Source organism: Gopherus evgoodei, chromosome 3 (assembly GCF_007399415.2).
Source record: "Gopherus evgoodei ecotype Sinaloan lineage chromosome 3, rGopEvg1_v1.p, whole genome shotgun sequence".
In the NCBI taxonomy this organism is placed as follows: Eukaryota; Metazoa; Chordata; order Testudines; family Testudinidae; genus Gopherus; species Gopherus evgoodei.
The window spans coordinates 209,043,753-209,591,252 of record NC_044324.1 but is presented as its reverse complement, the minus strand read 5'-3'; the positions used below and the strand labels follow the sequence as shown (position 1 = coordinate 209,591,252).

Genomic DNA, 547,500 nt, shown 5'->3' with positions numbered 1-547,500 from the left:
TTTGCGAGAAATGAAAAAAATGCATTAATTATAAACCTGAATTTTAGAGATCTGAATCCTTACACTGTTTCAGAAGAATGACTAGATCCAAAGCTGTATACTTGAATTGGCTCTGAGAAGGTTGTATTATGTGCAATGGTAAAACAAGATGGCACATTACACTGTAAGGTGTTATTTATGAAAGCAAGTGATAAGATTAAAAAAAGGCAAAGAATAAATTGTTGTAAATAGTAATTTTACAACTGTAGTTCTGTTGATCTACAACAGAAATAAAGAAGGAAAGAAATTATACTGTGTGTCAAGAGAAAGTCAGATCTTCACACTTTCTAAATGAAAACGGCTTTATGATCCTTGTATTACTGTCCCATGGGCAGCATTTGATATTCTTTCATACTGACTGCTCTTTGCATTTTAACATAGTTTGCAATGATGTGTTTCTTTTAAACTTCAGAGAGAATTGACATCCAGCTTCATTTTCTTGTATGTGTTTGTGTAAGTACTTATGTAGAGATCACAAATATGCACACAGCAGCTATCTAACTGTGCAAGTTTAATCAGAATCCCAGAATGTGTCATTGTGACTGTATGCAAATGTATTTACATAGGAATAGGTCTTGGGTTCTTTAAAGAAGGCAACAAAGTTGAAAACTGAGGCCAACAAATAAATGAAAGTTTCTCTAAATCCATTGGATAATAGAGGCAGTGTTAAGGCTAACCACAGTGTTGAACTAAACAGAGGGATTACTCCTGGGTTTTGCATCAGTTGTTTTCTGCCGGGTGGCCTCACTTGTCAAAAAAAAAAAAAGAAAAAAGTTTAACGGGAGAACATTCACATGGCACATTGAGAAAAGAAGTATGCTTAATTCCATCAAAGCTCAGAAATCAGTCATTAATTTATTCTAACCTCCAATTGTTGGTCATTTGTGAAACATCTGGCCTTTAAGTCATAGGAACCTAAACATAAGTACAATGTGAACACTTCTCAAGATGTAAGTTTGGTATAATGGGGGATGCTGTGTTAGCATGTGTGTATGTATATGTGTGTGCATGTCTGTGTATATGTTACATATGTTTCAACTGGTACTTCTTTTCTGAGACTTTAAGAACATGTTAGAATGAATCCTTCATTTAATTTACTTTAGAAATTAGATTATTGTTCATTTGCATCTTGGAAAAGTTCTGCCATTAGAAAGAGTCTCTTTTTTCATGGTGGGTTAGCAGGTAGATATTTAGCAATCTTGCAGCTTACAAGTCAGAAATAGTTTCTAATGAAGTTGAAATTCAAGATAGAAAACGTATAAAAGCTTTCAGGAAAAACATACCCTATTTTCCATATGGCTAACTAATTGTTATGATATTTGTTTTAAAGCTGGACTTAGACACTCCTGACTGCTCTCTAATTTGATATGGCTGGCCCAGACGATTCTTATTCAAGAAACTTTGGTAGGAGAATGCAGTGAAGGAGATAAATAATTTTGCAGCCATAAGCACATTGCAAAGTATAGAAAATAAATCAGTCGTTTATACAGTAGTAAGTAGAACAGTCTCCAGTTCATTTAAATTAGATATGGGTTTGAACCTGGTTGGAAAGTAGCAAAGTGTTTTGAAATAGATTTGGTGAAATCCTGAAGTTGGCAGAATCCTATGTTTGACTGGTCTTAAAATAATGAAAGACAATATACTACTACTGAATTCTAAGAGGTATTTTTGTGATATATTTTATCATACATAACTTTAACATTACAGAATGTCTTTGATGAAGCCACGGTATTGCATGTGTGCTGGGAGGGAAACTAGAATTCCAATCTGATGGCCAAAAAATAGCTGTGCCAATACACACCCAAAATGTAATTTGGGTATTTCAGAGCTTTCACAGTCTCAATAAATTTACCTGCATGGATGGATTTTTTAATTTTTTTTTTTTTTAAGATAACATCCTCTCTGTAGTCAGGCCATTTGTTTTCCTGATAAGAAGAAAGAGTTTGATGCAGCTATGATGCTATTTTGACAAACACAGTGATGCTATCCGAACACATAACAAAGCAAAGCAATTTTTTTAAGACTTTATATAAATTGGATCCTTGCGATTAATATTAGCACACATCTTTAATCCATTGCAAATTTTCCAAGATCAGTAACTCCTCTCAAGGCAAGTTTTGTTCTAACAAACTAGGAGAATATATACAATAGTGAAAATTATATCCCCTCATTTTTCATGGATTACATCTTTAAAAAATAACAACAACATATTAAGTGTTGCTCAGTGTATTTGGATCTGTCTTGTTTTCTTGTTCCATTTGTAATGTGACCAAACTTTTGTGATGTGTGTGTACATATACGTGAGAGGGAGAGAGAGTGTGTGTGTGTGTGTGTGTGTGTGTGTGTGTGTGTGTGTGTGTGTGTGTGTGTGTGTGTGTGTGAGAGAGAGAGAGAGAAAATAAGAATGTAGATGCCATATACTGAAGTCACATTTAAACTTTGTTTAACCCATCATTTCAGAAGTACTGATGTCAGAAGTACTGTTAGGATAGTAGAGATGAGAGAAAAATCACTTTAAACATCTTGTGAAATGTAATGTTTGAAATGGGTCTTTGAGAATGTGCAGATTATGGCTTGCATAGTGACTCTTCCCAGCTTTCTGGGAAATGAGCTGTTGACATTCTTTTGGGTCATAATCCAAGATAGGAGGGCAACCACAAGGATTTAGCAGATAAATACATCCAAAAAGACCTTTATCCATTTCATTGCAACTTGGAAACATTCATGTCGAATAGCAGCATTAATGTAGCCCTTTTAGCCCTTCAAAGTGAGCCTTATATTTAAAAAAAAATCAAATGACCACAGTAATAACTTCTTTAGGTCTTCTAAGAGGTAATTCATTATTTATATAAATCTGGAGCATAAACCAATCTTTTTTTTAGGAGTCTCTGAAATAGAATTGGGAACTTATACAGTGAAAAAGATGCTTTTGAATTCTAATCAACCGAATCTGTCTCAAATTCATTTGTAGTTTATTGTAAACATTAGAATTTAAATTAATTTCTTTTTATCTAGTCTTCTGAAGAGCAATAGTAACCTGTTTTCACATTTTGTTTTGGGTTGGGGGGTTGACTTTGCAATGTAAGTGTTTGGCTAGGTGGGTGCTGACAGCATGGCAAGGGTTATACATTAGTATAGGTTATTATAATATAAATAGAAAAAAAAACTTATTGACTCGAACTAAAATGATACTATATAGACTGAATGTGCAGGAAAGGTTCCCACAATGCACTATGAAAACCTAGGCTAACAAACACCCTGCTGCGTTGAAAACCCCCAAAAAAGACAAAAGCACAATGAAATAGAAAGCTTACCACCGGTAGCTTTCAAAATGACAAACTAGGCAAACTATACATCTCCACCACTCCAATTTTGTCAGAATGCTAATGAGCTTGCTCTGATCTTTACTCGGCTTCCCGTGTTTTCTACATCTTCAAGGACCACATGGCGCTAGCAAAATAAAGACAACTAAATGAGAATTTCGAATGCTTTTTGTGTTGGGACCTGGTGCCTTTCAGTTGACGCACTCGTTGAATATTCTCAACTTAAAAGAGTACAACAGGGGGCTGGGTATGAACTTTTTAACGGGGAAATTTGTACAAAAGTAAATTAGTGCGATGAGGAAAATATGAGAAAAATTTCTGATTAATTTCCACTCCATAATATCAATGACACCTTCAGCCCTACTCGTACTCTTCTAACAAGAGATGCTGATAAAAGATGAATGATTCTGTGTTGTTCACAGTGAATGTTTAGTGGTTTTTTAATAGCAGCATTCTGCATAAAAGGCACCAGGAAGTACTCTGCATTAGCAGTTGAGATCGCTAGTTAATAGGATGATGTCTTTTAGCTTTTGTCACAAGATTATTCGAAAGGAGGTTTCTGTTCTCATCGTGGCATAGTTTGGAGTGCTTGTTGAGTACAAGTACTAAAATACAGGTTTCTCATTTTTGTTTCACATATAAAGTAAAAGGCTTTTAATGCAACACCTTTTACTTCTTTTACCAGGTGATTTTGTCATTGATCTCTTATCTGCCCACTTTAGCTGTATTAATCATTTGAAGTGTTCTGCTTTTCAATGGGCTCTTGATGATGTATGTGTGTATAGATTCATTATCGAAAATAAATCCCCCAAAATAATGTCCCATATCTTCACAAAGCTGTATTTACCAGTTTGTATTGTTGAATGCTGTCTATCAGGCTATATAATTCGAATTTGTAATTGTTTTTTTTAAAACATACTGCCTAAAACAAGTTTGTCTTTTAAATATAATTAAAATATCAAAAAGTAATGACACATCTGTAGCCACCAGTGTTAGTGGTAAGAGAAAATAATCATGATTATTCAAGTTCACATGGGAAATAGAGACCTTAACTCCATCCAAAATCACTTCCACTGCTGCCTTATGGATCATTAGGGTAGGATGTATTTGCATATCTGTGCAAGTTCAAATCAAGGGATGCGCTTTTTGAGTGTGAGACAGGGTATATTCCTTTTTTATATTTGCATATTAGTTTTTCAAAATTATACTTATTTGGGCTTATTTAGTATTAATCTGCTTAAAACACACAGAAAGATTTAAGATCTAACTCTACCACCCTTTCTCACATTGAGTAACATAATAATTTGTCCCATTGGTTTCTAATCATGAAGTAAGATATTACTCAGCAAAAATAAGGCCCTATAGAAACTAAGCAGTAGAAAAGGTCAGTAGAAGTATAATTCCAATAATTTCAAATATTCATGCATATACCTGTAGTTTACTTAAGTGATAGACACATTATGAACTTTTGATATTTTAATGTCTTGCTTAAATCAGCAAAAATAAATAACACTGCAGTTACTACATCAGTTTGCCAGATTTGCGTTCACTATACAGGATTATTTTTACTTACCTCAGCATAATTAACTCTAGGTGCATTGAAACCTGGCCAAATAATGAGATTCTAAGGACATATCCAATCATACTGTGGGAGATTTGAATGCAGACATAAAACCATAGCAACAACAAAACCAGCATGGCCACGATAGTTGCTACAAAAAAGGAAGAATAGAAATATATTCCTCAAAAATGATGTCATCTTTTTAACTTTAATCATAAAACAGGGGAGGGGAAAAAATCTTCCCAAACATTTGGAATACGTGAACGATGCAGATCTGGTGCTAGGTTGCCATGGGTAAGGGTTTGTTAGCATTTCTTTTATAAACTTCTCTGTTTTCTTACTTCACGGTACAGAATTACTCTGTGGATGAGAACTGATCTGTAAGAATTCCACCTACTAGCAAATAGTGTGGGGCAGAGGAGGAAGGGCCTTGAAACTGAAAAACAATTAATTTGTTGGGTATTTTGTTGTAAATGTTTAACAGTCCACAAAAAAGTGGCATCTGTAAATTTCTGCTATTTTAAAATCAGTAATTTTATAAAGCATTTCATGAGATGCATGTCCTCAAAGTGCATTATAGTTGATAACTCACTCATATGGATGACTGGCTGCCTTTTTAACCCGTAGCATACTAAATATAAGAGTGAAATTTTGACAGGTACCAAACCTTAATCTGGGTAACGTACACGTGAAGACTTTCGTGTCTGATTCTCATTTACATGAAGGCTGCTTTACACCAGCTGGCAGTGTCTGATAGTGCATGTAAGTGTAACTTGGATAACTTAACTGAGTCACAGTGAAATCAGCAGGACTCACTGCAAGTATGGAGGCACAAAACCCTTTGGTAAAAATGAGTTCTTCTGCAAGCGTTCGCACGTGTCCATTCCACTGTAGGTGTGGGCGTGCCTTGTGCACAGTTGTCAGGGAACTTTTTACCTCAGTGGTACCAGTCAGGGCAGCTGTAGCGCCCTCTTTCACTACATGCCATTGCGTGCTGGTATAAGAGGGTGGGGCTGCCCCCAACCTCCCTCAGTTCCTTCTTACCACCACCAGTGGTTGTTGACGCAATCTCAGATTTGTCATAAGTGATTCTGTCACTCCTATGTATATATACCCTGTTATTGTTAGGAATTAGTTAGTGAGTTAAATTTGTTAGTTTTAGCAATACATATTAAAAGTCTTTGGTTTTTCTGCACCAATTTTTCATCTTTCGTTACGGGGAGCTGTACTAGAACAGTGCAAGTCTGGCAGGACTTAAAACCTAAGTCATGCCAGTCAGTGACCCATACCTGGCCTGCTTGAAATCTTTGGAAGAATCCCACATCAGTCACAAATATGTAAGGGATTAACTCAAAGAAGGATAGAGCAACGAGGCTCAAATGTTTGCTCATGGAGGCAGCACTTCACTCCCCATCAGACTCGTCTCACATGGAGAGCACCCCAGAGATGTCTGCAGCTCCTCGGTCCCCTTCACCAGCTCTGAAGAAAATGCTTAGTCCCTCACTCGGGTTTGTCAGTGCTGTAGCCAAGGAGAGGCCAAGCCTTTATGATACATTTGCGGAAAAGTCTGTCTCTGGAGTTCTCTTCAGCTAAGAAGAAGGGATCGCTGCCTCTGGGGCCCATGCCAGGTCCTTCAAGGGCAATCCCTGAAAGAACTCTGCACCAGAGCCATCAGTCGCTGCTATTCCTAACCATCCTGGAGACGGGGCCTGCTTAGCCTCTCGGTACCAGTATTCGTGGTGTGCAAGAAGGTTCACAGTCCGCACTGATGCTTGTGGCACCTACCTCATGCTGTCAGGAACTCACAGTACCATTAACTCCCAAGCTTCTGCAAAGGTTGAAGCAGTTTAAAGGGAATCCTCCAATGATATCCCCAGTACTGCCTTCCGCGGCTCAGGCTACCAGTCCCAACTGGTTCTTCCTTGGTGGTGGCAGAATGAATGGGAGAGACAAGGACACCAAGCGTATATGCCGAAAGGTAAAGATTCGAAGAGGCTGGACATGTTTGGATGCAAACTTTATTCCACAGAGCATCTGTAACTCTGATTTCACCCTCTGGGAGAATATTATAAAATTTCAAGATGAGTTACCAGAAGACTGTAGACAGGAATTTGCAGTAATGGTGGATGAGGGGAAGCTCGTTGCCTTGAACTGATCTCCAGGACAGTTTAGATGGTGTGAATGCAGCAGCTCAAACCATGGCATCTGCCATTTCTGTGAGAAGATGTTTGTGGTTACAGTCATCTGGGCTCTCCTCAGAAGTCTAGCAGACCATTCCAGGACCTTCCTTTTGAAGGTCCCTTTTTGTTTTCAGCTAAGACAGAGGATAGTACTCCGTAATCTAAAAGATTCCACTGTGATGTTAAAATCTCTTGGTATCTGTACTCCAACAACAAAAAGGAAACAGTTCCATCCTCAGCTGCCATTCAGACACCAGGGTTATACTCCGCAGTCTCAAGATCCACTGAGGAGAAAGGGCAAGGGTTATAGGGGATGATATCCACCGCCCTCCTCTTCAGCATCAGTGGGCTTTTCCCATCTAGCCATCTCATCCAAACAGTGTTTTGGTGCACTGGTGTAGGGCAGTGTACCAGTGACTGTAGTTATATCTATTTCCCACCTTTTGTTTACAAATCACTTATCCTGCTTCCTAAGTGCTTGGGCCCATGTAACATTGGATCAGTGGATCTTAAGCACAATGGAACTGGAATATGCCCTCCAGTTCATTTCTGCCCCTCCTACACTCCACCCTTCCTGACCCTCTTAAGGAACCATTCCCATGAGATCATCCTTCAACAGGAGGTCCAGTCATTCCTTCAAGCAGGGTCCACGGAGGAAGTCCTTGGGCCTCAAGGGGCAAGGTTTCTATTTCCACTATTTCCTTATCTCCAAAGCAAAAAGAGGTCTCAGGCCTATTTTAGATCTTAGAAAGTTGTACAAATTCCTGAAGAAAATAATATTCCATATGGTTACCCTAGCCTCGATTATTCCCTTCCTGGAACAAGAAGACTGGTATGCTTCCCTTGACTTAAAGGGTGCTTACATCCATGTTGCAATACGACACAACCATCGGAAGTTTCTCAGATTTGTGACAAACAGGTCCCATTATCCGCTCCCGTTTAGTCTTTCAGTGACTCATCAGGTTCATGAAGTACTTGGTGGTGGTTGCAGCACATCTACGAAAATAAGTAATCCACATGTTCCTGTACCAGGACAACTGGTTGGTCAAAGGTCGGTTCGACGCTCATGTGCTAGCCAGTGCATCCACTGTCCACTGGGCTCCTAGTAAATTGGGACAAATCAGTTGTAAAACTGGTACTGAGGGTAGTTTATTGGAGCAGTTTTAGACACCACAAAAGCCAAGGCCTTGCTATCACAATCCAGGTTCAAAACGCTGCAGGGCTTAGTGGTGTGACAGAAAGCATATCCTCTCCCCATAGCACACAGCTATCTCAGCCTCCTGGGTCACATGGCAGCAAGTTCCTAAGTAGTTCAACATTACAGGCTGCATCTCAGAAAGCTGCAGGGATGGCTAGCATCGGAGTATGCCACAAGTTGTTGTCATTTGCACAAGGTTGTTCAAGTGCCAATGCCAGTTTTGTCATCTCTGAATTAATGGATGGACCCTCTGAAAATCTGTGTGTGGGTCTCCTTCATCCCCACCACTATCAACCCTCATTCTGTTCACAGACATATCAGCTCTGGGTTGGGGTGGAGGGGTGTCATATGGGGTCCCTGCAGACTCAAGTTCTTTGGTTGTCTTAGGATCTAATGGCTCATATAAATGTCAGGGAGTTGAGAGCTGTACAACTAGCCTGTTCAACTTTAATAGGAAAGAACTTGTTAATTTGAACAGATAACTCTGCTACTACGTTTTACATCCACAGAAAGGGAGGACCCCGGTTGACCTAGTTCAGTTCATCTCAGTGCTGCTTACCTTCCAGAGAAGCGGAACGTGTTGGCGGATTGACTGAGCAAGACCTTCTCCGATCACCATGAGTAGTCTTTATGCCTGGACATTGCCAGATCTATCTTCCAGCTCCTGGGGACTCTCTCCTAGGTGGACCTGTTTGCAACAAAGTCCGACAGAAAATGCCACCAGTTCTGTTCCCGGGGAGGTCTCTGCCCAGGCTCATTGACAGATGCTTTTTACTACCCTGAAAGAACCCTCTCCTGTATGCCTTCCCTCCAGTTCCCTTGCTGCCCAGAGTCTTGTTCAAAGTCAAAAAAGACAATGCTCATCTCATCCTTATAGCACTAGTGTGGCCCTGACAACACTAGTACTCAACCTTACTGATCTTGTCAATCAAACCTCTGCTATCTCTCCCGCTGGATCCAGATATGATTTCTCAGGACAGTGGTCACCTGCTCCATCCCAACCAGCAAGGCCTCCAGGAGACATCTTGTTTGAAGATGTTCAGAAAGTGCTTCTCAATAGTAAAAATCCCCTGAGCTGGGGGCCCTTACCTGGCTAAATGGAAGCACATCTCCGTTTTGATCCTCTCAGAAAGGCATATCCTCAGAGTATGCACTCTTGAACCTTGTATTGGACTATCTTCTCTGCCTAAAACATCAGAGTTTGTACCATCCGCTATTCCTTCTCAGCCTCAGAAAAGGTTGTCATGAGGGAAATAAAGCAACCGCTGGTAAACATCAGGGTAGCGTGCTTCATACTAGAGCAATAGATGTTGTTATGAGGGCTGTAAGGCTAGCCATCCTATCACTTCAAGACCACATTTAGCTTTCATTTAATTGATAAACAACCAAGGTGGCCAGGGAGACAAACTCTGTTCTGAGAATCAGCAGTAGGCAAAACCGAATTTACTGTCACTGAGAGCAAGCCGTCTGATGTGGCTTCTCAATCCCCAAGCAAAGTAGTTCAACTGCCAGCATTTTCTTCCAAGTGAGTGGTCCCTGCAGTTCCAAATTCACCAGGCAATCTGCTATTACTAGGGAACAGCAGCAAATATGAAACTTCCCATGTATTTGCAGCAGGTTCAGCAATCTCAGGGATGGACTATGGATTAATTTTTCCTGCAATGTGGACAGCAATCTGACATCCACCAGTCCTCATTTCTTCTTAAATACCAAGAGATTGCAGAAACTGAAAATGGCCAGAGCATATCTAATCATGATCCTTCTGGATTTTGAACCTTGGTCATGGTACTGTGAATTCTTGAGTCTGTTATTTCCAGCAATGCCAGACCTACTGACTGATAGAATTCCTGCAGGAGTATATTTTATTTTGTATTTTAAAGTTAAAAAGTGTCACCCTCTACAGGATTCTGTCCAACTGCCTTCAATTGAATCTCACCTCTTGCCATCTTCATTCAGGAATCATAAACAGTCTGTCCTCTTGGTCAGTGATTGCCGCTTGAATCTTCAATATGATCCTTCATAAAATGTGTAGCCTCTTGTTCAAGCCCATGCATTCTGTTTCTACTGGCTTTCTATTAAGGTAATTTTCTGGTGTTCATTACATCAGCATGTAGAGTGGAGAAAATCAATGCCCGTTCATGCAATTTCGCTTTTATTCTCTTTCATAATGATAGCTACGCTCTGGATGGTTCCCAGTTTCAGATCCAAAATAACTAGGTTGCAGAGATAACAGGCCACTAACCTTTTGTCCTTCTTACCAGACAAGGAGAAGGCCAGGATTTAGTGTTGAAGAAGAGCTCTGTATGAGCTCAAAATCATGTCTGTCTCACCAACAGAAGTTGGTCCAATAAAAAATATTACGTCAGCCACCTTGTCTCTCTAAGGAGAAGGCCTGGCATTTCTTGTGGTCAAAGCCTTGAAGTCATATTAACACAGTTCTCAAAAGTTTCAATAAGGCTCTTTGTATGTTTTGTTTTCGCCTACTAAGAAATTACAGAAGGTTTCCTGATTGATATTAAACTAGTTCCTGCCATAAAGAAATATACATTGCTGGTCCTCTGAGGGTCGAGGCCCATTTCACAACATCATTGTGCTTTCCTGGGCTGAAATAAAGTCAAACAGAACACAGTAAAATAACACTCTCTGGAGATCCTTGGCTACCTTTTACTAGATATTATTGTGTGTATGTCAGTGTCTCTTTGGAAGCTGCATTCAAACAGTGTGTCCAGAGTGCAGTTATCAGAGAATGCTTCTGCCTAACTCATAGGTGCTGGTACTAGGGGTCCGGGGGGTGGGCAGTACTTCCTGGCTTGAAGTGGTTTCCATTATATACAGGGATTACAGTTTGGTTCAGTGGGTCTCAGCACCCTCACTACACAGATTGTTCCAGCACCCCTGGCCTAACTTGCCTTCAGTGCTTTCCCACCTAGATCAAACTAGGAAATCCATGAGAAGCAAGAGAACTTTGTTTCCTTACTTGCAAACTGCTCTTCAAAAGGTTTAACCCCAAACTGTAACCCCATCCTGTTTATCTGTTGATGGCTATTTTTGAACATTTCTTAGTGAATTCAGTTAATTCTCATCTGTGGAAAGGAGGCAGGGGTTTCTCTGGAGAGAGCTGAGCATTCTGATTCTAAGCTGCTGGTTGTGGAATCCATGGTGGACCAGCTCATTAACTCCAGACTTGGGGAGCTTTTTGCAATAATGAAGTTTTATGGAAAAAGCACAATATTTTTTCCAATTTGAAACTCAAAATGTTACAAAAAAAAATTTAAGCAAAATTATTAAGTAGTGTTTCCAGCTGACGCCCTCATTTGTCCTTCAGTGGTAGCTGACAATTTTGTCCTTCATGTCTAGTTTCCAGTTGAGTCATATGCATAACCTCTTAGTCTGCTTACCTGAATGAAATAAAAACCACTGTTTTATTAAGGCATCAGAAATGCTCTACCTTTTTCCTATGCTCAGAGCATCCACTAGCAGTAGATATTTAACAGACTGACCTATGCCTTTACCTATCACCTAGCCATGTCCAGCAATACTGTTGTACTAGTTAGTTTCTCAGGTTCCCTGGACATTTTTTTTCTTTTCTAGTAATCCACACAAAAACATTTATAATGAGAAAGACATTTCCTAGTAAATAAGCCATGTTTGGCCAAAATTTTCAAAAGTAACTAGTAGTTGGGGGGAAGGGAGCCTCAGATTTTGATAACCCAAATTGAGACCTCATGAAGGAGCCTGGTTTTCAGAAAGTGCTGAGCACCAGATCTCTGAAAATTGAGCTCTTTTAAGGTGTCTCAAGTTTAGCATCCAGAATCACTAGTCACTTTTCAAAAATTTGACTGCAATTCTCAGTCTGTTTGGACACACCTAACAGATTCCTGTTAGAGCTGGTCTAATTATTCCTTGCAAATAATATTTGTTAATTTAGCCTTTTCTGCTGCCTTCTCTACACCTTTCATTATTTTGTATACTTGTATCACGTTTCCTTTTATTCATCTCCCCTGTGAGGTAAACAATCCCAAACTTTCCAGTCTCTCTTCATATGAGAGTTTTATATATATAGGATAAATGAAACTGTTTAAGCAGGCAGATAAGACATATTTTCAAATTAATTTCAGGGTAAAGTATGTGAAACTTTAGGCATTGACTAACCTTTGTAGGACTATCTGGTGGTCATCTGAACACTCAGATATCAACTGCTATGTCCCCATAAATAGCAGTGGAGGGAAGTTGGCCAGTTTTTTCATTGCTGGACTTGCTCTCGTTCACATGCGCTGGCATTCTCCTGCTGGCCTCTTCACCCAAGTGTGTTGAGTGAAGAAAGCTTCTTCTATTCTATTTTAAAACTGTGTGTAAACATCAGCAAATGGCTGAAGAATGGGCTTAAGTAGCTCTTTTTCATGGTGTTCTGTTGAAGTAAATGGGTAGACGTGGCATTTTCTATGTTTAACCATTACAACGTAACACAGAGAATATGCAGTACAAATAAAATGTAAAAACAATTGCGCTTAAGGCAGGATACCTAATAATTTCCATAAACCTGCTATTTCTTGCCAGACTGAATGTGCTGGTTTTGAATGATGATAGAACCCTTTCATTAGTTATCTTCTGTGACTTATAATTCATTTTTGCAAAGCAGCTAAATATATTTAAATTTGAGGATTTCTAAATATATTTTATTTTAGGCTTGTGGCTTGTCTTGATGAATTTCTGATGGCTTAATGTGTAAAGGAGGTAACGTCCATCCATTTACAGAGTAAACTAGTCTTGTCCCTACAAGTTGCTACTTTTTTTCCCATTTAAATAGTGCTCATAATGTTTTGTAGCACTTTCTTCTCGGTTTTCTTAGCAATGTGCAGTCATACGACGTTAATCCATGTTTGGTTTAGCTAAATGTCTCACTGCCCAAAAGGTTTAAATGGTTATTAGCTACATGGTACATACATGTGCTATTCACTGGTTGATCTTAAGGTGTTTGGTTTGGGATTTTTTGTTTGTTTGTTTGTTTGTTTGTTTGTTTGTTTAGCTGGGGAAAAATTGGTGCTTTCAAATTGATTCAGCCTAACCATTTATCAGACTACTATTTATTAAACTGTTTAACAAGTAATCCGCATATGAGTTACCCATTAGTAACCCCTGTAGTATGTAATGGAAATGATATTTTGTAAATCCATGTTCCAGTTCTACAACATAAAAGTATACCACTTACTCATTTACACTGTCCTCCAAAAATTGTAATGTATTTGTAGTTCAGAAATGGTACAGATGAAAGAAGAAAAAGGCCTCAATCATTATTAAATAGCAGCAATTCAAATAATAATTTGGTGCATGAGATTAACCAAAAGATGTGAGCCATTTTGCAAGAGAGCTTGGGGGGGCGGGGGCAGGGAAGACAGGGTCATCAAAATCCTGGCTTATTGGACAAAATCATTGAATTTTTTGCTACAGCCTTTATTCAGTCTCATTCAGGAGATATTACAGTGCACCAAAACTTAAGTCAATGGGAATTGCCAGTATGTTTCTGAGGGTAGAATTCGAGCCTCAACTGTTCCAATCTTGGTATCGTGATCATTTCTAATTACTGAGGAGGGATCTGGTAGATGTCAAGTGAAGAGAGAGAATAGAACATGCATCCTTCACCACTCAAGCCAGACAATGAAAGAAGAATATGGTGATGTGAGAGAATTCTCCGTGATTCCTAGAGGGAAATAAAACAGGAATTTGATTTAAAAAAATAAAGAAACTAGAAAAACATTACCAAAAATTCTCATCACAGAGTGTCCACTAATAAAATACGGCATTACAAAGCTGTTAGGTTAGCTTTTCTTGTTGCATCTTTCCATCGCTTACTCTGCATTTTGAATGTATGTGATGCAGCACTAAAGGAGTCTTAAAATAAGACTTTTTTTCCCAGGAGTCATTATTGGATCTATAGGATACAAAGGTATAGCCCCAATTATGTGGTGCAAATAATACATTCTGCTAGATAGTTAACCAGGTGAGGTTAAACACAATAAGATGAATTCTGGGCTTTTTAGAATACTGACAGTCTTCATTTTAAGCTACAACGTAAAGTGCTTTATCCTGAGATTAGGTATTGTGGCAGAAGCTAAAACTGCCTTTTTCTCTTAACTGTGCCAGAATACAACCTCCTTTTCTTTTTGCGCTAACAAGACTGCTTTACCACCACAGCCCACTCTAAGTAATTAAATCAATCCTTTGTACTTACCGTATTCTCTTCTAGTGACGGTACTAGATCTGATTATATGCTTCATGCATATTCAAAGTACGGCACTGACAGCTCTTTAATGAGCTCTTACTTAATCAGTATGAACAATGTTCATCTTGTTCTTTTTTTCCTCATACATTAGAGCTAGGAACAGTTGGGGAAAAAATGAAACATCCAGCATTCATTTGAAAAATATATTGTACTTTGAAAAGTGTCTAAGCTGGGGTAGTTGCATTCTGCCCTTTAAAAGTCTGATGGACAAATTGGATTACTAGTATTGGATTAAATAACAAATGGTTAGAGGAGAAATGAGAAAAGCTCGCTGTGATCACAGGCTTTAATATTTTTTGTTACTTATAAAGCTGAAGGGGTCTTTAACCAGTTATTAAAGTCAGGATTAATTTGTAATGGTCCAACTTACTAGCGTTAAAAGGGTTTGGATTTTTTTTCTTAAAAAAAATTAAAACAATGGTGTAATGCATGTATTATAGAAAAAAAACAATTTTAAGTTGAAGATCTGTGTGCCAATTAAAGATTTCCATCATCTTGTACTGGCTCAGATAAGGGGTTTGCACACACAGTATCGATTTGTTCTCGAACATGTTTTTCACTTCATTTAAATAATCTGTGTTGTATTGTTTCTCCAGAGAGCAAAGCGGATATTTTCACATTTTGAATTTTTAAACATTTGTACTTGAATGATTTCAATAATCATTTAAACTTGGAAAATAAACACACAGCAGCTGGATAGTTTTACTAAGTGGAAGTGTGAAATCAGTTGCGGATGAGGAAAACCCCTGGTTTTGTTTTTACTTAGAAAGAGTAAATATAAATTTAACTTTCAAATATCACTGCTGTATCAGCATTCAATCTGCTTCATTGAAAGTGTTTTATTTGCACTCTCCATTGAAGAAAATAGTGCTAAATTGACTAAACTAGCTAATAGTACTATGTTACTTGAGAGTAGCAATTTTAAAATTATTTATGTTGTCATGTATCTTACCTTGCTCATATATGAAGTATCTATTTAAGTTGTGTGTGCAAGAATTTAAAAGCCCTTGGTCAAAAAAATAAGAGACCACAATCTACTGCTATTAATATTGCACACGTGTCATTTCACTGATCAAAAAGGCCTTCACTGGGGTACAATTGGCCTTTTTCCAAATTGCAAGCTTTTTCTCAGCTTTTTCTTTTTACTCTTTCTTCTTTTGTTGCTGCCCTGGGATTTGTGCCTATCGCAGCCGATATCACATGACCAGTGTCAGGGCATCACATGGTCCAAAATGAATACAAAAACAGCTGCCCTAAAAGACAGATTAAAAATACTGTAAAACAGTAAAGACTTTAAAAAAAAACCAAAAACCCTATTCTGTGAATACTTCATACACTGAAATGTAAGCATAAAAATATTGAAGATGTGCAACCTCTTTTTGTTAGGCTCCAAATTGACAAATACAGCTTTTCTATAGATTTATTTGAATATATGCTGGAGCTGACTTCATTTTACTTTTAGAAGGAGAAAATCTACATTAGTATGAAGAAGCAGCATCTTAAATTATGATCTCACCCTAGAATGTTTGTCATGATAGAAACTAAGGGCCCAATCCTCAGCTGGTCTAAATTGGTGAAGGAATGTTTCTATGTCCCCGTTTTCTTTTTGTTGAAAATGGTTTGCAGACTCATCCATTAGAATGCTATTGTGGTGTAATGTATTTGTGATAGCATCTTTTATCCAAAGATCCCAGAGTCCTTTATACACAATGAATTAATTAATCAAGTAAATGTTGTCATCTGTGTAATTAGTTATGAGAATTTTTTTACCTGCATGATAAAGGGGGAATCAAATCTCATTCTGGTGCACACAAATTGATCCTTTGTAGGGATAAGAAAGTAATCTCCCATACTCCTACCCCTCCATAAAAGAAAGTCAGCTGACTCACTGCAGTTCTGGGGAAGGTTGTCTTCTTCTAGAACACTGAGTACAGTCTTAAGTCTTGCAACAGGAACCCCCACTAGCTGGGCCAATGCAACAATTCCTCTCATTGCTAATTTGTTATGAAAAACATCCTTATTGTCTCAAAACTCTTTGGAGGGAATTCTGAGCCATAAAACAGTATTGTAAATGCAGTAAAGCCATGGCCTCATGCCACCCTGCAGAAAAACCCAGGAGAGGAGGTTTTGAGGGAGGAAATCTCTACAAAACAAAGTTACTCCCCTTTTGTTCCCACGGACTGGCACTTCCCCTCTCTGCTAAGAAAAAACTGTTGGGCCACCCCACCATAGGGATGCGTGGGAGGTAGGGAACATGCCTGCAGAAGCGCTAGCTCTGTCATGCCCTTCCTCCCCCTGCAAACCCTGGACCCTATCAGCATGACTCCAGTGGAGCAGCATTAACAAGGAGCTACTTTAAGTCACAGGGAGGTATCCAGAGAAAAAGATAATACAGCCCAGTCTGTATTACCTTTGCTGTCTAAGCAACATGGAGCCATTGGGCACCAATGTGTGTCCCCATCAGTTCTGTCCCTGATTTGTCCACTCTTCTCCCTGGGTGGATTCCAGATCCATTGGGCTGCATAGGGAAAAGGCAAACAGTGCCATGGAGGCAGCTGGCCTTCCTTTCAATGCAGCAGGGGAATATCCATGAGAAAAAGGTAGCTCCTTGCACAGATGTGGCTTCATGCATTTATATATTATTTGGGAATGTTTGTAAGACAGGCAGTGATGCCGAAGAATCAGTTGTGGTGCAAATGTTAACATCCAGAAATTGGGGGTTTCCTCTTAGAGCAAAAGCTCACCACGTGTTTTGGTACGTTAACGGCTTCTTATGTAAGCAAACTTCTTCTCCACAACTATTGCCCCATTTCTGTACGTTAATATAATGATACCTTCCCCTTATCTATAGCATCTTTCCTCTGAGATTTTAAAGCACTTTACAAACATAATGAATTAATCCTCAACACTCATATGAGTTAGGTATTATCCTCATATTAGAAATGGGAAACTGTGAGATACAGGCCCAAGGTCACAAAATGAATCAATGGCAGAGCTGGGAAAACAACCCCCAAATTCTTGACTTTATTTTTTACTGTAGCCACTGGGCAAAGCTTCCCAATTATGCATTTTTTAGGGTTAAAATTAATCAGATTTACATGCTGGTAACATGTCTATAAAGACTTGTTTCTCCTTCTGCTTAATTTTGATGAAAGACAGGAGCTGATCAGTTGCCACAAATGGAGGATATATATACGTGCAGATGTCATGACTCCAGTAGCCAAGGCAACTGAGTCCCAATTCAATTCCTGTTAAAATCAATGGAGAGATTCCCTTTGACTTCAGTGAGGTCTGAATCAGAGCCCTGGCAGGGCCGCCCAGACAGGTGGGGCAATTTGCCCCAGGCCCCCATGAGAATATAGTATTCTAATACTAACTGGAGATATACCAATCTCCTAGAACTGGAAGGGACCTTGAAAGGTCATTGAGTCCAGCCCCCTGCTTTCACTAGCAGGACCAAGTACTGATTTTTGCCCCAGATCTCTAAGTGGCCCTCTCAAGGATTGAACTCACAACCCTGCGTTTAGCAGGCTAATGCTCAAACCACTGAGCTATGCCTCCCAAATTCTATAGTATTGCAACTTTTTTTTAATGGAAGGGGCCCCTAAAATTGCTTTGCCCTGGTGAGGAGAAGCTATGTCAGTTACCTGGAATTCCAGCCACAAGTGTTGAGAGGCTGGGCAGCGCCCAGCACATTTGGCAAAAGGTTATGGACAGGATTTCACCTCCCCAGTACTCTGTGCATTCCACCCACATGGGGACTGAATGCTCTCGGTTTTTGTGGATGGAGTTAATTTCACCCATCGTAATATTTTGTTTTGTTTGTCCACCTCTTTTATGATCGTATTGTCTCTGTGGAAGTTTTTCTTCCAAATGTACTTAGTGCTAATATGATCTATGAGTACGTTAAAATATATGTGCTGGAGAATATCAGCTTTAAAAGATTGACTTATGATAGTTCAACAGCATTAGGCTGCTGGTCTTGAAATCTAATCTTACGTTGTTTGAAAAATTACCTTTTAATGCTGATAAACATGAGAAATCTCATGTTCCAAAAATTGATACTAAAGTTTGTTGTCCAGCTTGTGTAAATAACAAATGTGCTTATATTACAGGAAGGAACACAGAAGAAGAAGAAGCTATGATGCAGGAATGGTTCATGTTGGTTAATAAGAAAAATGCCTTAATAAGAAGAATGAATCAGCTCTCTCTTCTGTAAGTATGGATGGCTGAGCTTATTCCAAGAGCTTGGTTTATCAGTATGTTCATTTAGAATATAGATGCTAAACTTTTTTGCTTTATTTCCATTAGACTTCAGAATGTTTCCTCAAAGATGCAAAGTAGGTGCGATTTGTGTACATATCAAGTAATTTGTTTTTCTCATTCTTCAGACACGAAAATGAAAAGCATGCAATGATGCCAGATTAGTGAGAGCTGTGAAAAAATATGAAATAGCAAGTGCATTTATATGTTCAAAGGCAAAAACAGAATAAAATTACCTTCTGGAAATACAAAAATATACTTGAATTGTACTTCAGATATAACATACACAGTTTATTTTCAGGGAAAACTTTAAATTAAAGTTGATATTTGCTCTAGTCAGAAATATTAGATCATTCACTAGTTTAGCAGTGTTGAAGTGTGGGGAAAAAGCATATTAGTGAACCTCAGGTGAAGCAATGTTACCACAGACAATGCAGAGCAAGATTTGTGTAATAAAGACATGTAAACCTTTTTCAGAAATGGGCAGGACTGGCAGAGTTATTAGGAGCATAGAGGATGAGAGAAAGCATAAATACCATTCATTATTAGACTGGCATTTGGCCTGTTGAGGTCATCATTTCTTGTTTAGTTTTTCTCAGTTTACTGCTGATTTTCTTTTAGTATGCCACCTAGTGTAGATATAGGCAATTTTCCTTTCTAATATAGTGAAATGAGTTGTATGTTCACGAATTTCTTTCCATGTCTGAACTTGAAAGAAGATTCCACCTCAAAATATTAAGCTTACTAATCCTGTGTCTAATTTTCTGTATTCGTTAGACCAGAATTTACATGGGATAATACTTTGTGTTCATACTATCTTTGTGAATTGTTTGAATCTGGAATTTGTCCTTTAGATAGGAGAGAATACGTTATACTTAGGACATACCACAACAGCTGCTCCAAGGATGAATATTTACTAATTATGTACAATAGTGCAAAAGAGTTAAACTAAATCCAGAAAAACAGACATTACAGAAAATGAAAAAAGCATCATTACTGAATATTCTACCTGAGGACAGTTTTAAGTTTGTGTATCATTTGTTTGGAGTAGCTTAAAGTTGAAGAGAAAAGTCAGTTATGAGTCCTAAAATCAATGTAAGTTAAAGGTTTTTTTTAAGTGTTTAATGATTTAGTAATTAACATATTGATGAACTTTTGCAACTTGCCTAGGGAAAAAGAACATGACCTAGAAAGGAGATACGAACTGCTGAACCGAGAGCTAAGAGCAATGCTTGCTATCGAAGGTAAGCAATATTAACACATGAAATTACTTAACAGGAAGACCAATAAGAAGGCCCCCCTGAGAATGGAATCAGCTATCAAATAATTCAAAATTATAGTGTACAAAAGATACTGTTGGTCTTTACTCAGATCCATAAATTATATGCAGAGAAATTGTTTTAAGCATTGGATTCAGAAAGCAAGATCAGAAACAGGTCTTACTAAAATATATTTGAAAAATCATTGAGGGGGAAAACAACACAATGTATTTTTACATTTTATTGTTTTTGTTACAGCCAAGTAATCTTAGGTTTGATACAGTGATGTCGCTTATCACAAAGGGATTTTTCACATACATGAGATTCCTTATTTCTACATTTTAAATATTTTTATAGCAGTATTTCCATTGAAGAAAAAAAATCTCTTCAGTCTTCATGGTAACATATTATACACGTGTCCAAGTAAATATTTCCTCACACACAATGTCAGTGCAATCCATTGCATAATATTTTCTTCATTCTCTGTAGCTCTCTAGAGTCTAGTCACCTTACCTGAATGAAAACTCATGGAAAGATTGACATGGGGATAAGTGAAACAATTTCGTACTTTCCATAATGCTTTTAAATGAATTGTACAGTAATCCTAAGGAAGAGTCATAATAAAAATAAATATCCAGATAGCTTAAACTATTGCTTACATTATATTGTTATTTAAATATCTTAAGTGTTTTATAATGCTGCTCTACTTATACCTCTCAGTCAGAAATGCTGTCTTGTAGTTCAAAGATGTTTGCTTAAAAGTTAATCCTTTGGGCTCTGTAAAATGGACCTTTTGTCTAATCAATGCAAATTGATTTTGCTATTCTATGTTGACCTCTTAGCCCTTTGACTGTCCATGGTAATTTCTTTCTTCACCTGATAAGGTACCTGATCCATAATAAATCAATTCTAATTAGTTTGGAGACTTCACTGGAAGCATAAGTTTGTAGGAGAAAGACATGGATTGTCAGGTAGCTTTTTCATATCTATTGGTCTGTTACAATATTCTTGGGTAAGATTGAGTTCACCATATTCTTGAATAAAACCTGAGTTTTACACTGAGGTAACAATTAATTAGAAATTAAATATTTAAAACAGATTAAAATCCTTTTTAACAAAAAAAAAATAAGTATTGGGCATAACTTTTACAGTAATGTCCCTTAATTATTTTTATTGTGGGGACTTCAAACCTAAGATCTTTGAATGCCTTACAGAATATGACAAATCACACATATAGCTTGATAAAATAAAATTAAAAATAGCAAAAGATGCCAGACATCAGAAAGATCAGATCTGCTTGTTACGGTAATAATGATACTATATACAGGATTTTTCCAAGAAAAACAATGTTTGTTTACACTACTCTTGTTATGTTTTTAAATTTTGAATTGTATTAAGATTATAGTTCTCTTAGGGACTTTTTAAAGAAGGAGCTATCCAGATAAGATGATGATTGAGGCTAGAAGTATGTTACAAGATGCTGAAATACAGTTTTGAAAAATTGACTCTGGGTGTATATGTCAGTGCTTTCAAGCTTTTCATGTCTGATTTATGCTTGATTTCAAATATTAAGAGATTTTAAAAATAACAAAACGTGTAGTAAGGTTGACTGTAGAAGAGATTAGAAAGTTAAATAGGCTAAATGAGGAGTGGAAGGCAGTATGTATCAAGAGAGGCTAATGAACAGTTGGTGCCATGTAAAAGATGTGAAAGGACAAATCTAACATATGTGTACAGATATTCCCACTCCAAAACATATGGACATGAAAAAAATAGCAGGGTGGTTTCTGTTTGTGTGTTTGTTTATTTAAAGTGATTGTTAGTAACAATGTTCTGATTCATACTGGTACTTTAAAAAAACAAGTCTTTGAGAGGTGATAATTACTGTTTCGGTGAATTGCTCTAACTCTTCCACCCGTGACTCTGCTGTTTAAAAATCTATCAAACAATTTACTTAGCTAGTTGATGACAGGGAAAAAAGAGACTTGCAAAAGGTAGCAGCCTGCTGATTGTAGATAAAGGCAGTTTATTGGCCATCGGCCTGCCCTGCTAGTCTGAGCAGTGTGGGGGCAGTACTGTAGTTTAGAGGTGCTGACCGTTACAGTGTTCAGTGATGTGGAGACAGTGTCCTCTTAGCCAACTGTTAAAATGGATGCATATGCAGTTGAATAGCCTTTTGGAGTGTTAAAAGCACTTCACACAGAACACATGAATGGCCAACAGTGGTAAAAAGAGAAATACTTTTTTTCCCCCCCATTTAGCAGCAGAGATAAGAAAGGGAGAGTAAAGTACTGGCTGCTAATAGCAACAAGCTATTCATATCGTTACAAGTGAATTTGTTGCTGAAAATGCTCATCCCAAGAAGGGCCTGAAATAGTTCTAAAGGATCATAATATGCTGAAGGAAATATCCCTTACTTGGTTTGTTTTAGCATGGGCAATTAAGAACACACTGCATGTGTTTGTTGCATTAAACAAGGTACGCATTTCAGAGCTTGGATATTTCTGCATCCATCGCTGAGTAGCAGGATACCTTTGACTTAAACACACTTCAGTTACCTTCCCTTTTTCCCCCTAGATTTAATGCCTCCTTAGAAAAGATAAGTTCATTTTTGCACACCTTGGGGTAGTGTGTTCATTTTCTGCCCAAGAAATGGATCTTCTTTAGGATTTTGTACATCTTGATTTATTCTTGGCTTATAGTTTGAAGTGGGTGCTCTTCTAAAAGGATTTATGCATAGGTTCACTATTTTTGTAGTTATGGTTTATATGATAAGCTTTTTATATTTAAAATCAATATGTAATCCTGTGGAGGAGCTTATCCCCTAAAACCCCATTTGTAAATCTATTTTAGCTTTGTTACACAGCACAGCCACAGAATTCCATAGATTGATTAGGTTCAGCAGGAGAATCCTATCAAATGGCCTGCTCTGATGATGATGCAAACTCTTTCAGGATTGCTAGTTGACTGGAACTAAAGATAAGACTTGACTGCAATCCCCCAATGTGCTCTTTACAAAACTAGTGTTAATTTTCATCAAAGTGCGAGGCTTACTTATTATAGTGGCAAGGCTGAAGGTTTTACTAGAAGAACTTAAGACCATTTCTATTACTGTGTTTCTATTGGAATAGTCTGCCTGTTTTCTCCAAGTAGTTATCAGTGTAAGCAACTAAAACAAAGACAATATAAAGTCCATGTAGATGAATAATTGAAAACATTTAGATTTCATTCTGAATTTAACAAACTACGTAATTTGAAACTGCACATTGCAAGAGACTGCATGGGGTCTTTGGCTTTCAACACTTTCAGCTCATATACAGCATCAGAGCTTAATCCTATTTTTATCCAGAGTGTAGCTTTTATAAGAGTATTATTCTGGAATCTTCACATTAATCACAGTCTATATTGTAGTTTCCCAAAGCTGTAGGCAGTGCTGGTAACTATATATAACAGGTGTTATAGATAATCCTGTCTTAAAATGTACAGCAGGTAGAAGCCAAACTTGCATGCCGTTGTTTTTTAAATATATTTACGTCTGTGTTCTCTCTGAAAGCTGGGGGAGGTGTGTTTGGTCAGATATTTTTCTGTATAAAACAAGCTCCTAGTTTAATATTATATAAAACAAATATTGACCAAACACTCTGTCAAAAAATGCCTCCCTTCCTAACAAACTGCTTTTTATTTGTCTTCACTTCTAAGAGGGAAATTCAGTTTTTCTCCTTTCTTAAGAAATGTATACAAGTTAATTAAGCTAACTCAACAAAGCAATTGTGTACTTGTGCTAATGAATCTTTGCATGGCATCTTCACAAACAGCACTACTATCTACTGTAATGACAACAAAAATCAGTGTCATTCTAAGTATGAGTGTCCCATAAGACATTGTTTCCCACACACTGCTGTGAGCTGTGTCTACTATATCAATATCAATAGGTAGGAATGTTACAGAGGAAAAAGTAGTTCATACCAAACCTCCAGTTCTAATGTAATTCTAAAGTATTTTGGCTTCTGTCTGCACACGTAAGATGTTACAGTAAATTGCTTCTAACATTCAGAAAAATAAGAATGTTTTAAAAAACTGAAACTGCCAACTAAGACAAAACCGCAAAATATTAGATAGCTCATACCCACGTAGAACTGGTGCTTTTCAGATCCTTCCTTAATTTATCTGGATCTTCAGGTGTCAAAATATTAGAGAAACCTTGAGATCAGCAAGATTGTAGTCAGAAGCACAGAGAAGTTAGACTAGAAGTTAGACAAGGTTTGGAGGGCATGTGAACAGGCGGGAAATTCTGAACGATGTCTTTTTTTCCTTGTTTCTAGTCGGATTACTGACGTGGTATGACATATACTTGTGAGTCTGGTTTGTTTCAGTGAGTTGAAATCCCTTAAGCTGGCACTTAATTTTGACATGGAATACCGTGTGATTTCACAAAGAGCCTGTTCTGAGTTCGAGCTGTAGAAGGCAGGATTTTTTAACAAGTTGAACTGAAGCAGCCCATCCTGAAACATGTCAGAGTAGGAAAGGGCAAATACTAATGGAAATCAAAAGAGTGTGTTCTACATTAGCAACTAAAAGGCAGCATTTTGGAGCACCATGTTTGGGCTGGGCTGAAGGTGAGGACGATAAATTGCAAGACAAATTGATTTGGTTACCACCTGGAAAATTAGCTTCCATAAGTATGAGTGGTAAGAAACAGCCCATTTAAAAATACGCAATGAGAACTGTCTACAGGACTCCTGCCATGTAAATGTGTTGGAAGGGGACATAGTGTCACTATATCAAGTTCTTGCCCATTTATGAACCTATTGTGTACATTTGCTTATGTCAAATGTATATATACACGTTTCTGTTTGTATTTTCTGTGTGTGCATGTCAGTATATGCACATACACCTATGTTGGTTTTATGGATACATGTCCACAGAGAATGATAAAAGTGGTTACACATTCCTGGCTTTTTGCTGCTGTTCTAACCTTTATTGCATGATGATGCATCTAATTTTTAATTTGTAAATACAAGACTGAATTCCCTCTAGCACCACTTGCTTTCATAAAGCTTCTGAGCAGTTTGCTGTCTTGAATAAATTTTGCTTTGGAGGGGGGTCAGGGGGATTTGAACCAGCACATTCTTGTGTGGTTTGTGAAGATTCACATGGTAACCATTGGTGTGCATTGTTAGGTTTATCTGAATAAGCACCAGCCATGTGAGTTTTAACATGATTGCCCAGGGCAATAGAGAGAGAAGAGAGAAATCCAAAAGGATTGCACACTCTCTTTCCTCTGTTTTTTGGAAAGTGCACAGAGGGGAGGACACTGCTTGAGTCGGTGGTTATGGACATTTTTAAGCTGGTGTCTTGTTTCCCTCCTGGTCCTCATTTGTTCTGCTATCTCCCTCATCATCTACTTCTCCTTCTTTTCATTGTTTACTTTCCTAATGAGGGAGGCGGGGTAGACTGGTGGTTTGATTGACAGCTACAAGCCCTTACAGTCTGGCTAGAGAGCAGTTGGCTTGGACTTTAGGCATGTTCCAATCATAAATTTGCCTTCTTTTTATGAAATGCAGATACGGTTCTGTTAAGAGGGACAGAGAACATGCAAGGGAAGCATATGGGGTAAAAAATGTTCCTTTGGACTCCTGGCTGTAAGCATGCACAAGATGAGTGCAATGGGAGCACGATTAGACATTATCCAATCTTGTGCAACAAAATAATTTCAAAATCAGATCTGTAATTGTCATTTAGCAAAGTGCCTTGGATTTAGCTATCATGGAAACAATCAGACTGGTTACATTGCTATGGAGAGGGGTGCTATGTAATATTGTCTACCAAATGTATTTTTACTTCAGAGAAAAAATGCTAATTAACTGACACCTACTTTTAAAGTTATTGTGAAGCATATGGTGCCCAGTGTGAGATACTTCCAACTGTTAAGATATACCAAGCAAGAAATTAGCAACGAATAAGCTATTTGTACGGAGATGGAGTTAAATTCTAGATTAGGAAAAGTTCTTACAATATTTTTGGTTCCGTGAATTTTGCCAGTTTCAGAAACAAATGTGCCCCCCCCCCATCCAGTGTATTTACAGAAAACAAGGCCAGAGCTAGAAAGATCTCTAGAATAAGATAAAACCAAACAATAAATGAAAAAAAATACATATGATTCCATTTCTTTGTTTTTTTTTAATTGCTATTTATAAACTGATTCCAGTCTGTCCAGGCCTCGGTTAAAAGTTCTGTGAGAGATTTAGAAATTAGGCATCTTGGAATAATATCGCTAAATTTAGTATAGACATTAGTTGTTTATGTAGACATGTACACATTTATGGCAATGATTTACAAAATAATGCATGAAGTCAAATGCAGATCTTCAATAACTTGATATTTTTGATTTACACAAATTCATACAAATGTGAAATGTTATCCCTGCTTAAAGTTCCACACCCCTCTCGGGTCAGGGAAAGGAATAATCTTTTTTTTTTTTTTTTATTGCGAAGGCCAAAGATCTGACACCCATTATTTGAATCATACAGAAGTTAAGACTAAAAAGATTTTAAACCACACATTTGGGGCGGGGGGTGTCTTATTGTTGTTTCATGTATTTGTATTTTATTTTCAGATTGGCAAAAGAATGAAGCCCAGAAAAGGCGAGAGCAACTTTTGCTGGATGAACTTGTAATTCTCGTTAATAAACGTGATGCCCTGGTCAGAGATTTGGATGCCCAAGAAAAACAGTAAGTATGACGTGTTCTTTTTTTAAACCCTCTAGAGACATTCTTACTTTTCTGTGAATGGATTTGCTTTGTGTCTATTGTCTGGACAGTAAAAGTTTGAGGAAAGTTCATAACAAAGGCAGTATGTTCTCTGGTGATCAAAAATGAAACATGAACTCGAGGGGTTAGTAATGATGATCCATTTTAAAGAAAATCAGACCATCACTAGAGCCCAATCCTCAAACTGAATGGTGCTATCACATCTGACTCTAGAGTGGTGCTCAGTATCAAAATCTCTTTGGCAAATTAGCCTGCAGAGAGGCTGGGTGGTGTAAAGAGAAACTGCATTACCTTAGATAGAAAATGGAGAATAATTGTATCGGGGGTTTGTTTTTCAGGGCCGAAGAAGAAGATGAACATTTGGAAAGAACTCTTGAACAAAACAAAGGGAAGATGGCAAAGAAAGAAGAGAAATGTGTCCTTCAGTGATTGGCCTTCCTGGAGCAGATGCAGTTGCATTTTGTAGTCCAGACCTTTCTTACATTTTTAAAATACTGACCCCAAGACTGAAAAAAAAAACGATATTACCATTCAATATTTCAAACAAAATTAAAACATTTGCCCTTTTGATAGGCCAGATCTATACTGCATTGTTTTTTGGATTTCTTATTTTTTTCCACTCAAGCAATATTGTCCCAAACTAGCTTTGTATTATGATTTATTTGTGAGCTTAGTCATCATGTTGAAATTCTGTTAAATACATTTGCACAGAAACATTGTTGTGGTGGTGATATCAGAAATATTTAAGAGAAAAAAATCTGTCTGGATTTCTTTAGCTGGAGGAAGAATGAATTCTGAAATAAATATGTTTTTGTTGTAATAGAATTATAGAGGGAAAAATAGAAAACAAAAATCATTCTGAATGGTTTCATCTAGTCCTGCCATATGTAATACTTAATAAGCTATCTAAATTTTATAGTTACATCAGATTCAATCCAGTTATTAAAATGTGCTATATTTACCAGTGTTTATTTCAGCAGCGTTTTACATTTTATTGTATGTATAATATAAATTAAGACTGTCTGATTGCTCAGAGACTAGTTCTTTAACATATGGTTTGAAAAAGAGCTTTGTGATCTGAAGATGTGATGTGAGATGGGGCTAATTGAAGTGCATCAGTTTACAGAAACATTTTGTCATTAAAGGCTATTCCATTTTTTGTAATTATTTATTACATCTAGTTTTGTTCCCTTCTCCATTTTGTTGGACCTCTGCATTGGCTCCAGAACGCTGTTCATATTTATTCTGTACCTATTAAAGTCTGTTCTGCCATTGTGTGCAAACCCCCTCCCAATTCATGTTCCCTCCGCTTACATCGCGCTCATTTTTGTGACAACTGTTTATTTATTACAAGACTTAGTCATATATAAATTTTCAATAAAAGCCGAATCTTTCTTACCGTTAACTGCTGCTGTCCTGTCTTCCCAGTGTGAAAAGTTTATTACCTCTGATTGTTTGGGGGTGGGGGGGAAATGGGGAAAGGTTAGTTAATTTTTAAAATTAATTTGTCAAAAATATCAAACGCAACAGCTTCCTACCTGAAACTGAACAGTCTAGATACAACAGATACACCTTCAGACACAAAAAATAGAATTTGGTGGGAAATTTAAAAGCAATGGAAGTGATATTTATTTTTAAACTTTCCCACATATAAGCAATGTTTGTCCAAGTAGGTTCCAATCTCTCTTTCGGAGGCTGTTCCTGTTCACACTGAGATTTTGCAAATGGACCCTCTGGTCACTGCTACTTTGTCAAAGCTTTTCATAACTAGGAACATTGCGTCATTTTCTTCACCTAACGATTCCTTTGCAGTGGCTTGACTTTTACAGCTCAGTGGGCCAGATCAAAGCCCTTTGTTAACTCTCAGAAAGCTGCAGTTTTAAAAATATATATATTGTGATAGAACCAAGCCAGACCAAAAGTTCAACTTTTTACTATTCCTGTATTCGCCTGCTCAGCTCATTACAGCAGCAAGCAAACCCTCTTCTGCAAGGGGACCCCTAGCAAAAGGAAGTCTGTTCAACAAGTCAGAAGACCTGAAAATAATAATGCAGCAGGTTTATGCTTCAGAGTGTCAGAGACGTTTTACAAGAAAATATAAATCATGCGTCAGTTGGAAAAGAACAGCCCCATCGCGCACACAAGAATGCAGCAGCCTGCCACGGCCTGGGGGAAAGTTACTGAGAAGTTTCTAGGAAGGGACCCAGTGGCTCCGCTTTGCATTTGGTGGGAGGTGGCCCTGCAATAGTCCTGTTCCTTAAGAGTCGCCAGAGACCCCATTTGCAAATTGCCCCATCCAATCGCTGCAAAATCCAGCCAAGTGGGGCCAGGACTCAGGAGCTGCTTCTGCGGCTGCCGGCGCGGATGCGTTTTCCCGACCAGTGCAGGGAGAATCCACGATATGTTACAAAATCCACATCGTGAATAATCCGGTTAAAATGATAACAAGCGCCAGGGTAAATACGCGGGCTCTGGGCTTGTGCCGTTGGATCTGCCCAGAATGGGAATCGCTTGCCGAGCTGGTTCATATGCTAAATGAATTAAATCTCTTATCTCCTTCGATTAGGGGCTGAAATTCGGGCCGGGCCAGGATCCCTCTCCCCCTCGCCCTTTGACTACATTCCCCTCACCACCTCCCCTTTCGGGGGGTTGTTTCACTCCTGCCGCCGGCCGCCTTTCCAAGCCGCTCTGCACTTGGGCAGGGACGAGTGGGCCTTTTTTGTTTTAATGTGGGTTAATGCGGTTTATCGGGTCCTAAGAGTCAGATTAGAATTTGTTAATTTGCAGCGAACATCTGTTTACCCTCGCCGCCCCTCTGGCTGTGGGGTTGGGAGCAGGAGCCTGTTCTAATGACACCAGCCATGTCCTCGCCGCTGTGATTAAAGAGGGAGAAATAAGTTTTGACAGCTGACGTCCTCTTTGGCCTTTTAAAACTTTCCCATTCAGTTGCTGAGCGCTTCTAAGTTTGGCTTCCCTGGGCAGGTTCTCTGCAATGCAGGGCTCTGGCTACTTCTAGCCAGGCAGCTCCAGGGTTGGATTATTCAGCCCCCCCCCCCCCCCCGGTGGAGTGTGAGTTGTTTTGGGGAGGGGTGCTGGGACTTCCCAGAGGTCCGCATGAAGCCTGGGGTGGGGGGTGACAAGCTTGGACACCGAGGGCAGACCCAACACAATACAATGCAGGCTGCTAGAGGCGGTGTTGGCAGCGAAGAGGGGAGTTGGGACTTGCTCTCCCCAGAAAGGTGGGGGGGGCGTATTCTCAGTCGAGCTTGTTTTCGGTTAAACTAGAAGCCGGGCTGTGTTCGTTAGTCGCTGGAAGGGAGAAGTGGATGTTTCGTTTCTCTCCCGAAGTATTTCTTTTGGGGGGCTTTAAGTGCCTTTCTGCAGGGCCTGAGCTGCAGAGCGGCCCCTCAGGAAGCCCCTCCTGAAAAGCCAGATGCAGTTCCCACCAGCCAGGCTGGATGCTGTGGGTTTGGGGGGGGTCTTAAAACGGTGACGCTAAATTCAACGCATTGTCCTAACCCCTATAGCTTGAGGGGTATTTCGTATTTCTGACAGCAGATTCCGTAGGAACCGCTCGGAAAGGAACCTGTCCCAGCCAGTGCCTCGCCCTGCAAAACCGCTCCAGCCTGACCTGTGCGGAGCATCAGAGAGACCCGGCTGCAGCCTCCAGCTCACTGACCTGCCCCAGCACTGGGGAACCGAAGCCCCCCCTCCAAAAACATGCCCCCTCCCCGTGCCCCAGCCAGCCGCGCACCTTGCCCCGAGAGGGGCCGCGGGGAGGCAGAGCCCTGCTGCAACTTACCTGGCGCGCAAGCGAGCGCTACCGCCTGAGCACCAGCAAAGGGAGTCCGGGCTGGGGGCCCTGGAGCAGAATCCAGGAGCCTTCCGCCGGCGCCCAGTGCCGAGCGGGGCCCTTTCGGGGCAGGGCCAGCCCCTTCCAGCGCGGTCCCCGGGGGTGGCTCCTCGCAGGACAAGGCAACCTGGCTGCCCGCCTCCGCCTCCGCCGCGGCTGCTGCTCCTTCTTCTCCTGCACCGCAACGTGCGCGCCAGGCGGCAGCCCCGGGTCCCCGGAGTGTCGCGCCAAACTTTTCTCCTGCTCGCCCTCTGCCTTGTGCCCCCTGCCTCCCCCTCCTCCAGGGCTTTTATGGGCTGCGCGTTAAGAAAATTCGCCTGCAATTTGGGATTAGACAAACACTCTGATTACACTCGCGCGCGGAAAGGGGGCCAGTGCTACTTGATACCTTCGCTCTTCCCGAGCCTGGATCCCATCCTGCGGCGCTGAGCAGGGGCGCGGGGAGCTGGCGAGGGCCAGGCGGACATTCCTGTGGAGCCCAGCACCCAAATGCTTCGCCTCCATCTGCCCCTGTGCATGACGAAACCCTCTGGGCGAATACCCAGGAGCTGATTATTGGGGGGGAGGGATATAGCTAATAATATTGTATTTCTGGCAAGGGGCTTGACTGGAGTCTGGCGAGGCTCCTTGTGCCAGGACAAGCGCGTTGGAGATCAGCCCTGCCTTGTTTAAAACTGGCCCCAAACTCATTGTCCGCCGCTCTGGGACAAAAGCTCAGGTGCCCGGGCCCAGCTCGCCCCCTGGGCGGACAATGGCAAAGGTAGGGACCGGGGGAGGGGTGTCCCTGGTCAATCCTTTACTCCATTTTTTTTTTATGAATGGGCTGCGGCGCCTTTGTTCCGCGGAGAAGTGCCCGTGTCGCTGACTTTTGTGGACTAGAGAAAAATCTTGTAAACCTCCTTTTCTTTCGTCTGCCTCCCCCCGCCCTTTGATTAGATGTCCCCTCATCGCCCGAAAAAAATGTAATTTCGTTGGGCCGGCGGTCACTTCCTTTGAACATTAGCTCGCTTTCAGCTCCAGCTTCAATTAGAAGGAGTTGATTTGGAGAGATCAACAAAAGACCCGAACCAAAGCCTTATTAAAGGTCCTAAGCAGATCTCCTGGCCCCTTTGAGAAGCAGTTAAGGAAACAGTGCGCATCCATGATATTCTGTTACCGTATTTTATTGGGACGCCAAAGGAAAGTGTCTTGTGAAAAACACTTACTTTGATGCCCGGCCGCGTTTAATTTATTTTGCTGGCAACGAGCTGATTTTTTTTTTTTTGCATTTTATTATTATTACCCCTTTTCAGCTTCCCCTTTGTGTGATTAGACATTCTCCTGGTAAACTACAGAAAAAAAAGGAGTAATTCTTAGGAGGGGATTAGGGCCCTTCGTTAATATTTATGAGCTGGTGCAACTTAAACCTATATATGGACAGATAATTGTACGGCCTAGAGTTTGGAGAGAAAAGACAGAGTTGATGGTCACCAATGGCCATTTCTGCCACTTCCTTCGTTTTGTGGAAACAATCGGTGCGTTTCCAGTAAAGGCTTTAACCGATTTTCAGCAACTGACAATTGTAATGTTTCAGAAAGGGGGGAGAAAAACCATCCCAGGCCAGGGCAATTCGCAACCCCCTTTTCTGCGAGCCCAGGTCCTACCCGAACCCAAACGGGAATGAAAGGTCCGGGTTTAAGCGCCTGGCCAGGGGAAGCCCGGCCATTCTGTCGTTGTGAATATACATTTCTGTGCACATGTAACGAATGTGTCAGGCAAGAGCGTACGAAAAACGGGAGGTGCAAACTTTGGGAGACCGAGTGGGGGTTGCAGAGACAAAGCCGAGCTCAGGGAGGACTGGGGAAGCTTCCTCCAAACTAGAGGGAAATCGCTCCCCATCCTCAGTGGCCAGGCATGGAGATCTCGCTCCTGGAGACACTCAGTTCGGGATTTCTCGCTGTCGGTCTGGGTTCAGGGGGCGCTTGCACGTGCAAATACAACCCGACGCGCACACGCAGCAATTAAACGCGCAAAAGTTCGCCCTGGGCGCAGGGCCTGCCAGGGTGTAAGGCAGTCGGCCTCGGGCCTCTGCCCGCCGCCAGCAGAGCTCATCAGGCTTCGCGTGGGATTGTCCCCGCACCCGGCCGGGCTTTGTCTGGGGCGGGGGTCGCTGCACGGGGTCTGCACGAGGCGCAGCAGCAGCAGCCGCCGCCTGCCCTGGGGGAGCCGGTGCGCGCGGCGGGCTGGGGTGGAGTGGGGAGCTGGGGGGGGCGGAGGGGGGCGTGCAGAGGTAACCCGCACCCTGCGCTGCCATTGCCCAGGCGGCTGTCAGTCAGGCGCGGGGCGGCCGGGGATTGGCGCCGGGGCTGGTTACGCACTCGCCTTGCGCTCACATACAAGGGTAGGGCAGTGGAAAGGTGATCAATCTTCATCAGGCTACATTTCCACTCACCTAGGCGCCCGAGACCGCTCCTGCCACAAGGTAAACGCGCCTCCTGGAGTCCGGGCTCCGCGCGCCGCGACCCCCCCAGCCCAGCCCAGCCCGAAGTTAGCGCCGGACGCGCAAAAAAGTACCAGGAGCAGCCCCCGCCCCGACTGGCGGAGCCGGGTACGAACCCGGGTCCCGGCGCCGCTGGCCGGGGAGCCCAGCCGGGACCCCTGGGGGGCATTGCACCGGGAGCGGCGCCACGGGCTGCACCGACCGCCCCACGCCCGGGACTTGGTGGGGGGCAGTGGCGGCGCCCCGGCCCCTCTGCTCTGCCCGGGAGCCTGCGGGCAGCGGCTGAACCGGGCCGGGCCCTCGGCCCGCTGGGGAGCCTGGGCGAGGCGCTGAGGGCTGCCCCCTTCTCCCCGCCAGACTTTGCAACTCCCCTGCAAAGTGGCTGCTCCGCGCGCCCAGGGCAGCCCGGCAGGGTCCCGGGTGGCGCTGGCGAAGCCCCGCACTTGGGGGGTTTGGGGCTGTTTGGTTTTGTTTTAGCTGAAAGTGAGCGCCCCCCCCCGCCCCCAGGCTCTTAGCCTCCTCCAGCGCCTCGCCTCGTCTCACCCCTCCCTGGGATGGTGACACTGCAGGGCTGGCAAACAAACTTACATAATGAGCGCCTGGGCCAACTCACTCCGGGCTCAGCCCTGCACATTTCCAGGAGCCACCCTGGCGGCATCTGCTCGGAGGAAAGCGCTGGCTTCTCGTGCCCGCTGGGCCTGGCCTGGACTAAGGCGCTGGCTTCAGTGGTCCATTTCCAAGCCACGGATCCGCTTTCGAGCCATCTCTGGTGCCGGGGCGCCTCCGTTTACATGGCGTGGGCTTAATTCCCTCGGATGTAGAGGCGCGGGTGCTTACGCTTAGGGGGTCTCTGGGAGGCTAGGTCGGCCTCGTTCAACACCCCTTGGCCTGGAGGGTTAGGACTCTTTGCAATGAGGACCCAGTCCTGTCGGGAAAGAGAATATACGGAAAAGTCAAGATAGACCTCTTTGGAAACCTCCTGCAAACGTATCTGTGCCATTCGCTTATTCCAAGCTGCTAACTCAACCGGATGTGTTTAATTTCCACACCGAACTAGAGGGGCTCTCGGCTGTCCAGTGCAACAGGTTAGCCTGGGAGCTGGAAGACAGAAGCGCTGGAGCTAGTGGTGCGGGGGCGGGGGGGGTGTCTGTGCGCTTCTGCTTGAAGTGCTTTCCATCCGACACAGAGTTTACACTTTGGTGAACTGGCTCGCTGCACCCCCACGATACAAATCGTTCCAGCACCCCTGGAGGATGCAAATTAATTTGGAAATAGTCTTACCAGCGAAAACAAACAACCCCCCCCCCGCCCTTTTAATCATTCTGGTGTAAATACAGGAAACTCAGCTGGAGACAACATGGCCCTCAACGCAATTAAAGTTTCTAGCTAGTGATTAATCGTGATTAGAGCCGCCACCATCTGTTGCTGGATTTAGGATTTTTATTTCTTGGGTTTGTCTACTCTAATTTTTCTCGCGGGGTAATGAGAGTTCTTGGGGGTCTGTGGACAGCGGAGAGAGATTCCTGGGTTTGGAGACGGGATCAAGGTAGTGGATTTTACCTGGAGTCCTCGCTCCGGGACACAAACAAATGCATTCCAGCTCCTGGGATCTCCGGGTAAATTATTTGCATCAGGGGAATGCTGGAGAACAGCCCGAAAACAAAACAAAAACCCTGAATTTGCAGGAAAGCGAGAGGCGAAGTGTCCGAGTTTGCACTTCTCAGCGCCCTGCAATGGCTCCCAGCAAGGCATGGCAGGAAAGAAACTCTGGCAATGTCTCGTTTTATTTATTTAGAATAAAATCCCTAGTGAGAGACCGTGAAAACTCCCCCCTCCCACACACGCACACGTTGTGCCTTTCGGTAAACTTGTTTCCGTCACCCCTACAGGAGGAACCCCCTGGAATATGAATTTCAAAGTCACTAAAAATCGGTTTGTTTTTTAACTACTGGCCATTTCTAATTAAAATGTCCCCTTCTGCTCGCTCTTAAATTAATTATACGTCCCCCTTTTTGGTATCTCGTTTTGATTTCTAATCCAATTATCTTTTTAAATAATTGCTCTATCTCCCCCATCACTCGGATTGTGCCCCCCTCCAAGCCCCACGGCGATTGTATGTTAATGTAGCTCTGTTTAAAAAAACTCCCCTCTGTCCCTCCCCCCCGCTCTGCACTTTCTGAATCCCCTTCGTTTGGGAGGGGTCGGCCATATTGATTGTCCCCCCGCCCTCTTTTCTACATGCGCAAAAACTTTAAAACAATAACAACGAAAATGGAGCAACTTTCGATTTTTATTTGAGCGAAATAAAGCCCCGTTTGCAGCGAGCAGGGGGCTTTTCGGGCTGCGCTGCTGTGCGCTTGCGCCTCTCTCTGTGCACCGCAAACTATTTCATTTAATGCACAAAAAATAGTTCCAACCTCCCTACGCTTTCGATCATTTGCAATTGTGTGGGGTTTTTTTTGATTGTATTTCTTAGCGCTTGGTCTGTGCCGCTCCGGTCTGGCTGTAAAACTCCGAATCCCAACTGTTTTGTGTTGTGCCCTGGAAGCGATATGGCTTGTCCATTCCGCTCCGAAGAGCTGCTGATGTTGGTCTTACGGTGTGTGTGTGTTTTTGTTTGTTTTTTTATTTCTTTTAGGGAGCGGAGAGTCTCTTCTGCGCCCGGATTTTCTGCCATCGCCTGCAAGAACCAATTTTGTGACTTCGAGAAATTGTAGACAGACTTTTTTTGTATTTATATAAATTGGGGAAAATCTTTCCAGCTTTTAGCATGATGTCTTACCTCAAACAGCCCCCCTATGGCATGAATGGGCTGGGGCTGACCGGACCGGCTATGGACTTACTGCACCCCTCGGTGGGCTATCCGGGTGAGCATCAAACCTCTCTCATGTCCACCTCCACCCCATATGCCCCTCTACCAGTCAGGTCACACTGCTCAGCTGGGACAAATTTGTACCAACTCATTTTTCTCCTGTCTTGTAACGAATATGAGAGCAATGGGCTATTTCTTCCACTCCAAGACTGTGCCTTTTTAAAAATACCTGGGTACATTTTGAAAAAAGATTTAAAAGAGCAAATCTGCTCGTTAGATCCTTTTTAAAGTCATTTGTACTCTCAAAATTAATTTCGGCGAGAATCACCAGGATTTCAATAGAGAAATCTCCTTCCCGCAACAACGAAATAGCTTTTGTACGATCAGATAAGAAGTTTGGAAAGTTTAAATTTCTGTTTAATTCACGTGCTTTTTAACAGTGGGAAACTACTTAGAATAGTTACATTATTTTTTTAAAATAAAAGTTAATGAAACTTGTACCAAACTCCACAGAGGCGCTGCCCCGTGGTCCCAGCTCGGCCTGTTCCTAACTTGTGTGGTGTTATGATTCTCCCCCGTTCGAATTTTTTTCTTCCCTGGATTGTAATTTAAACACACAAACAAACCCTGAAAACTCCTCTCTGGGGCCGTGCGGGGCCCGCTGTGCATGGATTGGCGGTCGGGGGGCCCGCAATCCGCTTTGCGTTCCCCGCCGTATTTTGCCTCGTCAGTTTCACTTCGGCCTTAACTTTTGGAGCCAGTTGCTTGCTCGCAGTTCCGCCCCTATCTCCCGCCTTTTAAAAGAAATCATCTTCGGAATCGCCCTTCCACATCCCAATGCCACGAAGCCTGGCTTCTGGGGAGCTCTGAAACGCTACAAAAATAGCCTTGATCTAACTATAACCTGTACATTTTGCTGGAAGGGAGAGATGGAGGGTAGTTTTTCTCTAATATTAAACGAAGGTGGAAATGAAATACTAGTTATTTCCCTCCCGGCTCCCCTCCCACGCACCGATTTCTGTTCTTTGATTGCTCGGATGTGAATCCGCCTGCCTGCGAGCACCTCGATCTGTAGCAACGGGCTTGCAGGGCCCGGCTCCGCGCCCCGTCCTGGGAGATTTACAGTGGGGGGCGGGCTGCAGCCCAGCCCCCTGCTGCTGCTGCTGGGGGGCACCCGAGTGGGGGTCCGTGTGTCTAACCCGCTTATCTCCGTCTCCCCCGGGCTCTGCAGCCACCCCTCGGAAGCAGCGGCGGGAGCGCACCACCTTCACCCGCTCGCAGCTGGACGTGCTGGAGGCGCTTTTCGCCAAGACCCGCTACCCGGACATCTTCATGCGAGAGGAGGTGGCGCTGAAGATCAACCTGCCTGAGTCCAGAGTCCAGGTCCGGTACCGTCTCCACTGCCGCGGGGCCAGGAGCTCCCCGGCCTGGGCCCCTTGTGCCGATCGGCTCCGGCAGGGGCCAGCTTAGAGGCGGGGAGGACTCGCTCAGGGCTTAGATCCAGCACCCGGCCGGGCAGGGACTGGCCAGACCCGGCTCCGAACAGTTCCCAGCGCGGCCTGCTCTCCCTACCCTGCTTCGGGTGGGGGGCCCCGGCCTGAGACCCTTCAACTCCCAGGCTGCTCCAGGCGCGCCTGGGGCGGACGGGGAGGTGGGGGCACAGCAGCGCTCCCCTGCCCGCAGCAGTGAATGCTGGACCCCGCAGTGGGCTGGCTGCCGGCTAAGCGGAGCCACGGGGCTGGACGGCCCTTCTGCGCCCATGGGTTTGCGCGGAAGCTCAGCGCCGCTGGCTTGCTGGAGCAAGGCGCTGGCCGCGTTTGGGGAGCCGGGGTGGATCATTCAGGCCTACAGAGGAGACTTTTATTCCTGGCTTTTTGGGGGGGAAGGGTTCCCCGGCTCTGCTCTCCAGCCGGTCCGCGACCCCTCCTGGGGCTGATTGCTGCCCCTGCCTGGGCCGGCGGGGAACAGGCTCCGCTGCAGCGCAGCGCCCTGCTCCCTGCAGGGGCGGCTCCAGGCCCCAGCACGCCGTGCTTGGGGCGGCATGCCGCGGGGGCCGCTCTGCCGGCGCCGGGAGGGCGGCAGGCAGGCAGCCTTCGGCGGCATGTCTGCGGAGGGTCCACCGGAGCTGGACTGGCGACTGGCAGAGCGCCCCCAGCGGCATGCCGCCCTGCTTGGGGCGGCGAAATGTCTCGAGCCGCCCCTGGGCGACCCCCCTTTACCGTGGGAAATCAGGCCGCGCGGGAGGGAGCCCCCCGGGGAGGGGAGCTCTCCGCCTGCCCAGGGTGTCCCCTCGCGGGGGAAACTCCGGGGCCAGGGCAGCCTGGGTTCCGGAGTCATGTGCAGAATAAAGGCAGATTGTGTCCCGCGGGCCCCCTGTGACTTTGGGGGGGGGGGCAGCCCTGGTGGTGAGGATCCACGCTTAGTTGCCCCGGACACCCCCTGGAGCGGCGCCCTCCCCCGCATCTCGCCATAGGCCTGTGGCTCAGCCCGGCGCGGGTGACTTTTCCTGGGCCATTCCCCGGCCCTGGCTGCAGACTCGGGCGTAGGCGCTTCCCGATGGGGATGGGGTGTGGAGGATGCTTTAAAACCCACCTCCAGGGCCCAGCTGAGGAGCCAGCCGCGCTCGGCCTGGGACACGTGGGTGTGCGGCAAGGGGCAGAGCCCGCAGCCAGCTGAACCTGGCCTGGGGCGGGGGGGGGGCGCCCGCAGAAATGGCCCCTCCGGCCGGTGGAGGTGGGAGGAGGCGGGCCTGTCACCTGGCCACGGGAGCTACACATGGGCCCTACCTGGCGCCGGGTTTGGTCCGGATCCCAGCACCAGGGCAGGGACAGAGGCAAACTCAGCCACTCGGACTGCTGTTTTTGCCCCCCCCCCCACCTGACAGACCCCACCACAGGCCTTCCGGACAGACACAGCCGTCTCTGCAGTGTGCCCCTCTCCCTAGCAGGGAGGTGTAGCTCTGTCCTGGGCCCCTAGCCCTGGCCTAGCATGGGGGGGGGTGCGGGAGGGGCCGCGCTCTGCCTCTCTCGCGGGGGGCTGGGTTTTCTGGTAGGCTCAGTGGGGTACTCTTTGTTGCGCCCCAAGTCCGGGGAGGGGTTGTGCTGGAATTCCTCGGACGTTGGTCACTATGTCCATGCTCGGTGCTGTCCTTCTCGCCATGGAGCGGGGCTGCTCTGCTCGGCATTGATCCCATTGGGCCCATTTCTTTACGGGCTGATGAGGGTGTCCGGCGCTGCAGCGGGTAGGGAGAGCTCTGGTGATGGGAGCTGGATGCTGGGCCCCTCTCCCTTGAGGGGGTGGGTGTTGTGCTGGGGCGGAGCGGAAGGGGTCTAGGGGGCTGGATTGATCAGGACCCAGCACGTGTTTCCCTCCTTTGCAGCTGTGCTGGGGGATAGCTGGCAGAATTGGGCGCTGTGCCCTTCTTCCTGGGAGCTATTGCGGGGGTGGGGAGGGAGCTGGATGCTGATCACTCCGTGCTCCCCGCAGGCTGGGGGAGCTGGGTGCAGTCTGGGTTGTTGCGGGGGGAGCTCATTACTCTGGGCGCCTTTGCAGGCTGGGGGCACGGGTGGCAGAGCTGGGGGCTGCTTCGGGGAAGGGGCTGAGGCGCTGGCTGAGGGCAGGGCAGTGCACTGTGTGCTGATGGCTCCCGGCTCCCTTCTCCGCTAGGTGCTGCGGGTGGGGGAGCAGGATGCGGGGTCCGCGGGAGTGCTGGGCATTGAGGGGGCCGGTTTGCCTTGTGGGCTAGGGGGAGGGGTACGGCTCTGGAGGCTGGAGGGGAGAGCAGGGGGGAAGCTGGGTGTGCCCTGGGGGAGCAGGTACTGATGGCTCTGCTCTCCCTGCTAGGCCTGGCGGGGGGTGGAGAAACCGGGTTGTGCCGGATTTAGTTTGGAAGCCAGGAGGGGAGGGGAGCAGCCGGTAATGGGGAAAACTCCCTTGTTTGTTTTCCCTTGTGGGTGCGGGATGGTCGCTGGGCATAGGCGCTGGTTGGCAAGGATAGTGGAGGAGCTGGCAGTTAATGGCTCATCTCTCCTTGCAAGCAGGGGGATGGGTCCTGGGTGTGAGACTTATGACTGGAGGTGCGGGGTGAGGCGTAGTGTGGGACCCTGGGGAATGGAGTTGGGGTAGGGGGGAGGATGGTGCTGGTGGCAGCTGGTGGACGGGTGTGGGCGCTGGGAGTCATGACTACTGGTGGTTGGACGTGGATGGGTGCTGGGGGGGATTTTGTGTCCCTGGATGGGTGCGGGTGCTGGAGGGACTGGGTACCAGTGAATTGCTATGAGCACCCAGTGCTGTCTGGAGTGCTGGTGGACAGCTATGTTTGGTGGTGAATGTCTGGGGGTGCTGATGGCTGTCAGAGGTACTGGTGGATAGTTCTGGGTACCCGTGGATGGCTATGGGCTGTTGGAAGGCTATGCAAGCCAGGAGCTGTCTGGGGTTCCAGTAGGTGGCTAGGGGTATTGGTTGGGGGACTTGGGTGCTGGTGGATGGATTGGATGCCCGGGGGCTGGATGCTAGTGGCTCTGGATGCTGGGTGAAGTGGGTGCCAGTAACTGGCTATGGGTAATGGTGGCTATTTAGGGTGCTTGGAGCTGGGGGGAAGGCTGTGATGCTAGGGGAAATGGGTGCTGCTGGCTACTCAGGGTGCATGGGGGCGAGGGGATACCTATGGGTGCTAGGGGAAGTGGCTGTTTGGAGTGCTCGAGGATTGGCTACAGGTGCTGGGAGGGCTAGGGGCCAGCAGATGGCTATGGGCGCTGGGGGCCAGTGGCAGGTGCTGGGGGAAGTGGGGGCTATGAGGTATTCGGAGGGATGGATGTCGGTGCTCGGAGAAGCGGGGGCCGGCTATGAGGTATGGGGTGGGGAGTATGTGTGTCGGTGCTGGGGGAAGTGGGGGCCGGCTATGGGGTATTGGGGGGGATGGGTGTCGGTGCCAGGGGAAGCTGGGCCTGCTATGGGGGCCGAGGGCCGGCTATGGGGTATTGGGGGGGGGGGTGTTGGTGCCAAGAGAAGAGAGGGCCGGCTATGGGGTATGGGGGGGATGGGGTGTTGGTGCCAAGAGAAGAGAGGGCCGGCTATAGGGTATGGGGGGGATGGGTGTCGGGGCTGGGGGAAGTGGGGGCCGGCTATGGAGTATTGGGGGGAGGGGTGTCAGTGCCAGGAGAAGCCAGGAGGGCTGGCTATGCGGGCCGGGGGCCGGCCATGGGGTATTGGGGGTGGTGGAAGGGGATGGGTGTCGGTGCGGGGGGCTGGGGGAAGTGGGGGCCGGCTATGGGGTATTGGGGGGATGGGTGTCGGTGCCAGGGGAAGCTGGGCTGGCTATGGGGTATTGGAGGGATGGGTGTCGGTGCCGGGGGAAGTGGGGGCCGGCTATGGGGTATTGGGGGGATGGGTGTCGGTGCCAGGGGAAGCTGGGCTGGCTATGGGGTATTGGGGGGTGTTGGTGCCAAGAGAAGGAGGGCCGGCTGTGGGGGTTGGGGGCCGGCTATGGAGTATGGGGGGGATGGATGTCGGTGCCGGGGGCTGGGGGAAGTGGGGGCCGGCTATGGGGTGGTGGGGGGAGCGGGGGTCGAGGGCCGGCTATGGGGACCGGCTGCTGACGGCTCGCTCTCCCCGCAGGTCTGGTTCAAGAACCGGCGGGCCAAGTGCCGGCAGCAGCAGCAGAGCGGCGGCGGGGCCAAGAGCCGGCCGGCCAAGAAGAAGCCGTCCCCGGCGCGGGAGAGCTCGGGCTCGGAGAGCAGCGGCCAGTTCACGCCCCCCGCCGTCTCCAGCTCGGGCTCCTCCTCCTCCTCCAGCTCCAGCTCCTCCGGCAGCGCAGCGGCGGCGCTGGGCAACCCCGCGGCGGGGGCCGCCTCCATCAGCGCCCCGGCCTCGTCTATCTGGAGCCCGGCCTCCATCTCCCCCGGCGCTGCGCCCTCGGCCGTGTCCGTGCCGGAGCCGCTGCCGCCCGGGGGCGCGTCCTGCATGCAGCGCTCGGTGTCCGGCGCTGCCTCCGCCTCTTACCCCATGTCCTACGGCCAGGGCGGCGGCGGCTACCAGGGCTACCCGGCGGCCCCCTCCTCTTCCTACTTCGGCGGCGTGGAGTGCAGCTCCTACCTGGCGCCCATGCACTCGCACCACCACCCGCACCAGCTCAGCCCCATGGCGCCTTCCTCCATGGCCGGCCACCACCACCACCCGCTGGGCCAGGGCTCCGGCCACCACCACCATCATCACCACCACCAGGGCTACGGCAGCACGGGGCTGGCCTTCAACTCCCCGGACTGCCTGGACTACAAGGAGCCCGGCGCTGCCTCCTCCTGGAAACTCAACTTCAACTCCCCCGACTGCCTGGACTACAAGGACCAGGCCTCCTGGAGGTTCCAGGTCTTGTAGGCAGCGCCTGCCGGGCCGGCCTGGCTCCCTGCGCCTGGCCCTGCTGGACTTTTGCTACCTGAGAAACAATGGCCTTGCTCCTGGCCTAGCCTGCGCTGACCCCCAGCCCCGGGCTGGCCCTGCTGCTCCCAGCTCCGGAGCTGCCGTCGGTGCGTTTCCTTTTCCCGGACAGGACTGGGTCTCCATTCCCCATGGTCATCACTAGTAATCGTTCATCATCCCCGGCCAAGAGCCCCCCACAGCCCCTGGCTCAGGGCTGCTGGCTGAGATCTGCTGCTGGACCCTCCCCAGTAACTCTTATTTATTCCTTCTCCGCACCCCGGGATTATGCAGTCCGGTGGGCTGATTTTAACACGAAACACACAGAGACCGGAAGAGAACTTCGGTGCCTCTCCTCTCCTCGATTTAAAAAGAACTGCGCCTTGCACACACAGACTCCCCTCTGCCCTGCAGGCCGCCCCCCCAGCTGTTTGATGACTCAACTTTCTGGAACTCCTTGTGTCAAGGGCAAGGCAGGGAGTGGACACCCTGTACCCCCTGCCCGCTGCAGACCCTGGGTACCGCTGTCTTGTCACTTTGGAGAGCCTGCGGGCTCTCTCTCGGTAGGACGGCCGCAGCCTCTTGCTGCAGCAAGCAGCAGGAATGGTGTAAATATTCGGTCCGTTCCAGGGACCAGTATTATTTTTAGTTATTGGGTTGAAATTTTGAGTTTAACACGCAAGACATTGAAATAAACTAAACTTCTCTCCTCCCCCTTCCCCTTCAACAAAGCTTCGCGCGGGGCGCGTCAGGATTCCTAGCGCTGCATCTTTGCTCTCTTTGGGGTGCTCCTGCTGCTTCTGGCAAATCAAACCCACTCCAGGGAGAAGAGGCGGGGAGGGCAGGCGAGCTTGGGATGGTGATTTTAGGGCAGAGCTGTAATGGGTGGGGAGGAGGAGCTGGGAAGATTAGGAAGAGGGAGAGGAAAGGCTTGTCCAGCGGATCCGCAGTCCAGATCACACACCAAAAAAGAAAAGGAGAAAAAAAATGAAATAAAAGCAGCTCAGATTCCCTCCCTTTTAGGCCCCTCGGTTTGTCTAGTGAGTTTTTAGTGCACCGGCGTTAGCCAGCCACACCTGCGCATCTGTCTCAACGATGGGTTTGAACCGCTTTGTCCCTCGGTGGAAAAGGAATTTGTACATTTGATTATTACACCGTAATCCAACACGTACCTGTTGAAATGTAAGGCAACTCCTCCCCCTTTATCTACATAGCCCTCTAATAAAATGCAAACTAAGGAAGCCCTTGTCTGTGTCCTACTTCTGAAGCGGGGCCCCTTGGAAAAGCCTCCAGTAGCTTAAATTTCCGCGGAGCAGGCCAGGGCAGGGGCAGGCTGATGGTTTATTTACCCGTTGGGGGAGGGCGGACGGGCCCTGCGCACTTTATTTCACCGAGCTGCCTTTTAATGGACATAATTGGATGGGCTTCCAATCAAAACGTGGGTGGGTTATAGACGGGGAGGCGGTGTGATGCTCACCCCTTGTTTGGCTTCTGGAAAAACACGGGAGTTAACTAGCACCGGCCCAAGAGCGAGATCTAGGAACAGTTGAGGTCTGGCAGGAAGTTTTCCCATCTTAATGGCCCATAGATTTCCCAGTTAGCGCGGCTTGGTGCGCTCGGCCAACGCAGCCGGACCCCGGGCTGGCTTTTTCCTGCGGCGAACGTGCAGCTCTGCCAAATTATCCTGATTTTAACGGAGCCGTTGATCTGATCTCCCAGGAAGGGGTGGCCCAAACCACACTGGATTTTCGGAGTTAGGCTGGATTTCAAAGCCGGATCAAGTTTACATGCGTTTAACCCTCTTAAAACCTCATGAGGGTTGCAAGGAAACAAAAACAAAGCAAAAATCCCACCCAAAAACCACTGGTCGCAATGATCTAGACACTAAGTCCTTCCTCCCCCCTCCTAGGCTCCAGATCCTTATAAGCGCATCTTGCCCGATTCGTATTTTAGAAGCTACATGTGTTGAAACGAATTTTTTGTTTCAAAATCAAAATTAAACGCATCGCTTCACCTGTAAGAAGCGCAGCCCCCTGGCTCTAGGCGCACATAGCAGTTACCCCGCTGAGGGAGAGAAGGCGGCGTCTAGCTTTTCAAATATCGGCTCAGGGGCAGGAAGAAAAGTGGTTTCAGCGACAGAACGAAACTTCAGCGCCCTTCCCCCCTGCTCCAGAATTTTTCACCCAGGAAAGAGCAGCGACCGGTTCGTCTTAATCGCTGGCAGGGCAAAGGCCGGAGCACGCTGGTCACTCGTACATTAGCCCTGCATATGAATGCAACGAATAAAGGTGGCAAGATGCTGGCGGGGCTCAATCCAGGAGCGACGTGTGAATGTATTTAGTGGGGGGCTTGGGGCCGGGGTGAGTTGTACAACAAACGGTCAGTGTTTCGCTAAACGGCACCTCCCCTCCTAGAACTGCAAATTCAGCCCGGCAGCCGGCGCAATCTGTGTCTCAGCGGGGTTAGGGAGCCTGCTTCGCTTTAACAGCCCAAGGCCTCTGGGGTGTTTCTTTCCCGTGTGTAGGGGGTCCTCCTATGCAGAGCAATCCTGCCTCCTAATGCCCAGGGGCATCTCGATTTCAAACGCAACACCAGCTCTTGGGAAGCCCGGGCTGCCGCTATTAGCCCCTGATCTGCCTCCCCCTTCCCCCAGCAGGGTACTCGTGGCACCTGGCGGTATCCCTCCACCCTCACCCTTGCGCCCTGCACGCCCCAGCTGCTCCTTGGCTGGAGCCGCGCCCTGGGCACGCTCAGCGCTCACCTGATGGCAGGTTCCACAGTGTGTCCCTGCCCCGCAGCCCGCCCGGCGCACGGGCAGCGAGCTGACCTGCTCTTTGGGCAGTTAAACAGGCTGCTTATTAACCAGGCCAGCACGTCGGTTATCTCCTGTCAGCAGCCGCCCCCTGCCAGGCCACCTTTGTCACGGGTAGGCTGTGCGCGCTGAGGCACTTTGCAAATGACAGAACCCACCCACACCCCTTTGGAAAAGGCTCTGCCTTGTTGGGCCGGGCAAGCCCCGAACCGTCTGCGCTAGAGCCAGCCGGCCCCCTCCCGCTGAGCGCCGCCAAAGGGGGGGATATTATTGGGGATTAAACAGCCATCGGAAGTAGGTGCTGGGCTTCTGCAAGCCCAGGAATCATGGTGCCTGTTCCCTAAACCCAGTACCCTGTTGGGCTCCTAGGGTGACCAGATGTCCCGATTTTATAGGGACAGTCCCAATTTTGGGGTCTTTTTCTTATCCAGGCTCCTACTACCTGCCCCCCCACACACCCCCACACACCCTGTCCTGATTTTTCGCACTTGCTGTCTGGTCACCCTACGGGCTCCACACCAGCCACAGGGAAACAACCAGGACATTTATGCCTTAACAGGATGAGCGGCCTCCTCCCCTTCCCCAAAGCCCTCTTTGGGGTAGTTACGCTTGGTCCGATCTGTTGGAAACTCGCCCCAGTTGGACAAAGAGCGGGAGTTACCGGGCGATGGTTGTTGCATTGAGAGGAAAGTTGCCATCTCGCCCTTGGGTGCGGGAACAATTTATGTCAGGGGTGGGCGGGGGGTGCTGAGAGCCATTGACCCAAACTGCAAACCCTGTATGTGATGGAAACCGCTTCCAGCCAGTCCCACCGCCCAGGATCTCGCCCTGGGCAGAGACTCGCTGGGGTGCAGGTCCCAAGGAAATGAAGCAAAGATAAATCTAGGATTCAGGCCACATCTTTCTCTCCCGCCGCCGTTGGAGGCAGCCGCAGTGCCCGGGGGGCGGAGGAGTCCGTGTCAAACTGAATCCGAGACCAGGCACCGGAGCTGGGAGGGGGACAATGACCCTTACGCGAGGCGCCTCCGGGTGGCCCAGGCCCGCGCGCCACTGCCCGGCGCACGTGGGGAGCCGGCCGCCGGCCCGGGGGAACCAGCCGGGGTTAGCTGCTGGCACCATCCCGGGGCCGGTGACTAGCGAGGGGCGGAGCTGCCAGGCCGGGGCCCGGCTCCGTGGCACACGCTCCGAGATCCCGCCCTCCGGCCTTGCGCAACCCGCTCCGCTGCCATTGCCACACTGCATCGCCGGCAGCTTGACTCGGCGGCGCAACAGCCAGCCAAGATGTCACCTTCCCATCTCAGCCCTGTGATGACTGTTATTGTGCTTCTTGCTACTTATGGAGCAGATGTTGCAAGGAGATAAGTCTTTGGGCAAAAGCGAAGCGTAACCATCGCTGCACAAACAGTCACTTAATTAAAATTCTTGTGGTTAAGGCACCCACCCCTGCAATCGCCTGCGGGGAAGCAACTCCGGACCAGAAGGGCCTTCAGGAAAAAGGGCAGGAGAGCAACCAAGATGTGCGGAGCAGGGCTTGGGCCTGTCTAGAAGCGGCAGCCCAAACTCCCTCTGCGTGGGGACTGTCAGAGTGTGGGGCACGCGGGGGGGATGAGCATTATCCACAGAGCTCTGGTCGGCTGCACCTTTCATCCGGAATCCAAGCGGCTCATTCTTATGACCTTATACAAAAGTACTTGAAAGTAGCCTCATGTTTCAGAGGCGTCCCCCCACTCTCCACTCAGGCTTTGGTGCCAAGGTGTTGCAGCAGGTAGGGCACCTGTGGGGAACTCCAAGAGCTCCCTGAACCCCCTAGAGGCACAACCGCCTTCGGGGGCAGCGCGGCTCCGGAACTACAGGTCCTTTGGCATGGTTTGATTTCCCCTTACATAAGCACTTTAAACAAAGGCCTCCCTGGAAAGTCCTGGCACCGTCCTTGTGTGAACGCGAATCGCTGGCTCAGAGCACCAGGATAGGTGCAGAAGGAAGCGCTACCATTGCGGAATGCAGGCTGTGGAGTGCGGATAGTCAGTGATACTCCGCACCACAGACAGTGATACTGCGGACAGTGGTACCCCTCACTGCAGACTCCTCCAGCAGTCTGGTTAGTTACGCAGCGCGGCTCTGGGGCTGCATTCTTTGTACGCAGACTCCCAAGGACACCAAAATGGGACCAGCGCGGTCCAAAGCTGGGGCGGGGGGCGGTTACTGCGCGGAACAAAGGGCCACGACACTTCTCCTCTTGTGTTTTTGCATCGTGTGAAAACAGTGCCCCAAGGCCGTTGTGCGCTGCCCGCCGCTGAGCCCAGCTAAAGGTAGCTGCAAAACATCGCAAACAAACAAAAACTGCGCGCCTTTGCGCAGTCCCGTAACTGAACAAGGGCCAATGGAGCCAGCTCCCGTCTGTCTCCTAAGAAGAGCCCATTCCCAAGGAAATGGCAAATGTAGACAAATACATCCCCCCGGCCGCGTTACAAATCCCGAAGTCCTGTTTAGCGTGGACACGTTGGTTAGCTTCTACACTCGGACAGGCAGTCGTCGCCAGCAAGGAGCAAGGTACAAACTCAACATGCTCAAGAATGCAGCGAATGCCCACGCAACAAGGACAAACATTTAACCGCTAAATCTTCTATTTTGGAGCGAGCCACTTTTTTGGTTAATTAAGGCCAATCTTACAGGACCGAGCCGTCTCGCGTTTTACTGTTACGCGGTGCAGAGAAACGATTTCCTTTCCTAAGCTTCTGGGTTCCACTCAACGGATTGGGTTTTTTTTAAAAGAGAAATTAATTGTAAATGAAAAAAGAAATAAATTACATTCAGGCGCGAACGATTTTTAAATGACTGCGGGTATTGAATGCGAATAATCTAACAAATTCGCGCGTGTTTAGGGATTTGAAGGAAGAAAGAAAGTCCAAGAGAATTAATAACCAGTAAAAACAGCATAATTCGTATTATGCCAAAAGTCTGAAATAAACAGAACAACAAAGCCTTCCCCTTGCACAATGGGACATAGGAAAATATAAGGAAATCAGTAGCAACAACTCCCTGACACACTCGGGAAAGATGGAAGTCAAATAAAACCCAAAAGGGTCGGGGGAAAAGATCTGCCCTTGCAGCTGAGCACAATGAGGGGGGAATTGTCCCAGATTGTTGACTCATAAGGGCTCGAAGGTAAGGGATGAAAACTCGCTCGGAGCCGATGTGTAAAAGTTTGAGAGGGGGCGCGACACACACACACACTCTCGCAGGCTGATGAGCGAGGGCCAGTGGGTGCGTCTCCCCGGTCTCAGAAAGAACCAGCATTTCAGTCACACCGATCTCGTCGGGGAACCGAACTCTCTCCCCCGCCTGGGCAGAGTCACGCCAGCAGCAGGGGGGCTGGATCCCCTACGGCGCAAGGCGGTTTCTCTAGTCTCAGCAGAGCAGGGCTTGGGGCTGGGACCCTGGGCCGGTCCTGGCTGGCTGGGCTGGGCTTTGCTCTGCTCGGTTCCCGTGTGATCAGAAGCCGCAGCCTCCTCTCCCCGCTGATCAATACGCAGCCTGGTCTGGCTCCCGGAACATAGCGGGAGCTCCCGGCCTCTGTTACATGCCGGCACCGGGCATTGAACTGGGCGGGGGGTCGGAAAGTGACAGCCAAGCCTCGGGGAGGGGGGAGCAGCAACGTGCCTTGTGTGTGACTGTCCCGTGTGCGCGCGTGTCCCCAGGCGGGATTCACAGCCAGAGCCGAGGGCTGCAGCCCGGGCCAGGGAACAAGGGGCCCCCAGAGACTGGTAGGGCGCTTAGCCAGCCCCGCCCCCCCCCAGGCCCTCGGGAGACGCTGAGTCCCAAAGCCCCTCTCCCCCCGGGTTTCCTGTCCCGGGCAGGACCGGGATCCAGGTGAGAGACGGCCATCGGATCGGCCGGTCCCCTGGCTGGGGGCTGGACCCCGCTGCAGCCTCTGAGCTAGATGCCCGGGAGCAGATCCAGGCATGACAGGAGGGCCATGGACAGCTGCTTCCCTCTGTTACAGCCCCGGTGCGGCTGGGCTCCATCTCTCCCTCCTCCAACCCAATGGCCCCTTGAATAGGGACAACGCAGAGTCGGCACAGGGGAGAGGCCTCCTCGGGCCCGATCTGCCCCTGCAGTGCAGAGGGCAGGGCCGACTGGGGACCTTCACTTTAGTGCAAGGGCTGGCAGCCTGTTTACACGCGGCTGGAGCTCTAGCCCGGTTTGAGCCTGCTCTAGCAGAAGCCCAGGCTTGGAAACCCCCCAACAATGGGGAGACACAACAGCCAGGGGCCTACGACTCCCCGATCCCCCTCCTCCGCAGGCGGACAAGCCGCAGTCCCCCCATTCCCTTCCGGGGGCCCCAAAGACACCCGCTTTCTTTAGGCACCGAGATCCGTAACCAATAGGCCCTTAACCCGCGCTCGCAGGTTGTCCTGAGCTGGAACTGGCCGGGCAGAGAGCGAACCGAGCCCCCTGGGAGCAGGTTCTGGCCCCGGATCGCTGCGCCACCGGTGAAAGCCAGACCCTCTCCAGAGTGGGTAAAAGACGCGAACCTTCCCGGGGAGTGAAACACAAACATCTGGATGGGGAGCTGAGGCCGGCCAAAGGAAACCCCCCGGAGCTACCTAACCAGTTACGTCCTCGCCTCCTTGGACAGGAATTCCGGTGCTGCCAACACGTGGCTTTGGGCAGAACAATGCATGTTTCCAAAACTCACACGTGCAACTCCGGCCTGGGAGAAATTCAGGATAAACTGCCCCCCCACCCCCCGCCGCTCCCAGCTTGCGTCCAGCCCCCACAAGGGCCAGCTGTGACGACGAGCGAGGCAGACCCTTTGGGTTAGCTGCAGGGATAAACTAGCCTCGCATCTCCAGCCTGCAGCACTCACTGGAGACCAGTGTGCGCAGCTCTCTGCATTTCCTACCCAAACGTGTCACCCGCTGCTGGCCGGGGACCGCGGTGCTGCGCCGCGCGCAAAGTGCCTTCAACAGCCAACACTACAGTACAAGCCATGCCCCGGCTGCAGTCTGCAAACGGGCCGGAAAGCTCGCTAGTCACCTCCTTGGGCAAGAAGCGGGGTTACATGCAACCCAGCAGCTACAATCACTGAAACACGCTTCTTTCAACCAGGACAAGCCAGAATTCAGGCTGGATTTTTCCTCCTGTTGTGTCCCTTTTAGAGGGGCTTTCCAAACCCTGCTGACCCCTGCAACAGCAGCACCAGGGGCTCAGCAGCACCATCCCACCCCAGGGTTGTGGCAGGAGATGGAGATGTTATTAGTGTTAGTCCGTGTACCCAGAAACCAGGGCACTACCTGTCGCTCTACTACCAGGAGCGTCTGTCTCCACAGTCAGATGCAGGGGAAACTAGTTTCCCCCCCCCTCCCCCGCTACTTTTGAAACTCTCCATGAAATGGGTATGATAATAGTGCCCAGAAGCGCTGCTGTCATTTAAGGGACTGTCAGCGTTTTCATGATAAACCCTGTTTGTTAGAGTTTCTGACTTGACTATTAAAATGTGCTGCAGGCTGAAGCAGGGCGCACAAGCCCAGAGCCTCGCGGTGAATTATTAGACATTATATATAGAGATTACTAAATTGGCTGGCGTCATTAATGCGGGTGTTTTAAGTAGCTCCTCTAGTTACATTGAAACACCCGTGACACTGCGCACCACGCTTTGGGAGCCTGGCACATTGCGGGCTCCTGAACTTTCTGGCTCAGTTCTGCCCGCGTGGTGTGAACCTTGGTGCCAGTCAAGCGACCCCACCACAAAACAGCCGCTGGTTGTAGAGTTGTTCACCGGGGCTTGGGAGTGGGGAGGTGGGTGGGGGACCAAATCCACCAGCCTCCCCCCGGGTCTGTTAATTTCAGCGACACGGTGCAGGTGATTTAACAAATCCGTAGCCCACGAGACCATCTGAGGCTAGATGCGCTGTATGATCAGCACATTCTTCTGGCACGCAGCGGAGCGGGCACCCGTCTGTGGCTGGGAATATTGTCGGCAGGACTCAGCCATCGCTTTCCAGCCCCACTAGATATAAAGCCGAAGGTTCTTATGGCGCATTTAATGCAAAGCAGCTGTTTCGTTGTCCTTAACTTATAGTTAAGAATGTTCCGTCCTGAATGGGGATTATGGGCCTGATCCAGCCTTTTCTCAGGCAAAATGTCTGATGATTTAACTCACCGGGCCCGGCTCTGCTTTGACAGGTACTTTGGCTGGAGTTTTTGGTACAGGTACTTTTGCTGGAGTCACTCTGGATTTGCTTCAGCGTAACCGGCCGCACAACGACATGACCCAGTATTTGTTCACACCGAATAAGAAGCCCCAATCCGGTTCTAGCCCATAACAGGTACCGCAGAGCCACTGAGCAGAAGGGGGCCAGATTCGGGTTGCAGGCACACGGGGGTAAACCCGGAGAAGCGGTAGTGATACCAGTAGAAGTACACGGGTGTAAACCGACAGTGAATGGGTTCAGAAGGATGAAAACGTTGTGATGGTGCCGGCTTACCCATACCAGCTCTGCAGGGCAGGGAGGGGACTTGGTGTTTGTAGTCACCCCAAGTCCATGTCGCCGAAGGGGGATGGGGCTGTGTGGCACCAAGAATCCCTTAATGGACAGACCCAGTTCCAGACTGCGTGTGCAGACCCAGATCTCCGGTCCCGGTAATACAGGTTCTCACTGGGGTTCAATCAGAAATGATTTAAAACTGAGATTTGTTATGGGGTTCCCCCCCATCAGCACAACAGCTAATGACAGCGGTTTGGTTGGTGGCAAAACGTCCCTAACCTGGAGCTGGGTTTGATATTGGCTGTGTCGATTCCTTTGCTGGAGGATAAAACGTTTATTTTTTAAATATTTGTTATTTTTGCAAACCGCCTGCCAAGTGGTTTGGCTTCGGGTGTTGTCACCGGGCAAGTTCTCTGCTATCCGAGGTGTTTGGTCAGGCAGCTACTGACTATGCAGAGTAACCAGCTGCTGTTCAGATTCTGTTTCCATTGCAGCACTGGCCCGAGCTTAATAACCAAGCATTAGAGGGTGAAATTCTGGCCCTACTGAACTCTCCCATTGACTTCAGCGGAGCCACGATTTCGCCCTCGGTGTGTCCGTGAAATTCAGCCACGTCCCCGGGGGGAGGGGGCATACAGAATCTTCAGCCTCATTTACATATCTTCCATAGCAGGGCTGGGGGTGCGGGGGAAATCAGCCTGCACCGAAAGCTGCAGCGGGGATACAAGTTCCTCGTTTACACACAGGATACAGGCCTCCTCTCCTGACTTATCCGGCCGTCAGGTGGTAGGACCCTGCGCAGGTGCGGGCACTTTTTCGGACTCACCCTGAGGAGGAAGAGGCAGGTACAGAGTGGGGTCCGGTAGCGCGACACTGTCCTTTTCCCACATATAGCTAGGAGGAGACTAAGACTTACATTTTGCTGTTCGTAAGCATTGAAGGAAAGCTCCAGGTACGGGTGTGAGTGTGAGAGAACGAACGCACTAATAGACACTTACTCAGAACGGTTAGATTTGTTGTTTGGCCCCTGCAGGCTGGAGTGTTGGCCCTTTCTGTAGAGAAGTTTGAGCCAGCTGGGGGGTGAGCAATCTTTTCTTCTGTTCCCCCCCAGATTCTGGGTTCAAGGCGCTGTATGGGGAAACCACACATGAACTCCGAGAGGGACTTAGGTCTGTTTGGACATAGCCCTGAAACGAAAATGCTTCAAAGAGAGCTTCTGTTTCCCTGTTTCCTAGTATGTAGGATCCAACCCCGGAGGGCCCCCGCCCCGAATTTCTGTTCCGTTAAGGGAGAATTCTAAGCAAATCCTCCTTTCTCTCTTTTTGTTAAAGCATCTACTCGTCTCGGATTTCCCGTTTCCTGCTATTCCGGGGTGGAATTTTCTGTGCGCATCTGAGGCTATTGGAGAACTTTCAGGCTGGCCCCTGAGGGCAGAGAGCAGACACTTTTTGCCAGGGAAAGCAAACAAACACAAACACACCCCAAAGAATCCATTTGTCATTCAGAATGTCCAGGGTACAACACCCGGTGCTTACCAGTTCTTCTCAGCATTGATCAGCCCTTCCTGCATGTTGGGGAAACCATCTGGGCTTAATAGTAATGAGGATCGTGTGATAACTAACGGGCGCCCCCCCCCCCCCACCTCCGACTTTTCATTTTAAAAGAGGTTAAGAAATACGGCAAGGACTTTTCAATGCACCGAGAGTGGAAACGTCTGCAGATATGCAGCCCACCGACCCGCCCCCGTGTGTGTGTGGGTGTGGGGGGGTGGGTGGAGGGGGGGGAAGAGAAATTCAGCCCCTTCACAGAGCATACCAGAGAAATTTGTAAGCAAATCGTCATCTACGTTTGCATTTTTAAGCACCTGTTTCCTGCTTTTCTGCTTTGAAACGGCTCCCACATATGGCAACAGACTACGGGACTCGCCACAAAGATCCAGTTTAGCCTGGCTGATTGCTAATGAGCTTATGGCTCCGCCACTAAAGCATGACAGCCGAAATAATACCCCCCCCCCCCCGTATTCTTCCATTGGAGGGGGCGAGCGTGACCCCGTTATCTCGATGGGCTCGCGCCTCGCTCCGCCAGGGGCTGAGCATGGCGCGCAGCTGCTCAGCGGACTCTCCTCCGGCTAGTATCTGTGCTATTGCAACCCCCGCGCCCCCCCCCAGCTCGGTAGTTTAGCTCTCACGGATTTGGGGGGTGGGGGAAGTTGCGCAGCTCTCGTTCACAACACGCCGCGAAGCCGCTGGTGCTACGCATTTGAGGCTGGGCTCCCCGCCTGATCCCTTCCATGCTTGGCCCTGTCGAAATTGTCTGGTGACATCGACTAGCCAGCCTGACAGTCAGGTGCATCCCCCGAGCCCCTAGCAGGCGTGATAAAACCCGGCACCTCTGTTCCTGCGGGTTAATTCGTCTCCAGCGGATGCTGCTTCCGGAATGCCGTGAGCGCATCACATCTGCCAATGCAACCCTGTGGCTGAGCGGAGTCACTTCTTTAGCGCCGGTGAATTACCCTGTAGCTATCCTGGTCTTGCCCCACTGGGCGCTAGGGATGCCTCATGACGAAGGCACTTGCGCCCCTTCCTCCAAAATTTCCTTGAGCTTCCTACCCCAGCTTTGAGCTCTGCCGCACACCGCACCTATCTGCAGTCCTGTAGCGCTAACCAGTCGGAAACTTGACACTACAAGGCTACACGGAGACCCCCCAAGCTGTAGGCACCCACTTTCCGGTCAAGGATCTCCCAGCCTGTCCCACCGTTCGAAGCAATCTGCAAAGCAAGACCTAGAACCAAAGATGCCCCAAAGCTCCACGATAAAGGCTCATTTTCAGTTGCTTAAGCTTTTCCTCAATGTTTTTACATTTTCAGCCGAACTTTGGTACATTTGCTCTCAGGGAGCAAAGTTTTGTTTTCTGGAAGTTTTAGCAAACAGGCTTGTGACTTGAGGCAAGTCACTGACTCTGAGTGCTGTATGTGTAAATGGGGAAAATAATTCTTCCCACAGCCAGCCTCACTCCTGGGGCTGGCAAGGGGACACTCATGAATGTTTGTGAGGCACAGGGAGAGAGTGGTGAACAGCTGATACAGCAAGGAAAACGATCCACATTTTGTTACGTATCAGAGGGGTAGCACTGTTAGGCCTGGTCCACACTACCAGTTAAATCGATTTAAACAGCGTTAAATCGATTTAACTCTGTACCCGTCCACACTACAACACACTTTAAATCGATTTTAAGGACTCTTAAAATCGATTTCTGTACTCCTCCCCAACGAGAGGAGTAACACTAAAATCGATATTACTATATCGATTTAGGATTAGTGTGGACGGAAATCGAAGTTATTGGCCTCATCATTTTACAGTAGCTACCCACAGTGCCTCGCTCCAGAAATCGACGCTAGCCTCAGACCATGGACGCACACCACTGAATTAATGTGCCCTAGTGTGGCCGCATAAAATCGATTTTATAATATCGGTTTTATAAAACCGGTTTTAGTTATTTCGATTTTATGCTGTAGTGTAGACGTAGCCTTAGTCTGGATCTGTAAAAGCAGCAAAGAATCCTGTAGCACCTTATAGACAGACTTTTGGAGCATGAGCTTTCGTGGGTGAATACCCACTTCGTCAGATGCATCCGACGAACTGGGTATTCACCCATGAAAGCTCATGCTCCAAAACGTCTGTTGGTCTATAAGGTGCCACAGGATTCTTTGCTGCTTTTACAGATCCACATTTTCATTCAGTTCAGGACTTGGCTGGCTTGGAATAAATGAGGCACAGGAAACACACAGCGGAGCGAAGCTCAAATGAAATCTTGTCCAGCTGCTTCATTCACATAGGCTCCCACTTCAGCAAGGCACTGAAGCATGTGCCCAACATTTAACATGGCAGGAGACTCCTTCCACTCATGGGAGGAGTCTCATGGGCTTCAACAGGACCAGTCATGCACTTGAAGCTAGGAATGTCCTTTAGTACCTTGCTGAATGGGGACCTGAGCACTGTCCAGCCTATGCACTGAATGAGGCAGGGCTCCAGTGGGAAAAAAATGGCACCTGCCCATGTCCTTAAATCATGTTTCCCCAGGCGTCCACACGAGGTTGAGGGGCAAGTTGTCACTTCCTGACTTTGGAGCACTTCAGTTTGCAACCAGAGCAGTCTCTGTAGGGATTTGGGGTGGAACAGACAAATTACACCTGACTCACTGCTCTGCAGATGAGGCACCAGAAGCAGTGTGAGAAAAAAAGCCCAAATCCTACTACGACTGATGTCATCGGTAGCATTGCCATAGACAGCCAATCCCTGGGATGTGGGCTCAGCACTAAGGGACAGATTTTGAAAGGGATTTAGGTGTTGTTTCACTCAGGGCTGCAAGGCCTACGGCCCAGCTTTACAGGAGTATTTAGGTGCCTAACTCCCACTCATTTGGGCATCTGGAATGTAGATGGCTAAGGCCCATTTTCAAAAGTGAGATAGGCATCTCATTTGAAAGTGGCTTGGCTGTTTAAATCACTCTGGACTTACAGTGCTGAGCAAGGCAATACCTAAAAACCTTTACAAATCTGTGCCTGAGCGTCTTGCCCAAGGTCAACGTACAGGCAGAGATACAAGCAAGAAGGAATTGAAAGACCTTCAGCGACTGCTGCAAGGCTTGTCTGGGCAGGGCTGAGTAAAATGGGATGGAAGGGAGAGGTTTTGAGAAGTGTTTAGCTCTTTTAATGCCTATTTTGGCCTGTTGTGTAATTATCCTTCTGCCCCTAGGAGTGCCTAGCTAATTCTCAATATACATGAATAAATACCGAAATGTAAAGACACAGTAGAAAGCCGGGTCCATGTATTCTGTGGCCATGGTCTCCACCCATTACGACAGAGCTGTACTAGCACCTCAGCTTTCACGGGGAAAAAATTGGTTCTAGTCCTCTTGGTTGTGTAGCAAATATGAATCAAGTGTGAACTGAAGCAATGTCTTCCTGAGTTTGGAGACAGCGTGAAACAGAAGGGCTGAAAGTTGTGAACTGCTTCAATTGCCTCAATGGGGTGTTAAATTTGGAATTTAATGATGACAATTTAATGATCAGTGCTGCTGATCATTTGAGCAGGAAACAGCCAGCAAATGCACTTGTGCCACAATCAAAACTGCCTCTCAGTCCTCCATAGCTGGGGACTTTAATCATTAATATAAAAAGAAACAACACGAGGACTACGCCAATGGTTGTATTAGTCATTTTTTTCATATTTAATTAATTCAAATCCTCCCTTTGTTGATTTAAATGAAGCTGCTAAGCACTTCTAGCCTGCCATTCTAGCAAGCTGCAGAATCCAGGGACCTTGCTTCAGAATTTAGGTCCAGAGTAGATGCCAGCCAGTTATGAGCTTTTCCCTAGAGGAGACCAGGAATGTGTCATTCCTGGTGACTCATGTTGTTTAATAACTAAACAATATTTGTGTTTGGAAGGAGTGGGGCTCAAGGGTTTAGAATCTCAGACTTAGTTTTGGTTTCAATGGTTTCTCTAGCACCTATACGCTAGATGGTAGGATTTTAAAAATCATATTAATTGAGCTAATGAACAAGGCATAAGAATAAGGTCCATGTAGAGGGTGTGAATAGCAAAGGGGGTTCAGAGAAGAAATGTTTCTGATCAGATCAAATATGGTTTTTGTCTGAAAAGCTAGCTCCTTTAAAAACCAACAACCCCCCCCCCGGGGGGTTACTTCAAAAGCTCTAATAGCACGACTCAGGGCGATATGGCCAATTGGCTGAAAACCACTACAGGGTCCTCTGTAGCATCTTTCCTATTCAAAAGAAAATAATCCAGAAAATAACACACAGTGATTAAACCATTTAATGAACAAAAAACTTGCTACTTTCTCCCTGCATACTGTACATATGCACCCAGTAATCACACAAGACACTGTCTCCCATGATTACCCAGATGCCTTGGGTCTAGCACGTCATTCAAGTGGCACAGATGCGGTGGCTGTTTCTCTAGTCTACAGATTGGGGCTGGGCTCTGGCACCAGATTGAGGGTGGGTGGGTAGATGCTGTCACCCCAATCATCTCACATTTCACTTGTGTGAAGCCCAAGCAATTGAACTTTACGTGGGTGATGTTAATCATCTGCACTCAAATCTGGCCAGTAAAGTGCATCACTGTTATGACTGGAAGAGCGCAAGAAAAGGGCAATGCATGATACAGGGATTGAAAAAAAAAATCTGATTGAGACAGTTGAGTTGCTCACAGCTGTGACATGACATGTTTTAAACATGCCTGAAATGTCAGGGAACAAGGACATCTTGTGTGGGATCTGTTTAAATGCAGTCTGATGCTGGGGAAAGGTGCCAAACTGGCAGCACCAGACACTAAGTGGCTGGATGAGAGACCAGGTCACTGTGGACCCGTCTTCTCTCTCGTGCAGCAGACTCGGGGCCTGCTCTTCCTCTCATCCCAGGGCATGCAGATCCTCAGCTTAAGTGCTAGTGGCTGTGGTTGTAGGGTTCCGGTGAATGGTGCTGAGAGCTGGTTGGGCTGAGATACAGATAAATCCCTTTCCAGTCACGGGGCAAAGCCTAGTCCTTAAAGTTGGCTGGTCCAGAAAATATTTGAGTTGAGCTGTCAGTGGTTTTTTTGCCCCGGTATGTCTGAAAAATTGGGCCCCTCAAGGAGTGTGACCTAATTTATTACATTGCTATTTTTATTTTATTTGCCATTCTTTAACGTTTAGTTACTCAGGTCTGAAAAATTTGGCTTTAACCCCGCTCTGTCTCAGTTTTTCTATTTGTAATTACTGTACTGGGGTGTAACAAAGAGTAACTAAAACTACAGTACTAATGACACTTAGTACTTACATAGCCCTTTGCACCCCAGTCTTTCAAAGCATCTTACAAAGATGGGGAGTATTATTAGCTCCATTGTGCAGCTAGGGAAATGGAGGCACACAGAGGTAAAGCAGCTTTTCCGGAGTCTCTCACAGAATTATGGTCAGAGCTAGGAACAGAGCCCAGAGCTCCCGATTCCCAGTTCTGTGCTCTAATGATTAGACGATTATTGGCTTTGTAGATGTAAAACCCTCTATAAATGCTAAGTATAATAATTGAGGCGAGCCCGTATAGAAGAGTAGAAGCATAAATGATACGGTTATAAGTTCAAATTACAAGTATGTAATAATGTGAATTATAACAATCATTTTGTAGACACCTCTCTGAGGTGGTGCAAAGAAAATAGGTGATTACAGATCATGCAATGTATTCCTCAATCTTATGAGTAAAGAACCACTGCACACAATCCATTTGTGGCTTTCTTTGCGCTGACCTCTGGATAACAGTCATTGCTAAATCATGAACGTAAATAGAAATTAATATATACAAAAATTCCACATTAGCTCAAAACCTGTTTTCATTTTGTCAATAAAATCTCCCAGCATAACACCCAGAAAATGATCCTGCTACAGTGGAGATCTTTTCTTTCATGTTTTACCTCCAGCACAAAAAACTGCAGGGAAGAAGGATGAACATGGTCACAAGGTTGAAGCATAAAGAAAAACATATGCCCATTTTCAGCTAAATCCCTATTCAACACTTTTCTAGGAAAGAACTCCAAGAAAGCCATAAAGGGATTTTATTAAAAACTGAGATTTTAGGAAACAACATTCATGATCTTATGTACATTTCTAGCATCACTTCCTGTATATTTTTAAACCAAAATCCTCTTAGCATGCAAAGTAAATAGATTATGATATACTGAAGGATTAAGGATCACTGTCTGGTGTCAGATTAATCCCACATATAGACCATCACTTGTACTGACAGAAATATGGCTTCAATTCAGCAAAATAGCTCTATGCCTAGGTAACACATTTCAGCGTTTTATGTAGAGCAAGTGAGAGATTTCCTTGATCTGTTGTTGCACTGCATCTATCTCAGAAATTAAATAGAAATCTGTATCATAAGCAACACATGCTCTCCTCAAATTACTGTACGGATACATAGCGTAACCATCCATTATATATACAGCTGTGTATGGTGAAATGCTGTAGTAAACTGCTGTTTGTTTCACAGTTCTCACTTTATTAATATTTTCCCCATTGAATATGTAGAATTTTATGCATTTAACAGTTTTGTTCACTCAAGACGTAAGCTTTTCAGTCTGTTTTAACAGACATATCTGAATATGCTGATACAAACAAACTGCTAAATTATGTTGGATTTTTTATTACTACCAAACCCACCATCCACTGAGTATATGTTAGATTTCAGCAGCCTTTTGACTCTTAGGTGAAAAAAATGGCTGGACCAATGAACAATACATCGATACATTTTAAATAAACTCAGATTTTCTCAACACAGTATTTCTAAACAGTTTGATTTTTTTAAAAAAGTTTTTATTTTTAATCCACTTAGTTAATGACAGTACCATTTAAAGACAGTAACCAAAAAGCAAATTCAAGTAGATCACTGACTTTCAATTTTACATAACTGACTGGTCCAAAAGATCAAGCTTAATCTATATGTGTGTATATACAGTAAAGCACAATATGTGTGCACATACATGATATACTGGATCAAATGGTAGGAAAGCAGAAACATCATAAAGTCCTTTTCTCTTTTAATAGTTCCAGAACAAGTATAGTAATGAAACAGGTTAAGTTGTCTTCCCTGTAGCATTTTCTGTTAGTGGCTAGAGAAGCAAGATTAAAATCTGGACTCCAATGGAATGATGTTTAAGAGACTCCATGTCTTTTTTTTAAAGGGAAAATAATGGTTATTCAACTAAAATGATATATGTAGATACGAAAATTGAGAGCATTCTTAGAAAAACGCTGCTGACTGTGAAAGGCTGCTCTTTCACAGAGGTATCCTGAGTGAAGATTTTATCTGCTAGGATCTCGGTAGAATGGTTTTCAGAGCCTTAAGTGGAAATTCAAATCTGCATCCAAGTGAAGATTGTTAAAATATATAATGCATGGAGAATTACAGAGAATTTGCTCTGTGAGGTTTACGGATTTGTTTAATGAAAAACCAATCTTTCAGCATTCCCATTTGTACAGTAATACTGGTATCCATGATTATTGGATTTTGTATGGCATCAGATGTCATGATGAAAATTTCACAATATTGCTTTTCATAAATAAATGTGAGTCAGTTTTTGCAGAGACAGGTGCCTATAAATCAATAATTCAGTGTTTTAAGCAGACCATTGCTGAAACTTTTAACTGAATTTTCTCTTGAAGGGCCTGATCCAAAGGCAACTGAAGCCAAATGAAAGACTGCGATGAATTTCAGTGGGAGTCTAATCAGGCTTAGAGTATTTTCTTTTAAAGTGGAAGTATTCATATTCTTAATTATACTAGACCAAAATGAACCACTTTGAGAGATCCACTTCCTCCAGCCTCCTGGGGGAAAAACAACAACATACAATCACTCACTTTAGCATACAGAAATTAAATGCAATGGTAGATTTAAAAATGTACCCTTTTTATATTTAAGAAACTCAAAGAAACGCAAACCTATCTAAATATTGACTCCAATTAACCTCTCCATGGAAGCTTATTTGCAAAAGCTAAACCTTATTTTGTTCTCTTTATTTAAAATGTATAACAAACATTCTAACATTGTATTAATGCCACTAGTACCAGAGCCAGATTTTTAAAGCTAGGGATGCAATTTTGTAATCTTAATGCAAACCTGCAAATACTTGATTTAAGTGCACATAAATGCCCTGATGTATGCACAACAAATGCGTGTGCAGAACTGAAACGTAGCCCATTATTTTTATAAGCAACATGACAATTAATGAAAACGGCATGTGCCTAGAATGCAAGGGTGTTTCATGCTACATGTTGTTGGCATGCCTACAAAACGTGTGAAAACTTTGCTAAGGAAAGGGTTACGCTCTAGTGAATCACTGCTTCCCTTACAATTACATATGAGCAGAAACCTCTTCGTGATGCAAAGGAAAACTAGGTGTGGAGCTGAAATCAAAGGGAAGCGGGTGTATGTGCTCGACTGTAGTTTACAAAATACATTAATTTAAATTGGAAAAAAAAAAGTGGAAAACTGGCAACAAGAAGGGTATGGAAGTTAAGGCTGCCGCAGGCTTGTGTATGTGCTGGCAAGTTCAGTGGGATTCATGCGGCTTTCACTCTTTCACTTCAAGTGAGGAAAAAAACACCCTTGCAACCTAATAAGGAGGATTTGCCAGAGCAGCAGCTCCATCTTATGGTATATATATTCTACCACAGAGATACACATCACGTTCTTAAACAATGCTTCAGTGCACAATGCATAGATTACTGCTGTGTGCTTAGGGTCAAAAGTACTTCAACAGCTAGAATTTTGTCTTGATGTAAATACTGCATTTTAGTTCCAGCCTCTTGTTGGGCATTTTCGCTGCTTGGTGGCTGAGGAAAAAGTTGGAGAGCACATTAGTTAGGAGGCACTTGGCCTTTACTGGATAAAGCTCCATGCACCATATAAATACCAACAGTTAGTTGTTTTATAGGAAAATGGAAGTGTTTCCCCATTCCTCTACATATAACTAAACACTTCTCTACCACATCCCTAAGGTTATATAATGCTGAAACAAGTCATCTTTCCTGGTGAATTTGAGGCATAGCCTCTACCACAACTCTCCCAGGCAGATCGTGCAACAAAATTCATGAACAGTAAGATTCTCTGTCTTCTTAAGGGATGTAAGACTCTTATAACTTTCATTTGTTTCATTGATATTGGACATTTCACTCTAGTTTCCATAAGACCATTTCAAACTACTGGATAATTATTGACACCACTCTGATTCTAGGTGCAGGAATGTAGCACTTGCTCAAATCCTGGGGTTTCTGTCTAACATTTCAACACTCAACATTGTCTACATCTTTAAGGTAACCATGCTGCTTTGCTCCTTTTTCACTCCTAAATCCTCCTCCTCTGAGATTGACAGCTGTATTGTCTTCTGCTATGATGGTAAAGCACAGGAATTCTCCCCTGTAGGTGTGGTGGTCATTTTGTTAATTAATCTATAATAAAATAAATAATAACTTTGCACTTACATGGTGCCAGGCTTTCAGAGAACTGTACAAAATCTCAGTAAGCATTATCATCCTAGTTTCAGATCAAGATACTGAGCCACAAAGAGGTGAAGGCCTGCAATTTCAAACGTGTGCAATTTGAGACATCTGGAGCGTGATTTTATAGACGGAGGTGATCAGGACCTCTGGAGACCTACTTGTATCAAGTTAGGCATCCAAAAATTAAGGCACTTTAAATGAGAAGAGACTTCTGAAAATGCGGCGCTTTCTCAAGATCACCCAGGTAGAAGAGAATTGGGAACAGAACTTGTCTCGTGACTTCCAGTCTCTGACTTAACTGAACCCGAATGCCAGATCTCTAACATCAGAGATGTTTGGATCTGACTTTCCACACTTGGCCCCATCTCTGCCTCTAATCACTGAATCAGCTGGACTTACAGTGGCTGGTGATGAGAGCACAGCTAACCATTTCTTCTAGAAAATAACTAATTGTGTTCAAACAGCAAAGCCTTTCTTGGTCAAATATTTGGCTATGTGATGGTGATTTTTCTGGACCTGGCAGGTGAATGGGAACAATTTCCTGAAGTTTCAGGGAGGATTCACAGTGAGCAAAGAATACACAGGTCGTGCAAGAGATTGTTTACATGATGCTGTGGATATAGTCTCAGCAAGGCCCCCGGTCTCCACTCGTCCAAGGAATAGGCCACTTCTGACCCCCAGTTCTTTGGCATAGCTCTGTCCTTTAGGGCAAATCAAATCCTCAACGTCATGGCCACAGAAGTGTCTCTAGCAGCAGAACCAGGGCAATTCCACTGTGCAAGAAATGGCTGGGCTCTGGGTGTGCCCCCCTTTTGTGGCTCCGAGCCCAGCAATGAAAGGGGCCCTTCTGAAGCAATGGAAGCAAAGCCAGGCTAGAGGAATAGTGGAGTGAAGGTGGGAATACACGGGTGCATTGGAGGGATAATTCAGCCATTGGGCTTCATAGTCACTCTGTGGCTGTAGGTGGGAGGTGTCCTCTGGCCCCAGCTGGAAATATCCAGAGTACAGCCCCAACTTGGGCTGGGTGACAAGACCCAGGTTTTGGCCCTCTGAGTGCATGCCTTTTAAACATCTCCCTAAAGCACAAGCCTCGTTCCCTAGGGCTTTAGCACCATTGATACTGAATTCAACAGGCTACTCTACCAGGCGCTTTGCGTGATTTTCAATAAAACAATATTCAGTCCAATTAGCTGGACAAAAGGGAAAAGTTTTTCATTCTCCAAGAACTTATGAGAATGTCCAATATATCTTTACACAGAAAAAACATTTAAAAAACCCCAAAATGATGGAGAACACTCTCTTGATTTTGAACTTGTACAGAACATTTAGTGTGCAGTATATCGTGCAAAGGACGAACATGCATGTGATAGTCTATAACAATACAGTAGCAGGCTGTTCAAGTCACCTAGGTGAGCACTAAAAATTCAGGAAATGTCCAAGTTAACATTGCTTATATGGCTTTGAAGTGTGGTTCCACTCCGAAAAGTGACAATGTAAAAATGGCTCCATCTTGTTTCCTCGTGTAATTAGAGTAATTGTCATAACTGCTCACTTCAGTGGCAAAGATACATTGTTACTGCATTTTCCTCCTTGCAGGAGACAACCCAGCTCCGGGAGATGAAGCAAGGTTCTCTTTCCCCGTGCATCAAACAGAACTGTCTACCAAGCTTTATGATCTGAATGACTGTAGCAGCGAGGAGCCTTAGTCACAGACTAGGACCCCATTGTGTTAGGTGCTGTACAAACCCAGTTTGTAGTGGTCAGCTAGAGCACTGCATACTCTTTGAAATCAATGGAATTGCACAGATGTCGCTGAGGGCATCACGTGAAGCCACTGTCATCAAAGGCAGAGTTTACTTTGCAAAGTCTTTAGTGACTATGACTATACACAAGAAGAACAGAACTCAGCCTGACTGTCAGATCCCAGCCTAAGTTTGCAAGGGTGGCAGTCAGGAAAAATCCTCATATTTTGACTTGTAGATGGTGCCTATTTGATCTGCTGTCATCGAGAGACAATGAACACAAAGTCCCACCATTTTAACAGTCACTTTTCAGAGCAGAACTACGTTTAGCTGCTCCCAGGTCCCTGCACATTACAATACAGTCTTTTCACAATCAAACGAGATCATGTAATTAAAGATCAGAAAATATTTCTCCAACCTTAGAGACCCATGTACATCTTTTTTTTCCGGTATGCTAATTTGTCATGGGGTTTAGCATATCGTTAATGACCCAGACAATTTAATACAGTAACTTCCCTTCTCTCTAGGGAATTTGAGTAATTTTGGAAGCAACCCATGGACTATGCACATTCTTTCCAGCCAGTAGAACTAGCTACAAAGCTAACATAGCTACACGTGCAGAGAGATTTTTTTTAAGGTACATTTCAGGAAAGGAGCTGTTAACTATTAAGAGAAGTTAGCGGTAAACATAGGTATTGTATGTATGTCAGCAAAAGTTCACAATTCCTTTATACTGTACGCTTATGGCCAGCACAGAGAGGGCAGTGTTCACTTAAAGAGGCAGCTGGAGGTTCCCTCTGAGCAGGGGAATCTCCTGGGGGTGCACAGCTACCACAGTCCATTATGTGCCGCCTGCTCTGGGACTGCCCCTCCCTACCATCATGAGGGGGTGCACTGGAGCATTATGGGGCAGGAGAGGGTGTGGCCAGAGCAGGTTGCTCTGTGTGGATCCTGGGCTGACAGAGAGTTGTTCCTGGAGAGTTGTTCTATTTTGGCACGGGTTGTTATTCTGATGGGACAAAAGTGTATTTTCTCACTGTCCTTGGGGGGTGGAGGCTGGACAGGTTTTGCTCAGGTTTTTAAAAATCACCTTTTTGTACACAGGACAAACATTGAAAATTTCCACCCTCCCCCAAGGTGAGTTTCAGACAGTTACAAGCAACTGTAAACAGAGGCTAGAATGGAAACTAGTTTGTAACCTTAACGACAGTGGTTACTGCCCCGCTGCTAAACAAAGCTGCGGTGAATGTATTTCTCCTCAAAGATCCTGGACTGACCGCGCCGGAGACTGACGAGGTCCACATAGCCAGAGATCTGCCACAGTGTAGCCCACCCCACGCACACGGCACCACCCCGGGACAGCAAATACATTCTAGTGAGTGAAGGGCAAATTAAGTCTTTGTGCCTCTTTAACTCTTGGTCTCTCTGCTGAAACTTAAAGCAAAGGTGGCAATTAGTTGGAAACGTGGTGGCTGTTTCTGTGAGATGGATGTGGACTAAGACTAATGACTCAATTCTCCACCAAATCAAGATCAGACATCAACAAATTTTGATCGCTGGTGATCTGGGCTGGATTCAAACCATGAAGGTCTGGCTCTATTTCACAAGCCCTATGGATGTGGAACTTGCACTGACCGGAGACCTGCCTTTGAATGAAAGATGTTATTTGTACCAAGGGGTGAAATAGAGTAGAATGGACAGAAAAAAATAGTGTTACCTGTTCTGTGTGAACGTTCCCAAAATTCCCCGAACTTGCTGGAAAACAAACAAGCAAGGTTAATATGCTGCCGTTATCTTTTCAGCCTCTGGATAGGATATTAAGCAGCTGTATCCTATCACACGATGGATGAATTAAAGCATTTACCATATTACCTAGATATGTATGTGCACATGTGATCCTCTCTCTCACTCCCCAAGCCCTTCCAAACCATAGCAAAATGCATTTTGACAAAGACAGCGTGGCAGATCTGACGTCAGGGACAACAACCCAGGTATAATACATGCGTGACCATCTGTAACTGAGCGGGTGTAGGATATGCTAATGGCAGCTCTGGTAGCACAACTCTTTCATGTTGACCTCTTTGAAAATGTGGTGTGATACTTGAACATGGCAAAGGGTGAACATCCTTACCTGATTTACAAATATCCTTAAGTATATCAGTACACCTGGCTTGGTGACTGGGGCCAGGCCTAAACTATAAACCTACGTTGGTATAACTACTTTGCTCAGGGGTGTGAAAGCCCCACACCCCTGAGTGACGCAGTTATACCATCCTAACCCCCAGGACTGACAGTGCTATCTCAACAGGAGGGCTTCTCCCATCGACATAGCTACGGCCGCTTGGGGATGTGGATGAACTACGAAGCTCTCCTGTCGGAATAGCAGCATCTTCGCTGAAGCGTTACAGTGGGGCTGCTGCAGCATTTTAAGTGCAAACCTGCCCTACGGAATACAGGTGCTCCTGCCATGGCTTCCCCCGCATTGAAATATTCTGCCATTGCTCTTTAGAGAGAGAGAGAGAGAGAGAGAGTGTGTGTGTGTGTGTGTGTGTGTGTGTGTGTACACCTCTACCCCAATAGAACGCTGTCCTTGGGAGCCAAAAAATCTTACCGTGTTAGGTGAAACTGCATTATATTGAACTTGCTTTGATCTGCTGGAGTGTGCAGCCCCTCCCCACCCCCAAGTGCTGCTTTACCGCGTTATATCTGAATTTGTGTTATATCTGGTCGCGTTATTTCGGGGTAGAGGGGTGTGTGTGTGTACACACATTTATTAATTTATTATATTTATATACACACATACATATGTGTGTGTGTGCATATATATATATTTATTTTATATATTATTTATATGTATCTGACAAATGTATAAAATACTTGACAAACAAAATGACCTCATCTGTTCACTCTACAAACATCCCTGCCAAAATAGTGTTGCTTGTTGTTTTACAAACTATTGACTTCAATGGAGCTACACTGGTTTACACCTGTTGAGACTTTGGCCAGGGCCAGTGCTTCCATTAGGCGACCCTAGGCGGTCGCCTAGGGCGCCAGGATTCAGGAGGTGGCATTTTGTGCGCTCCTCACGGTGCGCACGGGAGCTTTCGGTTCTACTCCCATCGCGCTGCCGAAGAAGGACCTTCTGCCGAAGTGCTGCGGAAAACAGTGGCAGGCAATTGAGCAGCTCAATGACTGCCACTGTCGCCTGTGGCATTTCGGCGGAGGGTCCTTCTTTGACGGCGCGATGGGGGTGGAACCGGAAGCTCCCGTGCGCCCTGTGGGGAGCGCACAAAATGCCACCCCCTGAATCCTGCCTAGGGCACCAGAAACCCTGGCGCTGCTCCTGACTCTGGCTCTTATATACTAAAACATAAAACAATGCTGCTAATAATAACAGCAATCCTTTGCACATACATAGCACCTTTCATCTATGAGCAATAAATAGTTTTACAATGATGGGGAAACTGAGTCACAGGTTAAGTGATTTTTGCCACGATCACAAGAGTCAGTGGTAGCCTCAGGAATAGAGTCCAATTTCCTTGCTTTGTAGACTGTGCTTTCATGGCTGGATCCTGCTTCCTCCTTGTTTGGCTGTCACACAGTTAAGCAGCAATGAATTTTCAGCACTAGCTCACTTTCTTTCTGAGCTCAAATTTTTCCAGGCTATCAATTTACACTATGTACAACTTTTTTCCGATGTGCTTATTTGAAAGTAACTTGTTAATTCTTACCTGCTGGATTCCAGGACAAGGGTTTTTCCATTACAGAAGCAGCATTGCTTCCTATTTCAGGCGCACTCTCTCTGTTGTCTCTTTGTCTACGTGTAGCAGAACTTTAAAAAAAAAGGGGGGGGGAGAGGTGTGGCAGAGAGTCATATAATAGACAGTAAAGCCATTTTGTTTGTTTACCTCTTTAAAAGCGCATGGCAGCCTGTAATTCACTGTTTTCAAACTCCAGCTCTTTTTTTTATCAGAAGCTACTGTTTGTTGACTGAATTTTACTATGAAAACTCTCTTGCCTGTGCAATCCTTCTATAGCTGTGCTGTCAGTCAAAGATGCGGTGTAAGGTTCTTGTCTTTCAAGCGATTAAGGGTTTTGTTAAATAGGTTGCCCCCAACAGATCTTCAGATTGTTCTAACAGACAAGAGGAATGTTTCACATTGAAATACTTCTAAGGAACAGCAGTCAGTCAGATACCAGGATGCCAAGAAAGCAGGATGTGATGTCCAGAACTCCATCATCTAATTATTCTCACACTTAAAAAAGCCCCCAAACCAAAAATCCCTAGACTGCTAAGATAGAAGTTGTGAGCTTTTACTCTGTGCTGTTCCTTCTCCTCAAACAAAAAACCCACCAGCATGACGTTGTGGAATGTACGTGTAAGTTATTTGTTTTATTTTGGTAGTCTTGATTTCTTCATTTATCCTCCTGTTGTTCATTCATCCTCAATCTTCTGTTATTCAACAGCATATGTAGGCAATCTGCCTCCCCAGGCAGTGGAATCAGACTATTAGATTTTAGTAGATACATTAACTTATTTGGGATCAGCATTCCTAGCAGGATCTGATCTTGCAGTCCTCATGCTGGCAAAACACCCAGTGAAGTCAATAGGAGTTTTGCCTGCAGGAAGAGGGGAGCAGAATATAAAAATTGGAAAAATTATTAAGCAGGACTAGTGGGTTTCTGTCACTTCTTCATTCTGGTGGATTTCCCACCTACCAGTTATTCTCCGGATATGGTAACATCTACTCTATTGTACTACCATTTGCAAAGGTACAATGACACCACATGCCTTTTTTTGAAAGTCTGTGAGTAGATTAGCAAGTGCTTCTTTTAATTTTGGACAGAAGTAAATCGTGAGAATGAAAATGTGACTGCTTTCCTATTGCACACGAATTTATTAACAGCTACAGCACACAATCGCATTTGGCTTTGATAATACAAAGAATAGATTCCAGCCCTTTATTACTGACAACAATGTAAATAATTAAAGAAAGAGCTCAGACTTTCCCTGTGTCTTTGTCTTCCTACTCTCAGTACAGTGAAGGTTATGCAAGCAGCTGTGAATCCATAAAGCAACCTTGCTCATCAGCTTTCCCCAAGCCATATTAAAGCCACAATAATTCAACTGCTACATCACACTAAGCTTTATTGGCTCAGCAAAAGAAACTAAGGAACTTCATTGGAGACCAGATTAGGTTGGTTACAAAATGGAGAGATTCTTTTGCTCTCTGACCCCATTATCTTTTCCATAGCTTTCTTACACATAGCCATGGATTCTGTGGAGACCTGTAAACTGCTTTTTTGGCTGCCAAATTGCAGTAAACCCTCTATTTTTATGTTTTAAAAGAGCTTAAAACTGTCCATCCTCTTTGGATGTGTCTTGAAAATTGGCCAGTGCTGGGAGGATTTTATATATATCCAAAGGCTTAGAAGAAGATGTTGCTTCTACTGAGCTGCTAGTTTTATGGTCAACAAATATAAAAAGCCCAGTGGGGATAAAAGGAACTTAACCAGTTCTATCTAATACATATAAATCTACCTAAGAGCTCAGTGTACTAGCAGTACTCAATGTACTACATTTATCTCAGTCTAAAGATGCAGAAAATGGGTCTTCTGCACATATGCCACATGTTCCCTTTCAATGCCAAGTTAATACGAATTAGAAGACTCTGAGATGAGTAAACAAGGTCAGCCTGGGCTCGGCCAAGTTGGATCAATGTAAAGTAAATGTCAGGTTTTACTGTCGGCAACGACAGTTTGTTTTGGCTCAGCATTCCCCAAACTATACATTATAAAATGTTTGTAGGGAACCTGTTGCCAGACACTTTGCTTATTCTCCTTGTTTTGCAAACCCAGACACTTTCCATTAATTACATGTATAACTTTTGTGACAAAGCCAAGTTATTTTTTTCAGAAAAATTGCTTGAACAATCTCATTTAATCTAGAGGCACTTTGATTAGAATCAGGGACGGCTCTAGGTATTTTGCCGCCCCAAGCACGGCAGGCAGGCTGCCTTTGGCGACTTGCTTGCAGGAGGTCCCTGGTCCCGTGGCTTCGGCAGCATGCCTGTGGGAGGTCCGCCGAAGCTGCAGGACCAGCGGACCCTCCGCAGGCATGCTGCCGAAGGCAACCTGCCTACTGCCCTCGTGGTGACAGGCAGAGTGCCCCCACTGGCTTGCCGCCCCAGGCACACGCTTGGCGTGCTGGTGCCTGGAGCCGCCCCTGATTAGAATCAAAATAACATAACAGCATAATAACAAAGAGTGTATTTCCTTTGCAACAAATAAATCACTAGTACTAAGAGTTGATTGTATATCTTCAAAGAGCTTTGCACACATTAATTAATCCACCAACATTTCTTGAAGTAAATGACTATTATTACCTCAATTTTACAGACACAAAAACTGATCTGCCCAAGGTCACATATATTTACCCTATCCAGCATTTTTGGTGCATCAGAAACTCCCACTGACTTCAGTGGAGTTTTTTGAATATTCAGAGGATGAGGTCTATAGTGACAGAGGCAGGATTAGAATTTAGGAGTTCCTGGTTGCTAGTCTGATGATCAGTCTAGTACACCATGCTGCATCTTCTCAGTAGCCTTCAAAAAAGCTTAGTTTAGAACAACAAACTTCAAGTATACAAATACTATATAGGTAAAGCACTATGATTATTTATGAAGTTATAGTATGTTGTGTATAATGTTGTTTGGACATATATATTTATAGTACTCTTCTCACCTCTGTGATGTTATCTGGTTAAAATATGATCATATACAGCATTGTTGCAACCACTTTTATCTATTTGTAACAAATCTTATATAAAATGTGGCATGTAAAATGTCTATGAAAAGGTTATGATTTGCTGGTTAGGATGATGCTATTTGTACGCATGTATCATTTTTGTATTTGAAGTTATGAATATTGACTCTATACCTGGATTTCAAATGTTTGCTCCTGGAGTAATGCACATGAGGTAGTTAGCCAGCACATCTTGGAGGGACTATTCTAATTGAGCGGCAAAGAGTTCTGTGGCGCCTTGTAGACTAACAAATGTATTGGAGCATGAGTTTTTGTGGCACTACATGCACCTGATGAAGTGGGTATTCACCCACGAAAGCTCATGCTCCAATATGTTTGTTAGTCTATAAAGTGCCACAGAACTCTTAGTCTGATTCTGTAAAAGTGGCAAACACAGCTACCCCTCTGATATTATTCTAATTGAGTAGCCCATCAAAAGGACTCTTAACTCACAATTGACCATGGGAGACGCCCGTCTACACCGAGTGGACTGTCCTATAAACGTGCTGTCTGGAATATAGGTAATGGCTTCCTGCAATGACTGAGCGAAATGGGGCATGAACATGTGACTCCAAACACTATTTGGTCACCTGTGATTCTCCACTAGCTGTGTGAGGGCTTTGTTTTGAAACAGTGGGTGCCCTTCCACATGCAGAAGAGATAAAAGACCCTGGAAACCCCTCCATTTCTGCCTCTATCCTGCTCCAGCCTCTTTCTTGTCCAAGCATCTGGACTTACATTAATGGGAGCATTCTAACCAATGATTTGGAAGCAACCAGAGACTTATCAAGCAGCAGTTAATTCCATCACTGCTACAAGCCTGAACCAAGAACTTTGCAATTACTATAAGTATCTGATTCCTTTAACCAATTTTAACTCTAACCTTTCTTTCTTTTTATGATTAAACCTTTAGATTTTAGATATTAAAGGATTGGCATCAGCATGATTTTGCGGTAAAATCTAAGTTATATATTGACCTGGGTGTGTGGCCAGTCCTTTGGGATCAGAAGAACCTTTTTAATTAAGGAGACTGGTTGTAAAGAACCACTCATCTTTACATCCAGTGTTTTCAGTGGTAATACAAGGACTGGAATGCCCAAGGAAATTGCTTTTATGACATCTTGTTAGCCAATGTGGTGAAACAGAAGTTTACTTTTGATGCTGGTTTGGTATATCCTATGGGGGATTAGCCACCAGTCTTGGGGTGTATCTGCCCTATTTCTCAGCAGTTAGTCTTGAGTTTGGCATTCTCAGCTGTGACTAGGGTGCCCAGAGGTCCTGATTTTATAGGGACAGTCCCGATATTTGGGGCTTTTTTTTAATATGGGATCCTATTAGCCCCCACTCCCATCTCGATTTTTCACACTTGCTGTCTGGTCACCCTAGCTGTGACCCACAAAGGCATGGTTACAACCTCCTCTTAATATTATTTGCAAACTGGCTGCTTCATTGTTAAACAGGCCTTTCGAAAAAGGCTATTAGCAGTGTAAGGAGAAAAAGCAGAAATGCTGCAAAAGTGATGCATTTTCATTTTTGTTTCTTTAACTACAAAAGACAATATTCTATTCAAGGAGTGAGGGTGTGGGGAATCATGTTTAAATAATATTGTTCCTTTGAATGTCACACTGACAACAGCCAGGTATTTCAAAGGAATCAACGAAGTTCTGACCTTCGCTCACCCCCCGCCCCCAAACAAACAAACACACCAAGAATCACCTTCCACCCACCCCGCCTAATATTAAAGAGAAGGTAGTGCAGCCATAGCTTAATATTCCCTGGACTTTGATTGGGTGTTACAAACTCAACTTAGTTAAACACTTGTTTCTGTACTTAATATAAAATCTGATGGAATAGTAGAAATATGTACATTTTAAAGCACATAAGTAACATTTAGAAAACCTTTGATAAAGTAACATATACAGTACACACTTTTTGCATTATGCCTTAAAAATCCACTGGCATTAAAACAATATGCAGCTTATTAGAAAACAGGAACAGTTTGAACAATTTTTTTTGTAACCTCATATATACAGGGGGGAAAAAAAAAACAGTCCACAAGAATGGAGGAGGATGCAGACTTTACCCGGTGTGCAAGACCATGGAAATTGTCTCTATAGCTCACCAGCTGATTGAGCCAGAAATATGCTGGCCTGCAGAAGTCAATATTTTTCTTTTACATAGTGTTAACTTATTTGATCCTCTCCATGACTTATCCTGCTCCTACGGACAAGAAGGTTAGTGCCTTTCAGAAATGTTTTCATTATTTATATGCATCTGCAGAGTAATTCTGATAACAAACCATTTCACATGTGTATACACACACGCGCACACACGCCAAAAAAGAGAGAATAGTTTGGCTACAAAATATGTGACATCTAGGAAAAAATGGGTGATTGTAAAATGGTCAAACAACCAACCAACCCCCCACAACAGCATCCACAACAAACAAAATACCAACAACTCTAATTAGAACTAGTACAATCCCCCTTCTAGCATTCACAGAATAAACTCCACATTGGCCAATGGCCTGAGTTGTTCAGTTTCCCTTAGGATAGGGTGAGTAGGCCTGAACACAAACGCAGAAAGTGTTTGGGGCATCATCCTGGAACCTTCATTCAGATGAGTAGCAGGAGCCACTTGGTGATCCGGGGTTACTTGTGTGAGTGAGGACTCCAGGATCAGCCTGGATATTATTAGGACAATACCATCAATTTCAGTCCACTATACTGCTCTTTCCCTAACTTAGATTTGAGTTACTAACTGGACTCATTTTTTCTGGTTGGGAAGTGACTCTAACCCATGGTGGGTTCTCTGCTTTGACTCCAAATCCAAGGAGAGAGTTCACCTTGGATCTACAGTCAGGCCCCCGCCAGAAAAAGAGTGAACTTAGTGGTCTGTCCTATAGATGCTCAATGTTTTCCTGATCCTTTGCTTGATCCTCTATTGTCATTCAATGACGTTTTTTGCCCTATTAGTCGAAGGGCCTAGTTTTTTTGTTAAAAAACCAAAAACCCAACTAATTATTTGAGGGCTAATGTTCCATTTACATTCCCCCTGGTTTACTGATATGAACTTGCTGTGCTTTTAGGGCCTGACTGAAATCCCATTAAAGTATATGCAAGTCTTTTTACTGACTTCAGTGGGATATGGACCAGGCCCGGCTTAGAGTACCCAGAAGTGGGAGAGAGCTCAAGCATATACTTGGTCAGAAAGAGACCTATTCATCAGACAGCAGTGTCCATGCTCATGTTAGAAAACCAGGGGGATTCCACTGAGCTTGTGATATTGATTTTATGAAATCCAAACAAGTCACACAGTCAAATGCTTCTACACCTTATATTTTTTTACAGTGATGAAACTCGGTCAACAAAGGCAAATGTAAAGCAGAAAGATAACTTTTAGAGACACAATGCAGTAGTGAGAGATGCTAACAGCATGATCTGACTCTGGAATTCCTGACTGGGGAAAAGGCCTTAAGGAGGATCTTGATACTGAGAAGATTAAATAAAAGTGAATTGTTAAGCATAAAACTGAAAGAAAAAAAACTGGACTCCATTTAAACATATGCATAATTTGTTATGCTTCCTGAAGAATGCTAGTACTGCTGCTATATTAAGGCGTTAAATAGTTATTTTCTGGGCAAAGACTAATGGGACTTTAAAACATTTGGTCATTCCTGAGATTCAGCTAAATGGCCCTATAAAGGAAAGGAGCTATCATAAAATTAAATCCAAGAACTAAGGCCATTGCCTTGGAACTGTGCAGGGATTTAAATAACTTTCTAGCAATTCAAGTGAGATACAGTAGTATCTAGACACTCTACCAAGCTGTGTGATGGGTTAGTTAGCAATGCAGATACACAGGAAACTGTTCAATGTTTTAGGAAGTGAGCAGCTTTAACAGAAAACTGGCGTCAAATGTAAACCCAAGTTAAACGACTCAAAAACATCAGGAATGAAGAAATGGAGCAGTCGCCATTAATTGTTGTACTTTGCATGGTGTCTTGGAGAGATTAAAGAAGACAGTCCCTGCCCCAAAGACCTTATAATCGAAGGGTCCAATCATGCACAAGCCTTATTCATGTGAGTAAAATGGACCCGATATGAGTAGTGCTGTTGATTGTGTGTCATTAGACCTTGTCTAAGTAAGGCTTGCAGCATCTAGTCCATAATCATAAGATTGATACTGAACACAATGTTGACGTGTCCATCCACATTTGGACAGATTGTCTTGTGATCCAGTGAAGACTTCTATAGGACTGCTGCAGAGATGAATCACCCATAGGGGAGACTATTCCTATCCACTGTGGTACTGAGCAATACCAACATATGAATGATGTTTAGAAGGTAAGAAATGAACGAGCTACTTACAGTAATGTGCCTGGTATAGTTTAAGAGACCTCACAAAGATGGCAAATCCCACTTTGCACCAGGTTTGGAGTCAGGGAAAGGCAGTAAAACTGTGATAAGGTTGATTATTATTTTTTTCTTGAGGGAAAGAATCTAGAAGTAAACAGGCAATGAAACAGCAAAGTCTAACTTTACCTCCTTGGTGAGTGGAATACATAAGCGCGGAAAGACTAGCTTTAAACAGCAGGAGAAGTAGAGACAGTCAATAGCTAAACAAAAGTGATCAAGCTTATAACAGCTTTGGGCCAGTGGAAGAGGGAGAACGTTTCATGTCTGTTCCTTTGTAACTGTGGCTGGAGGCTGAGCTGAAGTGGACAGCAGAAATGTCAGATATGGGAAATCGGTTAGAATGATAACAACGCTTTGCAGTCAAATAGTGCCTCCCATCTGAGGAGCTCAATGTATTTTACAAACACAACTTCATTAAACTTAACTTCCTAGTGAGGAAGGCAAGCACAATCCTCTTCTAGAGATGAGAAAACTGAGGTACAAACAGTGAGTTTTTAAAGTAACTACTGATTTTTGGAAGACCAACTGGAGAAGATGTACAGTGTGTTCAGGAAGTGCTGAGCATGTAGCCACCTTCTGAAAACCAGGCCCTTTAAAGTTGGTTCAAGTTAGGCTCACAAAAATCACTAGTGACTCTTGAAAACCTTGGCCCAAGAGACTAAGTGTCACAGAGACTGTGGCAGAGTGGGAACAGAACTTAAAACATCCCGATTCCTAGGCTTGTGTCTTTTGCAGACCTCCTTTCCTCTGTAAAAATCTTGTGAAAAGGCAAGTAAATCATCTCTGAGCCCTTGTATCTTGTTCGCTTGTAATTTTTTAACAGACTTGAACTAGGAAAGTTTCCTGGAATCACATGGTCTCTAGCAGGCGTCAATTACTCTTTGAGCCAATAGATGAGAGATGTTGCAGGAGTTTCTTTTAAACTCAGATTAGGGTTGACTGGGTTCATGTAGTTTCAGCAGTTCCAAAGAGCCAATAGTGAGGGTCAGAAACTTTCTTTATATTTGGTAGCTCAGCAGGAAGCAATCAAAAAACTTCAGGGCAGTGGATCCGCTTGCTTAGGGTCAACTGCATCCAGAGGGTTTTAGCAGTTTCAAGGAGCGGTTAGTGAGGGTCAGAAGTTTCCTTTATATTCACCAGCTTGGCCGGAGGTAATGAAAAGCCTCAGGAAGGCAGAGCAGTTTATGCAGCTTCAGTGATTGCAAAGAGCCTCTAGTGAGGATCAGCAACTTGTGGTGACCCACCTGGGCTCGCCTGTGTTAAACTGGGCAAGTCAGCAAGCCAAGAAGCACAAGTGAAGCTGAACTCCGGATTAGCTGACACGGGAAGACCAACAAAGCTAGATGCAGGGCTGCCATATAACTATCAGGTGTCGTATTTTTCATAAGGAAAACGGTGAGCTGAAGGAAGGATAGCACATTTATACTTCTGGATTAGAGGCACGTTGCATTGGTCCCCATTCTGGACTGTTGTTTAAATTGCTGTATTATGTAAATACAGCAGTGTACCCCTCCCAAATACTGACAGACAACAATCTCATGCTAAATGTTGGAGGTACAGGTTGTATCCAAATTCTTTAGATGGCTTTGAAAATCTCTGGCATGTTTGGAGCAATTACATACACACAGTTAGGACAATTTACCAGCATGTAAGTACAGTATTATTTAACTAGTAAGAAATTACCAGAAAAATTCTACCACACAGGAGGGTAAAAATAAAATCAGCATACTGTGAAGTACTAATGTGATCTTATTCCAAAATTCAGTTCGTAGACAAGGTTTAGAAAATGCGAGCTTCCATTTAAGAATCTGACAAATGATTTTCCTAACTGGGCATTTTTAATGTAATGTGAAGCAACAACTGTGTTCCGAAAAATATAGGAATTGTTTTTGTAATTTACCGTGAGCTTTACCAGGAATAGAATTGAAGGCATCAAGAATGCATCTGAGAAAATAAAAATTACATTTCCCCTAGAATAGTTGCCCATTTTTATTTCTTACTATACTTAGTACTTTCCTTCATGCTTGTAAATCCATCACTTAACTATCATGGTACCTCTGTTCTTGTTGTTATTCTTTACTTTACTAGTTCCGTATATGCAACATGTTCTGTACAACAAATAAAAGAAAGATCCCCTATCCCAAAGGACTTACAATGTTAGGTAAGTTAGAAAACGAATAACAGAAGGAAGTGACAACTCAAGGAGGTGTAGGGGAAAGAAATGACAAGGAAGAGGACAATATAAATGTGCAGTCCTTGGTGAAATTAATGCACATATCTAGATGACCAAATCTTTTTTATGTCAGGGATCCGACAGCTGTTTTCTTTTGTATTGATGTCCAATAGTGCTGTAAGAAAAAAAAATCCTATAAAAAACAAAGGTTTCATGCTTTTGCTAGCAGCCATCATTCAAAGCACAGGTTCTTTAAATGGGTCGGGTATCCAACTTCTCAATGTTTCAGTTTCAACCTATACAGGCATCTGTCCAGTCTGCAGGGCTGCGGGGGTTGGGGAGGAAGTGAGGAAATTTGCTCCAGGCCCCCCAGGGGCCCCACGAGACCTGGCCCAGTGGCGGTCCGGTTCTTCAGCCAGCACTTCGGCAGCGGGGTGCCCTTCAGTGCCGCTGAAGATGTGGAACGACTGAAGGGCCCCCCACCGCTGAAATGCTGCCGAAGACCTGGACCGCTGCTGGGTGAGTACAAGCACAGCAGCTCCCCCGCTTTGCCCCAGGCCCCCATAATCCTCTGGGCAGCCCTGCCAGTCTGCCATTCTAGGGGTGAGCTATTCAGTTTTCCCCTCCATTGAGATGAGATTCCCCTGCACAGCATCCATTCTTTGATGCAATAGCAAGAAGAGCTCTTACAGGGAGATCCTACGGACTGCCAGCTCAGGCAGCCCTAGACCCGCAGTCTAGTGATGGGCTCAGAGAACTTTGTGTTAGGGTCGTGTGCACGTTTTACAACTCTTTTTCACACCTTGGCTTCTGCTCAACGTCTTGTTGCTGTCAGTCCTTCTGTCTTTTGTGCACTTCAGGCCAGGGAAGTTGCACGTTTGCAAACAAAAATAGGTATTTAAATATTTTGTTATGAATGCTCAGTACTCCAAAAACGCATGTATTCTTGGTACTGCCTCTGCACCCTCTCAGCACCTCTGCATCTTTATTTAATATATCAAAACATCCAATAGCTGCTGCTACTGTCCTAAGATGTTCCTCTACTAGCATCTAAACATGGGTGCTTAATGTGGCAGCTAAAGCTATATTTAGGCTCAGATTCTGCAAAGACTTACAGTGTATGAAGTATTACATATTACTGATTCAGGACAGCATCCCCGTTCAGCAAAGCACTTAGGGATGTGTTTGTCTTGAAGCCAATGGCACATAAGCATTGCTTAAGTGCTTTAGGATCAGGGCCTAAGAGCTGTCCCGCATCTGCAGTGGGACTCCTCCCTGTGCAAAACTTTTCAAGACCAAGGTCTTGGGGACCTAAGTAAAAGTGGCCTAATGTTCAGAGATGCAGAAGTCACTGACTTCAGTAGCCAGTGCTAGCACTTTTACCTCAGGATCTCAATATAGATTTAAGAGGCTAAATTAAGGTTTCATAGAAATGCTGGTATTTTATTGTTATCTTTCCTCCTCTTGAATTTTTACAATTGCTGGGAACAAAGGCCAGGCCACTGAGCAATATAATATCCTTTTTAGGATAATGTTTTCTAGGAAAATGCTTAGAGCTCTTCTGAAAGCCAAAAGAGCCGTCAACATAATCTAAAAATCCCAGGATGTGAGAAGACCAGCATTAAATATATATCAGTCAATTACCTGCTTTCTCCTCTCCCCCTGCTCAGCATCTTGTCATTCAGTGTTGTGGAAAGGGGAGTTTTCCTCGACTGTATCAGAAATCATAGAAATGTAGGGTTGGAAGGGACCTTGACAGGCCATTTAGTCCATCTGCCCCTGTGCTGAGACAGGACCAAGCATACCATAGACCATCCCTGACAGGTGTTTATTTCACCTGTTCTTAAAAATCTCCAATGATGGGGACTCCACAACCTCCCTTGGAAGCCTAGTCCAGTGCTTAATGACCCTTACAGTTAGAAAGTTTTCCCTAATATCTAACTCAAATGTCTGTTGCTGCAGATTAAGCCCATTACTTCTTGGCCTACATTCCATGGACATGGAGAACAACGGATTAGTCCTCTTTATTACAGCCCTTAACATATTTGAAGACCATCAAGTCCCCCCTCAATCGTCTTTTCTCAAGACTAAACATGCCCAGTTTTTTTTTTTAAACCTTTCTTCTGTCAGGTTTTCTAAACCTTTTTTATTGCTCTCCTCTGGAATCTCGCCAATTTTTCCACATCTTTCCTACAGTGTGGCACCCAGAACTGGACACTACTCCAGCTGAGGCCTCATCAGTGCCAAACAGAGCAGAACAATTACCGTACAGGTCTTACATAAAACTCTTCTGTTAACACACCCCAGAAAATTAGCCGTTGTCGCAAGTGCATCGCCCTGTTGACTCATATTCAATTTGTGACCCACTATAACCCCCAGATTCTTTTCTGCAGTGCTGTCAATTTTGCATTTCATTTTCCCCTTCCTTAATGTAGTACTTTGCACACGTCTGTACTGAATTCTATCTTGTTGATTTCAGACCAATTTGCCAATGTATCAAGATCATTTTGAATTATAATACTCTCCTCCAAACTGCTTGCAACTCCTTTCACGTTGGTACCATCTGCAAATTTTACAAGCATAGGAATTACAGCGCAAGCTGTAAAAGCTAAAATGCCTTATTGTTATACTGTTACCACATCCACTCAGCAAATCTTACCTGTTAGAACTGCTCTGTGCTGTGTGTCTGAAGTTTGAGCCAGAGGTGGGGAGGGCATCCTGAAATGTCTGTTCCTCTTGGGATGTTAGAGATAGGGCGACAACAGCTTCATCTGAAGAATCCTCTCTGTCTAAATGCCCCAAAAGAGCTGTTGAAAATAATCAAGTTGTGATATTAGACTTGATTTATCACAAAGAACAAAACACAGCTGATTATCCTCAATTTGCTCTCATAATAAACAATTAGGATTCTTCCAAAACTTTCACATAACACAGGAGACAAAATGTTCCCTCTTTATCATTTTGATTTGAAATGCATAGGGGAGAGTATACAGCAGTGGTTCTCAAACTATTTACCAGTGTGGGCTGCATATATGTCCCACAATGCATGATGTGGGCCACATCCAATACTACCTGTATGGCTCTGAGGATGTCACATGGGCCACAGCTCTCTGCTGATTGGGCTGTAAGGGCCCGTGGGCAGCATGTTGAGAACTGCTGGCATACAGCCATTATTTATGCCGATAGTTTTCATTCAGCCCCAGGATGCTCTCAGCAACCTCTCTGACGTCGAGATAATATGCCTATCCAGATAGTTATACTTGTCTGAGTCATGATAAACTGCATATTTGTGTGATTTTCACCCTTAATTGTTCTCTGGAAAACATTTTCTAGTCTCTAACTACCTGGTATCAGGAACTCCCTAAGAGTTTACAGAGGAAGAGTTTTGAGTAAAGAGACATGGTCCATTCTAAATTATCTGTGAAAAATCAACGGTCTAAGGGGCTGGCATAGATTGTGTTCCATGTGAGCATTTCACTACAGCTACACTGATCAGCATTTCTGAACTGCATAATCTTTCCCTCTACATCTTTAAAAGTGATTCAAACAAAGTCATGAAATATTTTCCCTACTATTTTTGTTTCGTTTAATTTCAGTTTGCAAGAGAGACAACCCAGACTTTAGGACCCTTTAAATAGACGGATTTTACCATCTTTTAGGATATCAAAAGCCTTAATTGTTTGAAAAGTACCCAAACCATCTAAAAGATGTAGAAAAATTGCATACTGTAGGTGTGACCCTTTAAAAAAAAAAAAGGCATAATCAAACCCTAGGCTAGCAGAGTATGGATTAAGGAAACATCCTGTTACAGATAAAGACTTTAAAAGGTTTTTCTCAAAATCATAAAACCTTTTGCTTTTTTTCCCTTTAAATCCTGTTTTTCCCCCTTGTTCTCTACCTCCCTGAATCCTGTATTACCTAATCTGCACAATACCCATGGTAACACCACGGGCAGTGGGAAGAACATAAAGCTACTGCAAACGTTACCTCACTGTTGTATTTTACATTTTGGCCAGAGACCCAGAAGTGCTCACCAGCTTAGGATGGCAAAGTCACTTGGGTTTCTGATCCTTCAGTTTCTAAAGGACTAACTCCCCAAGATTTATTACTTTTCATGCTGTTCATGTGTGAGATGAAAATGTCATGAACGAGATGAACAAGAGTAAACTAGCTTATTTACAGTGCCCATAGCTAGAATGCTCTGGCTGCACTGCCTTCACGCATCATGCAGGCAGGGAACCATTAAACGGAATTAGCTTAGCAAGGGGCCACATGCCTCGATGCATGCGCACAACAGTTCCTCTATTAAAGAAGAGACATTGATCCCACTCTAAGTTTCTGTCCATCTGTCTGGGATAAAAATTCCAAAGAGAAGCAGTGAAAGCGGGAGAGTGAGCGTGTTTCTATGGAGGCAACATACTATATCTGGAATATCTGGAAAATTCAAATTCCTGGTAAGTAAACTAGAATTTCTTCTGCCTAAATCTGTCTCCAGAGAGCCCCATTTGGCAAAACTAATAAGTAGTAACCACTTAACTTCATTTCTCAGCCCCTCTCTTTCTCTTAACTAAAAAAGGGACTGCAGAGAGCTCCAGGTAGTGGCATAAACATGCAATAATAGAACTTTGCTTAAGAATTTTGCTTAGGCAGGTCTTGGAAGCCACCCTAATTTCAGTGGACTAAGCTGTAAGACCCTTTGGTAATGAACTGTGTTTCTCAAAACTGTTTTCAAAGCACTGTGCTATCCATTTTCAATGGATTTGGCCTGGAAGAGATTCTGTTTTTCAGCTCTGAAGCAGAGATGAGCTACCATCATTCCAGTTCTCACAATATAAAAAATTAAGAGACTTGTCTAAATTGGTTTAATTTATACTTTCCTATTATGCCAAGCTGCAATACATAAGTCACACCTACTTAGCCTTCCAGAGGTCTGGTCTACACTAGAATTTTACATTGGTACAGCTATGAAAAATCCACTTCCCTGAGATGTACCTACACCGTCCTAACCCCCAGTGTAGACAGTGTTAGGTTGATGGGCGAATTCTTCCATCAACCTAGCTCCTGCCTCTTGGGGAGGAGGAGTACTTACACTGATGGAAGAACCCCATCTATTGGCATAGGTAGTGTCTACACTGAAGTGCTGCTGAGGTGAAGCTGCACTTCCATAGTGTTTTAAGTGTGGACAAGTCCTTAGAGTCACACTCACTTACCAATACGTAACTTTCCCTGCCTCCTTATGCATATCACGTCCGAATTAGGCCCAGACTCCAAAGGTATGACTACTCTGCAATGTAAGCTCAGGATTCATACTCGGATTAAGCCTAACCCCCTTCCATCTACACACAAATCATGCTAACCAAGGGCTTGGACCCAGGGTCGCAAGACCTGAACCAAGGCGGGTCGTGGCGTTAAAGCCCTATTGCTTTGCACCATTGATGCAGCCCCTTTTGACTTTGCCTTGGCAGTCTGCCAAAAGTATTCCACAATCTCTCAAGCTGACTTTCTTTGTCCTCTGGACAGTCAAGTTTGGAGGACAGTCCAGTTTTCCCACCATGAACAAAGGGCTAGAGCAGCCATTTTGGGAGGCTGCTAGGAACTCTGGGATAGGGTGGTTGGACTCCAGCCCGCACAGTTCAGTGTAGATGCTGGAGCACCAGTTTGGGACCCAGGGTTCAATAATTCCTAACCTGGGGTTACAAATGAGTGTAGATGCTCAAGCCCAGGTTAACACACTCAGGGTGTGCTAACTTGAGTTCTACTAATGGAATGGAAGGATGACAAATGGGAATGAGGATATGGAGGTGGATATTACCACATCTGAGGTAGAAGCCATACTTGAACAGCTTAATGGGACAAAATCGGAGGGCCCGGACAATCTTCATCCGATAATATTAAAGGAACTGGCACATGAAATTGCAAGCCCGTTAGCGAGAATTTTTAATGAATCAGTAAACTCAGGGGTTGTACAGTACGATTGGAGAATTGCTAACATAGTTCCTATCTTTAAGAAAGGGAGAAAGAGTGATCTGAGTAACTATAGGCCTGTTAGTTTGACATCTGTAGTATGTAAGGTCTTGGAAAAAATTTTGAAGGAGAAAGTAGTTAAGGACATTGAGGTCAACGGTAATTGGGACAAAGTACAACATGGTTTTACTAAAGGTAGATCGTGCCAAACCAACCTGATCTCCTTCTTTGAGAAGGTGACAGACTATTTAGACAAAGGAAATGCGGTAGACCTAATTTACCTCGATTTCAGTAAGGCATTTGACACGGTTCCACATGCGGAATTATTAGTCAAATTGGAAAAGATGGGGATCAATATGAGAATTGAAAGGTGGATAAGGAACTGGTTAAAGGGGAGACTACAACGGGTCATACTGAAGGGTGAACTGTCAGGCTGGAAGGAGGTTACTAGTGGAGTTCCTCAAGGACTGGTTCTGGGACCAATCTTATTTAACCTTTTTATTACCGACCTTGGCTCAAAAAGCGGGAATGTGCTAATAAAGTTTGCGGATGACACAAAGCTGGGGGGTATTGCTAACACGGAGAAGGACCGGGATATCATACAGGAAGATCTGGACGACTTTGTAAACTGGAGTAATAGTAATAGGATGAAATTTAATAGTGAAAAGTGCAAGGTCATGCACTTAAGGATTAATAATAAGAACTTTAGATATAGATTGGGGATGCATCAGTTGGAAGCAACAGAGGAGGAAAAGGACCTTGGGGTATTGGTAGATCACAGGATGACTATGAGCCACCAATGTGATATGGCCGTGAAAAAAGCTAATGTGGTTTTAGGATGCATCAGGCGAGGTATTTCCAGCAAAGATAAGGAGGTGTTAGTACCATTATATAAGGTGCTGGTGAGACCCCACCTGGAATACTGTGTGCAGTTCTGGTCTCCCATGTTTAAGAAGGATGAATCCAAACTGGAACAGGTTCAGAGACGGGCTAATAGGATGAGCCGAGGAATGGAAAACCTGTCATATGAAAGGAGACTCAAAGAGCTTGGCTTGTTTAGTCTGGCCAAAAGAAGGCTGAGGGGGGATATGCTTGCTCTTTATAAATATATCAGAGGGATTAATATTAGGGAGGGAGAGGAATTATTTAAGCTTAGTACCAATGTAGATACAAGAACGAATGGGTATAAACTGGACACTAGGACGTTTAGACTTGAAATTAGATGAAGGTTTCTAACCATTAGAGGAGTGAAGTTCTGGAACAGCCTTCCAAGGGGAGTAGTGGGAGCAAAAGACATATCTGGCTTTAAGATTAAGCTTGATAAGTTTATGGAAGGGATGGTATGATGGGAGAGCCTAATTTTGGCAACTGATCTTTGATTGTCGCCAGATAAGTATGCCCAGTGGTTGGTGATGGGATGTTGGATGGGATGGGATCTGAGTTACTGCAGAGAATTCTTTTCTGAGTGCTGGCTGGTGAGTCTTGCCCACATGCTCAGGGTTTAGCCATATTTGGTGTCGGGAGGGAATTTTCCTCCAGGGCAGACTGGCAGAGGCCCTGGAGGTTTTTCACCTTCCCCTGCAGCGTGGGGCATGGGTCACTTGCTGGTGGATTCTCTGCAGCTTGAGGTCTTCAAACCACAATTTGAAGACTTCAATAACTCAGGCATAGGTTAGGGGTTTGCTATAGAAGTGGACTGGTAGGGTTCAGTGGCCTGCTTTGTGCAGGGGGTCGGACTAGATGATCACATTGGTCCCTTCTGACCCTAGAATCTATGAATCTATGAACCCTGGGATTTCATTCCATTGTGGGCATATTCATCAAGTAACCATGTCTTAGATGCTAAGGGAGTTGCAATTGGTTTAACTCACATAGAGGTACACCAGAAAAGACGTGTATCGCTACAAAAGTAATTAACAGGAAGACTGTGATCCTGGGCACCCCTGTATTCACAGCCTACACATTACTGCAATAATATTTGTACAATGTATGATATGTGAAGTATATGAAAGCTACTAACATGAGAGTTATTAGTAGTGTTGTATAATATAGATCCGGGGTCAGCAACCTTTCAGAAGTGGTGTGCCGAGTCTTCCATTTATTCACTTTAATTTAAGGTTTTGCGTGCCAATACTACATTTTAAACCTTTTTAGAAGGTCTCTTTCTAGAACTCTATAATATATAACTAAACTATTGTTGTATGGAAAGTAAATAAGGTTTCAGAATGTTTAAGAAGCTTCATTTAAAATTAAATTAAAATGCAGAGCCCCCCAGACCAGTGGCCAGGACCTGGGCAGTGTGAATGCCACTGAAAATCAGCTTGTGTGCCGCCTTTGGCACCCGTGCCGTAGGTTGCCTACCCCTGATATAGATGGTAATGTTATACAGTATGTAAAGCTATGAATTCCCTCTGTATGATGTTACTAGAACAGGTTTAAGACCAGACAGCCTAGTCTAGGTAAAGGCAATAAACAGATCTGGCCTACACAAAGGAATGTGGGTTTAACCTCAGCTTATGCATCAGCAGTAAACAAAGTCATTGAGCTGAACTTGTGGGGGTTATCCTGATCCTGAGCTGAAGAGACAGAGCATTAACATGGTTCCTGCACTCCAGAGAGACAGAAGACTGAATTCCCAGGAGATGTTCCTAACTTGTAAGACAGACATCCCTTTGGGAATATAAGGGACAGAGAGACACTCAAGTCTTATCCTTCACTTTAGGAGACAAAGAAACCAAGCCAGCTGATCTGTGAAATGAAGCCTGCCCAGACCAGCCAAAAAAAGGCTGGAAAGGAGACTGGGGGTGAGCGAAACCATCTTGAACAAAGACTGTCTCTTGCTAGATGAAGTTTTTAGACTTTTAGATACGTGTTTTCACTTGTATTTGCTTGTAACCATCCCGACCATTTATCTTTTTCTTGGTATCACTTAATCCACATTCTTTTGGTGGTAAACTTGTTTTGCTGTCATTACAGCTCATCAGGGCTGGGTATGTCCAGAAAAGTGTGCTTCCAGACAGCTAACAGGTTACAGTGTTTTTCTGCCTCCGTAAAGGCAGCAAACTGAACATTTCTCTGGGAGGGTCCAGTGAGAGGGACTGGTCCCTTCAATAGGATGATTTCGGGATGAATTCAGGCCTGGAAGGGTACCAAGGTCAGCCTGCATGGAGTAATTTGGCTGGGCAAAGCCAGGGTAAGGTTTGTGGGCTGCTGGAAGGCTGTTGGGGAGTCGCAGCTTTGGTCCAAAGCTGCACAGCCACAAGACATCCAGTGTTACAAAGCAGACTGTGACCAAAGCCCCTTACTGGCCTGGGTGAACCCCACAACTTCTCAGTTGATCCTTTACATTGTTTCAACATAGTTAACATTTGTCCTATGCAGGGGATTGAACCGTGCTGTAACAAGGAGGCATAAGTGGGCTGAAGCCTGGGATGTGTCTGGTTACAACACAGGTAGGTCTCATGCAAATTAAAATGTGTTGTGACTAGGTCAGGAGACAGTGGTGCTGTAACCAAGTCTGCTAACCTGGATATTTTTGTAGAGTTGTAGGCAAGCCCTTAATTATATCAGTTCACAGATCATTAAATGGGTGTGACTACGTCTAATGGACTCTAACTGAGAGTAAGGGAATCTATCATCTACCAATTTACACAACCCCTCTGAATTTGGTCCTATAAGTTCTGGGGAACTGGTTTGCCCTTAGGAATGCTAATGAGTTTTGGCACTTTCACATCTATGTAACAACTTAAATTCAAGCCAGGCTCTGTGTCCAGAAGTTAATTATATCTGATGGTTATTCAGTGCTTACTGTGAAATGAAGTAATAGTTTCAGTCTAGTTCCTAGCGATGAAAGGCCACAGTATCATTACCATAATCACAAAACCAGCATCACATGTTGCGCTAAGTTGTATCCTTGCTGGTAGTATAGAGCAGAGGCCAAAGACTTGAATGGGTCTATGCTATGTTTCTTATCTCTAAAGGTGGTCCCTTCAGAACACGCTTGAGAAATACTAACAGGGAGCAAGGGAAAGCTTGTACATGTTCTCTCTTTTCTGTGGATAAATACTGGCATTCTGGCACTTTTCATGATCACTAAATTCATTAAAAAAAAGTTAAAAATACCCACCAAAGTCCATTCACACGTAACGGGTAGATATTATTTTATCAGGCCACACACAAGTTGATCCCTACATCTTTTTTTACTTTTAGGACAGTGAGGGAATTCCTTAAGGAAACAAAAACACCATGACATGACGATGGCCCCAAAGGCTCACCAGAGGTACTAGTGGCTTCTTCTACTATAGGTGGAGTGAAAGAAGGAAGAATGACCTTTGTATATTTTGGAGGCAATGGAGCAGGAGGAAACATGATGGTGCATACCATTCCAATGCTCTTCCTGATAAGAGGTTCTAGTGCTACAGTATGACAGGATATATTCAGGAGAAGGTGAATAGCAGCTCAAAACCATGAGGATCAATTGCTATAAGATCTTTGGAATGAAGAAATATAAACCTTCACTATGGATCCTTGGATTCCTGTTTCCTGTGGGCACAGATTTACTTTTAATATACTGAAGCATTAGACATTCTTAAAAAATTACTTTTCCCTACATCTAATTTAAAGAACTGAGCTCTGGTCAAAATGACACTAATACAGTAGAGATGGGCTGGTTCATATCTGGATTAGGTTTAGGGTAGGGTTCAGGGCTAAATCAGGACTTGGTCTGGTGGTACTGGAAGGCTCACAAGGTGTTCACATAAGATTTCAGCCCTTGATGATGACAACTTTTCAAGATAATGTGTAGTCTTGGTTATTGCAGAACCACAAAAATAGGCCTGTTCCAGGTTTGGATTTTGGACTCTGCAGTTTGCTGAGTTCAGATCTGGGGATTTGAATTTGAATTTGCACAACATTTAAAAGAATGCAGAAATCAGTTTCCGGCTTTGCCTCTTCTCTTTGAGAGTGTGAAAGATTTCATTTTTAAAGGATTTTTAAAGCATTTTTAAATGCTGTGATGTTAACTTATATCTTGCTAAATGGCCGAAGATCACATTTGTCTAGATAACAGTTAGGATAATATTATATGATGATAACATACTCTTAGATTAAAGCAGTGTGCTCAAGGGATCCATATGTATGATTATGCCCTCCTCCTAAAATTTGCTGGCAGCTGTGATTGTAACATGTAGCACCTGGCTGGAAGAGCCAAAGTTAGTTCTGTATTAGCCCCTTGACAGGTTTTCATATTATCTAGCCAGAAAGGCATTCTGAGAAGACTTCATGCAATAGTGATGGAACTCACACTCCTTCCCTGGTAGTGAAATTATGCATTAAATGCACCTATTTGCTGTGGGCTCTGTGCCTGCGAATAAAAAAAAAAATCCATTCTCAAGTCTCCTCCACAGGACTTTCAGGGTTAAAATACATCTCAAGACATGCAATCACATGGCAGAATGAAAATCTTATTTTAATATTGTTTGCAAAATTGACAGATCTACTTAACAGAAGCCATTAAAATATTTACAAAGTAGCAGCTGCTCTTGTAAAAATCCAGCTTTATTTTTTTGGGGCATGAAAAATAAACTAGTTGATAAGTGCAAGATAAGCCATTTGACTTCGTCTTTGTGTGCGCTGCATGGTATGCACAGCCAATTCTGTACAATCTGATGTTTACAGAGCAATCGTAATGCACGACCTCCTTAGGCAACAGGGACACAAGAAGCCTTTAAAACGCTGAAGCAAGCATTTAATCAGAACTCTTCATGCTGATCTTTGAAAAATTCAATAAGTTCAAAAAAATGTAACTCCTTCTAAAGATAAAATATCAGTTTTTTGCTTCAGGAGTTGCAAATATATACCAATGAACTCCCAGTGAACCAGACATACTTCAGCCACTGCTATTTAAGAGAGTAAGCCATAGGTTGCTCAGAAAGAAACAATGCAAGCACTCAAACGATATAAGTACTTAGACCAATTGAGTGTTACTGTGGTATAATAGCTCAACTAGTCAAAACATATCCCTTTCTTTTGGTACATTTAACCAAATTATCTTTTCTCCGGGCCAGCTAGTTTCATGTGAATTATACATTTCTTTATTTCACATGCTTGTTTCATATTGAAATCAAGATTTTTACATATTGTCCTAAAAAGATAAAGGAGATAGTTACATGCAAGTAATTACCGCAGAAGTGTGAATAACACTGAGTATGACCATATATGTGTTACACAGCTGTTTCACCTTGAGTCTATTGTTGTTCTGCTCTTAGATGATGTAAGGATGTGCATAGAATACATGGGTGACATTCTGGCCCCATTGAAGGTAAAGGGAGTTTTACCACTGACTTCACTGGAGCCAGGATTTCACCCTGTATGTGTGTGGTGTTTTGTTAATTAATCACACACGTTTAGAAGGTGCTCATCACCAGAGCATCTCAAAGCTATTTACTAAGTTTAATTAAAAATACAATATAGGCTGAAAAGAGAACACATCTACTTGGCTACCCTAGAACCCTGCTAACGTAAACGCTGTTTCCCAAGGGACTGCCCAGGACGTACCAATAGCACAGAAAAGCCAGACCGAAGAGGCGGGTCCTACAATGTGCTCCAGATATGACAAGATCAGGCTTTGATGCATTGCCAGCTGGAGCAGCTTTGGCAGGCAAGGATCTGCCATTGCAATGCCCTCCCCTGCAGGCATGTTGACTCCAATCTTATGAGCCATCTCCTGGCAATAAAAAGGTCTGCATTTTCAGCTTTAGGTTTGATAAGTCTTCGGAAGCATGTGATCACCTAATTAGCTTGAGCGCAAGCAGATATACATCTCTATATAGTGGTAACACGTGCGATAAGTGGTCCTGTCATGGTATACCATGATCAACTTAATACCATTATTGCTTAGTAATTATAGCAGGGGATAGGCTGGCAGGGCTTCTGGGTTTTATAGCTAACCCTTCTATTGACTAGACCCATTTTCTTACTCATAAATGGTATTTCTTTGGTGGACAAGGTTAATCTGTAACTTGATGGGCTATAACTAGCAATCCCACAAAACTATTAGGGAAGGACAACTTATTGAGCATGGAGGATAGAACTGTTTGGCCACAGGCTGGATCAGCAGAGGTGGGAGTGCGCACTCTATAGCAGAGGTGGGCAAACTATGGCCTGTGGGCCCTCCTGTCCGGCCCCTGAGCTACTGGCCTGGGAGGCTCACCCCCGGCTTCTCCCCTGCTGTTTCCCCCTCCCCCGCAGCCTCACCTCACTGCACCACCAGCGCCATGCTCTGGGCAGCGAGCTCCTGTTGGGCAGCGCAGCTGCAGAACTGCAGCCTAACCCGGTGCTCTGTGCTGCTTGGTGGCGTGGCTGGCTCCTGCTGGGCGGCACAGCTGTAGCACAGCCAGCCAGCAGTGCTCCAGGCAGCGCGGTAAGGGGACAGGGAGCAGGGGGGAGGTTGGATAGAGGGCAGAGGAGTTTGGGGGTAGTGGTCGGGATGGGGTGTGTGGCTAGTGAGTGGGGCAGTCAGAGGACAGGGAATGGGGTGTCGAATGGGGGCAGGGATCCCCAGGGGGCAGTCAGGAAGGAGAGGGTGGGGTGGATGGGGCGGTTGGGGGCAGTCAGGGGTGGGGGGGTCCAGGGACTGTCAGGGGACAGGGAGCATGGGGTGAGGGGGGCGGTGGATGGGGCAGGGGTCTCGGAGGGGCTGTCAGGGGACAGGGAGGATTGCATGGGGCAGGAATCCCGGGTGGGACTGTCAGGGGGGCAAGAAGCAGGGGGGGGAGGTTGGATAGGGAGCGGGGCCTGGGCCATGCCTGGCTGTTTGGGGAGGCACAGCCTACCCTAACTGTCCCTCCATACAATTTCAGAAACCCGATGCAGCCCTCAGGCCATAAAGTTTGCCTGCCCCTGCTCTATAGTGTCTTAGTGAAAGTATACATGGAAGACCCAACTAGTCTGCTTTGTTCAGGGTCTTATACCAGGCTCATTACTATTGTATCTAAGGGCTTGTTTTCACTACCATGATACATCGGCGCTGCTGCAGTGCCAATGTGGCAAGTCTGGTGAAGACATGCTATGTTGATGGGAGAGTGTTCTCGCATCGATGTAATTACTCCACCTCAATTAGAGGAGGAAGCTATGTTGGTGGGAGAGCATCTCCTGCTGACATAGTGCGGTGCGGACACTGCTTTAAGTTGATATAACTTACGTTGCTCAGGGGGTGGTGGTTTTTTCCACATCCCTGAGCAACGCAAGTTACACCGACTTAAGCAGTATTATAGACAAGCCCTAAGTCATAGTAGATTGCAACTTCCCTTTGCTATTGATCGCTATTCTAGGGAAGCATTACCTTTCTCAGGGTCTGTCTACACTTACAGGGGATCGACGCTGCAGCAATCAATGCCCTGGGGGTCAATTTAGTGGGTCTGGTGAAGACCCACTAAATCGACTGCAAATCGCTCTCCCCTTGACTTTGGTACTCCACCGGAATGAGAGGTGTAAGGTAAGTCAATGGGAGAGTTTCTCCTGTTGATCCAGTCCAGTGTAGATACCACAGTAAGTTGACCTAACTTACATAGCTGAAGTTGTGTAACTTAGGCTGACTTACCCCCGTAATGTAGACCAGGCCCCAGCCAAGGGGCAGAATTGCTTTCAGCACTGTGAGTCCTGAAACCAAACAGTTATCCATGCAAAGATGGACAGCTGATATTGCTGCCAAGTGAACCTTGACAGAGGAAACTGCTAAGCCTTGTTCTTACACCACAGCTATGTTTTACCTCAACAGGCAGGGAGGAGCTCACTTATTTCTCCTTTTTTAGGAAACCGTGCAGTTTCAGGTGCAGCAGATAGTCAAGTATGTGTTGGATGGATGAATGCAACAGTGAGACTCTGGTTTGACAAGCACAGAGAGCCACTTCCACTTTGACAGGCAGGGGGCCTAAGAACGACCAGACTGGGTCAGACCAATGGTCCATCCAGCCCAGTATCCTGTCTTCTGACAGTGGCCAATACCAGGTGCTTCAGAGGAAATGGACAGAACTGGGCAATTATCAAGTGAGCCATCTCCTGTTGGCCAATCTGGCTTCCGGCAGTCCATGGCTAGGGACAACCAAAGCATGGGGTTGCATCCCTGACCACCTTGGCTAATATCCATTAATGTATCTATCTTCCATGAACTGACCTAATTATTTTTTGTACCCCATTGCAGTTTTGGCCTTCACAACATCCCCTGACAATGAGTCCCACAGGTTGATTCTGTGTCGTGTGAAGACTTGGTGAACTTACTCTAAGCAAGCCTGTTTTTTAAGATTTAGCTACGGATCTTCCAGGCTGTTAGATGAAAGGATTGTAGGTTTGAGTGGTGCAGCCAACTGTGGTCTTAGGAGATCAGGTCTGAGTGTAGTGGGAGTGAGAATGGAGATGCTACCGAGAGGTCCAGTAGAGAATATAATTTATATATAATTTAAGTGCGGGTCCACTTGATTTTTAGTAGCACTCTGTGTAGGAGAGGAATGGGGGAAAAGCATAGTTAAGCTTTTTCTTTTCAGGGTAGCAGGAAGGCATCTGTGATTGAGCCTGGTCTGTGGTTTTTCAGGGAACAGAACTGGTAACATTTTCTGTTGGACTTGTTTGCAAATAGATCTATTTGGGGAGTCTGCCCACTGCTGGAAAATACATCTGGCTACATCTGTGCAAAGTGACCTCTCGCAGTGACTCAAAAATGTCCTGCTCAGGTGGTCGGTTAGCTCATTCTGCACCCCCGGAAGGCAAGAGACCTTGAGGTTAACTGAATTGCTTCCTGAAAAAGGAGGATAGGCAAGCTCTTCCCTCCCTGTTGAGGTAAAACATAGTTGTGGTGTTGTCTGTAAGAACAAACAGGTTTCTCCCCCTAATATGAGGTAGGAAAGCCTGACAGACAAGATGGATCACCCTCAGTTCTCTGACATTGATATGAGGAGAGAGCTCCCACGATGACCAAAGACCCTGAGTTAGGAGGGGCCCCAGGTCTGAGAGCTGAGTCACTGACAGTTGAGGGTGATGAAGGGAATGCTCACACAAACATTGGGAGGATCCAACCACCAGTTCAGGGAAATTAGAACTTGTGCAAGTACAAAGAGCACAGCATCCAGATGAAGATGGCTGGGCGAGTACACTGAGGTCAGCCATGTCTGGAGAAGTATGAGGTGCAGCCTCACATGTTGTACTACATATGTGCACGAGGCGATGTTGCCTACGAGCCTCATAAAGTTTCGGGCTGTTGTAATGGGTGAAACTTGAGGACAAATTGAAGAAAGTCCAGAGAAGAGCAACAAAAATGATTAAAGGTGTAGAAAACATGACCTATGAGGGAAGATTGAAAAAATTGGGTTTGTTTAGTTTGGAGAAGAGAAGACAGAGAGGAGACATGATAACAGTTTTCAAGTACAAGAAGGAGGGAGAAACATTATTCTTCTTAACTTCTGAGGATAGGACAAGAAGCAATGGGCTTAAATTGCAGAAAGGGCGAGTTAGGCTGGACATTAGGAAAATCTCCTTAACTGTCAGGGTGGTTAAGCACTGAAATAAATTGCCCAGGGGAGTTGTAGGATCTCCATTATTTCAGATCTTTAAGAGCAGGTTACACACACACCTGTCAGGGATGGTCAATAATACTTAGTCCAGCCATGAGTGCAGGGGAGTGGACTACATGACCCTTCCAGTCCTATGTTTCTATGTCACTAGAGACCAGATAGATTGGAAGCTTGACTCTGAGAGGAATGCTCTGACCTGGCTAGAGTCGAGCACCGTCTCTACAAACTGTCCTCTGTACCAAACAAAAAGTAGACTTGTCTGCATTGATCAATAGGCCTAGGCCCTTGAATGCTGACTGAATGAGTTGAATGCTGGATATAACCAGGGCTTTGGACCAGTTCTTGACTAGCCTGTCATTGAGGTAAGGGTAGACCCGTACTCTTAGTCTCCTCAGAAATGCTGCTACCACAGCCATATATTTCATGAACACCTGAGGAGTTGCAGAGAGGCCAAATGGAAGCACTGTGAACTGGTAATGTGCCATCTTAACTACGAACCTGAGGAATTTTCTGTGCCCGTGGGATATTGGCACATGAAAGTAGGTAACTCTTAAACTGAGGGCGGTGTGCCAGTCTCCAAGGTCCAGAGAAGGAGTGATGGATGCTAGAGTGACCATGCAGAACTTTATCATTTGAGACAGTTGTTGCGCTGTCTCAGGTCTAGGACAAGTCTGAAAGCTCCCTTTGCTTTTGAGATTAGGAAATAACAGGAGTAGAAACCCTTCCCTTTTAAATTCTGTGGAACGTCCTCTATGGCTCCCAAATGAAGGAGATATTGAATCTCCTGTCTCAGAAGTTCTTAGTGAGAGGGGTCCCTGAAGGGAAGGTGGAAAAGAGGGAAAGAAATAAACTGGAGGGTGTATCCCACTTATTCAGTACTCAACAGCCAACATGGGGCTTTAAGACCAATGACCAACACACCGGGAATTGAATAAACCCCTCAGATAGGGTAAATAAACCTAACTAAACATTAATAACTTTAATAACACTAAACCATTTACAATAATACAAGCGAACGCAGTCCATGGAAAGTACTTGCAAAAGCAAGAAGAGCAGTTCCAGTGACCATCATGGGCTGTAAGAAGGAACTGAGGGGCTCGGGGTTGGCTGCGCCCTTTATACCAATGCCAGCAGCACATAATAGAAGAGGGCAGTTGAGCTGCCCCAAAGGGTAGGGAAAAACTTCTGGTGACTGCACACAGGGTGCGTGCACACTGAGAGGAATGCACATATGCAGTCAGTTGAAGGTGAAACACAATTTCCTGGAGCTGATGAAAACAGGAAGGGCATGTGTAGAAAAATAATGTTGGCCTTCAACAATTATTGCCAGCTTGGAGACCTATCAAGCTAATAAAATGGTCACCAGAAAACAAACTTTAAGGGGTAAATGCTTTTCACTGAATGCTTTGTCTTCAAAGAGCAGACCTACAGAGCTTGCAACAGTAGATTCAGCCTCCAGGCAGGAAGAATCAATCTGAAGGAAGGATTTAGTCTAAAAAGAGCTCTAAGGGAATTTTTGGAAAGGGAATAATTGTACTATGGATTCAATGCTAAGGGGAAATTTGTTAGGCCTAATGAATTGACTGTGGCACCAGAAAGCTCCTAGACATCAGAAGAGTGAAGTAGAAAGGACTTACATGCTATGGATAGTTGGCTGAGAACCATGTCTGCCTGCTACAACTCTGTGGAGAAGTCCAGAAATATGCGAAGGAGAATCTTGGGCTACAGGCCTGAGAAGATGTCCCCTGATAGGCCAGAGGGTCCTGGAACAAAGCCTGGGAAAACTGGATGTTCACTGGAACAGTGAAGAAATTCTAGGCAAGAAACTTCTGCCTCAATAGCAGAGAGAGAAGGACCACTGGAAGAAGACCCCTTCAATAAGAAAGATTGAGATCTGGGCTTCAGATGACTTGCTGCTCATTGAAACAGCATGCTGTATTCAAAGCATTGCCTGGGACACTTGGTATCCTCCTTGCCAGTACAGGTAGGCAACCACCCAGGAGCGGCGCGAGGGTTTTTGGCGCCCTAGGTGCAGGGCCGGCTCGACGGTCCCGCGGCTCTGGTGGACCTGCTGCAGGCGTCCCTGCGGACAGTCCGCTGGTCCCGCGGCTCCGGTGGACCTGCCGCAGGCGTCCCTGCGGATGCTCCACCGGAGCCGTGGGACCAGCGGACTGTCCGCAGGCACATCTGCGGGAGGTCCACCAGAGCAGTCTGCCACCCTCCCAAATCCTGGTGCCCCAGGCGACCACCTAGGTCGCCTAAATGGAAGCGCCGGCCCTGCAACCACCTTTGAACTGTGACCCAATTAGAACAGCCGGGCCCCTCTGATGACAGTCCCCAGAATGCAAACAAGGCCTTTCTTATAGCTTGTAGCACAACAACATATGTATCTAATTTTGTCTTGAAATGGGACAATTTCCGTTAGCCGTTTTGCCTCCCATATGCCATCTGCCTTTGTCAGAAACAGATAGTTAAGAGTTAATGGAACAGAAGTACTTCATATCTCTTTTGCCTGAATAGGGTTAACAAGATCAGTGAGCCAGGCTGTCACCTGACCAGAGGACCAATCACGGGACAGGATACTTTCAAATCTTAAAGGAGGGAAGTTTTTGTGTGTGCTGTTAGATTTTGGTGGTTGTTCTCTCTGGGTTCTGAGAGTGACCAGATGTACAACCAGGTTTCTCTCCAATCTCCCTGATACAGGTTCTTATAGATTCAAAATAGTAAGTACTATGTGATAAGGCGAGTTAGGCTTATGTTTGTTTTCTTTATTTGCAAATGTGTATTTGGCTGGGAGGAGTGCAAATGTGTATTTGGCTGGGAGGAGTGCAAATGTGTATTTGGCTGAAAGGATTTTAATTTGTACTTGTATACTTAGGCTGGGAGGGTATTCCCAGTGTCTATAGCTAAAAGACCCTGTACCTATTCCATTTTAAATTTACAAAGATAATTTTTACTGTTTTTTCTTTCTTTAATTAAAAGCTTTTCTTGTTTAAGAACCTGATTTTTTTTTATTCTGGTGAGACCCCAGGAGACTGGGTCTGGATTCACCAGGGAATTGGTGGGGAGAAAGGAGGGAAGGGGGAGAGAAAGGTTAATTTTCTCTCTGTGTTAGGATTACTTTCTCTCTCAGGGAGAGTCTGGGAGGGGGAGAGTGAAGGAGGGGGGAAGGTGAATTTTTCTCTCTGTTTTAAGACTCAAGGAGTTTGAATCACAGTGATCTTACAGGGTAACCCAGGGAGGGGAAACCTGGGAGAGGCAATGGGGGGAAAGGGTTTACTTTCCTTGTGTTAAGATCCAAAGGTCTGGGCCTTGGGGTTCCCCGGGCAAGGTCTTATGGGGACCAGAGTGTACCAGGCACTGGAATTCCTGGTTGGTGGCAGTGCTACAGGTTCTAAGCTGGTAATTAAGCTTAGAGGAATTCATGCTGGTACCCCATCTTTTGGACGCTAAAGTTCAGAGTGGGGAATTATACCATGACAGCCTTCAACACTACCCCTCAGATATTGGTTAGTGAAACTGCTTAACAGACTGGACTCCAAGTTGCCACAAGAGGGAAACTTTGATGTGCATCTGGATACTTATTAGTCTCTCCAAGTCCAGGGACTGATTAACTCCAGTTCAGAAGAAACAGGTGCAGAGTGGAAAATCAGAAGTCAGTGCAGGGAACCACCTGGAGACAGGAGACAAGCAATTGGAGTAGGTGCATTTTTTGGTGAAGAGAGGAAAGACCTGGAACTCCTAGACTCCTGGCTTTACTTTGGTTATTCTTTGACAAGGAGGCTCCCTTTTGAAGCTGATGCAGAAGATGTCCAGGTGGACAAGACTTTGGGACAGCATTGGAAAACTTCTGAGCAGGTTTATAACAAGTTGATAGATCTGGAACTAGGCTAGAGTGCAAGAGTTGGCTAATTGTGTCTCATTCTCTCAAAAGGAATTGCTACAGACCACCTAACTGTTGAGAAAACAAATCAATGCAATTCTCTGCTCCTGGAGATGGGTCACTAACATGTTTTCTTTACTGTATTTAAACTCTAGGTGCCAGCAAGTCCAAAAGGGAGATTGCAACACTCCAAGTACAGGTTTCTAAAGCAAAACTGCATGGACAGTTGATTCTAGGAAGCAATAAGGACATGCAGGTACACATCCTCTATATCCTTTTGATATGAGGAAATTCCCTGGGGCACTGGCTCCAATGTTTGCACAGGCAGACTCTATGTTGAACATCTTGGTGGCAACCATATGAGTCTATCCGGGCTAAAGCAATTCCAATCAGACCATTTCTTTCAAATGAAATAAATTAAGCAGACCTCTAAATTAATAATCTGAATCGATGCTATAGTTATTGTGGGTGGCAAAAAATCTTGAGACTGATGTCACAGCACCCGGGCAAGGAGGTCTTGTATTGGCTTTATCCCTTCACTCCTTTGTCCTGGGAAACAGCGGGAGAGAGATGCGCAATTTGGGATAAAGAGGAAAACTGAAGAAAGTCTATGAAAACCTGCAGCACTAATGAACCTAGCCCCCCAGCTAGAAATGCTGTGCCTCCATTGCTGCTGAAACTGAAGGAGGCAGCCTCTAATGCAAAGGGGCCTGGAGGTAAAATGACATTATGTATGTTCACGTGCCCTCAGACCTCTGCTGCTGGCGACAAGCCTTTGACTTGGAGGGACACTTTCTTCTTTCCTTGTTTTATAGAAGAGATATATTGAAAGTTAGCTCTGCATCAGGAATGAGCCCTAGTGGGATATTCTTTGCACTTCCTACGTGTCAGGGGCAAGCAATTCAGGGTCTGATTAAGGGGATCAAGGCAACTACTCCAGTAGGGGAGAGCCATTAATTTTCACTTAGTGGACATTTCTCCCACTAATGAAGAGTTAAGCCAGAGGGCTCTGTGGGCTACGTTAAAACTCAGTGGTAGACCTGGCTGATAGGAGATGGAATCTTGGTATGCATTTTGCAGATACTAAGATACTCAGCAAGGTGGAATTTCTTCTTCACATCTTAAGTGAAAGCTGTTGAGGAGGGGAAAAATAACCAACTCTGAAATCTACTCCATTAGAGCTCTGGCAAAGTATAGGAACATAATGCCAGAACCTTTGAAAAAAGACTGTCAGTCTCTTTTAGTGGATCTTTGAGATTGGCTTTGCTCTCTTTAGGAAGGGGAGACTGACTCCCTGAAAACCTGGCTCCTGGGGAACAAATTTTAAGACTTTGTGCCTACATAGCTGCCTTGTATTACTAAAGGCTTGTCTACATGGGAAAATTGACCAGAATAGCTCTTGCTCAATGAACTATTGTGGAATAGCTCTCTGGGTGGACACTTATTCTGGAATAAAAGTGATTTTATTCCAGAATAGTTGCTCAACTTTGGAATGGTACTCATTATTCAGGAGTAAAGTGACTTTTTATTCTGGAATAGAGTGTTCACAGCAGTAGATATTCCACAACAGCTGTTTCAGTCAATTTCCTCATATAGACAAGCCCTTCTGTCTGCATAGAGAATGAAGCATCTATTTGGCACTATCCAGATGCAGTTACTTAACTTTTGGGGCACTGGATGGAAGGGAATAGTATTATTGGGCTTCTCCTCCTCAAAGCTAATATGATGTGCTTCAGATGGGGAGGCAGATTCACCTTTAACGATTTAGTGATATTTTGAAAAAGAACAGGGTCTTGCAAAACAACCTAATTTGAGTTCCTCCTTTTTGATGCTGTAACCCGAAACGTTAGAGGTCTGCCAAATCAATATTGCCTGAGGAGTGGTTGAGAAGTGACTGTCTAATGCTCAGAACCCCGTCACACTTACTCCTCAAAGACGTGACCCTTTGCATAAAGAAAGATTATCAGTAGGATCTGATGATGGAATATTTTTAGCCTTTGCTGGCAAGACACACATGGGTTTAATAATACGTATCTTTAATGTAGACAGCTTCTTGGCTTTGGCTGAGGGAGAGGAGATGTTGTCTAGTTGGACTTAAGTTGCAACGCAAATCTTTACTATTAACGTGGAAAGCTCTGGAAGGAAGGTCGAGGAGGAACAAGAGCTCCATCTTCTGTTTGAGCATCAGTGAGGCCTTCCTGTTCCAAAGCAACTTACCGTTCTTCGCCAAGAAAAAATATGGCTAAGAGTCTGGGGTAGAGTGTTGTTTATGGCAGATGCCACCGTGGACAGTGTTTTAGAGGCTTGGCAAAACTCAGGCTAGTTTACGCTGCTCATGGAGTACAAAAATGGTGAATCCATCTGTTTTTCTCCACACTTTTTCTGGTTTAGCTGCTCTTTTTAGCACCACTCTGAATGCATCAGGACTAGCTAAAACCAGAAAAACTAACATCCAAATTTTTCCAGAGTGTAACTGCCAGCTCAGGCCTTGTGCTGTTCACTCTGGCCCAGGCAAAACTGGCTGGCGATAGATGGTGCAAGGTCATTCACATTGGCATCCCCGTTCCATTGGCTGCTCAGTTCTGTTCAGGTGTGAGGTGAGAAAATGCCAATCAGGTAGAAACTGACCTCGTTTCCTGGGCACATCATTCTATACCAACAACAATAAAGTCATCTACCTCACAGGATCATGTAAAGCTTAATTCATACGCATCCAGCACTTTGAGATCTTAATATAAAAGGTGCTCTGTATTTGCAAATTATAATTACTTCCATTAACAGCCATCTACTATTAAAACAATCACTCCAGGTTGCCACAGACCATCATAACATATGCAAAGAAGTGTCAGCAAAATGCAGTTTGCAAGATTAGCAACTTGCCCTGCTTAATTGTAGCATTTAAGACACACAGGACTTGACATTGCAAAGTGCTTAGTGCCCTCAATTCCCTCAGCGCTCAAATTTTGGGAAAACAAATGATGGGATGTATGCTCCCCTTACTATTTATATTTTTAAAATATTTGTTATTATTATAAGAAATCCCACCCAAGAGCAGAATCCTGTTGCAGTAGATACCATACAAACACGTAGTAAGAGACAGCCTTTGCTGCAAAGAACTTATGGTCTAAATAGACAAGCCAGACAATGGATGAAGAGGGGAAACAGAGGCCAAAAAAAAGTACAGAGCCTTGCCCACGATCACACAGTAGGTTAGTGGCAAACTGGGAATAGAACTCAGCTCTCCTGCCACCCAATTCAGTGTCATACCCACTAAATCACACTGCATTTCCTGCTGCTTTTGTTCCTTTGCTTGTTTCTAGCAGTAGTGGTAAGAACTGTTGGTGTGACATAACCACATGCACTAATGCGATTCAAGCACTGCAGACACTAGGTTCCTTGATCTGGTCCTCATCATAAGTGCCAGATTGGAAAAACCTGAGAACGATAAACCAAAGTAGCTCTCTCATTTTATATACTGCACATCTCACATCTTTCCAAAGCTTTTACAAACATGTTCAGCATACACAGGACAAATCTTCAGAATATACAGTACTTATACATGCGTGACACTGCCACAGCTGAGACCTATGGAGGTGTCTGACCTGGAACTCCATTGGTGTATAAGAGAGAGAGCTGCCAGCAAGGGCATTCTCTGGGAGGGCCCCTTAACTTTGAAATTCTTTCCCGCCCCTGGTCTGAAACAGTCTGAATAATACGATATACACTCATCTTTTGGGGCAGGAATTTGGGAAGGGGTGGGAAGTTGGGAGGAGTGTGTATTTTTATAGGGACAATTATGTTTTTGCAGGATCTGCAGTGAGGAGCATTTTTGGTTCTGTGGTGAGGCTGCTTTTGTGCAGGGAAAGGTTATTAATTTGCCATTGTACCACCACTGCCTGTGTCTTAGGAAAAGGCACTGAGGGTTGCTACCTTGACCTTTCGCTAGTGAACACCCAACTTAACATATTCTACCTCAATGTAGCTGATCCAAGGTCTATGTAGGTAGAGCTCAACCAGCCACATCACCATCAACTTCGCCTGGTTACACTGAGGGTAGGTGTTAATTATGTCTTCAGTACAGAACAAGTCGAGATATACATCCTGGTAAACTACACTGAGATTGCTAACCTTGATGTCTTTTCCTAGTGATAAGCCTTTAACAGACCTGTGTTTTTGTTTCTCTGCCAAGGGCTCTGAGAGTCTTGCATAGATAGTCTATTCATGCTTATCTCTAGGCTTTGCAGAATTCAATGTTTATTTTTACAATTTTGATGGATAATATCAATGTTTATTTTTAAGCATTTTTATTTTTATCCATTTAAATTTGTATGGGAGGTGCAGACAATTTTTTAATGACACCTGATGTTGAGATTCAAAAAGTTAAATCTTTATAACTGTTAAAACACAAATTGTTGACATCACATGCCAAAATATACAGAGTAAATATCCTTAAATACAACCCTAATAAGTTACCAAGTAGCATTTTTCTTACTTTGCCTATTTGTAAATTTAGATTATTTTCAATGGAAATCTTTATTTTTTGGTTGGTTTGTGTGTGTATGGTGAAGTAGACATTTACTAATAAAAATCTAATCCTGCCAATCCTCATTATCTGTTTAACTAAATAAATAAAAATACTCTAAAAAGCCATTCTAGTTTACCAGACAAGTAGATTTTTTATTTATGTGATTAGGTGGATCACTGGGATGGAGATTCTCATGTGATCCCTAGTACAGCACCATGCACGTTGTTGATGCTTAACAAATAACTGCATCTAATAATAACACTGTACACATCATACAAGACAGGCTTTATTTTCCCCACATGCAATGTTAACATGAATTTTATACATTTACGTGACAAGATATTTAGGCCCTGATGCTGCAACATGTAGTAAGTGTGAACAGCTCCACTGGAATGCATCCCCATTGAAGGAAATGGAGCTCTGCACGCTATATGGTAGATTACAGTAGTATATAATTAGTTCTTTCTGAAATTGTCACTATACTTTGGTGGTTAGAGTTTATGTACATATATTTTTAACTCTGAATATTTGGTACATATTCTGGAGAAATATTTTATGAGTGTTATCATTATGTATTGTATTGTGAAATCTCCAAAAGCCCTTCATGTCTATCAGGGGCATAAAATACCTTTAAGAGACATCAAAGGTTTAACAAACAAACAAAAAACCAAGGGAATTTAAAAGAAAACTATGCTGGCATGGAATACAGTCTCTCCCTATGAACACACATGCCTATTAAAATTAATGGGAGCTCTGTACATGCATTTAGGAGAGAATAAATATCTAACCTAAGCTAACTAAAGCCAGGACATTTAAGACAGACACTCTGTCCTTTTTAAAATTTGTTTTTCCCACCCCTAGCTACGTGCATTAAGAATGTTTCTCAGCTTTTACAGAGAATATGGTAAGCAAGCTGAAAAGGAATGCAAGTGGTTTGCTTCAGAAAAATAAGAAAATCGTTTTAAAATAATTTGTGAGCTGTATTTAAGTTTTTTACTTTTGATTTTACTCAGACGCTTTACTATTTAGCCCATGATAATGACATTTCTGATAAAAACTTTCTCATATTATACAGCTGCCGTCTAAGGGCAAAAAGAAAGGCTAAGCAGTCAAGAAGTGCCTGGCCAAATAGTTAACAGACCAGTGCACATATTTAGCTGACAACTGCCTGAAATGTGAACCATTTGCTCACCCTTTCTTGGTAGTTCAAAACTGATTTGGGCTTAAACATCTGAAACTGACAGGTGTTTAAATTCTCTCACTTGTCAGCAGAGCAGGCCTCATCAGACCTGGTCTCAGGATGTGGTCAGACTGGAAGAGATACCCAAAGACCCCACAGGTGAAACCCAAAGAACAGCCTAGCCCACCTGTGCCCCTCAAGGCTTATTTAGTGGATCTGTTCTTCCGAGGCTAAAATTCAGAAGAGGAGTAGTTAGAAAGCACCCAAGTTACTAAAGCAATTAGACTAAATGCACTGAATTTAATTTGATAATTCATGGTCATAGGACTGAAACCTTTAACATTTAACCTTGCAGCAAATTAAATCAGCTTTCTGATCAAGTAAAAAACTGTAAGCCATTGAAGTTTGAGTGTGCAAAACACAGAGTAATTAAAAGAAGCTTTAAAAAAATTTAGGAGAAAAAATATGGAACCAGCTCTTCACCCAGAACAAAACAAGCCCTACAATAAACAGAACCTCTGCAGCAAAACCGGAAAGCACCATGGTCTCTATAAGACTAATATATTCTTAGCCAGTGGATTATACAGAAGTATGAACTAAATGTAGTCGATACATAAGCAAGCCCAACTCCCACTGAATTCGATGAGCAGTGGGTCTCCATTTGGTGTGCTATGTTCTTTAATTCTTCTCAAATCGTGTAAGTAATCTGTTTGATTTTAGAAAATACAGAATTGGGGGCCTTAGATTTCAAGTTTCTAGTTTTAGCATATTCCTTCCACATAACTGAAACTCTTGTTTCACTTTTTCTTATATATGTATATGTATATATATTTATACACATATACCCAAATTAGTAACATTGATGCAGTATGTATTAGTAACATATGCTATGTAAAAACTTATATAACATGTTAATTAAACATTGTGCAAATCTCTATAGAGACAGTATATAAAGTTATATACACTGTGTAACTAAGAATGTATGTGAGCGGTGTATATTATACATATAATATACACATTCATACACATGACACAAACTATCACTTTATCTTGTGCTCAAATCACACTTACAGGGCTCACTCTTCAATGGCTGCTAGACAAATACTACACTGAGACAAAACACAGATGCATTTTCTAAATGTACCTTAAGGAATTAGGACATAAAAGAAGTTGTGGGTATTAGACCCTGACTTGTTTTAAACATCACTATAGAACCATGACTGACAGTTTACAATTTACAAGAAGGGTGGGGCTAATAAAGTCACTGAAGCAGATATAAGCACAGGTTCTCTCTGATATGCACTTATGGCCTGTCAGTCATTCTCTCAAGTGCTTTGTTGCACAGACATGCCAATAACTAATATCACATTCTATAGGTCTAATGCCCAAAGGCCTTTACAAGACTATGCAACCATATCAGCATTTGAAAAACTCCAATTAATGAGGTTTATGTGCTTCAGTTGACTTTTTACCCTGTAAAAGAGTAATCTTAGACTGAAAACATGAACACTTGGAAAGTAGGACACTACATTGGGTAGAATTTTTTTTAACAGGTGAAATATATTTGAAGAAGAAAAAACAATGTTCATCTTTGTTTCTAAGCAATAACTTTTGCCCTACTTCTAAAATTTAATGCACTGTCAAGTAAACAGAAAATGTGCAATTAGAACATGTCAAAATAGAGTGCTCGCTTCAGACTTGATTTACTAACCCATAACACCCTTCCTACCCTCAGCAGAGCTACATTTGCCAGATTGCATATTTCAGTAACACACTGGTATGAGTGCTACTTTTTAACCATAACAATACAATGTACTCTGAGGCTGTATTCTGAAGAGCTAGTCATGGAAATGTAGGCACCCTATTCCTAGCCATTTAAATAAAACTCTGTCAACAGGAGCACCAGGTGGAGAAGGCCCTCAAAAGATTCAGAGACAAAAGGTCGCAGAAGCTATAGGAGGACGCTCTTTGTTCTTCGGAACGTAATGAGGAAAGAGGAAGAAAAGATGCTGAGGGAAGAAGTGGAGTGTGATGCTGAGAAGTGACGAGAGCTGCAACTCGTAGGTGTTCAACCCTTTTGAAGCCCAACAGTTAGGATGGGAATAGAGTAAGATCCAGGTGTGAAATCTTGGTTCAGCTGAAGTCAATGGGAGTTTTACCACTGATTTCACTGGAGCCAGAATTTCATCCCCGGTGACCATCCCTGAGTTGTTTTGTTTTAGATGTGATATCAATATATTGCCTTTCTCTCAGAAAGATGTTACAGCAGATCCTGCTAATTAGCAAGCCCTTGGTGGATGGGCCAAAAGTTGCCATTAGCTGGCAGTTGCCAATAAGCAAAAGACAACCTGCCTGTGTCTGGGGCTTTCCATTCTGAGTGGAGCCCTGGGATGTGACAAGGAAGGATACAGCCTGGACACCACAGGAAGGAATACTGTGAAGCCCTGTGGGTCACCAATGCCCCCCTTACCCACGGAAAGTGCTGGCATCCTGGCAGTTGCTCCCTTCCCCTCCCACCCTGATCCCCGGCTGCTGTCCTGCCTGCAACCTACCCTATGGTCCGGGCTTGGCATGTCTCAGGGCTTCTGCTCCTGTGAGCAGTCCCACAAACCTGGCCTGCTCTTGTGGTGTACCACATGGAATGGGGACACTGGGGGGGCCCATGGGGTGGCAGGAAAAGAAATTGTCCATAGGTGGCATTTCTGCTGGTGATATCCAGACCAATTAGCATTACAGTGACTTGGACAGTGTCCATTCCAGACAAGATATTTCTGTTAACCAAAGTTGTTGTTATCAGGGTTGTGATTAAGTGGCATTTACTGTAAATGCAACATTACTTGTCACCCATTCTTTTTGTCACTTAAAACCATATTCTGAATGTTTGAGGTGTGCATGTGGGGAAGAAACAATAAAAAGATAGTTCAATGAAGGGAGCGCCCTATGTTGATGTTTTCCACCACAGCTTCACTTCACTATAGCCTTATTGGCCTCCCTTCATCTAGCTACTCACTCTTTCACATGGGCATCTGTCTCCTCATACTGGCCACAGACCTATTCCCATTAAACCTAGACTTCCCAGTGGCCTGGTGGTATTCCTCATGCCCACTTAATTCTGTTTGTTCTCCTGTTCTAATTCTGCCTTAGCTGAAGGGAACCCCTCTTCCTCCTACTGTGTGTTAAAAATGTACAAGGTTGTTTCGCCTGCAGGCAGCTGCACAAATCACAGGAAAATACCATTGTGGAATGCAATCAGAGGTGCAGAATAGAGGCGGGTAGAGAGTAGGAAGGAATTAACAGGCTTGGAATATTTTTCATTCAGCTAGAGCAGTGCTCTCTTCTAAAACAGGATGGGTAGTCCACATTGTTTCAGTCCTACTTCACCCTTAATTTTGCCTCAAAGAGCTTAGGGCCTCACGAAGCCTGGCAGGCCATGGTCCCCAAGTTCTTGGCCGCAGGCTAGGATTGCTAGAACTAGTGCTATGGCTTCACCACATCGCCCAGCAAATTTTCTATGTCTAGGAGCACGAGCTTTCATGGGTGAATACCCACTTCATCATGCATCCGACGAAGTGGGTATTCACCCATAAAAGCTCATGCTCCAATATGTCTGTTAGTCTATAAGGTGCCACAGGACTCTGCTGCTTTTACAGATCCAGACTAACACGGCTACCCCTCTGATCTATGTCTAAGGTGACCAGACGGCAAGTGAGAAAAAATCGGGATGGGGGTGGAGGGCAATAGGAGCCTATATAAGAAAAAGACCCCAAAATCTGGACTGTCCCTATAAAATCGGGACATCTGGGCACCCTATCTATGTCTGAGGCCAGGAACAGCCAGCTATGCTGCTAGAAGCCATTTCTAACTTCTCGGATTTTCTGTTTTTCTTTAACGTGTGGGAGTTTATTATTCAAGAACTATTTACTACTACTGTTTTCATTAACTAATATAGTTAAAACATTTGTTATGACAAATAGGATGCACACAGGACTAAAATAATGCTACAAGGTGTAAGCAATAAAATGTCGATATGAAATTTCACTGATGTTCAGCAGCTGCAGGGTAAATTCTCAAAGGATATAAAGTAACTGACAACCACATAATCCGAATAAACAGGGAATGATATACAAGCCACCATACAGCATTTTTAAAGAAGAGTAGATTAAAGGAAAATAAAGTAGAATATAAATAAAAAAGAATATATTCAATTTTTTTCACTTCAGAAAATGTTCCAGAAATGCACTCCCTGTATTTAAGGCATAGCTGAGATTTCTGTTTCAAATTTAAATGAATATACAATAGGCTGGTCTCTTATTTATAGTAGAAAAATGTTATATCTATATAATATGAAGACTTTGACAGGATCAGCACCAATATTTTTTCCCATCACCCAAAATGAAGAGACAGAACCAGAAGATGTTGGAAAACATCTTTCATAAACAAGAAAACATTAGATGATAAAACTTCTGGAATTGTGACACTAATGGAAAAATTTGCCTGGAAGAACATGGTCACAGATAAGACTGTGATCAAAGTTATACAGAATAAGTGGTGAACAATACATACAGCTCGTGATGGTATTTTGAAGTGGATAATATTGAATTTGCCATTACTGGAGGACTGGGTGCAGATAAACAAAAATCTGCTTGCTTCTATGATAATCAGAAGAGCATGGATGTATAAAATATCTAATCTGTAAATACTAAAATGGTAAGTCAAGCAATGCTCACAATCCTCCGTACCTCACAGATGGAGAGAGACAAAGCTAAATCAAAAATTTCTCTTACACAATAGATTCTCTGATGCTTCTGAAACCCAAGTGACACTGTCTGGAATACTCACCTGATCCAAAATGCCTTGAAGTTAACAACAGAGTGTTTCCTGATGCAGAAATATGGAAGGAAAAATCTACACTACAAGTATTTGGTGATGGATTGGATTCAGGACTACAGCTGGCCAGAAAATTTTAAGTGAAAACAATTTTCTGTTGGAAAATGCCATTTTGATAAAATCAATTTTTTTGTGTAATCATACCAATTTTTACAACATTTCTGCAAATTTTTTTAAACTATAATTTATTTTTGTGTTTAGGAAAACTTTGTTTTGGAAACTTCTGGAAATTTTTGTTTGAAAACTTATTTTATGGGATTTTTTTCATTTTTATATTACCTTTATTATTAGTTCATCAAGTGGCAGTAGGCAGAGTGCATAATATGACATATCATATTATGTGTTACTACTAATGACTTGGCATGAAATAATATAAAGCTAATAGACTGCAATGAAATTTTTATTTTAAAACAAAATTTTGAATGTCAAAATACCAAAATTTCCTGTGAAATAAAAATTCAAAGTTTTGACCAGCCCTATTTAAGACTCATCTGTGAGTAAGATGACATCATGAATGGACTTACAGTATTCATATACAGTTTACATATAAAAGAGGGGATCTACATCATATTGTTTGAAAATAATTAATGGGTGTTATTTGGTACTTTCTAGGCCCCCAAATTGGTAAAAAGATCTGCGTGGGCAGAAACAGTTCTTTTGTTGTTGTTATGGGAGCTGCTCTTCAATGGGAAAGTGCAGCTTTGGGGACTGATCTTGCAAAGTGCTGAGTGGAGTTTAAACCATGCAGAATTAAGCCATTCATTAGCAAACTGGCCTCATCATTAGAAAACAACTCACATAAGAGGATGGCAAGCAACATGGAGAATCCTTTTAAAGATCTATTCCTGTGTAATGCTAAGATTAGTCTTTACTTGTAATGGTGTGTAGTTGCACCTAGTGGTAAAAGTGAAGAAGCAGCTGTGGAATAAAGATAACTAACTTCCCAGAAGTCTCTCTTGCCTCATGTTGTAAAGATTAGATGATACTGTAAGAGAAAGAAAGGATTTTAGAAGCTGGAAGGATTTCACCTATCTATACAGTTAACTTACGACAGGAAGGGAAAAAAATGGAGAAGTTGGATACAACAGTTCAAAATAAATATGAACGGAATTATTATAATGAATAATAATAATTAATATTAAAGTAGTGCCTCCAGGTCATCGCGAAGGCAGGGGCTCCATTACATTAGGCACAGTACAGACATGCAGTAAGAGAGAATCCCTGACTCCCAACGCTTACAATCTAAATCAGCAGTTGGCAACCTGTGGCACGCGAACTGACTTTCAGTGGGACTCACACTGCCCAGGTCCTGGCCACCGGTCTGGGGGGGTGGGCTCTGCATTTTAATTTAATTTTAAATGAAGCTTCTTAAACATTTTAAAAACCTTCTTTACTTTACATACAACCATAGTTTAGTTATATTTTATAGACTTATAGAAAGCGATCTTCTAAAAATATTAAAATGTATTACTGGCACGCAAAACCTTAAATTAGACTGAACAAATGAAGACTCAGCACACCACTTCTGAAAGGCTGCTGACCCCTGACCTAAATAGACAAGGCAAATGAAGAGTAGGAGGGGGAAGAGACTTGCCCAAGGTCACTCAGGAGGTCAGTGGCAGAGCTAGAAATTGAACATATGTCTCCTGAGTGCCTGTGTAGTCCTGTATCCAATCGTCTCCCATTGAACAGTTAGCCAGAAAAGCACCACACTATGACAACGAACAGGAGAATTGGCTCAGCAGAGTTCTAAACCTCTAAATATATGAAGATAGGTGAACAAAATTTATTCTTGGGGCAAAATTTTTGAGGATTTATGAAATTTCAGTGCCATGGACCAAATTCTTCAATGATGTACATACTGTGCAACCATGGTGAAGTTAGTAGGTTTTATGGTATGTAAATCAGAGCAGACTGAATAGTTCACAAACTACGGCTTTTTTACGAATAGGGCAAGTGTCTGCCAGTTGGTGAACAGACACAAGAGCTAAATTAATCAATTAACAGCATCCCCACCTTACAAGTGAAGTTGCCGTGTGTCAGTTGTGCACATTACATAACAAAATAAAATAAATAATACTTGCACTTATTTAGAACCTTCCTCTAAGGATACCGAATCACCTAACAACAGGACGGTATCATTTAGGGGAAACTGAAGGGCAGAAATAGAAACTGAGGCACTGTGAGGTTAAGTAATTAGCTCAGTGTAACAATGAGTTAGGAGCAGAGTCTGGAAGAGAACATAGATCTCATGATTCCCACTCCCTTGGTTTAAACAGAAGGCTATACTGTCTCCTATTGTCCCAAGTGAGACACCTAGACAGCAAATCTCCCATCTCATAGAAGAGATAGGCCCCCACTCTGACCTAATCAACAGGATCTGTGTTAAGAAGGATTGAGAAGCCGTAGTTTGTGAACTATTCAGTCTGCTCTGATTTACATACCATAAAACCTACTAACTTCACCATGGTTGCACAGCTGGACATATATACAAAACAGACCTTGGCATATTTGCCACAAAAAGCCCCCAAACCTCTGTATAAGCATCTTGTAGCAAGTATATTTTATGATCGAATTATAGCAAGGATTAGGTGCGATGAAACAAGGTTAGCAAATGAGCAGAACTGAACTCTACACTAGGAAGTTTCAACAAATACATGATACCAGACTGAAAAATCAACTCTACTGGAAACCACATTGATTACTACGTGCTCTCCGAAATGAAACTGTCTCAACCAATCAGGGAGAACGGATAGACTCTTATTTCACAGTTATGCAATTCCCTATGCTAACATTGTCTCAGGGGATCTAATTTGCATAATAACGACACAGAGATTTCTCAATAACCAAATAATGTGTAAAGCCCTGTAGACTGTGTCCAGGGCATGACTGGCCAAGCTCAGGGGAAGGGTTTTCTCATGGTGGCTATGCTTTCTGATAATTTTTAAGTTGACTCTCAGATCTACCTCTTTATCCTGGCTCAGTCTCATCGTGAAATAAGTGCACGCTGATTATGCAAAACCCTCTGCTTTGATTTTCTATTGTCCTCAAAACTCACAGCTTACATGTCCATGCTTTCTTCAGTCTGTGACTTTCTTCTACCCTGTCACTATGCATAGCCCCAAGTATCAAATACAACTTAATTTTAAAAGAAATCACTGTTAGTGTGGGAAAAAGAGGTGTGGCAGGGAACTAAGTCTTCTTGAAGTGGCAAGGAAAATTGAGTAGGGATGGAGGTGTTGAGAGGTCTGAGGCTAGATAGGGTCACAAGGTGGGGAGCCAGAGGAAGCTATGTTTATTATGCGCCTATGGAAGGGGAGCACTGAGGGTAGAAACCAACCAATCAGAGAGGGAGATGTTATATATCCAGTAAATTATATGGTTGAGAACACAGAGTACAGTTCTGTGTAGTACAAATAAATAGGAAAAATAATTATATAATAAAATAAAATAATAATAATAATAATAGCTTGAAGCCTTCTCCTAGTTAATTCATTAATTTCTAGGCCAACAGACTGAAAGGGCTCTGGACTGAGAGTTTATTCCTCTAAAAAGCTTAGCCTTGGACTTAACAAAAGATACAATTATCATGTCATAAGCAAGAAGCACTCTCGGGCTCTCGTTTAGTTTACTCATATTGCTGTCACCATGCTACCGCCCAACTACAGACTTAACTGTCTCCACTATACAAACAAATCTAAGGAAAGTGATAAGTGAACGATACATTAGCTTTAAAAAGCACGAGTACCATTTATATACAGAAGTGGGCCACAGTCTGTGTGAGATGATAAACTGGAGGTCTCTGCCCCATGCAGTTTTTAAAGGCTGTAGAGTGACTGCTTTTGAATTCATAATGAAAGAGCAGATACCACAGGTAGGTCTCACTATTGAACCCAGTCTTCTAAGCAGAGGTTAACAAACTTGGAACCGTTAGGGTGCTAAGCATGTGAAGGCTGACGGTATGAGTAAGGAGATGCTGGAGTTGTAAGTACTGTTAAACCTGTGACCTGCGTAAACCGAGCAATATTTTTTCCGGTCAATGTTTTTAAATTCATTTCTTTTAAATACTCTTATGATCAGAAATAGGTACAGAAACAAATGGTAATTAAGACATGATTAAATGAGAACATTTTGTGAGATCCTGTAGAGAGGAAGAAAAGTATATAGAAAAAAACATTAGTGGGGAAAAAACACAGAACCGGAGAATAACAGTGGTTATATGTCAAGATTGGTCTGACTTCAGTTATACTGACCTCAAAAGTGACGAAATGTTGGCTGGGCTACGTGCTGGCGTGTGTGTAACTTTGGAGTTGTGATGTACCCTGCATCCATCCACCCTGTGTTAGAGTCTGATCAGCTCAGCGTAGCACTGCTTTATGCCAAATAAAGATACCTGAGTGATGAAGGCTGGAGTCGAACTGTGTTCTTGGGCAGCTGAGTGGAAACAGGTCTCGGAGGGAATCCCAACAGGTACTCTTTCAGCTTCTGGGCATGCGCACTGGTGCCTCCCTCTAGATGCCTGTCTGCCACCTAAACTCCAGAGCGATTCATGAACCAGGTAAAGATAGGCATTTGCTCAGAGACCGCCTACTGGGCTGGGCTCCTCCGGCAAGTTCATACAAAACTACTACTACTACAACAACAGCTGCCACCATAGCTGCTGGAACTAGGAGTGCTGGGGGTGTTGCAGAACCCCCTGGCTTGAAGTGGTTTCCATCATATCCAGGGTTTACAGTTTGATTCAATGGCTGTCAGCACTCACACAATACAAACCTCTGGCTGCCACCACTGCCCATAACATTTAGCCCAATGGTTAGGCTACTCACTTGGGCTGTGGGAGAACCCCGATCAGGTCTCCCCTCCAACTGAGGGGGAAGAAGGGACTTGAACACGAATCTGTCACCTCTCTGGTGAGTGCTCTAACCACCTTGATCTGGGATATTCTGATGTGGGGCTCCTTCAGTGCACTCTAGATAAATAATGAGAGTCACTGGAACAGGGGGTCCAGATCTTGGGTCTGCCACGTGTGTGCTCTAACCGCCAGGCTACAGGCTTATGCTCTCTCTCACATCTCTTTCTCTCTCTGGCCCAACTGACACTTTGAGAGTGAGAGAGAGAGGGAGGGGAACACCCTACCAACTGGGCTAAAAGAGATGAGCTAGGTCCTCCTCCTCCTCCTGCCAGGCATATACAACACCTCACTCATTTTGTGCATTCAGGCCTAACCTAATTACTACTGAGAATTCAAGCCAATATGATCATCCCAAACTCATGCCAAGAAAATCTTCATGATATTTTTTATTTATTCATGATAGATATGATATAAATATAGAACTGTTTGTAATGTCAGTATATGGAGGACTTTGTATATGGAGTGGTGAAAGTGATGGGGGAGTTTAAAGACAGTGAAAGGAGCAGCTTTCTCACCCTAACCTGCCTTCTCCTCTCTTCCCAGGAGTAAAAAGTGAGGAAGAAGCCGTAAATTGTCTAGGTTTGCCACCCATTCCAAAATTATATTGTGGTTGTCGCTATGTGATGACATTGCATCTTTTCATCATAATGTTGCAACATCCTGAAATTTCATAACGCAGACACACACATTCAGTGATGGTCAATGTTGCCTCATGAGCTGCATTTAAGATTAAAGTCACTAGTTTAAAACTAACTTGATTCAGAACTAGCCTCATTAGAGCCAGCTAGTCCTGGAGTCAGCTATGAAGACTGTTGTGGAAATAATATTATAAAGCACAAATATTTCTAACCAAGGGTCAGGAACTTGTCCAACAAAAGTTTTGTGCAAAATATGCAGCTTCAACGTGAAGGGTAGAAATTGTAACTGAGAAAAAAACAACCTCTTCCATTGCTGTAAGATGGCTATTGCTACTACTGCTTGAGCTCTGCTATGGCTATGGTCACATGACCCTGTAAAGAAAGAATTGTCCCCTGGGTTGAAACCATGACCTCCAATGACATTGTTTCTGGCTTTGGGTGCTGTTGGTCAGTTTTCCAAGTTGCAGGGCAATCGTTTTTCTCTCTCAGCTTGGTCTATTTCTCCTTCTCTTTCATATTTTGGCTAAGTTTGATGCTCAGGAAAGTAACAGGTTGATAACGCCGACAAGTGCAAGGCGCAGTGTCTGTGCTAGTCAATCTACTCCACTTTGCTTTTACCAGGAACATCCCTACTATGCTGACACCAGCCCTCTCCTGAGCAAAGACTTCCAACAGTGAAAGACTATGGCATATGCTAGTTTTGTTATATTGGCAAACCTTCAAATAAGTACTATGTTAAGACCATCAAACTACTTTCACTTTTGATGTATCTGATTTTAGTCTTCACAGGCGAAATGTTAGTGTATTTACCCCCTCTTTCACCTAGGTCCACTAAAAGGAAAACAGCCAAGACCTCCACTTTGCTCTGGGGTTCCCATGTCATTCAAGTTGACCCTGGGCACAGAGCTTGAGAGTCCACAGTCTTTGCTTGGAGACATCATCACAGGCAGAGTTTTAAAATAAGTTCTCTACTTGATCTGTATCATCAGCAAACAGATGTACAAAGACTGACTGAATGGCTTTATTTAGAAAACGTTGACACTTCTGAACATAGGAGAATCTATAGCTTCTTCTTCCCTTCCAATCTGCCCTAGGCTAGGGCTGATATTTCCCTTTTTTACCCACCTTTTCAGTGAATATTCATCTGACTCATTTGGCGGGAAACAGACTAAAAAAGACCTTTTCGATATTACAATTTTGTAAATACAGTTTAAAATCTCACAAATTGTATAACTATGTGTTCCAGAAAAACACCTCTTCTTCAAATTCCTCAGCTGACACATCAGCTACACCCTGTCACATCACGTTACATTATACAGAGTAAACAGAAGAAAGGTTATAACCTTGGTGTGCATACCAACTGCCATGCAAGTATGTGTTTGCCAGCTATTCCTTCTATATATATGAATGCACTCTAAAAATACTAAAATCAGAGAAACTATAGGCTTGAGGAAGGAGCTAGGGTATATGAGCGAAACACACTTATGATACATTATGAACAGGCAGACACACATCTAATGCTAAGTAGACAGAGCATGGAAAGAGACCCTCCCAAATGACAGAACACTAATATTCTTTTACATGTACATAGTAGATTTCATCCGGCAGGATTACAAAATGGTTGACTATGAGCCAGATTCTGGTTGCTGTACATACATAAAAGCACAAATGAAACTGCAGGGGCAGAAGGGGAATATTCTGGACTATTTTTGCACTGAATCTGGCTTCCCCACCAGTCCCCAGACAGGCCACTCCAGGGGCTCTCCATAAGAGGAGTCATGGAGGGGCTTCTGAGGAGTTGCCTATAGGTCAGGAGATACAGTCTACAGATTTTACACATTCATACTTTGAGCCAGCAAATGGCAATATACCTCATGAAGGCTTGATAAAATAACCACAATCTGTATATTTATTACTTCCATAAAAACTGTTAGAAGAACACTGTTAAGGTTGCAAAATCAAGCACTCAAAAGTCAGGAAATGCCAGAATTTAGGTTGACCTTGCAGTCCTACTTTCCTTGTCCCAATCTCCCCCACCCCAACTACCACTCCTATTTTACATCTCCCAGCCCCTACCCCTCCTTATCCTTCAGTCTTAGTTTCTGTCCCCCCTTGACTCCTTGTCCCAGTTTATCTACCCTACAAGATTATGGTGTATGGGTGTTACACCATGGCTGGCTATTCCCCATTGCTGAATTTTTTTTGGTCTGAAATATCATCTCAGAAAGACAAAAGTGACAGGTCTGGCTAGCCTCAAAGCTTAGTATCTTTTAGGACATAGCTGGCAAATACTGTACAGGCAGTATTACAAATAAAATGGGAATCAATTCATTCAAAAATCAAGACCTAAAGTTGAACGGCCTCTTCATTTCATTTGATATTTTGGCCATTGGTACTTTTAAAAAAACAAGTCACATTCTGTAAGTCACAATAAACAAGACAAAAAGTTAAGGAATGCCATAATTATTCTAAAAACCTGACTGAAAACTATAAATCTCTTTCAAGTTCAGGTACACAGAACCTCGTGTAGACCCTCTGCAGCTAAGCAAAGCAGCTAGCCTTTGATGTACTTATAATTATTAGGGGCTTAAGATTATGTCTTTAGGCAAAGCTGCCTAGCAGTAGGAAGGTATAGATCAAAACTGACATCAGGACACAATGAAGTGAAGATAGGTGAAGAGGAGGCAAAAATAGTTTGGCATAACTCAAGTAAAACAAGTATCTGATGTGATGCTGCTCAAAGACAATGCAAGAAGTAAAGCAATTAGTGACCAGAACCTCTACAATATTAAGAGTTGAAGATTTATTCTTCACTAATGTTTAGAAGAAATGAAAACGTTCAGTAACAAAAACTAAACGATGAAATCAAGCAGAACACTCAGTCAATTCACAAAATGATGTAAAATATGTAACAACAACAACAACAACAACAACGAGGGTCTAACACATCAAAGGAAGGAGTTAGAACTAAAGGTGCAGTAGGGTTGCAACCTGCAAGAACTGAGCGCTCATGGTTCCCACTGAAACTAATGGGAATTGAGATCCCTCAGCACCTTGCACGACTAAGCCCTAAACCAGCTGTCACTCATCCTGTTCTTCCTGACCTGGGGTACCTCAGTCAGCGTGTGGTCCAGATCCAAAGTCCACTGATGTAAATGGGAATTTTTCTATGGACTTCAGTGGGTTTTGGATCAGATTCTATGTGCGGCAATACATAAGCATAACTAAATGACTTAAAGAGATGAGGGGGAGCTTAATAACGCACTCATTATGCCTGGCACAGTATTCTGAAAGGTCACAGGTTGGAACTCATTTCTCACTATAGGTTAACTGCCAACTGTGTGTGAAAAGAGCATTTTGGATTCAAATGGGGGGAAGAGTCATATTATTGGAATACTCGAAGCAAATGATTTGGCTCCTGAGGATCTGATTGACTTAAATTGGGAATCTAAATAAATGAACAGGAGCTCCAGTATTAAAATTGGAGGCCCTAACTTTTTAGAACACTTGAACATAAAGTTATGCACATCACGTCCCTCGTCATTTGAAGGCTGGCACTGGAATATTCTGATCTGGAACAATTAGATATTGCTTTATTTTTACTGTACAACATAACTTTATTTTGGATAGAACCTTTTATACATACTATATCCCAAAACATTTTACAGCATGAAATAATAAATAACAGCAGAGGAAGAGAGAAATAAGGAGAAAAGGTAAGCTTTCATCTAAAATTCTAAATGTGATGGAAAGACAATGAGGCATGTAGATATGAGAAAGCTGTTTCAGATGGGAGGGGGCTCTCTCACCAGCAGTGGAGAGGATGGTGAGGGACAGAAGAAACTCTAGTGCTAGAAGAATGGAAGGAGAGGTGAGGGAACTGAAGAGAAATGAACTCGATCAGATAATAAAAATAAGAGAAACAAGAAGAGAAGATAAAGTATGAAGAACTCTAATACAAAATGAAATGATTATGGCAAACTAGAGCAAAGCCAATCCCAGTCATTATTAGGGCAATCCCTAAGGGTATGAATGAGCCGCTCAGGACACATTAGGAGTGCAAGACACCACGATCAGTGGCCTCCAAAAGACAGTACTCTTAGACATTGTGAGAATTTCAAGGAAATTCAAAGAGAATGACTGCATCTGAGCCCTTAAAATGCAGGCGGAACTCTTGACTACTCAAATCTATAGAGGCGGTTCAGGATCAGGATATATTGGTGACTCCCAGGGATAAATTTTGGACAGTAGATTCCCCTTTTTATGATTAAAGATCTTGTCTGTTGTGAAGACCATTTGTTTAAAAGAAATCCCCATGATGTAATACAATCTAATAATAGTAATAATACAATAACAATATCATCACCTTGTTTTATACAGCTCTTTTCATCAGAAGATCTCAAAGCACTTTACAAAGATAGGCTAACGCAAGTTTCCAGATAATTACAAAAGCAAAGAGGGCAATTTTAAATTTGATTTTGAAATGCAAGTGGAACCAGTGGAATTCTCTGAGAATGAAGTGATCTGCCTGAGTTCTTTGTAGCTACTCCTCCTAGCTTTCTCCTATTATATAGTGTATGAGAAGAAATATTCCAGTACATCTGTATCATTATAGCTGGATATTTAAAAATATTTCTTTTTTTTTTTTAAGGGGAAAAAAATCTTTTTTTTCATGTCAACTAATGAACCACTAAGTAAGTCAGCCCAGAGGGCTTTTTAGAACAGTGGAATTAACACATCTCCAGTTGTTTGATTAAGGTACCACTGTTAAAAATGTTGCCCAAACATTAGAGCTACAAATATTTTTTAAATTAATTTCTAAGTAAAGGTATAGGGCTTCACAGTTTGCCTTTGAACTATGCAGCATTTATCTGTCTTTCTTGTCACAACATGAATCTCTTTTGGGTGAAAGCTATTGATTTGAAGGTTAAAATAAATTCATCTTGCTGGGCTCTAATGTAATTTGTTGGATGCTGGCCTTGGGAAACTTTCTGACATTTACTACACATGCTCTTCATTGGGTATTCATAGTGCAATAATGTTTGAATGGCTGAGTTCTTTACCTCCATGATCATTATTAAACATGGCATTTCTTAACACATTGTGCCTTGTGAGTTCTTTGTAGCTGAGGTTTACATTAGCAATCTATAGGCTCCTGAATTGAGCAGATGTGCTCTCCTACAGTGGATTATTATAGTTATTTGTGCTCTGGTAGGGTATGTACAAGAGCGAATACAAATCCTCTACTACTAAGCCTAGACTTCTCTTTACTGGGTATTTTAAAAAACATCTATATTGTTCACATCAATACAGCTAACTGAGGAGTACAGAACAAGCTTCAGGACAAGGTTATAGTGAAATCACTGAGCCTTTGCCAAGAAGCTTGTGTTAAAGATCTACTGTGGAAGTAATTCAACAGAATTTAACTTTGGTCCAAAACTAGATTAAAGACAGCCATAAAATCCATTGCCACCTGTCTCCAGTTCAAATTGGAGTTGGAGAAAAGGGAAGGACTTTGCATTTCTACTCTGGGAAAGTGTACAGTGCCATTATTTTGATCTCATAATACCACACAATGTATTCTCATAGGATTTCAAACATCAAATCCGTTGAGAATGCTTTCTCTTAAAAACCTTTTATCGAATTAATCTAACAATGTCTGTTTAGGCCCAGATCAAGGGCAAGGAATAGCAGACTCCACTGCTGACTCCACTTTCCTTCTGCAAAACTCTGAGTGAAACTAGCTGTGTTTTACCTCCTGAAACACAAAGGAATTTCAGTGGTTCTACAGTGTTTTCATCAGAATCATCCAGGCATTCTTATTGGCCGTAGGATCCTTTGACAGGTGATTCTTGGATATATGCAAGGCAAACCCTGACCATATAAGGAGCTCGGATGAAGTACAAATCCAGAAATTACATTGAGGGAAAATTGCCTCCTTTGCAACATTAAGTCTGCCTTTTGCCGTGTTCCACTGAGCTATGCTCAAGATGAGTCAGCAATTAGCTCATTATTCAAGGCTGCAGTACCAGTGCTATACATTAAAGTTGAGATGATACTATCCTGCAAAATCATTAACTTCAGCAGTTTATAACTTTCTCAAAAAGTTTTCATCTAAAATGAAGCATGTTTGGTGTCAACCCAGTTCCTGGGAAGATTTTGGTGACTTGAGGTTGTCGGAAGAAGGAATGTGGTACTCTTAAGAGTTCTACAATCAGGGGAGAGCGTTTGGTCATACATTGTTTGAGTTACTGGGGAGTTGAATATGAGAGGGTGAGTTGGGGTGAGGGAGTACATATTATAGAATATGGATGGGAGGGATTGGTACAGAAATGGTTTGGGGGACAAATATTTAGGGAGGGAACTCATCCTCTGGCCTTCATGAAAGAAACCAACAGGACTCCACTGGCCATCACATACAGTCCCCCTCTAAAACCTCTCCAACGCATCATCAGGGATCTACAACCCATCCTGGACAATGATCCCACACTTTCACAGGCCTTGGGTGGCAGGCCAGTCCTTGCCCACAGGCAACCTGCCAACCTGAAACATATTCTCACCAGTAACTGCACACCGCATCATAGTAATTCTAGCTCAGGAACCAATCCATGCAACAAACCTCGATGCCAACTCTGCCCACATATCTACACCAGCGACACTATCACAGAACCTAACCAGATCAGCCACACCATCACCGGTTCATTCACCTGCACGTCCACCAATGTAATATACACCATCATATGCCAGCAATGCCCCTCTGCTATGTACATCGGCTAAACTGGACAGTCGCTACGGAAAACGATAAACGGACACAAATCAGATATTAGGAATGGCAATATACAAAAACCTGTAGGAGAACACTTCAACCTCCCTGGCCACACTATAGCAGACCTTAAAGTGGCCATCCTGCAGCAAAAAAAACTTCAGGACCAGATTTCAAAGAGAAACTGCTGAGCTTCAGTTCATCTGCAAATTTGACACCATCAGCTCAGGATTAAACAAAGACTGTGAATGGCTTGCCAATTACAAAACCAGTTTCTCCTCCCTTGGTTTTCACACCTCAACTGCTAGAACAGGGCCTCATCCTCCCTGATTGAACTACCTCATTATCTCTAGCTTGCCTGCATATATATACCTGCCCCTGGAAATTTCCACTACATGCATCTGATGAAGTGGGTATTCACCCACAAAAGCTCATGCTCCAAAATGTCTGTTAGTCTATAAGGTGCCACAGGATTCTTTGTGGCCTTCATAAGACATCCCTTGATTTTACCATCACCTCACAGAGCCCCTTCCCTACCTTAGCATAGAACTTGGGCCCAGCTGCCTCTATGATGCACCACTTCCACATCTCACTGTTTGTTTGCTTTGACTGCTGCCTTCTCATTAAAATTTGCAGCACAAGTGAAGGGCTTGATCTAGGAAGCCTCAAACGCTTTTGAGACAGAATAGCAGAATAGAGGAAAGCAGGCAGATGGCATGGAGAGAAACAGGGAGTGGGAAACAGGATGGAAGAAAGGTCTGGGGATCACAAGATGGTGAAGAGGAAAAGTAAGAGGTAGGAAGAAAAAACAGATAAGGGAGCTGGCTAAAACCCTGGCTTCAATAAAAGAGGCCTGGACATTCAGACTGTCTCTCAAAAATAACAAGAAATACAGTGGCACCATAAAGACTAACAGATTTATTTGGGCATAAGCTTTCGTGCCCCAAAAAACCCTCACTTCTTCAGATGCATCTCAAGTGAGGTTTTTTACCCACGAAAGCTTATACCCAAATAAATCTGTTAGTCTTTAAGGTGTCACCAGACTCCCTGTTGTTTTTGTGGATACAGACTAACACAGCTACCCCCTGATGCTTGACATCTCTCAAAAATGGGAATCACAATACACTGGGGCAGCTGGTAACTTAATTTTTCTATGCACCCTTGAATGGACATGTAGTATTTTGTACTATTGCATACACGGTCTGTAATGAAAGACTCTGTTGTAATACATACACTCCAAGGGGCAGAGTTAAGATTGTTGTTTGAACCATAACTCTGACACTTCCGACTTTTGCATGATTCACTTCTCAGAGTTAGTGTTGCATTGAAACTGTAATTTACGTATAGGGTGGTCACTGATTTTGCTTTTATTTTGAGTGGTTAAACAATGCCCAGGCCTCATAAAACCTTATTTGCTAATGATTCTTCCTTGGCTCACAAATTTAAAAATAAAGCAGCATAATGCAAAAGTTCAGTTTTCAAGTACTCAGGACCCTATCCAATTCCTGAGCTCATGGCAAGATTCCCATTGCTCTCAGTAGAAACTGAATCAAACCCACGATTAACATACTGAGGCTTCGCTACAATTTACCAAGGGGGCATTGCATTTACTAAAAAATTTAAACCACCCTGATAGTAATTATTCAGAAAATGACAACATCTTAAAGATGATGGTTAAAGATGGTTAAAGATGATGGATTGACTTTATCATTTACAATGAAGAAGTTTACTTTAAAATAATAATAATTAGCAGTTACAGAGAGAGGGCTTTCCATGCAGGATTCTTAATACACTTTAAAAGCATTAATTTAATCACATAAAATCTCTAAGTATTAGCATTTCTATTTTACAGATAATGAAACGGACTCGGCGAGATTAAGGGCTAAACTTGTAGCATTAAATGTATACGACTGCATATATAAACGTGTGCCTGACTCACTCATATACGCAAATATGCAATGTGCCCATGCAAGTCAGGTTTTTACAATCACACACAGCTCATTAGGCATTGAACTAGCCACATGCACACAAAAATACTTGACTTGCGCATGTACATTGGCATTTGCATTCACAATTAGATATGTACGACTGTAAACTCACAGTTATAATCTTCTATTTTTGTCTGGCCCCTCAAAAAACTTGCCTAGCCCAAGTTCACACAAATTTTCTGACTCCAAAGCCTATGTCTTAACCACAAGATCATCCCACTCTCTTATCATGTGACAATAGGAAAGGATCACAGAAGAGATGATTTGCTCTGACACTCATCAAAGAACAGCACTGGAATAAGGAAAATGGTATTATACATATTACACATAAAGCTGCAGTAGTGGGTAACTTGTGGGCCACATGCAGCCCTCAGAGTAATCCGCTGGCAGGAAGTGGGACAGTTTGTTTACATTGACTGTCCGCAGGCACAGCTGCCTGCTGCTCTCAGTGGCTGTGGTTTGCCATTCCTGGCCAATGGAAGCTGCAGAAAATGGCACCAGCATGTCCCTGCAGCCCGCACCGCTTCCTGCAATTCCCATTGGCCAGGGATGGTGAACAGCGGCCACTGGGAGCTGCGGGTGGCCGTGCCTGCGGATGGTCAATGTAAACAAACTGTCTCACAGCCCGCCAGCGGATTGTCCTGGTGGGCCGCAGGTTGCCCACCACTGGCTGCAATGCTCTTTCTTTCTCTCTTACATAGGGCTCTTCCCTAGAATCTTCTCCTGACTTCCCCATCCTCTGAACTCTGCTACAAATTTAAAGAAACAGAACAGTCTCCATATCTTTACACATCTCTTTAAAGAGAGTAAGTGAAAACACAAGAAATGATCAAGCCTTCTACTTTGCAGAGGGAAGAGAGGTGCAAGTTGTTTTGCCTCGCCTGCCAAGCTTCTGGTGGCCCAACTATGGGCACAGTCCTGCAATCTTTGCTCACACAGATATTTCTTACTCAAATGCCAAGTCCCATTGACTACAACAGACCTACTTTAGAGCCAAATGATGAAGCCCCCCTGGCTCAGACTGGAGAGCATTTATCTCACCTGAGTACTTCCAGAGGCCTCACAAAGTGAATCCATTGTCTTCACCGGGACTACTTGAGTGAATAAATGCTCAGCCAGGTGACTAAGGTTTCCACAACCTGGTCCTTAATAAATAAAGTTTACTTGTGTGAATAAGGATTTCAGGATCAGGACCCTTCGCACCTGATCTCATTACAATGGGCAAGGAATTCATTAACTCCTTTTCTTATTTTCTATAAAATTGTGGTGATTTGCTCTCTTTCGCTTTGCAGCCTGCACATTGACACAATTCTCACTTCTATATCTAAAGGCAAAGCAATGCTGTTTTCATAAGCTTCTCTTCTTCCCCACAAATAAAGACCACCACCTCCTTTTCCAAGAAAACAATTCAAATTAACCAATAACCCCCTACAAGTATAACATCGTGGTGATGCAGAACAAGTATTGATTAAAACAAAAAAGGCTTTTTAAAAATAGCATTAATTCTTACCAACTCCAGTAGTTATTGATTCTGCATCAATGTCGTTAGCCTTCTTCTTTGCCACTTCAGCTAGTGCCAATTCACCCTTATCTGCCGCAAGGTAATGGATGTCCTTTGGAAATAAAGCAAAATAAAAGATTAATCTAAAATGAATCAGACAAGTAACAAAGGAGAATTTGAAAGAAAGAGGCTCTTTTCTTGCTTAGATCGCAACCACAAATGGAACAGATGAACCTACTGTTATATTTTAATTTTCTTTGTCCTAGTCTTTCCCTATGCAAATTTATTAACCCTACTCATGTTGCTGAAAGAAAAGTCTCTGGTTAATACATAAAACATTGACTATCCATGAACTGATAAAAGCGAGGCTGATGACTTTGCATGTATAACTGAAACTTTAGCTGGATGCATTAGCAGTCTGGTGCAACTGCTGCAACATGAACCTAAGGGGGATTGGCTGGCAGGTGGTTTGCCTGTCTTGTTTGTGAGGCCATGTTGTTTACATCTAACCAAAAGTGCAGGATGACTCCTGATCTAATGCTGATGTTTGTGATGCAGCATTTCCATATAAGAGTTTTGGGCTAAAGCTATGCTGGAATAGGTTTCAGTGTAATGATTGTCCTATTTCACTGTAAATTCTTTGAGTGAGGTGATTCTCACTGCAATGATACTGGAGGTACAGTACAGAGGCTAATAGTGCTCAGTGACTTCAACATTCAAATAGATGATGAGATTTCTGAGTCAACTCAGGATTTCATGGCCACTATGACAACCATGGGTTTAATCATAGATGACTGTAGGCTAAGCTCACATAGCTGGCCACACCGGATCAGAGAGCTGCATATTATTCCCATGTCATGGGTCCATCATTGCCTCCTGTAATTTGAGGTGAGTGTCCACCTATCCTCAAGGGAAGAGGGATCTGTTTTGATGGTCTAACCTTTGAGGGTAATGCCTCTCTGACATGGATATGCACCAGCAGCCAGGCACAGTTTTGCTTACTGTAGTAAATGAAGAGTACTTCCTTGTAACTGAGCTTCTACGAGGAGGAGTCTGCCTAGTTATACTCACGGGATGTGCCAGCTGGTGCAGCTCTGATGGTGGAACCTTAGCTAGCCACGCCCACTGGAGGGCTCACATGCCCCCTCCCGTCCCTACCCTCACTGTTTCAGAATGTTTGAGGGGTGAGGCTATAAAAGGGGAAGTGGCGCTCACACTGCCTCAGTTCCTTCCACTGCCTGTGTTGTAATTAGGACTAGAGTGACCAGATGGCTAGTGTAAAAAATCGGGATGGGGGTGGGGGTAATAGGTGCCTATATAAGAAAAAGCCCCCAAAATCAGGACTGTCCCTATAAAATCGGGACATCTGGTCACCCTAATTAGGACTCCAAGGAAGAGGAGAAGATGGGTGGGGAGTGTGAACATGCAGAGTCCATCTTGAAAAACCTCTGTTACAAGTAAGTAACCACAGAGTGGCTTCTGCACACTCCCACTCGTGGGCAAGACTGGCTAGCAGTATTCCTTCAAAGGAAGATGAACTGAGGAGTTCTAATGAAAACGCAACTGTAGGACTGCACTGCCAAATTGAGCATCTGACCTAAAGGCTAGGTCCAAGGCATGCTGCTCTGTGAAAAGTACGGACGAACCTCCAAGTATCTCCAGATCTCTATAACTGGCGTAAGTCTGAGATATGCAGACAATACCACCTTAGCTTAGTAAAGTGAGAGACTTTATTCCCTGGGGAAGAAGTATGGAAGCCAAATAAAGTATGTCTCCTGAATGAAGCGTCTAATCCATTTAGACAACAATTGTCAAGAAACAGGTTACCCTTTTTTATTTTCGCACAGGAAATAGGAGAACATTGAAAGTTCTTTGTCCTATCTAAAGAGTAAGCCAAAGCTCTGTTTACTTCTAAATCATTCTAGTAGTGTGTGTAGCACGGCTTCAGCCCTATGGGCAAGAGGTTTGGGGCAAAAAAGATGAAATATTGAAAGATGAAATAAAGAAGATTCTCCCAGAGGTTCCTAAGGTTGTTTCATTAATTGTGTGAGAACCAAGTTAAGATCCCACAGTGGAGGGAGACCCTTCACGGAGGATCGCTAGGTAAATCCCTCTACTGACTCTTTTGAATACTGACTTATTGTTAACCGGAGTGTGAAAACCAATATGTCTGATAAACAGTGTTTAATCGAATATAAAGACAAAACAGGAATTTTGAGATTAAGCATGATTTGGACTGGGTCTGATGAAGGAGGTATGCTATTTTCAACTGCCCACATAGAGAGCACATTTTAACATACTCCATTTTCTAGTTGATTCTTTCCTAAAATTAATTAAAATAGTTTGTACATCAGCTGAACATGAAAGCTTGAAGTTAGTTAGAAACCTATCGTTCACGCTGTCAGCTGAAGAGAGTTTGGGTCTGGGTGACAGACTCAACTGCTCTGGTGGGTCAATAATTTGGGATAGACTGGAAGGGCCTTGAAGTTCCCTGTCAAAAGGTGGAGCAGGATTGTTGCCTGGCACAAGCAAGGGTTATTAGAATAATACTGGTCTTGTCCGGCTTTATCTTGTGTCTGACTGTGATGAAGTGGGGCTGTTCTTAATGTTCCCTCTGAATACTGTGGGGGGGGCTTCAGTTCCTGGCCAACTCTCTGTCGCCTAGCAAATAATGGCCAAGCCCTTCCCCCCCTGCAAGGGGATGCTAAAGGTGTGGGAGAACAAAGAGGTCAGGTGACTTCCTGGCCCAGGAAAGGAACTCAGCAGGGAAGGAGGGGCTGGAGGGGGTTGTCAGTCTGGAGCTGGCTGGGGACCAGGAGTGAAGTAAAGATGTGGGGGTCTGGCTCACTGCCCCCCAGAATGGACCTGGCCGAGGGGTCCGGTTCGCTGTACCTACAAGCTCTGTTTTAGACCATGTTCCTGTCATCTAATAAACCTCTGTTTAACTGGCTGGCTAAGAGTCACATCTAACTGCAAAGTGGGGGTGCAGGACCCTGTGGCTTCCCCAGGACCCTGCTGGGGTGGGCTCACTGTGGGAAGCACACAGAGGGGCAGACGATGCTGAATGCTCCAAGAGGAGACCCAGGAGGTGAAGACGTGTGAGCTTCTTGTCCTGAAAAAGTCTGCTCAAAGGAAGAGGAGGCTCCTCAAAGTCCTGATTGGCTTTGTGGGGAGCAGTTCCAGAGCATCGCCTGGGGACTCCATGACAATGACCTTCAGCATAGGGTGGGGGGGGGAGTACCCAAGAACCCTTGATTTCATAGTAGGAGAAATGCATCTGAGATCAAACGATTGTCTATCCCCACCCTCAGACCAAACATCTGACACCTCATATTTATTTGGTTGCTAATAGGTCTATGGCTGGGTGTTCCCACTGTACACTGATTCCTTGGGCTCCTGATGTTTTCAGGGACCAGTCTTGTGGTAGACCCTATTGGGTTGATCTACTAGGTCATTGTTCTTTCCTGCATATATAGTGCTATCAGAAACACACTATGAGTAATGCACCATTTGCACACTAGCGCATCCCTGCAGAGCCAGGGAGAGTGGGCTCCTCCCTGCTTGCTTATATAATAAACTGCTGTGGTACTGTCTGTGACCACTTGAACAATCTTGTGTTGAACAGGAAGTAGTAAAGCCTTTAACACTCAATGAATTCTAGAAGGTTTTTGTGGAATCTTGTCTTGGGAGTCAATGACTTCTTGCACTGAAGGTATAGCAATGAGCTCCCATCCTCATAGACTCATAGACTCATAGACTCTAGGACTGGAAGGGACCTTGAGAGGTCATCGAGTCCAGTCCCCTGCCCTCATGGCAGGACCAAATACTGTCTAGACCATTCCTAACAGACATTTATCTAACCTACTCTTAAATATCTCCAGAGATGGAGATTCCACAACTTCCCTAGGCAATCTATTCCGGTGTTTAACTACCCTGACAGTTGGGAACTTTTTCCTAATGTCCAACCTAAATCTCCCTTGCTGCAGTTTAAGCCCATTGCTTTTTGTTCTATCATTGGAGGCTAAGGTGAACAAGTTTTCTCCCTCCTCCTGATGACACCCTTTTAGATACCTGAAAACTGCTATCATGTCCCCTCTCAGTCTTCTCTTTTCCAAACTAAACAAACCCAATTCCTTCAGCCTTCCTTCATAGGTCATGTTCTCAAGACCTTTAATCATTCTTGTTGCTCTTCTCTGGACCCTCTCCAATTTCTCCACATCTTTCTTGAAATGCGGTGCCCAGAACTGGACACAATACTCCAGTTGAGGCCTAACCAGTGCAGAGTAAAGCAGAAGAATGACTTCTCATGTCTTGCTTACAACATACCTGTTAATGCATCCCAGAATCACGTTTGCTTTTTTTGCAAAAGTATCACACTGTTGATTCATATTAAGCTTGTGGTCCACTATGACCCCTAGATCTCTTTCTGCCATACTCCTTCCAGTGATAATCACTGATGGTGCTGGAGGGGTGTACTGTCCACCCGGGAGCACATTTTGTGGTTGAGTTCACCAGTGTAATGTTAGCAGCTATTTATGCTCTGCCTGTAGTTGGCGAATAGCCAGTGTTGAAGGGTTCTCATCTTTAGATGAGCATATGGAATGACATAGTTTGTTGAAATTAGAAGACCCATTAATCAGAGGTAGAATATTACTTGCTGAGATGACTGAGTTTGTAGACTGTGTATGGTTTCAAATCTTTCTCAAGGAAGAAGAGCTCTGTTTAGCTGATGATAGGTAATGATTTAGTCCATTCCAGAACAATTTTTTTTGATTTATCAGGAACCTCAGATTTTCTAAAAGGATACAAGTATGAGAAAATGGCTTTGCAAAGATGATTTTCTGATTATGTTTTTTTATTAGGCAATTATCCAAGTAAAGATAAACATGTATCCTTTCCTTCACAAGTAAGTTGTTACCACTGACAGGCAATTTGAATATCCTGGGGGTGGAAGATAGGTCAAACGGAAAGACTTTGTATTAGTAATGGTTGTTTCCTACTGTAAAACTGAGGTATTTGTGATGGAATTTCTTGATGAAGATATTTAGTTTCCTTAGATCCATGATTGGTTAGATCCATCCACCATCTTTTTTGGGAACCAAGAAGTATCTTGAATAGAATCCTTTCCTTCTGAATTCCATTTGGACCTCCTCCACCACTTCTATTTTGAGAAGAGCCAGAACCTCTGATCTCAACAGACTCTTGTGAGAGGGGTCCCTGAATAAGGAGGGGAGTTGGGGATTGGAAAGAATCATAAACTATATTGGATACCCACTGTGGATTATTCTAATTTAAACTGCTAAATATGGGACCTGGGGTTTGGTCCTAAAGACCTTACAGAAGGTTGTTTGCCTCCTGGTCTTGATTTAAAATTACTTCTTTGTTGATAAGAGTGCTGTGGATCTCCTCCGATATTTCAGATAATAGTATCTCCTCTACATCAGGTGTAAAAGAAAGGAGGAAGGGTACTGTTGCCTTTGACATCTGGTGAGGGACATCCCTGGTTTTCTTCCTGGTTGTTAAGAAATGTCCAGAGACCTGGCAGTATATCTAGTCTCTTTCATTCTTTCTAGTTCTCTTTGGTCCTGATACTGAAAAGACCCTCGCCTTCAACAGGGAGTTCCTCAACTTTTGCTTTGGTTTCTGGTGGCAGTCCTGACAATTAAAGACAAGCTGTCACAAGGTGTTCCCTTTGCTACCCAGTGTGCCACGCTGCCTGGCCCATTTGTATTGTCTCTTATTCACAACATACTCACAGTCTGTTCCTTTCTGCCATGTGTCCCTTTAATCTCAGATTCCAGGCACTGCAGAACCTAGCAGGAGGATCTTTCCACCCAGCTATCTCTGCCACACCTAGCTTGCTCGCTGAGCTCCCCTCTTTACTTCCCATTCCTGCCAATTATATATCTTCCCCTGGCTGAGCTAATTAACTCATTAGCCTGATCATTGCCCACAAATGTCAACAATCCCCACCATTACAGGCTAATTGATCCCAATTAAGCCTGTGATTCTCCATTACACAAATACCTAAGTGAGCATGCTGTCACATAGGCAAACCTTCTCATTGAAGTAGCAGACACGGCACCTCTGACCACAGAATCTGAGGAGTTAAAGATCACCTTCAAGACGTATTTTTCCATTTGCTGAGTTTCCATTATGATCACATTTGCCAAACTTCCTCCGCTTGTCAGGAAGGAATTTGAAGGATATTGATATTTTTTCCCAAAAGTGATATTGGAAGTGAGCCATGACAACTTAATAGTTTGCTACTCTTAAACCTAAAGTGGAGGAAGAGAAAAATTTTTTCCCCCATCTTTCTCTGAGGTACTAGAATGGATCAATCCCCTTTCTGACCTTTATATAGCTGCCTCTACTACCAGGAAGTATGGGACAGGATGGGTATGAAAACCCTCTTGTGGAATTTATCTGCTTGTTGCCTGGAGAGTGGCTGGATTAGATGAGATGAGTTTAGTTGAGTGTAAAAGCCCATCCAATAAAAGCAGAAAAATCTGATGGAGGAATGAGAGCCAAAGATGTCAAACACTGGGTGTGAGGTTTATTCTACAGCAGATGTTGGTAACTTCAGTGTGGATGCCATCCTTTCTGTTAATTACTGACATGTAATTACACCCGCAGACGGAGAATATGCAGAAGACACTCAGATGTTCTGATCGGGAGATGTCTGGTTGTCAGCATCAGGATCCGCATCCTGCATCCCTTGTGTCATGTTCTTCTTCTGATATTGTATCAGCAATCACAGTAGGAGACTGTGTTCCTTTTCCGGGTTTCATAGATCAATCTGGTAGCTTTAGATACTTAGGAATTAAACCCTGAGGTCCCACAGGGGGTTGCATTTGATCAGAATAAAATAAGTGATATGGATGCAGGTCTGAAGGAGTTGGCCAAAAGGGCCATGTTTGCTATGGATGCATATGCCAATTGGACCAATACTCAGCCACTGGATCTGGTTCATAATCCTAGCCACTAAGTAGAAATGGTTGGGATTCTGAATGTCTCTTCTTCAGGGAGGTGCACAAGGGGGGCAAGTAGGGGCACTCCCCCCCCCAATAATTGGTAGGGGCATAGAACTCCTCCAGCCCTGGGGTCACGGTGGTGCGAGTGAGCTCGTTGGGCCCCAGGGCCACAGAAGGAGCTGACTGCTTCTCCAGGTCCATGGCCATGGGGGGGAGAACAAACTTCTCCAGTCCTGGGACCACGGGGGAAAGTGAGCTCCTCGAGCCCTGTACCATGCTGGGGGCACAGAACGTGCCCCTCCAAAAGCCATCCAATTTTTATTTCTGGGCACGCCCTTGCTCGTTTAAATTGTGGATGACTTGAAAGAACCTCCAATTCCATTTGCAAGAGTGTTTCCAATCTTGGATCCAGTGCGGAAGGCAGAGGTGAAAGCAGTGGTCCTGCAAGGATAGTATTAGTGACAGCAGTTTGGTCAGAAAACCAAAAGGTGCCTTGGAAGGGGGGATCTGCCATACAGGAATCTGTAAAACCACCCATCTGAAAGTATAAACGCTAACCATGTGAAATCTTAACCATCTAAAACCTAAGCTAAAAGTTTCATACAGCACTTCTATTTAAACACAATTTGGACTGAAGGTCCAGAGAGGTTCCAAGTCCATCGCTGACGGCAGCTGGAAGGAACTGAGTGGCCGGAGGACCGAGCCCCCTTTCATAGCCTTGCCCACAGACTACTCAGCAACATGAGGGGTGGCCCGGGAGGAGAGCTGTGAGCACTCCAATGGGCACTGCTAGTTGAGGTCCTACCATCAGAACTGCACTCACTGGCACAACTCATGCGTGGGAATATACAGAAGCTACTCAGAGAACACTTATTTCACATATGGCAAAAGCAAAATACCTTCTTGTTATCTTTTATCGTAAAGATAAAAATCCAAAGAGATATTTAATTCTGCACTCTAACTGCATGCAGGAATGTAAAGGGAATGGATTCCTTCCTTGAGACAATGTCTCCAAGTAAAAAAGTCACGTCTATCTCCCAGACTCAGAGAGCTTCTGGTGAGAATATCCTTCTACATCTGGATTTTCTGACACCTTAATTTAGCGGACAAAAACCCTAATGGCATGAGCTGAAAGGTAACAGTTCCGGAAGACAGGTTTCAGAGTGGAAGCCGTGTTAGTCTGTATCAGCAAAAAGAACGATGAGTACTTGTGGCACCTTAGCGACTAACACTTTTATTTGAGCCTAAGCTTTCGAGGGCTAAAGCCCACTTCATCAGATGCATGCATGCCTTAGCCCATGAAAGCTTATGCTCAAATAAATTTGTTAGTCTCTAAGGTGCTATAAGTACTCCTAGCTCTGGAAGAGGAGCAGAAGACAGAGAGATGAAAAGAAATATGAGAGTGACAGAAAGGAAAAAGAGGGGGAAAGACAACAGCCATATCCAAAAACATTTCCCACCTAATTTTGTAAAAAAATAAATAAGATGTAAGGAACAAAATGTCACCTAACAGTATTTTTTCATTAAAATCTCTCTCTTTCTCTGTATGTTACCGTCAGTTTCAGATCTTCTCCCTTTATCTCCATAGTTTTATCCCTTACTATGCATGTGACTCTTTTTGGCTTGCTCTGCATTAGCGTGTCAACCTTAAAGCATATAGGGAAAGACGAATGACTGCTTGAAAAGATGGCTTGTCAAATACTCAGTCGTCTCCCCCACATCTAATGGCACCAACAGTAGTATTGAAATTAAAGTATATGAGAGGCAGAGCCAGGAGCATCAGAAAAAACACTAGTGAAGGGTGAAGGGTAAAGGAAGAGGAACTGCAGTTCCTCAGAATGAAAGGGTGCGGACTTTCAGAATCCCAAAGTCTGGATGTTTTTGGATCATCATCTGAGCACAAACACAGGTGTGATTTAACAAGAATGTGGCAAGTGTCTTGGGGCAAAGTAATTAGTTAGAAAGTTGCTGCAAACACTGTACTTCCTCTGTGTAGAGAGGCCTGAGTCACAAAAGTTATGATGTTTATCAAGATTTAAAAGTTTAAAGACCTGAAGAAGAGCTTTGTGTAGGCTCAAAAGCTTGTCTCTCTCACCAACAGAAGTTGGTCCAATAAAAGATATTACCTCATTCCGCTTGTCTCTCTAAAAGTTGATACTGTCATATTACTCAAGATAACAGCTATAAATTGGATGGCTCTGGAATGAGTCATTTGCATGTATGGCTAGGATCTACTCTCACATCTACAGATTACGGGGGAAATTTGGAAGTTGGGAGCCTAATTGTCCTTTCTGCCTTTAAAGTTTCCCCATATATTAAGTTTAGGGGTTCTGGTTTTCACTATAAACTGAATATAACAATAATTGTAGATTTTCAATAATTCACTTTAAATAATGTAAGGTGGAGAGCAACTTTATTAACAATAAGCCGAAAATGGCAAGATTCCCTTAAAGGGATTTTCAACAGAAATTTCATCTTGTAAACCTACAATCAGTATTTACTTCCAGTTCATGCTCTCTGCAATTTCATTCCAGCTCACGTAGTCACATGAAGAGCAGATTTTGTTCAGGTGGTTACAGTGTTGAAACTTAAGATGTAAACAATAAAATGAGACTGCTTAAAATGTCTGATTATTTAAAAAAGAAAACAATGTTTGTGTGATTTTTATTGAGAATGAAACCACCAGTTTACGCCCAGATGTATGCAGCTGAGATTCATAAACCTGTAAAACCTGTTTTTTCAAAAAGGAATTTACAAGACACTAAAATATCCAAAACAAAACACTAAAATGAGTAAAAATGGAAACCAAACCCTACAATCCCTAATTTTGTACATACATATATTTAGTTATAACCATTTTTTCAGACTCTCAGTCAATGGGTGTTTGAATCAAATGATGATATTACCCAGAGAAAATAGGATAGTCTGTCCATGACTAGGGATAACACTACAATCTTCTCTGTCAGCTGGGTTCAGAATCTGAAGGTCATTTTCGTCTTCTCCCTTTTATTCTCCTTTCACACCAAGACTGTGTCCAGATGTTGTTTCTTCCTCTACAAGAGCTTCAAGACTCACCCATCCTCTGTCTAAATAGTTAAAACTCTCAGCCACGTCTCAATCATTGCTTGCCTTGATCACTGCAGAATCGCGTCTCTAGTCTTCAACATGGCCCTATACAAGTATATCCAAAATATGGCCACCAAGATTTCTCACCTGTCACTCTGATTACATCACCCCACGCCTTGAATCACTTCACTAGGTTCTCCTCCATTACATCAAATATAAACTTCTCACATTCACATATCTACATAACTTTGCTCCTTCTTGCTGATCCAAACTCTAATCCTAATCTCTTATTTAGAGTGACCGAATGTCCTGATTTTATAGGGATGGTCCTGATATTCGGGGCTTTGTCTTATATAGGTGCCTATTACTCCCCTACCTCTGTCTCAGTTTTTCATACTTGCTATCTGGTCACTTATTCATGCCAGTGATGTGAGTCTCGATACTCCAGTAAGTCTGATTCTTCCACATGCATCTCCATGCCTTTTTCATGCTGCAACCCATACCTGGACTATCATCCTAACTGTGATCCATAATGCCACTCACTCTCATTGTTATATGCCTCCTGAGAATACACTTCTTCTCAGGTGTCCACAAAAATTAAGTCAATAACATTCAGTCACATCTGCACTCTGGGTATAAGAGAACCATCAAGAGGTGCACATTCCTAAATTGGGTACCACCTACACGACTGTACTGCTTTAAGCCTAGTCCTTCTTTCCCATGTCTCCTCCCTACTGTTTGTTCCCCTCACTTATTTTGTCACAGCTAAAATTTAGAATGTAAGCAAATGTATGCAAGTAGGGCAGGGAATATGTCTTCGTAGGTTATCATTTAAGTGCATCTCACACTTCTGAGAACTATACAATAACAGGACAGATTGAGAGCATCCGAAGATCAAGTGGGGAAAGGAGAAGGTTTGGAATGAACAACAGCGAGTCCCCAGATTGAAAGGGTGATGCCTTTCAGAATCCCCAAAGTACGGATGTGCTTGGACCAGTTTCTGAGCACAAACAAAGGTGTGATATAACAAGAATGTGCAAGTGCCCTGGGGCAAAGTAATCAGTTAAGAGCTTGCAGCGAACACTGTACACCCTCTGTGGTGTCAGGCGAGAGGGGCCTGAGTCAAAAAAAATTATGATTTTCATCTAGATTAAGAAGTTAAAAGTTTATACTGTCAGCTTGCTCGAGATAGCTGAAAATCAGATGGCTCTGGAACAAGCCTGAGCTTACAAATATTTGAATATGTAGCCAGATTCTGTCCACGTATAGAATAACGTTGATATCGATTATGTTTAGGGATTCTGGTTTTTAGTTTAAACTGAAAACAGCACTGATTGTAATTTTTTTTCTTAAAATAAAAAAATTGGGGGGGAAACAACTATAGAAAATGACAAAGTTCCTTTAAATGTACTTTCAACAAACGGAAATTTGCACATTGTTTATGGTAAATTACAGCCTGTATTGCTCCCTGTTCATGCTCTTGGATTTTCTTCTTGGTCCAGATAGTATGGTAACGGGGACCCTATCAGCACCTCAGATAGACAGAACAGTAGCCTGGTAAGTGGCCTTTTTTTCATGTGGTTATGCAGAGTGCTTTAACATTGGATGCAAAAAATAAATATGACAGTTTAAAAAAAGCTATTATAAGTTATTTTTAAATACCATTTTATATAACTTATCATACTAATTAAACCACCAATTTCTGCCCAAATGTGTGCAGTCAATCTACATAACAGGAGTCCAGGATTGTCTCTCTCTCTGTCTGTCATTTTGACACCTAGAATGTGTGCTGGGTCCGTGTGTAGTGATGGGAAGTGCTAGAAGTAAGCTGAGAACTCTTGGTTTAGAACATTACCTAGAACATCTACTTTTTAAAGTTCTCAGTCATTTTCGCCTTATGTTTTCCAAATTATGCCCATATGACAGCACAGGCTTTCACCTCATATTCAAATTAACCTACCAAAGGGGATTTTACTAGGAAATTACAAAACATGAAATGAGCAAAAAAGAGAAACCAAAACCCAGATTCCCTCACTACGTACATCAAGGAATGAAAACAAAATGATATAATAAAATTCTTAACATGATTGTAATAGATTTTTTTCACATAATCAACCAAGAGATGATCACGTCAACTATCACATTACCTATCAGAAACAATCAGGAAAATAGATTTTCCTGCTGGCTATCAAGAGTATGTTGAAATGGCTGGCTTTTACCATTTAACAATTTGATTAGTTCCAGGAGCTGCTTTTTATGCTCATCTTTGCAACTTATGCAGAGCTAGCCCTCAGTGAGCAGAAGTCATCTGAAACACTGTTGCGCATATGTCTATAGGATATTTCTGGGCAAAATTCCAACATTTCTTCAGAAATTACTTACACTTTCCTCATCAGCGTCTCACCCAAGATCTGACACTTTTATTAATGTGCCGGTTGCTCGGGTTTCTGCTACCTTTGCTACAGTGGATGGCCTTTTGAATTTTTAGCAGCGGAGAGCTGGAACACACTACAAAAGGATTTAAAGCTAACAACCCTTCTATCGCTTGATCTTTTCTGTCATAGATTGCATCAATCATCGTCCAATAAATGTAACTGTTATTCATGATATATTATGTCCTCTTCTATTTTACTTTTTTTTTTTATTGAACTTTGTGGGAGTTTATAAAATTGATGGATTTGTATGTGATGTGGTGCTAGGAGCATTGCAGAGGAATATAGCAGTGCCTGAATGTGTATTATTATAGCATCGTGTTAGTGATGCTACAGTGATAGCTGAGGAAGAAACTTTCAGTATGAATTCCTGATACTTTTAATTTTATGAAAACAAAGAGATTTTGGACTGAATTTTCTCATCCTATCTCACAATCCCAAGACAGTTTGTTATAAAGGCTTAAGAGAAAGGTGCACATACCATATGCATTAAGGTCTAAATTTAAAAGTATATACTTAGATTGTAAACGCTTCAGGGCAGGGACCATCTCTTTGTTATATATGTTGTGTGCCTAGCACAATGGGTCTGAAGCCTCCATGTGTTACCGCCACGCAAATAAATAATAATTTCAGTGGTATACATGGCTTTGAATTTCCCAACTGTTGCACATTTAAAATTTCAGCCATATGACTGTTACCTAAATGTAAGTATTGCTTGTTCATTTTTTATAAATGAGCATTTTCATTTCACTGAGTGGTGCATAAGCAATGAGAGGCTTACTGGGGAGGTGTATTTTGATGGGGGATTTGAAAGAGAGAGGGTGGATCCTGCTTCCTGCACGGGGTTAGAGAAAGCATATTAGGCACTAGGAACTGCAGGGAAGGCCAGGATACATTATAAAAGGATTGATTCTGAAGCCAGCAGTAACTGAAATGTAAAGCATTCCACTCAAGTAAAACAGCTGTGAGATCAGATTCAGGCCCCAAAAGAGCAGTTATGGGGAAGAGTATTGATGGAGTAAAGGGCGTGAGATAGAGCAAAAGAAAAGATGAGATGTGGAAGGAGAGAGGGAGCCAGTGGATAAGTTTGGAAGGGGAAGAGATACCAGAGCCACTAATGCAAAAAGTAACAAAAGGCACATTACAAATATACTCAAATAACAACACGGGCCCAATTCTGCTTTCACAGACATGCTTAAAATTGCCACTGTCTTCCTGTGTAAGCCAGGGCAGAAATTTGCCTTGAAGGTCTAATTTTGACCAACAAAAGGAGGGAAATGCAAAGTTAAGCCCTCCATTGTAATATCTTCTGCTGCTATTGAATTGTGTCTGCAGCTTCCCCAGGGCAAGTATGGGAAGACAACACGACCACTACAGCTCTCAATAATTGTAAAAAGGTTCAGAATAGGCTTTCTGCTATTCTCCCAGTAAAATAGCTAAAGGTCTACATGTCTTCAGTGTTTGTGTTGACAGAGCATCCTTAACCCCAAAAGGGGCTAGGTTTGATGTTAAGTGGGCAGAATTAACACCAAAAGGGACCTAATTTGTATGAATGATCTGAAACAAGCACAAAAAAGAGGGAACATTATCTTAATTTAATATTGATCTTAGCTGGAATAACTTTCGGTTTAAAGTAATCTCAGAAGTACTATCAACAGGAAGTTGGTGATATGAAATTTTACACATCTGTAGACTAAATTAGAGATACAAATACAAAACTGAGCACTCAGGGATACCATTGGACAGATTTGTGTCATTTCCTGGAAAACGTCACATGATGCAATTGGGATAGGTTACAGTAAAGACACATCATGGAAGCATACGTTAGTGACTGCATAGTTAAGTTTGCTTTTCAGGTCTGGTACAAAGTGTAACTTCACTTGTGAACCCCAAGCTGCCTGACAAAAACTTGTGGCTGTCGTTGCTTCTCTGGACAAAAAGTAGCAGAGAAAAGAACAAACCATCAGCTTCATAGAGTGAACTTTTAGAAGTGTAACTAATTTTAATGTTAATTAGAGATGAGCTAAGGAGATGATCTTGGACATGGATCAAATTTAGGATAGAGTTCCAGGTCAAAACTGCAGCAGATCTAGGGTCAGGTTTAATATTACCAAAGTTTCACAAGCTCTTTTCATGAGATTTCAGCCCGGAGTGGCAGAGGTGTTGCTAAATTAGCAGCCCTTGTGAGATTTCTGCAATCCTGCATGGTGAGCCATCAGCTGTTTTGTTGAAATCTACAGTATCATGAGGCTAAATCCAAACTAGTCTGGGAAATGGGCCCTTTCCAGTTTTAGATGCAATCTTGAACCAAAACTACATAAACAAGTTCTGAACCAGCAATTCCGATAAAGCCTCATTTGTTCCCCTTGAAAACCAAGGGTGGAGAGCAGGGCTGGAATAAGGCACAGATAATACAGGGACACAGACTGCTCTGGCCTTTGGAGTCACATAGTGACATCAAAATCAAGGGCTTTGGTCAGGGATGGGGTTATGGGGTGACTCCTTGGGAGCGCGCCTAGAATGCTAGATGGCCTAGAGTCAACCCTGGTGGGGAATATGAGTTGGTTTGGATTAAAAGTCCCACTGTGGACCCAATCACCTCTAGAAGTTAATAGGAATTTAGTGGTGGTTGCGCCATGTACCAACTTGAAAATATACCCCCAAGTATCTCAAATGACTGTTTTTTCAAGTACAGCATCATTTCTGGGAGCTATTACAATCATCAGTAACCATAATGCTGTAGCTGAATATAACGATAGGACTCAACGGGCTGAGACAAGACCTTGTCTACACAAGATTTTTTAACCACTGGTGAAGCTACTGTTTTAAGCTTGGGTAACTACATTGGTACAAGCCATGTTACACCCATGCTCTGCATCTAGATTAGGGGATTGCCCCACAGCACCCTGTAATAAGCAGATTGTTAAGGGTTAATGTCTCTTGTACCTGTAAAGGGTTACAAGCAGGGAACTGGACACCTGACCACAAGACCAATCAGAAGACAAGATACTTTTAAATTTGGGCGGAGGGAAACTTTTGTGTGTGTTCTTTGTGTGTTGTGTGTTCTTCTCTCAGAGGGTCTGAGAGAGACCAGACATTACTACAGGCTCTCTAAGTTTCTTTTCATATAGTAAGTAAAAAGAGGCGGTTTAGGCTTTTTGATTGTTTTTACTCTATTTGGAATTGTGGATCTGGCTGGTTAACTTTTATATGTGTAGTTGCTGGGAATATTCTGATTTGTATTGGTACTGGTGGGAAAGTTTCTTTCTGGTGTCTGTAAGCTATAGGACCCTGTAAGATTTACATCTTGAAGTTACAGAGATAATTCTTTACTTTTTCCTTCCTTTTATTAAAAGATTTCTTTTTTTTTTTTTGAGAACCTGATTGATTTTTTCTTCCTTGTTTCCCTTGTGTTATTCCAGGGGATTGGGATACTCACTGGGATGGGTGGGGCAGAAACGGGAGGGGGAGAGATAGAATCTCTCTTTGTTTTCCTTGAATCTGTTTGCCTCTTGGTGGAAGGGAAGGGAGATGCTTCTCGGTATGGTGATTTAGAGGTTAGATTAGTATCTCTCAGGATAGCCCAGGGAAGGAAATTCTGAGAGGGGGAAAGGTGGGGGGAATGGTTTATTTCTCCTTGTTTTAAGAACCCAAGGGATCTGGATTCTTGGGGTCCCCAGGGAAGGTTGGGGAGGTCAGAGTGCCCCAAAACACTATATTTTTGGGTGGTGGCAGTGCTATCAGATCTAAGCTGGTAATTAAGCTTAGAGGATTCAGGTGCTAGTATCTCATTTTCTGAACTCTAAGGTTCAGATCTGAGAAGGAATGCTATGATACACCCACATTGGTATAGTTACACTGGTGGGTAAAACCCCGGGGGAGACAACCCCCAAACGCAAGGCTATACAGAGATACTTCTCAGTGAGTTTGGAAATCACAGCTTCAGTTAATTATACTGACAACCAATGTAACCAATGGGCAACAGAGGCTGACATCATAGGTCAGGTGGAGGTAGGAGTCGATATTTTGATAGTGATGATAGGTAGAGGAGGGATAGGTTGTGAAAGACCTAGAAAGTAGCAATAGAGAAGGGAGAGTCAGTGAAGGGGAGCATAGACAAAGCAATGGGCTAGCAAAATGATCTTTTAGCAATATTTCATATGGATACGAGTGGGGCAGGCTGCATTTGTCAAGGCCAGAGGAAAGGATGTTTCAGTAACCGAGACATGAAATGATGAGAGTTCTAGCTGTGTGGATGGATAGGAAAGGCCATATCTTAGTGACGCTAAGCAAAAAGACTTGGCAAAATATAGACATAGCCCAGAAGCGAAGACCTAGAGTGAGGTCGAAGTTGAACATCCTAATGAGAGAAATGCATGAGACAGAGATGAGCAATCCTGCACCAATGCAAAATCCAGCAATTTTGTTCTCGCTTCATTCTTGTCTACACAAGGATAAAAGGTATTTTAAAAAATTCCTTAAATTCTGGGTAGGATCCAAGGGTTCATCTTGGCCAGCTGAGATGTGCTACAGTACAACCTGTCCTGACAACACTACAAATGTAACATGTGTTAGTTAACTTTTAAATAAAACACCCTTTCAGCTAGTCCAGACAAGGCCTTACATGGGTGTATATCGAGTCACTCCACTGAAGTCAGTGGACTGGATTCTCCAGTGGCCAAGTTCACTTTGTTCCACATATGCTGACTCAGTGTAAAGCAAATTTAAAGTGTCCAGAGATTTGTGTTGGAGAATATCCCCTGTGTAAGGGGAATCTCCACCAGCACAAACCTGGCGACTTCTTTCTGGGATGGAACTCCCCCTTCTGGCCCAAGGAGGAAGGGGACATGTTTGGGAGGTGGGGTATCAGAGGAGTAGAAGGGATATGATGGAGCAATTTTTGGTCTTTGGGACCTTATGCCTTAAACTACAGCTGCCCATCTGCTGATTTAGTGTACACCATGCCAGGTGGTTGAGAGTCAGGAACTCATAATTGGCTCCCTCTCAGTGCCCCTCCCCTGCGCAACCAATCTCTGCTTAGGCACAGCAAGAATCAAGCCCAGTGGTGTTAAATTGGTGAAAGCGAGAGCAGAATCATTTCCCAAGCCTCTCCATGGTTACAGATCTCAACACTGCTACATCAAAGTCCTGTGCAGAAAAGGTTATATTATTGAGAGAGGGAGAAAGAGAGAGAGGAGAAAGATGAGATGAAAAGGAAAAAAAAAAACAATGTTTGGAGGGGGTATAAAGAAATACAAAAATATGTAACGATTTCCCTAAAAGTATGATATTCCCATCACATTCTTTTGATGCACACTTAGAAAAGTTTATCACAGTATACACATCTTTCTAATTAGACGGAACAAGCCACATGATTAGTGCTGTGGGAAAAAGCATCAAAAGATTCATCAAACTCTTTATATAATTAGACAGGACTTTTTATAACCCATAAAAGAAGGATTTAATTGTATCATTTAACATACAATTTAAATATCAAGATCAAACTAGCAGGGCAAGTGACTTAATGGGATAAATAATATTAACATCTAGTGCCAAAGCTTAATTTAAACAACAGAATGTCTTCATTATGCAAAAGAGTCAAGCAAATGAGACTTTCAAAGAACAAGCCCTTTCCCTATTGTTCTTTGAAAACAACTAAATCAGCTGCATAGCAGCAACATGCTGAGAGACGAGGAAAGAACTACTGGCTTTGTCCATCTGACCTCACTGTGACATTGTGGTGCAAGATCCTATAAAACAAGAGCCTCCTGCAGACCTTGCACATAGGACCTTTTAAGAACCGGTTAATTTTACTTTTGTAGCTAATTAAATGGGAGGGCCAAAGAGCGCATGAAATGTAAAACTGCTTGGGTTGACGTTGCAGCTTTGTTGTTTTAAAAGTACCTGGAGGAGCGTTCATAATTTGTCACTTTCCACCGAAACCTAAGAGACACACTGAGAGCATTCAGGATCCCCAGGATACGGTCTGCTCTTGTGTCCTGGCCTCTGCAGCTGTACTTTTTAAAGGAATGGATTAGAAACATTTAAGCTTATTAGAGTGAAAGATGACATGCACCCACATCTGACACAGGAGGAGGAGGAGGAAAGTTCAAGAATGTATATATTAATTCCTGAAAAACATAAAACAGTCTTGAGACCCTGGCAAGGAAAATGTCAGCAACTCAAAAGCTACTAGATTGCTATTGACCAGTTTCATGATGGCAAGGGGCAAGCCAAGTAGAATAAACCCTTCTCCAGTATGTGTCTAATACTGCAAATGACACTGATCCTTTTTAATGTGCACAAAAGCTGACAACTAACTCATCTCAGGAACAGCCATCACAAAGCCATCTACAGGAATGACTCACCATAAACAGGTCACGAGCACCTATGTCAACAGCGAGCAGAAATGCCTTTTCAAATCTCTGATACCTGCAAGAAAAGGTGAAATGGATCATTTGCTGAGGAGGGGAACACCAGTTTGAGAGATCCAGAGCACTCTTTGGCAATGTGCAGAGGAACTGACAGCTGGTAAAAATCTATGAGGTGTGTTGCCTCTGTTTCAGTTCTCATCTAAAACATGTATTGCGTTTATTATGAACCCCAAAAGGGAGGCCCCAGGTGACTGGTGAAATCCTTTGTGAGATAGCCTGGAGATCACAGAACTATGAACTATGATGATAGCAACACTACTGAGCACTTTCATCTTCTAAACATTTTAGCAATCAGCATGCTTTGATCTAGCTAACGTCAATGGGAATTGAGGGTGTTTAGCCTCAGATAGGATCAGGACATAAATTAATCCTTATAACAGCCCTAGGAGCTAAGTAGGTAAATATTATTGGGCCCAATCATCCCCTTCCATGGCAAAACTTGTGAGAGAAAGAGCTGGGGAGAAATCTGTGAGGATCCTCCCCCCCAATAAAGGACTAATGTACCCACTCCAAAATTATCAGGACTTCAGGGGTCCATGTGGAAGGTGTGCGTCATTGCACTGGCTCTGAACTCTGGCAGCCTCCCTCCAGTCCAGCTCGCTAACAATGCAGTTCCATTGGAGTCATGCTACCCCATTGTGATAGATTCCAGGTACCCCCTAAAGCAGTGGTGGGCCGTTCCCGGCCAATGGGCGCTGCGGGCGGCCATGCCTGCAGACGGTCAGTGTAAACAAGCTGTCTCATGGCCCACCAGCAGATTACCCTGATGGGCCACGAGCGGCCTGTGGGGCACGGGTTGCCCATCACTGCCCTAGAGGCAGTGATATCTTATCTAGGTAAGCTCCACATGCCTGGAAAGGGAAGAGAGGCAATAGAACACCCCCAGTCCCACAGACTCTTCTCCCTACCCAAAATGGCCCCCTTTCTAGCACAGATCTCCAGATCTGCGGAGCGTTCTCTGCAGGGTCTGGTGAAGAGGAGAACAGGGCCATAGAGGTGACTGAGCCTCAATTCTGCATGGGAGGAGAGTGGAGATCCACAAGCAGAGGGTCCCCTTTGAGCGTGGATTTAGAAGGCAGAGTCTTAGCCCTTATCCTCCTTTTACACCGCACGAGCTGCTGGCCTACAGAAGGAATCTGTGTCAGCACTGGGATCATAATTTCACTTTTGGTTCCCACTCCTATATTGAGATCACTAGACCAGGTGTTCCCAAACTGTTTCAGGACATGAACATTTTAATAGAGAGATTGCCTTCTGGAAAATAGCTCCTCCCAAGCGCAATCCCATCGACCACTTCCTTTCTCATTCAAAACATGCACCAACCTGCAGCAACTACAGCAAATGCTTACACAAGAAAGAAATATCAACACACGTTGATGTATGTTTTTAATACAAAAGGTGGACATCTATAGAAGCAACTGAAACCAAGGAGAGTCAGCCCTCTGTAGGATACCATCAAGTGCTTTGTGTACCCAATCAGCACCACAGACCACACAGATCATGCTCATCTAATGAGAGATAATGTATTATGTCAGGGAATCTAGAAGAATTTTCAGTACAGAGGATCAAAACCACTCTGCGCTTGTTAAATGGAAGGTGAGGGTCCAGCTAGGGAGGACAGTATGGAAAAGAAAGTCTTGATATGGAAAAAGGTTTACTAATCTATTATGCTGTCTGCATGTTTTACCATATAACAGTTCAGCTGAATAATGTGAGATTTTGAATTTTTTATAGTGTGTATGTTTTCTGGTAAAGTATTATTCTTGTAAACTGTCTGAAAAATCTGTATGAAATGAAATAGCGTACATTAAAAAGATAATATTTTGATTTTCAGAATAACAAAAAGTAAAACAAAATAAAACATCTCAATTACTATAAGCAGTGTGCCCACGTGTTTCCATTTTAAGAGGTAATATTTAGTTGCTTATAACTTTTTTACTCTTTTACCTTTCTGGCCAAAATTTGACAGGTTTATTCTCACTTGGGGAACAGATTTTCTTTGAAAGTTTGAGCCAAAGCAATTCTGCTATTTTTGAGAATGAAGACAATGGAAAATAATAGTTTTTTTCCCCATTATGAAAAACATTTGTGCCTTTTTTGCTTTTTTAAAAATAATAACTATACTGCACCACTTGTTGATGATAGAAACTTAAAATTTGGCAGCAGGAGGTCATGGATGATGGTCTGGTGAAAACTGACTGTGATTTGTTAGTTAAGAGGGTTCAAAAGATGTGTTTTGTGAGTGCTCAGTGGATTTTGTAAGACAATCTATTAGTGGTCTGCCAATATTCTGTTGGGTTTACACAGGCCTGGTTAGATCAGGAAAGTTAGTGGGCAGTGCTGGGGCTTTTTCTAAATTAGTGAAAGTGCACAGGGAAGAACACAGCCCTTCTTTCCTTTGATGAGTGAAATTGTCTCACTAGATGGACCACTGATCTGATCCTGTATGGCAATTTGTATGTTTCTAGCCTGGGCCAAAGCATTGTTCTAGCCAGCTCTGAAAAGCCTTCTGGCCCTTTTCTATAGCATGTTGGTGGAATAACTCAGCAGAATAGAACCTAGAGCTAGCCAGCAAGTGCTTTCCCTCAAGGGATGATGCTGGTGACAAGAAAGCAAAATAAATTAACATAAGCTGAAAAGGAAACTGAGGGTATGTCTACATCTAAAATTTTGCAGCGCTGGTTGTTACAGCTGTATTAGTACAGCTGTATAGGGCCAGCGCTGCAGAGTGGCCACACTTACAGCAACCAGCGCTGCAAGTGGTGTTAGATGTGGCCATACTGCAGCGCTGTTGGGCGGCTTCAAGGGGGGTTCGGGGAACGCGAGAGCAAACCGGGGAAGGAGACCAGCTTCGCCGCGGTTTGCTCTCGCGTTCCCCGAACAAGCAGGTCTCCTTCCCTGCGGTTTGCAGGGTGGTTCGGGGAACGCGAGAGCAAACCGGGGAAGGAGACCAGCTTCGCTGCTGTTTGCTCTCGCGTTCCCCGAACCACCCTGCAAACCGCAGGGAAGGAGACCTGCTTGCTCGGGGTTCGGGGAACGCGAGAGCAAACCGGGGAAGGAGACCAGCTTGATTACCAGAGGCTTCCTCAGGTATGCTGGGATACCTGCTTATTCCACGGAGGTCAAGAAAAGCGCTGGTAAGTGTCTACACTTGATTACCAGCGCTGGATCACCAGCGCTGGATCCTCTACACCCGAGACAAAACGGGAGTACGGCCAGCGCTGCAAACAGGGAGTTGCAGCGCTGGTGATGCCCTGCAGATGTGTACACCTCCTAAGTTGCAGCGCTGTAACCCCGTCACCAGCGCTGCAACTTTGTGATGTAGACAAGCCCTAACTCTCCAGCTTGGTGTTCCTATGCCCCTGGGTGTGGACTCCTAGCTTCCTAAAGACAATTTCCTACTGTGTCTTCCAATCACTAATTTACAGTCCTTCCTCTGAGCACCCCATAAGGCAGATGTGGGCAAACTACTGCCTGCGGGCCTTATCCGACCTGCGGGGCTGTCCTGCTTGGCCCTTGAGCTCCCATCCAGGGAGGCTAGCCCCGGTCCCTCCCCTGCTATCTCCCCTCACCCACAGCCTCAGCTCATCACCTTGCCAGTGCTCTGGGCGTGGCTGCCAGTCCTGCTGCTCAGAGAGGCATGGTAAGGGGGTGGGGAGCAGGGAGCAGAGGGGTTGGATAAGGGGCAGGAGGTTCCGGGGGGGGCAGTTGCGGTGAGGGGTCTCGGGAGGGTGTGGTCAGGGGTCAGAGAGTGGGAGGGGTTGAATGGGTTGGGGATTCTGAGGGGGCAGGAATTGGGAGGGGGCGGATAGGGGACAGGGTCCAGGCTGTTTGAGGAGGCACAGCCTTCCCTACCCAGCCCTCCATACAGTTTCAGAACCTCGATGTGGCCCTCAAGCCAAAACGTTTGCCCACCTCTGCCATAAGGGGAGGGGAAAGCGGAGCTGAAGTTAACCCCTTTATTACTGGGGCCCACGCAGTGCCACAGACCCATCCCACATCTATATCTCTGAAGTTTTTTGTAATACTTTGTATGAAGGAAACTACATTAAAATACATTGCATTCTATATTTCTTTTTAATCAAATGCTTTAACTAGAGAGAAATACATAGATAGATGTTACAGCAGTACATATATGTTAGTGTCATGTATACTTTTTTGAGGAGGCACCCCAAAATTAAATGACAATTCTCATTCCTGTGTTTCTCAAATACAGAATAAAAACACATCCTCAATCCCAAGAAGGAAAATAGGAGACTGAATAGTTCAGTGAAACATGCTCTGTAAGATACCAACAAGAATACATCTACACTGTCTTCATTTTTACACGGCAACAGTTAAAGGAACAATTTGAATGAGATCTGCTCCAGCCAAGACCACACTTGCCACCAAAAATGAAAAGTAATATTTTCCTTTGACTGACCTGCAGAACGGAATCATGGCCTTAAAACTGTCAGTTCTTTTCTGTCTCACAATGATTTCTATTTTTTTCCCTTTAATCAACAGACATACTTCTGCCTCATTATGGTCTCTACTCAGAAAACCGTAAAGCCAGCTTGTTATTTTCAGAGCTGCACTGGAAAATACTATCTACCAAAGACATGCTCTTCAGAAACCAAGAGAGCTGGAAAGAACAATCACAGAGACTTCATAAATTATTACAAGTAGCATTGCTCTTAAATGAGGTAGTGTTTTCAAATGAAAGTGACAAGTTTGGATTACTTATGCAACCCAATATTAAATCTGTCAAGAAAGTGAACCTTTGGGGTTTCTTTTAAACTAGCTTTATTTGCAAACCTTTTTTTTTTTTAAAGTCCCTTTGGTGTGTAACACTCTATTTGCATTCTGTAGGGACAATTAGAAAGTGTCCTGTGTGATGTATTAGTGCAAAGATACCATCAAACAGATGATGCTTGTTTTACAATAGGGTTTTGTTGTGGGGAGAGCTCTTGTTATTTCTAGCACACTCCATTCATGGTTATCTGCCTCCTAAACAATAAAAAAATCCACCTTTTGTTCCTGCATTAAGATTACAGGGCACAGAATTTGTTGCCTTCAAAATGGTGCTGATATACTACCGATCCTGAAGCGAACACTGTAACTTACTGCTTGCTTCAAAAGAACTCTCTAAAAAGAGAGAAGAAAATCTGCCTGTAAATTATGAAATTCAGCCACTTGTTTGGTCAAAGTGATAGCCAACAGAAATATGACCTTAGAAATTAGCACTTACATACTATTCAACTATACAGGGCAAACAGTAAAGCATTATTCTATGAGCTGTTTAGAGTATAGAATATTAAGTATAAAACCTAGTATAATAAATTATACTACACCTCTACCCCGATATAACGTGACCCGATATAACATGGGTTCGCATGCATACAACACAGTAAAGCTCTGACACGCTGCTCTGAGCAGCGTGTTAAGAGTGCTGGGCCAGGTCAGGGCGGGTTGAATAAGGGACAGAGGGTCTCGGAGGCAGTCAAGGGCTCCCCCACCAGGGTCTGGGGGGCAGGAGCTGTTGGAGGGCACTTTTGGGTATCCCACAGTCCCAGAGTGGCCCGGAGGATTAGCTCTGCTTCCCTCGCCCTGGCCCCAGCCGTGTCACTAGAGGGAGGGGGCTTGGGGGAAGGGATCCCCCCCACACTCACCAGCAGCAGCAGAAGCGGAGCAGCCCAGCCCCAGCCAGCTCCACTCTGCCAGCTCCCAGCCATAGCATGGTGAGATTTTTTGTCTCCCAAGGACTGCGTTATATTGGGGTAAAGGTGTACTAGTATGTTCTTATATAACTACTTTCTATCTATAGGGCTCCTAACACTTTGAAAGATGAGTATTATCACCCCATTTTACAGATGGGAAAACTGAAGCAGAGAAAGATTAAGTGACTTGTCCAAGACTATATAGGATGAAAAAGACAGATTTAGGAACAACATCTGGATTTCCTGGCTTCCAAACTGGTGGGCTGGACCTTGCTGTCTCCCTGTGTTAAAAGTGTGACAAACTGACAAAAGCCATAAAAGCTGAATGTTTGATTCTTATCTCACTTATATCACTTTTACATCAGTGTCATGCCATTGATTTTAGTGGGGTAACTCTTCATTTATGCTAGCATAAGAAAGAAGAATAGGGCACTCAGGCTGTAATCTGCCCCGTTATATCTACACAAGTGTTAAACAGTATTTAACTAGTGTTAAACAGAAACTGACTTTAAGTCACAACAAATGTTTTGATGGCCTCAGCATGCAACCACTAACTCTTGCTGGAGGCTGCTCTGACAATTTTTCCTAAAATACTTCATCAACTTTAGGAAAAACAAATAAATATGGATTTATACACGTCCAAATCATTGCAATTTATTTATGCAGGTTTTTTTGCAGACTCAGTAATAAAAATAATGTACTGTTGTCTCTATTCGTTACTGGACCTAAACGGACTAGCAGCACAAATAAGATGCTTTGCACGTTTTTCTCTTTTTTGTTGTTGTTTTTTTTGTTTTAAAAGACTTTCTAGCTAGTAAGTCTGTTATTGTGAAAATTGATAGTTGTATGTTAATATCACTTTTTCACAGCCTCCTAGATAGCTACTAAGTCTGCTGTGAAAAGTGACATTAACAAACGTACAAATACTATTTTTCACAGCAGACTTGCTCAGCCCCGGCAAGACTGGGGACAAATTAAGCCGTGGATGAGGAGATGGGTAGGGAGGCAGAGGGGACATACTCAGGAAAGACAGACAAAAATGAATATTGAAATTTTTGTTACATGCAATCAGATTCCACTGAAATTAAGTTTTAATTGTTCAATACTGTGTGACGCATATGCAAATATTTAAGTATTCGGAATATCAATCAAGTGTTTACTTACATCAAGCAGTTGTAGTTAAGCACATATACAGATGATGAAAATATATTCAATCATCTACAACGCCCAACATTTACGGCAAAGTTTACATGATCTCTTTAAATTCAATTATTTCATTTAATATGTCAATTTAATAGCTCATTCTTTCATTCACTTTCTAGGCATTTTGCCCATTTCATAAGCACAATAATAATTATTATTAATAAAAGAAGACATTTCCCACACATTCTCATATCAGCAAGTTTTGGAACAGAAGCAGTTTGCATGATTTTTCAAAATAAGTACTGCTTTTCTTTTATCTACAACATTTTTTCTTTTAAAATTAGACAAAACTAAAACTGAAATTACGTGTTTTAACAGAATACTAACCACCCTAGTGTGGGAGATCAGGCACAAAATGACCAGCAAGAACTCATTCATAATTTTACTGTGAATCTTGTAATATTTGATGTTTTACTTAAAATGTCGACTCCTGGAGACAAATGATGATGTGAAAATCTCAGCTTTCATTTGAAACCCAAAGATAGGGCAAAATCTTGCCCCCTTTGATTTCATCCCCAGTTTCTTGTTCTCCCATTTGAGTTGAAAATGTGATCCCTGAGTGAGCCCTGAAGGCTCAGAAACCAAAAGGAAAAGGAAAAGAACAGACCATTAAAAAAAAATCTCATGATTTTGGGTGACTGACTCATGATTTTTGAATATATGGGGCTGGCAATACTGAATTTACCTGATATTTTCAACATGCCTAGACAGGAGATGAGTCTAAAGAAACAGTGGTCCAGTGTATTTCTGATATGCTTTGGGAGAAATGGATAAGCCACTGAATGTTTATTTGCTGCAACTTACCAGTTTTTACCCCAGTAAGTTTTCCAAAAGCATCACATCAATCAGAGCTAAAACTTTAATCCAGGGCTGCTGACTGTGTTTTAAAAAAATGGTTACACAAGAATCTGACTTCAGAGATGGTAGTCTGTATCACTTGGCCAACCATATGCTGCTACATAAGCACTTAGGGGCAAATCCAAGATTTCTGTCTTTAGATTGTGAGCTGCTCAGACCAGGAAATATGCTTAAGAGCTCATGCAAAGGGAGGGTCCCCACTCCCACTGGGCACCATGGGATTCTGGAACTGGGGAAGGAAAGCTGTTGGAAAGTTGGTTGGAGGTTGGTGGAGACGTGGCCAGCAGATTCATGGCTACATGATCTATTGCCCAAACCCTTGCATAGGAAGAGGCACACTGGACACAGAGTTTATTCAGTAACAACTAAGAAGTGGCCTGGAAGCAGGGAAGAGACTTGTCTTTTCAATGACCCTTGAGGAACAAAGCATAGTTACATAACTGATTACTGGATTTGCCCCTTAGGTAAGAAACATGAAAAAGAAGCCAATAATGGATGGAAGTGTTTGTGTTTCCAGAGGGTTTTTAAATGATAAGAAAACTATAATTTATTAAAGTCACTTTTATAAAATTAGGCTAGTAAAATTTCTGTTTGTGTTTCTGAAGTGCCAGCTTCATATATCACAAAGAGATGTGTTATTTTGATTGGAGTTGGCAATAGTCATCATCAGTTGTAGACATTAGATATTGTACTTGTCAGACTAACTTTATATTAATTATATCAGATACGTTTTTTTCTCTTCCTATGGGCCACTACAGGCTGTAGGAGGCACAGAAGAACAGGAACATTAAGGTCCAAGTGACAGACTATTTTCAAGGACAAAAACAATTCACAGTGTCAGCAAAGTTGGCTGTTAATTCTGCCAACTTTGGAAAATGAGATTCAAATCAAATTTCATTTTTTATCACTCAACAAAAGACTGTGTTTTATAGCACAAAGCCTGGAACATTTAAAAGACAACTTATTTCTACCAAAGGATTAAAAATGTAATTTTATACGCTTACAGTTGGAATGAATTACTCTTCTGCACGAGTTGGATTTGGGAAGTCCTAGCACTGGAAAACTAGGAAATTGTCCCAAGAAAAAATTCAGATTTATTAGTCACATTCTTCACCTAAATTGCTTATGATGCACTGACTTCCTTAAGACTTAAATATATGCTTAAAGTTAAGCATGTGCTTAAGTACTTTACTGAACTAGGTCTTTAATGACTTATGAGGAAAACTTGTAGTGTATTGCTCTGACAGTCATACCTATGTGCATCCTACATAAAGATTAATGAGTAACAATTTAGATTAAAAGTTAAATACACAGCCCTTTTAAGCCATCCAAGAGTTTCCGTTATTTTTATTTTATTCTGTTTATATCGTTAAGCTACATCTCTCTAAAGGAGGTCCATATATAAGTTGATAGCTTATTGAGAAGAAAAACACAGGTCTAAGACTATGACATAAAGCTCTGGATGGAGCACTGAATGCCCTTTACATAAAGAGATACTCTGGTATGGAGCAAACAGACACAAAAATAAATTGGAAAAGGAAGCTAATATGAGGAGTCTGATAGTATGACACCCTGGCCAAAGAATTTCTTAATGGGTTTAACTTGCTGTGAATCTGCATAAGATATTCCCACCACAAAACACTCCTACTATTTGCTCTGTAAGATTATACGAATTCATGCTTTGAAACTCTTCTTCCTGTGTTGTTTTTGTATTCTATGCTATAAATACAATAAACCCTAAACTAATACTTCTATGAAATGATTCATGTGACCATATATAAATGTGCATGCTTCTTCTCAGATAGAGGTGAGTTTATTTGATATGTTTGAAGAACATTGTTCAGGCACATTTTGGAGGATCAGATTTGAAATACGCAAAGTGAATTTTTGAATGAAGTAGCTTTTTAAAAAGTTGTCTTACTTACAAGAGAAAGGAATTTAAACACAGATCCAGTAATAAAAATGTTCCAGATGCAGCTAAAATTATGTTAAAAATGGCAGATTAAATATAAGAGTATACCATTCCATTTATTTGCTTAGTCTTAATGGCAGAAGCATACAAATAATGTAGAAAATACAGTGCTGTTCCTTTCCATTATGCTATTTGTTGAGTACTTGGCACACTAGTGCTTAGTGTTCGGCGAGACTGTAATAAAGAAATTCCTCTTTGTAACACATATATGAAAGAGGGAAGATTTACTGTGGGAACCTTCACACTGAGTTTCCTGGCTTTTGTGGAACTAAACAGAACCCTGAATTAATGGAACTCTGGACGGAGGAGAAGGATAGTCAAACACAGAATTATTAGTAGAAATATAGGTTCTATACCCAACTCAGCTCACACTTTTCTGTATGATCCTGAAGAAGTCACATAAGGTCTCTGCAAAATGGGGGTTAGATACTGGCAAGGAGAACTCTTGGGAAGAACAATACTTTCCCATTTCACAGGAATTTCATGTGGCTTAATTCTTTCATATTTGTAGAGTGCTCTGAGATTTTCAATGGAAGGTGCTAGAGAAGAGCAAAATATTATTATTCAATTAAAATTATAAGAGAGCTGTTTCTTTGTAAATTATATTTCACTATTTTCTCTCTCTTATAACCTTCATTTCCTTTGAATTTCCCACACTGCAAATTTGCTTTATCATACTCATTCTCCTCCAAGAGAAAATATTTTGTTGCCATAGCAATATCTTCCTTCCTTGCAATTCTATCATAGTGGCTTTCCTTCAGGTTTCTATAAGCTGCAACTAACACCCACCCTCAACACACACATGCTCCCAACCTTTCAGTTCCTACAACCTTTCACTACTTAGTAACTTCTCAACCGCATACCTTTATCTTTAAATACAGACATTCTCCAACATACTCTTCCAAATTACTCTAGGCTAAAAGCAGATGTTAATTAAAAATGTAGATAAGAGCTGATGACACCTGTTGTTTCACACTTATTTTCCTCAACCCTGTCTGTTAAATCCCAATCTTCATTCCATTAATTCTCTTCAGCTTTTCTTCTGCTCCTGCTTTAGCCCTCTCACTCCGGTGATCATCTAAACTCAACGGTATGTCTTGAAAGCTGTATTTTATTGAGCAAACATATCAGCATGTATACACACCAAAGACAGCTCCATCGCAGCGGCCCCGTATCACAACTCTGGTTAAGGATCAGTTGCTGCCTCCATTATGAATCTCTCTTGTCTGAGTGTGATATCTCAGCAATTTCAAACTGCAGCAGATGGGAATTTGATATTAAAGTTAAGATGGATGCACTTCCCTCCCCCGTCTTATCTTTCCATGGGTTATAGGTGCAATTCTCCCTCCTGCCTAACAATGGACAAAGATGCATACATGTGATGTGGCCATGAGAGAATAATGTATTAGGCCAAATTTTTCAAAGTTGGGTGCCTAAATTTAAGTATCTAAACCCATATTTAGAAATTTGGTCCCAGTCTATAATTAATGGGTTGCTGAGTTATGCACCCCAAACTGCATTACTCTCATTCCTTTATAGCTATCACTCTGTATAACAGGGAGATTTTCATAGCAAGTTGGCTGCCTAGCTGCTCTTTGTATCTTTGAAAATTTATCTATAAAAGTTTTTCCAAGTCTCTCCCTCCTTTCACCATCAGAAAACTTACCTCATCATCAACAATATCTTGTGGTGAACTGGCCAGAGACAGTGATGAGGGAACAATACATATACAGACCATGCTCAAATTTACTGATTATAGGTTTGCTAGGTTACTAATCCAGAGAATGCAAATTCTCAGAGTACCCTGAACCAAAGATGGCAGTGCCAAAGCATGAGGGTATTAAAATCTCTGTGTTTCTTTCAGTGATTCTCTTCCAGCCTTTCTTTTGTTTCAGTTGCAACCCTCTCACTCCAGGGCAGCCCACAAGATTCAGGGTACCTGGGGTAAGGCAACTTTGGGGGCCCCTTCCATAAAAAAAAGTTGCAATATTATAGAATACTATATTCTTGTGTGGGCCCCTGAGGGACCTGGGGCAAATTGCCCAACTTGCCCCCTACTTTTGGGCGGCCCTGTCTCACTCTAATCATCATGAAAATGATGTTCCTCAACTGTCCAGTGTCAGAAAGAAATTGAAATATGGATGAGAAATACCTGGCCAAAGCTCAATGAGTAAGAGAGGTGAAACTGGGTAGGAGTTTCCAGAACCTCTAGACTCTATTGAGGGCATCGTCCTTTTGATAGTGAAGATTGTGCACTGGATTCATTGCTGGATTTTCATCCAGAACTATGATGTATTTTACCACAGCTGTTCCTGTAACTGATCCACTCTCAAAACCCCATGTACGTTAACGAGAATTCCACATGCCTGCAAGATCAGGCTCTTATACACACACATAAACACATCACACACTAAAACTAACCAATGGTCCTCATTCTGACTCATCTGCTGTAAAGCCAGTTTAACCATGGAGGAATAGCCTTGGCATAGAGGTTTCCCTGGGCCGCACCGGCTGGTGCAACAGCTCGATGTCCCTCCCTTCTAATGCAGCTCAGGCTATAGAGGTATGCCAGAGAACGGGAGATGGTGTGGCACTCTGCAGTATTCCCATTCTGGGCCATGCAGCAGCCCACAAGTGGCTGTGGGAAGCTGCAGTAAATTAGAGTGGCCCTTGGGACTGCTCCAAGTATGCTGGGGATCAGGCCCAGAATCCCAGAGATGACATACAGCCACCTTTCCCCCACTTCAGTGCCTTCCATGAGGTGCACCACAAAATCTGGCCCAGGATCTTTTTTTCTGTGAGGCTACAGAAATTTCTGTGGCTAATGCTGCACAGGTTTGGCTCCCTAGGGAATCATGTCGTCCTTTTTATTCTTTTCGGGTATTTTGCCCAATTTTGCTTATTCTGTGATCTTCACCAGAGAATTAAATCTCAGACCCATTCACAAGGCTTCAAAGTATCTGACTGAAATTGAAACCTGTAGAGGAGCTGGTTTAAGATAAATTCATTAGCAATACTACCAAAACAAAGGCACTCTACACTGTCACTGGGTGTAATATTTAACTGGAAAATACATATCTAGTGAAGTCAAGGTGGCAACCCTATTCTGGTTTCTCAAGCAGGTCGGGAAGCATGGCTCGGGGAAGTTTTTTCATGCGCACTTGGATCACTGTGACTGAAATTCCTGTCAGTGACTGCAGCAAGCGTAGTGAACACGCATAATACTCTCTAGAAAATGGTAATTTCACCACTCCATGTGCCTACTACATTCTGCCCTTACTGAGACCTGAGGAAATTTGGTTGAGTTGAGTGGGAATTGCATCTAAGGGCATAATTAACCCTTTAATGGGTTGCCATACCCACACTATGCAAAAAAAAAAATGACATTATCGAAGACAGTCTCCTTAAGAGAGGAAGACACACGTTTACACGCTCCTGTACTGTTATCATTAATGTTTATAAATACATTTCATGACAACACTAGCTAATAACACAATGAAAACACCATGCCTTGCCAAACTCCGGGTGCCATAACAAAAACAGGCATACACTCCTAGACACGTAAGACTCTATCCTAACCCATCATCTCTCCTAATCTCCCACTCCCACAGAGGCAAAAGGCCTGGAAATCTATCCTTATAGGGTGGAGGGAGTTTTCCAGACCCCCTAGTTTAGAGGCCTGCCAGAGGCACTGACAGATCCCCTTGTTTTCCAGTGATCTCTGGCTGTGTAATGGTCTCTAAAAGGTAGTTATTGGTGTAAGTTAAGGAGAGTACTGGTATACCCTTCAGGTGTGCTGGGACTGGCCAGCAGACGGTGGAATGCCTCACATAAGAGATAGCACTGGGAGGAATTAGGCCTTTTTCTACTCTGTCCTGCTGTCACAGATATTCTGCCTTCTCTCTTCCCTTAGAGGTGACTGGTTGCCAGAGAGAGTGCCATGTTTAAGCACTGCTTTTGTGTGTATGGGGTTATGCCGTTGCACTTCTGCATTTATTTGCTCACAAATTCTTCTTCTGACTCCACTCAATTGCGCCCTATTTTGGGAAGAGAGGACCTGGCTCTCCTGAAGGACCTTACAAGGTGTAACTGCAGTGCAGTGATAACTAGAGTAAAATTGAGGTGGGAGGCCAAGCTTCATTTTCAGCCTCAGGCTGGACACAATGACTTATCCGGTATTTCTAAGTGTGCATCTGATCAGATCTGCAGCTTGTCCATGAGGGAGGGATAGGCACACACTAGTAATTACAACATCACTTTGTTTTGTAAGGTAATTCATTTTCACCCCAGACAAAAATACAACTATATTCTTTTGGCAGAATCATCAGATTTTGAGATCCAAGTTGTCCTTGAACCTTAAAATATTTTCTATGATCTGCACGTAACAGAGATAGAAGCTTCAAATTCTTTAAAATGTAAATTCACAAACACAAAAATGGACGTCAGCTATAAGGCAGAAAAGGACAAACTGTAAATGCTGATCTGCTGGCTACATTCTGACTCGTGCCAACTCTGCAGCTGCAGTTTAGATGTTATGGAAGGGCCTTAATTTCCAGCTCATGAAATGTTACTCTCAGAATGTATGCGTGCATGTTGCGTGTGTGAGAGAGAAAGCGAGACAGAAACAGACATGTTCTGAATAAAACACAGAGCATGGGCGTGTATGTGTGCAAAATAAACAAGTTATTTTCATGCATTAGGAAATACGACAAGAACAATTTATGAATGCTTGAGTGGAGCAAAGCAAAGCCATGAGTCAGCTGTCTAATGTCATTCCTAACAACTGAAAAATAACTATTCTATCCTCTCCATGTTCTGTATTCATAATGCATTAAATACATGGTGATATTATAATAAATCAGGAGAGTGGTTTTTTTATGTCCAAGAAACACCAAAGATGTATTTGATGCTTGTAATTCAGTTCCAATATTTTATTTATAGATAAGAATTCAAATTTGAAATGAAAATAGTTATTCATACCATACATCCTAATTTTATGTCTCCCCAGGACAAGCCCTTATGTTCCTGTCGTGCTGGTGAGAAACAGTTCTTTGATAGCTTTTCTCCTCCGTTTAAGAGGCCTTTAAGTTTCATTTTGTATATAAAACTCTTGCATTCAAAGGTATTCCATTCTCATGATTTAAGGCCTGCTTCTGCAAAACTCTTCAACTCCCATCGAATTCAATGGACACAGAGGAAGCTCAGTGGCTTGCCAGACTGGGCCCTTAGTTTTATAATAACAGACAGAAACAACATGGCTGCATTAAAATTACATGTTGTAATTTGCATTTTATTTCCTTATAGTAGTGATTTACTTTCATCTCTTTGCTGTTCATATTCTGTGCTATCACAATTGGTCATGACTGCCGTTTTTGGACATGAGTAGTGTTTTTGGGTTGCTTCATTTTTAGGTGTCCAATTTGAGACACCTTAAAGGTGCCGGATATCCAGTGCCCACCATATTCTGAAAATTAGGCCCCTTTAAGGTGTCTCAAGCTGGGCATCAAGAAATGAAGGCCTATTATTTCATTGATTTGGAAAGAGGTCTCTCAAGGCATTTGTAATGGGATACAAAGCCTTTCATCTACAGCACCTGCCACCTACTGTATTGGTTGGGCTGGCAGTGACCCATTGCCATTTGATGGCTGTTTGATGACCCCAAATACCGTTTAATTCCGCCTCATGTACGGGACCATATAAACACACTACATGCATGCACAAAACATCCCTGATTTCCACTGTGCATATAGATCCAGCACCAGTCACAACAGGTGCACTGCCTGGCTGCGTGTACCATTCAGAAATCTGGCAGTGTCTTGAGTTCACTCCTGGCTAAAAGGTTCCCCCCTTTTCTTTGCTGACACTGTGCAAAACACTGCTGATCACAGTAATGTGAACTGCACTAATGACACTGGTATCCAAACAGTTTTGAAGGCAGTGACAATGGGATTTCCATCGGTCAAATACACATTCTACTACAAAGATCCTACAACTACTGAGCATATAGTTGAACTTCCTTTTGTCAGGTCCTGTGAAATAAGGGTACAGTTTTATAAGCCATGGCAACAGGGGGTAAGTGGGGTTCCCTAGAATAACAGAGGGAACACTGGCTATTTATAACAATGTCATTTGGTGAGAACAATGATCCAGTTTGTCCAGGAAGGTAAAGTCTTGATCTCTTAAATATCCTGGCATCATGCACCCTGCTACTGCATCCCACTTTAGTGTCCATGAATCTGCCCCTGTGGTCAGGGCCTGCTTAATGATGTAGCAGTACCCTCTGCAGTTTATGAACTTGCAGAGGGAAAACTACAGGTACATGAGACCCATCGATGGCATCGGCACAGTTTGGAAATCCATTCTCTCAAAGCCAGCAATTATTTCAGGAACATCTGTAATGCCCACAACCTTTGGGTAGATCACAGTCCTGATTGCCTCACAAACCTCTGCCACAACAACGCCCACAGTTGATTTGCCAACTCCCAACTGGTTAGCCACAGACCTGTGGCAGTGTGGGGTAACCAGCTTCCATTGGGCTATAGCAACCTGCTTCTGGATTTCTGTGGCCTCCTTCATGAGGATGTCCTGTTTCTGGAGAGTTGGAGCAAGCTGACCCCAAACCTCCTGGAACATCTACTTTATGTGAACGTGCTGGACCCACTATTGGTCATCACAGGTCCACATGATGGTGTGATTCCACCAGAAGCAGGTGTAGCCCTGCTCCAGAAGCACTGGTCTACATAGGGGGAATCTATGGCTAAGGAAACAGGCTGGCATGTCAGTATCCCCCTCTTAAATGCTGCCAAAATGTCTACTAATATCTTGCAGACGCTCCGCCTGATTCTCAAAATAGGACTGGCAGCATAAGATGGAGAAGTTCTTCCACTGGCTCAAAATCCATGTTGATGGCTCCGGTTGCTGGGAGCACATGGATGCAAAATAGCTTGACTGGATGTGCTGGTAGGCTAAAACCACCCAAAACAGTTCTGGTCAACTCCCATGGGATGGACAGACAAGTTCTCTCACGACTCACTACAAACCAAGCCCTAGAGCGGCTTTGGCTGGTAAGGGCACTAGAACCCTGAGATACGATGGTTCACACTCACAGAAGCTGAAATTCTGACTCAGGTCTGAGCAGTGCAGTATGGATGCATCAGCACTGTTGTGGGGATCAGGTTTCCAATGCAGTGTGGATGCTCAAGTGTGGGCTTGGAAATACTGAGTCCGCAGGCACACAGACCCTCGGCTTAGTTTGCTCTGTAGACATACCCTTTTTTATGTCTAAGTGATCTAAAGTGATCAAGTTGGTTTACCAGTGTTACTTTAAATCTATAATACAGGCAGCGGCGGCTCCAGACACCAGCGCACCAAGTGCGTGCCTGGGGCGGCAAGCCACGGGGGGGTGCCCTGCTGGTCTCTGCAAGGGCGGCAGTCAGGCAGCCTTTGGCGGCTTGCCTGTGGGAGGTCTGCTGGTCCCGCAGATTCAGCAGCAATTTGGCGGGGGGTACGCTGACGCCGCAGGACTGGCGGACCTCCTGCAGGCAAGCCAACGAATCCGCGGGACCGGGGACCTCCCACAGGTGTGCCACTGAAGGCTATCTGACTGCCGTGCTTGGGGCAGCAAAAAAGCTAGAGCCATCCCTGAATTCAGGTTACATTTAGCGAACAATCAAATTATTTCTAGCCACTTAATGAAACACCTCAAAGGAAGCAGGAAATAAACCCCAATTAAGACAGAACCACTTTTATAAAATAAAGATCAGCTGTGGAGACTGGTTTTTTGCTTTCTATCAGAAAAAGCTCCCATTTCTGAACATTTCATTCTGTACTTAAATTATGTCTTTTCAGATCAAGCATTACCATCTGTTCTGCCAACAATCACATGATCATATCACTTGGATTCCACTGAATACAAATCCTACTGACAACAGGAAGACAACAAAATAGCATTCATTTGTTCCACAAACCATTACAGTATTAGGAATAGGAACTCCAGAACTGATTAAGGGCTACATTCTGTCTTGTCTGGTGGGGGAGGTACAGCACACTGGGAGAGCCTTCTGTCCAGCCCCTGCCCCCACGCCACAGTTTCCAGGCAACATATTGACACTGAGGCTCCCTGATTGCTGAGGCGGGGGTGGCGGTGGGAGGAGGAGAGATTGGCTCACTGCACCCAGCCATGCTCTACAGCCTCAAGGGTTGAGAGCTTAGTCAGGGCCCCATGCCTCTGCATGCCTGATAGCATTTGGCAGCAAGCTCTCAAGTCAGAGAGGATACACCTTTCACCAGCAGCTATAAAGAGCACCTCGCAGCAATCTCTGAGGCATTCTTTCTGTATCTGCTCTGTGCAGACAAAATTGCCCAGAGCACCTCCATTTGGCCATTATAGCACTGCATCCTCCCCACTGCTTCCCTCTGAAGAGCAAGGACACAATTTGTACCTAACACCACAACTGTATCTGGCAGTGAACTCGGTTGAAGGTTCTGTCCTTAAAGCATCATATTATAATGCTAATATTATGAAATTTCATCAATTTAGAAATATTCCCTTGGCCTTTTGGTGGACTAGTTTACTATAAAGATTATCCCCTTTCAGCTTTCCAGTTTTAAAAGAAAATTACCTCTTTGAGTTCTGATAGAGGTTAAATTTACCTTCAAAATAATTGACAGTTCATAATTTTGCATATAATTCTAATGAGACATGGAAAATGGGTGCTTTCATTTTTAAGTGTGTGAGTCTTATTCTTTCAGGCAGACCCTTGTACAAAAATATGGTGTAACTTTCTTATTTATCACCGAGGCAAAGAATTTCTACCTTATTTGCATTAATTGAATAGCTTCTAAGTAAAAAACAGAGCGAAAATTTCAGTTGCATTTCTATGCTAACATTTATAGCCATTAAAACAAACCTAGGCCATTAATTTATTATTGATCAAAACTCTACAAGTACATCAATGTTATAGAACCACAGCTAAATTTGGTTTTACGACATTTTGAAATCACTGTATGAATTACATGTCACAGCCACATTTCTTCTTACTCCTTTATTCTTGTGGCTGAAACTGAATTTAGTTTCTTAAACTGTATTGAAGGTGGTATTATTCAAATAATAACATGGGCAGTAAGGTTATGACCTGGAATATTATTTCTTAAGTGAGAAATCTGAAGGTGGGAAGAACAAAAGACTCAGATTTCCAGGGCTCAAAGCCAAAAATATCTTGGACCGCACACTGCTCATTTGCATTTTTTAGCATCAATTAAAACTCAATGTTTCTTCCTAGTTTGTAAGCTATTCCAATTGTTAGTCTAAAAGTAGTCTGCCCATAAATCGCTCTGTAAGCATACTTTCTTCTTTCTATCAAATGAAAAGGGAAAGGTTGATTCATTTTAAAGTGTATGGATGATAGAAGAGTTCTAAGTAGCACTTTATCTACAACATCACACTTGAAAGGAATGAAGCGCAAGCTAAATAAACAATGGCAATGAATGCATTTTTTTCCGGGGTGGTCCTTTTGGAAAATGCTAACCACATTAAAGTGGGCGGTTATTGAAATGTGCAATTAATTTGAAGTTAATAAAAGTTGAAGCTGTCAATCACCTGAGCAGGTGGTGGAAGAACCTTCTTGCATATCTGCTGATTGGGTCTCTATATTCCAACACAGTCATATCCAACAGGGGTCTTGTTGGAGCATAAAAGGTTCCAAGGCTTGCTTCAAGCTGTGCTGTGGAGTTCAAACACAGCAGCAATGAAACAAGTGAAACTGCTTCGATTACAACAGGTTGCTCATGTTTGCCATCCGTCAGGTTTCTCAAACACAGATGAAATGTGAGCTTGTCACAGGAAAGATGAAATTAAAATACGACAGCTGGTACAAAAACAAACCTGTGTATAAACTTTCACATGGCGTAGCATTGACAAAGACTATGAGCAACAAAAAGCTGTCAAAAGTTAAGTAATCTATAAGGAATCAAGCTTTTGTCAGATATGGATAATGAAAACAGTGACTCATAAGAACAATACAGTTTGAACAAGTTCATCAGTAAAAATCAACTCCCAATTAACTCAGCTTTTCTCTTTTCTACTCAAGAAAGAATAATGAGGCTCACCTTTTCAGGGTTCACCACTGTGCATTTGACCACTAGGTGGTCACCGTAGTCAAGGGAGTTACACTGGTTTAAAATGATTGTTAAGTGAGAAGGCAATGAGGCCCTTCTTCTACAGAAGAATTTTTTGTGAGTCCCCTTTCTTGACAATGGCACTTTGGCTTTTTATATTTTTTAACATAAAATGTGTTTTTCTTCCATTATTTATAACTATTTGAAGTGTTTGTGTCCTAAGTGTCTTGGTGGGGCTGCTTTAATGATGAATAACATGAACGTCATTATATGATGTGATTGTTGTCTGGGAGTCAATGCGAGGTATATGTTCCTAAGTATAGGGCAAAACGATTGATGAAAGCCTCCATCTTTCTCAAATCACTGAAAGAACTTGATACATTGGGACAGATTTTCCCGTAAAGGTGGATTTGCAAGCCCTATTATTATTATTAGGTGGAGTTATGTGTGTGCATTAAAACAGAGTATACCTGACACATTATCTCATTAGGCAGACAAAATCTCATTGATTTACTCCTATTAACTTTTGTTTGAACTAGCCATTTCTGTATTTAGTGATAACGGTTCTTTAGTTCTAAGCAGAGTTACATTTTATTTTATTAGGTTTGACAGCACTAAATGCTCCAATAATATAGCCTTATAAACATGGGCGAAGTGTTAGTAAATTAGGTTTTACATTATCTTAAATCTAAACAGTAAGATAAGATGAACCTTAAAGGTATTTTCTTTCAAAGCAGCAGTCAATTTAGATTAAAATTGACTACAGCAATATTATTGTGAAAACAAGCCATACTCTCTTGCTACTGCTGTTTTCCTGACAGTATGTTTTGTACTTCTGAAATGTGCCAACCTACATGGGATATAGGTAACTACTTGCACAGTTATATATTCATTAGATAGCCCAGCTTGGTGTTGAAGGCAGAAATAAAGATCTCAAAGATAACCAACACACTGCTACAAATAAAAGGGCTCACTGGGTTCCACTAATAAAAAGAAAATAAATTACCATGTCAAATTTGTTAGATTCATATAGAATAAATCCAGGCTGGAATAAAATTCTGCCTGTCGTAAGACAGCATTAGGCAGCTGCATGGGGAGAAAATACACAGACATCTATTCAGAATGTGCATATTTTTATAACAGTTTCAAGAATAGCCTATTTTTTTCACTGGTTACTTTAAAAGTGTGTTCTATTAAGACAAGATTTTAGTGCTGTACATTTGTAGAGTGGAGGTTATGGTAATCTGACTCGCATCTCATGCTGTAAAACAGGGATGGCCAACTGATGGTTTGAGAGCAAGCTGGGCAGCTTACAATTTGCCTAAGATCTATAGCTCATCACAACTACTAGCACTGGCCTTTCTTTCCCTAAAAGATAAGCCTGGTACACAGCTGTATTCTTGCTGGGCCATGGCATGACACCTTGTCACTCAACTGTTGCACTCTAAATTTTGGAGTCTATCGCATTCCAATACACAATTCAGTGGGAAGCCATCACACCAGAGTCCAGCGGAGATGAGGCTGAACCTTAAATTCATCCTTTCGTGTGGGAGATGTCAGGAGTCACTGTAGGGGACAGGGAGGTTATAGTGAGTGGAGGTGTAGCAGTCCTATGGTTTGCAGGAGATACAGGGAGTGTGAAAAGACACTGGCTGTTGCATTGAAAGGCCGTCCTTTTTGCAAATATCCCCAAACTGAACTAAATACTCCTGTCCCCTCCCCATGACAATGCCCTTCCTTAATTTGGTGCCAGTTCTAAATATTGATATAAAATCAATATTTGACTTCTGTACTGGCCAACATTAGTCACTGATTTCAATATAAGATGTCTGTCTGTCTGTCTGTCTATCACTAGATAGATAGATAGATACATCGCTAGACAGACAGATAAAATTACTGTATCATATATTTTCATATAAATAACACAAAGATGCATGTGTATATACTATGTAATATATGTATTATTACACCTTCCTATTAATATGAATTAAAATGCAATTTGTGTTTGCATAATCTTATTAAAACATCTATATAATAATGACATTTAATGACTATATAATAATGACATTTGATTGTAGAATAGCAAAGCATAACTCTGACTAGTCGGGATCTAGTAAATATTGAGCCTTCTTTTAAAAGCCAATATGTATTAACAAAATCATTCAAGTATAGATTTTAAAATACAAGTATAAACATTTATGAAATACAACCAAACTCTGACCTTCTCTCTCTGGCGTCAGCTTTTGTCTAAGAAGATGATTTACAATGGCACTCATGCTTATGTAACACTGATGACCCATAGTGTCCCAGTTCATGCTGCTCAGGACACTAATCGCCTCATATATCTCATCATAACGAACATACTGGTGGATGATTTCCACAGGGCCCAGCCGTCCTCTTGTGATGACACCTGTCGTAGGAAATATTAAACCAAAGGATAGCACCATTACATTGTGGAAAAATAATTTTCTATTTTTCAGCAGTTACAAATATTGTTCCTTATTAATTCAGGTTTTAATAAGTAAATGAGTTTTATGTTTAAATATTATGTAGTCCATTTGCATAGCACCTTTTATAGGCTGGCCAGATAGCAAGTGTCAAAAATTGGGACAGGAGGTGGGGGGTAATAGGTGCCTATGTGAGAAAAAGATACAAAAATCGGGACTGTCCCTATAAAATCGGAACATCTGGTCCTCCTAACCTTTTATCTAAACATATTTAGCCTCAATATACTTTACATGGTGCAGAAAACCCAACAGTGAAATGCATCCATGTATGGGGCGGGGAATGTGGCATATACTTACCAGCACAGCAACACTATATAACAGTTTATATTATTTGTTTATTTTAAATTATTTACCGGTTTTTATATGGTGCTCATCACCATAGTACCTGGACTCCTCACATATGTTAATAAAATGAATTTTCACAATGTCTCTGCCAGGTAAGGAGGTATTATTAGAGGAGACAGAAAGCAAAGAATAGCGTAAAGTTTAGAGAAAGAGTTTCTTGACAACTTAAGTGAATGCTTCTTGGATCAGCTAGTTCTAGAGCACACAGGAGGAAAGACTATTCTCAACTTAGTTTTAAGTAACACAGAGGAGTTAATTCAAGAAGCAACAGCTGCTCAGCTACTAAGTAATAGTGACCACAATATAATTAGGTTCATTGTCATCCTAGGAGGAGGTAAAGAACCAAGAGGTTACACAGTGATGATAAACTGTAGAAAGGGAGAACTCAATCAAATAAGATGGCGAGTCAAAAAGCCCCTAAAATAAAAAATAAAGGAAATAAAATCCTTACACATGGCATAGATATTACTTAAAAACAGCAATAGAGACTCAGAAGGCATGTATTCCACCAAACAAAGAGGGAACCAGAAAGGTAAAGAGCAAGCCAATGGCAAGGTTCAAGAGGCTATGTGAACCAAACAGAAATCCTTCCAAGTTTGGAACTCTGATCCTAGTGAAGCCAGTAAACAGGGGCACAGATGACAGCAGGCAATATATAAGAGGGAAAATAGAAGGGACTAAATGGATTTTGAAGAGCAAATAGCTAAAAGTACAAAAACAAACAATAAGACTTTTAAAAAAAAAAGTATTTTGGAAGCAGGAAGCCTGCAGGTACTTTACATCCCCCTATGATGTTGAATCAAACTGCAGTGTCTGAAGAGGAGGTGCTGGAACAAACCAGTAATTTAAAAAGAAGTACATCACCAGGACAAGATGGTACAAATCCAGAAGTTCTGAAGGAGCTTAAATGTGAAGTGGCTGAGCTGCTAACAAAAATAGGCAGTCTCTCAATAAAACACCCATTGTTCCAGAAGACTGGAAAGTAGTAGATGCTGTATCTGTATTTTTAAATGGCTATAGAGGTGATACGGGAGATTACAGTCCTGGAAGCCATACATCTGTAAGCGGTCAGTTGATTGAAATGATAATTAAAAAGAAAATAATAAATGCCTAAATGACCATGAGATGATAGGGTCTAACCAATACAGTTTCTGCAGAGGAAAATCATGTCTCTCTAATATATTAGAGTTCTTTGGACGTGTCAATAGTATAGTGGATAAAGGAGAACCAGTAACTATTTATTTAGACTTTCAAAAGGTCTTTGACAAAGTCCCCCTAAAAGAGGTTATTAAAGAAGCTACCTTGTCCTGGAGTCATGGGGAAGCACTGTCATGGATCAAAAACCAGGTAGGAGACAGAAAGCAAAGAGTAGGATTAAATGGTCAAGAGGATGGAAAACTACTTTAGGTACTGGGTGCTCAAACCCAGCCCATTAAAAACTGCATCATCAGCTTTCCATCTCAGCAATTCCAAAGTGAAGAAGATGCTGAATGTAAACTTCTGTGGCAAGGCAATCACTCACGAACCGAACCCCTGTTATCTAGGAGTCACCCTCGATTGCAGCCTTACCTATCAACAACATCTGAAACAGGTGAGTCACGAAATGAAGTGTTGCACCAATATCATCCAAAAAGGTAGCAGGATCTAGCTGGGGTTGTGATGCTCAAATGCTACGAACGGCAACACAGGTTTAGTTTATTCCACAGCCGAGTACTGTGCACCTGTTTGGGAAAGAAGCTCACACTGATATCCAGCTATAAGACTTGTAACTGGCACCCTGAAGTCCTCCCCACTGCCTTGGTTCCAGTCCTTGCTAACATCCCTCCTAAACCATCCGGTGAGAGATGGCTACATTGTGTGAGTACAAGAAAGGTCTTGGTAACCAAAAGCTCCTGCGCCATGACAACCTTGTTCACCCTCCTCACCCTCGCTCTAAGTCCCGCCAACCATTCTGGGTGGTTGGAGGAGCTGACTTTAATCCATAAGACATCTGGTGGATGCAATAGGCAGGTTCTGACGTAAACAACAACCACCTCATAGACGATCTCACCATCAAACTGTCTGGTTTCTTGCTGTGCTGAAGACAGTGGGATGGCCACCAACTATATTAGGACATGACATGGAAGATGCATGCATGTGATGCACAAATGGGGAATCAAGGATTTGCCATAGTGGGAATGCAGAGACCTCCAAACCATCAAACACATTGTGAACATTTTTTCATTTCCACAAGGTATTGCACACATGCACTTTGCATCTCCTGAAGTCCTCAAATGTATTTCAAACCTTTCCATTAATTTGTTAATGTTACTATTTACATACTAAAGAAGAAGAATGGTCAATGTTCATCATGGAGAAAGGTTTACAGTGGGATGCTTCAAGCATCCTCACTGTGCCATGTTTAATATATTTATTAATGATTTGGAAAGGCGCATGAGCAGTGAGGTAGCAAAATTTGTATATGACACAATTATTTTGGTTAGTGAAGAACAGAAAGGACTGTGAAGAACTTCAGAGGGACCTAACCAAGCTAGGTGAATAGGCAACATGATGACAAATGAAATTCAATGTCATGAATGCAGAGTAATGAACATTGGAAGGAAAAATATAAAAGTTATTCATATACTTTACAAGGTTCTAAATTGAGTGTATCAACTCAGAAAAGAGAACTGGGAATCATAGACAGCTCAGTAAGGACCTCTGTGCAGTGTGCAGTGTTCAGTGACCTCTGTTCAGTGTACAGCTCTGGTTAGAAAAACAAACAAAATGAGAGGATGCATAAGGATTGGGATTGAGAACAATGAGGAAAATACTATAGTGCCTTTATGTAAATCAGTGGTGCAGTCTCATTGGGAATACTCTGTGCACCATTTCAAAAAGGATATTGTATGATTGCAGGAGGTTCAAAGAAGGGAGGCAAGTATAGTTATGGAAAAACTAATGAAGAGAAATTAAAAAGACTGGGGTGGTTCACCTTAGAAAGGAGACAACTAAGCGGGGACATGATAAAAATATATAAAACAATAAACGCTATAGAGAAGGTAGCCTGAGAACATCTGTTCTCATAAAGTGAGAACAAAGGTGATATTCAATGAAATTGGAAGGTGGCAAATTCAAAACTGATAAAGGAAATACTTTTCATAAAATGTGGAATTAGACTGTGGAACTCATTGTCACAAGATGTCATTGGAGCCAAGACTGCAGCAAATTTCAAAAAGGGATTGGACGTTTATATAGATAAAAAGAATATCCGGCGTTTAGAATAGCTAATGCTCAAAAGATTTTGGAAGAGATATTAAACTTTGTGTTTCAGGGCTTAAGGCAATCTCTAATTATTGGAGATTACAATGAAACATAATGTGGTGGGAAGATTATCCTGTATCTGCCTACAGCCGGGTTCTTGCACCTTCCTCTGAAGACTCGTGTGATGACTCCTGCAAGAGATGGGATACTGAACCAGATGAGCCATAGGTTTAATTAGGTATAACAGTTCTTATGTAACTTCAAAGGAATTTTTTTGGTAGGCCAGCATATAAATATTGGGGTTGGAATTATACTAGGACATTATGAGTTTGGGATCCATTGACTTTAAAGGAAGTTGGGATCAAGTTCTAACACTATGAGAACGAAAGTGCTATAGGATCTTCTATGATCCTATAGTAAACAATCAGAGCCTCCTCATTAGGTGTCACGCATAAAAATTACCTCCAGCTCAGCAAAATCCCCTACTTGAGGCATTTCTTCAGTATTTAATTATAGAGAAGAATGTGACCTTGTGAGACAATATGAAAGAGTGGCTGTCTCCAGGATGCCCACTTGTGTCCTCAGGGTGGCCCTGCATGCAGCCCCTTCCTCTATTTCCCTCTTCCAGAGCCCACAGTAACTCTACGCAAGCTTTCCAAATATAAATATTCCTTTGTGGGGTTAATTTATTACAAAAGTCACACAACCATAATTCAGAATTCCCCAGCATAGACCAAACACTACATTTAATCTTCAAGTCCCAACAGTCTGTCAACACAACAAGTACAGCTCTGGCACTTCTCACTGTGCTCAGGCTCTCAGGTACGGCTCTAGCATCTCTCACCATGCCTCCGCCCAGCCCTTCTTGCTGGGGTATTTTCTGCCCTGGTTCATTCTCAGGCTTGGCTCTAGATCCTGGCTGGAGACATCACCATCCAGTCTCCAGCTGCCAGTCCTCTCTGACCCTCAGGCTTTAGCTGTCTGGCTCAGAGAGTCAGCAGGAATCTCCCTTTCCAGCCCTCTCTGGAGGTGACTCCCCTGATTGCCTCCCTGTTTTCTGCTTTCAGCAGCCGGATCTGGCGCCACTGCTCACTAGGGAACTGTTACCGCTCCTTCCTTCAGGGTCATCCCTTCCCTGAAGCTCTGAGCCCAGCTCTGCTCTCATTCTGAGCACTCGTTCGGGCTCTCTCTTTCTCTGGGTACAGTTAAACTACAGACTTTATACCAGCACAGCCCCACAGTGCAGACAGACGGGGGTTTGCTGTCAGTGTAGGAATAACCAACTCCCAAACGAAGTTATCTGTGTCAGCAGAAGCCCTCTTCCATCCACACAGCTGCATCTACACTAGGGGATATGTTGACATAGCTATGTGGGTCAGGGTGTGTTTTTTTTTTCCACACCTCTGACCGACAGAGTGATGCTGATATAACTTTTCAGTGTAGATCAGACCTCACTCTCAGGGTTCTGCACGCTCTCCCTTTACTTTGGCCTAGCTCTTATTTGTAACTTCCAGGGGCAGCCCCGCACTCCTCATTATCTCAAACTAGCACTCACCTGGGCTAGAATAGAAGAGCAGGGCTTGATTTCATTTAAAGGGCCAGCTATCTTTTTACAGACACCAACATCAGTGCATCTTTCCATTCCAGATAAGAACTGCTGAAAATCAGAGTTAACATACCTATCATAATGAAATAAACTGACCAGCATGCTCCCCACTCTAAAAGAAGATGAGTTATGTACAATTCTTGTTCTCTAGAGGTTGAAGTTATAATGCATCCCCAATCCCGGGTCTATACTTCTGCATATGCCCAGAATTCTCCAGAAAATAGTGTTCTAGATTATCATTGACTAGCTAGCTGATCATATCAATGTGGCTACCTACAGCCTATATGCACCACGGCTAATATTCTCAGCTATGTGCCTGGTTTGAGTACAAGGGCCAAATAGTATGTACATTAAAACTGGTTTCAGAGTAGCAGCCGTGTTAGTCTGTATCTGTAAAAAGAACAGGAGTCCTTTTGCCACCTTAGAGACTAATAAATTTATGTGAGCATAAGCTTTCGTGGACTTTTAAAACATCTAAAACCTTTACCCAAAAACCTCAGATGTCTGGTCAGAGCTGATGGTTTCAGCCATGAAACAGAATATTTCTACAATATCTCTGAAATCTACTAAGAGACTATATTGTCAGTTTTTTACATTTAAAGGAAAAAGGAAACTAAATTTATTTTAAGATGATCATAGATATTCTGAAACTGTCACCCAACCCTAATTTTAAGAAAAACATACCAGTAGGAAAGAGAAAACTGACCCTAAGAACTGCAGTCAAAGACACAAAGATGGCAAGGAGTGAATCTTCTTCCAGGGAAGAAGAGTAGAGACAAGCTGCAGAAAAACATATCCCACTAAGCTTTCTCAGATGCAGTGGTGGATGTAGTTTGCACAGGCATACAAGAGGAAAGAAGCAAGAAAGCTGGAAAACAGGTATAGCCAGATGTCAATGACCAGCAAGTGGCTTGGAGAACCCGGTAGGCCATGCCTGATGTTTCCAGACCATTTGAAAGGCTTTGTTCATTAAAGAGAATAAAATAACACCTTTTTAATTTTTTTCAGTATCACTTAAAGAAAACACTTGTCTGCTAGATAACATTTCACACCTGAATTTATTGCATGGGTGCTTTCTCTGTGTAATTGCTGTTTTTAATTGAAGTAGTTTATACGTGCGTATTTCTGGTAATGATAATATTTAATTGTTATGGTAGTCCTTATTCTTCATCAATGTTTATAGTATGTTTTTGAAATATTGCACAAGGTAAGTAATCTTGGTGTTAACTGCGAAGGGAAGATGAAAATATTTGTTTATATGTTAATGAAATCTAATGTAGTACACTATCTCTCTAGGGCAAGATTGGTATCATCATTTTTCTGAATTGAAATTAGCTAGACAAAGCATTGGAGGCTTTATAGACTTGTCCAGATATCTGCGATGGCAGCTGGAAGTAAAAACTATTTTTCACAGTCACTGGAATAATTTGTTAACATTCATATGGAACAGTTTAGAAAATCTTGAGATAAATTATTACTGGTTATAACAAGGGCCTAGATTTTTCAGAACTGCACATGGGCAAAAAGAGTAGCCACCATCAACCGTGAAATACAAAGTTACTTGGTAAAACTATGCTGTGTGGTTAATACATGTGAGTTACTGAGTTAAGCTTTCCTGGGAGATGACCCTGATAGTGGAAGTCGCTACTTTGATGACAAAGTTTATGTATAAAGATTACCTGGCCTGAAAGGTTAAAATTATAGTTTGGGGTGCAGTGACAGGCAGTAGAATCAAAAAATCAGATTTTTAGAAAGGCCATAAATTTAGAGTCTTTATAGCAAATCAAAAGTGCAAATTACTCTGAAGAGAAAGTACTATTTATACTGGATCAAATATGCAGTATTGCCCTGAAACTTTATTCTTTTTATATGGACCTGCTGATTCTAACATATCGCATATAAAAAACCTGTAATAGCCACAGTACCCTATTTACAGATATTTAGAGTCAAATACAGGAAAATTCTTGTTATAGACACAGATTCAGCAAGGTACTCATGCACAAACTGTAATTTCAAGCCATGTACGCTGTCTCAGAAACTACAGCTGCATCTTTAAACTATCCTGTTATACACAGATATTGCTGATGGGAGGTTCTCAGGAGCGTGTCCTAACACAGCACATTAGCTACTCCACATATGCATAACCCAGCAAGTTAATTATAGCTTTCAGCTTTTCAGGGCTGAATGTCTGTTTTTCCGTCACACGCCTCTCATGTATTTTTATATAATTTGTATGCACATTAATCATTAATTAACAGAGGCCTAAAGAATTGCAGATCTCAGCAACAAGGACTAGTCAGTGCAGTATTTCACCTTGTTAATGTGGCAAGCAGAGAGAAAGCTAAGAGAACACTGAAGCAATAGAGGACTTTATATTATGATTTGCCTAGCTGACTATACGGGGGAAAACCATGGTCTTCTATAGAGACGAGATTTGAGAGTAATATACAGAATGAATTTTAAAATGCGATAACTTTCAACTGTGGAGGTCAACATCTTCGCATTTGGATGCTTGACTTCTCTTGGGTGCTGCACTTCCAAGCGACCTACTTGGGAAAAAGGTGAGAGCCAACTCACTTCCTAATTGATTTAGGAACAGTGCCCAGGGAGACTGTCCAATTAAGTTTATAATCTGGCAATTAGCAGGAAGGCCGCTAAGTCCCTGCACTGAGAGCCTGTTTGCCTTAATAAGAACATAAATGTGCTAGAGATAGGAAGGGGAAAGCTGTGCTTTCTGGAAAGCTGTCGTGAGTGGACCCCACAAGGGAGGGCTGAAGAAAAGCAAGGTATACATGGGCAGAGTGCCTTCTGTTTGACAGGTCACCAGGTAATTTAGAGGGTTATTTTTTTAAATGGACAACATGCATAAATACATCAAAGAGATGCTTTAATTAGTGCTCTATTTGGTGCTTTACAGCTGCTAAGCACTATTCGACATGGTGGAGTGGCATTATCTCATAATAGATGGCCATCTGCAAACATTTTTCTTTAATACTATTTTTGGAGAACAGTGACAATCTGGCTAGCTCTTTTCAAACAATAAAAATATGGCTAAATCGGACATTTTGCTGGTTGCCAAAGCCACACGGTATCAATTTACCAATTTGTCGTTACACCTTGAAGACTGTGTTATCTGAATCACTTGACTTGTAATAGCCAGAACAGTGCTTAAATCCCAGAGACTTAGGCATGTTCTGATACCGAGCTAAACGCTTGAAGAAAAATAAGATAAAAACCAAGAATCTTTCATAAACGAGTACCACTGACTAAAACTATAACTACAATTATACAATTTACAAAACTTGAGATAAAGTTTTTCTAAGGAGAGAACAGGAAAGAGTGTGAGAAGCTCACACACATATTCTGACTATAGACCAAGGGGGTGAAAAGGGGGATTGCGATGGCCCTGCCCCTTTATACCCTTGGCTAGTTGCATGAGCGTATGGAGGTGCATGAGCCACCCCAGTGGGTACCCGTAAGGGAAAAAGCTCTCTGTCTTCATGCAAAGGCATCTAAAGTGGAATGGGCATATGCAAGCACTCAGAAAAGAACTCTGATTTTGTATTTCTGATGTAATAACTTTTAACAAAAAAACTATTTTTGTTGTAGTTGCACCTAGAAGCCCCCCTGACAGGTCAGGTTTCCATTATGTTAGTCACTGTATGAGGGGACATCAAATTTATTTGGAACATAAGCAATTTTGAGACTAAAGTGAGCAATTTCCTTGAAAATCAGAGAAGCTGGTGAAGAAAGGGTATTGCCTAGAGTCCTTAATGTACAGTACATGTGCTGAGTGACTTACCAAGTTTAAACTGAAGTACTCCTAAAGGTCCTTTGTCAAACCGAATTAACAGAAGGTCATGAACATCCAAGCTGTTGTCGCTGTCAGACACAGTGTGAGGAGCTGCCCATTGTATCTGGATGAGGCTGCTAGACACATCAAACCGTTTACTGAATTGCAAAGTTGCTTTAGGTGAGCAGTCTTCTGCCAAAAGCTGTATTTTAATTGGGGACAGTGCCATGTCAAAAAGCTGCAGCTCCCCTTGAGAGCTGCCAACCAGAAATATGGCTCCACTGGGATGGCAGCTTATTAAAGCAGGCAATAGTTCTGCCTGGACTAACCGAGTTACTCTCTGGTGGGCGTCATACAGAATTATTGAAGAATCTTCACAGCCCAGGACCAGCTTGTCTTCTGCAATGTTCCTGCAACAACTGATGGCCCTGGATCTTAGTGGTATTCTGGTGACTGACATGCACTGAATTTTGTTCCTAACCCACTCATAGATGCAGCTGTCAGCCATGGGCTCTTTGTTTGTGCTGATGGAGTGCTCCACCGTGTGAACCTGATAAGGCTGATTAGTGCTAAAGCTAGCATCAAGTGGATCCCATTCTGTATGGAAGTAACTCAGAACCTGAAAAAAATCCAGAATATTTTGAGTCATTTATAATGATTCATTAGTATTTTTACAGTTTAAAATATAATCCTCCATATAAATTCTGCAAAACAAATCTATCAATTATATTTAATGAAATGCTAACAATTTAGAATATAAAAGCTATACCATATTCTCGCAGCTCAATAAACCAAACAAATTATCATATTTTACAAATAGATTTGTATACCTTTTATTTATTTTTAAAGGGTAATCTGTTTGGCAAAAATATAACACAACATAGCCTGAACATTATTTATCTACACAGAGAGCTTAGGTGGTTAGCAGAACATAAGACACAAGAGAAGATAGCCCTTGCAACAGTCTCATTCCTAGAAGAAAACAAGAAAATGAGCTGCTGACTGAATGCTAAGAAAAGCTGATTATTCACTTTTTAAAAAAATCAACAAGTAAAAAAAATTACACAGTGTATCAAGAGCAAAATGTTTGTGATTGTTTGCTCTGGGAAGCAGAGAGAGCAAATGCTTGTGTGGGCATTGTTGGTTGTACAGCAGTGGTAGAAACAGTATATATCAAAAATCTGTGATAGTTAATGCAAGATGAGGAGAGGTTCACAAGTGAAACCTAGCTGGTTTAGATTCAGAGTAAATGACTGTATGAAAACAGAGGCCATAGAGGTTTTTCCCCTTCCTCTGCAGCATGGGGCATGGGTCACTTGCTGGAGGATTCTCTGCAACCTTCAGGTCTTTAAACCATGATTTGAGGACTTCAATAACTCAGACATAGGTTAGGGGTTTGTTACAAGAGTGGATGAGTGAGATTCTGTGGCCTGCATTGTGCAAGAGGTCAAATTAGATGACCACAATGGTCCCTTCTGACCTTAAGTCTATGAATCTATGAATCTAGGACTAGCTGTAAAAATTGCAGGTGGAATAAACTAGAGGCAGAGCACAAAAACAGGATGATACAAAGACAACAGATGGATAATTGTAAGAAGGCAGGAAGTTCTGTAAAGGGATGAAGAAAATAGTGGAGTCCAAGAGCCACTGGGTGTGTACTTGAGCAGAGAAGCTATGGGAGAAAATAGGCAGTAGATAAATAACCAGCCTACTTTATAAATAGCTATTTCTCTTAAAGAGAGAGCCAATCGGTTAGCAAAAGTGTTCACCTAGGAGAAAGAGAGGGATGAGCTTGTTTGTGTTTGACTCTGCCAAACTTTGCCCTCAGTTACACCCAAACAATCCCTTAAACTATATTCCAATGCTGCTGACCTGCCAATAATTTTGGAGCCCCTAAAGGCACAAATGTCAGTAAAACTTATTTTGAGGTTAGGCAGCATGCAAGTAGCAGTTAAAAAGATGGATAATAAACCTGATTAGTTGACTGAGCAGATCATTAGCCTGGCAGGGGACCAAAAAAAAAAAAAAAAAAAGGGACACCGCGTTTCAGTCAGAATTCAAAATATAGACATATAAGAAGTTGAAACCTAACTCAAAGCTCAAAGTAGTTTATCATTTTGACTATGCTGAGGTTGTATGAGTCTATGGCCCAGTGCAGAATTTAGCCTCTTGCCCTGCAACTGAGACAAAAAAAAAATTCATTCTGATCTGTCAGAATGCTGAAGTGAGGACTGGTAAATTGATAAAAAGACTATTTTGGAGGAATAGGTGGTTGGCCAGTCTAGTTAGAAGGTTTTGTTTTGGCAGTTTCTCAAAATTAGTTTCAGTTGAGTAAACTGAGCACTAAAGCAGCAACCGATTAGCTCAACTATATGGCAGCAAACTGGCCGGCTGATAATACAAACATCACTAACCTAATTTTAGATGAGCAGTGAGGGAAGAACAGAATAGAGAGCACTGCCTAGATATGAAGGAAGGTACATATCTAGTAGTCAGTGCACCTAGTTTTGATTTCTGTTTATTTCAGTTGCGTTACCAGGATTAGCCCCAGTGAAACTGACCCATTGAGAATGTAATGGCCAAGTAAGCCAAGGGCAACAAAGCTAAAGACCAACAATATACAGATACCAGGGGCATATATTGCTGCAATGGAGTTATATAACATTGAGTATAAATAGAATATTATTAGCATAAAGGAGGTACATTTTATTACTTTATACTAGGCCAGTTAGATGCAATACAACAATTGTGTTTACCAAATGGATAGGCAAAATAAAACAGGAGGGGTGAGTTTTGATATTATGCCTGCAAAGATAAATATTCTATAAACACCATAGATGTTTTGGATAGAAGATCAGTAAGGGTTAATGAAGTGATTTTGGATGTTGCTACAGAGAAGCTAGATAATGTTTTTATTAGAATCCTGTAAATGTGCCAACAAAAAAAGTAGAAAATATTTGAGAAACAGTCAGAGAAACTCAACATAAATTGATTCTGGTTGCTTCCATACTGGGTAAAAAGGCAAGACTGGCAAGTGTGATTAAGCACGGACCTCCTCAAAGATATTACTGCAGTGGAGACAGAGGTAAGAGGGAGGATGGTATATGCTTAGATTTTCAAAATATATTTGATGAGAATTCATCTCTGTGATGCAACAGAAATCACATTTGATATAAATTGGAGTAAAGGAAATACAAGGACTCTAAAACTGTGACTAAGGAATTATCTTCTGTCCAACTCTTGAGCAAGGGCTGGAACAGCCTAAATAGCACTCAGTAGGTCCTTAGGAAGCAAGAGATATTTGCTCCCAGGAATCCAGGGGCTATGAGAAAGGAAGTGGGCCGGAGCTTTCTGTGATGCCTGATGGTATATGCAAAATGGATAGTTTATCTATTTCATGCCTCCCCTAGGTTCAAAGGGGTCTTTTGAACTAACTCATTCAAAAGAGACAGGAGATGGAAAAACAAGAGACATCAGTTTCCATTCAATACTGAGCAAGGGGACTCAATCCTGCTCCCATTCCAGTCAAACTCCCTTGATTTTAATGATGCAAAATCAAACCTAAATAGCACATAAAATGGAGTATGGTATATGCAGCGTTTATTGTATAAGCTATATTTGATTAGAAGTCACCAAGTAATAATGGATGCTTATACCTGTATGTTAAAGTGGCCTAAATGATACATGCAAGCTCTGGTTAGGAGATCTTCACCAATACAGAGGAGAGATAACTAAACCCAGGTAAATAGTAGGCAAAATTATTGGTGAGTATTTATGAGTTGCTATGTTTGCACCGTATCTGCCTTTACTTTTCTTGAACATTGATGTGAATGAAGGCTGTTTGTGTGAAGATTTGTGGAAAGGTGCGCTTTCCTCCAAGTTGCCATGTTTTGGTCCTGAGCTGAACTGTCAGAAAATGTATGAATGGTATAAAATATTTGTACGTTGGGGCTACCTAGAATGGTGGTGAGGGAAAAGAAGGTGAAGGCTCCAGGCTATATTCTTCCAAAACGGCCCCCTCAGTCATTACATATGAATGTGGCTGATGATACGTTATAAAATGAAAAAGGCTTATGTCAAGATGCCATTTTGCGTGGAGTTTTTTGTGTATTTGGCTCCCTTTGTCAGCAGGCTTTTGGGTGCTGGATTCACTGCCCAAGCCACAGGCTGTATGTTGTGCTCTAACTGATTCACGCAGAAATTTCTCTCCGGGTACACCAGGGTAGGAGATGGGAGAGGTCTAGGGGCACTGGAGTGGAGCGGCTGGCTGGGCTAAAAGAGGTGTTAGGTGGGGTTGGGAGAGCAGAGATGGGGCTGAAAGGAGCTGCTTGCTGAGCTGGGGAAGTGGAGATGCAGGGATGGAGTGGGGTCTGGTTGGGGGAAGAGGTGGTAGCTGCCCGGCGGCAGCCAGGCTCAGGGAAAGGAGGCACCAATATCATGTGCAGGCGGCACTGGGGTATGTGGCGAGTACTTACTGGTGCTACAGGCAGCTGCTTGGAGTGTCACAGACCTGGAGAAGCCTGTGTGGCCCAGATGCTACTGCTGGCCACACTGGAGGAGAAGGCACAGGGGGCCAGCATATTGTCCCTGCCAGACACTGCTTTTGTTCTTGGCCTGGCCCTCTGCTTCCTGTGGCGGTGACACAGCTGCCATGTGTTTGGGCCCCTGGCCTAGAACCAGCTCCGCCTACCATGGGATCTCAAAAACATGACCAAGGACCCACCCTGGCTGACAAAATGGTACACCCCGTGTGATATGCATATAGCATGGCTGCGGGCGCCACTGCATGAGGCTCTGGTGATGGAGAAGAATGCCTCCCACAGCCACAGCACTGGGCTCATCTGACTGAGGGTGGGTGACACACAACACCCTTAATCCTACCTTTTAAATGTAATTGCAAAATTAGTTGGGAGGATTATGGAAAATTAGGGAGGCTGGTACCTCTGTTTATGAGGAAAGCAATGTTTATGAGCAAAGCAACGACCTGACATATTAAAATGTCTGCATTTTGAGGGGGTGTGGATCTAAGGGCCTGTTTACATGATGCAGCAATGCGCATTATGGGGATGTGATTTCTAAAACCAGGTTGACAAGCCCCAAGCTTTACAATTTCCTAAAGCTAAAACACAGACAATATTTCAGCTCTAAGAAGTCTGACTGTCCCGTTTTGTTTCAGCCATTATAGGCCAAATCTTTTAAGGTATCAGATGAGCTCTTTCAAATGGTTCCATTTAGATTCTGATTGTTCACTTGACTATTTAAAGCTCTCCAGGCTCTTTGTATTCTCTTCATTCTCATGGGGGTTTGATCCTAAGCCCACTGCCATCAACAGAAACCTTCCCTAGAGTACAGATCTAACTTTGGAAGTACACTAAGGGGCTGCAAGGGAAAATGGTGTCCTCTGAGCTCCAACATGGATGCCAAAAACTCTCAGAGAGCAAAATGTTACGGCACATCAACCTATGTGCTTTTATCTTCCAATGAACAGGGGCGATAAATGGAAGGAGGAATGTGAAATTTAGGTGACAAGGAAACAACCCAACAATCTTACCCTTTTTTAAGCTCTCTATTAGACTGCGTCTCCTCCCATCCCCAGAGCAGGCATCTAACTTAGACTCCACATTTAATCATTTATGCTGACTAAATATGAAGTGTTAATGGCTACAGTGCAGTGGTCTACCTGGCTGGGAATGGGAAGTTAGGAGCTAGAGTTCTCTCAGGTGCTCAAGGGAAGTAGGCAGGGAAGCCGCACATAATTTACAGAAAAGAGGCAGGGATTAGGGAAGGAGAACAGGGTAGTACCTCCTTTACACAGATAAACCTACGTTTTCAGCCTCCATCTTAGGACAGCTGTTGGCCATACAGGGAAGGCTCCAGGCACCAGCGCACCAAGTGTGTGCCTGGGGTGGCAAGCCACGGGGGACAGCCTGCTGGTCGCCGTGAGGGCAGCAGTCAGGCAGCCTTTGGTGGCATGCCTGCGGGAGGTCCGCCGGTCCTGTGGCTTCGGCAGCAGTTCGGCAGTGGGTACGCCAAATCCGCGTTACCAGAGGACCGCCTGCAAGCATGCCGTGCTTGGGGCGGCAAAATACATAGAGCCGCCCCTGTGGACACAGTTCCAGAGTTCACACTATGGGCTGTGACTCCAAAGGGAGATTTCTGAAGGTAATTTTCATGAAGTAGAACCAATTATATTCTGTAAAGAAGTACTCCTTTTCAGTTTTGTAACCACTGCAACCACAAATTGTAGTAAATGTAATTTAAAATGTTTTTCATTGTAATTTATGTATGTGTTCCCTATTAAAGCAGCTGTCATGCACCAGTGTTGCATATTTCCATTCTTTTTTCCATGATAGTGGCCTATGCTCTGCATTAGCTAATCAGCAGAATGAGAGCCATTGTATGCTCTACCCTCTAAAATTCAAAATAAAAAATCGCAACATTCAAAATTAAAAAATTAAATTTGTTCATCTTTGTAACGGAAGCACCTGAGCTATGTTAGTTCTCTCTTATTTGGATGTTTGAAAGAAAATAATAAACCTTATTTACGTAGTAGCACTCTCCTCTGTGCAAACTTTTACATGGTGAAATAATTGCAGCCTTTTGCCTAGCGTACTGGGAAAGGATAAAGCCCACATACTGAATGAATTAAGAGTTTTAAACAGTAGATTCTAAGCAGAAAATTGGCTTACCAAGCAGATAAAAAAGAAAACAAAGGAAACATAGAAATAAGCTCTCTGTGACTGAATTGTCTGTCTTTTAGATGAGAAAATGTTTGATTTACTTTACGCATGTTAGAAAACTGCTAGTTTAATTTCACACCATGAGATTCCAAACAGCCACAAACACTTTAATTAGAAATGTTGAGTGGGAAGTGTGATGCACTCTAGGGTAAAACGTCCTAGACAACGTAAGGAAGAAAAAATAAACCTCTTTTTGAATTCATTTTAAATAAGAACTCAAGACTCCAACTACACACTGCTTATTTGCTGCACTGTATTTACAGTTTCACAGACAGTCTCATTCATCTCCATCTCCACCTAACATTTATTCTTATTTTCTTTTACATTTATTACCATCATCTTTGTTCTATATTTATTCATTGAACTTTTAACCCAATGTGACATCAAAAATTTTACATTCTCTGCTTCATGGCTGGGTTCGGTATTGCAACTATTCAGTCAAATAGCGCATATCTTTCTCTCTGACTAATTGTTAAAGGATATATCTCACTCATAAAAGGTCAACTATGTTTATTTCACAAGTTTGAGAGAAAATAACTCAGAAGCACTACCTACTAAGGACACTCATTGGGGGAGAAAGAAACATAATATTCTCTCATAGACAAATTATTTTTTTCCACAGGAATGAAGAGTAATTTCAATTATTCTAAAAAAGGGCAACTGCAGTGAAAATAAACATGACAAGACAAATGGAAAGTATCACAGCATCTGATCATGGGCACCATTATCACTTAATTCATATCTGTGGAATAAAGGCTATGTTGTTGTTTTCACCATGTTTCTCACAAAACATTTAATCCAAGGATGATTTTATGTTAGATCTTATCGATACATAAGAAAATAAGTTTTAAATGATTTCTTGAAGATACGCTCCTCTGTTTATTTTTAAAAGCAAAACAGCAGTATGAGTGCCACAGGAGAACAACTTAAATAGCATCCCTGACCATGCACACTACTATCAATAGAAAGAGTAGAATAAATATATTTGTATATGGACTCATTAGAAAAGTATCTTCATATTTCTCGTTTGGGGGCTGGTCCCCACCAAATCCTATACAATTTAACACATCCAAATGATTCCTTGATTAAAAACAGTAAGGCAATCAAAGATTTTGTACAGCAAACTGTTATTAAAAACCTTACATAAATATAGTAAGCTTAAATTGCATTCTCCAGTAAACAAAACTGCAATCTATCATTCCAGGAGGTTTTGGTTTTTTTACTGTGTACCGTGTGACTTAAAGTATTTTAAGTACTGCTTGGTTGTTATAGGGTTTTAATTTTTCCTATTTCCCCTCAAAAGACTCTATGAAAGCATCTAATCCTGTTTTTAAAGGGATCTTATCTATGTTTTAGTCTCAGACTTAATACATGTGAAAAAAAACCTCCATACAACACAATTCACAAGGTCCCCTTTATACTGGATGTTACATTTAAAAAAAAAAATCTGTTTTTCCTCATTAAAAGAAAAGATTGCTAGGATCCAGAGCAACCCCACTGCATGTGCAAGGTGAATCTCCCCAGTGCATGTGGGACAATGTCGCAACACCACTTCTTGGGAAGAGGTTGGGCCTCATCAGTCTTTAGGAAAGATCTGAATATGGAGAGACTGGGAGCCTGTTCTGTTTGCATTAGGAGGGCCATTATAGGGGGCATGGGGAAGAAGGTATGGAAAGGTGAGAAAAACAAAAGGGATAGAAAAGCCAGCATCATTGGTGGAGCAAGGAAGTAAGTGGAGTCACAATAAGATCTGCAACGGCAGTCAGGTGAAGTCATGAAGTGAAAGTTACGTAGTATAAAAGTGGAGAATGAGAAGTTTAAATGCAGTACAGTTCCTGATCATATGACTGTTTTCTGATTGTTACTAGCATTTCATTATGGGGGAGCCAGGGCAGAGATTCAAAAAGAAGAATGATGTGGTCTGATCAACAGGCATTTAGAAATTGCATTCTGGATGGACTGAGAGGAGCAACGTGGGACTCAAAGAGGTCACAGAGGAAGAGATTGTAAGAAACTGATCAAGGAGTAGACAAGCTTTTTATCTGTTGGGACAGAAAGAACCGGTCATATACTTTGATAAGTTGTGGAGAAAGCAGCACTAGGATTTGACAACAGTGTGGATGTGTGGGAAGAAGGAAAGAGAAGAGTCAAAGATGACAACTAATGGTGGGAGGCTAACTGAAAGAACTGTGGCTAGAAACCGCCTTGCTATGACAGTTTAGACACTCTGGTACTTAAATACCACAGTGAAAAATCAGACCTTAGAAATAATATAGACAGACTGTATCAACTACATCTTCTTTCTTAACATTTCCAATATATATATAGAAAATGTCAAGGGAAAAATTCATAAGGATCACTGGTTATCAAGGCAATAATTCTAAGACACTAGAACTCTGATGCATCTCCATTATAAAGGAATAGATACCACCGCTTACACAACTGGACTATTTTGAAAAGCTCATATGTAGACTTTAGTTAATGAAATCCATTTGAGAATATCTGAATCAAATTTCTTATGTAAGAAGAACATTTTAAAATGAAGCTGGCTGCTGCCTACAGCAGAGAAAGATGTCCTGCTTTGACCAGTAGACTGCATTTCCTTCCTAACTAGGAACAGACCCCACAAGAACTGAGTCCCAGTTTAGTGCCTTGTCCATTATCGATTACAGCAGTTTAAGGAGCAAACACTCAGCCAGCAACTAAAAACAAAGGCCAAGTAAATGAAGCATTGATGAAAGGTGTTGATCATACTACTACTATTTTCTGATTGTTAGTAGTATTTAAAGATATTTGAAGGGATTTAAAGTTATTTAATTAAATTGCTTCCTCAATAAGGGATTTACATATATCCTGAGGCTAGAAATTGCACTGAGATATGTGAATATATAACAGGGATTGGCAACCTTGGGCATGAGGCTCACCACGTCCACAGGTTCGGCCGATTGTGGCTCCCACTGGCCGTGGTTCACTGCTCCAGGCCAACGGGGGCTGCAGGAAGTGGTGCGGGCCATGGGATATGCTGGCCACCACTTCCCGCCACCCCCATTGGCCTGAGATGACGAACCGTGGTCAGTGGGAGCTGCGATCGGCCAAACCTGTGGATGCAGCAGGTAAACAAACTGGCCCGGCCCGCCACGAGGTTTACCCTGCAGGCTGAGAGCCAAAGGCTGCCAATCCCTGGTATATAAATTTATATTATACTTTAGATAAGATTAAGAGGACATATTCTATAGTGCTAAATAAGCATTATAATGGTTACCTAGCATCTCCTGACTTGCATCTCCCATCACTGCGTTGGCTTAAACTTTTTCAAACATTCTTCTGTTCTTCTGCTACCCTCCCTCCCCCCGATTGAACTCCTAAATTACTGGGCTAACTGGAAGACCATATTCAGATTTTATTATTAGGAATTGTGTACCTCTGTTTCTCTCACCAGAGGTAAAAAAAGGCTGGCTGCACCATTTTAACACAACCAGTTTACAAAGCAGATGCATTAGTGTTTGTTACTATTTTTGAGTGCATTTCTGTGTGTTTAATGTTATTTTAAAATGTAATATAAATAATAGCATTTCAAAACAACATAAAACTCTGACTTCTGAGCATTCAGGCAGCCCCACATCTTCTAGCCTATTTACAAGTTTTTTCTATAGGCTAGCTGTCCTACACTAGTTTTTCTATAAAGTGGTAATGCTAAACATGCTCTTATATACATTTAATTTCCTTACTGAATCGCACATAGATTCCAGTATTGAAATGCAAATAAAAATAAATCATATTCATACATTAATAATATTAAGTTACTTGTCATGAATTAGAGAACTGCACTTTTTAGAATGGCTGGCATTTGTCTCTGCTGTTGTTTTTAAAGCCCAGGTATAAACTTGAGTTGATTGCTCTTATTTGTTAGCAAATCTGAAAATTAAGTAATAAGATACAGTTCAGAACTTTACCTCTAGTCTGCCATGTGCACAGCCTAATAACAGTAAGTTGGCTCTGTCCCTCTCACTGGAAATAGGAGACCAAGGCCATGCTCCATCATTAGTCAGTGACCACCAGCAAACGACCATATCTTGGATACAATTTATTGACAGGTGACGTTTTATCCTTCTACTTGCTGGTCCAGGTATATCAATATAAGAAATCTGATGGAGAAAAGAATGCAGGAAATATTTAAAGTTATAAAAACAACAGATTGGGAGCATTTACTGCAAGCAAATATTTACCACAGAGGACAATGTGTGTATATATATTCATATATGCTACATCTAAATGTAAGAAATATCTCTCCAGTCTGAAAGACACATGCTCACCCACAATTTTATCTGTGGGGAAGGGATTGGGAAGGAGAAGGATGTGAATTAAGCAGGAATTAACTGCAATGACTTCAATCAATACCAAAATGTACAGTCATGGTTACTTGACAGCATTGATCTACACAGGATTTAAACCCAGCCATATTAAATGACAAGTTCTGTGATGCTGACCAAAGAGCTAAGGCTACTGTTTAAGACACATCATCAAACATTAAAGACAGCTCACAATGTTTAAAAGAGAATGTTTATTTTTTCCCCTAAATTAAGGAATCCAGCTACAAATACCCACTTTGTAACAGACTATATACTTTTCTGCATAATGTGGATGAGCTACAGCATCATGCGTAAAGTTTATGCAGCTCTTGAGAATTGTGCCTCTATTTCTCAGGAAGGATTTGTGGAATTTATTACTCAAACTATGTTATTTTGGAGCATGGTTATTTGAAAACATGAGCAGTGCACCATCTGGGTGAGACATGCCAAGGAAATATAGATTGCACTGCATTTCTGCTTAAGGAATTAATGGAAGGTTGATAGCTAGGGGAAAAAAAAACAACTATCTTGCCATTGCTGGTCAGCAATAATCGAACCACTTTCTGGGGATTAAGCGCATGGCTAAGCCTACTGGACCAGACACTAGCAAAGGGCAGGGGGTCTTCTTATCAGAGAAATGCTTCTGGAGCCAGTCTCACTACATGACAGATTGCTTTCATATTCCTGTCTGCAAGGCAACAAAGGATGGCAGTAATGCGATAATGCCAGAGTGCAATGGGTGTTAAGAACCCGTTGCATTTATGTATTGTATTTAGTAAATAATCAGGCTCATCCAAATTGTGATCTCACCACTCAACCAAGGCCATTAAAATCAAGGTTAATGCTTTAATAATCCTTTGCTGTTTTTTATATGGTCAAAAAGAACCCTTTTCTATTTGCATGGTCATAATATTATTGACCTCTTCATCCCCTGAATACACATCAAAAGGAACTGGAATCAAAGTAATTACCAATGTTGTTCTCTCACAGTAAACATTTATCACCTTGTACTCTCTCCTCAATGTTGAGTAAATTGACTAAAAAACCACTGAAGGGAAAACTTATAAAGGGCCAATGTTTTCAGGAAATTTATCCTGCACTTTTATTTGCCCAAATTCTGTCAATTTACAAGTAGAAATATATGACATCCGTGTAAAGTTTATCCAAGGAATGCTAATGTAACCACTTAGCTTTTATTTTATTATTCAAAAACATGCTGAAGGCATACTTAGACGAGAAATAAAAATACTTTATAGCTAACAAGCACAAATGCAGTCCCAGATATTAATTACAGTGCTGTACTGTAATTTTACCAATCATGTATCAGTTAAAAACAATATTGCTCATTTTTTAAAAAAAATCTTATATATTTTAGATGACACCTTCAACATTGATAGTCCTCTTGAGAATAGGGAATTGGTAGTAGTTGGTCTTACGTTTTGTCAGTCTCCAAGACTACATAGTGCTGTTGATTCACATAATAGCTCCAATTATCTTTATTCAAAGTGTCACTGTCTCGATGGGACCAAAGATGGTACTTCTCGGAAAGGAAAAAGATGCAGACAATGATGGTTTCACTTGGGTATATATTGTACACAAATCAAATTTCCAGCTAACTAGGAAACAGCTGTACAGTTAATACTTCATCAGAAAGTTTGAGTACATTCCAAAGATAAACAGTAAACTCCAAAGCCAAGTCTTCCCATTCTGCTAATCAGAGACATGCTGAAGAAAAACAAAACTATTTTTCTGCCTCCGAGCATTGCAGCTAAAAACAAAAAACTATCCATAAAACTAGAGAAGAAAATAAGCCTGATTCATTATTACTACAATACTGCCTAGAAGTGCCAACCAAGATTGGACAGTATAATATCAGGCACTGAACAAAGACATAGTACGATATGGTCCCCGTACCAAAGAGCTTACAATTTAAAAAGAGACCAGGAATATCCTCCTTTTACAAATAAGAACATGAGAACGTAAGAATGGCCACACTGGATAAGATCAATGGTCCATCTACCCCAGTATCCTGTCTTCTGACAGTGGCCAATGCCAGATTCTTCAAATGAACAGAACAGGGAAATCAGATGATCCATCTTCTGTTGTTCAGTAACAGCATCTGGCAGTCAGAGGTTTAGGGACACCCAGAGTATGGGCTTGCATCCCTGACCATCTTAGTAAATAGCCATTGATGGACCTATTCTTCACAAACTTCTCTGATTCTTTTTTTGAAACCAGTTATAGTTTTGGCCCTTGCAACATCCCTCGGTAACAAATTCCACAGATTGACTGTGCATTGTGTGAAGAAGTACTTCCTTTTGTTTGTTTTAAACTTGCTGCCTATTAATTTCATTGGGTGAGCCCTGGTTCTTGTGTTACATGAAGGGCTAAATAACACTTCTTTATTCACTTTCTCCACTCCAGTCATGATTTTATAGACCTCTGTCATATCCCCCCCATCATCTCTTTTGCAAGCTGAACAGTCCCAGTCTTTTTAATCTCTTCTCACATGGAAGCTGTTCTACTACCCTTAATCATTTTTATTGCCCTTCTCTGTATCTTTTCCAATTCTAATATATCTCTTTTGAGATGGTGCAACAGGGAGACACAGAAAGATTAAGCGAATTGCCTAAGGTCACACAGAGACAAGGACTGAACTGAGAACTTCTGAGTCCTAGTCCTATGCTTTAACCAAACATTCTTACGTTTGTTTCCTCTGCCCTTTTGACAAAGCGCCAGCTCCTGTGAATAAGGTAAATGACCAGGAACTGGTTTAGAAAAGAAGGCAACACTGTTATAGTGCCCCAGACATCCCATTGAGAAGTATCTTTGATTCTTATCATTGTTGATTGCAAGTCTACTGCTTACCGTGTCTGTGATCTAGTCATTGTACATCAGTTTGATCAAGGTAGTGCAGTTCTGAATAACTGTACTTTATAGGGGCGGCAGGTTTGTAGAATTTTTGGTGGTGCCCAGAAAGGGTCCAAGTCCCACCCCCGTCCCCCCTCTGCCACACCTGCCTAAGGCTCTGGGATGGAGTTTGGGTCCGGCAGGCAGTTTGTGGTACAGACTCCGGGAGAGAATTTGGGTGCTGGTGCAGGCTCTGGGCTGGGACAGGGGGTTAGCGTACAGGAGTGGGTGTGGCAGGAAGTTTGGGGTACCAGGTACATGAGGGGGTTTGGGTCCTGGTTGCAGGCTCTGTGCTGGGACAGAGGGTTCAGGTGCGGAAAGGGGTGTGGGGCATGGGGCTGGGTCGGGGATGAGCAGTTTGGGGTGCAGCAGACAGGCTGCTTTGGGGCTGGGGTGGGGGACCAGAGAGGAGGACTCCCCCAGCCCTCTCCCTGCTGGCAGCAGCAAGTTCCAGGGGAGGGAGGGACCCTCTCTGGCTCCCCCACCCCCAACACAACACTCACCCAAGACCCGCCCCCGGCTGCTGCTCAGGAGGTCCTGCCAGGATAACTCCCCCTCCCTGGAGTTGACTCGGTGTCGGGGGTGGGGAAGGGGGAAGCTGCCATGTGCCTCCTCCCTCCGCAGGTGCAGCAGCCACCTCAGCCTGCCCCTGGTGCCACTCCCTAAGTTATAGCTTGCAGTGGCAGCAGCCAGTGAGGGAGCGCAGCACGGAGCTGCAGGGGGCAGCTGCCTGCTGCCCAGGGTAAGGAGGGATGCTCGAGGGAGAAGCGCAGGGCGGCAGGCAGGGCCAGGGGAGACACCTGGCCCCGAACACTGGTGGAGCCGGGCTCCCCAGGCCCTGAATTTGCTGGAGCCTGGGCACCATGGGCTCATATAATTTGCCGCCCCTGGTACTTTACTACAGAAAGCTGACATAAGAGTCTTGCAGTAATGAATACACCGCTGCCTCGATATAACCTGATCCGATATAACACGAATTCGGATATAACTCGGTAAAGCAGTGCTCTGGGGGGGTGGGGCTACGCACTTCGGTGGATCAAAGCAAGTTCAATATAACGCGCTTTCACCTATAACGCGGTAAGATTTTTCGCTCCTGAGGACAGTGTTATATCGAGGCAGAGGTGTAATACTTTGTGGTTGCTCACAATGCTGTAGTTTAAAGATAATTAAAATTATATTTTGCTGCCTAACTAGTAAGTCTGACACAAAAGAGCAAGCCAGTAAAAATGCTAATACCATTTTTTTTTGTCTGACCAAAACATAATCCATAGTCATTCCCACTGATTTCTAGAGCAGTGGCTCTCAACCTTTCCAGATTACTGTACCCCTTCCAGGAGTCTGATTTGTCTTGTGTACCTCAAGTTTCACCTCCAAGTAAAAACTACTTGCTTACAAAATCAGACATAAAAATACAAATGTTACAGCACATCTTTGCTGAAAAATTGCTTACTTTCTCATTCTGTCTGTGTGAAATTTTAGTTTGTTCTGACTTCACTAGTGCTTTTTATGTAACCTGTTGTAAAACTAGGCAAATATCTAGATGGTTGATGTACTCCCTGGAATACGTCTGTGTACCCCCAGGGGTATGTGTATCCCTGGTTGAGAACCACGGATCTAGAGAAAGCAATGTTAGCATCGTACATAGACGTCTTCCAGAAGCTCAGCTGTGTCAGCAAACCACTAAACACAACAATCCTATTAAGGAACACAGAGGGTATGTCTGGTTTCCTAGCACAGTGAGATGTTTCTACGGATTAGGTTTTCCTTCTTCCCCAAGAAAAAGGTCACCATAGTTAGGTCCAGAAACACGCCTAGTAGTATCCAGAATAAAACTGTGATATATAAGGATAAAGCAACATTGGAGACATAGCCCTTACCAGGAAACGATCATGGTAAGCATCAGCTCATTACAGTTTCTCAGTTAAAGTTTAGGGGCATAGAGATCATCAATCTTGCTTCTAAAATAGCTACCTCAACAAATACCTATAGGCAAGGCACAAGTGTGCATCATTTTAAAGTAAAGTACGTATCAGCTCAGTTCCTGGTGAACAGTGAACTGTCTCAAATCCACGTTACAGAGGTTGGCTCAATCTCGCAAACACTAGTCACTGCTGAAAAGAGGCCTTGAGCTGAAACAGCCTGGAAAATGTATTCCTCACCCTAGCAGAAAATATTCCTACCTTGCAAGTTAAAATGTGCTATGACAAAACTTAAACTAAACATATTCTTGAAAAAGCCTGCTATATAGATGCAAATGCTCATATACAAAGAAACAAATTACTTGGAGGTGATAAGGAAGAAAATACTAGCTACCACAAGGTCGTTTCCCTTAATATTTATCTAGGGCTACGTCTAGACTACCCGCCGTATTGGCGGGTTAAAATCAATTGCTCGGGGATCGATATATCACGTCTCATCTTGTAATAAGTGCAAACTCCCCTCCTCTTGCTTACTACATATCTTTCTAGCCTTTTGGGGAAGGTGGTTCTCTGTCCTCTATTCTTGCAGTGAACTAGAAACTTCAACCTTTCTGTTTGAAGATAATGGCCTTCAAAGAGAACCTGGAGGATTATTATTATTGTTTATACAGGTCCCAGCTGAGGTCAAAGCCCCTTTGTACTAAAAGCCAAAGAGGTTACAATCCAAACAGACAAATGCCAGGAGAAAGGGAATATTACAATCCTCATTTTACAGCTAGGGAACTGAGCTACAGAGAGATAAAGCCACTTGGCCAAGGGAACAGTACTCATGTCTCTCAAGTCCTAGTCCAGTGCTTTACCCATAACCTCTCTCCCATATGCCTAGGAAATGAGCATTGTAACTAGAGGGAGAATTACAGCTTCTACAAACAATTGTAACACAGCAGCAGCAAAATCACATGGCTATGATGTATCCATGGTGGTGTGTAGAAGGGACCTCCATCTTGAAAGGTCTCTTGCGAGTTTTCTTCCTTTGACAAGAGACAGTTTGGGAGGATTTACAGTTCTTAAATCCCTCAGAATTGCATCTTCAAACCTCATTCATGGTTGGCCTCATGCTCTGCTTCCTTCAACCTCAGCTCTACAAACTTTCTGTAAGAGCATATCTCCTTCTGCATGTTGGACATGACCCCACCATTGCAGCCATCTTGTTCTCAACTTGTGCAAGACTGCAACTTGCCGGGATCATCTAAGTGTGTCCTCATTTGTGACAAAAATCAAATCAGTCTAACTTTTGGCACTGACAACTGTTTTATTTCCTCTGCTCAGCTGTTTTAAACGGCCAGGGTTCTGCTCCATACAACCTGGGTTGACATCACTACTGTACTGAATATTCGTATCTTAGTTGTAACACAGACATCCCATGACCCAATCAGAGGCTTTTGAAGATGCTGAATGTATCCATTGTGATCCAACGTGTGATTCCTCCAGTTACAGAATTGCCTGCTGTCAACCGACTGCTCATATAGATACAACTATTAACCCTTTCAATGTCATTGTCCTCTACATATCATGCCAGCAGGTCATTAGCTTCCATTTTATAGGAGGCATGGATAGCTTTGGTTTTATCACCCTGCTGTTTTTTGCAGCTCTTCCAGCATTAGCTGTAGTTGGTCCATAGTCTCTCCAATTTCATCCACATACTCAAGATCTTCTACAGATGAATAATTACATTTCACACCTCCTACTTTGGCCTCAGTCAGCTTTGTAGCAATCTTTAAACTAAATAACTGTAACAATCTTACACTAAATGTATGAAAAACTGGACTCTTATTGGCACAGCAATTTTTAAAAAAAAAGTTATAAAATACCATTCCATTTAGATATTTTATGACTTGCCAAAAACATTTCATTTTTAGAATGTAAAATATTTTGATTAGAATGGCAGGTAAAGAGCTATGTCAAAGACCAGCATTTTACTGTGCAATACTCTGTCCGTCAGTGCTAGTGGTCCATAACAAAGTTTCTATGGTATTTACAGACATCATTGACAGCTATACCTTAAAATCCAAGGATGAGAGTTTTTCCAGTCTTTTGTTTATATCAGGAGAACCTGTCTTCTTTGTAAACTGAATGAAGCAAAGCTTGTTTTGCTCCCAAAATGACAAGATGATGAAACTGTCTGAAAGAACAGCTGAAAAACAAATAAAAATTGTCACCACTGTAATACCTACTACCAATAACAAAACAAATTACTGAGTTCTCCACTGAGACACTGCAAAAAACAATTTTTTCAAGACCATGTCTTAAATATTACATTGAAGCTTGTGTAATCTCCTAAAAGACATCAATGTGTCATCTTGCCAGGACTTTCTTGGAAATGAGAAATAAAGCTTAGGGAGTACTCAGATTAAATACAACTGAATAAATTATCTTATACCAAGTTATTACTCTAATCAGATGTATGTTTTATTCCTACCCCTCATCCTCATCTTGGTACCTTCCTCAGTCCCTTGCCCAAGGCAATATCCCATTGATATTTTGGGATTGTGGATTTGTACAAAATTGTTTGCATTTGGACTGGTCAAATGCAAATCATTATTTGAGTTGGATTTGGTAATTTTACATCACCCGTCAAGAATAAACAATAAGTGATGTAGCAGCGGTAAGATTCCAGATGCTACCACAGCAGTCAAGAATGTTGTTCCTTATAATACTTTTGCTATGGGCAAAAATGAACCTGTTGAAAGCTTTACACATGACATTCTGCCTCTGTGCTCTTGATCTAAACCACATGCATGTCGAAGAGTGGATGTACTCCCTTGAAGTCTGGAAAATGTCTATGGAATCACAATCAGCAAAGAGTCCTGTGGCACCTTATAGACTAACAGACGTATTGGAGCATGAGCTTTCATGAGTGAATACCCACTTCGTCGGATGCATGTTATATTACCATATAGTATAAATAGAAATATTTAAATGTAAAATAAATTAACTAGCACTACAAACAAAGAAAACGCAGGTGAACAAAGAAAATGAGCGATCCAACACTGCCAACAATTTAGGGTTTCCCCCAAACATTGCACTACTCTCTGAACTGTGAACACCTGTAACAGAATGTCTGAGTGTTCAGACAGCCAATGGATGGTTAGTACCAGATGACTGAAAATTCATCTTTGGACAGAACCATGACTATAGTCAAAATGGCGAGATTTATTTTCAAGAATTAAATGCACAAACCTATATGAAAGGGACACCAGCTAAATAAATAAATAAATAAATAAATAAATTAGCTGGTTAAAAAATTCAATTTAAAAATGCCTTGCATTTGTGACTAAGACTCTAGATTCTTAAATATATAAGAATTTTGATAACATACTTTTAATAATTGATACTGATAGCTTACTCTTGCATTACACTCCACTTAAACAAAGAAAATAAACTAGTCAGCTTTGCTTTGCTTTGCAGTCTGTTTCACAGCCAGCTGCACTTTCAGATTATCAGGTATTAGCACAATTCTGTAACATTTGGTATGCAAATGCCAAAGGAAAATGTTTGGATTTAAACAAACTGTGGTCACAGCTATTTAAAAATTTCATAAAAGCAACTCTGTTAATACTAAGTTTTGAAACAAAACTTTGGGCCTAAACTACCTGACATTGCACCTTTGATGCTACAGTTGAGATTTTAACACACACAAGAAAATTCGAAGTTATAGACATGGCCTCTTTGTATATATGCAGTTGCATACACTGTATTACTAGAAATAAATGTCAACATATATTTATGCTACACTTCAGATAGGCCTACATCAAACCTCAGAACACTCCTGAAATTTGTGTCTAAAGACAGACTAGGGATCGTGGATCCATGAGCAGGTGGGAGTGGTGAATAAAGAAAGCTGGTTCTTCAGTCTCTGCAAAGCTCTGGTTGCCTGGGTATTGGCTGAAGGGGCGGGGAACAGGAAAGATGACTCTTATTGTTTAGACTGGCAGCACAGCTGGGTCATTCAGAGCCACCTGGTGATAGTTAGGGTGCAAAGCTAGATTATAGGATTGGGTGTGGGAAAAGATTTCAAGAGAGGGTTGGGAGGAAAAGTAGGGGTATAAGATATTATCAAAGGAATTGCCGTCCATTCATAATTCTTCTTTCCTGAATCAGGCATACATTCAGGACATTCAGCTGCCATCAATACCTGTAAATCTGGAGAATCTGCTTAGATGAGCACACCCAGGAAAAAGCCTACTTCCTGCACCAGATTAGGCCTAAAACAATGATCAACCTTGGTTATACCATTGCTCACAGAGCCCCGTAAAGAGAATTGGAATGCTGCTGTACAGGGCCATAATGCCGCAGCGAACTTTTGAAAATTAGGTAGAGTATCGGGCTATGAATCCAGCACATGCCTGTCATGAGACCACAATGTCTCAACAGAATTTAGGCATTTTGAAATGTCAAGAGACCTGGACGATAGTTATGACAATCCCGCCTGTTCTGAGAATTGTGTGGCTTTGATTTATGAAAATGGGGTCTTTTTCCATACAAAACTTTTCTTTATTTAGCTAATTCTATTCTATGTTATAACACACTATAATAAACTAAACTAACAACAAATAAGTCTGTCTCTCCATCAGAGTTGCGGCCACAAACTTTTGCATTTTCCATAGATGACAATTATATTTAATAAAATATTATGGTTGAATGTCTGAACACTCAAAAGTCAGGAAATATTAAAGTTAAGGTTATATATGCAACCTTAGTTCTGCACCTTTTGGATGCATTATGTTACAATCTATAATTTTAGGATGGCATATTACTTCTCAAGTCATATAATATAATCATAAACATTATATGCATATGTGGCATATAGTAATATTTCCCATTTTTCTACATATATCATTGTTGAAATAGACTGATATCTTTGGATTTAGGCTCCTTAAATATTAAATTATTTTAATGAGTTTGTTAGAACCCACATACTAGTCTATTTTCAATCATCAGCAGAGGGTTTCTTAAGTGCAGTTCACAAGAGAAGAAAGTTAACTATGAAGCTGTTTATTTGTGAATTTAGGTGGCTTTGTATGACAGCAGATTTCCATACTCTTTGTTGTATATTTAGGCCCTGATCCTCCACTCTGATTCATGCAGATGGACTCCAGTGCCCAGGCAAACCTCCACTGACTTCAATGGGGTTCTGCACGAGCATGTCTGTCATTTTGGGTCATTTTGGAGGATCGGGGCCTAAATCTATAGCATGTTAAGTGAATTTCTTGGGCTTCAATCTGACATTGAAACTGATTCAAATTTGGCAACTGATCTTTTCTCACCCCAGGTATTCTTGCCAGTCCTCAGAATGTATGATTGGACATTTCTGTTGTAAATAAGTTAGCTCCACATGCATATGCAGCATCCTCATTCTTGGCTGCACATTTCATGATAGCAAAAAAACCAAAACAAAATAAAAACCTCCAAACCAAACCAAATATAAAACAGACTCTAAAAGCCTCACAATTAGAGCAAATTAAACCCAATGTCTTCTGGAGAAATTTCTTCTGTACACTGTTTTGCAAACTTTCAGCTCCTGTTGTCTGGGCAATAGAGATCTCCAAAAAGTTCACAAGAATTTACTTTTTAAAATAGAAAAGACTTTTTTTTTCTCTCTCTCTCTTTGAGCAAAAATAGTTCAGCCATTTTTTAATACAAACTTTAACAAATATTTCACTTTCAGACCTGGGTATTTTTAAACTGAAAGTTGAAAGTTTCAGAAAGTGATGAGCAAGTGAAAACAAAGGATGGAATGGAGACTTTTTATGTAACCCTAACTATGGAAGTACAGTTTTGATTGTTACAATTTTCTGTTAAGATTTATTAATTTGAAAAAATAATTAGACTGAAGTAATTTTTAATTTTAAAAAAGTTCTGAAAAAAGTATATTAGCCAGGAATTCGAAATGACAGTCACAGCACCTAAGTCTCTTTGTGAATCTGGGCCTATAACCCAGCTCATACATAAGCTTGGACTTAAGGTTTCTTTGAGTATTCAGAGTAAAATTCACATCTGCTCAGGCTCAAACTGAAATTGCATATTCTTGGTCATTCAGATGCCAGGATACTAATGTTTGATTACAGTTCTCAGTGGAGGTTTGCAGTGGAACATTAACAAAATAAAAATAAAAACTTTTATATTACAACGCTCTTGAAAACCGACGTATTTCATATACACTGGATTTTTAAATAAACACATCTCATTGCAATAGCAATCATTAATAATTAGAAATATTGATCTCCCGGGAGCTGGCAATCTAGAAATGAGCCAGTACAGCTCAATATGTGCATTGCTATCCTGCCATTTTTGATATTGAGCATTTTGTATACGTAAAAATCCTGTGTAATTATTTCATTATTACCTGCTTCTGTCACTTTTCCCTGTATATGAAGTAAGCATGCCAACAACTGCATGTTCTAGTGTTTAAAACGTGTAAGAAAATGAATTTTAGAAAATCCATTCAATATTTGACAAGAGTGAAAACTCTGATGTTAAGTATAATTCCCAAACTGTTCTTGGTCCTGAGGGTTCTAACTATGGCATTACATGCAATTACTTGTTGTGTTTTCAAGTCCCCAGTGGCAACAATTAGTCTACCTGTTGACATACTATTTCGCCTGCTCTATTGTTAATGTAGGCAATTGATTTGCACATAGGTGTAATTACCATCACTGATGGTGTTGGAGATGAGCTTCCCTGCCAGGGTCCTGTCAATCACCACTTTCTCCAGCTGTGGCCCAGAAAGGCTTAGGGACACCAGTACACCTGAATGAAAGAGGAGCTAAATCCAAGAAGCCAGAAAATAAGACATCAGGAAACAATAATTAAGAAACCTGAATGTTCCAAAGTACATACTAACATCCCTCTCTGATACATGGCAATCTAATTTACAAAATAACAAGAAGTCTTTTTATCTTGGCCAACAAAATATATTATATGTACAGTCCTATGAAAGCTTTATCAATGAAAAAGAGAAACAGAATGAAAAAGCAAAAGAAAAATGTATTGCGACATGTGTACAATAACTATTTATGCTGATCGCTTCAAAACTATGAGCCAAAATCTCCATATGTTGCATGGATTATACTGAATTCAGACGCTGAAAATTGTGATTGAAATCCTGCCCTGTATGGATAAAGAGGCCAGTCTTATCAGCAAGTGTATTTTTAAGTACCAAAGACACATTATGTTGCATTTCTTCCCTGCTGCATTTCATTCCTCATAAAAAACATAGTTAACGCTGTAGTATGCTTTATGTAACATTTTCATGTCTATAGACATTTTAAAAACTAAAGCCAAGATTTTCCAAAGTGTTTAGTGATTTTGGATGCTTCAGTTCCTGGGTGCTCAACTTGACACACTTAAAGGGGATCTGATATTTGCACTGCACTTAGCAAATTTGGTTTTCGGGTGCTACCGCTATATAAACATTTAATAATTATAAAAAATAACATCATATCCTCAGTCATCAGATGCTCTAAAAGTTGCTCTTGAACTTTAATTTCACCTCAGTTGCACACAGACATTTAAAACATCAGCTTTGTTCCATCCCTATAATCTTTGATCATTCAGGTGCTTTTAAATGTATATAATGGTGTCCAGATACCCCAGTGATGGGCACCTAATGAATTCATACACTAATGATGTTGTCAGAAGCCTCCCAATAAAGAAGGAACTTAAAGCCTAAATACAGGCAGAAGAGTGTCTCGGACACATTTCAGAGTTAATCAAACATCCCTATTAAAGTCACCTCTGTTAAGTGGCACAGACTGTACTGCAAACTGAGTCACAGGAAACAGCAGTTCTTTCTGATGCCATAGCTTGGCATAAGGAGTGCTGCTAGGTGAGAGGGACAAGCAAAGCTTTGTTTTTGCCTAATTAAATCACAAAAAGCAGTAAGAGTTTGAATTAAATCCACCATTACAAAGTAATACAGAATAAAGAATGAAGATCTCAGCTCCACTGTCAGCTGACGCTATTGTGCCATGGTACTGCAGCATAAGCAGTAGGTAAAACCACTATTATGATAAAAAATATTTTCTGGAATATCTTCATAAAAAGGGGCTGAGCTAAGGGTAATTTGGGTCTCTTTGGCAATATATGGACTAACTGGTTGCCAAATTTTAGGTGTCTGTTTTTTTACAGTACCCTTAATGTGTGTATGTCTGTGAAAAAGCATTGAAGAAAATCAGCAAAGTGAGTTTGATCCCCAGGTGTACCACTGCATTTCTCAGTGCATCTGGGAGGAGGTTATTTAACCGGCATTTTGCCACCTTCCCTTCGCCCACGGTATTGGCATATATGGGCCCGAAGATTCAGAGGTGTTAATATGACTGTGTCACTGTCAAACATTAAACAGCTGTAATCAATTTTGGGGTCTACTATACAGAGACCTCAACAGATTAGTACCGTGGCAAACACAGCATTAAAAATCTTTTTAACCTTTTATTAAAGGAAAAGAAGACAAAACAGTTAAAGCCTTTGAAATGTAAACTGTTAAGGAAGGCTCTCATTTTAACATTTCTTGTTCCCCTTCCCTTGAGCTAGAGAGCTTTTAGAAGGAAACCCTCCCTAGCTGACAGTCTTTTAGATAGCATTAAAGACAGCAACAACTCTCCTTTTGGGGAAAAGTCAAGAAGTTAGTTGAGATAGTCTGGAGCCATTGTTTTTGCTGCTGTTCTTAAAGTCCAGTCCTGTTTTCTTGAAGACAAAACAAGACAAACACACACAAACGGGGAAAGAAAAGAACAGAACAGATTTTTAAAAATGTAGTTTTTGTCTCTGGCGCTGTCTCTCACTTGCAATCTCATTGCTGGAAAACACAGACACGGCACTCTGTCTTATTAACCACTCAGAGACCAGGCAAACATGTACCAACATTAGGCTACTTAGGGCCTTGCTTTTGGCTGTCTTTCTGGTCACAGACTAACAAAATGTTCAAAATACAGTCTTGGCCAGCTAACCCAGAGTCTTATTAGACAGTAGGCAAAAGCAGAGGACTAGGAAAGAGAAGAAATAAGATGAGGAGGAAAAGAACATCTTTCGGGACTAGGACAACGAAGGCACAATGGGTGGCAGAGTGGATCCTAGCATCCCAGAAGATAATGGGATTGGCAGCCATAATGGTGAGGCTTGCTCCTTCCTGTTCTCCCATCTTTCAGTCAGCCGGGATCCACATCCGCTAATTTCCCCTTCAAAGTCTCTTTCTGAGGACCCCCAAAAGGAATGATGAGTGAAATAGCACATCCCTCATTATATTGTCCACCAATAAGAACTAATTTCCAACAAACCAATTTTGATTCACTGATTTCCGGCCCCATACTTTATATGTTTACCAAGCGTAATCTCTGAACAGTCCTTGAATTAGATCAGTATGCCTTTTTGTGTAGACGAGTTCAGTTCATTTGTCTCCCTTTTACACCTTTCCCTATTAACATTCATTGTTATAGATTATTGTAACACGTTATAAACTTTTACCTACTTTCCCACAGTTAGGCTCAGAATAGCCCTCTGATTTTCACACTAGACCCACTTAAATGCCTGGTGCAGAAGAGTAGGGGGATGCGGAGGTGCTCCTCCCCAGTGGTAAACTAATAAAGTTACAGCCTGCTGCTTAAATTTAGCCCCATGTCTGTCTTCATTCAAATGTGTGTCCTGATCAACTCTGTAGGATCTCTTTTGCCAGCATGGATCGCTGGACCAAATTGTGGTCTGGTCCCACCTCTTATGCCACCTCTTCCAGAGAAGGAAGTAGCTGGTTATGCCAGCCCGAAACCTGCTGAGATTTCCTCTATACAGAAGGGGTTTTCAGCTGTTGCATTAAGGCAGCTTTAAGTCCTCTTTGCATTGCTGGAGAAGCACAGAGAGGACTTACCAGGGGCCAAGGATCCAGGATTGTATTTATATTCCTAATTTAAACATTTATATTTTTAGAATTCTATATTTTAAAAATGTGATGCCAGGCAAATGCTTGCTTTTCTAATAGATGTTATCATAATAACCCATGTCTACTCTATGTCACAGGTGTGAAACAAACATTGATGTATAGCATGCTGTTAGATGGAATACCAGGCAAAACTTCCTTGCAGTGAGATCTATTAAATTGTATAACAGTTTCCAAAGGAAGCAGCAGGAGCACCATTACTTTAGACTTTTTAAAATGAACTGCAAAAGCAGTAGGAAGTATACAGTTGGGAGCAAACCTGGATTGTAAGCATGGATTAGATGACCTCAGACCATCTCTAATTCATATGAACACATTATGTTGTCAGCTACAGCAGATATTTTCATTTATGAATTTTCTTTCTGAGTTTTGTATTTTTCACATTTTTAGTGAAAGGGAAGAGAATGAAAGATTTCATTTGATTGTGCTGAAGTATAGGAAGCAATAGGGACAGGAATTTGATTATCTCACCTGCCTATCTCTGTTGGTTTTCTTTCTCATCTATGCCCCTACCTTCACAAGATGGCAGTTATACACATCTTAATGAATGAGTATAAATGTTATGCACCCTGCAGCAGTGAACACAACAATATATAAACAAATGAACATATTTAACCGAAAACTCTTCACTCCATCTCTTTTCTGCTAATTTATATTAGGTTTTTAAAACTAATTGGCATGACATTTCAAATACAAACTAAACATACCTGACATGCAAAACAAATACATTAAAAGCAGAAGAACTTTTTTTTAGTAACCTCCTATCCTGACAAAGACGAATATTGTGTTAGTCTGAAAGCATATACAATATTTTAAGAGTCCCAGTCATGAAAGATGTCCTTTAAGGTTCTGTCCTAGTAAAAATGTTAGACACAGTCACACGCCAGTAGCTTTTATTACAACTTTTCAAAACTTCAATTTATCCTTATGTTGCAGTTAGACTAGATAAAATCACAATTTATTTCCAACTTGATAATGTGAGTCCAGCAAGGTCTGACTACAGTTAGTTATAACTGTCTAATGAATAAAGCTAAAGAAGGAGAGGGGAAAAATTGACCAAATTAAACAACAAGAACAAAAAGGAATACATTTACTATGAGAAATTCTCCGTAATATTCTGAATTGTGCAAACTCTAAAAAGCCAGGGATTATCTAGCAAGCAAAAATGTTAGTCTGCAACAGAAGAGCAAAACACCCCAAATCCTTCAGTTCCAAACTAGAGGGAGATTTGAATAGGGATTGTGTAAATAAATTCCCTATCACTTGTGCTCTACAACTTCCTATGCTTGGGAGTCAATCTGTCTTTTCATCCAGGAAAAGTTCCTATAACCTTAGGGCATAAGAAATTTCCCCTTCTCCAAATGGTGAGATGCTGTGGTGATCTGTATTTACCTGAGACAAGAGGGCAGTGGGATAAACCAGGGGAATCAGAGGTCTGTTGGCTGCTTCTCCCTATTTCACAGTGTAGGGATATCCACCACGTCTCTCTAGATAACAGCTGGGAAGAATGCTTTTTGGTTTGTGACCACATTCAGTCAGCAAGAAAGGAAACTTCCACCTCTCAGATGACTATATTACAATATCAAAGCTACATGATTGTTATTCTGTTGCATCTAAATTGTCTGTCTTATATACTTATGTATCTAGACCATTTGCGGATTTGTTGTAAACCACTGTGCTATGGTAACAACAACCTTTCATGGACCCCTTAGACATAGTCTGCAGAACCCCAGGGATCCCCAGACCACAGGTTGAAAAGCACTGATCTAGACATTTCTAATGTGGCCATTACCCTGCTATTAAAAGGCACCAGTGTACATTAGATACATCCATTTCTGTGCAATTCAGATACCGGACATCATCATGCTCACACACTGATTTGGAAGTCTATGTGCTTTTAAAGGCATAGTGCCAAAACCTTCCTGGCCCTCCGCTCAAAATTACGTGTGCACCATTATGTCCTCCAGTTCTCTCTCCTGCTTTCCTCCAAGCTCCATAGCTAAGTCTCAATCCCTCTCGTTGTGGTATACCAACAGACCTTCAATAGTAACCTTTCTTCAGGGAGAGCACGAATCTTTTGCACCTCCCTAAACAAAGAAGATGCAGGATGCCACCAGGCAACTCTCTCTGCCACGAGAGCATCAGGGAATCACAGAGAAGCTTCCTGTTTGCTTGTTTCTTACCTCAACCCCTGCTGCAGCCACAGAATCACTCAGAAGCTCCTTCATTCTTCCACTAGCATTACTTATGTATAGATAGATATCGGTATGTTTTTCATTAAAAAAACACACACACCCCATGCCTCCTACCTCTGCACCCATGTTTTGGTGTGTCGTGATTCAAAGGCTTTGTAGGGTAAGTGATTTTATTTTTAGAATGAATTTGAAGAAAGAAAAGATGACTGATGGTGTTTGAAGAGAAGGACTGTTTCAAGTATAGGTGGGAGCATGGAACAAGGCACAAAGGCAAGAATAAAAAGGGAATGCAAAGGGAACATTTAGATGCAAGATCTCATCTGCTCCCGCTTCTTATTCCTCATATAAAGCCATAAGTACACTGTGACATTATAACCTTAATAATGTGACAAAATTTCCACCGTAATGAAATAGGATGTCACAAAAGAGTTCTATGACTTCAGTAGAGGATAAGGAGCACGTGAAAATGAACTTTTAAGAAAAAACATTATGTAAAGATCAAAGTAGAAATACAGAATAGATCTATAACCATTTGCTTCCAGAAAGACTTTTAAAAAAAAGTTTGCCATGACGCACAAGAAGATGTTTAAATAACACAGAACAGTTTATGTTTTCATTCAAAATTAACCTGAAACTTAGAAAATGTATATATTGCTCTAAAACAGGACTTCAGATGTTTAAGATTATAGGCGAGTCGCATCACACGTGCATTTAACTTACGCGAATTCAACTATACGCGCATGGCAAAAAAAAGAAAAACAACAAGATACCTGTAAATAGTGCGGGCGATTCCACCCAATGAGCGTATGCCCCGGAGCGAGTGTGAGATGGGAGACGTGAATCCGCTGTTCCCTCAGTTGGTCTCAGTTCCCGCGTGCCTCTCATAGAGTGATTCTAGTGTTTAAAGATATGTATTTTTTGTACAACATGGCCACTACTTCATCTGGTGCTCAACGATCTGTTCCAATGCTGGAGGAAAAACTGGCTGTGTTGGACTTATTGAGACATGGTATGTAGGTCTCCAGCGTGGCACGTAAATATGGCCACAATGAATCTAGCATCCGTGCCACCATTAAGATTCAAGAGAGAGAAATTCGTCAAGGTGTGGCATCAAGTGCTCCAATAACTGCTAAGGTGACGAGCCAGGTGCGTGATAAGACTTTAGCGAAGACTGAAAAGGCACTGAACTTATGGCTGGAAGACATGAATTGAAAACGTGTGCCTATCGATGGCAACACGTTGCGAGAAAAGATTCTTACCCTCTACGCGCTGTTCAAACCTCCTGCCGAAGAGGGACAGCCTTCTGATGAGAAGGAATTCAAAGCCAGCCAAGGGTGGCTTAACAGTTTTAGGAACCGCTTCAACCTCAAAAACGTGCACGACTTCTGCACGACTACTGGTGAAGCTGCATCTGCCAATGAAGAGGCAGCAAAAGCCTACCCCGAACAATTAAAGAAAATCATAGAAGATAAGGGTTATCTTCCAGAACAAGTTTTTAATGCTGATGAGACTGGGCTCTTCTGGAAAAAAATGCGCAACTGCACTTACATTTCGAAATCAGAAAGACAAGCCCCTGGTTTTAAAGTAGCTAAAGACCGTGTGACTGTGTTGTTTTGTGGCAATACGGCTGGGCATTTAATAAAGCCAGGCTTGCTCTACAGGGCTGCAAATCCCTGTGCCCTAAAAGACAAGAACAAAAATCTCCTGCCTGTGTTCTGGAAATCACCCCGCTCCCGCCCTGACGTGCTTAAAACAGCCCTGAGAGAGGGCTGTGGCAGGGAAAGCAGCTACTAGGGGAGTAGCCCAGCTGCGGCTGCTTCCCCAGTCAGGCCTCAGCTGGCCGTATATGGGAGCCAGGAGCTCGTCTCTCTCTGCATTCAGAGAGAGAAGGGCCTGGCTGCAGGGAGGTTAACCAGGTATCTGGAGTGGAGTAGGGCTAAGGAAAGGCCAAGAGAGCTGAGGAGCTCCGGCCTAGGAAAGTCTCAGTCTGCAGGCCTGGTAAGGCCTATTAGGTACTGGGTTGCAGGGGCAGCCCACGGGTAGCCAGAGGCAGCAGGTCCAAACCCCTTTGCCTCTGATGAGTGGCTTATACTGCAGTCTGCCCCAGTGAATGAGGGCGAGATGGAGACTGAGCAGTAGCCAAGACTGAGGCGAAGCGGGGATAGTGGGTGGGGGTTCCCCTGGAAGGGGGAGACCCAGAACTATGGGGGTACTGCCAGGGCGCAGCACCGAGTTAAAGGGTCCTGGGAAGGACATGGTGGCCCAGTGGTAGTGGATTGGCTGACAGAGGGCGATCCAGAGGGCTGGTGAGCTAATTCCCAAGGACAACCAGCAGGAGGTGCTGCAGGGTGAGTACATTTGCTTACAGAAGGACTTTCTATGAGCTTGTATTGTCCAGATGAGAGCTGAGCAGTACAAAAAGTACATTTCTGGGGAAAAGTCTGGGACTAGGGTCTGGGACTGCTGGGGTCACCCAGCAGTATAATTCAGGCTGGTAAAAGCCTGTGCATGACTGGCAGGCTGCAAGTACACACAAACATAGCTGAGAGTGACTTGCATGCCGGAAGCTGTTTGTGACCAGTCCAGGAGTGGACCCGTATCATCCTTGACACACTCGTTAATATTTGCCCAAATGCCCTTCTGCAATCCACAGGTGAATGTTGTGGAACACAGCTTGCTAAAAGGGAATTTAGGCCCCAATGCAACAAAGTACTTAAGCTCATGTTTAACTTTAAGCATGTATTTAAATCCCTCTCTATTCAGCAAGTCACTTAAGAACATGCTTAAGTTCCACTGAAGTCAAGTCGCAAAGTCCAACCAAGACCAGGGAATATGCAAAGAGAGGCACGGAACTACAAAGCAATTCTTGTTCAAGCAGGATCAGTGTTTTCACCCACCTCTTAATTTCAGGTTGCTTTCCCCCTCCACCCCATTGTAATTATTCTGTCACTTTCCTCAGTACAGCTGAGCTTACTGTTGTTACATGTTAATATTTCACAACAATCAATGCATTTGTGATTTTAGCCCTGGATCTCTACCAACATGTTATGAACTAACTCCTATGATTAAAAGCAAATAATTTAATATGATGGACAGTGTTCCTATTACTAGCTGGCAAAAAGTACTAACTTCTTATATGTTTTATTCACATAGTGTCTTGATCCTGACATCAGATATCCTGGCATGTGTCACCGTATATCTTGCTAAATCAGCTTACTTGCGTGCACATGCACAGAAGCTAATTGCACAAGCCATGTCAGCACATATTGCTGTGTATCTCAGCTCACAATTAAGCTCTAAATGTGAAAATGACAGTAACATAAAAAGTATTTATGTACGTACGCAAACTGCAACTGAAATAAAATAAAAGTAATTAAATACAAATGCGAAATTCTTATTATTAGCTGCTAATGTTCACTTCTGCTACCTTGCATTCATACAATGAAATATGTAAATACTGGCATGTGTTAATCCTACACTGAATCGTGCATGTAAATATCAAGAAGTTAGGAACTAGGTTATTCAGCTAGCTCTCATTAGTTTTGCAAATATACACTGTACACCAGAACTGAAAACATGGTCTCACTTTACAGTACTCAATTCACCTTTTTGTAGCAAAAGACTTTGAAGCATTCCAGAGTGTTAAGGAATGATACCATGGATGAAAAGTAGCTGTGGTTTCTTCATAGCAAATTCTAATTAAAATATTAGTGAAATTAATTAACTACATCAAATTGTTATTCCTGACCAGAACAGGAAGGAAGGAACAATTTATTTATAAAAAATACAGTGACATTTTTACGGGAAAGATCTCTTGCCTTTCTTTTCTGTCAAAGCATCTTTTATGGTCTATTTATTTTCTTCTTTTGACAACAGAACAGAAGATTACGGGATTGTTTCAGCAGCTCATCGTTGGTCATCAAACTTTGGGTTTAGAACTACAGTACTAACATGGATGCTACTGGAACTAGTCAGTACAGACCTAAAGAATAGAGCTCAGTCCTTTAGGGCTCTACTAAGCTCTCTGAAATGGAATACTACAATCCTTTAAAAAAATCACAATACCGTCTATGTATGTTTGCATGAACTAGCACATTTTCTGTTTCTATATGATATAAAAAATATTCAAGTGTATATACAGGGTTGCAAGAATAAAGAACATAGTCAACAGATTTTTTTGGCAATGGAAAGCACGTAAATATAAAACTTCTAGTGCCATGTTTGTCAACGGCACTAGGGAGGGGTGGAGCAAGAGGCTTCCAGGGGCCATGCCCCCTACTTTTTAACAAGGGTGCAGTTTGGGGGGGCAGGGAGTGGCACTAGCCCCTCCCAACTGCATGCTTCAAGCAGGCACGGAGCAGGGCCAGTAGGGGCTGCACTTTGTGGAGGGGGAGCTGATACTGGTGATCAGCTCCCCCGCTGCAAAGCAGAGGCCCTGACAGTACTGCTTTGTGCCTGCCCAAGGCTTGCCATTTGCGGGGCAGCACCAAACCCGTCCCCAAACTACGCCCATGTTAAAAAGTGGGGATGGGCATGGCTCCCTGGTCCCCGCCGTTTCCGGCGCTGAAGGCTCTCCCCACTTCTACAAAGGTCCGGTGCCCTTGATGTGTGTCATATAGGAAAAAGTGATGAGAGCAGACTTTAGACACAAAATTAAACTTTAAAAAAATACAGAACTGGAGCAATATTAAGGTTTAGTGGTAGTTCTAAGTCAGAGGGGACAAACTACAGCCCACGGGCCACATACAGCCAGTGGGACCATCCTGCCTGGCCCCTGAGTTCCTGGCCCAGAAGGCTCGCCCCCAGCCCTTCCCCCACTGTTCCCCCTTGCCCACAGCCTCAGCTCACTTGCGCCACTGCTGGTGCAATGGTCTGGGCAGCGGGGCTGTGAGCTCCTGGGGCAGCACAGCTGCAGAGCTTGGCCTGACCCGGTGCTCTGTGCTGTGCAGTGGCAACAGCGTGGCCTGGCTCCAGCCAGGCGGCGCGGCTGTAGCACCGCCAACCACCAGTGCTCCAGGCAGCATAGTAAGGGGGCAGGGAGCAGAGGGGGTTGGATAGAGGGCAGGGGAGTTCAGGGTGGTGGGCAGGGGGTAGGGCTGTGGATAGTGGTTGGGGGAGGAACAGGGGGTTGAATGGGGGCAGGGATCCTGGGGGGGGGCAGTCAGAAAGGAGACGGGTTGGATGAGGCCATCATCCCGGGGAGGCCATCAGGAATTAGAGGAGGGGTTGGATGGGGCGGCAGAGGTCCAGGGGTGGTCAGGGGACAGGGAGCAGGAGTGCGTGGATGGGGCAGGGGTCCCAGAGGAGCCGTCAGGGAATGGGGCGGGGGTTAGATAGGGCAGGAGTCTGGGGTGTGTGCGCAGATAGGAGGTGGGGGCTGGGCCACGACCCCTCCCCTAACTGGCCCTCCATACAGTTTACGAAAACCAATGCGGCCCTCAGGCCAAAAAGTTTGCCCACCTCTGTTCTAGGTAATGGCATGCAAAAGAGATGGATTCAATTTAGAGTCTTGAAGTGAGATTTTCAGAAGTGTGTGCATGCAAATGACTTGCATGCATAATTACTCTCTGCATGTAACTGCAGTACTGTGCATGCAGTCTGTCATTTGCACACACAATTAACATGATTGCACATTTAATTTTAGGAGTTGTACGTGCGCATTTCTCTGAAAATATATTGCCCTCAATTTATTGCTCCCTGGGCTACCTGAAGGCTCTGGGGAGGCAGCACACTGAGGGACTACGGCTTTTCACATACCAGTAGGCACAACAGTTTATGGACAGTAGACCTGTGCCTACTTCTCACAAAATCTGATACACATCAGTCCGTCATGTGATTGTCCTATTAAACTTGTACTGCCTTACGTTGTTTTCCACCCCTTCTACCTTGCCAAAGGAGCAAACGCCACAGAGAGAGGCTATGACAGTGGCACATTGTTATTACAAGGAAAAGTGTAGCCTCATTCTGGTTCAGTCAGAAATACGAAGGATTCACACACAATGGGAAATTTAGAAAAAAGTATGGCTATTGATTTTTTTGTAATATTTTAAGTTGTTATATTTTTATTGGTGACATCTGTCAGTAGTTTATGATAAAAGGGCTAGAAGGTTGAGGAGAATGGCATTAGGATAGCAAATCTTTGAACTCCCAGTCACCCATTCAGATCAAGCCCAGATCAGCAATCAACTACAGTATTAACATCTAAGTGGTGGAGTAATTTACTTTTCACTATCCATGATGTTTGTTTGCTTATTGCTTACCACAATAATGGCAAGTTAATGCAAAACATATTCTTCTCTATTATAGGCAAAGGTTATTTTCCCCAGAGTAGTCTATAAAGGGAATAGTGACATGACATAACTCAGACCATTTAAGTGAAACAGTTAATTATACACCCACCTGAAGTCTATAAATAAACCTCTAACCTTCTTTTTCACTTTGCAAAGTGATGTTTCCAAAAAACATTAGCAAATTGTTGCTTCAAATATTTTTAGAATTTACTCCTTCCAACCAAACAGAAGAACATGAAGGATTTTTTTAAAAAATTCATTTAATTTTTTTAAATTCATTGGTTCAAAAATACGGTATTTTACTGTCACAGACCACAATGCTTAGCACATCTTCTACTGGGCAATTCACGAAGGGAGGAATCTAGTCATTTTCACAAGATGCTTTCACAAGATAAGTAGCAATATAGTGCAGATACTGTATGATATAAAGAAGAATTGAAAGTAGGCATTTTGTGAATTGTTCTACTTGAAAAGAACTCTCCCAAATTATTTGTTTTCCTCCGCTTTATTTTCATTTATTGAAGAACTACAGTTTATTATGAGGACGATGGAAAGCAAGATAATACAATTTTTTGACTGAATATTCTCTGGATTTTCTAAATCACTATGAGGAAGTTTGAGCTGCGATCATCTCAAATGCAAAATGGGCTAAGAACTGAAGAAAGCAAATGGAAATTGATTAAGATAGAGAAGTAACTATTATTAATACCTTTGTTTTCACCTCCAGCTAATTTTCAAGCAAAATAGCTCAAGAAAACTTACAGGAATAGGCCAGATATCTATCTACCTCCTTATATGACCCCACTGAGGTAGTGCCAAAGCACATATTTAAAGGTAGAAATAGCAATCTCTCTCTCTCTCTCAATTCCCCCCCTACCTTGTATGAGAAATAACTCGATAAATATATGTTGTTTCTTTTTTATATATTATGTTTTGTGTACACACACATATGCATGTGAAGAATTTCCTCTGAGAAACCTAAGTTGGAGAAATGAGTTTTACATACGATAGTTGGTGGATCTAGGATGTTGTGCTTTAAGGGAGAAGTGACATAATTCTGGCTGGACGAAGTCCCCTGGCAAGAGGCTCCAAAATTCAAGAAATCAGTTCTTAAAGATAAGTATTCCATTTTAGTGAGGAGTGGGAGTTTAGAAAGATGGGGATGTAACAGGAAGGAAAAAGATATGGGGAGACTGGGTAGAAAGACACAAGTGAGGATACATAGCATAGGGGTAACAAAAAAGACAGACAACCATTTTTTTGGGAGTGACATGTAAAGCTGATCCCGACTCAGCTTCTCTGATTCACACACTTCTTCCCTTCCCCCTACATCTCCCAAAATTTGGGGCCTTGAATAACTGAATAGTTGATACTTAAAATTAGCTTTAGAAGATCAGCATTCACTGACAAATTGTTCTTGTTAAAAACAATTATGGAAATTTCTTTAACATACATGGAACTTGGATACTTTAAATATATTTAACAAACAGGACCATACACATTTGGAACTATTTACATTTAAGTTACATTGAAAAACATAAACATTTTGCAAAAGCAAAGAACAAAATTTGTTTTTTAGAACTACATTAGTAACATTTTAAAAAATTTCAACTTCAATGCTGAAGAAGTTTTAAACATAATGTACCTTTCTCACAAATATCGAAGATATAGGGCTATGCAGAAACGTTTAAAGTGATAAAATACTAACCACATCTTCAGAGCAAGCTGTTGATTAGGAAGCTGGATCACACATTCCAATATGCCATATTGTTCCCATTTACCCTGCTGCCCTGTGCTAATGAGGATGTGAACAGATGTTTCCTTTTTACAGTATATGGATATTTATATACATATCAAGGACAGATACATGTGCATAGCTTGCCATAGTGCCCTGTGCTCTGGGATTTGACATGCGATCTGTTTATCTAGATTCTCGCACAACCCTCATCACTATGGTATCCAAGTTCAAAATAAATGCTTTGATACATATGTGTAAATGTTTGCCATGTAAAATATATAATATAAAAATATTTTCCAGGCCTCTTTATACATTTTATTGGCTCTTTTGACTGTGTGAGTCTGATCCTGTAAGGTGTTTACAGTGGTGCTGGAACTAGGGGTGCTGCAGCATCCCGTGGCTTGAAGTAGTAATAACAAACAGCAAATACATGGGTTCTGTCATCAGCACCTCCACTATAAAAATTATTCCAGCACCCCTGAGCTTTTAGTGCCTTCAAATCCCATTACTTTTGTGGAAGCTGCAGGCACTCGGTACCTCAAAAGATCAAGCCCTTGCTGAGTAATTCTTGGTAGTAAAATGACCATAGAGTTTGATTTTATCCTGTCTGTTTCTGCTTATAAACAAAATCTAAATAATGAAATCCCCCCTCTACAGAAACTCACTGGTGTTTTAGACCAGTTAACATGATAACATTTCAGCATCAATCACTGAACAGTCGTTCAGCTCCACTGACTGAACATTTCAAGAGCATGTCAAAACATTTTACCTGACAGACATATTTATTCTTCCATTTGCTCAGCACACACTGACTGTTTTGCATCAGCTCCTGAAGAACAACAGAAAACAAAAAGAGTCGAGTTGGCTGTACACATTGTCACTAGTGGTTAAGGTGCTTCTGATTTTCAAGCATGAGAGATCAGCATGCCACACAAACAAAGATGCAACTGTTTTGGACCAGCCCACTGGACAAAAGCACATTTATCATCACCAGGAAGGCTGATCCTTTATGAAAATTAAAGCTGTTGAAAGAGGTTTGAAAACCGGATTATTTGTTGCCATACTTGAAAGTTTCTGAAAGGTACCTCCAGCTCCTTGAGAGCATCGCGCAGTTTTTCTGGGCGTTTGTTTTTAAGTATCCAAGGATAATCTCGAGCTGGCAAATAAAAAAAAATATTTATATATGTATATATACACATATATAAACAGTAAAAACTATGTTTTAAGTTGGATTTTTCTTTCTTTTGGTGTGGGGAAACAAAATAATAAGATTTATAGGAATGATCTTAAACATAACTTGCCTATAATTGGGGGGAAGTGGGTATGGTTTCTATTGTCAAACGATATCCTTTTGAAAGGCTCTGTCATAGGAACAGTTAACATGAAATATCCTCACCTACCATGATTTCACCATGGGAAGCATGGATAAAGCTCTCAGGGCAAAATATCCTTCCCCAGCTGCTAAGTATTTGCCATGGGAAAGTCTCCCAAGCAGAGTATTGCTAGCTCACAGAGATGCAAGTTATCAACTCCCTCCTGACTCACCTTAGATATTATTATGTTGAATTAACATTAAGGGCAAAAATTCCAAAAGCAAGCACTAACTTGTGCCCACAAAATATGCATGCATGGATGTCAACTGGTAACTGTGCCTTGCACTACTACTACTATATGAGCCATTTAGGCATTTATTATTGAAAATTTGGTTCTAAGTGTCTGCCAAGGCAAGCTAACAAAAAAAAAGATGGGGGGGGGGAGGTTAGACAGGAAGTTCAGGATCAGGGTATATGACTGCTTAGCTCGCTTAAATAGGAATCATGGATACTTATAATTATCTAACAATCTTACTAACTTTATTTAGATGCTTAACTTTCAGCAAACAATTTTGAAACATCTGGCCAAAGATATTGACCCTGCAGTAATTAGGAAGGCAAAGCTCCCTTTGGAGTTAATGGCAATAGCTGTGTCATAGCTGAAAGATCAGGTTTTAATAACGTACTAAATGTCATTATTTAAAAAGTGAGCATTTTTTTCCCCAAGAGTACATAACAAAAAAGCCTGTGAAACTGGAAACTTCCCCCTCCCCCCTTTATTTATCAGTCTAAACTATTTAAAGGAGATTTGGTGAAAAGTTTCGAGCTGTGAGCTGTCAGAGTTTGTATGTCAATTTTCATGCCAAATGAATTAACAGTCAAGTTTAAACCTCTCCACAAAACCAATTTATAACAAAAATGTTATAAAGTCCTTCAGTCTCGCACTGTGTATATCATTCAAAACAAAACAGAAAGCATATAACATACAGCTTCCCTTGTATTGGACCAAGCCAGTGTCAATGGGACTGTTATGAAAATTCTAATTAGGCATGTAAGATCACTTTTTCAATAAGCCTCTGTGTAAATTAAGAATGCTTATCTATATATACAGAATGGGAACTTGCTCATACAAATACCAAATTATATATCCAAATCACCATTTGAGTACAAAATTAGCCAGTGCAGCCTTGTCAAAAATATGGCCCATACAAGTGTCATGTGAAATTCGGGGCTTTGGGGCAGCCCTGATCTCAGCACAGAGCCCGGGTATTTGGGCTGCGCATTGAGAAGTCCAATGAAGCCTGATAGGGGAGGAATCTTCCCATCATGCCACAGAGCAGTAGTGGAGCCAGTTCATGGGAATAATTGCAGCAACACAGCTACAATAACTTATGCTCCCATTGCATGTCACATATACGAGAGGAGCTGGCTGGTGGAGCTGTGTAGTCGGTATCTGCTGGTTCTGCTCTGCCCACAACAGACGGACCCATCATATAGGGAACCCACGCAGAACAATACTTGACAGCATACAAGGGATGTAAATCCTCCATATGGCTCCTTAAATTTTGCCCCGCTTTATAGCAGAACTTCACTAGTTGTCCTGGACAAAGGGCCTTCCGAGCATACTGGGGACTGAGTCCCAGGGGGATTTGTCCTTGTGGGCCAAATTCTGCCACCAAACACACCAATCCCACTAATATTAATGAGAATTTTGCATATCTATTTGAAGGAAGAATTTGGTCCTAATACTAATTCAGTTATGATCAGATACAATGTTAAGGGAACTCTTACAGTATAAATTTTATTTTGCAAAATTCCATAAAAATCAATTAGATTTTTCATAGCTGTAATACAATACAGATTGAACACTACAATGTGGTATGAGAAGGAGTAACTATTCAGTAGTTATAAAACTTGAGATGGCAAGTTATTATGCAAATGATTAACCTCTAGCAGTACTGTGATAGTAACATGATAGTATCATTAAAACTTCTTTTAACCAGCCAGTAGGAACATATAATCCAATGTAAATTTTCCCAGAAAAAACCTCACCAAACAAATTAGGAATACATCTGATTATTAGTGTCATGTTTCTTTTACTCCTCTTGGAAAATTTTAGTTTTGTACCAATTAATATTTAAATTCTTTCAATTATTTAAGATATTTATTGATAATCTGCAGACTAAATTTGAGAAGGAGAGTCCTGGATTATGTCTATTTCTGTTTTTACTTGGCAAGAGAAATGAGAAACACTTGTGACTACCATGCTCAATGATATAGAAAAGATATATTGCAATTACATAAGGAAGGTTTAGTTACATCTTGTGAATTATTTTGTGCTCTTTAGGTCTATGATATTCAGTCTCCTACTATATAGTATGTGGAGAAAATTGAGTTTGAAGAAGAGAGATTATTTTAGTGTTTTGTCAGGGGCAACAGCAATTAAAAAAAAGTAACACAATCTTATCACAACAAATAACCTAGAAAATGTCCTTACATTCCACAAGCTGTTGTTTCTCTTCTAAGTAACCATGGTTCATTTGTGATACTAAAACAAAAAGGGGGGGGGGAATGAAAAGATGAATGTTAACCCTCACAGCTGCTGTCAGCAAATATTAACACATTAAAGAGAAGATTCAGACATTTTAATAAAACACAGAAATTTACACAAAATTAAGATAGCGCTGATTTTTTCACCTCGCAGTCAGATATCTTAAATTCGCAGTGAAAGAAAGGCTTATGCAGCCCAACAGGTGGGCCAATATTACTGAGCCTCCAATCTCATCAGATAGTGAAGTGAGCTGCAACTGAATCCAGGAGAGAAGCTGAGTCAGTCTGTCATCAGAACCATGGAGACAGCACATTAGCCACCAAGCTAAGTGCATGGGATGCCCACACAAGCCTCCACTTTATCCTGGCCTGAAACAGGAAGTAACTGTAGCAGAAAAGACCTTTTGGGCCATCATGAAACTTCTAGGATTAACAGGATTAATCAGATAAAGAAAATTGATCATTCACTCTGAAATGCCTATTTCAGATATCAGGTAAAGATCCAGGAGACTAACACCAGTGCATTCCTCTGCGTTTCCGATGCCCTCTACTGGGATTTCAACATATACAAAATTACTGGAATGCTCAATGTCAAATTGGCCATATCTGAAACACTATATTACATTAAAATTATATTGTTAAATAGTTTTTTAAATTTTTCTTTGAAGCACATACAAGATTGCTAGGTAGAAAAAATAGACACGCCGAGTTGTTGATGTTTAGTTTATCACTCTCCAAATGTAAGAGGCATTCAGTCATATCTACTGAACGTTCCTTTAATTATTTTGATGATTCATTTAATTATTATCTATAGTTTCTGTCTATTGGAATAAAAAGTTTAAAAATAGATTCAGATTACTTGAGACAGAGTCTCTGTGGCTGTTTCTTGATTTTAGAGAAATACAAAAAGACTCTTGCATATTAAGAAGAAATTCATTGCTGAGTTTATACATACACCATTAGCCAAACAACTCCCAAAGCAGACCAAACATCTCAAAGTTTTCAACAGGTTTTCTTTATAGTTAAATACAATTTATACTGTACCTGGTTCTTTCTTGTCATAGTACTGATAGATCCCAATGTCTTCATCTACATAATCAAGTAGAAATATTAAATCCTGATTGTGCGTCACTTGAAAAAATGTAGCATATGAAATGAAATTGAATCACTTTTAAAAAAATGCCTCCTGGTGACTGGCAATGTTACCACTACTGGCCTGTAAATTGCAACTATATATATATCTTTTTAATACTTGTGCACTTTAGGAAGCTCCTCGTCCCATGGTAAAAAGCTCCCATTTCTAGCTATTTGGTGCTCTAAGATATTAGACTTTAAAGAAATACTATTTTACTATAAACTGGCCCAAGACTCACTCTGTCTCATCTTGGCCTCGGGAGAGATTTTGGGGGAAATTCCTCAATTGGGGAAGAAGGTGGAAGGCATTTCTTTTGCTGGCTGACTTTAAACTAAAATAGCAGCTTCTTGAAGCTATTCAGAGGTTTGGAATGTTAGAATAAAATCTGAGGGAGATGGGTTAGTGGGCAACAGGTCAAAGCTGCACGATATATTCATTTATCATATGGCTCTGCAATTTATCACATAGCTATCATTTCCAGAGATGGGATTTTATACACAGTATTTTTAATAATAAACAAAAGCAATGTTAGGTTGGAATCCATTATTAAGAAATCTGAAAATAATGAACTGTCATTTAAAGATCTGGTTTCTCCCAAAAAACAGTCTAACAGTTCACGTTTCTGAAATGTAACAGTTTATAACATGCTTTTAATTACAATTATCATAATTAATTATTTTATTTAGCCTGCCAGGCTTTTATGGACAGTCTGGCTATCGATTAAACATTTTATCTAGTTGTCATTACAGCAGGCTTGTTCTCACATGGGACACTGTGGGATTTGAGTCAATATTTGATTAATGATATTTTTGTATGGTCTTTAGTGTTACTGGAATGCACTTTGCTACAACTGTCATAGGGACTAGATGTCAAATGAATGTGGTTTTGGTATCACACATTTCAAAACCACTGGTTTGTTGAGCGTTGGATTTTAGCACTTGAAAAGCTAGAAGTATAAAGGGTTTTTTCCACTTGGATGGTAATTACTCATGTATCTCTAATTACTTTGAAAACTGGAACGATAGTTAAATAAGATAAATGTATCTTAAGTATACCAGTTCTCCATTCAAAATTTTCAGAGCATGAGCAATATAGTATTGTTACATATTAAGTACATATTATAATATTTCTGCAATCAGCTGGAATGTATGAATGAATATCAATAAACTAGTCATTATAGTGAAACCTATAGTAAAGCAGCACATGGCTTCTTAAAAGGAAACATGAATTAAACAATATATAATCTTAATAATTTTTCATTATTGACAAGGATAGACCACATTATACCATACTACTTCTATATAATTTATTTTCCCCAAGCATAAAAATAAACTTCAACTTCACATGAGTATTCAGAATTTGATATTAATTCAATATTCATTGACAGGTTTTGTTATTCTGTTTTAGGAAAAGGTTGGAATTTGGTCACAGTTGATTTACCCCCAACATGTAAGGTTTTCTTCAAAGACCACAGGTGCATCTCAGTCAGGCAGAAAGACATCTGATGGCAGATGGAAACTCAGTCCTACCAAAGGAAGGAAAGAAACAACATGTGCAAATTAATTACCTTCTACCACCAGTGAAACTGAAAGTCCCTTGGCAACTAAGTGGCAAAAGAGCCTGCCATTGGAGATATTCTGAAAGCAGAATTACACAATAATCACACATACAGTACTGCTCTTGTTTCTGCTCTTATGAATGATGCTGAGACAAAAAAAATAATCCTTTCTATTATACTAAATGTACTATGTTGCTATATGTATATATGGGTTGTATTTTAATTCTAAGTAGGCATTATAATAGGATCAGAAACAGTCTTTAAGGGCCTGAAATATACTATTTTGAATAATTGTAATTGCCTCTCACTAAAAGTTGACATATTCAACAACAGCAAAGTCAGTGACACATGAGAATGAATTTGAGACAATAAGGTTGTTTGGATTTTTGTTGCTTTATATTTAGAGCCAAATTTACAACCAGGCTCAATCTTTGTCCTTGAAGCTGTTTACATAAAATATTACCACATATGCGTGTGTCAAAGTAATAACCGTGCAAGCAAAATGAAAGGCTGTTTTTTAAAGTTTGACACCGGAATATTAGAATATACTTTTAGGGTTTGACCCTGCAAGCCCTGCACATAGGGAATATTCAGTGAAGTCAAGAGAGAGTTTTGAACAGGAGAGCCTTGCAGGCACTAGTAATTAATGTGAAATACCTAAAGTGATGGCTTTCCTAGATCAGAAACATAGGGAGATTATATTAAATTGTTACTAACACACAAGGACAATGGGTGTCAATCAGATAAAATGTATGAGGTGAATGTTATGTAACATGATTGCAATTCTGTTTTTTTGTTTCTTTAGAAGTGTTGTCTCTCCATATTCACAGTTGTGAGAATGAGTCCCCTTCTGTCCCCTCGCTCCTCCCATGCCACTGAGCATCACGAACCTTCTGGAAAGTAGTTTCCATTGGACCTGTGTAACCAACCTCTTGTAGCACCAAATATTCCCAGCGGAGGTTACAAACAAGACTATGTGCCCCAACTGCCTCTGCCCAATGGTTGCATCAAAGTAGGACTCTGCGGAATAGAGGAAGGAGGGCATTTAACATGAATATGCAGAGGCAACACTCCTGAAGAACCATAGTTCGTACGCTACTGGCCAGAACCATTTTTTTCATTTTGGAGATAGGCTCTCATTTTCCCACTGTGGGAGTCTAAATAGTACTACACCCACAGAAAGATGGGCTGAGGAGTTCTAACTGGAACTGCCCTCCCAAAACAAGCATCTGACATAAATGTCAATCAAAAGAGTTGTATGATGAAAATATTAGACTCATCATGGATGTCACCTTAGTCCTGATAAAGACTGCTGAGATAATTTCACCCTAGCTAACATATAATATCTCAGTGCACAGCTTAATCCACTTAAACACTGCTGAGTAGAAAAGCATTACTTTTACACTGATCCCCAAAACTACAAAAAATCTTGCTGACTTCCTAAACCCCTTAGTCCTATCCAAGAACAAGTTCAAAACACATGACATCTAGTGAATGGAATATAGTTTCCCCTGGGTGAGAATAAGGTTTTGGCAAGAACACCAGGAGATTGCTGGAACATGGGCACCACTTTTGGAATAAGTATGGGATGAGGACATAGGACAACACTGCCCATGTGGAAGACAGTGAAAGGAGGCTAGCCACTAAATTCTGTAATGCTCTTGTTCTTCTTACAGATGTAACTCACAAATGGAAGAAAAACAAGTCCTCAACAATCAGAAGGTTAAGGTCCTTGATAGAATGTGTTCTCTGACGGATGGGAAGACATTAATTAACCACTTTTTTTTCAGAAATTTTGTTAGGGGAGTTTGATTGAAAAGAATCTGCCACTCACAGATAATATATATTGAGCTGGCATGCAGAAGCATCTTGACAGAGGAAAAAGGCTGACAGACTTAGGCACAATGAATAATCTAATATATGGACACAGAACCTGGAGATGGTGTCACCATCTGTTTATAGAGAAAATCTTATCTACTTCTGAGAATAGTATTTCAATGTAAATGGATTTCTGGACTGCACCAAAAAAACTCCTGCCCTTCAACAGGGCACACTAGATCACAAAAAATTAATGTCTTGTGACCCAAGATAAGCAATTCAGCAACTGTGGATTAGGATGCACAACACCATCTTTCTGAGATAGCAGGTCCAATTATACCAGTAGGAGAAAAAAAATTCTCATAAGACATTTGTTAATGGACTATGTGATTTAAACCCATTGAAGATCTCACTGTACAATATTGCTTCACCGTTATTATTAGGAGAGCACCTCAGCTGTATAAGTGATATACTTTGACTTCTTACGACTTCAGGCTGCTTTCATTTTATGTCTTGGAAGGCAAAATATCCACTGAAATTTGCTAGACTCCTTTTCTTGGTTACAAAAAGTCTACATACTTCAAACCTGGTGGTCTGGTCTCTAAAGTATTCTCTCTGGCTAGTCTTACATTTTTATTCTAGCAGTCAACTTCTTCCAAGCTTGTAGGTTCACTGTCACTCAAAAATTAAGCTCATTCTTCATCGTAAACTTCAAAGTCACCATTCACTTAATCGGATTATGATGAAGAGTGAGTAGAAAACATCTGCTAAACATGGCATCCCCCAAGCTGATTTAAACTTCTCCAAGTATGACGTTAAACTTCTCCAACAGAGATGTTAACAGTTATGGTAATTCTTGGAACAAAATTCTTGCTTTTTCATCTAATTATTACCATTATATTTTTGGTTTTAGTCTGTTTATGAGCCAAGCCCTGAGCATCAGAGAGACAGAAAGGAAGAGAGGAGCAAAAGGGAAGTGCTGGATTAAGCACTAAAAGAATGCTTTCAAGTGTTTTTTTCCCTTGAGTGTCAGAGAGGAAGAGACAGAAAGGGGCTTTGCACTCCACACCAAATAATAACTTTTGGATACTTTTCCTATTTTTAAACATTTTCACTCCACTATTGAAAAAAAAAAGTTGTGTAGGAAAATGATCAAACTGAAGCAGCACAATCAAAAGTTATTTTAGTCCTCAACTGAAAAATGATGGATTGACTGTCCAGGGGAGTGATGTCCTCTGTTTAGTCACAGGAGTAAAAGATGGATCCTGACAACATATCCAAGCCTGATCTGGAGGTACCACATATAGGCATGAGGGGCAATTCAGTTTATAGACCCATTCTATGTTTGGCCTTTATGCCCTGACTATCAACAAGAAGGCCAATCAGTGCCAGCTATGGAGATGGCTTATTTTGGTGAAGTGATCCCCAGTTCACTGGAAAAAACTTTTAAACCATCCCCTAACCTGAGATGTCTTCTGTTTAATTATATTTTACTCCAGACTGTATGAATGGAAGACTTATGACCCTAAAATAAAACATGATACACTCCATGCATTAATATTCACTATTATGGAATTATTCTTCTCTGGTAGGAAACATATTTGAATGAACTCAATCCAGGCACAACAATCAAATTATAGCATCTCAATATCTAACTACCTGATTTGTTGCAATTTTCTTAACTCTTTTTTTAAAAATGATGTGCAAAGTTTAAACCTTTCTTTAATTGCATCAATTAGGCTCTGCTCCTGCAAAGACTTACGCACATGCTTCAAGCATATAAGATGTCCCATTGAGCTAAATGAAATTACTCATCTGCTTGAATTTAAGCAAATAATAAATCTTTGCAGGATTTGTAAAGACAAGTGCAGGTTACCTTTTACATATGCCCTTTTCTTGCTTCTGGTTTGTAAGTTTTGTGACCTTAATTTTTTCCTCGTTTGATTTCTTCATTGACTTAAAGCTCTCCTTAAGCCTGCAAAGTTCTGATTTTAAAAAGTGAAAATTTATATCTTTTTTTTTATAAAGATAGTTGGGATATATCTGTATATATAAATATATATACACATTTTTGCTGTGATGTTTATCCAATTATACATTAGCTAAGCCTTTTTCCAAAGTACTAACGTGAGCTCTATTTTAGCAAAATATCACCACATTTTTTTTTAACATTAGCAAAATTAATTACGTGAGCGAATAAGGAAATGGCTATCATTTTTATAAGCTTCTGGACAGAATATCTCCTATAGCTCAGTTTTGTTTTTTACTACTTTTTCCATGTGGGTATCACAATTATTTCCCTGTAAATCACTAGAATTCATTCTCATTTTCATTGTCAAAGCTATAACTGATCAGATATCAGGTGTTCAACCAATGAGGTAAGCCAAGAAAACCACTCTACAATTCATTCTGTGTTTCTAAGATGTAATATCTGGAGCAACAGTGATCAGTCTCTTTTTCTTCTACTTCATGACCAATTTCTCCTTCACCAAGGAGAGTAATTCCTTGCAGCACAGTGATATTAGGAAATGTAATAGTCAACTCTGTGAGATAAAGTTTGGATCCAATCAGAAACACTAGTAAGAAGATATGTACTGTAGCTTTGATGAGCAGACAAATATATTTCATTGTGCAAAATATGCAAAACACATTTTAAAAAGCTGGAAAACAGGAAGGTTTGTATTTTTAAAGTAATCTCTTTTTATTTTATTTTACTGTAACTTGATCAACTAGCTTAAACAACAAATAGTTATCCAGTGCAAACAAGTAGATCTCTTTGAGCTCAATCCTGCTCCCATAGCAATTAATGGAAAAATATACATTGGCATTTATGGGAGCAGGATCATTCCCTTTCTATCTGTTCACATGGATGTCATGTCTTGGGGAAAATATTTGACCTAAGTGCTATACAATGGCAGGCATTTAGAAACAAAATAAAAATGTAGATAATCTGATTGTTTGGTTTTTTTAAAAACTTTCATTAGGAATCAGTTTGTAATCTGGTTGAGTAAAAAAATAATCCAGATTCTTAATTCTCCCTTATAGTTTATTCCACCAAACTGCTAATATCTGAGTGATTTAAGGAAACTACTCTATAATCTAGGGTGACCAGATCACCACACTAAAATATCGGGACACACTGGGGTGCCATCAGCCCTGCCCATAGTCCACTCCTGCTCCTCCCAGGCTCTGCCCCCACTCTGCCCCAGGTACTGCCCTCTCTTCACTTGCCCCACCCCCCCAACCATGCCCTTCCTCATCCCCAGGCCTGCTGCTGGCTTGCTGTGTCCCTTCTCAGTCCCCCACTCACCACTTGCATCCCCACCCGCTCACCTGCCCGCCACTCACCCCTACAATGCCGACTTCCCCTCTGCCGGGTGAGTGCTCGCCCCCCCTGCCTCTTCCCGCCCCTGCACCGCCCTTGCCCTGCCCCCATTCCACCCTCTTCCACAATTCCCCGCCCCTCCCCTGCCTCTTCTCCGTCTCCTCCCCTGAGAACGCCATGTCCCTGCTCCTCCTCCCTCCCTCCTGGAAAGTGCTAAGTGCCGCCAAACAGCTGTTAGGTGGCAGGAAGCACTGGAGTGGGGAAGGAGCGAGGATGTGGCGTGCTAGAGGGAAGAGGGGAGAAGGAGGCGAGGAAGGGGGAACTTGGCTGCAATTTTTCCCATGGGTGCTCCAGCCCCAGAACACCCATGGGGTCAGCGCCCCCCTCCTGCTCACCTCCTTACCAGAATATTGGGACAAATGGCATCTCGATCGTACATTGATCGGGATGCAGGACAAAGGGTTAAATATCAGGACAGTCCTGATTTTATCGGGACATCTGGTGACCCTACTATCATCTCTCAAATTTCATAGGCATGTCAATATTTTTCATGTAGGCATTCCCACTTCCATCTGCTTACCATGGCTGGATACAGGAGAGCCGACAAGGAAAATAAGAACTTAGCTGTCTTTTGTTTGTCTAAGGGCTAGATCCTGCAAATTGAGCTATGTGAGCAGACCCCTACACCTCGGCACAACACCACTGAAGTCAGTGGCAATCTGAGCAGGTGGAGGGATTTGCTTGACTCAGTCTATTTGTAAGAGCTTCCTCTAAATTTAGATCCAGAATTGAAATTGAACTTTCCCAAATGCAAGAGGTATTTGTGATTTGGTTCACTGCAGAAATATGCCCAAGTCACACAGTTCTTATTTGGATTTAAATTTGGGGCTTGTGGGGGCAGAGGTGGTTTTCCGGTTCATCTCTATATCTAATAATCCCTTACCTGGATTTTACAGATAACAATTTACACCTCCTAGGAATAGGGTTGCCAACTTTCTAATTGCACAAAACTGAACACACATGCCCCACCTCGCCCGTTCCCCAAGGCCCTGCCCCTGCTCCACCCCTTATCTAAGGCCCCTCCGCTGCTCACTCTCCCCCACCCTCACTCACTTTCACTGGGATGGGACAGGGGATTGGGGTGTGGGAGGGGGTGAGGGCTCCGGCTGGAGATGTGGGCTCTGGAGTGGGGCTGGGGATGAGGAGTTTGAGGTGCAGGAGGGGACTCCGAGCTGATGCAGGAGGCTGAGGTATGGGGTGCGGGTTCCAGGAATGGGCTCAGGGCAGAGATAGTGGGTTGGGGTGTGGGAGGGGGTGCAGGCTCTGAGAGAGAGTTAGGATGCAGGAGGGGGTTCTGACCTGGGGCAGGGGATTAGGGTGTGGGTGTGGGTGCAGAATCTGGGAGGCAGTTAGGGTGCGGAAGGGGGTTCTGACCTCAGGCAGGGGGTTCAGGGTGGGGGCTCTAGCCAGGCAGCGCTTACCTCAGGTGGCTCCCAGTTGGTGGTGCAGCGGGGTTAAAGCAGGCTCTGTGCCTGCCCTGGCTCCGTGCTGCTCCCGGAAGCGGCCAGCATGTTCAGCCCCTAGGCAGAGGTGCAGCCAGGCAGCTCTGTGCGGTGTGCACTGCCCATGCCCACAGGTGTCGCCCCCACAGCTCCCACTGGCCATTGTTCCAGGCCAATGGGAGCTGTGGAGCACTCCCTGATCACCCCTGCGCCTAGGGGCCAGACAAGCTGGCCACTTCAGTGGAGCTTCACAGAGCCAGGGCAGGCATGGAGCCTGCCTTAGCCCTGCTGCACAGTCGACTGGACAGTGCTGACCAGAGCCGCCAGGGTCCCTTTTCGACTGAGTGTTCTGGTCAAAAAACAGATGCCTGGCAACCCTACCTAGGAACTCTAGCAAAGAACAAACTTGAGAATGAACAACTGAAGTTTGGTTGCTGTGGGAATCATAACTCTGACATTCTGATATCTGCATGTTTAAATTCTCAGCTTTAAGGTGGCATTAACAAAGCTGTATGTATGTGTTTAAATAGAAGTTTGACACTGCATAATAAATAACATTCAGGGCCTGGTTCTCATTTTCACTATGTCCCTTTATGCCACTCTGGCAGGGTAAAGGGCTTTAAATGGAGTAGAAATTACATTATATTTATTTCCCCCCCACACACACACACCTCTTTACGCAAAATCCCCTTTATACTGTCAGAGAAATGTAAAGAGGCTTTAGTACAAAAGGGGAATTAGGACCTCCATTTATAAATGCAATCCTCAATTTCAGGAAGTGGTAATCCATACATGTTCTTATAAACCAACTCAATTCAAAATCTGACCTATCTTAAAATATTAGTTTCAGACTTTTTTCTGAAGAAAAAGGTAATATGCAGATGGGTGAACAGCACACAGTATACACTGTAATGAAATACACACTGAAGCTCTTATTGTAAGAAAAGGCTGAATAATCATTGAAGGGAAATACATTATCTGATACCCCAAGAATTCTGGCATGAAAATCATACATTGTAAATTTATTTCCATGTGCCGTGAAGTTGTTTCATGCTCCTCTTGAATTAATTCTTCAAGGTTTTTATTATTGTTTTAGAAATCTGAAACTAAGTCCTGTTCTTTGTAATTATAAATAGTTAAGTTATATTTACCATTTTAAATGTTAATATATTTCGGTGTTTAACTGTAACAAAATTATATAGCTCCTTAAAAATATCAAAATTACTACATAAGTCTCATTCTAATCTAAAGTTCAGCTATAAATCAGAACACACATTTTCACCCCAAGTGATAGTAATTAAAAGCACATTTTAAATACATATCTTTCATTTAATATAGCTGCTGCTCATCTATCTTACCTGGAGTCCTGATCCTGCAACTAGTTCTGCGTGGATGGGTCCAATGGGGAGGCATGTGGGCCAAAAGTGCCACCTATGCAGAGCCAATAGCAGGATCAGAACCTTAAACAGTATCCGTAAAAATAAATACAAACTTCAGAAATTCATTTTTATTTGACTGTTGAGTATCAGGATTCCAGAAATCATTATTCTGAACAGTTTGGTTGCTTAGCTGTGTGTTGTAGAGAGTCCTGAAGCACATGGTGAAGAACTATTTGTTGCGGATCAGCTATACTTGACTTCTTGGATTAGCAATCTCTTGAAAAAAATGTCAACAACTTGTCAGTTCACTTCTCTTCAAATATTTGCAGGGAAGAGATGTTCTAAAATACACTTGTATGAACACTCTATATTTCTAGATGTTGATGGACAAGTATTTGTGTTTATTATGCATGGGTATCTCCATTTTATGCAATATTACATTAACTACAACCTGATTCACTCACAGTATTGGCACCCCTATTTTGGTATAGGGAATGTTTTTTTAGTGAAATACTTACACTGGTCCAAGCCCTGGCGTAGACACAATTATACTGGCATAATTCCCTTTCCCATATTGAAATAGTTATATCAATATAAAGTGCCCACTGCAACCTTTATGTGTGTTGGGTCTTTGTGTAGCTTGCTAGAAGAAAAGGAGCATTGCCCTTTTAACAGTTCCCTTGCAACATGGGGGCAGAAGGGAGAAAGCTTACAGGGATGGACAGGAAGGGTAGGATGCAGCTGGGGCCAGGTCAAGGTCACTGCATTGCCCTTCCTGCTAACAGAAAGAGTGGGAGTGGTATTTATAACCCATGCAGCCACGAAAGGCCCTCTTTCCCATGATCAGGATGGAAGAACCCACCCATATCTGTATTTGGAATAGGACCGGGTTCCCTTTAGACCTTCTGTGGGCATCACACTAGTTGCCCCTTTTCCCTGGTGGGGATTGAAGGAATTTTTCCCTCCCTGCCAGATTGGCCAAGGGTTTTTCATCTTCCCCACAGCTGGTCTGGTCTGGTGGGGTGCAGTAGGCAGGTTAGCTTACCATGTCACAACTTATACATAATAGTTGTGGCAAATGTTCAGTGCAGGTACGTAGTATGGAAGGCATACGTTATTGGATACATGTGATTGGAAAAGGATTTGAAGGAACACATCCCCTATGGGAACTTAGTAAGTGGGGCTGGAGGCTCCTTATGTCTCATCAGCAGGGAGCTAAACCCCTCCTTTTCCTGGTCCCCTTTAAGGGAGCTGAGGAAAGGGGTTTGGGGCTCTTACATCTGGATCAGAGACAGCCATCTCCTCCCTGCACTGTACAATTTATTGCCAGATACTTCCAGGTATTATACATGAATAAAGTTGTGGCCTAATTAATCCACATTCATGGCTTTCTGTCTTTCTTCCAGCATGGTCGGACAAAGAAACTTTATACCAATGCAATTGCCCACACTAGGAGGGCTTTACCCTTTAACAATAATGGTATAGTGAGACGGGGCAAGGCCAGATGGATATAGTAAAGTAGTAAGGAACAGGTACGTTATCCCCAGGCTAAACAAATCCCTGGTACCATGGTAACCAAATGGCAGTTGCTCCAGGTTAATCAAGACACATGGGGCCAATTAAGATCCTTCTAGAAAGTAGTGGAGATAGCTAGATTGATTGGGACACCTGAAGCTGATCAAGGGCTGGCTGGAACTAGCTAAAAGCCTCCCAGTTAGTCAGTGAGGTGTGTGTGTCAGGAGCTGTGCTGCTGGAGGAATAAAGCAGTACAAATCCATATCAGGTGCAAGGAAGGAGGCCCTGAGGTAACAATGAAGGAGATATTGAGTAGGGGCTGCTGTGGGGAAGTGGCCCAGGGAATTGTACATGTCCTATTTCCAAAAAGTCAGCTACCACAGCAGCTACTATTAGGGTCCCTGGGCTGGAGCCTGGAGTAGAGGGGTGGGCCCGGGCTCCCCCCTGATTAATCACTGAGACTGGGAGACAACAGAGACTGTGTGAGGGAGGATTGCTTCTCCTCACCTCCCTTGCTGGCTTATGATGCAAATGGCTCAGTAAGCTGTGACCCTTGCCTCTAGAGAGAGAAGGGCTATGTGGAGGGTCACAGTGAGCCTCTGAGGCTAGCGAAATCCACCGGGAAACATGGGACCCATGGAGACAAGGACAGAGCTTTGTCACACTAGTTAAAGCAACACAACTTGCGTATGTAGACAAACCCTTAATTACCATCAGACTTTTAATTTATAATAATTTCTGCTCCATTCTTTCTGTGCATGCTCAAATCCTTTAATGTCCTTAGTCGGGCACACTGAAGTCAACAAGACTACAATGTGAAAATGGCATGATTTGGCCCTTTAAAAGTAAAAACACAGAAGTGTGTGTGTTTTTGGCACAGATTTGGTGTATCTGCCTTAAAGGCATCTATTTTATTTTGACTCACTTGCTTCACTTATGTTTTGTTGCTTCACTTTCCTTCTGAATCAAGCCAACAGTTTCACATCTGTGTGCCTATATTTTAGACACCTAAAGCCACATTTAGGCACCTAAATAAAAGTGACCTGATTTTTAGAGGTACTTAAGCCAACGGACGCTGTCGGTGCACAGTACTTCTGAACATCAGGCCTCATATTTAGTTATCTAAAAATGGCTTTGTGCCCATGATCTGAACAGCACCTCTCATGCTTATACAAATTCCCTAATTTTGACACACAAAATATATAAATTATTTTTTGGCAGAGATGGGCATAGCTCTAGTGTGATGAGGAGGAAATAAATTAAAAATGAACAGGTGCTTCTACAATAAATATAAACGAACACTGGCGAAAAAGATGCAGTTTAATGAGCACAGTACAGGTAAATTTATCAGGTTCATTTAAATATCAATCAGTCTGTCTAGGCACTTACATTGCCATCATCATCAAGGTATTTGAGTGCCTCACAGACATTCATGAATTTATCCTTAAAACATGCCCTTGAGATAAGGAAGTAACATTGTTCCCATTTGACAGATAAGGAGTGAGGCACAGAAAGTACTAGCTTGCCTAAGGCTAGACAGCTATATATTGTGGCCAATTCAGAAACTGAATCCTGATCTCGTGAGTTCCAGCCCACTGCCTAACCCAGAAAATAATCTTTCACACCTTCATGCATACTTCTACTAAATATTATTGATACACTCTTGTGAAAGGCAACTATTGACTAACTTACAAGATAACAGGATTAAAGATAACTAAACCGAATGAATTTAAGGTAATGCTATTTGGTAGAGACATTCAGTTTATGAACAGTCATACCTCTGACAACATTAATGAAGCCCAGCACTCATTGTTCAATTGATACTGCAGGCAAGTGTTACAATCTGTAGCAACTGTCTGACAGAGTGGGTGTGAAAAGTTAAAAGCTCACCAAAGATAGATATAATTGACCTGGATTTTGACTTCATAGAGTGAAAAGTTCATATACACTTTTTAGTAAAGACCCTTAGGTCCTGATAACAGATAAGTAATTCACACTGTAGATAACCAGTGTTGACACATGACATAGAGTAATTGTAGAAATACTAAATGCCAAACTGTTTTATGCTATATTTTTAGACATCGAATGTTTCAAAGTTTTTCAAAACTTCAAGTTAATAGATCTTACTTTTCACAGAAATGATTTCTCACTGCAAAGCCCTGAGAGAAGGCAATACATCTTTCTGGTTTTTAAAATGAGAAAAGATGAGCATCAAGAAATTATTCTAACACAAACTAAAAATATTTAAATAATACTCACAGAATCATGGAAATATGGGGTTGGAAGAGACCTTGAAAGGTCATCCAATCCATCCCACTGTGCTGAGGCAGAACTAAATATAACGAGATCATCCCTGACAGATGTTTGTCTAATCTGCTCTTAAAAACCTCCAGTGACAGGGATTCCACAACCTCCCTTGGTAACCTGTTCCAGTACTTGACTATAATGGCGAGTCATTTAACATCCTTTCAGTAGGGTTGGATACCAGACACGGATTCCAAATGGCCTTCTCAATGCAGTATAGGTGGTCAGCCTGAAATGTGAAGTGTGGGAACAAACCCACTTGACAGGGCTCGACATTCTCCCCATTTACTATACCAACTGGGGAGTATGCTCGGCTCAGCGTGTTGTCCGCCTGTTCTACAAAATTGGATCAGAATCTGGGACCTCCACATCAGGTTAGGACAGGGCCTTGCACTGCTGGGTGGGTTCTGATGAGTGGGATGTCCCCTCACCTGGATCAGGGATCTCTCCCACACCTGCAAGGGTCACAGGCTCAGGCAGATCGATAGCTGGCAGTAGAGAGGCCTTACAGCTGAAAGGGGTCCCACAATCTCCTTTAACAACTCCCCAAAATAGCTCCAGTCTCAGCTGCTAATAACAGGGTAGGTGAGTGTCAGGGCTGGGCCCACAATCAGGGACTTCGTATGCTCCCCTACTGTTAGAGTCATCTGAACGTGGGGATACAATTTCATATCCCCATGCACACACTGTAACAGGATATGCCCCAGGTTGACCTCGGGACCTCTATATAAATCCATGGTACGCCCACATCTTTGTCACCCCATCTCAGAAAGATATATTGGAATTAAAAAAGGTTCAGAAAAGGGAAACAAAAATTATTAGGGGTATGGAACAGCTTCCGTATGAGGAGAGATTAATAAGACTGGGACTTTTCAGACTGGAAAAGAGACGGCTATGGGGAGATATGATTGAGGTCTATAAAATCATGACTGGTGTAGAGAAAGTAATTAAGGAAGTGTTGTTTACTACTTCTCATAACACAAAGACGAAGGATCACTCAATGAAATTAATAGCAAATTTAAAACAAACATACAGAAGTATTTCTTCACATAACGCACAGTCAACCTGTGGAACTCCTTGCCAGAGGATATTGTGAAGGCCAAGACCATAACAGGTCAAAAAAGAACTAGATAAATTCATAGAGGATAGGTCTATCAATGGCTATTAGCCAGGATGGGCAGGAACGGTGTTCCTAGCCTCAGGTTGCCAGAAGCTGAGAATGAGCAACAGGGGATGGATCACTTGATGATTACCTGTTCTGTTTATTCCCTCTGGGGCACCTGGCACTGGACACTGTCAGAAGACAGGATACTGGGCTAGATGGACTTTTGGTCTGACCCAGTAGGGCCATTCTTATGTTCTTATGGGTTAGGAACCACAGAGCTTCACATGAGGGTCTGGGCACACTCTGAGTCCATAAACCCCATCACTTCTATCCCATTCACTTATACCTGGATGGTTAACTGCACTGAGTTGTGTTGTGGAGCTCATGCCCCCTGGGTAAAGATCTTCCCAAAGCTATACTCCATGTAGGGGTAATCTCTGGACCAGTGCCTGGGATGGCCACATGTGAAACATCCGTCTGGGTCTTGACTGTTACAAGTGGTCCTGACTCAGGGTATTGAGGTGGTCTCTTCCCAATGAGATCTGCCAAGTTCAGGCTCCAGTGACATTCCTTTCTTAACCTCTAGTGGATCAGTGGTTTTCAGACTAGGGTGCGAGTCAATGGCTCCAGACCTGTGGGCAGGATGACCCTGGGGCCTCTCAGTCCTCAGGCTCTCTAGAGTCCAGATGAGAGGGGAGTTGGTTTAAGCCACTCAAGATACTGGCTTCCATGGGCTGCTTCCTCTTTTGGTAGCATGGGGCTCTTGGTCACCATAGGTCTCTGGTGGTGCCATTATGGGGGTCTTCGTGGCCATGTAATTTTCAACCAGCTGAATGGCATTCACCATGGTTTCCGGATGATGCTGTAATACCCATTCCTTTCTCCCAAGGAGTAGTATCTGGGTGAACTGTTCCAGAAGGACCAGCCTGGCTACCTGAGCTCCAGTCTCTGTGTCTGGTTTGAGCCGTTTCCATCATGAGTCTTGTAGTTTCTGGGCAACCAAGTGAGGTCTTGCCCACCGGTGGGTACTGCTCCCTATTAAAGCATTGCTGGAATGTCTCTTCCGAGATGTCTAAGACATTGAGAATGGTTGCCTTGACACGCTTATATTCTTGGGCTGCAGCAGGGTCTAAAGAATGACACATGGCTTGCACTACCCTGGTTAAGTATGAGAACAGCACCACAGCCCAGTCTTGGGGCCATGAGGATGCTATTGCCACCTGCTCAAAGGTTTGAAGGAACCTTGCGATCATATTCAGGTCCCAATTTGGTGAGTCTGATGGGGAACGGGTCATAGCTGGGGTGCGGTCTGCGGGCTCTGCTGGAACAGGTGGCCATAATATTGTGACCACATGTTGGATCAGCTGCTGCTGACTGAGCCGTCTGCTGAAACATTTGCTGCTGCTGCGGTTGCTTCTTGTGTGTTTTGTTTGGCCAACCATTTTAGCAGCTGTTCTAGCTCCATTCAGCCAGAGGGGGTTGAGGATGGTGGTTGCGTAAGGGTTTTTTTGTGTTTTTTTTTTCCCCCAATTCCCTTATTCAAGGACTAGGGCATCTGCCCACATACTCCACCAAAGCTGTAACACAGGTCTTGGAGGGCCAGGTGGCTTAGTAGTTGAAGCGCTGGGTTTCTGGCCCCTTGCTTGGTCGAGGTTGTGATGCTGTATGGAATCTGGGGGACATTTTAGGATATTATAAATACTAATATTGTAAAACTGCAAGGAATCTGTCAGATATGCTATGTAAGACATCGGTGAAAATGTTATGATTTTCCAGATATGAGGATCTTGTTTATATGTTTGTATCACTTTTGTACTATGAGTTATAGATATGTGTGGTATGTCTGTATTTCCAAAGTTGTGCTGTGTTTCTGGGTGACGTGCCCCCAGAGAGATTGGCATCAATACTAGGCCTGCTTGATGACCTATCAAGGGACATCAACTGTACAATGAACCCATTGCAAGGGTTATGACTCAGGCTTATTACTCAGCAAGACATGCAGGGGCTGCTATGGACAGAACTCTAAAGCTTCCATGCCATGTGCTGGGCAGCTTGTGTTTGGAACAAAGGAGGCACAGGCTGCGTGGCAAAAAAGTATACAAGGCAGCTGCATCTTCTCCATTTTGTCTTCAATCCTGCTTCTTACCTCTGGAGTGACTTTTCTACAAACTGAAGCTCTGAACAAAGGACTGAATGACACATCCAAGCTGTGGCTGTGTTCCAGACAGGGTCACTACAAAGATGTTTTGCGCCCGAGGCAAAACTTCCACCTTGCGCCCTCCCCTGACCCCGAGCCCCTGCCCTGAGGCACCCTGCAGCAGCTCCCCAACTCTGCTCTGAGGCGCCCCCCCGTGGCAGCTCCCCACCCTCCGCCTGGAGGCCCCCACCCAGCCCCAGCTCATCCCTGCTCTGCCTCCACCCCGAGCACACCGTCGCTGCTTCACTTCTCCCACCTTCCAGGCTTGCGGCAACTAAGCTGATTGATGCCGCAAGCCTGGGAGGCAGGAGAAGTGAAGCAGCCATAGCGTGCTTGGGGTGGAGGCGCGGGAAGGGTGAGCTGGGGTGGGGAGTTCCCCTGCGTGCCACCCCCCTCTGCTTCCTGCAGGCAGCCCTCCCCGTGCTCCCCTGGCCCAGCTCCCTCCGTCTAAATGCCAACAGCGACCGGGGCGGCCGAAGATCCAGCCACCGTGGTCGCTGCCGAAGAAAATGCCGCCCCCAAAATTCTAGCGCCCTAGGTGACCGCCTAGGTCACATAAATGGTTGCACCGTCCCTGGTTCCAGAGGGACTTTCAAGCCAGCAAACTCACCAATGCTGCTAAGGACCTGATATATGGACTCTGAAGTCTTTGTATGTATGTAACTCTCTTCTTGTCCTTTCTTTTGTCAATAAACCTTTAGTTTTAGGCACTAAAGGACTGTCTGGCAGCATGGGATTTTGGGTAAAATCCAACCTAATATAGACCTGGCAATGTGGCTGGTGGGGTTCAGAACATTTTGAATAGTGAGAATAGTTGTTTAAATAACTTAGGTGCTGACTGGGAGCCAGTGAACCAGAATGCAAAAAGGGGGCTGTGTGATTTCTTTTTTTTTTACTTCTTGATAACCAGTGTTGCACGTAACTTCCAGTTAATCCAAGAAGACTTGTACTAGTTGTCTTCAATATAATATAAAAAACCCCTACGTCTATGTGTCAGACTTCCTTTTAACCAAGATTTGATTGCAAACACAAACAACAAGCTTTTCTTCCTTTGTACTCCTTTCTGATCTTCAAACAGGTTACTATGAAAAGGACTTATAATTTTTCTATTTTAAGACATATTCATCTCTACCATTACAGTGGAGGAAGACAGAAAAATAGAAATGTTCATATTACAATAATTAATTCAAGATTGTAATGCTACCGTGTAGGTTTATGTTGTTTTTGCACAGATACGCAGGAGGAAAAAGGACTTTGAAGAAAAACTGCACTAGTTCAAACATTTTATAATCACAGTTTTAACAGCTGAGCAGAGGACCACATACAAAATTAAAGGTAGAGAGATTTAAATACTGTACCATTGTCTGGTTTGCTTTTGCCAGAAAGGAGTAAAGTGAGGCCAGTCTTGTCTATAAGAAGAGTTCCTGCTCGAGCAGGGATGCCTTATAAATAGGATGACCAGATAGCAACTGTGAAAAAACAGGACAGGGGGTGGGGGATAATAGATAACTATATAAGAAAAAGTCCCAAAAAACAGGACTGTCCCTTTAAAAACAGGACATCTGGTCACCCTGCTTATAAACACTGAAAATGAAACAAGTCATGTCCAAAGTGTGCTGCGACAGCCATGTAAACAGCAAGTTTCAGAAAAGTGGCTCAAGCCAAAACTGGACATTTTCGACGGTAACAAGCTAAAGCTTAAGAAATCCATTCACCAACAAGCAACCAGGAAACTTCCCTGGTGAAAGTGATTGAGGGGAGTGGGTATTTATCCATTGATTTTCTCAGAATACAAGCTTTTATTTGGAACAGAGTTATGTTTCTAGCCCTCATGGTTGCAACGATAGCCTTCTGAATGTGACTCAGTGCAGTTCTGTCTTCCTGAGTTTAAAGACAAGCAACCTGAAACGGTTGTGAACACTCTAAGACCCAAATCCTGGCAACGGCCTGAGTAGTCAGGCTATTCTGTAGGAAGTTTTAGGGCTACAGGGCCATGATCAGATACCATGGTGATGAGTGTAGTGTAAGAACCTATATGGAATAGGAGGAAGAAAGTGTCTCACCTAGCCAATTCTTTAGCTACTTCTCAAGTGCCAAGTAGCCACTTGTGCCTTACTATGAGGAATGAGACAGGAAGAAAGAGCTAATAAATCAAATTGCAGCACACCCACCAAATCCCCCAGATCTTGCAGAGGTGTGAACAGTCCCTATGCAGTCTTCCCAGATCCTGTCCCACCCATTTGCAGGAAAACTACACTGTTGTGAGCAAGTTTTGTCCCTAAAAGAGATGTCTGTTACGTCTAGAACTTCTGAATGTCTTTAACGTTCTTCCCTCCCATCTGTACAGACACTGGAGAAGGCTGCAAGCAGGATAACTCTTCTAGATAGTGACCTGCCAGATGACTTGAGAAATGATAAAGGCCTGAGAATACTGGTACATAAAAGTCACAAAAAGAAACAACATCAGTTGAAATGAGGGAAACCGATGTTGTAAATGACATGAATAAACATGATAAAGAGACTGGCCATATGATGGACAGAAAGAGAGGGAGAAAGAAGCAGAAAAATGTGATGGATGAAGGTATGTATGTGTGACAGATATAGACTAGACAGACCAAAGCCCTCCTAATGTGTACCCGCTTGACCTGCAAACCAAATATTTACACCTCTGCCCTATGGGAAGAAAGAGGAAAGGCAGGCGGGGTCAGCAGTGCAGAGGGTTGAAGAGATTTCTTGCACCTACTGCTCAGTCACCTAAATTCTGGGCACTAAAAGAAGCACAATGTCCCCCAGTAGCACACTGCAGTATTGGTTCAGTACAGACAAGGAATTGTGAGTGCCACCCACTGAATCATGGGCACTACTCACTGCAGCATCTGGGTTTTCCTTGGAGGTCTACCATCAAAATGTTACGCTTCAGATCTGACACCATCACAGACAGACAGTTTGACTGCAGGCTAACTGGAGCAGGACTCTCTTTCTTGTTCTCAGTTGTCCTTGTCCATCCAAGGGCGGTCTTGTAGTGGCTGATCCTAACCCCTGAAAGCAATGGGAGCTACATTATTGACTTCAGTGGGCACAGGATCAAACCTTTATTTCTTCCTTACTTGCTAGTGGTCTTGTCACTCCTTCCCTCTTCCACGGTATCTTATGCATCTTCCTATTATGGCCTTCAACCACTATATGTTGGCTCTTTATCATCTTCCCCATAACCCCTGGCATGTTTTAACTTCCCTTTTACTGCAGATATCCTTACAGCAATACTTGCTCACACTGAGATGCTGACTGCAGAGTGAAATTTATTAGTTTCAGTTTACTGTTCCTACACCATCAAGAAATTGACCACTTTACAAAGGGATGAATATGGAAATAGATGTCAAGATACCGGTGGGTGAGGCTATGTAAATTGAGACAAGAGTTGTCTAAATAATAGTAGTTATATCTCACCACTGAGTTCAATACTACCCTCTGGTGGCAATACTAATCCACTAAAAGAGCAATATCTGATTATACAACAGACAGGTATGGATATTTGCAGGAAAGCAATAGTCCTCAAGGGCTGTAAAAATAACAATAGCTAGATGTACAGTCATGCTGTAATCCCACAGCCTGAAATACCATTTTAAAAGTCTGTAAATCACAAAAATTAGCCGTCTCAACTTCTTAATTACACCTTGTTCAAACACTCACAGTATCACTTAATCTCCTAATTAGCTTCATTAGTCCGCCCTAGAAATAGTTATTTCCAACGTGGCATCCACCTTTTAACATAATCCATGCTTACAAACTAGGCTTTGGTTGGAATATGCCTGCATTTATTAGCCAGACTGCAAAACTATCAAGAAAAAGAGAAATCCAGTATATAACCTAGCTATATTTGTCTACAGATCACTTCCAAACACAGTTAAGTCTAATCTTAAAACAGATCATTTTAAAATCTTAAACAAGCAATGACATAAGTATGTCCCATATATATTAGTAATCTATCAGTCAGAGAAATCTCAGATGATAAAACTGTCCTAGTTGAAAACAAAAATAATTACTCAAGTTTTGTCAAACTGTTGCATCATAGGTACTGTTTGATCTTTTTGAAGGCTATACCTCTTGTGCTTACGGAACAGAATCAGGGGCGGCTCCAGGCCCCAGCAAGCCAAGTGCATGCTTGGGGCGGCATGTCACTGGGGGCGCTCTGCCGGTCACCAGGAGGGCGGCAGGCCGCTCTGGTGGACCTCCCGCAGGCTCCACCAAAGCCGTGGGACCAGAGAACCCTCCGCAGGCACGCCTGCGAGAGGTCCACCGGAGCCGCCTGCCGCCCTCCTGGCAATTGGCAGAGCGCCCCCCACGGCATGCCACCCTGCTTGGGGTGGCGAAATGTCTAGAGCCGCCCCTGAACAGAATACAGAGCTGCATTACACTAAGATGAAAACTCTTTCTTCATATTTCTTGTGTTTTTAACTAGATTAATACTATATCATCAACAGCACATACAGTCTGGAGATCCCAGATACAGTTCTTCACAGTTTTTTAACGTAATTATTAGAGCTGCTAAAATAGTCGGGGGGGGGGGAGAATTGGCAAAATTTACTCATTTTTGAGTTCTGAAAATTACACACACAAACACACACCACTAACAAAACAAAAATAATCCATCTAGAATGAAAAAGGTACATAAATTGTTGAGGAAAGATGACAGGGCTCCCTTAAAGGCTATATGGCCCACAACTGTTAATGCAGCCTAATTTTCATTTTCAAACATTCTTCTTTATTATCATCATCTGGCACCTCTGGTTAAAAGCAGCTTGTGAGACTTGGGTGAAACAGTAATATGTCTGAAGACATTACAAATGTAGTTGTCCCATTCCCTATACAAAAGCAAACCTTCCTGGATTTTAATAAAATTAAAAAGTGGGAATTTAAACCTTGTAAAAGGAAATTCTTGTCATATAATGTACAATTAGTCTGTGGAAAGCACTGCCACAAAGTATAATTAAAGGCAAGGGCTTAACAGGATTAAAAAAACAACTGGACAACACAAACATTCAGAGCTATAATAGTGGGTATTTTTTTAAAGTTTCAAAAGTGATAAGAACCCTCACACTTTGCGGCATAAGCCAACCTTTAATCAACAAAGGAAGAGAAAATTCTTTTCCAGTGGGCAGATCCTTCAATAAGTGCCTTCTCTAGGATTTCTTGCACCATCCTCTGAAGCAGCCTGTACTGGCCATTGCTGAAGACAGCATATTTGATTGTATGAATCAATGGTCTTATGGTAGTTTCTATGCTTCTGTTAAATCTCAACATGTACTATGCATTAAAGAAAGCGGTTATTTACCGATATGGTGCTCCTGGTGTCATGCTGTGAAATGGCCTGGAAAAGCCATGTCCATTGGAAGGGATGCACAAAAAAATCTCACTTGAGGGTCAAGTATCAGAGGGGTAGCCGTGTTAGTCTGGATCTGGAAAAGCAGCGAAGAGTCCTGTGGCACCTTATAGACTATCAGACGTTTTGGAGCACAAGCTTTCGTGGGTGAATACCCACTTCGTCGGATGCACTTGAGGATGACATCATTGCCCTACTCTGTATGAGCGACTGTACTCCCAGCTGCCTCAGTTCCTTCCCAACTATGCAGTCCTGATGTTATGTAGAACTCCAAAGTATAAGGGAACATGGGCAGGTGGTGTGAATGAGTTTCTTTCCAAAAAAAAAAAAAAAAGTTACTGGTAAGGAACCTCTCTTTTGTCTTTGGGGCCTCTGTGCATTCCCACTTGTGGGAGATTGGCAGGCAATGTTCCACCGGTGGATGAGGAGTTCTTGCTAAATATGGACTGTAACTCCTCTCTCTCAAACTGGGCATTGGAGAGTGATGTCAAATCCAAAGCGCAGTGTCTAGTGATGGTGTGCACTGAACTCCAAACTGCTGCTTTGCATACAGGGCCAGCTTCAGGGGTTTTCCCGCCCCAAGCAGCCAAAAAAAAAAAAAAAGAAGCTGCGATCATGCTCTGCGGCAATTCAGCAGGAGGTCCTTTGCTCCAAGTGGGAGTGAGGGACCCTCCACCAAAATGCCGCCGAATACCTGAAAGTGCCGCCCCACTCCGGAGTTGCCGCCAGAAGCACCTGCTTGATAAGCTGGTGTCTGGAGCCGGCCCTGTTTGCATAGCTCCACCAAGCTAATCATTCTAAGGCATGTCACTAATGCTGCAGTGGTTCTCATAGTTCTTTACACTTGTAGGTTCTTTAAACTTGGAAGGACTGGGTTCTCAGTTAAGATGTAGCAGTGTTCTAGACATCTTCTAATCTAGTAATGGGTTCTCCCTGGCCTGTCTCCCCTTATGCTACAAATAACCTATTAGAATTACCAGGTAATAACAGAATGTCCTCTTTATATCTAGTGTACTGAGACAAGTTTCCCGTGGGAGGAACAACACAGGAGGAAAAACACTGAAATAGGTAGGAAGAGGAAGGGGAAAGGGGTAGGATCGCTCGGTGGTTTGAGCATTGGCCTGCAAAACCCCGGCTTGTGAGTTCAATCCTTGAGGGAGCTACTTAAGGATCTGGGGGGGGAAATCAGTACTTGGTCCTGCTAGCGAAGGCAGGGGGCTGGACTCAATGACCTTTCAAGGTCCCTTCCAGCTCTATGAGATAGGTACATCTGAGACCACTCTAGGCAAGAAGCTGGGATGGGGCCTCATGATGACCTTGACAACAGTATAAAATGGAGAGGCCATCAAACCACTAAGCTCACCCACTCTTCTGGCATACATGATTGCTTTCAGGAAGTGTGTTAAGACTGGTAAATGCTTAAGTGAGGCCTGGGCAAGGGACTCATTAGGAAACGATTTAGGGCTCCCTATGGAGCAGGAACACACATTTACCATGTCCTTAAGGAACCTGAGGATGTAAGGTATAGAAAATAGCTTTTCCTTAAGCAGATATTGCTATCATATGGACCTTTATGGAGGTTATAGCTAAGCCCTGAGACTTATGATATGGAAGGTGCTCTAGAAGTGAAGGGACTCCAGCCTGAGATGGAGTGAGTCCTTCACTAGTGGCCCAGATACACAAATCAATTCCAGTTTTGTTTAAAGCATTTCTGGGTGGAGCCTTTCCTGGATTCCCAGAGGATGGCTTGAATCCTAAGACCAGAAACAGACCACATTAGTCAGGAGGTTATCCCCATGCTGCAATGTTTCTGGGGATACAGAATTCTCCCTTGCTATTGAGAGAGGAGGTTTGGTATGAAGACAGAGGCACTATGGTGGTCCTCTGGCCAGCTGCAGATTTGGTGTTTGCTGTTTGTACAGTACCTAGCACAATGAGGCTGAAACCTGTAAGTGCTACCACAGTACAAATAAATAATCATAACGACATGAACACAAACAGGTGGGTATGCATCTCGTGTTGCTCATGCAGTTCAAGGGCTCAAAATTTGAAGTTATAAAATTATGGTCTATTACACCCCTTCCCTCTCTGGCATGGGTCCCTGACCACCAGGCTCTCCAAGCTGGGGGCTGAGGGGCATGGAGCAGTGTGCATAAGGTCCCAAATTTCCTTAGCCCAGCCTTATATTTGTAGTGTGAATACTAGAGAGGAGTGAGGGAATATCTTTTCTAGGCCCAACTTCTGTTGGCGAGAGAGACAAGTTTACTACTAATCCTAAAAAAAAGTAGATAGTCCTGTCAAAAATTACTTCCTGATTTTTCAAAGGTTTCTAATCTATTTCTAAATTTAAAGAAGCACAATTCAGAATTGTTAAAGCTCTTTACCTATAATTAACTCAATCATACAAGTGAAATTATACCTTGCCCCCCCAGAAAACAAAGGAAGATAAAAAACATGATTGCAGTATATCCATTCTTATAAATATAATGAATCTTTCTTCATGACCCCATTCATCTCTAGTACTCTACATACTTCCTGCTTACAAAGATATTACAGCCCTCCAAGCACTTCTTAATATATTAATCACCATCTGATGAAAAATGTTAACAATTTTATTTCAAGATGGCCTTCATCTTCCCTAGAAATTTCAGACTTACAGTAAATTTATTCACTATGGTAGGTATTTATGCAGTTTTCGAGGTTGTTTGCTGTCAAGCCTAGTTTCATGATTTGAAAAAATGCATTACATTTAAAATGTAAGTGTTGTAATTTCTGTTTACTGCAGGCTACCTGTCCTTAATGTCAGTAGAATAGAAGAGAATATAACAGAATTCACTATAGTTTTCTACATTGATGGAATTTTGTACCATGCCAGTTGGAATGTCTTACACAACTACATTCTAATTTTCATATAACCTTACTGAGGTGTAAATGGATTTTTAGTCAACTTTTATTATTCCATAACCAACCCAATAGCATATAGCATTTTTTTCCTTAGTGATGTTCACATGTTACAGCTATGTGATAGAAGAAAGAGTCCTACCATTCAAACTTTATTGGCTGGAGTTAATTGGTAGATGTTGTGGCAAGGCACTATTTCTCAATCGTTCCCACAGTCTGGATCAAAAATGTACAATATCTTGTAGTTTTGTAAATAACTTTAGTAACTCACTCAACTATTGCCCATCCCTGCTTATCTGCCTATTATTTTTTGGTTAGTGCCTCAAACATGGAATTTCATTTAAAAAATGTAAATGAGAAATGAGCATCCTTTGGGATCTTATCGAAGATCAAGACTGTTGTCTTTTCAGTTCTTAAGATATAAGTGTTATTTGCAGTTTTTACACCTGAAGAGTGCATGAGATGAAATGCTAGATAAAGCACCTCCACTGATATATAAATATTAAAATTTCAACATAATATAACATTTCAATATATCAATGCTGTGCTCTATTATTCGTGTGTGTAAGTATGTAATATTCCCTAGTACATTTGATTCTAATTTTTTCTTTAAGATGGTCTGATACCTCTCTCTGTTTATTTTAGCTATAACAAGTTGACAACTATTCTCTGGAACCTGTAAATATATGGCTCAGACTGAGGTCAAGTTGTCCCTAATTTCGGAGTGAAATATAAACAAGTATGGCTACTAAATCATGCTGTTGAACTTGCTGAACTTTTTGAACGGCAGGCTAATTGAATGAAGTTTTTGTGTCTTATATGTAATTTGGGCATTCTGAATGGAAGTACAGAATGAAAAGTCTCCTGTGAAGTCTTTCTAAGACATTAGGTATTGAAGCTTATGGCATATGTCATCTGAAAGGTATTTTTTCTTAGGCTCTCAAAGAAATTTTAGATTAGAGCTAAGACTTCAGTGTAACAAGATATTAAGGATTTCTGCACATACATGTGTTTATACAATGCCCAGCAAAATGGGGCCCCAGTCTAATTAGGACCTTTAGCACTACTGTATTGCAAATAATAATAATAACATCATTTTAAACAAAATGCTAGTGCTTAATATACCAGGGTACATTCAGCTAACAGATTAAATATGATCTGGATCCTGCACCATGAAAGCCAATGAAAGTTTTTCTATTGACTTGAATGGTAGAAGGATCAAGCTCTAATTTCTGAAATGTAATTTATTTACACTTAGTTGTCTGTCATTTATTTGCACTAACTAGATGGGTTGTTCTACTGGTAGTGTGCAGAAGTCGCCATAAAAGGTACTCACTCTTATATCTGGAATTACAATTGTAAGGTGTGTAGAATGTGGGTAACTGACTGACAAAATGAGAACAGGGAATCTGCCTAGTCTAGTACTTTAAAAAACTGTTAATCTCTTTGTCTTTTTGTTGGATACCCATAATTCTCATGTTTTATCCTTTATATCAGAGACTCAGTCGTGTAATGCTGATTTCCTCAGTAACCAGCTCTTATATTTGAAAGACTGACTCTGTGCCATTTTGTAACAGTGACCAGTATAACTCCATCAGTATAGCTAATGATGGGAATAGGACTAAGTAGATAAAGGATGGATACGGTTCGGTGGAAAGTCTTACAGTGAATCAGATGTTGTCCTTTGGACCTCTTCTCATCACCTCCCCCTCCAACTTCCGCTTCTCCCCCTTACAAGAAGGAGAATTGTGTAATTCAAGATGCAAAATTAGATTTTTGTGTGGTACCTTGGTAGGCCTGTATATCTAGGGTGACCAGATGTCCCATTTTTAAAGTCCTGGTTTTGGGACTTTTTCTTATATAGGTGCCTATTACCTCCCACCCCCAATCCCTATTTTTCCACAGTTGCTCTCTGGTAACCCTATGTATATCAGATCATTTGATTGTTAGTAGGTATATTAGCAAAAAGTAAGAATGTAGGTTAATGTCACAGAGAAATTTGCCATTATTTCTAGTCATAAAATGTACTTGTAAACATCAAGATATTATTTGAACTCTTAGTAGAGGGTCTTCTGATTATGGTACACACTTGCTCTCAACTCCAGTAAAGATCATTATAACCATTTCCTTTAGATCAAATAGCTTGTTCTAACAAGCACATTCATTTGTGTAGGATTCAAGGAGAAACAGAAAAGAAAATGAAAACAAAGTATTCTGGTGTGTATATAAAAAAAAAAGAAATCATTCATAGACTTCCATAAAAATAAACATCTAGTTGAAAGATGACACAACTCTGACAAGATTTCATCCACTAATAGTTATGGGTTTCAAATCTTTATTCTTCTCATAATGCTGGATACTAGAAGCTAAACTACTTTATTGGCTCATTGGAAACAACCAAATATCTTCTTTTGGTCTGAAACTCCTAAATAATTTTAAAAAATTACTTTGTGGTTTTGTAAATACCTTTTCCTGTGTGGCACCAAAAACTGGAGAATTCTTACTGTCTATTTCTCAAATATCTAACTTTGTTAGTTTTTCATTTTTGCTAATCCAGAAAGCTCTAGAACATCCTCCAAACCCCAACAGACACATACTACAATTTATTTCTTTTGCTCATTCGGGACCAAAAGTCAGAGCTGGTGTAATGTTCTATGGTATTCACAGTATTTCAGCTATTATGTATGTGATTTTAATCATTGGAAATATTTTTCAAAATCCTGAAATTGATCAAATTGCACAATTAAATAAAAAAGCAGCATTTGTACTTATTTGCTAATAACGCTTATCAAGGCATTCTCAACTTGGATTAAAATGCCATTTTAAAAAAAGTCATTTAAATAAACCAGAACATGCACCACTTCTCAGTTTGACTTTAACATCTCCTAACTGCCTCTCGAATGGCAAATCTAATCGAAAAGGCAAAGTCGAAAAACAAAAGGTTTGAACTGAAAAGAGATTTTCTTGGTACTACTTTATAGAAAGAACCAGTTACTAACCTTACAGTAACTGTGTTTTTTCAAGATGTATTGTCCATATGTATTTCACTGTTAGTAAGCATGAACCCAACACACTCCAGTTTGAATACTTTTCACCAGCAGTGTTTGTTGGGGTCTGTCCCTGTGCCCTGAATATCTTTGTGCCTCTAATTTAGGTCATAAAAGGCAGAGTGACCCTCAACCTCTCAGTTCCTTTGCCAACACTGAATCTAGGTGTTGTCACATTATGTATTATATAGACAACATATCTCAAAGAACCACAGTTACTGTAATGTAAGTAACCATCTCTTCTTCGGGTGCTTGTTCACATATATTCCACTGTCGGTGACTCACAAGCAGTGACCTAGATGATAAGAGGTGGGTCCTCGGAGCAGGGCTGGCTCCAGGTTTTCTGCCGCCTCAATCGTGCCGCTCCATTCTTCGGCAGCAGTTCGGCTGTGGGTCCTTCACTCCCTACTTCCTCTTCGGCGGCACTTTGGCAGCAGCTCAAAGAGAAAGAGAGGGACTGAGAGACCTGCCGCCAAATTCCCACCAAAGACCCGGACGTGCCACCCCAATAGTGGATGGAGTGCTGCCTCTTTGTATTGGCCACCCCAAGCACCTGCTTCCTTAGCTGGTGCCTGAAGCCGGCCCTGCCTAGGAGTCTACTTGAATGACGACTGTAGGACAGCCTACCAAATTTAGAATCAGATCTTAACGCTTCCACTATGGAGTAATGCTGGTTAAGTGTGTGCACTAAAACCCAGGATTGGAACATGTACCAAAGAAACAACAGAAAGGACCTGCAGTCTTGCACAGTGTGTTGTCATGCCCATTGGTGGGTCTAGGTTGGCTAATTCATAGCACAGCCTGATTCAAGAATAAATCAATTTGAGTCTGTGTGTGGAAATGGCCTGACCTCTCACCCTATATTGTGTGAACAGTCTGGGGGATATCCTAAGTGTCTTAGGTCTATCAATCTAGAAAGACAGCAAATTAGTTCTGTGTTCCTTTTTCACTTAATACAAGTGTTCTTTATGATATACACAAACTCGGTGCTTGTGAGTGGAAGTTAAGTCCATTCATGGCTATTAGCCAGGATGGATAAGGAATGGTGTCCCTAGCCTCTACTTGTTAGAGGGTGGAGATGGGTGGCAGGAGAGAGATCACTTGATCATTACCTGTTAGGTTCACTCCCTCTGGGACACCTGCACTGGCCACTATTGGAAGACAGGATACCTTTGTCTGACCCTTTGGTCTGACCCAGTACGGCCGTTCTTATGTTTTCCCAGGTTTCTGGGTGACTTTGTTGACTTCAAGTTGACTTTGTTTTGTAATTTCAAGAGGAACCCCTAGATACTTAACCTGGCCCTGGCTGCTGCCAACAACACATTGCTGCTCAGGTGCTATTTTGCAGTATGGCCACACTCACCCAAATTAGGTTAATTCAAGGGTCTCAAAAAGTGGGCCTATTAACCCTGCTATTACAATATTTAGATCCCATGGAGGGAGAAGTTCTCTGAGTCGGGGGATATGCCCCCACAAGGCACGTTAGGAACCCAGTCGCTGTAGGCTGTGAAAATGTGAAATACCCCTAAACTGGAGGGTGGAAAGCTGAGAGGGCCAGATCAACCCTCAGGGAGCTCATCGAAAGTCTGTTTGATAAGGTGTCACAGTTCAGGGCAAATGCACTGTTATTCCCCCCTATGGTCCAGCTCCCCAACCATCTCCTCTTTCAAGTGGAGGCCTGCATCTTTACCCCTCTTAACTGGGGTATGTCCTGGCTGAACTGTTCCCTGTCTTCACGGAGTTATTCCCAGCAAAAGACAGTCTGCCTAAGAAGGCCTCCTTGCTTTCTGTTCAGAGACTAATAACAGTGTAATTGCCCAGAGTTATAAATTACCACACCACACTTTCTAAGCAAGCACATTTTATTCAGTAAAAGTGTAACAGAGAAAACAATGAAAACAATAAAAGAGCCTACACACATGCCAGTAACATTACCAGACATCACCTCACCTGCCCCTCCCCATCTCCACAAGAGCTCTGGTCAGGGTCAGTCCTTCCAAAGGTTATGGGAGCTCCCCTTTGGCAGAAGGTCCTGTCTGTTTGCTGGATCAGAATGAAGGCCTTCAGTCCTGAACTATGACTGAAGGTACTTCAGTATGTCTGGTATCTGAGCTAGAGATGGAGATAACTGTGCCCAGTTAGTTAGTTAGGCCCTAGTTCCAGAGTATCAGAAACACATTGGACAAGGATCCCTAACTCTGTCCTTCTCGGAAGCAGACCTATCCATAACTTTGGATTCCTTGTCTTTTGTTGAAGCAAAGTAAGAATGCCTCACAGATGCCTTGGATGATAATGTTTTGTAATTCAGTTAAACAGGTTCCCTCTACTGATGTTAGCCAGCCAAATATCCCCGTGGTGAGGTGCAGGGAGCATAGATCTGGATGGAGAATGTGACTGTCTTTTTGAGATATAATATTTGGCTGGAGAGGCAACTGCATTGGAAATTGAATGGAGAGATTCTTTAGGTCCAAGAACCAGAATTGCCTCAGCTATGCTGGAGCTACTATGATGATCCTGGCTGAACCCCACTTGAGCTTTCTGAGTACGGACATGATTAACTGAATTGGAGGGCAAGCATACATCAGTCCCTAGTTCGAGAGTATCAGAAACACATTGGACAAGGATCCCCAACTCTGTCCTTCTCGGAAGCAGACCTATCTATAACTTTGGATTCCTTGTCTTTTGGTGTTGCTTAGTGTTGGCTTTGTTTCAACTTCTCATTCACTGCAGTGACAACTAATGACACCAGTGTGGGGTGTGTATAAAATTGCTCAAAGCAAATGGGAAGAAACTTGATAGCGATGGTCTCAGGAGCGGCGTCAGAGTTTCTGGCGCCCTAGGCAGAATTCGGGGGGTGGCATTTTGTGTGCTCCCCATGGGGCGCGCGGGAGCTTCTGGTTCCGCTCCCCTCGCCCCGCCGAAGAAGGACCCTCCGCTGAAATGCCGCAGGCGACAGTGGCAGTCATTGAGCTGCTCAATTGCCTGCTGCTGTTTTCTGCGGCACGTCGGCAAAGGTCCTTCTTCGGCGGCGCGATGGGAGCGGAACCAGAAGCTCCCGTGCGCCCCGTGGGGAACGCACAAAATGCCGTCCCCCGAATCCTGGTGCCCTAGGTGACTGCCTAGGGTCTCCTGATGGAAGCACCGGCCCTGGATGATCTGCTTTCTTTGATGTTGGTGCCAGAGGAGCAGGCATATGCCAGAACAATTTAGCTGGCTCTAGAAATCTTTCATTGATGAGCCCTGCAAGATGTTCTGGTACCGAGGTGTGCAGGATGTCCAGCAGTGTGTGCAATTTTTCCTGGACCACCTCTACTGGACTCTCCAGTGCATCACACATTCTGGGTAGCAAGTCCTGGAACATCTTGTAACCATCTTGGGCTAGAGTAGATGATTCAGGAACTACAGCCTCATCAGGGGATGAGGATGAGGTGGGAGCCGGGGTGGGATGGTCCTCTGCCTCTGACTCTTCAGCAGAGCCATGACCAGGCTGTTCAGCTGGCAGTGGAGCAGACTGGGCTGGTTGTAAAATCCATTTGTGAGGAAGAGAAGAGGATCTCGTCCTGGACTGGGATGCAGATATTGCACACAGAGCCACAATGGTGCTGGTAAGCACAAGGTGAAGATGGCTATAGGGAAGGATACTAGGGAGTAGTACTCTATGTCTAGAGTAAAACTCAGCCCTCAACTCCCTCACAGCTGTGCAGAAGAGGCTACACATTGAGAGAAGAAGCTTGGGCACTGCAAGTTCTGACTAGGAGCCACAAGCTCCAAGTGAGAAGGAAGTGAGAGGAAGTTGGATTCCCCCTGGTCTGCAGACCCTCAGTTGGAGGCATGAAAGCACTCAGGGTGCAGGTGCAGCCCCTAGTGTATACAGCTGGCCAAAAAAGCCAGAACTTGAGTGCATAGGCTCATGCACACCAACAGTAGACTATATATATTGACAAGCACATGAAGGCCATAATAATATCTATCCAAGTTGTTACATTATATAACCAGCTATTGGCCAAAGAATAAATACACGCGTAATGGCAACTGTACTAAACTGACAAACAGGATATGACTAGCCTACAGCAAATTGGTTTTAGAATGCACTGTTGAGTCAGCTTCCTTTAGTTTGCTTTTTAAGAAGGAGCATAATGTCTGCAGGGGAATGTCTCTCTCTTAGTAAGGCTATTGTTTTATAAAACACCTTTAATGTAGGTGGCAGAAATTTACATATTTGATTTATTGCTGCTGTGAATACACATGCGTGGATATGATGAACAAAATTACTTCCAAACCAGAAAATAATTTTGTAAGTGAACATCATACAATTCAGACGCTCATTCGTTTGTTCTAAACTGGTGTGAATCTAGCCTGTTTTTCACTTACACAGTATGTATAAGTATTTCCTTTTCTTTTGTTTTTAGACTAATAGTTATATACTGTTCTACTTTTGCTTACTCGAATCATGTCAACCTCTTTTATTCACCTTCTGGTATCCTCATTTTCATCCTCTGAAATCCAAGAACAGTAGTGGACAAAGTTAAGCAAATTAAAGAGTTTACTGCATAATTCTGGGAAGCACAAAATTATGTATCTTTAACAATAAAGAGAGAGAGGGAAGAGTTAAGTAAAAGAACTAAGACAGCTCCTTGGTGCAGAAGCACCCTCTAATGGCTGGCTGCAGAGTGGATCTGACAGAAGCTGAAGAAGCTACTTTGTAGAACTGATAAATGAAATTGTTTTCAATTGTTCATTTTATGAATGTAACTTCTGTTCACCATTCACTACACTTGCCTACACTGTAACTTCTGTTCCATATTTTAATTCAAACCCCATTTTAAAACACTCACTCCATTTTGTAAAAGCTTCCTCCAACCTTCATTTTTGCAAACCCTGCTGTAATCTTATTAGTTTAGTTTAGATGTGTGAATGAGGTATGTATGGATGACAGAATCAACCTCCAGCCCCAGCCTGTCCTGATGAGATAAAGTTCAAATACCAACGGCTGAAGACCTAGACAACAGCCCTAAACAAAGTAAGAAGCATCCACCCTAAAAAGAAAAGGACAACAGAACAACAGAAGGAAGATCAAAGCCAGGTCCAAGGCTGAAAGTCATGCCTGCAATTGATGGGTGATCAATCTAAACCCAGAGGCAGCGTGACACAGCAAGACCTATAGACTTTGAATCCAAACTAAAAGCCTATAAAAAAGAAGGGTGAGATGAGAAACTCTGGGTAACATTCTGCTGCCAACATGGAAGAACATCGGTGCCTGCCCAACAGAGATCCAGCTCAGCCTTGTGCCCAGCTTTCCTGGCCAGTTAGCTGCCACAAGCTACGAACCCAAGCTGCAAAATCAAGACATGAACTTAAGGACTGGTAACTATGCAGCAGCTGCAGAACACCTGATGAATATGTGTGTGTGTGTGTGTGTGTGTGTGTGTGTGTGTGTGTGTGTGTGTGTGTGTGTGTGTAGGAATAAGGTATAATGTGTGTGTATAAGAATTAAGATATTAGTTATTAGTCATAAATTGTTATCATAATAAATGTGGCATCTTTGCCTTGTCCCCTTTAATAAGATCCTGCTGGTTTTTACTGGTCTAATATAATTGGTACAATAACTTAACATCTGCGTTCCCAGGCAGGAAGAAATATTAAAACGCTAACTGATAAACAAGGAAAGAGGAAAGTCTGTGAGAGTGCTTGTGTGTGTATATGTCTGCACACATTCACTAAAGGGTATATTACACACAATACAGAAGGAATAAGATACATCTAACGCACACTTTACATTGCCAAATATTTAATGGGATTCTGGATATTATTTTTAAACTGACCCCGTTTTGAAGCATAAAATGTCATTTTAAGCGTACATACATTTCAGTTGTCTTTCAGAGGAAATATGAATGCTGATTTCCAAATCTGCATGGAAATTTAGACAGGTCTTGCTTCCAGTTTTCAGACAGCATGCAAAAATGAGTTATGATCAAATGTTTGAAAACAGCAGAATAAAGACAATGGACTTCAAGAAGGCAGATTTTAGCAAACTCAGAGAACTGGTAGGTAAGATCTCATGGGAAGCAAGTCTAAGGGAACAAAGAGTCAAGGGAGACAGCAATTTTTTAAAGAGACATTATTACGGGCACAAGAGCAAATTTTCCCAATGCGTAGGAAAAATAGGAAATATGCTAAGAGACCACCCTGGCTTCACCAGGTGACCTTCACCAACCTGAAATTCAAAAAAGGGTCATACCAAAAGTGGAAACTAGGTCAAATTACAAAGGATGACTATTAAAAAAAGCACAACACAAGCATATAGGGACAAATTTAAACAGGCCGAGGCACAAAAAAGAGATTAAACTAGCTAGGGATGTAAAGAAAAACAAAAAAAAACATTTTACAAATATTTCATTTCACATTGTACAAATATATTAGAAGCAAGAGGAAGACCAAGGACAGGGGAGCCCTCCAGTGGGACTGAGATTCCATGGGTCCCGCAGGACCTGTTGCCATAACAGCAGGAGCAGGTAAAATGTACTTTGTTGTGAGCGGAACTGGGTAGGCAAAAAAAAACAAAACAAAACAACTGATTGCGGTTATTTGAGGGAAAACACAATTTTTTTTTTAATTAAGGTTTTAATGCTTAAATTTAAGCAAGGGATAGAAAGAGATTAGATGTCTATTGTACCAGGAGTTAAAAAGTATTTTTACATGGTTTAAGCATGACTTGTTTTATTCTTTTAGTGGTAAAAACTGTGTCTGAATTCTGTGTGTATGTGTATGTGTGTACATATATACACACACAAAACACTTTTTTTTTTTTAGTAGCATGGGGGAATCTGTCTCTCTTGTTGGATTTGTGGGATCTAAGGTTTTTGCAGGTGGGAGTGGGATAAAAATGCAAGAACCAATGCAGGCGCAGGTGGGAGTGGGAATTGCAGGGCAGGATGGGAGTGGGATTAAAACAGTGGCCCCTTGCAGGGCTTTAAAGGACAGGGCAATCCCATTACTCAGTGAGGGATAGACATAATAGGAAATGCAGCAATGGCCAAAGTGCTAAATGCCTATTTCGTTTCAGTTTTCACCAAAAAGGTTAGCAGTGATTGGATGACTAACATAGTGAACATTAGCGTAAATGATATAAGATCTGAGGCTAAAACAGGGAAAAAATGAGTTAAGATTTACTTAGACAAGTTAGATGTCTTCAAGTTGGCAGGGCCTGATGAAATACATTCTAGATTACTTAAGGACGGGGTAGGCAACCTATGGCACGTGTGCCAAAGGCAGCACATGAGCTGATTTTCAGGGGCACTCACACTACCCAGGTCCTGGCCACAGGTCCGGGGAGCTCTGCATTTTAATTTAGTTTTAAATGAATCTTCTTAGACATTTAAAAAACCTTATTTACTTTACCTGTAACAATAGTTTAGTTATATATTATAGACTTATAGAGAGAGACCTTCTAAAAATGTTAAAATGTATTACGGGCATGCCAAACCTTAAATTACAGTGAATAAATGAAGACTCGGCATACCACTTCTGAAAGGTTGGCAACCCGTTTAAGGAACTGGCTGAAGAGATCTCTGAGCCATTAGCGATTATCTTTGAGAACTCGTCGAGGACAGGAGAAATCCCACAGGACTGGAAAAGGGCAAATATAGTACCTAGCTACAAAAAGGGGAATAAGAATAACCCAGGAATTATAGACCAGTCAGCTTAACTGCGGTACCTAGAAAGACAATGAGGAACTAATCAAGCAATCAATTTGTAAGCACTTGGAAGATGATAAGGAGATAAGTAACAGCCAACATGGATTTGTCAAGAACAAATCATATCAAACCAATATAATATCCTTCTTTGACAGGGTAACAGGCCTTGTGGATACAAAGAAAGCAGTAGATGTGATATATCTCAACTTTAGTAAGGCTTTCGATACTGTCTCACATGACCCTCTCATAAACAAATAGGGAAACATAGCCTAAGTGAATCTATTATAAGGGGGGTGCACCACTGGTTGCAAAAACCATACTCAGAGAGTAAAACCATTCAGCAGCTTCATAAATGATTTGGATAATAGCATAGAAAGTACACTTATAAAGACTGCCTATGATACCATGCTGGGAGGAATTGCAAATACTTTGTAGGACAGGATTAGAATTCAAAAATGATCGTGACAAACTGGAGAAATGCTCTGAGATGAGTAGAATGAAATTCAGTAAGGACAAATCAAAAATACACTTAGAAAGGAATAATCAACTGCACAAATACAAAATGGGAAATGACTGTCTAAGAAGGAGTATTGCAGAAAAGGATCTGGGGGTTACAATGGATCACAAATTAAATATGAATCAACTGCGTAATACTGTTGAAAAAAGCACACCCCATTCTGGGATGTTGTAAGCAAGACACAAGAAGTACTTCTACTCTAATCAGCACTGATAAGTCCTCAGCTGGAGTGCTGTGTACAGTTCTTGGCACCCTGCTCCGGGAAAGATGTGGACAAATGGGAGAAAGTCCAGAGGAAAGGAAAAAAATATGATTAAAGGTCTAGAAAACATGACTTACAAGGAAAGAAGAAAAAATTGGGTTTATTTAGTCTGGAGAAGAGGAAGACCAAGAGGGGGATATGATAACAGCCTTAGTGTATGAAAAAGGTTGTTATAAAGAGAAAGATGATAAATTGTTCTCTTTATCCATTGAAGGAGAAGGAATAACGGGCTTAAATTGAAGCAAGAGGGATTTAGGTTAGACACAAGGTAAAACTTCCTAACGTAAGGGGAGTTAAGTTAAGAACAAATTACCTAGGGAGGCTGTGGAATCTCCATCATTGGACAGGGCCGCCCAGAGGATTCAGGGGACTTGGGGTCTTCAGCGATGGGGGGCCCCCCACTGCCAAATTGCCGCCGTAGACCCGGCACTTCGACGGTGGGTCCGAGGGCAGAAGGACCCCTTGCTGCAGGTCTTCGGGGCATTTCGGCGGCGTGTCCCAGAGCGGAAGGACCCTCTGCCACTGAATTGACGACGACGACCCAGAGCGGAAGAAGCTCCGGGGGCCCGGGCCCCGCAAGAGTTTTCCAGGGCCCCTGGAGCGAGTGAAGGACCCTGCTCCAAGGGCCCCGAAAAACTCTCGTGCGGGCCCCTGCGGGACCCAGGGCCTGGGGCAAATTGCCCCTCTTGCCCCCCTCTCTGGGTGACCCTGTCATCGGAGGTTTTTAAGAACAGGTTAAACTAACACCTATCAAGGATGGTTTAGATAATACTTAGTCCTGCCTCAGTGCAAGCTACTGGACTAGATGACCTATCAAGATCCCTTCCAGTCCTATATTTCTATGATTTACAAGTATATTTCAAAAGCAGCAAAGAATCCTGTGGCACCTTATAGACTAACAGAAGTTTTGCAGCATGAGCTTTCGTAGGTGAATACCTACTTCGTCAGATGCATGTAGTGGAAATTTCCAGGGGCAGGTATATATATATGCAAGCAAGCTAGAGATAATGAGGTTAGTTCAATCAGGGAGGATGAGGCCCCATTCTAGCAGTTGAGGTGTGAAAACCAAGGGAGGAGAAACTGGTTTTGTAGTTGGTAAGCCATTCACAGTCTTTGTTTAATCCTGAGCTGATGGTGTCAAATTTGCAGGTTGTCTGTAGCCGAGGACTCGCCTGCCACCCATCCTGGACAATGATCCCACACTTTCACAGGCCTTGGGTGGCAGGCCAGTCCTCGCCCACAGACAACCTGCCAACCTGAAACATATTCTCACCAGTAACTGCACACCGCACCATAGTAACTCTAGCTCAGGAACCAATCCATGCAACAAACCTCAATGCCAACTCTGCCCACATATCTACACCAGCGACACCATCACAGGACCTAACCAGATCAGCCACACCATCACCGGTTCATTCACCTGCATGTCCACCAATGTAATATACGCCATCATGCCTGCAATGCCCCTCTGCTATGTACATTGGTCAAACTGGACAGTCTCTATGGGAAAGTATAAATAGACACAAATCAGATATTAGGAATGGCAATACACAAAAACCTGTAGGAGAACACTTCAATCTCCCTGGTCACACTATAGCAGACCTTAAGGTGGCCATCCTGCAGCAAAAAAACTTCAGGACCAGACTTCAAAGAGAAACTGCTGAGCTTCAGTTCATCTGCAAATTTGACATCATCAGCTCAGGATTAAACAAAGACTGTGAATGGCTTACCAACTACAAAACCAGTTTCTCCTCCCTTGGTTTTCACACCTCAACTGCTAGAACAGGGCCTCATCCTCCCTGATTGAACTAACCTCGTTATCTCTAGCTTGCTTGCACATATATACCTGCCCCTGGAAATTTCCACTACATGCATCTGACGAAGTGAGTATTCACCCACGAAAGCTCATGCTGCAAAACCTCTGTTAGTCTATAAGGTGCCACAGGATTCTTTGCTGCTTTTACCGATCCAGACTAACACGGCTACCCCTCTGATACTTAAGTATATTTCAGTATTTTAAATACTTTGTTACATGTTCTGTTGAAGAGAAAATGACTTTGCTATCTTATTAATTAACTTTCACAAAAGTTATTTACAGGAGGATGTATGTAAAATACTATCTATATGCTAAGCCCAAAGCAGAAAGCTGTTCTTTTCATTTACCTCAGCAATTGCCTCAAGGCTACACTGAAGTTACCGGAAATGCAAAATTGTTCTGAAGTATAAAACTCTTCTTTTAATATACACCTCTACTTTGATATAACGCTGTTCTCGGGAGCCAAAAAAATCTTACCGTGTTATAGGTGAAACTGCATTATATCGAACTTGCTTTGATCCACTGGAGTGCGCAGCCCTGCTCCCCCGGAGCACTGCTTTACCATATTATATCCAAATTCGTGTTATATCGGGGTATAGGTGTATAATTTTCTTTATATTTTACGGGTTTTGCTGAATTTGACTAAAAATACCTAGAATATTTTGAAATGTACTAAAACTGCTATATTTTTTCTCAATATTAGATTCTATATTTGGCATAAAGTACTTCAGTATTAAGTATAATATTACAGTCTTCATATAAAGCTAATGGCAGATAGAGCGGTTAATGACATAAAAGTAATGAGGCTAACCAACCAACTTGCTTCTCAACATCACTTTGTAAATCTCTTTGGGCTAAATTTTCAGCCAGTGTGTGGGGAATTAGCCAAAGAAATCGCATAAACGTTAATGAGTGTTCCATTGCTAACTCCCCATGCACTGCGCTAAAGATGTAACAGTATATCTATAAAATAAATATGTGCAGATGCCCAAATTCTTTTTATAGAGCCTGAAGAAATTAAAGGCTCTCCTCTCAAATAATTGACTTATGCACAATTATCATTTTTTTCCCCACTCATGGATCTTCTACATATCAGAATGGGTGTAATGTCACATTAAGTTCATTAAAAAATTATCCAAAGTATGTATGTTTATCAGCATAGAGACAGAGTCTGAGCTAACCATACATTTTACAGTGAATAATACACCTAAGCAGATTTGTCTCCTATGTCCATAGAAAGTAACTGAGTAATACTGTGTGGTGGCTTAATACGGTTCAGCAACACAAGAACCGCCTCCATTCATGCAGATATTTTTAAGGAACTGGTACTTACAAGGGCATCAGCTGGACAGAATTTGAGAGCCAAGTCCCCATTATATCTGTAGAACAGATAAAAGCATGGACAGATACAATATAAGCTTCCCCACATCCAGTGGCTGGAGCAGATTTAAACAGGAGGGAGACATCTGTATATTGGAACTCTGCCCACAAAGGCCTCCAATTCATTTCACACAGGCCTCCACACAGCTATCAGGCATGCGTAAGTGAAGCCAAAGATGAACCCCCAAATGAACAGAATAAGTAAAATCTGCTTTAATCTCACTCAAACAAGTCAAATATCTTTTTTGTGTCTGGGACATACAGATTCTGCAATTAGATGGAACATAGCTGAGCCCATGCTCAGACTGCTAAAAATTTAAACTGGTCCTTGGTCCCATAGGTGAATCACTGCCTACATGGAAAGGGTGGAGAATGCTCTCTCAATAGTATTGTCTTCCCTTTCCGTACTCCTCACAAAAAACACTTGAGCTGCGCCTCTGTAGGGTTTGGAAAGATGTGGGCCAGGACTGCAGGGGGAGAATCAGTGGACTGGGCTCTACATCACTATTCATTGCAGACCTCCCCATATCTTCACTCTGAAATCCTGTTGTGAATTTGTACAGCTGTGCGCAGTATAACTCCATGTGGGTTCCCTCTGTAGCTATTTCTGAGCAGTCTCGGGAACACCCAGCCAATACCAGTGTGGCTCCAACTGCAGCTGTGCTGCTGGGAGGGATAGAGACCAACAGAACAATACAGAGGCCAGAGATCTCCATGCAGTTGTCTCCTACCTCCTCAAATCTGGGAGTCTCCTTCTCTGTAGATCACGAGGACGAAAGAGGGGTTTGGGATGCTTGAATCCCCACACCACTCCATGTTGTGGGAATTATTTGAAGGGACTTTGTACGGTGAACCTTGCATCGTTTTCTTGTCCCTGGCTCCTTTCCAAGGATTTCTTCATGAGAGGTGTGCTATTTAGTAACTATCCTCTTTACTTGCCAGCTTTATTTCAGGATTGCAAAACACACCCCTGACAAATGCTCTATTGCTCGATGATGCTAACACAAGTTATTAATTAACAATAAGTTTGTGTAATTAAATGGGAGAGGTGCTTTGCACAGCATTTATAGTACATGCAATGTACATAATAAGCACCCTTGTATATAAGATAGCATTGTAGATCAGGGCCGTCCTCAGCGTGAAAGAAATAGGTAACCTAGGAATAGATGCCAACTCTTCAGTGTTTTCTAGGTCACATAAATCATTACTGTTGGTAAAGTGCTTGCTATATTTAAATAACAAAGTGCATAAATCACACTTTCCTCTGAATCATCAGGAATCATCCATGAGAGGAATCATCATCCTCTGGTATCTGCTGGATAGATTTAAATATGTTTCCTGACAAGTTTACTAAATAATTTATCATTTATGTTCTCAAACAGCAATATAACAAACATCCTGCCAGCTATTGCAAATCATCCTGACTTTTTTTGACCAGCTCATTACAAAAAATAAACAATGTAAATATAATCAAATATTCAGCTGTGCCATACAAAAATATTATTGATAATATTTTAGGACTAAGCCTTTCCCTCATCTCAACATACACATATGCACACACTCCTTATGATAAAGATTTATAAGCTAAAAACTGTTAGCAGGCTTAATCCTACAATCTTTATATGAGAAAGGCTTCCAGTAGCTTCACTGCCCGAAACATGGAGCAATGCATGAAAATAATGTGCACATTCTCAGCAGGATCATCTTTCTTGTTTTTTTTTTATTTGAATATCAAAGTATTCCAAACTCCAATTATGTTTCATTACTGAAACTGTGAATATCCCATTTAATTATTTTTAATATCCTAGGATTACACAAGGAATGCAAAATTTTGGTAAAGCGGACAAGGAAGAAAACACATTAACTATTCCAGGAAAAAAAAGTTGTATTTCATGTTTTTATCCAATCAACAACAAGCCTTAAATAGAAGTAATATAGTATTACAGATAATTGCTTTAATCCTAAGGCATTTTAGGGTGTACATGAATTAATACAAGGGAACCTTGTATTTGTATATTCAGTGTGAGGCAGCTAGCAAATAGTTTCTACATTAAGAGTATGTGACTTAAATTGCCTCTTCTTCCTTGGGAATCAAGAAGGTAAGTACTTTTTAGGCACATTTAAATCAAAATACTGCATATGGTTTAACAAATTATCACACTGTTTTTCCCTGAGATGTTAGTCTTGGTCTTTGTATTATAAAACAAGAGCTACAAGCACAATAATATTCATTCCATATTCTAAGTCCTTCAGTGAAACTGCCCATTTAGCAAAGATGCAAATGTTCCATGACTTTTTAAAGAGGATTTTCTTCCTCACACCTCTTGACTTTACAGTTACCATAAATGCAACTTTACACAATAGCACCATCTAGTGTTTCAAACACGTTTTCGTTTCATTTATTAAATGGTCTCATCCATTTTTCTCTCCAATCAATAGTATAATTAATATGTTAAAAACCAAAGATTCCTCCTCAAACCGAGACTCTTCAAACTTCTCTCTACCTGTATGTATTTTTGCTTCTCTTATCTGATTTTCCTACAATCTTAGCCCAAAGAGTAAGTTCTCATTTTTGTTGTTTTCTGTCTTATTTAGATTGTCACCTACTTGATGCAGCGAGCTGGGATGAAATCCTGGCCCCACTCAAGTCAAATGAATGGCAAAACTCCCACTGAATTCAGGGAACAAAGATTTTGTTTATGGTCTTTTTATTTGCCTCTGAAGTTCTATGCAAACCAATGGTGCAATACGAATAACAAAACAATAATATGCTGTCATTTAAGAGATGTTCATTATTTATGGGAGGTATGTTATAATTAAAAGTCAATAAATTTATCTAAAGCTTAGATTTTAACAAGGGAATTAAATACAAGCTAAATACAAGCTTCTTTTACGTGTGTCCTGCATAATATCTGAAACAAAATAAATGCAAGATAATTTCCCCATAATTATGTTTCCAAAAATGTGATGTAGTCAAAAAAGTTAGAAGCTGGCATTAACATATTAGAAAAATAAGTCACTGAATGCACACAGTGGTGCTGGAACAATTTTTATAGTGGGGGTGCTGAAGGCAGAAACTATGTATTTGGGTTGTTATGACTACTTCAAGCCAGGGGCTGTGGCATCAGCTTCAGCACCCTTAGTTCCAGCCCTATGAATGCACAGATCTAATTAAAACTGTGTTCTTCAAATTATAGGCAGGAGTGGTTTCACTGTCTATTATTAAGGCTTCTCACGATAAGACCTTGTTTCCAGTTTCTTAGAACTTTGTTAAACTTTACCATATTTGCTGAACTTTTCCATGCAATGTGTTTGTCTCAGGTTGGATTTTTGGGGAAAATTTCTGCCAATACCATTCAGTTATTTCCAAGAACAAGACTAGGTAAAAATATGTTCGTTTGCCATGTTAAAAAATTCTTGAGAAAAATCGTTAGAAAGCTCTAGCACTTCCATACTTTTGCAGGGAGGCAGCCTTTGTGTCAAGGATGTGCCTTTTGCCATCCCCATGAAAATCTGCCCAACTTGACCAAGATATAAGCCTTTGAAAAGTCACAGTTCGCACATGGTTAGTAGAGACGTACTCAACTTTAACAGTTAATTTTCCGAAGATTCTGTGCCCATTGTGAACATGTCTGAGCCTCTCACAGTTTCTAGTGAAGCCCAGATTTCACATGCACCATCTGCTCAGAGTTACCCGGGCAAAGCTGGACTTCTCCTGTAATGGCTGCTCCCAGTTGCTTGGGCGAGGGTGGGGCCAGGCTAGGGTGGCCACCTGTCCCTTATTTTAATGGACCATCATTGATTTGTTCCTTAGGGTGATCACCTGCCCCTTATTTTAAGATGTACGGAAATGTATTACAACCAAGTACCATTTTAAACATTAAATTGAAGCTTAGGATAATTGCATTGTACACTCAAGGACAGTAGAAATGTACACTTGAGAGAAAATATGCTAAGGGAAAAGGTGTTTTCCTAAAATGTCCCTTAAAAGTTGTCCATTATTTTTCATGTGGTTTTCCCTTATTTCCAGCCAACAAAGGCGGTCACCCTAGGCCAGGCAATGGAACTGAGAACAGGGAGCCTGTGTCTTCTGGATTCTCAATAATGTCGCCCTCACCCCGTACTCAAGCAGCATCGAGAAGGAAACCTTCTGATTCAAATGCAGAGGAGATAAAAGTTAGACCAGGTAGGAAGGAAAGGATTAGACTGGGACTGGAGGGAGACATTTGGACTGGCTAGGCAAGGAGACTGGGGCTGAGATGGAGGGAGAAACAGACTGGGGGCTGAGAGGGAAAGGGGAAGGTTGGGCTGGTGGGGCTAGGAGACTGGGAGCTAAGGGGAGAGATTCAGGCTGGAAGCTGGTAAAAGAGATGTGGGAGGGGGGGAACTGACAGCCAGTTTGCTTGGTAGGGGGCAGACATTGAGATCAGATCAGGAGTTCAGGGGAGGAAGCAAGACTGGGGACTGTATGAACAAGGAAACTGGGACTGGGAATCAGTAGGGGAGGGAACAGGGACTGGGTGGTGGGCAGACAGATCTGACAAGAAGTTGAAGTGTAGGGGGGAAACTGGGACTATCTGGGAAAAGAAACCAGGAAAAGGGGTGGGATGGGCACAAGAAACCGTGGGGAGGGCTTGCATTGGGTGAGGAGCCTGGGGCAGGGGACTAGAACTGGGAGCCAGTGGTGAGTAGCAGATCTGACAAGGAACTGGGAATCCTGGACAGACTGGGTAAGGAAATTAGGCAGAAGGAGTTGGGGTACAGGTATGAACTGGAATAGGGTGGGCGAAGAGATCAGAATTGGGTGAGAGAAGGAGAGACTAGGAGTCGGGTGGGGTCAGGGACTCATATAGTGAGCTCAGAGTGGGAGGCTAGGACTGACTGTGCAAGAAGACATAAGAATGACCATGCTGAGTCAGACCAATGGTCCATCTACCCCAGTACCCTGTCTCTGACAGTGGCCAGTGCCAGATGCTTCAGAGGGAATGAACAGAACAGGGCCTAGCCAAAATAAAGCTGAGGGGAGATATGATTGCTCTCTATAAATATATCAGAGGGAAAAATACCAGGGATAGAGAGGAATTATTTAAACTCAGTACCACTGTGGACATAAAAACAAATGGATATAAACGGGTCATCAGGAAGTTTAGACTTGAAATTAGACAAAGGTTTCTAACCATCAGAGGAGTGAAGTTCTGGAACAGCCTTCCCAGGGGAGCAGTGGGGGCAAAAGACATACCTGGCTTCAAGACTAAGCTTGATAAGTTTATGGAGGGGATGGTATGATGGGATAGCCAAATTTTGGCAATTAATTGATCTTTGACTATAAGTGGTAAATATGCCCAATGGTCTGTGATGGGACACTAGAGAGGGTGGGATCTGAGTCACTACAGAGAATTCTTTCCTGAGTGTTTGGCTGATGAGTCTTGCCCGCATGCTCAGGGTTTAGCTGATGGCCATATTTGCGGTCGGGAAGGAATTTTCCTCCAGGGCAGATTGGGAGAGGCCCTGGGGGTTTTTCGCTTTCCTCTGCAACATGGGGCAGGGGTCACTTGCTGGAGGATTCTCTGCACCTGGAAGTCTTTAAACCACAAGTTGAGGACTTCAGTAGCTCAGACATAGGTCAGGGGGTTGTTACAGGAGTGGGTGGGTGAGATTCTGTGGCCTGCGTTGTGCAAGAGGTCAGACTAGAAGATCATAATGGTCCCTTCTGACTTTAAGGTCCCTTCTGACTCTATGAGTCTATGAACAGGGCAAAAATCTCCTCCTGTCATCCAGTCCCAGCATCTGGCACTTGGAAGTTTAGGGACACCTGGAGCAAGGGATTGCATCCTTGATCATCTTGACTAGTAGCCATTGAGGGCCCTATCCTTCGTGAACTTATCTAATTCTTTTTTAACCCAGTTACAGAGGTGCTGCCTTTCTAATTTCCCCAGGAGTGCTTGACCCCTGCTCCACCCCAGGCCCCGCCCCCACTCCACCTTCCCCAAAGGCCCTACCCCACCACTACCTGTCCCTGCTCTGCCCCGCCCCCACTCCACCCCATTTCTCCCCACCCCCTCTGCTGAGCTTGCCCTGCCCTTGCTCTGCCTCTTCATGCCTCCGCTCCTCCCCTACTGGGGGGCAGAGAGGAGCTGGCTGCCGGTGGGTGCTGAGCACCCATGGAGTTGGTGTCTATGCTCAGTTACACTTTTGGCCTTCACAACATCCCCTAGCTAGACTTCCACAGGTTGACTGGGCGCTGTGCGAAGAAGTACGTCTTCGGGACTTTTTACTACTTCTCTTAGTTTTCCCTTTCTCTGGTCTCTTGTTCTCCCTCTCTTCCTGCTTCCCACTCCCCCCACTCTCTCTCTCTCTTACCTCTTCCACTTCAGTCCTCTCCTCTTCTTCCCCCTTTTAGATCCCCTCCGTTTCCCACTCCCAACACATCCACATTTCTCCTTCTCTCCCCTGAGCTGAAGCCAGTCTGAAGATCCTCCCAGTCACACAACCCCCTAACAAGGAACTATTGTTTCAATTAATAGCAGGACGGAGAGATTGCTCACCTTGTGCAGTAACTGGAGTTCTTCAAGAAGTGTGTCCCTATGGCTGCTCCACTTCAAGCGTGCGTTTACCCCATGAACCTTTGATCAGAGATTTTTGGCAGGATCTGTCTGACTTGTACATGCGTCCTATACATCCTTGTACCCCATCTCAAGGATATATATCACAGCACCAGCAAACAGGCTTCAGTTTCTTCTCCACCACAAAGTCCACAGAGGAAACTCTGACATAGAGGGGAAGGAGGGTGGTTAGTTGAGAGTGAATAGGAGGATACATCTCAAAGAACATACTGCACAAGGTGAGTAGACTCTCCTTCTTCTTTGAGTAGTGTCTTCTGGAGCGCTCCACTTAAGTTGAGTTCCAAATAATATTCCTCATCAGGAGGGAGCTTTGGAGCAGAGTCCAATACTGAAGACAAGACTCCTATACCCAGGGCAACATCTGATCTATAAGAATGCACCACTGCATAATACTTGGAAAAGGCATGTATCACCATAAGAACAGAACATAAGAATGGCCACACTAGATCAGACCAATGGTTCATCTAGCCCAGTATCCTGTCTTCCAACAATGGCCAATTCCAGATGCTTCAAAGGTAATGAACAGAACAGAGAAATCATCCAGTGATCCATCCCCTGTCATTCAGTCACATCTTGTAGTCAGAGGCTTAGGAACACCCAGAGCATGGGGCTGCATCCTAAGTTTCCTGTAAGCTGCGTGGCTGCGCAGAAGGATATCAAGGGCCGCGCAATTGGGGAGAGGAACCCCTCCCTAAGTCTAGCCCGGCCCAGCCCAGCCCCGCCAGAGCTGCCAAGGAGAAGAGCCCCTCCACCAGCTCAGCCCAGCCCCACCACAGCGGCTAAGGAGAGGAACCCTTCCCCTGTCCAGCCCAGTCCAGGCTTGCTGGAGCTGCCGGGAAGAGGAGCCCCTGCCCCAGCCTGCCTCTCACCCAGCCCTGAGCTGCCACAGTGAGAAGGCTGGGGGGAGTCCTCTCTCCCCACCGCCACCCTGGGGCAGCCTGCACCCCAAGCCCTTCATCCATGGCCCTATCCCAGAGCCTGCACCCCTGCAAACCCCAACTCTCTGCCCCAGCCTTGAGCCCCCTCCCACATCCCAAACCCCTCAGCCCCACCCCCACCACCTCCATACTGGTGCACATAACAAAAATCATTCTGCACATGGATGTAAAAAATCAGAGGGAACACTGGTTGCATGCCGCTATAGAAGGCACTGATGCTCTCACAGCACAGCAAACACTTCAAAGATACCTTTAAGCAGAATCTCACCTTATGCAGCATAAATACTGAACTTCAAAGACAGCCACAGATAGATCTGAATGCAGAGCAATTATCAATAAAAGATGGAAACACTTGCCAAGTGTCATGCCAAGTCTTCAGTGGGAGCCTGCACATTCTTGAGAGATATCTGTTTGCAATCGTATTCCTCAGAGATCAGACTGTACAGACACAAGAACACATGTGATGCCATGACATCACTGAACACAGTGGACAGCCATACTATACCACATGAACGACAGCAGCAGCAGTGTGGCAGGAAGAACCTGCCAGAGAGAATGTCACTCAGCCCCTTGTAGTGGCCCAACCTAGGCTCCAGCCTATAACTGTTGCAAGTGTCCATATCACAAACACCACCATCAAAACAGCAGGCTTGTTGGCAATCTCAGTAAAAAAGGTCAGGATTGAATAGCCATGGACACTAACCAACTTCTCCACTCTTACTGATGGTCTCTCGAAACCAGTGCTTAAGCACATGGACGGGAAACTTGCATTACAACTACACATATTGCACATCTTCTTAATACAGAATCTCAACCACTTCTAGGACACTCAATCGTTTCCCAAGCACTAACTTCACATTTCATTTTAAATCACTCCTACAGAAAGTGAATGGTGCCCAAGGCTGAGAACCATTTTCAACCCCTGAAAAAGTCTCCAAGGTGTTTGGAAACACACTGGAAAACTTCTGTATATCTAAGCAGATGTGTTGCCGTGTTTTGTGCCAGATGGAGTTTTTCCAGAGTCTATAATCGTGACAATGTCTGTACAATTTATAATGTTTTGTTGATATTGTGAAGTAGTATTATGAAAAACTGCTGTATTATGAATGCCTACATGAATGTGGACCCACCACTGCTGACAGGTCCTGTAGTAGGGCCACCTCAAACAGGGGGAGTGGGAAATATTTAAGGTTAAATGATGGTACTCAGACCTAACAGATTATGCTAAAAAGTAGCTCAAGTCTGGGAAATCCTGTTTTAGGGGGGAAAATCCAACAACAACAAAAACAACTGAAGGGAGGGGAGGGAGGGTGGAGCAGTGGAAATGTACCAGGATAACAAGAGAGACCAGGTGACCATGAGGGGTTCAAATGAAGAAACACACAGGAACAGGAGGAACCAGCCATGAAGAGGAAGTGTGGACAACAGAGAATCAGAGCCCAGAAACTGGGTTAGTGGTTCCAGGAGGGAGAAGTTCCCCCAGCATGTAGCAGCCTCGTGGGGCAGACAGCCTTGCCAATTTTCCTGAGCCCAGATAGCCCAAAGACTCTGGAAACTCAAGGGACTCAGACCCTAGCCCAAAAAATGACCTGGAGTAGTGAGGAAACTGAGACAGGAATATATGTTTAGTGCTTTGTACTATCTGTAGTCTCCTGTGCTTTACATGATTAAGTATAAAGAAGCACATAGGTGTTAGACTGGGCAAAGAGAGAGAGAGAGAGAGAGAGAGAGAAAGAGAGAGAGTGTGTGTCTGTATATGTGTGTGTCGGGTTGTGGGGACTGCTTTACAGCTACTGTGTGCCCCTCAGAAAGTAAACTGTAACCAGAAGTTTCACACATTTTGGTAGGGTTCTGGGAAAGGAGTGTGTTTCAGTCAGTGTGTGTTAGCCAACGTCATATATATTTCCAAAATGCTTTATATTTAGTGTAAGTTATATAACTATGAACTGGATTTTCAGAATGCTTTGTACTCATGGTAAACTTTATTATGGAAATATACTAAGAGTTAAACTGTTCCAGTCTTTGTTCTTTGTATGTGCAGAATCTCTCAGAAATAAGATGTGCATTCTGTGAAGGAATGTTATCTGTATCGCTCCATGTCTATCACGGAGGTCATGGAAGTCATGGATTCTGTGACTTTCCATTACCTCTGTGACTTCTGCAGTGGCCGGTGGGGCTAACCTCAGAGCTGCCCAAGCAGCTGGCTCCAGATTCAGCTGCTCAGGTGGCCCCAGGGACAGCCACACCAGCCGCTGCTGGAGCAGCTCTGGGGCCAGCCATACCAGCCACTGCTTGGGTGGCCCTGGACAGCTGGTGCCAGGGACTGCCCAAGCAGCAGCCACCGGCAACAGTCCCTGGGGCAGCTGGAGCAGCCACTGTTCTGGCGACTTTAAGCAGCTGTCCCCCAGCAGCGGCCCCCAACATACCTCCCACAGCAGCTGCCCCCAGCCTCCCCCCCTGTAGCACCCCCTCAGATGCCCCCTCAGCAGGGGGCCCCCCACACCTCCTCCAGCAGTAGATTTAGTCAGTTATATTTATAGTATAAGTCATGGACAAGTCACGGACTGTGAACTTTTGTTTATTGCCTGTGACCTGCCCATGACTTTTACTAAAAACACCCATGACTAAATCTCAGCCTTAGTTATATGTAAATTGTGAGTTGGTACAAAGCAGTTCATGTTTTTATGGTTTAATACTACTTGTACTCTGTGCTCTACTAACATCTGGAATGTTATTGTGCATGGTTGGTACGGCTATCTTGGTATCCTGGAAAATAAGTATGAAACTAGATGAGAAAAGGGGACTAAGGTGTATTAATCTTTTACCTGTCATAAACAAGTGGACTATAAATATAAGTCAAATTAAGCATTTGGCACAAACTGAATTACTGCAAGACCGTTCCCCAAGAGATTGTAATGTATAAACTTCTCTGTTTGTGCTGATATACCTTTGATTAATAAACTGATTGAACTGAGTTATCTGACATCTTGCTGATCAATTATCTTGAATGAAAGTACTTCATGCATTTGTAAGCTACAGACTGAATTATAGTACAGGAACTTCAATCTATCATGAACTGAATGTGGAAGCAACACAATGCTGCCAACATAAGGGCTTGGCATAGGGATTGGCGATCAAAAGCACATTACACCAATAATCAGTGCTGTTCACTGGCTCCCCGACTTTGCAATTGAAGAAGTTGGCCTTAATCTATAGATACATCAATGGATCTGGCTATATCAAAGACCGCATTTCTATCCATTACTGTCCAAAATCATTCTAGAACAATGTACCCAGCAAGACCTAGAGTGGAGCCTACAAAAGTATTCTTAGTCAAAGTCACATAAATTTGGAACAATTTACCAGAGAAGATAAGATTAAGTCAAAGACCGGTCATATTCAGAAAATACCACAAGATCGTCCTATTTTCCAAGTCCTTACCATTGTACAAGACAAGGAAACAGTAGCATGAAAAATATAATCATATTTATATTACCTGCACATTATATACAAAAAACTATAAATATATTATATACAAAAAGCTATGTTAAAAGAACATAAGTAAGGTTTCAAAGTTCCTTGTCCAATATACTCTTTTTTCTGCTCCGGTCCAGCTTTTGTCCCCTCTGAATCTGAATCAGATGGCTACCTGCTCCATGCTGCCTGGGTACCAGTGGAGTATGGGTAGAAGGGGAGGTCTGACTGAGACAAACAGGAGAGATGGGCTCCTTGCTCTCAGATCCAGTGCCCAGCCCCACCTTACCCTGAAGCATGCTCAGTCACTCTGTGGGAGTGGCCTATGCACAGACTGGTCACTACTAGGAGCTCTGTGAGGTTTGGGCACACTCAGGTAGGAAAGAATATTCGGACATTTAACTGTTAAAGTTGAATTCATCCCTACTGAACATATGCAAATTGAAATTTTCAGAGGCTTATAACCGGTCCAAGCGGGTGGATTTTCATGAGATGGCAAAAGATACACCCCTGCAAAATTTTGGATTGCTGCTCCAGGCGTGGGGATGCTAGAGCTTTTCATGGAATTTCTCTCAAGAATTTTATTTAACAAGGGCAAAACAACATATTGTTCCCTAGACTCCTTTTTGGAAACGGTTGAACAATTTCGGCTGAAGTTTCCCAAAACAATTCAGCCTGGGACAGACACCTTGCATGGAAAATTTCAGTCCAAGTGGTTAAAAGTTTTGCAAAGATTTTAGCCACTGAAAACAGGGTCTTATCATGGGAAGTGTCAGGCAACTTTAATAATATGTAGCATAAGCACAATTGCCTATAATAAATCATTCCAGTCCACTGAGCAATATTTCATATATTTTATGAAACTGGACAATTTTTAGCATTCCACAAAAGTATGTTCGGTCTTTACTTCTAGCATTTCTTTTAATGCTGTTTCCACAGCATTACATTTCTGAAACTAATAACAGATAGAATTTTATGTTTTGGTCAGTTTTTCGCCCATCCTATATGCCAATGTGCATTTTCACACTCAAATGTACAGTTTGTACTTAATATTATGGTCATAACGTCCATAAGGTATTTAAATAAATTACAGACTTGACTGGAACCCAAATTCTGAGTTTAACTATGGACAAAGTTAGTCTATTCTTCAACAATTAGAAAATGATTCCATAACCAAAATGTTGACTCAAACTTTTTTTTTGACAGTGAAATTTTATTAGCGACTTCTTCACTTTACCAATTTTACGAATTAACTGTGTTGAGTTCACAGTGACAATATATGGATGACAACCAATGAAGCAATTATAATAAATGTCTGTGTCTGATCCTTCTCTTCCAAAACATATCCTCCTGCTTCAAATAACGTGCCGTTCAAATTGAATAAACCTCAGGTGACACGAAAAATCAGTGTTTTTAGTGCCTAGGCATCTTTGTTCACTACATTAAATTGCATGTTTCACGTTTATCAGCTCTTTTGAAGAAAACATATATTTAACAGTTACAAAAGTAAGTCCTCTTGGTTAGCATCTATCATTTTTTTTAAAGGACTTGGGCATTTGTAAGCTGTGACAATTATTTTTTTAACAGAATTTAGATGTGGATGTCATTTGCAGTTATGTTTGCAGCTTTGAAGTCTCCTCTAGGTCTGTCATTTGGTTTAGGCTATTGATGGGTGCCTGGGGTGCTTTGTCCTCTGGGATGCTATTTTCCTTTAATTCATCTCTGATTAGAAGCTATTTATGCATTTTTATCTGCTTTATGCAAAGATCAAAGGGATTAGAGATCCCTATTCTGACCCTATAATAGGCAAAAGGGCCAAGATGCATGTTCTTAATTTGGTTTCAGTGTAAATCTTAAAACTTACCTTTACACTGCTCAGATCTTGATACACCCCTAGTCGCTTATGACAACAGCTTTCTATATGAACGGGCAGTTAATAGTACAGACACTATTGCCTAAAAAAATGGGTATGCTTTTCTTTTCATACACAAGTCATATCTCTGTAAATAACTTCTTAGACTGAAATCTCTGAAGATAATTATTTACCTAGTCAATGAGATTTGAGAGACTGATTATTATTAGCAATTAAAGTACAATTAAGCTCCACAGTACTACAGCATCACTGTTCATAATGCTGGCATTACACTAAAATTATGAGAACCTCCCTAATTATTAACGAGCGTATTGTTCTTATGGTGAAGTAATCTTTCAACTCCTTCTCAAAAATTAATTTAGCCATTTTAAAGCTGTAATGGGGCAAAAATTGACTGTTCAACCAGTTCAAGATGGATTTTGTGTTCATAACTCAAATGGCTTTAAAATGTACAAATAAAGAGTCTGTATTCAGTTACCATTGGTATTAATAAAAACGGAGACCTTGCCACCATCAGTACAAAAGAAACAAAAACCACAACACTAACATATTGCAATTTAAACAACAGGCATTGCTTTGGTGAAATAACCTTTTTCAGCTACAATGCACTTGTATTTTGGCAGACTTGGTACACAACAAGCACAGCAACTGTGTAGATAAAGAAAATTCCAAGAACTGTATTTTCAAACATATGCAAGCATGTCATGTACTACTCCTTGGGGAATTCTGTACCAATGCATATGCACAGAATTTATGTCCCCCGCAGATTTCTTTGCTTCCCTGCAGAAAACTGACCTCCCCCTGCAGCATCTGAAACCTCACACTGAGCCCTCTCACATCCAGACTGCCCTGCTGAGCTCTATCCCCCCAACACCCAGACCCTCCCAATGAGCCCCAACCACCTTCACCTGGACCCCCTTGCAGCATCCCATTACTGTTGCACCCAGAACTCCCCCAACAAGCCCCCGTGCATCCAGCTCTCTCCACACACGGAACCTCACTGAGTTGCCTGCACCAAGATTGCCTCATACAGAACCCTTTTCAACCCACACCAGGATCTCCTCCACACTTGGACCCTTCCGGGCTGAGCCTGCCTGCCTGCACCTGGCACGGAGGGGCAGGGCCCTGGGATGTTTCTGGGACAGGCCCTGTCCTTGCGCTGTGTCAGGGTTGGGTGCAGCCTGACTACTGAGTCTGTGTCCTAGGGGGGAGCTGCTGATTGATAGCCCACTTCTGTGCAGTCAGTAACTTGTGCTCCCCAATGCCATACTGGAGCCTCCACATTTATTTGACACATAAAATTTGCAGGATTTTTAATTTTTTGGCACAGAATGCCCTCAGGAGTAGTGTACAGAAACATCATCTCTTTTTCCTTCTGGTCAATGGGGGTTATACAACTCTGCCTCCTCATGGCCTGATTCTAGTTGGTGCTAGGGTAGGGGTTCCCAAACTTGGTTCGCGGCTTGTTCAGGGTAACCCCCTGGCGGGCCGCGAGACGCTTTGTTTACCTGAGTGTCCGCAGGTATGCCTGCTCGCAGCTCCCAGTTCCAGGGTTCGCCGTTCCCGGCCAATGGGAGCTGCAAGCGGCCGTACCTGCGGATGCTCGGGTAAACAAAGCGTCTCGCATCCTGCCAGGGGCTTACCCTGAACAAGCCATGAACCAACTTTGTGAACCCCTGCACTATGGCCTATTATTTCCTACCTGGTCTCCTTGTCCTCAGCTGAGAGTCAGGGCATGGAGACCTGTGAAGACAGCAGTCAAATCCCTCTGTGGAGGAAGAGCATGATACCCTGTATTTGGGGAACCTGGAACCCCTCTGGGGGAATTTTTCTGTCAAAATGTATCATAAGTAGATGCAAACTATTCTGACTGGTTTGTGGACTGACAAAAAAGGAACTGGGACCCATTTGATGGGAGGAGTCTGACAGAGGGCATCAAAATTCTTCAGGGTTCCAACTAACCAACAATCAACTGGAGGTCAGGAGGACTACAGATCCTTACATTATAAGCCAGAGTCTAAGAATGCAGAAGGTCCTGCTTTCCAAAAGGTTCTGGAAGACTGCAGCACAAGCACCTGGATCCCATGGGTGGGAATATACAGAGGAAGAATCTCCAGCTTTGCCAGACAACCTCAACAGTACAGTTATGAACTTAATGCAAAAACCAGCAGCACTTTTAGTATCTGGGGTCAGTGTAAAATAAATGGAATTTAACATCAACCTCAGATACAAGTACGGAAGTGTTTTTATTTAATTCAATAAAATCTCTTTTTTCCAGTTCACTTGAATTTTTCACAGGATTTCCAGTTTGCTTCTTTGGAGTGCTGCAGAAACTAGGGGTCTTGGTTATAGAATTTAGGGTCACTTTGGCACACAGTACATAGAAGGATATGACCAAGATTCTCCAGCCAAAGAACAAGTATTGCACAGGCAAAAGCAGTCAAAGCTCCCTCTCAACACCTTGCCTACGTACCTCTACCCTGATTTGGAGGGACCACATCTAGGATTGAGAGGATAGCTTCATTTCAGGCCTCTGTGCTAAGAAAGCAAACACAAATAAACTGCAATTAGTTTCAACTAATTCCACTGGAAACTGGAATGAGACCACTAAACTTATTTCACAGATCAGCATACAGTGACAATTTTTGGTCCTTACCTCTCTTAACTAGATCTGAAATACACACCTAGAGGTGAAAAGCTCATACTCTATGATCTCTTAACCTAGCGGTCTCAAACACGTGGCAGTTATTTCCTGGGACCCACCATAGGCGACGACTCCATTGGCAGTCAAGGTCCAAACAGCTGTTTGGTGGTGCTTAGGACTTTCCAGGAGGGAGGGGGCGGAGCAGAGATGTGGCATGCTCAGGGGAGGAGGCAGAGAAGAGGCGGAGTTAGGATGGGGATTTTGGGGTAGGAGTTGGAATGGGGGCAGGGAAGGGGTGGGAAGAGGTGGGGCAGGGGTGGGGAAGGGTGGAGTGGGGGAGGGCCAGGGGTAGATGGGGCGGCTTTTGTATCTTTGTATGAAAAGGTTTCAGTGATGTGGCCCTCATGGGGATTTGAGTTTGAGATCCCTGTCTTAACCCATCTAGGCCCCCAATAAAGATGGTTTAAAAGGGAAACTAATTCAAAGGGGTAATTTATGTTAATAGCTAGCAGGTAATGTCTTCAATATTGTCTTTTTGTACAGTGTTTTTTATTTTATTTTTTATACTTTTTATTACGCATCAGACCGCATTATTGTTGGCATTTAACCAGATGGCCTTATTACAACAGAAAACATAAACCTGGGTGAGGTCAACCCTTTTAAGGTTTTGATTAAAGGGACTCTAAATATTAGAGGATGAAAGACGCTTAAGTTGTCTGTTTTATAACAAGTACTGTCTTCACTGCTGTGTTCTTCTCAACATTTGTAGCTTTTGCATTCACTCCAGGAAACATCAACCTGTCACCACAAGATTGGTTGCGCAGATTTAAATAGAGGACGGCTTTGCAAAGAGCAAATGGTAACTTACAACCTAGAACACCTACAGCTACACAGCAGCTCGGATATTCACACACTGGCATGACCCAACACAACTGCAAAAACCGACAGAGAGAGAGAGCAGAGGTTTTGTGCAACACCGAATGTTTTATAGTTATTATTATTTTAAACAGGGCTTTGGACTTGGAGCAAATATCAAAAACTGGATAGAAGCATTATGTCATAGCCCAGAGCCTGGTGGAAGTTAACGGGGAGAGATGGGAGTTATTTTCCACTATCACAAACTGCAAAGCAGTTGCTCTGATCATAGAATTTAAAAAAAAAGAAAAGAAAAGAAAAGAGTAGGCCAGATACTCGCTCCAGTGAAGTAAATGGAGCTTTGCCAATTGCTCCACTGAAGTCAATGGAGTTTTGCCAGTTTACAGTAGCTGAGTATCTGGCTGAAATGAATTTATAGAAGATACATTGTCATATAAGCTTTTTAAAAATCTATATGTGCTAATTAGAGTAAGAAACCTAAGGCTTTCACTCCTGTCCACAGAAAAGAAACTGAGCTCTCGGGCAAAATGTCTGGATTTAACTCAAATTATAAGAAATCAGAGGCCATAGGGATAGAACTACCACAGGCAGAGAAAATGCAATTAGAATAGCTTTTAAATTTCAATGTGCAAGGAAACTGATGAGATACTTAGGGGTGAACATTCCAGCCCAAATGGAAAAACTGTACAAAGAGAGAATTATATGCTGCTTTTAGGGAACATCAAAAATTACCTTGCAAAATAGATAAAATTTCATTTTCATTCCTAGGGAGAAAAGAGACTGCCAATGACCCCTCTTCCTCTTCCAGGTTCTGACAATTTTATGTCTAAGGAGCCCTTAAAGGGCATGCACTCACATGTAATCAGCGGCACCGTGAAATTGACAAGAATGACAGCCAACAGATGTAAGTAACGCAGTTTCTGCAGGGTCACTACGTCACCCTAAGTACACCAACAGAAACCCTTTCGTGGAGGTGGAGTTATGATGTCAGGGTAGTGGGGCACTTACATCGGTGGGAGCAAGCCTATAATGCAGGGATCTCAAACTCAAATCACCACGAGGGCCACATGAGGGCTAGTACGTTGGCCCGAGGGCTGCATCACTGAAACTTTTTCATACAACAATACTAAAGTATAGTCAAAAATGAAGAGTAATATAGTATACTATTAAAAGCCCACCCCACCCCCCATGATGTTTCTCTCTGATTCACCTTCCCTTTCCCTCCCTCCCAGTGTTAAAGGAAAAGGGATTTTCCCAGTGACTGACTCCCTGCCCCTTTTCCAACCCATTCCCCAAATCCCCGCCTTGGCCCTGCCACCTGAGCACACCACATTCCCACTCCTCCCCCCTGGAAAGCCCTAAGCACTGCCAAAAGGGAGGGGCAGAGGGGGCAGCTGGCACCTATGGTGCACCGCAAGAAATAGCTCCTGGGGCCGCCAAGTGTTTGAGACCCCTGCTATAGTGTGTACACTGATATAAGTAGGTTGATATAAGTTGCCTTATATCAACCTAATGCTGTTGTGTAGATCAGGCCTAAGTCTTCAGACTCAATGTGGGGCAATGACAAACACCCAGCTTGGATGGCATATCCAAACTTCTGTTTTCCAATTTGCATTGGAGACCAGACTTTAACCACAGTCAACCAGTGATCTAAAGCTCCTTCCATCCAGTTCTATGTTTCTCAAATGTGGCCACCATGGCCACATGTGGCCACCAGGAGGTTTTTGTGTGGCCACGGCAGCCTCCTGGTGATAATGGGGTGGGGGGGGAGAATCGGCCCCTCCCACTCCCTTCTTGTTGCTCCTGGATGTGCTGCCCTGCACTGGCTCTAGAGAGAGGTGGGGCACAACCCTGCAGGAGCAAAGTGAGTTCTTGATCCTCCGTGGGGGAAGGGGGTTTGGGCAGCAGGCTCCAGCGGCAGGACTTTAGGAGCCTGGGCATGTGGCCCCAGGCTCCGACCGTGAGGCAATGGGTACTGACCCCTCCCCAGCTCTGGCCACGCGGTCCTCACCTCCAGCTGCAGGGCTTCAGCCTCTGGGCCCTGGTTCCAGCTGCATGACAGCAAGTGCTGGCCCCAGCTCCAGTCCCAAGCTCCAGCCGAGGACGACCCCCAGCCCCAGCTGCACGGCAGCGGGTTCCAACTGTGAGGCTTTGGTCACCAATCCCTGGCTCTGGTCATGGGGCAGCAGGTGCTGGCCCCCAGTTCTGGCCGTGCAGCTCCAGCCCCTGGTGCTGCTCCCCTGCACCAGCTGCACAGCAGCAGGCATAGACCCACCATGTCTGTTCCCTGGCTCTGACCACGTGGTGGCGGGATCCGGCCCCTGGTCCTGGCCATGCAGCAGCGAGCACTGGCTCCAGTCAAGCAGCGGTGGGCGCAGACACTGGCTCCAGCCACGCAGCCCTGGGCTCCGGCACTCAGGGCTCTGGCTGTGCGGTGGCAGGCACTGGCCCCAGGTGCTGACCCACTGGCTATGGCCTCACAACCATTCCCCCCCCATTGTCCCAGCCCCCCCCCATCTCATGCAGGCCTGTATCCACCCCAGCATCGCCCTCTAGCCCCTGGCTGCCTCCCTCTTTGGCCCCCACATACAGGGCTTAATGGGTCCTGCTCAGAAAAGTTATATTAATAAATATGCAACTATCACTTTTCACAGCAGACTTACTAGCTTTCTGTGAAAAGTGGTACTGGTATGTTTGTTAATATCACTTATCACTTTTCATAGCTGCCCAGGTAGCTACTGAGTGTGCTGTGATACTAACAAATATACAAATATCACTCTCGAAGAGGGAGTGTAGTAAGGCGGCTGCCCCAATCCAGGACAGCTGGGGTTAAAAACAGCCCTTGAAGAGGGCTGTGGCTGGGACCCAATTAGAAAAGGGATTAAGAGCAGCTGAGGGAGGCTGGCTGGGTAGCTGGCCCCAGGTGTGGCTAGCTCAGGGGTAGGCACCCTTTCAGAAGCGGTGTGCCAAGTTCACTGTAATTTAAGGTTTCATGTGCCAGTAATACATTTTAACATTTTTAGAAGGTCTCTCTCTATAAATCTGTATTATATAAATAAACTATTGTTGTGTTTAAAGTAAATAAGGTTTTTAAAATATTTAAGATGCTTCATTTAAAATAAAATTAAAATGCAGATCTTATCAGTTCAGTGTGATCCTCGCCCTCGCTTTTCCTTGCTGAGTTTTCCAATGCAGGCTACAGCAGGGGGTGACTGAAGAGTGCTGGGTCGAGGCCAAGAGCAGTGCCCTGGGCTGGCTGCCGGTACCCCAGGCTGGCAGTGGGCTGAGTGGGGCCAGAACCCCAGACCTGCAGTGGGATGAGCTGCTCAGCCCACCGCTGGCTCCGCTCAGTCCGCCGCTGGTCTGGGGTTCCAGCAGGGGTGAAAGTAACTTACATTTCTTACAGCTACTGTCATATTGCAACCCTCCTTGGGAGAGGAGCTCAGGGGCTGGGGATGTGTGGGTGTGGCGGGGAGCACTCAGGGCAGGGAGTTGGGATGTGAGGGGCTCAGGGTATGGGGTGGGGATGTGGATGATGCAGGATTCAGGGTTCAGAGCATGGGGGTGCAGGAGTCAGGGTTGGGTGGCATGAGGGGCTCAGGGCACAGGGTTGGGGAGTGTGTCTAGGGGGAAGCCCTGGGGGGGCAGCGGCTTGGGGCTAGCCTGGGACAGTCTCGGTTGCAGCCGGGTTACCTGGATGGTGGATGGGTCCCTGCCCCATGCTGTTCCTGTTCCTGCCAAGGGAGCTGTGGGCCAGCTGTGTGGGGGCACTGCATCTGCAGGCAAATGGGGGGCGGTGGCAGAAGACCCCCTTGCCCGCCGCTCCCTTCCCCTTCTCCTCGAGGGGCCACAGCTGTGCAAGCCACAGGGCGGCACGTGCTTGTAGTGCCCTGATATCTAGCCACAGTGGCGAGAGAGGGGCTGCAGGACAGGCTGGGACGTGGACACCTCCACCGTGCCTCCCATTGGTCCCTTTCACTTGCCTGACTGCCTGGTGCTTAGTCTGGTGCACGGGGCCGCCAGTGCCAGCCTGCCAGAGAGTTCCGGCAGCCAGCAGGACCCCAGCTGGGAGAGCGCCACATGCCGTGCCTCCAGCCGCAGCGGAGCGCCCCAGCTTCGGCCGGCTCTGAGCATGCACGTTCCGCCTTACTTTCACTTCTAGGTTCCGGCTGCCGGCCCCTTGCCAGCTGGGGTCCCAGCGGCCAGGACCCCGGCTGGCAAGGGGCTGGCATCCGGAACCCCAGAGCAGCAGCAGACTGAGCAGGGCCGGCAGCCGGGACCCCAAAGCAGTGGCGGGCTGAGTGGGGCGGGCGGCCGGGACCCCAGAGCAGTGGCAGGCTGAGCGGGGCGTGCGGCCGGGGCCCCAGAGCAGCAGCGGGCTGAGCAGCTCAGCCTGCCGCCGGTCTGGAGTCTCGTCTGCTGGCTCCTGCCAGCCGGGGTTCCAGTCGCTGGCCCCGCTCAGCCTGCTGCCGGCCCGGGGTTCCGTCCATCCAGGCCAGCAGCAGGTCGGGGCCCTGCTCAGCTTGCTGCCAGTCTGGGGTTCTGGCTGCCGGCTCCTGCCAGCTGGGGTCTCAGCTGCCAGCTCTGCTCAGCCCGCTACCGGCCTGGGGTTCCCTTCACCCAGGCCGGCAGTAGGCTGAGCAGGGCCGGTGGCCGGGACCTGGGCAGTGTGAGTGCCACTGAAAATCAGCTCGCGTGCTGCCTTCGGCACATGTGCCATAGGTTGCCTACCCCTGTACTAGTCAGTCCAGAAGGAAAAAGCATAGTACACCTCTGCATCATGAATCTCTTCATACTAGACAAACACTGCATGAAAGGACAGTCACAAAGGAAAGGATTTGTGATGAAGTTACTCCAACTATCTGCACAATAGAATCACTGGCACCTGCATTATGGAGCTCATGTGATCAGACACAATGCTATCCTAAATGGTGAACATGACTGTGTGTATATACAATAAACTTGATTAAGATGGAATTTCCAGACAGAAACTCTGAACTGCCATCTCTTAATAGTGACTGAAAAATTGGCCAGTTTAGAACAGGATTATAACAATAAAATTTACTGATACACCAGAAACAACCTGGTTTGTGTCTTGCTGATCCAAACTCGGTGCTTGTTGGGGGTAGAATCAGAGGCATTCTACTGAAATCTTCATACAGATTATGATTATGATTTATTCAATCTTCCCTACAGATACAGTATTTTAGATGTGTCATTAATGCAGAATTACAAATACCAACAACAAAGAGTAACTATTCTAAGACTCTTTGGCAGGACACTAAATTTTTTGGGTAAATGCCTCTAACAATTTACATACACAGAAGAAGAAAGAAATAAGGATAAAAATTTTAATGTTGAGAATAATCTGGGATAATTAACACTGTTTTTTAAACATTTCTCTTTATTTTTGCAAGTCAAGTTACAGACAGTAAGCTCCAGATGTCTGGGTTCTGTAATATGTCTAAAGGCACTTGCTGAATTCATTACAGAGAGGAGTAATTTCTCTATAGTTAGGATTGAAGCTGCTTTCCATTGTAAAACTGATTTTGGCCATCCTTCTAAAATCCTCAAAAACAGTTCATTCCCCTTCAAATTTGGCATGCTCTGTGATCAACAGATAAATCTTTGTCCAAATATGAGACAACTCGAACAAGCCATTTATGAGATACTCAGAAAAAAATAAGCATTAATTATGTTTTCAAAAGTCTATAAACAATTTTTGTCACATCTTACTTTAAAAAAATGCTCTATCCTAGAAACTTCAAATTAAGTTTATGGTAAGATCTTGGTGAAATTCAGCGTAAAGGACCAATTTTTGCAGACCAGCATAATTTAAAAATTATTCTGTCAAATTAGAAACACTATGTAATATTCTTATTTGCGATTGTGGGCATATTCTGCATGCAGAAGCTCTGCACCTAAGAAGTTATCTAGTCAGAGAGACTCAAATAGGAAACAAACTTTTATTAATATATTCCATGTTCATAACGAACTGTACCATAAAAAACAAAGGCTTTTCTCTCAAGATCTAACTACCTCTACACATAGAACTGTTACAGATTAGATTTATAAGTGTGTAACCATCTGGTGACCCCCAACAAAATTACATCCCCGTCTATAAAAGTAAAAACAAAAACTTAAATGAGCAGAGACCAAATATTTCACATTATTTTATATATTTTTTTCAAACTTTTTAAAAGACACCTATTACTATTTACCTTCAAGTCACATTATTCAAAGAGCAAATATTTATGGAGTTGGTCTCTCGTGGTTTTACAGTATAATCCACTGTATAAACTGTACAGTATAAACAACTTGTTATACTGTATCATTTGGTTTCTTGGTGGATTCTGTCAATAAAATGTTGGATGTGGCCACAAACATTGTAAATCTGTCTTGTGATTTGGAAAGAAAAATCTGCATGCTCACATTTTTCCCTTCCCAGAGGAGGAGGTAAGGCTTTAAAATTCCTGCTGTAATATATTTAACTGGGGGACTTGTTCAGTCTTCATTACAGAGGAAAAGCTTGAGATTTTGCCTTAACTACAGATTTGTGGAAGGCAAAACTGAAATAAAAGGAACAGCGAATATTTGGACAGATGATTCCAGAATCATCAACAGGTATATCTACAGTTAAGTAACTTTCCTTTTTTGTCCGAGTGACTGTCCATATGCACATTCCACTCACAGGACCAATGGCAGGTGGGAGCTCAGTCTTAAGAAAACACAACCTTTCCAAATGCAGCATCTGAGCTAGAGGCTTTAATGCTGGTGTAATTGTGTGTCAATATGGGGAGAGATCCCTAGGTGGTGGCTTTACACATTTCCATTAGGGATGTTGATTAATCACAGTTAACTCACGCAAGTAACACAGAAAAATTAATCACAATTTTAAAAAGTAATTGCAATTAATCATAGTTTTAATTGCACTGTTAAACAATAGAATACCAATTGAAATGTATTAAATATTTTGGATATTTTTCTAAATTTTCAAATATTTGATTTCAATTCACAACACAGAATACAAAGTGTAGTGTGCCCACTTTATATTATTTTTATTACAAATATTTGCACTGTAAAAATGATAAAGAAATAGTATTTTTCAATACTCGTACAAGTACTCTAGTGCTTGTGAAAGTGCAATTTACAAGCTAGATAACTGCACTCAAAACCAATATAAAACTTTAGCACCTATAAGTCCATTCAGTCCTACTTCTTGTTCAGCCAATCACTAAGACAAAGAAGTTTGTTTACATTTATGGGAGATAACGCTGTCTGCTTCTTATTTACAGTGTCACCTGAAAATGAGAACAGGTGTTCGCATGGCACTGGTGTAGTTGGCCTTGCTAGGTATTTACGTGCCAGATATGTTAAACATTCGTATGCCTCTTCATGCTTCAGCTACTGCCCCAGAGGAAAATGCTTCCATGCCGATGACACTTGTTAAAATAATAATGTGTTAATTAAATTTGGGACTGAACTCCTTGGAGGAGAACTGTATGTCTCGTGCTCTGTTTTACCTGCATTCTGCCATATATTTAATGTTATGGTAGTCTCGGATGACGACCCAGCAGATGTTGTTCAATTTAAGAACACTTTCACTGCAGATTTGACAAAATGCAAAGAAGGTACCTGTCAAGGTTCCTTCCCCACTCTGAACTCTAGGGTACAGATGTGGGGACCTGCATGAGAACCTCTAAGCTTAATTACCAGCTTAGATCTGGTTTTTCTGCCACCACTCAAATCATTTAAGAGTTATTTGGGAAACTTTGTCTACCTCCCCCCTAGAACCCTTCCTTGGGTAGCCTTAAGACACTCCTCCACCAATTTCCTGGTGAACACCAATCCAAACCCTCGGATCTTAAAACAAGGAGAAATTAACCATTCCCCCTCCTTTCCCCCCACCGATTCCTGGTGAGTGCAGATCCAACCCCCTTGGATCTTAAAACAAGGAAAAATCAATCAGGTTCTTAAAAAGAAGGCTTTTAATTTAAGAAAGAAAGCTAAAAATCATCTCTGTAAAATCAGGATGGAAAATAACTTTACAGGATAATCAGATTCAAAGAGCCCAGAGGAACCCCCTCTAGCCTTAGGTTCAAAGTTACAACAAACAGAGGTAAATCCTCTTAGCAAAAAGGAACATTTACAAGTTGGGAAAACAAAGATAAACCTAACACGCCTTGCCTGGCTGTTACTTACAAGTTTGAAATATGAGAAACTGGTTCAGAAAGATTTGGAGAGTCTGGATTGATGTCTGGTCCCTCTTAGTCCCAAGAGCGAACAACCCCCAAAACAAAGAGCACATAAACAAAAGCTTTCCCCCCATCAAGATTTGAAAGTATCTTGTCCCCTTATTGGTCCTTTGGGTCAGGTGTCAGCCAGGTTACCTGATCTTCTTAACCCTTTACAGGTAAAAGGATTTTGGTGTCTCTGGCCAGGAAGGATTTTATAGTACTGTACACAGGAGGGCTGTTCCCTTCCCTTTATAGTTATGACAGTATCAATGTGAGATTTCTAAAGATAGCTACAGCACTTGACCCAAGGTTTAAGAATTTGAAGTGCCTTCCAAAAATCTGAGAGGGATGAGGTGTGGAGATGTTTTCAGAAGTCTTAAAAGAGCAACTCTCCAGTGTGGAAACTACAGAACCTGAACCTCCAAAAGAGAAAATCAACCTTTTGTTGGTGGCATCTGACTCAGATGATGAAAATGAACGTGCATCAGTCTGCACTGCTTTGGATTGTTATTGAAAAGAACCCTTTATCAGCATGTATTCTGGAATGGTGGGTGAAGCATGAAGGGACATATGAATCTTCACCGCATCTGGCACATAACTACCTTGTGACGCCAGCTACAACAGTGCTATGCAAATGCCTGTTCTTTCAGGTGACATTGTAAATAAGAAGCAGGCAGCATAATCTCCTGGAAATGTAAACAAATTTTTTTGTCTGAGTGATTGGCTGAACAAGAAGTAGGATGGAGTGGACTTGTAGGCTCTAAAGTTTTATTATTTTTGAGTGCAGGATTTTTTTGTACATAATTCTACATTTGTAAGTTCAACTTTCGTGACAAAGTGATTGCACTACAGTACTTGTATTAGGTGAACTGAAAAATATTTCTTTTTTACAGGGCAAATATTTGTAATAAAATATAAATATAAAGTGAGCACTGTACACTTTGTATTCTGTGTTGTAATTGAAATCAATATTTGAAAATGTAGAAAACATCTGCAAATATTTAAATAAATGGTATTTTTATTGTTTAACAGAGCGATTAATCATGATTTTTTTAATTGCACAATTAATCGCAATTAATTTTTTTAAATTGCTTGACAGCCTTAATTTCAGCCTTTGCAAATAAAATACCAGAGCACTTCTGATACCTAGGGTCTGAAGCACAGCCTCCACTTTAGAAACAAGTGGCTTAAGGACAAAACTAGGTAAATGAATCTGCTGGTTCAGATGAAATTCTGTGATCACTTTCAGCACAAATTTAGGATATGTCCTCAATATATCCTCAATATCCTTCCAGATAGAAGATAGTATAAGGAGGGTCTGCCATCAAAGCTTGGATTTCTCCTACCCTCCTTGCGGAGGTGATGACTATGAAAACTTTGTTTTTCAATTGTTAAGTCTAATAAAGAACATGCTGCCATTGGCTCGAACGGTGGGCTGCTTAGAGCTGAGAGAACTACGTTGAGGTCTCAAAGAGAAATTGTTTCTTTAAGCAGTAGAAACACCTTGATGAGACCCTTCAAAACTTGACCACAGTTGGGTGAGAAAAAACTTTGTTCATCCGCTGGTAGGTGGTCTGCAGCAGTCAAGTCAACCCTGACTGAACTAAGCGACAGGTTCTGATGTTTCAAATCAAGTAGGTATTCCAAAATATCAGACAAAGCAGTTTCTTGAAGTGTCATATCTTTGAAGACACTATGAAGAAAAGCCTGGCCCTTTCACCAGATAAGTCCTACTGTTTAGTAAAGTATTCTGCACTGGCTAGGAGCATGAATTCTCTACACTGAACATCCATCCAGTAGCCAAGAGATGAAGGGATTTCAGACAAGCTCTCACAAATGATGTTTGGTGTAACAGAGTCCTGGGTGATTCCTACCTCAGAGGGTGAGGGAACCTGAATGATCACAACCTGGGCTCCACTTCCCCACTATTTGCAAGGTGGTTTCTGGCCTTTGTGGGCCTCCTTAAGTCTCTCCAGATGGGGGATCAAAATGAAAGTCGCAAATTCCCACACATTCAGCCTATGAATACGGGGCACAATGTCTTTTTTGGGATAAGAAAATATTTGCTTAGAACTCTTCACTTGGTATTGGGGATGGACCTCTTCTGTTGCTCAAAGTAAGAGGACTTCTTGATGTACTTGGTCTTCATGAGATGGGTCCCTGAAGAGGGATAGGGAATGGGGGTTGGGAGTAGGCACAGAGTGGAACTCGATAGAATATTGTACCATAATCATGTCCAGAACCCATTGCTCTGAGGAGATGGAGGACCACATGTGCCCAAATAAAGTCACACAGAACCCAAAAGAAAAGGTTCTTGGGATGCTGGTTCCACAGAAGTGAGTTAATATCTCTTAACAGTTTCATCAAAATGAATATTTTAGCGCAACTGCAGACTGCAACAAGTGGGCCACAGAGGTAGACAGCCTTTTCTTGTGGAAAGACTGCCTCTTTTGGGGGGAGTGGAGGGGGCTTGGTAAATGAAGGGAGATGGAGCTGATCTTTGTGGGGCATAGGATTGATGTTTATCGTGTTTTCCTTTAGGGGCTGGTGTACAGACATGAAGAGATCTTCTGCTGTAGACTGGACCTCCCATGGGGAAGCTAGATACCTGTAGCCAAGAGGCCATTCTCACAAACAGTGCTATGACCATTAACTTCAAAGTGGTGTCTGCTGTATCAAGAGCATCTTGTAAATTGGTCTTGGCAATGAATTGTCCTTCAGTCACCAATGAGGAGAACTTCTCTCACATTCGGAGAAAGTTTTTCCATGAATGCAGCAAAAATGTCATAATTTAAAAAGTCATATCTGTCAAGAGGGCCTGATAATTTGCAATTCTAAGTTGAAAACTAGCCAATGAATAATGATTTATAGGCAAATAAATCCAATCTTCCAGGCTCCTGTTCTTTCTGTATGGGTTTATTTTGTGGACACGATTTCTCAGTAGCAGCCATGATTACTAATGATGATGGCACAGGATGCCATAATTCAGCCCCCCTTGGTGGAATGTGGTATCTTTTATCCGCTTTATGGGAGGTAGAGCCTGGCTGCATCTAGGGTCGGCCAAATTTATTTCCCTGAGTCAATAATGGGCTTGTTTACCAAAAGGGCTATTTTACCTGGACTTCTTTCCTTGCCATTTGTAGGGAGTCTGAGACCCTCCTCAGGAGGCTGTGAAATCCCTTGAAGTCATCCAGCTGGGATATACTGGGAGGGACAAAGGCCTTGTCAGGGAATGGTGATGAAATAACAGTGGGACCCAACAAATTAAATGAATGAGATGGTAAGTCCTCAGCCAGGGTAGCTGATGCCGTAGATAGAGGAGCACTAGGATTCTAAGGTCTAGCAGGATAACTCTCTCTTCCATAAGAGGCCTACGGCCCCATGAAGGCCACATAGGCATAGATGGTAATAGCCTGGTGACCACTGGGTACAGAACCAAAGACTGTAGTCAGCCTGATGAATATCATAATATCAGTCACAAGAGGAGTCTCTAGATTCCCTGTGTGAGGCTGAATAAGTTGGAGGAGACATCCATGATGAATATATATGGGAGTGTCCTGATTTTTTGCTCTCATCTGACATGACTGAAGATGATGTGCAGAAGGAGGAGTCCAACAAAACTGGTAGGGCAGTCAATAAATGTGTGGATGATAGAGCTCTCAAGGTACTCAGTACCACTTTGAGAGAGAGAGAGAGAGAGAGACCAGGTGCCAGAAAGGACATGGTGTTGTATAACAATGGAGAGTCCACTTCCTGATACTCTGTCATCTGCTGGTACTGTAAACATAACTTGTACTGTATGGTGACAAAGGATGAACAGATAAGCCAGTGTCAATGGTGCCAATACAGCCAGAGCTAGAATCTGTGGTGCCGAAGCTCTAGAAATGGACAGTATCAACTTAATTGAACAAGAAGTTAAAGGTACCAAGCTCTGAGAGACAGAAGGAGCCTTCAGAAGCACAGCACATGAAGATGTCTTAGCGTTCTGTTTTGTTGCCAAAGCCCTGGTACTATAGTGAGGTTGAACTTCATTAGTAGCCGTACTGGTACATGAATTGCCAGAGGCAGAGTAGTATGGGAAAGCTAATTTTTTGTGCTTTTTAGGAGATCTTTGTCGATCTACCTCTGGAATCTCCTGTGCTCAGTGCATTTCTCAACAAAAGTTTCTTGTCAGATCTGTTAGATTTTGAAGCAGGGGAAACTGCTCATTGTGCCTGGGAAGCTAGAGGCACAGTGCTGGCACTATTAGGTGCAGAAAGATCAGATCCAGGGTGTCTTGTGAACCTGGGTCCAAAGCCAGCCTCAAGTGAAGGACTTGCAAATGGCACATTTTCCAGGGATATGTGATTTCTCCAAACAAAATAAACATTTTAAGTGCTAATCACCCCCACACGAGAGGCAGTACTTAAATCTGGATCTTTAAAAAAAGCCATTCCTGTACTAGAGGAGGGGGAAGAGGGAGCTAATTCTGGTTAAAAAAAACTTACTCTAACAAAATGCCAACAGGCTAATAACTAACTACATCTAACTATTCCTACCCATATACAAGTAAAAAGTTAAGCATCAAACAGTATGCAGCTCTGTCTTGAAGCCAAGAGGCAGTGGCTGAAACTGAGTGGCCCAGTGCATCTCTTTATGTCTTTGGTGTGGGGTACCAGGGCACTCAGGTCATATTTGAGTGTATGGAGTACATGCACACCATAAGTGGAATATGCACAAGGAGAATCTCTTGAAGGAGAACTCTATAATCTTGTTCTGGTTATTCACTAATGAATTGTGATGCAACAGACTGCAGGATACCCAATCTCATAGCTTTTATGCCCTTATCAATACTTGTATTTTCAAGTAAATTTAAGTTCTCACTGCAGGTAACCAGGGCCGGCGCAACCCATTAGGCGACCTAGGCAGTTGCCTAGGGCACTAACATTTGGGGTGCGGCGATCAGACCTTCCGCCGCCTCTGTTGGAGGCAGCATTTCGGGGGCAGGACCTTCTGCCGCCTCTGTCAGGCACAGCATTTTGAGAGCAGGACCTTCCGCCGCCTAAAGTGGCAAAAAGGGTGGCGGTGCTCCTGCAGGTAACAAAACTGAGTACATCTTTATGTAATACAGTTACTCTGATTTACATTTTGAAATATTAAAATGCTTGCCTCGTAATCTTTCAAAATGTCATTAACTACAAATCAGAGAAGTAACACTGGATTCATTTGCACAGTACATAAGGCCAATCCTATAAGAATGCTGCCTGTAGAACTTCCACTAAAATAAATGGGAATTTGCATGTGGAGGATTTGAAGGATCACACCCTTAGTTCACATTTTTGTGTGATGAGACATGCTACCATAAATGTATATCTAGCTTACAAAAAAAAAAAAAGTATATTGAATTACTTTAGCGTGATTGGCAATCCTACCCTCTTACTACCTGCATTAATATTTGTTTGCTATATCAACATCCACTTTTCTAAGAAGTATTGCATCATTAAATATTAAAGAATCTAGAAAAAAAATCTACAGCACAATAGATAAATATTCTCATCATCTAAAGAATAATTTTACCATTTATCAATTATAGTCATTTATGATTATCATTTATGATCAATTTTATCATTTATTTTACCCTGCGAGGCCTGAAAGAGTAAGCTTTTGTTTAATTAACTTACTTCTTAAAAGTAAAATTTAACTTTGTAAATGTTCACTGAAGCTTCTGGGATAATATCTTATGCTTTTTTGTACAACTAATTTAGTGACCCTGTAATTAGCTAATAAAAACTGTACGTCATTTGACTCAGAGTCTACAAACCGAGAACCTCTTACTACTACTAGTATATAAATATAAACAAATATTTTATATTATAACAAATATTTGACAAGTGCCTCAAAGCTTATTAATCTGAAAATATGTATATTATGTATGGTATCATTTTAATGTTGCCTTAGTAGACATCCTAATTTATCCTGTCTTTATATTCCCAGATACTAAATGACAGAAGAACTAACTATAAACAATTGCCAAAATAATGTCAGACAAACTTTTTACAACAATGATAAATGAATTACAAACAAAACTGTTAAGTGTAACAAATATTAATTTTACAGATGTTCTTTACAGCGGGTATGCCTAGGACTATGAACTTAGAAAGCCTTAGGAACTATACTACTATATTGTACAATCTATTGTGACACTGAAAATGAAGGGGTCAGCCCAAAGAATTTAGTCTTTAGCCTTGTCAGTGCAAAGAGACTCAAAAAGTAAGTTATAAAAAAAAGGCTACTTTCCCCACCAAAAAGGTAGAATGTTCCTTAAGAGAAAATGTCACTTTTTAGTTGTTACCAACATTTTAAACCAAATTAAAGCAAACAGCACCCACTGGTGGGTTTGCTTTGCCCACAAGGGGGTGAATTCAGTGGAATAGATGGATTAAGTGACTTTACTTCCCAGCTGTGCACACCTAGGGAGAATAACATCTACAAGATAAGGCCTCACTATTGATATAATGGTTTGAGAAAACAACTGAATGATGGCTCAGCTTTGCATGAGACTGGCTATCATGAGGACGCAGTCAATCTGACATCTTTTAAGGGGCCTCAAATGGTAACTAGCTCCCAGAAGAAGCTACAGGATTATTCAGAGCATGTGAATAGGACCTTAGCAGGCAATCTGGGGTCTTCCAGAGTGACAATAGAGCCCCCAGCAGAGATAGCATAATACCACAATGTGACTGCAATGCCACAATAGGTTTTATTAGGGAAAAAAGTGAGATTAACTTGGCGAAAACTGCCTGGTGTTACAGTTAAGCTACTGGTAATTGTTGATAAAGTTGCACCAGCTCTGTTTCACATGGCTGTCTATATTATGCTATGCAAATATGTTAGTTTATATAATGAATCATAGAATCATAGAATATCAGGATTGGAAGGGACCCCAGGAGGTCATTTAGTTCAACCCCCTGCTCAAAGCAGGACCAATCCCTAACTAAATATATTATATACACACACATATATGTATTTATCTAAGGCCTCCCATCAATGTAAAATCTATCTACTGCACAATCTTTAATGTATTTATCACCACAACACCCCTGTGATATAGCACCATACTGTTTTCCCCACTTTTACAGACGGGAAATGGAAGAACAAAAAGTGTAAGTGACATGCCCAGAGTCACACAGGAAGTCTGTAGCAGGGCCAGTAACTGAACCCAGGTCTCCTGGATCCTACACTAATGCCCTAACCACTGGATCACAGTTCTTCTTTGTGCATGCCCATGCATACGCACACAGGAATGATATCCACCTGATAAAAATACAGATCTATGTAAAAAATGGAGTTTATCAGAAACCATGGCCATTCACCTGGATTTCTCTCGCTAAACCCTCTCCACTGGGACTACTTGCAATATTACACATAGATTTTTTTTTAAATAAAGACGTTAACTTGCCAGACAACTGTTCCCTTCTCCCAATACAACTGCCACATTTGTAACAAGCAATATTCACTCCTGTACTAGTCAAAAGTGTAAGGTCCAATATCTCCAATTTCAATTATGATATAACTGACATCACAGAGACTTGCTGGGATAATTCACAGGACTGGAATGTTGGCATGGAAGGGTAAAGCTTGCTCAGGAAGGAAAGGCAGGGGGGGAAAGGAAGGAGGTATTACCTTGTATATCAAAGATGTATATAATTTGCACTGAGGTCAAGATAGAAGTGGAATGCAGGCCTGTTGAAAGTCTTTGTGTAAGGATAAAATGGGTAAAAAAAACAAGCATAATGTCATGGTAGGATCTACTATAGACCACCTAACCAGGAAGAAGGGAGGGATGAGGGTTTTTTTAAAACAACTAATAAAATCATCCAACGCACAGGACTTGAGTGGCGACAGGGGACTTCAGCTACTGAGACATCTTTTGGGAAAATAAGACAGCAAGGTACAGATTACCTGACATGTTCTTGGAATTTACTGAAAACAACTTTGCATTACAGAAGTGGAGAAACTGACACGGGAAGATGCTGTTCTAGATTTGATTCTGACAAACAGGGAGGAACTGGTTGAGAATTTGAAGGTAGAAGGCAGCTTGTGTGATAGCGATAGAGTTCATGATTCTAAGGAATGGTAAGAGGGAAAACAACAGAGTAAAGATTATGGACTTTAAGAAGGCAGATTTAGAAAACTCAGAGCATTGATAGGTAAGATCCCACAGGAAGCAAGTTTGGGATTCTCAGGAAAATTGGTTCAACTGTTTACTGTCACTTCCACTCATTCACATGAAAAATCTCTAAGACTGTATATATTAAACGGATAAACATTGAAAACATTAAAATAATGGAATCCACGACACCAATTACATCCATTACAAAAAAGCAGCTTCAAATATTGTCTTGCTCCTGTGGCTAGAAGAGACCATGGCAGCATTAAACCAGCCATTATGAGTATAGTGAAATATTCTTATATTCATATTTTTGTTCAGAATATTTTCTTCTGATAAGCAGAGGGCCAGAGGGGATATCAGGCCAGAGGGGATATTAGGGCATCTTCTGTCCCCATCCTCCACAGTTTTACAGGAAATACTGATAGTATCAGTATTTTCAGATCGTATCTGAAAATTTTCCAGGCCAGAGGGGATATCAGGCCAGAGGGCATATCAGGGCATCTTCTGTCCCCATCCTCTACAGTTTTACAGGAAATACTGATACTAACTGAAAATTTTCCTTTTATGATTTTTTTCCTTTTATGATTTTTCTGCAATTTTTTCCAAAACCCTTTACATCAGGGGTTCTCAAACTGGGGGTTGGGACCCCTCAGGGGGTCACGAGATTATTACATGGGGCTAGCTGTCAACCTCCACCCCAAACCCTGCTTTGCCTCCAGCATTTTTAATGGTGTTAAGTATACAAAAAATTCCTTTTACTTTATAAGGGGGATTGCACTCTGAGGCTTGCTGTGTGAAAGGGGTCACCAGTGCAAAAGTTTGAGAACCACTGCTTTACATTCTTGTCTATTTTTGCCTATTTCCAGCCTCTTCATTGTTTTACTATTCTATAATTTTCTCTCTCCTGCAAGGTTCTTTCAATCATCATTGATTTATTGCTTCTGTTTCTCTTTTTCCCCATTTGGTATTTTATGGTAATGTTTATTTTTATTTCTTTATAATACTTCTTGTCTTTCTTTTTACTTTTTTCTCTGCTCAGCTAATTCAGATGGGATTCCTCAAGAAGCTCAAAACTCCATCACTGCCAAGGCTGTGAATGAATGACTGAAATTCACAGTGTAAAAATAGACCATGTAACTACATTATAGATCAAAATTATCTTAAAGAGTCACTAAAATCCTACTGAACTGTTTACAGATTCATTATTTCCCCAAAATTGCAACATTTCAGTGGGAGACAAAAGGGTGATGGAAAGGCCCTGGGTTTGTACTGGCAGGATCCACATGGGAAAGTTACAGCGCAGCAGCACCGTTTCTTGGATTGTGGCAATGCTGTGTATCCTGACTTTCCCACACAGAATATCAGGGTTGGAAGGGACCTCAGGAGGTCACGTAGTCCAGCTCCCTGCTCAGGGCAGGACCAATCCCCAGATGGATTTTTACCCCCGTTCCCTGCCCTATCTAGGACTGCACTCTCACACCACCGCGCTATCCCCCCCTCCCCCACTCGCTCCTCTTTACCCGCGGCGCCCACACCGGGGAGCCACGCCCGCGCGCTGCCAGTCACGCCCCTCCGTCCGGCCTGCAGCTGGGCCCTGGGCGAGGCAGAGGCTCACCCCGGACACCCGAGCGGTCTGAAAGGAGCGGAACCACGTGACAAATCCCGGCGAAGACGCAGCCTCCTCCACAGCCCCAGGGCGGAAGGTAGCTGCCGCCTCCAGCTCAGGGCCCCAACCGACCATAGTCCGGGCAGCCCACCCCGCCGAGCGCCCGGAGGGGGGTGGCTGGCCAGGCTCCCGTTCACCTCACAGGGAACGGCAGGAAGTGGAACGAGACCGGAGCCGTAACTGCTGCAGCGTCTGCTGGATCCTAGCAACAGCGCGCACCGCTCTCGTCACTTGGCAACCGAGGAAACATCCCGCGTGCGCATGCCCACGTACCAGTGCCAGCTCACCTCGTCTCTTTCACTTGCGCGTGCGAACAGGTCAATGCATAATACAACCGTTCGCCTCTTTAGCTGCGCATGCGCGCACTCACCGGCTTGCCCGAAAGAGGAGCGTAGACTGCAAACACACCGTCCCCCGACCTCCCGGCTTTTGTCTCGCGCATGCGCAAAGATAAACACGGACCACGTGCCTTCTGTAGTGCATGCGCAAGAGCTTGAGCTGTAGCGCCCCTTGCGGAGACTGGGGAAGCTGTTCCTTGTTGGCCCTGCTGTGAACGTGCCCAACAGTTACTGCGGGCGCGCGCCTCCGCGGCTGGTGGGGAGCTGGAAAGAGACTGGGTACGACCTACTGTCAGCGCGCCGAGCTCACTAAGCGGCAGCGAGGCTGTCCCGGCGCATGCTGGGAGTTGTAGTACTCCCGGGACTAAGACTGAATGGAACGCGCCGAGGGCAGGGTGGACAGAGACTACAGAACCCAGGCGGCTGCGCGGCGAGGGGAGGCCCGCTGGGATCAGCCCCCTCCTTCTCCCGCTTAATACCTTCAGCGCCGTGCGCGAAGCTGCTGCTGCTTTAGCTGTGCTTAGAGGTGACCCTGAGGCTAGGCAGCGACACAGCCGGACAACCGCTTCGCCCAGCCATGGTCAGTACCGCTCGGCCTGCGGGGGATGCGAAGCCACCTCTGGAGAATATGGGGGGGTGACTCCTACCTGGGGTGGGGGGCTGGGGGTACAGGTTACCTCTTCCCTACCCCTCTCCCTATGTGTGAGGGGGTCGCCCCTGCCTGGGGTGGGGGCTTGGGGAGCAGATCCCCTCCCTCCACACGTGTGGGGGGGTGGTAACCCCTACATGTGTGCAGCGCTGGGGTACAGATCCCCCTCCCGCACCCCTTCTCCGTGGGGGTGGGGCGGGGGTTCGGAGCCCTCAAGGCCCCGTGATGTGTGTGTGGGTGCAGGGGTGTCCCTGTGCAGTTCCTGGTGGGACGGGGGCATGCGCGGAGTATGTGCCTTGGAAGGAGAATCGGGGGTAGGGCGAGCAGTAGGGGTTCCGGGGCCGGTCGGCCACGTTTCGAGGTGAGGCGCCATCGTTCCTATGCTGGGGTGACCCCTTATCCTTGCAGCAGAGGACATGGAGCCTGCAGCCTGGGCCAGAGCCTCGGGTGGTTGCTGAACATTGTAGGCTGCTTGCAACGGGCACATCGGCATGAGTAGTGGTTGTACGCAGATCTGCCAGCTGCTGGGTAAAATCTTGGTGTGTTTTTTTTATAGAAACCGTCTGTTAATTGCTGGCTTGGGGGAGGGGAAGTGGGTGACGTCGCAGCAGTGTCTCGAGGTGGCTTTGAAAGTGTTCTCCAGTAGGTTAATGTGGAACAAGGGCACCTGAGTCTCAAGCTGTTCCAACTAGGGTGCATGTCTGCTGCAGGATTCAAACTAGCAATTCTGATTCAGTGATTTCTATAAAAGTGCTGTATCCTGGTCTAAATGTCACAGGTCTAGGGGATCATATGACATTCTTCTGTGTTACTTTCCAATTCCTTTTCTGTTCAAGCTGTGTGACTTAAGCGGGTTCAAATGATGTAGTTGGGTAAGAGGGAATGGGTGCTGGAACTAATTCCAGACACTAGTCCTGGATTTCAATTGTATTTCTTCTTATGATGATAATAATGAAATGGTTGAGTTGAAAAGCTATTTTGTGTGCAAAGGCCTGAGATATAAACATTCTATTTTAGCAGAGAAATAAGGTGTTAATTACATCACCAAAAGCACTGCAAGGAGCTATATTCATTACACTGCTTCTGTCATTTTGGTGTAACAACAAGGCACACACTGCCTGTGCTCTGGCCTTAAAAGTTTCAAGTCACTTCCATTTCCTATCTATGATGCATCTAGAATTTTGTTCAGGTTAAATGTGTATAGTGCTATGATATTGCTTGCCGTGTCATGTATAAATTACTTGCTTCCTGTCGCTATCTAATGTATATGTAGATGACCCTTCTTCTATCTCTAGTCATGGGGTTTTTTTTGTTTTGTTTTGTTGTCCCTCATGGCTTCCTTGATCCTAAATCCTGCTCTTCAGTTCCAGATTTTTCTACCCCACCTTGTTTTGTTTGTATGTCTAAAATGCTACTCTATTGATTCTACTCCTTGGAGAACCTTGTCATTTTGATTTCATGTTCACACTACTCCAGTCATGTCAATTCATGATGTTCCCAATCCCATTTAGTATTAGGGATGACCGTTTTGAAATTTCTGAAAACAAAGTCCCCCATGATTTCGTATAATTACTATTAGCCAAATCCTTACGTGAACAACACTCACATTTAGGAGCACCTATCTCAACTTCCATTTTAAAAGAACGGACTGGGGAGCATTACATCTGTATAGTACTTGCACATAGCTAGTAACTTCAAGTGCTAAACTGTCTCACCACTCTCTGAACTGTATCAGAATGCAGTTTTCTCAACTAATTCCTCTACTAAAAAATACGGAAAGGACAGAATGAAAGTCTGAGACAAGGTGGGTAAGGCAAAAGAAATGAGAAGACCCCTGTAGAGCTCAAAAACATGTCTCTTTTATTGGACCAGCTTCTGTTGGTGAAAGAGGTTACCTCATGCACCTTGTTTTTCTCATATCGTGGGACCAGCACAGCTACCAGGACACTTCAGACAAGAATTGGTCTCTCGACCAAGTCTTATTGGTCTGATATCTGACTCCTAAGCTTTCAGCTGCAGTAATATTAACTGCTTTATAGTTTTAAAATGTTTTATAAAGCAAGGTGGGTTACTGCTAAAACTTGAACTGTGCATGGATTACTGTCATCTTAATCCCACTTTCTTGTATGTTGTGAATCAAGGTACGTTATCACAGTTAATAATTAAGTTACAGATTGGTAAGGCCTTTTGTAACACAGTCCACCTCTGTGTAGGTAAGAGAGAGTTCTTCTGCCCCCTCCCCCACATCCTACTGTAGGAGGACGATCCAATATTAATTTAATACTATCCTTTGTAGCTACCTGCAGCATCGCTGTCTTATTTTTGTTAAATAGTACTGTATCCAGCAAGTTTGAGAAGTCCTAAATCCTGTTAACATTCAAGGTGTTAACACTTTGCAAAAGATGCTAATTTAAGGTAATAAACACTTATGTAAAAGGGGGGAAGGGAATAAATGGTGCTGATGTCAGCTATGGGTTTGAGATTGAAAGCTTGTGCTCTGTAACCAAGTATTCTTTTTAAAAGACTATTGTCCTCCTTTCCAGAACTTTACTTATGTTGTCTTTTGAAGCTATCTGAGGATGTAAGGGTTCTGTACACACTACTACGATGAAACACTTTATTTTCCCACCCTTTCTCTTGTATAGAACTAAATATTCCATACCCTTTCCTGGCTCTCTTCCAAACTTTTGAATTTGATAGGGGAGGTAAATAACTTCAAAATATGTTAAATGAACTTATTCTATATATTTCATGTAACAAACTCCAAACAGTGGCAATGACTGAAGGCCACTGATCTTGTTACCAGCACATGAAAGCATTCTTACTAAAATTCAGTGTAGGAGCCAAGTCACAGATTAAATTGACTGTCCTGTGTACCGAAGGTTCCTTTCTGAAAGAATGGGCCACCGTGTACAGGGACATGATCATCTTGACATCTAGCAAGTTTAAAACAAAATTGGTTTTAAATGTAGCTTCAGTGGTTCAGCGCTGCTATATCTTGCCATTTTTGTGTTTAAAACCAATCACAATATTAGTATTTGTTTTTAATGCCCTGGCTCCTGAATCTAGAGATCACATGCATGAAAACCTGTTGGTTGGTTGTTTTTTGTCTTAAAAAAAAAAAAAAAAAAAAAAAAAAAGATACTCATTGTTGCAGAGAAGAATCTTGAATACATGAAGTGAGAGCATTCTAAAGACTCAACCTAGACAGCTAATAAACAGTTAAACTAGTAAAAGCTAATAAAAATAATAAAATAAAATTGAGACAATTTAAAAGAAAGATTGGCTTAAGCCAGTTATGGTGTGTTGTGTTTTGTGTGAGAGGGTATGTCTACACTACAGGATTAGTCCGATTTTACATAAATCGGTTTTGTAAAACAGATTGTATAAAGTCGAGTGCACGTGGCCACACTAAGCACAATAATTCGGCGCTGTGCATCCATGTACCGAGGCTAGCGTCGATTTCTGGAGCGTTGCACTGTGGGTAGCTATCCCGTAGCTATCCCATAGTTCCTGCAGTCTGATTGAGACCCCAATGCATGGTGATGCAAAAACAGTGTCGCGGGTGATTCTAGGTAAATGTTGTCACTCATTCCTTCCTCTGTGAAAGCAACGGCAGACAATCATTTCGTGCCCTTTTTCCTTGGATTGCCCTGGCAGACGCCATAGCATGGCAACCATGGAGCCCGTTTTGCCTTTTGTCACTGTCACCGTATGTGTACTGGATGCTGCTGACAAAGGTGGTACTGCAGCGCTATGCAGCAGCATTCATTTGCCTTTGCAGGGTAGCAGAGATGGTTATCAGTTGTTCTGTACCGACTGCCATGTCAATGTGAATTGGCGATGAGATGATGGTTATCAGTTGTTCTGTACTGTCTGCTGCTTTCATGGGTGCCCCTGGCTGGCCTTCACTGAGGTCGGCCGGGGGCACAAAGACAAAAATGGGAATGACTCCCCGAATCATTCCCTCATTTGTTTTGTTTTATCTAAAAATAGTCAGTTCTGCCTAGAACATGGGGCAAGTGTACTAGAGAACCAGTGTACCAGAGAGCCGCTCCGTGTCAGATCCCGCAGAAATGATGAGCTGCATGCCATTCTAGGGGGTGCCCCTGCAACAACCCCACCCATTGCTTCCCTCCTCCCGCAACCCTCCTGGGCTACTGTTGCAGTGTCTCCCCATTTGTGTGATGAAGTAATAAAGAATGCAGGAATAAGAAACACTGACTTTTTAGTACGATAAAATGAGGGGGAGGCAGCCTCCAGCTGCTATGATAGCCCAGGCAGTACAGAATCTTTCCTTTAGACATGAAGGCGGGAGAGGGGAGCTGATGGAGCTCAACCCCCAGTTGCTATGATGAAGACCATTACCAGTCATTTTGTACTATCTGCCGGGAATGACCAGGAGTCATTCCTATTTTTACCCAGGCGCCCCCAGCCGACCTCACCTGAGGCCAGCCAGGAGCACTCATGGGATGATGACGAGGATGGCTACCAGTCCTGCATTGTACCATCTGACAGTGGGGAAGGGAGAGGAGAGGATGCTGCTGTTCAGTGCTGCAGCACCGCGTTTACCAGCAGCATGCAGTAGACATACGGTGACATTGAAAAAAGTCAAGAAACAATTTTTTTCCCTTTTCTTTCATGGGGGGAGAAGGGGGAGTACATTGACGAGATATATCCTGGACCTCCCCGGACAATGTGTTTGACCCTACAGGCATTGGGAGCTCAGCCAAGAATGCAAATACTTTTTGGAGACTGCGGGGACTGTGGGATACCTGGAGTCCTCGGTACCCCCTCCTTCCCTCCATGAGTGTCCATTTGATTCTTTATCTTTCCATTATGCTTGTCGTACAGCACTGTGCTGTGGACTCTGTTCATAGCCTGGAAATTTTTTTCAAATGCTTTGGCATTTCATCTTCTGTAACGGAGCTCTGATAGAACAGATTTGTCTCCCCATACAGCGATCGGATCCAGTATCTCCCATACGGTCCATGCTGGAGCTCTTTTTGGATTTGGGACTGCATCGCCACCCATGCTGATCAGAGCTCCACGCTGGGCAAACAGGAAATGAAATTCAAAAGTTCGCGGGGCTTTTCCTGTCTATCTGGCCAGTGCATCCAAGTTCAGATCGCTTTCCAGAGCGGTCACAGTGATGTACTGTGGGATACTGCCTGGAGGCCAATACCGTCGATTTGCGGCCACACTAACCCTAATCTGACATGGCAGTACTGATTTCAGCGCTACTCCTCTCGTCGGGGAGGAGTATAGAAACCGGTTTAAAGAGCCCTTTATATCAATATAAAGGGCCTTGTTGTGTGGATGGGTGCAGGGTTAAATCGGTTTAATGCTGTTAAATTCGGTTTAAACGCCTAGTGTAGACCAGGCCTGTGTGTGCTGTGGGGGGACAGTAACTCCATGATTTTTACAACATTAGTAATACTGGGTGCTACACCTGCCTCACACCCCCAAGCCAACCTTTGTGGCATTCTCATTTTACTATGCAAGTCTTGTCTCTTGTTGCTGTTAAAGACCCGCCTGTGCAAGCTGATTCTACAGGGGAAATGGTTGAAACTGACTGGATAGAGTAAACTAAAAATTATTTAATCTATTAAGTTTCCTTAAGTATTGCTTGTAACAATAGTAAGTGGGGGGGGAATCACAACTGACTTGCTGAAGTGTTACAATGCAGAGAAACAGTGCCAACTCCTTCCCCCCCCCCCCCAATAAAACATGATAGCACCATCATTTAAGTTGGAAGTCACGCTTTCATTTTGCCAGAAGTGCAGTATTACTAAATAAGTTGAAGTGATGAAAAGTAGAACACATGAATTTTGGTGTGCCAGTGTTGCATATTGTCTCATTTCAAGACCTGTTCAAGATGGTTTTTAAATGTTTGTGTAATTGAGCGATAACTTCATTTTTCATTGTTTCTTACAACTGTCATTTTTATCACAAACTAGCAGAAAGATCATCATTTCACTTAGTCTGACAGAAAACAGAGCCCCTTCAGAAACATCTTGCTGAAGACTAGATTTTAACATCTGGTACAAAGCAGACTTCTTGGGTTACATAATGCTAATTAACTTGTACAGTTCTGTCATCTAGCCAGATTCACAGTTCGGTCATCAAAGAACATGGAAAATGCTGCTTCTCTATCTTGTGGTTGTGTAATATAGCCATCATTCTTGGAATGATTGTATCCTTTTTTCAAAAAATTCTACACCTTCAAGACTTGTAGTAACAAGAATTGAGAGCTTAACCTCACATGCTAATGAACAGGAAACATTCAAAAGACAGATTTTGAGATACATATATCTCAAAGTGTTTGACTTAAGTTTGACAATACACAATTACTGTAGGAGTGACTAACTGAACTTGCTTATACCTTGGAGTCCTAATATTCTAACCTCCTAATTTTTGCTGTTTTTCATTTAATATAATGAAACTAGACTGTTTCTAGATGGCCTCATTTTATAGTTATCTAACACCAGCATGAAGCCATAGTGCTTGGATTCTGAATACTTAAAGGGGAATACGTTAAATCCAGAAGCTGCTTTCATTAGGAAATCCACAAAAGCTTCTCTGAGGTGGTAACTCTTGGCACTGACTGCCAGACTGGGATTTTGTTACCATCCCAAGGCCTGATCTAAATTTAAAAGTTCAGCTGACATACCTATGCTGGTAAGGGATGTGTCTCTTTGTTCTGGCATAGCTGGGTCAGTAAAAGCTCCAGTGTAGAAGCATTTATACCACTATATCTTATGGGTACGGCCCTGCCAAATTTACGGCCATGGAAGAATGCATCACGGATCATGAAATCTGGTCTCCCCATGTGAAATCTGGTCTTTTGTGTGCTTTTACTGGATACTATACAGATTTCATGGGGGAGACCAGCATTTCTCAAATTGGGGGTCCTGACCCAAAAGGAAGTTGCCCCGAGGGTGGGAGGGACACAGTATTGCCACCCTTACTTCTGCGCTGCCTTCAGAGCTGGGTGGCTGGAGAGTGGCAGCTGCTGACTGAGACAGCGCAGATGCGGCAGCCGCCCAGCTCTGAAGGCACCACCAGCAGCAGTGCAGAAGTAAGGGTAGCATTTCCTTCCCCCCCCCCACTCTCTCTCTAACCCTTTGACACTACCTGCCTCCACCCAACTCCTTTTTGGGGTCAGGACTCCTACAATTACAACACTGTGAAGTTTCATATTTAAATAGCTGAAATCATGAAATTTGTTGTTGTTTTTTAAATCTTGTGACTGTGAAATTGACCAAAATGGACCATGAATTTGGTTGAGCCCTCCTTATGGGAACCATCACAAGCTATACTGGTACGGTGATGGAGGGCTTGTCTATACTTATTGGGGGAGATCAACATGCGGTGATGATGCATCGAATTGACTGCAAATCACTGTCCCATCAACTCTGCTCCATGTGAATGGGAGACGCAAGGGGAGTTGACAGGAGAGCGGTAGTAGATCTAAGTAAGTCTACTTCAGCTATGTTATTCATGTAGCTGAAATTGTGTAATTTAGGGTATATCTACACTATGAAGTTAGTTCTACTTAATTGATTTTTTTTTAAGAAATCGATACTGTCATTTGTGTGTCCCCACTAAGTGCATTAAATCGGCGGTGTGCATCCACAGTACCGAGGCTAGTGTTGACTTTCAGAGCATTGCACTGTGGTAGCTATCCCACAGTTCCCGCAGTCTCCACCCCCATTGGAATTTTGGGTTTCACTCACAGTGCTTGATGAGGCAAAAACATTGTTATGGGTGGTTCTGGGTACACGTCGTCGACGCTCCCCTGTGCCCCCTCCCCCCCATAAAAGCAACAGGGGAAAAAATAGTTTCTTGCCTTTTTTCCTGGGTTACCTATGCAGACGACATACCATGGCAGTCATGGAGCCCGCTCAGCTCACTGTCACTGTACGTCTCCTGGATGCTGCTGGGAGATGCGGTACTGCAGTGCTACCCAGCAAAAATGGTTACCAGTCATACTGTACCGTCTGCTGCTGTCATGGGTGCTCCTGGCCAGCCTCGGTGAGGTCAGTCGGGGGTGCATGGACAAAAATTGGAATGACTCCCCAGGTCATTCTCTCCTTTTAAGTTTTTTGTGTGATGGAGATTCAGTCCTACCTAGAATATCAGGCAAGCCTACTAAAGAACCACAGATGCAAATAGCTGCTCCCAGTCAGAGCCCCAGACATCCCGCAGAAATGATGAGCTGCATGCCATTCTAGGGGGTGCCCCTACAACAACCCCACCTGTTGCTTCCCTCTTCTCCCACCCCTTCTGGGCTACTGTGGCAGTTATCCCCCCATTTGTGTGATGAAGTAATAAAGAATGCATGAATTTGAAACAACGCTGACTTTATTGCCTCTGCAAGCAGAGATCAAAGGGAGGGGCAGGGCGGATGGCTTACAGGGAAGTAGTGAACCACCATTCTGCACTTGCTCAGCCTGGTGTCCAGGCTTCATGAGCCATGGGAGCAAGGAGTAGGCTGGGGTAAGTGTGACCACACAGTGCCGCAGACTGGGAGAACAGCCTGAGGCAGAAGCCTCCAGCTGGCATGATATTCCAGGCAGGACTGAATCTCCATTACACAATTAAAAGAGAATGACCTGAAGTCATTCCTATTTTTGTTCAGGCACCCCCGACTGACCTCATTGAGGCCGGCCAGGAGCACCCACAGAACAACGATGACGGCTACCATTCATACTGCACCGTCTGCTGTCAGCAAGGCAAGGGGATGCTGCTGTGTAGTGCTGCAGTACTGCATCTGCCAGCAGCATCCAGTAAACATATGGTGACAATGAAAAAAGGTGAAAAACAATTTCTTTCCTGTTGCTTTCATGGGGGAGAGGGGGCTGACGACGTACCCAGAACCACCCGCGACAATGTTTTTGACCCATCAGACATTGGGAGTTCAACCCAGAATTCAGATGGCTGGCAGAGACTGTGGGAACTGTGGGATTGCTAGTCATCAGTTGCCCCTCACTCCATGAGAGCAACTGCAGACAATCGTTTTGCTCCTCTTTTCCATGCAGACACTATAGCACAGCATGCATGGAGCCCGCTTAAATCGCTGCGGCAGTTATGAGCACTGATTTTTAAATCTGATGATTTTTTTTTTGATGTTCCTCCCCTCTCCCCCAAAAGGCATTTTATCTAAAGATGGTTTCAATTAAGATACATTTATAGTTCAAAGATATCTCATCATGGGAATAGGGATTATAAATTCTATAGTATGAGACAATATATTCATGTAATGTTTAAGAGAAGTTTTGTAAATGAGTTCCAATAGTTCATGGATTAGGGACCCAATATTATAGGGTTCCACGGGCATCTGTATAGAGTATTTAGGTTAATCTTTCTATCTTCTCAGTGGGGCTCAGTCTAGAAGGTACCATCAGAGATGCTTAGTTTTGCTGTTCTCAAACTGTTGATTAGTGTCTCCAGAGATAACATGCTTGTTAACAGCAAAAATGTTTTAAAATTAAATAAATAATATATAGAGGTGAGAAATAACAGACCTCAACACTGTTGTCCCTCTGCAAATTTGTGTACACAGACTGCTGGGGGCAGAATAGATCTGGACAAGACGAAGTCTGGAGATAAATGTAAGACAGGAGGGACAGGCAGTAGAAACAAAAGTGAAACTGTTTGAGCAGCGTATTCCAGATTGCACTTTTTTGTAGAAATCTATGATTAAATCAAATCTTCTTGACTAGCAATTTAAATCAATTGGATTTTAAATCAAATCCACACTGCTTGGTTTGCTGTCTGTTGCTCAAGAGCAATATGGAGTGACACTGCACTAGTCCTAAGTCTATGATCTGACCAGCATTAAATCATGGAGAGCTCTTCACCAGATAATAATGTAATTGTTCATGTGCCAGTGTTTTAAGCAAGGATGCATCCAGGTTGTCTTATACTTGTTGGCCCGTTGAAACAGTGGATTGATTGATTAGGTTGTACATGTTGCATTTGGAAAGTAGTAGCAAGCTGCTAGAGTTTGTGTTGCCAACTCCATTACTAAGTGTCTGGGTCACCTTCCCTGGCGTCGTCATCATTGGTATAAATACTTTCATATCAATATAAATGTTCACATTAGAGTTTTTGCTAGCGTACCCATACAGACAGAACCTTCCTAGTGTAAACAAGCTCTAAAACAAAGAGGTATTGCTCTTTTCATCCTTTGTATTTTTCACACTTGCAAATATGGCAGCTTAACCTCAATCCCAGGAGATTGCTCTGAGGCTGCATGAGAACTTGATATAAGACACATTGCTCTTCACTCTGCCTCTGGATATTGGGGGTGATTCTTGGGCAGTGAAAAACAGTAGGTAAAAGGCTGGTGTGTATACTGCTTTTTTTTTTTGTATGAGAACAGCCATACTGGGTCAGACCAAAGGTCCATCTAGCCCAGTATCCTGTCTTCCAACAGTGGCCAATGCTAGGTGCCCCAAAGGGAATGAACAGAACAAGTAATCATCACGTGATGCATCCCCTGACACCCATTCCCAGCTTCTGGCAAACAGAGGCTACAGACACCATCCCTGCCCATCCTGCCTAGTAGCCATCGATGGACCTGTCCTCCATGTACTTATCTAGTTCGTGTTTTTTTTTTTTGAACCTTGTTACAGGCTTGGCCTTCACAACATTCTCTGGCAAAGAGTTGTGCGCTGTGTGGAAAAAATACTTCCCCCTTTTTTTTTTTTTTTTTTTTTTTTAAGATTTGCTGCCTATTAATTTCATTGGGTGACCCCTAGTCATTGTATAATGAAAAGACATAAATAGCACTTCCTTATTTACTTTCTCCACACCAGTCATGATTTTATAGACCTTTTCCAAGTTGGTTGAGATGGGGTGACTACATCTGCACACAGTATTCAAGATGTGGTCGTACCATGGACTTATAGATGCAATATGTTTTCTGTCTTATTATCTATCCCTTTTTTTAATGATTCCCAACAATCTGTTCACCCTTTTTTTGGTGACTGCTACTGCACATCGAGTGGATGTTTTCAGAGAACTATCCACAATGCCTCCACAGTCTCTTGAGTATTTCACTTGAATTGCTACATAAGTTTTTAGTTGGTGTCCTAATTACAGGTCCACCAGTTATCTAGGTTTGCAGTATTCTACAAATCTCCATTTGCAAGTAAATCTGCAAATTAATGTAACGAGAGTAGTCTTTAATATAGTGTGATGTAATTCTAAGCTGCATGTTCTGCCAATCTTCTGAAGACTTGTGCAAGCTCTCCAATAAGTTTTTGAAGCATAAAAGCTACACTGTAGTCTAAGGGAATCTTGTGAGTCTGTATTTGAAGTGCCTATGCTTTAAAAAGGCAGTGTTTTTCCCCATACTTTAAACTGTTCTGGCCTTCATTTAAAAATACTCCCCACCACTCTCTTCGGAACAAAGTGCAAACAAGTCTTGGAATATTTCTGGTTCTGGGGTTTCAACTTGCAGCTTTTTGGCTACCTTTCTGCAGGTCTGGTCTGCTCCCAGAAAACATTTGGGAGTGCTGCTATGGGTTTAAAAGAGAAGCAGAATCCTAGGCGCTGACCCTGTTCTGGGTTTTTGCACATGCTTTGCATCCAGAAGTATTAAATATTTTAATGCCCTTTCTACAATAACTGCTGAAAATGTTTAATGACTCTTTAATCAGGGGAAACTGTATCGCCAGCAATGTGTTAACTGAGTGGTGTGTTTTGTTTTTGGCTTTTTTTTCTTCTTTTTTCAGTCCGAACCAATTAAAGTCCTAGTGACTGGAGCTGCTGGTCAGATTGCCTATTCTCTGCTCTACAGCCTTGCCAAGGGCGATGTCTTTGGCAAAGAACAGGTAATGGTTAAACTGAACTATCACTTGCCTTATTCAACAGTATTGAAGAAACAACAATCTCTGTAAAATCTCTTGATGAACTTGGAATTAAGTTTTCCTGTGAGCCTTCACATTTCATGCAAAGACATAAGTTACTGTTCTGAGTGTAGGGTTGCCAACCGTCCCGTTTTTTTTTTTTTGGGAGAGCCTGATATTGGGAGACTATCTCCTGGAGGCTACTGAAGCCAAACCAGGAGATTTTAAGGCTCTTAAAAGCCCAGAGGGGCTAAGGCAGCCAGGCTCCCTGCCTGCCCTGGCCCCGCGCTGCTCCTGGAAGCAGCCAGCATGTCCCTGCAGCTCCTGGGAGGTGGGCAGGGGGTCTCCACGTGCTGCCTGCACCCCAAGCACTGACTCTGCAGCTCCCATTGGCCAGGAACTGCAGCCAATGGGAGCTGCAGGGGTGGTGCCTGCAGGTAGAGAGAATGCACGGCGCCCCAACCAGGAGCTGCCTGAGGTAAGCACTGCCCAGCTGGAACCTGCACCCCTAGTCCTGAACCTGCACCCCCTCCCACACCCCAGCCTCCTGCCTGAGCCCCCACCCACACCCAAACTCCCTCCCAAGCTTGCACTCCAATCCCCTGCCCCAGGCTCAGCCCAGAACCCCCTCCCACACTCCAAACTCCTCAGCTCCAGCCCAGAGCCCCCACCCCCTCCTGCACCCCAGCCTCCTGCCCCAGCCTGGTGAAAGGAGTGAGGATGGGGGAAAGCGAGCGACGGGGGGAGGGGGAATGGAGTGACCAAGGCGGATCCTCGGGGAAGGGGCAGGGCAGGGAAAGGATGTTTGAGTTTGTGTGATTAGACCGTTGGCAAACCTAGCAGTGAGCCTGAAGAGAAGAAATAGAGCCTTGAGTTATTCTGCATCGTGTTTTTTATATGCATTCAGTGCTGAATTGTGATGCTGCTGTTAGTCACTCTCTTAGTAAATCGGCTGTTATTCATTCCCACCTCTCCCAAAGGGTGATGTTAACTAATATCTAGCTGCAGGAAGAAATAATTGAAAAACTGAGTAAGCCTACACTTATTATTCGGTATACTTTTGTTTTTCAGCCTCTTGTTCTTGTACTGCTGGATATCACTCCCATGATGACTGTACTAGATGGTGTAATCATGGAACTACAAGACTGTGCCCTTTCACTGCTGAGAGGTAATCAAAAGGAATACAGACTTTCTGAAAGTTAACTTAGCTTGATTAACTGCAGACTGTAAAAAGTATGATCAACTCTTCAGAAATGGGTGTTTGAGTGTCACCTACAATACTTGCATATGCAAAATTGGTATTTGCATATGTAATATCTGGGAATTTGGTTTATACTATTTAAACCATGAAAGTAAGATGCATGTTTATGTATCTGGCAAACAATTGGCTGCTTGAACTATCATGTCATGATAGGCCTCTTGGCCTAGTAGTGAAATAGCTTTGTCTTTTCTGATGTGCCAATGCTTTTTTCTGTGGTAGTTATGAAACACAAACTCTGAAAATCCCTGAAAAAATCAAGACAAAATTGAGAAATGGTTTGATCAACTTGTCTAACAAATTATGGATTCTTGAGTATAGTTTCTTGAGGTGGAAGAAAGTGAGCTAATGGGCAATGCTGTAGTTATTATAGTAGCTGTTTCAAATATCAGTTGATAAATAAAATTTCCCAGATTGAGTAGTTTTACTAAACCTTCTCCAGTGTGAATTAATATTACTGGTTATTGAGGAAAGAAACTCATTTGGGTCATGAATGGCAGCTGGATTTTTTTTTTGTTACATGGGATGGAGAAGTGAGGAGTACTATGTATAGGGTACATCAAAAGATACAGGCAAACAAATGAGGATGCATAATTCATTCATGTTAGAAGTTGCTAACACCCATTGACGACTTAGTGTAAGGAAAAAGTTTAATTACTGCTGTAGTAAGTATGGGCATTTGCTCTCTAGGGGTGTCTGTAATCAGACAGGCAGCTGTGACAGTGCTTAAATAGAAGGTAGTCCAAAGAATAATTCCATTTATGTTACCATGGAGCTCACCAAAAGATTGGTCTGTTACTAATTCTGTCTCTTCCCTCCTTTGCTTACAGAGGTCATTGCAACAGACAAGGAGGAGGTTGCATTTAAAGATATTGACGTAGCAATTCTGGTTGGCTCCATGCCAAGGAGAGAGGGCATGGAGAGGAAAGATTTACTCAAAGCAAATGTGAAAATTTTTAAATCCCAGGGTGCAGCCTTGGACAAGTATGCCAAGAAGACTGTCAAGGTGATTACAGAAACTGTTTCATTTTTTAACTGGAAACTCTTTACCAAGCAACTTAAAGATCCAGGCAAGAGCTGTAGAGTAGTACAGATGTAGCATGACAAATTTTGTTTTATGGAAGTCTTGCTTCTCAAATACTCTGTATTGGCCAAAGGCTGAAGGGAGGCATCCCATTGATCAAGGGAATGATCCCAGTCCATTCTCATTGACAGAAGATGATAGGTAGGAGTGTGTAGTGTCCTGCAGTTACTTTTCAGAGGTGGGGAGCAGTAGAGTGAGAAGAGGTGGCCTCCTATCGATAATAGCACATGCAAATGAGCAACCAATTTACTGATGCAAACTTGGCTCCTATTTCATATGAATCTGTAGCTTTAATTTAATGACTTCAATATCAGTCAAGTGAAGTCACATAAAATAAAAATAGGCTTTGTTTAAGAATGGACTCATGTGGCTTCCCTCCTACAGCTCCTAATCTCATACTCATTCTCCCACTGTGCTTTGTAACTGACTTTAATGCCTGCTTCCTCTGCTGATGAACTTCCTGCTGAGTCTACAGGGCTGTTCAGTGTCTTCTACAGTTGAAATAAAAATTAGCATCAGCTGTTACAGAGTAATGAGAAACTGAGACGTTGGAATCTCAAAAAGGGAAATATAAAAGCATGTCTCTAGATCAGCTCACCAGATGGAGGCTGTATGGAGCTTGACACTGTTTTCTTCATCAATTAATCTGTCCTTTTTCATATTAACAAGAGAAACTGACGACTTGAGATGCAGCATCTTACTTCAAATAGAGCTATCTTAATGGGAAACTTTCACGGGGAGGGCGGAGCAGAAAGCAAGCAAGGAAAGAGCTGACTAGTTTGTGTGTGTAAATCTCGTAGTGTATTAAGAGATTATGGGGGTTTTTGCAGGGCAGAGGTAAATAAACTAGACTGGAGGTAAATAGTGCTGATATCTAATACTTGTCTCCTTTATTATAGAGGCACTTGTGAAGAAGCATTTAAAATGAACGGTTCTGTGATTCTATATTTATGCTATCCTCTTGTGTGTCGTTTTTTTCTTTTTGATAAGCTATTTTAAATTAGTGATTTATACAATGTGTTTAGGATTTAAACAAGACTGTCTTCATTTCTCGACAGCTACTTTGGAGTAAAGCCTCTTCTTTACAAATGGTGAATGTTGTGTTTACCCAGCTGCAGGAAATGAATTTGCAGAAATGGTAACTTGACAAAACAGTTGACTTCTCTTCTTGTCCTACTCCCCTTCATTGCCTTCCTAGGTTGTAGTGGTAGGAAATCCAGCAAATACCAACTGCCTGACTGCTTCGAAGTCAGCTCCCTCAATACCAAAGGAAAACTTCAGCTGTCTAACTCGTTTGGACCACAACCGAGCTAAAGCCCAGGTAGGAAGAATCCATCCAGGGCTAGAATACCTTCTTACATCTGTCTTATAAAGAAGTGTTTAAATTTAAACTTTCTCAGAAAGCAGTGTGTTATCCTTAGATGTACTAAACACTTAAAGTGTAGCTGAAATTGATATGTTCCATGTCTTTTCTAAATTCAAATTAGATTGCTCTGAGACTTGGTGTAAGTGCTAATGATGTGAAGAATGTCATCATCTGGGGAAATCACTCCTCCACTCAGTATCCAGATTTTACCCATGCTAAGGTGAAAGTGCAAGGAAAAGAAGTTGGCGTTTATGAAGCAGTAAAAGATGACAGCTGGCTGAAGGGTGACTTTATCACGGTAAGATTTTCTGTTTTGTTAATGATCTATCAGCATAATTGGACAATACAGTGCTTCTGTTAGACTAATTCTGACTCCAGTGTAAAAAGCTAGTGTTAATACATACACGATGGAAATCTTATGGCAAACCTTAGCAAAGCAGATCTTCCAGTCCTACTAAAATTGATTTGTCTTCAAATAGATTGTCAGAATAATCAGATATTTGCATCTTTAAAATTTGTAGTCCTGTTCCTGTGGTGTTTCCTTTTGCATAAACCTAAATAAGTATGCTAGCTGGATTTTTTTTTTTCTGCTGACATGATCAATAGTGAAAGTTTAATGTTGAGAGTCAAAATTGCTGCCACAGGGTGTCATGTGGTGTCCAAGCCTCTGTAGGGAGAGGATAGTTCACTTTTCAGTAGTTTTAGTCCCTAGAATTGGGAAAGCTGCCCTCTGAATATACTGATCATCACTTGGGAATGAGGGTAGTGGATTTCTTTTTTTTTTTTTTTTTTTTTTTTTTAAAGGCTGCCATTTTCTAACTCAAGAATTGTGTGGTTTGACTGACTGCTGAGCAGTGCTTCCCATAAAGAATTTGAATTGCCTGTGCCCCATAGGCTGTGCTACCTTCTAGCTTGTTTCTGGATGCAATTTAAGATATGTTTGACCTATAAAAGGAGTCCTTTGCTTCTTATGTGGGGTTGTGAGGTCCCTTTTTTCTAATTAATTTATTATACACTCAGAGTTGAGGTGCTGGAGTCCTTAGATTTAAACAGGAGGGCTTCAGTGTTGGGTCCTTGACTCTGGCCTGCTGCACACAGCTGGGACAGGCCCTCATGGGAATATCATATAGCTGGTCTGTTACATAAATGTGTGTGTGGTCATCTGAGGGGGTATTAAGATGGTTCAGAGGTGCTTGCTTCCTAGGGGACAACAATACAGACAACAAAAGATTCAGAACGTTTGTTGGTTTTTTTTTTTTGGACACATTCCTTGCTGGGCATATTAATACAGAACTCTGAGTAATAATTCATTTAAACTACTATTGCCACCCCTTTTAGAAGCAGTGCAAAGGCTTAGGGGAGTCAGGGGTAACAGAGGAACTGCAGGAGAGGGAAATAATTGCTGGGAAGGAGCCTGGGAGTGAACCTTGAGGCTTGTTGGGTGTGGGTGGGAGAAATGTGGGGGGAGGCTGGTTTTTTGTTTCTGTTTTGTTGGGGAGCCTTCCCTATGCAAACCCTGGCTGACCCCTCGCCTCTCCCATTCAGTCAGGCACGTCTACCCCGTCCCCATGTGTCCTTGTTCCTCCCTCCCCCTCCCCATTCAGCTCCTGGCTCAGTCTTGTCACCCCACTAGCTTCTGTGCCCCTGCCTCGGTCTGTCTTCCCCCCTGCCCCCCAGCAGATTAGTGTGCCCTGCTCTGTCCCTCCCATATCCTGTGCTGCCTCCCATGGGCAGGGCAGTTGGGAAGTCAGCTTCTGGCCCTTCCCTCTCCACAGCTGGCTGCTCCCTCCCATGAGATTGTTGCCCTCTCTTCTGACCCCCCACATCAGCCCCTGGTAGGCAAAAAGTGTAAGTGCATCTTCCTTTCATCTCCCCATCAGATTCAGTTATTCTGCAAGAGACACACATTCTGCGCTTGCGCAGTGGCACAGATTTCCCCCAGCAGTAGCATGTTAACAGTGACTAGACGACAAAGCCACTACTTGCTTGCTTAAGCCTTCTGTCATTTATTGACTATATGCAAATAAGATGTCCCTTTTGTCTTTACTACAGATTGTTCAGCAACGTGGTGCAGCTGTTATTAAAGCCAGGAAGCTGTCCAGTGCAATGTCAGCTGCCAAAGCTATCTGTGACCATGTGAGGGACATCTGGTTTGGCACTCCAGAGGTAAATATTGCTATGGCACATAAGAGGTGCTCTTGACTAATCTCTTTAAACTTTTTGTGTTTTAATGACCTTCTGGAGCAACACTGGGTAGATTAATCTGTCTAATCATGAGTGACAGAAGATATTACACACTTGGGACTATAACAAATGCAGCAAGGCTGTCTATATTATAAATTGTTTGTTTTCTCTGAGAAAGTAATTTTAGTTAAATTTGTGCCCACAGTAATAGCCAGGAGAGCTACTTATCACTAACTTTTTGTTTTCAGGGGGAATTTGTTTCCATGGGAGTCATTTCTGATGGAAATTCCTATGGTATCCCTGAGGATTTGCTCTATTCATTCCCTGTTGTAATCAAGGTAACTACACTATTTAAATCTATCAAGATTTAACTTTTGAAATGTCTTGTTATATACAAAGTAGGAGGAGGTTATGTAGATTTCAGGAGCAGCATTTTAGGATTTGGATCATTGGTGCTGTGAATCAGGCTTTCAACATACTACTTCTGCCCACTGCAAGATGCCCATTACACTCACTGTTCCATAATTTGAGTTGTCAAATGAATATTGGATGGCTGCAGAAAAACATAGTCTGAAGTGTAGGGAAAAGGAGGTAGAAAGAAAACACTGCAACTAACCTTCTGCACTGAATCTGAAGAAAAATATTAATGCTCTATAGACGGCTCAGGTAAAAAAGAAATCCGAGACACAAGTCCATCTGTTTCAATCAGTTTGTTTGGGGATATTTACAGGTAAACTTGTAATTCTCATTCTCTTGACAAACTCTAGTCACTATACTACAGCAGACTTCTAAAGAAACACATCTTCTCTACACCATCACGTGGTTTCAGTTTGAGCAAGCATGTGTTCTAACACAATTTCTGGACCACAGATTAGCATTTGTGTTCAGAGGTGTCTCTCATTTCACTGGCGTACCAAAACTGCAAAACTAGGTGCTGCTTTTAGACCGTACAAGACTTGTTCTCATACAGACTTACTTTCAAACAGGATAAAACCTGGAAGTTTGTCGAAGGTCTTCCTATTAATGACTTTTCCCGAGAGAAGATGGATCTGACTGCAAAGGAGTTGATGGAAGAAAAGGAGACTGCTGTGGAGTTTATTTCCAGTGCATGACTAGCTGATCATCAAGATTTAGAAAATCCTTTAAAAGCTGAAGAGTCTAAAAGTCGTCTGTAAATCTAGTAACAAATGCTGTTGCCGTATTCAAGTTTGTTTTGTGGCAGTCATTCACTTTAAAGGTTACGTGCTTATTGGTACCCGTGTGCCTATTATCAAGAGTTCTTGGCAATTAAACATACAAGCGATTCAAAATCTCTGCTTTTTTCACCAAAACTTGTCGATTCAGTAATATACGTTTTCTGTATCGAATAGAGAATAGTCATTCAGTCTTGTTCAGAAATTGGCACTGGTGGCATTTGAATTGTCAGGGTTAACATTCAAGTGGCTTAATATTAAAAGGAAGATAAAAATGCCAATAGTTCTCCTTGAACTAATACTTACCTATTTTAAAAATGCAAGTAGGAAATTAGCTGATGGATACAGAGCATGTACTGTTCACTCTGGTTACACCTGACTGTGTTTAATAGAAACATTAAAGGATGGTTAATGGCACAATGGATGCCAATCACATCTCCCTGTCTTCTCTGACTTTTCTAAACATACTTTTGCCTCTGTAAATTGTGTGATGGGCAGGATACCTCCCTGGGCAGCCATATAACTGATGGCTTTTGTAAAAATATTCTCTTGTGTTCAGTCTTGAGTTAAAAGGGCAGGGGAGGAAAGCAAAGCTTAGAAGGTAGGGATAGAGGCTACACAGGTCTTTGGGAAGTCTTACTTATGATTAGCACTTACATGTTGCTCTTTCCAACCAAAATACCACTTATTCTATTTGTGCTGTGTTTAGAGAAACAGACAGTCGAGCTTTTTGTCCTGGGATGGGTAAATTACACATCCTAATAATTAGAGCTCCGGAGCTGCAGTAGTTAGTATACAATAGCTAGACACTTGAAAGGATGTCTGTGATACAACTGACAGATTTTTATTAGCTTAATAGTAAAAGCTACTAATTTGTGATCAAGGCTTCTGGGTCAAGGTCTTTGACAGACCCAAGCATTCATGTGAGATTCTTTTGCTTACCTGCATGTCTTCCTTCCTTTTTAATCTCGGGGCACAGTACCCCTGCTAACTAATGGAAGTCATTATTGTGAATGTACTAGTTCCCTTCTGTGCCCTTCTGAACAGGTGTTTAGAGGACATAGGCAGCTAAACATTACAGCTCTAAACATGAGATGCTTTCTCCCTTCCACCCACTTTGGAACAGATGCATGCTAGAGTATTAGGGGAGGTGGCACAATAGCTTAATATACTATCTTATTTCTGAAGTCATGAGGAAACTGACCCAGATGATGGAAGAAAAGCAAATTAATACTTATTCTCACACATTTGCAGATGTCTTCTCTTGAAGTGACATCGCCAAAACTTTCCTTCTTTGCACCCTGAGAGATTTGGCCATAGAAAGAAAGGGGTGTGCGGGGGGGTAGAAGCAGTGTGCCTCTATATAAAAACTCTGGCTTGTCAGCAGAGTTGGACTGACTGATCCCATCACAAAAGTAGGGGAGGAAAGGATAATGTCATACATCTTGCCTTTCATGTGTTTCAAGTAGTGGTGTTTTTTTAAAAACTCATTCACAGTTAAATCCAGTTGGGTTAGCTGTGAACGCTCAAATGGATTAGATTGGTTCAAGGACTGTGCAGAGAAGTGATGGGACATTTCATACCCTGTGCAAGGTAATTAAGCTGACCTAAGGCCTAGTGTCAACACTGCTAGATGGTAGCTGATACAGCTACTGCCTCTTAGCAAGGTGGATTTACTACAGCATCAGAAGACAGGCCGTGCCCCTAGTAAGAGTCTGCACTAAATGGCTCTGCAGTTGTGCTGCTATATTGCTTCACTGCTTTAGGGTTAATCCACCCAGGGCCATCCTTAGCTATATGCAAACTACACAGCTGTGTAGGGCACCAGGAAATTTGGGACACTAAATTGCCCCAAATTTCCTGGTGCCCTACACAGCTGTGCGCTCTTCCAGCGGCCAGCCTGATCCCCAGCCAAGAAAGCTGCCCACCCCTCTGCTCTGGCCCCGCCTCTTCCCCAAACATATACCCCTGCCCCTGTGCTTCCCTGCCGCTCTGCCCCAGCCCTGCCCTCACTTCACCCCTTTTCCCTGAGCTGCATCCCAGGGAACTGCAGCAGGAGTCAGGCATGCCCTGCAATCACTGGGAAGTGGAGTGACCTGGCCCCAACCTGCTCTGCTCCACCATCTCCTGCTGGGAGGAAGTTTCCCCCCTGAACCCCAAGCCTGTTCCTACCCACCACAGACCTTGAGCATGCTCCCACCCCCCAGAGGCCTGGGTATGCCCTCCCCATGGAGGCCTTGGGCCAGCCCCCCACCCCTGCGGGGGAGTACGGGGGGAGGGCTGCATAGGGTACCACAATATCTAGGGATAGCCCTAAATTCACCTCCCGGAGAGGCAGTAGCTAGGTTGACAGAAGAACTCTATGGTCCTTAAGCCCCTGTCCAGCAAGGGGATGCTGTTCAGGAAAATCTTCGAAGTCAACCTTATGGAGGTTTTTCTATTTGTCCATCTCAACTCCCAGCAGTGTTTCTGCTCAGGAAGAGATGTGGCTGAAATTTTTCTATTTATTTTAGTAAAAAACTGATTTCAGGCTGAAAATGAGTCAAGACAGCTATTATATTGCTTTGCTGCTCCCTATCACAGCTACCTTTGCTTTGCTATTTCCTCCAATAATTATAGGTGATACCACCAGTTCCATATCTTATAAGTACATTGGGCCTAGCTCACCATAACCCTGCTCCTGGGATAATCATTTACACTGGTTAAAACACTACCAGCTCAGAACGTAAGCATTATATGGTCACTTTGCAAATGACTGCACAGGGGCCAGAGCATTGCTGAACTGGGCACTTAGCAGCTTTTTTGGTTGAGTAAAACAAGCACGTGATACTGTCATGCCATCTTGCCTGTTTCTAGATGCTCTGAAACCATACAAGGAGAAGTTGGCCTGAGAGGCAATTTGGTAAAGTTCTTCACTCCTCCTCCCCTCCCCCCATGAGCATTTTTTCATTTGCAAAGACATATTTTGCATCACAACTAGTAATGCAAGGAGGATAACTACAGCCCAATTAAAATGACAGAGAATTTTATGTAAATAGAATGGACCTTTTCAGTTGAAAATGGAAATGTTAATATGTGTTCACATAGGGAAGTCCTACAGAGAAATAGATTCCAAAAATATTCACGTGCTAGCTTTGTAGGAGTGCTTGACTGATGCGATCAGGTGACGGACAGTTGAGGAGAAGAGGCACTTAATTCCTCTGTTTGCCTGTGCCTTTGGTATTTAATCTAGATGGAAATACAAGCTCTAGCCTAGAAAGAAAGGGGCCTTCTGGGTGTTGCTTTTGCAACGGAAATGCCTTTTTAGTATGCACGCTAATTTATGACTAAGGATTTAATTGCACAGCTGCTGTACATATTTGTTTTTTCTGAATACTTTGACTAACTGAGCCAAAAAAGACAATGGATGGGTTTTGTCCAATTTCTTTATCCCTGAAGTGCTGACTATTGCATATACTGCATGATTCATTATTTAGACAAATTAAGAACACGAGTTGGCTTATACACCCTAGCATTCCCTGCATTTGTAGCATCCTAATGAAATATTCTGTAGGAGGACCTGGGATTTCTCAGTTGTCACCAGTTTCAGTTCATACTATGGCTACTCCGTACTTCCAGTTGACAGTGGGCACAGAGCTCAGACTCTTCTTCCAAAAGCATAGGCTACATCACTTCAGCCAAAGAATCAAACTTAGAGCATGGCTACACTTGCAGAGGTAGAGCTCCTTGAGTTACACCAGCCTTCGTAGAACGCAATAAGGAAAGCGCTGCAGTCTGTCCACACTGACTGCTTTGAGCGCACTTGCAGCGGCATTGGGAATGATGCATTATGGGCAGCTATCCCAGCATGCAAGTGACTGCAATGTGCTTTTAAAATGGGTGGGGTGGAGTGTGACAGGAAGTGTATTGTGTGTATGTGGAGGGGAGAGCATGTCAGCACGCTGTCTTGTAAGTTCAGACAGCAGCAGACCTCCCCTCCCCCCCAGCCTCTTTCTCTCACACACAGCATTCCGCAGTAATGGCTTGCATGCCAGCTGTCAGCAACAGAGCTTTGAAAGGGCATTTCTGCATTCCTACAGGAGTTCAAAACCATGACAAGAGTGGCCACTTGACTTAAGGGGATTATGGGACATTCCCAGAGACCGATCAGAGTGCAGTAACACAACACCTCATTCACACCGATGCCCGGGTGTTGTAGCCAAGGTGCAGCAAATGTTATTCCTGTCGCGGAGGTGGAGTACCAGCATCCCTGTAGCTGCGGAGTCAGATGCCAGTGTGGACGCGTAGTGAGCTAGTGCGCCCGGGGCTCCTTTATTGCGCTGTAACTTGCAAGTGTAGCCAAGACCTTAGCAACATGGGCCTATTACTCACAGACAAGCAGTTATAATTCCATCCAGTAGAGGTCAGTGGTACACATGCACACCATCTCTACATAGTTTCCTGATCTGCAAAGTTTTTCCAATGAATCTCTGGGTTTTAAAGCAGTTAATAACTTGTTCCTTACCAATCATTGGATTTTTTTTTTTGGGGGGGGGGGGGAGAAGGTTGATGTCCTTTTTTTAAATTGGGGTCTACAGCCACCCAGGGCTATTAAAGCAAGACAACGTCACTCAGCACTGAACTGGATAGCAAGTTATGGTTCATCTTTCTGAAAGCATCCTTCCCTACTACTGCTGTTATTGGGTAGCTGTGCCCAACTAAGTACCTCAGGTTTCCAGCTTCTAAGCTAATTAAATACAAAACATGTTGCCAGCTCTGTTGATATCAAGTTGATTCTTTGCATTGCTCTCCCCCAGTGTCACCCCTGTCAGGCAACCATAGTGCACGGTAGTGAGATTGTAAATTACACATTAGTTGACAAGGCTGTTGTCCCAGGAAAAAAAGTGGTTAAAGAGTGGTCACAGCGGTAGTTTTAGTGGCAGGGAATAGAGGGAGCAAGAGATGGGGAATAAAATCAAGAATCGAATTGCAATAGATGGCCATACAGATGGGGCCTAATAATTATATATGTTCCAAAACCATTGGGATCAAAACTTTTCTGGAGTTCCCTTTGATTAAGAACCAAAGGCTCAGTGCTGTGCTCTGTGTGCACTCTGGTCAAAGCTGCTCTACGTCCTTCTCTACCAACATCTAGTTGTGAAGATGTTCAAATAAGAAAAAGCGTTAGAGATGCTCTCACTACCCTTAAATTATCAACTGTGCACCCTTCAGTTGTCTAGACTAAAGCAACGGCATCAGTGGAAGAAAGCCACATATATATATGCTCTGATTTTATCATAAAAAAGAACAAGAAAGCTGACATGCTGGTCTTTATGCTAATAAAAGTCTTACTTCAATATTAGCAGTATCAAAATTAGAACGTGGAGGCCTCATGGATGATACATTTGGTTTTTAAAAGATAATTTGTCTACTGGGCAAATAGACCTCAGTGCATAGTTGGGGGGAAAACAGTGGGTGCTCAGCACCCACTAGCCACAGCTGTTTGGTAGCACCCCCAATTTGCTGATCAGGGCACTGCCAAACAGCTGATTGGAAGTGCAGCTAAACAACTGATTGGAGGATGGGGAGAGCAGCGAGCAGGCCTGGGCCTCAGGCAAGGGGCAGAGCAGGGGTGGAGCACCCCCAGGGAATAGAAAAACTCAGGGACTATGCAATTGGCTGTCAACAAAATCTTGATGCTTGAGTCACACAGAAAACTATAAGAACTGGGTAATATAGTAAGGAGTGCTTTTCACTATGCTTACTAAGGGTATGTCTACATCTACAATTTTGCAGCGCTGGTTGTTACAGCTGTATTAGTACAGCTGTATAGGGCCAGCGCTGCAGAGTGGTCACACTTACAGCAACCAGCGCTGCAAGTGGTGTTAGATGTGGCCACACTGCAGCGCTGTTGGGCGGCTTCAAGGGGGGTTAGGGGAACGCGAGAGCAAACCGCGGGGAAGCAGGTCTCCTTCCCCGCGGTTTGTTCTCGCGTTCCCCGAACCCCCGTGCAAGCAGGTCTCCTTCCCCGCGGTTTGCAGGGGGGTTCGGGGAACGCGACAGCACACCGCGGGGAAGGAGATCTGCTTGCACGGGGGTTCGGGGAACACCGGAGCAAACCGCTGGGAAGGAGACCTGCTTGCACGGGGGTTCGGGGAACACGAGAACAAACCGCGGGAAAGGAGACCTGCTTCCCCGCAGTTTGCTCTCGCGTTCCCCGAACCCCCCCTGCAAACCGCGGGGAAGGAGACCTGCTTGATTACCAGAGAGGCTTCCTCTGGTTTGCTGGGATACCTGTTTATTCCACGGAGGTCAAGAAAAACGCTGGTGAGTGTTTACACCTGATGACCAGCGCTGGATCACCGGCGCTGGATCCTCTACACCCGAGTTTCAACGGGTGTACGGCCAGCGCTGCAAACAGGGAGTTGCAGCGCTGGTGATGCCCTGCAGATGTGTACACCTCCTAAGTTGCAGCGCTATAACTTCCTCACCAGTGCTGCAACTTTGTGGTGTAGACAAGGCCTAAGTGAGTCAATAGGTAAAAGGACAACTTTCTGGATCAACAGAAGCTGCTGCTTTTGAATAACAACTTTCATGACATCTTTGTGATGCAGGAAATAGGAGTGATTGGATTTCCAATGTCACATTTGGAGAACAAAGAGATCTTTATCAGCTGCATGCATCATTCCCTGAATTCAGATAATGTTGCAGGCGTAATACTGTAGCTCTTCAACAAGAAGAATCCCATACCATGACCACCTTATAGTGATATATACACGATGTTCACTGAAGACATTAAGGGCATGGCTACGCTTGCAAATGTAGAGCGCTCTGAGTTAAACCAGCTTTTGTAGAGTGCAGTAGGGAAAGCGCTTCAGTCTGTCCACACTGCAAGCTGCAAGTGCACTGGCGTGGCCACATTTGCGGCACTTGCAGCGCCATTGGGAGCGGTGCATTGTGGGCAGCTATCCCACAGAGCACCTCTTCCTATTCTGGCACTGTGGCTTGTGGGAAGGGGGCAGGGAGCACGGGGCATTCTAGGTCCTGTCCCAACATCCCATGATGCATCCATTCACATCCCAGCAATCCCTCTGCTTCCATTCACAATTGGTGCCATCTTTCAATGTTTTTTGTACTGCGCACTCTGTCTTCCCTTTCGGCCTGCAGGAATGGAGCCCGAACTGCTGAGGAATATGCTGATGAGTCTCGCCAGCACTTCACGTTTCACAGTCAAATTATTCCTTAAGATCCAAAGTGACAGTGAGGACTCTGACATCAATGTGAGATTGCTTGTGGCATTCACAGACATGCTCACCACCGTGGAACAGCACTTTTGGCCTTGGGAAACAAGCACTGAGTGGTGGGATCACATCGTCATGCAAGTCTGGGATGATGAGCAGTGGCTGCAGAACTTTCGGATGAGAAAAGCCACTTTCATGGGACTCTGTGATGAGCTCGCCCCCACCCTGCGGCGCAAGGACACGAGATTGAGAGCTGCTCTGCCGGTGGAGAAGCGGGTGGCTATTGCAATCTGGAAGCTGGCAACTCCAGACAGCTACCGATCAGTCGCTAACCAGTTTGGAGTGGGGAAGTCGACCGTTGGAATCGTGTTGATGCAAGTTTGCAAGGCCATTAATCGCACCCTGCTCAGAACTGTACTCTGGGTAACATGTATGACATTGTGGCTGGCTTTGCACAAATGGGTTTCCCTAACTGCGGAGGGGCAATAGATGGAACGCATATTCCAATTCTGGCACCAGCCCACCTAGCCTCCGAGTACATTAATCGGAAGGGCTATTTCTCTATGGTTCTCCAGGCATTTGTGGATCACCATGGGCGTTTCATTGACATTAACGCAGGCTGGCCCTGGAAGGTGCATGATGCATGCGTCTTTCGGAACACTGGCCTGTTCAGGAAGCTGCAAGCAGGGCCTTTTTTGCCAGACCAGAAGATCACTGTAGGGGAAGTTGAAATGCCCATTGTGATCCTTGGAGACCCTGTTTACCCTTTAGTGCCATGGCTCATGAAACCCTACACAGGGAGCCTTGACAGCAGAAAGGAGTGGTTCAACAACAGGCTGAGTCGGTGCAAAAGGACTGTGGAGTGTGCTTTTGGCTGTTTAAAGGGGGCTTTCTGTATGGGAAGCTGGACCTGGCCGATAACATTGCCCAAGTTCTGGCTGAGATATTTGAAGAGATCACCGAGGCCAGTTACCGCAATGTGAGAAAGCACATCAGCGCCCTATTCTGCATCTAGGCATGCATTCAGCCCTAACCCTCCTCGCCCCAAGAGCCCGCACCGAATATTTTCCTTCCCAAAATAAAAGCTGCTTACTGGGAACCTCCTCTGGTGTTTGTCCTTCCCCAAGCACCGGCTACCTGGCATCACTGGCTACCTTCCTCCTGCCTTGAGAACAGCTCTTGGCTGCATGCATCTAGGGGATGCCGGGGTGTCTTCCTCCTCCTCAGCACCCTCGCTCGGCTTTGCTCCTCCTCCTACTTTGTGGACTGGGCTCTGAAGTGTCCATGGGGGTACTCAGAGTGGAGGTGGGGTCGCCCCCAAGTATTGCGTCCAGTTCTTTGTAGAAACGGCAGGTCACAGGGGAAGCACCAGAGTGGCAATTTGCCTCGCATTCTTGGTGTAAGCATTCTGCAGCTCCTTCACTTTAACCCTGCATTGCAGTGTGTCGCGGTCATGGCCCCTTTCCATCATGTCCCTTGATATCTGCCCAAAGGTATCATCATTCCTATGGCTGGAGTGCAGCTGAGACTGGACAGTTTCCTCCCCCCAAGCATTGATGATGTCCAGCACCTCGCCATTGCTCCATACTGGGGATCGCCTGGCACGTGGAGGCATAGTCACCTGGAAAGATTCACTGAGAGCGCTCCACACCTGGCTGAGCAAACAGGAAGGGGATTTTCAAAATTCCCAGAGAATTTAAAGGGCGTGTCCGACGGTTGGTAACCTGAGGTCAGGGCAGTAGAGTTCAAACTGGTGACAGAGTGGCTAGAACAGCCATTGTGGAACACTTCTGGAGGCCAATCAGAGCGCATTAACAGACCAGGGCATCCACACTGGTGCTGCAATGCTCCAGCGAGGGCGCATCAAACGTTATTCCACTCCCCAAGGTGGAGTACCAGGAGCGTGAGTCAGAGCGCTCTATCTGCCTTGCCAGTGTGGACGGGTCGGGAGTTAGAGAGCACTGGGCTGCTTTAATGCGCTCTTAGCTCGCAAGTGTAGCCATGCCCTAAGATGGTTTGAATCACTGAAAAAAACATAGTAGTATCATTCTTATGGACCAGTGCACATCAACAGTCTAAAACTAAAGCCAATCATCACAGAAGTACACTATGGTAGATTCAGTATGACCCCTTTTCAAAATGTATTGTAAAGAGATCAAATGGAGGTGAATGGTTACCCATGTACACATACTTTCAAGAAAAACAGAAATATATACCTAGACCTCGTACTGTTACTTCAAAAACACTGCCACACCTGGTATTCATATGAAAGAATACACTTCATATATCCTGATTCTCCACTACACCAGATTTACATTGGCATCACAGTACTGCCACTCATGAAGTTACACCAATAAAAACTGTCATTATGAAGTGAGGAATAATGCCTGTATTATTTATCTAACACTGCCATGCTTTTGGAACTACATAAATTATATAATAACTCATTTCATTTGAAGTGATTTTTTTAATGTCACTATTTTGCCAACCATATATGACCCTACACAGGTTTTGGTCTCAAGCTTTTTATTTGAGCCAGCTTGCTTATTCTGCCTGCATTGAAGATGTTCATCAGACATAAACCTATCCTGTTTAAAATGGAGAGCCATTAATCCTTGGTTTAATTCCATTAGCTTCAAACTGAGTTACGACAGAGAGGGATTTGGTCTGTAGTCTCTTAAACTGCACATTTTTAAATGTAAATGAAAACATAACATGTACAAGCTCCAAATCTTTTTCATCTGTCTACTTTTTTCCTGGCTACTGAAGTCACTCTGCTCTTGGTGCTATTCCCATTGGTAGAGAACAAAGAAAGTCTTTCTCCAGTGAATGGAATAAGTGAAAGAGCTGCTTTCAGTCCAGACCTCCCCTGCTCATGTCTGTGACGACTTCCTTATCAGCCCCTTCCTTGGACTGTTTTCCCTCCATTACTGGACTTCAGGTAAGCAGCTCAGTTCCCAAAATGCTACACGAGTCCCCTCCTCTAGCTGTTTCTTCCTGGATACATTGCCACAGCGGAAGCCATGAAGACAAAGCATCCCTTGTGATATTTTTAGCTGTGTAAAACACCGCTGCTCAAACTAAGTAAAGATGTATTTGATTTTTAAAAGGGATACTGTTGGGTTAAAAATCATGCGAAAAATCTTGGCCCCATTGAAGTCAATGGGAATTTCTTTAAAAATAACCCTATTTCCTTACCCCTCATTATTAATACCATCTTAGTTTGTTAGAATTATTTTAGTTGTAAAAATGCAACTTGTTTGCTATTTATGCTGTTTGTTCCCTTTTCGCATTTCACATAGTCTGCACAATGAAAAGAGACTGATCGGTTTTATTTCTGGTCAGTGTCTCTTTTGGATCCAATGCATATTTGGCCCTTTATTAATAAGATCTGCCAAAAATCCCAATTGAGTGCCAGCATCAGCAGCTAGGAGATCTAAGAAAAAGCACCAAACAGGTATGAATTAGCTATTTATGACTTTTAATCAAGTAAACCCAATTTTAAACAACAAAAACTATTTGTTAATATTTTTTTTCTCTCTCTCTGAACAGGAGTCTGAACCAAAGCCTATTTAAGTCAATGGAAATACTGCCACTGATATTGACAGGCTTTGGATCAGAGCTTAGGTTTGCTGAAAATTTAATGCTTTGCTTTTCTGCATTAACAATTTTTAGTCTTGGAAAGTCTGGTAAAAACATTTGCAGGTGCTCCATTGATCCTGTAGATGGAGCAAGTGAAGAGAGATAGAGGAGAAAGACTACAAATACTGGAACTTTTTCCCATCGACAGTGTATGTCTGAGCCTGAAGAAACAGAACAGTTTAAAACAACAAACGACATCTCTTTTTCAGGGGTGCCATGAGGTGGGGCAAGGGAGGGCTCTCCCCCTCCCCGAGTTTAGTCACATGTCCTAGCCTGAGGTGGAGGTCCTAATCTTAACTGAGTGTGGAATGTGAGTTCTGTAGAAGGGAGGTGCTGCCCCCAACTTGTGCCCCAGGGCAGGGAGTCAGTATTTTGTTTATAAACAGAGGCAGAGTGATTAAGATCAGAAAGGGCTGGTAATTAAATTAAGTTAGATGAGCCTGTAAAACAGGAATGGGGGGCAGAGGCAGAGTTGAAGACAGAAAGCAGGGGACTCAGAAGACATACAGCCAAGATGACATTCAGAAAAGAGGGAGATGTGAGGGGGACAGGTGAAAAGACGGGGCCAAAACCAAGGGAAGGAAGGAAGGGCCAAAACCATGCTATCCCTATCACCCTGCTCACGTCTAACTTATTTCTCCTCATAGCTCCTCTGTGAGGTAGAGTTGTGCTGTTATTCCCATTCTACGGATAAGGCACTGAGGCACAGAGAGACTGAAGGACCAGATTTTCAAAGGTATTTAGGCACCTAGTGAGATTTTCAAAAGCATCTAGAAGGTTAGGTGCTTTGTAAACCCCACTAGATGCCAAGCTGCATCTTTGGATGCCTAAATCTTTGAAATTCTGTCCCTAAAGAACTGGCCTGAGGCAGGGCCGGCTCCAGGGTTTTTGCCGCCCCAAGAGGCAAAAAAAAAAAAAAAAGCCGCCATCGTGATCGGCACCTGCTCCACCATGCTACTTTCTTCTTCGGCGACAGGTCCTTCCCTCCGAGAGGGACTGAGGGACCCACTGCTGAATTGCTGCCAAAGAGCCTGACGTGCCGCCCCTTCCCCTGGCCGCCCCAGGCACCTGCTTGCTGAGCTGGTGCCTGGAGCTGGCCCTGGCCTAAGGTCATACAGGAAGTCCACGGGGGAAGTAGAACCCAGATCTCTGAGGGCAACTCTCTCTATCCACTGGACCAGCCTGCTAAAAAAAGAAGTATGAAGTGTATAGTTATTGAGCACATTAATATCTTTGAGAGGAGGCACTGATGGCAATAGAAGTTTTGCCTGGCTAAGGACTGGAAGGCAGTATTCAGAGCTTGTTCTGACACAGTACTCTCACACGGGATATGATCTAAAACGGACCCCTTCCTGGGTTCTAGTCATAAATTTAGACAAAACAAATCAGCCTCAACTTCCTCTTGAGCTTGACTGTTACTAGATAATTTTCCATGAAAGACTCTGGCTCCTCTTCCTCTGTGTCTGCCCCACCTTGTTACAGCTGCCTTAGAGACACTTGGGCCTTCTTTCCACTGGCAAGTTTCTGCACAGTAAAGCGGCTCTCTGCGTTGTAACTCCCGAGGTGTACACACAGCCGAGCCACTTGGTGCGCAGAAATTGCACAGTTGCAGTGCTGTAAAAAAACCACCCTGACGAGAGGTGTACAGCTTTCTGTGCCAAGGCTACAACGCCGCGGTGCCAGTGTAGACACCCTGGTCAATTAAAGCACAGCGACTGGCCTCTAGGAGGCAGCCCACAATGCCTGTTCTCATCTCGCTGGTCATCGGTTTGAACTCTACTGCCCTGCCCTCAGGTGACCAACCATCATCCCCACCCCTTAAATTCCTTGGGAATTTTGAAAGTCCCCTTCCTGTTTGCTCGGTGATGGGTGCAGTGGTCTCAGCGCATCTTTCCAGGTGGCCATGCCTGCTCCACGCGCCAGGCGATCGCCCGCTTGGAGCAATGCCGAGTTGCTGGATCTCATCAGCATTTAGGGAAAGGAGGCTGTTCAGTCCCAGCTGAGCTCCAGCCGAAGGAATTATAATACCTACGGACAGGTTTAACCATGCAAGACAGACAGACGGGCCATAACCAAGACACACTGCAGTGGAGGGTCAAAATGAAGGAGCTGCGGAGCACCTACTACAAGGCGCGGGAGGCAAACCGCCGCTTTGGTGCTGTGCCCATGAGCTGCCAGTCCTACAAAGAGCTAGACGTGATGCTTGGTGGTGACCCCACCTCCACTGCGAAGGCCACTGTGGATACTTCCGTGGTTTATGTGCCAGTCGAGAGTGGACTGGAGGAAGAAATCTTGGGCAAGGATGTGGAGGGGGAGGGGGAGGGGGAGGGGGAGGGGGACCCAGAGGCAGAGGATGACTTGGAGGTCAGAGATGCATGCAGCCCAAAGCTCTTCTCTATCCCAGAGGAGGCTAGCCAGTCACAGCGGTCAGAGCGTGGCGAAGTGCAAACAGGAGAGGAGGCCCCCTGTAAGTGGCTTTGATTTTGGGAATTGCTGAAGTAAGTTGGGGGCAGGCGGGTTGCAGAAGGCAGGCTTGTGTCTGTATGATGCACATACCACCACATGCCTAATCTGAGCAGCAGTTCAGGGTGTTGATTGATTCCCTCACTTCACGGGAATCTGCCTCAGAGATCTCCAGGAAAATATCATGGAGGTGCTGGGCAATCCGCTGCCGCAGGTTCTTTGGCAGAGCTGCTTTGTTTCTTGCCCCGTTAAGGATAACTTTCCCACACCACTCTGCCATCACTGGAGGGGCGGGGGAACCATTGCTGCACACAGGCGAGCCACATAAGGGCCAGGGCAGAAGCCGCAGGCTTGGAGAAGACTTTCCTTTGATTCCCTGCTCACCCTCAGCAGCGGAATAGCTTCCATAATGAACACAGGGATTGCTGGGATGTGAAGCAATGCATCACAGGGTATTGGGACAGGCCCAGGATGTCACGTGACCCCCTCCGCCTTCCCACAACTCTTTGCAGCAGAAGAGGAAGAGGTGCTCTGTGGGATAGCTCCAAATACCACTGCAAGTGCCGCAAGTGTGAAGACGCTATTACGCAGGCAGCTGACAGTGTGAACACACAACAGGGGTTTCCTTCAGTGCTCTCTGAGCGGCAGTGTAACTGCCGGCGCTGTAACTCTGCCAGTGTAGACATAACCTTGGATTGTAAACCCCTTGGGGCACAAAGCATCTTTTGGTTCTACATTTGTACAGCACCTAGCGCAATGGGGTCCTGGTTGTTGAGTACGCATTATTGTAATACAAATAATAATAACCCTTATCTCTTTTTTAGCTGGGTTGGAGCTAGTGGGACTCACCTTAGCTAGCTGCTAGCATGAAACAGCAGAAAGCTCTGACCTCTAAGCAGGGTGCTACAACCTGTCTGCCTGTTTCCAAGATTCTTGGGTTATGTAACTAGTTGTTTTATAGTGATATTGTCCAGGAATTCATAGTAAAGGTTACAACCATAGGTCCATTCTAAGCTTTATTTTTATATAAATCTTATATTCCTTGTGTGCCCAGGACTTGGAAATTTTTGAGTGTGCGAGTAGGGACCTGATCCTGTATTAGTAAGGCTAAAAGGATCCCAGTTTCAAAATAGGAATATTTCTGGATTTGTTAAGCCCAATAATCATATTGGTTGTACAACTTGTAACTACGTTACGCAGTAAAGCTGTTTGGTGTTCTCCCACAAAGGTGGAGAATCTTGATCCTTTAAGCATCTTTAGTGGTTTAGTAATGCATGCCCAGCCTAAAGACATGTGCAGCACCAGAGTTAGCAATTGCATTGCAGGCTTTATGGGAATCAGAACTTACTTCCTTATCAATGTCCTGTATGTGGCTCTATGCCAGGAGGAATTGTTTTATTACTCCACCTTTGTCCGTCAACTTGTTATATGACATTTCTAAACAGTTTATGAACTGTGGCCTGAACTCCATTTTTTTTCCAAAGTGGATAATAAAAATTAAATGCTCCTTCTAGCCTGTTTGATGGTGTTTCTATATCTAGGCTCATCGCAGCTCTCTCTCTCCTGGTGTGTTATTAGAACTATCTAGTATATGAGCCAGAGCCTCAGCTAATGTAGATCAGCATATCTCCATTGAGTTCAGTGGAGCTATACAGATTTATACCATCTGAGCATCTGGCCCTTTGATTAATTCTTTGCCCACTGGGCCTGTTCCTGCAGTTGCCAGACACCCTGAACTCACAATGAAGTGACTAGGTGCTTGGGATATGCAAGGAATGCTGAATCAAGCTCATTATCTGTTAATTTCTCCCTCTCATAGACATTCTCAGAACTTGCCACCATCCTCACTCTTAAGACTATCTGGATGTGTGAGAATATGAGAGAGAAACCAGATATGTATTAGCTAATTTACAACCTCATCCAAGGCTGATCAAGAGGGCCTGTGGTGGTCTGCTGGAGTTTTCCCATTGCAGCTGCATCTTAGAATATATTCTCTCTTCTATCTCACTTAGATACCTCTAGTTTAGATCAAAGTTCTACGTATCTGTAAAAGCTTTAAGGGGCAGCTGTGCATGGGTTTTGCTTTTGTTCCTCAATTCAGTTCAGCAATGAAGTATCAGAGGGGTAGCCATGTTAGTCTGGATCTGTAAAAGCAGCAAAGAATCCTGTGGCACCTTACAGACTAACAGATGTTTTGGAGCATGAGCTTTCGTGGGTGAATACTTACTTCGTCAGATGCATGTAGTGGAAATTTCCAGGGGCAGGTATATATGTGCAAGCAAGCTAGAGATAACGAGGTTAGTTCAATCAGGGAGGATGAGGCCCTGTTCTAGCAGTTGAGGAGTGAAAACCAAGGGAGGAGAAACTGGTTTTGTAGTTGGCAAGCCATTCACAGTCTTTGTTTAATCCTGAGCTGATAGTGTCAAATTTGCAGATGAACTGAAGCTCAGCAGTTTCTCTTTGAAGTCTAGTCCTGAAGCTTTTTTGCTGCAGGATGGCCACCTTAAGGTCTGCTATAGTGTGGCCAGGGAGATTGAAGTGTTCTCCTACAGGTTTTTGTATATTGCCATTCCTAATATCTGATTTGTGTACATTTATCCTTTTCCATAGAGACTGTCCAGTTTGGCCGATGTACATAGCAGAGGGGCATTGCTGGCATATGATGGCGTATGTTACATTGGTGGACATGCAGGTGAATGAACCGCTGATGGTGTGGCTGATCTGGTTAGGTCCTGTGATGGTGTCACTGGTGTAGATATGTGGGCAGAGTTGGCATCGAGGTTTGTTGCGTGGATGGGTTCCTGAGCTAGAGTTACTATGGTGCGATGTGCAGTTACTGGTGCATTGTCCTGGACAATGATCCCACACTTTCACAGGCCTTGGGTGGCAGGCCAGTCCTCACCCACAGACAACCTGCCCAACTGAAACATATTCTCACCAGCAGACCTTAAGGCGGCCATCTTGCAGCAAAAAAACATCAAGACCAGACTTCAAAGAGAAACTGCTGAGCTTCAGTTCATCTGCAAATTTGACACCATCAGCTCAGGATTAAACAAAGACTGTAAATGGCTTGCCAACTACAAAACCAGTTTCTCCTCCCTTGGTTTTCACTCCTCTACTGCTAGAACAGGGCCTCATCCTCCCTGATTGAACTAGCCTCGTTATCTCTAGCTTGCTTGCATATATATACCTGCCCCTGGAAATTTCCACTACATGCATCTGATGAAGTGGATATTCACCCACGAAAGCTCACACTCCAAAACGTCTGTTAGTCTATAAGGTGCCACAGGATTCTTTTCAGCAATGAAGAAAATGTGCCATTTTTTTATGAGTCTTTCACTGCTACTCTTCATCTTTCACATCTGGAAAAGGAATGCTTTCCAGGAGTGCTGATAACTTGGAGTGGGGTAGGAGGGAGGCAGGGAAGCTGACTATATGAAAGGCTCTCTTTCATATAGAAGGGATCTCTTTGATTTGAATATCTTGGGAGCCCATCAGGACGGCTATTAGATTCCCCCCTTCTGCCCCACATTTCTTTTTCTGACTCAGATCCCCTCATTCGAGCTTTTGGGGCTTTGTTTTCTTTCTTAGCAGATGGTGTATTAATTGCACTTTCACTTCTCCCCTCCCCTGCTCGACTTTTTACATTGCTCTCCACGTAAGTGATACTGGTTATTCTCCAGAAGAATTACTCAAGTCAATAAACTTAATTTGTCCATCCACTACTTCACTTACATTTCAGAAGCCATCCAGCATGGAATTCATCCTTGCCAGAAAGTCACTCCCAGCAGCCGGCATTGGACTCTGAGCTGTGTATCATGCCGCGGTGTTGTCAACTGAAGAAGAAGGTGTGTCTCTTGAGCCTGACTGCTAGAGTCCTGGGTTTTCAGCTGTCCCACAAGGCCAATTTAGGTTTCCATTTCCCAACACTTCCCACAGGAAGGGGTTCATTGAGTACTGGGATCCTCAAGATATTTGAATACACTGAGGGTATGCGAGGGCTCATCCTGAAAAGATCAGCCCATGGTGAGGTGAGGGGAACCTCCTCCACTCTAGAATCTAACCTTAATCTCACAGGAGGTCAGACATGTAGCAGGAATCCCGAATCAAAATCCTGTGTGGGGAGCACAAGCAAGCCAGGGCAAGGGGGTTAGGCGTGCTACTCCCTTTATAACCCCACCAAGCAGCAGCGAATCCACTGAAAAGTTTATGCAGCCCTGTAAGAGAGGCTTCCAGGAGCAGCAGTGCAGCAGATGGGAGTTGCCCTGTGGAGTAGGTCTAGTGGAGCACAGCACAACAGCTGGTGTAAAAAATGAAGTGCAGAGACCCTGCGTTTCCCTTCTCTCTGCTTATGCTGGGGCGAGCAGAGGAGAGTACATCTATAGCTGTCAGCTGTGGAGCAGCTCCTTGCACAAGCCTTCTCACAAGGATAGGTGAAATCAGCAAGATTCTGTTATGGGCCTTGGGGTGGGGGAAGGAGGAGGAATACCTCCCTGGGGAAAAAAAAACCAGTGGGTTTGCTCCTCCACTTGTGCTCCTCTTCCCCTCCCTGACCCCCATCATGTTCATCCTAGATTCAGGGCCGGCTCCAGGCCCCAGCGCGCCAGAACGTGCTTGTGGCGGCATGCCACGGGGGGCGCTCTGCCGGTTGCCAGGAGGGCAGCAGGCGGCTCTGGTGGACCTCCCACAGGCGTGCCTGCGGAGGGTCCGCTGGTCCCGTGGCTCCGGTGGAGCATCCGCAGGCACGCCTGCTGGAGGTCCACCAGAGCTGCGGGACCGGCGAGCGGCAGAGCGCCCCCCGCGGCGTGCCGCCGTGTTTGGGGCGGCGAAAAGACTAGAGCAGGTCCTGCCTAGATTCACTCCCCCGCTCTTACCGCTGATGGAACACTGACTGCTTGTGCCCAACCCCCACCTTACTCTCCCTGCCCCACTGTCTTTTCTGTGCTGGCAGTCAGCAAGAGCAGGGAGAGGGAGCAGTGAGAGGGGAGGAAGAGAAGCAGGCTAGTGGTGAGGAGGAGTAACCCAGTTGCTGCCTGTGTGAGATTCCTGCAGGACTGCATGGGAGAGAAGACATGTGAGTGTCACACCCAACACAGAGAGCTGACAGGGTGGTGCATTGTCAGATGCCTGATTGGGCAGCACAGTTGCTGCCTCGCCCTGGAGTGCAATAACGTAACACACAGCACGACTAGCAATTTAATTCCTGGCCTTAGTCACCAGGCTGGCTCACACTTATACAAGGCAGGGGTCCTTCTCCACTGACTTAATAGCAACTGTGCCAACCAGCCCCCATCTGCTAACTGCTGCAGCAATGGAGTGGGCAGAGGGCATGAGGGGAAGGGTTAGGAGGCCCTGAACTAGTCTCACCCACTCTGCTTCCACTCCCCATTAGCTTTGCCCAATCTGCCCCCCTCAGTCTTCCCATGACTGGGCACTGCCTTTGAGCGCACCCCGATGGCCCTGCAAATATGCAGGCCTAGCTCCCTCATGGTGCTGGCAGTTACTGACTCAGACTGAGGTTCTGTGAAGGAGACATTCCACAAAGGAGTTAATAAATGAGTGCCCACAAACGGAGTAACACCCCTCCTCCTCCAATCAGGTGCAACCCATCCTCAGACCCTAGGGTGAATGCTGACAAGCCTCCTCTCCCAAGTCCAGGGGTCCCCAGCCCTCCTTCTGGGTTATCATTCAAAGAGTCTTTCTCCCTAACCCAGGATGTCCCCTCACCTCCTGGAGCTGGGTTATGCTTCAGGCCAGCTGTAACTCACAGTCAGCCTCTCTAGCTGGACCCTTTCTACTCACTCCTTTTACCTGCTAACCTCTCCAGCTGTCATTCTCTTTATTCCAGCATCTCTGAGAACCTTTCTTCCCTTAGGACCTTCTTTCAGCTGACCTCTGGCAGTCTTACCCAGCCCAATTGCTCTGTAGTCAATTAGCTGCTGACCAGCCACTTAGGCAGTTAGGGCACGTCTTCACTAGCAATGTTAGAGCACTGGCTGCGGCAGTGCTTTAACATGGCTGTGTAGTCGCGGCAGAGCGCTGGGAGAGCACTATAAAAACCCCACCTCCACGAGGGGAATAGCTACCAGTGCTGGCGCACTGTCTGCACTGGCACTTTACAGTACTGAAACTTGCAGCGCTCAGGACGGTGTTTTTTCACATCCCTGAGCGAGAAAGTTGCAGTGCTATAAAGTGCCAGTGTAGACAGATCCTAAGTTCTTGTTTACAGGCAGGCTGAGTTGGCTTGTTCTCCTCTGAAGCCCCTCAGAGGCTGGCTGGGCACCAGAGAGCCTGTTCTCTATTCTGCTGTCCCCGATACTGCCAGTGTGTCTTCTTCAGCCACTGCCTGCCCCTCATTCTTTCCCCACTTCTGGCCTTGCCTGTTCTCCTTCCCTGCATCCCTCATCTTCCTACCAACCTACAGCTTCCCCTTCTGTTCTCCCTGCCTTTTTCAGTGCCTATCTGCCTCCACTCTGTGACTACATTTCTACTCCTTTCACTGCTTCTACCAGTAAGGAGAATCCTTACCCAAGTCCTGCACTCTGCTGTCTCCTTCCTGCTGCTGGTTGGAATTCATCGGGGGACAGGGCCAGCTCCAGGCACCAGGCACCGTGCTTGGGGTGGCAGATTCTAAGTGGCAGCATTCCCTCAAATCCTTTTTTTTGTTTTGCCACTTCGGCTGCCCCGCAGGTTTTTTTTCTTTTTTCTTTTTGGTTCACCGCTCTGGCCACCCTGTAGGGGGTGGCGGCAAGGAGAAGGGAAGCGCCCTCCTGGGAGCGGGCTGCACCCTCCATCTGCCCCAGCTGGTGCCAGGTCTGTAGCAAGCCTGACAGCCTGCGTCCTTCCCTCCCTGCTGGCCGGAGTGGCACAGACCCCTCCCAGCAGGCAGCGTGGCAGAAGCCCTGGCCGCCCCACTTCTCTCTCTTGCCACCGCTCCCTCCCCCCCACTGCCTGGGGCACGTCTGCTGTGCCAGGAGTCCCCCTGCACCCGCGCTCCAGCTACCCTGCACAGTTTTTTTTTGCTCTGCCGTTCCGGCTGCCCTGCAGGTTTGTTGTTCTTTTTGCTTCGGCGCTCCGGCCGCCCCGCAGGTTTGCTTTTTTGTTTTTACTGCCTTGGGAGTAGTAAGAGTGGAAGAGGAGAAGGTACCTGCAAAATGCACTTGTCATCTGAAGCAGAAAAAGTCCCTTTTTTGCACAAAAACCGTCGGAGTGTCTACACTTGCCACTGACTTTTTGCGGTGAAACTCAGAAGTTTCACTGCAAAAAGAAAACCACCTCCACCAGACGCATGCTTTCCCGGGGATGTGCAAGTGAAGACATGTTCTTCCTTTTTACAGAGCTTTCAGCCTCAGCAGAATATCCCACAGTGTCTAGGTGACCACTGGCCAGCAGCTCTGCTGCTCTGATGCCAGGTAAACAGACATCCACCCATCCCCCTGTAAAGCCCCAGGAACTTTGAAACTCCCCTTCCTGCTTTCTTGATAAGTGCTCACTTATCTGGCCAGGTGCCATGAAGCAAATGATTCCCTGCTTGGCTACTGGAGCTTATCAGTGTTTGGGGAGAGGAGGCTGTGCAGGGACTCAGGATGACCCGTGATTCCCCCCCCCACCCCCAGGCGAGACCTATTGTCAAAATGGAGAGAGCTGCCCTGGAGGATAGCTGCCCTCAGTGCGCTGCTCTCATCCATGATGGAAGTAACAAGAGACAGATTTGTTGAAAGTCTCTGGATAAGGATAAAAGGGGTAAAAAACAAGGATGATGTCATGGTAGGGGTCTACTACAGACCACCTAACCAGGAAGAAGAGGTGGATGAGGCTTTTTTTAAACAACAGTCATCCAAAGCACAGGACTTGGTGGTGATGGAGGACTTCAACTACCCAGACATCTGTTGGGAAAATAACACAGCAAGGCACAGATTGTCCAACAAGTTCTTGGAATGTATTGGAGACAATTTTTTATTTCAGAAGGTGGTGAAAGCTACTAAGGGGCTGTTCTAGATTTGATTTTGACAAATAGGGAGGAACTGGTTGAGAAATTGAAAGTGGAAGGCAGCTTGGGTGAAAGTGAGCATGAAATGGTAGAGTTCACAATTATAAGGAATGGTAGGAAGGAGACCAGCACAATAAAGACACTGGATTTCAAGAAAGCAGACTCTAGCAAAATCCCATGGGAAGGGGAAGAACAATTGAAGACAGCTGGCAGTTTTTCAAAGAGACATTATTAAAGGCACAAGAGTAAACTAGCCCACTGCATAGGAAAGATAGGAAGTATGGCAAGAGACCACCCTGGCTTAACGAGGAGATCTTTTAATGACCTAAAACTCAAAGAAGAGTCCTACAAAAAGTGGAAAGTTGGTCAAATTACAGAGAATAAATATAAACAAATAACACAAGTATGTGGGGACAAAATTAGAAAAGCCAAGGCACACGAGATCAAACTAGCTAGGGACATAAAAGGTAACAAGAAAACATTCTACAAATACATTAGATGTAAGAGGAAGACCAAGGACAGAGTAGGCCTGTTACTCAATAAGGGGGAAAAGAGGTGTGACTTCTTTGTTTTGGTTTTCACCAAGAAGTTTGGTGGCGACTGGATGTCTAATATAGTGAATGCCAGGGAAAATGAAGTAGGATCACAGTCTAAAATAGGGAAAGAACAAGTCAAAAAATACTTAGACAAATTAGATGTCTTCAAATCATCAGGGCCTGATGAAATGCAACCTAGAATACTCAAGGAGCTGACTGAGAAGATATCTGAGCCATTAGCAATTATCTTTGAAAAGTCATGGAAGATGGGAGACATTCCAGAAGACTGGAAAAGGGCAAATCTAGTGCCCATCTATAAAAAGGGAAATAAGAATAACCTGGGGAATTACAGACCAGTCAGCTTAATTTCTGTACCCAGAAAGATAATGGAGCAAATAATTAAGCAATCAGTTTGAAAACACCTAGAAGATAATGAAGTGATAAATAACAGTCAGCATGAATTTGTCAAGAAGATAAAACTGGGGTACACTACTGCTCTGGGAACGGTATTTGCCATTAACCAAACTGAACACCTCAGAGAAATGAGCTGATAAGAACCAGTGGGTTTGGCAGACAGGAATTTGGAGTATTTAGGGTTAGATAAGCAGCAGGGGTCCCGTGGGGCAGTCAGGGAGCGGTTGGATAGGCATGGGAATCCTGGGGAACCTCTCAGGGGGCAGGGGTGTGGATAGGGGTCAGGGCAGTCAGGGGACAGGGAGCAGGGGGGTTGGATAGGGGGTGAGGTCCCAGGTTAGGGGCTGGGGGTTCCGGGGGTGGTGGTCAGGGGACAAGGTGCAGGCGGGGTTGGATGGGTCGGTGATTCTGAGGGGGAAAGTTGGGGACAGGAAGTGGGAGGGGGTGGATGGGGGTAGGGACTGGGCTGTTTAGGGAGGCACAGCCTTTCCTACCTGGCCCTCCATACAGTTTTGGAACCCTGATGTGGCCCTCAGGCCAAAAAGTTTGCCCACCCCGATCTAGATAATACTTAGTTCTGCCTTGAGTGCAGGGGACTGGATTAGATGACCTCTCGAGGTCCCTTCCAGTTCTATATTCTAAGTGCTGCAAATGTAAACACACTCTGACACCCGTGGAAGTAAGTGAGTACACAAACCAGCGCTTTTTTTTCACCACTTCACTATCACTATTGACACTGACAGCGCAAAAACGCTGGAAGTGTAGACATAGCCAAAGTGTTACCAGAGACACCCTACCCTTGACAGCCCTGGGATGTCTACCTATGCCTAGTCTGTATGTGCAAATGTGATCAGGCTGCAGTTTGCATGTGAAGTTTTCCAGATCCCTTTCAAAAGTGAGCCTGTAGAGGTCTGATCTGCACAGCTGCCTGCAAAAACCCAGTATGAGGTTGCTGTGGTAATGCTTGACATAGAAATTCAGAATAACTGATCAGAAGTAGCATGTTTACAGTACAGCTCTTACATATGTTCTAAGAATAAAAAAAGCAGATGTGTATATTTAAGCATAATGGGCCTCTTCATATTCCCTTGCTGGTTGCTGAAGCTTATAAAAACCAAGAGACAGTTTGTTCATTTTCTTTATTAACCCAAAAAGGAAAGAAATGCAATATCTCCAGTTATTTTGAATTTAGAGGCATACTATCAAGTCAAATCTGGTGAAGAACTTTCAGCAAATCAATGGATCAATCAAATATTTCAATTTTTTGTATTCAATTTTTTTTAAAAAGAGTGCTTTTCTCCAACCAATATTGTTTCCCTGCATTTTTTTAACCCACATATTGAGCATTGTACTAGTGCTAAGAGATAGAAAGTGAAATTGATTTGAAAGTCACTAGGATCAAAATAACAGGATCTGTAAAGGTAACTACATAGCAGCCATGCTTTAAGTTAGGTAGCATGGCTAAATCACCTGCCCTAGGATTCCTGGAAGCAGGATCTTTTCAGAGAATCACACGGCCACAGGAGAGATATGACAGTCTCCGGCCTTTGGAGCTGAGTGTTTTGAGTGCACTTGGGGGTACCTCAATCTGAGACAGGGAAACAGGCAGCCCTTAAATAGAGGAGATTCAGGTTACTGCCTTCAGTCCCTGCTCCATAATAGGGATGAACCTGTCTTCAGTGTACATGGTTTTTGACTCTTCTAACATTCACAACCATGACATAGACATCTTTCTGGGTATCTTGGGATGGTAGGTAGTTTTGTATATTCTTGATACTACAGTGTCTGATTGTCACCTTATACGTGCATGGAACAATAATAGGTCTTTTAGTTTCCAAAGCCATTTTGTAGAGGAAATAAGAGAAACAGAAAGAGCTTGTGCCCATCCACTGGCAGGGAATTCCATCACACCAACAGATAGGAGTTCAAAATGTGTCCCTGATTAAACTTCACTGAAGTCCCTAGACCCTGCCGCCCTCGAAGTTGTCTGGTACACACACAGAAATGATATCAGAAAACGTTCCAGTGCAACAAATGAATAACTGGTTTGCGTTTGGTATGGGGTGGGTAGAGGAATGAATGAGAACTCATGCTCATTACAGTTAGATGCTCAGCAGCAATGACTACCAGTGGCCCTTAATTTCTACAACAGACTACATGACAGGAGTGGAATTCTCTGGCCTCTGGTATTATGCAGGAGATCAGATTATAGGATCTTAATCATCTCTTCTGCTCTTATGAATCTATGGCAACCATAGCTTGCAACTGTATTGGCCTCAGTCCTGGACCATCTAAGATTTGGCTTTAGCCTTTGACTTGTCTGACCTATGAGAGAGTGAGGCAATTCACTCTGCACTCGCACCTCAATAGTTAGTGCTGGTCTCCTCTCTCTTGGAAGAACTGCTGTCTTTAGTCTAAAAGATACAAGTCATCTGGGACCTTGTGTCATTTTGAGGAGTGTGTGCTTCTGTGCAGGGGTGGCTCTAGGCATTTTGCCGCCCCAAGCATAGCAGGCAGGCTGCCTTCGGCAGCTTGCCTGCAGGGGGTCCACTGGTCCCGCGGCTTCAGTGGACCTCCTGCAAGCATGCCTGCGGAGGGTCCGCCGAAGCCACGGAACCAGCAGACCCTCCACAGGCAAACTGCCAAAGGCAGCCTGCCTGCTGTGCTTGGGGCGGCAAAATGCCTAGAGCCACCCCTGCACAGAAGCACACACTCCTCAAAATGACACAAGGTCCCAGATGACTCGTATCTTTTAGACTAAAGACAGCAATTCTTCCAAGAGAGAGGAGACCAGCCTTTGCACCAGAATGCCAAGATAAGTGCAAGGAGACAGATACACAGAAGACTAGCTTGTCACTTATCAAGTTTCAGAAATAAACAGCTCTTGCTTTTTGCAGGTTTCCCCCAGAGGCAAATTAGGGGTTTGTGGGGCCCTTGGCCTGAGCAAGTGGGGGCCCCTTCCACCCCTTCCGCCTGAAGTCTCCCCTGCCCTTCCCCTCATCCCCCCTGATGCTCCTGTTGGGGAAATGGAGTCAGGGCACGGGGGTTTGCCTCATCCCCTTCAGGCAGAGAGACAGGCAGGCAGGCAGAGCGGGGCAAGGCCCCCCGCCCTGACCCTGCTCCCCAGCAGGAGCACCAGACAGGAAGAGCGGGATGCAGGGGTGACAATTTTTCTAGGGGCCTCCCCCTAGTTGGCTGCAGTCCCTGGACACAGGCCCCATTGGCCCAGTCTGGTTGCCCCAACTTTATCTCATCACCCGCATAACAGGAGATCTGCCCCTGGTCTGCACCTTGCTTGTATTAAATCCTTGCCCACAAACAACAGACACCAAAATTGGCGGCTAAAGCACACACACAGATTTACTTGGGCATAAGCTTTCGTGGGTAAAAAACCCCACTTCTTCAGATGCATGGATCGTAAAGAGAGAGTGAAAGCAAAGGAATAAGGCGAGAACCAACGGGAATATAGGAGACAGTAGGTAAAGGAGGAAAAAGATGGAATTATTTCAGCTGAGCTGGAATAACACAAATCACTGGTCTGGCAGAATGATACAAAAAGGCAGTTCCAGGTGGCAGGCACTACCACAAAAGGTATTGCACCATTCTTTCAGGCAATCAGTAAGGACCCTGTGCTAATGGCTAATGCCTTTAATCCTAAACTATTTTAAAATTCCTGACCTTTAAAAACATGCATGTCTGAGAGGGTGGCTTTTAGTACAAAATAAATTGACCAGGGAGTATCAAATCAGGACAAGAATTGAGGTAATGTCTTAAAGGTGACCTGCAAATAGACAAGTTCATTTCCCACCCCACTATTTTTTGCTTGTTTTGGTTTTGTATTTATGTTAGAAATTCAAGTCCCATCTTAGGGGGTCACTGCAATACTAATAATTGTAGAGACTCATGTTTTGGCCTGCTTGGCCACGAATCTCTGCTACTCTTAATGCATTCTACCTTTCTTCTCAAGGACTTATGAGAGGCACTGCTTCCAGGAAAACCATGTTTACCATGGAATGCACTGGCCGGTGTGTGAGAACACTAGCTCTCTACTGGCTGGAGTCAAATCTGCACAGGTATTTGTGATTCTCTTTCCCTTACCTCAGGGCTTTGTCCTAATGGAGTCCCAGCAACCAGCACAGGGGTCCTTCTTGCTCTCCCTGGCTTCTGGCAGCCCAGCCCAGCCCTGGGTTCTGCAGCTCCATCCACACTCTTACAGCTCTAGCAAAAAATTAAGCTCCCTCTGGCCCTGCAGCTCTTCTTATACTAGGCTGCTGGGCCCTGGTTGACACAGCCATTCTAGGCAGCTTGGAGGACCCTTTTGGGAGGCAGGATGTGGCAGGGCCATGAGCAGGGCCAGCTTTAGGCTGATTTGCCCGATTCCTGGGAATCGGGCCCCGCGTTTTAGGCATCTTTTAAATTTTTTTTTACTTACCCCAGCTGCGGTCTGCTCCGGGGTCTTCCATGGCCTCGGTCCCCTGACCAAAGTGCTGGCGGGAGCACAGCTGCCCCACAGCCCCGCTCTCTCAGCTGGAGCTCTGACCAGAGCGCTGCAAGCCCCAGTCAAGCTCTCCTGGCTGGAGCTCTGGCTGGAGTGCGACAAGCCCCGCGGCCCCGGCTGGAGCTCTGGCCGGAGAGCCGCAAGCCCTGCGGCCCCGCTCTCCTGGCTGGAGCGCCGCAAGCCCCGTGCCCCTGGCTGGAGCTCCGGGCCCTTTAAATAGCCCCCAGAGCCCTGGGGTAGCAGGGGACTCTGGGGGCTATTTAAAAGGCCAGGGCTCCAGCTGCCTCTGCCACCCCGGTCCTTTAAATAGCCGCCGGAGCCCCGCCACACCCATGCATTCCCCAGGGCTCCCACGGCTATTTAAAAGGTCCAGGGTGGGGTACAAGCAGGGGAGCCCTGGGCCTTTTAAATAGCCCCTAGAGCCCTGGGATAGCGGGGGGCTTGGGGGCTATTTAAAGGGCTGGGGCTCCAGCTGCCTTTGCTGCACCCCCTGTCCTGCCCGCACCAGCCCTGCCCCCCGCTGCCTGCAGCCAGCTCTGCACCCCCTGCCCACAGCCAGCCCCTACCAAACCCCCTGCCCTGTCTCCAGCCAACCCCTGCCACACACCCCTGCCAGCAGCAGCCCTGCACTGCCCGCCCTGCCCTGTCTCCAGCCAACCCCTGCTGCACCCCCCTGCCTGAAGCCAGCCAGTCCCATACTCCTGTCTCCAGCCCTGCCAACCCCTGCTGCACCCCCCTGTGGCCCTGTCTGAAGCCAGCCCGCCCCACACTCCCCTGTCTCCAGCCAGCCCCGCACCTCTTGACCTGCCTGCAGACAGACCCTACCTCCAGTCAGCCCCTGCCCTGCCTCCAACCAGCCCCATGTCCACTGCTGCCCTGCAGTTCCCAGGCCAGTAACCTGCACACCTGCTTCAATGAGGGGGGCAGGAAGCAGTGGGGACCCACACATGTGCACGCCCCCAGGGAGTGGTGTGGACCTACACATGTGAAACGGCAGTCATTAATAACCAATCAACAGCATATATGATGCAATGTACATAATATACAATTTTATTATTTATATAGTTATGGAAAGTAAATAATACATGGAAGAAATGGAAGGCTTTTTTTTACACTTTTTTCTTTTGAAGTCATCCGTGTTAGGATCCTGCTGAAAGTGTTCGAATTGGGCCCCGCACTTCCTAAAGCCGGCCCTGGCTATGAGGCCTCCAGCAGGGGACCTCAGAAGGTCTGATATACTCTGTCACAAAGCTCTTATTAAAAATGCCCCCAAACTCAGCAGAATCAATAGTGCTGTCATGTTTTGTATCCTTATTTAAAATGTTATACTATTTTCTATTTTATAAGGCAAGTTATGATACATTAATTTCACCCACACTTCCATAGGTTCAACTGCCATTGCAGTGAAGGGGAGGTATGCCCATGCAAGTGAAGGTAGAATTGGACTTTGTGATGAAGCAGCCAGCAGGCTGCCTTGCAGCTGGGTGCAGCATTGTCAGGTTTTCCCTCTCCATAGCCGCCCTGAGCAGCCTGGTGGTGGCCTCCCTTACTCAGCCATCCAGGCGAGTTGTATTTTAGTCTCACCTCTTTCAGGTGACATCAGAGTCAATTCCAATAAAAGTCCAGCAGCCTATTTTTGGGCTCCAGCCCAACACTGCACCCACTAGGTCTTATCACCCTTGGCCAAGGCCTTCACCAGGCCTTTCCTTGATGGCCTGTAGGGAAACCCAGTCCCTGCTCCTCTATGCTGGGTTCAGGGAAGGATTTAGGGGCAGGTGACCTAGGTGACCATGTGGGACGCTGGGCTTGGGGGCCACCAGAGTCTGGGTGCTGTTCTTGTTATTGGTGACAAAAGGGAAAATAGAATGTTTGAAGTAAAATGTTTCAGGTGTTCTGTATGTGGATTCATTTTTCACTAACCTCCTAGAATGTTCTGGACCTTTGTAGAATCTCGTGGAACTTTCCAGACTCTCTGAGAACGATATTTTCCTCCAATCTCCTATAATGTTGTCAGCTATGTCCTCATGGGTATATAAGGGGTAGGGTGTTGCCAGTCAGTCAGTAAAATATAAGACTGAATTGAAGTCATGGGTAGCAGTTATCGCAAGCCAGGGAGGCTGAGCCTCCCCAAACAGCCAGATATGGCCCAGCCCACACTCTGGCTCGAGACCCCTTCTGCTTTCTGCTCTTCCCCCATGGCCCCGGCTTAGGCTGCTCCTGTTCCACAAAGCGGGTTGGGACTGGGGCTAGGGTGGGCCGCCTGTGGCCCAGGGCTCAGGGCGGCTGGGGCCAGTGCTTGGGCTGTCTGGCACTGGGGCGCTGTGGTTGCCCGCCTGGCGCTCTGGGACTGGGGCCACTGGGGCTGAGGCCACCCACCCACTGCTCCAGGACTAGGGGCACTTGGAAGGGCCATCTCCGGTGGGCAAGGTTGGCGGGAGGGTGGGACCTTGGGCAGAAAGGGCGGAGTTGGGAGCTAGCCTCCTCCAATCAGCAGTTTACGTACTACCCATAACTGAAGTGAAGTGAGAGCCCAGCTGTAATATTGTGAACCTTGTTTTATTGTGTAATTGTAAAAGTGTACTTGTATTTTAAAAGACTTGAAGAGTGTACGTAGAAACTAATAATGGGCATATTTACACAACAATATGTACACAACAATATAAAAGAAATACTGTTACTCTTGAACACCTGTATGCAGTGGCGGCTCCAGGCACCAGTGCTCCAAGTGCGTGTCTGGGGCGGCAAGCCATGGGGGGCGCCCTGCTGGTCCTTGTGAGGGCAGCAGTCAGGCAGCCTTGGGCGGTCCTGCAGATTCAGTGGCAATTTGGTGGCGGGTACGCCGAAGCCCCGGGACTGGCGGACCTCCTGCAGGCAAGCCGCCGAATCCGCAGGACCCAGGGACCTCCCGCAGGCAAGCCGTCAAAGGCACCCTGACTGCCGTGCTTGGGGCAGCAAAAAAGCTAGAGCCGCCCCTGCTTGTACGGATCTTCACCAAACACTGACACATGGGAAATGTTTGGACGTCAGTGAATAAGACCTCTATTTCTAATTGGACAACATCCATCACATTTTGCCACACAGGAGGCACTCTCCACTCCATGGGTGGTAGGTGAACTCCCCAGTTCAGGGAGGTTAGCCTGCTGGCCCTGCCCCTTCCACAAGAAGCCCTGCCCCTTCTGCCAGAGCCCCAAATCCCCTGCCCCTTTGGCTAGAGGAATCCTGGCCTGCCCGTCTGCCCCAACCATACCAGCTGGCTCCCCCAGTGCCAGGACGGCCCCAGAGCCAAGCCGAGCCACTGGCTCCAGTGCCAGGACAAGCTGCTTGGCCCAACCCCTCCTCCCTCATGACTGCTGCCCTGGGCTGCCCTTGCCAGCCCTCTTCAGAGAAAGGGTAACAAAGGAAAGGCAAAACACAAAATATATCCCTGGCCTCAGGGCCATCCTTACCCATATGCAAAGTATGCAGCTGCATAGGGCATCAGGAAATTTGAGGCATCAAATTTCCTGGTGCCCTACTCAGCTGCATGCTGCTTCAGTCCCCGCTCCGCCTCTTCCCCAAAGCCCCTGCTCTGCCCCACCTCTTCCCCACCCCAGGCTCACCTCTTCCCGCCCCTGTCCGCCGCAGCCCCGTCCCTACTCCCCTGAGGACTGCAGCAGGGTTGACACTCCCCCCACACCCATGGAGGGGCTGCATAGGGCCCCAGAATAGCTAGGGATGGCCCTGCCTGGCCTCCTCCTGTCAGCAGATACTTGACAAGCCATAGCCCAGCACAGCAGCCTCTATCAGGCTATCATGCATTGCTCACAAGAACCCTCTGCCATCTTTGTTTTCATAAGAACATAAGAATGGCCATACTGGGTGAGACAAAGGTCCATACAGCCCGGTATCCTGTGTACCAACAGTGGCCAATGCCAGGTGCCCCAGAGGGAGTGAACCTAACAGGTAATGCTCAAGTGATCTTTCTCCTGCCATCCATCTCCACCCTCTGATAAACAGAGGCTAGGGACACCATTCCTTACCCATCCTAGCTAATAGCCATTAATGGACTTAACTAGATAAATTCATGGATGTTCTCTTTTAAACCCTGTTATAGTCCTAGCCTTCACAACCGCCTCAGGCAAGGAGTTCCACAGGTTGACAGTGTGCTGTGTGAAGAATTTCCTTTTTATTTTTTTTAAACCTGCTGCCCATTAATTTCATTTGGTGGCCCCTAGTTCTTATATTACGGGAACAAGTAAATAACTTTTCCTTATTCACTGTCTCAACACCATTCATGATTTTATATCCCTCTATCATATCCCCCCCCTTAGTCTTCTCTTTTCCAAGCTGAAAAGTCCTAGCCTCTTTAATCTCTCCTCATATGGGACCTGTTCTAAACTCCTAATCATTTTAGTTGCCCTTCTCTGAACCTTTTCTAATGCCAGTATATCTTTTTTGAGATGAGGAGACCACATCTGTACGCAGTATTCAAGATGTGGGCTTACCATCGATTTATATAAGGGCAATATTATATTTTCCATCTATTCTCTATCCCTTTTTTAATGATTCCTAACATCCTGTTTGCTTTTTTGACTGCCACTGCGCACTGCGTGGACATATTCAGAGAACTATCCACGATGACTCCAAGATCTCTTTCCTGAGTAGTTGCAGGTAAATTAGCCCCCATCATATTGTATGTGCAGTTGGGGTTATTTTTTCCAATGTGCATTACTTTACATTTATCCACATTAAATTTCATTTGCCATTTTGTTGCCCAATCACTTAGTTTTGTGAAATCTTTTTGAAGTTCTTCACAGTCTGCTTTGGTCTTAACTATCTTGAGCAGTTTAGTATCGATCTCCACAGTGCTCCATCCTGGTTGCTAATGGGGAGAGGTCTGTTCAGCTCCCAAGTCTCAGGGCTGGGCCCTTCTGAACAGGGCTTCTCCCTTTCAAGGCTCCTCCTCCAGAATGGCAAGCCTCACAGGTGTGGTGGGATAGGTCTGCCTGAGCCCAAAGCTGCTCTTTAACCCTGTCTTTCCTGGTGTGGGGTTTGTATACCCTGTCCCAGACCCACAATGTTCCAAATGACTGCAACACAAGGGAGAGGTAATTTCACGATACTTATGCCCCTACCCCACAAAGCTGCACTCTGATCATAGCAGGCTATTGAACACAAGATAGATGTTGCTATTGTCCCAATTACTCACATAAGAGCTGGATTAGGCCCATAATCAATATTTTCTACCCCTCATTTTAAGTCCATTATATTCCTTCTCTCATAAGTTATCTGAAGGTCAGCATTGCTCTTTGTAAGATTTCCATGCATATGCCATAATAAAATTGTTCCATCAGGCACAAGCCATCCTTGCTTTCTGTAATCATGTCATCTTTTTGTGTGTGTGCTATTTAATTCATGAGATGCATCTTATGATACCATTTGTCTGTCCAGTACACAGATGTGGTTGTGCTTGTTATGGACAAGTCTTGTTGGTGCAGACAATTTATTGATTTATAGAGCTTTAATGAGATACCTCGTATTCATTTTTAATGTCATTCCTTTCCATTTCATTACACATGATCTCTTTTAACTAAGATCAAACTAACGAGTAGATTTTTTGTTCTACATAAAAAGGTGTAAAAAATCTTTCTGTATTTAGTAATATTTGCAACTCAGCCACAAAGTGGTTCATTTCTTCTGGGACTAGGTTTTTGATTCTAGCACATATTAACTAAATATATGAGGAGTGGAGTGAAGTAGTCAAGAATAGCTGATATGATGGTGTTACTAGAGGGAAATGAGAAGAAGGAAGACCGGAAAAAGCTAAGAGAGAATTCAAAGAGATAGATGCACTGAAGATCATCGATCAAATGACAGGATGTGGGAAAGTGGGAGACACTGAGGAAAGCACATGGTGGTAATAGAATGAGGAATGGGCAAAAAACCGATCAACCAATCAGCCAACCAACCAACCAACCAAGCCAGGATTCAAAGGGAAAGGGGGGCTGGGAGCCATGGGGCAGTACATGGAATGGGGAAGAAGATGGAGTGGATTTCAAAGGAGGAGAAGTTATGTGAAGGCAAACGAGAAAGGAGCTGGAGCTGATGGGCATGAGGAGCAAGAGGGTGAAGCAACACATCTTGGGGAAAGTGAGAAAATTATGTCAATTGGGAGCATGCCAGGTTTGATGAGAGCAAAGTGATGAACAGCGTGAGATGAGAAAGGAGTTGTGGCCCAAGTCAGCTTCTCAGAGAGGGAGCAGGATTTCCAGGGGTAACTGGAGAGGAGCAGGAGGGAAACGGTGGGAATCAGATTGTAAGGGCTGTGAGCATGAAGGCACAGGAGAGAGTGGGAGGAGGAGAGGTAAAGGATGGGCCAGCCTTAGGAGAGAGATCACCCTGAGGAGAGATGCCTGAGGCAATGAGTGAGATGGAGATGAGGTGAGGATATATGAGTGAGACAGGGAAGGGCTGAAAAGGCTACCACTCCAGGGAGCAGAGAAGGACGGGTAATAGAGAAGGAGAGGAGCAATGAGGTCTGGGGAAGAGAGAAAACTAGTGCATGAAGGGAAGGCCAGAAGGCAAGCATGGGAGTCATGGTGGGAAGGAGAAGCAGGGCAGAGAAAAAGTCAAAGTTTGGAGCTGCCTTAGGGCTCTGTAGTGAGGAGCTGCCTGCTGAGGGACAGCAGAGACTACTCCCACTCTCAGTGCAAAATCTGGTGCTGCAGGATCCAGGGTGAGGTCATCCCACCAGGAGGGGAAGGGAAAATTCTGGCAAAAGAGCAGGACTTAGCGCATGAAGTGACTAGACAGCTGTGAAGATACACATCATTCTGAGCATCACTACAGCTGCCTGCCACTGTCATATTTGTTTTAGTGTCAGCAAATCAAACGAGCATAACAGGAGGAAAGCAGAATATGGACCACAGATGGCAAATGGGGAAAACATTTCAAACAGCTAGAGTCACAACGTATGGCTGACATGTAAAGAGATGAAAGCCAAGAGCAAACATTAATAATGAGACAATAATTTAAATTGTTACTACAAATGAGTCATAGCAAATGTAAGCAGGCTAAGGTCAAGGTAAAACTCTGGGAAAGCCTAGAGAAGGAGGAAATGGGGACAGATCAGAAAGAAGAAAAAGATAAAAGGCCCTGACTGAGCAAGGTACTTAAAGTACAAGTGCTTAACTATCTTGCTAAAAGCAGGGGCCAAGCAGTCTGACAATTCTGCAATCTGCATATGGAGAAGTCCTTCCTCAGACAAAGGTCAGTGGGTGCTGAGGGAACATTGGAGGAAGGGTTCAGCACCTTCTCTGCCAGGGCCTTTATGTACAGAAATCATTCTGTGAATTCAGTGGAGTTAAGGGGAGACAAGATGAAGTCCTGAGAGCATAGCGGCCCAAAGATACATTTTCCTTCCTTCCTTCCTTCCTTCCTTCCTTCCTTCCTTCCTTTTGTGTTGCAAGCAGGCTTGAATCTTTTACAATGTTTCAGTCTGATCAAACGAGAGAAATGTCTCAGAGAAATTACACAGGACAGTTAATATTAAAATGGAGATAATCTCAGCAAGACCGTTGTCCTTGCCTCATGGAAGCATGTGTCTATATCAGAAGTACATAAATAAATGGGATTTTGATTGAAATATTTGGGCATGATCCCTACACTACTTGATGATGCACCAGGTGGAATTCTTAATACCAACCTGTGTGCAATTTGTGTAACTCCATTGAAGTCAATGGAGTTCAGCAGAAGTGAATTTGGCCCATTCCTTCTCTACAGAAGTATCAAAAGAGCTGATGCCAGTAGTTTTGGCTTTGTAAAATCAACAGAACCCTTGCTCCTAGTAATAATACAATGCACAGAGTGGCAGGAATCCAAACTGGAGAAAACATTAATAAAATATCCCTGCTCGTCCCAGATGATTTTCACAGTCCAGTACTCGTGTTCTTAAAATACACGGAAAGTTTGGAGTATCACAGAGCCATCAAAGCATATCTCAATAAATGCTCTTTCATTTTAACCCATTTCATGCCACAGCAGAGTATATGCAAAAATGCCATTTTATTTAAAGGGAGACTGTTCATTTCAACTGCTTAATCCAAGGTCACCTAATTATGCTTCCAAAAGTCTGGAAACAGTTTCCTCCCTGGATCTCATAATTCCTGAAAGTTTACACTCATATCAAATGAATATAACACAAGATATGATACTCTGGTTACAAGAAATTACTCAGGATCTAGATTTATTGATTTTTTTCTTTCATTTATGCTGATTGACTGGATCAAAGTTATTAAGATGAATAGCTTGGACAAACTATTGTATTCCTTTCTGACTCACTTGGGAGAACGCATTTGACTTATTTTCCATGCTTTAGGTCAGTTGATGGAACACATTAAATTTATCTGGGAGAAAAAGGCATCACACAAATCACCAGCGTAAAGCCACATCCCTAACTGTGCCCAGACTCTGACAAATCTTAGACATTATTGTTAGACCAGGAGGTGAACTTGCATAAGACAATTCTGTTTATTCCCTTACAATGACTATGTTAAGACCCTTTTTGTGTCGAGACACAATCACCACTCAAAGCTTGTTACCATTTACCAGTCATTATGTGGAGCAGATGCACATATAAAGAAGGTAAAAAGGCCCTAAATTTGATGCTACTCATTGTCAGTCAACACTGCTATACTAGAAGTGGTAGCATTTCCTTTCCTTAAATACTTCCCTAATGGTATTCTTATGATCTTTATGACTTAATCCCAAATTTGCCTCATCTTCCAAGGGTAATCAATTCCAACACCAAGAAGAAGCTGCTATCATTTCCCCCAAGTTATTTCTTGTGTGACAGGAATTCCTTTGTTCAGTTACCTCATGATACAACTGAAAGTGAAGTTTTAATGAAGCAATATTATAAATTTTGCCACACAGGTCATTTCACCAGTAAAGAGGAGGAGGAGGTTCAAATACCTTTATATATCTATGGCTAAACTGTTCAAAAACCAAACGAGAGTTTCCCAAAGTACTTGTATGCTGGGCACAAGTGCATAAGCTATCTGAGACGATGATTTAAATCAAATTATTGCAGTTAGGGCTGAAAGGACAGACTAGCTGATGCCAAATCTATGTTGTTATTAAATTCGACCAGGAACAGAAGTCAGCTGTTATATTACGCAGAGACTATATTCATTATTTACCTGCAGAAACTCAGACCCTTTGCATTTCACCTTCCTCTAACCTGAACACATTTACAAATATTGGAGCAGGTTCCCAGCAAGCCCAACCCTGAGATTCTTACCCCGGGCCAAACTGGAGCACTTACTCCCCCTGGCCCAAGCAGGGAGACAGTTAGAGTTGTATTGCTACAATAGACAGCCCAGTGCTCAGGGGGACCTCTTGGGTGGTGCAGGTGGCCCGTTCTGCAGGCTGTTCATAAAGGCCATGGCTTCCTTCTTCCATGCCTCCTTTGGGTCTCATTGAGGAGGGTCCTTGGAGCTTCTATGATATTGTGAGTGGCCCTGGCATGAACTGGGCAAGGCTGAGAGGAGACTCCTTGCGCACTCCCTCCTCCTCCGCCTGTCACAATCTAGTCCTCAGTTTTTAAGAGTTTTAGCTTGTTGTTGGGTAGTGCATCATCCGCACACCATCTGGTGGCCCAATGTGGAGCAGCAGGTGTGTCCCTACCTCAGTTTCCCCTTCTCCAAAACTAGCAGATATTCCTTTGCCTTCTCTTTGTCTTGTAGGCGGGTGATCTCCTTCTCAAGGTCTCTATTCAGTTTGGCTTCTTCAAACACCTGCTCTTTGAAGTAGCTCTTCTCAGCCTCCACCGACTTCTACTGGGTCCCGAGACTGCGTTTCCAGCGCATCTCTTCTCGTAGCAACTGCTGTGCCCCAAGTCTGTCATAGTGTCTGTGGGTGTGAGAGTCTTGCTCTCTGCCCACTTTGCCCTTCCTGAGCCACTATTTGAACTCTGTTACTCATTTCCAAAAGTGCAAAATGATTTCTTTGACATTTAGAATCATCTTAACTATATTGGCCAGCATAAAATAGTCACCTTCCCAGGCCTGCCTTGCCATTTCTAGATCTGCTTCTACCAGCTTTGGTCATTCGTGATGTGCAGTCAGCACCCTCCCACACTGAACTGCCCAGGAATGTTTCTCCTTTAATTCTTGGATTTGGGTTTCTTGCACCTTTATCTGACCATTTAATTTCAGGTAGAAATCCTTCATCTGGGCCTGTGACTTACAAAATTATTTGATTACACCAATCTAGTTGCCAGCAATTTCCTGGCTCTCCAGAACTCTGGAGTCACTCCCCATCTGGTTGCCCTCAGCCCTATAACCCTGCTGTCCTTTAGAACAATTGACCAGATACTTCTGGCATGGCACTCCTTCCAGCTCCTGGGTCTGACATGGCTCCTGAAACAAGGTAGTTGAAGTCCCCAGGTTCTTACCTAGTGGGGCTGAGAATGGAATCAGGGTACCACCCATGAGCAGCAGAGAGTTTGAGCCCTCAGGCCAACCTCCCCCATTTACATTTACATCCCAGAGTCTCTTTCCTTGCTTCCCTGCTATGTGCCTATTCCAGTAGACTAGGCTTCCCATAGTTACAGTCCATCCAACCAAAATTCAAGAAGCTCAGTGGTTTGAGCATTGGCCTGTTAAACCCAGGGTTGTAAATTCAATCCTTGAGGGGGCCATTTAGAGATCTGGGGCAAAAATCTGTCTGGGGATTGGTCCTGCTTTGAGCAATGAGTTGGACTAGATGACCTCCGTAGGTCCCTGAGATTCTATGATTAATTTAGCAGGAGAAGCTCTTCCTATATGCCCCGGTTTTCTACAACCAGCACAGAGGGCAAACCATGGCAGCTCTTCTCTAGAATGGTGTATAGTTCTCCAGCAACATAGACCACTTGCTGCTGTCTGGTAAGGTCCTTTAGCTGGGACAGGGCCTGCTTTGGCACTCGTAGCCCTTATGGATCCTGCTCCCTCCAGGAGCATCTTTCCTAGGTCTCCTTTTCAGGTGAGCTATTTAACCAGTTCCCCTCCTCAGCAGCTTCTGCTCTGAGTACTGGTGCCTGCTGACTGAGACCTCACAAGCCTTTATTAGATCCAGGTATTAATTAGCTAATTAACTGCTGCCCAGCCTGCTAAGTATCACAGATGGATCTGGGTTGGCTGATTCTTCTTAGCAGAGCCTGTCACAGGCAGGCTGGGTGCCTGACTCCCTGCCACTAATCCTTACGGTTTGAGTAAAAAGTGAGTAAGAATAGTGCAAACTCTGAGTAAGGATATCAGGCTTTGGCCTACTGTTTGGACATGTGTTTCAATCAGTGATGAGCTGAAGGGACCGTATTTAGATCCAGATCTGGAATCGGTTTCTACAGGATTCAGTGGGCAGGACTGAGGCCAAATCTAGCTGAGGGATTGGGTTCAGAGTCAATGGTGACAGAATCTTGTGGGCTGCTATTGTGAGGTTCTAGTCCTCAATAGCAGAAACTCATCATATTAATGGAGAAGTTTCTTGAAAGATCAGAGGTTCTCATGAGAGTCCCAGCATCCCTACCAAAGACATCTTTAGGGTTGATGATACTACAGGGATGTGGCCAAAGGGTATTTGCCATTCACCAATCTGAACACCTCAAAGAAACAAGAGCTGACAAGAGCCAGTGGGTTTGGCAGCCAGGAAACAGGTGGATTTTCCATGTTCAACATTTATTATTTCACTGACTGTGAAGTAGGCTCAATTCTATATCCTCGGCTACAATGCTGCTTTGTGCCTTCCTTCAGCTCTACCCTACCCTTCATTGAATCTCAACAGATATCTTTTCAAATACGACAGGGCCCATTTGTCTCCTTTCCCCACTTGTAGGCTGGGAGACAGGGACCCTCATTCCTGCACACTGATGTCCAGGGCCGGTTCAGACAGTGCTGCCAAATCTGCTGCCACAGAGGGCTTGTGGGTTATTAGGATTTCTCTCACCAAAGACCTGTAGGCCCCTTTGACGACCCCAGCCTTGGTGCTGAAGGTCTTAGGTTCCATTCCCTGCCACCAGCTTAAAGGAGGTTGTCATTACAGGCACCTGATTATGCTCCTACACACACATAAGATACGGAGTATCTTAGCAGAGTAGTAAACTGGAGGAGGCAACATAATGACTTCTGAGCCTTTGATGGGCAACTGAATGACTTCACAGGGGTCTACTTTTCCTTCTGTCTAAGGTTTGTATGACATACCACTCATCATACTCCCTAATTACCAGTATCTTTGCTTGAATTAGTCCATTGATACCAACAGCTCCTGAAGGCTCAAGAAAGATTTTTCTGCAGCTTGTCCTGTCAAGGACAGTTCAGCTCAAGGGACTGTATGGATGTACATATTTCCTGGCAACCTATTTCCAAACCATGTCCTACGCAAACAACGAAGAAGTTTGAAAGTCCCAGTTCTGTATTGTAGTAGCTGTTTGAGCAACCTTTGCTATGTCAAACTGTTAAGGAAAGAGATTTTCCAAACAGCATGTCCTAGTGTATATTGGCAGTCATTTCAAACAGGAAAAGCATCCACTTTGTTAGTGACAAACCCAGATTAAATTATGGAACATCAGACCTGAAATGCTTCCATTCTAAAAAGAAATACAGTAAGATCCCACTCACACCTCATTATCTCATTATCTCTAGCTTGCCTGCATATATATACCTGCCCCTGGAAATTTCCACTACATGCATCTGACAAAGTGGGTATTCACCCACGAAAGCTCATGCTCCAAAACGTCTGTTAGTCTATAAGGTGCCACAGGACTCTCTGCTGCACTCACACCTTGTGACATTATGAGTCTGATGTGTGTGTCTGGATGGAGGCCTGAGGCTGGTGTAGAACTGATAAATGAAATTGTTTTTAATTTATTAATGTAACTTCTGTTCACCATCCACACTACACTTGCCTACACTGTAACTTCTGTTCCGTATTGTATTTCAAACCCCATTTTAAAACATTCACTCCATTTTGTAAAATCTTCCTCCAACCTTCATTTTTGCAAACCCTGCTGTAATCTTATTAGTTTAGTTTAGATGTGTGAATGAGGTATGTATGGATGACAGAATCAACCTCCAGCCCCAGCCTGTCCTAATGAGATAAAGTTCAAATACCAACGGCTGAAGACCTAGACAACAGCCCTAAACAAAGTAAGAAGCATCCACCCTAAAAAGAAAAGGATAACAGAACAACAGAAGGAAGATCAAAGCCAGGTTCAAGGCTGAAAGTCACGCCTGCAATTGATGGGTGATCAGTCCAAACCCAGAGGCAGCGTGACACAGCAAGACCTATAGACTTTGAATCCAAACTAAAAGCCTATAAAAAAGAAGGGTGAGATGAGAGACTCTGGGTACATTCTGCTGCCAACATGGAAGGACATCAGTGCCTGCCCAACAGAGATCCAGCTTGTCCTTGTGCCCGGCTTTCCTGGCCAGTTAGCCGCCACAAGCTACGAACCCAAGCTACAGAATCAAGCTATAAACTTAAGCTATCTTCAGGACTGGTAACTATGCAGCAGCTGCAGAACATCTGATGGATGTGTGTGTGTGTGTGTGTGTATAGGTATTAGGTATAATGTGTGTATAGAAGAATTAATATATTAGTTATTAGTCATAAATCAAATTGTTATCATAATAAATGTGGTATCTTTGTCTTGTCCCCTGAAAAGATCCTGTGTAGTTTTGTCTGTACAACACTGGGCATTTTAAGGGAACTGCAGTGTTTGAACTTCTAAGTAACCAGTGAGGTACTGTAGAAGCTATTCTGTGCTGACTTGGTAAATCTAAGTATTGCAATATCCACCAGCTTTTGGGGTATGTGTACCCCATTCTGTTTGCAGTTCACCCTGATTGAGTGACCTCAGCTGGCTCCCACAGGCAGCACTGTCACAGTTACTGTCACAGCTGAGGTCACTCAATGATGATTACTGAAAATCTTATCTCATCATATAAAAGAAAAGGTTCTTCCAACCCCAAAGGCTCAGCCACACTCCCAGGTCCAATTATAACTTAGATCTTACCCAAAATACATGCTATAGACAATTCTTACTAACTAAGCTAAAATTTATTAAAAAAAGAAAGAGAGAGAGAGTTGGTTAAAAGATCAATATACATACAGACTTGGGCCTTGGCTACACTGGCGCTTTACAGCTCTGCAACTTTCTCACTCAGGGTGTGAAAAAACACCCCCTTGAGCGCAGCAAGTTACAGCGCTGTAAAGCGCCAGTGTAAACAGTGCCCCAGTGCTGGGCGCTGTAAGCAAATGCCCCTGGGGAGGTGGAGCTCTCCCAGTGCTGGCGCCATGACCACACTCGCATTTCAAAGCGCTGCCATGGGAGCGCTCCTGCGGCAGCGCTGTACAGCTGCAAGTGTAGCCATACCCTTGAATTCAGTTCTTGAGGTTCAGACACATAGTAGAGGTGAGCTTGTAGTTGCCAAAAGTCCTTTTAGAAATAGTTCATAGGTTATGGTCCAATGTCCATATTCAGAGTGACTCCAGTCAGTGACTGGGGATCTCAATCCTTATGGCTTAAGGTTTTCCCTTCTTGAAACACAAAACAGATCTGAGATGAAGTAGGATCATGTCCCAGGATTCTTATACGTTTCCAGCAGCCTTTTGGCTTGAGAAAACAATAGGCTTAACTTTTCTTGTCCCAAACATCCTGGCAATCAACACAGGGTAATTTATCCATTAAACAGTTCAGATACAGGTTACCACAACCTTCAAAGAGACACATAGACAATAATACTATTTCACTCAAGTATCTTCCTAAATGTTAATAATTCTTTTTTGACCTTTGAATTAAAGCCAAAGCAATAGACAAGACTTATTTGCTTACATCACAAGACCTGAGCAAACATCTCCCCTTCTACCTCTAACAATGCAGACTTGCATTTCAAAGCTCTATTCATTTACGTAGTTTCCTCACAAGTCTCTAAAGTTCGGCCATGGATCAAGTTAGTCTGTGAGTTAATTAGTGCTTTCTGGCCCTGTTACTCTTCAATGAGAAATTAGATCAGACTCATAACATCACACACCTACATTGTGCCTTTCATCCAAGAATCTTGAGACAATTTACAAACATTGTCATTAACCTTTGAGGTAGTGAGAAGTAATTCCACCTGTTTTATGGAAGAACAAAACGAGGCACTATATGACCTACACAAGGCATTAGAGTCACTGGGAGAGAATAGAACCCAGGAGTCTTGACTCATATTCAATCCCCTGCGCCAACCACTAGGCTACTTGTGCCTTCCAAACCATTTGCAGAATGTAAGGTGAAACCTCAGCATAATACATAGCTACATTTTCAAGTCAAGCATATTCTTGTTTCATAACTCATCTGTCAAGACCCAAGTTCAGGGCTCTGCATTTCCCCTTCCAGAACGAAAGCCCGCAAACTGGCTATGAGAATGTGGCTGGCTGCGCTGTTGAGGTGTTAGCAATGCCATCAAAATGTGCATTGGAACCACAGAACCCTCACCTCAGCGATTAATGGACAGAGGGATGCAGGGCTGGTGCAACCATATAGGCGACAGGGCACTAGGATTTGGGGGGTGGCATTTTCTTCGGCAGTGACCACGGCTGCTGGATCTTCGGCCACCTCGGTAGCCGCTGGCATTTAGGCAGAGGGAGCTGGGGCAGAGGAGCACAGGGAGGGCCACGTGCAGCAAGTAAAGGTGGGAGGCGGCACGCAGGGGAACTCTCCCCCCAGCCCAGCCCTGCCCCTCCTCCTACCCGAGCACACCATGGCTGCTTCACTTCTCCCGCCTACCAGGCTTGTGGCACCTAAGCTGATTGGCGCCGCAAGCCTGGGAGCCAGGAGAAGTGAAGCAGCAATGGCGTGCTCAGAGAGGAGGCGGAGCAGGGGGGAGAGGAGAGGAGAGGAGGCGGGGAAGGGGGGTGTGCCTCAGGGCGGAGAGCAGGGGGGAGAGGAGCTGCCGCAGGAGGGGGCACCTCAGGGAGGAGGGACGGAGCTGGCGCGGGGGGGCGCCTCAAGGCGGGGTTTTGGGGATAGGGGAGGGCGCAAGGTGGAAGTTTTGCTTAGGGCACGAAACATCCTTGCACCCACCCTGGGGGTATGGATCCACTATCTATGGTATAGAGAGGTGCAAATTTCACCTCCTTGCACTAGCAGGATCCTGTGTGCAGCAGAGGGATTCACCAAGAGAAGGCACTTGATAGTCTCACCTCCAGCATCCCTCAGGATTCCTGCTAGGGAAGAGCAACTTTGATTTCTACCCCGGGCTCAGTATGAGGCTGGCAAGGGGTTATGGGTAATCAGTGCACTAAATACATCCCATACCCAGGCAGTACTGCCCCCTTTGTGGGCTGTTCTAGCTCTCCACTGACCCCACCAATGAAAGAAGGTTGCAATTACTTTTCCACCAGGGGAGGCTGTGGTAGGGTGATCAGACAGCAAGTATGAAAAATTGGGATGGGGGTGGGGGGTGATAGGAGCTTATATAAGAAAAAGACCCAAAAATTGGGACTGTCCCTATAAAATCGGGACATCTGGTCACCCTAGGCGGTGGTGTATGTCCATGAGCGCTGTGGCTCATTTATACTGGTGAACAGTAAAACTGAAATTCAGCCCTGAGAGCCTTCCAGACCAATTTTTCACCAGCACCAGAAGAAAGAGCATGAGTTTGTCTTTGTGAGCCTGGCTGAAAGTTAAATAAGGTATTGCAATATATGTTAATATTTGTTTTTCTTGCAGCACTTTGGATGACTCAGTTTGTCTTGTACAAAGGGACTTTGACATTTTTAATATCTTAGGAGCTGATCCTGAAATCAGTTACTACCTGGTATAGTGCATTGATTTCAGGGATGGGACCCATCTAACCTGTTAAAGGTGTCAAAGTCCCTTTTTACAGGGGAAACGGAGTCATCCAAAGAACAAAAATAAATATTAACATTTATTGCAATATCTTGCTGCGCTTTTGAACTGCGCTTCCAAAGATAAACTCATGCTCTTTCTTTTATTTATGGTGAAAAGTTGATAAGCCTCCCATGGCTGAATTCTAGCTTTTGCTTTCACCTATATAATATAAACAGATGACATTGGGCAGCAGAAAATCTGCTAGGGTGGTTTAAACAGTGGCAGTTTAGGCTAGGTCCTTTTTGCACCTGGGCTGAGATGGCATCACTAGAACCTGAACAATGCAGAAATCACATTCTTTTTGCTAGCATCAGCTACAGCATAGTGCTACTAGAGGGCACAGTGCTTACTGCCAGGAGTAGGCCCATGTTTAATCACAGTGACTACTTGTGGTAGTGAGTGCTATACCCTGTGGGAAGTATTTGTATGAAGGGGCCCCTAGGACTCTGCATGTACATCCTGCAAAGTGGCAGGTGAATTAGGGTGAGCAGATGTCCTGATATTATCAGGATTGTCCCGATATTAGAGGCTTTGTATAATAGCAACCTATTGCACCTCTGAGTCCTGATTTTTCACACTTGCTATTGGGTCATCCAAAGATGAATACTCTTATGGATCTGCGTGCTGCAATGTGACAAGGCTGGTCAGAACCATGGGAGGCTAGGTAAAGATCTTTTTAAAGCTGGACAAAAGGAAATCAAAAAAATCCCCTGCCTTTTTAAGGCTCAAACATAAAACCAAAATCTTACTTGAGCTAGAGTGCCCAAAATAAGAGGCTTCCATCTCACATCACTGACATGCTTCTCTGTCTCATTCCATCCCACATCAACTCCCGAAGGCTCAGATACCCTGCTCTTCGGAAAATCAGCTGCCCGTGCCAATGACGTTCATCATCATTCCTGCAGGAAGTGTGTGCAACTGCAAACATCTCTGGTAGCAGAAGGCAGCTCCTGGGCTGTTTGCTTTAATACCTAGTTTCACTTGATCATACGCACATCTTGCCACTCCCTATGTGACACAGAGGCCCATTGGTGCCAGCTGGCAAAGGGTTCACAGTTCTTTACAAGCAACTCTACTGAAATCTTATAACTTAACAATACTCCTAATCATGGCACGAAGTGTATACAGGTAATATTTAAGGAATAATGTAACTATACTGAAAATTAAGTTCTCATAGGAATAGAAGTTGGTCACCAGGCAATCACGAGTCTTGCTGATGGCCCATTCCCATTCAAGCAGAAGGGAGTTGTCACTTCTCCTTGGCTAGCCAATTATGCAATGTATTGCACAATTGTCCCCAGTGGCAACAACCAAGATAAGTCAATGGAAAAATCATCAAAGATAAACTATAATCATCAAAAGCATTTGGCAGTGCAAAGGAACGATACGACACAGAAGGGATTACCCTGACTGTGAATGGAGTCAAAAGTTTGATTCAATACATCACAGTTGGAGAAAGACACTCTTCATCCATTTACTAAGGAGGTACCTTGAATGAGTGGGGGGTGCTTTGTGAAAGATTGGGGTCCTGCTCCCATGAGACCAGTAAAGACTGAACTTTGGGATGAGAATCTACATTATTAGCTAGGAAAGGTAACTATTAATAAGAGTAGGCCCTAGTTCACATTTTATGATTTTATTTTGTATGTAGCCATTTGTTTCCATCACTAACACTTGTTTCTGTTTGAATTCCTTAAAGTAAAGTTCTTTGTTTTATATAGTATCAGAGGGGTAGCTGTGTTAGTCTGGATCTGTAAAAGCAGCAAAGAGTCCTGCGGCACCTTATAAACTAACAGACGTATTGGAGCATGAGCTTTTGTGGGCATCCGACGAAGTGGGTATTCACCGACAAAAGCTCATGCTCCAATACGTCTGTTAGTCTTTAATGTGCCACAGGACTCTTTGCTGGTTTTATATAATCAAACTCAAATGCTGTGTCTGATACAGGACTGGTGGGTGAAGATAAAACTGGGATACGCTGTTGCTTTGGGAACAGAGGATCTGAGATTTCTGTGGGTGTCCAGTGATCAGGGGCTAGATACCACAGGGGGACATTCTGAAGGGATTCTGGGAGTAGGATGCTTTTATTGTCAACTATCAGGCTTGGTATAGCCCAGCAGAGAGTGCCTGAATGACTGATGAGCTGGTTGTGTTAGGAGCTAACATCCAGCTGGCACCAATACATCTCCCTTGCACTGGAGGAAGGTAGCAACAAGATGACTCAGAGCCCTGTGTCCCCCAAGAAATATCACACCCTGGAAAAATGGCAGGCTTTTCCTTTTAAGGGTGTACTATGAAAACAAAATAGTACAAGATGTCAGACACTCTCCCATCATTTATATTTAAGACTCCTGTCTCTATTGGTTTCATACCTCATTAAATTTCAAAGGCTATCAGATGATTGGCAGATGTGCTCTTCTGTGGCCATCTGGGAAAACGAGGATCACATGATGAAGTCACGTTTTGGGTTCCAACGTGAACTTCTGGAGACTGACTCAGGTTTTAGAGCTGAAGTTAATTCAATGCTTGTCAGTTTTCACCTTCAAAGAAATGCTATTGAGTCATGCACCTTATTTAGCTGAGGTCATAAAAAATACTCAGCCAGACATTTCAATAGTTAGAGGAAGAAAGAGAGGTGAGAAAAATACATTGTTAGAAAGGAAAGGGGAGAAGGTACCTAAACTTGGTCATTTTCACAGAAAGCAAGAGGGCACAGAAGATTAAATTATCTGGAAGAAGGGATAAAAGAATGGAGGTAAGAGAAAGTTTACTGAACAATTAAAATGTGATGGATAAAGCAGGTAACAGAAAGCTATTAGGAGGCTGCCAAATAAACTATGTAATTCAATGAAAAACCATCTTCAGTCAGAGGTGAACATTAATTTTGTACATTTAACCTAATCCTTAGTGGACTCTGTTCAGAAGTAGCCCTGGGCTGGAGCAGGGGGCAGAGCAGAAGGGGAAATTTATTCCTAGAATTTCAGCTCTTTGTCACAGAATGTTTGCAAAATTTTCCAATATTATTATTCAAAATTCCCTGGCTATTTATTTGTGATTTTCCATCCATACTATGAGAACAGATCACCGTGCACACTCCAGTTTCAAACTTCATGCGGTACTGGTTAGTCACATGGTACTGTTTCTGTTCCATGATTGGATGACTGTTGACCGTGATGCAGCTAGAGGGAAGGGGAGGATGGGCAATGTTCCCTACCGCCCAACAAGGTGACAGGGGTGCTGGAATAATTTGTATAGTGGGGGTGCTGAGAGTTAATGAACCAAACTATAAACCCTGAATATGATGGAAATGACTACAAATCAGGGGGTGTGGGAGCACTCCCCGCACCCTTAGTTCCAGCACCTATGGTGAGGGAAGAATTTAATAAGCTTCCTTGGAAGGGCAGGAAAGTCCCTACCCACAGCCATGGTCTGTACAAGCTGGAGTGGGAGGTGTCAGTTTGGTACCCTGGACATCGCCAGGTTCAGCAGCTGCCTTTCCAACCTCTGGCACCCTCCAGGATCAGCTGCAAGGCCTGTTGTTCCAAGAACCAGGCAAACAGTGCACAGTGATTAGCTGAGCCATGGCATGTGGCTACACACAAAATGGTGGCCAAGCGAGGCAAAGTAAAAATGTTCAGAAAGTCACAAAACCCACAGAAATATGGAAAATGCCCAGGCAGGAGCAATACAGCAGGCACCTTGGGCCCACCATATACATGGCGATAATGTGACATACATGACATCCAGTCAGCCCATGTGCCATGGCAGGACCAAGACATTTATCTGGAATTTCATTCTGTGTTTCTATTAGGTGCAGGAGACACCGGCTAGTTATTGCAGGACAGCAACCTGATGTAAAGGAACCCACAGGCAAGAGGGGGAGGAACAGTGGTTAAGTCCTAGCCCTCTTCTCTGATAACAGCATATGAGAGAGACACCTATAGTCCACACACACGATGGTGGTGGTGATGGTGGTGCAATGTCAGACAATCTGAAGCCAATGCCATGGCTTGTTAGGGTACGTCTTCACTACCCGCCGTATCAGCAGGTAGCAATCGATTGCTCGGGGATCGATATATCGCGTCTCATCTAGACGTGATATATCGATCCCCAAACGCGCTTATATCGATTCTATAACTCCACCAACCTAAACAGAGTTGCGGAATCGACAGGGGGAGCCGCAGACATCGATCCCGTGCCGTGAGGACGGTGAGTAATTCTATCTTAGATACTTTGACTTCAGCTACGTTATTCACATAGCTGAAGTTGCGTATCTAAGATCGATTTTCCCCCGTAGTGTAGACCAGCCCTCAGTTAAATTAAGCAGTAAGAATTGTTAGTCCCTTTGTACAGTACTGCACTATTCACACCCTGAAACCTTGAATAAACACACCCCTCCCCACAAGCCCTCCTTTTTCATCTCTTTCCCCTTAAAACTCTACCAATTAAATACTAGTGAAATCATGGGTGCCAGTGTCCTTCCATCTCAAATCCTACTCTCCAGAAATTAACTGAAAATGTTATTTTGCAATCACTCTTCTATATCTCAAGGATAGCTAGTGAGTCACAGTGCCTACTAACCCTCTGCTTAGTTCTCCTTTCAGACATCACCACTGTCCACAATCTGGACTGCTGGCCTCACCCAGAGCAGGGGCGTTTCCAGGCAACACAAGGGCTTGGAATAAGAAATGAATTATATCTTGACCTCCAGAAACTCACAAACAGAGACAAGAATGAGATTTATGAGATGGAGGTCTAGCAACAGAAGCTAGAGAAAGACTATGTCCTCTGGTTTTGTTGTTTCAGCCTTTTGCTGATTGCCAAGACAACTACAGAGAAGAGGGTTGAGAAGCCATGGTGGAGTTCATCTGTCATGGCAAGGAAATGAGGTTGCAGGAGCAAGAGTTCACCATGAGTGCCTGAGAAATGCACTAGTGCCAAAGGCAACCCACACAGCTAGGCCCCTGAACATATGCAGCACATACCAACTCCCTGCACAATGCCATAATACAGGCCAATAGCAGTGCTTACTGAACCGCCCCACTCTCACCTGCCCCCAGTCCTCTTTACCTTGCCTTTGCATTACTGCAAAGCCCAGAGAGAGAGAGAGAGAACAGGTAGGAATCCACCACACCAGCTGCAATTCTCTCCCTGTAAACTATTGTTGCTGAGTTTTGTTTGTTATCTGAGGGGTGAGGGGGAAAGGTGGGTTGCCCTGGTAACTTACTGGAGCTGTCCTACATGTTCTGTATGAAATACAATTGGTTTGCAATATTTCACACTTTGTTAAGTGCTTATTAAGTAGAATGCAATTAACTTCAAAACAACATTGCTTCACTCTTCCATTATCTCCCTTACCCAAAATCACATCATCACATAGGGATAAAGAGGAAAGAAATAGCTGCCACATAAGACGAAACCTGCCCCCAAGTAATCAAATGTACTTCTGCCAGACAGAGGCTTCTTCATCCCCTGCACTAGCAGAACAGAAGTACAGAGCATCTCTGATTACATTTGTAAGCCTGGTACTTGCAGCACTCCAAACCACAGGTAGGACTGCTTGAAGGTGCATAATTAGTAGAAAGGCCCATAGCCTTCAGAGTCTTTTAAACACTTCACCCTGCTTCTGCAGATGTGTAGAGTACAACAAGCAGACACAATACCAGCATTTCTAATGGCATTGACACTGTGAGTAACCAGGCATCAGTGCATCAATACACTACCCACTACCAGCCTCTACCTGCTATGTCTGCAGGAAAACGGTCATTGGTCTGGGTAGTAGCTGGATACATAAGCCAGGGACGCATTAGATCAGTGGGGCCTTGAGGAATCATGGTAGGGATGGAGACACCATTAACCTCCACATTGTGGGGTGGGAAAAGACTGTCCACATGTAAAAAACTCAGAGATTGAAAAAATAATGGTATCGTACTTTGCCTTGCTACTCATTGTAAACAGCTACACATTGGCTATGATGATCCACCAAGGCTTGGGAGTGTCTTCTGTCAATGTGCTTATTCCACGGGTTACACTGAGGGGAGAGGCACAGCAGGGGCATGTGGGCACTATTTATACTATTCAAACCTCTCAATGAACATGTGCCACATCCTTCACCACGCAGCATATTGCTATGAACGTCTCCACCCACAGTAACGCGGACCGTGGACTCCCCATTCTGATAGTAACTTTCTGACATAGCCATCTTCCAATGCTGGTGTTAAGGTTTTTTCCCCACTTTGAACTTTAGCGTCCAAAAAGTGGGGACCTGCATGATTACTTTTAAGCTTAATTACTAGCTTAAATCTGGTACGCTGCCACCAGCCAGAAGTCTGTGTCTGGCACACTTCTGTTACCCCAAAACCTTCCCTGGGGAACCCAAGACCCAAACCCCTTGGGTCTTAAAACAAGGAGAAATTAACCACCGCCCTTTCCCCCCCCCCCAGACTCTCCCCTCCCTGGGTTGCCCTGAGAGGCTACAAAGATATAAACTCCTTGGATCTTAAAACAAAGAGGAATTAACCCTCCCCCTTCCTTCCCCCCACCCCCAATCCCTGGTGAATTTAGACTTAAGCCCTTGGATTCTAAAACAAGGAAAGATCAATCAGGTTCTTAAAAAGAAAGCTTTTAATTAAAGAAAGAAAAGGTAAAAATTATCTCTGTAAAATCAGGATGGAAAATGCTTTACAGGGTACTCAGATTCATATAGACTAGAGGGACCCCCTTCCCAGCCTGAGATTCAAAGTTACAGCAAACAGAGGTAAAAATCCTTCCAGCAAAAGACATATTTACAAGTTAAGAGAACAAACATAAGACTAATCCACCTTGCCTGGCTATACTTACAATTTTGAAACATGAAAGACTGATTCAGAAAAATTGGGAACACCTGGGTGTACGTCTGGTCCCTCTTAGCCCCAAGAGCGAACAAAGAACAAAACAAACAGCACAACAAAGACTTCCCTCCACCAAGATTTGAAAGTATCTTGTCCCCCCATTGGTCCTCTGGTCAGGCGTCAGCCAGGTTCACTGAGCTTCTTAACCCTTTACAGGTAAAAGAGTCATTAACCCATAACCATCTGTTTATGACAGCTGGGATCACCTAACCACAGATAAGAGACTCTTTTCTCATCCTGACATTCTGCAGCCACGACTGCTTGTCCTAGGTCTTGAAAACAACTCTATCCCATCAATCTGTGATCATCACAAACATGGTGATTGAGCCAACCAAATTCTTTTTCCAGTAGCTGTGGAGCTGGTAAAACCAGGGGCTGGGGTGAATGAAGCCTCTCTTGCATAATTAACGCATGAACTGAAAGCACTGCTGCTCTTGGTTTCTGTCTTTGTACCAGAACAGCTCCCACTGCTTCTCCTGAGCCACATACGATCCTTGATCATTTGTTTTCTTTGTTTCTCTGAGCAAAGAGTTTGCTCTGGCAACTCAGCCTGGCCACCACTTTGAAAATAAGCTATAGCAATGGCTACCTCTCCCAGGGAGTTATAGGAGTTTGACTTCTTTGCCCACAGTTCCCTTGGGCTCTGTACCTATTGGGTGTCTGGGAAGTGGGCGGGCAAAGCCCGCCCACTGCTAAAGGATCCTCCCCCAGCCTAAGGGGAGGAACCACAGGGCCACAGAACCCACTGAGTGCGGGGGACAACTAATAAAAGAACAGGGACAGGAGTGAAGTCAAAGGGTCAGAAGGAGGGAACCTAATGGGGACACCGAGCAGAGAACCCCGGACAGCGCCCACTGCTCCTCGAAGGCGTCAAGGGAGCCAGTGGACGCCGCCCAGAGGAACTCCGCCTGGATGCGTGATTGGACCATGGAGCGGAAGCAAGCCCCACAGTCACCGGAGTCTCCATCGGCCAACCTCCCCTCCCTGGTCGCGTGGATGGCCTTTTTCGCCAGGGCGAGGAGGAGGTTGACCAGGAGGTCCCGGGACTTCGTGGGGCCACGGATAGGGAGTGCGTACAGAAGGAGGTGAGGGGAAAAGTGTAACCAAAAACGTAAGAGGCCCTTGGGCTCTGTAGCGAGGTGGTGGGATCCCCCACAGCCCCGCTGAGGGACAGCCCTTCCCCAACTCCGCTGTGGGCGGAGCCACTGCATCCTGCGCGAGCCCCTCAGAGGTCACGGCGCAGACCCGGAAGTATAAAAGCTGACCGGCAGAGCTCAGTAGGAGCCCAGCCACTGCTGTGACCAGACATCTGTGGCCGCTGCCAGCTGGAGCTCACACCCGGCCAGCTGAGCCTGCCCCGTGTTTGCTACCCCGAGGAAGAGCCTAGTCTGCCTCTGGCCAGCTACCCCGAGGGGCCGCTGAACCCACCCTTGCACACTTACCCAGAGGAGCCGAAGGCGTTTGAGATCGCTGGGGACACTACGAGGACTCAGGTACTCGATGAGGGGGAGTGTGGAAGTACCCTGGGGGCAGCCCACCCCAGTCTGGCTGCAGCACTGCCAGAGCCGATGTCAGTGTGTTGCGCCCAGGATCCCCACTGACAGCAGCGAGTTTCTGCCGCTGCTAGGGCCCCGGCTGGGACGCAGTGGAGTGGGAGGGCCTGCGTCCCCCTGCCACCCTTCCAAGGGTGGCAGACTCCCCCTTTCCCTGGCCTGAGGAGGCCGAAACCTGCTATAGCTGCTCAGCCCTGCCTGAGGGCCTGAGCATACTAACCCTGTGTTTGCTGCCCCGCCCTGCCCTAGGGCTGGGGAGAAGACTATTGCTGCTCAGCCCTGCCTGAGGGCCTGAGCATACTAACCCTGTGTTTGCTGCCCCGCCCTGCCCTAGGGCTGGGGATAAGATTATTGCTGCTCAGCCCTGCCTGAGGGCCTGAGCCTACTAACCCTGTGTTTGCTGCCCCGCCCTGCCCTAGGGCTGGGGATAAGACTATTGCTGCTCAGCCCTGCCTGAGGACCTGAGCATACTAACTCTGTGTTTGCTGCCCTGCCCTGCCCTGCCCTAGGGCTGGGGATAAGACTATTGCTGCTCAGCCCTGCCTGAGGGCCTGAGCATACTAACCCGGTGTTTGCTGCCCTGCCCTGCCCTAGGGCTGGGGATAAGACTATTGCTGCTCAGCCCTGCCTGAGGACCTGAGCATACTAACCCTGTGTTTGCTGCCCCGCCCTGACCTAGGGCTGGGGATAAGATTATTGCTGCTCAGCCCTGCCTGAGGGCCTGAGCATGCTAACCCTGTGTTTGCTGCCCCGCCCTGCCCTAGGGCTGGGCAGGAGACTATTGGTAGCGAGGCGGTGGGATCTCCCACAGCCCCGCTGAGGAACAAAGCGTGGCCGGGCTGCACTACACGCTCCCAGGAGGCCTTTACAATTCTTTCACAGGCAGTTACCTCAGAGAGCTGTGATGGGAACTCTGGGAGAGTTATCCCGAGGCCAGTGCATCTGCAGCACTCAACTAGAGAGCTAGGAAGAGACATAGGGCAGAACCGCACCTGAGAAACTGCCTGGCTGGCAGACTTGCTGCATCACTGCTATTCACATCAGCACAGTCTCATCAGTGGTACAATTCCCTAGTGTGAAGGCACCCATGCAGAAAGGAGTAGTCTGGTGCCAGAAGCACAGTGAGGGGAGCTACCCAAAATTCCTTAGTGCTCTGACTTACCCTCTGTGCACTCCCCCTGAAGTCAGTAGACTGCATGAGTGTAAGCAGGATTAAGAATCTGGCCCCCAAGTTATTCCTCTAAATCCATCACATTCTAAATAAATCTTGCCTCTCCCACCCCCTTCATTCTGTTTCACCTTTTGCTGTGAAAAGAGGAGTTGGTTGAGAGTGTGCACAGAGCTCTGACTATTTCTGGGACCTTCACCACTGTAAGATAGCCATTGGATAGACCTTGGGTCACATTCTGCCCTCCCTTACCCCCTTGCAACTGCATTGACATCAGTGGAGCAACATGGATGGCACTGAAAGCTAAGTTCTAGCAGGAAATCTTTTAGTGGCTGGGTGACTCTATTGTGTCACATGAGCTCTAGGATGGGTTATTCTGGGAAAAGTGTAGAGCTAACTGCCAGGTCTCCTCTGAATTATGTGAAAGCCATGGCAGCAAACAGGGTTCTATTTTGAACACAACTCTGACAACTGTTCACTGGAGGAGGGGCTGGAAATAGTTTATTCCATCCTGTAAAGGGCTTTGAAAATGTCACTTTAAGCAGGGAATGTAGCACATGCTGTGCAGTTTAAGGAATAAGGTAACATGGGTTCCTAGAGCCCAGTAAATAGGGTGTTTGTTGGGTTACACTAGGAAAAGAAAACTGAAGTCACACTCGAGCTAATAGTTAGGTCATTATTTTTACTATATTAAAATGTCTTTTTATGTGCTGTGAATATAAGGCCTATTTCTATACTCCGATAAGGAAAACACACACTGCTTTGAATTTGAGCCTGATTCTCCCCAGCAGGATATGATGAACGCCTCTGACCTCTATGTGTATATAGCCTTTTAACAGGAGCTGCATGTAGGGTGACAAGACAGCAAGTATGAAAAATTGCAACAGAGTGTGGGGGGTAATAGATGCTCATATAAGAAAAAGCCCCAAATATCAGGACTGTCCATAAAATCGGGACATCTGGTCACCCTAGCTGCATGTAGTTATCTGAGGCCAGGATTTGGCTCACAAAATAAAAGTGTCGGTTGCTTTTACATACAGGGATTCAAAAACACTTATTTTGGTGGAGGGAAGGTTCTTGCAGTGGAATCTTCAGACTTCTGAGCATGGGATTTCTATGGCTGTGCTTGCACTCAACCTGAGTAGATAGCACAATCCTTAAAACAAACACAATGAGAAGGAAGATCCTATCATTTTGCAGGATTGTGATCAGCAATGATTGTTTTAAAAAATGACAAAAACAACTGAGCTGGAGATGTAGAGCCAGGTGCAAAGGTGCATATGTGCTTCTGCAGAGCTCTCCTTAAAGGAGATCATGCTCTGTTTATGTCTGGTGTTACTGAAAAGCTAAAATATTCATAAGGAGAGTGTATTTCCTTTCAGGTCACCACGGCCTGATGAAATGCATCCTAGAATACTCAAGGAGCTGATTGAGGAGATATCTGAGCCATTAGCGATTATCTTTGAAAAGTTGTGGAAGAATGGAGAGATTCCAGAGGACTGGAAAAGGGCAAATATTGTGCCAATCTATAAAAAGGGGAACAAGGACAACCCAGGGAATTACAGACCAGTCAGCTTAACTTCAGTACCCGGAAAGATTATAGAGCAAATAATTAAGCAATCAATTTGCAGACACCTAGAAGATAACAAGGGGATAAATAACAGTTAGCATGGATTTGTCAAGAACAAATCATGTCAGACCAACCTAACGGTTTTCTTTGACAGGGTAACAAGCTTTGTGGATAGATGGGAAGCAGCAGATGTGGTATATCTTGACATTAGTAAGGCTTTTGATACTGTCTCACATGGCCTTCTCGTAAACAAACTAGGGAAATGCAACCTAGATGGACAGGGGCGGCTCTTGATATTTTGCTGCCCCAAGCACTGCAGGCAGGCTGCCCGCGGTGGCTTGCCTGCAGGAGGTCCCTGGTCCCGCGGATTTGGTGGCACGCCTGTGGGAGGTCCGCCGAAGCCGCGGGACCAGCGGACCTCCCACAGGCAAGCCGCCGAAGGCAACCTGCCTCCGCCCTCGCGGCAACCAGCAGAGCGCCCCCCCGTGGCTTGGCGCCCCAGGCACGCCCTTGGCGTGGTGGTGCCTGGAGCCGCCCCTATAGATAGAGCTATTATAAGGTGGGTGCAAAACTGGTTGGAAAATCGTTCCCAGAGAGTAGTTATCAGTGGCTCCCTTTCAAGCTGAAAGGGCATATTGAGTGGGGTCCTGCAGGGATCAGTTCTGGGTCCGGTTCTTTTCAATATCTTCATCAATTATTTATATAATGGCATAGAGAGTCCACTTATACAGTTTGTGGATGACACCAAACTGAGAGGGGTTGCAGGTGCTTTGGAGGATAGGATTAAAATTCAAAGTGATCTGGACAAACTGGAGAAATGGTCTGAAGTAAATAGTATGAAATTCAATAAGAGCAAATGCAAAGTACTTCACTTAGAAAGGAACAATCAGTTGCACACATACAAAATGGGAAATGACTGCCTAGGAAGGAGTCCTGTGGGAAGGGATCTGGGGGTCATAGTGCATCAAAAGCTAAATATAAGTCAAGAGTGTAACAGTGTTGCAAAAAAAAGCAAACATAGGTCTGGGATGTATTAGCAGGAGTGTTGTAAGCAAGACAGGAGAAGTAATTTTTCCACTTTACTCCATGCTGATTAGGCCACAACTGGAGTATTGTGTCCAGTTCTGGGCACCACATTTCTGGAAAGATATGGATGAATTGGAGAGAGTCCCAAGAAGAGCAACAAAAAATTATTAAAGGTCTAGAAAACATGACCTATGAGGGAAGATTGATGAAATTGGGTTTGTTTAGTTTGGAGAAGACTGAGAGGGGACATGATAGCAGTTTTTCAAGTACATAAAAAGTTATTACAAGGAGGAGGGAGAAAAATTGTTCTCTTTAACCTCTGAGGATACAAGAAGCAGCAATAGGCTTAATTTGCAGCAAGGGAGCTTTAGGTTGGACATTATGAAAAACTTGTTAACTGTCAGGGTGGTTAAGCAATGGAATAAATTGCATAGGGAGGTTGTGGAATCTCCATCACTTGGGATTTTTAAGAGCAGGTTAACTTACACCTGTGAGGGATGCTCAAGTCTAGATAATACTCAGTTCTGCCTGGAGTGCAGGGGACTGGACTAGATGACATCTCAAGGTCCCTTCCAGTCCTACAGTTCTATGATTCTATGTCGGAGGGGACGGGAATATCATAATCCCCTCAAAATCGAACAAGTCATCCCACAAATTTCCTTCAGTGCAATACTATGATGCAGCCACTGTAGGCTAATTCAATGACTGGGTAAGATACCAGGTCAGACCCTTGGCATGACACTTATAGTAATCTCCTGTGCTGTGGAGAAGTTGGGGTTGAGTCTGTGAGAAGAGCGCTCTAGACAAAAAGAGATGTCGGTTGATATGTATTGTATATCTCCAGTTAACGGACAGGGTGCTACAGAATATGTTGCTACAGAACATGCAGCATTGGGCCTGGGTTTTTTTGGGACTAGTAAAACTTTTTTGTTGCTGGGAACCTGCAAATGGCTTCCTGCATGGCTCTTTACAGGCAGCTCTTAACAAGGTTCAGCAGCACACGATTTAGAGCTTCTCCCTCATACATGATTGCTGGCAAAAATATTTCAGTTCATCTGTGTTTCTAGTGCAGCACAACATGAAGTCTCTCATGGTGTCTAAACTGCAATAAAACACCCATGGCTGGCCAGTGTCAGCTGACTCAGGCTGCAGGGCTGTAAAACTGCATTGTAGACATTTGCACTTGGGCTGGGGCCTGGAATCTGAGACCCTTCTCCCTTGCAGGGTCGCAGAGCCTGGCTCCAGCCCCAAACCAAGCATCTACACTGCAATTTTATCATCCTGCAGCTGGAGCTCCATGAGCCCAAATCAGCTGACACGAGCCAGCTGCGGGTGTTTTATTACAGTGTAGACATCCCACAAAGTACAGCTACATTTAAAAACAAGAAAAAGCCTGTGGGAGGAAGTGTCAAAGCCTGGGGTCAACTGCTTCAGGCTCCCAGGACTCACACTATGGGGCTAAAAATGGCAATGTAGACATTCCCACTCAGGCTGGAGCATGTGGAAATATACAATGCATTGGAGGCAAAAAAAAGGGCGGGGGAAAGCTAAAGCGATATGAAGAGCCTTCAGTAACTTAAAATGTCACCTCCTCTTTGAGTGCTTGTTGTTAGGGTTGACAATCCTCCAGAATTGTCCTGGAGTCTCCAGGAAGTAAAGATTAATCTTTAATTAAAGCTTATGTCATGTGATGAAATCTCCAGGAATATGTCCAGCCAGAACTGGCGACCCTACTTGTTGCTCATAAAACTTTTCTTTGTATGATATTGTAAGGCCCTTATCCCACAAACACTTATGCACAGGAATAACTTCATACATGTGATTAGTCCTACAGGATACTCATATGGATGGAGTTACTTACTTGCAACTTCCATGTTGTCTGTTATGGCCTGTATTTTCTATATAGCAAGACAAAAAAAAGCAATATAAGAATGGTCAAATGACAATAGTAATAATAAACAATGAGATTTAATACACTTATTTATTTAATCCCTTCTCCCACCAAAGTGCTAAAGGACTGGACAACTGAATACAAACAAACACAGTACAGGATGTGCATAATAGCACAGCAGCTCTTAAAACACTGACGCCAATAGATGCCCTGTGTTTCATGTAGTAGTTTATTGTTACTATTTTATTTAACCACATGGCAAATTAATTTTACAACTCCTGTTAATGCTGGAAATATCTCACGTAGGGTCTAATGTTTTTTAAAAGAAAAGCCACAGGACTTGATTCTTCTGTCACTTACAAAGCTGTAAATCAGGAGTAATTTCAGTGAAGCCAATGGCATTTCACTGGTGTATGTGAGAGGCCGATCAGGTCAATAGACCTTCTCTTCTCTTTCTACAGCGGTGGCTGATGAAAAGTGCACTTTGTCTGTGGGCTTTGTCAATGCAGGTATTGTAATGCCGTTTTCCCTTGTTTCCTGCAGTCTCCCAATCCCTTCCTGCACAGATTTAGTTTTCAACAGTCTCCACTATATCTGGTGCCCTTTGACCGTGTTTTCCATGTGATGGACTTGGTCTCATAATCCCATCCTGGAAATGACAAGGATCTGTGTGTAATGTAGTGAAGAGCACACAGGACTGTAAACGGGAGCAAAGAGCTAAAGATGTAGTGAAAAATGTGAAGAACTATAGGTGGGAACCAATCATGTGCCTGAAAAGAACATGGAGAGCTTTGTAAACCAGCCCTGAAAACGTGGGGAAAGACTTGATGAGAGGGAGTGGGGTTCTGCTCCTGTTTTATCATAGGGCTGGTCCACACTAGGGGGGGGAAATCGATCTTAGATACACAACTTCAGCTACGTGAATAACGTAGCTGAAGTCGAATATCTAAGATCGGATTACTCACCCGTCCACACCGCGCGGGATCAATGTTTGCGGCTCTTCCTGTCGATTACGGAACTCCGTTGGGGTTGATGGAGTTCCGGAATCGATATAAGTGCGCTCGGGGATCGATATATCGTGTCTAGATTAGATGCGATATATCGATCCCCGAGCAATCGATTTTAACCCGCCGATACAGCGGGTAGTCTGGACGTGGCCTTAGAGTATCAGGAGCATACACTCTGATCACCCCTCCTCCTTTCCCCAGCTGCTCAATTTTCATTCTGGGGGCTCTTTTATGGCTGTTTTCTGCAGTCATCAGAGAACCCTCCAAGGCAGGCAGGACCTGAATTTCAAACATGAAAAAAAAACCCCACAATTAAGTACAAGACCAACCTCCCTTTTCAGGCCTCATGCACCATAAAGCAGCAAAATAGGGCAGAGCCCTAATTTTTGACCTTTTCTGGGTCACATTAAAGGCACAGTCTGTGCTTAGGAAATGTGGAATTATCAGATGTCATATCCGTGGGGATGAAACACTGTAACACTGTGCTCAGGACCCTCCATCCCCTCCGCAGCACAGTTAAACACTGCAGGAGAAACATTCTCCAGGAATTCGCTCCTATCAGCACTGCTATCCACTCTTGCCATATCTCCCGGCAGCACTGTTCCCACCCACTTAGCTTAGAGAACAACAGGGCATTAATGTTCCCTCCCATCCAATAGAATTGCCCAGCTGACACCCTACTGCAAACCAGCTCTTCCCTCTCTATCGAAGTGTCCCCCTCCCCCTTCGGTGTCTGATTCCCGCACTTTTGCGTCCTGAGCAAGATTGTTTGTGGTGCTGAGTTTTTTTGGTATTTACACTGGAACTTTATATGCCCAGTAACCATAAGTGTTTTATGTATTGCCAGTTTATTACATAAATTGTTTTGGACTAAGGATCCCAGTGGCACACAACTGCTAACATAGCCACTGACAATTTGGCAGGATTAAAATAATATTGGTTGCAATTGCAGGGTGAGCTAATCAAACACACACTGGTTGTGTTATCATTGATAGTGAAATGTGCTTTAAGAGGTCATGTGGCTAGCTCAGAGGAGCCCTGCCACCATACAGTTCCCCATCTATAAAATGGGGGTAATCATACTGCCTGGGTCCCACCCTGTCTTCATCCATTTAGATTGTGGGCATTGTGTGGCAGGGCTCACAATGGGCTGGTCTACACACAAATGTGCATGAAATAATGAAATCAGTTTTCATTTACACCTTTGGGTGCACTTGTGTAGACATGCGTGAATTAAGAGTGGTTCATTTCAGTTTAGCTTAAGCTTTGACGAGTGTAGTATGGCTGGTGCAAATGCATGTGCTCTGTGGTTTCACAGTGCCTAGCCCTGATCTTGACTGGAGGTCCAGGGTGCTACTGTAATAGAGGTGCAGATGAATGCCCTGATCATTGGAGCCCCAGGCTCCTGGGACCCCCGCAACGAGCGTGTGCTGAGGGCCTACGGGATCGGTCGATGCGACGCACAGCTCATGCGGCGCCTTATGGTCTCAGACACCATCCAATGGTCTAGGGACATCTACACCAAACACATCACCAGCCATTGACAGTAGCAGGAGGTGTGAGCCAGAGCGACATCATGCATCAACTACGAGAAAGGGACCAAGAGACTTTTTCTGTTGGACCATATGAACTGGAACCATAAACTCACTAAAGATTAAATCTCACCAAATGAGGGTTAATCCATCCTCATCCTCATATCCATCATTATGCTCCACACTTAAACGCAGCCATTATATGAACAACATACCCGCATATCTCAATGTCTGTACTTTGACCCGTTAACCTTTTACCTCTATTCGGGGATATTTCAAATTATGTATTCCTTACGCCGCCTGATCTTAAACTGAACTTCGCACCCCTTGAAAATCTATGTTATTCCCTGATAACCAGAAACTTCTATGCTTAAACTCTGTACCGTTCACTTTTTTTTAAACATCATCTTAATAATAGGGACAGTGGTGCTGGGCGCTGCAAGGGGTTCCATGCACACATCCCACTGTGCGCACCCATGCAGAGGCTGACTACAATCTACATCTGTTTTGCCCCTCTCTCATTTACTGCTCCCTCTTGAGCAGATCTGATCTGAAGCTGCAGTGACAGTAGCCATTTAGAACTGGGTGTCCAGCTCATTTATGGATGGACCGAATAACAATTTGTTAAATTGTCAGTTTAATATTTCCAATATAACTACCTCTGCTTACAGTACAACGCAGACCCTGAAAGTTTAGCCTCTGTCTGTCTGTTTCCTTTGCCTTCTCTATTGACAGTCTAATCGGTGGCAGGGCCAGGGCTGCCACTAGCATTCTTGTTAAGGCTAAACTCATTTAATTTGTCGTACTGATGTCAATTTACTTAAGCTATGGCTACGCTCCACCGCTTTTAATGACATTTATGGATGGAGCATATATTGGACATATTATGGACAGGAGAGAGCTCTCCTGTCAACCAAAAAGTTCCACCCTGCTCCGAGCGGCAGCGGCTTTGTGGGCAGGAGAATGCTCCTGCTGACAAAGCACTGTTCACACCGGGGCTTTTCATTGGTAAAACAATTCTCATTTGGGGGGGTGTGTGTTTTTTCAACACCCCTGAATGACAAAAGTTTTGCCAATGAAGTGCCCTTACTCTGGGATGTTTCCTCAGCCAGAAAGTATGCTCTGAAACTTAGTCACCTTTAGTGTTCTGGCACTTTCGGTGGCAACAAGTAAAATAAAAACATAGAACAGCCCAGGTCAAATGTTGTGTTTGTTGTGCTTCAGGGTATGGCTACACTTGGAGATGTGCAGCGCTGGGAGTTACAGCTGTGTTCGTACAGCTGTGTAGGGAAAGCGGTGCAGTGTGGCCACACTAACAGCTACCAGCGCTGCAGTGTGGCCACATTTGCAGCATTTGCAGCGCTGCTGGGAGTGGTGCATTGTGGGCAGCTATCCCAGCGTTCAAGTGGCTGCAACGTGCTTTTCAAAAGAGGGGGTGGGGTGGAGTGTGACAGGGAGCATGGGGAAGACAGAGAGAGAGGATTTTTGGAGCTGACACTGTTCTCAGCTCCCTGCTTTGCAAGTTCTAAGGACTGGAAGATACACAGTGCCTACCTTCAATCATTTTAAAAGTTTTGACCTTTCCCCCACCTGTCTCTTATTCACTAAATGCAAATTATGCACTCCTAAATAGTCTTTAGACCATATAAGCAGCTGCTCAACACTACCCCTCCCCTCTCTCCTCAAGCAAACAGCTGTGAACATTCCAAAGCAATTCCCCTGCCTCCGCTCGCTCGCTTGCTGGAGCAAAGAGCAGCTGTGTTTGTTTTTTAGCTAAGTAGCTACAGGGAGATTGGAGTTCAGCCATTCTTCTGGTTTGTTGTGGACAGGAATTCTGGGATACCTCCTAATACCCTGGAGGCCAATAACAGAGCTTTTGGTGGCTACACTTGATGACCAGCACTGCATCACCAGCGCTGGAATGGCTACACCCCAAGCAAACCAGGTGTACACCCAGCGCTGTAACCAGGGAGTTGCAGTGCTGGCCGTGCTTTGCAAGTGTGGACACAGAGTGAGTTGCAGCGCTGTAACCCCATCACCAGCGCTGCAACTCTCCAGTGTAGCCATGCCCTCAATGTGTCTTTGGCCTGTACAACCTAACTCCTGTTTAACCAAAGCCAATGAAACAGCACAAACAATGCTCCTTTCTGATGGCTGCCATTTGGATTCCAATGAACCCAGGCTATTATATGTGAAAGTACTTGAGGATCGTTTCTCTTTTCACCCTGAAATCCCATTACTGCCCTGCCCCTGTGATTCAGTGCCTGTGCTGTCACAATTTTACAAGCAGCAGAAAGGATCTCTCTGCGCATCCTAGAGGCCAGAGTCTTACTGGCTGCCAGTAAGAGCCATCCTGATTTCCAGCTCCAGGAGCATGGAGCAGGGAAAACTGGAAAGGGTCCATCAGCTCAGTGGCATCCCCCAGACCCGGACACAGAATTTGGACGCTTTCTTTCCTGTGATTTTACTTCCAAACATTGGGGATTGAAGATACAGCTCCTCCTACAAACTCCTTCCCCTGAACAGAGACTTTGGTGCCAAAGTCTCTTGTCTCTGGAAAATGTAAGAGAGTCATATCTTTTCCTAAATAGTCATCATTAGGCAAATCTTCAGAACTCTCCTACCCAGTATAGGCATGTGAATTTGAGTAAGACATTGGAAGGGGTGGGAATGTAGAGGAAGTGCAAAAGCAGGCCCAAACCCCAGTGGGTGTAAAGCAGCATAGCTCCATTTATTTCAGTGGAACTAGACTGATTTACATCAGTTGAGGATCTGGCCCAGGTATTTTAAGTTGTATTTATTTGTTATTTGCTTTGTAACATTTTGCTGTTAATGCTGGAATTCTTCTGTTTTGGTGCAAAAGATCCATCTTACCTAGACATTGTCCTAAGGTTAAACCCCATATCTAAACTGTCCTGAACTTTGAAAAGCTATTTTTAGAACATGTCAAACCAAACTCTGCATATGGACACCCTCTAACTTGGGGGAAGTTTGGATTTAAGATTTAAAATTTTTATTAAAGTTAATGTTTAAAATGAAATATACATATGTTAAGAGGGATTACAGGTCAGGCTTGAGTTATGAGGGATTACAGGTATCGGTTACAAAGATGAAGAGATACATACATATCACATAACCAGCATAGATCCAGATTAGGGTGTGGGAGTTTTTAAAGTGTCAGTGAATAAGTGGGCTCGGGTACGCCAGCCATGGAATGTATAAGAGCCCAAGTCAGTATCGGTGTAGGGAATAAGTACATGGGTGGGGTGCGTCCCTTGGTTCATCAGGGAAGAAAGTGGGTTATTTCCCTGGTTGGCAGTTTCAATTACTCAATGTGGTATTGATGGTGTCCAGTGATGTGTTCCATATAAATGTCTATGGAACACCTGATGGTATCGAACACCATGAGCTGTCTTATGAGCCGGGTGTAGCGTTGACTGACTCTGCACGCTCTCAGTACTGGCTCATTGTGGGGGTCTCATGAGCCCAGGGCTCCCACGATCAGGGCGTGTGTCTGGACTTCGTAGCCCTGGGCTCTCAGGGTGTTGGCCAGCGGGGTGTACTTCAAAGCCTTCCGTGCTCGGGCCTTGTGGAAGGCCGGTGACCTGTTTTCAAATGGCACTGTGATGTCTACCATGAGGACCTTCTTCTTTTCTGTGTCTGTCATGACGATGTCAGGTCGCAGTCAGCTGTCTGTCCCGGGGATGGCGGAGTCAACTGTGATCTTTCCCAGGGATGGTGGGATGGCTTTCACCTGCTGGTTCTGGATGGCGTTGTGTGGTGCTGCCAGGCTCCAGAGTTTTACATCCTAATTTTGCTGTTTTGGTTTACCTCTAATCTTACTTCTGTCCTCTGCCTCCATAATATAGCCCAGCTGGCCCTTGCGTCACACAATAAACAATGGCAGAAGAGGGATGGGGGATTATGTCAGTGGGGAAGACTTTTGTGCTCTGACTATAACCTTTATATTGGTATTTCCCAGAAAACCTGTAGCTGTGGTAAACATGGACCCGACTCTCCACAAACAAATATAAATTATCTCAGGACTGAAGGCTGAGAGAGCACTGTCAAAAGGGGCTGTTCATGGCTTGTTGGCTAAGTCTGCAATGGAAGCAATAGAATATACTTGCTCTGTCTCCCAGGCTGCTCCCACTCCCTGGCCGGGAAACAACACTGGGCTTTCTACGGTCTCTAGTGAAAAGGCTGATGCCAAGGGCTGATATATATTGATTGTGTTTGCCTGATGGTGATTCACAGCTATCAGTATTGGAAGCCACCTTGCGGGACTGTGCAAACTAAATGGCTTTTTCTTTCAAGACAATTGGTTGATGTGTAGGACAAATTTCTAGAGAAGTGCTCAGTATATCTTGCCAACAATGTCAACCGTATGTTATAAGATCTTTAAAGTACAGTTCTACAATGATAGGTCACTATATCAAAAATGGCAGATTTTTACTCATCAGAAAAGTAAAAAGTCACCCTATTTCCTACCCTTCCTTGGTAATACAGCCACTGTCAGTTGGCAGCAGTCCCACTTGAGCACTACCTCAGACGGTACACAGAGGTTATGTCTACCCTGCAATTAGACACCCACAGCTAGTCTCTGCCAGCTGACTCAGGCTCACGGGGCTTGGGCTAAGGGGTTCTTTATTGTAGTATAGACATTCGGGCTCGGGCTGGCGCCTGGGCTCTAGGATCCTGCGAGATGGGAGCCAGTCTGTGTATTGAAGATATGACTCTATCTGGATGTTTTGGGGTAACATTTTTGTCAGTTGATGACACCATTCTTCAAATCCTGCCGTTTTTGAACCTAGGAAAGCAAAGATTTTGCTGGTGGTGAGCACAGACATTTCTGAATAGCTTCTAGCATTTCAGCTTGGCACAGGGAGAGTCTGCAGCACGTAAAGGAATCAACCTCATATATCTGGAATGTAAGGAGTGGCTGTTTCCCAGAACTCTGCTCCATCCATATTGGAAGCTACTTGTGCATCTGCAGAACACTCACTTAAACCTTATCAGAGTTGCCTTGAGAAATGTTAGCTGTGTGCTAATACCCCGAATATATGACAAAATGTAACATCTTTCAGAAGAAAACTGACTGGTACACTGGATTGTCATTAGCTTGCTGTGTTGCTAATGGTTCCCAGCTGTTAATTATCACTGCTTCTGTTCTGTTCCAGATATTTGGAGGAAAGTGGTGGGAGTTGGGGAGTTAGGAGTTTATTTGGGATAAAAAAGAAATGCTTGTTTCTTCTGAAAGATATATAAACTGACCCAGATATGTGTTTTTTAAACTAATCAGAAGACATGCATTTCTTTGTACACACATTCAGAGTACTTTTAGCCTCTTCATCCTAACTAGTTTGTCATTTCTCCTAAAAATTACAATGACAGTCCTAGTTATTTTTTTAGATAGTTATCCCTGCTGATTTCATCCCCTCCACTAACTTGCTAGGTGTAAGGCTGCCATTAGGTTATCCTACAACATAAAGTGCTCCCTGCAGAGTCTCTCCTTATGGGAGCACATTCACTGCTTACTGCTCTTGTTCCTTGATGAGGAAAAGCTGCTGTTTTGGTGGCCACGGATCATTTCTGCAGATAAAGTTTCTGCCCTCCCTAGTCTCCAGAATTATTGGTGCTGGGAAAGGGCAGGATGGTTTGGGATGAATGAAAAAAGCCTCAATTTTTACCATACAAGATCTCTCCCTGTGAATCACAAACGCATACACTGCAGCAAGCGTGCATACCAGTTTGTCTGGATATTCTTGTCTATTCAAACATCACTGAATCCCTCCTTAATACAGTGCTGCCAGTGGAAGTGCAAGGAGAACAATGATTAGATTGTCTAGCAGCCTGGCTAATTTCTCAGGACATTGCTGAGTTCTCAACTCCTTCTTTTTGCCAAGGAATTTCTAGGCTCAGGTTAACCACATTTACCGTCAACCTAGTCTCCTGTTTGAATTGGTCTGGTTTGTAATTTACAATGAAACCTAATCCCTTGGTTACATCTGAGTCAGCGCTCTGGCAGATGACGCTGTAATTAAAATGTCACTGCGAGAGTAACCTTACACCCAGTGACCAAGGGATCTAGGTCTCATGACTAGTGTAATATTCTTGGAGCTGAACTTAACAAATTGCACAAAGCACCGGTTCAAAGGGCAGCCTCATCACCTGCTCCTTAGTCTGTCTCAGAGACTCAGAAACCTGGAGATGGGTCACCTGGACGAAGCTGCAGAAGGGACAGGGAAGGGCGAGTTATACTATGTGCATGAGGAATTCTGGAACGGGGGGTAAAGTGGGAGAGAGTCAAGGTTAGAGTGCTGGCACTTTCCCCCTCCACTCAGACATGGCTAGTCAGTGTTCTGCTGAGTCCCAGGCGACTGGGAGCTCCATGAATCAAAGCATCTAGGGCCTGATTCTGATCTTAACCTGGTAAAAATCAGGAGTAATTTCAATAGTGTCAGTGGAGTTATGCAGGTATAGAAACCCAAGTCAGACTCAGGTCCAAAGATTCAATAGTCAGGTGCATCATATCTGTACAAATAGCCACACTGCACTGCCTCAGCATGCACTGGGCTCAGTGACCGATTTTTCTAGAAGCAATATCTTCTTCTTCGAGTGATTGCTCAAATCCATTCCAGTTAGGTGTGCGTGCCGCGCGTGCACGTTCGTTGGAAGATTTTTACCCTAGCAACTCCGGTGGGCCGGAAGGTCGCCCCCATGAGTGGCGCCAGCATGGCGCCTGATATATACCCCTGCCGGCCCACCCGCTCCTCAGTTCCTTCTTACTGCCGTGTCGGTCATTGGAACTGTGGAGCGCGGCATAGCTGTCCTCCAGGTCCCTAGCTCTCCATCGTCTCGTTGTTCTACTAGTTGTATATAGTTATAGTTGTAGTTAGAGTTTATAATATTAGTTGATAGTGTATTACTTGTTGTATATAGTTAGCGGGCTTGGGCTCTAGCCCTCCCCCGTGCCCGGCGCCGGGCTCATGCCCGGTTTGCCAGGGTTCAAACAGTGCTCGGCCTGCAAGAAGCCGATGCCAATGAGCGATCCCCATGACGCCTGCTTGAAGTGCCTTGGGGAATCGCATATCTCCAAAAAGTGTCGCATTTGTAAGGCATTTAAGCCAAGAACAAAGAAGGAGACGGATCAGTGCTTAAAGATCCTCCTAATGGAAGCAGCGCTTAACCCTCCAGCCTCGACGCTGAGTGCCGGCTCCGCTCCGGCACCGGACTGCGCCGGCTCCGGGAAAACGCCTTGGCACCGGCCCTCCCCGGCACCGGGCCCCGACGCAAGGCCTTCGACATCTGCCACTCCAGCCAAGCAGACTCGAACGGAGCACCCGGCACCAACTGCTGCCGCGGCACCGATGACAGGGATTCCATCGACTCCGAGGCCGGGAGGTCCATCGAGTCCGGTCCCTCACAGCTCCCCCATAAGATCTGGGGTTGAGCTAATGGTCCCCTCGAGGCCGGAGACATTTGCTTCAGCTCGGGACCTGATCACATTGACTGAGCCTACACTGCCTCAAACCCCGGTGCCTCCGGTGCCGGTTCTACAATCAAAAGGCAAGCCTGTGGCCATGCGAGCACCGTCTCTGGTTTCACTGAGCTGGCACCGATTCCCCATCACGGTCCTAGCACCGTGGACGATCTCGATCAGGGCGCCGCTGGCAGTCCCGGCAGCGCTCTCCGTGGCGGTACCAGTCGTACTCGCTGCACCGGTCCTCTTCACGACGGTCCCGATACTCCCGGCACTGCTCTGGCTCGAGCCACCACTACCGGTGCCGAGATTCAAGAAGCCGCTCCCATCGTTGGCGTTCTACATCCCAGTCGACCTCCCGGCACCGCGCTGGTGGCAGGTCCTGCTCTCGATCCTGGCACCGATATGACTCCCGGCACTGGTCCCTGGCACCGAGGAGGTCTCCGCCGTCTAGACCGAGGGACCCATATCAGTCCCGTTCGGCTCCGCCCTGGCCGTCTCGACAGCCGTCTGTCTCCTCTCAAACAGATAGCGTGTAAGCTATGGACGCTGACAGGCCTGCTGCTCTCTTCCATGATCCCCCCCCCCCCAGGAGCATGGTCCGCAGCAGTGGGGCTTCTGGACTCCCTGGGCGTATCATCAAGCCCAAGGGCCTCAGCAGGTTCCCCCGCGTTCAACATCATCTGAACAAAGGGCTCCGGAGGCCACATTGTCTCGTCCTCCCCCTTCCCCTGCAGAGGAGGGGTTGTCTCACCATCGGGATCCTGATCTGCCTCCTGAGCCAGAGACACTGCTCCAGACAGAGCCTCCTGCAGATCCACTCCTGCCAGGTGTCTCCTCATCATCCTCCCCGGATGAGGCAGTGGCTGGTACAACCTCCACCAGCCCTCCTCCGCTCGACCTCAGGGCGCATCAGGACCACCTCAGGCGCGTGGCGCAGAACATGAACTTACAGGCTGAGGAGGTCTCTGAAATTGAGGATCCAGTGGTGAGCATATTATCTGCAGATGCACCCACTCGGGTCGCCCTTCCTTTTATTCGGACCATTCAGGCCAACGCCACTACCATCTGGCAGTCACTGGCGTCCATTTCCCCCAGCGGCATGCGGCGTGGAACGCAAATACATGGTGCCCTCAATAGGGTATGAGTATCTTTATGTTCACCCGCCTCCGTGCTCCCTCGTCGTACAATCTGTGAACGAGAGGGAGCATCACGGCCAACAGGCCCTGGCACCAAAGTCTAAGGAAGCGAGGCGCATGGACCTGCTTGGCCAAAATCTCTATTCTGCGGGCGCCCTCCAGCTTCAGGTGTCCAATCAACAAGCTCTCCTTAGCTGCTACACTTAGAACACCTGGGCAGCAGCGGACAAATTCAAGGACTTGCTTCTGCAAGATGCGCGTCAGGAATTCGCGGTGATCCTTGACGAGGGCAAGAAAGTAGCAAGAACTTCCCTGCAAGCATCATTGGACGCCGCAGATTCGGCCGCCAGGACTCTAGCTTCTGGCGTTACCATGCGCCGAATTTCCTGGCTACAGGTCTCTGGTCTTCCCCCAGAACTCCAGTACACCATACAGGATCTCCCGTTTGAAGGCCAGGGCCTGTTCTTGGACAAGACGGACCCCAGGCTACAAAGCCTTAAAGACAATAGGGTCATTATGCACTCCCTGGGGATGCACACACCAGTCACCCAGCGCAGACACTTCCGGCCTCAACAACAACGCCGGCCCTACACCCAACCCCGCCAGAGGCAGGACTTCGCCAGATGTCGAAGTAGGAACGGCCAGCGTAGACAATTGGGCAACCAAGGAGGGCAAAACCAGAGCTCCTCCAAGGCTCCCTCTGGCCAGAAACCTTCATTTTGAAGGTGCGCCCGAGGGCGCTGCACCAGTTTCCCTCCCGGATCCGTCCCCTCTCTTTTCCAACTGTCTTTTGTTTTTCCTCTCGGCGTGGTCCTGACTAACATCCGACTGATGGGTCTTACGCACATTGCAAGCTGGATACCATCTGCAGTTTGTTTCACACCCTCCCTCCTGCCCCCCTCCCTCGTCCCTCTTCAGGGACCCCTCTCACGAGCAACTCCTTCTTCAGGAGGTGCGAACGCTCCTCGACAAAGGAGCCGTAGAGGAGGTTCCAGAAGCCGAGCGGGGCAAAGGGTTTTATTCCTGTTACTTTCTGATCCCCAAAGCCAAGGGAAGCCTCAGGCCTATCCTCGACCTGCAGGAACTCAACAGGTACGTGGTGAAGTTGAAGTTCCGTATGGTATCCTTGGGGACCATTATCCCATCCTTGGATCCTGGAGACTGGTACGTCACCCTCGACATTGAAGACGCATACTTTCATATAGCCATCTTCCCGCCACACAAACGGTTCCTTCGATTCGTGGTCAACCGCTGCCACTATCAATTCACGGTCCTCCCATTCGGCCTCTCCACGGCCCCGAGGGTATTCACCAAATGTATGGCTATAGTCGTTGCCCACCTTCGTCGCAGTCTTATACATGTATTTCCGTACCTCGACAACTGGCTGATACGGGGATCATCAGAGGCTCAAGTTGTCATAAACAGATAGCTAAGTGTTAATGTCTCTTACACCTGGAAAGAGGTAACCTGAAGCACCTGACCAGAGGACCAATCAGGAAACCAGACTTTTTCAGGTCTGGGTGGAGGGAAGTTTGTGTCTGAGTTCTTTGTCTTCTGCCTGTACTCCCTCTCAGCTATGGGAAGGATTTTTCTCTCTCCTGCCTTTCTAATCTTCTGTTTCCCAGTTAGTGATTTATATGTTTTTTTTTTTTTTTTTTTATTTTACATGTGTGTAGTTGCTGGAGTGCTGTGAATTGTATTCTTTTTGAATAAGGCTGTTTGTTCATATTTCTTTTAAGCAATTGACCCTGTATTTGTCACCTTGATACAGAGAGACCATTTTTATGTATTTTTCTTTCTTTTTATATAAAGCTTTCTTTTTAAGACCTGTTGGAGTTTTTCTTTAGTGGGGAACTCTAGGGAATAGAGTCTGTGCTCACCAGGGAATTGGTGGGAGGAAGAAGTCAGGGGGAAATCTGTGTGTGTTAGATTTACTAGCCTGACTTTGCATTCCCTCTGGGTGAGGGGGGAAGAGAGATTAGCTCTCAGTACTTCTGTTTTCCCAGGCTGGAAACGGGGAGGGTGGAATCCCTCTGTTTAGATTCACGGAGCTTGCTTCTGTGTGTCTCTCCAGGAACACCTGGAGGGGGGAAGGGAAAAGGTTTATTTCCCTTTGTTGTGAGACTCAAGGGATTTGGGTCTTGGGGTCCCCAGGGAAGGTTTGGGGGGACCAGAGTGCCCCAAAACACTCTAATTTTTTGGGTGGGGGCAGCTTTACCAGGTCCAAGCTGGTAACTAAGCTTGGAGGTTTTCATGCTAACCCCCATATTTTGGACACTAAGGTCCAAATCTTGGACTAGGTTATGATACAAGTCCTCAGCCACGTCTGCATGGTCAGCAGTCTTTTCGCGAGCTTGGGTCTAATCCTCAATATAGAGAAGTCAACGCTAATCCCCTCTCAGCGGATAGAGTTTATAGCCCTTCTGGACTCTACTCTGGCCAGAGCCATTCTTCCTCTATCAAGGTTCCAGACCTTGACGGCCATCGTACTACGACTGCAGGCAGCACCCTTGACCTCCATATGCACGTGCCTGACTCTATTGGGCCACATGGCGGCCTGCACGTTTGTCACGGGGTATGCACAGCTTCGCATGAGGCCCCTCCAGTCCTGGCTCATCAGTCAGTACCGTCCAATCAGGCACCTTTTGGACGTGATTGTTACCGTTCCTCAGGACATATTAGATTCCCTGCAGTGGTGGCTGGACCAGTCCATTCCATCCGCCCCAGCCCTCAGTGTCCCTGACAACGGATGCCTCAGATCTAGGTTGGGGGGCCCATCTCGGAACCCTGCGGACCCAAGGCCAGTGGTCACCCCACGAACTGGCCCTCCACATCAAAGTACAGGAATTGAGGGCAGTCCGCCTTGCTTGCCAAACATTCCATCATCAACTTCAGAGTCGCTGTGTCTCGGTATTCGCTGACAACACAACGACCATGTATTATATCAACAAGCAGGGCGGCACGAGGTCTTCTGCCCTGTGTCAGGAGACTGAAACTCTGGGACTTCTGCATAGCCCACTCCATTCACCTCATTGCATCCTTACTCCCTGGGGTTCGGAACACGCTGGCAGATCTTCTGAGCAGATCCTTCCTTTCCCACAAGTGGTCCCTTCGCCTGGACATCGCCCTTTCGCTCTTCCAGAGGTGGGGATGTCCCCGGATGGACCTCTTCGCGTCTCGAGGGAACAGGAAGTGCCAGATGTTCTGCTCCTTTCAAGGCCGGGAACCGGGTTCGGTAGCAGACGCCTTCCTTATTCCGTGGATGACGCACCTGTTCTACGCATTCCCTCTGTTCCCGCTCGTCCACAAGGTCCCTCTGAAGGTGCGCAGGGACAGGGCCTGCTTGATCTTGATAGCTCCAGCATGGCCCAGGCAACACTGGTACTCCATGTTGCTGGACCTGTCTCGGGCTGACTCTGTCCCCCTGCCTCTTCACCTGGACCTGATCACCCAGGACCACGGCAGGCTCCGTCACCCGGACCTTCAATCACTACACCTCACGGCATGGCTCCTGAGTGGCTGACCTGGTCTGAACTCCGCTGCTCTATCCCAGTGCGGCAGGTGCTCCTGGGCAGCAGGAAGCCTTCCACTAGAGCGACGTATTCGGCCAAATGGAAGCGCTTCACCTGTTGGTGTGCGGAACGGGGTTTCCTTCCCACCGAGATCTCCATTGCCAATATCCTAGACTACATCTGGTCTCTCAGGTAACAGGGCCTGGCAATATCATCTCTCCGGGTTCACGTGGTGGCCATCTCCACCTTTCATCCGGGAGGGGATGGCCGCTCGCTGTTCTCTCACCCTATGGTGACTAGATTCCTTAAAGGCTTGGAGCGTCTCTACCCCCAGGTTCAACACCCTACCCCTACCTGGGACCTGAACCTAGTTCTGACCCGGCTTATGTCCCCTCCGTTAGAGCAGGGAGCAAGTCGCTAATGGCTCAATCTCTCCTGGAAGACTGCCTTCCTGGTGGCCATTACCTCAGCCAGACGGGTGTCGGAGCTCCGGGCACTCACGGTAGATCCCCCGTATACTGTGTTCCACAGGGACAAGGTGCAGCTGAGATCGCACCCAGCTTTTCTCCCCAAGGTGGTCTTGGCCTTTCAAGTCAACCAGGAGATCTTTCTCCCTGTCTTTTTCCCGAAACCCCACTCGTCCTGAAGGAAGCAGCAGCTTCACTCACTGGATGTCCGTCGGGTGCTCGCCTTTTATATAGAGAGAACCAAACCGTTCCGCAAATCCCCCCAACTCTTTGTGGCGGTAGCGGAACGTGTCAAAGGGTTACCCGTTTCCTCTCAAAGAATCTCCTCGTGGGTAACGTCCTGTATCCAAGCCTGTTATGACTTGGCTCATACCCCTCCGGGGCACGTGACTGCGCACTCTACCAGGGCTCAAGCCTCATCGACAGCTTTCCTCGCCCACGTGCCCATCCAGGAGATCTGTAGGGCAGCGAACTGGTCCTCCGTTCATACTTTCGCTTCCCATTATGCCCTGGTCCAGCAGTCCAGAGATGATGCGGCCTTCGGCTCCGCAGTGCTCCACGCCGCGACTTCTCACTCCGACCCCACCTCCTAGGTAAGGCTTGGGATTCACCTAACTGGAATGGATATGAGCAATCACTCGAAGAAGAAAAGACGGTTACTCACCTTTGTAACTGTTGTTCTTTGAGATGTGTTGCTCATATCCATTCCACACCCGCCCTCCTTCCCCACTGTTGGAGTAGCCGGCAAGAAGGAACTGAGGAGCGGGCGGGCCGGCAGGGGTATATATCAGGCGCCATGCCAGGGCCACTCTAGAGGGCGACCTGCCGGCCCACCGGAGTTGCTAGGGTAAAAATCTTCCGACGAACGTGCACGCACGGTGCGCACACCTAACTGGAATGGATATGAGCAACTCATCTCGAACAACAGTTACAAAGGTGAGTAACCGTCTTTTTTCTTTGGATGTCCCAAAGTTCTGATCGGTGGAGGGGGTGTCCCCTGGAAATTAGACATGTGTCTGCACCTCATCATTCTCTCTTCCCCTGACTCTCCCTGAGGTGGTGGGATATTCCCCTCTTTGTGGGATTCAGAAGGAGCTCAGAGGAGCAGAGCCATGGTCCTGCCTACTTCTAGCTTCTTGGGGCCCCTTCTCTGGGGCTCTTGTGTTCCTGAAATGCAGGCCCTGCAATTCAGCTTAGATATTACACAGGGCACACAAGGGAGGGAGAGTGCTTTCATCTCTCATTCCTCTGCACAGGTGCCAGGCAGACCCTAGTCCAAGGTGAATATACTTCTATAAAACCATGACATGAAAATCCACTGCATGAAGCGCTGAGAGCATTTCCCTTATGTCAATTAATTAAAGAAAAGTTTAGATTTGTACAGTTTTATTGAGTATTCAAAATATTAACAAATGTTGGACAAAGAGCTTCATAATTCAGGACCCAGTATGGTGAAACCAGAATGCGACACTCCCCTTATTAGGCAAGAGACAACCTCCTTGTATTGAGCACTGTTCTGCTCCACCTTCAGTGGATCAATTTTGGTCAATTCTTTGAGTGGTCGCCTAGAAGAGATTTCGCTATAATGAGGCTCTGATCCTCAGTTATAAAAATTTATTAAAGCTATTGTTTAAAATCAAATGTACACAGGTTAAGAGGGAAGGTACTAGACATCTGGGGTCAGGCTTGAGTTATGAGAGATTACAAGTATCAGTTGCAAGGTTCACAAGATACATACATATCACATAATCGGCATAGACCCAGATTGAGGTGCAGGAGTTTTTAAAGAGTCAGTGGATAAGTGATCTCGGGTACGCCACCAACAGAATGTGTTTAGAGACCAAGTCAGTATTGGTGTAACGAATAGGTACATGGGCAGGGTGCATCCCTTGGTTCATCAGGGGAGGAAGTGGGTTATTTCCCTTACTGGAGGTCTCATTTACTCATCCTAGTACTGACGGTGTCCCGTGATGTGCTCTGTGTAGATGTCTCTGGGCCACCTGATGGTGTCGGACACCATGAGCTGTCTCATGAACTGGGAGTAGTACCAACCGGCTTCGCATGCTCTCAGCACTGGCTCATTGTGGGGGTCCCACAGGCCAAAGCTCCTACTACCAGGGCATGGATCTGGACCTCGTAGCCCTGGGCTCTTAGGGTCTTGGCCAGGGTGGCATAAAGCAGCCTTAGAATAGATCAGATCAGTCCAGGATTGCTTCAGTTCTGTACAATGTCCAGACATGTTCATCTGCACACAAAAGGACTAATTCTCATTTGCACTAAGGTCACTACGCCACTCGGACACTGAAAAGGGGAATTTAACTTGGGAACAAAATGTAAGTGTAACTTATGTTCACCTTAAGGCTCCATCATACTACCAGAGCAGTATAAAATGGCTTTAGCTTTATATCAGGCCCAGAGACTTTGAAAGTAGCTCCATTTATTTCAATCCTTCTAATCAGCTTGCAGTCTCTAATTAACCGAACGAATGACTGCATTCTAAAGACAAAACCTGGGGAGGCAAAGGATGACACTCTTCAGTTACTCTCTGCTCTGGGAAGGGGTAGAGATATAATGCGCCTTTTTGTAAAGAGAGCAGAGTGGATTGTTATATTGCACTAATATCCATTTAAGAAATTTATCCTCCCTCTCAAATTCCATTCTGCAGTGATCTGCTTGTATAAAATGCCACTCAATTCATTAGAAAGCTATAGCCTCATTTAATCTGATGATCAGATAAGAAGTCTCTCCAAAGTGGCTTTAAGTGGTTCAGTTGCCAGGGCAGTCCAGCTCTATGAATGCTGTCTACTATATTTTTTCCTGAGATGCACCAAATGAGGCCTTGCTTTGCTAAGAGCATGTTTTAAAAGGGCACCATGATGTCTGGTTTCAAAGAAGTAAATGGGTGATACCAGCTGCACATGCAGGTTTATTGTGACTTGGTTTTGTCAAGAGAGATCTGACTCCAGGGACAAAATATGCTATTTCTAGGCAATTTGGTTAAAAATTGCTGACAGTAGAGAGGAAGTCCCTGAAAAAAGAAAAAAAAATTGAAATTTCAGGGGAAAGCTGTTGTGCCAGCTCACGTTGAACAAAGAGCTGCTGGAATTTCTTGAGCTCCCATAAACTGTTGTCATTTCTTTTTCATTCATTCCAATAGTTATTTTATGGAAATATCTTGCACCAATGTGGAAAGCTCACATTCTTCCCAGGGTGTCTCAAAAGTATGTAGGGCCTTATAATGCGCTAAATGTGCCCGAGTTATAACAAAGGGGTTGTACAAAGAGAACGAATGAACAATCCCAATGTTAGGTAAAAACAGAGTAAGGACTTGAGGTCTGGCCTAAGTTCCCTCTAAGCTGCGCAGCTGCACAACAGGCTAACACGGGCCATGCATGCGGGGAGAGGCACCTCTCCCCCAGCCTCAGAGCTGTTGCAGCTGGGGAGAGGCAGGCTTCTCTCCCCCAGCCCCAGTCTGCTGTTACAAGAAAGGACTGGGGGGAGTCCTCTCTCCCTGCTGCAGCTCCAGGGCAGCATGCACCACAAACCCCTCATCCCCAGCCCCACCTCAGAGCCTGCACCTCCAGCTGGAGCCCTCACTCCCCACAGCCCAATCCTCTGCCCAGCCTTGAGCCCCCTCCCACTCTCCAAACCCCTCAGCCCCACCCCACCACACATCACCTCTGTATTGGTGCAGATAACAAAATTCATTCCGCACATGGATGTAAAAAATTAGAGGGAGCATTGGGTCTGACCCACCTATTTTATTGCTCCTTCAAATGTTGTATTTTCATCCTGTATCAAATGTGGCCTAGCTGCAGTGTTCCCCACTGCCATGTGGAAGATCCCAGCTGTCTCTTGGCTATTGGGCTTGGTGATGTGAATGAGTATGAAACCTCTATATGGGTTAATGGTACTGGCCCTTTCCCCCACATGCCGTGGGTCTGCTGCAACAGGGGCCTGCCTCTCCTATGATGGAAAGAGAAGGATCTGTACAAAAATGCTTCCCAGTTCCAAGGAAACTTCTGAGTTGAATATAAACAAGCCTTCCTGCCTAGCTCTTAATAAGTGTTCTGCACTGATTACTGATTACTCACTCTGTGTATTAGCAGACAGGCAGTGAATCACTTGGGAGTACAACAGAAAACCAAAACATGTGCACAAGAAAGAACCCAGCTCAGCTGAAGACCTCACCAGCCAGTACATTATTAACTAAACAGGAAAATGTCCCAACACTCCCCTCAGAGCCTCCCTAAATGAACTGCTTCCCTCACACAAAGTCCAGAAAATGATGCTGTCCAGTAAATTGGACACAGAAATGTACAATTTTCTCCTTGGCCAACATTTAAGCTGCCTAGAAAGATAGAGAAATAACTCACAATACTCTTTCAAGTAGCTATTTCTCACCAAGGACAGAAAATTCCTCACTCTGAGATACTGTAATATCAGAGTGAGGAATATCAGGAAGCAGAAGATAGTATCCTGGCTCATCCCAGACAGCTAAACACCATTTTCATGTGGCCAAGTCCCCTTCAGAGTTTGGCATTAGCTATTGCTCTTGCAGAACACAAGAGAAAGCTGCTTTTACTCCATTTCAGAGAGTTACTGTGCCAGCAAAAAGCTGGATTGGCAACTCATCAGGTGCCCAGTGCCATAACTAATTTGCATTAAATGGAGCAGATTGTGGCAATAGAATATCAGGGTTGGAAGGGACCTCAAGAGATCATCTAGTCCAACCCCCTGCTCAAAGCAGGACCAATCCCCAGATAAATTTTTGCCCCAAATAGTCCCACTAAGGACTGAACTCCAAACCCTAGGCTTAGCAGACCAATGCTCAAACCACTGAACTATCCCTCCCTCCATAATGAGGACAGCTGTTTCTTCATAGAAGGATGGTGGAAGCTGACATGCTGGAAGGTAGCAAGGGCTCTCAGACCATGTTTTTTTTGGCTTCCTTTCCTTATCACTGCCCAGAGATCCAAGGAGCTGAGGCCACTACTCTTGTCTTTCCCTCTGTAGCCTCCTGAAAGCCCTTCCTCCCAGGAAAGTGTTCTTCAGAAGTCTGTGGAGGAGAAATTTCACCTCCTGCATTTCCCACTACCTCTACTAAGTTTTGCTGTAGAAGGGATACAATACAATCCCTATGGATCTCCATTTCCTTTTCTGTAAAATAGGGATTATTTCATTTCCCCCCCATTTAAAATGGATTTTGAGATATTTTTTATAAGATGGGTGCTTGATTAGCTCAAATGGGTTTTTTTACTTTATTTCAAAATCATAATAGAAAACACCCTTAACTAAGGCAAATTTCATAGCTTTATGTCATTTGGATGACAGCCAAAACAAAGCATTATTCACAGTCCCACAGGGGAAATAATATTGAGGAATGCAGGGTGTGGGTCAATCTTTACTCCAAAGTAATGACATAAAAATAAATATATTCTTTCATGGCCTGAAAATGAACATGTAACAGTAAACAGGCTGTGCTCTATAGGGCTGTAGGAAGCGACAATTCAGATATCGTTAGATCTGAACCAAAGAAGCTACAATAGCTGAGGAAATGGATAAAAATCATTGTAGATTACATTTGCCCACCTCAGGAGAGTGCAAGTCCCACTGGAGATTTTGGGCACTGTGCTGCTTTCTCTAGGGCTGACCGCATCGCACAGTGTTGAGAAAACAGCTAATCTTCCCTATAGCAAAGTACATTGGTTGTTTGATCTTTGTACCTACTATAAGGAAGAGCTTCTTAGCATGCAATAGCTGAGTAGCAACTCTATAAACTTTTAAAACCCTGTTTCCTTTTTTAGCTCATGTCAAGGTTTTTTCCCCACTTTGAACTTTAGAGTTCAAGAAGTGGGGACCTGCATGATTACTTTTAAGCTTAATTACTAGCTTAAATTTGGTACGCTGCCACCAGCCAGAAGTTAGGGTCTGGCACACTTTCTGTTCCCCCAAAACCTTCCCTGAGGAACTCAAGACCCAAACCCCTTGGGTCTTAAAACAAGGAGAAATTAACCATCCCTCTCCTTTTCCCCCCAGACTCTACCCTCCCTGGGTTGCCTTGAGAGGCTTCACACCGATCCAAACTTCTTGTGCTGGCTGGTGAGTCTTGCCCACATGCTCAGGGTTTAGCTGATCACCATATTTGGGGTCAGGAAGGAATTTTCCTCCGGGGCAGATTGGCAGAGGCCCTGGAAGTTTTTCGCCTTCCTCTGCAGCGTGGGGCATGGGTCACTTTCTGGTGGATTCTCTGCAGCTTGAGGTCTTCAAACCACAATTTGAAGACTTCAATAACTCGGACATAGGTTAGGGGTTTGTTATAGAAGTGGATGGGTAGGGTTCTGTGGCCTGATTTGTGCAGGAGGTCTGACTAGATGATCACATTGGTCCCTTCTGACCCTAAAGTCTATGAGTCCTTGGATCTTAAAACAAGGAGGAATTAATCATCCCCCCTCCTTCCCCCCCCCCCAATCCCTGGTGAGTTTAGACTCAATCCCTTGGATTCTAAAACAAGGAAAGATCAATCAGGTTCTTCAAAAGAAAGCTTTTAATTAAAGAAAGAAAAGGTAAAAATTATCTCTGTAAAATCAGGATGGAAAATGCTTTACAGAGTACTCAGATTCATATAGACTAGAGGGACCCCCTCCCCAGCCTGAGATTCAAAGTTACAGCAAACAGAGGTAAAAATCCTTCCAGCAAAAGACATATTTACAAGTTAAGAGAACAAACATAAGACTAATCCGCCTTGCCTGGCTATTACTTACTATTTTGAGACATGAAAGACTGATTCAGAAAGATTGGCAAAGCCTGGGTGTACGTCTGGTCCCTCTTAGTCCCAAGAGCGAACAATGAACAACACAAAAAGCACAAAGACTTCCCGCCAACAAGATTCGAAAGTATCTTGTCCCCCTATTGGTCCTCTGGTCATGTGTCAGCCAGGTTCACTGAGCTTCTTAACCCTTAACCATTTGTTTATGACAGCTCATAAACACTTTATTGGTGTTAACAAAAAGAAAAACTGTGCAAACTCCCTTCCGTTTTCTCTGTGTGTCTGTTTTAGAGGGCCAGACTGTGGATGATCCTGTGCCCTGCATGACAATGGGGAGAAGGAGCTTTCTCTACCTCCTGGTAGCCATGCGTGCCTTGTGAGCACAGGCATTTCACCCAGCTATTATAGGCCATGGGCCCAGCCTCTCTGAAAGGGAGGAGAACAGGTAGGATGAAGGTGGGGCTATGGCCCTCCCCCACCTCTTTTGGAGATCAGGTCATGGCTTTAACTCAAAGTGCCCAAGGCAATGGCTCAACAGGCTGATGTAGTTAAGGCACTTCTGTTTCAAAAGCAGAGTAATGTGGCCAGTATTGTGTCTGACCACTTTTGACTCCCCTAATCCAACAGATGAGGGCCCCATATTGGAGCTGAGAGAAGCAAAGGGGGCCTTTGTATGAGATTGAGGGAGATGCAAACCCAGAGCCTTCAGAACTGTAGTAGAGCACCTTAACTACTCAGCCTCCATTATCCACACCCCTGAAAGGTATAGCAAAAATTCCTTCTGAGGTTTCAGTCTGGCCCCTCTGCATTCCTCACCCGCAGTGTGCACTGTGCATTAAAGCTGCAGTCTAGCCTGCAATCTGAGGCAGTATCTTGTTTACATCCATTCAGCCTCACTGACTTCAGCAAAGGCCACAAATCCATCTCGGCACAGGAATGCCCTGTGAATTAGCCAAGAGTAAAACACAATGCATGTGGTTTCTTTTTAACCTCTGCAATTAGTATCTTTAAGGAAGGCAAGTTTTAAAGACAATGGTGAGACTTAGTCAAAGAGGCTAAATCGGCTTTGAAGACAAATCACACATTGTCAGGAGTAAGGCAGAATAGCCTTCTTTGAGAAAAACATGGATGCATAATTACAATGGGCCTGAGCTTTTGTCTTTTGCTAGCTCAAAAAAACCCCACTGAACCCAGATGTAATGGAGAACTGGGCCAAATGTTTGTTGGGTAGGGTGTATTTTATATAATTTTGTTGTTTTCAGATGTTTTCTTAAAGGTATTGAGCCACTCTTGGTGAAACTGAATGCAGCATTTTCACAAAGGTTCTGACTGAAACTCTTTTTGTAGCCAAGGACACAAAGTGACCATGGTCTTCAATAAAGGGATTTACTGAGTGTTCTTTCAGTGAGAGGCCTTTACACAGGATGGTTTCAGCTGAACTGAAGACTGTGTGGCTCAGGAGGAGTCTGACATACGGGAGGAAGAGAACTGAAAGAACGGAGTCCCTTAGGCCAGGTCCACACTACAGCGTTAAATCGATTTAAACAGCGTTAAATCGATTTAATGCTGTACCCGTCCACACTACAAGGCACTTAAAATCAATTTTAAGGGGTCTTAAAATTGATTTCTGTACTCCAGCTAAACGAAAGGAGTAACCCTAAAATCGATATTACTAAATCGATTTAGGGTTAGTTTGGACGGAAATCAAAGTTATTGGTCCCATTCTTTTACTGAGCTACCCAGAGTGCACCGCTCTGGAAATCAATGGTAGCCTGGGACTATGGACGCACACCACCGAAGTAATGTGCCAAAGGGCAGGTCCAGACTAGAGCTTTAAATCGATTTAAACAGCTTTAAATCGATTTAAAGCTGTAACCGTCCACACTACAGAGTACAGTAAATCGATTTTAAGGGTCCCTAAAATAGATTTCTGTACTCCACCTAAACGAGCGGAGTAACCCTAAAATCGATTTTATAAAATCGATTTTATGCTAGTGTGGACGGAAACAGAAGTTAATGGCCTCCGGGAGGTATCCCATAGTGCACCAGTGGCCGCTCTGCACAGGGAAAGGAACTCTACTGCTGGCCAGGTAAACAGGAAAAGCCCCGGGAACTTTGAAATTTCAGTTCCTGTTTGCCCAGCGTGGAGCTCTCAGCAGCAGAGATAACAATGCAATCTCCTGAGAATAGGAAAAGAGCTCCAGCATGGAACACACAGGAGTTACAGGATCTGATAGCTGTATGGGGAGAAGAGTCAGTGCTTTCAGAACTGAGGTCCAGCAGAAGAAATGAGAAAACCTTTGAAAAGATTTCTAATGCCAGGAGACAGAGAGGACACAGCAGAGACTCGTTGCAGTGCAAGGTGAAAGTGAAGGAGCTCAGACAGGCGTATCAGAAGACCAAAGCAGCAAAGGGCAGGTCAGGATCTGGCCCCAAAACATGCCGCTTCTACAAGGAGCTGAACGCAATATTGGGGAACTGTGCAACGACAACCCCCCCCTTGTCTGTGGATTCAGAGGTGGGGGTAGTGATCTCTGCCACTGCCGAAGATTTAGAGGACAGCGAAGATCACGATGAGGACCAAGAGGAGGACGAAACAGCAGAGAGCACAGAGCATTCAATTCCCCCTAACAGCCAGGATCTTTTCCTAACCCTTACAGAAGTACCCTGCCAGCCCTCTCAAGCCAGTAGCACAGAAAATGATGCTGTGGAATTGTCCTCTGGTGAGTGCACTTTTTTTATTAAAAGCGTAGGCTGAATGAATGCAAGCCTTTTTTAGTGAGTGATTTGCCATGAGTGCTTGCATGCAGTAGCTGGAATTAGAGTTACTGGAACAGTCTGTTAACATGTCTGGGAACAGAGATGACCATTCATTCCTTTCTTCTGTGCTGAGCCAGTAAATGAAAAACCTTTCCTAAAACAATGACCCAGGTGGTGGTTGTTAGAAAGCTGTTCATTCCTACGGGGTGGTGTCCCCTAGCACTTGGCCAGCATGAATCATCCCTATTAACTGCCATGGCAGAGGGGGGATGGGGTTAGGTAGATGGCATTAAAGCTAACTCCAAAGTGCAGCACAGATGATTGTGGGAGGGAACTTGTATTTCCCTGTGCTGCACCTTTTCCATGGCTTAAGAAAAGAAACCAGTGTTGTTCCTTAAAGCGCTTTGCCTCACTACTGTTCATGCTACCTGATAATAGCAGGGGGTGCAGGGTACTACAAGCCACTGCACGGTTCACTACCAAATAACTTACCATTGTCTCCGGACACGGTCTGTGTGCTCCCCTGACCTGCGGCTGAGCTGAAATCTCAGTCCTCAGCCACAAGCAATAAGTATTAAAAGAATCCTAAGGCGACCTTGTGGTAAAGTTACATGCTCAAGGTACGGTGAATAGCGCAGTTCACTGAGAAAGACTGTATCCATTGTTCTATGAAATGTCTCTTATGATTCTTCTATCACTCTTTCCACCCCCACCCCCCCACACAGCTGCACATTTCTCCAGCCTCCCTCTCCCTTCTCCTGTCCGACGGGGAGGTCACATAAGAAGGCTAAGAAAAAAGAGGACGCGTGAGGAGATGTTCACAGAAATTATGGCAGTAACCCGTACTGAGAGAGCTCAGCAGGGGGACTGGAAACAATTGGTCGCAAAGTACAGGGAGGCTGCCAGTCAACGCGAAGACAGGAGGGATGCTAAAAATGATTTCAGGTGGCAGGAAGAGCAGCGCTGGCGGGCAGCAACGCTGGATCTTCTTCGTGATCAGACCGACATACTCCACGATATGCTGGAAGAGCTGCGTGGTCTCAGGTTGCCTCTGCAGCCCATGTATAACCTCCCTCAGTACTCACCCTGTCCCACACCTTCCAGAACCAGGCGTGTAAGAACGCGTGGGGGAAGGCTATCTGCACCAGCCAACTACACCCCTGTGGACAGTCCAACCAGAAGGCTGTCATTACATTGAAAACCCCTTAATGTTATGTTTCTTCCCTCCTGTACTCCTCCCAAACCTCTCCCTTGGCACCATTTACTTACTTTACTCTCAGGACATGCTATGCAAAGGCAGTGTGAGGATGGGTTGTTAAAGAAATAAAGCATGCAGCTTTGCAAAGCTTCAGGGAAGCTAGTTTGCAGCATCAGGAGTAAACACATGGGAAGGTGGGTAATACAGGGAAAATAAACAAAGCAGTCATACCGTACCATGGTCTGTGATAAATCTTGTTATGTCTTCTCTGATGCGCCTTCTTCTTACCAACCTCCCTCCCCCTTCCTCCAAACCTCCCTCACTCCCTTCCCCGGAGAACCCCGAGTTATGAAATGTCATGCACAGGATTGTAACAGCAAGCATGATGATTGATTGCTGAAAGGGTCTGATTTTTAATAAAGAACTCAATTTCTTTAACAAATACCAGTAACTTTATTTTCAATAAGCAAGCAGTTAAGGAAGGGTGCAGGGAAGCTCGTTTGCAGCAGCCAGAGTCAAGACATGGGGAGGTAGGTAATAACAGGGAAATAAACATACCAATCACACCGTTCCCTGGTCCATGAAGCCACTTCTGGGCTTCCTTAACTGACTTTGTCTTTCCTTCCTACATCCCTCCCTAACCCTAGCCATTTACTATTCTTCTCCCAAAAAAACCCTATTACTGTAATTCTATTCGCAGGCTTCTAAATGCAAGAGGGAGGGTGCGCTGCTTACAGTGACTGTCTTTTAATAAAGAATTCAATGTTTTCCACAGACACAGACGGCTATTTTAATTACCGTAAGCAAGCAGTTGTGGAAGGGTGCAGGGAATGCAGCTTGCAGCAGCAGGACTGAATACATGGGGAGGGTGGTAATCAATGGAAAAGAAACTCAGCATTCAAACTGTACCCTGGCCCATGAGGAAGCTACTTTTCAGGGCTTCTCTGATGCGCACAGCATCCTGGTGTGATCTTCTAATTGCCCTGGTGTCTGGCTGCGCATAATCAGCGGCCAGGTGGTTTGCCTCAGCCTCCCACCCCGCTATAAAGGTCTCCCCCTTACTCTCACAGAGATTGTGGAGCACACAACAAGCAGCAATGACAAAGGGGATATTGGTTTGGCTAAGATCTGAGCGAGTAAGAAGCGTTCGCCATCTTCCCTTCAATCTGCCAAATGCACATTCTACCACCATTCTGCACTTGCTCAGCCTGTAATTAAACAACTCCTGAGCACTGTCAAGGCTGCCTGTGTATGGCTTCATTAGCCAGGGCATCAAGGGGTAGGCTGGGTCCCCAAGGATAACTATAGGCATTTCAACATCTCCAACTGTTATTCTCTGGTCAGGGAAGTAGGTCCCTTGCTGCAGCCGTTTAAACAGTGTAGTGCTTCTGAAGACACGTGCGTCATGAACCCTTCCTGGCCATCCCACGTGGATGTTGGTGAAACGTCCCTTGTGATCCACCAGGGCTTGCAGCACCATTGAAAAGTACCCCTTGCGGTTTATGTACTGGGCACCCTGGTGCTCCGGTGCCAAGATAGGGATATGGGTTCCATCTATGGCCCCCCCACAGTTAGGGAATCCCATTGCAGCAAAGCCATCCACAATGGCCTGCACGTTTCCCAGAGTCACAACCTTTCGAAGCAGCAGCTTAATGATTGCTTTGGATACTTCCAGCACAGCAGCCCCCACAGTAGATTTTCCCACTCCAAATTGATTACCGACTGACCGGTAGCTGTCTGGCGTTGCAAGTTTCCAGATGGCTATTGCCACTCGCTTTTCCACTGTGAGGGCTGGTCTCATCCTGGTATTATGCCGTTTCAGGACAGGAGAAAGCGAGTCACAAAGTTCAAAGAAAGTGCTCTTACGCATGCGAAAGTTCCGCAGCCACTGCGAATCGTCCCATACCTGCAGGACTATGCGGTCCCACCAGTCAGTGCTTGTTTCCCATGCCCAAAAGCGGCGCGGAACGGGTAGAACCTCCCCCAAAACCGTCAGGAGCTCCAAAGTGCAGGGGCCCGGGGTGTCGGAAATCTCGTTCTCCAAGTCCTCATCACTGTCGTCCCCGCAGTCAAGCATTCTCTCTTGCATTTCTGACTCATGGTTCAGCATGGATAGCATGAGAATGCGTGAACTATTTACAGCATTCGCGATCAAGGATAAGAGCACTCCTGGATCCATGCTTGCTGCAAAATGGCGTTTTCTCACTGCAGCCAGTAAAAACCGCGCGAAGTGACTGTGTTCCGCTGACAGGAAGGGAGGGGGTGAGGCTGTACCCAGAACCACCCACGACGGGGATTTTGGCCCCATCATGCACTGGGGTAGTAACCCATAATTCCAAAGGCCAGGGACCCATGCAGGAACTGTGGGATAGGTACCCAGAGTGCAACGCTCAGGGAAAAGATGGACGCCAGGGAACATGGACGCTCAACATCGATGTAAGTAGCCCTAGTGTGGACGCGCAAAATCGATTTTATAAAGCCTGCTTTATAAAATCGATTTTAATAACATCGATTTTACCCTGTAGTGTGGACGTGGGCCTAGTGTGGACGCGTAAAATCGATTTTATAAAATCTGTTTTATAAAATCGATTTTATTAATTTCGATTTTACTCTGTAGTGTGGACGTGGCCTTAGTTTTCATCAGAGCACAGGGAAAAGAAGGGTGAAGAAGCTTTACTGAAGTTTAACACACTGGGAAAAATCAGAATAGTGCATGCGTGCTTTTTTTTCCACTGCAAAAGTTTCTTCGTTATTAATACCACAGCAATGGAGAACAGATCCGTATTATGCATATATTTGGGGGGAGTTACACTTGCAAATGCAGATTTAGCTGGAAAGTAATGACAGAGACAATAATGAGAAACACACATTCTTAATAATGCATGAATGGTCTTTGCCCTCTCGTCCTATACAGGTCTAGTCTTATTACAACACATCTCATCCAAAAAAGCAAAACAAAGAGTCAAATAAAACAAAAAGAGTCTGAAAAAGAGGATAATTCCTTTGCTTGAAATGGCCTAGCAATAATTGGTGTAGTAAAATAGAAGCAAGAATTAATGATTACCCAGATCATTCCTACATGGGAAAAATCTGCCCAGAGGGGCTGGTACCTCTACTCTTCCTTTTGTCTCTCCCCAGTTCCTTCCACTATTTGTCACTATTCACTCTTCTTGGATTGTATGAGGCCTTGGTAAAGCAAGATAAAATAGTAAAATCTATTTCAGCAATTTCAGTTTGCTGCAAGAATTCTAATTCTGTGGCAAGAGATAACATTTTACAAGCTCTACTCCACATCATTTCTCCATTTCTCCAGTTATCTGTTTTTAATCAGGACACTTCTGCTTTACTACGGAATGAGGGAGACAAGGGAAGTGAGGTAATATCTTTTATTGGCTCACCCAACAGAAGTTAGTCCAATAAAAGATACTCTTTCACTCACCTCTCTGTCTCATATCCTGAGACCAACACGGCTACAACATCACTGCAAACTAACTAAGAAATGTACCAATATGCAAAAAGCATGCTTATAGAAATGTGTACTTTTATATGCATGCATTTTTCCAATACCCAAAGGCATGCTAGGTTTATAAATACTGTATTAGAGATGTAATAAAGTTTTATTTGGTGAAAAAATAAGAACCCTCAGCTGTCAAAGATGTTATTTTCAGGGGTAGATCAAAAATAAGATCTGGTATCTCTGTGGGTGAAAAAAGATACTCTGGCACCCTTCTTCCAGGAAGTAAACTGACAGTGGATTTGCTTCATGAAAAGAAAGATCAGGTGGGCTTGGCTGAAAATGCTGGGAAGAATTTTCACAGAATTTCAGAGTTGGAAGGGACCTCAGGAGGTCACCTATTCCAACCCCCTGCTCAAAGCAGGACCAATCCCCAGATAGATTTTTGCCCCAAAATCCTTAAGTGGCCCCCTCAAAGATTGAATTTACAATCCTGGGTTTAGTAGGCCAATGCTCAAATCACTGAGCTATTCTGCCCCCATCTTTGAGTGAGATAAACTTCTTTAGACAGGAGGGTAACTTGTTAGTGAGTTTAGGCCATAAAAGCACGTAATGAATTTGTTGTATATGTAACTCTTTGTTTCCAATATTTCTGTTTGCTATCATAGGAATCCCTATTCTTTGTTAAATAAATCTATACTTTCTTTCTTTCTAAACAAATATAAGGGCTGTGTGTGAGGTGAAGCTGTATTCCAGGGGTTCTCAAACTTCATTGCACCACAATCTCCTTCTAATAACAAAAATTACTACACGACCTCAGGAGAGTGGACTGAAGCCTGAGCCAAAGGGCTTCAGCTCCAGGCAGTGGGCCTTGGCCTGGCAGTGGGACTTGGGCTTCAGCTTGGCCCCAGGCTTTGGCCTCAGGCCTGGACCCCAGAAAGTCTAAGTCAGCCCTGGCGACCCCATTAAAATGGAGTTGTGACCCACTTTGGGATCCCAACCCACAGTTTGAGAACCACTGCTGTGTTCCAAAGTTAACTAGTAAGCTGTCGTGTCCTGTTCCTTTGGGACAGCAGGCTTGGTAATTCTGTGAATGTCCAGTGGCGCAGGGGCTGGACACTACTGGGGATGCCTGGAAGACTCAGGGTTGAAGTGTGCCCATCGCTAACCTGTGCAGGGAGAGCGAGGCCTGTGGAGACCTTGTGTTGCTGATAGCTAGTGGTGTCAGGCACAGACAAGGCACACTCATATTCAGGGGCGGCTCTAGGTATTTTACCACCCCAAGCACGGCAGGCAGGCTGCCTTAGGTGGCTTGCCTGCGGGAGGTCTCTGGTCCCATGGATTTGGCGGCATGCCTGCTGGAGGTCCGCTGAAGCCATGGGACCAGCGGACCCTCCGCAGGCATGCCGCCGAAGGCAGCCTGCCTGATGCCCTCATGGCGACTGGCAGGGTGCCCCCCATGGCTTGCCACCCCAGGCATGTACTTGGCATGCTGGTGCCTGGAGCCGCCCCTGCTCATGCTAAGGGCAGGTGGTAGCAAGGTGCCTCAAAACCCGGGGTACCCCTGGGAAGAGTCACAATGAAGAAATGCAGTGACTTGGTCTTATCAAATGCAGTTAGGAGTCAAACATAATATAATACATATATGTAATCAACCTCGCTTGGGCCATCAGCAGGGTTCAGACCCAGAACCTTCAAAGGCAAAGGTATACGTGTCCACTGCTTGAGCTAAAGGACTAAGGCCTACTTGCAAGCACTGACAGACTTATAAACCTCTTCTGTGAACCAGCCTGTATATGTGGGACAGAGGCCCACCCCTTTCCTAGTGTGGACTCTATACCATTACTACAAAACTCTAACTTGGTGAATTCACCCGGATTCTACTAGGGTAATCCTGGCCACCCTCGGAGATGATTCCGGGCCAGCAACTCGGCACCAAATCACTAAGTTACTGCAAGACATTATAATAGCATTTATCCCCTTCATTCTGTGCGTGGGAGTCACACTTGGAAAGATTCAGTGTGTGGCTGTCAAGCCTAGGGATGACGACTTAGGTGTTGCCAATTAAATGCTTCCAGAAAAGCAGGTACTGTCATGTTTGCGACAAGAAGTCAAACAAAGAAGAGGCTTCCCTGGTCATACCTTCCTGCTAGCACCTTGACCCACAACTTACTATTCAAAAAATAAACCTTGCATAAATTGTGACTTCCAGATTTCAGTATTTTGGGCAGCTACCCAGTTTGGCCACCTCTCACGACCAGCCCTGAGGAAAGCACATTGTTGAAAAGCACAGAACTAACTTCTGGCTCATTGCCAAAGACTAATTTGTGTAGAGGTCATTTGGCCTGCATGGTGCAGCTCAGCATCAGGAGGCAATTATTTCAGGGCCTAGGGGCGGCAAAATCATTAATCCGCCACTGATCTAGACAGCAGTAAGTTGATGGAAGAATTCTTTGTCGACCTGGCTACTGCCTCTTGGGGAGGTGGATTACCTATGCCAACGGGAGAAGCCCGAGTAGGTAGTGTCTACACTGAAGCACTACAGTGGTGCAGCTGCAGGAGCACTGCTGTAGCATTTTAAGTGTAGACATGCCCTTACACTTCCTACTGTCCTGGTTGGGGCAGGGATCCACATGCTTCTGAGTTCCTCTGAGGCACTTCCTCTGTCCCAATAAGGATCTCTCCTAACTTGATCTCTGATCTGATATTTTCCTTGAAGTGCTCACAAGCAGTGTACAGGGTTAGATTAGATCCCTAGTGTTAGCATCAGGGACTGGAACTTGCAGAGGATAAAGTGAGAGCCCTACATTTCCCATGCATTGCCCAGCTTAACTACCTCACATTTCAGTGCTACTTCTTTCAACCTTTTTCTCCCCTCCTCTTGGGGAAAAGTGGCTGCCTTTTCCTTTGTTTAAAAGACTCCATTTTCTGAAGAGAAGGGTTGTCATGGCTACAGTAGCTGGAGCCGAAGCCAATGCTCCAGTCAGAAGGCATGAGGCAAATTTGCAAACGGGACTGTATTTTCTTGAGCCCCTTTGGTATTGCAGTCTATTTGACCACCTGCTGGGAAGGAACTAAAGGCGTTCTCCTACAGAGAGGACATTGGCTGTCCCCTAGAGAAGGGAAGGGGCCACAAAGGAGCTGGGATCAACTAATCTCTTGGGACAACTCAAAAAGGGCAGGGACAAGAGACAGACAGGACTCATAAACAGATAGTAAACCCTATGAAGGTTACAGCAGAATTGAATCAAACCATAAATACTTAACTGCCTAGGCCTCTATGGTGACTTTCCTAATGTTAAAAAAGATGTTGGAGAGATCATTGCTCCCACACTTTAACAACACTGAGCAAGTCACAACATTGCTGCATCACTCACTCTTGCACTTGGGACCGTGGAGATGGGCAAGGGCCACCGAATTGTGCCATGTAAGCTAGGGATCTGTAGGAAACCCTGACCCAAATTTCACAGACCTCTGACCAGATGTGTAGAGGTGTTCCCCCTTCTGCTCCCTGGATGGGCCCTTCCTCCCCTTCGCCTCCAGCACATATGGCATAAAGAAGTTCTATGGAGAGGAAAACAGGAGCTATTCAGAGTCGGAGTGGGACAGTCTACATAGCTGCATTTCCATCCTCCCCAACCCCACAGGATTTCTGCAGTCTTGTTTGCATCCAGTTCCTTGCAGCAGAAAAGGAACATAAGGGCTAGACTAGAGAACAGCTTGGCAGGAAAGTGGAGATTTTATCAAAGGAGTAATTGAAGATATTATAAATCATCTCTTAATCTTGTTCTTAATCATGTTGTTCTATACATGTTTGTTTCTTTGTCGAAAAGTTCAGCATGCCCCAGTGGATATCGTTACTCCCAACCTCCGAAGACCTAACAACTTTTTACTGTATTAAGCTTATCCTGACTTGGCTGTGGGTTTCACCATAGTCCTTTCCACATTGTCATGAAGAGTAGCAAATAGTTAGTGCTAACCATTTGAAGTCATTGAAGTAACAAAATTACAAAAGAAATCAGATTGGGCAAAGTCCAGGTGGAACTTGAGAAAGCAAAAACACCTAGCATTGGCTCCAGATATTATCTACACATCAAAAAGATACTGATTTAACTAAATTGGCTTAGAAACTTCTGTAATTAAATTGGAAACCTTTATCTCAGTTTAAGAATGCCTTATACTGTTTTGGCTTAAGCTGGTAACATAAGCAAAATTGATATGAGGCAGGCACTCTTAAACTGGTGACATAGTGGTGGCCATACAAGGGTTTTGCACTGATTTAACTAGATCAGTTTCTAAAATGATTTGGGTACAACTTATGTGGGTAGGCCAGACCAAATCCTGCCCTCCGATACTCATGTGCCTCTTCCTCCGATTGACCTAAATGGAACTTGTACAAAGGCAGAATTTGGCCAAAGATATCCAGAATGTGTATTTATATTCTGAGGAACTGAATTAACAAAAAACAAGTAAATAACAAAGTGATTCAATTTTGAACTAGCCAGTTCATCCCCATTCTGAATATTGAAGATCCTCACAACTGGATTTTGCAATTGGCTCTTGAAAATAGTTGAAAGTTTCATAAGAAGGCATAGAGCCAGACCGGTCTTTATTGAATACAAGTCTGAGAAGGTACAAGAGCACAGTTATTCCTTTTAAACTCAGGCATACCTGTGTTCACAAAAGGCTCATCTCGATGACAGATCCCTATGCACTGTACAATTCTTCCAGATTTTAACTTGTGAGACCCCCATTTGCAAAGCTGCTGCTAGAGGACATGAGGAGGGCTTTCCAGATCCAATGTTTAACATATGGTCAATAGTCAACCAAAGCCTTTTATCTGGGGATAGTTTAAATATGTGCCTAGTTCTTGTTGCAGAACAGACAACATGGTTTTTAGATACTTTTCAATTTTAGAATAGATACTATCATCCCAACAAATAGTATATTTGTTTGTCCTGAAATACCTTGATCATTATAATTTGAAAGTTTGTTCCCCAACAGTAAAGACAATGAGGAGTCCTTCTGGCACCTTAGAGACTAACAAATTTATTTGGGCATAAACTTTTGTGGGACATAACTCACTTCTTCAGATGCATGGAGTGGAAAATACAGTAAGCAGGTATAAATATACAGCATATCCATGTTTCTCAAAGATGACACATGTCAGAAAAGGGCCAGCTATCATGTGATTCCTGTGCAGCACCTTCTAATTGTATTATAAATTGGACAAATCATGCCCTCCATCTCTAGGTGGAGAAGGTTCCATTCATGCCAAATTCTCCTTGGTTCCATTGCATAAGGAAAGGGGGAAGGAAAAATAGATCAGTCCTAGGAAGGCCACATGGGGGAATTCTGCACCCTCTGCTTGCCATGGACTAGTGTGTGTTGTGATATCTCTCCATAGAAATACAGAGGTGATTTGGTGGTGGTGTATGTGTGACATCATGATCAGTTGCTTGACAACTGCAGCATATGGATCTACTCTTCTGGGAAAATAAGAGGGGAACACTTACCAGGGCTTCTGATAGTGTCATATACTGAGAAATATGTCCCAAGATCCACACTTTAAACTGAACAACATAAAATGCATGTTTGGCCTATATTGTGAAGGTTTTGCCAAAGCCACACTTACCTTTGGGACTCTGCCTGCACAACCGTGGGGAAAATGCTGGATTAAATATTCAGGGACGTGGAGAAAAAGCTAATGGAAGGGTACTTGTGGGATAGAGGCTTCCAGAGAATATTTTTTTCTTGAGACATGCCTATTTCATAGAATAATGTGAACATTTTGCTAACACAACTATTACTTTGCCTCCTATGAGGTGAAACCATGCCGATACTACCTATTGTGCTCTGTAGTGCAGCCCCCACAGAAAGCCTGCATTGTTCTAGGCACCACTTTGGTCTCACTTAAGCTCTCAGAAGAACACGTGCTGGCTCTTTGTACAGGGTGAATTTCACTCCTGGTGATGTGCCCAAGTGAGAAGACTATATGGAGCTATAGTTTGGGGATGATGGTACAAAACCAGTCCCATCGGGCCCAGTTCTTATTGATGCTAAGGCTAGTTTGCAACACTCAAGCAGAGCAAAGTGGCCTCAAAGCATATGTAAATATAACTTACTCCCACACTAAGGCCCCTTTATCCTGCCACAGCATTCACATGTGGAACTGAGCATTAGTGTATGTATGTAAATGAGAATCAATCTCAGTAGCTTCAGGGGGACCTTTGCCAGAGTAAGGACTGAGTAAAAATTCAGAAAACTTTGTGATTTGGTACCTATAGACTGCATAAAGAGGTATATGTTTATCCCTTCCTGTTGCCTGCTGGAGGCAGAGATGTGCAACTCTATATATACACATACAGAATATGTGGAAAGATGATTCTTTGTAGTAAGTTTTGGATGTGCTGTTCAACTCTGAGATGATCGAGATAGGCAGATAATCATAATGGGAAAAATGCTTCTGTAACCCACTCACCTCACCAAGGATTTCTTTGGCCCAATATCGGAATCTTTGTATTAAGTAAAAAAACAATTCTTCCTACTTATACTAAACATATAGGGCCAAAGTCTCTGCCCCTGTTTACTCCAGAAGAGAATTTGGCCAGCAGTATTTGTAGATGCTTTCTTCAATGTTCTTTCAACTGAGAAAGAACCTCCACCCGGGGGAGTGGGGGTGAGGTTGTGCCAGCTGGGGCAGCTTTCCAGCCAAATTCTTTGGCGGTATTACTCTTCACCCTGTAACCTTGTTTTTCTTTCTTCTACCTTGTGAGGATATTCTAGACATACAGTAAATCATGATAATCAGACTTTGTAATCACTACTTTGAATTTATACCTTTGATTGCACATAGGGGTTATTAGTCTGTTTCGGTAACCTCTATATGACTGAATAACCAGGCTAAGAACAAGCTGCAGTGTTAAAGGTGAAATCAAGTTAACCTTACAATTAAGTGCAGAATAGGATTTATATGTTCCTGCCCCCAAGGATAAGAGGATGCAGGAACATATAAATTATTCTACACTCAACTCCAACCATCCCCCCTTTTAAAGGTCCTAGTTCAGGAAAGAGCCCCTGTTCGGTCACATTGAAGTCATTTTAAAGCTAAGAGGTGTTTACGTGCTGTCCAGAACTGGGCCTCAGCTATTCTAGCCAGCAATGCTCCGCTGTTTGTGACATCCCAGAATGCATTGTTCTGTAACCTTGCAGCAAACCACTCAGAAAATGAGAATGGCCCACTGAGATGCAAATAAATTGGGGAGTTTTAATTTGAGGCAGATTCTGAACAGCTGAACTTATTGTAATATCTTCTGAGATAATATACTTTAAAAATATATTAGTCTTATTGTACAAAGAAACTACAATAAATGGGGGGAAAGGTGCTCCCCATTGATAGCATCCCCTGTTGGTGAGCTAGGCAATCCACCATCACTGTTACCCGCTTTTAGTTTTGGCTTGCTCAGTCATCCAGCAACAAATTAGGGAACATTACTCAACTCAAAATACTAGCTGAGCAACATTTCCTTCCTTATTTGTACTTTACCCCTCTATAAATAGTCTGAGACATGGGGCTAGATTGTAGACTAGAGCTCTTCCAGTGCTGTAAAAAACCCACCCCCATGAGGGAAGTAGCTACCAGCCCGGCGCTGGTGCAGTGTCTACACTGCCACTTTACAGCGCTAAAACTTGTACTTCTTAGGGCAGTTTTTTCACATCTTTGAGCAAGAAAGTTGAAGCGCTATAAAGTGGTAGTATAGACAAGGCCTAAGAGTTCCTGAAGAAACCATTGGGGGTTTGATTTTTTTTAAGAGGAAGAAAGAACAGCATCCTAGGGAGTGAAATAGCAAGAGACAATTAAGGGAATTTAAGAAAATTTAAAATCTTTTCCTGTTCTGTTTTGCAAAAGAAAGGGTGTTATATTTAGGAATGAATGTGGATCCAAGATTACAAATGCCTGCATTTCTTCCTGAGTGGAGGAAAGTAAATGTACCAAAACCAAAGTCAGTTCAGCAGACTTTACTTTCAGTTTTCTCTTGTTGCATTTACAGTAATTTTGGGGGAATATTTACTTTAACTTTTATGGAAGCTGGATTGGGCCCTTACAGTTCTTCCCTTTGGTGTTGGTGTATATGCTTAAAGCCCACCTCTTAACAATACTTTTGAACTTTTCATAGTAAGCCTGTCTGTCTTACCACCTGAAATAACTCCACTGTTTCTGTGGTTATCTATCCAGACAGACACTGGTCAGATCACTGACTGATGAAATGTGAAAGTTTGGTTTACAAAATCAAAGCCTTTATTGAGTTCGTGGAAAAATTGGAAATGTTAATTCTCCCATATATATAATTTTCAAACAGCCCTAACAAGTTTTTTCCTCCAATGTCCATACAAAAGAATTTGCTCCCAGTCCCAGAAGGCAACATTGTTTGCCAAGAATTTTTATGGCTGAGCTGAATGGAAAGATAACACCTGACTTGCTCTTAATAATGGTGGGAACAAGGTCAGTAGTAAATGCAAAAGAACTCTAAGATTGGAAAATAATAAAGGCAAAACTTATCTGCCTTTTGATATAGACATTGGCCTGGGGACTCCTCTTTCTGCAACAAAATCAAAAGCCAATTTAGGCTAATTATATCTGATAAAAGACCTTCAGTTTGCTGAGAAACTATTCATATAACAGGGTCTATAGAAATTCTGCTTCCGTCTCTGGAATGCCAACACCTAACACTCCAAGGGCCCATTATTTTAATGGAAATGCTAGAAGCAGGAGGACTTGCAGTTTTTTTCCTAGGATCACATGCTGGACATGCTCTGAAAGACACCAGGTACTGAAAAATTAACACAACCAGACAAGTTAAAAATAGATGCTGAATTATTCTGCTGCCTTTATCAGCCTTTTTGTGGATAGAAATTTCCACATGACATTTTACCCCCTGAATGGCTCACATCATGACTCCAACAAAAATGTATCATCTGAAGTAGAAATAGTCAGAAGTAAAGGGTTAATCTATCTGGTCAAGTGTGAAAACAATGAGAAACATAATTATGGCACCTTAGAAGCTGAAAGTAGCTTTACAAACAAAGAGTCAGCTTCACACACCATTACACAATTAACAACAGAGAAAAAAACCTACATCCTTTTAAAAGGCACATTTGAGAGAGAGATTCAGGCCATGGCTACACTAGAGAGTTGCAGCGCTGGTGAGGGGGTTACAGTGCTGCAACTTAGGATGTGGCCACACTTGCAAAGCACGGCCAGCGCTGCAACTCCCTGGTTGCAGCGCTGGCTGTACACCCGGTCAAGCCTCGGGTGTAGCGATTCCAGCGCTGGGTCAGCAAGTGTGGACCCCACCAGCGCTTTTATTGACCTCCGGGGCATAAGGAAGTATCCCAGAATTCCTGTCCACAACAAACCGGAAGAAAGGGAGAGCTCGGAGTTCAGCCAAACTGCTTATTTAAAAAACAAACACAGCTCCTGTTTGCTGAGCGAGCGGAGGCAGGCAGGTGAATTACTTTGGAATGTTCACAGCTGTTTGCTTGAAGAGAGAAACAGCATGCTCACACGGCAGAGGGGGAGGGGGAAGTCCATGTTGAGCAGATGCTTATCTAGTCTGATGGCTATTTAGGAGTGCATAATTTGCATTTAGTGAATGAGAGAGGGGTGGGAGAAGGGGTCAGACTTTTAAAATGATTGAAGGTAGGCACTGTGTGTCTTCCAGTCCTTAGAACTTGCAAGGCAGGGAGCTGAGAACAGTGTCAACTCCAAAAATCCATTCTCTCTGTCTCCTCCACGCTCCCTGTCACATTCCAGCCCACCCCCCTCTTTTGAAAAGCACGTTGCAGCCACTTGAATGCTGGGATAGCTGCCCACAATGCACCACTCCCAACAGCGCTGCAAATGCTGCAGATGTGGCCAGCTATCCCACGAACACAGCTGTAACTACCAGCGCTGCAGAACTGTAAGTGTAGCCATGGCCTCAGAGAAAAGTTTCTGTAAGGTGGAGCAGAGCTGCCCAGAGGATTCAGGGGCCCTGAGGTCTTCGGTGGTGGGGGTCTCCCACTGCCGAATTGCCGCTGAAGACCCGGCACTTCGGCGGCAGGTCCTGGGGCGGAAGGATCCCCTGCTGCGGATCTTCGGGGCACTTCGGCGGTGGGTCCCGGAGCGGAAGGACCTCCCGCTGCTGAATTGCCAGATGACCCAGAGTAGAAGAAGCTCTGTGGGCCCGGACCTGCGAGAATCTTCCGGGGCCCCCGGAGCAAGTGAAGGACCCTGCTCCAGGGGCCCCAAAAAACTCTTGTGGGGGCCCCTGCGGGGTCTGGGGCAAATTGCCCCTCTTGCCCCGCCCTCTGGGTGGCCCTGAGGTGGAGCCAATGTATACCTGGGATGTGCTCCTATTTCCTGGGAAAACTCCCATTGACGTCAGGGGGACTGGGGCTTCTTTAATTTACATTCACAAAAATTACATTTTCTTAAAGTTAAAGGGGCAAAATTCTGCTCTGAATTAAGTGAGTACAACTTCTACTTAAGTCAGAAGGAGCTGAACCCACATAACTTAGAGGATATTTTGCCCCAGGCTGCTAAATCACCAAAACAGTTGTAAAAGAACATTGTAGCTAAAAAGCTTGTTTTTTACATTAGAAATTCAAGGCTAGGCTAGCCTAGCCTGTTTTTTCCTGGCATATTAAGAATGACTAGAGAATTAGTAAGCTTATGACATCAGGTATCTTTGAAGTAAAAGCTGGCTTTAATTCTGACTTTTAAAACTTTGGGTTTTTCATTTGTTTATGTGGATACTTATTTAACCCAAATGCTTGAACAAATGGTTGGTCTCCTGGCTTGTAGTTCAATGCACATTCCCCTAAGACTAAGTTACAGGGTAATTTGTGAGAGAGACTGTCATGCTGACACACAAACACACACACAAACTGCACAAGAATTTTTGCTTGAGACGCTGGTAACAGACCTACCAAATAAATGTGATATAAGATGTGTGACACTTGGCAGGTCTGTAGACCCCTTCCAGAGCATCCTGGAAGGAGTCTCCATGAAGCACCAATCCTGGGATAAGGAAGTGTGGTCTCCTAGTATTCTTCAGCTCTCCTATCCATGCAGTGCAGCTATACCTGTTCCAGTGTGTTCTGGCCCTAAGTGCTTGTGGAGGGGGCTAGGGTTTATTCTTGATGAGTTAGACTTGTCCACCAAATACAGACTTGTGGATAGGCTGTATATGGCACAGGTGTTTATACTTGTCCTGCAAATCTGAATCTGTGTGCACTGTTAGCTACCTCCAATAAATCTGTTGCTGGTTTTTGGTTTTTTGGTTTTTTTTTACTAGAACATTTGTGTACATGTACTAAACTTGTATATGGCAGTGCTTCAGTGATAAACCTCTCCTTGACTCTTACTACTGCTATGCTGAGAAGTACTGGTGACTGCATGGATCAAAAACACTTCTTGAAATTGATGGCTGAGAACATATCCTTCAATTATCATAACTAAGGATAAGTTAATCACATGTCCCCATCTAAGACAAAAGGGGTATGTGAACCTGCCCAGGAATTTTGGATTGAGTGGATGGTGGAGCTTTGCTGAGTCTGGACTAGGGGGGTGTGCTTGCAGAATGCAGAAGACCCCAGAGAGCTACACAGATAGCCTGAAGGAGCAGCTGAAAGCCGTGTTTGACCCTGGCAGAAACCTGTGAAGTTTCTGGGTTTGGGGATAGGCTGAAAAGAGTATTCTTGGTGCTGTCAGCAAAAGATGTTTCCTGTTGTTTGATTCCCCCTGTGTTCAATGCCACCAGACTGCACAGTCTTTATAAATAAACAAGACTGCAATAAAGAAATACATGACTGTCATGAATTTTTCCTTCTAACTAGCAACCGACTAGACACCAAATGTTTGGCTAACCACTCATCTTAAAAAGTGTAACAATACACAGATTGAATGCTTCTGGATAAAGTTCAGTTCCAACTCCCATTGCCTCTGTTGCAACAACTTCTGAGTTTTCCATGTGGTCATGGATTGAGTAAGTGACAAGTGTAAAGTTCCTCATTGTTAAGAATACTTATTTTGTAGCTGTGAAAAGTAAGTGTGAGTCATCATCATTACAATCACATTGTGATTCATACATCGGAATTCAGTGGAAAAACAGAAGTGTGATGCAATCTAGAGTGGAATTTTTTTTAACATGTTACCACACGAGACGTGGCATCTCAGATTAAGATAATTGTGCTTTAATTTTTTAAAAACTTTATTGTAAGGCTCTGTAATAGCATCCAAGTGGCTAGGGCTTTGTGCATTATTAGAATGAAGATATAAACATTTATCCCATTCTAAGCAAGATTTTCTCTTCCATAAAACAATGCACAATTCCCTCAGCACCTGTTACTGAGTGAGCAGGATTCTACTATTGGAATTCAATGAGATTTTCTTGTAAGCATCACCAGGCTCAATGGCCAGTAACATGACTAGATAGAGCATTCCAGTATCAAGTGAAAAAAGTTCAATTACTTAAACATAACAATTTTTTTTTGTTAGTAACTACCCTTCCAGTAGTCCTCAAGACAAAATCAAAACAGACTTCAGCAAGTAACTCAAAGGGACCATATGTATGTACATCCTTGGAGAATCCTTTACTGGTCAAAACACTTCACTTGCACCTGTATCTCTGGCTTCAGCTGTTAATTCTTTTTGTGCAGTAACTTGATGAAACTAAACGATGGGCAGAATTTTCCTGGTTGCCTGAAATTCTTATGTACATCTGAAATTGCCTCATGGTGGAAGTGCCACTTTCTATCAGTATGCAGTGGCATAGCCATGTTGATCCCAGGGTATTAGACATAAAATGGGTGAGGTAGTATCTTTTATTGGACCAACAAGCTTTAGAGCTACATGAAGATTTTGTTCAGGTCTGGGAAACTACTCAAACTGTCACTGCTAAATACAAGGTTTGAACAGATTATTTACCATAAGCAGTTAACACATATTTCAAGGTGACCATTCAATGGCCTATTAACACCTTTCCAATCACAGGGAGGAAAAGGGTGGGGAAGCAGCTGCGGGATTTGTTAGTGGGTTACAGATTGTTGTAATAAGCGATAAATCCAGACTCTTTATGCAGTCCCTGATTTCTAGAGTCTAGCAAAGTTATAAATTTAAGATCCGAGGCTCATCTTTTGAAAGGGTTGTGTAGGTTTCCTTTGAGGATGAGGACTGATACAGAGCAATTGCTTTGTGAAAAGTGTTCACCCACAGGTGATATGGTTGTTTTTTTTTTTTATCAGCTGTGCCTGGCTATTCCTAGATGACATAGGGAGAAGTACTATAGCAAGGGGATTGGAAGGCTGGGCATCCTAGTGGTTAGAGCACTTGGCTTTTGGCTTCCTGTTTTGTTAAGGAGCCTGTCTTTAAGGCAGAGAGGGATAGAAGGATTCATGCCCTCCCTCACCACTGGGTCCAAGCCCAGGGGCCTGTGTGCATCAACTCCTGAAGAGGTGGGGGGGGGGGATGCCTCCTAGCAGGAAGTCTAAATTCACTGCCCTGGGTTACTTCCTATAATGTCTTTCAGTTTTGCTTCGCTCACTTTGACTATGTCTTCACTACCAATGTTAAAGTGCTGCTGTGGCAATGCTATCACGTGGCTGTGTAATCACAGCTCCAGCACTGGGACTCTTCAATGTTGTGGGGAGGGATACTCAGTGGTTTGAGCACTGGCCTGCTAAACCCAGGGTTGAGTTTAATCCTTAAGGGGGCCATTTAGGGATCTGGGGCAAAAATCTGTCTGGGGATTGGTCCTGCTTTGAGCAGCAGGTTGGAGTAAATGACCTCCTGAGGTCCCTTCCAACCTTAATATTCTATGATTGGTAGTAAAGACATACCCAAAATGAGCAAAGCAAAGCAAAACTGACCAGACAGACATTACAGGGGGAAAAAAACACACCAAATGAGAGAAGTAGCTCCTAGTGCTGTAGCACTGTCTACACTGCCACTTTACGGTGCTGAAACTTGCATTGCTCAGGGTTGTGTTTTTTCACACCCCTGATCAAGAAAGTTTCAGCATTGTTAAGTGGCAGAGCACACAAGACCTTAGTTACCTCAGGTGCTGGAGGTTCTTAGGTCTCCTTCACATTCTCCCCTTCCCCTGAAGTAGAGAGGCAGCTAGCTCCTGCCTCTTCACCAGTCAGGCCCAAAGTGAGTGAGGTTCCCTCTTTTTTTTTCCCCTCTTCCCTCCAGGCTTCGCATTGGCTGCAGGTATAATGCAGCTGGGCTAGCTGGGTCCAAAGGCTCTCTTTACTCCCTGGTATGCTGGTGGGGCAGTTTCTCTGATTCATCACAAACACCCTCCCAGTACTCTAAATAGTTTAGCTTAACATTTGCCTACCCCTATTTTGTAGATTTATCACTGTTCAATATATTTTTTCCAGGCTAACATGCATGATAAGGAGCAGGGAGATATTTCCACTTACAAAACACATACTTAAAAATTAGCTTCATTGTAAGCAGGTACACAAAATCCTCCTTTTGGTATCATTTAACAAATGCAAGATTAGACAAAGGTATCACGGTAAGGCTGTCTCAATTTTGTTCTTCAAGCATCAGTTTCCCATCTTTGAGTACTTTCTTCTCATGCATGCAAAACCGTATCTGGTACAGAGCTAAAAATCCAGTGCTAGAACTGCAAAGCGTTGATAGAATCCATTTTTATACCAAGTCTTAGGGCTTGTCTACATCAGAAAGTTGCAGCGCTGGTGAGGGAGTTACAGCGCTGCAACTTTGAAGGTGTACACATCTGCAGGGCATCACCAGCGCTGCAACTCCGTTTGCAGCGCTGGCCGTACTCCCGTTTTGTCTCGGGTGTAGAGGATCCAGCGCTGGTGATCCAGCGCTGGTAATCCAATGTAGACACTTACCAGCGCTTTTCTTGACCTCCGTGGAAGGAGGAAGCCTCTGGTAATCAAGCTGGTCTCCTTCCCCGATTTGCTCTCTCGTTCCCGGAACCCCGTGCAAGCAGGTCTCCTTCCCTGCGGTTTGCTGGGTGGCTCCGGGAACGCGAGAGCAAACCGTGGCGAAGCGGGTCTCCTTTCCCGGTTTGCTCTCTAGTTCCCGGAGCCCCGAGCAAGCAGGTCTCCTTCCCTGCGGTTTGCTGGGTGGCTCCGGGAACGCGAGAGCAAACCGCGGCGAAGCTGGTCTCCTTCCCCGATTTGCTCTCTCGTTCCCGGAACCCCGTGCAAGCAGGTCTCCTTCCCTGCGGTTTGCTGGGTGGCTCCGGGAACGCGAGAGCAAACCGCGGCGAAGCTGGTCTCCTTTCCCGGTTTGCTCTCGCGTTCCCGGAACCCCCCTTGAAGCCGCCCAACAGCGCTGCAGTGTGGCCACATCTAACACCACTTGCAGCGCTGGTTGCTGTAAGTGTGGCCACTCTGCAGCGCTGGCCCTATACAGCTGTACTAATACAGCTGTAACAACCAGCGCTGCAAAATTTTAGATGTAGACATGGCCTTAGAGTCTGTTCCTAATTCTGTGGTGAATGAGCTCTAACCCCCGTTATTGTTTCTGCTACCGTCTGCATCCCCTGGTGAGAAGGAAATGTTATCTCTCAGCATGGTCTTCTCACCAAGCTGCTTCTAAATGCCATGTCTCCATCAGGCTGAAAGTCAGAAGTTCACTTTCAGTCTCCTCTCCTGTGGATTAAATGGCCAAGTTCACTAGACTGGGCCACTATTATCCATATTCCACTTAGCTGGCTGTAGTAGGATCTCCCAGTCTAGCAGAACTTGGAACGATGGCTCTACAAAACTGATACACAATTCCTCATTGCTAGAGCCACTAATGAATTCTTTCACTACATTTACTGTTTTCTTTTACCTGAATCATATGGCAAAAAGGTTGTACTTAGGGCAGACTCTATACCTTTGCCGAAATGCTGGACAATCTCAGACTCTGCCCACTTTTGGGATTCAAAAATCTTGAGTCATGCCACATTTGGGTTTTTTTCAATTTGCCTTCTGGCGTTTGAAGCCGTGGGCTTCATATTTTCAAGTTTTTTCCATAGCCATTAATGCAGAAACTTTTTTTTTTTAAAAAAGTAAACTGAGATTCTCCTGTAGTTGTTATATAACTCAAACTGCTTGGTCTTTAAAAAAAGATACCAAATACTAAGAGATTTCTGATAAAATAGCAAGAGTTGGCAACATTCCGTTGAAAACAATAAATTTGTCTGGGGTGTCTTTTGTTTCTTACAAGCTTTTGTGCCCTTTCTTGCAATGCCTGATTTCTTCATGTTTTCCTTCTCATGCCCATCCTTCATACTCTGCTGTGTGATAAGAGCCTATACATGACACTGACTACCCTCCTCACTTAAAGCTTGCACTTGCAATTGTGCCTGGTCTATCATTTTTTTAGAAAAAGCCCCACAAAACTGCAGTCATCTCACAATCTCTTAGCCAATGCTTTTATGTACCCTCCTATCACTGCAGCCCATCATCTTGTTGTCTCAAGGAACACTTTAAGAGGCAAAAATTGCATAACTGGCTCTGGAGATTCTAGAATGTAACATGCAGTTGAATGTGCATTTTGCACCCTGGTGTGGACGAGGAATTTTTCTTGGCTTGGCCCAAGTGGTTAGTCAGTATTAGTGTCATTGTCATGTTCTTTTAATTAAGAGGAAAAATTGATGGAATACGGCATCTTTGAGACAATCCTGCTTATTGACAAATAATATACAAAGTCCTGTTTCCCAGAATACAGTAGAAATCAAACAAGAGAGTTTCAGTGCCCACAACTCCAATTAGCCAGCACCCAGCCCAAAAGCTCTTAGCTTTTTCTCAGAGCCACATCACCACTGCTGCTGTGGCTGGGGTTCATTGCTGCCTTACTTCTCAGCTTCTCTGGACTTTCTGCCTTTTGTCTCAGGCACAGTTCCACCAATCGGAACTGTACCGCCCACTTCTGCTCTATCCATCCACAGTGAAAACCCTTGAGCCACACAGTTCAACTTGTATTCAAGCTTTGCTATGTGCCTGTGTTTTGGGTGGTACTCCTATTGTTTCAGCTACATGGTTACATAAAGGAGAGTCATTCAGGGTCTACATTAAGAAACAATTAAAAGGCAGCAACATCCACCAACTTCAAAAGGTTTCACCCAACCCATATTAATAGATTTCATTTTTTCAAGGTAGGCAGCAATCTTCAAAATATGGTAGGTCCCCATCAAAAACAGGACAGATGAGAATAGAAAGTTATTACAAATATCTAGGGCCTCTACATTACTACAGTTAACAGAACCACTTTCATACCACTACTCATTTTGTCTGCAGCCTCTGCAACCAAATATAAGAACATCTGCAACGTTTACATTCCCCCATATTGCCCTCAACTGTAATTCTGGCGGTGGTGGTTTCAGGCTGTCCATTCGTGTGGGTTTTATCCATCCAGTCCAGGTGCCTGGAATAACTTCATGGTTACTCTGAAATCCATCCACTCCTGCAACTGTGTTCTTCACAGTAAAATCTGATGAGCTTGTATTTAAATAACAAAATTATTTTTTTATTTAAACATTATGTAGCTCACAACAGCCACCAGAGCCTAGCATTAACTGAAGCCTACAGCATCCTGCAGTCAAGAAACCTGCCTTGCAAAACAGAGATGACTTGTTTTCTGCAGCCATACTCTACATCTTTACATAACAATTGCAGCTGCTCCACAAAAAAAATGTAGAAGCAATGGCTATGAAATATGTACTCCGGAAGTTAAATATTAGTTGTGACACAAACCATTGTAAGATGTTTCAGAGTAGCAGCTGTGTTACTACTAGCAGTCACAAAAAGAACAGGAGTACTTGTGGCACCTTGGAGACTAACAAATTTATTTGAGCATAAGCTTGCATGGGCTACAGTCCACTTCATTGGATGCATAGGCTGGAACATACAGCAAGAAGATATTTATACATACGGAAAACATGAAAAGGAGGAAGTAGCCATATCAACTGTAAGAAGCCAATCAATTGAGATGAGCTATCATCAGCAGGAGAAAATAAACTTTTGAAGTGATAATCGAGATGACCCATAGAAGGTGTGAGGATACTTAACATGAGGAAATAGATTCAATTAGCGTAATGACCCAACCATTCCCAGTCTCTGTTCAAACCTAAGTTAATTGTATCTAATTTGCATATTAATTCAAGTTCAGTAGTCTCTCTCTGGAGTCTGTTTTTGAAGTTTTTTTGTTGCTATGCAACTGAAAGTCACTCACACAATAAAATTTAGTTTTGCAATGGTGAGACTTCTTTCCAGGGTTGTATGTTATGAACAGTGTAAATGCTGATTGTTCTGCTATTAATAATTGACAAAATCTTAAAGGTAAACTGCAAAGATTAGTGAAATTTGAATTGAGCACAAGCATCTGTGTGTGTGGGTGTATTCAAAAGAATTAAATTAGGCCTAACTTTATAACTTACAATTTTTTTTGGCACTTTTTAGTTTGTTAAAGAGATCTCAGTACATAATTTTGTTACATCACAATACCACGTTTCAGTGCAACATATAAGAAACATACTGGAACCGATTCAATGTCTTTTGAAGTCAGTGGAACTCTTTCCACTGATTTCAGTGGACATTTGGATGAGGTCTATTGCTTCAAGTATATCTTAAAACAAATTTAAGATAAACTTAAATCTTTGTCATATCACATGAACAAATCAAATAAAAATTGCAATTATTTTTTAGAATTTCACATTATGTAAATTGTGGTATCCATGATGTAATAGAATGTTATACTCTGGGATAGATTTAGCAAACCAAGGAATTCCAGAAGGATTGCACAGGAAGCAAAGTAAATATTTAACAATTAAAAGTATTTCTGTGTAGAATAGATTCCAGAAGTTGATTACTGGGTACAAATGACACTTAAGACTGACTAATTCATTTTTTTAGTTTGCAGTTAATTACAGAAATCAGAACAAACGTATAAAACACAGCACCTATACATACTATCCACGTATATAATTACAGCAACAGAAGTCTATATTCAAGCTCCCCTATGAGTGTTTCACATTTTAACTTATCAAAAAGTCAGACTTCAGTGTTACATTTTTATACAGGTGTATTATTTACTACATGGATTGAAACAAGTGTTTCAAAATGCTTCACATATACAGGGTGGAGATGAACTTCTAAACTGGAGATTTCATTGGTGAATACTGTGGTTCGTGGAGCTATGCTGATTCATAACACTTGAAAATCTAGCTTGTGTCCTTTTACACTTCCTCTCAGTCTAAGAGCCAAATGTATAACTGCTTTTAAAATAAGTGCAAAAGACCTAAAAATTACAGAAAGCAGGAAATAGAAATTTGGATTGATGTAGATGTGACTTTTTCTTATTTTTATTAAATTTTCCGTAACCTGAGTTTTAAGATTCATCATTTTTTAAAAATGAAAAAGCACCAGATCTGTGGATCTCTCGTAATGAAATAGTTGATTGGTAGTGTACTTGTAGCCAGATGTTTCTTCCTTTAAACTGCAGATATCAGTAAAATAAGAACTAGTAGTCTCAATTGTTTATATACATATCCAATATAGTTGAATTACTTTGTAACAGTGGTTAAAATATAGACTTCCTCTGCTGTAGAAAGCATATACTCTATTATGTTACCTTTATTACAGATAATCAAGGATAGATGCAAGTTAATTATTCTACTGGACTTTTGATATACAGGAGAGTTTATGTCATTACAAAGGGATATATTGGTTGGAACAAGTTTTAGTACTGCCAAGCACACAGGCATTCTATCGCTAATTGGCAGAATCACTACCCAAGGGTGCTATGACAGATTGTGTAGTGAACATTATCTAGATACTGCAGATAAGACAATTACTAGACAGCTCCTACATAAGTAGCAAAGCTGGAAAAGCACAGGATTTTACCACATTAGATTAAAAACCCTCTACTCCCCTGCCTGTGGTAACAGTAGGTCCCTTTAGTTCATTCTTTTGCAAATGATACAAATACATTCCTCCAGTGATAATACATATGCATAACACAGATAAAGCTATTCCTATACGACTAATTTTTTGTTGAACTAGGTTGATAAATCATTCAGAAAACAGTGTTATGGCTAACTGATGGTGTGGCTGTCCAGGATAACTCCAGGTGATTTACCTTGTTGGACCAGAACTTCTCAAACTCTTAGTGATCCCATATGACACCTCAAAAGTCATCAGAAAAATGATGTCAATATGAATTTTCATTTACTGCACCTATGCATTCACTCTCAAGTCATAAAAACTCTGGCTCAAACATGGAACCCTTCCTCGGGCAAAGGTCCTACTGAAAGATGGTGATGCTCTGATGCAACACAACTGTGATTTGCTATAGCAACATCACACAGTGATGCAAGCTGGTGATAAAGCAACACAAGTGCTCAAGAAACTTGCATATGGGGCAACCCCGATGGTCGGCTGTTAATGCCTATAAATTACTTACATGAGAAAGGTTAAATCTTGAAACGGAGGCTGCAGAGAACTTTGTTTATACACATCGGATCATTTACCCCACACCTGCGCTGTCCTGAGCCCCCATTAATGACTTTTGCTCAGTGACTGCGGCTGCGACACCGCCGCCTCCCCCCGTGCACACACCCAGGTGCGGCCCGTGTTTGTCTCCACCGGCCCCGCTCAAGCCACAAGCCGTGGCGGGGATGGCCCGCGTGACGTGACACCCGGCTCCCCCCCCCAGCCAGTGTTTTGCCCTTTCCTGTCTCTCCCGCCCCAGCCCCGCCGGCGGCAGTTGCTGGCGCGCGACGCGCACAACCAGACTCGCGGCTCCGGCTTGCTGCGGGCGCCGGGGTCCCCCGCTCGCGGCCTGACACACAAGCGCCCGCCACGTACTGAGCGGCCCTATGCGCCGCTGCCCAGGCTAGCGTCCCTCGCTCTGATTGGCGGCCGACGCAGCCTGTACGTGCGAGGCAAAAGGCGGACCCGGAGGCGGAACTTCCGCTTAGCGGCGGCGCCAGGAGTTGGCTGGGACGTGAGGCGCGTGTGTGAAACGCTGTCTCCCCTCCCCCCACAGGAGCTAGAACCCCTCTTGTGCAATACGCCACTCAGGGCGTCGCCATAGGCTGAGCGTTAGCCCCGCCCCCGCCCAGGCCTTGACGCAACTAGGTGGGTATCTCGGCTGGCTCCGGGGCCACTGTGGGGGGCGCCGCTCTGGGACCCCGCGGGCGGGGGACACGTGACGTAATCCAGGCGGGGGAGGGTCCGTCGCCTCCTCTTCTGTCAGGGGACTAGGAAGAGGCTGCACCGAGCGTGTGGCCGGCTGCCTCCCCCAGCCCAGCCCGGTGTGACCCTCGCCGCAGCGCGCTCCTCCCTGCCGGGCTGGGGAGGTGGAGTTAAGCGGGAGCCGCACAGAGCCGGGGTGGGGGGCAGCTGTTAAGGCGGGCCGGGAGCCAGGCACGCCCCCCCTTCCCCCGCAGCGGGGGACAGCTGCGGATACCCCCTCCCCCCATTTCCTCCTTCTCCCCCAAAGCTGCTCCGGGGGACCCGGCCCTGGCTCTGTCGCCCCTCCCCCAGGAAGCTGGCACGAGGGGGGGCCTGGCTGAGGAAGCCACCCCACTGTTCTGCACCTGCAGCGGGCGGCTGTGGGGGAGGGGGCTAGGGGGACACCCCCTTCGGCTGGCCGAGCAAGTGAGATACGTGACCCCCCCCCGTCCTTCAGGGTAAAGGAAAGGCACCGCCCAGCGCCCGCGCTCCGGTGTCACTGAAGCTCTGCGCTGGGGAGGCGCCCCGGACCCATCAGCCACTAGCAGCCCCACACAGCAGCACATCGGGGTGTGGGGACAGGCGGGGAATGCGGCCAGGCAATGGCAGCCGCCTTCCCGCTCACCTGGGCGGGCTCCTTGGCGGAATCTGGAGCAGCTGCCGCTGTTTGCTGGGGGGGGGGGGGTTCCTGGGGAACCTAAGGCGGCTGTCGTGAGTTCCCAGGGGGAGAGGAGGGAAAAAGCAACAGCCTGAGCCAGGGGCCGCCCCATTCCTGCTGCAGTCCTGCCCTCGGGGGGCGGGGTGGTGAAGCTGAGAGGCTTTGGATCCGCCTCTCTCATTGATGAAATTTAAATTCTTGTGCGTTTACCTTTAACCAGTTTGTCCAAGACTAAGAGCCATATATTTCTGGGGACAAGTGTAGGAAGGAGCTGGGAGGAACCGAGCGGAGGAAAATTTCCCCCAGTTCCTTTATTCTTTTTCTTTTTGTGTGTGTGGGCAGCTTCTCTGGTGGGATTTTCTTCCCCCAAGGGAGTGATTAAATATCTTTTTAAAAAATTGTCGATACTATATAACTGGTTGACTAAACCAGACAGGGAAACATCGTCTACTACACAGGGGGGGCGACAAGGGAAAAATTGCCTCGCCTGGCGTTTATAGTGTAATTTTGGTAAATTCTCTATTTATAAACGGAAAATATTTATTTTATTAAAGAACGGGAAGATGTCACTTGCACAAGGTAAGTGGGTGTGCTTTTATTTTTCTGAGCGGCTTCAGCTCTGCATGTTGGCTGATTTATTTTTTTCAACAGCTCCCTGTAGTCCTGGCAGCATAGTTGGTGGGGGCTTGGACGCGTCAGTTTGATCGGTTGCAGAGTTACCCTTTGCAAGACTTTGATTGTGGCGGTGGTGTTGATTTGATTGCTAAATTTGACGATAGGGGCCTGCCATTCTGTCTTGCCTGGACTCACTTATCTGTGTATGTTTCTTTTCCGTTTTACTGCAGCGACAGTCAAACCGGGTTGAGGCAGCTGCCCTTCATTTATTTAAGGAGGGGAGGGCATTGAGCTTGTGTGTCTGTTCTCCTTTTGGGCAGATTCGGGTAGGCTCTGGCTGTCTCCTTGCTCTGTGCGTATACGTGGTCAGAGTTTCAGATTCATTTATTGCGAAACAAGGGACTAAACCAGGAGAGGTCACTTCAGGAGGCGAAATTACTTCGCATTTCTGTTGCATTTTTTCCTCCTTTGAACTGATTCTTAAGAAGATTTTTTAAAATAAAAACAAATCGAAGGTTTATGCTTTATGTACATAGCAAATTCAGGCCTGTCAACAAAATAACCCTCTCTATAGTGAGGGTAGTAGTAGTGATAACCCTGTCTTCTGGGTGTATGTATAAATGTGCAGTAGAGAAGACTAATGTTGGCTTTGAAAACAAGTCTCCTTAACTCTGCATGTGTGCTTAGGCATTGCAGAACACTTCCTACGTAAATGGATCCTACTGTTTGCAGTCACCCTGTGACTTCTAAGCAGAATGTGATGAATTAAAGGGGGAAACCTACAGCCATTTTCCTCAAGTCAGCAGTCTCAGAATTACTGAGATAAGCCACTTTTCACCATTAATATGCTGCAAAATGTATCTCTTTTTAAAATGTCTTAAAATTACAATTGGCATTTCTCAGGCTACTGCTGGAGGTGGCCATCTTGCAGAAAAGTGGTATCATTTATGAAAATAAACTTTAGAAACCTCAAAGACTATAAACAGGTTTCAAAAACTATTTGCCTAGAATTTGACAGAGTATTTACATTTTTTTCTGCCATTTAAATCGATATTAAAACACTTGGAAATTTAGTCTACACTGCTAATGTCAATGAGGTTTTCACTATAATAATATCATCACTAGGCTTAGAAATCCATTTATGTCTAACCTTAAAATCTAAACTGGCTGTATGTTAATAGGAAAACTGCTTCTTAGCTTGTGCACGTAGAGTATTAGCCTGAGCAGAATGGCTTCATATGTCTTATAATGGGTGGAATGTCTGCTTACATTCTTAAAACACACCTTATTTTTAGCAATATAAAAAAAGAAAATCAAATAAGATGGTTGTGAGGAGTGGGTGGATATAGAGGTCTTGATAGAATGAACTAATACAAATTACTTTAGTAATGCACATTCTCTAATATACTGAAGTCTCATCCTTTGAGATACAGAGTGCCCTGAACTCCTGATAGCGTTTTTGAGGTTTAGCTGTTATTTACTTAATTCACATGGACAGCAGGGTGGATAAAAATCAGTGATAATTTAAACCACATCTTTTGATAAAATGCTTTTTGAGGAAAAAACCTATCTAAAGATAGCTGGGTGGTTTGAGGATTGGCCTGCTAAACCCAGGATTGTGAGTTCAATCCTTGAGGGGGCCACTTAGGGATCTGGGGCGAAAAAGACTTGGTCCTGCTACTGAAGGCAGGGGGCTGGATGACCTTTCAAGGTCCCTTCCGGTTCTAGGAGATAGATATATCTCCTATTATTATTATTATTATAGTTTTAATTAAGATACATTATAGCTCAAAAATATCTCATCATGGAATAGGGATTATAAATCTAATTCTATAGTATGAGACAATATATTTATGTAATGTTTAAGAAAAGTTTTGTAAATGAGTTCCAATAGTTCATGGATTAGGGACCCAATCTTATGGGGTTCCAAGGGCTTCTGTATAGATTATTTAGGTTAATCTTTCTATCTACCGAATGGGACTCAGTGCTAAGTCTAGAAGATACCATCAGAGATGCTTAGTTTTGCAGTTCTCAGACTGTGGATTTTTGTCTTCAGAGATAGCATGTTTGTTAACAGCAAAAATGCTTTTAAATAAATAATATATAGAGGTGAGAAATAACAGACCTCAACCCTATGGTCCCTCTGCAAATTTGTGTACACAGAGTCAATCCCTTACCTCTCTAAAAGTGCAAAGTTACAAAAAGTTCAATGAATAGAAGATTGTTGGAGGTGGAATAGATCTGGACAAGGAGAAGAAGTGTGGAGATAAATGTGAGAAGGGAGAGAAAGGCAATAGAAACAAAAGTGAAACTGTTTGAGCAGCATATTCCAGGAGTCTTGAGGTCTTCAGTGTAGCCTTCATTGATTTGAGATCTACCATACCATTCTCTCACTAGAAGGGAAAACCTATAATGGCAGCAGGCTATCTCTGAGTTGTGAGTAATATGTATTAAGGTTATAACAACCAACAAGAATGCACTTTTTTGTAGAAATCATTGATTAAATTGAGTCTTCCTGACTAGAGATTTAAATCAAATCCACCCTGATGGACAGCCTTCACCATGCATACTCTGCACAAGCAATCATCTAAATTAATAACACCAAATGGATTTAAAAGATTCTTAAAAGTAGATATTAGCCACAACAAGTTTCTTGAACCATGGTTTCCTCCTGGGACATTGTATACCAAGTTCCAAGCCATTGTAAACATTCTCTTTTGGCTGAATTGTGAACCTTAAACTAAACAAACTGGCACTAGTGACGGCTTTCCAATATAAAGAGTAGTTATTGAGATTGGACTAGAATTTTAGTCCAAACTATTTCCTAAATGAGTGTGTCTTTATTCTGATTTTTGGCAAGGTAATAAAACCTATTGTTTACTATTTTTGCCTAATTTATCACTAAGGTTTAGGCAAGCGTCAATGAATAAATTACTTTATTTGTAGGTTTCCTGACAGTTAAAATAACTGTCAGTACATACAGTAGATATATTTGGGGGTTGCTGAAAAGGATCACAAATGAAGACGACAAAGATAAAACTATACTAGGAATTAGGGATAAAATATGCCTTGAGTTGTGACTCTCCACTTTCAACCACTTTTACTAATTTACACGATAAAAGGTGCCTCATGCAGGCAGAGGTATTTGGGGGTGAGCTTTGTGCTGTATCATAACTAAAGAATTTTAATAAAATAAGATCTCAGCCAGTTAGCCTTCAAAACTTAATTTTCTCTGAAACTCCAAACTCTTTTTGTGACACTTTCATACTGCGCCACTCATTTTCTACATTGACCACTCCTGTGAAGTCATTCGCTTTTTAATCTCACCCCAGTCTGACCTCAGACAACTGTTTAAACACAGCATGCCCACTGAAGTGTGGAGTAGCTGCAGATAACTTGGAAGACAAGAATTCTTTTTCGTCTGTTATTTATATGTAATTGGGACATTTGACAATGCAGTCTTGATAAATTGCTTTTGCAATTATCAGATGCTTTTGTGTGCAATCTCATTTTATGCAGCCATGGTTATTAACTTTCATTATAGTCCTGAAAAATTTTAATTATCTGTGGCTACTAACTGTTTAGATAAAACAATGAGGAGTCCTTGTGGCACCTTAAGAGACTAACACATTTGGGCATAAGCTCTCATGGGTTTTAGCCCACTTCATCAGCTGCATGGAGTAGAAAATACAGTTGGCAGGTATAAATACACAGTACATAAAAAGATGAGTTGCCTTACCAAGTGGGGGTTATTGCTAACCAGACAATTCAGTTACTGAGGAAGTTGGCTATTTTCATCACTTGACAAGAAGGGTGAATACCAAGGCAGGAAAAATCACTTTTATAGTACTGATGGGGCCAGTGTAATTAAGGTGGCCCATTTCAAACAGTTGACAAGAAGGTGTGAGTATCCGCAGCGGGAAATTTAGTTTTTGTAGTGACCCAGCCACTTCCAGTCTTTATTCAGGCCTAATTTGATGGTGTCCAGTTTGCAAATTAATTCCAATTCTGCAGTTTCTTGTTGGGAGATTGTTTTTTGAAGTGTTTTTGTTGAAGAATTGTCTCTTTGAAATCTGTTGTTGAATGTCCAGGGAGATTGACGTGTTCTCCTTCTGTTTTTTAAATGTTATAGTTCTTGATGTCTGATTTGTGTCCATTTATTCTTTTGCATAGAGACTGTCTGGTTTGGCCAATGTACATGTCAGAGGGGCATTGCTGGCACATGATGGCATATATCACATTAGAAGATGTGCAAGTGAACGAGCCTCTGATGGTGTGGCTGATGTGATTAGGTCGTATGATGGTGTCCCTTGAATAGATAAGCGAACAGAGTTGGCAGTGGGGTTTGTTGCAGGGATTGGTTCCTGGGTTAGTGTTTTTGTTGTCTGGTGTGTAGTTGCTGGTGAGTATTTGCTTCAGGTTGGGGGGGGCTGCCTGTAAGCGAGGACTGCCTGTCTCCCAAGGTCTGTGAGAGATCGTCATTCAGGATAGGTTGTAGATCCTTGATGATGTGCTGGAGAGGTTTTAGTTGGGGGCTGTAGGTGATGGCTAGTGGCGTTCTGTTGCTTTCTTTGTTGGGCCTGTCCTGTCCACTCCATGCATCTGATGAAGTGAGTTCTAGCCCATGAAAGCTTATGCCCAAATAAATGTGTTAGTCTCTAAGGTGCCACAAGGACTCCTCATTGTTTTTTCTGATACAGACTAATATGGCTACCACTCTGAAACCTGTGTTTAGATCAGCAAGTAAAATTATTTTTTTCTGTCATTATCATCAATATAGGGGAGTAGCCATGAGCCTTGGCAGGTAAATTTAACAATTGCTTTGGTTTAGTGTTGGATTAGATTTGTCCATATGCTTGCAGGATTGAGGCATAGGTAGGTGAGTAACTTGAATCACAGGAATAACCCTTGCATATGTTTACATGATTAGGGCTCTAGCTTTATAGAAGTTAGTTATATGCCAAAGAAAATGGATTATTTATTTGTATTGCAGTAGCTCTTAGGAGCCCTAGTCATGGATGAGGACTCCCTGGTGCTAGGTGCTGTACAAACAGAACAAAAAGACAAGATCATGAAATATGGTAGCAGTTAGCAACAGTAGGTCTCCCTCCTTCCTTTTCTCCCTCCCACCAGTTCTCTAGGTGAGCAGCAATCTGAAACTGACAAGCAGTGTGTTTATTTCACTCTGCTTTGGGCAGTGGTGCTGCAGACACATGAATTTAATTCACCTTGTGGGAAGATCTTAGAGGCATAGGGAATTATGACATTCTCCTGCTCACACTAAGGAAGTTTAAGAGCCTAATAGGATTTAGAAACAATGGGAGAAATCTTGTGGCTTGCAATTAAATATTTAAAACGGTAGAACATGAAGGCTTCCTTTTATTTTGTCATATTCTGTGCATTTAAACAACATTCTTCTAATAATTCCATTATTTTTGATTAAATAACACAAGGTAATAAACTTTAACAAACCATTTGGCAGAAAATATAGGGTTATGGCATTTATTCAGCAAAGTATTTAAGCACATTTGTAGTCCAAAATAAAGGCCAGTCTTCATCTGAATGAATAATTACATGTTTCCCTTAAGCATGTGCACTTATACATCTCTATGCATCAAATAAAAAAAAAAATCTTGTTGATGCTGTATTAAATATATATATATACATTGCTTTAAAAAGACCTGCCACTTGTTGACAAAAATCTCAGCTTTCATTTATAGCTTGATGTTAATGGAATGGAGCTGAAATTCACACAACTATTTCTCTTATAACTCTGTACTCTTTAGGTGTCCTTGCAGTTTAACTTGTAATTTCTTACCAGACTTGTTTAACTTAAGTTGGAACCAGTTTTGAACCTACATGTATTTGTCTTTTCAACAAATAATGCTCTGTGGCCTTTTTTTCCATTTTGACAAGATTATTAATAGGCTAAATTTTAAAAATAACTTTTCCACTTGCATAACTTTTTTGTTTAAAAGTATAATAATTTTGGACTGTGTGCACTTACTCCTTCTGCCTTCCAGCCCCACCCCAAAACACTACCACATATTAAAATTCTAGTGTGGTCTGGACAAGTTGTAATTTTGACACTTACCTGCTGCTTGAGTAAAGCCTGCGGTTAACCTTGACCAGCTAACATGCTAAAACTGCAACCTGTCATCTATATTAGAATTTAAATATGATTTTTTTAAATGATTGTATGAAGACAAGGCCTTCAAGGTCAGTGATTTTGGGTGCTTAGAGTTGGAATGAAGAAAGCAGAATCCTGACTACATAGCCTAATTTCCACATTTCGTAGGTCGCACATGCACAAATTTTCAGCAAAAAAATTTAATAGGCTAGTACTTTAGTGAGGTCTCATTCTGTAAAAGTAATTACATTTTAGTAATATATTTCAAAACACTGATTAGAAGTATTATCACAAATAAATCAGTCACAAAATGTTTTATTCTCTTATGTGCAAAGTCATAATGCTAAGTGACTTGCAATGGGAATTAACAAGGTTTTCCGACATAAATGCAGGTTGGATAAGTTAACTTGCTTTTTTAGTATTTCACAACGACTGTACTCTGTCTTAGGTAATTTGGTAATTGCACTGTTTCTTCTGATGTGAAATAAGGGATCCTGATTGGGGCCCTAAAGTTGTTGCTGAATTTGGAGACATATGTTACAACATGTATCAAAGACTACAAACACTTATAAAGTGTTTTGCATCTTGGGATGCTGCTTAAGCTTCTGTAAGGGAACCTGCTACAACAACTCAAACTGTGAATGAAAAAATAGCACTTTCAGTTGTTTTCCAAAAAGTAGTAAACTGGTAGACAATTCTTTTATTGTAGGAATAAATACCAGAATTTCTCTTAAAAGAAGAGCTGCATGTGCATTTGAAAATTATTTAAGAGGGAAAATGTAGTTAATAGGTTCTAAAAGTTTATTCTTTTTCTGTAAAATTAAACATTCGTTTTTAGTGATTAGGAATTGTAGCAGGTGTCCTGGACTTACCTTTCCCCCATGCTGCACCAGTGTGTGTGCATTGCTCACTCTTTTTTTCCTACCTGCAAGACAGTGCAGTCAGGAAAATGGCTACTGTGAGAATCCAAGCAGTCATTGAATTCTGACACAGTTTTGATTTGTATAAACAATTTCACTATTAAAACAAATGTGCCTCTTGCATTATTACAAAAATATTTCGGTGGAATATTATTTGAATTTAATGACTGCTCTATATAAACTTTTCTTTTAAGCACAGCTTCCTCTGAATAATCTTTGTAATACAACTCACTTCATTTGAAGCATTTTTTTTCCTATTTCCCCTTAAACAACTGTCCAGGATGTTTCTAAATCCCAGTTTTATTTGGCAATAGTTTTTCTCTGTTACAGAGAAGTGATTGCTTAAGGGAATCAGCAGAAATTAAATTAAGCAAACTCTTCTGAGATTACAATCGTGTCTACTCGCTTGCTTTGGTAACTGTGAAGAGGGAGGAAGTGGCAGTAACTATTTTATGATTTCCCTTTTGACATACTATGGATCAATATTTGCAGACTTTATTGATCATTTATTTATCTCTGTAAATATGAGTAATTATCAGCTTTCAGCAGCAAAGTGCATGCTGAAGTGATAAGCAAACTATTTCTTTAGATTGCTTAGTAACATATTACAGTGTGAAAAGACAGGTTATATAGACATATACCTGGAACTGACTGAGGACAGCCTGAAAATTCACTGTCTAGATTACTACAACAAATTTTTTATTTTTGGTTAGACAAGTTAGTCTTTATAAAATGTACTCTGTGGAAAACAAACATGTATTGCTGAAGAGCATTATCATTATATTTTCTTTGCTATTCTAGTACAATATCGTGATGCAGTTTCCCTTCACAGAAATTTGTGTCTAGATTGTGGGTCTTCCATAATTTTATTTCTTGAAATTATTCTTGTTTTTCATGCCTTTTTTTCTCCTCCAAACTGCTTGGTATTTATAAATAAGAGATTTTTGATGGGCAACGTGTATTTTTCTGGGTACACTAATATAACAAAACAAGTCTGGATTATATGTTGTGTGGTTTTTTGTTTTTTTGTTTTTTTTAAAGATGCCCACAACGTTGCTGCTTCTAGATGCAAGCTGCTTGTTGTTTAGTGAGGGCATGATTTTTACCACCCTTCAACTTCTTTCTTATCTTTTTAAAAAAGATTATAGAAAAGCAATGTCTCAAGCTGGCACGTCCCAGTTTCAAGAAGTCATTCGGCAAGAACTGGAATACTCAATGAAAGTTGAACTTGACAAAATACTTGCAACTGCACCTCAGAATGAGCTTGAGGTAAGGACTACAAAAGATGTTACTCTAAAAATGCCTCTATATAACTTCTCTTGTTTAAATGAATTTTGTAGAGAGAGAGACTGGCAAAAAAACAAAATAGGGAAGAGATGGTACAAAATAGGAGGAAGGGGAAGAGAGATTATGCTTAGTTTAAGGATTGAATGTGGAGGACTAGTACTCAAGGCTTTTGGTCACCAAGCTAATGAATTATTGAATTGGTAGCTGGAAACATTCACTAATAAAACCTGTTTCTCCAAAACTTTCCCCCTCTCCTGCTCCACAGTCTGAAAAAGCATGTCTCCAACAAACACGAAAATGAGACTGATCCTCTCTGTTAATTGTTTTAAATCATACAATACATAGACGAACCAATAGTCTAACTTGCTAGTGGTTCCATACTGTATGTAAAACTTAAATTTCAATTGAAAGAATATGAAGAATTTGAAAAGCTGTGTTCAAGCTGTAATATTTTCCCTCTCCAATCAAATTGAAACTGAGATTATAAAATACATAAATGTTTATAATAGTCCACAGAAACATATCCAAGAACATAAAATGTTAACTTAGTTTAGAGAATTTAATCACTTCTTATGGTGCTTGGAAGTGGGTTATCACCAAAATTACTCTGATTATTTTTTTTTTTTAAACTGAGCCAATTTGAGAAGAGAACAGAAGTAGAGTAACAAACAGTCAAACTGTTGAAATGTGACAAAGTAGTCAAGGTGAAGACCTTTTTATTCAGTGATTGTTTTTAACAATTTGAAACTGAAAATTGTACCAAGATACACACAAAGTTGTCTATTATCTGAAATTGTGAGGAAGACTTTGTAATCTTTCCATCTCAATGTTTTTTTTTAATGGATCTTCTGTGTAAAGGACAATATGCTTGGTATATGACTGCAGTTGTGTAGTCAGACTAATATAATCCCTACTTTTAGAATGTGCTGTGATTCTGTGTAATCTTGAAGAGTAGGGTTAGGCCTGGACCCTATGTGGAGGAGAGAATTCCAAGGAAAACTTGTTATTGAAGGAAGTGATGCTGGTGATGCGGAGGGTTGTAGTCTTGCCTCTGAGTTTTTACTGAACTTTTCGCCATTTCTGGTTATTAAAGATCCCACATACTCAAAGGAATAGGAACATTATACCTTGCGGTCCTGGCCAAACTTAATTTAGGTAATTAGGTGTTTACCAACATTTTCAAACAAGTGTCCTGATTTTTTCGGTGGGAGCTGCAGGTCCTCGGCACTATTAACTTAGTGAGATTTAGTACTTACACCTCTACCTCGAGATAAGGTGACCCGATATAACACGAATTCGGATATAATGCGGTAAAGCAGTGCTTCGGGCGGAGCGGGGCTGCACACTCCAGTGGATCAAAGCAAGTTTGATATAACGCAGTTTCATCTATAATGTGGTAAGATTTTTTGGCTCCCGAGCACAGCATTATATCGAGGTAGAGGTGTATTTAGGACCTGCACTACAGACACTTCGGTTTGAAAACTTTGGCCATTTTTTCCCACCTAAATTCTCCCTGTAGTTTCAACTGATAAGGTGTTCTGTGCTTCCTGTCCTAAGGTGTTACGCAGTGTTGGTGTGTTTCACCCTAAAGTTGGCTGCACTTAAGTGTTGGATGAATGATTCTCATGAACAGATTGAACATCAGTTTTGTAAAGTGCTTTTGTGATAAACATATGTAAACACGAAATACCATTATTTCTAAAACTCATCCGCACTCTCCCTCTTGTAGCACACTAAAAAAGACCTTGAAGGGTTTAAGAAGCTATTCCACAGATTCTTGCAAGAAAAGGGACCTTCCGTGGACTGGGGGAAGATTCAGAGACCTCCAGAAGATTCTGTAAGTTGCAATAAAATGACAACAGCCAATAGGATCTTAAAATTAGTAATCACTGCTTGCATTGAAATATATTGTCAACAATACAAAGCACGTAATTGCCATGTTTGTTTAAGATAAAGTGGAATAACAATTTAAATAAATCTTTATTGCAGAGAGAACTAAAACATGGGTCTATATGTTGTACATATTCATGAATATCAGGTCCTCCTTAACATATGTACATAAGTTCTCTCTTAATATTCTGTTAACTGGTCCATTGCTTAAAAAAAATTGTGATAAGTATATCTTTGCTGTTTAATCTGATGCTTTGCAATGAAAGGTAATTTGTGGTGTTGAGAGTATGTAGGACATCTAGAATCTCCATCCTACACCTTCCCCAAATGAAAACATGTTGCAAATCCCAGATGAAATTGACTCTGACAATCAGTTTTTACTAAATATTTTGAAAGTGATGCATAGTAAGTGGCCTGGATTTTATAGCCCAAAACTTTTTTCTGCTTTGCAATAGTTTATATAAAATCAATGAATTAGGAAAACAGTTAATGTTGTTTAAAGAGCACAATTTCCCTGCAGTATTGTATAAAGCGTGGAAAAAATAACTTTTGAAGTGAGAGGGTGCAACAAAAAACAGTAGATTTTCCCACAAGTGTTTCTATAAAGGTAAGCATTGTTCACTGAACCAAACCTTGTTTTTAATTAATTCATCTGTGGCCCTAGGCTCTTTCTTGACTGTTTACACATCTAACCTTTAGTTATGAGTGTAAGAATTTTTGCTCTCTCAGAAGAGTAACCTGGTATATTAAAACTGAATTGGAGTCATGAGATGTTAGTATCTTCATGAATTGACTGGCATTGTTTGCCTCTATGCTATTTGTCAGCAGTGATTGAATTAAAGATCCACTTTGCAACTGAAAAGCATGCCGCAGAATAGAATGTTAAGCTGCCTTCAGAATAGATGCTGATGCTGCTCTCCAAAGTGTTGTTGAAAGATGATGAAGTCTTGTAGCGAGTCTAAGGTCTGGTCTGCATTAGGAAATTAGGTCAGTATAACTACCTTGCTCAGGGGTGTGAAAAATCCATGCCCCTAAGGGACACAGTTAAACGGACCTAACCCCAGTACAAGTGGCACTAGGGCAATGGGAGAATTCTCCTGTCAACTTAGCTACTGCCTCTCAGGAAGCTGGAGTACCTATGCCAATGGGAGAATGTCTCCCGTTGGCATAGGTAGTGTCTTCACTGAAGTGCTACAGCGGTGGAGCTGCGTTGCTATATTATTTTAAGTGTAGACAAACCCTACATTTCTTCTAAATCTAGTCATCTTAACTTTAAAATTATTTTCATGATATGAGGACTTCAGTAACTCAGACAGAGGCTATGGGTCTATTACAGGAGTGAGTGGGTGGATGAGGTTCTGTGGCCTGCAATATGGAGGGGTCAGACTAGATTGGGGTGGCCAACCTGTGGCTCCAGAGTCAGTGCAGCTCTTCAGAAGTTAATATGCAGCTCCTTGTATAGGCACTGACTCCGGGGCTGGAGCTACAGGTGCCAACTTTCCAATGTGTGGGGGGTGCCTACTGCTCAACCCCTGGCTCTGCCATAGGCCCTGCCCCCACTCCACTCCTTCCCGACCCCTCCCCTGAGCCTGCCATGTCCTCGCTTCTCCCCTCCAGCCTTCTGCACACCATGAAACAGCTGATCGGGAGATGTGAGGAGAGAGGGGGAGGCACTGATCAGCAGTGCTGCTGTTGGGTGGGAGGTGCTGGGAGCGAGGGTGGGGAGGGGGTGCTGATGATGGGCTGCTAACATATTGCTGTGGCTCTTTGGCAATGTACATTGGTAAATTCTGGCTCCTTCTCAGGCTCAGGTTGGCCACCCTTGGACTAGATGACCTCAATGGTCCCTTCTGGCCTTAAAGTCTATGCTGTCCTACTTTGTGTGAAGTCTCCCTGGTGGGAGGAAAATGTGCCTCCAGTATTGCCAGATAACAGTCCTGTATAAAAATAGCTATACACAGTGCAGAGGCCAGTATCAGTATGATTATTCTTCAGTTTGGGTTTGGTGTAACTTGTGGAGCCAGTTATAAAATAAAATGTCAATTCAGCAATATCTTAGTCATGCTGAGTGATATTTAGTAGTTGGAGGGCTATGATATAAATTTCAGTGTCTGTTCTCAAAGCACAAGTAAAAGGGTCATTTTAGCTTGTGGATGAAAGAAGGGCTATATTAGGGGAGGAAATGAGTATCTCACCTGTCTTCTGCTTCTCTGGTTCTTCACCTGGAGCCTAAACTTCCTTCAACCATACAGCCCGTTCATGTGACCTATGATCACTTTTTTTTTTTAAATTGTATCGTTCCATAGCTCTGCATCATCATGCCACTTAGATTATTCATGTGCCTTGCTTAAAAACCATAGATTTTATCCCATTACGTACCATGAACTCAGAATCAAACTGCACTGCTTTACAAATACCATTGAGGTAAATAAACAACTTGCGGGGAGGGACACCCTCCTCCCTGTTCCTACTGCTATGTAATTTTTCTTACTTAAATAAATTTCTCTCTGGTGTTATGGTATAATAATTGTACCTTATTGCTCCAATAAACAGCTTTATTTTCTCCAAGATTCATTTGGAACTTGCATGAAGCTTATAGCTTCATTCCAATAATTTTTCTTGCATATGAATGATGGTAAATCTGCCTCATGTTACCCCTTGAAATTAATTTTCTATTTGTAGCCAAAGGAAAAATCTTATAAAAATTGTGTGTATAAAAGTATCTTGCCTTAAGTTTGGTACTAAAGGCTCAAAACCCAATTTCTGTTGCAACAAAGGAGAGCTTAAGCTTTTACATATTGAATATCTATGGTGCTGCATAACATAGTTCCTTTAAAATTATTCTCAAACTATTCTGCAGTATTACAGTTACCTGCACCTACATTGTCAGTTGATAATATTCTAATCATAAATGCACATTAACACTGTGTGTAAAGTTGAACTCTTAAGTTTGTCCAAAGAATGATTGCTGAGATCTGAGATCTTTATGGCTGGAGTGCTGACACTCATGGCTTTGTCCCTTAAGTAATGTGTCCCAAGTCCCAAATTAAAGTTGTAGTAATAGGAGGGCATTAAAGTAATAACAAAAGGGGACAGTAAACAAAGGGAAGATAAGAGCTCTCAGCACAAAATCAAGATATTGAGAACAAAATTAAGGAACAGGAGGACATGAGGAGAGGCAATTAAATAATTTATGTGCCAATGCTAGGAGCCTGGTAAGAAACAAGAAGAATTGGAATCGCTCATCTGTGAGCATAAATTTGATCTAGTTGTTGTTATTGAAACCTGGTGGGATAGTTCCTGTGATTGGAATGTTAAAATCAATGGTAATCTATTTAGGAAGGATTGGGTGGGCAACAGGAGCGGGGAGTGGCTCTCTGTCAAAGGTGGCATTATGTGTTTCCGAGTCACTGATAACTTGGAAGAAAATGTTCTTGAATGCTTATGGATCAGTGTCCTAACAGATAAAGCACAAGATGTGTTAGTGGAGGTCAGACCACCAAATCACAATAGGGAACAGGGTGATTGGCTCCTTACTCACCTATTTACAATGTGAAGGGAAAAAAGGGTACATGATTCCGGGGGACTTCAATTTAAGTGATCTATGCTGGATGTGAGTGGGGACATGGTAGCAGTTTTCAGGTATCTAAAAGGGTGTCATAAGGAAGAAGGAGAAAACTTGTTCACCTTAGCCTCTAAGGATAGAACAAGAAGCAATGGGCTTAAACTGCAGCAAGGGAGGTTTAGGTCGGACATTAGGAAAAAGTTCCTAACTGTCAGGATGGTTAAACAGTGGAATAAATTGCCTAGGGAGGTTGTGGAATCTCCATCTCTGGAGATATTTAAGCGTAAGTTAGATAAATGTCTATCAGAGATGGTCTGGACAGTATTTGGTCCTGCCATGAGGGCAGGGGACTGGACTCGATGACCTCTTGAGGTCCTTTCCAGTTTTAGAATCTATGTCTCATGTTTCTGGTACTAAAACATCTTTGAAATTTCTAAATATTCTAGATGACAGTTTCTAACTAAAGAATGTGTTATATCCAACACAGAGGAATTATACATTACATCTCCTCTTGACCAAGAAAGAGGAACTGAACACAACTAAAAATGTATAGTAACTTAGGTACTAGTGGTTGTGACCTTACCACATTTTTAATATGCAAACAGAATAAAGTCCAGACCAGTTATATGTACGTCGTGCTTTAATATGGCCAGTTTCACAGAGGTGGAAACAACTATGAGCTAAATCAGCTAGGAGGAAGAATTTAATCAGATAAACAATTTCCAATCATTCATATTTAAGAACACTTTACTAGATGCCAAAAAGCCACAATCGAGAAAGAAAGCCATATTGATTAAAACACCAATGTGACTTAGAGTGCAAATGAAGGCTGCTATAAAAATAAACAAAGAGAAGAAGGGGGAAGTAGAGAGTAATGAATATAAACCAGAAGCTGAGAATTGTAGAAAATTGATAAGAGAAGCAAAGGGATATGAGACATCTATGGCCAGCAGAGTAAAGGACAATACAGAGTATAAATATATAAGGAACAAAAAGCATCCTAACTATGGTATTGGTCCATTACTAGATAGAAATAGTAGAATTATCAATACATTTCTGTTCTGTATTTGGAGAGAGGGAACAACTATCTCCATTCCACAAGTATTTTAGGAAGATGTTAAACAGCAGCTACTAAAGTTAGATATTTTTAAGTCTGCAGGTCTAGAAAACTTGCATCCAAGAGTTCTCAAAGAGCAGGTTCAGGAGCTTACTGGACCATTAATGATTTTTTTTCTTCAGTAAGTCACCAGGAAGTTCCTGAAGACTGAAAGAAAGTGAATGTTGTGCCAATATGTAAAGAGGATATATGGGACGACTGGATAGTTAGAGAACTGTCGGTCTGACAGCAATCCTGAGCAAGATAATGGAGTGGCTGATATGGGACTTGATTAATAAAGAATTAAAGGAGGGTAGTATAACTAATGCCAATTAACATTGGTTTATAGAAAATAGATCTTGTCAAACTAACTTGATATCTTTTTTTATAAGATAACAAGTTTTGTTGATAAAGGCAATAATGTTGATGTAACAGACTTAGACTTCTGTAAGGCATTTGAGTTGGTCCCACATGACATTGACTAAAAAACTAGAATGATATAAAATTAACATTGTGCACATTAAATTGATTAAAAACTGGCTAACTGATAAGTCTTAAAATATAATTGTGAATGGAGTACCACTACCGAATGGGTGTGTTTCTACTATGCTATTTAATATTTTTATCAATGACCTGGAAGAAAGCATAAAATTATTACTGATAAAGTTTGGAGATGACACACACATTGGGGGAAGCAGTAAACGATGAAGAGGACAGATTGCTGATACAGAGAGATTTGGATGCAAGCAAACAATATATGTTTTAATACGGCTAAATGTATAAATCTGGGAACACAGTGTATGCCATGCTTACAGGATGGGGGAAGCAGTAATTCTGAAAAAGCTTTGGAGGTCCTGGTGGATAACAGCTGAAGATGAGCTCCAAGTGCAATGCTGTGGCCAAAAGTGCAAATGCAGTCCTTGGTTGCATAGACAGGGAATCTTGGGTAAGAATAGAGAGTTCGTTTTATCTCTGTATTTGGCACAGGTGCAACAGCTGCTGGAATACTGTATCCAGTTCTGGTGCCCATAGTTCAAGAAAAAATTGGAGAGGGTTCAGAGAAGAGCCATGAGAATGATCAAAGGATTAGAAAATCTACCATATAGTGTTTAATTCAAGGAGCTCAGTCTGTTTAGTTTAACAAAGAGAAGGTTAAGGGGTGACTTGATTACAATATATAGATAACTACACGGGGAACAAATATCAAGAATGGGCTCTTCAATCTAACAGAGAAAAAGGTATAATGCGATCCAGTGTCGGGAAGGTGAGTTCAGATGACTGGAAATAAGGCCTGATTTTTTAAACAAGGATCAATTAATCATTGCAACAACTTACCAAGGGTTATGGTGGATTCTCCATCACTGAGAATTTTAAAATCAGGATTGGATGTTTTTCTAAAAGATCAGCCCAAGGAAATATCTTAGGGTTGTTCTATGATGTCCTGTAGAACACAGGCTAGACTAGATTATCATAATAGTTCCTTCTGGCCTTGGAATCTATGAAAACTTGGAGTCATCCAATGCTAACATTAGGTGCTAACAATGCTATGTGATAGTCGCCATCCTTGGGATAAAATGGATCACAGAGATTTCTTGTGTTGATATGTGACGGGCTAAGTGGAGTCTAAATCTCTCAGCACTTTCACAAAGATACAAGGAATAAATTCTGCACCCTGACTTTCTAAGTTGCAGTTCTGCTTTCCAAGGCTGAGGCCTGTTCTCGGTTGCCTCACCTCTTGGTACACTATCAATGTTTAACCCATTACTTTTTTCTAAAGCACTTTTAGTGTAGAGAGAATGAAAGCTGCTCATATAAAACACATTTCTACTGAATATCACTTCTATAGTGATGATCTGTGCTAGTGAGCATGACTAGGGCATTCATTAGATAGATATTGATAATTCTGTTCTCATGGAAGCTGATCTAAGCAGTGGAACATTAGTAATTCATAAGCAGGGATGAAGATATAATTTTAGAAAGGCCTCAAGATACAGACTTGAACACTGAGTTCTTCATGAGTAAGGTTTACTTGTGGAGAAAGGGAGAAATCTGTATGTGTGTCTTTAGCACTGTTACGCTCTCAGCTTTTTCATTGATCTCCTTTCTTCCAGTCTTGCCAAAATTAAAAGTTGTGACTAACTTTCTGTTGTGTCCAACTTGTATTTTAACACACAAACTCCATCCCCCAGATTTTGCCAAAGCTGCTAATGTAGAGGATATTATGCCAGAGGCTGTCTTTTTAGGACGTTTGTTGGAAATCTGACAAAGCATTAGTTATGACAGTTCTGATTTTTTCAAACGATCAGTTTCTTGAAAATTCCTGACTTTTGACTTGGGAATGTTGTATCTCAAACACTTTTGACCTCAAAACTCCAAATATGGATTATTATAGTATCCCTCATGAGAACCGGTGCCTTTGATTATTGTTGAATCAATTTGGTATGTGGTCTTTTTTTAATCCTATGAGAACTCTGACATTTATAATCTTGACCCATATTTGGTGGAGTTCAAGATGTGCAGAGCTGGAAAACTTGAGTGCATGAGTTTTTAAATAACTTAAAAGCCTGTAAACAATTCAAATGTCATATGCCTTTGTGGTGGTTTAATTTCTCCTGTCACTTGGATGTGTTTTGAAATTTCCAGAAGGAGTAGAACCATGACAGCAAGGAAGCTTACAAAGCTCACCAGCTCTGTAAAAAGGACATTTCAATGAGAGATTCTGCTTAATGGCATATCTGAGCTCAACAGGAGGAGAATTTCTAATTGAGCTTCCATGTCCTGTCTAGCCAGGGCAAGTCATTTGTTGCCCAGGAGTTTTGGTTCCTTCTGCCAACATGTTTGGAACATTGCATAACAGTACATTATAAAAATATACTATAGCAATCAGTAAACCCGTTTATAAATCAACGGGATGATGATAGCTTTATAATCTCCCAGGGATGAGGAGGCTTGAAAAATATGGAGGTCAGGGATGAAACAAATACCAGTTTTGGGAAAAATTAACACCCTAAGGTCCATGACAATAAAGGTCTCCAATTTTAGATGAAATGAATAAAAAAATGTTCCCCCTAAACTTCTGTCAGAAGGCTCCAGTTTTACAGCTAGGACCTATTCCTATTTGGAGCCTTAGGAAAGAAGAGGATCAATGTAATGTTAGTCTGGACCCTTTTAGAAAGCCAAAGTAAAGAACATGGGAGGGATGGAGAGAGGGATGTAACTTAATCCTACTTGAGTAAGCCTGGCACTTCATTTTGCATAAATTGCAAGTGATTGAAAAAGCCTGCTGGAAAATCTACTGGGAGGGAATTGCGGTAATGGAGTCCTGAGGTAGTATGTTGATATGGTGAAGTCACCTGGGCTGTGAGAGGAGCAGCCTGCATGATTCAGGCATGGGAGGGTCTTGTGATGCATGGATTTTGATAAGGGCATGACTGAATATCAAAAAGATACTTAAACTTGCCTGCTACTCGGAATCATCTGCGTAAATTAAGTTACAAAGGAAAAGAACCAATATCAAAAACTACTACCCACTAGCAGGTAGTTTATTTCCCAGGGTTGAGGACAAGATAGTCGATTGTATCCGTCTTGTGCTATTACTCGAGCAGTCCTATAGAGTTGAATCATTAACACATTATGAACCTTATTTTTTAAAGAACACTCTCAATGTCTTGTGTACACACTGACCATCATGGGTGCTGTGTTCCTCTCCACTCTGCCTGTGATGCCAATCTGTGCTCCTTGTGTCTCCCACAGATATCTCTATGCCTTCATCCACATCGTCCTTTACACTTGGAACAAACTTGTAAAATCTATTAGTCAAACTCCGAGCCTCACCTCATTCACATCGCTCCTAAAAATTGCACATCAGCATTGCCTACAAAACATAAGTATAGCTTAACCCCCACCACAACTCCTGCATTGCCAAGAAGTATATATGTCTAAAATGAGTAACACTAATCTTATTTCTGTAAATCATGTCCTTCCTTGTCCCTTCTCAATATGTGTCTGTCTTCACTTATCTGTCATATCCAATGTTTATAATGTAAGCTTCTTAGAGCAGGAATTTCCTATGCATTTCAGTGAAGCACTTAGCATACTCATGGGTGGGTAATAGGACAGTGCTGCGTATAAGAGCTGAGTGAAATGATCTAAAGGATGCAGCATTTTTGACAAGTCATTTAGATAGCAATTGCAGAAAGCAGATGCTGGCTTGCTGCCTTCGTAAACACGCATTCAGAGTCAGTTGGCTGCCCTTCATCAGTCTTTTCACTTTCCTATATAAATGCCCTCTTATGCTGTATAAGTCACTCATGTTTTTTTTAACAAATCCATATTTGCAACCTTCAGGCTTCCCTCCCATTTGTAGTTTATTCAGATACATCCTGCGTGCGGTGAAGTTACCGTATCCTGAGTCTTGCCTCTTCCATTTATTCTATGTGCTTCCTCTTGAAAATATAGCAGAATAGGTGAACTATGGGCAGAATAAATTTGCTATGAGTAGATGGTATTCCTGAACGGATGTGCATTTGAAATAGCACAGAGGGACTGCCATAAGGGATAAAGATCTCATTCTGTCCATGGTTTGGCATGTTAATGTTTTGAAAACCTGCTCATAAAAAGACCCTTGCAAGGATCTTATTTATGCCACTTAGCTCCTGGATAACATTGCTAAAGGCTTTCCCTGTCCATGCATCCTTTATAAAAAGTCCAAACATATTGGTGGGGTTTCTCTAGCTTTGGCCATTATCTGCTCAACAGAAGAGACCTTCTCCATGTCATGCAACTACTTTCTGGCCAACCCTTGTGGTTTGCTCCCAACTGTGGGGCTTTCTGGTGCTGAGCTTTGATAGCTATAGCCAACTCATCCTTTCTGCAAAAGTGATTGGAACTTCTGTTAGTTTCAAATTGTGCAGTTTCCAAATAATCACCCTTTGGGAAGGGGAGGGATAGCATTCTTCCATGCAGGGGGGAATAGCATTACAAAGACACTGCAGAGGGACACTCTCAGCTGTCACTCAAGCACATGCTTGGCTATCTTTTGTGGGATAAGGGTGGGGACTGGGCTAATACCACAGACTGTACTGAGGCCCTATCTTCAGCTGATCTTGAACCCTTTCCTCTGGAGGTGGTGGAGATTTTTGTAAGGGATAATGCTAATATGCTCGTCATTGTTATATGCTGGGCAATTCCCCTGGCTTCAAAAGGGATGGCAGTCTCTGGACTTCGCCACTCCATTTGGAATATATTCTGGAGAAGGGGAACAATATGTTTCGGTTTATTCCCCCCACACCACCTGTGTCCTTACTGCTTTTGGCTGGTAATTTGTCCCCATATGGGAGGATCTAGCTCTGAGGAGTGTGCTGGGGAGAAGAGTCTGGTTTCTTGAATAAGCAGTTATCCTTGAAAGTCTGCAAGGGGGAAAAAGATGTACGGGATTTTTAATTGTGCTGGTATGTTGTGTGAAACTTGTCTTACACCAGGCTTATATGCATTTTGTTTCAAACCTACTGTGAAGCATCTAATACTGGTCACTGTTATAGAAAGGACACTGGAGTAGATGAACCACTGGTCTGATACACTATGATAATGCCTGTGGTCAAATGTTTATGAAAGCTTGGTTGCTTGACTTATGAAAACTGCATTATTACAGTTTCTAATATTTTAGAGTTCATGGACTTGTTTATGTCCTTTTCCTCCCAACAAATGGATCATTTGTTGTGATTCTTTCATTTGACCAGGATGGCTAGATGGCAATTTTCTTTGAAGCTCATTCTAAAGCAGAGGTGGGCAAAATATGGCCCGTGGGGGCAGTGTTTGTGGGTGCAGGCAGTGCATGGAGACCCACTGTGCCCCTCCTCCCAAGGGGCAAACAGAGACGTACCAGCAGCAGCCAGCTGCAGCTGCTTCCGGGAGTGGCATGGGGCCACGGAATGCAGGCAGCCTGTCTGAGTCCTGCTGCGTGCCGTTGGCTGGGAGCCACTTGTGGTAAGTGCCTTCCAGCCAGAGCCTGCACCTTGCATCCCAACCCCTTGCGCCAGGTCAGAACCCCCTCCTACACCCAAACTCATTCCCAGACCCTGCCTCCCAATCCCTTGCCTCAGCCCAGAGCCCCTTTCTGCACCAAACTCCCTCTCAGAGCCCACACCCCCATTAATATAGTAGAAATGTGCTGTCCATGACGACTTTCCAAAATTCATGGAGTGGGCCCCCTGCAAAAATTATTGCTCACCCCTGTTCTAAAGCATCCAAGTTCTCTTTTCCTTTGAAATGTAACTTCAGTAACCGAGTAACCATGTTTGGCATTCAAACTCTCTCCTCTAACTTGACCCAAAGCCAAGGGCTTGATGCAGGAGTTACTGGGTAAAATTCTATGGCTCTCAAAATCTACAAAAATTCTCCTGCTGCTTGACTCGGATAGCATTGACACCAAGAATGCCTTTACACTGCTCCACATAAAGTGTGTGTATGTCTATTTAAATATAAACATAAAATAATGCAACATGACTATGTATATCTTTCCCCATCATTCATTCCTTGAGTAGCTGAGTTTAGCTTTGATTGGTGCTAGCTTTAAATGCTGTCTTTTACCACATACTTTACAGTGAGCTGTCTGTAGCTCTTTTTTTAAATTATTTTTTTAAAAAGAACTTAAACTTCTATTATCAATCTTTGAATTCTCTGCACCTCTCTTCCTGGAATAAATGAGCTCCTCTTCCTAGGCTATAAAAACAAAAAAAAAACAACTCTACAGAATTTGAAAGCCTCTTCTGTCGTAAATTTAGTTGAATAACCCTAGGTATTGCCAGTCACATTCCTGTCAGGGGTGAAAGTAACTGAAAGGACTTACCGGTATGCCAGAGTCCTGAGTGGGGGTGTGACCTCAACCGGAAGAGACATTTAACAGCCCTGGGGCTCCAGGCCCTTTAAAGCACCGCTCGAGCCCGGCTGCTGGAGCTCCGGTGGTGATTGAAAGGGGCCGGGGCTCCCCACAGTGGCAGGAACCCCGGGCCTTTTAAATCACGGCCCGGGAAGCTGGTCCAGTCTGGTACCGGCTTACTTTCAGCTCTGATTCCTGTTAATGAAGAACTGTACTGTTACATGAAGTATTTTTACGGGCAATGTGAAAAGGTCATTTTTATTTTTGTGGTTGTTCGAGCTGTCTCTTTCATGGAGACTTGATATTCATGCTATTATACTAGGCTGGCTGAGGGACGTTCTAGTGATCTTTTACTTGCTTTGGATTCCCCCAGCGCTCTATGTTGGTGCTTATAGCTGAGTTTCAATTGGAACTCGGGATAAATTCCAGATTACCAACATTTGAATCTTTGCTGTAACCTCTGTATCACGCGGTTACAGTCTAGGATTGTGTGTGTTTAAAATGAGTTTGCCCCACACCTATGGGAGATGTCATTTAGGAACCTGAATTTCTCAAAAGTTCTCCAAAATCTTGCTGGGTGAGGAGGGGTGCTTTCTGAAGACCCCCCTTATGTAAAGTCTCCAGTCTCCTCCTCTGTGGCACATGCCACTCTTAGAAGCCAAGCTGCAATTGGCTGAATGTTGTTTGTATTTCCCCATCCTCCTCCTCTTCCATTTCTCGGGAGGGAAGTGGGAAGTAAGAGTAGAAGCCCTAGAGGGGAATTAGTGCTGTTTGAGCCTGCATCAATCTCCTTTGCCATGCTTAAAGGGAGGGAAGCATCAGGGCTAATGTATGGGATTTTATTTGATGCTATGGAAATTGAATCTTGGATTACGTGATAGTATTCTTAAAACCATTGGGGACAGTGCACACACATTCTTTTTAGAAAGCTTACCTATCACTTTCCTTGCATGTTTACTCCCTTTTCCACCTACTGACTTGATGAAGGAACAGATGTTTCTTCTATTACTAATCACACAATTATGCGCAAAAATCCAGGATGCTACTAGACCTTCCAGAGTACTTAGTATGTACTTTTTAGGTTCAGTGGATACATAAATCACTGTTTTTGGTATAATTTAAAAAAAACCCCCAAACTTGCCATAAATCTTTTCTAGACAATGGTGTAAAAAGACACTATTAGATTTGTTTAAACCTGTTATAGGACTGACAATACAGAGATGGGTTCGTTCTTCTGGTTAAATGTATAATCTCAAGATTTTACTGTAGTTTACAGAGGTCATTAATTTAAGTGTGTGAAATCTCGGATTATATTAATACAAATCAGGATAGTACACTCTGGCGTAGATGTAAAGGCTTGTTTTAATTGAACAGTCAAACTTGTCAACTTGTCTTTACCAGGAGATTGCAAATAAAACCACAACTGAAACAATCAGTTTGTCTGATTGTTGTGTTTACAGCAGTGTACTTAGAATCTGAAGCTTATCACTTCACATAAGATTTGGGGGTATAAATATTTTAATCTTTTTACATCACTTAAACACCATTTTAGAAGCTCTGCTACATAATGGAGGCATTCAATGCTAAATTTCTTAAGAGGAATCTTGATGAAGATTCATTGGGCTCATATTTGCAATATCAAAAATAAACAGCCATCTTTGTGGAGTAACAGAGAGCAGATTTTACAAGTATATGCTGCTGGTTCCTCTGAGGAATAATTCTATTTTCTCTAGCATGTAGAATGTGACTAGCTTCTGAAGATGTATTTTTTAAATAACTAAAATAGATGTATGATCTCTCGGTATTGCTCGGTAGAGAATCTTCTTTGGGCCCTATTACTTACTGGAATAAGAAGGCATGGGATAGGTAGTCTTATTGTGATGTTTGTTGCGATCATTGTTCTCTCTGACTAGCAAATTAGTCAAATTTAAACTTCATTTTGGTAACATCTTTAGTTAATTTATAATGGAAAGTTAACTAAATTCATCTTAATCTTTCTTTCTTAAAAAGGTGTTAAATGAGGAGATGGGGTTTTTAAGGTTTGTTTTCCTGGATAACTGCTTTAAACAAGCTAATTAACAAGTAAGGTATTTGGCCAGATTCAGTTCTCATTTATATGTAGGGAGGGAGGTGGAAATCTGGAGCAGCAATGTTAATTTGATGTGACTCTCTGATAATGGAGTTACTCCAGATTAATTACTGATATAATAGAGGAGTAGTAGCTGAGCCTTCGGCCTTGGCTACAATGGCGCTCTACAGCACTGCAATTTTCTTGCTCGGGGTCTGAAAAAACACCCCCCTGAGCGCAGCAAGTTACAGCGTTGTAAAGCACCAGTGTAAACAGTGCCCCAGCGCTGGGAGCACCCCATTCTCATGGCTCTTCTCTGAACACTATCCAGTTATCCTTCTTGAACTGTGGACACCAGAACTGGGTACAATATTCCAGCAGTGACTGCACCCGTGCCAAATGCAGAGGTAAAATAACCTCTCTGCTCCTACTTGAGAGTCCCATGTTTATATATCCAAGGGTTGCATTTGCCCTTTTGGCTGCAGCATTGCACTGGGAGCTCATCTTCAGCTGTTACCCACCACAACCCCCAAATCTTTTTCAGTCACTGCGTCCCAGGATAGAATCCCCTATCCTGTGAGTATGGCCCATATTCTTTGTTCCTAAATGCATACATTAACATTTAGCCATATTAAAGTGCATATTGTTTGGTTGTGCCCAGTTTTCCAAGTGATCCAGATCCCTGTATGTCAGTGATCTGTCTTTTTTGTTGTTTAACGCTCCCTTAATTTGTGTGCTATCTGCAAACTTTATCAGTGATGATTTTATGTTTTCTTCCAGGTCCCTAATAAAAATGTGAAATAGCACAGGGCCAAGAACTGATACCTGTAGGATCCCACTAGAAACTTACCCGCTCTGTGGTGATTACCCTGTTTACAATTACATTTTTAGACCTCTCAGCACATATTAAATGGATTAAAAACTGGCTATGTTAATTTTATATTGTTCCACTGTTTTAATCAAAATGTCATGCGTGTCCATGTCAAATGGCTTACATAAATCTAAGTCTATTACATCAACACGATTCCTTTATCAAACAAACTTTCTACCTCATATAAAAAAAGATTGACAGGATCTATTTTCCATAACCCCATGTTGATTGGCATTAATTATATTACCCTCCTTTAATTCTTTACTAATTGAGTAACATATCAGCCACTCCGTTACCTTGGCCTGGGATTAATGTCAGACTCACAGGCCTATAATTACTTGTAGGGTAAATGCAGCATATTACATATATGGTGCTATACAAGTAATAAACTCTGGACTCTCATTTTGTTAGGTAAATAAGGAGGAACTTAAAACAAAATTTTTATAAAAATATTCTTAGGTGGTTTGGCTTGTTCCCTGGATCTTCCCTTCATGCAGCAAAGGGTGTTGGGGAGCACTGCTCCATCAAGTCTTTGGAAAATCCACACACCAAGGACAAGTAGGAAACTCTACAGCTGATGCTACTGTGCAGGAAAATCTGTTTTCTTATTTATAGAAGTAAATTGCTAGCCCTTAGAGTTAAAAAGATTTCCTCTGTTTGCATTTGGTAACCTTCATAATTTAATTTCAGTTTGAGATATGCTATTTACTCTCCAAAACCTAGCTATTCTGTAGCTAAGGTTGTCCTATAACCTGTCCTAGTGTTAGGATATAGGACGCTGTCCACCCTTACTTGTAAACTTCCTAATTTTGTAGCACAATTTAAAATGCCCTTTTATGTAAAAGTCCATTGAAACTATCAGTTTCCTCCACTGAAATACCATGCATATTAAACACAAATCAAAACTTCATTATTAAAATTTTTTGAAGGAATAGAAACTTGACAAGTTGCCTTAAAGGTGGTTAATCAATTACTTCTGTTGAATAAATAGTTTTTGGCCTGGGTAATGGAGTAACTACAATAGATTGCACTATGACACTTCTGTTAGGCAAACTTCCACTATTTGAATAACGAGGTAGCTGTGGCACAATGACTAACTAGACAACTAAGAAAAGATAAGTTCATTTAATGGAAAGCAAGCTCCTTCCTAGTTGTATATGGCAGAACTCTTCTAATGTAAGAGTTTCCTTCTAATCTACCATCTCGTTGTATTGGCCAGGAATATCAATTGTGCAACGCAGTTTTTGTTTCCTTTGCATTCAACCAGAACACGAACTTTTCGTTCTTATGTAATGTGGTTCTCCATTTTGTTCCCCCCTCTTCCTCCAGCATACCCAAAGTGAACATGAAGTCCTCAAATTTATTTAGTCCATGTCTTGTTATAAATCAGATGCATTTCTGCTACATTCCAACCAGAATTGAAGTAATTTCTGTGTCATTGTGCTGGAAGTTTTTGAAGCATTCAGATTTTTTTTTCAAATGCCATAAATAATCTATGTAATGTTTTAATCATCTAAAAAGCTTCCTTCAAAAAAAAAATGTAGAAAAACATTCTGTAGCCTTATTCTATTAGATAAGTGTTTCCCAAACTTGGAATGCCGCTTGTGTAGGGAAAGCCCCTGTGGGGCTGGGCGGGTTTCTGTCCCTGCCATGTCCGCAGGTCTGGCTGATCGCGGCTCCTACTTGCAGCGGTTCACTGCTCCAGGCCAATGGGAGCTGCTGGAAGTGGTATGGACCGAGGGATGTACTGGCCACCGCTTCCAGCAGCTCCCATTGGCCTGGAGCAGTGAACCGCAGCCAGTGGGAGCTGCAATCAGCTGAACCTGCCAATGCGGCAGGTTCACAAACTGTCCTGGCCTGCCAGGGGCTTTCTCTACACAAGCGGCGTCCCAAGTTTGGGAAACACTGAATTAAATCAATCCAGAACTATTAAAACAACTGTGTCACTTTAACAATACCTTCCTCTATGTGTGTGTGTAGGCATTCTTTAATGAAGTTACAACTGCGTTTTTTTAATAAGGCCTAGTTTTGTGTACATACCAACCCACCCCAGAATCCAGACAAGTCATATTGCCTTTAAAATTGATAGTTTCTTTCTGAAAACAAGATAGAACTTTTTTTCTGCAAAATTTGAAGTGAATTGGCTGAGAATACTCTGAAAATAGAAGGGTTAGAAGCATTTTGGAACTTTTGCTGCAAGGTGGAAAAAAATTAACAGGCCTAGTACCGAGAACCAACATTAATCTGATTAAAGACTCTTGAAAAGAATTTTTAAAACTTAGCCTTCTCTGCTTGTTTGCTTTGGTGATCTTTAGTATAGAAAATCAAGAGACTGCAGCAAGAGTGAGCAGCTTTTAAAAGGAAGAAAAAGTCAAACCTTTTTCTTGCAGAGAGAGAGACTTCCTAAGGTACAATTTGATTGGTAGACAGGCTTGCTATTGGGGTGGGTGGGTTGGACTTTTTATATATATAAAAAAGCTTCACAAAGGTTCTCTTGCTGAGCTTGGGTGGAGCACTGTAAGTGAGGGAATGCGGTCCTGATCTCTATCTACTCCTTACCTCTGTTGGTACCCAGCCCATTTTCCCTGTGGGCTGGAAGAGGGAAGTGATGAGTATCTGCATTTGAATAAAGCTTAAACTTTCCTTGACACTTTTGTCTAATAAAAAATAAAACACATTTTCCAAGAAGAGAGGTTATTTAACAAACTGTATTGTATTTGGCTTTTTAAGCTGTCTAGGGTAGGAACTGTGTCTCCCTACATGTCTGTAATATGCTGGGCCACTGTAGTGATGCCTCACAAATAAACTGGGGTATTGTTGAAGATTAACTTCTTAAATTTGTGAAGGGGTGTGTGTGTGTGGGGGGGGGAGGGTGAGTAACTTCCTAACACACAAACATTGAGAACTTTGGCAAGGAGTTGTAGTTCAGAGTTCAGCCTTTCTATTACATGATAAATTTTCCTGTTCCTCTAGAAATCCCTTCTTAGCAGTGGGGAAGTGTAACAAAAGCTACAAAAAGATGTTAGTTTATTTCAGTCCCCTCTGACAAATTTACTTGAATACCTTCTAAAATAACTGCTTCCTTACAGATTCAGCCCTATGAGAAGATAAGGGCCAGGGGATTGCCTGTTAACATCACCTCAGTCTTGAACAAACTGGTTGTAGTGAAACTAAATGGTGGCTTGGGCACTAGCATGGGCTGTAAAGGCCCCAAAAGTCTTATTGGCGTGCGGAATGAAAACACCTTCTTGGACCTGACAGTTCAGCAGATTGAGGTAAGAAACTTTTGATCTGCCCTGAAAGCCATTGTTGAAACAACATGCTTTGTGAATCAGAGCGTAGGCTAAAACTCTTGAAATTCTTGCTAATTTAGAAACACTTCCACTGACTAATCTGATTCGATTAAAAATTGAAACTGGGCTGTCTGAGTGGTACTGCTCTGCCCTACTGGGTAGGAGACTGGAATCAGACCCTGTTCTGCTCTCTGTGTCACTAACGATTGGGAGTGCTGAGAGTTACTGCACCTGGACTGGATTGTGAGCACCACTTAATAGTGATGCACATGGCCTCTCCCACCATGGCTGAGTAAGCAGCAGCATTAACAGAGATGGTAGGGAATCCCATATGGTCCTTAGATAGTGACTATGACAGAAACTTCCGAAAAGAAGCTAGGCAGGGAAATGGAAGACCCCCAACTCGCTGGGATGCGGGAATTGCACTGAAAAGAGAGGATAAAAATAAAGTATCGCATATGCTATGTGGATGGAATTGAATTACACCAGCATTTCTCAAACGGGGGTCTGTGGACCCCACTGATCAACTCCTCCCCCTCCCTCTATCTCCCGAAGGCTACTGAAGCCAAACCGGGAGACTTTAGGTACTAAAAGTCTGGCAGCACAGTGGAGCTAAGGCTCCCTGCCTGCCCTAGCTCTGTGCCGCTCCTGGAACTTCCTGAGCTCGCACCCAAACTCTCTCCTAGAGCTTGGACCCCATCCTGCATTCCAGCCCCTGCCCCAGCCTGGTGAAAGTGAGTGAGGGTAGGGGAGAGTGAGCAATGGAGTCAGTGGGGAAAAGGGTGGACTGGGCATGGGGCAGGCTGAGGATGGGGCCTGGGGCTGAGCGGGGATATTGGAGCTTCCCAAAAAAATTTAAATCAAAATGGGGGTCCTCGGATTGCTAAAGTTTGAGAACTGCTGGTTCACACCATTCTGGTCAAGGTTAAACCAGCATGCATGCTAACCCAGACAGTACTTCTAAAGTACCATGGATCAAACTGCAGAATTTAGCAGGGCCTTAAGCAGTAAAATCTCAGGTACACTTTTGATTTTTTCCCCCCCTAGATCTGAGTCTCAAGAGTAGCTTTAAAAGCTTTGTTTTCTCTTAGGTTCAACCCTCTCTCTTGCCACACCAAATGTTTTTAGTATCACTCCAAGTATACTCTCTTCTTAGTAAATTCCAGATTTTAGAAGTGATTGGCATTTATTCCTCCGAAAAGCAAATGAACACTTGCAGCTGCAGGTTTTGGGAGGGCATTTTGGCTGTTAGATTTACCTCTTTACATTTACAGTGCTACTTATTCTTACAGTAGATAAGTAAGATGGCCATGAAAGGGTAGGATATTGACTTGCCCTAGTTTCCTCAGGCAGGTCATTCTAGTTTTGGGTGCTTACCAAAGTTTGGAGTACATATATTGGTGTGTCTGGTGGTACTTTCCCCAAGGGCTAGGAAGGTGAGCTGCAGTCCCATACAAAGATTGTGCCCAATTCTAGCATTTGGTGTGATATCCAAGAGTGTGCTTCAGGTGTTCTCTTTTGAGAGTCTTTTGTTGACGTGAAGGTTAATGTGCCCACTTTCTGGTCCCCATCTCTCTCTCACTCTCTCTCTCACACAGAGATTTGGAAATGTAAGTTCTTAATAGCTGCTCTGTTGCTGACGTGAAAGCTGCACTTAACAGAAGTTCTTGGAGATCCATGGCAAGAAGCATATTTCAAAACTTGTCTTTTAATCACTTTAAAGATGATTTTAATAGATCCTAACACATAGAGTAGGGTTAAGGACACTGAGAATGTGCCCGCACCTTTTTGAATGTACCAGCTGTTAAAAATTACACAAGTGAATGCCTCAAACCATATCTGGAGTGAATATTCTTCTTTCCAGAACAGTCCCAATGAAGCTGATTTGATTCACTCCTTATTGCAGTAGAATAATGTCCATTATTGCTCTTCATATAGTTAAGGGAGAGGCCACTTCATTTTGGGTTCTGAATTTTTTAATACTTTATACTGTGTGCTCTGTCTATGTTAGACAATTATTAAGGATATGATATGGTCACAGAGATCAGATTCTGTGACTTTAACAGACATCTGTGGCTTCAGCTTCAGCCCTGGGTAGCAGGGCTCTGGCTGCCAGGCTCTCCATGCTGGGCTCTGGCTTCCGTGACCTATGGTTTATTGCCAGCATCCTGCCCATGAATTTTAATAAAAATCCCTGTGCCAAAATCTTAACCATAACTATTATCCATATATAGAAAGTTGGACTCTCTGTACGTGCGCCCTCTCATGGCAGGACATGGTGTAGCGGCTCTTCCTGTTTAGTACCCCCTGCCGATGGTCACGCCAGTCTGGAGGTGGGCTGCCTTTTCTTGCAACTCAGCCCCCTGTCCAGGTCATGGTTGAGTTACACACCCTCTCTCGGGTGGAACAAGTCCACATGAAACCATACCCAACGTTCCAGTCTCTTCAGCCCCTCTGATTGGGAGTTACTAAGACAAAGCCCTCATATGGGATCTTCAGCATAGACCACGCAAAGAAAACACAGCTCAAGTACTTCTAATCCCACTTGACTCCCAGTACTTTACTGCCATATTGAGAACCTCCCCTTCTCGATCTCAGCTCCATATTGAACCCTCTTTTGGGTCCACAACAGTGAGAATCAACATCTCCTCTAGCATTCACCTTTTCTCTCTGTACCCAGGGGTTTCCTTGCTTCTAACAGCCTTTCCTGATATCCTCAGCTTCCTGGGCTTCCTTGTCAGGGCCCATGCCCTCCTTCCTCACGGCCTCGTGCTGGGGTTCAGCCTAATGTCTGCGGAGTTTGTTCTTGTTCTCATTTCAGAATGCTGACTCCCAGAGCTTTCTGCCTGGAATTCCCCCTCCTCAGGGGCCTGCTACAGGAGCTTATCCCTTCTTGGAGCTCCTCTCCGAAGTCCCCTTAGGCTTTACTATACTGCTTTTGGGCTTCACTGCCTCAGGCTTCCTCTTGGCTTAGGACCCTCTAGTCCCAGTTCCAAGTCTCTCAGGTGTGTCTGTCTTCAACCCAAGATAGAAACTGTCACCTATCTCACTCATTCTTGGTTCTCCTCCTGCCACTGCCCTACATTCTTTCCCTCATAAAGACCCAGCTCCTCCCCAGTTGGGTTTTATCATGTTGTGCCTAATATCCCTTCAGGTGCCAGCCAGTGGCCTCATTGGGCTCAGTCTCCTGTTATAACTCATGATTAACTAATGTGGGGATTATACAGCTACTCACACCATTTTTTCAACTGTTTTTAACCAATTCCTGAATAACCAATACCATGACATCCTAATTGCTCTGTACTGTTGATCATGTCATCAGTCTGCCAAAAAAAAAAAGCTTCAGAGCAGTTGTGGGTAGAAGATTGCAATCCATTTATAAAGAATCCTAAATACAGAGTGGATTGTAAAAGCTCCAAATTGCCTATTGGGATAAAATATCGTGCAGAAGGACAAATGGTTTCCTGGGTGTAGGTATGTCTGAAATTCAAAGAAAGCTAAGAGTCTCTTCAACATAACCATTTTGTGGCACATCTTGTATGCATTAGCCTATCTGATGCACTGTCCAGTTAGAACTGAAGAGTTAAGAACTCAGTTGTTCTGTTAGCTCTGAATGATTTGCACGTGCACATTTAATTTAGACCTTCAATAACTTGTTGTTTCATCATAAATACTTCTATAGCTATGAAGATTGTCTCTTAGCTGTTACATTTGTCTAGATATCTTTTAAAGAGATTTTTTTCATAACCATTGTTTGCCACAGTCTACAAATAGTATCTAAAGTAGTGGTCCCCAACCTTTTCCGTGGAGCGGGTGCCGGACGACTAGCTGCCGAGGACCATGGCCACCGGACAAGCAGCCGCCGAAATGCTACCATGAAGGAGTGCCATCAAGAGGCGTCAACGGCCAATTCAGCGGGATTTCGGCAGTAGCGCTTCTTGATGTTGCCACTTCTCGGCGGCATTTCGGTGGCTGCTTGTCCGGCCAGTAGGCGGGTGCACATGGATGCCCTAGCGGGCACCATGGCGCCGCAGGCACCGCGTTGTGGACCCCTGATCTAAAGTCTCATTGTTTAGGTGGCAGAAATAAAACCCAGGTAACTGTGCAGAATATGATCTTTTTTCTCCTCAGCATCTAAACAAAACCTACAACACAGATGTTCCTCTTGTTCTAATGAACTCCTTTAACACTGATGAAGACACGAAGAAAATCTTGCAGAAGTACAGCCACAGTCGTGTGAAAATATATACTTTTAATCAAAGCAGGTATCAGATTTTTTTTTTCTTCTGTTTGGGGTAAAAGAAACAAGGAAGATCTTCCTTGTGCATATGAAATATTTTTGTTAGAGTTTTAGACAGCTTAAATATTATTGAGTATTAATAGTGACATACTTTCATGTTCTACCTCTTTAAAAGGGCCTTTTTTGGAAGTTTAAAAAGTGAGAAGGCCCAAGAACAGCCAGATAAAATTAATAACTAAAAATAAATGGGTGGAAGAAATCTGTGTTCCGAGATCAGACTTGCAGTGGAACGCAGGAACGTGGGCTTTGAATTCTGAACTGTCTTGGCTGTGAAACCACAGGGTTGGGGCTGTCGGAAGCAGGTGTAGAGTGACTTGTAGGCTGACCACCAATGAAATTTGCCCTGAATTGGTCATGGGAGATTCGGGAGGGTCCTGCTTTTTAAAAAGTGAATTCCTAGGTTCCTGTGATTGCATATAACATGTTCTGAACCCTTGTGGAGGAAGAAACTTGCATTACCTCTGGCTTCAAAGAGATGATTCATTCAAGTTCATACTTAATTAAATATTAACTTGCAGTTTCTGCCCCGATATCCAATTATGAACACACACAATCTCCTCCGGTTTCTGTGTATCTGATTAACTGGCCTAAGAAGTAATAATTTTAAAGCCACACCAAGTCTGGGTTCCCATGTGACTGCATTACTACTGCACTAAGGTCTGTATCAGTATTTAACATGGATGAGATCTAATAATTGTCATTTTGCAGGTATCCTAGAATTAATAAAGAGTCTCTACTGCCAATAGCCAAGGACGTATCTTATTCAGGAGAGAATACTGAGGCGTGGTATCCCCCAGGTCACGGCGATATCTACTCCAGTTTCTATAACTCTGGTCTGCTTGACACACTTATAGGAGAGGGGAAAGAGTACATTTTTGTGTCCAATATAGATAACTTGGGAGCAACTGTGGATCTTTACATTCTTAACCACCTTATGAATCCACCAAATGGAAAATGCTGTGAATTTGTCATGGAGGTCACAAATAAAACCAGGGCAGATGTTAAGGTAAAAATGTATTTGTTCAAGTCAATTCCTGCACTCGCTGACTTAGCAAAATTTTAGTCTCATTTTCTTTTGTATTAGTAGTTTCAACCAGATGTTAAATATCACCTCAAATATCTTTAAGGCTTATATACCTCAACCCAACAGTCAGCTGTAGAGCTAACTTGAAAAAGAGATGTAAAGTCAGCAGGTTTTATGACATATTTACAGTTTCGTGGCATGGAGTGCAGTATAACATGCTGTTTTGGTCAGTCATATGCAAGTATTAAAATATATATATACACATCTCGTGGGCTTCAATTACTAGACACGGCAGCCTATTGTGTAGGCCACATGGGTTTTCAACCTGTGGGTCATGACACATTTCCCTTCCCATATAGCAACATCAAAGAGGAGTCTTAATATAGAAGATGCTGAGAACCACCATGCTACAGTAGTAGCCTCTCTTGCTAGTTCAACTGCCTAACCCACTTCTGTATTTTAAAAATACAATATATAATGCTCTATAGCTTAAATTTCTGGTAGTCTTGACCCAGCATCCTGCCCTGACTAGTTTCAGATGGTGAAACCAGGGTTTCTGGCTAATTGTTGGCCAACATTTAAACCAAAACTATGACATGTTTGGTACATGCGGTAAGCATTTTTACCACATAGTGATTTGTACCACCACCTGTAAGGGTCTTGTCCCATGTTCTTTAACCATGAAAAATACTGCTAGTGCCCCATTCATTTGATATTATTGTAAAGGATCTGATTCAACCCATAAAAGGAAGGAAATACAATGTATTCTTTGTGGCCTCATGGAGAAAGTTAATTGATACTGTAGTAAGCGCCACATAGCCTACAGTACATAGTAAGCTGACTATCTTATATTTCAGCCATAACTTTTGAATTTCCTTTTGTGAAAAGGTTTAATTTATATCTTGACATGTAACCTTATAAAATTCTCCGTTTGTTTAATTATCCATCATAAGCTAAAGGTGACTTTTAAATTGACTAAAACTTTCCATAAGTGCTTCGGTGATTTAGGCATCTAAGTCACCTAGGTGCTTTTGAAAATTGTATCCACTGTCTAGAGCCACTGTGAATAACAGTTATTTAAATGCTCTATAAAAACTCTTGGTGTTTTCCAGTATCAGTAACTGGCATAAACAATTCTAGTGTTCCAGTCAGTTTCTACCATAAGTTAAACAAGTTTTCTATAAGGGCATGGCTACACTGGAAACTTCAAAGTGCTGTCACGGGAACGCTCCTGCGGCAGCACTTTGAAGTGCGAGTGTGGTCGCCCGTGAGTGCTGGGAGCTCTCCCAGCGCTCCTGGTAATCCACCTCCACGAGGGGATTAGCTCCCAGTGCTGGGAACCTATCTACACCAGTGCTTTAAAGCGCTCAGACTTTCTGTGCTCACGGGGGTGATTTTTTACCCCCCCTGAGCCAGCAGGTTAGAGTGCTATAAAATGTAAGTGTAGACAAGCCCTAAGATTAGGTATTTGGTATTGAAATGTGACAGGCAAAACACTTCCAACTGCACCTCACTTCACAGTGTGTTTTAAGATATATACTGCATGCTGTTATAAAGATTGTATATATATGTATAGCGTGCTGTTACTTAGATCTGTTCTGCCTTTGCAGGGTGGTACACTCACGCAATATGATAACAAACTGAGACTGGTAGAAATAGCTCAGGTTCCAAAAGCACATGTTGATGAATTCAAGTCTGTGTCAAAATTCAAAATATTCAATACAAACAACTTGTGGATTTCTTTGCCTGCAATTAAACGACTGCAAGAGCAAAATGCTATTGATATGGAGATCATCGTTAATCCAAAGGTAAGCTCATGGCAGGACTTCAGAGGGAAAACAGCAGAGATTGTGCAGTGGTGTCCAACTGTGCTAACTTCTCTAACTTCACCTTTGTTTCCTGAATGTCTTTATATTCTGCATAACTGTCCCCCTTTAAAACAATGTTAGTACTTTTGACTATTCAAAGGTCCGATGGTGAACAAGTATTTGTCTGGTCATGTTCATGCTACAATTTTCTTTTTCAGACTTTGGATGGAGGTTTAAATGTTATTCAGCTGGAGACTGCCGTTGGTGCTGCTGTTAAAAGTTTTGAGAATTCTTTGGGGATAAATGTACCTCGTAGTCGTTTTCTGCCTGTCAAGACCACATCAGATCTCTTGCTTGTGATGTCCAACCTGTATAGCCTTAATGCTGGATCCTTAACTATGAGCGAGAAACGTGAATTTCCAACTGTACCTCTGGTCAAACTGGGAAGCTCTTTCACCAAGGTAAACCCCGATAGTTACATATTTTTCCTCAAGAAAAGACTGTAAACACTGATGCCCTTCATATCAGTATGCATCTGACGAAGTGGGTATTCACCCATGAAGGCTCATGCTCCAATACGTCTGTTAGTCTATAAAGTGCCACAGGACTCTTTTTGCTGCCTATACCAGTAAGAGGAGACTAGGTTACAAGGACAGTTTCTTTAATTACTTCCAACTCTGCAAATTGACAGCTCCCTTGAGTCATGAAATAATAGCTTTATTCTTGTAGGCAAACATCTTAAAAACATCTGAATATTCACAGCATTATAATAGCTATCTCACACTTCCTTATCCTTTTTCCTGGGGGATAGTGTTTTGTCCATTCTCAAGTTCAGGTTTTCTTTAAACTGCCTATAATTAGTTTCCCAAACATTATGTTGAAACTAGCTCTCTCACTGCTATCTCATGGTGACTTACGGCTCTGTCTGATATAGATGCAAGAACAGATTTTGGAGCTAGTTTCCTAGAGTAGGGACAGGAACTCTTCATTCACAAAATAAATTCTTGAAGGATTGTTAATCCTGCTGTATTTATACACTTTACATTTAGCTTTAGTCTCATCCTTTCGTAACTTGTTTCAGTACTTTCTTCTAGCATTAAACCCTTAGTCTGGGGGGAAAAAATACATAAGCAAATGCATCCTCTAAACCAGTGTTTCCCAAACTTGGGACACCGTTTGTGTACCTGCCGTGTCTGTGAGTGGAAGCAGTGAGGGCCAAGGGATGTACTGGCTGTCGCTTCCAGCAGCTCCCATTGGCCTGGAGCAGCGAACCGCGGCCAGTGGGAGCCGCAATCAGCCAGACCTGTGGACACGGCAGGTACACAAACCAGCCCAGCCCGCCAGCGGCTTTCCCTGCACAAGCTGCGTCCCAAGCTTGGGAAATACTGCTCTAAACTATTGCTGTTCTTGTTTTTTGAAAAGGTTCAAGATTACCTGACTAGGTTTGAAAGTATACCAGATATGCTTGAACTGGATCATCTCACGGTTTCGGGTGATGTTACATTTGGCAAGAATGTTGCATTAAAGGTATGTATGCGAATGAGGCAGACTTGGGTAAAATGATAAAATTTTATCTATGCCACTCTGACAAACTAGAGGAGTTGAGTCCATCTACATTTATCACAAAACGATGTGCATGCGTAAAGTATCTTATGGAAAATTTGACTGTCATAACATTCATATTCTGAGTTAGAAACTGGTCCAGTGACTGCAGAGGCTAATGTACCTTGACACCTTCATACTAATATAAGTAGCATTTAGAAAAAAACTCAGATTGAAACAATAACTAGTACAGTAATTCCTCACTTAAACGTCATCCCGGTTAACATTTCCTTGTTATGTTGCTGATCAATTAAAGAACATGCTTGTTTAAAGTTGCACAATGCTCCTTTATGTCGTTTGGCAGCTGCCTGTTTTGTTCACTGCTTGCAGGAAGAGCAGCCTGTTGGGGCTGGAACCAGGGTGGATCAGCAGCCCCCTATCAGCTCCCTACTCTCTTAAGTTCCCTGTGTGGCAGCTGTCCTTTCCCCCCCCACTGCCATGTGCTGCTCCTGCCCTCTGTCTTGGAGCTGCTCCCAGGAGCCTCCTGCTTGTTGGGCGGGGTGTGGGGGGGAGGAGGAGGGGCTAATGTCAGGGTGTCCCCCTCTCTCCTGCTCCTTCCCTCTGTTTACCCCATCCCCATAGTGTGTGGGGGGGAGGGAAGGAGGCAGGGACACAACAGGGCTCAGGATGGAGGGAGCTTATTGGCAGCAGCTGCTGTCTCAACTTGGTCTACTTAAAAAGGCAATGTACTTAGAGGGGGGTCAGTGTACTTAAAGGAGGAATGTGCATCTCTCTTTCACACACAGGGTGTGCGTCTATCTGCCATGCTGTCTCCCCTCCCTCCCATTTGTGCTGCTTTGTAGTGTGAGGCTACATTAACAATGTGTTAACCCTTGAGGGCTCAGCCGAGTGCTAATTCCTCATTTAGCAGTAAGGCATTCCCTGGGAAATATCCCACCCTCTGACTCCACCACCTCAACTAAGCTTCACAATCATCATTGCTGTGTTAAATTGTTTAAAACTTTGTATGTATACACGCACGTCTCTTTTTTTGTCTGGTGAAAAAAATTTCCCTGGAACCTAACCCTCCTGCCCCCATTTACATTAATTCTCATGGGGAAATTGGATTCGCTTAACATCATTTCGCTTAAGGTCACATTTTTCAGGAACGTAACTACAACATTAAGCAAGGAGTTACTGTAGTTAGCATTTTTATCTATAAAGTGTTTTGCAAATTAAGCAGCTAAGACACTCCCCCTTACTCTAGTATAAGTATTTCACCATCTCTGAGGTAGAAGAGCACTATATAACTTCCATTTTACAGATGGCATACAGAGGCAGAGAGACTTAACCCAAGAGCTCATGAGAAGTCTGGCAGAGATGAACGTGAGTCTCCCAAGACTCATGCTAGTGCCCTAACTGCTGGACCAGTCTTCCTCTCCCCTCTAGTCAAAAGGTTCTAGATTTGTGTCTCTGATTTCCACAAGTGAGCATACTTGCAGTATTTGTGTTTTTTTTTAAACTTGAAACTCATTGTTTTTCTGCCCATGTATTAGCAGTAAACAATTGTGGAAGTAGAACTTGTAAGGTGCTGAGCTCTTGGCAGCTGCTGTTTGAAGTCAGTGGGAGTCATAGGTGTTCGCCATTTCTTGGGATAGCCTTTAGTTACCAGTTGTCTAAGGTGTGAGTTCAGCACACCTTCTGAGGTGGCTCTGGGGTGTGACATGGAATAAGCGGAAAATTTGCTCAACCCTTAAGTAGCCAGGTATGACTCAAATACACATAGGAAGCAGATCCTTTGAATAAGGATAACTCTGCCCATAATAGCACTTAAATGGGAGTGAAATTCTACTCACCAAACAACTTGCATAGTTAGTGAAAAGGTTTTACTGTCTCCTGTTAAATTTGTTAGACAACATTTAAAAAGTGATTTGATTGTACTAAGCTTACTCTCCCACGCTATTGTCTGAGAAAATAAGATTTGTATGACAGCCCAGTACAACACAACTTTGCAAGGCAGCTAGCTGTTTCGGGCACAGTTGACCTGAGAAGCCTTGTTTCTTACAGATGCTTATATAGTATGTTTTTAAAAGGACCTCATTGTTTCTTTTTCTATTTCAATTTAGGGAACAGTTATCATCATTGCAAATCACGGTGATCGGATTGACATCCCACCTGGAGCAGTATTAGAGAACAAAATTGTATCTGGCAATCTTAGGATCCTGGACCACTGAGTTAATGTTCAGTTTGTAGATCCTGTTAAAACAACCATATGGTGGAAGAACTTGTAGGCATTAAAATAAGTGGCACACAAGGCCTATGCTTTGTCACCTACTCACTGTACCCTGCAGTATTAATTTTTAAATAGCTTTCTGTGCTTCTCTTTTAAACTGAACACAGTGCAAAGGATGTGCAGCAGTTCTGTAGTTCAGTTAATATAACCTTTAAAGTGCAATACTGTTGGTCTTGAGACAAGATGGACAGAACTTCTCTATAAGAAGTTGAGGTTTGCCTCTGATAGTCAATAGTTTATTTTTGCAGTTACAAATAATTCAAAAGCTGTGAAGCAACAGATGGCTAGCTCCTTCATGTAATCTTATTATGAAGTGTAAATGGCAGGTATGATGATTAAATGTTTCACTACTGCTACTAAGTGAAATAGAATGTTAGAAATTCTGTTTGTGTTCACAAATCATACTTAACCTAGTCACTTCACACCACCTAAGTTAATAGTTAAGCTATACTGTCATATCACAAATGTATTCCTAACAAACACTGAAAAGTAGGGTTGTCATTATTCCAGCTTGAGCACAAGATCATAAACGGTTTTAAATTTATCCAAAGAATCTAATATTTTTTTAAAATGCATCTTGGTGTTTGTTTTCTGTTGCATCCTTAATCTGCCCTTATTTGCAGTAAAATGGAAAAATCACATGTTGACTGTACTTGTGTTAATATTGTTCAATCATGGTGTCCTGATGTTCATTCCTTCAATTCTGTAGTATTTACCTGTAAAACTTATTTTATATGTTTTAGTATAAGACTGATATGTATCATTAAAAAAGTTGGTCTTTAAAAACAAGGGTGAGTTTATAACTTTATTTTGATTGACAATGACATCTGTATGCTAACAGATAGATAGGCACACAAACACTGTAGACCACTCCATATGTAATCATTACAAGGTTAGGCACTCAGACTATGTTTAGGTAAAAAGTTGTGGAGGTGATATACACAGGCACTTTTACTTAGTACTGGCAGCTTCCAGACTTAAAAGGTAGTATTAAAGAGTCTTCATTCAATCAACCTAAACTAGTTTTAGTCATCACCTCTCCCATTCACAGCAGTAGTGTAACACAGATAACAGCAGCCTAAAACTTTTAATTCTGCTCTTTTTACCCCACCCCTCTTTCCTTAATGTATGCACTCAATTACACTTGTCTAAAAATTGTGGGAGAGGGGATGGGGAGAGACCAAACCAATGATTTAGCTCTGCCCACAGGTGCAGGATTGGCATCAGTTTGAAGTATCTATCAGCACTAATGATTATCATTTTAAAATCTATCCAATAGATAATGGCTTAAGTGAACATACTGTTTACTAAAGTTGTATCTTCTGGTGCAGTTCAGAGCCTAACTGAAAGAAATACCCTGGAACATCTGCTCCCTACATGCAAGCAATTGAGCCATTTATTTCTTATAAAGATCTGTAAAAAAATAAATTTTAAAACAGCAGTTTCATAGAGAAAAACATTTTCTACTGAATTCAACTGCAAGATTTTATATTATACCGTCATTAAATAAGGTGGGACACCATGTGAATTTCATTGCACTAGAGGAAATGCAAAGCATCTTTTTAATATAAAGCTATACAGAGCACTCTAGACAACTACAGCTGTGTTACAGCTATGTGTTTGTTTGGATTTGGTCCAAAGAAACCTGAGTCTGTTTCCAGAGAGAATGGAAAAAAAAATTGCACAGACAGCTGATCCCTTGTTTCTTGCTGAAGGACACAAAGTCAGTCACTCCCTGCAGCTCACACTGAATCTAGTTTCCCCAAATATCAATAGCATCCTCTCATGGACTCCGCTCATAAATATTCGCCTCAAGCTTCTTGAAAGCAAGACATTTGGTGGTCAGAACCAACTGACTTGTTCCAGTAGATTATCACCTCTTCTGATCCCAGATCTCAGCCATGTTTAGGTCCAGATTTTTAAGGCCTCTCAAAGCTTGAAGGTTTCCAGTGTAAAAAGCTACATCTGCTGTAACCAATCTGTAGTGAAATAGATTTGTTATTATTCTGATGTTGAAACAGGATCTGATTTGAGCACATCAGTTCAAACACAACCCATCTTGGCAGTCTTGAGCTAGGTTGAGGTAATTGCATAATGGAGAGGCATTAGTTGTGAATTTGGGTAAAAGGGGTTATTTGCCTAGGTCACAGGAGTAATGTTATACTACTTACTTACCAACAGAATTACTAATATCTTTGTCTAGGCAGATGACTGGTTCCATTTTCCTTTTCTTCCCAGTTTAAAATAGATCTAGGGTCAGATAACTCAAAGTAAATTGGACATTAACTCCCTTTAGGCCTCTGATAATCCCCGCCTAAAAATCCTGACTCTCTTATGGTAATGTGCAATATTAACTCGCTGAATTGCAGCCCCTACAGGAGCTTGATATAATAAGGAAGAATCATGCTTCCCTCATCTGTTCTTTAAGCACATCAACAAAATAGACAAAGCAAAACACCTTGACAATCTAGACTGCAAAAAGCATTTGATGTCATTCCTCATAAGCAGCAACCACGGGAACTAATTGGGGTCAGTTGTATTGTAGTCCTGTCATGAATTAGAAACTAGCTAAGATTTAAGAATAAATGGTAAAATTAATAGTGGGGTGTCTGAACATTCACAGTAGAATTGGATTTTAAAATGTATGCTAAGTGACTTGGAAAAATCTGTGGGTAAAAATTAAAGCATTTAGACAGGAGAAGAGTATGAACTTCAGGAAGACCTATCAAAGCTAAGTGAATGGGCCAAACACCATGGCAGGTGAAAGTCAGTGTGCATTAATGAAGCTACTCTCATACATTTCTGAGTTCTAAAGTAACTATAGCCACACAGGATGTTGGCATCTGGGTGAGCAGTAAGAGCTAGTCAGAAATTCACACTGAACCAAAATGTTTCAACAAATCTGTAATAAATTTGACAAATCCTTCACCAGAACACAGGCAGGTTTCCTTTCTGTACAGCTGGAGCTCTGGCAGTGTTTCCACTCTGTGATAGGAACCCTGCCTACAGCTATCCACTGAACAAGAATGTAAGTTTCACACTTCGTTTCAGGGGCACCATATTCTGGTGTTTCTGAAACAAAATATTCAGGCACTGCTGGAAGGCTGGAAAATTTTGGTAAATTTGCTTTCATTCCAAATCAGAACCAAGGCAAATGCAAAAATGCCAAAACTCCAGGCGAGCTTAAACCCCCGAGCTTTGGCTAGCTCTAGTGAGTAGCAGCAATCATCAACCACAATTTTAAGATGCATAAAGAATGAGAGAGCAAATGCTGCTAAAATGCCAATCAATACATTAGTGGTACACCCTCACCTGGAAGACAATTAAGCATGGACTACTGAATGGCATTCCTGCAGGATTGTTTAATTTATGGAAGGAGATGAATAAGTGGGGACAAAAGAGTGGTTGGAGACGATGAATAGCACTCCTATTAATCCTGTTATCATATGAGAACAAAGCAACATTCAATGAAATTGAAAAGTAACATCTGAAAAAGCAATCTAATGAAATACTTTACACAAAGCATAATTAACCTATGGAATTCACTGCAACTACGTATCATTGAAGCCAATGAATTAAATATTTATATGGATAACAAAAACATCCTCTAGACTGGATAAAAAAAGAGGAGAATAAACCCTCATGTTTCAGGAAGAAAATTGTAAGAGGAGTTAAGGAGAAATTTCCACTATAGGTTAGTTATTCAATAATTGTCCACAAGGAGGTTGTTCGTTAGTTTGATTTTTTGCAGCTTTCTATGAAGTATCTGGTGCTGGGACTGTCCGATATGAGACACTGCAGCAGAACTATCACTCATCTAATCAGGTATGGTAATTCCTACCAATATATTTGGGGGAGATTAAAAAAAGCAGTATGTGAGAGCTGTTGGCATAGGCTCTGTTTAAAAAACATTTCCTGTAGGGAAGCTCCCTATACACAGAGAAAACACTAATTCCTGATAATAGTTAGCACCTTCTAGCCATGCATCTGAATTAATTCATGTTTCCAAGGTACTTTAAGTGTCACATGACTTGTGAGGTAAGTAATGACTTGTCATCATTATAAAAAGGAGGAAATGGGCACAGGCAGATGAAACAACACATCCAAGGGCTCTCAAAACTGACAGTGCAAGGAATATTACCCAGATTTCCCGACTCCCATGTAGTCCTAAGGATTAATCTGTTAGTCTGTATAAATATATCTTTCTTATAAAGTTGAGTATTTGATGTAATAGGCTTACAGATTTATATTAAGAATAAGTTTGGCTGTAATCCAACAGACCTACAGGCCAAAATCCTGTATGTGATGCTAAGGCAACTTTAGCACATTTTGCGACCCTTACTCAGAAAAGTAATAGACAAAATACCTACGCAGATGTCTAGAGATCTTTGCCTGAACCAATAACAGTAAAGGGTGGAAAAAGGCGATTTTTGCTCACAAATCTAACAAGTACACCACAAATGAGTACATACCTGTCATTCATACGTACATACATACTAGCCTATGGGGCCAGTGTACCCTAACATTTCCATGGGGGAAGGATGAAGTTTGGGCATAGGAGGAAGGATTTCCGACTAATACCCTATAAAAAGGTGAGGCAGCTCGCCATTAAGCAGGCAATCTACCCATCTATCTGCTCCTGTCTACTCCTCATTGCCTCTACCTTCAACTATGTATCGATGCTACCCATTTACGACGGCTATTAACTATTCATAAGCCAGATTATTTTTTTCCAAACTGTAAGTCTCTATTTCATTTTAGTTAAGGCATACAGAGTTAAATTAGAGAGCAAGCAGCTCTGCATTAGCTTCCTCTGGCAGGGGTGTGAAAACGGAAATTGCCACAGGCGTGGTCCATATCTTCCAACACCAGGTTATTAAAACAGAGTGTGAGTATTAACCACGTTTGCAGCTTATAATATTGTATTACCATAGATGTATCTCTTACAGAACTGTGATTCTTGTAACTCCGTAATCCTAACTGCTTTACCTTTGGCTTACTATTCCATTGATTTGAATAAAAAGGTCTCTAGGACTGTATCTGTCTCAGTGTAAGCTCCTGTCATACCCCCCGAAGTTCCTTTTATAAACTCTGTGAAGCCTGATTCAGGATGAACTTTATCTTCTGATCAAACAAACTGGCAAACCAAACCCATACTAATTAATATCCAATAATTATTATTAATTAAAAATAAATAAAATTAAATTAGGTGGATAAATTAAATCAGCTCTACTAACACACCCCAAATCAGGCTACACCCAGTTCTTTTCTTTACTCACCAGATTATGTTCCCTCTCCCCCCACCTATTTTCTCTAAAAGCAGTGCCCTGTTCACGTTGCACCTTTTAGCAGAACAGGGCTCCAAACAGATCCTGCATTCTAAATACAACGTACAGTGGCATTATGATTACAGCAGGTAGATTTATTAAGAGAACTAAGTATAGTAGCTACTGTGGAAATTAGTATTAAAACAAGTGTCCATACATACCCATTCTGAGGTCCTCCATCATTGACTACGTTTAAATGGGCCAGCTGCCTCTTCAAATGAAGTTTGTAGCTTGCATTAATTCTTAAAAACAACATCTACAACAAAACTATAAAACTCAGTAATCTGTGCGTAATAGCATCAGAATAAGGAACTTCACTTCATTCATATAATTCTTCCCCAAAACTCTCTTCTGTAGCACTCCCAGAAAAAAAAAAGTGCGCTAACACTAATGAAGTACAAACATTTGATTCTTTAGAATGGGTGCATGCCTAAACTAATGTTTTATATAAGGAGTCTTTCCCTCCATAACCTCTCTGCTCCTGTTGGATGGTATATTCTCACTTGTCTATCACGTCTAGTATTTACATTGTAAACTCTTTGGGACAGGGACCTGTCTCTCTGTCTGGGAGGCATCCAGCAAACTTGTAGGTGCTATAAAATAATAAACAATATCTTTCTTGTACTGTAACCCTTACATAAAACAAAAGGATCAGTTATCATCTACGGGTTTTTTAGCACAATTCTTAGGAACAGAAGAGGCAGACTGCAATCCAATGCATTAAGAGACAGAATGGTCCTTCCTGGCCACCTATAAAAGCACTGACTGTAGCCTAATATTAAAACGAGCACACCGAGAAAAGACTGGGCTCATAGCAGATTTAGTGACATGAATAATCCAGTGCTGTAGTTAAATTTGAATTGTATTACAGCTGCATCAAACGGCTGTTCTAGTGTAGATTTCAGTAATAATTCTGGGAGATTCTCAACATGACCACACACAACAGCCAAGTTATTGCCCTTGTGTAGAATTTCGCCACTAACTCTTGTATTCAGCATATGTACATCTAGATATTAAGAACAAGGTTGATGCAAAAGGAAAGTGAGGCAGTTTAGTCTTGCCCTGGGGAACTAGAGTAGAGCAAATATTGCAAAAAAATACCCCCCTATCCTCCCAAACAGAAAAAAGATTCAATTCAAACTGAACTCACTGCAGTGGTTGTTGTTCACCACACATGGCTATTTTCACTAGATGCTTTTGTCTGTGGAAAGCAAAACTGTTCCAAGGACTGGTAATGACGTGTGTTTATGAGGGAAGTGCTACAATAGCTACAAAACAACTTAAAATGCTCACCTGTGTTTGCTCCTCAGGGAGGAGGTCACATATAGCTTCATGCATCTTTGCCATTTGCTTACAAATATTCCTGAAGCAGGCTGAAGGAACAGGTGCTTTCACCTCATACTGGTAAGAAAGACAACATTGGTCACCTGTTTTCCAACATCTTTAGAAAATGGTCAAAAGGAAAATGTTCTTGGCTGCCTCCTATGCTGCCAGGCCTTTCAGATAGCATTGACTAAAAGCTGTTATTGATCCATGGGCAGCTTGCATTATAGAATCATTGGCACTTTAATTCAACAGGGCAATTCAAATCAAACAGGAATCAATGCATCCATTTGTCTCGGTTAGTTTTAATTGCTGCATCCTGCTCATTATTTTTAGCTGGCTTACATTAGACCTCTCAGTCATATTTTAGGGAGAGAATGATTAACATGACAGTTAAATGTGCATATGCCATGCCTTACACGAGTCCCATCTCCCCCTCTGGAACGTGCTTTCTCTCCACAGGAAATAATTCCACCTATGACAGATGCACCACTTCTCATTCCAGTACAAATATTTGAAAAAAGAAAACAAGCAAGTCCTACAAGAACACGTAATTGGAAGTTTCTGACACAAGGAGAGACAAAAGCAGCTGAAAACCAAGTACAGTACGTGCCAAAGAACACGTAAAAATACAACTGAAGTCAGCCACTGACAGTATGGACTCATCCCAAGGAATGAGGAAAAATACTGGGGGTGAATAAGATGAGAGGTACCTTTCCTTGAGCATGGCTGGTATCTTATAAACAAGCTATTGAAAGGAGATTTGCTGCAAGGGAACAACATTCTTACGTTCCCACACGTGGAAGGAAAGATCGTACTGTGATTTTCAAAGCAACGTCCTAGCTGCAATACTTTCCGCAGTAAAGCTGGATCTGTAGTTTCATGGCCAAGAGTAGGTCCCAAGTCTAGGCCTGCTTTAAGCAGGCTTAGGCCCCAGAGGGCCCCCCTCTTGGAAAAGGCAATCATGATACTTCCTCTAATTAGTAAAGAGCTTCAAGGCCTATGGATGAATTACTCAAGATTATTATTAATTTATAAATGTTGCTGAACTAAAAGGAGTTACATCTGCTTGCAGTAGGTCTGAATTTGGAGAACTCTGCTTGGCCATTGCTTGAAAGAGAAAAATTGGTGTTATCTATAAAGTTCTGAGGAAAAGGAAAGCTGATAGTTTAATTGTAACTGAGAAATAAGTCTTGGAGACAAAGGGCCCAATCCTGCAAACATGGCCTACCAAAGATTGATTACCACTAAGGCTAATTGGACTACTTAGGGTAATGAGTACTATAAATGGGAGTACTTGCAGAAATGGGCTCCAAGTGACTTGAATTACAGTCTTCTGGCTTTAAAATGATTGTGTTGTATTGTCTGTATCTGTGAAGTGGGACAGTCATAGAAAACATGCAAGCTAACGCTGGGGCTGTTCAGCCCAAGTATCATGGGTTGCAATCCTGCAAGTTGCTCAGCATTTCCAGCCTCTCTCATGCTCAACACCTCGCCAGAGCAGGCTCAGAGCTTTTATTGCTGCATCCAAATGGCAATGAAAGTATAGGTTCAAAGAGAGCCATGGGATCTTAGGGGATTGTATCATTTTCACTAATACAGTACCCCTCTCCGTCTTCTACCTGCACCTCTACAACTAAGAGAACTGTGTCACACCAGTGCCACCAGGGCCCATTGCTCTAGACACTGTTACACACCCGTAGTAAGAGACAGGCCCCTGCCACAAAGAGCTCTCAATCTAAACAAGAGAAGGAGGCGACACAGAGGCATGAAATGGTTTGCAGGTCACAGGAGGTCAGCTGCAAAGCCAGCAAGAGAACCGAGGGCTCCAGGGCCCCAGTTTAGTACCCTGTCCACTGGACCATGCTGATTATTTCGTGAAGAGAAGCATGTCACCCCACATTCAGTCTGTGATTTCTAGATCATATTAATTTTTGTTAAACACACTTAACACCGCACTGCCAGGCTCCAGAACAATGCCATTACAATGACTTGCTCATTCTTTCAGATTTACACATTTCAAGCCAGTGATCATTTTTATTTACGGGGTACTCAAGCCTTGAGACTCTGACACATACCCCTAAAAAGCAATGCTAACAAGGCTACAATTAACGAGCTATACTCCTGTCCTCTAGCTGCTGCATATTTCCTCTTTCAAGAGGTCCTTCAGTGTTTTCACTGTCATTCACCCAAGAGGAGAGTAGCAGTAATGTTAAGATCCCAGATCCTCAGCTCTATTAGGTACTAAACAACCAAAGGGACTAGGTTTACTGGTAAGGCAGGCAAGCTAGCACATGTCATAATATCCCTCCCCTATCCCTGCTGGCTGTAGTCATGTGAGTCAGCTGCTGAAATTGAAAACAATCCTAGCCTTCAAGAGCTTGAGAGAGCAGGAATCTTGCCAGCTTAAATCTTCTGCCAGCTCACGAGAGAGTGGGCAGGGAAGATGGAAGGACGGCATGGCAGATGCATGTTAGCCACAATCCAGACAAGCCCTGCACTATGGGTGTGTTGTTGTGCACCTCCACTCGAGGCGCCAGGAGTTAAACACTTATTTTCAAGAGATGAGAATAAAAGTGACAGGGAAGATATTTAACAAAGTGGATGTTTATTTGGTCTGTGGTGGCTAGAACGCCATTTTGGACTTTGTCACCTTGCCGGCGTTGGTCTTTTCAAACACATTTAATTAATGAAAAGACATTGTAATACAACAGAAAAAAATAAACTCTTCTCCCATTTCCTCTCTGTGGCAATCCGACCCCACACTCCCCATCAGCAGCAATTCTTGCTACCTTAACAAAATGTTGGGGGGGTGGGGTGGAAGGAGGGAGAACACAATATATTCCAAAAGATTCTCCCTGTCCCCGGTATTCTACTTTTTCTGAAACAGAGCGTAGGCGCTGTTTATGTAATTGTGCCAATAACCAATCACATAGCTAGATTTCCCCAACCCACTTCACACTGCGCAATGAAAGCCTGAATTTTAAGTGGCTTCCATAATAAATGTATTTCCATGAACCAGTCAAATTAGTCACTCAAAGGTTCGTTTTTTCCTACTGTAATATTTCCTTATGAAGCAGCTTTAAAAAACAAATCGAACAGGCTGCAGGTTTACTAAGTTTAATTATCAAAACTGACAGCCCACTTCTTCACCTTTCCTGTTGCTGAGTAGTCCCTCAGCCCATCAGCAGTCCCACTGGGACCAATGGAACACTTTGCAGAGCCAAGTACTACTCACTGTGGCAGAATCTGGCCCATACGGTTTAGCCAAACTCTTCAGAAGTTAATATGCGGCTCCTTGTACTGGCATCGACTCCAGGGCTGGAGCTACAGGCACTGACTTCCCAACGTGCCAGGGGGTGCTCACTCCTCACCCCCCTGCCCCCACTCCACCCCTTCCCACCCCCTCCCCTGAGCCTGCCGTGCCCTCGCTCCTCCCATGCCTCAGCCTCCTGCACACCATGGAACAGGTGATCTGGAGGTACGGGGAAGAAGGGGGAAGCAGTGACTGGAGGGACTGTCAGCAGGTGGGAGGTGCTGGGAGCTGTGCGGGGAGCTGCTGACGTATTACTGTGGCTCTTTGGCAATGTACATTGGTAAATTCTGGCTCCTTCTCAGGCCCAGGTTGGCCACCTCTGGCCAAACTGATCACTTGACACTGATTTCAATGAATAGATACAATCTATCTATCTTAGGTACTTATCCAGCCCCATTACCACCGTGCCTCAGAACCTCACGAACTTAAATGAATTTATCCTCGGAGCACCTTTGTGAGGAGGGACACTGCGATTGTTCCTACTTTACAGATGGGGAACTGTGGCACAGGGTGACTAAATGACTTGCCCAAGGTCACACAGCAAGTGTGTGGCGGAACATGGAGTAAGTTCCGGATCTCACAAGCTCCAGGCAGATGGCCCAGCCACTGGACCATTCTTTTTCTCATGCCAATTTCCTATAGCTAATCAATTTTCCACCTATGGTGCCCATTGCACTGAGAGGTCACATGGCACTGGCTCCTCCTTGCTTCCAGCTGCTTCTATAGGCAGCCGCACCCATGCTCTTCACTACAGAAGAGCAGGAAATAGGAGTTGCTCTCAGGGATGGGACTGGGAGCCAGCGGCATGACTGGAACTGCTAGCCACAACAGCCAGCAGCTGGATAAGACGCTCCAAGAAAGCAGAGTAGCCAGGCATCTGGGTAAAGCATGGGAGCTACTATATTCACAGTAGCTACTGCACCAAGGAAAGCGTAACAATTTATTGCATCAAAGAGAGATTCAAGATATGACCAATGCTGATTTTATAAAGGTTAATGCCATACAGGCCTTGACTCTTAAAGAGTATATCTTCTTAAGTCCAGCATAGGGCCTCGTGGATATCGGTTTAAACCAGTTTAAACAATGCCTAGACAGGGAAAATTTAGACTTTATTTGAACCATCTAGTCTAAGATTCTGTACATAATGAAACACCCAAATGAAACGTGGAGTATGATTATTTCCATAAATCCTTACCTTTGATAACAGTTTGTCAAATAAGCTATCCATTATGGCTACAAGCTTTGCTGAAATTTCAGCTATGTGGTCATGATAATCCTGTAATGGAAAAATAGGGTTTTATTTACCATCTAATGACATTCACACTCTTCACAGCAGAACTGAGAAAGAGCATATATAGAGTTTAACGGGAAGATACATAAAGAATTACCTTAGTGATGTGGTCAAAATGCCTGAGCATGCTAAATTGTTTAGGCTGCAGTCGAGCTTCAAAATGAGCCCTGATAATAGGAATGTAGTGTACGATTAGCTGCAGGCAGCGTGAAGAGAGAGCTGTAAACCCAGAAGTAAGAGAAGGGAAAAAACAGCTCAATTATTACACAAGCATAGTCATTTTGTACAGCCTGCACCTTCTCTAAAACACAAAATACAGATCCAACACTCAAAAACAAGCTCGAAGATAATCAGGAAATGAAAATTTATGAAGTCATTTAGTGAAAATACAAACATGTGACATCACTATATTCAGGTCAAAGATCCAGAGCACTTTACATTGAGGGTACCAACTCACCCAGTCCTTCATTGATTGATTGGAAGGGGAGTTTTAGCTAAGTAAAGATTGATTGTAGCATACGGAGCTACACAAAGAAACCCTTTCATCCACCAGTGAAATGTAGTCACCTCTGGAGCTGAATTTGGCAGCTGTTTAACATAGCGCAGCAACATTTCACAACAGCTTAGGACAGGAAGCAGAGAGTACTGTATTTAAGTGAAATACAGGGGTTGATTTAAAATAGGCAGGATGCTGCTACTTGTAAAAACGGAAGTACTGTGTATTCCAAATTTCAAACTCCAAAAAGCAAACAACCCCATCTGTGACAAGGTCACAATTTAAGAAGTAATTCTAGCTTCCAAAGTCACTTATTTTGACTGAAGAGATTGATTTCTTCTACTTCCAAGTAACATATTTGACACACACTGCAGCACGCTCCTTCAATGCTACAATTCATAGATTCTTATACAAATTCTATATTCAAAGTAACACATCATGGTTTTCACATCTTTTCCAGAGCACTGCAACTTGGATATGGCTTATCCGGAATATTTAGTGTTTTATTAGACTGAGGAATGAGATCTGAACAGTAGAAATCCATACCTAAATTTTTTGTAGTTATTGTTTTCAAACCAACAACTTGCAATGCACCTGCTCCGAGAACTAGCTGGCAGCTTCTGGAGTTGAAATACTATGAGAGAGAGGGAAAAAAAAGTAAAAGTTGAAGATCTGTATGTAATGTAGGGGGAGTATGGGGATGATAGGTACCTTAGAAATGCCATAGATAAAAGTGAGAGACTTTAATCACTGACAGATGATTAGGCTTGGTACTGAAGTTACCCAGATTTCTTGTTCTAAGAGAGTCCAATGCTCTTTCTAATGATTCCTCTTGCACGTTTATTCAGGATCTCATAATCCGCATAGGACTTACTAGGGACCTGATCTAGAGCTCACTAAAGTCATTAGGAGTCATTCCACATTAGGAGTCATGACTTCACTGGGCTTTGAATCAGGCTCTTGGTGTTTCTTGAATCAGTTCATGATGGCTCTCTGGATTGGATTTCTGGGACAGGAATGGAAATAGGGGGTATTAAGAATGGACAATTATTTCCCAATTATTTCATTTCTGGAACTGACTGCTCCCTCCGTCTGAGGTATTTAGGTTGTGCTTCTCTTCCTGCAAACATTGGAGGCAGCTCTGCCTTGTCATGGGGTGTGGCTAAGGTACTTCCGTCCTAATTCCAGATGAATGCATGGAAGCAGTGAATTCTTACTAGAAGACTAAATAAAAACTTCTTGCACAGGGCCCTCAGAGGCAGTGAACAGGTATAGTGCCATTGAACTTGGCTGGCTGGGGCAGACTGCAGGAAAGGTTAGTCCCATGGAAATCATCAAACAACTAGTTTTCTGATTTAGACTCCGATCTATCCCCCATCCCGCTCCACCCCCCAAGCCAAACCTGGCACATTTGGGACACAGAAAGCAGTATGAAAAAATCAGTTAGAGAGAAAGAGTTAATAGTACTGAGAGAGGAGCAATCTTTTTCTCAGCAGTACTAATGATCCCACTGATTCACGATCCCATTCAGAGATCAGGGCCCCCGTCTCCGAAGAGAGTAGCGAGTGTGGGAAAAGATTCTTCATGCTGCTACCTACACTTAGCTATCCAAAGCAGGACTGCAATGGATAAGACGTGAGCACTGGACCACCATCCGCCACCTGTGCTGCCAGACGCAGAGGATGTGGAGTGGGGATGGAAGGAACATTGCCAAGCCCTAGAGCCTCTTGAACAAATCTAGACGGTCTCCACCTACTCCTGTGATACAAGCACAGAAATGTAGGAACATGGAGTTTCAGGCTGCTCTAGGGGAATTTATTATTCAGCTTTTGAGTCAGTTCATTGATTGCCTAGCAGAGCGCTGGACTCGTAACCATCTGCTATCCAGGACTCCTGACAGACTGACTCCTCAATACTCCTTCCCTATATCAACTTTGTTGGTCATCAGGGCATCAGATGCTCTGACAAGCAAAGAGGCAGGGAAGAAGGCTGAAGAGCTAGTGGAGTAAGATTCCCTAAGTCTGACAGTTTATAACAGAGAACTTCTGCATTCCTGTGCTGTGGGACTGACTGGTCTCTCTTCTGTGGTTATATTATCTGTGACGCCTAGACCAACAAAACTGCATACTCCAACCCCAACATCTGTGCTTATGTCCACGCGGGCTCCTGTTCACTGCCAGGTGCAATTCAAGGTACTGGTGGTCATTTTCAAAGCCACAAATGGTTTGGGACCTGTTTATCTGAAAACCACTTCGCACCCTATGCCTCAGATAAGACTGGCTACAGCTGAAGCCTGCCTCGATGCCACAGAGTTAGGAACTACAGAAATTAATAAAATGCACAAGCCATTTTGGCAATGAAAAACGAAATATACCAACAGGAATAATCACAATTCACCTATCAATGGAAAGTTTTAAGGATGAACTTGAATGATGACTCCGAGGAAAGAAAAGCCCCTATATAAAAAAGTTTTAAAAGGAATATTTAAAAAGTCTGTAACCTTGAAAGGAATATTTAGCAGGTCTGTAACCTAGCACATTGGTAAACTTCCATTTATATTATATCTTTAATTTTTGTTAATCTTTTTTCTATCCAAATTGTCTTAAGCGTGGAGTTGGCCTTGACAGACTGGCCTCCTTCAATTGTAAGTGTAACAAACATCAGCTACCACGGTCTCACAGTTCCTTCCTTCAATGGCTAGGCTCAAGGATTCAAGCCAGGATAAGGGATAATTGGTCTGTTTCGACTCTCTCACCTCTAGAAAAGCACATTAAGAAATATGGAAAAGAGAAATCTGCAATTCCTCCCTCATACACAGACTGGCTTAGTGAGCTCTCTTGCATTCATGGAAAAAAATGACTGTGTAATAGAAACACTTGAAAAAGATATGAGGCTGCCTGTCACATGTGAAACTATTGCATACTTTTGAAGTTTAGTATATATTAGTCCCTGAAACTCATAAGGTTATGTTCTCACTTAGTTATCTATTTAGTCACTGTAATAACTGATGCCCCACATGACCTCTACAGACTCAGAGACTTTTTTCCCCAGGTTTTACAAATGAGGAACAGTGAATTTTGTTATTTATACGCTATTTCCATCTTGTGCATATTACATATATATATGTAGTTTCATTATGTGTTTATCTTTATATAAAACAATAAAAATAAAGTTTAAAACAAACCCTTCCATTTGCAGTTCTCAGCTGGCTGCTATTTTGATATAAATTTATATTTTCAATACTTTAACACATAAGAAATCCTTTGTAGACAAACTTAGCAGCCAATGCCCCAGACTGAATTAACTGGCAGGTTTGGGGTTAGATCACAGCAATGACATTTTTAAGGTTACTCATGAACTCCGATTAATGCCTCTACCAATAAACAGTTGATGAAGAGGTCACAGGTTTTAATTTAATTTCCATTTTACGGCAATGGTTTCAGCAGAGAACTATTTTTCATCCTTCTAACCACAATAAGGTGACTTGTACAAATCAAGGAATTGGTTTCCTCCCTGCATACATACGCTCCCAATGACATTCTGGCTTGCACTGCTCTTTCCTAGCCACAATCCTCTGCTTCACAACAACTTCTATCCAGCCTGAAGGCCAAATGACGATCTGACTCCAAAAATCAACATCAAAAAATCTCTTCGGCTGGCTACCAGGGATGTTTAATGTGCCGGTAAACAAGGGGACAAATGGCTTTCCTCTAGTTATTTCACATAACGGTATCTACTCTGAATTGCATTTAGATTAGTTCACAGTGTTACCCAACTACATCTTGCAATATGTGCCTTGTGATTCTTATAATTACACCAAAGATCACAGTCAAGCTATTTTTCAATATTATTATTAATCATTGTCATTGAATCATACATTTTCATGGAGCATTAGAAACTCCACAAGAGGCATTCCCTGCCCTGAAGATCTTAGTATAGTATGGGCTACAAATTTGATAGTCATACCTTCAATAAATCAGACAGACGAGTGAGCATGTCAGTAGTAATAGAAGGGATGTTATCCACACACTGGCAGTACTCAAGTATTATTTTTATTAATAGCAACACTGTCCTATAAGAAAAGAAACAGAGTCAAATACGTAATTTCAGCTGATAAATAAAACTAACACCACAGGTTTGTAGACAGCAGGGATAGTTCTAAAACATTCTTTATCTGCTCTCCTTTTCCATTTGCTGCATTCAGCTCTGTTAAGGTTCGTATGCAGCTGCTAATCTGAATTTTTAAAAGAATAAAAAGAGGTTTACCTGACACCATTTTCTCCGAGTAGTAGAGATTATAGTATTAAGTACCATTTTGCCTCTGAAAACCCCCTCACTCAAATTTAAAGATGGTAAAGCGGACTGACATGAAAACAGATATATGCCCTTTTTGCTGCTGCTTCATGATGTATAAAGAAAGTTTTTGTTTAAGAACATTACTCATTCCTGTTTGATTTTTTACACTGGTAAATCCAGGTTCTCTCTATCCTGGAAGACCTGATGGTGACTAAGGAAACAGTAAAATGATAACATTACAGGAGACCTCAGGGCCAATTCTGGCCCTTGCTCCAGCATAAAGGGGTTGTAAAGGAGGCACAAGTGACTCATTGCAGGAGCAGTACAGGCCTGATGGTATAATTGGGTCTTATATCACTGAAAATCACTGGGACTTAGTTTCCTAAATCACTTCTGAGAACATGAAAATTTGTCTCCAGATCAGTAAAATAACTGGAATCCAAAAGGACCTGTAAAGATGGGTAAAAACAAATCTTATAAAAATACTTAACTGGTGCAAGAATAATAGTTCCTGGAGTTTCAGAAAGTTCTTTTATAGAAATAATTATTATGTGAATGGAGGAATCTAGTCACACATCAGTAGGAAAATATAAAGCTCCATTCTTAAAATACTGTGTAATCCTTGCCAATTTTGAGCAAGTGCTACAAGAAAAAAAATCCATTGCACACAGACAATGATGGGCATTGAAGAGGCTGTAATGAATGCAGAATCAGTAAGAGACTGAGCAGCTTTATACATATAGCACCAAGTGCTCAGAGATGTGGAGCACCCATAATTCCAACTGACTTTAATGGTAGTTGCAAGTACACGGTATTTGTCAGCATCAGACTTCACCCATATAGAACATCTGTAATCCTTTGAAATCAGATATGAAGAAGGCAAGAAAATACAGTCCAGGCCATCCATGTCAGGCAAGGCTAGTATTCCAAACAGGTATCCTGACATTGCAAAGCAAAAATCTTCTTTCCACACAATAGGGTGCAGAAAGAAGATGTAAATACATCCAAAACAGGCATCTGTGTGATATTTGTAGGCCATCTGATTTGGGGGTTATTTTTTGTTAAATTGGTATTTTTAAAAAAAATCAGGTCAAATAGAAGAATAAAAATATCTGTAGAAATCTGTAGAATTAAAATGTTCCAGTTAATACTGAAGTTGATTTCTTCAAGGAGCTAAAAAATAAATAACACACATTTCTCCCTCAAATGACCAGACACGGATTAGCAAATGCAACTTCAATGCATGGTACATCTGGTAGCTCCACTCCAGAGTCTATGCTGACTTTTAAAGGATATTTCTGCACTGCTGAAGTTCAAGATGCTCTTTCATGGTCGTGGCAGTGGATGCTTTTGACGTTCTCTGATTAAAATATGACAACGTAGATCATTGTTGCTACCACTGTTATATAATTGCAACAAATGTTGGACAAAGTATGCCAAGTAAGGTGTCTATAGAAAGGTTATGATTTGCTGAAAATCATTACGCTATTTGTATGCATGTATCATTTTTGTATCTGAAGTTACGAATATTAACTATGTACCTGTATTTCAAATGTTGCTCCTGTGGTAACAACAACAAAGTATTTAGCTAGCACACTGTGAAGGAACTGTTCAAGTTGAATGGCCCATCAAAGAACACTTAACTCACAATGGACCACGGGAGATGCCTATCTACACTTAATTGACTTTCCTGTGATGGCTTCTGGTATGACTAAGCGAAATCATGCACGGACATGTGAGTTGCTCTTGTGACTCCAAACACCATTTTGTCAGCTGTAATTTTCCACAGTGAGAACAATGGGTTCTCTTCACTTGGCAGAAGCTATAAAAGGCCCTGGAAACATCTCAATTTTGCCTCTTTCATGCTCCAACCTCTGGACTATGAACTTACACTAATGGGAGCATTCTAACCAAAGGACTGGGGACCTTTCAATGATTTGGAAGCAACCAGAGACTTAACTTAAGCCAGCAGTTTATTCCATTACTACTACAAGCCTGGTCCAAGAACTTTACAATTATTATATGTATTTGATTCCTTTAACCAATTTTAACTCTTGCCCTTTTAAAAAATAAATAAATAAACCTTTAGATTTTACATATGAAAGGATTGGCAACAGCATAATAATTGGGTAAGATCTGAGTTATATATTTACCTGGGTGTTTTTGGTGGTGATACAAGGACTGGAATGCATGAGGACATGGCTTTTCTGACTTCTCATCAGCCAGTGTGGTGAGACAGAAGTTTACTTTTGTTGCTGGTTTCGTATATCTTATGGGAGAATAACTACCAGTTTTGCGGTATGTCTGCCCTATTTCTCAGCAGTTTCTCCTGAATTTGGTATTCTCACTTGTGACCCATGGAGGCATGGTGACAATGCTCAAAGACCAGCTTAAGGTCTGTTCTTCAGGCTGCCATAAAAAAATTGAGCCACCACCTCCCTAGGTAACCCAGTCCAGTACTTCACCACCCTCCTAGTGAAATAGTGTTTTCTAATATCCAACCTAAACATCCCCCACTGCAACTTGAGACCATCGCTGCTTGTTCTGTCATCTGCCACAATTGAGCACAGCCGAGCTCCATCCTCCTTGGAACCCCCCATTCAGGTAGTTGAAGGCTATTATCAAATCCCCCCTCACTCTTCTTTTCTGCACACTAAACAAGCCCAGTTCCCTCAGCCTGTCCTCATAAGTCATGTGCCGCAGCTCCCTGATCATTTTCGTTGCCCTTTGCTGGACTCTCTCCAATTTGTCCACATCCTTTCTGTGTGTGTGTTTGGGGGGGGGGGGGGGGACAAAACTGGACGCAATACTACAGATGTGGCCTCACCAGTGACGAATGGAGGGGAATAATCACTTCCTTCAATCTGCTGGCAAGGGCACACTGCTGACTCATATCCAGCTTCTCGTCCACTGTAATCCCGAGGTCCTTTTCTGCAGAACTGCTGCTTAGCCAGTTGGTCCCAACCTGCAGCAGTGCATGGGATTCTTTCTTCTTAAGTGCAGGACTCTGCACTTGTCCTTGTTGAACCTCCTCAGATTTCTTTTAGCCCAATCCTCCAATTTGTCTAAAGTCACTCTGGACCCTATCCCTACCCTCCAGCATATCAACCTCTCCCCCATCAATCCAGAAATATCAGGAAGTCAGATGTACCCAAGAACAAAACACCAAAGATGTAATGATTTACTTGCTTTACCTTATATTTTGCTTCTAAAGGGAATTCTACTGAGCTTAGAGTAATTATTATTTACCATTGACCCATATATACTTGTCCACATATGGGAACAGAGATATCTGATATTATTTTGAAGCACTATTGTGGCAACAAAAATTGAAACCTATGCAGGGACCAAAAATACCAGAGTGTGCACACTCTGATGTAAGAATTACAAGTTAAAAATAATAATTAAATTTCAACTTGATGTTTTAAGCTGGGGTGGGCAAACTATGGCCTGGGGGCCGCATCCGGCTTCAAACATTTTAATCCAGTCCTCAAGCTTCTGTCGGGGAGCGAGGTCGGGGGCTTGCTCCACACGGCTCTCAGAAGCAGTGGCACATCCCCCCATCCAGCTCCTACACACAGGGACAGCCAGGAGGCTCCGTGTGCTGCCCCCACCCCAAGCACCACCCCCACAGCTCCCATTGGCCAGCATACAGGGCCAATGGGAGTTGCAGGGGTGGCACCTGGCCATGCCTCCACGTAGGAGCCGGAGGGACGACAAGTCTCTGCTTCCCGGAACTGCCTGAGGTAAGCACCACCCAGAGCCTGCACCCCTGACCCCCTCCCACGCCCCAACCTCCTGCTCCAGCCCTGATCCCCCTCCCGCCCTCCGAACCCCTCAGTCCCACCCTCCTGCACCCAAGAGCCCGCACCCCCTGCCAGAGCCCTCACTCTCCCCCACACACTGCAACTCCCTGTCTGGAGCCCCCTCCCGCATCCTGAACCCCTCATTTCTGGCCCCACCTCAGAGCCCATATCCCCAGCCAGAGCCCTCCCTCTCTCCTGCACTCCAACCCCCACCATACAATTTCCATACCCAGATGTGGCTCTCAGGCCAAAAAGTTTGCCCCACCCCTGCTTTAAGCTGATGTAGCATCTTTAAAAGATACATAACATCTAATATTATATAACTGCTCCAGAACTGAAGAGAAACGTATTTGGCAAGGAGGAGGCTTGTCTTTATTCAGGCAAGATTGCTAAAGCTGTTAGTATTCAATACATTTCTATTCAAAGCACAACCCAACTAACTCATCGTTAAGGAAAAAAAGTGCATCTTACCCAACCACAGCATACTTTTGTTCTTCAACAATAAGGACGTCAGTTGGCTTTCTTTCTTCAGCAGCTAGATATTTTTAAACAGAAAAGTGAGGTGAGTTGAACCAAAAAGAAGTGCAGAAAACTGTAATATCGAAAAACAAACTATTCCCTTGCTGAGGTCTGAAAAGCAATCACTCTCCAGAGCATCAATCCTTTCTTTTATGTCAACATGCAAAGTCCAGTTGGCTACCTACCATAATTACTGTAATTATTATAATTATTTATACATTGCAGTGATTGTGAGGCAAAGAGCAGCACGATGGGATTATCGGAGTACAAAAGATTAAAACAAAGGCAGAAAAAAGTCGAGAATGCACAGTAGAAAATCTCTAACAGATTTTCAATGGCCACCACTATTTTAGTTCCAAACCTATTTCTTCAAGCCTAGCAATACAAGTCCTCACTGACGCTGCTCCTATGATACACTGAATATCTCCACGATCCTGTCTTATTAAGGGAAGCTAAAAAGACTTCTTTCAAAAGCAGTGGTTTTCCATCCTTATGCTGGTGAACCAGCCCTGGCACTCTTTGGGTCCTGGGATGTCATTAGCTTCCACGGTGTCACTTTATGCCAAGCCTTACCCCAGTGAGGTTACAAAGTCATGCCTCTCTCTTGTCTTTTGCCATTTTTCTTCATCTCTTGTGTTTATTTTCTGTCTCAGATATTTATATGGGCCCCGTCTCACAATCTTTACTCTATTTATCCTAACAACACCCCTGAGAAATAGGGAAGGACCATTATTTTACAGATGGGAAAACAGAGGCACAAAGAGATTAGGTGACTCGCCCAAGGTCACACAACAAGTCTGAGGTAGAGTAGGAAACTGACCCCAGCGGCTACACAGTGCCTTATCCGGCACATTGCCCATCATGCTGGCTGGAGGAGTGAGCTCTATTTGACAGAGGGGATATGTTGAGAGCATACACACTTGGCAGTTTCCTCTGACATCTCAGTGATATATCCTGGGACGGGCTCTGGCATCCTGTAAGTGGCAACCCTTAAGATGGGAATCTCTGTGTTAAAGTTAGGGTTTGTTCCTAGGCTCTCAATTCACAAATGGTTGAATGGGTTTTCCTTAAACTTTCCCCAAAAATCTTTTAGGCTGAGATGAAGCCTAGAACATTTCAGCCTTAAAGTGGTATTTGTTTTTCCCCCAGAACACAAGGATCTTGTGAATAAAGGAGTTATAGCAGAATTTTTGCAACATTTAACTGTAGCACTTATACTACAAGAAATGGCGAGAATATTAGAAAACAAAATACACACCACCTGCTTTTTTTTCAGGTAGAATAATTTTGCCATCTGATACAGAATCAACAAGATCTTGAAACTCAGCAGGAACATCAGCTTGCTTCCAGCGCTCGTTATCTAGCAGCAAACTATTTATAAACATAAAAGAAAACAGGTTAAGTAAATAAAATGTGTCACTGAAGACTCTCTTGCCTCTACTGCAATGGAATCAAAGTTGCATTGGTTAAAAGGGATTCAAAGTGGGAAAAGATTTAATGGCCTGAAATGAAATGAAATGAATGGAGATATCCTATCTCCTAGAACTGGAAGGGACCTTGAAAGGTCATTGAGTCCAGCCCCTGCCTTCACTAGCAGGACCAAATACTGATTTTGCCCCAGATCCCTAAGTGGCCCCCTCAAGGATTGAACTCACAACCCTGGGTTTAGCAGGCCAATGCTCAAACCACTGAGCTATCTTCCCCCTTATCAATCAACATTTAGGTAGGGGTGCTTTACAACAATAAGTCAGACACCCCTGTGCCTGGCTGAAGAATACACAGACTGAGTAAATGGAACAGAATGCAAAACACAAGAAACTGAAAACGTATCTGATGGGCAATACAGAGTGCTGTGGGATCACTGCAGCTGCCCTGCTTTGCAGAAATGATGTGGTTTTGAATGAATGACAGGAAAGGGGCTTGCTGTACATTAACTTGAAAACTGTTCCATGAGCTCAGGTCAGAGAAAACATACCAAAGAAAGCATGGAAGAAATGAGTGGGTTATGATGAAAGATGGAGCAGTCAGGAGATCAGTTTGACTCCAATGACCAAACCACAATATGATTGGTTGGAACTTCTTGTCTACACAGGCCACACCTACAAACTGAAGATTAAAATAACTGCCATCTTTTCCATTTAATGCAAATTAGGTGTAGCCTGATAGTAGTCAGTTACTTTCTCCATTACTGGGACCCCTTTAATAACCACCCACCCACACACCCCTGAGAAGGGTTGCCCTACCCCATCATCAGAGACTGGTAACACCCAAGGGCAGCTGCCGTGGATATCAGGAGCAGATGGTTCTCCTCAGAGCTCTAAAGAAGGGATGTTACCAGACCCTGATGATTGTGCAGGACAAGTGGACCAAGCTGTATCACGAGGCAGAAGTTGCAGGAGGTCTTCAATCCTTCTTGTAGCTAAAACAGTCCTCAGCTGGACCATGTTTGGGCAGTCCAGCTCAATGAGATCAAACTATGCATACAAAGCAGATATATAGAGGGAACAGAGCTGTCTACAACAAATTATTATAATAGATTTCAAAAACATTTTTCACTTATAAATAAAATTTGGATTACTGTGTGCCAGGCAGTAAAAGGTCTCCATTTGTCTCATGCATGACTGTTAAAATTACTCCTTTAAACACATGGAAGCAGAGTGTGTCCAAGGATACCTGAGTTTTGTTTTTCTCTCCTCATGAAATCTATTCACAAATCGATTGGCTTGACTCTGAAGTGCTCCTCGTAATGACATGCTTTTTCTGCCACAGATCTGTTCAGTGTCTAAGATAAACCCTTCCATTAATTGAGACAGGGCAACAAACTCGTTGGAATTCAACTTCTCCAGGAAGCCATCCTAAATGCAAAGAAAACTGCTATTAGGAGATGGAACACCACAAAGTCACAGGCATAGCTAAAGACAGAAACAGGGCAGTGGGGCAGCTGTTATTTATAAACTAAAAATGAACTGAACCTAAACCGTGGGCAAGACATCTCTACCCAGCCTGTCCCACACCAGTATGTCACCACAACTCGCATCGTGATCTGTACCACTGGCTAATCTCATTCAGGTGCTGCCTGCCTGTATCCTGAATGGCATAACTTGGCATGTCGGGCCTCCACACAGGTGCACCCTTCTAGATGTTGTAAATGGTGAAGCTTCAAATGCAGGTAGTGGATTTAAGCCCTACAGCATGGGCTCACTAAAGTCACATCTACATTAGGGAGTTTTATTAGGTATAAACTATAAAAATTAATGAGACCCAGGTGCAACCTTGACTATATGAGATGATGACGAACATGACTGTTCCTTGTCTAAGCTCACTGGTGGTTATTTGGCCTCGCTGCTCCGCTGGATCATGATTTATTGGAAAGGACTATCCCTAGGCAAGGTCTTGAAGTGAACCACCTGGGCCAGAATGCTGTTTCATCGTCTCTGTGACAGTCCATCCATTTCTACAGAATTTAAGTTTTTGACCTTTCTGTTTGAAGCTAATCTCCCAAATGTGACCCAAGGCACAGCTGTCCTACATGGTCTGCAAAGAAAGTCACAAAAAACAGCTCTAGAGGAGCTATGTCCCACCCTCGTTAGTCTGAAACGTGAATACTCATAACAAGAATGATTTAAAATGTTAACACTAGTATCTATGGCTCTGCCTAGACAAAGACTTTTCCTATAAAATTTCCCGCCATTGCTAACACTGGTTCAATGCCTCTGGAGACTGAGGTGTTGGGAAGTCCTAAATGTAGCGGCTGCTGGCAGTTTAGAACACTGTCTCACTTTACCCTGCCCAAAGTAGGTCGAGACTGGTTAAAATACCACCAGATGCCAGCGCCTCGTTTATGCTAATGCGCCCATCATTGCTATAGGTGGGAGCTGCACAGATGGGCAATTATAGGGAAACAACCACACTCTTCATAAAGCCAATTTCACGGCTGCTCATTTCAGCGGAAAGTAGAAGTACTCATTATTTAAGCAGTGCATTACAAATGATGTGTTATGTTAATGCCAGTGAACTCCCGGGCATTAGGTACCGCAAAGCATCTTTGATGGCATGAGCAGTGACTTGATTTCAATAAGCACGTAACTTCAAAAGTCTAAAGCCTACCAAAGAAAAAATACTGCTCAATATTAAAAAAAAAAAAAAATAGCAAATAGCTTTTTGAAGTTTTTTATTAGGGATGCTGATTCTAACAACAGCTGGATGAGCCAAGCACCTCACCTTTGCTCTTGCCATGAGGAACTTGACAGAACGATCATGGCAGATGTCAGAGGCACTGTAAAGTAGCTCTTGAATGTTATTTGCCAGTTTTTCCAGCTCCAGATCAGTCAGTTTCATATCTTCACTGATCCTGAAAATGACAGAAATGTTTGTTTGCAAATGATTTCACAAATATTGCGCTTTACATGCAGTTTCCAATCACTTGCTGAGGGAGGAAAGAACACTGCAGCAGCGGAGTGGTTAGATATCGCACCGTGACTCTCAGCCAGCCAGTAAAACGGAAGGTTTATTGGACAATAGGAATGCAGTCTATAGCAGAGCTTGTATGCATAACCAGGACCCCTCAATCAAGTCCTTCTGGGGGGTTTCAGGGAGCTTAGACCCCAGCTTGGGGTTCCCTGCATTGAACCACCCAGCCCAAACTGAAACTAAAAATTCCTCCAGCAGCTTTCTCCCCACTCCCCTCTGCTCCTCCTCTCCTTTGTTCAGTCTCCTGGGCAGAAGGTGTCACTTCTCCCAATCCCCTTCCTGGCTCAGGTTACAGCTCAGGCAGATTCCTTCTCGTCCCCAATGTAACTCCCAGGCAACGTTCCCAGGTCGAATCTGCCCCGCTCCCTGCTCCGTCACACCACTGTTTTGAGCCCACTACATGGCACAGCTCTGCCATTGCTTAGCAAATCGAGTCTGTAAATTTGCTGGTCTGGTGTGGCTGCTGCAAGGGTTGTAGGTGTTGACAGTGTGTGTGGAGAGAAAGAACCTGCAGGACAGGGAGACTGAAGTGGGAGGGTGCTGTGAAGGAGGTGAGGTGGGAGCAGCAAGAAGGCAGACACTCTCATGTAGTCATATGTGCACTATTACAAATGCTAAAAGGGGACTGTGTGAACCCAAAAGAGAGTTGCCCAAACAAACATATAGGGGTACAACAGCACATTTTATAATAAAAAGCTGTTGAATCAGCTGTAGAAGGTCCTTTGTCAATGAAGTCCTCCACCTCCAGCAAGGCCACAATATCCATCGGCCATCTGAGCAAACGGCTCTAGACTAGTGTCCAATTCCTTCCCCTTCTCCTGTATCCGGATTTAATTCTCTTGGCTGGCGTCCTCATCATGGTGCATCTCTCTTCTGGGAGCTCCAGCCCTGTCCATCATGAGGTTAAGCTGAGTGGCGAGGTCCTTGCTGATGATCCTGCCCAGCTGCTTGCTCCCTGACACATCAGGGAGGCATCACTGGACCTTAGTCCTTGTTTGTTTGTTTGTTTTATGGGATTTTTAGGAAAGTTATTTCAAATCCTTTCCCTCTGGCCATCCCTATGCTTCGGAGTGCTCTACACCAAGCATGGATAGCTGCTCAAACACACATGTACAGATCTTGGAGTTCCTGTTGTATTTCTGCAGCTGGAACTGAACAAGCTCCTCATCCTACTGGGAGATGAAGTTGTGGATGTCTTTCAGCTGTCAGTCAGCTGCATGCTGTGGCATTTCAAATGGTTCTGCTTGATAAAGCTCTGCATCTGGAGCTGCTTGCTATGAAAATGGTTTGCAGCTGAGTTTCACACACTGTGCAGAGCTATAGAATAGATAGCTTCCAACCAGGCAGAGCCCTGAACAATGGAATGCAAGTGACCAGAAAGGCTACTTCTGCTGTGGCTGGCGAACTGTGGGATAGCAGCAGGAGGACTATTTGCACTGATTGTGTTATCACAGTCGTGGAGGTGCATCCACTCAGCCATTCAATGAACTGCACTGATTCAGACTTACCCCTATAACTTACCGAGGCAACTTTCATCAACTGACAGCCAGTGAACAATCAACTGTAGCAAATGTGTATGGACACATGGGAACTTCCAGCCAGTTGAGGGATATTATGATCAACTAATGTCTCTAATGTAGACAAGGCCAGAGAAAGTTATGCACCTCACTCCTCCACAGGTGCAGAGACTCCCCAGGCAGGAAAAGCAGTGGGTTTCTGCTGCAGAAGGGTTGGCGTGCAAGCTCCCTGGGCGGCTGCACACTGGGGGCAACAGGTGGCCCCGGGAGAAGCCAAAGGAAGTGCAGTCTGTGGTTCCTGCTGTCCTCCCACAAGCATCCTCCCCGCCTCTGGAAGCCAGTTCATCCAATAATTAGATAAGCAAACTGAACCAGAGTGAATTTTACATTGTAACGTCACGTCACCAAAAACTGCCAATTCCTGAATGGTACATTATAACGTTAACATCAGTAGGACAGGAGTCAACACTGGGTAAATACTCTAACAGTGATGTTTACTTACATAATCTCTATTCCCCCTGGTATAACAGAAGATGGCATCTGTTCTTTGCTGGACGAAGAGTCAGCAGTGCATTCTGGCTCAGATACTGAATCACTGCTGCAGGGCTCACTGTTTGGAGAAGTATTTCTTTGAGAGGTAGTGTCAACTGCTACAGATGGGAAGTCCCCCTCACCGAATGCATCGCTTATAAACATGCCTTCATGAGTCAGATAAGCTACATCTGTATCCACAGCATTGTCTTTTGCAGGGTTCTTCTGTACTGAAGTTTCCTCCAGTTCCCTGGTCCTTTGGTTCTTGTCTAGAACCAAGAGAACCACACTACGAATAATATTTAAGGTTGCCTAGAATCAAATATAATGTTTTTTAACAAAAAAATTAACACAATTTTACTTTGACAGACATTTTCTTTTGACAAGAAACAAGAATATTTAAATATGTATTGGTTTTATTTGTTTTTAATATAGTATAATCATTACTTTGAGTCACAGGAGCCGGTCTCCAACAGCAACCAGCACCAGATGCTTCTGAGAACGGTTAAGAAACCCCACATGTGGAGTAATTTGTCCCCCAGGAAGATCTCATCCTAATCGCTAATAATTTGAGCCTGACATAAATCATGAAACAAGTTTTATCTACTTTCCAACCCACTCTCTGTTAACCATATAGGACTAACCTCTCTCGGAATTAAAGTTTAGGACTCTGTAGCCAAAATCAACATCTTACATTCCAACTAGAAAATAACTCTTGCACAATTCTGCATCAGTGTCTGAAATAAAGCCCTTGAGAAATGAACATACTTACCTTAATTCTTTTGAGAAAGATAGTAAATTTAGAAAAAATATTCTTCAGTAAATCAAACCACTGAGGAAAATTCATCATCCTCATTTGATCTGCAAGCCTACAGAAAGAACAACATTTTAGAGGCAACGGTTATTTACCTTTGAAGTGATCTACTGACAAGGCTGACTCCTGACATCTAAAGGGAAAATGGACTGTCAAATTTATAGAAAAGCAAATAGCATGATAATAGCTGTTCAATCAAGAAAACAGACAATAATATAAGCAGCATAGTCTTGATTAACAAATAAATGGGAGGGCTAAAATATATATCCTGCCAGAAAAGTGAATGCCTCAGTTAACATTCACAGCTTTTTAAAGCAACAATGTCCTTGTTCCGTAAGAGCAGAAAGTGCTGCTTAGCCTCCATTACAGTCAAGGTGCATGTTAATGACCACCATCATCAAGCACAGAGCAAATATAACCAAGATTGACTCTGAAGATATATTTTTGCTGGCAAAGCAAAAATACTGGGATTATGCTCTTTTTTTTGCTGCACCACAAGGTTGCAACACAATTTTCTGGCAAAAGGCAGAAAAATGCATTGCCAAAACCAAAGTAAAATCTCATAATATACAATTTGTCTCCTAACAGAATTAGTCACTATTCTCTGAAATGAAGCTTTTCAACCTTTACTGATTCCTCTGTATGCCTGAAAGCTAGCAGCAAAGGGGAGGTTACCTGCTTTCAAGATCTGATTTTAAAAAATAAATTGGCCCCAATTCTCACATTGAACGCAATAATGGCTTCTGGTCTGGCCTTATCTGTGGGTCTAATTTTGCTCTTTTGGAGTAGGTTGTGAATCCCTGTCTTAGGTACATACATGCGGCTCAGAGCCAAGAGGCTTATGTTGTTCAGTGTCCTTCCACTGGAGTAGTAAGATGTGCCCTAATCTCTTTCGCGCAGGACGTACTGACCTACAGGCACATTTTATTACAGCACTAGAATATTATCAGAGGGAACGTCTGCTTTTCCCCTTACATAGTCAGGAAACAAATGCCTAAATATTTTAGCTTGTGCTTTTCCTAATATGCAATGGAATTAACATTGTTTTAAAAATAATTTCAAAAGTAAGATTAAAAATAGAGGAGTATAATTGTTAAGATCTGCAAAAAGAAGGGAAATATTCAGGGTTCCTGAAGAGATGCAGAGGACCTTTGGGGAGAAACAGAAGAACAAGGTGATTCTTAATTATTCACCACTTTAAAAACAAATTAAAAAACAGTTTATCATCTGTGTTAAAGCACACACTCCCCATCCAACCTGCCAGAACAAACTCATGGCATATACTTACTTAACGACAACTTCTGTATCTATCTCTTCTATCTGCGATACCGTGCTAACCACACACTGTGAAGTTTAAGAAAAAAAAAGTGTCTCAGCGTCTTTCCAACCCTTCTGAGTGTCATAATTTAAAAGAACCTCAAGTTAAACAAGAAAAAAGAAAAGTAAGAGACAGGCATTTGGATCATTTTACATTCTTACAGCTTTTTTCTTTTAATTGCAAAATATGAGACCCAAGATTTTCATAAAGGACTAGTGATTTTGGATGCCTGACTTGACACACCTGAAAGGGGCCTGATTTTCTATGAGCACTTTCTGAAAATCAAGTTCCTTTAAAAGTGCCTCAAATTGGGCCCCCAAAAATTGAGGACCCCAAAATGCCCAAGTATTTGAATATTTTGTTTGGGATGAAGATTTTTTTTTTATTATTTAAACAGAGGATTCATAAAAACTAACAATGTGAAGAACAGTACTGTGATGGCATTACTGTAAGAAGTGGACTGTGGGTACAAAACGGATTCCCCAAGGGACTGCCCGTATCAGTCTCAGCCCAGAAAGTTTCCCCATATCCTTATTTCCTACTACATTATATCCTCATCCTCAAGGTCCATTACCACTACAAAACATCCGCCAGCTGAAGAGTGGCTGGAAAGAAAGTGGCCAGTCAGTCAAATTTCTAGCTCTCCAAAATCAATTTTCATTCCAAACTTTTCCATTGTTTTAGTGATAGTTTATTGAGGCATCTTTGTTATTACTGTTTTGTTAAACCTAGAAACAAAGCAACTCCACTTAGACTAAACTAGAGATTTTCTCCCATGGGATCAAGAATCGTTCAGATGTCCGAGATGATTGAACAGCATATGAACTCATCTGGCCTGTAAGTGGCTTTCTTACAGTGGTGCCAGATGGTGTTCTGTTGTTTAAATATTGGTGATATTAATAACTGGTGTTCTGCACAGATGGTTCTTAAGCGGTGGGTCTCAAACTTTCAGATTGTAAGCCTCTGAGTGCGATCCCCTAATAAATTAAACACAGTGTTTAATATATTTACCACCATTATAAATGCTGAAGGCAAGCAGGGCTTGGGGTAAAGGTTGACAACTTGCGACCCCCTGAGGGGTCCCAACCCCTAGTCTGAGAACCCCTGTTAAGGGTACATTTCTTCTTCGTGAACTATGCTGAATGCTAGGGGTCTACACCTCTGTTCCTCTAGTTGCATGGTCACAAAGTACTACAAGTGTGAGTGCAAGTGGGTAGCCCTACAAAGGGGTGTGTGGATGGACTAGGGTGACAAGATGAGAAGGAGAAAATATTTGGACATATGGGGAGAGGGGTCTGCTGGTGGAGCGAGTACTACCGGCAGAGCAAAACATCAGGACAAACTGCCGGACGCGGGACAAACACCTAAATATTGGTATGTCTGGTCTCCCTAGCATGGACACATATGGAAGACTTAGGTGGTGAACAGTATTCCTTCTTTGCAGAAAAAACGTTTACTCCTGGGAGAGTTCTGCATCACTGGGCGTGCAGAGAATTCACAGCCCCCCACAGATTTCTTGGATTCCCCACAGAAAAATTACTTCTGACAGGGAAGCAAAGGGAAATCGCAAGAATGGTCTTTTGCCAACTCCCCGGCAGTGCAGGCAGGTCAGTTTGGGCATCCAGAGGAGCCGGTAGAGATGTAAATCACTGTTGGGAGTGTGTCTGTCCGGGTAGTTGTGCGTGTGAGAGAGACACTCTGTCCCTCTCACTTGCTGTTGCAGCACGCTCGGAGTGGAGGGACAGGGCTTTGAGGTGTTTCTGACGAGGCAGGCATGGGACAGACTCTGTTCCCTCAGGCAGAGGAGAATGTAGCAGACTGCCTGCTTAGTGAATTGTTCCCATTGTCCTTATTGAATTCCCCCAGGAGTATAAAACATTTTACATTTACATTTTACACTCCTTTTACATTGCCAGAATGGTGTAAAGGACAGTATGGCCTTATAAATGCTTATGGTGCTTTAGTGATTAGAACTGGTCTACATTTTTGGACTGAAAAAATTTCTTATCAAAATGTGCTCCAGGAACTGTTTGCTATTGACCTTTTCAGAGATGGTCAGTAGCTAGTATAAACTGTGAGTTTGAGTCTCCAGCCCTCACTTGCTCTTCAGTTGCCTATGATATAACATTGAGCATATAGATGCATATATCCATTGACTAATAACTAGAAGTAAATGGTCAATACTGGCCACATTACTATTAGACAGAGGGGGTTTGGTGATTTACCCCAATGCTCCCCACTCCCATTCTCCATCTATGTATTGTAGTTTAAATAAATTACAAAAATAATGGAAACCAGCTGGATTATACTGCATTATTTTGACAAAAAATATGCAGAATTTAAAAAAATTGTGTGCAGAATTTTTGATTTTTTGGCTCAGAACTCCCCCAGGAGTAACCTTTATCTGTAAGGGTTTACAAGAAATATGCAACATGTAAACATGATCAAATACAAGAGAGAAGGAAACTGGGAGTGGGAAAACAATGGTTTAAATGATATTTCCAGATTACCCACTCCCCGTGTGTGTAACAAGATGGCACACTATCTGGCAGAAATTTATAGCCGAAGTTGTATTATATTTTGTTTGTTACCAAGGGGACATGAGAACTGAGAAGGGCAAGTGAAAGGCCTCTGGGGACTGCAGTCCAGGCTGGGCAGGGGAATTGCTTTGTTTTGGTGTTCCACATGAATTTTGCGTGCCCTGAGGCAAAGGCCTGAAACAGTGTCGCATATGGCATTGGTTTTTTCCTGGGCTGGTGAGAAGCCCAGCTCCTTTACTGAAGGGCTAGCTCAGCACACTGACTTTGTCTGTCCTGACCACGACAATCCAGGCAAGAAATATTTATGTATTAAATGTCACAGAATTTCAACAGATGGATATCATCTAGCCCTCCTCCCTACAAATGCAGGATTGTCCCTAAGATGTTTCAAGTACCTGAAAGGGGGTTCCAAAGAGGATGGATCTAGACTGTTCTCAGTGGTACCTGATGACAGAACAAGGAGTAATGGTCTTAAGTTGCAATGGGAGAGGTTTAGGTTGGATATTAGGAAAAACATTCTCACTAGGAGGGTGGTGAAGCACTGGAATGGGTTACTTAGGGAGGTGGTGGAATCTCCTTCCTTAGAGGTTTGTAAGGTCAGGCTTGACAAAGGCCTGGCTGGCATGATTTAGTTGGGAATTGGTCCTGCTGTGAGCAGGGGGTTGGACTAGATGACCTCCTGAGGTCCCTTCCAACTCTGATATTCTATGATTCTATGCAGGGAAATGTGTGTTAATAAGCTTCATTTTATGGTTCTCGTCCTATTTCTGCAAAATTGCAAATAGATACTAGTCTTGTTGAAACTAAATGGAATTGCGTAGCCGTCTTACCTGGGAAAGTTACAGGCTAATGGAGAAAGAAAAAAAATCAAACTAACTCACAGCAGGCAGAGAAAGGTGAAGGTAAGTGTCTATATACCAAGGCACAGAGAAAGATGTGTCTTCCTCTACATTGATGCCACACAATGGCTGGGGAAGGCCATCAGGAGAACTGACCTACAGATATGAGGTCACTAATACAACGGGATTAATTATTATCATTTTAAAGTACAACTTTTCACAATAAGAAAATCTGATGTTATGAAATTAAATTAAATACATTCTCAACAACTGAAACAAAAATATTTCTGAAAGACGGGCAAGTCTTTGAGATAAGCTAGAAGTGATTTGCTTACCTGTTTAATTATGTTCTTTGCTGTAATAATCATTTCATCGCCATATATTTCAAAAAAATTGAGCTTTCTTTGTTTTAAAAGTCCAAATACTAGTGAGACAAGTCTTTCCTATTAAAAACACCAAAAGGGCAGGGAAAGGAAAGATACTTAAAACATACAATAGTAAAAAAGTATTCATGTATCAAAAGGCAGAGTGAGTGGAATGACCTGATGGCTAGCGCTCAAGACCAAACATCCTATGTTTGGACCACGCCTTTCCACGCATGAGACTGAGCGGGATTACTTTTAGGCTATGTCCATTCTTCAATCACTGCAGTTGTACCACTGTAGCACTTCAGTGTAGACGCTCACTACCGCAAGACGGTGGCGGCTCCCATCGCTGTAGTTAATCCACCTCCTAGAGAGGTGGTTGCTAGATTGACTGAAGAATTCTTCAGTCAACCTAGCACTGTTTACACCTGGATTAAGGTCGGCTTAACTATGTTGCTCAAGGGTGTGAATTTTTCACACCCCTGAGCAACACTGCTGGGTCTTACAGACTCATAGACTTTAAAGTCAGAAGGAACCATCATGATCATTTAGTCTGACCTCCTGCACATTGCAGACCACAGAACCCTACCTACCTACTCCTGTAATAGACCCCTAACCTCTGGCTGAGTTACTGAAGTTCTCAAATCCTGGTTTAAAGACTTCAGGTTACAGAGAACCATAATTTACACTAGTTTAAACCTGCAAGTGACCCATGCCCCATGCTGCAAAGAACAGCCAAAAAAACCCAAACCCCAGGGTCTCTGCCAATCTGACCTGGGGGAAAATTCCTTCCAACCTAACTTTTTAGTGAAGACATGGCTGTAGTTACTTAAAAGTGGCCAGAAGGATACCGATCATGATAGCTTAACCTTAAAGGTCTTAAAAGTAAATTAAGAATACATAGTGCAAAAAATATTTTACAGCTCTGTGACTAAACTTGCAGCAAGCAATATGTTTTGAACAATTATCCATAAGCAAGATAAAATCATAAGGATGATAAAATGAGAATATTATACATGAACATCTATTCACTGCTTACTGTATTTTCACTAACTTCAAGGTCTGAGAACACTGAGTTACACATTCAGTTGTAGCATGGGTCAGAACTAACTGCCAACATTTAAAAAAAAATCAATAAATTGATTTATTTTTAAAGGAAAAACGTGGTTAGACTAAAATTCTGTGGATTTAGGTTCAAGAAACAGGAAAATGTTATTATTCAAAACAAAAAATGGGTAAGGAGAAATTTGAACTAAAAGAAAAATGGTATAAAACGATAATGTTGCAATAGTGGCAATGAAAGGATGAATGTTAGAACACCTCTACCCCAATGTAACACTATCCTCGGGAGCCAAAAAATGTTACCGCGTTATAGGTAAAACCGCATTATATTGAACTTGATTGATCCGCCAGAGCACGCAGCCCCCTCACTCCCTCAGAGCGCTGCTTTACCGCATTATATCCGAATTCGTGTTATATCAGATCATGTTATATCGGGGTAGAGGTGTACTTATAAAGTGTTCTGAAGATGAAAAATGTTATACGAGTCAGATGGCTTCTACTTTCTATAAGAAACGTACCTCTTCTAGAATATGACAGTCCTCTTCAAATGGTCTATTTAAATCACTACGAGCATAAGCAGAAAACTCTGCAATCATCATTTTATCTATGAGTTTTTCTAACTCACAAAGCTGTGATCCAAGATGCCTGTTTAAGAAAAACAGTGATTAGCTAAATAATCAGAAAATCCTGCAAATTAATTATTAATTCAAGACCAAGGAAAACAACCACGCAGCAAATGGTTTCTATGCAATCAACTCAGGCTTAATGTTAAGTTCAACACTTTCTTGTTTTAGACTAACTGAAATGGTGCATTTGAGTGTCTACTTTCCCCTTGAAGCAAAAAATAAATAATATAATGGAGGCTAAGAATTTGCATCAAAGGAGATAAGAGCCCTTTTGGCGTTTCATCTATGAAGTGCTGACAACCTCAATCTCCCACTGAAGCTAACAGAAGTTGAGGATACTTAGTATCAAGGTCTTGGTCTTTAAGGAAAAAAGGTTGTTTCACTGTTGTTATTCCAGTGCCTCAAGCATTCAGTCTTGAAGTGCATTAATTTCAAACATTTAAGTACTTCATACAAACATGGAAGAGTAAATTCATATGAGTGAGCTATAGGAATAGCTTTCAGAGACAGAGTGACTTTCAGAGAGTATAAGGGTTTTCAACCTGCCACTATTATAGTGCTTCTATAAACAGCATCAGAGTTTAAGACCTGAAGGCACCAGCAGATCATGTGGCCTGACTTTCTGTATATCACAGGCCACCAACACCACCCAGCAGTTGCACACTAAGCCCAACAATCGGAATTAGATCAGCCCTCCAGAGACTAAACTATTATGTGCCACAGGCAGAGAACTGGAGGGACTGAAGTGCAGTGGCCAAGGCCCACACAATGGCAGGGAATTTATTATTTGAGGTATACCTAACTGATCACGGCAAACTGATCTGCACTTTGTGCTACAAAGGAAGGCAAAAAAGATCACTCCGATCTGAACTGGGAGACCCTGAGCACATGAGCAAGTACCAACCAGCCAAGCACCTGAGAGAGAATGCTCTATTCCACCTAAGAGAACAGGCTCACCCCATCCAGTGTTCCACCTCCAGCTGTAGCCATCTTTGATGTTTCATAAGAAGCAAATAACCCCTCCCTCCTGACCCCTGCAGGTGACCAGCTGAAGCCATGAAGCCTGAGATTTAAGATAATCAGATATGAACCAGAAGACACTCCCAGAGGTCCAGAGCCCTGTGCCCCACCATCACAGGCCCCGTCATACAATCTCGCTTAATCTTGTCCAGCTCTTTTAAAACTAATTGATTGCCCCCTAATGGCTCCTAATGGGAGGAGTGTTCCCAAAATCTCACCTCTCTGATGGTTAGAAACATTCTTCTAATTTCCATCCTGAATTTGTTCATGGCCAATTTATACCAATTTGTTCTTACGCCAACACTGTTCTTTAGTTAAAATAGCTCTTCACCCTCTTGGTGTTTGTTCTCTTTAAATATATTAGGGATAATCATAGCACCTGTCAGCCTGGGTTTTGAGTGGCTAAGCACACCAAGCTCTTTCAGTCTCCTCTCAAAAGATAGACACTGCATTCCCTTATTCATCTTAGTAGCTCTTCTCTGAACCTGTTCCAATTTGAATTCATCTTTCCTGAGCATGGGCGAGCAGAACTGTATGCAGTATTCCAAATGAGGTCCTAGCAGTGCCTTGCAGAATGGCATTAATACTTTCTATCTCTACTGGAAATGCCTCACCTGATGCATCCTATAATCGATTACATTTGCTTTTTTTCACAGCCACATCACATTGATGGCTCATAGTCATAGTCACCAGCACATCCAGGTACCTCTCCTCCTCTGAGCCCCCTGTTTATAGCAGAAAGGCTTATTATCAGATCCCAACTGCATGACCTTGCACGATGCATTATTCATTTTAATCCCATTTCTGTCACTCCAGTCTTCAAGATCACGCCGTTCTTTCTGTATGATATTCAGATCCTCCTCTGTATGGATGATACCTCCCATCATCAGCAAATTTAATTAGCATATTCCTATTTTTTGTGCCAAGTTCATTAATACAATTATTGAAAAAGATTGGACCCAAGACTGATCCTTGAATAACTCCACTAGTAACATCCAGCCAGTCTGATAGTTCAACTTTCAGCACAACCCATTGCCATCTCCCCTTTAGCCAGTTCCTTACCCACCTATGATGTTTTGGGGTCCACCCAGACCAGTAAAGAATTCTGTCACCACCTGCCCTGTAACACTGGGGCCTTTGTGCTGTGCAGCTATGGTTCAGATCCCTGCAACCAGTAGCCAAGCCACAAGAATAAGGTGTCACTCCAGTTCTCATGAGCCCAGTTACTCTCTAAAACTTGACACCAACAGCCCTCCAGTCTGAAGTCTCCCCAAATATGTTCTGCCTGAGTTCTAAACTGCCAGACCCTCAGACTTTTCCCATCTGTTTTGTCACCTCCTGAAGTCTTGAAACCAGCCCCCATAGATACCAGCACACTTTGACATACACATTCCACACAGTTTGCACAACAGAGGCCTGCTTGGGATAAAAATTAAAAGGTTATTTACCAGAAAAACCACAGATTCAAAGATGGAAGTGTAATGAAAAGCACACACATACAAGTTGTACCAAAAAACTCCATAAAGAGACAACCTCAGGTTTTACACTTTCATATTAGATAAAAGCCCTTTTCTAATAAGAGCTACCGATCGCCTTAACATCATATCCCAGAGTACTCCCTAGTTATAGGGGAAATTCAGTGTTCAGTCAGCCTCCCACCTAGAGACTGTCCCTCAGATTCTGGATTTAAAAAACACCTGTTCCAAGCCTGCTTTTAAAAGGCTTTTTCCTCCCCCACCCCCATGACATACTGTACCTCAAAATAGCACTCTGTAACCCCCATATTCACCACATGTATATGGTTATGATATTTTGTACAAAGAATGCCTTGTAAGGTATCACATGAAAAGTCATGATATGCTGAAACTTACTGTTCTGTCAAAACATGCATGTCATCATTGTATATGGAGTTATGAGATTTTGTTCTGTGGTTGTTATTGAAATAAGTTGTCAGTCTGGGAGACGCTCACAGATAGCTCTCCAGTGGCAACAAAGGAGATGACCCACACCTAGACGGGTGCTGAGCAACCATTCCCAATCATTGACCACCAGGGGAATTATAAACAAGAGATTTACAATTCAATAAGACAGCTGCTCGAGCGCCACTCAATAGGGATTGCTTAACTGAGTGATTCAGCAAGGCCTCAGGATATTTGATACTCGACTCCATGTTTGAGCCAGTATTTTTCCAGGCACATGAATTAAGTGTATAAAATAAGGGACAGTGGCATCATGAGTCCACCTCTCTCTCCTCCCTGACCTACTCTGAAGGCAACAAGAATGTTGGGGGGGAAAAGACACTGAACTGGGGAGGTTGGTCCCAGGTTGAGCAGGGAATTCAGCCAATGCATTAAGAGCTATGAACTGCTTACAACGCCTAGGAGGGTGCTAAAAAATGCTTGATTCAGTTCTTGCTTAGTCTGATAAAATTTAGGATTTAGAATGCATTTACTTTTTTTTCTTATGTAACCATCTTTGACCTTTATGCCTGCCCCTTATAATAATTAAAATCTATCTTTCTGTAGTGAATAAACTTATTTTAATATTTAATCTTAACCGGTGAGTGCGTCCTAAGTACTTGGGGGATCCGCTCAGATTACAAAGGCTGGTGCATGTCCACTATCTTTTGATGAAGTGGCAAACTAATTAACGAGCTTGCATTATTTAAGAGGGTCTTGAGCAGTTTAAGATGGTAAATTTCTCGGCTGCAAGGCTGGGTCTGAGTAGAATTTGCTGGTGTCTCCCTGCGTACAGTTCATGAGTGGCTTGGACAGCTTAGTTGGGTATGTCTCTGCATGTTGTTGGCTGCGTGATAACAGCACCCGGAGGGGTTTGCTGCTTGTCACTAGCATAGCATTGTAAGAGACAGCTGAGGCTGGAGAGTTAAGGGAGCACAGTGGTCCCACAGTTCCAGGTTGTACCTCAGGGTTCTGTCACCCCTCTTCCACTTCTCTTAGGCTGTCTACACTACAGCAGTACAGCTGCACTAATGCAGATGCACTTCTGTAGCACTTTTAGGGAAGACACTCTAAGCCGAGTGGAAATAACTCCCGCCTCTGTAAGAGGCGGTAGCTATGCCAATGGAAGAAGTTCTCCCACCCACATAGCACTGTCCACACAGGTGTTTAGATTGATATAACTTACATTGCTAAAGGATGTGATTATTCACACCCGAGTGACAAATTATTCTGAAGTAATTTGTAGTGTAGACATAGCCTCAGTCTATGGTGACTCATGGTTATTCAGAAAAGGGAAAATCCCTCTTGACTTAAATGTTCAGGAAACAGGATGTTCTTTTCAAATTTGAGTCATGTCAATCTCTTTTCATTCATTCTAATAGTCTACCATTGTCCTTTCTTGGTCTGGCCAATGAATAGTTACTTGAAGTCGGTTTTGTGTAAACAAATGGCTTGGCTGGTGTCCCTCCCTGCCTGACAGCTCGCTGCTCTGCTCTGAGGTGGAGCTGACATTTCCATATGTACGATTACATAAAATCATAACCATGGTCTGTAGACATATCTCTAATGACCATCAAATTCAGAACACTGCAAGCTTTCCTAACGGACTTTATCTGATATATTTTAAAGTACAATAACACATCAATTGGTTTAACTGCTTATTTTGGGGTTAAACCTTCTGTTCTCCCCTTGTGATGTCTGGACCCTGACTGTCCTTCCAGCCTACAATTCTTGTACTACACCCCATCTTCTCTAATATAACTAAAATTTCCCATGTCAAATCCTTTACTGAAATTCAGGTATATCAGATCTATTGTATTTCCCTTATCTAAAAAAACCCTAGGGCTGTCAAGTGATTAAAAAAATTAATTGCGATTAATCACACTGTTAAACAATAATGGAATACTATTTATTTAAAAAATTTTGGATATCTTCTACATTTTCAAATATATTGATTTCAGTTACAACACAGAATACAAAGCGTACAGTGCTCACTTTATATTTATCTTGATTACAAATATTTGCACTGTAAAAAACAAAAGAAATAGTATTTTTCAATTCACCTAATACAAGTACTGTAGTGCAACCTCTACCATGAAAGTTGAACTTACAAATATAGACTTATGTATAAAAAATAACTACATTCAAAAATAAAACAATGTAAAACTTGAGATCCTACATGTCCACTCAGTTCTACTTCAGGCAATCACTCAGACAAACAAGTTTGATTATAATTTGCAGGAGATAATGCTGACTGCTTCTTATTTACAATGTCACCCGAAAGTGAGAACAGGTGTTCACATGGAACTGCTGTAGCCAGTGTTGCAAGATAGTTACATGCCAGATGCGCTAAAGATTCATATGTCCCTTCATGCTTCAACCACCATTCCAGAGGACGTGCGTCCATGCTGATGACGAGTTCTGCTCAATAATGATACAAAGCAGAGAGGACAGATGCATGTTCATTTTCATCATCTGAGTCAGATGCCACTAGCAGAAGGTTGATTTTATTTTTGGGTGGTTCAGGCTCTGTAGTTTCTGCACCTGAGTGTTGCTCTTTTAAACTTCTGAAAGTATGCTCCATTCCTCATCCCTCGCAGATTTTGGACAACACTTCAGATTCTTAAACCTTGAGTCAAGTGCTGTAGCTATTTTTAGAAATCTCACATTGATACCTTGTTTGCTTTTTGTCAAAATCTGCTGCGAAAGTGTTCTTAAAACGAACATTTGCTAGGCCATCACCTGAGACTGCTATAACTCGAACTATATGGCAGAATGCGGATAAAACAGAACAGGAGACATACAATTCTCCCACAAAGGAGTTCAGTATCAAATTTAATTAATGCATTTTTTTTTAAATGACTATCATCAGCATGGGAGCATTTCCTCTGGAATGGTGGCCAAAGCATGAAGGAGCATACAAATGTTTAGCATATCTGGCACATAAACACCTTGCAACACCGGCTACCAAAGTGCCATGTGAATGCTCGTTCTCACTTTCAGGTGACTTTGTAAATAAAAAGCAGGCAGCAGTATCTTCTGTCAATGTAAACAAACTTGTTTGTCTTAGAGATTGGCTGGACAAGAAGTAGGACTGAGTGGACTTGTAGGCTCTAAAGTTTTAGATTATTTTGTTTTTGAGGGTAGTTACGTAAAAAAAAATTGTGCATTTGTAAGTTACACTTTCACGATAAAGAGATTGCATTATGGTACTTGTATGAGGTGAATTGAAAAATACTATTTCTTTTGTTCATCATTTTTACAGTGCAAATATTTGTAATAAAAAATAATATAAAGTGTGCAGTGCACACTTTGTATTCTGTGTTGTAACAGAAATCAATATCGTTGAAAATGTAGAAAACATCCAAAATATTTAATAAATTTCAACTGGTATTCTACTAATTAACAGTGAGATTAACCGCAATTAATGTATAAATTCATTCATTAGCCTGTTTGTTTATAAGCTGACCCCCCAAAATGGATAGGTAAAAGTAGCGAAAACCATATGACCCTTTCATAAGCCGACTCTATATTTCAGGGGTTGGAAAACTTTGGCTCCCAAACTCTCAGGGTAAGCCGCTGGCGGGTCAGGACGTTTTGTTTACTTGGAGCATCTGCAGGCATGGAGCCCCTCAGCTCCCTGTGGCCACGGTTTGCTGTTCCCAGCCAACAGGAGCTGCAGGAAGTGGCGCGCCATTTCCCGCAACTCCCATTGGCTGGGAATGGTGAACTGTGGCCACTGGGAGCTGAGGGGATCAATGCCTGCAGATGCTCCAGGTAAACAAAACGACAATGTATTAGATCAGAGATCGGCAACCTTTGGAACGCGGCTCACCAGGGTAAGCACCCTGGTGGGCCGGGCTGGTTTGTTTACCTGCCACGTCTGCAGGTTCGGTCGATCGCGGCTCTCACTGGCCGCGGTTCGCCGCTCCAGGCTGTGAAGAGGCATGGGTCAAGGGATTTGCTGGCCACCGCTTCCCGCCGCCATTGGCTTGGAGCGGCGAACCATGGCCAGTGGGAGCCACAATCGGCCAAACCTGTGGATGCAGCAGGTAAACAAACTGGTCCGGCCCACCACGGTGCTTACCCTGGTAAACCGCGTGCCAAAGGTTGCCGATCCTTGTATTAGATATTCAATTCAATGATTCTATAGTTTAAAATCACCAAATTAGGGTGTAGACCCATTTATAAGCTGACCCCCGATCCCTGATGCGTCACTTTTTTACCAAAAATATTCAGCTTATGAACGAGTATATACAGTAATTTTTTTAATCACGATTAATTTTTTTGAGTTAATCGCATGAGTTAACTGTGATTAATCAACAGCCCTAAAAAAAATTAATCGCCTTATCTGTGTAAATTACCATAGGCAAAGACTTAATTTAGTGCCAGTTAAGGCTCAATCAGGGCATAACCAGCAGTGCAAGTAGGGCAGTCCAGTCTGGTGTAACAGCAAAGTATTTATAGCCGGAACAGCGTACTGGAAAGACACAGGTGTGGCTGATGGGTGGCCCCATGCCCACAGCTCCTCTGGCGCAGCTGTACCGCCCCAGGCCTTCCACACAGGGTCTCCTCCGTCTGTACAGCAGCAGCCCTGCTGGAGGACAGGGCTGGGGGTGGTACAGCTGCAGGGCTCTCCCGGGAACCACAGCGGGGAAAGGAGCAGAACATGAGGCCACCAGGCAGCCCCAAGCCGGCAACTCCTCTGGCATGGCTGTGCCACCCCCAACCCCGTCCTCCGACAAGGCTGCTGTTGTACAGACAGAGGAGACCCTGTGTGGAAGGGCTGGGGTGGCAGAGTCATGCCAGAGGAGCTGTGGGTGTGGGGCTGCCCGTTGGCCCCATGTTCTGCTCCTTTTGCCTCTGCCATTTTGAAATCTCTGGCGTAGCTGCAGGAGGACAGAGCCCTCCTCCCCAGGTAAGGGGACGGGGAGAGCGTGGGGACCCCGGACTGGGGACAGGGAGGAGTCATGTGGAGGATCACGTGCCCCCTGTGCTGGCCCCCACCCCATACTTGTAAGAAATGGATTCCACTTGCACCCTTGGGCATAACCAACCCACACACCCCCAAAACAGAAATGCCAGGTAAAAGGGAAGTTTCCAGCATTTTTAGCCACCTGCATATCACTGCTATTTCTGATGCACTCTGGACCTTAACAGTGAAATCACTTGCATCTTCAACAAATATTCAAGAATAATAAACAGCTCAATAAAAAACATGCTGCAATAAAAAAAACCCTAATGTATGACTTCACCAATATTAAGGGAGAATTACATCACATGTAGACGGTGTAACCGTCAGACATCGAAATTTTCCCAGGTGAGAGTATGAGATAAAAAATTACAACTATTCTAAATCTAGATGTATTTTTCTATTCATTTCTAAGTACTCTCTATATAAATAGCAAATTATTTATATACATGTAGAGAAACTGCGTAAAGATAAGTAAAAACAAAATACTATCTTAAATTCCCCTCCACCTCTTCCCAAATAAACATGTTAAGACAGTGTTAAGGCTCAGAGTACATATCAGTATTTTTGGGTAAAAAAATAAAATTACAAAAAACAAGCTTTATAAACCCAGGAAATTCAGAGTTAAGGTTACACTTAAAAGTAATTCAAACTTTTCAAGGTCTGGAAATGCACATTTAAGGCACAAACTCAGTTTTCCCCTATTGTAATGCCATACAACCATAATTACACATATAAATGCTCATGATCCTAAATTAGATTACGCAAGTTTTTCAATACTTGTGGTATCCCTTTCCTGCCCCTCTTCTAACAGGGCAGAGTTAAGAAACTTTATTTTGTGTTATAACCAAAAGCCAGTTTATATGACTGCTGTCTGGATGTAGCATTATAAAAGCAGAGTCATTTTGTTATGTATGTTTGCTTTGGGTATTGTTAATTGTTTTACAACAAATTAAGCTGTAACGCAGCTAAATTTAAACTGATGATCTCCAATACAAGAGGCAAACTCCACGAGCTATCAGAGACGCTATCCCAGAGTATCCACAAGTTTATTTAGAATCATTACTACCTGCTTACAAGTTGTTTCACTTGGCTGTTGCAGCTTTGTTACTGAAGACAAAATTGAAACACCATTCAATATTTCTGTGAATAAGGTGAAGTCTTTGTGTGATGAGTGGATTTTTTAAATTAGCTTCTATCACGGTTTTCTTGAAGATTTTGGTCTTTTGGAATCATGTTTTTCCTTTGTACGCAGTGAAATGTTTGCATGCCAATCAGAGATTATGCACAAGATTATGCGCTGTGCCTCTAAGAGGCACAGAACAGAACTCACAACTGAGGTGTGTATGTAAAAGCCACCTTTGAACCTTCCTGATCTTAGGCTGCTCTGGGGGTTAGAGAGCTCCCCAGTGTAGCTTAGACAGCACCAAGGGTCAAATGACGGTAGCTTCCCCAGGCTGCCCTATGGGCCGCAGTCAGTGCCTGACTTGTGCCACGGCTTGTTAGGGCTGAGCCCTGGCACCTGTAGGCTTGGTACTTCAGTTATGAAGGTAAAAAAACTGCTTGAGCCCCAGCACCTCTTTCATTCCAAATAAAGTGCTGGCGGCAGCACTATCTCCTACTTCCAGCACTTCCCCTACACCAGGATTTAGGAGTCCTCCAGTGTGGCTGTACCACCCCCAGCCCTACCAGCGGTCTGGGGGAATTAAACTAACACATTTTTAAAAACCACTTTTCCTTCCAGTAGTTTGACAGTCCCACTCTTTATTTTTTCACATTCTTCTCTTCTGTGCAAATTTTATGAATTTTTCTGCACAGGTTGGAAGGGAATTACTGAGGTAGCCATTTTTGTTACTAGCAAAAATCTTAAAAATTCTGAGTAGAGGAGCAAATCAGAGCTGAGAGATTACAGTAGCCAGAGTAGAGAGTTTTGCATATTCAGAGTACAGTTACTAAGTAATAACTAAGGTTACAATTTACTCACGGATATTTTTAGTAAAAGTCAAGTGCAATAGCCAAAAAGTCACGGCCGTGACTTTTACTAAAAATCCCCTAACTAAATCTTAGGTGCTGAGGTGGGGGAGGCGCTCCAGTGGTCGCTGCTGCTCCTGGGCGTGGAAAGAAGCCCGGGGCCCTGCCTCTGCCACTTCTGCTCCTGGGTGGGGGGAGCCCGAGGCCCCGCTGCTGCTCCTCCAGGCAGGGTGCGGCCTGGGGTGCCGCTGCTGCTCCCGTACTACTGCTCTGGGGCAGTGTCTGGGACCAGTTGCCTGGGGCTGTTGGAGCAGCAGCTGGTGCGGCTGGCCCTAGGGTTGCCCCAGCTGCTTGGGCGGCCCTGGGATCAGCTGCACCAGCCGTGGAAGTCCCGGAACCCGTGACTTCCATGAAAGACTCACAGCCTTAGTAATAACATATAGCTATTATGCAAATCAGACATCCAGAAACCCCAAAATACAGGAACTGCATCATTAGGAAAAACTATAAAGGTATGGATCTCAATATATAGAATCTCAGCACTCTGGCTGACACTATTCAGTTTCGGTACAAATTCAGTGTAGATTATTTCTGATTATATTCCACCAAAATGGTAACTTTGTACATTATACAGTTTTATTACATTAACTCATTTATCATATATATCATAGGAAATATTCTTTAGGCATATCATATTCTGAAAGGCATCCTATTATATTGACATTTCTTATGCAGGTCAGGATAGAGATTATGTCTCTGCATGTCATACACCTCCAGTATTATGCAGCTTCTGTTCTGATTGGGACCCCTATATGTAATATAAAGCATATAGATATTCAAGTGCCTTAAAAAAATCCTTCTCCCCAATGTACACTCGCCACTAATTTATGGACTCCACTGATAGGGGACACTACAGAGTAATTATATAGTATTTTTCTAAATAGTGTTACCCAAGAACGAACAGGAATAAAAGCAGATTCAGTTTAAGCATACAAAATTTAGCCCCAGGCAGACTGCGAAGAGCTACAAAAGGATCTTTCAAAACTGGGTGACTGGGCAACAAAATGACAGATGAAATTCAATGTTGATAAATGCAGAGGAAAGCACATTGGAAAACATAATTCCAACTATACATATAAAATGATGGGGTCTAAATTAGCTGTTACCACTCAAGAAAGAGATATTGGAGTCACTGTGGATAGCTCTCTGAAAACATCCACTCAGTGTGCAGCGGCCGTCAAAAAAGCAAACAGAATGTTGGGAATCATTAAGAAAGGGATAGATAATAAGGCATAAAATATCATATTGCCTTTATATAAATCCATGGTACTCCCACATCTTGAATACTACGTATAGATGTGGTCGCCCCATCTCAAAAAAGATATATTGGAATTGGAAAAGGTTCAGAAAAGGGCAACAAAAATTATTAGGAATATGGAATGGCTTCTGCATGAGGAGAGACTAATAAAACTGGGACTCTTCAGCTTGGAAAAGAGGCGGCTAAGGGGAGATATGATCGAGGTCTATAAAATCATGACTGGTGTGGAGAAAGTGAATAAGGAAATATTATTTACTCCTTCTCATAGCACAAGAACTAGAGGTCACCATATGAAATTAATATGCAGCAGGTTTAAAACAAACAAAAGGACGCATTTCTTCACACAATGCAGTCAGTCAGTCTGTGGAACCCTTTGCTATATGGACCTTTGGCCTGATCCAGTATGGTCTTGTGTTCTTAGACTAATATAACCGCTTGACATTATTCAACATGGATTTATATGTCATTTTATTACTTCCAATGGTTTTGTGAATGTCACCTACCGGAAACTGTGAATGCCCTGAAGTTCCTGCTGAAGTACCTCCTGCGTTGTTGCTATTAAGTCCAATGCACCAACAAATTCAGAGGTGGACAACAACAGCTGTACTGTAGGCTGCGTTTGGTGTACAGTAGCCATTAACTTCAGTTTATTGTACACTTTCACACAGTTATTTCTGGTGAGTGATAGTCTTAAAACCTGAAGAGATCCTTCACACATTACTTTATCAATTTGGGCGATTTTATCTCGAAGTATTTTTACAGCCTGGGAGGTTTTCCTGAGGTAGTCCTGCAATTCATGCTGAGAGGTCATTGCATGAAAAAATGCTTCTGAGCGTAGAGAAATTTGATGAGCAATATTTACTTCCACAATATCCAGATAATGGCTCAGCTTGAGAGAGAGAAAAAAAACAACAACCGTATGTTGTAACACCTGGCAAATATATCCCACTACAAAAACACTAAAATGCATTTTGTGAGTATAATTTTGAATTATTTCTACAAATACATTTCTTTGTGCTATAATGATCAGCTGACTGTGGCCACTATAACACTGGATTAAAAGCTGTTGCCATGGTGGCAAATGAATAACTACCCAGTTTTGTTAGTGAGTTCAAAAAGCACTGGGAAGGTTGTGCTAATGCAGGGGTAGGCAACTTATGGCACATGTGCCAAAGGCGGCACGAGAGCTGATTTTCAGTGGCACTGCCCGGGTCCTGGCCACCGGGCTCTGGATTTGAATTTAATTTTAAATGAAGCTTCTTAAACATTTTAAAAACCTTATTTACTTTACATATGACAATAGTTTAGTTCTGTATTATAGACTTACAGAAAGAGACCTTCTAAAAACATTAAAATGTATGACTGGCACACAAAACCTCAAATTAGAGTGAATAAATGAAGACTCGGCACACCACTTCTGAAAGGTTGCCGACCCCTGAGCTAGTGTATCTCCTTCCTGGTGAAATCATGCTTGCGAAGTACTGCTTGCCAAAAAGCAAGCAATTAAACAAACCTACCCAATGTTTTGTATCTCAGAGGTCAGACATTAACTCCCCTACATTATAGCGACTAGCTGAGAGGGCGTGCTGGATACTGGAAATGAGAATAGCACATGTACTTAACTCTATCACGCACTAAGGCTGCTACACCATGGTGGGGACCTCCCACAACATAGGCGCCGACTCCATGGGTGCTCTGGTGCTAGAGCATTCATGGAAAAAGAAGAGTGGGTGCTCAGGACCCACCAGCCACAGCTGTTTGGCCACACTACCAAAAGGCTGATTGACAGCCGGGGCTCTGGGGAGGGCGGAGAGCGGCGAGCAGATGAGGGTCTCAGGGAAGGGGTGGAGTGGAGCAGGAAGAGGCAGGACAAAGGTGGGGCCTTAGGGGAAGGGGCGGAGCAGAAGCAGGACCTCAGAGCAGAGCAGGGGTGGAGCACCCCCAGAGAAAACTAGAAGTCAGTGCCTTTGCTGCACTGTTATCAGACTGTTGGTCTAGCCCTGCTTTATTCAAATTGAAACAACTCGGTGAATACATCATTTGAATGCTAATACCTGAATGGCCTGATTTTTAGAGGTGCGGAACACCTGAAGATCACAATGACTTCAACAGGAGCTGTGGCTGTTAAACAGCTCTGAAAAATCAGCCCCAAAATGTTGTTCCTTCTCACAACTGTTTCATTTAGGATTTATGGTCTCAATGGACTATGCAAATCTTGGTCTAAGTGCAATAGGCTTATTTACAAATTCCTTCCACCCAGCAACCATAATGCAGTATGCCCATAGGAAAGGCTCACTGACCTAGAGAGTGCCATGGGGATTTGGAGGCTCAGAGCCTTAAAAAGATTTGGGGCTCAAATGAACTGAGCAGCAAAATTATTAGGAAGCCAGGAATCAGAAGGTATTAATGAAAGCATCAGAGCTGCCCCATTAACATTCTAATGCCTGTTTTAGTGTTTCAAGTCTGTTAAGCTGCAGGAAGGAAACACGGATAGAGACTATGCTAGTCCTTATTTTGGTTGCACTGGGGAGAAAAAAACTTAGAACTCCTGCTTCATTTCTGTCCAATTGCCTAAGATCCTGGCCCAGCCACTCTCTGCAAGTTACATGCATTCTTAAAGCTGACGTTTCATTGTCAGATAGTAATCACTTCAATGGCATCTTATACAGTTTGTTGCAATTTCATGTCCACTGCCATGGTTAAGGAAAGGCGAAGTTGCAAGAATTTAGTGACGGAGAAGCTAATGCTGTTTTTTCCAATCATCACCTACAGATTTAAGGGTAAATTCCTAAAAGCCATTGCACATAAGAGGGAAAATGTTTAAATTAAAAACAAAACACATCACAATATTTTAAAGTTTTGGAAGGATCTGAAGAGTATTTATACCAACAAAACAAGTGTCTGCTTTTTTTTTTTCTTTTTCCATTGCATATGTACAATTTTTAAAATAATGACAATTCTGAGTGTGATTATCCCAAAGACTTCTATTTTCCATGTGGATGAAAGTACTCTGCCATCAAGTTCTACAGTGCTCCCAGGGCATGTGTGATTCAGCGCAATAGAAACTGCAAAAGGAAGCAGTACCTATGGTATGATGCATGAAAGATAACAGGAAGCTAACTACCAGGAAGGCTTACTATTTCCTACTACTTCCTTGCAGTGCACAGCACACTCTGCCTTAAATCTGGGGTTTTTCTGAAAGTTTTGAAAAAGTTGCACCATTACTGGACTGTCAACATACATATCAGGCACTCATTCCTCCTGTAATCACTATTCATATTCAAAACAGCCACAAAAGAAGTTCTTAATGAGGATTGTCCTCGTTGATTGCTTTAATCGTTACTATTAGAATATCTTTACATTGTATGTAACAATGGTCACTTGTTGGCCCTACCCTTGGCAGACATGTTTATTTAAAAAAAATTCTCTTCTTAGAAAGGTGGCCCCCAATAGCATCTTCGGCCGATTGAAGTAATATCTGGGCCATAAAATTAATGTGTTGTGTAACGTGCAGAGAACAGTGGCAGTGGCCTCGTCTAGAACTGTTTTCTTTGTAACCAGTGAACAGCTGCACTGAATAACAGTTTACTGTATTGAGATTTACCTTTTCTTGCAGCAACTTTGAGGAAGCTGCATCACGATTTCCTTTTCCTCCAGAAGTATTAAAGTGAGACCATGGTAAAACGGCATTAAACGTTAAGGAATCTTCCAAGGCAAAATCTGGTTTCATAAAAATCTGAAACAAAAAGAAGTAAATACATCTTTCTCTTGTCTCTGCTTTCCTTTCCTTGTCACTATTCCCCACCCTTCTAAAACAAAGTGCATACAAACAAACCCAGGTTTGACACATTCTCTGGGGGTCCTATCCATCAGTTTCTCTATAAGCTACATTTTCATTTACAAAAATAAATAAATAATCAATCTAGCCCTTATGCTTGTAACCAACTTTCCAGCTGTGAAGTGAATGTGACCAAGTGCAGGGTTCTCTTCCTGAATCTGCAGGTAAACAGCCTGATGGGACAGAAGTACAAACTGCCCAAGTCCCATATCCTAAGCTGTACTCAGGGGAGGTCCTCCATGGGACAGGAATGAATTCTTCTTTGGGACATTCTTCAGCAGTGGAGATGCTCCACTGCTGGTACTCCATCCCTAAAGTTGGAATAGGCTACACATTCCTAATGCTTCCTCCAGGTGGTGGATCCATATTGCAATTAATTCACTGAATCCGGCTCTTAGATTCCCACGGTGGAACAGCACAGCTCTTAGATTCCCACGGTGGAGAACTGGACTCAGCAGAATACAGGATATGGGTGCACAACCCCTGCACAGCTCCAAAGCCTACCTCCCCAGGCACAGTGCAGCAACTCTGGCCATTAAAAGCCAAATAATTTTGTCCCTGCTTCTGTTTATCTCAATGAAGCATTATCTCCGAAGCATCTGCATCTGGCTTAAGTTTACTCCTTAAAACAGATATAATGCCTGGAACTTCCAGAAGGACTGAACCATCTCCTTCCCATTCACCCTAAGCATCACTCGTGACATCAAAGGATTCAACAGCGAGAAATCAGTATCAAGCACCGTCTGTTCCTTAGCCTTAACTTTAAACGTTACAGTGAAAGCTACTTTAGCTACACCTCAGGACATGCACAGTGATCAACATTAAACTGTTTACCTGCTAATAACTTATCAACTGGACAGTTTTTTCAGTTTGAATAAAATGGAACATAGGTTTGTCTGTTTTGACCACCTGTTACAACCTAGCTGTCATGTAGACTGTTAACTGACTGGGGCAGGAATGGTCTTCTTAGCGACTTGTCTGCACAGTGCCTAACACAATGGGGCCCTAATCCTTAACTAGGGTTCCTAGGTGCTACAATAAATAGTGAGAGACTCAGGTCTACATAGTAACTTCAAAAACGTGCATCAAATTCCTCATCTTGCCCCCCAAATCTTCCTTCCTCCCAGAAATTTCTTTTCTGGAAAATGTACCCAGCGGACCGTGGCCATGCTTCAGTAGAAAGCAGTGTGGTTGTCTATTTGTGCCTGAAAATAATGGCAGGTGTGTTTTACCTTCAATGCCTGCTAAAAGAATAAATACAGCTCAGGAGACAAAAATAGCCAACAAATTTAAGGATTATCCATTTGGATTACATTGTCTAAGTTCCATGTGAATTACTACAATTTAGGAGGCTCAGAGGATACCTATTAAAATAGTTCTCCTTCATACATATGCACACATATACTAGAAATCTGACAAGCACATTTTTTCCTTAATAAAGCCTATACAGTACTGCAATCATACCTTAGGTACTTGTTCCAGATCTGTCCTGGATTTATCTAAAAATAAATAAAATATAAGTAATCTAGCATGATAAATATAAGACTACATTGCAGTCTTCTATAGTCAGTCATCAGCAAACTTATTAAAACAATTAATTTCAATTATCAGCAATTAAAGGCCTCGTTGCCCTTTGTAATTTTTTGGGATTTAGCTACAGTTTCTGTGCAGCACTCAGATGTGTCCAAGTTTGACTACTTTAAAAATAAAGGTATTATTCATATTATAAAAGAAACCCAGTGCTTCAAACTCACTCAGGGTGAAATTTATCTTGCTGGTGAGGACCGGCATAAGGCTCTGCACCACTTAAGCTTCCCATTGGTGCTCTCTAGGAAGGTCACCGGTGGAGCAGTCACACTGGGTTGGACCCAGAGGGGAGATGCACATAGGGTGGTGATGGAGAGGGACCACAGGATTCACACAGATTCAGTGACCCTAACACTCTGTGCAAGTGACACAGAGGTAGCACTATTCTAGTCCATAGGCTGAAGTGATGGTCACAAGGGGTGGTCGCAGAGGGAAGGAAATAATCAGGACAGAAGAAGAGCTGCACTGGAGCTCTATGCCCTGGCCCCATTGGGAAGCGGGAGGATTTCACATTCTTAGGGCTCCATCCACTTTAATTCAGTCACATAAGAGGAGCTCAATCAGAGTGTACGGAGTCCCATCAGGCCAAAAAGGGAGGTAGATGACATAAGTCCATAGCTCACTTGGAGGGTCTCCTTCTCCCCTCATAACCACCATGGTGAAAGGGACCTTTTACCATCTCCAGCACCTCTCTTGCCTGCAGGATTGTTACTTTATTAAATACAAAAGACAACACAGCCCAGGAACCATCACGCAGCCTTCTGGCCTCAATCTCAGGCTGTAGGAACTCTCATAGCTGAGAGATCCCAGGTTGCGTTGTCTAGGACTGGAGAAAGATAGGCAACTCCAACACTGGGAACTGCAGTGAGTGGAGAGAGAGTTTACTGAAGGTGTGTTCTCCCAAAACCACTCTCCAACTCCCTTGTGCAGAGATTTTTATCCTGTTTGGCTTTGCATAGCAGACCAACCTTTCCTCAGGATAGTTATTCCTACTCAAGCCTTCTTGGGTGCTGCTGGGGGCTAGATACAGTCCTTAACCAGACATTTTAACAAGTACAGTACTCATTTGCAATAAAGGCTATCCATTCAAAAACTGTGATATTGTTCAATAATATTACACTTTCAAGATCCCCTGTGTAGTACTATGGGCAGTTAACAGAGGAAGGATATTACTGTCCTGGCAAAGGTAAAGCATAGCTAAATATAAGAGTTAGTTCTCAAGAACTTCAACTATGAAAGACAAAAAAGTTGGACTTCACTATTCATGGAAAGGAAAAAAACTGGTAATAGAGGTATTAGAAAGCCTAGCAAGACGAGCTGAATCCAATGGAGTAAATCAAACCAGGGAAGCATTCTGTAGTTACTAGGAACAGGGGATGCAGACAAACTTTCACTCAGTGAGCAGTGCTTTGCCAGTGAAACTCTCTTTCGGGAAACTGAAAGAAAGAAGTAATCCAAGCTAACTTCAGATTGTCCATTATACTTTCTCTGCCTGTCTTTTTTGCCTATTCCCAATCCTTGATCACCTGAGATACCTCACTACAAAGCAAAAAATATATCAGGAGAAACAGTCCTGTTACAGCTACAGACTCCATTAAAAGAACCATCCAAGCAGCCTTTGCTAATGATGATCTTTCAATATGTCAGGGATGCCACAATGTCACAAATTCCAATTTTTCTTCTCCATTGGCGGAGCCATTCTTCATTACTCAGAACATGAACAGTAGCCAGAAACTCAGCACAATCCCATAATCTAGTTTCTTTTTATTCTTCTTCTTCTTCTTTTTTTTTTTAAAAAAGAGGAAGTTAAAGGAAACAGTGTCATGGATGTAATTTCAAGTTGTGAATGCAGAAATGTCAAGGAAGAATTCAGGAACAGGACTCACTAGTTTTTTGATCTACGCCTCTATCCAATCATACTTGGATTTTCAGTGATCATTACAAATAAATCACCAGCAGCTATTTCTGCAGGTAATATCTTACAAACAACAAAGGAGATGACTAGTATGTTATATTATCTATTATAGAAAAGAAAATGTCTTTTTAACAAGTAAAAGAAGACTAGGTGTTTACCATGAGTATGTAATAGAGTCCTGTCGAAGGTATCTTTAGGAGGACAAATATTCTTGCATCTTTCATGAATCTTCTCTCTCTATAAAAGAGAAAAGATATTAAAGAACTACTCTGACACTAATACAATAATGAAAAAATCTCTTTTTCTTTTAAAGGGAATATTCAGAACATTTTCAATCTAAGATATTACATTATGCCAAATAATTCTGACAACTTCATAACTAATTTTTTCCCTCTTACAATTTTAAGTACATGTGAAAGGTGCCAGAATGACAACTCTGGAGGTTGAAATCCTTGTTTGTTATTTGGTTGGTATGTTATTTCTTTGTTGATTTCACATCTCAGAAAGAGAGACAATGAAACTATTCAAGACATATGATCTAAATTCTCCTCCCCACAAAATGAAATATAAATATCCAGTGAGGGCAGTAACACACTTACAGACATTATTTATTTGCAGTCTAATCTGCAAATTATCCTATACTAAAATAAAAACATCCTTTTATTGATCTTCCCCTCAAATGTAATGTATAAAAATATCTTCCCCCACCTTACTTATATACACCATAGTGAAACCTTACACTGCATTTAGCTAAGCTAGGCTTCTATTTTTACTTATAAAGCTTAAACATGGGTTCCACATCTTGTAAAACTCTTCTATTTTGTCCTCTTCTTCAGAGATCATTTTTTCATAGCAGGCTGAAGCTGCAAGATCTATCAGAAATTCTTTCACGGACAACTCACGCCTCTCCTTCCAATACACTGTTTATTTTCACAATCAAATAGTTACATTTCAATTTAATGCAACAGCTTACTACATTTTTGTAATATTCGCTATACAAACATATGGCTCTAAAACACAATTCTTCCCCCCATACTTTACCCGTACTATTATCATTTTGATGCAGAACAGTTAAACCTTTTTATACTCCCCAAACTAGTGTTTTAAGGGTTTATAATGCTGAAAAATTTCAATGTTTGTTATTGGCTCTTAAACCAAGTTTGTTCAGTATGTTCTGTTCTGTGTTTGCATAGTGACTGCTGCAGTGGAGTCCTGGACCATGACTAGACCTCCTAGGTGCTACAATAATACAAATAATAATAATAATATGGATTGTTTTAAACCTGCATCTGCATTAAAGCCCTCTCTCTTGTAATTTTGTAGCTTGTACCCAAATAACATGTATTTGTAGGGGAAAAGATGACTAAAAAAACCTGCAGAAACATGAATACAGAATAATTCACCTAATCTGAATACATAAATTAAACAATGAAATTATATATAGGTGGTAGTATTTAAAAATACCTTTAATATGTTCATTAATCAGAACTGGACAATTGTATAACACTTCAAGGCTACCATTCTGGGGCCCAGTCCTGCAAATGCAACCAAGCATACTGCTCTCTACCATAAATAATCCTATTGACTTCAGTGGGACTATTCACAAGAGTAAGCACTACACTCAGCAGGAAGCGTTGTCACAGCAGCCAAAAGTTAAAGGAAGCTACAGCCAAAGAAACAGAGAACACAGCAGATTTGCACATCTTCTTTTACACTGTGATTCTTTTTTTAAAATCTAAAAACAGCTCTGGCTTTTACCAGATGGCAATAGTCTGTTTCCTACTTCATTATTTTATATTTAAGTGTTTTGTACAGGCCATTTTTAAGACATTCTTAGCAACAATTTAGTCATGTTTTACATTTGATCAGGTGACTGGATTTTTTTTTTACATTATAGAGTGTAACTACTGAATAATCCTTTAAGAATAATTCGTGAAGTTTTCAATACCCAAATGAAATAGCGAAGATGAATAGCAATTATAAGGTCTGTACATTTAAAACAAGAGTATAGCACTCAGGAACTAAAAATAATGAAATAGCAGGGAGAGAGAATTTAGACAATGCTTTTAATGCTAAGAATGGTGAACTTACAGCACACCATACCGACGTCAAGAGAAGAGCCAACTAGCATAGAGGTAGACCGGTAGTTATTAGGCAATATGATGGACTATTAATGGGTACAATCAGTTAGTGGTGTCAGACTCAAATGGCTCTGAAGTTTCTTTTTTAACCCATAATGTACCTAACTTTAGTACTTTACCTGAATGATTTCCTGTTGATATAATGCAAAATTTTCCTTGTTGATCTGTGGGAGGTAGAATGAAGGTGCGACTTCTGTGTCCACAAAGTCCTGTCCCCATGTTTTTGTAAAGAAATCGGATTCCCTTTTTGCTAACCTAGGATCATTTAGCGCCGCTGGGAGATTTACTTTGGAATGATAAATTGTCCATCTGTGTTGATCTGCAACTAGAGATGGGCTGTCACTTAAACTATTAGGATCACCTATAAGCACAAAAGATAAGACAGTCCATTAAGACAAAAACCTGAAAGCACTTTTTTCATAGTAAACTCAATGTAATTCTTGAAGCAAACAACAAATTTCAAAATTTTATTTTTTATTTACGTAAAGCATCAGAATTATCTACAGAAAGGATTGCGTACCAAGATACACAATCCTCTTCCCCAACAATCTAACACACTCACATTTTTGTGTTTAGATTGCACAAACCAAGGTTTAAACATGCAATTAGAGGTACACCTCTACCCTGCTATAACACGACCCAATATAACACAGGTTCGCATATTGCGTGGTAGCAGCGGGACTTGGGTGGTACTTTAAAGGGTCCGGGGCTCCAGCTGCTGTAAGGAGCCCCGGGCCCTTTAAAGCGCGCTGGAGCCCTGCTGCCGCCACCCCGGGGCTGTGGCAGCAGCGCTCGCTGGTGATTTAAAGGGCCTGGGGCTCCGGCTGCTGCTGGGAGCCCCGGGGCCTTTAAGTCACCGCTGGAGCCCTGCCACTGCTATCCTGGGGCTGTGGCAGCGGGGCTCCACTGGCAATTTAAAGGGCCTGGGGCTCCCTGCAGCGGCTGGAGCCCAGAGCTCTTTAAATCACCGCCGGAGCCCTGCCGCCTCTACCCTGATATAACGGGGTTTCAGCTATAACGTGGTAGGGATTTTTGGCATCCCACGACCACGTTATAGCAGAGTAGTGGCGTATATTCTGTCAATATGTTCACACAAATATCAATTAATTCTTCAGGCACCCTTTGAAAGACAGAAGTCTGTAGACTTGATATACTAAATATATTAAATTGAAAAACTACTGCATCCACCAACCTAGAACTACAGTTAAGGTTCTCACGTGTTTCTTTAAGAGAATTCTTAGAATTCCACTATTTCCCCACTTTACACTCCTTACCCTCAGCATTCCATATGACAGCTGTCAATATAACCACAAAAGCGCCTTATGGGAGTGCCAGAGTTACCCATCTTGATCTCTTGCTCCCCACATCAGAAGGATTAGGGAGTGTCACAGAAGCAATGCAGTTAGCCCCGCAGGGCGAGAATTGTCTGTCTCACAACTATACTCTGGCTGATCTTTCACAGGCTCTGAAAGAAGTCTCATCCTCTTCTCCTTCATAATAAGGATGTTGGCTTCAATGTAGGGTGACCAGGCAGCAAAGGTGAAAAATCAGGACAGGGGAGGGGGTAATAGGAGCCTATATAAGAAAAAGACCCAAAATTCGGGACTGTCCCTATAAAATCAGGACATCTGGTCACCTTACTTCAATGTGAGGTGGAGATATAAATAGGGTGGAAATCAGGAGATCTCCAGTGCTCCAAAAACAAAATGAGGTGTTTTTTGAGGTGGAGTAAGTAGAATCCCACTCCACCTATAAATACATCATTTTATTTCATAGTATTATCCAGAAAACAAGAACTTCATTGACTATTTTCAAGTTAATTTTCAGGACACTGACTGTAACAGTATTTTCATCTGCCTTACAAGCCAAAATTACCTGTAGGTTCCTTGGGACATACATCAGGCAGTGACTGTACAGGTCGAAAGCGTTTAGTAGAATCCATTTCCTTTTTAAAGAAAGCATCTCTGCTGTTTGGCTGAGGCACTGGTGAAGAACTGTGGCTTGATGCCATTGCATAAAATCACCACTTGATAGAAGCTAAGAAAGAAAAAATAAACACAAAGTCTTCAGTGCAGCTCTGATTACTGATTGTACCATAACAATGGCATTTATTTAACAACTCACTTACATAAAACTAAACAGTTTAAAACAATACTAGTTATCTTTCAACCATGGTATGAAAAATATTTTACATTTGAAATAGAAAGAAAGGGCTAATTTTTATACACACACAACTACTGTACATAAAAATGCCCACGCACATTATATCTTTCTGTTTCCATAATTATTCAAGCATTATCCTAGAAATACTTCCTCTCAGAAATGACATGCCAAATCCTGGAGGTTTGTGAATGAGAGAGCATGCCAGTCTGTTATGGGTAATTTTATTTAATCTACTGATGGGAGCTAAATTGTGCAAGCCCACAGACATGACGGTGGATCACATATCAGAAGTCTTGTGAGTGCAGATAAAGGGCCTAATTCTCTGTTAATTTAATTCCATTCACTTAAGCAGAATTACATGAGCAGCGAATTTCATTCATAATACCACGTAAGCACGATTTGGTATATTTTCCCTGACTTTTTCTTCTTTTTTGGTAGTGAAAGATTTGCAGAGTATTTAAAGAGAATGATTCGTGTTGTGTACAAAATATGGATAGCAGGCAAAACCATTAACCTGTGAGGCATGCACTCCAGAGGAGGGTTCTATCATTTTACAGTATAGTGGAATCCATTCACAGTGAACATCTGTTTCCAGACTGTAATGTAATGAATGTCTCAAGTTGTTTCGATACATTGTAATGTGCAAACTGCAATTCTATTTATACTGAACCTCCACTGAAAGGGTGAAATTCATACTTCCCTACACAAGGGCCAAGTGATTGGTACTTGTATAGCAAGCTAACTATATGCTGTGCAGGGGAATAAATTCCACACACTCCCAAACCAAGTGCAGGTCGTGGGATTGCAACACAACCCCTCCTTGGGGAGTTCTGGGCCAATGGCCCTCATGTAGATGTTTTTGGGAGTCGGGGAGAGAGAGAGAAAATGTATGTAAAACCAGGTCACTCTACCTCAATGCCAGGGACTATTTTCCAAGCAAGCCACAGATCGGGGGCCATCAGGCTCCCAACCACTGGGGTGTTCTGTGTACACCTGAGAATTTTAAACTTTTTTTTTTCTTACAAGCACAAAAAAAGAAAAAGGCACAGAAAAATGAATATTCACCAAAATGGACATAAACCTACTGCGCTCCCATCCCCATCTTACATGAGTCACCCTCCTTTTTTAAAAGGTTGCTTTCTCTGCACACACAGAGCTCAGTCTGTGTGACCTGTCTCCATGTCTTGCTCTTGTCCATTTTATGACTCTTCCTTTCTGCCTTTTCTTTAACCCCATTGCTATTACACTTCCTTTCTTCTACTCCTCCCCTTTGCACTTTTCCCTCAATCTCAAAGTCATCCCCTTTCTGTCCCCTCCTGCCTTTATAGGTGAGGAGCCCTAGTGTTTTCCAGGCTCATTCCCCTGTATATTCGGGGGAATCTCCCACACTTACTCTCTACTGGGATGTGGAGTGTTAGGGCCTCTCTGTCCCACTCTCTGCAGCAGTCCCCTTCAGCCTTCTCCCTTCTTTTCTCATTCAGGCCAGTTGAAGATTTTGAGCGTTTTCTTCATTATAAGGACATAAGAATGACCATACTGGATTAGATCAATGGTCCATCTACCCCGGAATCTGTCATCCAATGGTGACCAATGCCAGATGCTTCAAAGGGAATGAACAGAACCGGGCAATTATCAAGTGATCCATCCCCTGTCATTCAGTCCCAGCATCTAGCAGTCAGAGGCTCAGGGTCACCCAGAGCATGGGGTCACACCCCTGACGATCTTGTCTATTAGCCACTGATGACCTTACCTAATTTTTTTTTTAATGCAGCTGTAATTTTGGCCTTCACAACATCCATTGGTAACAAGTTCCACAGGCTGACTGAGCACTGTGGTCCCATTCTTTGTGGTCCCCACTCTGTATGTCTCCATTTCCAGATGCATCCCCACATCTCCCCTCACGATTCTTCAATGTCCATCTGTATTCCATAATCATCACCCAGCGTAGGTCTCTCTCCTGTCTTCTGTGTGGTCAATCTCGCTCTCTCTAAGCATTGGGATGGGGGGAAGACTTGGGTGGCTACCTCTCCCCCTCACTGATTGCAGGGGCTAACGGTTTCTCTGGCCTTCATGGCCACCTTCCCTGGTGTATCTACTCCCCTACAGACCTGTTTTCAGAGCACTTGGAAGGCAGAGCAGTTCAGGCAGGAAGAAGAGAAAGCCCAGGCAACCCCAATCCTTCCATTTATTCCCTGCAATAGCAGCTATTGGCAGGAAATCAACCTGTTTTTAAAATCTCTCTACCAGCTGCACCAAGACATTGGCCAGGACTCAGGGTCCTTGGAAATGGGTATGCAAACCCCAAGAAGATAGTTGACAAGAATTTTCCCTGCCCACCTTTAACAGACCCCTCTGAGCTACTCTATTCAGAAAGGCAAACAACACTTCCAGAACTACCAAATACCACTACAATATACTTAACCAGTTTTGCTCAAAATCTATTCTAGACAATAATAAATTAATAAATTTATAAAAAGTTAATGTTGCTACAGTAATAAACATTAGAAAAATACAAGGAATTTTACAGTTTAAATAATCTAGCCATTATAAATAATGGAAATAGCAAGTTTATGTAACTATAGCTGTTCTTACAGTTCACTATATTCTAATAAAATTCTGTTCACCTGAATATTAATATTAGAAATGACAACAACAATCTTTATGCTGCCAGTATTTTATTCATGAAATACTTGCTCAAGTGTTTGTCCAATAACTAACTCCTTCCTCAAAATATCTTTTTCCTGCATTTGTTTCTAACCCGAGAAATAGCAAGAATGTCAAATCTTGTCTCTTTTGGGGGGAGGAGGGGGGGTCTGGAGGTGTCAAGTGTGCATTTTGGCTTTCACAGCACTTACATCATCTGTTAATCTTTAAAAGACAGACCTTTTTTTCTAGGTATTTGTGTGTTCATTTAGAATTAAACAGATGTTAATAAAAACAAGCAGAAGAGTTTTAAACTGTGTGTGGATTGTTTAATCACTTCCTTTCTCAATTAACCAAGTTTCAGGCCTTCTGGATAGGAACAAAGCACAAAGTCAGGAGTTTTATTTTCTATTTTCAGGTTCCCTTACTTGCAGTGATTTTTTTTGTTTTGTTTTGTTTTTAATTTAGACACTCCCTTAAAGTTTATTTCATGACAATCCTAAAATCCAAATGGGTGTTCCTGGGTACTTGTTATCTTTAGCATCTAAAGTGTTTCTGAAGTAGTCAGCCACATATCAAAACTACAAGATGATTGTGTCAGATTACAGCTTTCCAGAATTTCAGAATTGTTTCCAAACACAACCATTTTGAGAAAATATTTTGTTTAAGGTTTTTAATTTGCTTATTTATTTTCTCTTGCTGGTGCCTCCACCACTGAGAGATTTTTATGCTCAACATGCTTGTTCTTCCCTTGCCATATTTCTAATGTACCGTATATACTGAATCATAAGTTGGTTCATTTAAAGCTGACCCCCCCAAGATGGATAAGTAAAAATGGAAAATTTTTATAACCCGTTAATAAGCCGACCCTATAATTCAGGGGTCATCAAACTTAGGCTCCTGGGCCATCAGGATAAGTCACTGGTGGTCCCAGATGGTTTGTTTACCTCGAGCGTCTGCAGGCACGAAGGTAAACCTAAGTAAACGAAGTGTCCTGCACGCAAGCTGCTTACCCTGACAGGCTGGGACAGCAACTGGTGGGGAAATTTTTTCGAGGGGACGGCAGGGGAGAAGCTGGGGGTCAGAGGAGTAACCCCTGTGACCACACTCCACATGACCTCACCTCTAGCCCAGGACCCCCAAACTCTCCCCATCCCATCACTTCCCACCTTATCTGGGGAGGACCGGGGAGGATGAGACTGGTCTGCCTAGAGCTCCTACGGCAGGCTGGGCAGCGCGGCCGCAGCATGCTCTGGGGGGGGGGGGGCAGGGCCGAGTGGCGCTGCCGCAGCATGCTCCGGGGGGGGCAGGGCCGAGCAGCGAGGCTGCAGCCTGCCAGCCCTGGAGCTGCAGCTGCTTCGGAGGCTGACAGGAGAGCAGCATGGCCAGAAGCGGAGAGACTCTGGCCCCGCCACTTCCCTTCCGGCTCTGCTGCCTCTCCCTGCTCCCTCTTTTGGGGAGAGGGGCTGTGTGCCACCTCTCCCTCTCTATACCCGTTCATAAACCGACCCCCGTCTCTGGTGCCTCCCTCTTTTACTAAAAAAATTCGGCTTGTGAACAAGTATATACGGTAGGTATGTTCCTTCCTTCCTCCAGCAGCTCCTCACCAGATACTAGCATTTACTACTGCTGGGTTTTGTCACTAATCAAACTGGTTCATGAACCACAATGCTGAGGGGAAAAAATACATTATTTTAGCACTTTTAGAAAAATAAATATCATGCATTCAGTGGTAAAAATCAAGCCTCCTAAAGGAATATACAAAGTAGTGGGTATTAGGAGCGCCAGCAACTACAGTTGTACCAAATGCCTGCATTAGCAGGGTCTCCTGAGAAATCTCATGTTATATGGATATACATCCATTGTAACCGTATTAATGCTTTGTATTAACTGAAGCCCTTCTTAAAATTATACATGCAATGAAACATTTTGCTCTTGAAATCAAGCATTTTGTGAGCCATTGTTTTCCCCTATTCTGACAATTTATTTAAAACAATAAATTAGGATGCCAGCAAAACAAAGTGCTTTCTAAAATAAGAAGTTCAATTACCTAAATCGAAATGGAATAAATGCTAACTGCATTTAACCAGTATAAGATTTAAAATAAAATTTAAGGAACACATTTTAACACTGAAGACACACATTTCAAATGTTTGTTTTCAAAACCAAACATCCTTTATTTCTTAAAGTTATTTTTATTGCTAATCATTGTCAAATATCCACATTACCTTTGTGCCCTTATTCCAGTCTTAACAAAATCTTAGAACCGAACAAAAAGGTAACACTAAAATAGCAGTGCAGCAAAGAACTTTCATATCATCGAGTTGATTTCAACAAGAATCTCTGGCAGAGGTCTTCTAAATGGTCTGCAATATGATGCTGTACTAAATTATTCATAGGTAACACCTACTCTAGCAGTCTCATAGACTTTAAGGTCAGAAGGGACCATTATGATCATCCAGTCTGACCTCCTGCACGATGCAGGCCACAGAATCTCACCCATCCACTTCAATAACAACCCCCTAACCTATGTCTGAGTTACTGAAGTCCTCAAATTGTGGTTTGAAGACCTCAGGCTGCAGAAAATCCTCCCGCAAGTGATCCATGCCCTAGTCATAATTTAGGACCTTATAGATAACTAACTTCAACAAGTTGCCACATTTGTAAAGGCACAAACTGACCTATGAAACAGAAAACACTCATATAGTACTACAAAACTGTGGTTTAACAAAACAGATTTTAAAATCAGCCAAATAAGAACACATTAAGGAATGAAGAAGAAATGCAATATATGTTGTCCTGAATCCCTTCCAAGTCCCAAAGCAGATTACAACAAGTCAATAAATGGATAGGAATCCTTACTAGCACCTAACCTCCCAAGTACGTTAATCTAATTGACCACTGAAAGTTACTGTGATTTACTAGTTCAGTGGCTCTCAACCTTCCCAGACTAGGGTATCCCTTTCAGGAAACTGATTTCTCTTGTGTGCGCCCAATTTTCATCTTACTTAAAAACTACTTGCTTACAAAATCAGACATAAAAATACAAAAGTGCCACAGTCACACTATTACTGAAAAATTGCTTACGTTCTCATTTACACCATATAATTATAAAATAAATCAATTGGAATATAAATACTGTACTTACATTTCAGTGTATAGCATATAGAGCAGCATAAACAAGTCATTGTATGAAATTTTAGTTTCTACTGACTTTGCTAGTGCTTTTTATGAAGCCTACTGTAAAACTAGGCAAATATAGAAGAGTTGATGTACCTCCCGGAAGACCTCTGTGTACCCTCAGGTACACAAACCCTGATTGAGAACCACTTACTAGTTTACCTACAAAATAGCCTTTATAGTATTAGTATACTAAGCACTTTATAAACATTTCTTGAAATATGCAGTGATGCATACATCATCTAGTTTAAATCTCATGGAAAACTAAACTCAAACTTAACATGAAACAAAAGCAAGTAAATAAAGAGAGTGGAGGATTGCCTCTACAGACTATTTTAATTCATACCATTGTGTGGGAGTTGTGCAATATAAACTATAAATTGCCCAGTCTCCGGAGCCTCCTAGTTACAAGAGAATATGTGCTGCAATAACTACATGCAACTGTGCAAGTTAAATGACATTAATATTTTGGGTGCCCTGCAATTAAGTATTGGATTAGAGTAATGATATTTCTAAAAAAAAATAATGTAAATGCATTTTGGCTGACAACTTGTATAACTAAGCTTCAGCATGACAAATTGTTACATGGATTAGACAGAAGATACAGGTTTAGAAGGGGAATAAAAACGTAACTCACTTTTCCAGCAGTCCCAGGCCATTCAAATAAAGAGCAATTGCCCTAATGATGCAATACAGAAGTATCACAAAAAGAGAAGCACAACCGCAGTTCACTTTTTTACAGTTAATCAGAATTCACTAACTTGAGCCCTGGGTCCTCCAACAAGTTAAGTACAATTAACAGACTGAGATCCCTATGGAGGGACCAAGACATACAATGGCACATTACAAGCTGCTCTGTTGCTTTTCGGTTAATAAAGTATCTATAGTTCGTTTAAGTTAACCCAAGAAAAAAAGGTTAAATTGTTGGCACAATCCTCAAATATCCTATATATGACTTGAAAACTCCACACACCCTGGACAGAATCTCAACTTTCATTTAAAAAAAATAAGTTCCTAGCCCTTCCGGTAGAAAACAATAACTTTCCAAACATGAACCAGTGTAAACTGATTCAGTGTTCTATTCTTGAGTCTGAAGACAGACAGCTCCAGTGCCTCTGCTGCTACTCACAGCTTTGTCCAGCAGCAATAGGGTGAAAACAGCAAGAATCTGATAAGTATCGCTATTGCTATTTGGAGTTCCATGGACAGAAATGGAACTGTCAAAAATAGGTTAGTTTCATGCTGCTGCAGCAGCTTACCAAAGCTATTCACAGAAAAGGTAAGCACTAGAGATATTCATTAGAGCAGTGGTTTTCAACCTTTTTTCATTTGCAGGGCCCTAAAAAATTCTGAATGGAGGTGCGGACCCCTCTGGAAATTGAACCTGTGGGCCACAGACCCCTATCATAGAAGTCTTAGACTGAAAACTGACTGAACAGAATTCAACTGTAAATGTTGCACTTGCTCGGCACAGCGTTTGACGCAGCACGAGAAAGGGCACTAACTGTGGGCTTCTACAGTGATGACAATACTTCTGGGTTTTGACCTGTAGGTGGGGGTATTTACATACTTTTGATTGACCAGAAATACAGAATGCCTTTTCTGAGATCTGAAACTTGATTTTCATAGTCACCTTTCGCGGCCCCCTGAGGCATAGTTTGTGGACCCCCACATGTCCATGGACCACAGGTTGAAAACCAATGCATAAGAGAACAGGACCCAAAAAGATAAAGGCAAGAGGAAAGGTAGAAAATAGACCTCCCCTTCCTCCTTGCAGCAGCCAAGAAGAACTGGAGGAGGAAGAGAGAAATAAAGCTTTGTTTTCCCCTAGAAACTCGGGAAAGTTTAGGGTGAGGATGGGGTAGCAGCTATAAATATGTAAAGATACCTACTAGCCAGAGACAGAAACGAAAGACAGAGCCTCTAACAGTATCCAGGGACAGCACCCTGGTAGAAATTCCCGAGTCTTCCTGTTTCTCACCAGTGGATGGTAAGGAGTTGAGCTTCCCACAGGATGTCCTGTGACCTCACTCATGGCCCCACTTATCTATTGCTGTGCTGGTAGGTTTAGCATTCTGGCTAGGCAGTGTCTAAATTTGTCATTGCATTATCATACAAAGTCTGGTTAACATAACATCTTTCTAATTTCATAGAATGAAAACTATTATAGATGAAGTGTATAGCAACATCTATATTAAGACTGTATTACACTTCCCATTACAATTCTTGTTCTCAGTTGCTTATAACAGACTAACTCTTTGCCTGAAATTTTCCATGCTCTAAGTTTTAGCAAAAATGGTTAAGCTGTTTGGGAGAATGAGGTTAGGGAAAAATCAGTTGTTTTGCCAAAACTAAAATTGTTTCTGACCATTTCTTTGAATAGTTTTAACACTCCAGGATTTTAGAATAGGACGTTCAAATTGAATTAATGCGACAGCAGTTCAGGGTCCAATCCACGTCAGTAAGGGTTTGTGTTATCGCTTGCCCTGCAACTCTGGGAGACTCACAACTCTTTGTTGTTATAGCTCCCAGCCTGGGGTGCTCATTGCCAACCTACCAGCATGCAGGCCAGAGTGTCTACATGCTAGACAGCCCTGACCCCAGCAGCCTGTGTCTCATCCTACAGCCCCACTCTGGCTTCTACCAACCTGGGTTACAACTTGCAGGGTGACCCCAACACACTCCCAGTTCTGAATTTTCTCCAAACCATGTGCTCTGTATTGTCCAGGTCCTCTCCTGGACAGTTTAGAAAAACGATCAGGTTCCTTTGTTCCTCTTAAGACACAAAACCCACCAGTTTATTAATTTAACTGGGGTGAATACACTCTTCCCATGAAAGGCAGCAGTGAGTTGGTTTACAGTAAAAATATAATACATTTATTATCTATCTATATATAGGATTAAGTGAGTTCAAATACCAAGAATGAGGATAGAGTTACAAATAAACAAAACAAAACACGCTTCTAAAAAGTCTAAAACTTAATCTAGCCAAGTACAGGCTTTGTTCAAGATATTTTTTTCCTCACCTATATGCAGTTCCCAGAAACATCAACCCCACCCCCTGGGTTGATAGGCCCATTTTTCTCAGCTTGTAAGCGTTATGTTTCCTTGTGTCTGTCTAGTGACGGATGCCAAAGGTGGCTTTTGTCTTTGCTTATATTTTCCAAAGTTCAATGACGTTGCTTGAAGAGGCAGGATGACCTCATGCTGTTCTTCTCTTCCTGTAGGCTTCCCAGCCCCCTGTACCTAAATGGGGCTTGCATTGCTTGGATTCCACCATGCTTACTTTACATAGGAGAAAGGTAAATAGCCACCTTCTTCCTGGCAGGGAGGGAACTTGTTTCTCCCTGTTCTGCCACAGACTTTAAAACATAGTATCATTAAATATCCATATTTCCTCATATAGTGTTGATACCTACATTTCACAGTGATATTAATCACCAATGTGTCATTAGCTTTCAGAAAAAGATCTCACTCTCTACACTCTTATAATACAATCAGTTGATTCAATTGCTTATCACTTGAGGTTCAGACCCTCTGTCTTTATAGACTAGTAAACCTTTGAAATGGATTCTTCTGAGTAAATCTTATTCAACCTATCCAGAGAATGAGATGGAGTCTTGTGATGAAGGAAGCTCCATGCTCTTTCTTCCCCAATTATTGTTTGCTGAAATTTTCTGTTTCCTGCCATCTCCTCCCCATGCTATCTTGATGGCCCTATTTACTGCTTATATGTAAGTTTAGGATTGATCTGTTTAACAAATCCCCGACATGCCTAGTTTAAATACACTTCAGCCATACGTCTAGCATGTACCCGTAACTCCTAATACCCACTGCCCATCACACATGAATATTAATGATCAGTAAGTTATCAGTTTTCAAATGATCCAACACAAGGCATATTTTGTAGAAAGATTATTACAATAATGTGTAAGGTGCGAATTCAGGGGTGCCTAGTGTCACACTTAGTCCTGGAGTCAGAGAGGTGCCTTTATAATCCCCAGGAATATCCACCCATATTTTAAGTGCATATCAACTGCACTGTGCACTCTCCCATGCCTCCAGGAGATGCCTGTACCAGCCTCCCCACTCTACAAACCAGGAGATTGAAATCTCACTTCTTTTGCAAACAGGTTTTAATATTTTTTATGCACTTCACATCCCTTAATGGCGACTTAAGTCTCATAGGTTTAAACTAAGGGTATGTCTTCACTACAGATTTAACTCAGGTAATCAGCACTTGGGCTAGCCCACCCTGAGTGTGAGAAGTCACACTACAAAGCCCATACTGATGCTACACTCACTCATGCGTGCTAGGACTTCTGGTGGCACACCCCATGTTTTATTGTGTTGTAGTAAGCTGAGCCAGTCAGCCTTTCCCAGTGAATTGTGAGAGAACAACTCCGTCTTTCCAGGCACATGGGAGGATGGGGTGGAGGTGGAGGGAATCATGGGAAGCCATTGGAGGACTATTGGCACTCAAGTGACTTAGCCTGTGTCCTCTCTGCAAGGTGGGCAGCATACCACCCCGAATGAAAGTGGCACTCAAATTCTAGCCTAGAATTATGGATAATACCCAAGTAAGAGCCCAAATTAACTCTGCAGGGACGACACATCCTAAGAAGCAGGCAAGTATCATATCCCCCACTTCTTTTATAAATGAAGCAAGAGAGGTGATGTCTGCACTATGGGTGCTACAGCAGCACAGCTATGGTGCCAGAGCCTTCACTATAGGAATCCCACCTCCCCAAGGCATGGTAGCTACGTCAACAGAAGCATTCTTCCAAATGCATCTACACTGCAGGCTACGTCAGCATAGCTGCAGCAGTCGGCATGGGAATTTTTCAAGCCCCTAAGCACTGTAGCCATGTTGACCTAACTTTTAAGTGTAGATCAGGCTGCACAAACTGCACAAGGTCAAAACTGGGAATAGAACCAAGGTTTCTAACACAGTAGCCGCAAAGTCTCATCCACTTAGCCACTTGGCCTTTCTAAATGAATGCATCAGATATATGTGCTTGCCTATAACCACTGTTCTAATCAGCAGATCGTACATACTTCAAATGGCACAATGGCAATTTTGTAATTCAGCTTCCGCTGGAATCAGATGAAGTAATATTACAGTCAAATATTTATCAAATATTCTCTATTTTGGATAACTGAATCTAATGCTATGGGCTTGGATAAAAGCAGTGCTGCAGTGCAGTGTGATATGGAGGACCTTGTGGAGCACTGCAGGACTGATATGCCTTTCTATAAAACATGGACCAACAGCAGCAGAGGCAGCTCAGTTTAAATACACCAGTGAATATTATTTTAAAATTATCTTCCTTATGTCTCATAATAAGTGAGCGACACTGTCAACTTGGAATCTAATAAATGTAAGAAATGAGTTAGAAACCATTTGAGGTAAAACTGCTGCAGTCGATTTCTGTAGTTTTACTGACACATTTTTTAATTTAAAAAAAAAAATGTTTCTCTCTCCCTTTTGTGTGTCTGAAAAACCCACACAATCTCAGAGGAAACTAATTTTATGCAGTTGTTGTCAAACAGAAAATAAACAAAAAAACCAAAACCACTTCTCTCATTTTTCAGTTAAAGTAATCTTAGTAATAGCAAGTAAAAACAGAAAAATACAAATTTTAAGTTGATGTCATCTCTTTAACATATAAGAGGAGGACAGAATAGAAAACAAAAAAACTGAAATCAAAACTTCACTGTATATTCTGCAGGTATGTGTGTATGTACATATAGCTTCTGGGAGCCGCGTGGAGCCAGGGTAGGTACGGAGCCTGCCTTAGCCCCGCTGGTCTTTTAGCAGCCTCAAATCTACCGGATTGGCTTCAGAAGTCTCAGGAGATTGAGCCCAATTCCCAGAGACTACCAGCCAAATAAGGAGGGTTGGCAACCCTATGCAGAGACCATAACTAGATAGCTTCTTTAACTTTAGAAAATGACACAATTATGGTCCATTGACAACCGGCTCTTTGATACTCCTGTAAGTAATGCCAAGTGGACATGCTCTGAATACATATAGCTATTCAGGTCATTGTACAGCAAGATCTTCAAATGTCAGCTCTGATGGAATTGTTCTTAAACAAGTAACAAAGCTTAAAAATATTATTTTAATCTATAAGAACAGGTCTCGTGGTTAGTAATCCACATTGCTACACAAGAGACCCTGGTTTAATTTCTTGGTAAAACATATTGCTCCTTTAGCTGATATGGACCGGTAGCACAATATGGTACATTGTCTGGTTGGAAAAAGAGTGAGAGAGGAGCATCTCATGTCACTTCACAGAAACACCTGTAGCCAAACAAAGAGCAAAACTGATGAGCTTCATTAGGAGTTCCACCTACAGCTCAGCTCAAGAAAGTAGCTGTAATATGGGGTATTTTAAGGAGAGAATGAGAAAATACTCCAAATATGGCAAAAAGATTAAAATATTAAGGCCTTGATTTTCATGGCAGGTTAAGAGCTGTTTGAGGCCCACCTAACCCTTGTACAAATTAGGGCTGCACAGAGACAGTCCTTACACCATAGAGCAGTGGTCCCCAAACTTTTTGGCTGGCGGGCGCCAGCCAAAGGACCACTGCCGCGGTGGAGCACCCGCCAAAATGCCGCCGAATTTCAGCGGCATTTCGGCAGGGACGCCTCTCGATGCTGCTGCTTGTCGCTGACAAGTGACGTCAGCGAGAGGCGTCGCCCCCGAAATTCGGGAGCGACACCTCTCGATGACGTCACTTGTCGGCGACGAAGCAGCGTCAGCGAGAGGTGTCGCTCCCGAAATTCGGGGGTGACGCCTCTCGATGTCACTTGTTGCTGACAAGTGACGTCATCGAGAGGCGTCCCCACTGAAATTGGGAGCGACGCCTCTCGATGACGTCACTGGTCACCGACAAGCAGCGTCATTGAGAAGTGTCCCCGCCAAAATGCCGCTGAAATTCGGCGGCATTTCAGCGGGTGCTCTTCTGGGGGCCAGGACGCAGGTGCATCGAGATGCCCCCGCAGGCGCCATAGAGAATTCCCCTGCGGAAATGGAATTCTCCACCAACTATCTTCTGCCATTTTAGGGCCAATTTGTCCAGTTTATGCAGTGCAAACTGCCCACAGCACACTGGGGAATCCAACCCTAACTTTCTAAAAATAATGGCCAGGTTTTCAAAAGAGCTGTATACCCACAAACAGGTACAGCATGCTCTGTAGTAATTCAGCCTTCATCACGCTGCCTCGACAATGGGCCTCAACGCATTTATGGGAGAGGTTAGACAGGAAGTCACCTCTAAGGGCAAGTAGCTAGACAGCAGAAAAGACCATCCAATCCTTTGCTTCTCTGCTGACCATCAACAAGGACACCAATAAGTATCAATTCTGATGGTAGCTTTTGTGATATGAATGCCGGACCACTAGGCACTCAAGCGAGAGGATCAATTCTTTTCACATAAACCACTGAACAGCCATCAGACGGTTTCCATTTTCTAAAATAATAAATGGATGTACTTACATAAATTTAAAAAGCAGAACATGAGCTTGTCATGTCTCAGAACAATACAATTCTGACAATGTTTAAAGCAGATGGTATTACATCACTGTTTATAATTTTTTTTTTCAAAATATATAGCTCAGTGGTTTGAGCATTGGCCTGCTAAACCCAGGCTTGTGAGTTCAATCCTTGAGGGGGCCATCTGGGGCAAAAATCTGTCTGGGGATTGGTCCTGCTTTGAGCAGCAGGTTGGACTAGATGACCTTCTGTGGTCCCCTCCAACCCTGATATTATACAGTGAATTACCCCAAACTTCTCCAGGGAAACCACACTCATATTTCCTATCAGCTTTCGACTAGATGGCAGTAGGTGTCTAGTAAATTAGTAAGCTCTAGGCATTCTACATTTTACTCATACATCCTCTAGAGGCAGCGACCTACTCCCAAAGGCTTTCATGGGAACAGGAACAGGCCCTGTGTCTACATCACATTTCCATGCTCTACAGGACTGACTCTTGTTAAGATAGTCTTCCTCAGCCATGATATAGCTAGAGTACTAATTAATAAATAAATAATCGCGCAACATCAGCCACACTTAAGGCCCTGAAAAGATGACAAATGGTGGTAGATAGACCGTTAGACAAATACAAAGTTTTGTATAATTAAATCTAAAAATTAATAAATTACAGGATTAGGTTCACTGAAATTTAAAACATGAGAAAACCTACAAAATGTCAACAAGTAGAAAGAAATTCCTACAAGATGCCAATAGTAGAAAGAAACTGAGAAGTCCAGGGATAGAAGGTAATCTTCCTACAGAAATATAATAGCAGGATAACATCATGCTATGGCATACAGGTATCTCCCATACATAGGCAAGACCTACTCTATCAAGGAAAGAGTTATTCCCCATCTTCTCATATCATGTTAACCTTTTTTTTTTAAAATACTGTTTTTTGCTACCTGGGCCCATAAATATTTATAAATCAAATATATGGCTCCAATAGGCCATCAAATCCTTATTGCATTACAGAAATAAACTTTTTTTGCTTCTATTTCCTTATTCCCATAACTGTCATTAGGACTGGGACTACCTCTAGGAAAACCCATTGCATTTCTCACAAATATAAGCATGTTATTTCTTTACACATGGGGCAGTTACTTATAAAATACACATCTGATAAATTACACAATTAACTCTATAGTACCTTAGTGACAATAGTCCAAGGATATCTCAAGAAGGCAGTCTTCATATCTCCTCCAGTTCCATGATGCAGAAAAAAATCCTGGTTTTATAACTCACGAAACTATTTTGATGACCTAAATGAAGAACTGCACATTAAACTAAGGTAAAGGTTCTGCTAAAAGTGAACAACACCCAGGAAATTCTAAGTTAAAGTTGGTAAGGAGGGAGAAAGCACAATAGTTCAGAATTGTCAGTTTCACTCTAAGGTGATATTCAAATTTTAACATAGAAATACAAATATAAGGCATATGCAATGCAGAACGCAAATCTTTGCAACATATATACCCATTACTTTATAACCTCACCTTAATGCTTACTCTATTTTACCTCTTCTTCCTCCTCCTCTTTTTTTCAAATACAAAAAGCAAACTACTCAGCATGTGGTCTTGGAAACAAATCTGTTTATGAGTGGGTTTGCTTGGTAGCTAGTAAAAGTCCCCATGTGTGATAACACCACGTGCAACATCTAAGCTTACAGTTTATCTTGGTTCTTTGTGACTACTAGATTGAAAGGGTCCAGAAGCATAACCTCTCTCAGCCAATCAAGATCAGCACTGAAAGGCTCCAAAAGGAATCACAGAAAGTCATCCTCAGACTAGAAGACAGTGTGTATAAAGGGCTAGGGACATACAGCAACACATACACACACACAATGGGAAACATTGAGTCAAAACAAACACACCAAGAGCACCTGAAAATGACATTTTGGAAAAACGTAACTTCTGTAAGCTGCTCAGCCAGCCCGTCCCCGGGGATCATGTTGTGCATGGCACAAGGAGGGGAGAAGAGAAGGGAGCAGCCTGTCCTTTGGGATAGTGGAGTCACACAGCAGGTTAGGAGAGAAAGAGCTGCCTGCCTGGGGACAGGTTGGGAGAAGGGAGGGAAAGGATCGGGACTGGCCTCTAGGACTTATGATGGTGGAGGAGAGACACTTCACTTGTTCCCCGGTGCAGTGGAAGGAAGGGGGAAAGCTGCCTGGCCTGTGCATTGGCAAAGTGCAGCTCCACTGGAGGAAAGGTGAAGGAGCCAGCCTGCGTCCTGGCAGGGGAGACATGGGGCCCAGCCTGCGCCCTGGCAGGGGAGACATGGGGCCCAGCCTGCGCCTTGGCGGGGGGGACCTGGGGTCCAGCCCTTGCCCGGGAGGGGGAAAGGAGGGACCTGGGGTCCAGCCTTTGCACCGGCCGGAGGGGGGCAGACACAGCCTGTGCCCGGGGGACACGGTCCAGCCTGCCCTGCTTTCGGGGAGTGCAGGCCGGGAACGGGGCGCACCGCGGGGCCGGGCCGGGCGCCGTTCTGTACCTGCGGGATCCCCGGCCGCGGCTCGGGCGGGCACCGGGACAGCCGGCGCGGCCTAGCGCATCCCCGGCGCCTCCGCAGAGACACGTCGCCGCCCCTGTCTGCCCAGCGCCGCCCCCCCGCTCGGCTCCGGGCGCTGCGCCGGGCAGGCCGCGCTCAGGCACCGCCTCTCCCCGCAGCCCCGCCGGAGACTGGGAGGAGCCGCCGGCGCTACAGGGCGGGCCAAGGGACGGTCCGGGGGAGCGGGGCTGAGGCCCGGGCAGGGGGTTACACAGGAGCCTCCTCCAGATCCTTCCTCAGCTGCGCCCAGGCACCCCCCAGCACCCTGCCCAGCTGGAGCCCCTTCTCTGGGGTGCAGGCAGGCCCTGCCCCAAGCCAACCCCTGTGGGGTTGGGCTGCACCCTGAGACTGGGCCAGGGAGTTGGGGAAGGCCACGGCCGCACTGCAAGCTCTGGGGTCTTGTTTGCAATGCTCCTTCAGCCCCTTACCATCAAGATGCTTGAAGTTGGGGTCCCCTGTGTGCATCCCCAGCTGCAGCCTTGAGGATGCTGGCGATTTTAATCACCAGTCATGCAGAACTGACAGGGGTGGTCCTCTCAGCCCCAGCTCCTGGAATCAAGTGCCTGCTTGAGACTCTCAGCTTTCCTTATAAAACGAAACCAAAGCTAAGTTTCTAGTCCCCGTGGCTGCAGAGAATGTCTTGAAAACGTGACCTGAGAGTACGCTAAAGGCTTAGTAATCCAAAGGCCCGTAAACAATATATGTACATATATATTTAAACTCGCATGATTTTTGTGAGACCTGGCATGATTTTTGTATGTTGTTTTGTAGCTGTGTTGATCCCAGGATATTAGATAGACAAGGGTGGGTGAGGTAATATCTTTTATTGGACCAACTTTCCTGGGTGAAAGAAACAAGCTTTTGAGCTTGCACAGAGCATTTCTTCTTCCAAGTCCTGAGCCAGCTGCACTCCCCCAGCTCTGTGTAACCTTGAAAGCTTGTCTCTCTCGCCTACAGAAAAAACAATGAGGAGTCCTTGTGGCACCTTAGAGACTAACACATTTATCTGAGCATAAATTAGCCCACCAAAGCTTATGCCCAAATAAATCTGTTAGTCTCTAAGGTGCCTCGTTTTTGCTGATACAGACTAACACAGCTACCACTCTGAAACCTGTCACCTACAGAAGTTTTCCAGTAAAAGTTATGATCTCACCCACCTTTTCTCCCATGATTTTTGAACAGTTGGGGTTGGCAGTGCTGCCTAACCCTGTTTGCATGCATCAGTGCCTTCTGGGAAAATCTGGGCTGCTGTCCTTAGTGTGTCAACAAGCACAGATAAAGTACTTAAAGCAAACACACACAGGCCTCAGCAGGGCCTGGAGTAGTGCACTCCTGTGCTCTGCCACACCATGAGATGGAAGGAAGGAGGACTGGCGAAGCCAGGTACACGGCTGACAGCACCAAACTGATTGTAGGAATGCAATCAGGCCAGTCTAGGCAGGGGTGAAACACTTGGTTTGTAACCCTGTCAGCTAAGTATTAATCAGCTGGTACCCAGACATAAACAATGTGTAGAGCCATCTATGGTTCTGCTTGGTTATATTGAAAAGCTATATTGGGGGCAGTTCCTTAGAAGACAGAGTTGTCATTTTTTAATATAATATTGTGTCTCAATTATAATGTTTTTTATTTTAATCTGTTTGTAATGTCTTGATAGAATTGGGATGTGCTCCTAAATTTTGCCCTTATTAAAATGGCTACTATATTCCATTGTTTGCAGTTGAATTGAATCTAGAGCAGGGGTTGGAAACCTCTGGCACCCGGCTCGCCAGAATACACACCTGGGGGGCCAGGCCAGTTTGTTTACCTGCCGTGTCTGCAAGTTTGGCCGATCACGGCTCCCACTGGCCATGGTTTGCCATTCCAGGTCAATGAGGGGGGTGGGAAGCGGCAGCCAGTACATCCCTCGGCCCGTGCTGCTTCCCGCCCCCCCCCTCCATTGGCCTGGAGCGGCGAACCTCGGCCAATGGGAGCCGCTATCGGCCGAACCTGTGGACACGGCAGGTAAACAAACTGGCCCGGCCCACCAGGGTGCTTACCCTGGTGAGCCGTGTGCCAGAGGTTGCCAGCCCCTGATCTAGAGGCTGCCTGTAGCCAAGATGGACATTATTCTTTGCAAGTTGGAAGTGAATCTACCCCCAGTAAAAATGAGGCTATGTCAGGACAGGTAACACATTAAATTTTTTGTAACAAAGCATATGTGCATATATATATTTGCAAATGAAAACTGTGCTTCACTAATAATCCATTAGAATTTTTTAAGCTTGTCAACAAAATAACAGATAAAATAATAAATTGATTTAATTTATTTGCACTGTCAAAAAGAACTGTTGACAAAACCCTCACAAGAAGCTGCCAATGAAATCAAGCAGTCAAGGATTCAGGCACAATATGATCATGGATGAGATACTGGTTAGGCGAAGGGAAAAAGTAAGAATCAATGGTCAATTCTAATCTTGCTAAAATTTATTAGTGTGGGACCACTGGGTTCACACTATTAATACAATTTATTAATCTGGAAAACAGGGTGAACACTGGCAAAATTGTAGATGACATTCTTTAGGTTCACATCAGGACAGAAGACTGTCGAACTTCAGAGGGATCTAACAAAGCTAATCAAATGGGCAACATAATGGTAGATGAGGCCTTGAGAATTAAATACCAAATTATTCTCTTCAATTTAGTTTTCCTATAATCACTCTATCAAACTCATAAAATCTTTGGACTTTTATACATATATTTTATGCTACTAGTAACCTTAAGCTTGTGCTTGCTGGCTAGCAGAGATTTTTATGTACCTTTCATCAAGGGGAGGGAGTCAGATACCATGATGATTCATGACTTTATGAAAACCTAGAATGATAGTTACGAAACGTTATCTCTTTGAGCCAAGTGGTTGATGAGCATTCCAGGTCTTGCAGGGTTGCTGCTCCAGTGATCTATGTGCCCAAGAATCTCTTTCTCTGCTTCCTCTCAGAGTCACCAAGTCACAGCTTCCTCTTCAGGCTTTCGCTATCCAAAGTATACACCCTTCAGAACAACATTCCAGCCCCTGGATCTGCAACCAGCTAAATACTGATAGTGTTAATCTAGCTGGGTTAGCTATGCTCAAACCTGGCCAAGTGGCTTAGTGCCTCCAGCACTATCTGCTGCTCTTTGGCTATATCAAGGGATTTTATTGTTCCTTCCATTGAGCCTGAAAGAGGGTGCTAGGCACATGCACTGGTTTTAAATAAAGTCTGTGATTAGCTTTGGATGAAAGTCCCCCTTGATGGTAGTTATTAGCATAATATTTTTTAAGAAATGAAAGTTTAGATTCTGGACCATAATGCTCTGATAAGGGGTAAATGCTGCCAAATTGGAGAATACTGCAGGGCCCTAGTTATATATTAGGCTAATTAACTTCGGTTTAAACTGCTGTCAGCAAATGGAATCATATAATCATAGACTTTAAGGTCAGAAGGGACCATTATGATCATCTAGTCTGACCTCCTGCACAACACAGGCCACAGAATCTCACACAGCCACTTCTGTATCAAACCTATGTCTGAGCCACTGAAGTCCTCAAATCATGGTTTAAAGACTTCAAGGTGCAGAGAATCTTCCAGCAAGTGACCTGTGCCCCATGCTGCAGAAGAAGGTGAAAAACCCCCAGGGCCTCTGCCAATCTGCCGTGCAGGAAAATTCCTTCCTGACCCCAAATATGGCGATCAGCTAAACCCTGAGCATATGGGCAAGATTCACCAGCCAGACACCCAGGAAAGAATTCCCTATAGTAACTCAGATCCCACCCCATCTAACATCCCATCACAGGCCATTGGGCATATTTACTGCTAATAGGCAAAGACCAATTAATTTCCAAAATTAGGCTATCCCATCATACCATCCCCTCCATAAATTTATCAAGCTTAGTCTTGAAGCCAGGTATGTCTTTTGCCCCTACTGGTCCCCTTGCACGGCTGTTCCAGAACTTCACTCCTCCGATGGTTAGAAAACTTTGTCTAATTTCAAGTCTAAACTTCCTGATGACTAGTATATCCATTTGTTCTTTTGTCCACATTGGTACTGAGCTTAAATAATTCCTTTCCCTCCCTAGTATTTATTCCTCTGATATATTTATAGAGAGCAATCATATCTCCCCTCAGCCTTCTTTTGGTTAGGCTAAACAAGCCAAGCTCTTTGAGTCTCCTTTCATAAGACAGGTTTTTCCATTCCTTGGATCATCCTAGTAGCCCTTCTCTGTACCGGTTCCCGTTTGAATTCATCCTTCTTAAACATGGGAGACCAGAACTGCACACTGTATTCCAGATGAGGTCTCACCAGCGCCTTGTATAACGGTACTGACACCTCCTTATCTCTACTGGAAATACCTCGCCTGATGCATCCCAAGATCAAATTAGCTTTTTTCACGGCCATATCACATTGGCAGCTTATAGTCTCCTGTGATCAAGCAATACTGCAAGGTCCTTCTCCTCCTCTGTTACTTCCAACTGATGTGTCCCCAGCTTATAACAACTCTTTTGTTATTAATCCCTAAATGCTTGACCTTGCACTTTTCACTATTACATTTAATGCTTTTGCTATTACTCCAGTTTACAAGGTCATCCAGATCTTCCTATATGATATCCCAGTCCTTCTCTGTATTGGCAATACCTCCCAGCGTTGTGTCATCCACAAACTTTATTAGCACATTCCCACTTTTTGTGCCAAGGTCAGTAATAAAAATATTACATTAGATTGGTCCCAAAACCGATCCCTGAGGAATTCCACTAGTAACATCCCTCCAGCCTGATAGTTCAGCTTTCAGTATGACCCATTGTAGTCTCCCCTTTAACCAGTTCCTTATCCACCTTTCAATTCTCATATTGATCCCCATCTTTTCCAATTTAGCTAATAATTCCCCATGTGGGACTGTATCAAATGCCTTACTGAAATCGAGGGAAATTAGATCTACTGCGTTTCCTTTGTCTAAAAAATCTGTTACCTTCTCAAAGAAGAAGATCAGGTTGGTTTGGCACGATCTACCATTTGTAAAACCATGTTGTATTTTGTCCCAATTGCCATTGACCTACTTCAAATTTTTTTCCAAGACCTTCCATACTACCGACATCAAACTAACAGGCCTGTAGTTGCCCAGATCACTTTTTTCCCCTTTCTTAAAGGTAGGAACTGTGTTAACAATTCTCCAGTCATACAGTACAACTCCTGAGTTTACAGATTCATTAAAAATTCTTGCTAATGGGCTTGCAATTTCATGTGCCAGTTTCTTTAATATTCTTGGATGAAGATTATCTGGCCCCCCTGATTTAGTCCCATTAAGCTGTTCGAGTTTGGCTTCTACCTCAGATGTGGTAATTTGAAATAGTTTGACTGGCTAATGCAAATACACCATAACCATTTTAGAACAAGCCCTGGACTGACCATAAGGACTTAAACTGAAGCAGTGAGGTTCTAAGGGTTTATCTAAACAAGGGAATTTACCAGAATAGTGATACAACCTAAGGTATGTCTACACTGGCAGAGTTACATCGCCGCTGAAGGGAAACTGCGATTGTGTATTCACACTGTCAGCTGCCTGCGCAATAGCGTGTTCACACTTGCGGCACTTGCTCCAGTATTCGGAGTGGTGCACTCTGGGTAGCTATCCCACAAAGCACCTCTTCCTCTTCTGCTGCTAAGAGTTTTGGGAAGGGGAGGGAGTCACAGGGCTTCCTGGGTCCTGTCCCAAAGCCCCGTGATGCATTTCTTCGCATCCCAGAAATCCCTGTGCTTCCATCCACATTTGGTGCGATCTTTCAATGGTTTGTGTACTACATGCTCTGCCTCTTCGGTCTGCAGGAATGGATCCGCACTGTTGATCAATATGATGCTAAATCTCACTCACACGTCATGAGTGGCAGTGGAGTTATTCCTGAAACTACAAAGGCAAGAGGAGTTTGACATTGATCTTGCCATGCATAGTAGCTATGACACGAGATTGCTTGTGGCATTCACAGAGGTGCTAACCACAGTGGAATGCCACTTTGGGGCTCAGGAAACAAGCGCTGAGTGGTGGGATCACATTGTCATGCACGTCTGGGATCACACGCAGTGGCTGCAGAATTTTCGGATGAAGAAAGCCACATTCATGGGACTGTGTGATGAACTCACAAGGACATGAGAATGAGAGCTGCCCTGTCATTGGAGAAGCGTGTGGTGATTACACTGTGGAAGCTGGCTGCTCCAGACTGCTACTGATCGGTCATTAACAGTTCAGAGTGGGAAAGTCGACCTTTGGACTTGCGTTGATGGAAGAGTGCAAGGCCATTAATCGCATCCTGCTCTGAAAGACCATGACATTGTGGATGGCTTCGGACAAATGGGCTTCCGTAACTGCGGAAGGGCGATAGATAGCATGCATATTCCAATCATGGCACCAGACCACCTTGCCACCGAGTACATTAATCAGAAAGGGTATTTCTCTATGGTTCTCCAGGTGCTTGTGGATCACCATGGGCATTTCATGGACATTAACACAGGCTGGTCCGGAAAGGTGCATGACGCACACATCTTTCTGAACACTGGCCTGTTCAGGAAGCTCCAAGCTGGGACTTTCTTCCCAAACCATAAGATCACCGTAGGGGAAGTCGAAATGCCTAGGGTGATCCAGGGAAACCCTGCCTATCCCTTAATGCCATGGCTTATGAAGCTATACATGCAGGGCCATCCTTACCCACACGCAAAGTACACAGCTGCGTAGGGCACCAGGAAATTTGGGGCACCACATTTCCTGGTGCCCTGCACAGCTGCATGCTGCTCCAGCCCCGCTCCACCTCTTCTCCATGCTCCCCACCCCAGCCCCACTATTCCCACCCCTGCTCTGCTCCCACCCCATCCCTTCCCCAAAGCCTCCACCCTGCCCCTTCCGGCCCATTCCCCGCGCCAGGCCTGCCTTTTCCCACCCCTGCTCCACCCCACTCCCCTGAGGACTGCAGCCGGGCCGGGCCGGGCCGGGCCTGCACTCACCGGCAGCGGGAAGTGCAGTGACCTGGCCCCAGCCACACAGCTGGTGAGTGCTCCCCCACTTCCCCCCCCAATCCAGCCCCCCCACGGAGGCCTGGGGCCCCAAACAGCTCCCCCCCATGGGGAGGCTGCGTAGGGCCCCAGAATAGCTAGGGATGGCGCTGCATATGGGGAACCTTGACAGCAGCAAGGAGCGATTCAACAACAGTTTGAACAAGTGCAGACACAGGCAGCTATAAACATAGGAATATTGTCATTGGTCAGGTCCAGCTTCCCATATAGGCAGTGCCAGAGGGCCTTTAAACAGCCAAAAGCACACTCAACAGTCATTCTGCACTTGTTCAGCAGAAAGAAAACTCTCCTGCTGGTAATAGCTCACTTTAACTGATCACTCTCATTAGAGTGTGTATGGTAACACCCATTGTTTCATGTTCTCTCTGTGTATATATATCTTCCTACTGTGTTTTCCACTGCATGCATCCGATGAAGTGGGCTGTAGCCCACGAAAGCTTATGCTCAAATAAATTTCTTAGTCTCTAAGGTGCCACAAGTACTCCTGTTCTTTTTGAAAAAGACTAACATGGCTGCTACTCTGAGAACTGAATGTGGTCTTCTGCAAATATAAAGTTGGCAGCACTGACAGGAAGGACAATGCTTTTCCAGTCAGTAAATTAAGCCAATATAATTTATGACATATTTGGGTGACTGATCTGACCATCACTGCACATGAACAGAGTTCTCGCTTACCAATTGAACGTTGATGGGTTTAACAATTGCCATCTGATAAGTGAGAAGTTTGTTTGTGTCATTAATCATGCCAGATGAGTAAGAAAGAGTATGACTGCAGTGTGAGCAGTCTGAGGACATGTATTAGTAATCTGTAGCATTAACTACTACGTCACAACACAACACAACTAGTTCAGATGTGTGCCAGTTTGGGACTAAGGTGAGCTGTGGAGCTGAAGACAGACACCACCCTAACCACTTTGCTTCCTCAACTGCAGGTAAAGCCACAGGAAGCTGCTTGAAATTCATCCACCTTCTCTCCCTGCTCCTGCAGCAGTCCCTAATGCAGCCTGCTTTCCACTCAAGCTTTTCTTTTGTTCTCTCCTGCCACAAGCCCCACAGAGCCACCAAATGTCATGGACTGCTCACTCCAAGAAGAATAGAGCTTTGTGATGAGTAAGGGAGAAAGAGGGTGAGGAAAAATAAGAGCAAGAGGGTCTAAAGGAAGTAGGGGTGAGAGGGAGGACATAAAAGAAAAAACAATACAAGAAAATAAAAGGACCAGATAGGCAAAGAGATACAAGCCAGAGAAAATGTGAGGAGGGAGGGGGGGAAGCTAGATGTCAACTTGCCAAAAATAGGGGACAGTTGGGGTCCACCTCCTAAGTCATTGCATGGTAAGGGTGCACCAAGCGCCAGCAAAAAACACCTCACTTGTGTTAGTATCGATTTTAAAAAAAAATCTGAATCATTAATGATTAGCATGAATGATTTGTGTGTGTGTGCAAGTGTGGTTTTTTAAAAAGGTCTATTAAAGGGGTAGGCAACCTATGGCACATGTGCCCAAGGCGGCACGCGGGCTGATTTTCAGTGGCACTCACACCACCTGGGTCCTGGCCACCGGTCTGGGGAGCTCTGCATTTTAATTTAATTTTAAATGAAGCTTCTTATACGTTTTAAAAACCTTATTTACTTTGCATACAACAATAGTTTAGTTATATATTATAGATTCATAGAAAGAGACCTTCTAAAAACGCTAAAATGTATTAATGGCACACGAAACCTTAAATTAGAGTGAATAAATGAAGACTCGGCGCACTACTTCTGAAAGGTTGCCGACCTCTGGTCTATTAGTTTGCAAGTGCTGGCACGATCAAACTGTGGTCACAAAAGGTTTAATATTTCCAACAGTAGTTCCCAGAAACAATTGTGAACCAGTAGGGGCACTTGGTCCTATAAATCCCAGTGTTTTGTAGACAAGCCCTGATTCAAAGCATTTTAAGCATGTACACTAAAACTTTGCATAAAATTATCACTACAGTTCACCCACTGGCTAATGCTTCCATGACCGATTTGGAGCAGCCTGTAATCATTTATGATTACGTACGTTGGCCTGGTTATTGGGGTGATTTCTGTAAGACTCATTTTGAGTTACAGCAATATAGTCAAGCTGGAAAAACACATAGGAAGGAAAAGTGGCTCAAGATAAGTCATGTTTAGCAAACATTTGAGAGCTGTTAAGGGAAAATGCCAGAACCCCTGCTTTGAGGTCTCTGACTCACTCTTCTGCTGAGGAAGCAGGATTGGTTTAGACCAGAAGGGCCAAAGCCCTGGAACAGAGGAGAACAAAAGAACTATAGCAGAATTTAAAAAGAGACCCTCTCTCAAAAGAGATGGGGGCGGTTGTTGAGGGGAGCAGACTGATACCCAGGGACTCTTATGGCGGTGTCTGAAGAAGTTAGGCCAGCCTGGGTCATCATCAGGGGGTGCTAAGATGTTAGTTAAGACAGACATGCATGTAGACCTTGTTGTTTTAAAATCCTTTTTCTCTAAGAGCTTTGTTTCTGCAGCAAGTTAAACAAGACTTCGGACATAGGAGGCTCATTTCGTCCTTTGTCATATACTTCTGGTCACCAGCCTCCTGAAGGGAAGAACCAGAGGTGTCTGCAGTTGAACCTGCAATGGAAGAATAGTGCATATGTGAAGTACAGCAGCCCAAGGACAGTCTGAAGGAGGGAGAATTGTGAAATTCCATCTCAACAGAGAGACAGGCATGAGGCCTGACACCTGAAGGGATGTACAGACACACCACTGGCAGACAGAGGTGCAGCTAACCAGCAACTGTGGCAGCTCCAAAGTAACATTGGATCCAACCACCTATATGGGATCTACATTTACATGTTTGGTGATGGTATATTAGATGCAACTGGTTTAGTTTTCTTTGGGATAATTTGAGAAAGCTCTTTCTTAGCATGGAGCAGCAATGCAGATGCAGCTCACTGCTGTGTTGCTAAGTTTTGACAGGAATGATGTATTGAGATATCAATAAAATAAAGTTCAGTCTGCCTGGGGAACCTAACCTCCCTTCTGTAGGCAGTAAAATAAATGGAATAATAATATGTTAATCTGGTGATGGGGAGAAATGTCTCTCTGTCTATACTTCTCTTGTTTTCTTATTCCTGTCTAATCTCATCTTTCTTCCACAGCTCAGACAATCCTAGTCAGTTTCCCTCTGCAACTGTTATGAAGGGAAAAATCCTGAGTGTGTCACTATTAACTGGGGGGTTAAAGGCAGGAGTCTGCTGCCTAGCCAAGATGTGTCCTGAACAAAAGGCAAAGTACAGACAGAAGAGATGTGGATTCATAACAGGGCGGGTTCATAACAATGTGCACATGCTTTCAAGGATGCAATCTAAGAATGGTTGTGGCTCTTGAACGCTTGATTTTGGTGACCTTGACAGTTTTGCTTCTTGAATTTACATTAATGACAGCTAAGAGAGTATTTGCATTTAAGGCTCTGCCTACTCTGATTAAAAAAACATTTTAAACTCAATTGTGGCCATATGTGGTGGATAGGGATGAACTATTTTAGGGATTATCTACACTGGGAAATTTACCAGCATATTTATAATAAAATAAGTGTCCAGATGGGGAGTTTACCTTATTAACTATAGGGTTATGCAAGAGGAGTACCATCCTTTTAAGGGCCAGTCAGGTTAGAAGCAGCCACCCGTGTTCTGGAGATGAACCAGCACAGGCATCATCTGACTGAGTTGCACCACATCAAGTGATTGGTCAGATGAATCCCAGCTAGAGGATATTAATGAAGACCCCACCTCTGTGAGGGAGCCCAGGAACAGGAGTGGGCTGAGAACATGCTCTCTTATGACTGCAGCAGAAGATTGTGATAGGGCAAACAGGCCCTATGAACCCCAATTCCTAGACTGGAGAAGGTCCTGACTATTAAGCTACCAGAGGAACTCACAGTTAGGTGGGGAACAGGACTATTGCTTCATTATTGTCCCATGTTTCCTTTCTTGTGTTGGAGAGGAATAGGGCCCTTCTATAAGGGCTATAAAACAAAGTGGCTATGACTGATGGTTTATTTTTTTCCCAGGCTGGTGATTAAGTCCACCACTCTAGGGCCTTGTCTACACTGGCAAGTTTCTGTGCAGTAAAACAGCTTTCTGCAGTGTAGCTCCCAAGGTGTGCACACTGCCAAGCCACTTAGTGCACAGAAACTAAGCAGTTGCAGTGCTGTAAAAAAACGACCCTGACAAGAAGTGTCAGCTTTCTGTGCCAGGGCTACAGCGCCGCGGTGCCAGTGTAGACAGCCTGGCGATTACAGCGCTGCAATTGGCCTCCAGGAGGTGTCCCACAATGCCTGTTCTTGCCTCTCTGGTCATAGAATCATAGAATATCAGGGTTGGAAGAGACCTCAGGGGGTCATCTAGTCCAACTCCCTGCTCAAAGCAGGACCAACACCAAGCAAATCATCCCAACCAGGGCTTCGTCAAGCCAGGCTTTAAAAACCTCTAAGGATGGCGATTCCACCACCTCCCTAGGTAACCCATTCCAGTGTTTCACCACCCTCCTAGTGAAATAGTGTTTCCTAATATCCAGTCTAGACTGCCCACATTGCAACTTGAGACCATTGCTTCTTGTTCTGTCATCTGCCACCACTGAGAATAGCCTAGCTCCATCCTCTTTGGAACTCCCCATTCAGGTAGTTGAAGGCTGCTATCAAATCCCACCTCACTCTTCTCTTCTGCAGACTAAATAACCCCAGTTCCCTCAGCCTCTCCGCGTAAGTCATGTGCCCCAGCCTCATAATAATTTTCGTTGCCCTCCACTGGACTCTCTCCACTTTGTCCACATTGCCTCTTTAGTGGGGGGGACCAAAACTGGACACAATACTCAAGGTGTGGCCTCACCAGTGCCGGATAGAAGGGAATAATCACTTCCATCGATCTGCTGGCAATGCTCCTACTAATACAACCCAATATGCTGTTGGCCTTGGCAACAAGGGCACACTGCTGACTCATATCCAGCTTCTTGTCCACTGTAATCCCCAGGTCCTTTTCTGCAGAACAGCTGCTTAGCCAGTCGGTCCCCAGCCTGCAGCGGTGCATGGCATTCTTCCTTCCTAAGTGCAGGACTCTGCACTTGTCCTTGTTGAACCTCAGCAAATTTCTTTTGGCTCAATCCTCCAATTTGTCTAGGTCACTCTGGACCCTATCCCTACCCTACAACGTATCTACCTCTTGTCTCAGTTTAGTGTAATCTGCAAACTTGCTGAGGGTACAATTCATCCCGATAATTAATAAAGATGTTGAACAAAACTGGCCCCAGGACCGACCCCTGGGGCACTCTGCTTGATACCGGCTGCCAACTAGACATCAAGCCAATCACTACCAATTAGGCTCGACGATCTAGCCAGCTTTCTATCCACCTTATAGTCCATTAGTTCAATCCATACTTCTTTAACTTGCTGGCAAGAATACTGTGGGAGACTGTATCAAAAGCTTTGCTAAAGTCAAGATATATCCCATCCACCGCTTTCCCCATATCCACAGAGCCAGTTATCTCATCAGAGAAGGCAATCAGGTTGGTCAGGCATGACTTGCCCTTGGTGAATCCATGTTGACTGTTCCCGATCACATTCCTCTTCTCCAAGTGCTTCAAAATGGATTCCTTGAGGACCTGCTCCATGATTTTGCCAGGGAATGAAGTGAGGCTGACCAGTCTGTAGTTCCCTGTGTTCTCTTTCTTCTCTTTTTAAAATATGGGCACTACATTTCCCTTTTCCCAATTGTCTGGGACCTCCCCTGACCGCCACAAATTTTCAAAGATAATGGCCAATGACTCTGCAATCACATCAGCCAACTTCCTCAGCACCCTCGGATGCATTAGCTCTGGACCCATGGACTTGTTCATGTCCAGCTTTTCTAAATCGTCCTTAACCTGTTCTTTCACGAGTGAGGGCCGCTCCCCATACTGTGCTGCCCAGTGCAGCCGTCTGGGAGGTGACTTTGTCTGTGAAGACCAAGGCAAAAAAAACCATGGAGTACTTCAGCTTTTTTCACGTCATCTGTCACTATGTTGCCTCTCCCAATCACTAAAGGTCCCACACTTTCTTGTTGCTAACATACCTGTTCATTGATTTGAACTCTACTGCCCTGTCCTCAGGTGAGCCCCACCCCTAAAATTCCTTGGGAATTTTGAAAGTCCCCTTCCTGTTTGCTCAGTAACACGTGCAGTGGTCTCAGCACATATTTCCAAGTGACTATGCATGCTCCGTGCACCAGGTGATCCGCAGCTTGGAGCAATGCCGAGCTGCTGGACCTCATCAGCATTTGGGGGAGGAGGCTATTCAGCCCCAGTTGTGCTCCAGCCATAGGAACTATGACATCTATGGACAGATTTCACAATACATGACAGACAGGGGCCATGCCCGGGACACACTGCAATGCTGCGTCAAAGTGAAAAAGCTGCGGAATGCCTATCACAAGGCTCGGGAGACAAACAGCCACTTCGGTGCTGTGCCCACGAGCTGCCAGTTCAATAAAGAGTTGGACTCTTTGCTGTTGATTGACTCCCTCACTTCCCAGGAATCTCCCTCAGAGATCTCCAGGAAACTCTCATGGAGATACTGGGCAATCCACTGCCGCAGGTTCTTTGGCAGAGCTCTTTTGTTTCATGCCCCATTAACAGTAATGTTCCTGTGCCATTGTGCCGTCACGGGGCGGAGGGAAGAGGACACCATTGCTGCACACAGGCAAGCTGCATCCCCCTCCCTCCTGATGGTTTTCTTTTTTGTTTGACTCTCTCCTCTGGTTTTTATCTTTTAATAAAAGAATTGCGTTGGTTTGAAAGCAATCTTTATTGTATTAATTGAAAGCAAGAAGAGCACTGCAAAGCAACATACAATTGTATTATACCCCATGCAGCAAAGTCAGAACTCACCGGTGTGGCACCTCCTGCTGGTCATTTGGGAATTAGCTTGTCCAGGACTCGGAGCGCCTCCTGGCAGCCGGTGTCTCACTTGCCTCAGTGCCCCTTACCCTGGGGTTCTGCTTACTGCAGGGGAACTCCCAATCCCATATACCCACCTTGCCTCAGTGGCTACTGCCAGTCATCATCTAGTCCCCTCTCACTGGGGCAAACTGCAGTCTGTAATGGCCACTTGTCACTGGCAATGGGGTTGGACCAGCTGCTTCTTCCTATCCCCGGACTACACCTTTTTAGCCCCAGTACCTGCCTTGGGCCTTTAACAAGGCCTGCAGCCTGAGGAATTGCCAGGCTGGAGCTCCCCAGCTCTTCTTGCCTTCCCCCAGCCCTGCTCTGCTCTGCTTCAGGTACCCTATTCCGAGGCAACTAGGTCCTTCTCCCTCCAAGGCTGGAGAGAGACTGCCCAGCTCCTGGCTCACAGTCTTTTTATAGGGCCAGGCTGTGGCCTGATTTGGCGGGGCCCCAGCTGTGGCTGCTTCCCCAATCAGCCTACCTTTTTCCACTGGAGCATGCACCTTTCCGGACCAACCTGCGTTAATGTCCGTGAAACACCCCTGGTGTTCCACAAGCGCCTGGAGAACCACTGATAAATACCACTTGCGATTAATGTACTTGGTGGCTAGGTGGTCTGGTGCCAGAATTAGAATATACGTGCCATCTATCGCCTCTCCGCAATCAGGGAAGCCCATTTGTGCAAAGCCATCCACAACGTCACGCACGTTGCCCAGAGTCACAGTCTTTTGAAGCAGGATACAATTAATGGCCCTGCACACTTCCGACAACACGAGTCCAATGGTCGACTTTCCCACTCTGAACTGGTTAGCGACCGATTGGTAGCAATCTGGAGCCTCCAGCTTCCACAGTGCAATCACCATGTGCTTCTCCAGTGACAGAGCAGCTCTCATTCTCGTGTCCTTGCATTGCTCATCACACAGTCCCATGAATGTGACATTCCTCATCCAAAAGTTCTACAGCCACTGCTTGTGATCCCAGACGTGCATGACGATGTGATCCCACCACTCAATGCTTGTTTCCCAACCCCAAATGGCATTCCTCTGTGGTGAATGCCACAAACAATCTCATGTCATAACTACTATGCGTGGTGAGATCAATGTCGAACTCCTCTTGCCTCTGTAGTTTCAGGAATAACTCCACTGCCACTCGTGACGTGTTAGTCAACAGTTCAGGATCCATTCCTGCAGCCCGAAGAGCCAGTGCACACAGTACACAAACCGTTGAAAGATGGTACCAAATGCGGATGAAAGCACAGGGATTTCTGGGATGTGAAGCAATGCATCACAGGTCATTGGGTCAGGACTCAGGATGCCCCGCTACCCCCTCTGCCTTCCCCCAAGTCTTAGCCACAGAAGAGAAAGAGGTGCTCTGTGGGATAGCTGCCCAGAGTGTACTGCTCCGAATACCACTGCAAGTGCTGCAAGTGTGAACATT

The 547,500-nt window shown here is 43.3% G+C and overlaps 6 protein-coding genes across 27 annotated transcripts in view; 4 read left to right on the top strand and 2 right to left on the bottom strand.

The window, feature by feature from the left end:
- Nucleotides 1-28,271, top strand: part of EHBP1 (EH domain binding protein 1) — a 321,196-nt gene extending 292,925 nt beyond the window's left edge. For all 8 annotated transcript variants that reach the window (XM_030557932.1, XM_030557930.1, XM_030557937.1 and 5 more), the window contains 4 exons: nucleotides 18,697-18,796; nucleotides 20,015-20,088; nucleotides 26,720-26,834; nucleotides 27,212-28,271. In XM_030557932.1, coding sequence (XP_030413792.1) covers nucleotides 18,697-18,796; nucleotides 20,015-20,088; nucleotides 26,720-26,834; nucleotides 27,212-27,302 — 380 coding nt within the window. In that variant the 3' untranslated portion in view covers nucleotides 27,303-28,271. The remainder of the gene's footprint in view (nucleotides 1-18,696; nucleotides 18,797-20,014; nucleotides 20,089-26,719; nucleotides 26,835-27,211) is intronic.
- A 4,844-nt stretch (nucleotides 28,272-33,115) lies between these two features.
- On the top strand, nucleotides 33,116-43,291 carry OTX1 (orthodenticle homeobox 1). Its single transcript, XM_030554310.1, has 4 exons — nucleotides 33,116-33,187; nucleotides 35,844-36,072; nucleotides 37,249-37,400; nucleotides 41,634-43,291. The coding sequence occupies exons 2-4, from the start codon at nucleotides 35,976-35,978 to the stop codon at nucleotides 42,387-42,389; spliced, it is 1,005 nt and encodes a 334-aa protein (XP_030410170.1). The 5' UTR covers nucleotides 33,116-33,187; nucleotides 35,844-35,975; the 3' UTR covers nucleotides 42,390-43,291.
- Nucleotides 43,292-60,119: 16,828 nt separating this feature from the next.
- WDPCP (WD repeat containing planar cell polarity effector) lies at nucleotides 60,120-290,958 on the bottom strand. 7 transcript variants are annotated; one of them, XM_030557924.1, is made up of 20 exons: nucleotides 290,658-290,958; nucleotides 271,186-271,250; nucleotides 262,350-262,570; nucleotides 217,545-217,629; nucleotides 216,014-216,058; nucleotides 214,917-214,967; nucleotides 212,192-212,262; nucleotides 211,876-211,935; nucleotides 197,607-197,721; nucleotides 192,956-193,089; nucleotides 185,671-185,862; nucleotides 174,987-175,596; nucleotides 165,705-165,893; nucleotides 162,966-163,089; nucleotides 143,570-143,633; nucleotides 124,739-124,841; nucleotides 80,586-80,733; nucleotides 68,263-68,363; nucleotides 66,249-66,286; nucleotides 60,120-61,115 (listed from the first exon to the last, which is right to left on the bottom strand). In XM_030557924.1, the coding sequence occupies exons 4-20, from the start codon at nucleotides 217,603-217,605 to the stop codon at nucleotides 61,065-61,067; spliced, it is 2,157 nt and encodes a 718-aa protein (XP_030413784.1). In that variant the 5' UTR covers nucleotides 217,606-217,629; nucleotides 262,350-262,570; nucleotides 271,186-271,250; nucleotides 290,658-290,958; the 3' UTR covers nucleotides 60,120-61,064. The 7 variants fall into 7 exon arrangements, with proteins under 7 accessions (XP_030413784.1, XP_030413785.1, XP_030413783.1 ...); XM_030557925.1 differs by lacking the exon at nucleotides 262,350-262,570; XM_030557923.1 differs by lacking the exon at nucleotides 271,186-271,250.
- A 143-nt stretch (nucleotides 290,959-291,101) lies between these two features.
- On the top strand, nucleotides 291,102-310,655 carry MDH1 (malate dehydrogenase 1). Its single transcript, XM_030557929.1, has 9 exons — nucleotides 291,102-291,205; nucleotides 303,022-303,120; nucleotides 304,207-304,303; nucleotides 305,224-305,399; nucleotides 306,676-306,798; nucleotides 306,965-307,141; nucleotides 308,896-309,009; nucleotides 309,276-309,365; nucleotides 310,014-310,655. The coding sequence occupies exons 1-9, from the start codon at nucleotides 291,203-291,205 to the stop codon at nucleotides 310,137-310,139; spliced, it is 1,005 nt and encodes a 334-aa protein (XP_030413789.1). The 5' UTR covers nucleotides 291,102-291,202; the 3' UTR covers nucleotides 310,140-310,655.
- Nucleotides 310,656-418,347: 107,692 nt separating this feature from the next.
- UGP2 (UDP-glucose pyrophosphorylase 2) lies at nucleotides 418,348-459,574 on the top strand. Of its 2 annotated transcripts, none has more exons than XM_030557921.1 (10): nucleotides 418,348-418,452; nucleotides 428,013-428,140; nucleotides 429,888-429,995; nucleotides 447,615-447,800; nucleotides 451,950-452,083; nucleotides 452,827-453,124; nucleotides 454,753-454,950; nucleotides 455,169-455,411; nucleotides 456,373-456,477; nucleotides 458,619-459,574. In XM_030557921.1, exons 2-10 carry the CDS (start codon nucleotides 428,027-428,029, stop codon nucleotides 458,724-458,726), a joined length of 1,494 nt encoding a protein of 497 aa, XP_030413781.1. In that variant the 5' UTR covers nucleotides 418,348-418,452; nucleotides 428,013-428,026; the 3' UTR covers nucleotides 458,727-459,574. The 2 variants fall into 2 exon arrangements, with proteins under 2 accessions (XP_030413781.1, XP_030413780.1); XM_030557920.1 differs by lacking the exon at nucleotides 418,348-418,452 and adding an exon at nucleotides 419,405-419,785.
- A 2-nt stretch (nucleotides 459,575-459,576) lies between these two features.
- Nucleotides 459,577-532,606, bottom strand: VPS54 (VPS54 subunit of GARP complex). 8 transcript variants are annotated; one of them, XM_030557911.1, is made up of 25 exons: nucleotides 532,461-532,606; nucleotides 530,639-530,750; nucleotides 515,837-515,998; nucleotides 514,081-514,322; nucleotides 511,979-512,057; nucleotides 509,783-509,817; nucleotides 508,085-508,216; nucleotides 504,984-505,369; nucleotides 493,134-493,260; nucleotides 491,524-491,631; nucleotides 487,780-487,835; nucleotides 486,450-486,546; nucleotides 485,649-485,989; nucleotides 483,381-483,510; nucleotides 481,833-482,014; nucleotides 480,418-480,530; nucleotides 479,112-479,175; nucleotides 474,505-474,610; nucleotides 471,085-471,172; nucleotides 470,140-470,261; nucleotides 469,947-470,027; nucleotides 465,406-465,513; nucleotides 464,274-464,368; nucleotides 462,098-462,221; nucleotides 459,577-460,764 (listed from the first exon to the last, which is right to left on the bottom strand). In XM_030557911.1, the coding sequence occupies exons 3-25, from the start codon at nucleotides 515,970-515,972 to the stop codon at nucleotides 460,705-460,707; spliced, it is 3,012 nt and encodes a 1,003-aa protein (XP_030413771.1). In that variant the 5' UTR covers nucleotides 515,973-515,998; nucleotides 530,639-530,750; nucleotides 532,461-532,606; the 3' UTR covers nucleotides 459,577-460,704. The 8 variants fall into 8 exon arrangements, with proteins under 8 accessions (XP_030413771.1, XP_030413774.1, XP_030413772.1 ...); XM_030557914.1 differs by having other exon boundaries at nucleotides 480,421-480,530; XM_030557912.1 differs by lacking the exon at nucleotides 532,461-532,606 and adding an exon at nucleotides 531,976-532,100.
- Between the last annotated feature and the right edge of the window lie 14,894 nt (nucleotides 532,607-547,500).

Coding starts and splice junctions, on each gene's coding strand:
- UGP2 (XM_030557920.1), top strand. Junction 429,996..447,614: donor AGAGACCTCCAGAAGATTCT/GTAAGTTGCAAT, acceptor GCTTCCTTACAG/ATTCAGCCCTATGAGAAGAT. Junction 452,084..452,826: donor TATACTTTTAATCAAAGCAG/GTATCAGATTTT, acceptor GTCATTTTGCAG/GTATCCTAGAATTAATAAAG.
- VPS54 (XM_030557911.1), bottom strand. CDS start 515,972: ATGGCATCAAGCCACAGTTCTTCACCAGTGCCTCAGCCAAACAGCAGA. Junction 464,369..465,405: donor TCCCTGAGGAGCAAACACAG/GTGAGCATTTTA, acceptor GTTTTGTTGTAG/ATGTTGTTTTTAAGAATTAA. Junction 462,222..464,273: donor GATGGAGGACCTCAGAATGG/GTATGTATGGAC, acceptor ATATGATAACAG/GATTAATAGGAGTGCTATTC.
- MDH1 (XM_030557929.1), top strand. Junction 306,799..306,964: donor ACAACCGAGCTAAAGCCCAG/GTAGGAAGAATC, acceptor AATTCAAATTAG/ATTGCTCTGAGACTTGGTGT. Junction 309,366..310,013: donor CATTCCCTGTTGTAATCAAG/GTAACTACACTA, acceptor ACTTTCAAACAG/GATAAAACCTGGAAGTTTGT.
- WDPCP (XM_030557924.1), bottom strand. CDS start 217,605: ATGTCTTTCTGCCTGACTGAGATGCACCTGTGGTCTTTGAAGAAAACC. Junction 216,059..217,544: donor GAAAACCTTACATGTTGGGG/GTAAATCAACTG, acceptor TTGATTATGTAG/ATGAAGACATTGGGATCTAT. Junction 66,287..68,262: donor CTTGTCCTGGAATCCAGCAG/GTAAGAATTAAC, acceptor TTTGTTTTCCAG/CAAGTTCGGGGAATTTTGGG.
- OTX1 (XM_030554310.1), top strand. CDS start 35,976: ATGATGTCTTACCTCAAACAGCCCCCCTATGGCATGAATGGGCTGGGG. Junction 36,073..37,248: donor CCCCTCGGTGGGCTATCCGG/GTGAGCATCAAA, acceptor CGGGCTCTGCAG/CCACCCCTCGGAAGCAGCGG. Junction 37,401..41,633: donor TGCCTGAGTCCAGAGTCCAG/GTCCGGTACCGT, acceptor CTCTCCCCGCAG/GTCTGGTTCAAGAACCGGCG.